Source organism: Pongo abelii, chromosome 20 (genome assembly GCF_028885655.2).
Source record: "Pongo abelii isolate AG06213 chromosome 20, NHGRI_mPonAbe1-v2.0_pri, whole genome shotgun sequence".
NCBI lineage: Eukaryota > Metazoa > Chordata > Mammalia > Primates > Hominidae > Pongo > Pongo abelii.
In genome coordinates this window covers 64,898,020-65,400,147 of record NC_072005.2, presented here as the reverse complement: position 1 = coordinate 65,400,147, position 502,128 = coordinate 64,898,020, and the positions used below count along the sequence as shown (strand labels likewise).

Genomic DNA, 502,128 nt, shown 5'->3' with positions numbered 1-502,128 from the left:
CTAACCCTAACCCTAACCTTTTTTTTTTTTTACCCTAACCCTAACCCTAACCCTAACCCTAACCCTAACCCTAACCCTAAACCCTAACCCTAACCCTAACCCTAACCCTAACCCTAACCCTAACCCTAACCCTAACCCCTAACCCTAACCCTAACCCTAACCCTAACCCTAACCCTAACCCTAACCCTAACCCTAACCCTAACCCTAACCCTAACCCTAACCCTAACCCTAACCCTAACCCTAACCCTAACCCTAACCCTAACCCTAACCCTAACCCTAACCCTAACCCTAACCCTAACCCTAACCCTAACCCTAACCCTAACCTAACCCTAACCCTAACCCTAACCCTAACCCTAACCCTAACCCTAACCCTAACCCTAACCCTAACCCTAACCCTAACCCTAACCCTAACCCTAACCCTAACCCTAACCCTAACCCTAACCCTAACCCTAACCCTAACCCCTAACCCTAACCCTAACCCTAACCCTAACCCTAACCCTAACCCTAACCCTAACCCTAACCCTAACCCTAACCCTAACCCTAACCCTAACCCTAACCCTAACCCTAACCCTAACCCTAACCCTAACCCTAACCCTAACCCTAACCCTAACCCTAACCCTAACCCTAACCCTAACCCTAACCCTAACCCTAACCCTAACCCTAACCCTAACCCTAACCCTAACCCTAACCCTAACCCTAACCCTAACCCTAACCCTAACCCTAACCCTAACCCTAACCCTAACCCTAACCCTAACCCTAACCCTAACCCTAACCCTAACCCTAACCCTAACCCTAACCCTACCCTAACCCTAACCCTAACCCTAACCCTAACCCTAACCCTAACCCTAACCCTAACCCTAACCCTAACCCTAACCCTAACCCTAACCCTAACCCCTAACCCTAACCCTAACCCTAACCCTAACCCTAACCCTAACCCTAACCCTAACCCTAACCCTAACCCCTAACCCTAACCCTAACCCTAACCCTAACCCTAACCCTAACCCTAACCTACCCTAACCCTAACCCTAACCCTAACCCTAACCCTAACCCTAACCTAACCCTAACCTAACCCTAACCCTAACCCTAACCCTAACCCTAACCCTAACCCTAACCCTAACCCTAACCCTAACCCTAACCCTAACCCTAACCTAACCTAACCCTAACCCTAACCCTAACCCTAACCCTAACCCTAACCCTAACCCTAACCCTAACCCTAACCCTAACCCTAACCCTAACCCTAACCCTAACCCTAACCCTAACCCTAACCCTAACCCTAACCCTAACCCTAACCCTACCATAACCTAACCCTAACCCTAACCCTAACCCTAACCCTAACCCTAACCCTAACCCTAACCCTAACCCTAACCCTAACCCTAACCCTACCCTAACCCTAACCCTAACCCTAACCCTAACCCTAACCCTAACCCTAACCCTAACCCTAACCCTAACCCCCTAACCCTAACCCTAACCCTAACCCTAACCCTAACCCTAACCCTAACCCTAACCCTAACCCTAACCCTAACCCTAACCCTAACCCTAACCCTAACCCTAACCCTAACCCTAACCCTAACCCTAACCCTAACCCTAACCCTAACCCTAACCCTAACCCTAACCCTAACCCTAACCCTAACCCTAACCCTAACCCTAACCCTAACCCTAACCCTAACCCTAACCCTAACCCTAACCCTAACCCTAACCCTAACCCTAACCCTAACCCTAACCCTAACCCTAACCCTAACCCTAACCCTAACCCTAACCCTAACCCTAACCCTAACCCTAACCCTAACCCTAACCCTAACCCTAACCCTAACCCTAACCCTACCCTAACCCTAACCCTAACCCTAACCCTAACCCTAACCCTAACCCTAACCCTAACCCTAACCCTAACCCTAACCCTAACCTAACCCTAACCCTAACCCTAACCCTAACCCTAACCCTAACCCTAACCCTAACCCTAACCCTAACCCTAACCCTAACCCTAACCTAACCCTAACCCTAACCCTAACCCTAACCCTAACCCTAACCCTAACCCTAACCCTAACCCTAACCCTAACCCTAACCCTAACCCTAACCCTAACCCTAACCCTAACCCTAACCCTAACCCTAACCCTAACCCTAACCCTAACCCTAACCCTAACCCTAACCCTAACCCTAACCCTACCCTAACCCTAACCCTAACCCTAACCCTAACCCTAACCCTAACCCTAACCCTAACCCTAACCCTAACCCTAACCCTAACCCTAACCCTAACCCTAACCCTAACCCTAACCCTAACCCTAACCTAACCTAACCCTAACCCTAACCCTAACCCTAACCCTAACCCTAACCCTAACCCTAACCCTAACCCTAACCCTAACCCTAACCCTAACCCTAACCCTAACCCTAACCCTAACCCTAACCCTAACCCTAACCCTAACCCTAACCCTAACCCTAACCCTAACCCTAACCCTAACCCTAACCCTAACCCTAACCCTAACCCTAACCCTAACCCTAACCCTAACCCTAACCCTAACCCTAACCCTAACCCTAACCCTAACCCTAACCCTAACCCTAACCCTAACCCTAACCCTAACCCTAACCCTAACCCTAACCCTAACCCTAACCCTAACCCTAACCCTAACCCTAACCCTAACCTAACCCTAACCCTAACCCTAACCCTAACCCTAACCCTAACCCTAACCCTAACCCTAACCCTAACCCTAACCCTAACCCTAACCCTAACCCTAACCCTAACCCTAACCCTAACCCTAACCCTAACCCTAACCTAACCCTAACCCTAACCCTAACCCTAACCTAACCCTAACCCTAACCCTAACCCTAACCCTAACCCTAACCCTAACCCTAACCCTAACCCTAACCCTAACCCTAACCCTAACCCTAACCCTAACCCTAACCCTAACCCTAACCCTAACCCTAACCCTAACCCTAACCCTAACCCTAACCCTAACCCTAACCCTAACCCTAACCCTAACCCTAACCCTAACCCTAACCCTAACCCTAACCCTAACCCTAACCCTAACCCTAACCCTAACCCTAACCCTAACCCTAACCCTAACCCTAACCCTAACCCTAACCCTAACCCTAACCCTAACCCTAACCCTAACCCTAACCCTAACCCTAACCCTAACCTAACCCTAACCCTAACCCTACCCTAACCCTAACCCTAACCCTAACCCTAACCCTAACCCTAACCCTAACCCTAACCCTAACCCTAACCCTAACCCTAACCCTAACCCTAACCCTAACCCTAACCCTAACCCTAACCCTAACCCTAACCCTAACCCTAACCCTAACCCTAACCCTAACCCTAACCCTAACCCTAACCCTAACCCTAACCCTAACCCTAACCCTAACCCTAACCCTAACCCTAACCCTAACCCTAACCCTAACCCTAACCCTAACCCTACCCTAACCCTAACCCTAACCCTAACCCTAACCCTAACCCTAACCCTAACCCTAACCCTAACCTAACCCTAACCCTAACCCTAACCCTAACCCTAACCCTAACCCTAACCCTAACCCTAACCCTAACCCTAACCCTAACCCTAACCCTAACCCTAACCCTAACCCTAACCCTAACCCTAACCCTAACCCTAACCCTAACCCTAACCCTAACCCTAACCCTAACCCTAACCCTAACCCTAACCCTAACCTAACCCTAACCCTAACCCTAACCCTAACCCTAACCCTAACCCTAACCCTAACCCTAACCCTAACCCTAACCCTAACCCTAACCCTAACCCTAACCCTAACCCTAACCCTAACCCTAACCCTAACCCTAACCCTAACCCTAACCCTAACCCTAACCCTAACCCTAACCCTAACCCTAACCCTAACCCTAACCCTAACCCTAACCCTAACCCTAACCCTAACCCTAACCCTAACCCTAACCCTAACCCTAACCCTAACCCTAACCCTAACCCTAACCCTAACCCTAACCCTAACCCTAACCCTAACCCTAACCCTAACCCTAACCCTAACCCTAACCCTAACCCTAACCCTAACCCTAACCCTAACCCTAACCCTAACCCTAACCCTAACCCTAACCCTAACCCTAACCCTAACCCTAACCCTAACCCTAACCCTAACCCTAACCCTAACCCTAACCCTAACCCTAACCCTAACCCTAACCCTAACCCTAACCCTAACCCTAACCCTAACCCTAACCCTAACCCTAACCCTAACCCTAACCCTAACCCTAACCCTAACCCTAACCCTAACCCTAACCCTAACCCTAACCCTAACCCTAACCCTAACCCTAACCCTAACCCTAACCCTAACCCTAACCCTAACCCTAACCCTAACCCTAACCCTAACCCTAACCCTAACCCTAACCCTAACCCTAACCCTAACCCTAACCCTAACCCTAACCCTAACCCTAACCCTAACCCTAACCCTAACCCTAACCCTAACCCTAACCCTAACCCTAACCCTAACCCTAACCCTAACCCTAACCCTAACCCTAACCCTAACCCTAACCCTAACCCTAACCCTAACCCTAACCCTAACCCTAACCCTAACCCTAACCCTAACCCTAACCCTAACCCTAACCCTAACCCTAACCCTAACCCTAACCCTAACCCTAACCCTAACCCTAACCCTAACCCTAACCCTAACCCTAACCCTAACCCTAACCCTAACCCTAACCCTAACCCTAACCCTAACCCTAACCCTAACCTAACCCTAACCCTAACCCTAACCCTAACCCTAACCCTAACCCTAACCCTAACCCTAACCCTAACCCTAACCCTAACCCTAACCCTAACCCTAACCCTAACCCTAACCCTAACCCTAACCCTAACCCTAACCCTAACCCTAACCCTAACCCTAACCCTAACCCTAACCCTAACCCTAACCCTAACCCTAACCCTAACCCTAACCCTAACCCTAACCCTAACCCTAACCCTAACCCTAACCCTAACCCTAACCCTAACCCTAACCCTAACCCTAACCCTAACCCTAACCCTAACCCTAACCCTAACCCTAACCCTAACCCTAACCCTAACCCTAACCCTAACCCTAACCCTAACCCTAACCCTAACCCTAACCCTAACCCTAACCCTAACCCTAACCCTAACCCTAACCCTAACCCTAACCCTAACCCTAACCCTAACCCTAACCCTAACCCTAACCCTAACCCTAACCCTAACCCTAACCCTAACCCTAACCTAACCCTAACCCTAACCCTAACCCTAACCCTAACCCTAACCCTAACCCTAACCCTAACCCTAACCCTAACCCTAACCCTAACCCTAACCCTAACCCTAACCCTAACCCTAACCCTAACCCTAACCCTAACCCTAACCCTAACCCTAACCCTAACCCTAACCCTAACCCTAACCCTAACCCTAACCCTAACCCTAACCCTAACCCTAACCCTAACCCTAACCCTAACCCTAACCCTAACCCTAACCCTAACCCTAACCCTAACCCTAACCCTAACCCTAACCCTAACCCTAACCCTAACCCTAACCCTAACCCTAACCCTAACCCTAACCCTAACCCTAACCCTAACCCTAACCCTAACCCTAACCCTAACCCTAACCCTAACCCTAACCCTAACCCTAACCCTAACCTAACCCTAACCCTAACCCTAACCCTAACCCTAACCCTAACCCTAACCCTAACCCTAACCCTAACCCTAACCCTAACCCTAACCCTAACCCTAACCCTAACCCTAACCCTAACCCTAACCCTAACCCTAACCCTAACCCTAACCCTAACCCTAACCCTAACCCTAACCCTAACCCTAACCCTAACCCTAACCCTAACCCTAACCCTAACCCTAACCCTAACCCTAACCCTAACCCTAACCCTAACCTAACCCTAACCCTAACCCTAACCCTAACCCTAACCCTAACCCTAACCCTAACCCTAACCCTAACCCTAACCCTAACCCTAACCCTAACCCTAACCCTAACCCTAACCCTAACCCTAACCCTAACCCTAACCCTAACCCTAACCCTAACCCTAACCCTAACCCTAACCCTAACCCTAACCCTAACCCTAACCCTAACCCTAACCCTAACCCTAACCCTAACCCTAACCCTAACCCTAACCCTAACCCTAACCCTAACCCTAACCCTAACCCTAACCCTAACCCTAACCCTAACCCTAACCCTAACCCTAACCCTAACCCTAACCCTAACCCTAACCCTAACCCTAACCCTAACCCTAACCCTAACCCTAACCCTAACCCTAACCCTAACCCTAACCCTAACCCTAACCCTAACCCTAACCCTAACCCTAACCCTAACCCTAACCCTAACCCTAACCCTAACCCTAACCCTAACCCTAACCCTAACCCTAACCCTAACCCTAACCCTAACCCTAACCCTAACCCTAACCCTAACCCTAACCCTAACCCTAACCCTAACCTAACCCTAACCCTAACCCTAACCCTAACCCTAACCCTAACCCTAACCCTAACCCTAACCCTAACCCTAACCCTAACCCTAACCCTAACCCTAACCCTAACCCTAACCCTAACCCTAACCCTAACCCTAACCCTAACCCTAACCCTAACCCTAACCCTAACCCTAACCCTAACCCTAACCCTAACCCTAACCCTAACCCTAACCCTAACCCTAACCCTAACCCTAACCCTAACCCTAACCCTAACCCTAACCCTAACCCTAACCCTAACCCTAACCCTAACCCTAACCCTAACCCTAACCCTAACCCTAACCCTAACCCTAACCCTAACCCTAACCCTAACCCTAACCCTAACCCTAACCCTAACCCTAACCCTAACCCTAACCCTAACCCTAACCCTAACCCTAACCCTAACCCTAACCCTAACCCTAACCCTAACCCTAACCCTAACCCTAACCCTAACCCTAACCCTAACCCTAACCCTAACCCTAACCCTAACCCTAACCCTAACCCTAACCCTAACCCTAACCCTAACCCTAACCCTAACCCTAACCCTAACCCTAACCCTAACCCTAACCCTAACCCTAACCCTAACCCTAACCCTAACCCTAACCCTAACCCTAACCCTAACCCTAACCCTAACCCTAACCCTAACCCTAACCCTAACCCTAACCCTAACCCTAACCCTAACCCTAACCCTAACCCTAACCCTAACCCTAACCCTAACCCTAACCCTAACCCTAACCCTAACCCTAACCCTAACCCTAACCCTAACCCTAACCCTAACCCTAACCCTAACCCTAACCCTAACCCTAACCCTAACCCTAACCCTAACCCTAACCCTAACCCTAACCCTAACCCTAACCCTAACCCTAACCCTAACCCTAACCCTAACCCTAACCCTAACCCTAACCCTAACCCTAACCCTAACCCTAACCCTAACCCTAACCCTAACCCTAACCCTAACCCTAACCCTAACCCTAACCCTAACCCTAACCCTAACCCTAACCCTAACCCTAACCCTAACCCTAACCCTAACCCTAACCCTAACCCTAACCCTAACCCTAACCCTAACCCTAACCCTAACCCTAACCCTAACCCTAACCCTAACCCTAACCCTAACCCTAACCCTAACCCTAACCCTAACCCTAACCCTAACCCTAACCCTAACCCTAACCCTAACCCTAACCCTAACCCTAACCCTAACCCTAACCCTAACCCTAACCCTAACCCTAACCCTAACCCTAACCCTAACCCTAACCCTAACCCTAACCCTAACCCTAACCCTAACCCTAACCCTAACCCTAACCCTAACCCTAACCCTAACCCTAACCCTAACCCTAACCCTAACCCTAACCCTAACCCTAACCCTAACCCTAACCCTAACCCTAACCCTAACCCTAACCCTAACCCTAACCCTAACCCTAACCCTAACCCTAACCCTAACCCTAACCCTAACCCTAACCCTAACCCTAACCCTAACCCTAACCCTAACCCTAACCCTAACCCTAACCCTAACCCTAACCCTAACCCTAACCCTAACCCTAACCCTAACCCTAACCCTAACCCTAACCCTAACCCTAACCCTAACCCTAACCCTAACCCTAACCCTAACCCTAACCCTAACCCTAACCCTAACCCTAACCCTAACCCTAACCCTAACCCTAACCCTAACCCTAACCCTAACCCTAACCCTAACCCTAACCCTAACCCTAACCCTAACCCTAACCCTAACCCTAACCCTAACCCTAACCCTAACCCTAACCCTAACCCTAACCCTAACCCTAACCCTAACCCTAACCCTAACCCTAACCCTAACCCTAACCCTAACCCTAACCCTAACCCTAACCCTAACCCTAACCCTAACCCTAACCCTAACCCTAACCCTAACCCTAACCCTAACCCTAACCCTAACCCTAACCCTAACCCTAACCCTAACCCTAACCCTAACCCTAACCCTAACCCTAACCCTAACCCTAACCCTAACCCTAACCCTAACCCTAACCCTAACCCTAACCCTAACCCTAACCCTAACCCTAACCCTAACCCTAACCCTAACCCTAACCCTAACCCTAACCCTAACCCTAACCCTAACCCTAACCCTAACCCTAACCCTAACCCTAACCCTAACCCTAACCCTAACCCTAACCCTAACCCTAACCCTAACCCTAACCCTAACCCTAACCCTAACCCTAACCCTAACCCTAACCCTAACCCTAACCCTAACCCTAACCCTAACCCTAACCCTAACCCTAACCCTAACCCTAACCCTAACCCTAACCCTAACCCTAACCCTAACCCTAACCCTAACCCTAACCCTAACCCTAACCCTAACCCTAACCCTAACCCTAACCCTAACCCTAACCCTAACCCTAACCCTAACCCTAACCCTAACCCTAACCCTAACCCTAACCCTAACCCTAACCCTAACCCTAACCCTAACCCTAACCCTAACCCTAACCCTAACCCTAACCCTAACCCTAACCCTAACCCTAACCCTAACCCTAACCCTAACCCTAACCCTAACCCTAACCCTAACCCTAACCCTAACCCTAACCCTAACCCTAACCCTAACCCTAACCCTAACCCTAACCCTAACCCTAACCCTAACCCTAACCCTAACCCTAACCCTAACCCTAACCCTAACCCTAACCCTAACCCTAACCCTAACCCTAACCCTAACCCTAACCCTAACCCTAACCCTAACCCTAACCCTAACCCTAACCCTAACCCTAACCCTAACCCTAACCCTAACCCTAACCCTAACCCTAACCCTAACCCTAACCCTAACCCTAACCCTAACCCTAACCCTAACCCTAACCCTAACCCTAACCCTAACCCTAACCCTAACCCTAACCCTAACCCTAACCCTAACCCTAACCCTAACCCTAACCCTAACCCTAACCCTAACCCTAACCCTAACCCTAACCCTAACCCTAACCCTAACCCTAACCCTAACCCTAACCCTAACCCTAACCCTAACCCTAACCCTAACCCTAACCCTAACCCTAACCCTAACCCTAACCCTAACCCTAACCCTAACCCTAACCCTAACCCTAACCCTAACCCTAACCCTAACCCTAACCCTAACCCTAACCCTAACCCTAACCCTAACCCTAACCCTAACCCTAACCCTAACCCTAACCCTAACCCTAACCCTAACCCTAACCCTAACCCTAACCCTAACCCTAACCCTAACCCTAACCCTAACCCTAACCCTAACCCTAACCCTAACCCTAACCCTAACCCTAACCCTAACCCTAACCCTAACCCTAACCCTAACCCTAACCCTAACCCTAACCCTAACCCTAACCCTAACCCTAACCCTAACCCTAACCCTAACCCTAACCCTAACCCTAACCCTAACCCTAACCCTAACCCTAACCCTAACCCTAACCCTAACCCTAACCCTAACCCTAACCCTAACCCTAACCCTAACCCTAACCCTAACCCTAACCCTAACCCTAACCCTAACCCTAACCCTAACCCTAACCCTAACCCTAACCCTAACCCTAACCCTAACCCTAACCCTAACCCTAACCCTAACCCTAACCCTAACCCTAACCCTAACCCTAACCCTAACCCTAACCCTAACCCTAACCCTAACCCTAACCCTAACCCTAACCCTAACCCTAACCCTAACCCTAACCCTAACCCTAACCCTAACCCTAACCCTAACCCTAACCCTAACCCTAACCCTAACCCTAACCCTAACCCTAACCCTAACCCTAACCCTAACCCTAACCCTAACCCTAACCCTAACCCTAACCCTAACCCTAACCCTAACCCTAACCCTAACCCTAACCCTAACCCTAACCCTAACCCTAACCCTAACCCTAACCCTAACCCTAACCCTAACCCTAACCCTAACCCTAACCCTAACCCTAACCCTAACCCTAACCCTAACCCTAACCCTAACCCTAACCCTAACCCTAACCCTAACCCTAACCCTAACCCTAACCCTAACCCTAACCCTAACCCTAACCCTAACCCTAACCCTAACCCTAACCCTAACCCTAACCCTAACCCTAACCCTAACCCTAACCCTAACCCTAACCCTAACCCTAACCCTAACCCTAACCCTAACCCTAACCCTAACCCTAACCCTAACCCTAACCCTAACCCTAACCCTAACCCTAACCCTAACCCTAACCCTAACCCTAACCCTAACCCTAACCCTAACCCTAACCCTAACCCTAACCCTAACCCTAACCCTAACCCTAACCCTAACCCTAACCCTAACCCTAACCCTAACCCTAACCCTAACCCTAACCCTAACCCTAACCCTAACCCTAACCCTAACCCTAACCCTAACCCTAACCCTAACCCTAACCCTAACCCTAACCCTAACCCTAACCCTAACCCTAACCCTAACCCTAACCCTAACCCTAACCCTAACCCTAACCCTAACCCTAACCCTAACCCTAACCCTAACCCTAACCCTAACCCTAACCCTAACCCTAACCCTAACCCTAACCCTAACCCTAACCCTAACCCTAACCCTAACCCTAACCCTAACCCTAACCCTGACCCTGACCCTACCCTGACCCTGACCCTGACCCTGACCCTGACCCTGACCCTGACCCTGACCCTGACCCTGACCCTGACCCTGACCCTAACCCTGGTCTCGAACTCCTGACCTCAGGTGATCCACCTACCTCAGCCTCCCAAAGTCCTAGGATTACAGTCGTGAGCCATCGTGCCCAGCCCAAAATCCGTATTTAGAGTGCATATTATCTACGCATCTGTTCAATAGGAAACTGGGAACCAGAACTGGGGGCTAGTCCTTAAGGAGCAGGCAAATGCCAGCTATTGTTCAGGAGACACCCTGCCTCAAATGCTGGTGGACATGCTTAGAAAATAGAGCCCATAGCTGGGCACAGTGGCTTATGTCTGTAATCCTAGCACTTTGGGAGGCCAAGGCGGGCAGATCACCTGAGTTCAGGAGTTCAAGACCAGCCTGACCAACACGGAGAAACCCTGTCTCTACTAAAAATACAAAATTAGCCAGGTGTGATGGTGCATGCCTGTAATCCTAGCTATTTGGGAGGCTGAGGTAGGAGAATCGCTTGAACCCAGGAGGTGGAGGTTGCAGTGAGGCGAGACTGCACCATTGCATTCCAGCCTGAGCAACAAGAGCAAAACTCCATCAAAGAAAGAAAGAGAGAGAGAGAGAGGAAGGAAGGAAGGAAGGAAGGAAGGAAGATAGAGCCCAGCACTACAGAAAAAAAAAAAAAAAACACCACCACACAGTGACTATAGACATGTGCATCCAAGATGTCTCCCCTGCCCCTCATATTCATGTGTAGGGAAAAAACCAGTCCTGCAAAAGCAAGGCTTTCAATCCCCTTAGCAGTAGCTGAAGCCAGTTTGCAGCTTTTCCAATATGTGTAGAATCAGCTTCATGAAGGCTCTGTGGAGACCCCAGCATCAGCCTGCAGCAACACCTCCCCAAGGATCTGGATCCCAGTGCCCCCACCACCATGTTCCCCTCCTTTGAGCTTCTCTCAAAGACTAAACCCAACCTCTTCCCTTTGTTCACAAAGCCCTAGGAATGGATGTTGTTCCCTGCAGTTCCTACCAACATGACATCTTAGGGTTCTTTTTGTACGTTTTTACTCCTTCGATATCTCGGTAACATTTTTTACCTTAACTTCCCTCTGTTAAAACAAGTGGTGTGTTAGCAGTTCCTCAAAAGGTCAAATAGTGTTATCATATGACCCAGCAATTTCACTTCTAGGTATACAGCCAAGAGAAATGAAAACAAACATCCACCCAAAAACATGTACATGAACATCCATAGCAGCATTATTCATAATAGCCAACATGTAAAATCAAGCCAAATGCTGATCAAAGAATACATGAATAAACAAAATGGGTCATATGCATACAACGGAATATTATTTGCTCATAAAAATGAAGTTCTGACATGTTAAACATGGGTGAACCTCGAAAACATTATGCTCTGAGAGAAGCCAGACATAAAAGGCCACATACAGTATGATTCCATTTAATGAAATGCCCAGAATAAGCAAATCCATAGAGACACAAAGCAGATTAGTGATTGCCAGGAGCTTAGAGGAGGGGGCTGATGGGTGACTACTAATGAGCATGAGGTTTCTTTTGGTTGTGATTAAATTCTGGTATTAAATGGTAGTGATGGCTGTACAACCTTGTGAATATACTAAAAATCCCTGAATTGTGTACTTTTTTGGTATGTCAACTATAACTTGGTAAAGGTGTGCTTTTAAAAAAAAGTGATATAGTTTCTACCTCCTGACAGAGAATCAAGTAGGCAGAAGACACTGCACAGTCATGCATGAGTAATCGAGTGAACAGAGGAACAAATGCCAGGATGAATGGTGGCTGTAACCAACCTTCTCTCATATCTTGTAGTTGTCACCCCCTCCCAAGCACAAATGCATACACATATGTGTGGAACCCAAGCTCACAGTGAAGACATTAGACACTGGAAACTACGAAGCTGCTCCCTGCCAGGCCAGTCTCTGTGCTCACCTCCTCTTCCCCCCACCTCCTTCAGGGAAAGGATACCTAAATTGTGACTGATGGTCTCATGGTCCATTTCTCCAACAAGACTAGGCTCCATGAATGCAAGCGTCTTTCCCTGCTGGACCAACAGGGCCTGGCATATGGCAGGCACTTAGCGACCTTGCGGGGAAAGAAAGACGGATGGGAAAGGAAGCCTGGTCTACCCCGAGAGAGGGGAAGTCACATCAACCTCAAGCTCATGCCTTTGGGGGGCTCAGAGGCTGCAGAAGTCTCCAAATACATCACAGCTTCTAGGTCCTCCTCCCCAAGACTGGGATATTGAGGGCCTAGGCAGACGGAGGGTGACACTCAGGGCCCAGGGTCATGAGCTGTGATCCCTCATAGATTCCCCTACCCCTCTGGCCAACCCCTGGACCCCTGTAGCTCACCCGTCTTCAACATCTGGGTGAAGTCCTCCGCCAGCGCCATAGCCTCCTCACTGCTCTCAGGGCACTGGGGCTCCACCCAGACCCAGATGGCAGGTGGCAGGACACCCAGGTACATCCTGCAGGGCCGTCCCTAATTGGTACCACCACCGTGGAGTACCCAAGGATAGAAGGGGATGATGGTTCTCCATACCAGATCAAGAATGATTCAGTGAACCTAAGTCAGATCCTGACCTCTGTTGGAGCCCTCCCAGGCCTTCAAGTAAAAGCCACAGTCCTCACTGCCTCCCTTGTAAGACTCAAAGCCTCCTCCTCTACTCTGCTCACTCCTGACCACATCTTCCAGACAGAGCAAAGGGGCTTTTTTTGTTTTGTTTGTTTGTTGAGACGGAGTCTCACTCTGCCGCCCAGGCTGGAATGCAATGGCAGTCTTGGCTCACTGCAACCTCTGCCTCCTAAATTCAAGCAATTCTCCTGCCTCAGCTTCCCAAGTGCTGGGACTACAGGTGTGTGCCACCATGCCCAGCTGATTTTTGTATTTTCAGTAGAGACAGGGTTTTACCATGTTGGCCAAGCTGGTCTCAAACTCCTGACCTCAAGTGATCCACCCACCTCGGCCTCCCAAAGTGTTGGGATTACAGGCATGAGCCACTGTGCCAGCTACAAAGGGGCTTTTGTTCCTGTGGTTCCTTTGGCCCAGAGCAGGCGCTCTTCCCTGTTATCTGCATGGCTTTTTCCCCTCACCTTCTGCAATTCTTTTCAGACACAACCTTATGAGAGAGGGCCATCCCCCACCGTTATTTATTTATTTATTATGAGTCTGTCTCACCTTGTCTCTTTTACACTTTGAACCATGTGAATGTAACACCTGGTTAAAACAGTAAAAATTTTTTTTTTTTAACTGGGCTTGTGAAAAACAGGAACAGGCCAGGCACAGTGGCTCACACCTGTAATCCCAGCACTTTGGGAGGCTGAGGCAGGCAGATCACGAGGTCAGGAGGCCAGATCCTGCCATTGCACTCCAGCCTGGGTGACAAGAGCAAGACTCCGTCTCAAAAAAAAATAATAAATAATAATAATAATAATAATTAGCCAGGCATGGTGGTGTGTGCCTGTAATCCCAGCTACTCGGTGGGGCTGAGGCACGAGAATTGGTTGAACCCGGGAGGCAGAGGTTGCAGTGAACCGAGATCACGCCACTGCACTCCAGCCCGGGTGACAGAGCAAGACTCCCGTCTCAAAAAAAAAAAAAAAAAAAAAAGATAGAAGAAAGGAAGGAAGGAAGGAAAAAAGACAGGAACGAAGGAAGGAAAGGAAGGGAAGGAAAGGAAGGAAGGGAAGAAGGGAGGGAAGAAGAAAGGGAGGGAGGGAGGAAGGAAGGGAGGGAGGGAGGAAGGAAGGGAGGGAGGGAGGGAGGAAGGAAGGGAGGGAGGGAGGGAGGGAGGGAGGGAGGGAGGAAGGAAGGAAGGAAAAAAGACAGGAACAAATGCTGCCTGACCGTTCTTTGTGCAATGACTACACCTATGATGAGTACCTCCACGGACCATGCACCGGCCTTGAAACAAGGAGGCACAGCCTACAGGGCCCTCAGCTAGGGAGACAGGGAAAGGTGGGTGGACATGGGAAAGGCTCAAGCTCAAGCTTTGAACTCAGGGAAAGCCCCGAAATCTGAACCACTCTTGGGCCCATCCTTCTCTCTCCCACATTCATACCTTCGCCTGCTCTCCCATAATTGCAAATTAATTCATCCACACATTCACACATTCTCTCCCTCCCACTCTCAACAGGCAGCCCCAAGCCCAGGGGCCTCACGAAGTCTGGGTGGATGACCAAGCTCCTCCCTCGAGACTACATTTCCAAGACAGAGGAGGGAATGGGAACGAACAGCGGACACGCGCTGTGAGGCCGAGGAGGCCCGCAAGGGACCTCAGGGCCGGGCGAACACGCCTCCACGAAGATCTGGGCCAAAGAACTCCTCGACTCAGGAGGGACCCAGGAGGGACCCAGACTCAGATCAGCACCTGCGCAGTATGGTCTGAGGCGGGTACCGTCCCATCTAGCGGGTCTACATTTCCCAGAGAGCCGTAGGGCCGCCGAAGGTTCCGATTGGCCCACTCGGGTGCGTGCCAGCTGTGGACACAGTGGCCTCATATCCCAGTTCCCGGACCGAACCAAGAGGAGGGGCTGCAGCTCCTGCCCCCGAAGCCGGGGCCCCAGCGCGGCCGATCAACCTCATCTTCGGGTCGCAGTGCGAGCCGTCTGCTTTAGCTGGGCCGGAGGGGCTTCGGCCCTTCCCCATCGCCCCGCCTCACAGTGCAGTTTTCCGGAGGACGCCGAGCCCAGGGTCCATCTTGGCCGCGAAGGGGGAAGGCTGCCTGGCGACGGCCGGGCAGGGAGGAGGCTGCGTCAGGCCTGCCCCTTGCGACGCTCTCCGCCCTGCGCCCGGCGTCCCGGGTACTGCCGGAAAACGTAGTTTGGCAACGAGGCTGCACCGCACAGAGTCCAGGCAGAGGCGCCAGAAGCTGTTTCTGACCAAAGGCTGGCTTTCTCGCCGCCTAATGTCTTTGCCTTACATCACCCTCCCTTCCTCCTTCCTTTCCTGGGTATGTGTCACTATTTTCTTTTTCCCTGTTTGTCCCCTAGCCCGGAGAACAGGTTCCCTTCAGACTGCCAAATATAATTTCAAAACAGTTAAAAACATGACTCTCAGTGAGCATGTGTCAAAGACTTATTTACCGTACTGAGGGAACCAGCAAGATGATTCTAGGAAGATAGGAAAGAAAGAATAAACACTGGCCGGCCGCGGTGGCTCACACCTGTAATTCCAGCAATTTGGGAGGCCGAGGTGGGCGGATCACCCGAGGTCTGGAGTTCAAGACCAGTCTGGCCAACATGGTAAAACCCCATCTCTACTAAAAATACAAAAATCAGCCGGGTGTGGTGGAGCAGCCTGCAGTCCCAGCTACTCGGGAGGCTGAGGCAGGAGAATCGCTTGAACCTGGGAGACGGAGGTTGCAGTGAGCTGAGATTGCACCACTGCACTCCAGCCTGGGCGACAGTGAGACTGCCTCAAAAAAAAAAAAAAAAAAAGCCGAGCCGGGCGCAGTGGCTCACTCCTGTAATCCCAGCACTTTGGGAGCCCGAGGCGGGCGGATTACGAAGTCAAGAGACCGAGACCATCCTGGTCAACATGATGCCATCCCGTCTCTACTAAAAATACAAAAATTAGCTCGGTGTGGTGGTGCGCGCCTGTAGTCCCAGCTACTCAGGAGGCTGAGAATCACTTGAACCCGCGAGGTGGAGGTTGCAGTGAGCCGAGATCGTGCCACTGCACTCCAGTCTGACAACAGCGAGACTCCGTCAAAAAAAAAAAAAGAAAGAAAAATACTGAAATAAAAGCACAAAGTTGGATACAAAACTGCTTAGTGAGCTACAAAGCGATACACTGGGCAGAAAGCATTTGCAACCTATCAACCTTTACAAGGTAGCATATAACTGGACAGCATCTGGACTCCTAAGTTTTCCTGACAGTTTTATCTCTGATTCTCCCTGTCTCTCATTGTGCTGTCATCTTTCTCTAGGTCTGTGAAAACTGTCAATCCATCTTACTGTATCTCTAATTTCTGTCCCTTTTCTCCCTTCTTGTCTCTGTCCCTCTCCCTTCTTGTCTACCTCTTGAGTCTGGATATCTGCATTTCTTGTCTCTGTGAACCCATTCTGCGTTTCCTTCTTTGTGTCTCTTTCATCTGCATCCCTTTCTGATCTGCCTCTCTCTTGCTAACTGTTCTGACACCTGTTTGCCCGGCCCTGACCCTCTGATCCACTCAGCCCTCTTATAACTTGGACCCGTGTCTCTATGTTTGTTCACTTATTTTCACTGTCTCTCCTCGCGTCGAGTCTCCGGTCCTCCCAGTCTGCGGGTCTGTCTCTCTGTCTCTCTCTCTCTTCCTCCCGCCGGTCCTTCGTCTATCCTTGCCCTTGAGTCTCTGGTCTCTCTGTCTCCGTCTTTCCTCGCTGTTTCTATCGATCGGCATGTCTCTGCCCCAGTACCCTTCCCCACCTCCTCATCCCGCATGCCCCATTGCATTTCCAACGCCCGCCGCGTCTCCGGGTTACCCAGGCGACGTCGGGTCGGGTCCCCAGGTTACCATGGAGACTTTCAGGGCCCGCCCCTCGCCCATGATCACAGAGTAACGTCATCGCGCCGCGCGCGCACGTACACACGAAGGGCCCTGCTGACTACATCTCCCGGAAAGCATCGGGCCAAGCCTTTCTCCATTTTGCGGTCTAGGAAGTAGCAGAGGCCCCTTCCTGTAGGGAGTTGCCATGGAGACGCGGTGGGGCGCCGACGGAGTTCTAATGGCGGCCGTGATTGGTGCAGGATCCTGCTAATCTCAGGAAGGCCCGTAGAGAATTGAGGAAATCGTGGTGGGGGGCATGCGCGATCTGGTAGGCGGTACTGCCGTCTGTTGTCCCCGAGAGGCTTGCGCATGCCGACGCACGGATTCGAGGCGGGGAGCATGGGAAGAAGCGGCCAGGAGTGTGACCTGATCATTGCGACCACCGCTAGGGGACGGGAGGAGAGGGTGTAGAAACAGGGGCGAGGGTGGGGGAAGGGCAAGGAGGCGCTCGAGCTGGTGCGCGGAGCATCCTGGGAGACGTAGTCCAGCGGGCGGGGGAAGTCGAAGACTGCGCGTGCTCAGGAGCGCGGAGCGGCCCGCTGAGCGCAGAGGTGAGGGCGGGGTCCTCTTAACCGGGAGGGCTAGGGTGTGGGCCGGGGCGGTGGCTGCAGACTCAGGGATTCCGGCTCCCCAGTGAGACTGGGAGCGCGGGGAACGAATCCGGGCACTCCTTGCGGGAGCGCCCAGGGTTAGAGCGAGAGGCTTGTCCATCACTACTCGTTGCCACGACGACAGGCTTTGGGAGCCCCGCCCCTAGTTACCTAGGCGTCGTCAGGACCTACCTTGGCACCCTGGAGCGGAAGTTGCCGCCTGGACTTCTGGGAAGTGTATTTCGGGACCCTCCGTAGGTACCTGCCATCTTGGCTATGACCCAAGTTTCTCCCAGGGTTTCAGGTTGACTTGGCACCTTGAAGAGTGGAGGCTTGGCCCCCAGGATGAGGCGGCCCTCGAAATCGATGCCACCCACGGGGGGATGATTCTGCGGTGCCATCCCTTTCATAAACGCAGATTCCTTCATAAAGCTGCACAGCTGCAGAAGGAACAGCGCGAGGAGGGAGGTCAGCCCCACTTGCAAATGGGGAAACAAGTTCTCAAAGGCACAGTGACCTGAAGATGGGCGGAATCAGAATCTCGGGACTTCCTTGCAGGCTCCTGTTCCAGCGGTGTTGGAGCCTTTGCCGTCCCCCCACCCCTTGCGAAGCTCCCCCATCCCCTTCCAACCCCACCTAAATCAGGAAGCTGAGGTGGGGCATTGCGTAGTGTGATGTTGGGCTGAGAAGATGGGACTGAGTAGGGAGAGAGGGTGCTGCCTGGGAGCTGAGCCATACAAGTGACTGCACAGGTTGACATGGAGGATTAGGTGGAGTGAGGCTTCCAGGCTGGGAGGGGAATGATGGTGGGGCCCAAATAAGGAGCCACATCTAAGTAGATGAGAGAGTAGAAGGTGAAGTAAGGGCTGGAATTGGGTAGGGGGAGACGCCAGCAGTGATGCTGATGCCCAGGCTATAGGTGTATAGATGCCATCCACCTGGTAAAGAGAGAGCTGTAGCGCAGGAATGAGGTGGCGCATGTATAAGAAGGGAAGGATACAGGGGAGAGAAGTGTTTTCTAGTCCTAAAAAAACAGCCTGTGGGCCGGCATGGTGGAACAAACCTGTAAGTCCCAGCACTTTGGGAGGTCAAGCCAAGAGGAACATCTGCTTGAGCCCAGGAGTTCAAGAACAGCCTGGGCAACATAGTAAGATCCCATCCCTATAGAAAAATTAAGAAATTAGCTGGATGTCGTGGCACACATCTGTTGTCTCAGCTACTTGGGAGGCTGATCTCTGGAGCCTAGGAGGTCAAGGCTGCAGTGACGCATGATCTCCCTACTGCACTTCAGCCTGGGCAACAGACTGACAGCATGTCTCAAAGAAAAAAAAAAGGTCTCTGTTTGGAGCAGGGAGACTATCAGAGACTGCACAGGCCCAAGTGGAGAGAAGACCAGGGATACAGGTGGCTAAGGGAGGGCTTCTAGCTGCATAAGTCTGTGTGGTGTGGATGGCCTTTCTTTGCCTGTTTCCTCATCTGCCTTCCACATGGGGTAGGTCTGAGGATCAAACGGTACAGCATAGACTAGGCAGTGAAGCATTCACTGTTTATTCCTGTTGCAACAGCCTCATCCTATTTCTTCACCAGGGGCAGACACTGGCCTCAGATACCTGACCTGGTACCCTCTATGAGGCCAGCGGTGCTGGGCTCCCCAGACCGAGCACCCCCAGAAGATGAGGGGCCTGTCATGGTGAAGCTAGAGGACTCTGAGGAGGAGGGTGAGGCTGCCCTATGGGACCCAGGCCCTGAAGCTGCACGCCTGCGTTTCCGGTGCTTCCGCTATGAGGAGGCCACAGGGCCCCAAGAGGCCCTGGCCCAGCTCCGAGAGCTGTGTCGCCAGTGGCTGCGTCCAGAGGTACGCTCCAAGGAGCAGATGCTGGAGCTGTTGGTGCTGGAGCAGTTCCTGGGCGCACTGCCCCCTGAGATCCAGGCCTGTGTGCAGGGGCAGCGGCCAGGCAGCCCCGAGGAGGCTGCTGCCCTAGTAGATGGGCTGCGCCGGGAGCCAGGCGGACCTCGGAGATGGGTGAGTGAGTGTCCATGAGTGGGGTTCAGGACTGGAGCATCATCCAGCTCGGCCTCACCCTGGGTAGCACCACGCTTTGCCAGACACACGTTATCCCTTGTGGTACAGAAGTGGCCACCTGCAACAGAGACCCTGTGCAAGGCTGCCCAGGGCAGAGGGATTCCAGGGCCAGACTCCCACACCCATTCCTGCATCACCTGCAGTCACGTGGACATAGGAGCTGCAGGCTAGGGGGATATGGGGAAGGTACTGGAAGGCCAGGGTGTCAGAGCAGGGGAGGGAATGCAGGTGGTCCCTTCGTTCTTTGCTTAGGGCCTAGGGGAGGTAGGTCCTTGGAGGACCTAGTCAGTAGGTATTTACGAGGCGGGCCCCTGGGATCCTACAGTGGGATGGGCACCCACAAACCCCAGGTTGCGGCCAGCCTCACTCTCTGGTAGGACCTCTGATGGTGGGGGCACCTCCCCAGGTCACAGTCCAGGTGCAGGGCCAGGAGGTCCTATCAGAGAAGATGGAGCCCTCCAGTTTCCAGCCCCTACCTCAAACTGAGCCTCCAACTCCAGAGCCTGGGCCCAAGACACCTCCTAGGACTATGCAGGAATCACCACTGGGCCTGCAGGTGAAAGAGGAGCCAGAGGTTACAGAGGACTCAGGTGAGGGCATGCAGGGTGGGCGCGCCTAAGGTCTGGTTGGGTGGGCCAGGAAACCTGGCCTGAGCAGTCAGTCTGAAGTCCACTGGGCCAGGTTTGTTATAAATGGAATGGTTTCCCAAGTGCCAGCAGCCCCCACACTCCACCCAGTCAGGTCTCCCCTCCACCGCAGCCAGTGCTGTCACTACCCCTCACACACCAAGCCTGACTGCCACAGCCCTGTACCCACGAACCCCATGGCATGCAGCAGGCTGTTGGGGTTTCCCAGTACGGATGGCATGTGGTGTTCAGTCCCCAAGGAGATGCATTAGGCAATATGTGCTTGTCACTGGGGAACAGACAGCAGGCAGAGGTATAATTAGGAGCTGCTGAGGGAGGACCTCGTAGTGTTAGGGGTATGACCCCTTTCACCTCCCAGGCAGGGCACCTGAACTAGCTGCTCACACCCTGCCATTCCTGTGTGGACCCTTGTACAATACCTCTGACCCCCGCTGACCATCTTGCCCCATGGTTCATATAAGGCTACAGGGGCACAAACCTCAGCCCATCTCATCCCACTGCAGCTCAACCCCCGGCCTTCCAGGGTACTCGGCTTCACCCACCCCGATCTGGGCCCTCAGCCACCCTGCACTGCCCTCCCCAACCCAAGCCCACAACCGGGAATCCCACCTCTCTGCATCCCAGCACCTGGCACCCCACTAAGAAAGGCAGTGGGGTGGAAACTCGCTCAGGCTGCCTGATCCCAGTTTTCCTCTCTAGATTTCCTGGAGTCTGGGCCTCTAGCTGCCACCCAGGAGTCTGTACCCACCCTCCTGCCTGAGGAGGCCCAGGTAAGTCCTGCCCAGGTCCATGTTCTCCTCCTTGCCCTGGAAGTTGCTGGGTGGGGTCAGGTAGGTCCCTCCCTGAGCCCAGCCAGGCACAGATGAGCAGTGAACACTGTGATTTCAGAGATGTGGGACCGTGCTGGACCAGGCCTTTCCCCACAGCAAGACTGGGCCTGAGGGTCCCTCATGGAGGGAGCACCCCAGGGCCCTGTGGCATGAGGAAGCTGGGGGCATCTTCTCCCCAGGTAAGTGAGATGGGGTGTGGTGGGACTAGGCCCTCCGCATGGACAGCACCATCTCTGCCGACCCCACTCCTGGCCCTATGCAGGCAGCCCTCTTACTCCAGCATCCCCAAGTTCCCCCATTCCCTAGATCATCCCCTATAAGGTTCAACCTCCTCTAGCACCTTCTGCCCTCAAAAAAAGCCACCCACCACTACCACTGATCCCACAGCCCCTCTACTTTCTAGAAACTCCCCACCCTAGTAAAACCTTTTGCAAGTACGGCGAGTATTCCCCGTACCCACATTCTCTCCCAGTCCTGGTATCTTGGATGGCCTCCTGGGCTTGCATCCTGCTGGTCAGGCATCAGGACAGGTAGGGCTGGGACCTAACAAGGACAGCAGGTTAGTAGACGAGCAGGTGGGCAGGAGGGATCTTGACAAAGGATAGGGATCCTGCCCAATCATCCAGGCATTACGGACCAGAGGCCCCCTGCCATCTACCTCTCAGCCACCACCTTTGTCTGGCATCATCCAGGCTCCCCCTATACCCCATCTTCTGTTCTGTTCCTTCCTGTTCCTGAGACCCAGGGTCTCCTCTTTCTTAGTTCACACCTTTGTTTTGGTGGAGCTTTCTGGGTGTTCTGGTGTGGAAGATAAAATTCTGACATGTCCCATATCTGAAACACATTGTCTAGCCCTCAACATTAGATTGAAGTTTGGCTGGAAGAATTCTTTTTATTAATACAGTCACAGACCTTTTTTTATCACTATTGTTAGTGAGCCTTTTCAGTTTGAAATTCACATCTGTCAGTTCTGGGAAACTGCCTTGAAATGTTTATTTCATTTCCTTCCCTTCTATTGCTCTGCTCCGTTTCTGGGATGCCTGTTACTTGGCTGTTGGCATCTGGGATGGGTCCTTTAATTTTCTTATCTTTTCACTCCAATTTTCCATTCCTTTGTCTTTCTACTCTATTTTCCTGGAAATTTTCTCATTTGTATCTTTCAGACCTTCTGTTAAGATTTTCATTTCTGGTAGCTTTTTTTTTGCGGTGGAGGGGGGGGGTCTCACTGTTTCACACAGACTAGAGCACAGTGGTGCCATCATAGCTCCCTGTAACCTCGAACTCCTGGGCTCAAGTGATCCTCTCACCTCAGCCTCCCAAGTATCTGGGACTGCAGGCATCTGTCACTGTACCTGGCTCATGTTTAATTTTTTTATTTTTTTGTAGAAACAGGTTCTCACTATGTTGCCAGGGCTGGTCTTAAATTCCTGGCCTCAAGTGATCCTCCCACCTCGGCCTCCCAGAGTGCTGGGATTACAGGCATGAGCTACTTCATCTGGTCTCTTGTGGCATGTTTTTAATTTCCAAGAGTGTTTTCATTCTCTGAATGTTCATCTTTTTAGCTGCCTCCTGTTCTTTCATTTACAATGTCTTTCCTTATTTCTCTGAGAACAGCAGTAACTTTTTTAAAAAAAACAGTGTGATTTCTATTCTCTCCTAGTTGTTGGCTTATATGCAAGAGAGAGGCACCACAAATCTGGCTGACAGCTCTGAGCAGGTAGATGTGGGGCTTACTGGCTGGAAGGGGAAATGGGGGAACCCCAATCCCCAAGGAGACCCTTTTCTTAGGGTATATGAGCAAGCAGCTTGAGTATGAGTGGATGCTGCAAACAGATCCATAGGGCAATGTGGCTAGGCCAGTTTGGGGGCACTCTCCACCGTAAGCATGTTTCGTTCCATCGTCTGAATCCTACAAGAAGGTAACTTCAGCCTCCTGCCAGCATCCTTGGGAGAGAAATTGACATCTCAGCATCCAATGGGACTGTTTACCTAATAACCCTGACTTTCTCAGTACGGTTTCTCACCCTTAACATAGCCTTCCGCCAGGATAGGAGAAGAAATCCAGAAGTCAGTCATGGCAGTGCATACTGTTGGCTCAGAATTCTGTGCAGAGCCCACAGCAGCAGCCCTGCCCAGCATCTGCTTCTGAAACAGCCTCTCCAGCCTGGCTGGTGCCCTGCTCATTCATCTGCATGGCCAGAAGTACCAGGTACCTCCAACTCCTGAGTTTTTAGAATCTTCTTAGCCAGGCGCAGTCGCTCATGCCTGTAATCTCAGCACTTTGGGAGGCCAAGGCAGGTGGATTGTTTGAGTCCAAGAGTTCGAGACCATCCTGGGCAACATGGCAAAACCCCGTCTCTACTAAAAAATAATACAAAAAACTAGCTGGTCATGGTGGCGCGTACCTGTAGTCCCAGCTACTTGGGAGGCTGAGGTGGGAGAATCACCCAAGCCAGGGAAGTCAAGGCTGCAGTTAGCTGAGATGGTGCCAGTGCACACCAGTCTGGCCAATGGGGGTAAGACTCAGTCTCAAAAAAAAAAAAAGAATCTTGGGAATAAAACTGTGCCTTTTCTTTGCAGCCAGAGAGGCTTATCTATCTATTTATCTATTTATTTATGAAATGGAGTCTTGCTTTATTTATTTAAAGGACAGGGTTTTGCTGTTTTGCCCAGGCTGGTCTTGAACTCCTGACCTCAAGTGATCCTCCTGCTTCAGCTTTCCAAGTAGCTGCGATTACAGGCTCAAGCCACCACACCTGGCTCAGAGAGGTCTTTATGTCTTCATCAGGAGACTATTCTGAATAGCTAATACATTCATATGTTAGGAAATTCAAAAGGCACAAGACAGTATACAATGGAATGCCCCTTCCCTGCCTTGGCCACACAGTCTTACTCTCCAGCAGCCAACATTGCTTGTTTCTTATGTGTCTTTGTAAAAAGATTCTGTACATACAGAAGCAAAGACATTCACAGACACATGTTCATTCCCTTTTTTTTTTTCTTTTGAGATGGAGTCTCGCTCTTGTTGCCCACGCTGGAGTGCAATGGTGCGATCTTGGCTCACTGCAACCTCCGCCTCCTGGTTCAAGCAATTCTGCCTCAGCCTCCCAAGTAGCTGGGATTACAGTCATGCGCCACCACGCCCGGCTAATTTTGTATTTTTTTTAGTAGATACGGGGTTTCCCCATGTTGGTCAGGCTGGTCTAGAACTCCCGACCTCAGACAATCCGCCCACCTTTGCCTGCCAAAGTGCTGGGATCACAGGCGTGAGCCACCGCGCCTGGCCCATTCCGCTTCTTTTTTTTTTTGAGACGGAGTCTGGCTCTGTCGCCCAGGCTGGAGTGCAGTGGTGCGATCTCGGCTCACTGCAAGCTCCGCCTCCTGGGTTCACACCATTCTCCTGCCTCAGCCTCTCAAGTAGCTGGGACTACAGGCGCCCGCCACTACGCCTGGCTAATTTGTTTGTATTTTTAGTAGAGACGAGGTTTCACCATGTTAGCCAGGATGGTCTCCATCTCCTGACCTCGTGATCCGCCCACCTCAGCCTCCCAAAGTGCTGGGATTACAGGCGTGAGCCACTGTGCCAAGCCCCATTCCTCTTTAAAACACACATGGGCCCTGCGCGGTGGCTCATGCCTGTAATCCCAGCACTTTGGGAGGCCGAGGCGGGCGGATCACGAGGTCAGGAGATGGAGACCATCCTGGCTAACACGGCGAAACCCTATCTCTACTAAAAATACTAAATATTAGCCGGGCGTGGTCGCGGGCGCCTGTAGTCCCGGCTACTCAGGCGGCTGAGGCAGGAGAATGGCGTGAACCCGGGAGGTGGAGCTTGCAGTGAGCCGAGATGGCTCCACTGCACTCCAGCTTGGGCAACAGAGCGAGACTCTGTCTCACACACACACTCACACACACACAACACACACACGGGCTGGGCGTGGTGGCTCACGCCTGTAATTCCAGCACTTTGGGAAGCTGAGGCGGGTGAATCATATGAGGTCAGGAGATTGAGACCAGCCTGGCCAACATGGTGAAACCATGTCTCTACTAAAAATACAAAAAATTGGCCAGGTGCGGTGGCTCACGCCTGTAATCCCAGCACTTTGGGAGGCTGAAGTGGGCAGATCACTTGAGGTCGGGAGTTCGAGACCAGCCTGACCAACATGGAGAAACCCCGTCTCTACTAAAAATACAAAATTAGCCGGGTGTGGTGGCGCATGCCTGCAATCCCAGCTACTCAGGAGACTGAGGCAGAAGAATCGCTTGAACCCAGGAGATGGAGGTTTGCGGTGAGCAGAGATCAGGCCATTGCACTCCAACCTGGGCAACAAGAGCAAAACTACGTCTCAAAAAATATATATATACAAACAATTAGCCAGGCATGGTGGTGCATGCCTATAATCCCAGCTACTCAGGAAGCTGAAGCAGCAGAATCGCTTGAACCCGGGAGGCAGAGGTTGCAGTGAGCCGAGATCACACCACTGCACTCCAGCCTGGGCGACAGAGCGAGACTCGGTCTCAAAAAAACAAACAAAAAAAACCACACATGGATGCTTAATCTCCACCCTGTTCCACATCTGGCATTTTTTGTGCATCTTCCAACTTCAGTACACAGCAGCAAGTGCTCTACATCTTTGGATAGCTACACAGAACCCCACTGTGGCTCACTGTGGACACACCATTGAAAACCTTGTACGTAGGTCATTCAGTACAAGGAGGAACACAACTGTTGAAGTACCTAAAAATGGAATTACTTGAACAAAGTGTGGGACATTTGCTGTTTTGATGGATTTTACCACACTGTCTTCCCATTTATGCTCACCAGCAATACATAGGAACACTTGGGTCCCTGCAGTCAGGGTGTGGAAATGGCACATGAGTTCAGCCCTACGGTGCATTTTTCTTACTAGGAGGAGATGAAGTGTATTTTATGGGATATAAGTATTAGTTACATTTCCTGTCCTGTTCACATCCTTTGCCCATGTGTCTGTGAGGTTATTGATCTTTCTTACTGATTTATTGTAGCTCTTTACTTAGGAGGTTAATTAGCCCTTTGCCTGTGGAGAGTTTTTTGGTTTGCCATTTGTCCTTTTTTAATTTTTTTCATTTTTTGGCCATTTGTCTTTTGACTCTGATGTGGTTTTTGCTGATTTCCTTTGATGTATTCTAATTTATCTGACTTTTCTTTGGCGACTTATGGATTTTCTCTCACCCACTAAAAGCCCTCACTACTCTCTCAGTCTTCTTGATTTAACCTCCTCCAGGCTTCCGCCTTCTCCAGGCCCTGATTCTCAGTTGGAGTTGCTGGTGCCTCCTCCTTCACCCAGCGTCTGATGCTGGAGTGCTCACAGTGTGGCTGGGACCCACTTCTCTCCTCTGTAGACACCCACCCCTGTGTTGATCACTTGCAGGCCCTGGGTTCTGTGTGCCATGTGTATGCCCTAGAGCCCTTGCTCACGTTTCCCCACAGCCTGCATGAAGTCTGTGTTCCTCAGATGCCCCACAGACATCAGAAGCAAGGCACATCCAAACCCCAGACCACCATCCAGGAGTCTGCACCCTCTTTCTCTTGGCTCCACCTCCAGCCTCCGAGACCCACCCACTTCCCTGCATTTGCTGAGACCATCATTTTCCACCTAGACAATGCCCCCACGCTTGCCCTACCGCCCTTCCAAAAACGATTTTTTCCAACTTACATCAGACCTAGAAAGCTTTTTCACATAGCCCAGTCTTCCTCCTTGTGCGGGGTTCTGTCTCATTATCACCTCATCAGGGAAGTCTGTACAGATAGAATCCCCACCCCTGCCTTTGTCGCTTCCGTCTGCTTCTTTGGTCAGTTTCAGGTCCCTGTAGTTCACACTGTGTCCCCAGGGCTGAAGTGGGTCCCGGCACGGTGGGCATTCTGTCATGAATGAATGGTCCCCTTGTGTATGCAGGGTTTGCGCTGCAGCTAGACAGCATCTCCGCAGGTCCAGGTAGTGTAAGCCCTCACCTCCACGTCCCCTGGGACCTCGGCATGGCTGGCCTTTCTGGCCAGATCCAATCACCCTCCCGCGAAGGTGGCTTTGCGCATGCGCTTGTGCTCCCCAGCGATCTGAGGAGTGAACAGGACCCCACGGACGAGGATCCCTGCCGGGCTGTGGGCCCTGCTCTGGTCACCACCCGCTGGCGCTCCCCCAGGGGCCGGAGCCGGGGCCGCCCCAGCACTAGGGGCGGGGTGGTTAGGGGCGGCCGTTGCGATGTATGTGGCAAGGTGTTCAGCCAACGCAGCAACCTGCTGAGGCACCAGAAGATCCACACGGGTGAGCGACCATTCGTGTGCAGCGAGTGCGGCCGCAGCTTCAGCCGCAGCTCGCACCTGCTGCGCCACCAGCTTACGCACACCGAGGAGCGGCCGTTCGTGTGCGGTGACTGCGGCCAGGGCTTCGTGCGCAGCGCGCGCCTGGAAGAGCATCGGAGAGTGCACACGGGCGAACAGCCTTTCCGTTGCGCTGAGTGCGGCCAGAGCTTCCGGCAGCGCTCCAATCTGCTGCAGCACCAGCGCATCCACGGCGATCCCCCGGGCCCTGGCGCTACACCCCCGGCCCCTCCTAGTGCGCCCGAGCCTCCTGGCCCCTTTCCGTGCAGCGAGTGCCGCGAGAGCTTCGCGCGGCGTGCCGTGCTACTGGAGCACCAGGCGGTACACACGGGCGACAAGTCCTTCGGCTGCGTCGAGTGCGGCGAGCGCTTCGGCCGCCGGTCAGTGCTGCTGCAGCACCGGCGCGTGCACAGTGGCGAGCGGCCGTTCGCCTGTGCCGAGTGCGGCCAGAGCTTCCGGCAGCGCTCCAACCTGACGCAGCACCGGCGCATCCACACCGGGGAGCGGCCCTTCGCCTGCGCCGAGTGTGGCAAGGCCTTCCGCCAGCGGCCCACGCTCACGCAGCATCTCCGCGTACACACGGGCGAGAAACCCTTTGCCTGCCCCGAGTGTGGCCAGCGCTTCAGCCAGCGCCTCAAGCTCACGCGTCATCAGAGGACACACACCGGCGAAAAGCCCTACCACTGCGGTGAGTGCGGCCTGGGCTTCACGCAGGTCTCGCGGCTCACCGAGCACCAGCGCATCCACACTGGCGAACGGCCCTTCGCCTGCCCCGAGTGCGGCCAGAGCTTTCGGCAGCACGCCAACCTCACCCAACACCGGCGCATCCACACGGGCGAACGGCCCTACGCATGCCCTGAGTGTGGCAAGGCTTTCCGCCAGCGGCCCACGCTCACGCAGCATCTGCGCACCCACCGACGAGAGAAGCCCTTCGCTTGCCAGGACTGTGGCCGCCGCTTCCACCAGAGCACCAAGCTCATTCAGCACCAGCGCGTCCACAGCGCCGAGTAGCTCCAGCCGGAACGCACTGTGTTCGCCATGGTCAGAACACCTACCTCCCCTGGTTGTTGTGAGGCCGACGATTACATAAGCATAAGGAGGTCTGCCCAGGGCTTGGCTACTGTAGGTGTCCAATAAACAGTAGATGGAAACTGGGTCTCCACCTACTCAGTGCCTCCCTACCTGTGCGTCCTTCACTCCCCACCCTCCAACCCCCACAGTGCTGGGCTGGTGTGCTCCCTCTGCAACCACGTGGTTCCTGTGAGGGTTCACCTCCACAACACCCCTCTTCACCCTGAGAGAGGTGGCTCCTAGCATCACCTACCCCGCTTGTGGGATGGCCGTTATACCAAGCTTCTGGTTTACACTGAGGGACTGGACCAGCAGCAGGTGGGGCAGAACTGCCCTGGGCAGTCCAGCCTCAGCTCTCCCCGGGCAATGGACCTCGGTTTCCCAAACCCAGAGAGGAAGAAATGTTCTCTGTGAGCATCCACCAAGATGTGGATACCATATGTGCGTAGCATGGTGCCATGCCTGATCAATCAGGGTCCAGTCAAGAGACAGAGCACAGCTAACTAGGTGTTAGGTGATTGATGGGAGAGTGAGAAGTTTAAGTCAATCTGTCTTAGAAATGGGAAAGTTCCTGCAGGAAGCAGCTAGACCCTTAGGACTAGAGGCACAAAGGGAAGCACTGCAACTTACAAGCTCCAATCAGTTCCCCACGGAGCTGGAACTCAGGCCCCTGAGAAGGGGGCACTACTGAGCCAGTCCTGGGGTCTCTTAGCTGGCAGGGAAGCTCTGTGGGCCTGAGGGGGTACTGCTCAGCTGGTCTGAAGGTCTCTGTTTTCAGGAAGGTGCCCCATAGGCCTAGGAGACTCTTGAGGAGCGGGCACTGGTGTGGGTGTCTCCAAGGGACCCAATGAGCCTGATTTTGGGAGGTATGTAAAAACTGTTGCTCCTGGAAGGACCTGCTGTTGCCAAGAGGAAGAGGTGCTGCTGCCCTAGTCTCTTCTCCCTTTCCAACCCCTGTTCAGCCTGCCCCTAACAGATCTGCAAGTGAAGAGGGGTGTTTGTAGTCTCTGCCCTGCACAGTGATGCCTAGGTGGGTGGGCCTGGAGCCCAGCCTTGTCTGGTGATGAAATCCCATGGGATTTTCCCTTGACACTGAGACCAGGGCCTCCAAGGGTTGGGAGAACACTCAATCCTCAGGGAGGTTACCAGCCTCCTGAGCCCCAGTCCTCCTTGCTCCAAGTCAGCGTTGATGATTCCCATGATACTAACTCTCCCACCCCAACTCAGCTGTCCAGCTACCCTTACCCTAACAGCACCCTACTCCCTGAAGTGGTCATGAGCGGCCAAGGCTTTCTACCTTTATCTACCTATCAGTAGGAGTACCCACTGAAGAGCTGTACTCATGGAGACATTCAGCATCTCACCCTTAGTACTAGAGGAACAAAGGGAAGCAGTGGGGTCACAGCACTTCTTACAGCTGGGAGCCAAGGATCCAACTTGGATCTGCCAACCCCCAGGTTTGTGGGTGGTACTGTGCCTAAACACCCTGTCACGTCTGTCCCCTGGGCCATGAGCCAAGCCAAACCCCAGGAAAGGACCCAGACAGGCCAGATTCTCCCTAGCCAACCAAGCTCATGCGATCCAGCAGGAGCAAACTGACACCTGGGGATCCAGATTCTGCCTCAGGATGTCTTTGTAAAACTCCTTTACACCTAGGAAACCATTTCCTAGTTTTAAAACTAGAAGATTTTACCTGGAAATTCAGATTTTTCAGGACTTTCCTGTTCTTGTGTTTACAAGCAGCAGGTGATGAGGGTGTAGGACCCTGCAGATGGAACCCCAGCCAGTCTGAGAAGCAAAGGCTGCAGGCCCTGGGCCAGCTTCCCTGCCCTGTGGTGATCATTCCCATCACTAGAGCTGAAGGCTTCTCCCACCCTGGCCCCATGCACATTGGAAGGTTTCAGTCAGGAGTAGATTCAGCAGCAAACCACCGGAAACGCAGCTTAGGTGAAAGTGGACAGATGCTGAGAGCCTAAGTTCAGCATACTGCAGGCTTCAGGGCAGCATCTCCAGGACCCAGTGCCATTGCCTATTTTGCCCTAGCCATCTTCCCCTTCCATCCCATTGTCCAGGTCCTTCACACAGCCCCTCTCGCCCAACCCTCCAGTGGGTGACTTGGGTGCAGGAACACAGGCTGAAAGGCAGTTTTAAAGAAGGGGTCTGTGTGCAGGAGAGTACAGCTTGTGTCTTAAACCCCACTCAAGGTCTCGTTCTGGGCAGGTGTCAGGCTAGCCTTGGCCTGGGCATTTCTAGGAACAGAGACTTGAGGTTTGTGTGTCCAGGCTTCTTCCGGGGTGTAGCCGGACTTTCCCCTGCTGTTTCAAGTCACCCTAATCCCCAAGACTGGGGGCCTGGCCTCAGGGGAAGCAGACAAGCAAGGCTTCGCCAGAAGCCACTCCTGGGGGAGGATCTGCAGAATCAGAGGAGTGGCGCTTGGGCCCCTCCGCAGGCAAGTGCCACCACACCATGCGCTCACGGGGCTGGTAGTTTCCGTGGTGACGGCCGGAAGTCGCTGACCCGCAGAGTTCCGTTTTCTCCCGCCCTCCGAGGCACGCTGAGCTGTGATTGGATGGGAAGCTGACCCCCGCCTCCATCCCCTTTTCCAGATAGTGGGGGAAGCGCAGAGGCTGCAGTGCGTGTCCGCTGGAACTTGGGGCCCACGCCAATAGCGGCCCGACTCCGCCCCCACGTCGCGTGCCCCAAGTTTCCACCCCGACAGGTCTTCCCCTACACCACTGTAACCCTCCACAGTGCTTACCACTCTCTGGCACAATACATGTTTTGTTAGTTTACCTCAATCAGAATCTCCAGGAACGGGGGATCTTTGGGTTTGCGATGGGGCAGTGAGGGTGCTCGACCTCGCACCCTCTGGGTAACGCCACTAGTCTCACTCAGGGTCTTGCCGCGATCACCCTGTCTTGTCTGTGACCTATGCGGTCAAAGGCAGGACGGGCGGGTGGCGGCAGCAGCGGAGGCGACCACCCGCGCGGCGCTCTGCACATATACAACTTAGGATGAAGTGACCGCGAGCAAGGCGGCCCACGTCTGCCCCACTCAAAGATGGCGACTAACCCCGCTTCCTGCCCGGCCCCGCGAAAGTCGCCGGAAGTGACCTGAAGGACCGCCGAAGCGTCATCTCCATGAACGGAAATACCCGAGTCCAGCCGAAGGAGGCCGAACCCCAAACTTCATCGCTGAGCAACGCGGGTTTGCGGCGGCTGCGCAGGCGCACAACGCAGGCCGGGCGGGAAGAGCCAAAGCGGGCAGGCGGCGGAAATATCCGAAGCGGCGGGGCGCCCGAGGCCATCGCCGACCTCCGCGCTAAAGCCGCTGCTGCCGCGGAAGACGATCCTCCAGTACCCACCCGCCGTCACCGCGGCTGCCGTATCCTCCTCCAACCCCTAGCCGCACCCCCTCGCGAAGGGATCAGCTGAGCAGCCAAACGGCACGGTCCGGGGAGCCCCGAGTCCGCAGCTGCAGCGGGGCCTGAGACCAGAGTTGGCGAGGGAAAGGAAGGAGCGGCCCGGGGCAGTGGGGGCGGGGCCGGGCGGGCCCGAGAACAGCCGAATTTGGCCGAGCGCTGCCGAGCGAGCCCGAGGCGCTGGGCCAGGCCGGAGCCGGACTACGGGAGCCGAGGCGGGCCGCGCGGTGGGCGCGGAGAGGAGCGGAGCGGCGCGGCAGGCCGGGCGGGTGGCGGCAGCAGCGGAGGAGGCCGCAGCTGCGGGTCCGAGGAGCGGAGGCGACGCGGGCGGCGGCGGGGGGCCGGGTGGCCGGGGTCCCGGGCCCCGCGGCGGCGGCAGCGGCGGCGGCGGCGGCAGGATGATCAAGCTGTTCTCGCTGAAGCAGCAGAAGAAGGAGGAGGAGTCGGCGGGCGGCACCAAGGGCAGCAGCAAGAAGGCGTCGGCGGCGCAGCTGCGGATCCAGAAGGGTAGGGGGTCAGGGGATGGGGTTGGAGCCGGAGGTCGGAGGTCAGGGCCTGAGGCAGGGTGATGTGGGAGTCAGGAAGGGGTAATGCGGTTACTGAGGGTCAGAGGTGAAGGGCCCCGAGCGTAGTGGGGGGGTCGGAGGTCAAGTCTTGAGGGTTGGGATCATGCAGTCAGGGGGAGGGGGTCAGAGATAGGGGCCCGGTATGTGGTGGTTTAGGATATTAGGAAGGCCTGGTGTCTGCTACTCGGGACTCGGAATCTCAGAGTCAGGCAGTGGAGTGGAGGAGCTGGGGACTCGAGAGTCTGGGGGTTAGACGGGAACTTGGGTTTGGGGTGACAGGCGGAGAAGAGAGGGATAGTAGAGGCCAGGGGTTGGGGATATGAGTGGAAGAGAACTTAGTGTATTATGGTGGGGTCTCTGGGAATCTTGAGAGTCAAACGGGTGAAGTAGGTTGGAGGACCAGGGACTCATGGGCCTGCCTGAGAGTCACAGCAATTTGGGGTTTGGGGTGACAGGTGGAGGAAGGAAGGTTAATGAGTACCAGGGATTGGAGACAGGGGTGAGAGGAAATTTAGGCTATTGTGCTGTAAACCTCAGAGTCAGAGGGGTGGGGTAGGGTGGCAGGGGTTGGGGACTTGAGAGTGTGGGGGTCAGATGGAAAGCTGGGTCTGAGAGACAGAGAAGAGGAAGGACAGTGAGGACTGAGGGTTGGTGGGGGTGGGCAGGATCTTTGAGTTTGGGTGAACAGGTAGACTGTAGAGTGGAGGTCATGGATGGGGAGCCTGGGGTTTAGGGCAGTCAGAGGATGTTTGGGAGTGGGGGCATTTGGGAGCTGTGGATACAGAAAAGTTGGGGGTTATCCTGGGCCAGGAGTTGGGACACGCATACACAACTGAACATGCATGTTTGGGGTATGCTGTGTATCCACAAGAGCCAAGCTGGGGAGCAGGGAGAGGGCTGGAGGTGTGGAGCACAGCCCAGGAGAGAGGCCTGGGGGTCCAGGAGGAGACCATGGGGGCTCTGCTAACAAACACCTGCCCTAAGTGTCCTGCTGGCTCCCTCTTTCTCTCTCTCTCTCCCTCCCTCCCTCTTTCTGTCCCCCACTCTCTGCTGCCCAAACCCAGACATAAACGAGCTGAACCTGCCCAAGACTTGTGATATCAGCTTCTCAGATCCAGACGACCTCCTCAACTTCAAGCTGGTCATCTGTCCTGATGAGGTGAGAGTGCATATGGCTGAATTCCCAGGAGCAAACCAAGGGTGTCCCCACTGAGAGGAGGGAGACATGTTCTGCCCATCGGGCCCCACAGGATGGAACCCTAAAATTTTCTTCTCCCCCCTCCCAGGGCTTCTACAAGAGTGGGAAGTTTGTGTTCAGTTTTAAGGTGAGTTCCAGGCGGGCAGGGATGGCTCCCTGGTCTGAGGAGGCAGCAGCTGAGGCCCTTCCAGGCACCTACCCATCTCTCCTTTCTTTTCCTGGAGCCAGGTGGGCCAGGGTTACCCGCATGATCCCCCCAAGGTGAAGTGTGAGACAATGGTCTATCACCCCAACATTGACCTCGAGGGCAACGTCTGCCTCAACATCCTCAGGTGAGGGCACTGGCCCTCTACTGCCCTCCCCAGCCCTGCCTGCCAGGCCTCCCTCATGGTCTTGTGGGCACTACATCAGACTCTGTCCCTTCCCACCCCTTTGTTGTCTGTGGTTTCTTGATTTCACAGTCATCTTCCTTATGGCCTGACCTTGGTTTTCTCCCTGGCCTGTCCTGCTCCACACCCTCCCTCCCAGCCTCTCACATGCTCACTCTCCTATGCTCTGGATCTGACCTGCCCAATACCAGAGGGGCCTGTGGCAGTCTCCCACTCACCAAGCCCTCACCCTGATGCTCTCTGTCCACAGAGAGGACTGGAAGCCAGTCCTTACGATAAACTCCATAATTTATGGCCTGCAGTATCTCTTCTTGGTGAGTAGTAATAGGTGGTTGGGTCTGGGGAGATTGGCCTTCTGTCCCTCTGGCCTGTTGACCCACCTACCTGTACTGGCCACAGGAGCCCAACCCCGAGGACCCACTGAACAAGGAGGCCGCAGAGGTCCTGCAGAACAACCGGCGGCTGTTTGAGCAGAACGTGCAGCGCTCCATGCGGGGTGGCTACATCGGCTCCACCTACTTCGAGCGCTGCCTGAAATAGGGTTGGCGCATACCCACCCCCGCCACGGCCACAAGCCCTGGCATCCCCTGCAAATATTTATTGGGGGCCATCGGTAGGGGTTTGGGGGGGAGGCCGGTGGGGGAATCCCCTGCCTTGGCCTTGCATCCCCTTCCTGCCACGTGCCCCTAGTTATTATTTTTTTTTTTTTACCACCATGTGATTAAGGTCGGCGCTGCCTCCCCCGACCCACTCAGCGATGGGAAATGAATTGGCTTGTCTAGCCCCCCTGCTGGGTGCTTGTTCAGCCCCCACTCTGGGCTGTGGAGTGGGTAGGCAAGGGGCCTGGGTAGCTGGGCCCAGGCAACCCACCCCTCCACCTCTGGAGGTCCCACCAGGCTATTAAAGGGGAATGTTACTGCATGGCCTCTGCTTCTTACTTCTATGGGGTGGGAGGGGCAGCTGAGGTCCATTAGGGCCTGCAAAGCTGGGGTGGTGGAAGGTGTGGTCACAGTTGGCATTGGAGCACCCTACAACAGGCTGCCTAGTGCCTGGGGCAGCTCTCAAGTTGGTGGGGATACCAGGCCTGGGCCTGGGGTTGGTTGGGATGAAGCCTACTCTAGGATGAGAAGCGTAGGTAGGATCCAGTGACCTCTGGCTTCCTGGCCAAGAGGCCAGCACAGTGGAAGAAACAAGCCAACTCTAGCTTTGCCCCTTTCTTGTGTGGGTGGGCCCACCGAGGAGGAGGAGCCTTCTGACGCTCCTTCTATCTGAGGCCTCAGGCAGAAGTCAAGGTCTCACGAATAAGCTGGGTCCTAAGTGGAGGTTGGGTGGAAAGCGCCCACCCCGGTACTGGCTTGGGTCACTCGGGCGGGACTCAAACCTGAAACACTCCGACGCGCAGAGGAAACGGGAGCTGTTGCGCATGCGCTCAGACGCTGGCCCATTCCAGGGCATGTGCGCACGCGCGCTCCTGGAGCTTCCCAACCTTCCGGGTGCGGGCGGGGCATGTTACGTCACGTCGTTTAATCCGGAAACGGCGGCGGAGGCGACAGGACCGAGGGGCTTTAGTTGGTGGGCAAGTCGGGGAGCCCAGAAAGAGAAGCGTGACCCGGAAGCGGAAGCGGGTGTCCGTCCCAGCTCCGGTGAGTGGCCTCTGCTGGACCGTGGATCCCGGGCGGGCGTGCGGGCGGCAGCGTACGCGGCCTTCTACTCGCCCGGGTGTCCGGTGCCTCGCTTCTCCCTGGGACCCTGTCGTCAATATCGAGGTTTCCGACACCACCTTGCTTTCGTGCCGGGCCCACTGAGTGTCTGTCCTCGGTGTATAGTGCGACCCAATCTCCATCATCCTGTCCTCAGTGTACAGGATGCCCCAGCGCCCCCAACCGTCTCCCTCAGCATTCAGGGTCCCCAAATCTTAATGCCTTGTCCTGAGCTTCACAGCCCCACATTCACCTGTTCTTGGTACCTAGGGTTTCCGCCCATCCTGTCGTCCTCTATCAGAACCCCCACAATTGCCCTGTCCTCGGTGCCCACGGTCCCCAAAACACAAGTGCGCCGACTCGCGTCACCCCCCGCTCTCAGTCGTATCAAGGACTCCAGGGCCTCACCCATGGGTCTGGAGAGGGAAGCTGAACTTGCAAGCCCTAACTTCTGTTGGGGCATGGCGATGAAGGAGGGGCTCGAGCCAGCACTTGGATAATTTTCAGGTCTACCTGTCCCCGGAACAATCCCAGCATTCTCAGCTGCTCCCTTTTGGCCCCTCATTCCTGCCTCGTCTCCGTTAGCCCCTTCCCATTTGGCAAGGCTCCCGTGACCCTGTTCTGCTTCTTGCCCTCCTTCTGGGCCCCATGCCCTACAACTGGGCCTCACATCTGTCTCAGGCCTGCCAGTGAGCTTCTACCGCCATGGACCTGTTGTTCGGGCGCCGGAAGACGCCAGAGGAGCTACTGCGGCAGAACCAGAGGGCCCTGAACCGTGCCATGCGGGAGCTGGACCGCGAGCGGCAGAAACTAGAGACCCAGGAGAAGAAAATCATTGCAGACATCAAGAAGATGGCCAAGCAAGGCCAGATGGTGAGTGTGGGTGGTGAGGGGCAGGTTGCTGTCAATCAGGCACGGCGGTAACAGCAGTGAACAAGAGAGACCAGACACCAAACACAGGTGCTTTCAGCAAAACGAGTGGAGTGAAAGGTCAGCAGGGCATCCCTAGTTTGAGGGTCTGGAAGGCTGCCCCCAAGGAACTGGTATGAGATCCAAGGCTTGAGTGATGGGAGTGAGCCTACAGATCTGGGCAGGGAATGTGTCAAGCAGACAGAGCAGCAAATGTCAAAAGAGCCTCGACAAAATGGGAGATGACAGGTGAGCTTCAAGAGTTGGGCATGGACCAGACAATGCAGAACTCCGGGCCAAAGTGGGAGCTAAATGGAAACGTTAGGGATTACAGGGCCGGGCGCAGTAGCTCAGAGACCTGTAATCCCAGCACTTTGGGAGTCTGAGGTGGTTGGATCACCTGCGGTCAGGACTTCGAGACTAGCCTGACCAACATGGTGTAACCCCGTCTCTACTGAAAATACAAAAAACTAGCCAGGCATGGTGGCGCATGCCTGTAATCCCAGCTACTAAGCAGGGCTGAGGCAGGACAATCTCTTGAACCCAGGAGGCGGAGGTTACAGTGAGCCAAGATCATGCCACTGCACTCCAGCCTGGGCGACAGAACGAGACTGTCTCAAAAAAAAAAAAGTTAACTATAAGGATAACCTGGCCCGGCATGGTGGCTCATGCCTGTAATCCCAGCACTTTGGGAGGCTGAGGTGGGTGAATCACCTGAGGTCAGGATTTCGATACCAGCCTGGCCAACATGGCAAAACCCCGTTCTACCAAAAATTAGCCGGGCATGGTGGTGCATGCTTGTTATCCCAGCTATTCGAGAGGCTGAGGCAGAAGAATCACTTGAGCCCGGGAGGCACAGGTTGCAGTGAGCCAAGATTGTGCCACTGCACTCCAGCCTAGGCAACAAAGCAAGATTCCAACTCAAAAAAAAACAGATAAGGATAAGCTATAAGCTATGGCCAAGAGGCTGGTAAGAGACAGCCGGAACCAGCAGGGAAAGCATGAAGAAGGAGCACAGCCTTTGATGGGTGAGAGGGTTTTGGCCTGAACAGGTAGGCAGAGAAGATACCATTTCTTGGGATGGGCAAGAAAGATGTTTGGAGAGCAAATCAAAAGCTGAGCCTCAGATAGGTCTGTATGTGATTCTGGATAGTTTGAGGTATGGGTTTGTATCAGGTGGAGGAAGAGACAGATTCTTTGTCTAGGCTGGAAATAAAAATTGAGGAATGGCTGAAAACATGGAGGGAAAAGGAACCCTAAGGAGTGAGCCTGGGGCCTTTCTTTTACCATTTACAGATCAAGAGAAGTGAGGAGGACCTTACAAAGGAGCCCAGGGAGTTGGTGGCCCAAGAGGCAGAGGAGGGTTAGGTCAGGAGGAGGGAGGGACCAGTGACCATTGGGTTAGCCACAGAGTCTCTGGAAACTTCAAGTGGAATTGCAAATTGGGGTGGTGGGGAGGGACAGCCAACTAATGGGGTGTCAAGAAGTGTAGGATAATCTCATTCCTGTGTCCTTGATACTCTTGTCTACTCTGCAGGATGCTGTTCGCATCATGGCAAAAGACTTGGTGCGCACCCGGCGCTATGTGCGCAAGTTTGTATTGATGCGGGCCAACATCCAGGCTGTGTCCCTCAAGATCCAGACACTCAAGTCCAACAACTCAATGGCACAAGCCATGAAGGGTGTCACCAAGGCCATGGGCACCATGAACAGACAGGTGCGCTTTTCCCAATCTCCCTTCCCACTCCCACGACCCATGGGGACCACACTCACACTCTGTCACTTCCAGCTGAAGTTGCCCCAGATCCAGAAGATCATGATGGAGTTTGAGCGGCAGGCAGAGATCATGGATATGAAGGAGGAGATGATGAATGATGCCATTGATGATGCCATGGGTGATGAGGAAGATGAAGAGGAGAGGTATGGGGAAACTGGATGGGAGGGTAGAGATGTTTGCCTGGCCCTCATGGAGTGCATAGCCCTCATTGAGTTGTATCTCTTCCCTAGTGATGCTGTTGTGTCCCAGGTCCTGGATGAGCTGGGACTTAGCCTAACAGATGAGCTGTCAAGTGAGTGCTCCAAATCCTGGACCCCATTTCCCACCCAAGGCCCAGCCACAGCCCCAAGCCCTCCCTTTCCCTGCATTACTCGCCTCCACTCGTTTCCCACTCAGCCTGACCCCACCTGCTCAAACCCCCACTTTCTCTGCAGATCTCCCCTCAACTGGGGGCTCGCTTAGTGTGGCTGCTGGTGGGAAAAAAGCAGAGGCCACAGCCTCAGCCCTAGCTGATGCTGATGCAGACCTGGAGGAACGGCTTAAGAACCTGCGGAGGGACTGAGTGCCCCCTGCCACTCCAAGATAACCAGTGGATGCCCAGGATCTTTTACCATAACCCCTCTGTAATAAAAGAGATTTGACACTAGTCTCTAGGCCCATGTGACTTTTGGCCTGATGTGGGACCAGGCTGGGGTCCCTGGGAGGATAGGTATCACTAAGGCAAGAGGCACTTGGTACAAAGCTAAGGGTGGGGGTTTGGGGCAGGGGTGGACAAGCAAAGTCCACCTGGGATTTTCAGGAGTTGGGAGCTTCAGGTGAGCTGTGGGCCCTTCTCCATCACCTCTCCCAAAATACTGGACTACCCAAACACCCTGGTAGGATCTTGAGAGTCCAGGCCTCATCTGCCAGGCTGTAGTGCCCAACACTGTTTGGTCCAGTGATGGTTTAATGACAACACTCGGACAGTCCAGATCAACCAATAGAGACAAGGGGGTGGCCTTGGGATTCACACAGGCTCGACTGTAGAGTAACTAAATCATAACACAGAGATGAATGATAATGTTAAGTGGATTCAGCAAAGGGAGACAGGGAAAAAAAACCACATCTGGAAGGTCTCAGTTCACTGTGGGACCTTCTGAAGATGAGAAACAGCTACAGCACTAAAATTCAGAAGCATTCAGTAGAGTGGCTGTGCTACACCTGGGGCTAACCCTGCCTACACAGGGCTGCAGGTCACACCTACCCGGTATCCCACAGGGTACCCAACAAGCCTCTAGTGTGTACATCCTTTGCCCTGGGTGACCCTCCCCATACCCAGAAAGGGCAAGGAGGCAGTCTTCCCCACTCCCTAGGCATCCATACACATGGGCTTGGATAGGTGGGGGACAAGACCCCCCTCCCTTGTGCCACCAGTGCTTGATAAGGCTGACTAGTAGATACAGTCAATAAACCAGGCCCCAGGACCACAGCCCCCCAACCAGCCAAGGCCTGAGGAACTGGTGAAGTTTTTATTAAATCCACAGAAGTAAAAACCATATCGTGAGGAACTGGGGGATGGGGCCACCAGGGAGTGGGTGTCAGGCCACCAGGGGAGTGGGGATGGGGTGACAGGACAGAGAACAGCCAGGCTGGGCTGGCCATGGGGGCTCCAGCCTCAGGGGCCATCACCAGGGCCACCAGACAGCTCCTGGGAACTCAGGCCAGCACCAGGCAGGCTCATCGGCGGGGGCTCCACCAGCACAGCAGAGAACTTGGTGTCACCGAAGGCCTCGTTCATGCGCGTCTCGAAGAAGCGCTGCAGGCCGATGATGGACTGCACGTCTGCCTTGTCCTGGGCCAAGCAGGAATGCAGTGGATGAATGGATCCTAGTGCTTTCCTTCACATCTCCCCCTGCCCACAGCCTCTCCATTCCACTGGCTCACCTCAGTTAACTTGTTGAATTGCTTGAACATGCGGCCCACATCCTGGGCAAACTCCTGTGGGGAGCTGTAGGGAGGTGACAACTTCTCCTGGAGGCGAGCACGGATCAGGGTCAGATCCAGGGTACCACCGGGCTGGTCCTGCAGGCAGAGATCACACATACACGAAGACACACATATACATGCACAGGTTGAGGGCAAGACCCGGCAGCCACCACCCCCTCTTCCCCTTTCCCATCCTAGGACTCACCAGGGAGAAGGTGGAGTCGGTAGCCAGCTGATGCAGGGGGCGGCAGGGTTCATGGCAGAATAGGGCCAGCAGTACACGCTCACATTTCTACAAACATTGTAAGGGATGTCACAGCTCTGGGCAGCACCTGTAAAGCCTCTCTGGGCAACCCCACCTAAGTAACCCCAGCCCTCACCCGCTGGTTGGCTGGTGAGAGCTTGGCCACCACGCCAGTGCTGTCTGCACCATCCAGGCTGAGGCTGCCATCCTCCTCCTTCAGGTCAGGGAGCACATGGCAGAGTGAGCAGCTCCACTCCTCCCTAGGGTGAAGAAAATAAGGGTCTGCACATGATCCTGTCCAGACAGCCCAACACCCAGACTAGACCCCCACCAGCCTCACACTCACCCTGGTACATCCTGCAGGGCCGGCAAGTGACAGTCCAGGTGGAAACAAAACTCACACTGGTTGCACATGACCAGATCGCCTGGCTTCTGGCAGACACGGCAAATGGTGGCACTGTCATCCAGGGTTCCCGGGCCACCACCTGGGGCTGAGGTACCCTCAGGAGCCACCACCTCCAGCCCTGAGCTGGTGCTGCCACTAGGTGAGGCCAGGCGGGGACCCTCAGCACCAGGACCCTCCGCAAGAGCCATAAGCACAGGTTTGGTCTCGGGGCCCTCAGTGGCAGTAGGAGGGGCTCCAATGGCAGCCTCCGTCTCCTCCTCCTGCAAGGTGGTGATGAGGGGTGTTCAACAGGGTCCAGACCTGGACTACAGGCTTCATCCTACAGCTATAGTTCCTTGGAACAGGCTTACCTTGACAATGGCCATGCCAGCCAGGGGTGGGGCACCAGGGGTTCCTGCAGGTGCAGTCCCTGGCTGGCCGGTAGCTGCAGCGGCAGCGCCACGTTCAATAACAATAAGGTTGTAGTCCTCAGTGGTACTGCCTGGGAAGACCTTGAAGACGGGTGGCTGGCTGTCAGCTGTGAGGTCCAGGTCCAGGCGTTCAAGGCTCACTCGTGGCACCTTGCGCATAAGGCCGCTCACCTCGCCCTCACCTGAGCGGGACCTGTAGATGCACCAACCTGGCATGAGTACACCCCCACCCTCCATCCACCTCCACCCCCAGGGGAGGTGCCATACTTACCGTTTCACACCTGACACATGGGGCTCTGCACTTGAGTAGGGATCATCTCCTTAGAAAATGGAGAAAGACGACTGGCAGGTTGGGGTAGAAACAGCACTGGGGCCCTTCCCCACCCACTAGGCAGACCCACTCACCTGACCCAAAGCCATAGCCTTCCTGCACTTCCATGGGCTGTGAACAAAGCAGAACCCTCTGCCTCAGTGGGACAGAAACCCTACTGGACCCCATTCCCTGCCCACCCCTGCCTGGGTCCTCTCTCTCGCTCACCTGGCTGCTGCCAGAGCCCTGCTTGCTCAGGGGCCCTGGGGCTCTTGGAGGGGCCATGGGTGCAGGGCCTGTTGAGTTAGTGCCAGGACGCTCTGCCACAATCTTGCCTGCACAAAGAAGAGAGAAACATAAGTAGGTGCAGCACGTGGGGTAATAACAGAGCAAGGTAGAGCTGGGGACCCACCGAAGGCCTCGGCACTCTTGGTCCAGGCATTGAGGTCCCACTGAAACTTCATCTCGCCATGTGGCTCCACGGGATCCACAATCATCTTGAGGGCCCGGTGTAGCTGGAAGTAGATCTGGTTGGGAGTGAAAGAGAGGAAAGAATGAGCACACCAACAACAAATAGGGATTTGAGGTATTGGGAACCACCTGCCTGGAACCCACCAGCCGGGAGCCCACCAGTACACACCAACTTCTTAGAAAGCAGAAGGGCTGTGTTGTTGTCACTCTCCAAAGCCCAAGAGGCAAAGCGCAGAATGTGCTCCTGGTGCTTCTGGATCTTGGTCATGGTCCAGTGCTGCCGCTCCAGGCGCTCCTGCTGCCCCTCAGTCACCTTCTGCAGATGGAAGGTGTATGAGGTAAGCAGAGAAGGCAAAGAACACTAGGATCGCTCCTCACCCCAGACAGCATCATCAATCAGCAGAGGGGGCTCAGGGACCCTCTCACCGGCACAAGGCTTACCTGGGCATCGTTGACCAGCACACGGCCCCGCTTATTCAGCTCCTTCATGATCTGCAGGATGGCCATCTTGACATCCACTTGCACACGCTTCTGTACGTCGGACACCTGGCGGATCCTAGGGGACAGATCAGGTCAGGCTAGGTAGGGTCTTGCTGCCCTGGGCCACTCCCATGGCCCCCAGAACCCACACTTACGAGCTGCGAACCTCCTTGGTGCTCTTCTGCAATGTTGCATGTTTGTCCCCAAGGCGCTTCACCAGTGAGGCCAGGAGCTTGCGCTGGTTCCTCACTGCATCCTCTAAGAACTGGTACCTAAGAGCAGACAGATGTGTTCCCGAGCACTAAACTAGGGAAGGGGTGGCACTCACCCACCCAACCACTATGCCTTGGGACTCACTGGTGGTCCTTGTGGGCATTGAGCTGGCAGTCTCGGCAGGTGAGAGTATCACAGCTCTCACAAAACAGCACAAGGGGTTCATGCTTGTGTACGTTGCAATAGACGGTACGTTCACCATCCCGAGACTTGGCTGGCCCTGGGGAGTGGGAATCATAAGGCTGGACCTTGCCCTTCACCACCCCCAACTCAGGAAGCAGACTGAGTTGGGGCCTCATTTCCTGCCTGTTCTGTGACACTGGGCCATTTACTGGGAAGATGTAGAGGGTGTGGCCAGGGAAGAACACAGGCCTGCAAGCCCAACTCCTTGCTCCCAGAATCCTCTGCCCTAACATAGCTGAGAAACACATCCCTTTCTTCTAGCTTCTAGAGGTGACAACAACGTAAGGATAAAGATAACAGCGTCTGGGAAAAAAGGACCACCCCCCACCACCACCCCCCACCCCCCGCCAACCCTTCCCCACACTGTTCCCTTTACTGAAAACTTCTCCAAGTGGACATACTCAGAATTCTGCCTACAAACCACCCTGGATTCCTTTTCTTTTCCTTTCATGGTTAACTTCCTCCCTCTTCCCTGCCAAGAGAACACCAGGGTCTCTTACAATCCAAGGGCCCAGAGGAAACCTTGTAGAGGTTCTCATACTGGGAGAGATGAAATGTCAAACCAGGACCCTCAGAATGGTGGTCACACCCCCTCTAGAGCAGAATCTTGGTGCTCAGAATAATCCCACTCAAAGACCAACACATTAATAACCTCCAAAGCCTGTTTCCCCATTAGAAAACTGATCAAACACACTGATCCAACATACCAACCAAATCCAAAATATGTAGCATCAGGGCTCATTGGGGAAACTGACTTCCCCAATGCCACTCATTCCTGCACCCTGACCTTTGCCTGGGACGTATGGAATGTAGGACACCCTGCAGCCCCTACCTATCCCTCCTGGCTCCTCAGGCCCCACAGCCACCACCTTCCCACTATCTTCCACCAATGCTGTCCTCTGGGATGGGAAGAATCACAGTATGGCTACCAAAAGGCCACTCATGGGAGGATTCTGGCCCCAAAACTTGGCTAGCCTCAAAAGATTCTCAAGCTCCTTTCCAAATCAAAGCTAGCGTGTCTGTGAAAAGCTGGAAATGCCAAACCAAACTTTGGGTAAGTCTCTGCCAACTCAAAAGCTAAAACACTTCCAGAAATCATCATCACTTATAATCCATGGACCCACAAAGTCTACTTTCCCTAGCAGCATCTTATACCAGATGTGTGCCAGGGAACCACAAACCCAGTAAGCCCTTCACACCACGCCTTTCCCTGTTTGCATATGCTGAGCCCTTCACCACCAGGACTGACAACTCCCTGATAAGCCTCCTCAAACCCTTTGTACCTCCCCTGCAGCACATTAAGGTCTCCCCTATCTCCCCTTCCCACCCTCTCCCACCTAGGCCCTAGAGACTACACACCACAACCCCAGTTTTCCCGCTTTTGGAGTTCTGCCCTCGGGCCCTTCGGGCGGCACCCCCTAGGGAACTCTAGGACCCATCCACCAGATACAACCAACATTATAAAAGCAACTGAGAGTACACACGGGAGAACAACTCGAACGGCCCCCCTCAGCCTCATGTACCAGTAGAGCGCACAGTATGGTCCTTGGTGTACTTCACCCGCTGGTGCGCCTCTACACAGGTCTCACACAGAGGCTCCGAGCACTCCACACAGTAGCTGGTGGCTGGGGCATTATCCTCACAGCTAGTGCAGCACTGCCAGACAAAGGCAGGGTCAGAGAAGGCAAGACAACTTGATAGATCCACATTTACATCCCAGAAAATACAACCGGAGATTAAGACTGGTCCCTTGACCCAACCTAGGCAGCCCACCCAGAACCTTGGGAAAGTGAAGTAACAGCCTGGAGCTGGTGCCAAGCTCCTCCTACGCAGATGCCCCCTCCCCAGAAACCTCGTGGTTGCTGAGACAGGACGCACCTGGTTCGCATCCTGGGCGTCGGTGGCAGCCTTGCTGCCACTATCACGCATGAAATAATTCTCCACGATGTCTTTGGAGAAGCACTGTTGCTTGCACACGGGACAGTCCACCACTTCGAGAAGCAGGGATGTGGGAGACTGTTACAAGTTCCCACCCAGGTTATGGCCCCCCTCCATCCCCCTGCTGGGTGGGCCCCCGACCATTACCCCGCAGCAAGCCAGCCCCTCCCCTCCCCGAGCCTTCTTTTCTCCAACTTTAGTCAGACGTCCCATCTCAGCGGCCAGCCCAAACCCACGTTCCTATGCAGGACCCAGAAAGTATTCCCCGTGCCCTGTCCGGGCCCCCATCCTCTTGCCCAGGTGGCATCCTCATCTCTGCACCCAGTCGGAATCAAAGGCATAAAGTAAGGGGAGGGCTGGCCCCGATCACTTCGCACTTACCGGCGCCGTCGCCCGCCGCCCCGCCGTCCCCCGAGCTGTTGGCGGCGGCGGCGGGCGCCGCGGGCCCTAAGCAGGCACTACAGGCCGAGTGCAAACAGGGCAGCAGGCGGGGCTCCCTCTCGGGTCGCAGGCGCTCTCTGCACACGCCGCAGTGCTCCAGCAGCTCCAGCGCCTCGGCGCCGCCCCCCGCGGGCGACGACGCCGCGGCTGAGGCAGAGGCCGAGGCTGCGGCCGAAGAGGCGGTGGAGCGCTTTTCGCCGCCAGCGGAGCCCTCGCCCGGGCCCGGGCTGCCAGAGGCGGCCGAGGCCGCTGCTGCCGAGGCTGCCGCCGCCGAGGCCGCCATTCACACGCCGCCGGGGGCGCCCAGGGGGGGAGGAGGGGCGCGGGGCCCACCGCGCAGGCGCAGACGCGCTCGCCGCCAACTGCTGGGCCGCTGCCGCCGCCGCCGCCGCGAGGCCGAGCGCCGCCACGCGCCTCCTGGGCCGCTGCCCGCCGCGCGCGGGACGCTGCTACGGCACGGCCAACTGCTGCCTGCTCGCCTCCCGAAGGCGCCGCCCGCGCTTCTTCCTCAGCCGCCGCCGAAACCCGCACCACGCGCCACAAGCAGAAGCACAACCGCTCGCCCGCGCGCCCGCTCGCAGAAAGAGCCGAGGCCGGGGGGCGGGACAGAAATAACTGGCGCCGACGCCGCCGCGCACGCGCATTGGGCGCCGCACGCCCGGGGGCGGGGCCCAGGCCGGTCGGTGCGGGAGAGGCCGCCAGTACGCACGCGCCAATTCCGGGTCCTTCCACCACTGCCAACCCCACGTCGGTGGGGCTCCTGTGGGGGCGGGGCGGGGCCTCTGTGACGTCACTGCCGCAATTTAATCTGCCAGTGGGGTGTGCGCACCTTTATAGAGTGTGAGTCCCCTCTCAGCTCCACCTCCAGACCACAGCGAAGCGAGCCGCTATGCGCCCAAGCGCATGGGCAGTCCGTCCCTCTTCCTCAACCCGCGTCTCTTCGCCCGCGTAGAGTCGTCTCCAGCCTCTGCGTCACTAAGCGTTCGGGATAGGGGGCAGGGCCGATGGAGAAGTAGGCGGGGCCAAGACCGAGTGAAAGGCTGTGTCCAGGGAGAGGGGAGGAGAGTCTCCATCCCAGGAGGGAGGAATCTCCTGTGTGAGCGCAGGTGCTGACTTTTAGATTTTAACCACGTTATAGTTAAACTTGAGAAACACAGAAACTTGACTAAATCAAATGTAGATCACTGCCGGGCGCCGTGGCTCATACCTGTAATCCCACCACTTTGTTAGGCGAGTCGGGAGGCTCCGTTTAGCCCAGGAGGCCGAGGCAGCCGTGAGCCGGGATTGTGCCACTGCACGCCAGCCTAGACCACAGATGGAGGAAAATGTGACCGGGCGCGGCAGCTCACGCCTGTAATTCCAGCACTTTGGGAGGTCGAAGCGGGTGGATCATCTGAAGTCAGGAGTTCGAGACCAGCCTGGCCAACGTGGTGAAACCCCGTCTCTACTAAAAGTACAAATTTAGCCGGGCGTGGTGGCAGGCGCCTGTAATCCCAGCTACTCGGGAGGCTGAGGCAGGAGAATCGCTTGAACCCGGGAGGCGGAGGTTGCAGTGAGCCGAGATCGTGCCATTGCACTACAATCTGGGAGAAAAGAGTGAAACTCCATCGCAAAAGAAGAGAGAAATGTTTTTGTGTTTGTTTTGAGACAAAGTTTTGCTCTGTTGCCCAGGCTGGAGTGCAGTGGCACGATCTCGGCTCACTGCAACCTCTGCCTCCCGGGTTCAAGCAATTCTCCTGCCTCAGCCTCCTGAGTAGCTGGGATTACAGGGGCCCGCCACCACGCCCGGCTAATTTTTGTATTTTTAGTAGAGACAGGGTTTCACCACGTTGGCCAGGCTGGTCTCGAACTCCCGACCTCCGGTGATTGACCCACTTTGGCCTCCCAAAGTGCTGGAATTACAGGTGTGAGCCACCACGCCGGGCCCCCCAACCCCCCCCAAAAAATTATATATATATATACACATATATGTAAATCACAAGAGGCTACACAGCAATGAAATCCCACCCAGCCCCCCAGGCATCCCCTCCCCATGTTTTAGTCAGCGGCTACCCTGACTTTGATGCTTTTCCAGATGGGGAAACTGAACCTCAACAGTGGGGAATCCCAAGGAGGGAAGGAAGCAGGTCCGTGTGGGGAGAATCCCGTCTGAGGTGGAATGTAGGGTTTCTGTGGGGAAAATCCTGTCTGAGGAGGAAAATAGGGTTTGTGTGAGGAAAATCCTGTCTGAGGGAAAGAGGGTCTGTGTGGGGAGAATCCTGTCTGAGGAGGGAAGCAGGGTCTGTGTGGGGAGAATCCTGTCTGAGGAGGGAAGCAGGGTCTGTGTGGGGAGAATCCTGCCTGAGGAGGGAAGCAGGGTCTGTGTGGGGAGAATCCTGTCAGCAGGGTCTGTGTGGGGAGAATCCTGTCTGAGGAGGGAAGCAGGGTCTGTGTGGGGAGAATCCTGTCTGAGGAGGGAAGCAGGGTCTGTGTGGGGAGAATCCTGTCTGAGGAGGGAAGCAGGGTCTGTGTGGGGAGAATCCTGTCTGAGGAGGGAAGCAGGGTCTGTGTGGGGAGAATCCTGTCTGAGGAGGGAAGCAGGGTCTGTGTGGGGAGAATCCTGCCTGAGGAGGGAAGCAGGGTCTGTGTGGGGAGAATCCTGTCAGCAGGGTCTGTGTGGGGAGAGGAACCCTGTCTGAGTGAGGAGGGAAACAGGGTCTGTGTGGAGAGAATCCCGTCTGATGGAAGCAGGATCTGTGTGGGGAGAATCCTGTCTGAGGTGGAACGTAGGGTTTGTGTGGGGAAAATCCTGTCTGAGGAGGAAAGTAGGGTTTGTGTGGGGAAAATTCTGTCTGAGGGAAAGAGGGTCTGTGTGGGGAGGGGAACCCTGTCTGAGGAGGGAAGCGGGTTCTGTGTGGGTAGAATCGTGTCTGAGGAGGGAAGCAGGGTGTGTGGGGGGAGAATCCTGTCTGAAGAGGGTAGCAGGGTCTGTGTGGGGAGAATCCTGTCTGAGGGAAGCAGGGTGTGTGGGGGGAGAATCTTGAGGAGGGAAGCAGGGTCTGTGTGAGGAGAATCCTGTCTGAGGAGGGAAGCAGGGTGTGTGTGGGGGGAATCCCGTCTGAGGAGGGAAGCAGGGTGTGTGGGGGGGGAATCCTGTCTGAGGAGGGAAGCAGGGTGTGTGTGTGGGGGAATCCTGTCTGAGGAGAGAAGGAGAATGTGTGTGGGGAGAATCCTGTCTGAGGAGAGAAGGAGAGTGTGTGTGGGGAGAATCCTGTCTGAGGAGGGAAGCAGGGTGTGTGGGGGGAGAATCCTGTCTGAGGAGGGAAGCAGGGTGTGTGTGGGGAGAATCCTGTCTGAGGAGGGAAGCAGGGTGTGTGTGTGGGGAGAATCCTGTCTGAGGAGAGAAGGAGAGTGTGTGTGGGGAGAATCCTGTCTGAGGAGGGAAGCAGGGTGTGTGGGGGGAGAATCCTGTCTGAGGAGGGAAGCAGGGTGTGTGTGGGGAGAATCCTGTCTGAGGAGGGAAGCAGGGTGTGTGTGTGGGGAGAATCCTGTCTGAGGAGAGAAGGAGAGTGTGTGTGGGCGAATCCTGTCTGAGGAGGGAAGCAGGGTGTGTGTGGGGGGAATCCTGTCTGAGGAGGGAAGCAGGGTGTGTGGGGGGGGGAATCCTGTCTGAGGAGGGAAGCAGGGTGTGTGGGGGGGGAATCCTGTCTGAGGAGGGAAGCAGGGTGTGTGTGGGGGGAATCCTGTCTGAGGAGGGAAGCAGGGTGTGTGGGGGGGGAATCCTGTCTGAGGAGGGAAGCAGGGTGTGTGTGGGGGGGAATCCTGTCTGAGGAGAGAAGGAGAATGTGTGTGGGGAGAATCCTGTCTGAGGAGAGAAGGAGAGTGTGTGTGGGGAGAATCCTGTCTGAGGAGGGAAGCAGGGTGTGTGGGGGGAGAATCCTGTCTGAGTAGGGAAGCAGGGTGTGTGGGGGGAGAATCCTGTCTGAGGAGAGAAGGAGAGTGTGTGTGGGGAGAATCCTGTCTGAGGAGGGAAGCAGGGTGTGTGGGGGGAGAATCCTGTCTGAGGAGGGAAGCAGGGTGTGTGGGGGGAGAATCCTGCCTGAGGAGGGAAGGAGAGTGTGTGGGGAGAACCCTGTCTGAGGAGGGAAGCAGGGTGTGTGAGAGAACTCTGTCTGAGGGACGCAGGATCTGGGGGAGAGGAATCATGTCTAAGGGGAGAAGCAGGGTCTGTAGGTAGAGGCGAACCCGCCTAGGGACTATCAGTGCGTTGAAAACCTGACGGGTGGGTGCATTGAGGCTGGCCCCGGGGCGGTGGGCCTCAGCCCCCTGTGCAGTGCCCCTGGGGTCCTGAGGTCTCCGGTCCAGGTGACAACGGCTGGGGGCGGGGTAGGTGGCAGCTTCCGGAGGATGTTTGGAGGCCGCGAGGACTGGCGCGAACAACCATGAAACCCATTCGCCACTCCCAAGGCGCGCACAGGTAAAGGTGGCCAGCCGGGCGGGACGTGAGGGTAACGGGGCACAGCCTCCCCAGGCCCCGCTCCCAGGTGTCCGCACGTGGATACAGCACGGGCGCGTCGACCGCTGGGCCGGGTGTGGCCTTTGTTCCTGATGGGGACTGGGGTCCGCGGGGCTTTGTCCCCGCCTCTGCCTTTGTTCCAGCCCGGGCGCGCGGCCCCCCAAATCTGGGCCCGCCCCCTCCGCGGCATAGTCACCGCCTCCACGCCCAGCCTGCCCCTTCATAGAGCCACGCCTCGCAAGCCGGCCCGCCCCCTCCAGCCCACCACCCTGAAGAGGCCCTGGCCCCTGGCTTCCTTCCTCTGATAATAGGGAAAGTTGATGCCAGAGGCTGACGCGCTGAGATCGCTTGAGCCCAGGAGTTGGCTGCAGCAAGCTATGATCGCGCCCTTGCTCTCCTACCTGGGACGGCAGAACGAGGCCCTGTCTTTAAAAAAAAAAAGAAAGAAAGAAAGAAAAGAAAGAAAAAAAAAAGTTGGTGCTGGCAGTGCACAGGGCGAGGTGTGGGCGTCCTTTAGGAATATTTGCTGTGGCCAGGCACGGTGGCTCACGTCTGTAATCCCAGCACTTTGGGAGGCGGAGGTGGGCGAATCACCTGAGGTCGGGAGTTCGCCACCAGCCTGACCAATATGATGAAACCCCGTCTCTGCTAAAAATACAAAAATTAGCCAGGCACGGTGGCACGCGCCTGTAATCCCAGCTACTCGGGAGGCTGGGACAGGAGAATCGCTTGAACCTGGGAGGCAGAAGTTGCAGTGAGCTGAGATCGCGCCATTGCACTCCAGCCTGGGCAACAAGAACGAAACTCTGTCTCAAAAAAAAAAAAAGGAATATTTGATGAGCACTTTCCACAGCCCTATCCTGCACTGGTCCCCAAAATCATGGGAGAGGGGGACGTGTGACCCACACCTGCCTCTGGCCTCTAGGGCAGACAAGGGTACCAGGGCCAGAAGGTCAAAATATTAATACTATGGTACAAAGTGTGGAAATGGCTCTCCTAGGGGCTACCCCAAACACTTGCGGGAAAGCAGTTGAGCAGAAACAAGCCCAAGGTCCCTGAGGCAATAGGGAGGCAATAGTGAGGAGTGGTGGGAGGTGCTCAGAGTGGTTACTCTACAGCTAGCAGGGTCTGGGGTATGTTAGATTCCCTGCCACCCTATCATCGGCTGCCCCTCATAACAGGCCCTCCCCTAGGCCCTGGCAACACGCCTTGGGGTTTCAGTGGCCCATCAAGGTCCATGCTCTTCTCTCTGCACAATAGAGAGGTATTGTAAGAGTACCCCTTCTCCTCCTCCTAGGCCCAAGACCTTCATCCCCAGTATGAGGCAGCCACACAAGCAGCAGGTGTTACCCAATGCCAGCAGCAGACCTTGGAGCATCACCTCTCCACCAGGTGCCACACCACTGCGGGGCCCCATTGTCTACATGGAGAATCTGAGGCTTCAGCAAGTGCCAGGACACCAGTGGGGGAAGGGAGATTAACTAGAAAACAGGTTCAAGCTGACTCAGGGACAGCAGAGTGGGGCTTCCTAGGATTGGCCAAGCCAGGGTGGGTACATACGCGAGTAAGACTAGGGACCTCACTCAGAGGTCCATAAGTAGTATATGGCAGGACACTAGTGCACCTTGGTTGGCTCTGTTCCCCAGTTGGCCCCGCAGAGCAGTCAGTATCGCCTTATACTTCTGTCCTCCGTGCTCCTTGCCAGCACTTTACCACATCTCTCCCTTCCCAGTCCTGGACCATTGGGACCTGTCAATATTTTGGCTTTGCAGGCAGGGCATAAGACAGGTGTAGCAATATGCAGTTGTCACTCAGACTGCACCCAGGCCACCTGAGGACTGCCTACTGCCTGGTTGTGCGCCTACCTGAAGATGGCCATCCTCACCCTCTCTTTCTTCCCCAAACCCCACAACTGTGCATGCTTTCCTTCCCACCCTCAGGTGTCACCCTCAAAGCCACTTTCTGAGGAGGCATTATGGCTACATCACTCAAATTTCTTTTTTTTTTCTTTTTTCTTTTTTTTGAGATGGAGTCTCGCTCTGTCACCCAGGCTGGAGTGCAGTGGCGCAATCTTGGCTCACTGCAACCTCTGCCTCCTGAGTTCAAGCGATTCTCTTGCCTCAGCCTCCTGAGTAGCTGGGATTACAGGCGCCCACTACCACGCCCGGATAATTTTTGTTTTTGTTTTTTGAGACAGAGTCTCGCTCTGTCTCCCAGGCTGGAGTGCAGTGGCGTGATCTCGGCTCACTGCAAGTTCTGCCTCCCAGGTTCACGCCATTCTCCTGCCTCAGCCTCCTGAGTAGCTAGGACTGCAGGCGCCCACCACCATCCCCAGCTAATTTTTTTGTATTTTTAGTAGAGACGGGGTTTCACCATGTTAGCCAGGATGGTCTCAATCTCCTGACCTCATGATCCACCCGTCTTGGCCTCCCAAAGTGCTGGGATTACAGGCGTGCACCATCATACCCGGCCAATTTCTGTATTCTTAGTAGAGGAGGGTTTTACCATGTTGGCCAGGCACTGCACTCCAGCCTGGGCAACAAGAGCAAAACTCCGTCTCAAAAAAAAAAAATCCGATTCTGGTGACAACTCTAGGGTATGGCCCTGCTGACCTCTGACTTTTGACCTTATCACTCTTCCAGCCACACAGGAGACCTGTTGTCCTCAACTCAGGGCCTTTGTACTTGCTGTTGCCTCTACTCAGAATGTTATTCTCTGGGCTCTCTTCTTGGCTCTCTTCTTTCCCATTTCAGCTAGAGAGAATCACAAGGACATGAGCTCCAAATTGTACTCACTGCTGCATCCACTGTGCTTAGCCCAGAGCCCACTTCACGGTGGATCAGTCATCAGCAAATATGTGAAAGGACAAGCAAATGGATGAAGATGATGACCATCTTGAGCCAGTTTTGTAGACCATAACATGAGGTTTGGTTCCTATTATTGTAAAAATTTTTTTTTTGTTTTTGGTAATTGAGTTAAAATGTATGGCCAGGCATGATGGCTCTTGCCTGTATCCTAGCACTTTGAGAGGCTAAGGCAGGAGGATAGCTTGAGCCCAGGTGCGATCTCTGCTCACTGCAACCTCTGCCTCCTGGGTTCAAGTGATTCTCCTGCCTCAGCCTCCTGAGTAGCTGGGATTACAGGCACAAACCACCATGCCCAGATAATTTTTGTATTTTTAGTAGAGACGAGGTTTCACCATGTTGGCCAGGCTGGTCTCAAACTCCTGATCTCAGGTGATCCACCTGCCTCAGCCTCCCAAAGTGCTGGGATTACCAGCGTGAGCCACTGTGCCCAGCCCCATCTCTATTATTAAAGTATATTTTTTAAAATTTAAAAAAATCAAACAGACCGGGTACAGTGGCTCATGCCTGTAATCACAGCACTTTGGGAGGCTGAAGCAGGTGGATCACGGGATCAGGAGATCAAGACCATCCTGGCCAACATGGTGAAACCCTGTCTCTACTACAAATACAAAAATTAAGGCTGGGCACGGTGGCCCACGCCTGTAATCCCAACACTTTGGAAGGCCAAGGCGGGCGGATCATGAGGTCAGGAGTTCGAGACCAGCCTGGCCAAGAGACCAGCCTGACCAATATGATGAAACCCCTTCTCTACTAAAAATACAAAAATTAGCTGGGTGTGGTAGTGGGTGCCTGTAATCCCAGCTACTTGGGAGGCTGAGGCACGAGAATTGCTTGAACCCAGGAGGCGGAGGTTGTAGTGAGCCGAAGATCATGCCATTGAACTCCAGCCTGGGTGACAGAGCGAGACTCCAACTTGAAAAAAAAAAATTAGGTCGGGCGCAGTGGCTCACGCCTGTAATCTCAACACTTTGGCAGGCCGAGGTGGGTGAATCACGAGCTCAGGAGATCGAGACCATCGTGGCTAACGTGGTGAAACCCTGTCTCTACTAAAAATACAAAAAATTAGCCAGGCGTGGTGGCGGGCGCCTGTAGTCCCAGGTACTCGGGAGGCTGAGGCAGGAGAATGGTGTGAACCTGGGAGGCGGAGCTTGCAGTGAGCCAAAATTGTGCCACTGCACTCCAGCCTGGGCAACAGAGTGAGACTCTGCCTCAAAAAAAAAAAAAAAATTAGCTGGGCGTGGTGGCACGTGCCTATATTCCCAGCTACTTGGGAGGCTGAGGCAGGAGAATTGCTTGAACCAAGGAATCAGAGGTTGCAGTGAGCTGAGATCATGCCACTGCACTCCAGCCTGGAGATAGAGAGAAATTCTGTCTCAAAAAAATAATAATAATAATAAAATTCACATAACATCAAATTTATCATTTTAGCCAGTTTAAAAGTGTACATTCGGTGGCATGTCATGCATTCACAATGTTGTGCAGCCACCACCTGTATCTATTTCCAAGTCATTTTCATTACTCCAAAAGGAATCCCTGTACCCTTAATACTTACTCCACAGTCCCCCTCCAACCAGCCCCTAACAATCACTAATCTACTTTCTGTCTCTATGGACTTTTTAACTTTTTGGTGGAGGCTTATGATATGTAGAGATGCAGGCAGGGAGCACCTCAGATAACCAGCTGTGATAGCAAGGAACAGAACATCTCTGGCTCCCAGAAGCCCATGTCCCTTGTAGCTGATGCCCTAACTTCACAGACAAGCTTTGCCTACCCATAAAACACATGGGGCTTTACTTCTCTGTCTGGCTTCTCAGTGCACATTTGTACAGCCATATATGACCTTAGTTCCTCCCCGGCCCTTGTTGTGTAGGGTTGATTGTATGAATGTCCTTCAGTTTGCTTACATGTTCTCTTGACTGCATTCTCCCTCCTGCTCGGTCTGTTATTAACACAGCTGCTACAGTGGGCAATACCGTATGTGGCTTTTGGCTGGGTGTTTCTTTAACTGTAATGAGGAGCTAACAGAAGGTTTTAGCAGAAGGTGGCATGATCTGATTCCCATTTCAAGGGTTCCAGTTGGGGAATGGGTGGGAGCAGAATGGAGAACAAAAGATGAGTGTTCAACTAGATCTTCTCAACTGCTCTTTGGAATCACTATGATTCCTGTTAGTTTCCTGTGGATTTTGTAGCATGTTACCACAAACATGGCCGCTTAAAAAAAAAAACTTTATTCTGTCAAAGTTCTGAAGGCCAGGAGAGGATCCTTCCTTGCTTCTTCCAGTTTCTGGTGGCCTGGGCTTGTCACTGCATCACTCCAGTCTTGAAGGCTGACAGCTTCAAATACCTCTGTTCTCACTTCATATTGCCTTGTCTTCTATGCATCGTTGCTGTGGACTGAATTGTGTCCTCTAAAATTCATATGTTGAAGCCCTAATCTTCATTGTGATGATATTTGGAAATGGGGCCTATGGGAAATAATTAGGGTTAGATGATGTCCTGATAGTGGGGCCCCATAATGGGACTAATGCCCCATAAGAAAAAATGCCTTTGGGAGGCTAAGGCGGGAGGCTTGCCTGAGATCAGGAGTTCAAGACCAGACTGGCGAACATGGTGAAACCCTGTCTCTACTAAAAATATAAAAATTAGGCCAGACGTGGTGGCTCATGCCTGTAATCCCAGCACTTTGGGAGGCCGAGGCAGGCAGATCACCTGAGGTCGGGAGTTTTAGACCAGCCTAACCAACATGAAGAAACCCCGTCTCTACTAAAAACATACAAAATTAGCCAGGCATGGTGGCACATGCCTGTAATCCCAGCTACTCGGGAGGCTGAGGCAGGAGAATCACTTGAACCCGGGAGGCAGAGGTTGCAATGAGTCGAGATCACGCTACTGCACTCCAGCCTGGGCAACAGAGCGAGACTTTTTCTCAAAAACATGGCCAGGGGTGGTGGCTCACGCCTGTAATCCCAACACTTAAACATGACAGGGGGTGGTGGCTCACGCCTGTAATCCAAACAGTTTGGGAGGCCGAGGTGGGCGGATCACCTGAGTCAGGAGTCCGAGACCAGACTGCCGAACATAGTGAAACCTTGTCTCTACTAAAAATACAAAAAATGAGCTGGGCATGGTGGCACACACCTGTAATCCCAACTACTCGGGAGGCTGAGGCAGGAGAATTGTTGAACCCGGCAGGCGGAGGTTGCAGTGAGCTGAGATTGCGCCACTGCACTCCGGCCTTGGTGATAAGCGCGAAACTCCATCTCAAAAAAAAAGAAAAGAAAAAAATGTGGAAGAGCTCCACCCCAGCTTCCCCCAACACAGCAAGAGGAGAGTCCTCAGAATGAAACCTACTTTGCCTGCACCTTGATTTTAGACTTTCCCTTCCAAAACTGTGAGAAAAAATCTTCTGTTGTTTGCACCATGTAGCCTTACGTTATTTTCTCCTCTGCCTCTCTCTTACGGTTCATGTTAATTTGCATGTAGGGCGCACCAAATAATTCCAGGTAATCTCCCCATTTCAAGAACCTAAATCACAATTACAAATACACTTTTTCCTAATAAGGTAACACTTCCAGGTTTCAGAGTTAGGATGTATATATCATTGGGGGCCATTTTCAGTTACTTCAGTCCCAATTTCACAGATGGGAAAACCATTCCCAGAGAGTAGAAGGGACTGTTCAGAGCTCCACATTGTGACCTGTACAAATTCAACCCACTCCTGGACTTGGTGGGTGCCCTCGCCCCTTCTGTTTGCTGCCTTCCCAAAGCATCCTGTAGCTTCCAGGGAAAGGAAGGAGGGGGGAGGACAGGAGACACTCAGAGCCCAGAGTCTCATCCCTTTCCCTGCTAATAGGAACAAGGGCTCCTGGGAAAAATGGCTGATTCAAGGACTGTACAGGGACAGACTATACAGGGAAAGTCCTAGCTAAGCCTGAAACACCTTGTTGTATTACAAAGTAAGAGGTTCCCAAAGAATGGTGGAAATATGTTAAAAGGACATAGATGCCAAACCTGATCAAACAGCTGGAGCATCAGAAAGAACAGTGACCATCATCGGCTGATGCACAATAAATCCACACTACCCATGAGTCCTTAAGTGTTCTCAAAAAAAAGAGATCCAGAAAAATAAACCCATCTGTCACCATATGATGCTGATTTTAAGCCAGCCCCTCACTCTGAGAACTTGGCATCAATCCTGCCTTCCCAAGGGGAACCGTATTTCAGGGGAACACATGGCCCCAGTTCTTGCTTGCTTACCAAAGAATGCCCACTGATAATTAGATGCTAGAATTTGAAAAAGCCTAATTTGCCAACCCATAATGAAATCCCTGCACTGGCCAGGATTATCTGCTTATGTTATGAGGTACATGGAGGGTGTGGTGTCAACATGGCTGCGTAGGGGGAACCCGTAAGTGTACAGGGGACAGTCAGGCTGTCAGTGCCCCACATTAGGGTTGATGACACGATCCTACCCTATAAATGCTGTATGTATTTTATGGCTTATAGATTAGACATCAATACAACTATTTAAAAAGGAGAAGGAGACGAGGTTCAAAGAACATATACAAATGGCCAATAAATGCTCCACATCAGTGTTCATCAGGGAAATGCAAATCAAACCGCAATGAAATACTGCTTCACGCCCACTAGGATGGCTATAAAAATAACTGAAAATGACAAGTGAGAGTGAGGATGTGGAGAAATTAGAACCTTCATACTTTGCTGGGGGAATGCAAAATGGTGTAGCCACCATGGGAAACAGCCTGGCAGTCCCTCAAACAGTTAAACACGATCCAGCAATTCACCTCCAAGGTATATACCTACATGAATTGTAAACACGTGTTCAGGCCAGGAGCGGTGGCTCACGCCTGTAATCCCAGCACTTTGGGAGGCCAAGGCAGGTGGATCATGAGGTCGGGAGATCGAGACCATCCTGGCTAACACAGTGAAACCCCATCTCTACTAAAAATACAAAAAATTAGCCGGGCATGGTGGCTGGCGCCTGTAGTCCCAGCTACTCGGGAGGCTGAGGCAGGAGAATGGCGTGAACCCGGGAGGCGGAGCTTGCAGAGAGCCAAGATCACACCACTGCACTCTAGCCTGGGTGACAGAGAGAGACTCCGTCTCAAAAAAAAAAAAAAAAAGAAAGAAAGAAAACAGGTGTTCAAACAAATCCTTGTGCAGGAATGTTCATAGCAGCACTATAGATAATAACTAAAAGTAGGGCCAGGCACGGTGGCTCACGCCTGTAATCCCCACACTTTGGGAGGCCGAGGCGGGCAGATCACCTGAGGTCGGGAGTTTGAGACCAGCCTGACCAACATGGAGAAACCCCATCTCTACTAAAAATACAAAGTTAGCCAGGCGCGTTGGCACGTGCCTGTAATCCCAGCTACTCGGGAGGCGAGGCAGGAGAATCGCTTGAACCCTGGAGGCAGAGGTTGCAGTGAGCCGAGATCACGCCATTGCACTCCAGCCTGGGCAACAAGAGCAAAATTCCGTCTCAAAAAAAAAAAAAACACTAAAAGTAGAAATAACCCAAATGTCCATTACGTAATTAATTAATGGATAAATAAATGTGGTGTATCCATACAATGGAGTTGTGTGTGTGTGTGTGCACGCGCTCTCATGGCAAGGTCTCTGTCATCAGACTGGAGTGTAGTGGTGCCATCATGGCTCACGGCAGCCTCGACCTCCCAGGCTCAAGCGATCCTCCTGCCTCAGCCTACCCAAGTAGCTGGGACTGCAGGCATGCACCATTATGCTTGGCTAATTTTTGTATTTTTTGTAGAGACAGGGTTTTGTAATGTTGCCCAGGCTGGTCTCAAACTCCTGGGCTCAAGTGATCCACCTGCCTTGGCTTCCCAAAGTGCTGGTCTTACAGGCATCATGAGCCACCACACCCAGCCATAATGGGGTCTCATTCCGCCATAAAAAGGAAGTACTAATATGTGCTACAACACGGTTGAACCTTGAAAACCTTATGCTAAGTGAAAGAAGTCAGATACAAAACTCACATATCGTATGGTTCCATTTATGTAAAATATGCAGAATCTGGGGTGGGGGTCTAGGGGAGGGATAGCATTAGGAGAAATACCTAATGTAGATGACGGGTTGATGGGTGCAGCAAACCACCATGGCATGTGTATACCTATGTGACAAAACTGCACGTTCTGCACATGTATCATAGAACTTAAAGTATAATTAAAAAAAATCCAGAATTAGCACATTTATTTAGATAGAAGGTTAGGTTAATGGTTTCCAGAGACTGAGGAGAGGGGAGAAAAGTTTTTATTTTGTAGTGAGGAAATTGTTTTAGACCTAGATGGAGGAGGTGGTTGTACAGCATTGTGACTATACTAGAAGGCACCGTGTTGTTCACTTTAAAATGGTTATCTGTGTATTTATTGAGATAGGGTCTTGCTCTGAGTGTGGTGGTACAATCTTGCCTCACTGCAGCCTCAACTTCCTCAGGCTCCCATCTCAGCCTCCAGCACAGCTGGGACTACAGGTACATGCCATCATGCCTGGCTAAATTTTTTTTGTATTTTTTTGATACAGGGTTTGCCATGTTGCTCAGGCTGCTCTCATATTCCTGGGATCAAGAGATCCCCCTGCCTTGGCCTCCCAAAGTGCTGGGCTTACAGATGTGAGCCACCACATCCGGCCCCATCCTTGTTTTCAAAAGATGCTTCATGAGGTTAAAAGATGAGTTCATCAATGTCTTTTTTTTTCTTTTTTGAGATGGAGTTTTGCTCTCATTGCCCAGGCTGGAGTGCAACAGCGTGATCTCGGCTCACTGCAACCTCTGCCTCCCAGGTTCAAGCAATTCTCCTGCCTCAGCCTCCCAGGTAGCTGGCATTACAGGCATGCGCCACCACACTTGGCTAATTTTTCTTTTATAAATTTTTAAATTATTATTATTATTTTTTTTTGAGACAGAGTCTCGCTCTGTCGCCCAGGCTGGAGTGCAGTGGGCGATCTCGGCTCACTGCAACCTCTGCCTCTCGAGTTCAAGCGATTCTCCTGCCTCAGCCTCCTGAGTAGCTGGAACTACAGGTGCATGCCACCACACCCCGCTAATTTTTTGTAATTTTAGTAGAGACAGTGTTTCACCATATTAGCCAGGATGGTCTCGATCTCCTGACCTTGTGATTAGCCCACCTCGGCCTCCCAAAGTGCTGGGATTACAGGCGTGAGCCACTGCGCCCAGCCTAATTTTGTATTTTTAGTAGAGATGGGGTTTCTCCATGTTGGTCAGGCTGGTCTTGAACTCCTGACCTCAGGTGATCCGCCCACCTCAGCCTCCCAAAGTGCTGGGATTATAGGCGTGAGCCACCGCACCTGGACTTCTTTTTTTTTTTTTTTGAGACAGAGTCTTGCTCTGTCATCCAGGCTGGAGTGCAGTGGCGCGATCTCGGCTCACTGCAACCTCTGCCTCCTGGGTTCAAGCTGCAAGGCTCTAGTATCGGTTCAAACCCCGAGAGCGCACAAACAACATGAGGCAGTGTGGAGCAACATGCTATTTTAATGAGCGCCTGGGTGTCCCAAGTAAGGACAGGGCAGGAGTTTTATAGTCTCCTGTAAACAGGAAATGTCCTAGTCTGATGTAACTGCTATGTGGTACCCAGTGCCTCTCCCCCTCCATCTTCAGGGGTATGTGTCTTCCCGCCAGCTCTCTTCCTGCTTCTGCTATCTTGCTGACACACGTTGCTGGCACAAATGGCCTTGCGTCTTGGGACTGGGCCTGAGAAGGGAGGAGTTATTTATCCCCCCAAGCTTTCAGGCCCCAGGGAGAATCTTTCACAAGGGATTCTCCTGTCTCAGCCTCTGAGTAGCTGAGATTACAGGAATGTACTGCCACACCCAGATAATTTTTATATTTTAGTAGAGACAGGGTTTTGCCATGTTGGCCAGCCTGGTCTCAAACTCCTGACCTCAGGTGATCCACCCACCTCAGCCTCCCAAAATGCTGGGATTACAGGCGTGAGCCATGGCCCAAAGTCTTAAACACAACGCAGGCAGGGTGGAGAGCAGCCCTTGTAAAGAGGGAGGGGACAAAGTCAGGGTGTGGCAAGTCTGGGCTGATCCCTCCTGGACTATGGCCTTGGCCACCATGGGTCCAGCAGGAAGACGGCTGGGAGAACAGGGCTGGGTGGCTGTTCTGCCTTAGTTGCCCACCTTAGTAGGGAAGCACTTCTCAGACTAGCCACTCCTGAGTGGAAAACACTGAACAATCTGACCAGACAAAATTCACAAGACCTGGGTGGCACAGGAGCCTGAGACAAAGTGATAGGGCTGGAGAGGGCAGGGACCAAGACTTCATGTTGTGTGATTCCACTGATAGGAAATGTCGAGCAGACACATCCATGGACAGATTCATGGGGACAGCGGTGGGGACGCTCAGGAAATGGGCTGAGCAATCTCATGGAAGTGATGGAAATGTTCTAAAACAGGAGAGTGGTGAAGGTTACACAACACAATAAACTGACTAAAAATGACTGAATTGTGCACATGGGAAATTATATGACAGAGTTTGTGTCTAGAGGTGTGAAAGGCTGTCCCCTGGGGCTGTAAAACTGGAGCTGCCAAGCTTACACCTACTGTGGGTGGTGGAATTCCTCACTCCAGGGCATCGAGGAGCAGTGGGTGCAATAGAGGAAAACTGATTGAATGGAGAATGATTTTAACCTGGCTTCAGTGGATGTGTTATCTTCTGGTGATGGAGCTAGAGCTTCACAGTGGCTTTTCGGGATGGAACCAGCCAGGTGTCCCACAACAGGGGGCTGGGGCTTTCCCCTTCACCTTAGAGCTTTACTCAAAACACATTTTGTGGCCAGGTGTGGTGGCCCACAACTGTAGTCCCAGCTTCTTAGGAGACTGAGGTGGAAGGATCCCTTGAGCCTGGGAGGATGAGGCTGCAGTGAGCCGTGATCATGCTGCTGCACTTCAGGCTGGGTGACAGAGTGAAACCCTGTCTCAAAAAAATAATAGCCAGGCGTGGTGGCTCACGCCTGTAATCCCAGCATTTTGGGAGGCTGAGGCAGGTGAATCACCTGAGGTCAGGAGTTTGGGATTAGCCTGGCCAACATGGTGAAACCCCGTCTCCACTAAAAATACAAAAATTAACTGGACATGGTGGCAGGCACCTGTAATCCCAGCTACTCAGGAGGCTGAAGCAGGAGAATCACTTGAACCCGGGAGGTGGAGGTTGCAGTGAGCTGTGATTGTGCCATTGCACTCCAGCCTGGATGACAAGAGCCAAACTGCATCTCAATAATAATAATAATAATAATAATAATAATAATAATAATAATAATAAAGACCAGGCGCCATGGCTCATGCTTATAATCCCAGCACTTTGGGAAGTCAGGCTGGTCTGGAACTCTTGACCTCAGGTGATCTGCCAAGTAGCTGGGATTATAGGCACATGCCACCATGCCCAGCTAATTTTTGTATTTTTAGTAGAGACAGGGTTTCACTATGTTGGTCAGGCTGGTCTGGAACTCTTGACCTCAGGTGATCTGCCCACCTCGGCCTCCCAAAGTGCTAGGATTACAGGCGTGAGCCACTGTGCCCAGCCTTTGGGTTTTTTAAACTCTTCAAAATTAATCCAAGGGCACAGTACAGGTCAAGGTGCTGGGACCCTGGCAAAGCGCCCGTGGTTGTTGTGTTGTTTTCAGTATTGTCTCAGCTTAGGTCTCCTTCTTCCAGAGTTCTCAGGCCTCTGTCCACAGGGCTGGTAGTACCTTCTTCTTTGTATTTTACATATGAAAGCACATTAAATCTTTTCTCTGTTGTAAATATTCCTTACCCCCACCCGCCTTTGTTGACAGCCCTCAATACCTGTATGGATGCTGCTACTTTTCTGGTAAATCCCAACGGCAACTTGCCTGGTCCCACTCATTGCTTCTGCCGCTTCCCTGGCTCCACCAGGGCCTGGGCTGGGCCTCCCTCCAGCCTCTCTCTAAGCTGCAGCCTCAGAGGACTTTCTGGAGTATACAGGGGATCCTGCCATGGTCCCTTCCCACCTCACACGGCTCCCATGTCTTCTCTGTCCCATCAGAAGGGCTCAAGTCTTCACTGCTGCTATTTGCCTTGCCAGGGACCACCCCTCAGCCTCCACTCCGATCTGCCTGAAACCAGGAAGCATTTCTGCAGGTATATGCTTAGTGCCTGCTCTTGGGTATACTCATTTAGTACTTGAAATGCCCCCACAACCACTGTGCATGGATCATGGAATCTATATTCCACACCTGGCACAACCCAAACCCACTAGGATGGGACCGGGTTTCTGGACACAAGGACTTGAGTGTGACAGCCAAAGAGGGGGAGCCTGGATGAAACGCTAGCCGGGAAGTGATGGAGGGTGGAGGGAGGTTGGGATCCTGACTGAGATGGAATCAGGAACAGCTGAGAGGTTCTGGAAGACTCCTTGGTGGGAGCTGTCTGTTCTCTGACGCATGCTGTCAGAGGCGCCCTGCCTTAGCCAGCTGAGGAGGCCCAGTCACCCTGGAGCTCAATTTCTTCTGCTCCTTTCACATCTGTGGTCATTGTGCTCTCACAGACTCTTCCCTCAATGGCCACCATTTCCCATCTCAGGACTTGGGCTTAGCCTGGAGTTGTTTTTTCTTCTTTTTTGAGACGGAGTCTCGCTCTGTTGCCCAGGCTGGAGTGCTGGAGTGCAGTGGCACCATCTTGGCTCACTGCAAGCTCCACCTCCCAGGTTCACGCCATTCTCCTGCCTCAGCCTCCTGAGTAGCTGGGACTACAGGTGCCTGCCACCATGCCCGGCTAATTTTTTGTATTTTTAGTAGAGACGGGGTTTCACCGTGTTAGCCAGGATGGTTTTGATCTCCTGACCTCGTGATCCGCCCACCTCGGCCTCCCAAAGTGCTGGGATTACAGGCGTGAGCCACCGCATCTGGCCTAGCCTGGAGTTTTTAATATTTGCAGGCCACATTGCCCTCCTCCCTAGCTTGTCAAACCTGTGTTCTCAGGTACACATTTATTCCTTGAAATGCCCCCACAACCAGTGATAAGGTCTTTGGGTTCATACACATACACACACACACACACACACACACACACACACAAATATATACACATTCTTTTTATTATTATTATTATTATTTTGAGATGGAGTCTTGCTCTTGTCGCCCAGGCTGAAGTGCAGTGGTGCAATCTCGGCTCACTGCAACATCCGCCTCCCGTGTTCAAGGTATTCTCCTGCCTCAGCCTCCCAAGTAGCTGGGATTACAGGTGCCCACCACCACGCCTGGCTAATTTTTGTACTTTTAGTGGAGACGGGGTTTTGCCATGTTGGCTAGGCTGGAACTCCTGATCTCAGGTGATCTGCCCACCTCAGCCTCCCACAGTCCTGAGATTACAGGCATGAGCCACTGCACCGAGCCCTTTTTTTTTTTTTTTTTTTTTTGAGACAGTCTCCCAGGCTGGAGTGCAGTGGCGTGATCTCGGCTCACTGCAACCTCCACCTCCTGGGTTCAAGGGATTCTCCTGCTTCAGCCTCCCAAGTAGCTGGGACTACAGGCACCTGCCACCACACCCAGCTAATTTTTGTATATATATATATATATATTTTTAAAGATGGAGTCCATATCCTGGCTAACACGGTGAAACCCCACTTCTACTAAAAATACAAAAAAATTAGCAGGGCGTGGTGGCGGGTGCCTGTAGTCCCAGCTACTCGGGAGGCTGAGGCAGGAGAATCCCTTGAACCCGGGAGGCAGAACTTGCAGTGAGCCGAGATTGCGCCACTGCACTCCAGCCTGGGCGACAGAGCGAGACTCCGTCTCAAAAAAAAGAAAAAAAAGAAAAAGATGGAGTCTTGCTCTTGTCGCCCAGGCTGGAGTGCAATGACACGATTTCGGCTCACTGCAACCTCCACCTCCCGGGTTCAAGCTATTCTCCTGCCTCAGCCTCCAGAGTAGTTGGGATTACAGGTGCCCACCACCACGCCCAGCTAGAGATGGGGTTTTCACCATATTGGCCAGGTTGGTCTCCAACTCCTGATCTCAGGTGATCCACCTGTCTCGGCCTCCCAGAGTGCTGGGATTACAGGCATGAGCCACCGTGCTCGGCCAATTTTTGTATTTTTAGTAGAGACAGGGTTTCACCATGTTGGCCAGGGTGGTCTCGAACTCCTAACCTCAGGTGATCCACCTGCCTAAGCCTCCCAAAGTGCTGGAATTATGAGATTACAGACGCCACCACGCCCAGCCTTGTGAAAAGATCTTTAGAGAGAAAAGGAAAATAACCCTTGAGGCTGCAGCTCTCACCTCCCTTGGCTGCTTGAGAGAGGTCAGGGTTTGGTTTTCTCCTTCCTGTGTTCATCCTAGCCCTTGGGCAGGTTCTTCCACCCCTATCTTGCCCTAATCCTCCAGGCCCCATCCCTTGGGGCTGAGACTTTCTCTAAAGCCACTCATGCCCTCTCCTTCCTACCCTGAATCTGTCCCTTTCTGCCCTTCACTGCTGTCGGGGGAGCTACTGTTTCCTGCTAGGACTCCTGCATTTGCCACCCTACTAGGTGCACTGTCTTCCCTACAGCCCTTTAAACATGCTAATGGGGCTAATGGGACATGGCTTCCCCCCCTCAATGCACTGCAATCCTGCCACTCAGCCCAAGGTTCACTCATTTGTCTTGCCCAAGGGAGGGCCGTCCTCCCTCCTCAGAGGCCTCATGCATGCCTTCCCACCTACCCTTATGCTCTTCCCAAAACTCAGCCCAGTGAAAGCAGACCCAGTGGGTCCAGCAGGCCATGGTTTGAGTCTGAACAAAGACAATGATGATGGCAGGTTATTAGACTTGTGTGTTTTTTGTTGTTGTTTTGTTTTGAGATGGATTTTCACACTTGTTGCCCAGGCTGGAGTGCAATGGTACGATCTCAGCTCACTATAACCTCCGCCTCCTGGGTTCAAGCGATTCTCCTGCCTCTGCCTCCCAAGTAGCTGGGATTATGGGCGCCCGCCACCACGCCCAGCTAATTTTTTGTATTTTTAGTAGAGACGGGCCGGGCACAGTGGCTCATGCCTGTAATCCCAGCACTTTAGGAGGCCGAGGCGGGCAGATCACCTGAGGTCAGGAGTTTGAGACCAGCCTGGCGAACATGGCGAAACCCCGTCTCTACTAAAAATACAAAAATTAGCAGGGCATGGGTAGGCGCCTGTAATCCCAGCTACTCAGGAGGCTGAGGCAGGAGAATCGCTTGAACCTGTGAGGCGGAGGTTGCAGTGAACCAAGATCGCGCCATTGCACTCCAGCCTGGGGGACAAGAGCGAGACTTTGTCTCAGACAAAAAAAAAAAAAAAGTAGAGACAGGGTTTCACCATGTTGGCCAGGCTGGTCTCAAACTCCTGACATCAGGTGATCCACCCGCCTCGGCCTCCCAAAGTGCTGGGATTACAGGTGTGAGCTACTGTGCCCAGCCTAGACTTGTGTTTTAATGAGGTTTCCCACCTGGCACATATTTTCCTCCCCCTGACCTCCAAATACCACATCTACAACACAATCACCCAGTAGCTGTCCTGGGTGAAGGACAGCCATCCTGACCTTGTCTGTCTTCTGGAGGCTTTGTTCTAGTCATGCGTTTGGACAGTTGGTTCCCTCTTTCACTCCCGAGTCCCTCTGTCCTCTGGGATAGGGGAAGTGAGAACTGCTCCCTGAGGAATGAGATCACGAAGGGGCCTGGTAAAAGCTGGGAAGGCACAGAAATAAAGCTTTCAGTGAGGGAAATGTGAGGAATGTGTTCATCAGATGGGAAACAAATAGTGGCATTTATTGGACTGTCACTGTGTGGAGGCCCTGGGTCTCACCAGATGTATTTGTTTTCTATCGTTACTATAACAAATTACCAGAAACCCCATAGGTTAAAACAATATCCATTTATTAGCTCACCATTCCATAGGTCAGAAGCCCAAGTAGGTCTTCTGTGGGTCTCATAAAGGCTGAAATCAAGGTGTGGTATGGACTGAGCTGCTATCTGGAGGCTCTGGGGAAGAATTTGCTTCCAAGCTCATTCAGGTTGTGGGCAGAATCTAGCTCCACGCACTTCTAGGGCTGAGGTCTGTTTTCTTTTCTTTCTTTCTTTTTTTTTTTTTTTGAGACGGAGTGTCGTTCTTTCGCCCAGGCTGGACTGCAGTGGCGCTATCTTGGCTCACTGCAAGCTCCGCCTCCCGGGTTCACGCCATTCTCCTGCCTCAGCCTCCTGAGTAGCTGGGACTACAGGCGCCCGCCACCGTGCTCGGCTAATTTTGTTTTGTATTTTTAGTTGAGACGGGGTTTCACCGTGTTAGCCAGGATGCTCTCGATCTCCTGACCTCGTGATCTGCCCGCCTCGGCCTCCCAAAGTGCTGGGATTATAGGCGTGAGCCACCGCGCCCGGCCTTTTTTTTTTTTTTTTTTTTTTTTGAGATGGAGTCTCGTTCTGTCGCCTAGGCTGGAGTGCACTGGCGCGATCTCAGCTCACTTCAAGCTCCGCCTCCCGGATTCATGCCAGTCTCCTGCCTCAGCCTCCCGAGTAGCTGGGACTACAGGCGCCTGCCACCACGCCCGGCTAATTTTCTGTATTTTTAGTAGAGATGGGGTTTCACTGTGTTAGCCAGGATGGTCTCGATCTCCTGACCTCATGATCCACCCGCCTCGCCCTCCCAAAGTGCTGGGAATACAGGCGTGAGCCACTGCGCCGGGCCATGAGGTCTGTTTCCTTGCTGGCTGTTGTTGCAGCTCTTCTCAGATACTCAGCATGACACCTGTCCTGTTGCATTCCCTCTCATGGACCTCTCTACCTTCAAAGCCTCTGGAACCCTTCTCCTACTTCAAGTTTCTCCACCTTCCTCTTCTCCCTTTAAGGACCCTTATGATACCTTGGACCTACCAAAATAATCCAGAATCATATCCTATTTTAAGATCAGCTAATGAGTAACCTTAATTATGTCTGCAAAAACCCTTTCACCATGTAGTGTAACTATTCATAGGTGAGATAATCATATTTACAGGTTCTGGGGATTTGGGCACGGAATCTTGGAGGGGGCCATTTTCAGAATTCTGTCCCCCATACCAGATTGACTTGCAATGTCCCAGAATCTCACAGGGTCTAGCTCAGGGGAGGCCCAGATCAGGGTGAGGCAGTTGTCTGTTCCTGTCTGCGTTGTAGTAGAAGGTGCCAAGGCCGAGATGCGGTCCTCTCCCCAATCCCACCCACAGCGGGCGGGCCTGGAGCGTCTGCAGTAGTGGTAGATTGCCTGCGCCTCCTGGCGGCCAAGGACCGAGACCTACTTCAGCTCTCACCCGTGTCACAGGAATAAGGCCACTTCCCCGGTTCGCAGTAGGGTTTAAACTGGCCAGAACAGGTTGGGGACTTGGGCCGGGAACTGCCTTCCCATTCTGCATCACAGGGCGCCTGCGGATTGATCGCGCAGGCCCGCCACACCCCTGATCTCCTGGGCGACGCCGGAAGAGTGCTCTGGTCCACAGATTCCTCGCGACGCGGCAGCCCTAGCCTCTTCGACTTTGGTTCCGACTAAGAGGAGAGCCGGAGTGCAGAGTGGCGGGAGCTGAACGCCGTAAAAATACCGGAAACGTGCCTCGGCCTAGGGTTTCCCCTGCGCCGCCGCGACCGCAGGCTTCCGTTCCGCCGGCGTAACGGCCCGGAAGTGCGGCCTTGTAGTCGGTGAGGAGGAGGCGGCCACGGCAGAGCCTGGTGCCTGAAGAGGAGTCGGAGGTGGGGTCGAATGGGCATCCCCCTGCCGCAGGGCGGGCGAGGAGGCTGGGGCGTGCCAGGGGAGGGGCACCTGCGCTCCGCTAGAAGCGCACGCTGCGAACGCGAGGGGGCGCTGCAGGACCGGGGTACGGCGCGAGCCAGAGTGCGGGGTGGCTGCGGCGGGTCAGAGAGGTGCTTTGGGCGTAGGGTGGGGCGCGGGCAATGGAGCAGAGTATAGGAGAACGCGCTCGGAGTAAAGCACACCGCGCGGCGAAGGCGTGGCGGGAGTGTGCGGCGCCGGACCCGGGAAGCTGGCCTGGGCGCCGGGTCTCGAGGGCAGGCCTTTGTTCTGAAGTGTCCAGGCCGGCCTTGCGGCGTCGGGACTGAGGAATGGAGCCCGCCGCGGGGCGGGGCGGGAAAGGAAGGTTCAAGTCTCTTGGGTTGATGCGCGTTTCCGTCCCCATCGGCCGGACAGATTAGAAGCCTTTCAGGTGCTAGATGAATACAGATGGGGCGGGTGCTGCTTGCTGAGTTAGCCTTTGCGCGGGCACAGGCCTGGCTTTTTTGAGGCATTGCACAGAAGGCTCAGAACGGGGCTGGGGAGCGGGGTGGTGTATCCGGATCTGTAGTCTGGAAAAGCTCCCTCTGGCTGCCGTGTGGGGAACAGAAGGGGAGGCGAAGGGCGCGGAGACACCAGCCAGGTTTCTTCATCCGTCTAGGACAGCGGGAACGGGGCAGTGGAGGTGCTCGAAGTGGTCTGAGGGTCAAATGTGGGGCATGCAAAAAAGGGAGGCGTCTGGCTGAGCAAAGCGACGGCGGATTGGGCATAAGGAGTCGGAGGAGTTGAATCTTGAGACCCCAGTAGAGCCCGAGGGTGTAGGGGCAGCATCAAGCCCAGCCCACTCTGGGGCTTTGGGACTCCAAGGGAGAGACAGGCTGGTGGAGCCTATACGGATGTCAGAGTCCAGAGCTCCTTCCCTCCTCCCTTAGACTGGAGGTGTGTGCAGTCTGGGTGCGGGATCAGCCCAGTATCTCATCCCTTGTTTGATAGAAGGGGAAACAGGCCGAAGGATCACGGTTTACCTGCTTGATGGATGGAGTAGCAGAACTCCTCAGATTCCAGAGTCCTCTGGGGACTGCCCCCTCCCCTTTCTGATGCCTGATGTTGGGCCGTGTCCCCGATTGCTCCATGGGCAGCTATCCAGTCGCACACCCCTGCTCATTCTACACTTCCCCTCTCTGTGCCACACCCATACCCTAGGCCCCATCGAGATGGCAAGAAGCTGGGGCTGCAGGAGCCACCTCCCTGCTTGCTATGCTAGGGGCTGCCAGGGACTATGTACTGGTTTCCCTGGGGCATCTCCCAAGGTAATGCCCAACCTTTTACCCTCAGCCCTTAGTGACTAGGCACACCCAGAACCACCCTGCCCAGGAAGCAGGTCATGCCATCCCACTCCTGCGAAAGCCTCTGTATATACTAGTTAAGGTGACCTGGTTCTGAGGCAGCAATCCTGCCTGTGCACAGGGTCTCATACTTGGGGGATGTGGCTAAAGGAAACCAAAAGGAGCTGCCAGCAGAGGTGGAGGAAGAGTGGAAGCTAGCTGGGTGGAGAGCAAGGTCTGCTCTCGGTGAGGCAGGTTAGCCAGTTGGGATGGGGGTCCCTGGCCTCTTCTACACACAGGGCTGCCCTCTTGGAGGGGCACCTGGGGAGGCTTAGGGTTACTGGAGTTGGGGTGGGGTGGGTGGGTGAGTCAACATAGAGTAGGCCAAGGCCTGAACCTTTTTAGGGGCAGTGAGCGAGGCCAACACCCTCTCCTAGGGGTGTGCTAGGGTTTGCAGCGTTAATGGGGGGCTGTAGACGGCCTGGCCGGGTCTGAGGTGGGGGGAGGAGGGAGTGCTGGAGGGTCATGTGTTGGGAATGGGGACTGTGAAGGGCAGCTGGGGAGGGATGCGTTAGCGCACCTTGGAGTGTGGTGCACTCTTGAGCCCTGTCCTGCAACAAGGGGTGAGGGGACAGGGACGTTGGGACAGATGGGGGTCCTCAGTTGACCTCTCCCTGCCCTCCTCTTGTTCTGTGCAGATGGCGGCTGCAGAGGCTGTGCACCACATACACCTGCAGAACTTCTCACGCTCTCTGCTTGAGACCCTCAATGGGCAGAGGCTGGGGGGGCACTTCTGTGACGTGACTGTGCGCATTCGTGAAGCTTCGCTGCGTGCTCACCGCTGCGTGCTGGCGGCTGGCTCACCCTTCTTCCAAGACAAGCTGCTGCTCGGCCACTCTGAGATCCGTGTGCCTCCGGTGGTGCCCGCGCAGACGGTGCGACAGCTGGTAGAGTTCCTGTACAGCGGTTCGCTCGTTGTGGCGCAGGGTGAAGCCCTGCAGGTGCTCACGGCCGCGTCGGTGCTTCGCATACAGACAGTTATCGACGAATGCACGCAGATTATCGCCCGCGCTCGAGCCCCGGGCACCTCTGCGCCCACACCCCTGCCCACCCCTGTGCCCCCCCCACTCGCGCCTGCGCAGCTGCGTCACCGCCTGCGCCACCTGCTGGCTGCGCGTCCGCCGGGGCACCCCGGTGCTGCACACAGCCGTAAGCAGCGCCAGCCCGCACGTTTGCAGCTGCCTGCGCCCCCAACACCTGCCAAGGCTGAGGGGCCTGATGCTGACCCCTCACTGTCCGCGGCCCCTGACGACCGAGGTGACGAGGATGACGAGGAAAGTGACGATGAGACCGATGGCGAGGACGGCGAAGGTGGCGGCCCAGGCGAGGGCCAGGCACCTCCTTCTTTCCCAGACTGTGCTGCCGGCTTCCTCACTGCTGCTGCTGACAGCGCGTGTGAGGAGCCCCCTGCACCCACTGGCCTCGCTGACTACAGTGGTGCCGGGAGGGATTTTCTTAGGGGAGCTGGGGCAGCTGAGGACGTATTTCCAGACAGCTATGTATCCACTTGGCACGACGAGGATGGCGCTGTCCCCGAAGGCTGTCCCACTGAGAACCCTGTCCAACCCGACTGCATACTGTCTGGACCCCGCCCGCCTGGTGTGAAGACCCCAGGGCCGCCCGTTGCACTCTTCCCCTTTCACTTGGGTGCCCCCGGGCCACCCGCACCACCCCCTTCAGCACCATCGGGGCCAGCCCCTGTGCCCCCACCCGCCTTCTATCCCACACTCCAGCCCGAGGCAGCCCCCAGTACTCAGCTGGGGGAGGCCCCGGCTCCCTCTGCTGCTCCCACCACGGCCCCCTCAGGCACCCCTGCTCGCACCCCAGGTGCTGAGCCACCTACCTATGAGTGCAGCCACTGTCGCAAGACGTTCAGCTCCCGGAAAAACTACACCAAGCACATGTTCATCCACTCGGGTGAGCCAGGGCGGGAGAGGAGAGGGAGCAATCTCTCATTGGAGAGTTAAACCTGAGGGGGAATTGAGCACTAGTTACAGGGCACTGGCACTGTTCTGTCACTTTTGGGAAGCAGTGGGCCTGGAAATTGAGCCTTCCCCCATGTGCAAGGTATGTGGGGGAGGGGAAAGCCCCACTCTGTGGAGCAGCAGGCACCGGCTTCTGTGGAGGGGGATCCTGAGGCTGGGTTGGGAAGCAGGAGCCTGTCCTGGCCTTTGGAAGGGTGGTGGTGGAATCTTGAGCAGCCTAGGATGCACATCATGGGGATGGAGCCTTGGCAGGGGGTCCTGGCAGGTTGGGAAACTATGCTCCAGGGAGCCTCCTGTGTCTCTGGTTTCCAGCTGTCCCCGTTATGGGCTGGCAGCAAGGGAGGATGGGTTTACAGGCCCAGGGGTAGAAAGCCCTCAGAGGTGGTGGGATGAAGGCCCCAGGAACTCCTGAGACTGGGGCAGGAGTAGGAAAACATAGGTACAGTGTGGGGACTCCACAGCTGCAGAGGACCCCGAAAAGCTGTGGGGAGGTTCCCTCGGACCTTGGCCGTGTCAGGGAGGTGGCTCTGCAGTGCTGCAGGAGAGGTAAAGAGTGGGAGGATGCTCCCTGGGGGCTGAGATGGAGGACAAAGGAATGGAAAGCAGAAGCCTGCTGAGCATTGTCAGAAAAAGCAAAGATTTGGCTAGAAGGCCACAGTGATAGTGAGGGGGGTTTCTGCAGGGGCTGGAACTTGGGATTTGACTGTGAGTGGTGGGGAAGCCATGGTGTTCTAAGCTGGGGAGTGACTGAAATGTCAGTTTAAAATCACCTCTGGCTGCCCTGGGAGAAGCCAGGGGCCTGGGAATAAGGGAGTTGGGTGATTAGTCTCCAGGGAACTGCCAGAGGCCCCAAGGTAGTGCTGGCTGTGTGAAGTGTGTGATCTGAGCCAGGTGCCTGGGCCTGGTTAGTCTGGGGTACCCTCTGGTAGGCACTGCCTTTCAGTCCCCTGCCACTGAGATAGTTTTTTTTTTTTGATACCGAGTCTCCCTCTGTTGCCCAGGCTGGAGTGCAGTGGTGTGATCTCGGCTCACTGCAACCTCTGCCTCCTGGGTTCAAGTGATTCTTGTGCCTCAGCCTCCCAAGTAGCTGGGATTACAGGCGTGCACCACCACACCTGGCTATTTTTTGTATTTTTACAAAAATACAAAAGAGATGGGGTTTCGCCATGTTGGTCTCCAACTCCTGGCCTCAAGTGATCTGCCTGCCTTGGCCTCCCAAAGTGCTGGGATTACAGTTGTGAGCCACCACGCCTAGCTGAGATAGGCATTTTGTTAACACCTGATGAATCTAGAGGTGGACTCAGCCTGCCTCCCCTCCCCTAACCCAGAATGAGGAGCTCTCTCTATCATACCAAGGACATTATAGTGGCCAGCGGGCAGGGGTTCTGGACAATTGGGGGTTCCTGCAGGAAGGTGGCAGATGTGTCCAGGTCCCTCCTTATGAAAGGGCACTGGCCTTGTCAGACTGAGTTTAGGGGACTCTATGGGCATGGGCGAGGGGGGCCAGGTTGGAGTGTCTCCCTGTGCCAGGTGGGTAGGGGTTGAGGGGGAGGGTCCCTGAGGGTAGAGGGAGATCCCAGTGGGCAGTCCGGATGGGCAACTGATGTTCCAGACAGGCTGGGTTCCTTGCAGACAGATGCTTGCTAGATTTAGGGGTGCCCTGTCAGACAGTGATATCCCAGGATAACAGAAAGGGGGTCCCTGCCAGGAAGGGATGGGAGAGAGGTACCTCAGTGTATGAGGATACCTGTTGGGCAGGAAAATCCCAACGTGAAGGGAGGTCCTGGAGATGAGGGGGTGTCCCTGTTGGGCGGGAAGATCCCATAGTGAGGGGAGGGTTCTCTGATAGGCAAGGGATCCCGGGGTGGTGGTTCGGGAGGGGAGGGGAGCTCCTGCTAGGTCCAGACGTCCAGGGTGGGGGTGGAGTGGGGTGGGGTGGAGGCGGGGAGCTGTAGAGTCTGACTTGCTTTCGCGGCCCGCCCTGTCGTCCGCAGGGGAGAAGCCGCACCAGTGCGCCGTGTGCTGGCGATCCTTCTCTCTACGCGACTACCTGCTCAAACACATGGTCACGCACACCGGCGTGCGCGCCTTCCAGTGCGCCGTCTGCGCCAAGCGCTTCACGCAGAAGAGCTCGCTCAACGTGCACATGCGCACTCACCGGCCCGAGCGCGCGCCCTGCCCCGCCTGCGGCAAGGTCTTCTCGCACCGCGCGCTGCTGGAGCGCCACCTGGCTGCGCACCCTGCGCCCTGATGGGGCTGGGGCCTGGCCTCGCCTCGCCCAGGGTGGATCCGGGGCCTCCGGCACAGTCCACCACGCCCGCTGCGGGACCCGTGGTTCCCGCCACTAGACCACGCTCCCTCCTGAGCGCAGGTCCTCTCTCTCCCTTCACCCTTTCTCTGTACCAGGGCCTAAGTCCGCCTTACTCCTCTCCTCCATGTACTTGAACCCTCTAGGTGGTGCCGGGCTGGGGCTGGGGCTGGGGCTGGGGCTGGTTAGACCACTTCTGAGAACTAGACCATTTCCTGCGTAAACCGGGTGCTCAGGCGCTTGGACCCGGCCCAAGATTTGACTCTGGTTCTCACCCCGCCCTCTCCTGGGGTGGGGGTGGGGGCTGGGGGGCCGCTCGCCTGCCCCAGGGTCAGGCTGGGCAAGGTTCCTAGCTCCCTACCCAAGCTATTACTCCCTCATGGGGCGCCTAAGGACACTCAAGTGGACCCATCATATATATAGGGGCTGGGCCTCGGGACTCTTACTCTAATAAAGGACTGTAGGCCATGGGGCCTAAACCACGAAGCTGTGAGCACCTGGATCAGTGCGTGCCTTGCCCCCAAAGACAAGATGTGGGTGTCAGGACTCAGCGTCCCTGTTCTTGGGTGGCATCCATGCGGCCCACAGGCTGTCCTGGGCAGGAACAGGATGGTCCCCTTTGCCATCTAGGACCTCTATGCTGTAGGGGCTAAGGAGGGCTGCATGTATAACCGGCACTTGGTTCTCTTGGATCCCTCAGTCCTGTGGGGAGTAGGATAGGCAGGCCACATCTGAGGTGGGTCTCCGAGAGGGAGGCCACATGAAAGCCCCATCATACTCCTGGTTGCTGCTGTCCACGACCTTTGAGGCCCCTCCCATAGATCTTCCAGCCAGGCTCTAAGGGCCTTTTGGACTTAAGACTTCCCCTCCCCGACCCTGATGGACATGGCTGAGCACCTTACTTGTGGGGAGCCCAGGGGGATCTTTGGGGCCAGGTTGCACTGAGGGTATATAAGCTGCCATATATCTGCCCTTGGTGCTGGGGGCAAAGTTCAGGGAGGGCTCCGATGGCCGTGTTGGGGGCAGGAAACAGTGAGGGGTGGGATCCTGGGGCTGACTGCTGGGCGGTTGGAGACACCACCCCTAGTGGCCAGCCAGTGTCCCAGGCCCCTGCATCCAGTGGAGACAGCAGCCACTCTTTGTGCCTCTCCTCTTCAGCACAATAGTGGCTCCTAGCCTAGGTGCCCTGCTGTAAGGATTTGGAGCTGGTAGAGTGGCCTGGAGGGCCATACCCCAGCCTGACCTGCCAGGCTCCTAGGCCAATGGCAGCTCCTCTGGATTCACCTCCTGAGACTGCCTCCTCAAGGTGAGAGGCCAGGGCTTTGATGATCCAACTGTGTGCATCATGGGCTGACTTCAGTCTCCTGAACCCCAGGACTCCATCGTCGTCAAAGCCAGAGGTGGAGCAGAGAGTCAGAGCAAGCACATGGGTGGGGGGCAGAGCTGGGTTTGAATCCAGGCGATGCAAGGGTTCCTGTGTCTACTGAGCACTTGCTGTATGCCTGGCAGGAGGCTACGATTCCTTGGATCATGGGACAAGGGGCTTAGCCTGGCTGAGCCCCTCTCCCCAGGGTTTAAGTGGGTGTCATAGGAGGACCTTGCTGTCCTGTTGCTTTTCTGTTTGGCCTGATTGGAGTGTTCCCAAGGGCAGGGATTTCTGTGCTCTGAGTGTCTGGTACGCAGCAGGGACGGGAGGGGAGGCAAGGGAGTTAGATGCCAGCCCTGGAGGGTGTATGGGGCAAGCAGGACAGCAGGAAGGAGGCTAGTGGTGGTGCCCAAGGGGCAGAGACCTGGGAACCCAGAGGCCAGTGATGGAAAGGGTTAGTGCCAGGCAGAGAGGGGCTGAACCCACACACAAGACCAGGCAGAGCAAACAAACATGTAAAGGAGAAGGGCTGGGGGCAAAGTCCTGGGGAGAGGACCAGCCACTGTCAGCAGTGCCAGGGCCACCACCCCTGGGGAGGAGCCATTGGGCTACTCTGAGGGGCGAGAGGTGAGCCTGAACATTCCACAGCTGCTGCTCCTAGGGAGGAGCTGGTACCATGGGTGTCAGGCGACAGTTGGCCTTGCTGCTGCTGCTGCTTCTCCTGCTCTGGGGCCTGGGGCAGCCAGTGTGGCCAGTGGCTGTGGCCTTGACCCTGCGCTGGCTCCTGGGGGATCCCATATGTTGCATGCTACTTGGGCTGGCCATGTTAGCACAGCCCTGGTTCAGCCCCTGGGTGCCCCATGGGCTGAGCCTGGCAGCTGCGGCCCTGGCACTAACCCTCCTGCCAGCACGGCTGCCCCCAGGACTACGCTGGCTGCCGGCTGATGTGATCTTCTTGGCCAAGATCCTCCACCTGGGCCTGAAGATCAGGAGATGCTTGAGCCGGCAGCCGCCTGACACCTTTGTAGATGCCTTCGAGCGGCGAGCACGAGCGCAGCCTGGCAGGGCACTCTTGGTGTGGACGGGGCCTGGGGCCGGCTCAGTCACCTTTGGTGAGCTGGATGCCCGGGCCTGCCAGGCGGCATGGGCCCTGAAGGCTGAGCTGGGTGGCTGTGCGAGCCTGTGTGCCGGGGAGCCTACTGCCCTCCTGGTGCTGGCTTCCCAGGCTGTTCCAGCCCTGTGTATGTGGCTGGGGCTGGCCAAGCTGGGCTGCCCAACAGCCTGGATCAACCCGCATGGCCGGGGGATGCCCCTGGTGCACTCTGTGCTGAGTTCTGGGGCCCGGGTGCTGGTCGTGGACCCAGGTGAGGGCCTTGGAGCCAGTGGAGAATGGAGGGGGCAAGGGCAGGGACTGTAGGACAGGGGTCCTGGTGGGACTGGCAGAGGCCCTTGGTCCCCACCTGCCTACTTTCACAGGCAATTATAATCAAGACTTATGAGCAGAAAGTAGTTCTCAGGTCGCTAGAGTTTAATTTTCCCACAATTTGACCAAAAATACTAACGATGGGATTCTTTACCAAACAACATGGACGCTTTTCTCTACTAGCTGCTCCTCTGCCTGCATCTATGGGTCTCAGATCCCGCCTCGCAACCTCAAAGGTGAGCCTTGCCTCTGTTTCTCCTCTGACCCATCTCTGCAGACCTCCGGGAGAGCCTGGAGGAGATCCTTCCCAAGCTGCAGGCTGAGAACATCCGCTGCTTCTACCTCAGCCATACCTCCCCTACACCAGGGGTGGGGGCTCTGGGGGCTGCCCTGGATGCGGCGCCCTCCCACCCAGTGCCTGCTGATCTGCGTGCTGGGATCACATGGAGAAGCCCTGCCCTCTTCATCTATACCTCGGGGACCACTGGTGAGGGTGCTCATTAGCCCTAGCACCAGCCTCTGAACTCTCAGGCTGACCTGACCCCACACTTGACTTGTGCCTCAGTGTTGACCTCTGAAACCACTTTACCCTCTGATTTTGACATTTGTTTTTTGTTTGTTTTGCTGTTTTTTTTTTTTTTTTTTGAGACAGAGTCTTGCTCTGTCACCTAGGCTGGAGTGCAGTGGTACAATCTCAGCTCACTGCAACCTCCATCTCCTGGGTTCAAGCAATACTCTTGCCTCAGCCTCCTGAGTAGCTGGGATTATAGGCACACACCACCATGCCCGGCTAATTTTTGTATTTTTGGTAGAGACAGGGTTTCCCCCAAGTTGGCCAGGCTGGTCTCTAACCCCTGACCTCAGGTGATCTGCCCAACTCAGCCTCCCCAAATACTGGGATTACAGGCGTGAGCCACTGCTCCCAGACTTGATTTTGACATTTGGCCTGAACTCTGACCCCCAATGTAATTTGAGAGGTCAATGCCAGAATTCTTCCTGTGTCTAGTAAACAGCCACTGAAACCTTTGATCTTGACATATTACTCTCAGTCCCAATTCAGCCTGTGAACCCAACCACAAATCCCTATACTTGACTGTTCTCTGAGAGCCTCAAACCCCAATGTAGGCCTGGCTGTTGGAGATCTATCCCTCTGGTCAGGCCCCTCTCTGTGCTGTCATGTCACCACCCTGCCCTTGCCATGCCTTCATCCCAAGGCCTCCCGAAGCCAGCCATCCTCACGCATGAGCGGGTACTGCAGATGAGCAAGATGCTGTCCTTATCTGGGGCCACAGCTGATGATGTGGTTTACACGGTCCTGCCTCTGTACCACGTGATGGGACTTGTCGTTGGGATCCTCGGCTGCTTAGATCTCGGTAAGCCCACTTCTGAGGATCCCTCCAATCTACAGGACCACTGGAGTAAGTGTCAGGGTGGGGCGGTCAAGGCAAAAAGACACCATAGGTTACCCAGCACCCTGTGTTCTCACTTTTGAGAAGGGACACCCACCAATGAGTACCAGGACCACATGGACAGAAGCTTGGACACCCACACAGTCCCTAATGGCAGTGCTTTGGTCAGGAGGTGACAAGACCTGATATGAGTGATGGTCACAGGCATCCAAGGAAAGTGTGGTGCTCAGGAAATGATGGGGATGCTGGCCCAGATTTGTGACATGGCCCCAAGGGCAGCTGGAGTAGGAATGCTCCCAAGCACTCCATTGGGCTGTCTCTCTGGACTCTTGATTCAGAATCTAGACGGGGACCTCTCCATTGCTTGTTCTTTTTGTTTTATCTCTTTTTTTATTTTAATTCTTATTTATTTTTTTTTTCGAGATGGAGTCTTGCTTTGTCGCCCAGGCTGGAGTGCAGTGGCATGATCTTGGCTCACTGCTACCTCTGCCTCCTGGGTTCAAGCAATTCTCCTGCCTCATCCTCCCGTGTAACTGGGATTACAGGCACCCACCACCACACCCGGCTAATTTTTGTACTTTTAGTAGAGATGGGATTTCACCATCTTGGCTAGGCTGGTCTTGAACTCCTGACCTCGTGATTCACCTGCCTCGGCCTCCCAAATGCTGAGATTACAGGTGTGAGCCACCGCGCCTGGCTATTTTCTCTCTCTCTCTTTTTTTTGAGACAGAGTCTCGCTCTGTCACCGAGGCTGGAGTGCGGTGGCACGATCTCGGCTCACTGCAACCTCCGCCTTCCAGGTTCAAGCGATTCTCCTGCCTCAGCCTCCTGAGTAGCTGGGATTACAGGCACGCACCACCACGCCCAGCTAATTTTTGTATTTTTACTAGAGACTAGGTTTCACCATGTTGGTCAGGCTGGTCTCAAACTCCTGACCTTGTGATCTGCCCGCCTTTGCCTCCCAAAGCGCTGGGATTACAGGTGTGAGCCACCACGCCTGGCCTTTTTGTGTTTTCCAACTTTTATCATGGCCAGGTGTGGTTGCTCATGCCGATAATCCCTGCACTTTGGGTGCCAAGGCAGGAGGATCACTTGAGCCCAGGAGTTCAACACCAGCGTGGGCAACATAGTGAGAGGCCATCTGTTAAAAAAATTTTTTAAAAAGCCAGGCATGATGGTATCGGGGGAACCTGCCCCTAATATTTCAACGTAGGTTCCTTTTTTTTTTTTTGAGACGTAGTCTCGCTCTGTCACCCAGGCTGGAGTGCAGTGGCGCGATCTCAGCTCACTGCAAGCTCCGCCTCCCGGGTTCATGCCATTCTTCTGTCTCAGCCTCCCAAGTAGCTGGGACTACAGGTGCCCGCCACCATGCCCGGCTAATTTTTTGTATTTTTAGTAGAGATGGGTTTTCACATTTAGCCAGGATGGTCTCAATCTCCTGACCTCATGATCCCCCTGCCTCGGCCTCACAAAGTGCTGGGATTACAGGCGTGAGCCACTGTGCCCAGCCTCGACGTAGGTTCTTTCTATTTTCCATAAGTGTTGGCCGGCTGAGAAATAAAGAGAAAGAGTACAAAGAGAGGAATTTTACAGCTGGACCTCCGGGGTGACATCACGTATCGGTAGGACCGTGATGCCCACCTGAGCCTCAAAGCCAGCAAGTTTTATTAAGGATTTCAAAAGGGGAAGGGGTGCAAGAACAGGGAGTAGGTACAAAGATCACATGCTTCAAAGGGCAAAAAACAGAACTACTGATCAGAGTCCAACAAAGACCACAAGGCAAAGGGCAAAAGCAGAACTGATAAGGGTCTATGTTCAGTGGTGCACGTATTGTCTTGATAAACATCTTAAACAACAAAAAACAGGGTTCAAGAGCAGAGAACCAGTCTGACCTCAAATTTACCAGGGCAGGGTTTTTCCCCACCCTAGTAAGCCTGAGGGTACTGCAGGAGACCAGGGCGCATCTCAGTCCTTATCTCAACTGCATAGGACAGACATTCCCAGAGCGGCTGTTTATAGACCTCCCCCCAGGAATGAATTCCTTTGCCAGGGTCTTAATGTTAATATTCCTTGCTAGGAAAAGAATTTAGCAATATCTCTCCTACTTGCATGTCCATTTATAGGCTCTCTGCAAGAAGAAAAATATGGCGGTTTTTGCCCAACCCCGCAGGCAGTCAGACCTTAGGGTTGTCTTCCCTTGTTCCCTAAAATCGCTCTTATTCTGTTCTTTTTCAAGGTGCGCTGATTTCACATTGTTCAAACACACGTTTTACAATCAATTTATACAGTTAACACAATTATCACAGAGTCCTGAGGTGGTGTACATCCTTAGCTTATGAAGATAACAGGATTAAGAGATTAAAGTAAAACAGGCGTAAGAAATTATAAGAGTATTATTTGGGAAGTGATAAATGTCCATGTTATCGTCACAATTTATGTCCCTCTGCCGTGGCTCCAGCTGGTTCCTCTGTTAGGGGTCCCTGACTTCCCGCAACAGTGGTAAGCACTTGTGAGCCATTCTCTTCTCCTGCCTCAGCATCCCGAGTAGCTGTTATTACAGGTGCCCACCACCATGCCCGGCTAATTTTTGAATTTTTAGTATAGATGGGGTCTCACCATGTTGGCCAGGCTGGTCTCCAACACCTGACCTCGTGATCCACCCACCTCAGCCTCCCAAAGTGCTGGGATTACAGGTGTGAGCCACCGCGCCTGGTCAAGTTTTTTTTTTTTTTTTAATTATGAAAAGTTTAGGCCGTGCCCGGTGGTTCATGCCTGTAATCCCAGCACTTTGGGAGGATGAGGTGGGTGGATCACCTGAGGTCAGGAGTTCGAGACAAGCCTGGTCAACATAGTGAAATCTGTCTCTACTTAAAATACAAAAGTTAGCCAGTCATGGTGGCTCACGCCTGTAATCCCAGCACTTTGGGAAGCTGAGGCCAGTGGATCACCTGAAATCAGGAGTTTGAGACCAGCCTGGCCAACATGGTAAAACCCTGTCTGTACTGAAAATACAAAATTAGCTGGGCGCGGTGATGCGAGCCTGTATTTCCAGCTACTCGGGAGGCTGAGGCAGGAAAATCGCTTGAACCTGGGAGGCGGGGGTTGCAAAAAGAGTGAAACTCCCTTGCAAAAAAAAAAAAAAGTGAAAATAGTTTCATGACATCTCATGTATCTTCGCCCAGCATCAATAATTGTTAACATGTTGCCAGTTTAATTTCGCATGTACTTCTCTGTTTCTTTTTTGTTTGTTTTTGAGACAGAGTCTTGCTCTGTCGCCCAGGCTGGAGTGCAGTGGCACCATCTCAGATCACCACAACCTCCGCCTCCTGGGTTCAAGCAATTCTCTGCTGAGGCTGAGCCTCCTGAGTAGCTGGGATTACAGGCATGCGCCACTACACCTGGCTAATGTTTGTATTCTTAGTAGAGACGGGGTTTTGCCATGTTGGCCAGGCTGGTCTCGAACTCCTGACCTCAGGTGATCCACCCACCTCGGCCTCCCAAAGTGCTGGGATTACAGGCGTGAACCACCGCACCCGGCCTCTTTTTGTTTTCAAACTTTTATCATGGCCAGGTGTGGTTCCTCATGCCTGTAATCCCTGCACTTTGGGGTACCAAGGCAGGAGGATCACTTGAGCCCAGGAGTTCAACACCAGCCTGGACAACATAGTGAGAGTCCATCTGTTAAAAAAAAAAAAAAGCCAGGCATGGTGGTGAGCACTTGTGAGCGATTCTCCTGCCTCAGCCTCCCTAGTAGCTGTTATTACAGGCTCCCACCACCGTGCCTGGCTAACTTTTGTATTTTTAGTAGACACGGGGTTTAACCATGTTGGCCAGGCTGGTCTCAAACTCCTGACCTCGTGATCTGCCTGCTTCGGCCTCCCAAAGTGCTGGGATTACAGGCGTGAACTATTGGGCCCGGCCAAAATTTTTTTTTTTTTTTTTTTTTGAGTCGGGGTTTCACTATTGTTGCCCAGGATGGAGTGCAATGGCGCGATGTCGGCTCACTGCAACCTCTGCCTCGTGGGTTCAAGTGATTCTCCTGCCTCAGCCTCCCGAGTAGCTGGGATTACAGGCATGTGCCCTCACGACCAGCTAATTTTTTTTTATGTTTTTAGTAGAGACGGGGTTTCTCCATGTTGGTCAAGCTTGTCTCAAACTCCCGACCTCAGGTGATCTGCCCGCCTCGGCCTCCCAAAGTGCTGGGATTACAGGCGTGAGCCACTGTGCCCAGCCAAGTTTTTTTTTTTAATTATGAAAAGTTTAGGCCATGCCCAGTGGCTTACGCCTGTAATCCCAGCACTTTGGGAGGATGAGGCTGGTGGATCACCTGAGGTCAGGAGTTCAAGATCAGCCTGGCTAACATGGCGAAATCCGTGTCTACCTAAAATACAAAAATTACCGGGGTATGGTGGCTCACGCCTGTAATCCCAGCACTTTGGGAGACTGAGGCTGGCGGATCCTGAAGTCAGGAATTTGAGACTAGCCTGGCCAACATGGTAAAACCCTGTCTCTACTGAAAATACAAAATTAGCTGGGCATGGTGGTGGGCGCCTGTATTTCCAGCTACTGGGGAGGCTGAGGCGGGAGAATCGCTTGAACCCGGGAGGCAGGGGTTGCAGTGAGCCGAGATCTCGCCATTGCACTCCAGCCTGTGCAAAAAGCGAGACTCCGTCTCAAAAAAAAAAAAAAAAGTGAAAATAGTTTGATGACATCTCATGTATCTTTGCCCTGCTTCAATAATTGTTAACGTGCTGCCAGGTTAATTTCTTTTTTTTTTTCTTTGAGACGGAGTCTCGCTCTGTCGCCCAGGCTGGAGTGCAGTGGTGCAATCTCTGCTCACTGCAAGCTCCACCTCCTGGGTTCATGCCATTCTGCTGCCTCAGTCTCCGGAGTAGCTGGGACTACAGGCGCCCGCCACCACGCCTGGCTATTTTTTTGTATTTTTGGTAGAGACAGGGTTTCACGGTGTTCGCCAGGATGGTCTCAATCTCCTGACCTCGTGATCCGCCCGCCTCAGCCTCCCAAAGTGCTGGGATTAAAGGCGTGAGCCACTGCGCCCGGGGCCAGTTTAATTTCACATGTACTTCCCTGTTTCTTTCTTGTTTGTTTGTTTTTGAGACAGAGTCTCGCTCTGTCGCCCAGGCTGGAGTGCAATGGCACCATCTTGGCTCACCGCAACCTCCGCCCCCTCCAGGGTTCAATCAGTTTTCTGCCTCAGCCTCCTGAATAGCTGGGATTACAGGCACGTGCTACCACACCCGGCTAATTTTTGTATTTTTAGTAGAGACAGGGTTTCGCCATGTTGGCCAGGCTGGTCTCGAACTCCTGACCTCAGGTGATCCACCTGCCTCAGCCTCCCAAAGTGCTGGGATTACAGGCGTGAGCCACCATGCCCAGCCACTTCCCTATTTCTTTCTAGAATATATCAGAGCAAATCCTAGACACTGTATCTTTATGCTTGTAAATACTGCAGTACATATCTCTAACATATAAGCACTTAAGAAACTGTAACCAAAGTGATTATTACACCTAACAACATTAATATCATATGATGTCCTTAATATCATATGATGTAATCCCTTAATATCATATGATGTCCAGTCTATGTTCAGATTTCTCCAGTGGGCTGTTTTTGTTTTGTTTTGTTTTTAGAGACAGTCTTGCTTTGTCACCCAGGCTGGAGTACAGTTGTGTGATGTTGGCTCACTGCAACCTCTGCCTCCTGGGTTCAAATGATTCTCATGCCTCATCCTTCTGAGTAGCTGTGATTACAGGTGTGGACCACCATGCCCAGCTAATTTTTTTGTATTTTTAGTAAAGACAGGGTTTCACCCTGTTGGCCAGTCTGGTCTTGAACTTCTGGCCTCAAGTGATCTGACCACGTTGGCCTCCCAAAGTGCTGAGATTACAGGTGTGAGCTACTGTGCCCAGCCAATTGGCTGTTTTTTTGTTTTTTGTTTTTTAACAATTAAACAGTCTCCCCATTGTATTTCTTGTAGGTCTCTGTTCCCCTTTCATCTGCATTTCTTGTTAAATTGGAAACTTTAACAAGGTATTGTTAGATTCAGTTTTCTTCTTTTTTTTTTTTTGAGACAGGGTCTCACTCTGTCACCCAGGCTGGAGTGCAGTGGTGTAAGCTTGGCTCACTACAGCCTCCCCCTCCTGGGTTCAAGCGATTCTTCCACCTCAGCCTCCCGAGTAGCTGGGACTACAGGTGTGCACCACCACGCCTGGCTAATTTTTGCATTTTTTGGTACAGATGGGGTTTCACCATGTTGGCTAGGCTGGTCGCAAACTCCTGATCTTTCAGGTGATCCACCCCCCTTAGCCTCCCAAAGTGTTGGGATAACAGGCGTGAGCCACCACGCCCAGCCCCCTATATCTTATTAATCCATGTGTCCATACATCAATACATCCATACAAATTCACCAACCCACCCATCTACGTACTCACCTACTTCCTCACTCATCCATTCATCCACCCCACCCATCTATCCTCCATCCTTACACCTATCCATCTTCCGTTTTTTTTTTTTTTTTTTTTGGAGACGCAGTCTGACTCTGTCACCCAGGCTGGAGTGCAGTGGCGCGATCTCGGCTCACTGCAAGCTCTGCCTCCCGGGTTCACACCATTCTCCTGCGTCAGCCTCCCGAGTAGCTGGGACTACAGGCACCTGCCACCACGCCCAGTTAATTTTTTTTTTTTTTTTTTGCATTTTTAGTAGAGATGGGGTTTCACCGTGTTAGCCAGGATGGTCTTGATCTCCTGACCTCGTGATCTGCCCACCTGGGCCTCCCAAAGTGCTGGGATTACAGGCGTGAGCCACCTCGCCCAGCCACCTATCCATCTTTCTACCCCCCTGCCTCTGCATGTCACCACCCACCCATCCATCTACTCACTATTCTAACTGTCCACCCATCCATCCACTCACTCACTACTCTAACAGCCCACCCATCCATCTACTCACTCACTACTCTAACTGCCCACCCATCCATCTACTCATTCACTACTCTAACTGCCCACCCATGCATCTACTCACTCACTACTCTAACTGTCCACCCATCCACCTACTCACTACTCTAACTGTCCACCCATCCATCTACTCACTATTCTGTCCACCCATCCATCTACTCACTCACTACTCTAACTGCCCACCCATCCATCTACTCACTCACTACTCTAACTGCCCAACCATGCATCTACTCACTCACTACTCTAACTGTCCACCCATCCATCCATCTACTCACTACTCTTAACTGCCCACCCATGCATCTACTCACTCACTACTCTAACTGTCCACCCATCCACCTACTCACTACTCTAACTGTCCACCCATCCATCTACTCACTATTCTGTCCACCCATCCATCTACTCACTCACTACTCTAACTGCCCACCCATCCATCTACTCACTCACTACTCTAACTGCCCACCCATGCATCTACTCACTCACTACTCTAACTGTCCACCCATCCATGTTCTCACTCACTACTCTAACTGTCCACCCATCCATCTGCTCACTCACTACTCTAACTGTCCACCCACCCATCCATCTACTCACTATTCTAACTGTCCACCCATCCATCTACTCACTCACTACTCTATCCACCCATCCATCTACTCACTCACTACTCTAACTATGCACCCATCCATCTACACACTCACTACTCTGTCCACCCATCCATCTACTCACTCACTACTCTAACTATCCACCCATCCATCTACTCACTCACTACTCTGTCCACCCATCTATCTACTCACTCACTACTCTGTCCACCCATCTACTCACTCACTACTCTGTTCACCCATCCATCTTCTCACTCACTACTCTAACTGTTCACTCATCCACCTACTCACTCACTACTCTAACTGCCCACCCATCCATCTACTCACTCACTACTCTAAATGTCCACCCATCCATCTACTCACTCACTACTCTAAATGTCCCCCCATCCATCTACTCACTCACTACTCTGTCCACCCATCCATCTACTCACTCACTACTCTAACTGTCCACCCATCCATCTACTCACTCACTACTCTAAATGTCCACCCATCCATCTACTCACTCACTACGCCAAATGTCCATCCATCCATCTACTCACTCACTACTCTATCCACCCATCTATCTACTCACTCACTACTCTAAGTATCCACCCATCCATCTACTCACTCACTACTCTAACGGCCCACCCATCCATCTACTCACTCACTACTCTAACTGTCCACCCATCCATCTACTCACTCACTACACTAACTGTCTACCCACCCATCCATCTACTCACTATTCTAACTGCCCACCCATCCATCCACTCACTCACTACTCTAACTGCCCACCCATCCATCTACTCACTCACTACTCTGTCCACCCATCCATCTACTCACTCACTACTCTAATGGCCCACCCATCCATCTACTCACTCACTACTCTAACTGTCCACCCATCCATCTACTCACTCACTACACTAACTGTCCACCCATCCATCTACTCACTCACTACTCTAACTGTCCACCCATCCATCTACTCACTCACTACTCTAAATGTCCACCCATCCATCTACTCACTCACTACTCTAACTGTCCACCCTCCATCCACTCACTCACTACTCTAACTGTCCACCCATCCATCTACTCACTCACTACTCTAACTGTCCACCCATCCATCTCCTCACTCACTACTCTAACTGTCCACCCATCCATCCATCTACTCACTATTCTGTCCACCCATCCATCTACTCACTATTCTAACTGTCCACCCATCCATCCACTCACTCACTACTCTAACTGTCCACCCATCCATCTACTCACTCACTACACTAACTGTCCACCCATCCATCTACTCACTCACTACTCTAACTGTCTACCCATCCATCTACTCACTCACTACTCTGTCCACCCACCCATCCATCTACTCACTCACTACTCTAACTGTCCACCCACCCATCCATCTACTCACTATTCTAACTGTCCACCCATCCATCCACTCACTCACTACTCTAAATGTCCACCCATCCATCCACTCACTCACTACACTGTCTACCCATCCATCTTCTCACTCACTACTCTAACTGTCCACGCATCCATCTACTCACTCACTACTCTAACTGTCCACCCATCCATCCATCTACTCACTATTCTGTCCACCCATCCATCTACTCATTCACTACTCTAACTGCCCACCCATGCATCTACTCACTCACTACTCTAACTGCCCACCCATGCATCTACTCACTCACTACTCTAACTGCCCACCCATGCATCTACTCACTCACTACTCTAACTGTCCACCCATCCACCTACTCACTACTCTAACTGTCCACCCATCCATCTACTCACTATTCTGTCCACCCATCCATCTACTCACTCACTACTCTAACTCTCCACCCATCCATCCATCTACTCACTACTCTAACTGCCCACCCATGCATCTACTCACTCACTACTCTAACTGTCCACCCATCCATCTACTCACTATTCTGTCCACCCATCCATCTACTCACTCACTACTCTAACTGCCCACCCATCCATCTACTCACTCACTACTCTAACTGCCCACCCATGCATCTACTCACTCACTACTCTAACTGTCCACCCATCCATGTTTTCACTCACTACTCTAACTGTACACCCATCCATCTACTCACTCACTACTCTGTCCACCCACCCATCCATCTACTCACTATTCTAACTGTCCACCCATCCATCTACGCACTCACTACTCTAAATGTCCACCCATCCATCCACTCACTCACTACTCTAACTGTCCACCCATCCATCCACTCACTCACGACACTGTCTACCCATCCATCTTCTCACTCACTACTCTAACTGTCCACCCATCCATCCATCTACTCACTATTCTGTCCACCCATCCATCTACTCATTCACTACTCTAACTGCCCACCCATGCATCTACTCACTCACTACTCTAACTGTCCACCCATCCACCTACTCACTACTCTAACTGTCCACCCATCCATCTACTCACTATTCTGTCCACCCATCCATCTACTCACTCACTACTCTAACTGCCCACCCATCCATCTACTCACTCACTACTCTAACTGCCCACCCATGCATCTACTCACTCACTACTCTAACTGTCCACCCATCCATGTTCTCACTCACTACTCTAACTGTCCACCCATCCATCTACTCACTCACTACTCTAACTGTCCACCCACCCATCCATCTACTCACTATTCTAACTGTCCACCCATCCATCTACTCACTCACTACTCTAAATGTCCACCCATCCATCCACTCACTCACTACTCTAACTGTCCACCCATCCATCCACTCACTCACTACACTGTCTACCCATCCATCTTCTCACTCACTACTCTAACTGTCCACGCATCCATCTACTCACTCACTACTCTAACTGTCCACCCATCCATCCATCTACTCACTATTCTGTCCACCCATCCATCTACTCATTCACTACTCTAACTGCCCACCCATGCATCTACTCACTCACTACTCTAACTGCCCACCCATGCATCTACTCACTCACTACTCTAACTGCCCACCCATGCATCTACTCACTCACCACTCTAACTGCCCACCCATGCATCTACTCACTCACTACTCTAACTGTCCACCCATCCACCTACTCACTACTCTAACTGTCCACCCATCCATCTACTCACTATTCTGTCCACCCATCCATCTACTCACTCACTACTCTAACTGCCCACCCATCCATCTACTCACTCACTACTCTAACTGCCCACCCATGCATCTACTCACTCACTACTCTAACTGTCCACCCATCCATCCATCTAGTCACTACTCTTAACTGCCCACCCATGCATCTACTCACTCACTACTCTAACTGTCCACCCATCCACCTACTCACTACTCTAACTGTCCACCCATCCATCTACTCACTATTCTGTCCACCCATCCATCTACTCACTCACTACTCTAACTGCCCACCCATCCATCTACTCACTCACTACTCTAACTGCCCACCCATGCATCTACTCACTCACTACTCTAACTGTCCACCCATCCATGTTCTCACTCACTACTCTAACTGTCCACCCATCCATCTACTCACTCACTACTCTAACTGTCCACCCACCCATCCATCTACTCACTATTCTAACTGTCCACCCATCCATCTACTCACTCACTACTCTATCCACCCATCCATCTACTCACTCACTACTCTAACTATGCACCCATCCATCTACACACTCACTACTCTGTCCACCCATCCATCTACTCACTCACTACTCTAACTATCCACCCATCCATCTACTCACTCACTACTCTGTCCACCCATCTATCTACTCACTCACTACTCTGTCCACCCATCTACTCACTCACTACTCTGTTCACCCATCCATCTTCTCACTCACTACTCTAACTGTCCACTCATCCACCTACTCACTCACTACTCTAACTGCCCACCCATCCATCTACTCACTCACTACTCTAAATGTCCACCCATCCATCTACTCACTCACTACTCTAAATGTCCCCCCATCCATCTACTCACTCACTACTCTGTCCACCCATCCATCTACTCACTCACTACTCTAACTGTCCACCCATCCATCTACTCACTCATTACTCTAAATGTCCACCCATCCATCTACTCACTCACTACGCCAAATGTCCATCCATCCATCTACTCACTCACTACTCTGTCCACCCATCTATCTACTCACTCACTACTCTAAGTATCCACCCATCCATCTACTCACTCACTACTCTAACGGCCCACCCATCCATCTACTCACTCACTACTCTAACTGTCCACCCATCCATCCACTCACTCACTACTCTGTCCACCCATCTATCTACTCACTATTCTAACTGTCGACCCATCCATCTACTCACTATTCTAACTGTCCACCCATCCATCTACTAACTATTCTAACTGTCCACCTTTCCATCCACTCACTCACTACTCTAACTGTCCACCCATCCATCTTCTCACTCACTACTCTAACTGTCCACCCATCCATCTACTCACTCACTACTCTAACTGCCCACCCATCCATCTACTCACTCACTACTCTAACTGCCCACCCATCCATCTACTCACTCACTACTCTAACTGTCCACCCATCCATCTACTCACTCACTACTCTAACTGCCCACCCATCCATCTACTCACTCACTACTCTAACTGCCCACCCATCCATCTACTCACTCACTACTCTAACTGTCCACCCACCCATCCATCTACTCACTATTCTAACTGTCCACCCATCCATCTACTCACTCACTACTCTAACTGTCCACCCACCCATCCATCTACTCACTATTCTAACTGTCCACCCATCCATCTACTCACCCACTACTCTAACTATCCACCCATCCATCTACTCACTATTCTAAGTGTCCACCCATCCATCTACTCACTCACTACTCTAACTGTCCACCCATCCATCCATCTACTCACTATTCTAACTGTCCACCCATCCATCTACTCACTCACTACTCTAACTATCCACCCATCCATCTACTCACTCACTACTTTGTCCACCCATCCGTCTACTCACTCACTACTAACTATCCACCCATCCATCTACTCAGTCACTACTCTGTCCACCCATTTTTCTACTCACTCACTACTCTGTCCACCCATCTATCTACTCACTCACTACTCTGTTTACCCATCCATCTTCTCACTCACTACTCTACCTGTCCACCCATGCATCTACTCACTCACTACTCTAACTACCCACCCATCCATCTACTCACTCACTACTCTAACTGTCCACCCATCCATCTACTCACTCACTACTCTAACTGCCCACCCATCCATCTACTCACTCACTACTCTAAATGTCCACCCATCCATCTACTCACTCACTTCTCTAAATGTCCACCCATCCATCTACTCACTCACTACTCTGTCCACCCATCCATCTACTCACTCACTACTCTAACTGCCCACCCATCCATCTACTCACTCACTACTCTAAATGTCCACCCATCCATCTACTCACTCACTACTCTAAATGTCCACCCATCCTTCTACTCACTCACTACTCTGTCCACCCATCCATCTACTCACTCACTACTCTAACGGCCCACCCATCCATCTACTCACTCACTACTCTAACTGTCCACCCATCCATCCACTCACTCACTACTCTGTCCACCCATCTATCTACTCACTATTCTAACTGTCCACCCATCCATCTACTCACTATTCTAACTGTCCACCCATCCATCCACTCATCCATCTACTAACTATTCTAACTGTCCACCTTTCCATCCACTCACTCACTACTCTAACTGTCCACCCATCCATCTACTCACTCACTACTCTAACTGTCCACCCATCCATCTACTCACTCACTACTCTAACTGTCCACCCATCCGTCTTCTCACTCACTACTATAACTGTCCACCCATCCATCTTCTCACTCACTACTCTAACTGTCCACCCATCCATCTACTCACTCACTACTCTGTCCACCCATCCATCTACTCACTCACTACTCTGTCCACCCATCCATCTACTCACTCACTACTCTGTCCACCCATCCATCTACTCACTCACTACTCTGTCCACCCATCCATCTACTCACTCACTACTCTAACTGTCCACCCATCCATCTACTCACTATTCTAACTGTCCACCCATCCATCCACTCACTCACTACTCTAACTGTCCACCCATCGATCTTCTCACTCACTACTCTAACTGTCCACCCATCCATCTACTCACTCACTACTCTAACTGTCCACCCATCCATCCATCTACTCACCATTCTAACTGTCCACCCATCCATCTACTCACTCACTACTCTAACTGCCCACCCATCCATCTACTCATTCACTACTCTAACTGCCCACCCATCCATCTACTCACTCACTACTCTAACTGTCCACTCACCCATCCATCTACTCACTATTCTAACTGTCCACCCATCCATCTACTCACTCACTACTTTAACTGCCCACCATCCATCTACTCACTCACTACTCTAACTGCCCACCCATCCATCTACTCACTCACTACTCTAACTGTCCACCCAGCCATCCATCTACTCACTATTCTAACTGTCCACCCATCCATCTACTCACTCACTACTCTATCCACCCATCCATCTACTCACTCACTACTCTAACTATCCACCCATCCATCTACTCACTCACTACTCTGTCCACCCATCTATCTACTCACTCACTACTCTGTCCACCCATCTATCTACTCACTCACTACTCTGTTCACCCATCCATCTTCTCACTCACTACTCTAACTGTCCACCTATCCATCTACTCACTCACTACTCTAACTGCCCACCCATCCATCTACTCACTCACTACTCTAAATGTCCACCCATCCTTCTAGTCACTCACTACTCTAAATGTCCACCCATCCATCTACTCACTCACTGCTCTGTCCACCCATCCATCTACTTACTCACTACACTAAATGTCCACCCATCCATCTACTCACTCACTACTCTAAATGTCCACCCATCCATCTACTCACTCACTACTCTAAATGTCCATCCATCCATCTACTCACTCACTACTCTGTCCACCCATCCATCTACTCACTCACTACTCTAACGGCCCACCCATCCATCTACTCACTCACTACTCTAACTGTCCACCCATCCATCCACTCACTCACTACTGTGTCCACCCATCTATCTACTCACTCACTACTCTAAGTATCCACCCATCCATGTACTCACTATTCTAACTATCCACCCATCCATCCACTCACTCACTACTCTGTCCACCCATCTATCTACTCACTATTCTAACTGTCCACCCATCCATCTACTCACTATTCTAACTGTCCACCCATCCATCTAACTATTCTAACTGTCCACCCATCCATCCACTGACTCACTACTCTAACTGTCCACCCAGCCATCTACTCACTATTCTAACTGTCCACCCATCCATCCACTCACTCACTACTCTAACTGTCCACCCATCCATCTACTCACTCACTACTCTAACTGTCCACCCATCCATCTTCTCACTCACTACTCTAACTGTCCACCCATCCATCTACTCACTCACTACTCTAACTGCCCACCCATCCATCTACTCACTCACTACTCTAACTGCCCACCCATCCATCTACTCACTCACTACTCTAACTGTCCACCCACCCATCCATCTACTCACTATTCTAACTGTCCACCCATCCATCTACTCACTCACTACTCTAACTGCCCACCCATTCATCTACTCACTCACTACTCTAAATGTCCACCCATCCATCTACTCACTCACTACTCTAAATGTCCACCCATCCATCTACTCACTCACTACTCTAACTGTCCATCCATCCATCTACTCACTCACTACTCTGTCCACCCATCCATCTACTCACTCACTACTCTAACTATCCACCCATCCATCTACTCACTCACTACTCTGTCCACCCATCTATCTACTCACTCACTACTCTGTCCACCCATCTATCTACTCACTCACTACTCTGTTCACCCATCCATCTTCTCACTCACTACTCTAACTGTCCACCCATCCATCTACTCACTCACTACTCTAACTGCCCACCCATCCATCTACTCACTCACTACTCTAAATGTCCACCCATCCATCTAGTCACTCACTACTCTAAATGTCCACCCATTCATCTACTCACTCACTACTCTGTCCACCTATCCATCTACTCACTCACTACTCTAACTGCCCACCCATCCATCTACTCACTCACTACTCTAAATGTCCACCCATCCATCTACTCACTCACTACTCTAACTGCCCACCCATCCATCTACTCATTCACTACTCTAACTGTCCACCCACCCATCCATCTACTCACTACTCTAACTCCCCACCCATCCATCTACTCACTCACTACTCTAACTGCCCACCCATCCATCTACTCACTCACTACTCTAACTGTCCACCCACCCATCCATCTACTCACTATTCTAACTGTCCACCCATCCATCTACTCACTCACTACTCTAACTGCCCACCCATCCATCCACTCACTCACTACTCTAAATGTCCACCCATCCATCTACTCACTCACTCCTATAACTGTCCATCCATCCATCTACTCACTCACTACTCTAAATGTCCACCCATCCATCTACTCACTCACTACTCTCACTGTCCACCCACCCATCCATCTACTCACTATTCTAACTGTCCACCCATCCATCTACTCACTCACTACTCTAACTGCCCACCATCCATCTACTCACTCACTACTCTAACTGCCCACCCATCCATCTACTCAGTCACTACTCTAACTGTCCATCCATCCATCTACTCACTCACTACTCTGTCCACCCATCCATCTACTTACTCACTACTCTAACTGCCCACCCATCCATCTACTCACTCACTACTCTGTCCACCAATCCATCTCCTCACTCACTACTCTAAATGTCCACCCATCCATCTACTCACTCACTAATCTTAACAGTCCATCCATCCATCCACTCACTGACTACTCTAACTGTCCACCCATCCATCTACTCACTCACTACTCTAACTGTCCATCCATTCATTTCTCCATCCATCCACCGTATCCATCCACCTGCCCACCCATCTGCTTAGGTGGGCATTCATTTATCGTAATCAAGAGTGATCTGAACTTCGAATCAGTGACAAGTAAAAATACAAATTAAAAATGTGGCTGGGTGCGGTGGCTCATGCCTGTAATCCCAGCACTTTGGAGGCCGAGGCGGGTGGATCACCTGAAAGGTCAGGAGTTCAAGACCAGCCTGGCCAACATGGTGAAACCATGTTGTACTAAAAAAAGTACAAAAATTAGCCAGCCGCGGTGGTGGGTGCCCGTAATCCCAGCTACTCAGAAGGCTGAGGCAGGAGAATCACTTGAACCCGGGAGGCAGAGGTTGCAGTGAGCGGAGATTGCACCACTGCACTCCAGCCTGGGCAACAGAGCGAGACTCCGTCTCAAAAATAAAAATAAAAAAATTAATATTTACAGCCCTTATTTAGCATTGGTCACTTTATAACAGGCACGGAGCTTTCGAGGTATCCTGGAGACAGGATTTGAACCCAGGCCTGCCTATGCTTTTCTAGTGAGAGCAGTCCTGGCTGGGCCAAGGACACAAAGATGAACTCAGTATTGTCCTGTATTTCAGGGTGTGGGGGTGGGTGAACACAGGTGCTAAAAGCAGCTTCTTACAACAATTTGGAAGCATGACCTGAAACCCCCTCTCCTGTCATCTCCCAGGAGCCACCTGTGTTCTGGCCCCCAAGTTCTCTACTTCCTGCTTCTGGGATGACTGTCGGCAGCATGGGGTGACAGTGATCCTGTATGTGGGCGAGCTCCTGCGGTACTTGTGTAACATTCCCCAGGTGAGGCTCTAAGTTTAGGGCTCCATGGTGAACACCCAAGTATGAAATCCCAGATGATATCCCAGGTAAAGGTCTCAGGTAAAGATTCAGGTACTGAACTCAAGTCCCTCAGATAATACACCTCATGCAAGAACCCCAGATAATGAATTCCATACAAGGCTTCCAATAGTGGTTTCTTTGATAGCTGTGCTACCTTGAGCCTCAGTGTCCTCATTTGGAAAACAGGGATAATATCCCTTACCCCTATCGTGAGAATTTCCATTAAAAATTAATTAATTAAAATTAAATTTCCATTAAATTAAAGTTCTAGGTAACTACTCTTAGGTGAGACCCCAGATGAGGCCTCCAGTCACCTCTGGTAACGTCCCCCAGGCAAAGCTCCCAGGTCATCCCTGCAGGTAACCCTCTATTTAAAAGACTCCAGTAACTAATCTCATGTATAAGTAACCCAGGTAGATCCCTTAGGTTAGAGGTCCCCCATCACCTTCCAGGTAACTCCCAAGGTAAGGACCCAGGATAACACCCCCTCTAGGTAAAGGTTCCAAGGCATGCCCCAAGAGCACCTCCTCCTCACCCTTCTGGGGACATTCCTGTAGAAACCAGAGGACCGGACACATACAGTCCGCCTGGCAATGGGCAATGGACTCCGGGCTGATGTGTGGGAGACCTTCCAGCAGCGCTTCGGTCCTATTCGGATCTGGGAAGTCTACGGCTCCACAGAAGGCAACATGGGCTTAGTCAACTATGTGGGGCGCTGCGGGGCCCTGGGCAAGATGAGCTGCCTCCTTCGAGTGAGTGTGCGGGTGCCTGGTGTGCAGCTGCCCTGACTGAGGCTGAGCCCACAGGACCTATGTCAACACCTCACCCTCTACCCCAGATGCTGTCCCCCTTTGAGCTGGTGCAGTTCGACATGGAGGCGGCGGAGCCTGTGAGGGACAATCAGGGCTTCTGCATCCCTGTAGGGCTAGGTATGGGGGTTGAGGAGCCTTTCCTGGGTGGTGGGGGTGGCGACCCTCAGTCTTCTCCTTGGCTGGAACGAGCTGCCCAAAACCTTGACGTTGGTGCTCACTAGAGGGGTATGCAGTCTTCATCTGGACCCTGAGCCAGTGGCCTGTCTTACCACCATCTGGGGCCTCCGCCTCAGCTTCTCGGCTCTGTCCAGCTCCCCTGCCTTGATCTCTTGCTCTGATTTACTGGGTCTCTGGGTGTCCATCTGATTTATTCTCTTGAGCTTTCTGTGGAAGACGGCATTCCAGCCATTGGTCCCTTGTCCTGTACCTTCTGTTAGTGTCTTCTCCCAGGGCCTTGCAAGGTCCTGGTCATATCTCTTCTCACTGCCATTTGTCTGTCCGTCTTCCATCCCTTGTTATCCTTTTCCTGTTTCTCATGGGCTCCCCGATACCGCCTTCTCTATACTTCTCTCTCATTTTCTGTGTCGCTCGTCGCAGTCTCTCAGGGTCTCTGAATCTCTCTCTCATCTCTGGATCTCCCTGTCTGTGTCTTTGGGTCTGTCCTTGGCAGGGGGCTGGGTGATGAAGAGTCCACCGTTGTTGAAAACCTCCAGCAGGGGGCTGGGCTGGTGGGCTCCAGGAGTTCTTGTTCCTGCTCCTACCCCAGGGGAGCCGGGGCTGCTGCTGACCAAGGTGGTAAGCCAGCAACCCTTCGTGGGCTACCGCGGCCCCCGAGAGCTGTCGGAACGGAAGCTGGTGCGCAACGTGCGGCAATCGGGCGACGTTTACTACAACACCGGGGACGTACTGGCCATGGACCGCGAAGGCTTCCTCTACTTCCGCGACCGCCTCGGGGACACCTTCCGGTCCGAGGCAGGGTTTCTCGGGGCGGGGCTGGGGCGGGGCCACGGACGCTTTCAGATCCTAGAGGGAGTCAGGCTGAAGTGGCGGGACTTTCCTATCGTAAGAGGGAGGAACTTGGAGTCAGGACTTCCCACGCGAAGGCGGGGCTTCTCAATTTTAGAAGGGGCGGGGCTGACCGGGCCTCCTGCTCCCCAAAAGGGGCGGGGCGGGGGCAGGAGGCGGGGCCTCTCCTCCGGGGCGTGGTCACAAGCGCCGGCTCCAACCCTGCAGATGGAAAGGCGAGAACGTGTCCACGCACGAGGTGGAGGGCGTGCTGTCGCAGGTGGACTTCCTGCAACAGGTTAACGTGTATGGCGTGTGTGTGCCAGGTGCGGAGGGTTCTCATTTTAAACTTCCAACAGCTTTGTGGGTGGAGGGGTCGTTATTCTGATTTTACAGGTGGGGAAGTGCTAGAGCCCGGAGAGGTTTAGAGACTTGCTGGATCTCACAGCCAGTGAGCAGAGCTGGGCGAGGCTGGAGGGTCAGCTATGGGCCCTCGAGATGGGTCAGCCGAGAGTGACCAGACTGCTCTCTAGGGTGTGAGGGTAAGGTGGGCATGGCTGCTGTGCAGCTAGCCCCCGGCCAGACTTTCGACGGGCAGAAGTTGTACCAGCACGTTCGCGCTTGGCTCCCTGCCTACGCTACCCCCCATTTCATCCGCATCCAGGTGAGCCCAGGGTGGCCGGGTGGGGGGGTGGGTGGAAGATCATAGCCGGGGGGCGGGTGGATGTCACAGTGAGGGGACCATGGTCACTGCCCTGCAGGACGCCATGGAGGTCACCAGCACGTTCAAACTGATGAAGACCCGGTTGGTGCGTGAGGGCTTCAATGTGGGGATCGTGGTTGACCCTCTGTTTGTACTGGACAGCCGGGCCCAGTCCTTCCGGCCCCTGACGGCAGAAATGTACCAGGCTGTGTGTGAGGGAACCTGGAGGCTCTGACCACCTGGCCAACCCACTGGGGCAGGGATCAAAGCCAGCCACCCCCACCCCAACACACTCGGTGTCCCTTTCATCCTGGGCCTGCGCGAATCCCAGCCTGGCCATACCCTGAACCTCAGTGGGCTGGAAATGACAGTCGGCCCTGTAGCAGTGGCAGAATAAACTCAAATATGTTCACAGAAGTCTGTATGTCTGCGTGGATGAAGGAGCAATGGAGGAGTGCAGGGGCTAGTGCCCTGAAGACCTTACTTTAGGGTCTTCCCTGTCTCCCAGCAAAGAACCTCAGCCATCCCTGTGGGATGACCCTGTCTATGTAAGGCCAAGGGTGTGGGAGGAACCAGCCAGCCTTGCAGCTGCTCTAAGGTAGAGAGATGAGAACCCTGATTCCATCTGTGGGTCTTTGGTGGGCCACTGAGGCGGTGGCTGGGCCAGTGGATGTGGATAACTCCCCTGTGAAGTGCTGTGGATACACGATCTGACAAAGTCTGGAGGTTGCTGGACTGAGGCTAGAAGGGCAAGCAGGAAGTAACTGGGGGAGGAGTGTCCCTGGCAGTGTGAACGGCACGTGTAGTGGCCCTGGGGCAAGCTTTGTAGGTGGGGAGCAGCGGGAACAGAGGCCTCTGGAAAATGGGAGTCTGCACAGTCTCAGGAGTTGGACCTGCTACCCGAAGCCTAGTGGAGATGTAGGTGGGTGTGTGTGGGTGCTGAGCCTCTGGCTCAAAGGCCGTAAGTGCTTCTCAGGGCACAGTAGGAACTGAAGGTGAGGCTACAGACACTGGAACAGTTGTGGTGGTGCCAGGCCGGTGGTCCATGGATTAACTTTGGGAGCACAGCTGGGGTGATGATGGTGAGAAAAGAAACCCCAAGCAGTAACTGCCGTATGCAGAGGCCTGTCTGTGGGCAGTGCTGCAGGCTGCAACCCTGCCCATCCCTTCTCGTGTGCATAGTAAACACACCCCATAGCAATGGCTTAAGCATACCTGAGAATGGCCCTGTGCGGCAGACGCACCTGAGTGTGGTTCAGAGTTCCTGGCTAAGGAATCTCAAAGATTCGTTCCTTATTTTTGAGGAACATCTGGGTCCTTAGCCCTGTCCCATGGAATGCTGGTGGTACAAAGGATCCTGGCCTTTTGCTTTCAGTTAGATGAAGGTTGCCAGGGGGAGGATGTTAAGTGAAAATGCCATATAAACTGCATGCTTTTTGCAAGTGGTTCTCCTGCCCAGCCCACCACCCCTGGACTCTCCCCGGTATGTAAGCCCCCAGTAAAACCCTACATCTTGTTTGCTGGCTCTCAGTCTCTTCTGCCTCTTGAACCTGGTGCCATCCCTATTGGAGTCAGTAGGGGTTTGGCACAATACTGTGATCTCCTGTGCCTCAGCCTCCTCATCAGGCTATGGGCCACTTCGAGGACAGAACCAGCCTTGGAAGGGAGCAGTGCAGGCAGCACCCCACGTGGGCTGTGAGGCAGCTGGGCTTCACAGAGTTCCTGGTAGCATTCGAGGCGCTTCCTGTCAGCCCTGCAGCCTGGAGCTGAGACAGTATCCTTTTCAGTTGGGGTCCCACTATGAGCATCTGTTTGTCATTGGTGGTGGCCATGCACTGTAATTGTCTTCTGCAAAGTGATAGTTGTTGTGACTTGCTATTTCTGTGCCCTGTGTGGCCAGTGGAGCCCCATGTGTTCCCTGAAGAGCCCTGGCCCTTTCATACAACTGGACTTGGATCCTCCCCCGCACACAGTAGGTTGTCCAATTCCTTCATACTCCTGTTTGCTCCAGGAGAGACCCTGGTCAGGAAGGGAGCTAGAGCTGTGTGAACATAGCGGCAGAGGCCCAGGCATTGCCACCTCTCGGGGCATTAAGGAAACAGTAGGCAGGGACAAGTGGATACCAAGGCCTTGGTAACACATGTGTTCACAGAAGTCTCTGTGTCTCCGTGGATGAAGGAACGCTGGAGGACTGCAGGGGCTAGTGCCCCAAACACCTTACTTTGGGGTCCTTCCTGCCTTCCCACCAGGGACCTCAGCTATCCATCTGGGCTTCCTCCTCCTGTCGCAAATTAGGTTTTCAAGTTCGGTAGCATTCCTATTTCCTTCAGGAAGGACCCTGACCAAGAAGTGAGCCTGAGGTTATATGAACATAGCAGCAGAGGTCAGGCTGGTCACCCTTGCTGTTCCTCCAGCTTTGCCTTCCCAGATGCACAGTAGGTTCAATATCATGTGGCAGCTGGAGCCTGGGCTCTCTTCATGGCCCATCCCTCCTGCCCTGAACACAGTAGGTTCTTGTTATGTTAAGGCCCTTATACCCTTTGGGACCAGAGACCAGCCTAGAAGGGAGCTTGGAGTACACAGACAAAGCAGCAGAGGTTGGCGCTGGCCACCCCTACTGTGGCCCCATGGTCTACTGTGTCTTGTGACCATCCGTTGAGACACGCTGGGCCCTGTTCTTCAGGCTTTCCCATACCACTGTGCCCATGGCCCGGTGCCAGCCTGAGCCCCGGTATCTCCATTTCTCTTGTGTATGCCATGTTGTGGGTCGACGGTAAGTTTTGACTATGTCCCCATGAGGAACGCTGCATTCCTCTGGTGCCAGTTCAAGGGGCCCTGGCCAATGGGGCTGTCTCGTGCATTTCCTATCAGACAAAGCCAGCGTCTGGAAGGTAGGCTGAAGAAATCCACTTAGTCAACAGATTATCAAATGCTTGATGTGCTGGGAATGCAGGGGAGGGTGAGCACATGTGCAAGATTTGAATGTGGGCGTGTAGATCCCAGAGCTTGCAGTGTGGAGAGTGAGGCAGACACAAGCTAGAGATCTTAGATCTACCTGCTTCTCATGCCTCAGTTTTCTCCAATGGCAATGCCTACCTCGAGGATGTTTGTGCAGAAAAGTAAAGGTAAAGTTCCTCACAAAGGTTCCCTGTTGTCCTTGCTATTGGCATCTTGGCTCTGGCCATCAGTCAGAGCCTCAGTTTCTTCATCTGCAGAGTGGGCATGTTGACCCCACTTTGCAGTGTCATTGGAGGGGATTATTAGCAACAACAGAAAGAAAGTTGTGTCTAAGAACCCTCACGTCTGGCCGGGCATGTAGGCTCATGCCTGTAATCCCACCACTTTGCCAGGCCGAGGCGGATGGATCACGAGGTCAGGAGATCGAGATCACGGTGAAACCCCGTCTCTACTAAAAATACAAAAAAATTAGCCGGGCGTGGTGGTGGGTGCCTGTAGTCCCAGCTACTCGGGAGGCTGAGGCAGGAGAATGGCGTGAACCCGGGAGGTGGAGCTTGCAGTGAGCTGAGATCGCACCAATGCACTCCAACCTGGGCGACAGAGGGAGACTCCATCTCAAAAAAAAAAAAAAAAAAAGAACCCTCACGTCCTTGTTAGTATAGTGGGAAAAAAAGAAGAATAACCCCCGTGGACTCCTCTGGGGCCAGGCTAGAGCTGATACTTTTTTTTTTTTTTGAGACAGAGTCTTGCTCTGTCACTGAGGCTGGAGTGCAGTGGCGCGATCTCGGTTCACTGCAAGCTCCGCCTCCCGGGTTCACACCATTCTCCTGCCTCAGCCTCCCGAGTAGCTGGGACTACAGGTGCCCGCCACCACGCCCGGCTTTCTTTTTGTATTTTTAGTAGAGACGGGGTTTCACCGTGTTAGCCAGGATAGTCTCGATCTCCTGACCTCGTGATCCTCCCACCTCGGCCTCCCAAAGTGCTGGGATTACAGGCGTGAGCCACCGTGCCTGGCCTAGAGCTGACATCTTCACTACATTTCATGGGATGAGTTGTGTCGTGTTGCTCCCACTATGGTCGAGGAAGCCCCAGCCAAGAGAAGTGCTTTCCCCATGAGTTACTTGCCAAGCCCATTGTTGCAGGTGTTGGATCAGAGGGTGTGGATGTTATAAAAATATCTCACTGTGGATCTTCAGCTTTACAAGTTCACCAGCACTTTATACAAATCCATGCCTCCCTAAGCCCTAGCTAGCTTGGAGCATTCACAGTTTTTGCTATTACATTTGCAAGGATTAAAAAATAATATTTGATTAGCTGGGTGTGGTGGTATGCACCTGTAATCCCAGCTACTCAGGAGGCCGAAGCAGGAGAATCGCTTGAACTTGGGAGGTGGAGGTTGCAGTGAGCTAAGATTGCACCACTGCACTCCAGTTTAGGCAACAGAGCCGAGAGTCTGTCTCAAAATAATAATAATAATTTTTGAGGCTGGGTGCGGTGGCTCACGCCTGTAATCCCAGCACTTTGGGAAGCCGAGGCGAGTGGATCATGAGGTGAGGAATTTGAGACCAGCCTGGCCAACATAGTGAAACCCCATCTCTGCTAAAGATACAAAAAATTAGCCAGGTGTGGTGGCGCATGCCTGTAATCCCAGCTACTCAGAAGGCTGAGGCAGGAGAATCACTTGAACTCAGAAGGTAAAAGTTGCAGTGAGCCAAGATGGCACCATTGCACTGCAGCCTGGGCGACAGGGCAAGACTCCGTCTCAAATAAAATAAATAGGCGGGCGCGGTGGCTCAGGCCTGAAATCCCAGCACTTTGGGAGGACCAGGTGGGTGGATCACGAGGTCAAGAGATCGAGACCATCCTGGCCAACATGGTGAAACCCCGTCTCTACTAAAAATACAAAAAATTAGCTGGGCGTGGTGGCGGATGCCTGTAGTCCCAGCTACTCGGGAGGCTGAGGCAGGAGAATCTCTTGAGACCGGGAGGCAGAGGTTGCAGTGAGCTGAGATTGTACCACTACACTCCAGCCTGGCGACACAGCAAGACTCCGTCTCAAAAAATAAATAAAAATAAATAAATAAATTTAAATAATAATAATATTTGGCTGGGTGCAGTGGCTTATACTTATAATCCTAGCACTTTGGGAGGCCAGGGTGGGAGGACCACTTTACCCTAGGAGGTCAAGATCAGCCTGGGCAACATAGTGAGACCACGTCTCTAGAAAAAAAATTAAAAGTAAAAAAATTAGCCAGGAGTGGTATTGTGCACCTTTAGTCCTAGCTACTGGGCAGGCTGAGGCAGGAGGATGGCTTAAGCCCAGGAGTTTGAGGTAACAGTGAGCTATTATTGTGCTGCTGCACTCCAGCCGGCCTCGGCAACAGAGGTAGGACCCTGTCTCTAAAATAAATAAAAATTTTGAAACTTTTTCTTATTCCCCCACTAGACTACAGATCTGTGAAGTGTTATTTATTCAATGTATCACACACGTTATTCCTTTTCTCTTTTACTTTCCAAACAATTTTATTTAAAAAAACCCTGCAGTACAGTATTAAAAAGCAATACATTCAGCAGGAGTGACAACCAACAGAAACAAAGGGAGGAGGGTACGGAATACCAGGGACCCTACCTCAACTGATCCCCATGGCTGGAGGCCAGGGGCAGACTGGGAAGGAGCACGGGTGGTGGGGAAGGGAGAAAAGGGCACCCACCAAAATGAACAGGCAGAACAAAACATTTATATAGGAAATGTCTAGTTGAATTCAAGAGGATCTTGGGGAGACGGAAAAGCAGCTTTTTTTTTTTTTTCAAAAATATCCTGGGCTATCAGGGAGGGTTGGCCTCCTGGGGCGAAATGAGCAGGCAGAGCCCTACCCTACACTCTACTATTGTGGAGTGGATGTGCTGGGGGCTGGTGACACATATTTTATTCTTCTTCTTTTTTTTTTGAGATGGAGTCTCGCTCTTGTTGCCCAGGCTGGAGTGCAGTGGCACGATCTTGGCTCATTGCAACCTCTGCCTCCCAGATCCAAACAATTCTCCTGCCTCAGCCTCCTGAGTAGCTGGGATTACAGGCACACACCACCACACCTGGCTAATTTTTGTATTTTTAGTAGAGACGGGGTTTCACCATCTTGGCCAGGCTGGTCTTGAACTCTTGACCTCGTGATCCACCCACGTCGGCCTCCCAAAATGCTGGGATTACAGGTGTGAGCCACTGCGCCCCCTTTTTTTTTTTTTTTTTTTTTTTTGACATGGAGTCACTCTGTTGCCCAGGCTGGAGTACAGTTGAACAATCTGGGCTCACTGCAACCTCTGCCTCCCAGGCTCAAGTGATGCTCCTGTCTCAGCCTCCCGAGTAGGTGGGATTACAGGCGTGTGCCACCAGGCCCAGCTAATTTTTGTATTTTTTTGGTAGAGATGGGGTTTCACTATGTTGGCCAGGCTGGTCTCGAACTCCTGACCTCAGGTGATCTGCCCACCTTGGCCTCCCAAAGTGCTGGGATTACAGGCGTGAGCCACCACGCCCAGCCTATTCTTAATTTCATCCTATAAGTCTTTCTGTTTCTCCTGTCCCACGCTGCTGTAATTAGCATAGGCTTGTAATATATCTATATATATATTTTTTTTTTTTCTTTTTTCTTTTCTTTTTTTTTTTTGAGAAGGAGTCTCTCTCTGTTGTCCAGGTTGGAGTGCAGTGGCTCGATCTCGGTTCACCGCAACCTCCGCCTCGCAAGTTGAAGCGATTCCCCCACCTCAGCATCCTGAGTAGCTGGGATTATAGGTGTATGCAACCACTCCTGGCTAATTTTTGTATTTTTAGTAGAGATGGAGTTTCACCATGTTGGCCGGGCTGGTCTCGAACTCCTGACCTCAGGTGATCCACCTGCCTCGGCCTCCCAAAGTGCTGGGATTACAGGTGTGAGCCACTGTACCTGGTGGAATTCCTACTCTTTATTTTTATTTCAAAACCTTCTTAGCTAGTCATGTGTCAGAACTCTTCCCCATTTATGTCTTTTCCCCCCAAAATTGCTGGTTAGGTATAGAAGTAAAAGGTGGTGGAGGGCACCATGCTTTCTTTATATTCTTATAGGTGGCTGCTAGTGTGGGGACTGTTTTTTGTTTTTTTTGTTTTTTTTTGAGATAGGGTCTTGCTCTGTCACCCAGGCTGAGGTGCAGTGGCACCATCATCGCTCACTGCACCCTTGACCTCCTAGGCTCAAGTGATCCCCCCCAGTAGCTGGGGCTGCAGGCGTGCACCATCATGCCTCGCTAATTAAAAAAAAACATTTTTTTTTGGTAGAGTTGGGATGTTGCTGTGTTACCCAGGCTGGTCTCGAACTCCTGGGCTTAAGTGATCGTCTTGCTTCAGCTTCCCAAAGTGCTGGGATTATAGGAGTGATTCACCATCCTAGGCAGGATTGTTTCTTTCTTTCTTTCTTCCTTTTTTTTTTTTTTTTTTTTTGAGATGGAGTCTCTCTCTGTCTCCCAGGCTGGAGTGCAGTGGCGCAATCTCGGCTCACTGCAAGCTCTGCCTTCCAGGTTCACGCCATTCTCCTGCCTCAGCCTCCTGAGTAGCTGGGACTACAGGCGCCCGCCACCACACCTGGCTTTTTTTTTTTTTTTTTTTTTTTTTTTTTAGTAGAGATGGGGTTTCACCGTGTTACTCAGGATGGTCTCGATCTCCTGACCTCGTGATCCGCCCCCCTCAGCCTCCCAGAGTGCTGGGATTACAGGCGTGAGCCACTGCGCCCGGCCCCAGGAAGGATTCTTGAAGTATCGGTGGATGCCCTCGTGAGAGGACCAGTGAATCTCACGAAAAGCAGCCTTTGTTGTCCAAGTGAATAAATAATGCCTTTCATGTAAGCATGTGAGAAATACAGGCAGATGCTGTAGTGATGGCTGAGATGGTGACGTTTCTTACAGACTTTACCAAGTCCACGGTTTCTTCTCATCCTGCCTTTTCCTGGATGCCTGTGTTAAGTTCCCCACTCCCACCCCTAATGACAGATGACTTCTCCCACTGACTTTCCGTATCCGACATTATGCTCTCAGGTTTGGTAGTTCAAGATGACTTTTTCTCTATGAATGAACAAGTCAATGATGATTAACAATGGTGGTAATGAGGTACCTCCTCACACAGATCCCCCTCTGCCTTTCTGAGATCTCTTCTCTAGAACTTGCCTTACCCTGGTGACGGTGCTCTGAAAAGGCATGGACGTGGCTGCTGGTCCTGCCTCTGGACCTACGGTGACTAGGGTCTCTCTGTTTTCTGACATGTCCAGGGAGGGCTGGGCAGAGCCTCATGGGTTAGAGGTGTGGGTCGGGTTTCTGCTGTCCATGCTGGGAGTGAGTCATTGACAAGAGGGCCATGGAGAGGGCCTTTTCGGAAGAGCGGTTGGAAGGAACCTTCTGGAAGGGTGGCATGGTGATTATAGCCTGAGAGGCTGGATATGAGGAAATAGCAGGTGTGGCAGGAGGGGGGTTCTCAGGGCCCATCTGGTGCTGGGGAGTAGGACTGACAGACCTGGTCCAGACAGGAAGTCAAGACTGTGAAGAGAAGGTCCCAGAGACCTGGGGAGGGGTCAAAAAGTGAGATAAGTGGGGCACCCATAGAAGGAGAGATGGTCTTGGAGCTCATAAGCAGCGGCGGGCACCAATGTCTGTGCAGTCATGTTCAGACACTGTTGGTGTTGCCGAGACCATGGAAAACACAAGCCCTGTGTGAAAGTGAACTGACCCCCCACACCATGCCCAGTGCCCTTTGGCATCTGCTGTAGTAGGAGGAGGCTGCAGCCTGTGCAAACCCCTGGAAGGGGCTCGATTCTTGGAGACGGCACCAACTACAGAGGAATGGAGCTGGTGATGGACGCTGGTAGGCAGGACTTCTCAAGTGTGGTTCCAGGTGATAAACGGGGCTGTGTGGATGAACATCTATTATTGTAGACATTATCTATTTTAAGGTGACTTGAAATACTGTTTATTTTATTATTGCATGATGTGGAAATTTAAAATAAATGTATGGGGCCGGGAGTGGTGGCTCACGCCTGTAATCCCAACAATTTGGTAAGGTAAGGCATACAGATCCCTTGAGGCCAGGAGTTTGAGACCAGCCTGGCCAACAGGGCAAAACCCCATCTCTACTAAAAATACAAAAATTAGCCGGGCATGGTGGCCTCTGCTTGTAATGCCAGCTACGTGGGAGTCTGAGGCAGGAGAATTGCTTGAACCCGGGAGGTGGAAGTTGCGGTGAGCCAAGATCATGCCACTACACTCAAGCCTGGGCGACACAGCAAGACTCTGTCTCAAAAACAATAAAAATAGGCTGGGCGCGGTGGCTCAAGCCTGTAATCCCTGCACTTTCGGAGGCCAAGGCGGGCGGATCACGAGGTCAGGAGATTGAGACCATCCTGGCTAACACGGTGAAACCCCGTCTCTACTAAAAATACAAAAAATTAGCTGGGCGTGATGGCGGGCGCCTGTAGTCCCAGCTACTCAGGAGGCTGAGGCAGGAGAACAGCGTGAATCTGGGAGGCGGAGCTTACAGTGAGCCACGATTGCGCCACTGCACTCCAGCCTGGGCAACAGAGCAAGACTCTGTCTCAAAAAAAAAAAAAAAAGTATGAATTCATTGAAAGAGAAGTATGTCAAAGTGAAGCAGATGGCTTGAGGAGGAGGGAGTGGGCTCAGTGCTCTAGGTGTGTTTGGCCCCTGTCCTTGTGCATGAGACCTGGTCTTTCCTGGGCTTTATCTCCGCATCTGTCAAGGGGTTGGTTGTGATCCTGTTGTGGGAGAGTGGTGAGGAGTCAAGGAGGGGAGAAACTAGTGTTCACAGCAGGCCTGGCATGTGAGCAGTGCTCTAGTGGCACGGCTCTGGTGTCATTTGGCTGCCTGTAGTGGTGACATGGTAGAGACAGAGGTTTGGGATTGCCGGCCCAGGTAAGGGTGTAAAGCTGAAATCCCTCATTTGTGAGGCCCCACCTCGAGGCTAGCTATGAAAACAGGATCTGTGACACTCTGGCCTTCTGTCTCCTCAGTAGCTCCTGCTCCTGGGCTGAGTTCCAGGGCTCCATGCTCTGCCTATCCCATCTCCTCTGGTGCTGCCCTTGGGCCACCTCACTTATTCTGCTGTCTTTGCCTTGTACCCATCCTGTCCCCTACTACCAAAACTACCCCATACCCCAAGTTCTAGTTCAGGGGCCCCTTGCCTGCTGCATCCTGACTCTCTGCCAGTCATCCCTCCCCACATAGTTTCTGCAGCCTTTTTTTTTTTTTTGAGACAGAATCTCGCTGTCACTCAGGCTGGAGTGCAGTGGCGCAATCGGCTCACTGCAAGCTCCACCTCCTGGGTTCACGCCATTCTCCTGCCTCAGCCTCCCAAATAGCTGGGACCACAGGTGCCCACCACCACGTCCGGCCTCAGCCTCCCAAATAGCTGGGACCACAGGTGCCCGCCACCACGCCTGGCTAATTTTTTGTATTTTTAGTAGAGACGGGGTTTCACCGCGTTAGCCAGGATGGTCTCGATCTCCTGACCTCGTGATCCACCAGCCTCGGCCTCCCAAAGTGCAGGGATTACAGGCGTGAGCCACCGTGCCTGGCCCTGGTTTCTGCAGCTTTTTATGCCACAATCATCCTGTCAAGTGAGGCCTTCCATCCCTCCATTCTCCTTTCTCCTTTGTGTTGGTGAAGCAGTGTGTATGAGTCTCCTCATGTTCCTGGTGGTGCAAGAGGATGGTGGCTTAAAACAATACACATTTATTATCTCACAGTTCCGGAGGTCAGAAGTCAAATGTGGGTCTCACTGGGTTAAAATCAAAATGTTGGCAGGGCTGGTTTGTCCTGGGGGCTCTATGGGAGAATCTGTTTCCTCCTTTTTCAGCTTACAGAGGCTCCATTCTTTGGTCCCTTCTGCCATTTCAAAGCACAACACTCCAATCTCTGCTGCCTCCTCTTCTAAGTTCCCTCCCTTGCTCTTAGTTATGGATTTGTTTTTGGATTTAGGGCCCACACAGGTGTGATGGGCCAGGATGAACTCATTTTGAGATCCTTAAGTTAATTACATATGTAAAGACCTCTTAACTCTCACCGTAAGTGTAAAGAACCTCCAGCTTGGCCAAATGCTGGGATTTCATTTGCATTGAGTGCCATTGCTGGGGGGTCTGCTTTCTAGTCAAATAATGGGACTGCCTCCAATGTACTGAGATGCTGGAAACTGGACATTTGCTGGTCTGAATCCCATGCCCCAGACTCTTCAATGTCCTTTCTCCCAGAGCTGGGCAGAAAGCCAGTTGAGTTGTGTGCTTAACAGAATAACGACCCCAGATATGTCCACGTCCTAATCCCTGGAACCTGTGAATATTTTAGGTTACATGGCAAAGAAGAATTAAGGCGGCTAATCAGCTGACCCTTAGATGGGGAAGCTGCCTTGATGGATCCAACATAATCACAACAGGCCTTACAAGTGGAAGAGGGAGGCAGAGGAGGAAGAACCAGAGAGATGACAGCACGAGAAAGGACTTGGCCTGGCATTGCTGGCTTTTTTTTTTTTTTTTTTGAGACAAGGTCTCACCCAGGCTGAAGTACAGTGGTATGATCATAGCTCACTGCAGCTTGACCTCCTGGGCTCAAGTGATCCTCCCACCTCAGCCTCCTGAGTAGCTGGGACTGCAGGCATGTGCCACAATACCTGGGTAATATTTTAATATTCTTGTAGAGTCAAGGTCTCACCATGTTACCCAGGCTGGTCTTGAACTCATGGCTTCAAGCAATGCTCCTGCCTTGGCCTCCCAAAGTGCTGAGATTACAGGTATGAGCCACCACACCTGGCCTGTTGCTGGCTTTGAGGATAGTAGAGTGAGCATGCTTCTTGGCCTTTAGGCTAAGATCAAGTAGAAGACCAGGAGCCAATGGTTGCAGACAGCCTCTAGAAGCTGGGAAAGTCAAGGAAACAGATTCTTCCCTAGAGCCTCCAGAAGGCATGTAGCCCTGCTGTCATCTTTATTTTAGCCCAGTGAGACCCACTTTGGACGTCTGGCCTCTGGAACTGTAAGATAAATGTATGTTGTTTTAAGCCACTATGTTTGTGGTAATTTGTTACAGCAGCCAGAGGAAACTCATACGGACTGTGTGTCCTGGTTCTGGGTTCGGAGTCTGATATAGAGAAGGTTGCTTGATTCAACATTGCACTGATGTAGGGGGCCACCACTCATGAGGTTAAGCACAGTGGAGGCCCTGTTATGCCTCCTGCCTTCTGTGTCTCCCCACCGTGGCCTGTCTGTGGTCCCTTGGTTTCCTGGGCTGGGCAGAGGAAGTGGGAAAAAGGTGTGGAAGTAGTTGGCCACTGAGAGACCCAACCGAGTTTCTCTTCACATGCTCTGTCTTCACACTTCATTCACAGATGTTTCAGGTTCCGAACCTGCCCAGGTCTTCCTGTCTGGATCCCCCTTAGTAGCATTCAGGGGGACAAGCAAGAAGGGGCAAATGGAATCAGGCTTGAATGATTAGTGGCTTCTGCTTTGGATGACTGTCCCTGCCTTCAGTCTGGTCTGTTTTATGACCCTCAGTAGGGTTTTGGTTTCTCCACTTAGTCTTTTCATATTTAGTTCTAGGCATTTCTCTTTTTTTGAGACAGAGTCTTGCTCTGTTGCCCAGGATGGAGTGCAGTGGCGCGATCTCAGCTCACTGCAACCTCCACCTCCCAGGTTCAAGCGATTCTCCTGCCTCAGCCTTCTGAGTAGCTGGGACTACAGGCACATGCCACCACGCCTGGCTAATTTTTTGTATTTCTAGTAGAGACAGGGTTTCACCATGTTGGCCAGGCTCGTCTTGAACTCCTGATCTCAAATGATCTGCCTGCCTTGGCCTCCCAAAGTGCTGAGATTACAGGCGTGAGCCACCGCGCCCAGCCTCTTTTTCCTTTTTTCAAGACAGAGTCGTGCTCTGTTGCCAGGCTGGAGTGTAATGGCATGATCTCAGCTCACTGCAGCCTCCACCTCCCGGGTTCAAGCGATTCTCCTGCCTCAGCCTCCTGAGTAGCTGGGATTGCAGGCATCCGCCACAATGCCTGGCTAATTTTTGTATTTTTAGTAGAGATGGGGTTTCACCATGTTGGCCAGGATGGTCTCGATCTCCTGACCTCGTGATCTGCCCGCCTCGACCTCCCAAAGTGCTGGGATTACAAGCATGAGCCACCGCGCTTGGCCTAATTTTTGTATTTTTTTTTTCCAAGACGGAGTCTTGTTCTGTCACCCAGGCTAGGGTGCAGTGGCATGATCTCGGCTCACTGCAACTTCCGCCTCCCGGGTTCAAGCAATTCTCCTGCCTCAGCCTCCCAAGTAGCTGGGATTACAGGCACATGCCACCATGCCTGGCTAATTTTTGTATTTTTAGCGGAAATGAGTTTTCGCCCTGTTGGCCAGGCTGGTCTCAAATTACAGATCTCGGGTGATCCGACCACCTTGGGTGATCCGATCGCCTTGGCCTTTCAAAGTGCTGGGATTACAGGTGTGAGCCACTGTGCCCGCCAAGAGCTCCATGCTTTAAAAGGGATCATGTAGCTAGATCAGCCCCCCCCCAACACACCCCCAGATAATCATATAATCTATTTTAAGGTCAACTATGGGGCCGGGTATGGTGGCTCATGCCTATAATCTGAAAGCTTTGGAAGGCTGAGGCAGGAGGATGACTTGAGGCCAGAAATTTGAGACCATCCTGGACAGCACAGCAAGACTCTGTCTCAAAAAAAAAAAAAAAAAAGGCGAGGTGTGGTGGCACGTGCCTGTAGTCCTAGCTACTGGGGAGGCTGAAGTGGGAGGATCACTTGAGCCCAGGAGTTCTAGGTTGCAGGGAGCTATGACTCTACCACTTTGCTCCAGCCTGGGTGACAGAGTGAGACTGTCTCAAGAAAACAAAACTACAGCTGGTGCGCTGGCTCATGCCTGTAATCCCAGCACTTTGAGAGGCCAAGGCCAGGAGTTCAAGACCAGCCTGGCCAACATGGTGAAACCCCACCTCTGCTAAAAATACAACAATTAGCCAGGTGTGGTGGCGCGGGCCTGTACTCCAGCTTCTTGGGAGGCTGAGGCACGAGAATTGCTTGAACCTGGGAGCTGGAGGTTGCAGTCAGCCGAGATCCCACCACCACACTCCAGTTTGAGTGACAGCAAGACTGTCAAAAAGAAAAAAGGGCAACCATGCCACGTGACATAATCATATCACAGGAGCAGTAGTGTAACTGCCCAGTGGGTTCACCTTTCCTGTGCCTGGACACAGCTGATTTCTCAAGACGGGGGAATTACAGTAGAGAAAGGGTAATTCACGCAGAGCCAGCTGTGCAGGACAAGGGTTTTGTTATCACTCAGATCAGTCTCCCCGAGCATTCAGGGAGCAGAGTTTTTAAGGACAACTTGGTGGGTTGGGGGAAGCCAGTGAGCCAGGAGTGCTGATTGGTCAGGGATGAAATCATAGGGAGTCGAAGCTGTCGTCTTGCGTGGAGTCAGTTCTTGGGGGCCACAAGATCAGATGAGCCATTTTATGGATCTGGGTGGTGCCAGCTGATCCATCAAGTGCAGGGGCTGCAAAATATCCCAAGTACTGATCTTAGGAGCAGTTCAGGGAGGATCAGAATCTTCTAGCCTCCAGCTGCATGACTCCTAAACCATAGTTTCTAATCTTGTGGCTAATGTTAGTCCTACAAAGGCCATCTGGTCCCCAGGCAAGAAGGAGGTCTGCTTTGGGAAAGGGCTGTTATACTCTTTGTTTTAAACTATAAACCATAAGGTTATGAACTATAAGTTTCTCTCAAAGTTAGTTCAGCCTATGCCCAAGAATGAACTAGGACAGCTTAGAGGTTAGAAGCAAGATGGAATCGATTTAGTCAGATCTCTTTCACTGTCTTAGTCATAATTTTGCAAAGGCAGTTTCAGTAGCTCATCATATGCACAGGTCCTGGTATTCACTTCCTCACCAATACCTGTTATTGGCACTTTTTTTTTTTTGACAGAGTCTTGCTCTGTCACCCAGGCTGGATTGCAGTGGCGTGATCTTGGCTCACTGCAAGCTCCGCCTCCTGGGTTCACGCCATTCTCCTGCTTCAGCTTCCCAAGTAGCTGGGACTACAGGTGCCCGCCACCATGCTCGGCTAATTTTTCGTATTTTTAGTAGAGACGGGGTTTCACCATGTTAGCCAGGATGGTCTCGATCTCCTGACCTCGTGATCCACCTGCCTCAGCCTCCTAAAGTGCTGGGATTACAGGCATGAGCCACCGCACCCAGCCTTTTTTTTTTTTTATCATAGTCATGTTTATGCCTTCTTTTTTTTATTGGCAGGGTTTTTAACTCGCTGTTTTGAAGGCTGAGAAATCCATCACATTATATTGATGTGTATCTTGTTTGTTGACAATGCTACGAATACCAACCAGTGCTATGAACAGGGTGTGTGGCCACGAGCAAGGCAGGTGAGGCCCTGCCCTCACGGTGCTATGAACAGGGTGTGTGGCCACGAGCAAGGCAGGTGAGGCCCTGCCCTCACGGTGCTATGAACAGGGTGTGTGGCCACGAGCAAGGCAGGTGAGGCCCTGCCCTCACGGTGCTATGAACAGGGTGTGTGGCCACGAGCAAGGCAGGTGAGGCCCTGCCCTCACGGTGCTATGAACAGGGTGTGTGGCCACGAGCAAGGCAGGTGAGGCCCTGCCCTCACAGTGCTGGGGTTTCTCTGATTACTGCTAGGCATGTAATACTAAGCATGTTTTCTTTCTGGTCTATCAGCCTAGTTTCTTCTGATGTGTATTCTTGCCTTATGGCCTTTCTCCATGTTTCTATCATATTTTAGTCCTATTCATATTTATTTGTAGTTAATTTGTTTTTTGAGATGGAGTCTTGCTCTGTTGCCCAGGCTGGAGTACAGTGGCATGATCTCGGCTCACTGCAACCTCGACCTCCTGGGTTGAAGAGATTCTCCTGCCTCAGCCACCTGAGTAGCTGGGATTACAGGCGCCCACCACCACGGCTGGCTAATTTTTGTATTTTTAGTAGAGACGGGGTTTTACCAAGTTGGCCAGGCTGGTCTTGAACTCCTGACCTCAAGTGATCCCCCTGCCTCAGCCTCCCAAAGTGCTGGGATTACAGGCGTGAGCCACCGCACCTGGACTTATTTCGAGTTTAAAAGTACCTTCTGGGTTTGTTGAGATTTTTTTTGGTTTATGTTTTCCTCCAATATTTTGCTTATCTTTTATTTATGTTTACATTGTCTTTTCAGAGATTTAAGTTCGATTTATTAAACTTGCCAGTTGTTTCTTTAGTCGTGAGGCAGAGATGGACAGATTGCTTTAGACTAGGAGTTCTGGGTTGCAGTGACCTATGGTTTCACCACTGCACTCCCGCCTGGACAACGAAATGAGACCCTGTCTCAACAAAACAAAACAAAACAAGGGCAACTATGCCATATGACATCATCAAATCACAGGAGTGATAACTCATCAAATTCACAGGTCCTGTACTGCCTAACCAATATTGTTATTGGCAGGGTTTTAGGGGTCTGTATACTTTTTGTGTTATTATTTAAGAAATCATTTTCGGCCGGGTGCGGTGGCTCACGCCTGTAATCGCAGCGCTTTGGGAGGCCGAGGTGGACAGATCACAAGGTCAGGAGATCGAGACCATCCTGGCTAACACGGTGAAACCCCATCTCTACTAGAAATACAAAAATTAGCCGGGTGTGGCAGCGGGCACCTGTAGTCCCAGCTACTCGGGAGGCTGAGGCAGGAGAATGGCGTGAATCCAGGAGGCGGAGGTTGCAGTAAGCCAAGATTGCACTGCTGCACTCCAGCCTGGGTGACAGAGTGAGACTCCGTCTCAAAAAAAAAAAAAAAAGAAGAAGAAGAAATCATTTTCAACTCTTGAGGTCATAAAATTTTTACTTTCAGCCTGGGCAACATGGCGAGACCTTCTCTCTCCCCCCCCAAAAAAAAAAAAAAAAAGAAGAAGAAGAAAAAAGCTGGGCGCGGTGGCTCACGCCTGTAATCCCAGCACTTTGGGGAGGCCGAGGCGGGCAGATCACCTGAGGTCAGGAGTTTGAGACCAGCCTGGCCCCAACATGGTGAAACCCTGTCTCTACTAAAAATACAAAAATTAGCCGGGTGCGGTGGCAGGTGCCTGTAATCCCAGCTATTCGGGAGGCTGAGGCAGGAGAATCCCTTGAATCCGGGAGGCGGAGGTTGCAGTGAGCCGAGATTACCCCATTGCACTCCAGCCTGGGGAACAACAGCAAGACTTCGTCTCAAAAAACAAACAAAAAACCGAAAGTTAGCTGAGTGTGGGCCAGGCATGGTGGGTCACGCCTGCAATCCCAGCACTTTGGGAGGCCGAGGTGGGTGGATCACGAGGTCAGGAGATTGAGACCATCCTGGCTAACACGGTGAAACCCCATCTACTAAAAATACAAAAAGTAGCCAGGCGTGGTGGCATGTGCCTGTAGTCTCAGCTACTCGGGAGGCTGACGCAGGAGAATCACTTGAACCCATGAGTCGGAGGTTGCAGTGAGCCGAGATCGCACCACTGCACTCCAGCCTGGGTGACAGAGTAAGACTCCATCTCAAAAAAAAAGAAAGAAAGAAAGAAAGTTAGCTGAGTGTGGTGGCATGTGCCTGTGGTCCCAGCTACTCAGGAGGCTGAGGTGAGAGGATTGCTTGTGCCCAGGAGGTCAAGGCTGCAGTGAGCCATGTTCGCACCACTACACTTCACCCCGGGTGACAGAGCAAGACTCTGTCTCAAAACAAACAAACAAAAACAAAACAAAGTTTTACATTTTCCTGATATTTAAAAATAAATATCAGGCTGGGTGTGGTGGCTCAGCCTGTAATCCCAGCACTTTGAGAAGTAGAGAAGGGAGGATTGCTTGAGGCTAGGAGTTTGACACTAGACTGAGCAACATATTGAGACCCTGTCTCTACCAAAAAAAAATTTAATAAATCATTAAAAATATCCTACTATTTAATCTGGAATTTAATTTTGAGTGTGTGTAAAGTGGAAATCCGTTTTCTTTTGTATGGGGGAGTTCAGTTTTCTCCAATATTCAGTGTACATCCACCCTGTCTTCACTGATTGGTTGAGTCACTTCATGTATATCAAGTTCCAAAAGGTCTGTTCCCAGATTGACCTAGTTGTCCACTCCTGTGCCAATACCACAATATTTTTTTTTTTTTTGGAGATGGAGTCTCACTCTGTCACCCAGGCTGGAGTGCAGTGGCACGATCTCAGCTTACTGCAATCTCTGCCTCCCGGGTTCAAGTGCTTCTCTTGTCTCAGCCTCCCGAGTAGCTGGGATTACAGGCGTGTGCCACCATACCCAGCTAATTTTTTTTTGTATTTTTAGTACAGACGGGGTTTCACCATGTTGGCCAGGCTAGTCTTGAACTCCGACCTCAGGTGATCCACCCGCCTCGGCCTCCCAAAGTGCTGGGATTACACACATGAGCCACCGTGTCCAGCTATCACACTATTTTAATATTATATAACTTAACAGTATTTTTATTTACAATATGACAATTCTTCCCTACTTGTCGTTTTTTCCAAATTGTCTTAGCAATTCTTGGACTTTTCCACATGCATTTTAGAATCTTTTTGTTGGATCATATAAAATGGGCTTCTTTTTATTTTTCTGAGACAGGGTCTCACTCTGTTGCTCAGGCTGGCACGATCATGGCTCACTGCAGCCTCTGCCTCCCAAGGCTCAGGTGATCCTCCTGCCTCAGCCTCCCGGGTAGTTGGGACAACAGGCGTGCACCACCACACCTAGCTAATTTTTGTATTTTTACTAGAGATGGAGTTTCACCATGTTGCCCAAGCTGGTCTTGAATTCCTGGGCTCAAGCAATCTCCCTGCCTTGGCCTCCCAAAGTGCTGGAATTACAGGAGTGAACCACTGCACCCGGCTGAAATGTGGTATATTTTATTTGCATTTCATTTACTTTATAGATTAACTTGGGGAAAATTGGCTGATTGGTTTTTAAAATTTTTTTAAAAAATTTTTATCAAAAAAAAAGTAGAGACATGGTCTTGCTATGTTGCCCAGGCTGGTCTTGAACTCTTGGGCTCAAGCAGTCTGCCCGCCTTGGCCTCCCAAAGTGCTAGGATTACAGGTGTGCGCCACCACATGGGGGAAGGGGCCATGAGCTACAGAACAATTTTCCCCCTAGTGTTCACAGAAGGAATGCAATCCTGCCAACATTTTTTTTTTTTTTTTTTTTTTTTTTTTTTTTTGAGATGGAGTCTTGCCCTGTTGCCCAGGCTGGAGTGCAGTCATGAGATCTTGGCTCACTGTAGCCTCAACCTCCTGGACTCAAGTGATCCTCCTGCCTCAGCCTCCCAAGTAGCTGTGACTACAGGTGTGCACCACCACACCCAGCTAAAAACTTTTTTTTTAATTGTGTTTTTTTTTTTTTGTAGAGATGGAGTCTCACTCTGTTGCCCAGGCTGGTCTCAAACTCTTGGCCTCAAGTGATCCTCCTGCCTCAGCCTCTCAAAGTGCTGGGATTACAGGAGTGAACCACTGTGCTCAGCCATTGCCAACACCTTAGTATTAGCTTGGTGAGATGGTGTCTAACTTCCGGTCTCCAGAATTGTACAATAAGTTTTTGCTGTTTTAAGGCAAAAATAAATCTCATGTTCCCTGCAACTCACCAATCCCATTTTGAGAAATTTATCCTACAGAAATAGCCACAGTAGTATCCAAGTGTTTACTCAAGAGAATTAATCATAGCACTGGGTATCGCGGGGAACAAGAAATTCTTTGGTCTTGGTAGAAATGATGGTGCCAGCCAGAAAATGGAAGATGCATCCAGGCATGAAAAAAAAAAAAGTTAAGTGCTCGCTCACTTCTATAGCACATACACTAAAATTGGAATGATTAGCATGGCCCCTGTGCAAGGGTAAACACAAATTTGTGAAGCATTCCATATGGTGGGGTCATCCCTCTCCTATTTTGAATATTTGCAGTTATTTCATCCATCATCCCTCTCTCTGACCTACCCTCCCATCTCCCATTTCCGTATTTTTTTTTTTCCACACAGGGTCTCATCCTGTTGCCCAGGCTGGAGTGCAATGGTGTTAACAGAGCTCACTGCAGCCTTAACCTCCTGGGCTCAAGTGATTCTCCCACCTCAGCCTCCCTGGGACTACAGGTATGCGCCACTATGCCTGGCTAATTATTATCATTATTTTTGAGACAGGGTCTCACTCTGTCACCCAGGCTGCAGTGCAGTGGCGCCATCTTGGCTCACTGCAGCTCTGCCTCACGGGTTCAAGTGATTCTTGTTCCTCAGCCTCCCAAGTAACTGGGACTACAGGTGCATGGCACCATACCTGGCTAATTTTTGTATTTTTTTTTAGTACAGTCGAGGTTTCACCATGTTGGGTAGGCTGGTGTCGAACTCCAAGTGGTCCACCTGCCTTGGTCTCCCAAAGTGCTGGGAATATAGGCATGAGCCTGCCACGCCCAGCCTACTATTATTTTTAATTTTTTTTTTTTTTGGAGACAGGGTCTCACTATTTGCCCAGATTGGTCTTGAACTCCTGGTCTCCCAAAGTGAAACAACATAAGTTGCCTTACAAGAAACTTTACATTCAAACACTTCTATATGTAAACTTCTGGAGTAAGCATTGCCACGAGACAGTTGAATTAGGGACCATTTTCATGATCTTCTTTGCCATCTTGTATATTTCAAATTTTTCTAAGTGAGCATAAATTGCTTCTAAATGTGAAAAAGTTTATTTAAAAACTGCCCTCACCCCCTGCAGCTTTTCTTTCATGATCTGGCCCTTTCACAGTCTTCTATACCCTGACTCTCCCTTCTGGGCTGGGGCCTAGCTGGAGCCCCTGGGTACTGCTCTGTCTTCTTCCTCTCTGTCCCCAGCACAGCTCTCACCTCCTGCTTGCTCACAGATCACCCACCCCCAGCTCCATCTCCAAACTGGCCCTGCTTCCGGAGCCCTGCACATGGGAGCAACGGGTTAGAAGGTCCTCAGAAAAGGGGATGGGGAAGATGGGCCTCTGAGGAGAGCCTCCCTCTCCCAGCTTCAGGCTGCAGCAGGGTTCCTGCCCCCTGTCCCAGGGAGCCCCTCCTGGGGTAACCACAGTCACAGCTACCCTCAACATCCACCTGCAACTTGTGCACATGCTGCACATACCAGCAGCTGGCGAGGGCTCCTTCCGAGAGGGCACCCATTTCCTGAAACCATCCCCTGTGAAAATGCCCCTTGTTTTCAGAGTAGGAAGGAGAAGAGTGCTGAATCAAGGCCCCCAAGGATTCCCCATTCCAATCCCCAGAAGCTGTCAACATCTCATACGGCAAAAGGGACTCTGCGGTGTGACTAAGTGTGCAGGTAGGGGACAAGATATGATGAGGGTCCTTAAGAGAAAGAGGCCAAAGGATCGATTGGTTTCAGAGAGCTGGCAGCCTAAGGAAGACATGACCATCTATGGCTGGCTTTGAAGATGGAGGAAGGGACCAAGAAAAAAAAAAGGGGGAACGTGGGCTGACTCTAGAAGCTGGAAAAGGCAACAAAATGGATGATTCCCTCCTAGAGCCTTCAGGAGGAACCAGTCCTGTTAAAACCTTGATTATGGCTGGGCGCGGTGGCTCATGCCTGTAATCCCAGCACTTTGGGAGGCCGAGGTGGGCGGATCACGAGGTCAGGAGATCAAGACCATCCTGGCTAACACGGTAAAACCCCATCTCTACTAAAAATGCAAAAAAATTAAGCAGGCGTGGTGGAGGGTGTCTGTAGTCCCAGCTACTCAGGAGGTTGAGGCAGGAGAATGGCGTGAACCTGGGAGGCAGAGCTTGCAGTGAGCCGAGATTGTGCCACTGCACTGCAGCCTGGGCAATAGAGCGAGACTCCGTCTCAAACAAAACAAAACAAAACAAAACCTTGATTTTAGCCCAGTGGGACCCATGTCAGAGTTCTGACCTTCAGAGCTGTAAGAGAATAAATCTGTTGTTTCAAGCTGCCAAGTTTGTTAAAGCAGCAACAGGAAACTAATACAGTGCACTGGCGAGTCCCCAGGGACTGCCCAGAGATCCGGTGCTTCCCAGGGAGCTGACCTTTTGCCCTCCTGCTGCATGACCAGCTAACTGTGGAGGGTGCAGCCTGACCTAGAAGTACCCATGGCCTTGGCAACCCCTGCTTGCAGCCCCTCTTCTCAGAGGTCCCCCTTGTCCAGCTGTACTTGGAAAGGAAATCCCCTTTGTGTCTCCCAAGCCGGGACTGATGAGTTCCAAGGCCAGCGAGGCTGGTGAGTGATGTGGGCGGCAAGGAGCAAGGGAGGCTGGGGACCTGGGACCTGGGTTCTGTGGCAACAGAGGTTTGGCTGTTCTGGGCTCAACTGCCCTGTGGCTCCAGCTACTGGGCAGAGACAGCAAACTGCCTATTTCCCGACCAGCAGAAGCCAGAAATCAGGATTCTTATTCAGAAACTCCATATTATGAAAGTGGAATTTATGTTAAAATTCTAACACACACGGAGCAGGAGAAACGGAAGCCAACTGTGCTTCCTGGGTCTTCTGCTGCTCTCCACACTGAGACCTCAGGCCCAGCCTCTGCACAGACGGGTGGGAAGGCACAGTTTTTGAACACCCACCTGAGGCAAGGAGGTCCCAGGAGAGGGAGTGTTGTCAGCCCAGGCCATGTCACGGGGAGGGAGGGCACCTGGTGCTTGGCAGTCACCCCACAGGCACTGGTCAGCCATAGAAGGGAACCCAGACCTCCCTCTAGGAGGCAGGGGCAAGAAGAGAGGGAGCAGCTCCTTTTCCTTGCACCCAGGTCTTTTGGGGGAGACCAGACCAGGGGCAGGGAACTGGCTTGGGACCCCTTGTTCACTCTGGCATCCCCTGCTGCCTCCAGAGTCTTCTGCTGGTGCCCCAGAGGCTGTATCCAGGCCTTGAGAACACCGAGGCCCCGAGGGACTGTGCTGTCTGGCTGCTCATGGAGCCTCCGGCCGGTGGCCCTTGCGGTGGATGACCAGCTGAGACTTCCAGTCGAAGGCGCGGCCACAGTCACTGCAGAAGTGGCGCCGCTGGCCTGTGTGGCTCTTGCGGTGGATGACCAGCTGCGACTTCCAGCTGAAGCTGCACCCGCACTCCTCGCATGGGTAGCTCCGGGGGCCTGTGAGTGAACGTCGGGGGTGGTGCGGAAAGGCCAGCTCCCTTTGTGGTGGCTTCTCTGTGCTTTCCCCGGTGGCTAGCCCCGGGGACTGCGCACCTGGCCCACTCGTGTGTGTCCGGTGGTGGATGACGAACACTGACTTCCAATCGAAGCCACGGCCACACTGCTCGCACGTGTAGGGCTTCCTGGGGGTGGCAGCCGGCTCCAGTCTCGTCTCTGCAGGTTTGGGCTGAGTGGGCACTGGCGGTGTCCTTGGGCGCACAGTGGGGGCAGCAGTGGCAGCCCCAGACAAGCCCTCCCAGGCTGCAGGCCCTGGGCCCTGGGGCGGCTGGGCCTCTGGGCAGCCGGGTAGACCCTCACTCTCATTTCCTGGGGGCAGGGGCAAACCAGGTGAGTCCCAGCACTCGGCACCCCCTCCCTCAGGCTTGTGGCTGTGGCACAAGCTCCCGTCCCCCCATGAGTGGGTGGCTCAGGTCCCACCGATACAGGAGGGGTGATTCAGGCTGGATGGTGTGGGGCACTCACCCGAGCGCAGGCTTCTGCAGACGCCTGTCCCCGTGAGCAGCATCCCCAGCTCTGACTGGGCCTGTGCCTCTGGCTGGTGGGGCGGTAACCCTGCCCGGGTGGGGGGCACAGTTAGGCGTGGGGTTTGCATGAAGGAGGGGTGGGGTTGGTTCTGGTAGGTGACAGGGTGTTCCTCTGGAAGGTGGGAGAGCTGGGTAGGGCTGGTAGCACAGAGGCCCTGCCCAGCTAGGCCTGCTGCAGGGTGGGTGCAGGCCCCAGGGAGAGGGGCGGGGTGGGGCTGGCTGGTCCTCACCCAGGGAGACCACCGTGCCGTACTTCTCCAGCATCGCATCCCAGTACAGTTCCTTCTGTGACCGGTCCAGCAGCCCCCACTCCTCCTGCGGATGTGGCCCATCACTGTAGGCGTCTTTCCACCCCTCCCCTGCCCTGTCTGGTTCACATTCTTACCTATTACCCAGAAGAGTCAGCAAGTTACCTATGCCTCATCTGCCCCTCCTGCTGAGAATGATCTCGAGGTGTGTGTTTGTTAAGTGCAGGGGTTCTCCTTCAGATCACCTGACCAGTGCTTCTGCCAGCACTCATCCCCCTCCACTACCCCATCCCGCTCAGAGGGCAGGCTTGGCAGCATCACAGGGACCTGAGTGACTTTATCGAGGAATGAACTCCCTGATTGGGGGTCAGCCCTCCTTGCTGCCTGAGTCCCATCATCTGGGGCTTTGCTGGGTTGGGAAAAATAATCCTGAGGGACAAGCTGTGGCAAGCCCAGGGGCAGGAAGGCGGCAGCTGTGAGGAGCCACAGCTAGAGATGGTGCTGGCTGGAGGTGAGGACACTGGAAAGTGCAGCCTACCCACCCTGCCTCACTTTCTGACTGTGCCATGGGGCTGTGGAGGGAGCCTGGAAGGACTTCTTAGCCTCAAAACACACCTCAACCAGCAATGTTGCTGCTGAAACTCCCCAGTGGAGTTGTTAGAAGCAGAGGAGCCAGGAGACGAAAAGACCTCGCTACCCACACTTGGGAACCAAGTGATCCAGGTAGAAGAGGCCTCAAGCTGAGCTTCCAGGCCCAACAGGTGGCCTCTGAGGAAACCCCTGGGAGAGAAGGGACTTCGGGCATTTCCCAGGGAGAGTGTCTCCATCTGGTCTCAGGTGTGGGGGGAGTCCTGCCACAGCTGGTCATCTTGTCCCCTCCCCAGCTACACACAAAAGTTCAAATCCCCAGGTCTGGCTCAGGACCTCTGGGAGCAGCAAACCTCCCAACTGACTTCTCTGGAGATGAGGAAGCCCAGCCCACTAGTTCCAGCCACTCTAAACTGGGTTTCCATGGCTTGAGGCCCAAATCCTTTTTTTTCTGTTTTTGACACAGAATTTTGCTCTTGTTGACCAGGCTGGAGCACAGTGGCACAGTCTCGGCTCACTGCAACCTCTGCCTCCTGGGTTCAAGCGATTGTCCTGCCTCACCCTCCCTAGTAGCTGGGATTACAGGTGCCTGCCACCACTTCTGGCTAATTTTTGTATCTTTAGTAGAGACGGGGTTTCACCACATTGGCCAGGCTGGTCTCGAGCTCCTGACCTCAGGTGATCCGCTCACCTCGGCCTCCCAAAGTGCTAGGATTACAGGTGTAAGCCACCATGTCCAGCCCCAAATCCTTTTCAATAATAGATCACCAGTCTGTCCCTCTGCCCCAGGTCCTGTGGAGGGGTACAGCTGTTATAGACTCCACTTCTGGGAAGCAAAGAGCCACTAGTCAAGGAGCCTGGAAAACCACCAGGCAGAGGGCAGCCATGGGGACAGTCCCTTCCCACAGCTGGGGCCTACAGTTGCCACTTGGGGCTGCTCACCTGAATCCTCGGTGGGTGGAAGGATGTGGAGGCTGGTTCTTGGTGTCCATGGTGCCCCTCAGCGGACTGCGCTGCAAGTGGAGGGCTGGAGGGTGCTGAAAAGTGGGGCAGATGGAAGGATGGTGTCAGGGGCTGCCCACATGAGCCATGGCAGATGAGGAGCTCCTCTGCTGTGTGACATGGTACGTAGCCAGCCCTTGGCTCCTGCCTCCCAGGTCCCCATCCCAGACAGGGACATCCACATTCACTTCAGGAGTCCCAGCCTTGACACACCTTTCCTGGGACTCCCACCCTAGCCAGGAATGTCCACAATTCCTCCAGGAGTCCCTCATCTCTGGTGGGACCCCAGCCTCACCCACTTCCTGTCCTTCGACATTGGGCTCCTCCTTCACACTGCAGCTGAGCTGGACAGACCTCTCTATTCTGGTGACCTGGGGACCCTCCCCAGGGGACTCCACTGTCCCTGAGGGGTGGGGGCTCCCCAGTGGTTCCTCTGTCTTCTGGGCTGCAGGGAGCACCTCCTGCTTCAGGACATGGGCTGTGATCTGAGGAGAAGAGGTAGGTCACAACGGCTCTAGCCAGGGTCTATCCCTCCAAGAAGCTGATGCCAGCCACACTCACCCAGCCCAACAGTTGCCCAGGGTCATCCTGCAGTCCTTCGACTAGGGCAGCGGCCTCCTCAGGACTGCCTGGCCGCTGACTGCGCACCCAGGCCTGGATCTCGGGAGGCAGTGTGCCCAGGAACTGCTCCAGCACCAGCATCTCCAGCATTTGCTCCTTGGAGTGTGCCTCAGGCTGCAGCCACTGGCGACACAGTTCACGCAGCCGGGCCAGGGCTTCTCGGGGACCTGCCACCTCCTGGTAGCAGAACCCTCGGAAGCGGAGGCGGGCAGTCTCAGGCTCCTCAAGGGTGGTCTCTGGGTCCATGAGGGGCAGGCATGGGGGACCCAGAGGGGATGGCATTCTTGCTCAAGGGGGTGGTCTTGGAATCGTCAAGATGGGCCTACAGAAAAGGAAAGGTCAGAATGTCAGCCAAGAGAATCTGGCCAGGGGAAGGCAGACACCAGGCTCAGCTCAGGGGGCTGAGACCAGGACCAAGTGGACTCTGAGGCCAGAGGAGGTAAGGCCAAGAAAGCTCCATGGAAGGAGGAGGGTCACGGGACCTAAACAATGACGGCAAATGAGAGCAGGAGGAAGCCTCAGGGACAAATGCTTGGACGCAAGGTGTCCAGGGAGCTTCCTGGAAATTGCAAACAGTTGGGTCCAACAGGGGACTGCTAGGAGATGACGCTAAAGAGGTGGAGAAGAACAGTCATCACAGAGTTCCAGCGCCAGGCTGAGCAGCCACAGACAGTGCCCCGCCGAGATGCGAGGAGAGTGGGCCAGGGTGGGCGGGTTCCCTGAGGGTGGAGGAGGCAGCGGGTAGAAGGTGGGGCCAGGCTGTAATGTACGGGGACGAGTCTCCACAATCTCGGGGATGTTGAGTGGGTGGGACCTCCTTTAGAACTGGCTCTGGGGAGGGGGCACGTGGACATCGTGCTCGCTGACCACAGCGAACCGTGGACGACTCACGGTGCCGGGGCTCGTGCATGTAAAAATGAAAAGCAAAGGCCAAGAAAAACAGGGCCAAAGCTCCACGTTGCGCGGAGTCGAGGGATGGCCACAGCATCCCGGCCCTGAGGGTCTGCAGTGAAACACGCCCACCTGGACGGGCCTGAGAGACCAGGCCTGACACCCGGCCTATCCAAGGGATGCTCGAACTTGGGGATCTGTCCCCAAAAGGGAAAGGCAAGAGGGAGGCGTTCCAAGAGGACGTGCCGGGCCCGGCCCCCCGGAACGGCGTTGAGAGTAGGAAAGGCCTGAGCGAAGGCTGAGGTGACGCGCGCGGCCTGTCGGGAAGTGGGCGGGCCCTCCAGGGCGCCGACAGCAGGAGCCGTTCAGGCCCCAGAGGGCGGCCCCAAGCCCTCCCACGGGGTGGAAAGGCTGCGCCCACTCTGGCAGCCTGCGCTCACCTCAACCCGGAGCCGTTGCTTGGCGGCCGCTTCCCGGATGTGGCGCCGCACATCGCGGCGCGCCTCAGCCGGGTGTTGCCCTGGCGACGCCGCGCTGACCAATCTCTCGCCTGCACCGAAGGCACCGCCCACGCCCTTTGAACTACATTTCCCGTGAGCATCAGTAAGACACGCGCGACCGTGACTCGCGGACCCGCATTTGCAGCAGCCTCTGACGCCTGAGAGGCGCTCTGTTCCTCTAGGAGGTACGGCAGAGTCCCAGAGTTATATGGGCTCCCTCCGCTCTGAGAGCAGCTCTTCCCAGAATATAAACCTGCGCGTCTGTACAGTGGACCGGTTCCTATTGGCAGGTGAGGAGAGGAGGTTTTGCCCAATCAGAGGTGGCGCTTGCTTGGCCCCGCCGCCCCCACGCCATTCCCCGGGCCAGCCCCCAGATAACGCTAGGGCATATCCGCCCGCCTCCAGCTGTTCCCGTGGCAACGTTCAGGAGCGTTGCCTTGACTTCCGAAGAGGCTGGAAGTGGCGGCCCGGTGGTTTCCTGGGTCGAGTAGTTCGCTGGGACTCGCTTCCAAGTGGTCCCGGGAGAGGCGGTGGTGTAGAAGACCACCCTGAGCCTGGGCTTTCACCCGCCAGGAGGGTACGAGGGCCTTCTTTGACCTCTGTTAAGCGCCCTGAGGAGGTACCGACGGTTGTGACCGCAGTCTCTGACGTCTTCAGATGTCAGTCCTACAAAGTCGGGGGTGGAGGTTTTCCTTCAGGCTGACGGGACGTGCTCAACCGTTTATTTACCTTTTAATTTGGGGAGCAGAACTAGCCAGGGTGACACTAGTTTCTCCCAATAAGCAGTGTTACAGTTTTCTAAATCTGTGGGGTCAGTTTTGCTTCCACACTTAAAGTGGCCGAGCCATGACTTATTCAGTCCTAAATTATACCGCCTGTTTTGGTTTCTTTGGATACCTGGGAATCCCTGCTGCCTGCTCTGGATGAAGAGCAATGGTCTTAATCACCGATTGGAAGCACCGAGCATGTGCGTGGATGAGACTTGCCAACTCGGAGCTTTCCAGAGGCCTCCTCAGGTTGTTTTTGGGGATGAGGTGCTTAGGCCTTTTCTCTGGGACTATGCAGAGTCCCAGAAAAAAAAAAACAAAACTTTCATCCTCCACCATGTGGGGAGAGCATTGGGGCGTTAATGGTTTCTTCAGTAGTTGTTCCCCAGGCAGCTTTGTTATAGATCTCCCGTCTCTGGGCTGCTGGTTCTCAGCCTTCTGCGGTTCTGGAGTCAGCCTGGTGGGAACTCTCTCCTCTTCCCCAAGTCGCCACGCAGTATTTGGCCTTCTCTAACTTAGTGACAGCTCTCATCCACTTCTAGCTTAGGAATGCCATTGCTCCTGACTCCTCTGTCACCATCCTCATACTTGTGGGTTTATGTGTTTTAAATACTTCCCTCTGTGGTTTCAGTGGATTTCTGAGCCCAGTGAGATGCATGTGTTCAGTCTCACCTTTTGACATAGAAGCCCAGGGATACTTCTACAGTCACTACCTATTCAACATTAAGAGCAGAGGGGGAGGTTGGAGGGAGGTCAGCTGAGGGGCCAAGACCTGCGTGGAGGCGGGAGACTAGGTTGGGGGCCACTGATCAGTCATGGGTTTGGGGAGGGGGAGATTGGAGGAGGGTGGACAAACTGAGGGACAACAGGGGCACAAGCAGACGTGGAAAGTAGCCTGATGGAGGGAGGCGGCTGGTGGGAAGAGAAGGTAGGGTATTGAGCTCAGCCTAAGGGGTCAGGCGGGCTCAGGGCAGAAACTTCGCTCAAGAAGCGTCTGTCAAAGGCACAGAAATGATTTCATGTGACTCTCTGGGTATCTACTTGTTTGACAGATGCTTTTGCTCCTGACTCCCATGGGCTCCCCAGAAAAGTGCTCTTTCAGGCAGGGAAGGGTTATTGTCTGCATTTCACAGCTCTGCAGACTTAGTGGGGGACAATGTTTCAGGGACCTACTGGGATTCTGGTGGCCCAAGTCTTGCAGGCTCCAGGGGAGCTGGGTTCTGTGTGTCTCCACTCCCTGCAGGAACCTGTGAGGTTTCACAGGTGGAAGAGTCTGGCCCCAATATTAAGTGTGTGGGGCCTGGGTCTGGGCTCTTCGTGTATAGGGCAGGATAGCTGCAGGATTTTGGAAGCCATGGGATGGAGCGCCCAGTGGTTGGAGTCAACCTTGCAGGGTCATCACACATGGCCACACCCTCTATCTCAGCAGCAGAAGGAACACAGCCCTGCCTTGGTTTCTCCACCTACCATCCTCCCATTGCCAGGATCCACCAGGACTCATCTAGCAGGGCTGCTGCTCCAGACAGCCCCACTCTATCCCATTTCATCCAGCTCCTGGTTACCCCAACCCACCTCTGGCCCTGAAAAGGATACAGGTATCCCACTCCCTCCCTGGGCTGCAGACAGGCTGTATCTCTACTCTGTGGCCTCTTGAGGGTACCCAGGTTGAAGCCAAGTCCAGGAACTTCTGTGATGATGACAAACACTGATGGCATGTTAGGGTATGTTCAATACCATCTGCATTGTATGAGGGTGAAATAGGTGTCAGGTTGCTACCGTTCACACAAATGTTTAAAAAGAAACCTTTATCAGAGAAGCTCTTGAACTGTTATTAAGACTGAACCATGCTCTGGAGTAGGGACAAGAGGCTGTGCTCTGGAGGTCCAAACTGCTGTACAGGAAACTGCAACACCTACTCTGAGTTGCAGATGGTAGTCTTTTTTTTTTTTTTTTTTCCCATTAAGGAGAACATGAATTTCCTTGGAGGTGAGGCTCCAGGTAGGGACAGGGCCTGGTCTGCTGAAGGCCACAGGAAGCAAATGGCCCCCAGTCCACCCTTCTGTCCCTGCCATGAAGGGCCATTAGGGTGGGGAGGTCCTCAGAAGGGTGTCACACATAGCCTTAGGCAATAGCAAGTCCTTCCTATTCAGCTCTGTCCAGCCTCCAATTGAGCAGGGATAATAGGGGTGAGACAGGGCTGTGGGGGGGAGTGGCCACCCAACCCGGCAAAAATGAGAAGCTCCATCTTGTCTGAAGTTAACATCATCCCCCTCAGGTATAAAGGCTCCTCCTCACATCGACTTTGGTAAACCAGTCAGTGACAGGCCTTGGCCAAGCTGAGACTTGGGCAAAAACCTGAACGAGTGCCACTGGAAAGCCATCATTCTAGCTCTGTCCTTCCAATGCTGAGAGTCACATGTTCCCCCATGGGCATCCCTCTCCTGAGTCAGCTGTGTGTGTGAAGCCAGGCCAGGCCAGGCTGTGTGCCTCAGTTTCCTCATCTTCCAAGTCGGGATACCAGCCACAGAGCCATCTCACAGGGCTTCAGAAGTTTCCCAGTACTCAGGATGGGAGCTGGCAGTGAGCACATGTTGGGTCTCATTAGGACTCCACCTGTCAGCATCTACAAACATGCTGTTCAGCGGACCCAAACCTTTTCTTTTTCCCAGAGGTGGTGGCTGACAGAACCCAGACCCTGATCCCCAGTCCCTTGTGGTCTCTTGTCTGCTAGGCTGGCCCCTAGGAAGCCTTGGATGAACAGAGGCAGTGGGTTGAGGGGAGGAGAATACCCTCAGCGGGCATCTATCCAGCGGCCAGTTTGTGTACAGCTGTCATAAGTTTCTCTGGGCCACCCTCAGCCCATGCTCGCATCCCTCTCACCTTAGCATCCACTGTTATATCACATGAAGCAGCACCACGGTGCAGTGCTGTGACTGTCGGCCTCCTACTGGCTCTGAATAGTCTCAGCCCCACGAGAGTTCAGCCACCACGTCCTCCCCCTGATGTTTCTGCAGTGCTACCTCTTTGGGGATGGAGGTGTGGTCTATGGGTGAACTGGCAAATCCTGTCCCCACGTGCAAATGAAATCACAGCCAAAGGTCCTCCCTTGTCCCTGACTAGCAAGCACGGGACTTTTTCTCTGCTGTGGATCTGCAGAGGACATATGCCCTTTAGCTGTGGAAGGGATTCACAGAAGGCCAGGGCTGCAACCTGTGACCTCAGACCTCCGCTGGCTGCGAGACGGCGGCTGGGCCCGAGGCGGGAGTGGGCTCGGTTTCCTTCGCTGGCGCACCTTCTGATGATGCCCCGGAAACAGACCTGGCCTGGGGGTGCAGGCTGGCCCTGGATCGCCGGACGGTCTTCTCGCCGGTATGGATCCTCTGGTGGTGAAAGAGGGCCGGGCGCTCACGGAAGGCACGGCCACACTGCGTGCACACGAAGGGCTTCTCGCCCGTGTGAATGCGCCGGTGGCTGAGCAGCACGGCGCCCTTGGCGAAGGCCTTGCCACAGTCCACGCAGCGGAAGGGCCGCTCGCCCGTGTGCAGGAGCTGGTGCTGGGTGAGGTTGGAGCTGTGGCTAAAGGCGCGGCCACACTGTGGGCAGGCGAAGGGCTTCTCGCCTGTGTGCACGCGCTGGTGCTTAAAGAGCGAGGAGCCCTGGCTGAAGGCGGCACCGCAGAGCGCGCACACAAAGGGCTTCTCGCCCGTGTGCGTACGCTCGTGCTGGATCAGGTGCGAGTTGCGGCAGAAGCGGCGGCCACACTGTGCGCAGGCATAAGGACGCCCGCCCGCGTGGATCTTGCGGTGCTGGCTGAGGTTGGAGCCGTGGCTGAAGGCCTTGCCGCACTCGGAGCAGCGGAAGGACTTCTCGGCCGTGTGGATGCGCTGGTGCCGCACCAGCGAGGAGCTATGCCGGAAGGCCTTGCCGCACACGGGGCACGCGTAGGGCGTCTCGCCGCTGTGGATGCGCTGGTGCTGCGTCAAGTGCGACGTCTGGCTGAAGGCCTTGCCGCACTGGGCGCACTCGTAGGGCCGCTCCCCGGTGTGGGTGCGTAGGTGCTTGAGGAGGTCGGAGCTCTTCACGAACACTTTGCTGCACGCCCTGCATTCGAAGGACTTCTCCCCAGCGTGAAGAGCCTCCCCCAGCTCGTCCCAGGTCGAGGGCTCCTGGCCACCAAGGAGTCTATGAGGCTCCTGCCAAGCCGCACCCATTCGGTGATGCCCCCGACCGCTGGCGGCCTCCAGGTCCTGGGCGCTCCCAAAGGCTCTCCCGGGGACCTCCTGTGCACATGGTTTCTGCCGCTCAGGCGTCCTGGGCTGCCTCTCAAGCAACGCATGCTCTGTGAGTGTCTTTTCCCTAAGCCGGCCGCCCTCGGGAGGCCTAAGCGGGGAGGTCAGTCGCAGGCTGACACTGGCTTGCCCACTGCCTGAGCCTAGCAGGAGCCTCTCCCAGTAGATCACCGACACCCCCGTGGGTTTTCTCTCCCGAGATGGGGAGGCACCCCGTTGTCTTTGCAGGCTTTTTACACTGTGGCAGGCACCGGCAACGGGGAAGACGCTAGTAGTCATCCCAGGTGGGGTATCTGGGAAAGCTCCTGGCCATTCTCCAGAAACATCTCTATCCTCTGTCAAACTCCAGGAACCTAAAGGCAGAGAAACAGTGGTTGCCTGGGGCATCCTGGTTAGGAGAGGACCAGGGCAGGCTGAGTGGACAGGCAAGAAGGAACCCGGGAGCTGGCACAAAAGCTCAGGGGAAAAGTAGAGGTGAGGCTGGCCCTGCAGGAGGGGCTGGGGTTTGGAGGAACAATCTGCCCTGATAGGTGTGGCACTAACTACACTGGGGACTCTCATGATCAAGGTGGCAGCCCCCAGACACCCAGGATATGAAGCTGAGGAAAACTGAGCGGCTGCTGAATGCCACATACATCTCCACACTGGCTATTCCGCCCACACTCCTTCCATTGCTCACCCCTTCCCCCCGCGCCTCCGTGCCCCCTCTCAGGCACCCACTCGCCAACCTGCTCTTGCAATGACCTCCATCCAGTGGTCTAGAGTATACTCCTGAATCCTGCTTACCGACTGCTTCTCCCACCACACCATGAGCCCCAGAAAAGCAGGACCAGGGTCATCCTGATTGAGGCTGTGTCTACGTTGCCTAGAATGGGCCTGACCACTGTGAGCACTCAGGAAACGTTTGCTGAACACAAAGATGAATGATGGGTGAAAGAAATGACCCATCAATTAAGGCAGTGACTAGCCATGGAGGGTTTGAGGCCAGCCCAGCTGAGAGCAGGGCTCTGAGATGGTCTCACCATAGCCTGAGTGCCTTTCTGTGTCAACCCAGCTCCTGTGCCCTTGGAGCTCCACCTTCAAGGGCAGCTAAGGCTGCAGCCTCCGGGAGGGGCTGATGATGGAAGGGAAGGGAATCGGGTGAGAGGGAGGGGAGGAGGGCGCTTCTGGGGAGTCTGGGAAGCAGAGACAGAGGCATGGCCACAGGTTGGTCCCGAATTCACCCCACCCTGAGCTCCCACTCACCAGGGTTGCGCCTCCTGTAGGTGGTCCTGGACAGGGTTGTGTCTGTTCCACTGGGAACCCAGGGCTCCTCGCCACGTTCCAGTTGGATGACCACACGAGGTCGAGAGGTGGAGAGTCCTGTGAGGAGGAGGTGCAGGTTAGAGTCCAGCCCCAGCTCAAGATAACCCACTTCCAAACAGAGGGCAGGAGTCAGGGCTTCATGGAAACAGAAAATGTCATCTGTGCAACTGCAGAATCTAAAGATGGCACAGGGCAAGGGGCTCACAGGAATAGCTCATTCATCCCCAGGGCAGCAACTGTGCCCAGAGCACCAAAGGAAGGGGACTGAGCCCAGGCTCGGAGAGGCCACAGCTGGACAGGGCCACAGGGAGTGGTTGAGCCAGACTGCATGTCTATAGGACCAGACCCCTATTCCACATGGCCCCTGGCTGCAAGGTATGGGCCTGCTCGTCAGCCACCAGGGAGGTGAGGGGGCAGTCCTGGCCAGTCAGCTTGTTATCAGTTGCCCATTTCATGGAGTATCCAGGACCTTACCCAGTGAGGCCACAAGTGCAAAGTTGTCTAGCATCACGCGGCGGTACAGGGCCCTCTGGGCTGTGTCCAGGAGCCCCCACTCCTCCTGGGAGAAGTACACAGCCACATCCTCAAAGGCCATCTGGTCCTAAAAGAGCGGGGAGGAAGAGACAGCCATGGTCTAAGGCTGGGTTATCCAATCTTTTGGCTTCCCTGGGCCACACTGGAAGAAGAATTGTCTTGGGCAACACATAAAATACATTAACACTAATAACAGCTGATGAGCTAAAAAAAAATAAAAATTGCATAAACATCTCATGTTTTAAGAAAGTTTACAAACTTGCTCTGGGCTGCATTCAAAGCCATCCTGGGCAGTGGGTTGGACAAGCTTGGTTTAAGGTATGGCTGTGAGCCAGGACCAAGCTCCCCATCCCAACAGCCACCTCCCATGATGTCCCTCAGACACTCACCCTCCTTCCCTGGGTTCTGCCCCAACCATCTTCAGATGGCACTTCCCTCACATGTCTGGGACCCCTCCCCTCTGCCCTCCCTGACCAGACTCCAGATGCCTTCTTGGCCTCCCCACTGGCAACGCCATACACAAGCAAGCTAGAACAAGTCCTGGCTGGGCCCTCAGCTGCCACACCAAGAGCAGCCCCAGGTGTCCACTCATGACTCAGCATGACCACTCATGACCCTCCCCAGATACACCCTTCCTGCTCTTGTAGCAAGAAACTATGAGTCCCAGCTGGGGCTTCCCAGGCATACCCATCACTGGGACCCTCCCCTGCTGAGCCTGCTTGCCTGACATTTCCAGGCTGCTCATCCAGCCTGAGGGACTGAATGATTCTCACCAGTTGCCACAGGGGAGCAGCCTCAACAACCTGTGAACACAGAGGAACTCAATCCCTTCCTCCTTCTATATGGTGTCCCCTCTCTTTCTTCCCCTCTCTGTTGCCACCCTCCCTTCCTCAGCTAGGTGTTAGGCTCTTCCCAATAGCCCCAGGCATCCCAGCTGGTCTTCTTTAACCTCAAGCCATAACTGCCCACACCTGGCTGAGTCCCTGCCCATTCCTCAGTCCAATTCATAGGCCCTGTCCACAGCCCAGGACACCAACAACGTCAGGTCCAGTGACTTGACCAACCTGGGACATCCCAGACTCTTGATCTTTCCCCTGAAGGAAACCTGCTTTCCTTTCAATTCTCCTATCTACAGCAGCTCTCTTCTTCCAGGCGCTCAGGCTGAACAACATGGGGTACTTAGTTCTTCAAACAGCCCACACCTGATGCATCCGCAGATCCACCAGAATTCACCTGGTCGCCCACCTCCACTACTGCCCAGACTGTGGCAATCCGTTCTTCCCTTCATGCCGACACCCCTGCATGTCTGTTCTCCACGCAACAAACGGTGGAACCGTTTTAAAGTCCCAACTCAGAGGATGTCCTGATTCTGTTCAAAACTTCTATGTCGCCCGACGCCCTCGAGATAAAGCCCACCCCATCGCCTGATACTGCAGCCGCACACATCCCCTCTCCTCCAGCTCCACATCGACAGCGCTCAGTCCCGGAAGCACCTGGGCTTCGGCTCCCCTCCCAGGTTTGGCACACGCAGGACTCTCCCCTCGGAGCCTCCTTCAGGACCTCAGCCCCCTGGCTGCCGGAAGTCGGGAGCTCACCAGTGCCCTGGACACAGGAGTTTGCATTGACCCCCGCAACCCCCCCAGGGCAGGGAGAGGAAGGACGACTAGGCGAGGTCTAGGAAGCGGCCTCCCTCCGTGGGGGCGCGGTCTGTGTGAGCAGAGACTCCCCTGCTTCCCCGGCGCGAGCTTGTCAGCACCACTGCCGGCAGCGGAACCCGCAGCTGGGAGGGAAGAAAGGCGTGGACCACCCAGCACCGCCATCCCCCCCGCGCAGCGTCCCGGGGCCGCCCCGCGCCTCAGTCTCCCCGGCCATCATGGACATGGAACGCCCAGCGCGCAGCCTCCTGGGCTGCCGCACGGTGGGAGAGCGCATGGCTCCCGCCGCGGCCCGACAGTCCCCTGGACGCCCACGACGCACTCTGAGAAACAGAGGCTTGGGGGCGCGGCCGGCGGCCGGCGCCCTTGATCACGACGCGTGCGCAGGGCGGGCCCGACGCGGGCCCTCAGCCAGTACCTTCCTCGCCGCCAGCCTCGGTCCCCGGGAACCTCCTGGAAACCGGATCCGACCCGCGGGCCCCAGCCCAGACCACCGGTGTGGCCTGACGCTGGCGGCGAAGTGACAGTCCCACCGCCGGAAGTCCAGCCCTTCGGTTCTCATTGGCCCAGTGCTAGCCGTGGACGCTTGCGTACAGCCTTCCGGGTCATGTGGTTCCCGCCTGTTTCCCTGCGTGGAGGCGGGGCCACTACCGGTCTCCTTGGCAACGTCCAAGCCCCTGCCGCGCGGGGCGCTGGGAAATGGAGTCACGCGGCGGCCTCGGGTTTTCAAGGGCTTGGTGGCGCCGGTGGATTCGCCCGGTGTGTAGTCCTGCCTTCGGCATTCCAGGTGTCCTCCCAAGCAGTCCCGGAGACTAAACCCTGCAGGTGCGAAAGCAGAAACTGCCGAGGTTCCAGGAGGCAACACTAGCAGGGAGCACGGAGGAGAAAATGCACCGGGTAGCGCAAGTGGAGGTGGAGCCGATGCCTGAAGCTCCGGGTTCCCTTCCCAGCTCTGCCTCTCACTGACTGTGCGTCCTGGGCGCGGGTTTGACCTCTCTGTGTCAGTGTCCCGTAAAGGTTTAAGGTCAGGTTTTCAACCTTTACACCAAGAATTCTCAGCCCGTAAGCCTACATTTGTCTTAAGTATGAGACTGTTCCTCGACGCTTGCCCAAAGCATCTGTTTTCCTTGTAATTTGGATGAGCAGAAGTTAATTCCCCAGCCTTGCTTGTCCTTAGACCATCTAGATCTTGTCTTGCCCCACACATCACAATATTTTTTTTCCTTTTTTCTTGGGACCCATTTAAGTGTTTTTTTTTTTTTTTTTAACAGGGTCTTTGTTCTGTTGCCTGTGCTGGAGTGCAGTGGCACGATCTCGGCTCACTGCAACCTCTGCCTCCAGGTTCAAGTGATCCTCCCGCCTCAGCCTCCGTAGTAGCTGGGACCACAGGTGCGCGCGACCACGCCTGGCTAATTTTTGTATTTTTTAGTAGAGACGGAGTTTCACCATTTTGGCCAGGCTGGTCTTGAACTCCTGACCTCAGGTGATCCGCCCGCCTTGGCCTCTCAAAGTGCTGGGATTATAGGCCAATTTAAGTGTCTTTGTCACATAAAAAGGAAAGGCAGAGCAGTCTCAATGTAGACTGTCCCGTTTGGCAGAGAATAAAAGGTTCTCTCTTTGTCTTGTTTTTGGAACCCGTAGACAGTTCTCAGGTGTCCAGTTCCTTAACTCTTTTTGCCTCCCTCCCTCTATACCCACCTCCATCTATAACTATCTCTCTGTCAACTGTCAGCTATAACCGTCCACCTAATTGATTCTACTTGTAAATCCTTGTAGAGCAAGGGAGCTCATCATGTTTGGAATGTTTTAATATAAATTTTGCTACTTTGAAAGAATTTAAGAACATTTCAGGACTGGGCTCAGTGGCTCACACCTGGAATCTGAGCACTTTGGGTGGCCAAGGTGAGCGATCACTTGAGCCTAGGAGTTTGAGACCAGCCTGAGCAACAAAATGTGACCCCATCTGTATAAAAAAATAGAAAAATTAGCTGAGCATGGTCTTGCATTCCTATAATACCAGCTACATGGGAGGCTGAGGTGGGAGGATTGAGTTCAGGAGTTGGAGTGTGCAGTGAGCTATGATGGAGCCCCTGCACTCCAGCCTGGGTAAGAGAGAGACCCTGTCTCAGGAAAAAACAAACAAAAACCCTGAGGGGAAAAAAAAAAAAAAAAAACCCAACACTTAGAAGTATTAAAGTTCAAAAACCCTGAAGAAAAAAAAAACCCTAACACTTAGAAGTATTTAAGTTGTGGCTGGGCACTGTGGCTCATGCCTGTAATGCGAGCACTTTGGGAGGCCGAGGTGGGCGGATCATGAGGTCAGGAGATCGAGACCATCCTGGCTAACACGGTGAAACTCCATCTCTGCTAAAAAATACAAAAATAAAAGTAGCCAGGTGTGGTGGCGGGTGCATGTAGTCCCAGCTACTCAGGAGGCTAAGGCAGGAGAACGGTGTGAACCCGGGAGGCAGAGCTTGCAGTGAGCCGAGATGGCACCACTGCATTCCAGCCTGGGTGACAGCGACTCTGTCTCAAAAAAAAAAAAAAAAAAGTAGTATTAAAGTTGTGATTTGATCAAATGCTTAGAGGCATTATTACCATTTTAAGCAATGTATGAATATTTGGAGGCATTTTAACTCTTTAAACTTTTTTAAATTTTTTATTTAATTATTTGAGACAGCGTCTCGCTCTGTCACCCAGGCTGGAGCGCAGTGACACAATCTCGGCTCACTGCAATCTCTACCTCATGGGTTCAAGAGATTCTCATGCCTCAGCCTCCCGAATAGTTTAGTTGGAATTACAGGTGCATGCCACCACACCCACCTAATTTTTGTATTTTTAGTAGAGACAAGGTTTTGCCATGTTGGGCTGGTCTCAAACTCCTGACCTCAAGTGATCCGCCTGCCTGCCTTGGCCTCCCAAAGTGCTGGGATTATAAGTGTGAGCCACTGCACCTGGCCTGAGTGATATTTTCTTTTTTAGTGTTTTTTTTTTTTTTTTTTTTGAGATGGAGTCTTGCTCTGTGGCCCAGACTGGAGTGCAATGGCGTGATCTCTGCTCACTGCAATCTGTGCCTCCCAGGTTCAAGTGATTCTCCTGTCTCAGCCTCCTGAGTAGCTGGGATTACAGGTGCCTGCAACCACGCCCGACTAATTTTTGTATTTTTACTAGAGACGGGGTTTCACCATGTTGACCAGCCTGGTCTTGAACTCCTGACCTCAGGTGATCCACCCGCCTCGGCCTCCCAAAGTGCTGGGATTACAGGCATGAGCCACCACGCCCGACTGCCTGAGTGATATTTTCTAACAAATTTTCTACTTCTCATCCTGGTGTGAGCTATAAGATGACTGGTATATGGTATGCTATCAGTCATAATTATGATTATTGAGTTTTTGGCCACAAAAAATAAAATGACCAATTTTTTTTTTTTTTTTTTTGACAATCACATCTTTAACCATGCCATTTTAAGTTTTGCCCTCTTACTTCTTGGGGAATGGGACTGCCTCAGTTGGAGATCTGGAATGATCGAAGATGTCTACTCAAGCAGGATTGCATTTTTTTTTTTTTTTTTTTTTTTTGACACAGAGTCTCGCTCTGTTGCTCAGGCTGGAGTGCAGTGGCATGATCTCGGCTCACTGCAAGCTCCGCCTCCCGGGTTCACGCCATTCTCCTGCCTCAGCCTCCCAAGTAGCTGGGACTACAGGCTCCCGCCACGACGCCCAGCTAATTTTTTGTATTTTTAGTAGAGACAGGGTTTCACCGTGTTAGCCAGGATGGTCTTGATCTCCTGACCTCGTGATCCACCCACCTCGGCCTCCCAAAGTGCTGGGATTACAGGCATGAGCCACTGCGCCCAGCATGGGCTGCATTTTTTAAAAATGAAAAATGTGAATCTGCGAGTCAATGCCTTTGAATTTAGCTTGCACAAGGATTGGTTAAGAATATCTGATATGCCTCCCTCAACTTCTTTTGAGACAGGGTCTGGCTCTTTTGCCCAGGCTGGAGTACAGTGGCACAACCCACCTCACCGCAGCCTCTGCCTCCTGGGCCCAAGCCATCCTCCCACCTCAGCCTCTCAAGTAGCTGGGACTATAGGTGCATGCCAGCTAATTTTTGCTTTTTTTGTTCTTGTTGAGATGGGGTTTCATCATGTTGCCCAGGCTGGAGTTCTCTTCAACATGGTTGTAGGGAGTCCTTTATTAGATGGCATTTCTCATAAACAAAATCTCCAGGTTGGAGCCCTTGATCTTTGATATTTTTGTCTCCCAGGAGCTCACATTAAGGAGAGCTGGTTTGTAGGTTCCTTCATTCAGGACCATTGGAAAAGCCTTAGGCCACGGAAGGTTAAAAGTTTCTGTAAGCTTTGTAAATTGATTTTCTATTGCCTTATTTGTACATTCCAGCAGTCTGGAAGACTGAGAGTAGTATGCAAAATGGAAATTCTAAATAACCAGCCATATGTTAAAGTAGATTGAATTGTTTCATCAGTGAAATAGATTCCTTGGTTGCTGTGAAGCTTCAAAGGAACTTCCCAAGAAGGAAGAGGACAAACCTTTTTTTTTTTTTTTTGAGATGGAGTTTTGCTCTTATTGCCCAGGCTGGAGTGCAGTGGCTCGATCTCGGCTCACTGCAACCTCCGCCTCCTGGGTTCAAGCGATTCTTCTGCCTCAGCCTCCTGAGTAGCTGAGATTATAGGCATGGGCCACCACACCCGGCTAATTTTGTATTTTTAGTAGAGACGGGGTTTCTCCATGTTGGTCAGGCTGGTCTCGGACTCCCGACCTCAAATGATCTGCCGGCCTCAGCCTCTCAAAGTGCTGAGATTACAGGCATAAGCCACCGCGCCTAGCTGAGGACAAAACTTAAAATGTCCATGGTTAAATATGCAATTGTCAAAAAATTTTTGGTCAATTTTTTGTGGCCTAAAACTCAACATAGGCCAGGTGCAGTGGCTCACGCCTGTAATCCCAGCACTTTGGGAGGCCGAGGCAGGCAGATCACGAGGTCAGGAGTTTGAGACCAGCCTGACCAACGTAGAGAAACCCCATCTATGTAAAAAACTGGCACAGTTGAAAGGCAGAACATCTAGAGCTTTAAAAATCAAGAATTCCAGGCTGGGCGCGGTGGCTCACACCTGTAATCCCAGCACTTTGGGAGGCCGAGGCGGGCGGATCACGAGGTCAGGAGATCGAGACCATCCTGGCTAACATGGTGAAACCCCGTCTCTACTAAAAATACAAAAAAATTAGCCAGGGGTGGTGGCGGGCGCCTGTAGTCCCAGCTACTTGGGAGACTGAGGCAGGAGAATGGCGTGAACCCGGGAGGTGGAGCTTGCAGTGAGCTGAGATCGCGCCACTGCACTCCAGCCTGGGCAACAGAGCGAGACTCCGTCTCAAAAAATAAAAATAAATAAATAAAATGAAGGATTCCACTTTAAAATGGAATCCTGAGGCCCCCACAAGATGGAAATACCACAGGACAGGGCTGCGTTTCCACAGTGCACCTCACTGCATGGACATTCCCTGAGGCTGGTGGGAGACCCAGCACCAATTAGCCCACTCTGTGATCTGTGATCGGCCCATCTCCCAAAGGATTCTTACCCCTTGGTGATGAGTGTTTCCATAAGTCTCCAAGTGTTCAAACCATGCTTTTCTTATTTAAACATGCAAAGGAATTAGTACACCCTGCAGTAATAACCACTCACTGAAAACAACTGCTATCAGCCACCACCAAAACTGCAGCCCTTGCCAGTAACTTGCCAGCCACTGCACACCCTAAGATCATGTTCTTTCATAGAAGAAAGTAACCCTTGGTACCCGCCAAGCCAAAAGGTCAGAGAACTCAGTGTAAAAGAGATCAGAGCTTTAGACATAAGATAACTGCCTGCTACTCTTAGGACTCCATGAGGAAGACAGAAGACTCCATAAAAAAAAAAAAAAAAAGATGTATGTGACACTTTACTGTGTTCCTCAAAGGGTCTCAGAGACATTAGAAGACTCCTCTAGATTTCTTTATGTGGTATCAAAGATAGCTAAAGGAAGAAAAAGTAGAAGAAAATAGGAGAACAACTCTAAGCCAATTTGGAGAGATTATAAGTTTTTCAGAAGGCCAATAAAACTTTACATCATACCAACAAGAAAAGAAGCAAACAAAGGGACTAAACATATGTAAAAAGGAGTTTCAGTCAACAGAAAAAAAAAATTCCCAGAAACAGGCTCCAAATGAGAAAAAGCAGAAAGGTATTTTTTCTTAAAAAAAAAAAAAAAAAAAAAAAAGCCTGAATATCAGCTTTTAATTAAGCTAACATCTGACCATAGAATTCACTTTATTTTATTTACTTACTTTTGTGACGGAATCTCACTCTGTCGCCCAGGCTGGAGTTTGCTGTAGTTTCATAGCTCACTGCAACCTCCGCCTCCCAGGTTCAAGTGATTCTCCTGCCTCAGCCTCCCAAGTAGCTGGGACTACAGGCATGCACCACCATGCCTGGCTAATTTTTGTATTTTCAGTAGAGATGGGGTTTCGCCATGTTGGTCAGGCTGGTCTTGAACTCCCAACCTCAGGTGATCTGCCCACCTTGGCCTCCCAAAGTGCTGGGATTACAGGCATGAGCCACTGTGCCTGGCCTATAGAGCTCTTTTTAAAAAACCTTTCAAATATCTTATCAGAGTATAGCCTGCACAAACAGAAAGTAGGCCTCCCATCCAATTTGTCTGGTTTTAGAACAAACATTAAGTTTCCTATTGTGCACACAAATATATTAATTTAGGAATTTCAAAAGATCTCCGTTTTGGCCATTGCATTTTAGGGTCATCTCGAGTGACCTGGGTCCATTTACCTAAGTTTTTGGAAATAGGATCTCCATAGGTTTCGAAGGGTGGGGGGTTTGCTCCTTAAGGGAAAGCTCAGTTTTGATGAGCAGTTTCCCATAACTGTAGAAATACCTTTTCAAAAGTGACCAAGGTTAGTACAGTATATTTAGACGAAGTGAGTTGCTTTGTGAGCATCACTCCTCAATGAGTCACCAGTGAGTCGTGATTCACTCTTTTATGTGTCTTGGAATCTATGATCACCTGTGTTGGCAGAGTGCTCAAGGTACCAGATGACCAACCTTTATGTGAATCTTCTGGCTGAGCTGAAAGCCCCTGAAGGTGTTCTTCTTGCAGAAGAAGCAGGGAAACCCTATGAGGCCACTATGCATCATGAACAAACATCCCGACACCTTCATAAATCTCTAGTCACCTAGAATTGGGTTTAGAGGGAGCAAGTGCCTCTTCACTTAGGGACAAGAGAACTGATATGGTTTGGATGTGTGTCTCCTCCAAATCTCATGTTGAAATGTGATCTTCAATGTTGGACGTGGGGCCTAGTGGGAGGTGTTGGATCATGAGGTATATTAGGCCATTCCTGCATTACTATAAAGAAATACCTGAGGCTGTGTAATTTATAAAGAAAAGAGGTTTAATTGGATCACTGTTCTGAGGGCTGTACGAGCATGGCTTCAGAATCTGCTTCTTGCTAGGTTCTCAAGAAGCTTACAATCATGGCAGAAGGTAAAGGGGGAGGAGGCATCTCACTTGGTGAGAGCAGGAGCAAGAGAGAAAGGAAGGAAGTGCCACAGACTTTTAAATAACCAAATCTTGTGAGAACTCACTATCTTGAGGACAGCACCAAGAGATTCATGAGTGATCCACCCCCATGACCCAAATACCTCTCACCAGACCCCATCTCCAACATTGGGGATTACATTTCAACATGAGATTTGGAGGGGACAAACATCCAAACTATAGTATGGGGGCAGATCCCTCATGAATAGCTTGCCGCAGTGGCTGACGCCTGTAATCCCAACACTTTGGGAAGCTGAGGCGGGTGGATCACTTCAGGCCAGGAATTTGAGACTAGCCTGGCCAACATGGCAAAACCCTGTCTCTGTTAAAAATATTATACAAAAATTAGCTGACGTGGTGGTGCACACCTGTAATCCCAGCTACACAGGAGGCTGAGGCAGGAGAATCACTTGAATCCGAGAGGCAGAGGTTGCAGTGAGCTGAGATCGTGCCATTGCACCCCAGCCTGGGCAACAAGAGTGAAACTCCAATTTCAGAAAAAAAAAAAAAGTGGGCCGGGTGCGGTGGCTCACGCCTGTAATCCCACCACTCTGCTGCGAGGCCAAGGCAGGCGGATCACAAGGTCAGGAGATAGAGACCATCCTGGCTAACACGGTGAAACCCCGTCTCTACTAAAAATATTAAAAATTAGCTGGGCGTGGTGGCGGGCGCCTGTAGTCCCAGCTACTCGGGAGACTGAGGCAGGAGAATGGCGTGAACCCGGGAGGCAGAGGTTGCAATTAGCCGAGATTGTGCCACTGCACTCCAGCCTGGATGACAGAGCGAGACTCCTTCTCAAAAAAAAAAAAAAAAAAAAGTGTGTGACACTCCCCACCTTGCTTCCTGTGTTGCCATGTGATATGCCAGCTCTTCCTTCATGTTTCATCATGATTGCAAGCTTCCTGAGGTCCCACCAGAAGCCATGCAGATGCTGGTGCCATGGCTGTACATCCTGCAGAACCATGAGCCAATTAATCCTCTTTTCTTTATAAATTACCCAGCCTTAGGTGTTCCTTTATAGTGACACAAAACAGACTAATAGAAGTACTCACCCTCATGCACCTTTCAGTTTGAAACAGAAATTAGTTACCATTGAAAAGACAAGACTGAGTTACAAGCAATAGGAAACAGCTGCAACTTTAAAATCATGGTATGTAGGCAGGCGCAGTGGCTCACGCCTGTAATCTCAGCACTTTGGGAGGCCAAGGTGGGCTGATCACTTGAGATCAGGAGTTTGAGACCAGCCCAGCCAACATGGTGAAACCCCGTCTCTATTAAAAATACAAAAATTAGCCTGGTATGGTGGCGTAAGCCTGTAATCCCAGCTACTGGAGGGGCTGAGGCAGGAGAATGGCTTGAACCCAAGAGGCAGAGCTGAGGTCGCTCCACCGCACTCCAGCCTGGGCGACAGACTGAGACGCTTCATCTAAAAACAAACACGGTGGCTCACGCCTGTAATCCCAGCACTTTGGGAGGCCAAGGTGGGCAGATCACCTGAGGTCGGGAGTTCGAGACCAGCCTGACCAACATGGAGAAACCCTGTCTCTACTGAAAATACAAAATTAGCCGGGCATGGTGGTGGGCGCCTGTAATCCCAGCTACTCAGGAGGCTGAAGCAGGAGAATTGCTTGAACCTGGGAGACGGAGGTTGCAGTGAGCCGAGATTGCGCTATCACACTCCAGCCTGGGCAAGAAGAGATGCCTTGAGACTCCATCTCAAAAACAAACAACTGAACCATACCCTGGAATAGAGACAGGAGGCTGTGCTGTGGAGGTCCACACGGCTGTAAAGGAAACTACATCTATTTTAAGTTGCAAATGCTAATCTTTTTTTTCCCCCCCATTGAAAAGACCATTAATTTCCTTGGAGGTGAGGTCTCAGGTAGGGATGGGGCCTAGTAGGCTTAAGGCCACAGGAAGCAAATGACCCCCAGTCTACCCTTTTGTCTCTGCCATGCAGGCCCATCACACTGGGGTGGGGAGGTCCTCAGGAGGGTGTCACACATGGCCTTAGGTAATGGCAAGTCCTTCCTATTCAGCTGTCTGTCCAGCCTCCAATTGAGGAGGCATAACAAGGGAAAGGTGACACGGAGGGGGTGGGGGTGGGGGCAGGGAGTGGCTACCAAATCCAGCAAAAATGAGCAGCTCCACCTTATCTGCTCTGAAGCTATCACTGTCCCCACAGGTGTAAAGGCTCCTCCTCACATCGACTTTGGTAAATGAGTCAGTGACAGGCCTTGGCCAAGCTGAGACTTGGACGAAAACCTGAACGAGTGCCACTGGAAAGCCATCATCCTAGATTTGTCCTTCCAGTGCTGAGAACCACAGGCATCCCTCTCCTGAGTCGGCTGTGTGACCCCAGGCCAGGCCCTCACACCTGGCTGACCAGAGCACAGCCCAGGAGCTGGCAGTGAGCACACATTGACTCTCATTTGGATCCCGTCTGTCAGCATCTGCAAACATGATGCTGAGTTGACCCAAAGCTTTTCTTTTTCCCAGAGAAGGAGGCTGACACTCACAGGCCACACCCTGATCCCCAGTCCCCTGTAGCCTCCTGTCTGCTGAGATGGCCCCCAGGAAGCCTTGAATAGAGGCCTCAGGGGGAAAATGTCCTCAGCGACCGTCTAGCGGCCAGTTTGTATGCAGACGTCATAAGTTTCTCTAGGCCACCCCTACCCCATGTCCGCATCCCCCTCACCTCAGCATCCACTTTCATAACACATGAAAGTGCTGCCTTTCACCACCATGCAGTGCTGCGTTTGTCGGCCTCCTATGGCCCCCAACTACAGCCTCAGCCCCACCAGAGTTCCAGCTGACATGTCCTCCCTCTGATGTTTCTGCAGCGTTACCTCTTTGAGGATGGAGGTGTGAGCTATGGCTAAACTGGCAAATCCTGTCCCCACCTGCAAATGGAACAACAGCCAAAGGGTCTCCCTCGTCCCTGACTGTCAGGCACAGAGCTTTTCCCCATCGTGGATCTGAAGAGCACTCGGACCCTTTAGCTGTGGAAGGGATTCACAGCAGGCCAAGAAAGGGTGGGGCTGCGACCTGTGACCTCAGACCTTCGCTGGCTTCAGGACTGGGCTTGGCTTCCCTCCCCGGCGCACCTTCCGATGATGTCCCTGAAGGAAACCCGGCCCCGGGGTGCAGTCTGGTGCTGCGGCATTGGTCTTCTCTGTGGTGTGGATCCTCTGGTGGTGCAAGAGGGCCGGGCGCTCACGGAAGGCGCGGCCACACTGCGTGCACACGAAGGGCTTCTCGCCTGTGTGAATGCGCCGGTGGCTGAGCAGCACGGCGCCCTTGGCAAAACCCTTCCCACAGTCCCCACAGCGGAAGGGCCGCTCGCCCGTGTGCAGGAGCTGGTGCTGAGTGAGGTTGGAGCTGCGGCTAAAGGAGCGGCCGCACTGGGTGCAGGCGAAGGGCTTCTCGCCTGTGTGCACGCGCTGGTGCAAAAAGAGCGAGGAGCCCTGGCTGAAGGCGGCACCGCAGAGCGCGCACACAAAGGGCTTCTCGCCCGTGTGCGTACGCTCGTGCTGGATCAGGTGCGAGTTGCGGCAGAAGCGGCGGCCACACTGTGCGCAGGCATAGGGACGCCCGCCCGCGTGGATCTTGCGGTGCTGGCTGAGGTTGGAGCCGTGGCTGAAGGCCTTGCCGCACTCGGAGCAGCGGAAGGACTTCTCGGCCGTGTGGATGCGCTGGTGCCGCACCAGCGAGGAGCTATGCCGGAAGGCTTTGCCGCACACGGGGCACGCGTAGGGCGTCTCGCCGCTGTGGATGCGCTGGTGCTGCGTCAAGTGCGACGTCTGGCTGAAGGCCTTGCCGCACTGGGCGCACTCGTAGGGCCGCTCCCCGGTGTGGGTGCGTAGGTGCTTGAGGAGGTCGGAGCTCTTCACGAACACTTTGCTGCACGCCCTGCATTCGAAGGACTTCTCCCCAGCGGGGAGAGCCTCGCCCAGCTCGTCCCAGGTCGAGGGCCTCTGGCCACCGAGGAGTCTATGAGGCTCCTGCCAAGCTGCACCCATTCTGCGATCCCTGCCACCACTGGCGGCCTTCAGGTCCGGGGCATTCCCGAAGGCTCTCCCAGGGACCTCCTGTGCACATGGCTTCTGCCGCTCAGGCGTCCTGGGCTGCCTGCCAGGCACCCGGTACTCTGTGAATGTCTTTTCCCTGGGCCGGCTGCTCTTGGGGGGCCTGAGTGGGGAGGTCAGTCGCAGGCTGATGCTGGCCTGGTCACTGCCCGAGCCTAGCAGGAGCCTCTCCCAGTAGATCACCGACACCCCCGTGGGTTTCCTCTCCCGAGATGGGGAGGCACCCCGTTGTCTTTGCAGGCTTTTTACACTGTGGCAGGCACCGGCAACGGGGAAGACGCTAGTAGTCATCCCAGGTGGGGTATCTGGGAAAGCTGGTGGCCATTCTCCAGGAACATCTCCATCCTCTGTCAAACTCCAGGAACCTAAAGGCAGAGAAACGGTGGTTGCCTGGGGCATCCTGGTTAGGAGAGGACCAGGGCAGGCTGAGTGGACAGGCAAAGGGGAACCCAGGAGCTGGGAGAAAAGCTTAGAGAAAAAGAAGAGGTGAGGCCAGCTCTGCAGGAGGGACTGGGGTTTGGAGGAAGCATCTGCCCTGACAGGTGTGGCACTGACTGCAGTGGGGACTCCCATGATCAAGGCGGCAGCCCCCAGACACCCAGGATGTGAAACTGAGAAAAACTGAGCAGCTGCTGCGTGCCACCCAGGTCTCCACACTGGCTGTTCCACCCCCTCCCTTTCCATAGCTCACTCCCTTCTCCCCTGGTGCCCCGTCTCGGGCACCCACTCCCAAATCTGCTCTTGCAAAGACCTCCATCCAATGCTCAAGACTGCACTCCTGAATCCTACTTACTCACTGCGTCTCCCCTAGCACCATCAGCCCCACAAAGGCAGGACCATGAGTGTCCTGGTCAAGGCCGTGTCTACAATGCCCGCAAGCCCTCAAGAAACATTTGATGAATACAAAGATAAATGATAGGAGAAATAAATATCTATCAATAATGGCTGCTAGTTGTGGAGGGTTCAAGGCCACACAGCCCAGCTGAAAGTAGGCCCTTCTGTGTGAACCCAGCTGCTGTGCCCTTGGAGCTCTCCCTTCAAGGGCACTTATTAAGGCAGCAGCCTCCAAGAGAGGCTGATGATGGAAGAGAAAGCAGTCAGGTGGGAGGCAGGAGAGGAGGATGTGTTTCCAGAGTCATAAAAGCAGGGACATGGGCTTGGCCACAGGTTGGTCCTGAGTTCACCCCACCTGAGCTCCCACTCACCAGAGTTGAGCCTCCCGTAGGTGTTCCTGGCCAGGGTCATGTCCTTTCCACTGGGAACCCAGGGCTCCTCGCCACGCTCAAGTTGAATGACCACACGAGGTCGGGAGGTGGAGAGTCCTGTGAGGAGGAGCAGGTGAGAGCCCAGCCCCAGGTCAAGACAACCCACCTCCCAACAGAGAGCAGGAGTCAGGGCTTCATGGAAATAGACAGTTATCTGTGCAACTGGGAAAATCTAAAGATAGCACAGGGCAAGGGGCTCATAGGAATAGCTCATGCATCCCCAGAGCAGCAACTGTGCCCAGAGCACCAAAGCAACGGGACTGAGCCCAAGCATGAGAGAGGCCACAGCTGGACAGGGCAGCAGGGAGTGGTTGACCCAACCAAACTGCATGTCTACAGGACCAGATCCCTGTTCCACATGGCCCCGGCCAGATTTGATCCTGGTCATCAACCAGGAGGGAAGTGAAGAGGCAGTCCTGATTGTCACCAAGTGCACTTTTCATGGAGCACCCAGGGCCTTACCAAGTGAGGTCACAAGTGTGAAGTTTTCCAGCATCACGTGGCGGTACAGGGCCCTCTGTGCTGTGTCCAGGAGCCCCCACTCCTCCTGGGAGAAGTACACGGCCACATCCTCAAAGGTCATCAGGTCCTAAAATAGCAGGGAGATGGAGGTAGGCATGGTCTAAGGTATGGCTGTGAGCCAGGACCAAGCTCCCCATCCCAACAGTCACCTCCCCTGGTGTCCCTCCTTCCCTGGGTTTCACCCCGGGATTATCTTCAGGTGGCACTTCCCTCACCTGTCTGGGACCCCTCCCCTCTGCCCTCCTGGTCCAGGCCCCAGATGGCTTCTTGACTTCCCCACTGGCTACCCCCACACAAGCAGGCTAGAGCAAGCCCTGGCTGGGCCCTTAGCTGCCACACCAAGGGCAGCCCCAAATATCCACTCATGACTCAGCATGACCATTCATGACCCTCCCCAGATTTGCCCTTCTTGCTTTTGTAATAAGCAATGGTGTAAGTCCCAGCTGCGGACCCCCCAGGCATGCCCATCACTGAGACATTCCCCTGCTGCTCTTGCCTGACATTTCCAGGCTGCTCATCCAGCCTGAGGGACTGGATGATCCCCACCAGTCGTCATAGGGGAGCAGCCCCAAGAACCTGTGAACACAGAGGAACTCAATCCCTTCCTCCCTCCACATGGCGCCCCCTCCTCAATTTCTTTCTTTTTTTTTTTTTTTTTGGAGACGGAGTCTCGCTCTGTTACCCAGGCTGGAGTGCAGTGGCGCAATCTCGGCTCACTGCAAGCTCCGCCTCCCGGGTTCACGTCATTCTCCTGCCTCAGCCTCCCGAGTAGCTCAGGCTCCCGCCACCACGCCTGGCTAATTTTTTTGGATTTTTAGTAGAGACCGGGTTTCACTGTGTGAGCCAGGATGGTCTCGATCTCGGCGCCCCCTCAATTTCTTTCCCACATTGCTGCCACCCTCTCCTACTCAGCCACCTGCCGAACTCCTCCCTTGATAGCCTCAGGCACCCCAGCCGGTTTTCTTTACCCTCAAGCTGTAACTCCACACGCCTGACTGCTCATCGCCTTCCTCAGTCCAGTTTATAGGCCATGTCCTCAGCCCAGGACACCAACAATGTCAGGTCCAGTGATATGACCAACCTGGGACATCCCAGATTCTTGATCTTTCCCCTGAAGGAAACCTACTTTCCTTTCAATTCTCCTTTCTATCTACAGCAGCTCTCTTCTTCCAGGCGCTAAGGCTGAACAACATGGGGTACTTAGTTCTTCAAACAGCCCACACCTGATGCATCCGCAGATCCACCAGAATTCACCTGGTCGCCCACCTCCACTGCTGCCCAGACTGTGGCAATCGGTTCTTCCCTTCATGCCGACACCCCTGCATGTCTGTTCTCCACGCAACAAACGGTGGAACCGTTTTAAAGTCCCAACTCAGAGGATGTCCTGATTCTGTTCAAAACTTCTATGTCGCCCGACGCCCTCGAGATAAAAAGCCCACCCCATCGCCTGATACTGCAGCCGCACACATCCCCTCTCCTCCAGCTCCACATCGACAGCGCTCAGTCCCAGAAGCACCTGGGCTTCGGCTCCCCTCCCAGGTTTTGCACACGCAGGACTCTCCCCTCGGAGCCTCCTTCAGGACCTCAGCCCCCTGGCTGCCGGAAGTCGGGAACTCACCAGTGCCCTGGACACAGGAGTTTGCACTGACCCCCGCAACCTCCCCAGGGCAGGGAGAGGAAGGACGACTAGGTGAGGTCTAGGAAGCGGCCTCCCTCCGTGGGGGCGCGGTCTGTGTGAGCAGAGACTCCCCTGCTTCCCCGGCGCGAGCTTGTCAGCGCCACCGCCGCCAGCGGAACCCGCAACTGGGAGGGAAGAAAGGCATGGACCACCCGGCACCGCCATCCCCGCCCGCAGCGTCCCGCGGCTGCCCCGCGCCTTAGCCTGCCCAGCAGTCATGGGTGCAGAATGCCCAGTGCGCTGCCGCCTGGGCTTCCGCGGGGCTGGAGAACGCGTGGTTCCCGCCGGGGCCCGACCGCCCCCGGGCCGACCACGTCATACTCGAAGATACCGAGGCTTGGGGGCGCGGCCGGCTGCTCGTGGTCCGTACCTTCCTGGCCGCCCGCCTCGGGCCCCGACCCGCGCGCCACAGCCCAGACCACCGTTGTGGCCTGACGCGAGCAGCCAAGTGACAGTCCCAGCGCCGGAAGTCCAGCCCCCATAGCTCACATTGGCCCAATAAGCGCGCAGACGCTTGCGCACAGCCTTCTGGGTTATGTGGTTCCTGCCTGTTTTTCCGCGTGGAGGCGGGGCCATTACCGGTCTCCATGGCAACGGCTAAGCACCGCCCCGCTGGACGCCTGGAAATGGAGTAGGGCAGCTGCCGCGGGTTTCCAAGAGCTCCACGGCACTGGTTGAGTCGCCCGGCAGGTTGTCCCGCGTTGGGGATTCCCAGTTCCTGGCGCCCACCTAAGCAGCCCTGGAGACTAAACCCTGCAGGTGTGAAAGCAGAAACTGCGGAGGTTCCAGAAGGCAACACCAGTAGGTAGCACGGAGGAGAAAACGCACCGGGTAGGGCAGGTGGAGGTGGAGGAGCTGATGCCTGGAGCTCCGGGTTCCCTTCCCAGCTCAGCCTGTCACTGACTGTGCATCCTGGGCGAGGATTTGATCTCTCTGTGTGTCAGTGTCCCGTAAAGGTTTAAGGTCCGTTTTTCAACCTCTACACCAAGAATTCTCAGCCTGTAATGACGCTACCCGCTTGTCATTTGTCTTGAGTCTGTGATTGTTCTTGGACGCTCGCCCAAAACTTGTTTTCCTTGTAACTTGGACGAGCAGAAGGTAATTCCCCAGCCTTGCTTGTCCTTAGACCATCTAGTTCTTGCTTTGCCCCACACATCACAACATGGATGCTTTGTTCCTTTTTTCTCTGGACCAATCTGTCTTTGACACATAACAACAAAAGGCAGGGCAGTCTCAATGTAGACTGACCATGTTGGCAGAGAATAAACGATTCTCTCTTTGTTGCTTCCTTGTGAGGGTCTTGTTTTTAGGACCCTTAGATAGTTCTCAGATGTCAAGTACGTTAATTCATTTTGTCTTCCTCTATACCCACCTCCATCTATAAATATCTGTCTACTGTCAGCTATAACTGTCCACAGAATTGATTCTATTTGTAGATCCCTGTAGTGTAAGATAGCTCCACAATTTTTGAATGTTTTTATTTAAAATTTTCCTGCTTTGAAAGAATTTAAGAACACTTAAGTACTACTGTGATTTAATCAAATCCTTAGAGACATTATTAACATTTCAAGCAATTTTTTTTTTACTTTTTTTTTTTTTTTTTTTGAGACAGGGTCTCACTCTGTTACCCAGGATGGAGTGCAGTGGTGCATACTCGGGTCACTGCAACCTCCGCCTCCCATGCTCAAACAATCCTCCAACCTCAGCCTCCCAAGTAGCTGGAACTACAGGCAGGAGCCACGATGCCTGGTGTATTCGTCTGTTTTCACGTTGCTGATAAAGACATATCTGAGACTGGGTAATTTGTAAAGAAAAAGAGGTTTAGTGGACTCACAGTTCCACGTGGCTGGAGAGGCCTCACAATCATGGCAGAAGGTGAAAGGCATGTCTTACATGGCAGCAGGCAAGAGCAAATGAGAGTCAAGCAAAAAAGGAAACACCTTATGAAACCGTCAGATCTCGTGAGACTTACTCACTACCACAAGAACAGTATGTGGGAAACTGTCCCCATGATTCAGTTACCTCTAACTGGGGCCCCTTCCACAACATGTAGGAATTATGAAAGCTACAATTCAAAATGAGATTTGGTTGGGGACACTGCCAAACCATATCATTCTGCTCCTCGCCCCTCCCAAACCTCGTGCTCACATTTCAGAACCAATCATGCCTTCCCAACAGTCCCCCAAAGTCTACTTATTTCAGCATTAACTCAAAAGTCCACAGTCCAGAATTTCATCTGAGACAAGGCAATTCCCTTCTTCCTATGAGCCTGTAAAATCAAAAGCAAGTTAGTCACTTCCTAGATACAATTGGGGTACAGCCATTGGATAAATACACCCATTCCAAATGGGAAAAATTGGCCAAAACAAAGGGGCTAAAGGCCCCATGAAAGTCTGAAATCCAGCAGGACAGTCAAATCTTAAAGTTCCAAAATAATCTCCTTTGACTCCATGTCTCACATCCAGGTCACGCTGATACAAGCAGTGGGTTACCATGGTCTTGGGCAGCTGCGGCTCTGTGGCTTTGCAGGGTACAGCCTCCCTCCCAGTGCTTTCATGGGCTGGTGTTGAGTGTCTGTGGCTTTTCCAGGTGCGTGGTCCAAGCTGTTGGTTGTATCTACCATTCTGGAGTCTGGAGGATGGTGGCCCCCTTCTCACAGTTCCACTAGGCAGTACCCCAGTGGGGACTCAGTGTGGGGTCTTCAACTCCACATTTCCCTTCAGCACTGCCCTACCAGAGGTTCTCCATGAGGGCCCTGCCCCTGCAGCAAACTTTTGCCTGGTCCAAATCCGGGCATTTCCATACATCTTCTGAAATCTAGGTGGAGGTTCCCAAACCTCAGTTCTTGAATTCTGTGCACCCACAGGCTCAACACCATGTGGGAGCTGCCAAGGGTTGAGGCTTGCACCCTCTGAAGCCACAGCCTAAGCTGTACCTTGGCTCCTTTTAGCCATGGATCAAGCAGCTGGGATGCAGGGCACCAAGTCTGTAGGCTGCACACAGCAGGGGGAGCCCATGAAACCATTTTTTCCTCCTAGGCCTCTGGGCCTGTGATGGGAAGGGCTGCCACAAAGGTCTCTGACATGTCCTGGAGACATTTTCCCCATTGTCTGGGCAATTAACATTTGACTCCTGGTTACTTATGTAAATTTCTTGAATTTCTCCACAGAAAATGTGTTTTTCTTTTCTGTTGCATGGTCAGGCTGCAAATTTTCTGAACTTTTATGCTCTGTTTCCCTTTTAAAACTGAATGCTTTTAACAGTATCAAAGTCACCTCTTGAATGCTTTGCTGCTTAAAAATTTCTTCCACCAGATACTTTATTTTTATTTATTTTTATTTTTTTGAGTTGGAGTCTCGCTCTGTCACCCAGGCTGGAGTGCAGTGTTGCAATCTTGGCTCACTGCAAGCTCCACCTGTTAGGTTCATGCCAGTCTCCTGCCTCAGCTTCCTGAGTAGCTGGGACTACAGGCGCCCGCCATCATGCCCGGCTAATTTCTTTGTATTTTTTTAGTAGAGACGGGGTTTCACCGTGTTAGCCAGGATGGTCTTGATCTCCTGACCTCGTGATCCGCCTGCCTCGGCCTCCCAAAGTGCTGGGATTACAGGCGTGAGCCACTGCACCCGGACCAGATACTTTGTCATCTCCCTCAAATCCAAAGTTCCACAAATCTCTACGGCAGGGGCAAAATGCCACCAGTCTCTTTGCTAAAACATAGCAAGCATCACCTTTACTCCAGTTCCCAACAACTTCCTCATCTCCATTTGAGACTACCTCAACCTGGAGTTCATTGCCCATATCATTATCAGCATTTTGGTCAAAGCCATTCAACAAGTCTCTAGGAAGTTCCAAACATTCCCACATTTTCCTGTCCTCTTCTGAGGCTTCCAAACTGTTCCAACCTCTGCCTGTTACCCAATTCCAAAGTTGCCTCCACATTTTCGGGTATCTTTATAGCAGTACCCCACTCTACCAATTTACTGTATTCATCTGTTTTCACATTGCTGATAAGGACATAGTCCAGACTGGGTAATTTATGAAGACAAAGAGGTTTAATGAACTCACAGTTCCATGTGGCTGGGAGGCCTCACAATCATGGCAGGAGGTGAAAGCCGTGTCTTACATGGTGGCAGGTAAGAGCAAATGAGAGCCAAGCAAAAGAGGAAACCCATTATAAAACCGTCAGGTCTCTTGAGACTTATTCACTACCATGAGAACAGTGTGGGGAAACTGCCCCCATGACTCACTTATCTTCTGCCGGGTCCCTCCCACAACATGTGGGAATTATGGGAGTTACAATTCAAGATGAGATTTGGGGGGGGACACAGCCAAACCATATCAACTGGCTAATTTTATGTACTTTTTTTGTAGAAACAGGGCTTCACCATGTTTCTCAGACTGGTCTCGAACTCCTGTACTCAAGCAATCCACCTGCCTCAGCCTCCCAAACTGCTAGGATTACAGTCATGACCCATCATGTCCAATCTTAAGTAATGTTTAATGTTTGGAGACATTTAACTTCTTAAACACTTTATTTTTACATTATCCATCTAATGTGTAATTCTTTAGGCAAATGTTAATCACTTAATACTTAGAAAAATGCTAATTGTTTGAAACATTCTTTTTTTTTTTAAGTATTTATTGATCATTCTTGGGTGTTTCTCAGAGAGGGGGATGTGGCAGGGTCATGGGATAATAGTGGAGAGAAGGTCAGCAGATAAACACATGAACACAAGTCTCTGGTTTTCCTAGGCAGAGGTCCCTGCAGCCTTCCGCAGTGTTTATGTCCCTGGGTACTTGAGATTAGGGAGTGGTGATGACTCTTAACAAGCATGCTGCCTTCAAGCATCTGTTTAACAAAGCACATCTTGTACCGCCCTTAATCCATTTAACCCTGAGTTGACACAGCACATGTTTCAGAGAGCAGGGGGCTGGGGGCAAGGCCATAGATCAACAGCATCCCAAGGCAGAGGAATTTCTCCTAGTACAGAACAAAATGGAGTCTCCTATGCCTACTTCTTTCTACACAGACACAGTAACAATCTGATCTCTCTTTAGTTTCCCCAAATTTCCCCCTTTTCTTTTCCACAAAACCGCCACCGTCATCATGGCCCGTTCTCGATGGTCGCTGTCTCTTCGGAGCTGTTGGGTATACCTCCCAGACGGGGCGGCCGGGCAGAGGCGCTCCTCACTTCCCAGATGGGGCGGCCGGGCAGAGGCGCTCCTCACTTCCTCCCAGATGGGGTGGCGGCTGGGCAGAGGCGCTCCTCACCTCCCAGACCGGGTGGCCGGGCAGAGGCGCTCCTCACCTCCCAGACGGGGCGGCCGGGCAGAGGTGCTCCTCACTTCCCAGACAGGGTGGCCAGGCAGAGGCGCTCCTCACCTCCCAGACGGGGTGGCTGGGCAGAGGCGCTCCTCACTTCCCAGATGATGGGCGGCCGGGCAGAGGCGCTCCTCACTTCCCAGACAGGGCGGCCGGGCAGAGACACTCCTCACCTCCCAGACGGGGCGGCCGGGCAGAGGCGCTCCTCACATCCCAGAAGATGGGCGGCCGGGCAGAGGCGCTCCTCAATTCCCAGACGGGGCGGCCGGGCAGAGGGGCTCCTCACATCCCAGACGAAGGGTGGCCAGGCAGAGACGCTCCTCACTTCCCAGACGGGGTGGCGGCCGGGCAGAGGCTGTAATCCCAGCACTTTGGGAGGCCAAGGCAGGCGGCCGGGAGGTGGAGGTTGTAGCGAGCCGAGATCACGCCACTGCACTCCAGCCCAGGCAATATTGAGCATTGAGTGAGCGAGACTCCCTCTGCAATCCTAGCACCTCGGGAGGCCGAGGCGGGCAGATCACTCGAGGCCAGGAGCTGGAGACCAGCCCGGTCAACACGGCGAAACCCCGTCTCCACCAAAAATACAAAAACCAGTCAGGCATGGCGGCGCACGCCTGCAATCCCAGGCACTCGGCAGGCAGAGGCAGGAGAATCACAGGAGCCCGAGGCAGGGAGGTTGCAGCGAGCTGAGATCACGGCAGTACAGTCCAGCCTCGGCAACAGAGGGAGACCGAAGAAAGAAGGAGGGAGAGGGAGAGGGAAACATTCTTAATGAATTGGGCATGAAATAAAAATAGCAACAAATTGCCTTCTGTATACACAAGAGCCTCCTCTTTTTGGCTCAGACCCCTACCCTGCACAGGATTAGCACTAAGGGTGGTCACCTGGGGCAGCTGATTGAACCTAGCCAACGTGGTCCTTTGGTTAAGCTCCTGCATTGTTGGCCAGGCACGGTGGCTCACGCCAGTAATCCCAGCACTTTGGGAGGCCGAGGCAGGCATATCACTTGAGGTGAGGAGTTTGAGACCAGCCTGGCGAATATATGGTGAAACTCCGTCTCTAGTAAAAATACAACAATTAGCCAGGCCTGGTGGCACACGCCTGTAAGTCCAGCTACTTTGGAGGCTGAGGCAGGAGAATTGCTTGAAACCGGGAGGCAGAGGTTGCAGTGAGCTGAGATCATGCCACTGCACTCCAGCCTGAGCACCAGAGTGAGACTCTGCCTCAAAAAAAAGAGAGAAAAGAAAAGAAAGGACAAGAAAAGAAAGAAAAGGAAAGGAAAGCAAAGGAAAGAAAAGAAGAGAAGAAAAGAAAAAAGGAGAGAGGTCAGGTGCAGTGGCTCATGCCTGTAATCCCAGCACTTTGGGAGGCTGAGGTGGGTGGATCACGAGGTCAGGAGATAGAGACCATCTTGGCCAACATGGTGAAACCCTGTCTCTACTAAAATACAAAAAATTAGCTGGGCGAGGTGGCGTGTGACTGTAATTCCAGCTACTTGGGAGGCTGAGGCAGGGGAATCTCTTGAACCCAGGAGGCGGAGGTTGCAGTGAGCTGAGATCGCACCACTGCACTCCAGCCGGCGACAGAGAAGGACTCCGTCTCAAAAAAAAAAAAAAAAAGAGAGAGAAAGAAATTATCCAGTCAGGCTCCTTGCTTGGAATGGAGTCATGTCCATGTCAAACCCCATCATGAGTGAGCATGATACCACCCCAATGTGTGCCAGGCCCCTACCATCCCTCCAAGGTAGTATAAACAGGAAACAGGGAGTGACTTACATTGAGCAACTGGGAAGTCACCATAAAACAGAGATGGGCTTCCACCACAGAACCCAGTGGTGTGATAGCTCTGCCAAGGTCCCTCAGCGGGTTGCAAAGTACAACATGGGTTCTGTTGGTTTCTCCACATGCAGGGCCATCATAGTACAACATGGGTTCTGTCAGCTTCTCCACATGCAGGGCCATCATGGAGTGTCTCCTCAGGGAGGACTCCTTCTACACAAGGTTTAGCTGTGGCTGAAGGCTACTCATGTAGGGCCGGGGTTTTTTTGTTTGTTTCTTTTGTTTTGTTTTTTGAGATGGAGTCTCGCTCTGTTGCCCAGGTTGGAGTGCAGTGGCATGATCTTGGCTCACTGCAATCTCCACCTTCCAGAATCAAGTGATTCTCCTGCCTCAGCCTCCTGAGTAACTGGGATTACAGGTGCCTGCCACCACACCCGGCTAATTTTTCTGTTTTTAGTAGAGACAGCGTTTCATCATGTTGGCCAGGCTGGTCTCAAACTCCTGACCTCAAATGATCTGCCTGCCTCGGCCTCCCAAAGTGCGGGGATTACAGGCGTGAGCCACCACGCCCAGCTGTGTTTTTTGTTTGTTTGTTTCTGGTGAGGGAGACAGGGTCTTGCTCTGTCACCCAGGCTGGGGTACAGTGGCTCTAACTCAGCTCACTGCAACCTCCGCCTCCTGAGGTCAAGCAATCCTCCTGCCTCAGCCTCTGGTGTAGCTGGGATTACAGATGCGCGTCACCATGCCCAGCTGATTTTTGTATTTTTTGTAAAGAGGGGGTTTTGCCATGTTAGCCAGGTTGGTCTCAAACTCCTGACCTCAGGTGATCCCCCTGCCTCAGCCTCCCAAAGTGCTGGGATTACCGGCATGAGGCACCACACCCGGCGAGTGTGAATTCTTTTATACTAAATAGAGGAGCTGAAGACTTTCCTACATTTACTATAATCAAAGGCTTTTCTCGAGGGTGAAGTTTCTGGTGCCAAGCAAGGCAGGAGCTGTGGCTGATGCTCTCCCATGCTGGCTGCACTCATAGAGGGTTTTCCAGTGTGAATCACTTTGTGCACATCAAGGCAGGAGCTGCAATTTTTTGCTCTCCGACATGCTACACTCACAATGTTGTAAATTGCTGGTGCTAAATAGGATTAAAATTGAGAATAGGCTTTCCAACATTAGCTGCGTTGCAGTGGGCCTGTCTCTGATGAGAATTCTGCAGGATGAGGTTTCATATTTCACTGAAAGCTTTCATGTAGTTATTGCATTTGTACAACCATTCTCCGGTGTTAATTTGTTTTTGCTAATGAAAGCAGAACTCTGAATATAACATGTATGAACCTCAAGTCAGGTACCAGGGAAGCCACCAGGACAGCTGGCAGTGCCCCACATTCTCTGAACTTAGGAGTCCTTCATAGGGTATGACCATTTTGATACAGAATAGAGTTTTGCAAAATTTTGCTCATGGCTGGGCCACACTCCTTGCACTTATGGGGACTTTCTCTGGGGTGAACATTTTGGTGCTCAAAGGAGGTGGAGTTCTGGCTGGAGGATTCCCCATGTTACTACACTCGTAAGGCCCTTTGAAGATGTGCATGTACTCCTGCTTTCTCAGGATGAAGACAAAAGTGAAGGCCTTCCCATGCTTATAATACACTTGCAATTTTTTCCAGTGTGAGGTTTTTTGGTAGGAGAAAAGGTTTGCTTCTCCTCAAACACATTTCCATATGCTGTGTATTTATCAGATATCTCTTCAGTGTCAGTTCTCTGTAGGTTCTGCAAAATGTGGAGCTGCAGGGCCCTAGTGTCTGGTGATAGGCCAGTACCATGCAGTGAGTGAAGTCCAGGTCTTGAACCATTGACACTTATGCCCATACTCCTCAAATGGAACAAGCCAGTCTCATGGAAGAAGAGGTTTTCAAAAACTATTTAGGTATTTATGTATTTATTTATTTTAGAGATAGGATCTCGTTATGTTGCCCAAGCTGGACTCAAACTCCTGGGCTCAAGCACTCCTCCTGCCTCAGCATCCCAAGTAGGTGGGACTGTAGGTATGAGCCACCACGTGCAAATAACAACTATTTAAAGATACATTATCAGTTCAAGACACATTAAAGGGAGGCCAATGGTAGAGGACCTGGCCACTGGAGGGGAGGAGGGGAGAAGGGGAAAGAATGAATCTTGGAAGACAGAGAGGAAGCCATCCAGGAAACAGGAGTCAGGGGAAAGTACGATAGAGTGTCAGAAGAAGGTCAGGAAAAATTTTTTAAAAAGGCATGGCTATACATCCTGGTGCCAGGACAACGGAGGGCACAACTCAGGTACCAGGTGAGCCACCAGGGCACTGCCAACAGCTCTCCCACAGCTGTCTTCCACTCAACAGAACTGGTGCACCATGGGGCCTCTCTGTCCATGGCCTAATTCAAGCCACCTTGACCACCAGCCAGGTCTCTTCATTTGTTCTAGTTAGGTGATCACATGGCAGGGGTGGCAGCAGTGATCCTATAGCGCTCTCATCAAGTGGTTTGTGAGAAGGCAGCCCACGTCAAGGTGATCCACCCCATGACAAACCACCATTGGTGAAGATCACCTGTGCAGGTATATAGTTGGTAAGAACTGAACCTCACAAAGTCAATGCTCAGTGACCCCACAATCAATGACCATGTCAGTGCCCACTGGGACTCACAAGGGACAGCTGGCAGAAAACTCCTACTAGAGTGAGGGAATGTGGCAGAAAGCACAGAAAAGTCACAGATCCTGACAGGGTAACCTAGTCAGGAAACGACCCAGCTGCATGTGATATGCTACACAGGTTTTGAGACTTCCGATTCCAGGTGGGCATTGAGGGGTGAGATTTCCGGCACCGCCATAGTGGTCCTCATTTTGTGGCTGGTGGATTGGGCTACAGGAGGCCTCTAGAGCTGGAGAATGGTGTAGGAGTGGGTGCAGGGACCATCACTGTGGCTTCACAAGGTTGTCAAGATCCCAGGGCAGAAGGTGTGGGGGTTTGTGCTGCAGCCAGGGATAAGTAGCAGTGAAAGGTGATGCCAGCTGGGCTTCTGGGTCTGGTGGGGACTTGGGGAACTTTTCTGTCTAGCTAAAGGACTGTAAACGCACCAATCAGCACTCTGTGTCTAGCTAAAGGTTTGTAAACGCACCAATCAGCACTCTGTAAAAATGCACCAATCAGTGCTCTGTGTCTCCCTAAAGGTTTGTAAACGCACCAATCAGTGCTCTGTGTCTAGCTAATCGGCTGGGGACTTGAAAAACTTTTCTGTCTAGCTAAAGGATTGTAAATACACCAATCAGTGCTCTGTGTCTAGCTAAAGGTTTGTAAACTCACCAATCAGCACTCTGTAAAAATGGACCAATCAGTGCTCTGTAAAATGGACCAATCAGCAGGATGTGGGCAGGGCCAAATAGAATAAAAGCTGGCCACCCAAGCCAGCAGCTGCAACCTGCAGGTCCTCTTCCATGCTGTAGAAGCTTTGTTCTTTTGCTCTTCACAATAAATCTTGCTGCTGCTCACTCTTTGGGTCCACACTACCTTTATGAGCTGTAACACTCACCACAAAGGTCTGCAGTTTCACTCCTGAAGCCAGCGAGACCACAAACCCACTGGGAGGAACAAACAACACCGGACACGCCACCTTTAAGAGCTGTAACACTCACTGTGAAGGTCTGCAGCTTCACTCCTGAAGTCAGCAAGACCACGAACCCACCAGGAGGAATGAACAACTCTGGATGTGCCACCTTTAAGAGCTGTAACACTCACTGCGGCTTCACTCCTGTGGTTTCAGTCCTGAAGTCAGCAAGACCATGAACCCACCAGAAGGAAAAAACTCCAGACACATCTGAACATCTGAAGGAACAAACTCCAGACACACTATCTTTAAGACTGTAACACTCACCACGAGGCTCCGCAGCTTTATTCTTGAAGTCAGCGAGACCAAGAACCCACCGGAAGGAAACAATTCCGGACTCAGCAGGACACTGGCCAGTGCCAGGGCCAGCAGCACCTCCCACAGGGAACAATGGAAAGGCAGAGGAAAACCTAGATTTCATGTGTAGGGGAAAGAGGAGACACAGTAGCCTTACCTAGTGAGAACAGGAGTACAAAGCTGTGTAGTATCATGTCACTGTAGAAGCCCCCTTGGACCTCACTAAGGAGCCCCACATTTTTGGAAGATGTACTGACCCTGTCCTCAAAGGTCACTAAGCCCTGCAACACCAAGCCAATGGGCAGACAGATGTGATCTAAGCACTGAGCATGAGCCCTAGCCACTGGTCCTTAGTCTCAACACTTCACCTTGCCGGCCCATCTGTAACTCCATCCTAAAACCCTCCTTCCCAAATCCTATCTTCAGGCCCTTCACTGGTCCAGGCCACCAACATAATGCAGTCTGGACGTCCTGAAGCCACACCAGAATTCTATATATCCAGAGGCGCATTTGATACCTCCACTCACAGGTCTCCAGACAATTCAGACTCTATACCTACAAAATCCATTGCGAATCTTCCATGAAACACCCTCCTCCTGCCAACCGCCAACCTCTATTCTCCACAGGAGGCATCCTAATTCTTCCTAACTACTTGGGATGATCCTTCACCCCTACTCATGCTTATTCCACTTATCTAAGGTAGCAAAAAATTCCATTAGCTCTATCTTGAAGATCCATTGGGAATCTGATCACTTCTCCCATCCTTCTTGCTTCCGTTCTGGACAGGCCACTATCATAACTGTCTGGAACAATACTGCAATAACCTCCCCCAGTCTCCCTGCTTCCAGCCCCGCTACAACCACCTTCTACAGTAGTGTGTTCATTCAGCAGCCACTGAAATACTTTCCAAATTCTAACTCAGGTCATGTCCATCCCTTTTCTGTTCAACACCTTTCATGACTCCCAGGCGCCCTCAGTGTGCCAGGAGAGGCAGGACTCCTTTTACGCTCTCCACTCGCTGCCAAGGGGGCACGAGAGCCTTCCTGAACGCTTAGGTCAGTGTCAAGTCCAAGTCTTCGCATATGCAGATCCCTCCTCCTGTACCCTCCACATCTCAACAAACTGATTTCTGAAATGGTGACCCCCAACCTGTGAACGCTCCACACTATTCAGTGGGGCCCCCAGAGGACCTGGGGCAGATACTTCTCAATGGGAGACTTAGGACAATGGTGCTGAGTCCAGCGGAGTGGGTGCCAGGAGACCTTTGGCGCACGGTCCATGCCTACAGCCGGGGGCACGCTGGGTCAAGACCTCCCAACGCGTAGCTTTTCTTGGCCTCGGCCTCGCGCTCCATAAAGCCGACACAACGCCAAGGGCCACGACTCCCGGGAGCCCCAGACACCTCCGCGCGGTGCAACCTGAGTGTCCCACTGGGCCGGCTTCATCTAAGGCGGGGGGCGAACACTGGGGCTCGGGGGCGATATTCGCCGCGGTGGGGGCGCTTGTATGTCACGAAGGCGGAACTTCCCCGACTCTCGTGCCTTTCTCGCTCCTGTTTCACTGGGCCCAGGGAGCCTCCAAGATTCCGTCCCTCGCCTGACAACGCGGTCCCTTCAAAAAAAGACAAAATCGAGAAATGACAAAGTGATGGTCCGAGGAGGACCGCAGAAGTCCTGCTTCCAGGCTGTGATTGGCCCGGAAGTGCCCGTCTCCCGGGCTGCCAATGGCCAGCCCTAAGGCACCGCGAGGGTCCTTCTGGATAATGTAGTTTGCGTTGCGTGAGCGGGGACGCAATAAACGCCATTCCTCAATCACCTGGGCAACGACCTAGCGGTAGCGGGACGGACATAGGGAAATAGCGTCATAGACGGCGGGGATCCTTGAGCCAATGAAAGCTCGGACCAGCGGCAAGTCCGAGCTGTCATTGAGAGGCGGGACTTCCGGTGCCGCCATTGTGGTCCTCATTTTGCGGCTGGTGGGTTGGGCTACAGCAGGCTTCTGGAGCCAGACTAGGGCATGGGAGTGGGTTCAGGGACCGTCACCGCGCCTTCACACGCACCATAGTCCCCGGCTAATTACTCTGCTTTTATGACCCAAGGTGTTCCCGAAAGTGGAGCCAGCGCCACGCGTCTGCAGGGTCTCCATACCCAGCCTTCGTCCCTGCGGTGCCCGGAGGCTTTGCGCGCATTTTGCATTCGGGAAGACAGGTCCTGAGTGCGACCGTCACCCAGCGGAAGTGTGAGGGTTCGGCCCAGCGGCAGGGCTAGCCCTGGCGCCTCCTGTTATGGCCCTGCCCAGCCCACAGGTTCCAATGGGGTTGCCAGCGTCGCTGATGGGCCCGGCGCAGGTGAGTGGAGTGTGCCCCAGGCACTCACCCGCTGGGATTCTGGCCCTCAGGATCCTGAAGCTCAGATAGAGGGGATGTTGGTGTCCTGGGACTCTTGATCGTGTCCTGTCCTCACACGTGGGTCTTGGGCCCTGCCCTGGGAGTCACTTACCCTTACCATCCTGAATCCAGGCCAGGGGTTATATCGAGGGATTCCCATTTCTGGAATCCTGTGGAATGACATCTGGAAGGCTGTCCCAGGCACAGTGACCAGCATGTGTACCTTGCTTAGTGGTGATGAAATGGAAGCATTCTGGGTACTCCATTTAGGTCTCCATTTAGTATGGTGGAAACAGAGCAGGGAAACCAAGAGTTAGGCCTGGAATGGCAGCCTGAGGAGCTGGACCTCTATTCTGATGGTGGTGGGAGCCATGGAGGGTTTGGAGCAGAGGAAGTAGGTGCTCTGACTCCAGTCTTAACAGACTCCCTATGGATGCCTCGTGGTCATCAGACTGGAGGGATGGTGATGGTGGAGCAGGAAGGCCAGTGAGGAGCTGACAGACGTGGTCCAGATGTATGCTTTGGGTAGCTGGACAGAGGGGTGCCTGTGGAGGTAGGACAGATGGTTGGCTTCTGAATCTGCCCACCATGGATTACCTGATGTGGGACAGTGAAAGAAAGTGAAATGTTAAGATTGACCTAAGGCTGAGTGCAGTGGCTCACACCTGTAATCCCAGCACTTTGGGAGGCCGAGATGGCCGGATCACTTGAGGTCAGGAGTTCAAGACCAGCCTGGCCAACGTGGCAAAACCCCATCTCTACTAAAAATACAGAAAAATTAGCCAGGGCATGGTAGTGTGCACCTGTAATCCCAGCAACTTGGGAGACTGAGACAAAAGAATCGTTTGAATCTGGGAGATGGAGGTTGCATTGAGCTGAGATCGTGCCACTGCGCTCCAGCCTGAGTGACAGAGCGAGACTCTTAAAAAAAAAAAATTGCCAGGCGTGGTGGCTCACGCCTGTAATCCCAGCACTTTGGGAGGCCGAGGCAGGTGGATCACTAGGTCAGGAGATTGAGACCATCCTGGCTAACACGGTGAAACCCCATCCCTACTAAAAATACAAAAAATTAGTCAGACGTGGTGGTGGGTGACTGTAGTCCCAGCTACTCGGGAGGCTGAGGCAGGAGAATGGCTTGAACCCGGGAGGCGGAGCTTGCAGTGAGCCAAGATCGCGCCACTGCACTCCAGCCTGGGTGACAGAGCGAGACTCTGTCTCAAAAAAAAAAAAAAAAAAAAAAAAAAAATTGACCTTAGATCTTTCAGATGTGGAAGTTGGTGGGAGGAGTAGATTTCAGGGGGAAGATAAAGAGTTGGATTTTGGCCATGTTGTATTTGAGATGTCCCAGACACTACCAAATTGAGGTGCCAAGTAGACCACTAAACATGTGATTATGAAATTATGTCGGGTTTAGGCTGGAAACATTCAAGGGATGGATGCTTGTGTGTGGACACTGCATGCAGTTGTGGGTTGGGTTGAAGATAGTGGCTGAGCCTCCTGAGCAGAGAGTAGGTCTAGGACAACAGTGAAGCATAGCAGCAAAAGTAGGATGAGAGTCAGGCTTTGGTTTAGGTTGATTTACCTCTCTACGGCTCACTACATTGTTGCGGCCATCCTTCTTGTGGTCAGGGCATGTTATCTCTTCTTAAGTAGGGTCCTGGGGTTTTTGTCAGGTTGGTGGAGTGGCAAGATCAGAAAGGGTCAGCCTAAGCTGAGTCCCCAAGCTAAGGTGGGGGCCAGTGGGTCTTGGATTTGAGTGTTAGGAAGAGCAAGGACAGCTATGACTGGGAGGAGACAACACATACAAAGGCAAAGATATAAGAGGGAAAAGATATTTGAGATCTGCTTATGGTTCTGGGCAGCTGATGGTTGAAGGAACAGGGCAGGCAGGGGAGGCATTGACTTGAGGGGCTATGACTGCCTCTGGCAGTGGGGTTTTTGGAGCTCTGTAGCTGGCTTGGTCCAGGAATGGATCCTGGTTGCATCTGTCAGGTATGCCATGTGCATGGTGAGATGCTAGGGAGAATGCCTACAGTGTGAACAGGGAGGGGGTGGAAATATAAGCACCGTATGGTCTGAGGAGTGACATGTAAAGGTGAGGGAATGTGAACCATTGGGCCCATGGCCCTGGTACAAGAGGCTTAAGAAAGGGAAGCCCAAATTTTCTTATGTTTGGGAGGTATGAGCCAGAAGACACAAAGAAAAGTGGCCAGCAGGAGGGAGGAGGCAGCATCCATCTGCCCACCTGCCTGTTGTTCCTCTAGGTTGGGTTGGCCTGGATACAGTGACCAGTGGGAATACTAGGAGAGAGGGGCACCATTAATTCCAGGGCATGTTAGGTAGGGGCCCTGAGGAAGAAGATAAGCTGTGGATGGGTGAGTAGTGGATGGACTGAGAGGATCATAAGAAAAAGAGATGTTAGTGGTAGATGTATCAGGATTCTGAGTCACACAGCAAGGTCCTGCATATTTCCATTTGACCAATTGTTTGTTTCTTTGTCAGCATACCTGTTGGCCCTGTGGCTCAGCTGTCCCGACATTGAAGAGCCTGGTAACCTTTGAAGATGTGGCTGTATATTTCTCCCAGGAGGAGTGGGAGCTCCTTGATGCAGCCCAGAGGCACCTGTACCACAGAGTGATGCTGGAAAACCTTGAGCTTGTGACCTCACTTGGTAATGCCCTGTCTCAGCATGGTGATGACCACCTTACGCCTTGTGTCTTTTCCCCATAGAAAACTCTGTTCATCCCAAAGCCAGATCATGGGTACTGCTTCCTTCTCAGGTTTCCTGTTGTAGGTGCTGGGGTGCTGAGATTCTGCTGTGTGTACTTCCCCGTCTCTCTCTGAGCAGCCTCATGAGCTTTCCTAATAGCTGTTGCCCAGGATCCCTGTGGAGGCAAAGGTTGGGGATCAGACACCTCGAGTCTACCTAACAGATCCCACTGAGCTTCACCAATCCCTGGTCGGGTTACCCAGTATGAGGCCATGCCCAGATTCTGTCTCTTTCCCCAATGAGATTTTTTTTTTTTTTTTTTTTTTGAGATGGAGTCTCGCTCTGTCTCCCAGGCTGGAGTGCAGTGGCGCGATCTTGGCTCACTGCAAGCTCTGCCTCCCAGGTTCACGCCATTCTCCTGCCTCAGCCTCCCGAGTAGCTGGGACTACAGGTGCCTGCCACCACACCCGGCTAATTTTTTTGTATTTTCAGTAGAGATGGGGTTTCACTGTGTTAGCCAGGATGGTCTCAATCTCCTGACCTCGTGATCCACCCACCTCAGCCTCCCAAAGTGCTGGGATTACAGGCGTGAGCCACCACGCCCAGCACCCAATGAGATATTTTTTAAAAACAGCTTTATTAAGATAAACCATACAATTCATCTTTTAAAGTACACAGTTTAGTGATTTCTATGTTTTCACATGGTATAATCATTGCTATAATGTAATTTTGGCATATTTTCATCACCTAAAGAGAAACTGTAGGTCCCATTAGCAGTCCCATTAGCTGTCACTCCCCATCTTCCCTTATCCTTTCCCCCCCGGTCCTAGGCAACCACTAATCTACTTTCTGACTATTTAGATTTATGTTTCCTAGACATTTTATAGAATACTGTGTGTTTTTCTGTGACTGGCTTTCTCTTAGCATGTTTTTGAAGTTTATCAATGTTGTAGCATGTATCAGTATTTCATTCTTTTTTATAGCCAAATACTCCAGTGTATAGAAAGACTACAGTTTGTTTATCCATTTGTCAGTTGATGAGCATTTGACTTGTTTCCATTTTTTAGGTGTTAGAAAAAAATGCTGCTATAGAAGCTGGGCGAGGTGCCTATAATCCGGCTAACTCAGGAGGCTGAGGCAGGAGGATCACTTAAGCCTAGGAATTTGAGACCAACGTGGGCAACATAGCAAGACCCCATCTAAAATTTTAAAAAATTCTGCTATGAACAGTCTTGTACACATTTTTGTGTGGATGTTTTTAGTTCTCTTGTGTAGCTCTGTAGGAGCAGACTTGCCAAACTGTTTTCCAAATTGGCTGCACCATTTTACATCCCTGTCTGCAGTGTATAAGTGCTCCAGTTTTTCTACTTCATTTGTTGTCATTTTTTTTTTTTATTATAGCTATGCTAGTGGATGTGAAGTGGTATCTCATTGTGGTTTTGGCTTGCATACTCCTCATGATTAAGGATGCTGAACTTCTTTTCATATGCTTATTGGCCATTTGTGTATATATCTTCTTTTAGAGAAATGTCTATTTAAGTCCTTTGACCCATTTATGTGTCCTTGCCCCTGGTGAGGTCTCTCTTATTCTGTTGCTTGGCTGGTCCCTATCCTGCCAATAGTAATGGGCCCTTCTTCACCCTGATGATGGCCCTGTTGGCCTGTCGGCAATCCCTGGGACCTCTTCTTGGGTGTGAATTCCTGGGTAACATTTCTAATGAAGTCATCCATTCCCACCAAGTGGAATACTTAGTTAACTGGCATTTCTCTACTTTCAGGTTGTTGGCATGGAGTAGAGGGTGAGGAGGCCCATCCCAAGCAGAATGTTTCTGTAGAAGTGTTACAGGTCAGGATCCCTAATGCAGATCCTTCCACCAAGAAAGCTAACTCCTGTGACATGTGTGGGCCATTCTTGAAAGACATTTTGCACCTGGCTGAGCATCAGGGAACACACTCTGAGGAGAAACCCTACACATGTGGAGCATGTGGGAGAGACTTTTGGTTGAATGCAAACCTTCACCAGCACCAGAAGGAGCATAGTGGAGGGAAGCCCTTTAGATGGTACAAGGACAGGGACGCACTTTTGAAGAGCTCTAAAGTCCACCTGTCAGAGAACCCCTTCACTTGCAGGGAAGGTGGGAAGGTCATCCTGGGCAGCTGTGACCTCCTCCAGCTTCAAGCTGTTGACAGCGGGCAGAAGCCATATTCCAATCTTGGGCAGCTTCCAGAAGTCTGTACCACACAGAAACTCTTCGAGTGCAGCAACTGTGGAAAAGCCTTCCTGAAGAGCTCCACTCTCCTCAACCATCTGAGAACTCACTCTGAAGAGATACCATTTACATGCCCAACAGATGGAAATTTCTTAGAGGAGAAATCAATCCTTGGTAATCAAAAATTTCACACTGGGGAAATACCCCATGTGTGTAAGGAGTGTGGGAAGGCCTTTAGTCACTCATCTAAGCTGAGGAAGCACCAGAAATTTCACACTGAAGTAAAATATTATGAGTGCATTGCATGTGGGAAGACCTTCAACCACAAACTCACATTTGTTCATCATCAGAGAATTCACTCAGGAGAAAGACCTTATGAGTGCAGTGAATGTGGGAAAGCATTCAGTAACAGATCACACCTCATTCGGCATGAGAAAGTTCACACTGGAGAAAGGCCTTTTGAGTGCCTGAAATGTGGAAGAGCCTTCAGCCAAAGCTCCAATTTCCTTCGGCATCAGAAAGTTCACACACAGGTAAGACCTTATGGGTGCAGTCAATGTGGTAAATCCTTCAGCCGAAGCTCTGCTCTCATTCAGCACTGGAGAGTTCACACTGGAGAAAGACCGTATGAATGCAGTGAGTGTGGAAGAGCTTTTAACAATAACTCCAACCTTGCTCAGCACCAGAAAGTTCACACTGGAGAACGGCCTTTTGAGTGCAGTGAATGTGGAAGAGACTTCAGCCAAAGCTCCCATCTCCTTCGACATCAGAAAGTTCACACTGGAGAACGGCCTTTTGAATGCAGTGATTGTGGTAAAGCCTTCGGTAATAGCTCCACCCTCATCCAGCACCAGAAAGTACATACTGGGCAAAGGCCTTATGAGTGCAGCGAATGTAGGAAATCCTTCAGCCGCAGCTCCAGCCTGATTCAGCACTGGAGAATTCACACTGGAGAAAAGCCTTATGAGTGTAGTGAGTGTGGGAAAGCCTTTGCTCACAGCTCCACTCTCATTGAACACTGGAGAGTTCACACAAAAGAAAGGCCTTATGAGTGCAATGAATGTGGGAAATTCTTTAGCCAAAACTCCATTCTCATTAAGCATCAGAAAGTTCATACTGGAGAAAAGCCTTATAAATGCAGTGAATGTGGGAAATTCTTTAGCCGAAAATCTAGTCTTATTTGTCACTGGAGAGTTCACACTGGAGAAAGGCCTTATGAATGCAGTGAATGTGGGAGAGCCTTTAGCAGTAACTCCCACCTGGTTCGTCATCAGAGAGTTCACACACAAGAAAGGCCCTATGAGTGCATCCAGTGTGGAAAAGCCTTTAGTGAAAGATCTACACTTGTTCGGCACCAGAAAGTTCACACCAGAGAAAGGACTTATGAGTGTAGCCAGTGTGGGAAACTCTTCAGCCATCTTTGTAACCTTGCACAGCATAAAAAGATTCATACCTGAGTAGAGCCTTATGGAAGTGGTCTTTGTGAGAAAATCTTCAGCCAAGTCAAACTTCATGCAGCAGAATCCCCATACCAGAAAAATTACCTACATGTACTGCTAATGTGGAAAAGCCTTCAGAAGCTACTCTGTTTCTGACCAGCCCAGGAACCTTTGCAGGGCCATCTCACCCATGCAGCATAAGGCAAAAGCCATAGTCACTTTCCATCTTGCCTGGATCCAAAAGGTTTGCAGCAGTCCTGTCCTCATGCATGGGGAAAACTGTACCCTGAGCCTTCCTTCCTGTGTCCTCTAGGGATTCAGGACTGTCCTCAGCTCAATGGAATGGTTTAATTCCCATTGCCTCTGAGAGGGTTAGGCAGTGAACTGAACCGATGCTGGTTGAGGGGCCTTGAGGGAAATCTAATTTGAGCTCAGGAAGATGCACATTCCTTGTGGATGTGGTCAAGTCTGTGTTTAACCCCTAAGATGTGTCCATTGAGACCACAAATCACCCTCCACTGGAATCACCTACCTTGCCTGCACTAACTGGTGATAATAAAGACCTTATTGATCAGGTCACCTTTAATCTTAGGGGTTCTGTTGGGGTGGATAGAGTGGGGAGTGCCTTTTGGGGGCACAAAATCTGCCTAAGGGCACAGTAGAAGAGTGGGTAGTTGCTCTGTCCTGTTGTAGCCTACTTTGCATTGCTATGTAAAAGACTGGGAAAGACTGAAAGGCTCTGGATTGAACATAGTGGCCTATGTTTCAGTTACCGTAGGGCCCAGAGCTTACCCAGAGGAAAAATAAATTCGTCTACAACACTAAAATAGTCACAGGGTCACCAAGGCAAAGACCTAGAGGAGTCCATGGAGGACTCTATGTGCATAGAGAAACCCTGGATGTGAGGTAATAACCAGGGATTTGGGTAGACTGGTGAACTAGGGCACATGCCATCATGCACAAAGGAATAGCCATAGTTCCCCATCAACTGGGACTGTGCAGGGTGAGGGTGTGCAGAACAACTCCAGAGCTGCAGACCTTTGTATTTGCCATGTTAAAGTTCTTGCCACAGTTAAAGCAGATAAATGCAATGTCATGTACATTCACTTCACCTCTCTCAAACTGTATCTTGGCATCCGTCACTCCCCAGGTAGGAACTGGGAGCTGAGAGAAGCAATAGCCTGACGTCCAGGAAAGTGGTTTTTGTAGTCTGGCCAGGGTTTCTGGTCACTAACACACACTTCATGCCTTCACAGTCTTGCTGGCCAACAGAGTGCGCACAGGCAGATGGGGGCATTTAACACAGTTGACAGAGCTGGTATTTTAGAAGGAGGTAGAGATCCGGAACCTTGTAGAATATGGTGTTTGGCACCTTTTTTTTTTTTTTGATACAGAGTGTTGCTCTGTCACCCAGGCTGGAGTGCAGTGGCGCAATTTTGGCTCATGGCAAGCTCCACCTCCTAAATGGCTCACGCCATTCTCCTGCCTCAGCCTCCTGAGTAGCTGGTACTGCAGGCACCCGCCACCACACCCGGCTAATTTTTTTGTATTTTTAGTATAGACGGGTTTTCACCGTGTTAGCCAGGATGGTCTCGATCTCCTGACCTCCTGATCTGCCTGCCTTGGCCTCCCAAAGTGCTGGGGTTACATGCATGAGCTGCTGCACCTGGCCGGCACCTATTTTAAAAAGCTTATTTACCATGTAATTTCAGCATCATCACATGTGAGCTGTTGCTGTCTTTTTGACCTCCCCCATACAAGGAAGTACTCATGAGAGCATTGGCTGGGATGTGAACGGGAGTCCCCATAAAGGAGAGGCCTGGCCAGGTGCAGTGGTGCACACCTATAGTCCTAGCTGCTTGAGAGTCTGAGGCAGGAGGATCTCTTGAGCCCAGGAGGTTGAGTCCATCCTGGGCAACATAGCAAGGCCCCATCTCTAAAAAAGAAGAGTGGCCTGGGCTCACATCACTGAACAGCAGTTTCAGTAGCCACTGCTGCTTCCACATCTGTCCCAGATCCCTCTCTGTTCTCCCTGTCTATGTGAATGTCACCTAACAGGCTCAGCAGTGGGATATGTGACAGGACCAGTACTCCATGACTGGTCGTTCCTCACCCTGACCATGGCATCCTTGCCCTGCCAAAGATTGTACTCCTGGCTGAATGTTAGGCAGTGTACTCCAGGTAGAAACCCCACACAGGGGAGTGGATCAAACCTTCACCAACAATAGACCATTTATGGTGAAGACCACCTTTTCAGATGTGACTATGGCTCACAGTAAGAGCACTTTTCAGTTCATGCACAGCAGAATTCATAAGTGAGAGGACTCGAGGGCCAAGCATTTGTGAAGGCTTTCCAGGGTAACTACCCCCTTCTGGCACTGGAGCACCACAATAATGAGAAGCTCAAAAGAGAATGTGGAAAGGCCTTCCTTTCTCCATCACCAGAGTACTCATGGCATAGGGAAGCCATGAAGAAGAGCTGAGTGAGAAGATGCTGCCACACAGCTCTAACATCAGATAACATCAGGCAGGCCATGTTAGGGAGAAGCCCTTCAAGAGCAGTGGCTATGGGAAGACATGAAGACTTTTGCCCTCTTCAACCACCTAAGAACCCACACTGAAGAGAGATCTTTAAATACTTGGTATGAAGAAAGACCCTCAAGAAAAATCAATTCTTATCTATAACCAAAAAATTCACAGTAGAGAAAACCCCTGCATGTAAGGTATGTGGGATGGTCTTCAGTCACCTCTCCTATGTGAGAAAGCAATATAAAGTACCTATGGGAAAAAGGCATTACAAGTGCAGTGAAAATGGGAAAGCCTTCAACTATAGACACCCCCTTTTAAGAAAAATCACCAGAGAATTCACAAGAGAGTTATGGGCAACAAATGTGGGAAAGCCACAGCTCCCAGAATCTTAGGCGGCACTGTATTACTGCTATTGCAGAAGCCATCTGTATTAGTTACCTATTGCTGTATAACAAATTACTCAAAACCTAGTGGCTTAAAACAATAGTCACTATTTCACAGTCTCTATAGGTCAGGAACTTTGGTGCAGCTAGCTGACTCTTCTTCAGAGTTTCTCACAAGGCTAACATCAAGATATCAGCTGGGGGTGTGGTCATCTGAAGGCTTGACTGGGGAAGGCTCTGCTTCCAAGCAAACTCACGTAATTGGCAGCATTCAGTTTTTTGTGGGCTGCTGGACTGAGGGCCTGTCTGTTGGTCTGAGACCTCCTCCAGTTCTCTGACACATGGGCCTCTCCAAAATGGCAGCTTGTCAATCAAAGCTTGCAAGCTGATCATGCAATGGAGAATACCAACAAGTCAGTCATTTGTAACCTAATAACAGAAGTGAGATCCCATCATCTTTGCTATATTTTGTTAGAAGCAAGTCACTTGGTCCAGCCCACAGTCAAGGGGAGAGCATTACACAAGAGCATGAATACCAGAGGGCAGAGATCATTGGAAGCCATGTCCAAAGCTGCCTGCCATACTGTCCCCTCTCTGCCACCTGGCAAGATCTCATGATGTGTATCAGTCTCCCTCACTGTGCTAAGGGAAAGCAGACTATACTCCCTTTTCCATTCTCTAGAGAGAATTACATATAGTCTGAGCCTTTGAGTACCCTCATTTTCTTTCTCACTGATGGCTGTAGATTTTGGTATCACAATTCTTGCTAAGATCTGAGCTGGTGTCTTCTGGAGCTTTCCAGAAAAGTTTTCTTGGCCGGGCACAGTGGCTCACGCCTATAATCCCAGCACTTTGGGAAGCTGAGGCAGGCAGATCATGAGGTCAGGAGATCGAGACCATCCTGGCTAACATGGTGAAATCCCGCCTCTACTAAAAATACAGAAAATTAGCCAGGTGTGGTGGTGGGTGCCTGTGGTCCCAGCTACTTGGGAGGCTGAGGCAGGAGAATGGTGTGAATCTGGGAGGCAGGGTGTGCAGTGAGCCGAGATTGCACCACTGCATTCCAGCCTGGGCGACAGTGTGAGACTCTGTCTAAAATTAAAAAAAAAAAAAAAAAAAAAGGTTTCTCTTCGTGGACATTGTTTGCATCTACATGTGACACTTAGGAATGATTTGTTTAGTCTCAATCACCCAGTCCTGGATCTGCCTGTCTCTCTCTGAGATAATAAAGGCCTTAATGTTTAGCCACTTGCGTCAGAGGTGGTGAGGTGGTTTGAAACAATTCATCCTAATATAAAAAGAACAGCTTTTTTAGGGGAGCACTGAGTGTCTCAAACAGCCACATGGGCAGGAAGAGTGCTCAGTCCAGTTTTGGTTGAATTTGCCTTGTTGCCCTAAGGCCTCCTGTGAAAGACTGACAGGCTTGGACTGAATCTTGTGATCTGGACACCAAGGGTCACCTGTGGGCCCAGAGCTAGCTCTGAAGAATGGGGTAGTTTCTTTGAGAACCTCCACAGCAAAAGCTTGGTCCTCTGTTCCCAGTGCATGTCCCACTTTACTAGTTATATCCCCCAGTACCTGCCCATGGCTCATGACTCATGAAATATAGAACTCGGTAGGCAGGTATAACTGGTTCAGACCTGCCAGGGCTATGTGGAAACTATCAATGGTACAAAAACTCTAGGTGTGGAGAAGACTGGTAGACAAGAGGCGACATGTCTGTTCTAAAGGCACATCAGAAACTTCCAATGACTATGGCCAAGTGAGATGAGGGTGTATAGAACTTCTCAGGACATGCAGACCTATGTGTCACTCATAACTGAAATTCAAATGTTTTGTGGATTTCCTGTGGACTCCCTGGGCTGTTCATCTCATGGCCATCACTGAACAGGTAGGCACCTCAAGACAGAGAAGACGGAAATCATGGTCTGGAGTGGCTTATGTGAGTAGCCAGGGTTTCTTGAGAGTCATATGGCCGTGGCCTTCATAATTCCACTTGTTGTGGCCACCAAGCAGGTCTGTCCCTCTTAAGGGGTGGGGAGACGATATGGTGGAGTCAGTAGAGATTTCCCATATCTCCTGGTTTTCCAAGAAGAGCCAAATATTCACATTTTTATGTGGCATGTGATTTTATAAATGTTGAAAATCATTTCCAAAAACATTTCAATGCAAACTCAGTTCACCAAAACTATAGGTTGGCTTTAGATATTTCCCTGGGTCCTCCTGAGGCCTAGGGGAGAAAAGACCAGAAATCCTCTGACATGAGAATCTTTGGCCTGTGGTGTCCATCCATACTGTATGATGGATCAGAGGCCACTGCAGCTGCCACGTCTCCTGGAAGCCCCTGAGGGGATGGACAATGATAACCACATTGTGAGCAGAAGCCACAACAGTTTTGCCATCAGCAAAGTTTACAGCAGGTCTTCTCAAATACTTCCCAGCACAGTGAGGTGTCTGGGGGATCCCTACCCTACTCAGGCCTGCCTTCTGGGTGTAATGTCTCCAATATGGAAGACGCATGTGGGATCAGAATTAAAGGTTAGCTGAGCCATATGGGGCTCAGCCGTCTAAGCAAATAAAGTTAGGGTAGACACATCATCAGAGCGCAATCCTCTGTGTGAGTGGCCAAGATTAGATCTCATAAGATGGTGCTGGGCATGATCATGGCATGCCTGTTTCCAGCTACTTGAGGCAGGAGGATCACTGGATCCCAGGAGTTCAAGACTGCAGTGAGCTATGTTTGCACCACTGCACTCCAGCCTGGGCAACAGAATGAGACCTTGTCTCTAAAACAGGAAAAAAAAGGCTGGGCGCGGTAGCTCACTCATGTAATCCCAGCACTTTGGGAGGCCATTGCAGGCGGATCACCTGAGGTTGGGAGTTTGAGGCCAGCCTGACCAACATGGAGAAATCCCATCTCTACTTTAAAAAAAAGAAAGAAAGAAAGAAAGAAAAAAGTCAGGCATGGTGGCGCATGCCTGTAATCCGAGCTACTCAGGAGGCAGGAGAATTGCTTGAGCCTGGGAGGCAGAGGTTGCAGTGAGCTGAGATCGCGCCATTGCACTCCAGCCTGGGCAACAAGAGTGAAACTCCGTCTCAAAAAAAATAATAATAAAATAAAAATAAAAAAGGAAAAAAAAAGGTTCCTAATACATGAGTAGAGTCCTATGTGTTTCTACTGAACCTTCCTTCTGATCTCCGACTGGGTCTTAGTATACAGCAGCCAACCTGTTAGGAGAAGAGAGATGTTTGCCAATAATGCCAGAATATTCCAGGCAAAGTCCTGATGGCTCTGACCTTTGAGCTGTCCAGGTTACCAGCTTTTGTGGGATTCAGCGGCTCCACTGCTTTCAGACTATGCTCAAACCAAAAGGCAGTTGCCTTCAGCCCCTTGATGCAGTGTACTGACTACCCTATTATTGTACACTCTGCTGTATGCAATGGTAGTTTTCTTCTGGAATCTACTAGGCAGTTCCTTGCCCCTGGGCCTTTGCTTGTGCCCTCCCACATCAGGGACACCCTTGAAAGGCTTCTCAACCTCTCCCAATCATACCTCCAGATCAGCTATACCTCTCCTTCATGCTAGTGTCAGCATCTGTTGATTCCCTCATCTCCAACTCCCCAGCTTTGAGTGAACTATCTGGAACATGGGGGCTGTGAAATCTGAAGAGTAGCAGATTAAGGCCAAGAGTGCCAAAACACTCAGTAACCTTCTCTGGCTTGGCTCAACTTTGACTCCTACTGCTAATAAATTGTGTGATCTGGGGCACAGACTCCCAAGCTTCAGCTGTCTCATCTATAAATCCATGAAATCTGTCTCACAGTGTCCACCAGAATTTCTGACAACACAGAAAACTCTCCCTCAATATGAAGCCCTTTACACCTACAGTGGGAATCACTACATTCCCCTTAGGCCACACCCACTAACCAGAGCTTCAGCCATTATACCCAGATGGCAGACAATGTTGTCCTACCACGCCATCCTCTCACCTTGGACCCCAATTTTGACATTTCCAGACTCACCTCTTGTGAAACCCAGATCCTCTACCCATAGCCCCAGCCTTCTTCTGGCACTCAGTCAGCCAAGCTTCGATTGTGTGATGGGGAGGCATGGCCTGACAACTAATGACTCAGAGCTACCAGTCTCTGGCCTCTCCAAAATGCCAAGAACTCATCGATCTGCAGACCTTGTAACCCTCAAGGAATCACTATACCCTCAATGGATATGAAAATAGACACCACTGTGATTCAAGAAGGTGATCCCAGAAAGAAGCTCAGGTGAAAATTTATAACCAAGAGATTTCAACATGGGAGGGTGGAAATCTAGAGGTAGGGAGAGGTGAGTAAAGCAGTGGAAACATTAGACCCAGTTCACCTGCCTTGAAATTCCAGCTCTCTTTCTTACTAAATCCTACCCACTATGTGACCTTTGTATTAGGCCATTTTTGTGTTACTATGAAGAAATATCTCAGCCTGGGCACGGTGGCTCATGCCTGTAATCCCAGCACTTTGGGAGGCCCAGGCAGGCAGATCACCTGAGGTTGGGAGTTCAAGACCAGCCTGGCCAACATGGTGAAACAGCGTTTCTACTAAAAATACAAAAAATTAGCCAAGTGTGGTGGTGGCGGCTGTAATCCCAATTACTCGGGAGGCTGAGGTAGGAGAGTTGCTTGAACCCAGCAGGCAGAGGTTGCAGTGAGCCAAGATCATGGCAATGCACTCCAGCCCGGGCCACAAGAGCAGAATTCTGTCTCAAAAAAAAAAAAAGAAGGAAAGAAGGAAGGAAGGAAGGAAGGAAAAATCTAAGTCTAGATAGTTTATAAAGAAAAGAGGTTCAGTCGGGCATGATGGCTCACGCCTGTAATCCCAGCACTTTGGTAGGCCAAGGCAGGAGGATCACTTGAGACCAGGAGTTTAAGACCAGCCTGGGCAATAGAGCAAGACCCATCTTTTTTTTTTTTTTTTTTTTTTGAGATGGAGTCTGGCTCTGTCGCCCAGGCTGGAGTGCAGTGGCGCAATCTCAGCTCGCGGTAAGCTCCACCTCCCGGGTTCAAGCAATTCCCCTGCCTCAGCCTCCTGAGTAGCTGGGACTACAGGTGCACACCACAACGCCTGGCTGTCTTTTTTGTATTTTTAGTAGAGACAGGTTTCATCACATTGGCAATGCTGGTTTCAAACTCCTGACCTCGTGATCCACCCACCTCGGCCTCCCAAAGTGGTGGGATTACAGCCATGAGCCACAGTGCCTGGCCAAATTGTTTCTAACTTTTGACTATCTCAAATGAAGCTGCTATAAACATTTATGTACAAGTCCTTGTGTGGATATATCCTGTGAATTCTCGGGTAGATACTTAGAAGTGGAATTTTGGGGGTATATGGTAAGTGTATGTTTAATTGTTTTGTTTTGTTTTTGTTTTTGTTTTGAGACAGGGTCTGGCTATGTTGCCCAGGCTGGACTTGGACTCCTGGGCTCAAAAGATCCTCCCGCCCAATGCAGCTGGGACTACAGGTACACTCCACCATACTCAGCTTTTATGTTTAACATTTTAAGAACTGTCAAAACTGTTTTCAAAAAAATTTATAACACTTATATTAGAACTCACTGAGAGTTCTAGTTGCTCCACATTCTTGCCATATATTTGTATGTTTCTCTTTTTCATTTTAACTATTCTAATAAATGTGTAGTTGTATCTCATCATAGTTTAAATTTGCATTTCCTGAATGACTAGTGATGTTGAACAACTTTTCAAGTGTGTATTTGATAACCATATATCTTCTTTCAAAGCATGTTTGTTCAGATCTTGTGCCCATTTTTAACTTCCGATGATTATTAACTTATAATCGAGTTGTAAGTGTTATTTATATATTTGAGATAAAAGATGTCGAATATATTTAGCAAATATTTTCTCCCAACATGTGCTTTTCCTTTTCCTTTTTTTTTGTTGTTGTTTTTTGTTTTATTTTGTTCTTTTGAGACTGAGTTTCACTCTTGTTGCCCAGGCTGGAGTGCAATGGTGCCATCTCAGCTTACTGCAACCTCCGCCTCCTGGGTTCAAGCTATTCTCCTGCCTTAGCCTCCCAAGTAGCTGAGATTACAGCCATGTGCCACCACACCCGGCTAATTTTTTTTTGTATTTTTAGTAGAGACAGGGTTTCACCATGTCGGTCAAGCTGGTCTCAAACTCCTGACCTCTGGTGATCCATCCGCCTCGGCCTCCCAAAGTGCTGGGATTACAGGTGTGAGCCACTGTCCCCGCCTCCTTGTTTTTATCTAGTAGTTTTACAGTTTTGAGTCATATGTTTAAGTCTTTATTTAGAGATGTTTTTGTATATGGTGAGAGATGGGGGTCTAGTTTCATTCATATGGATATCTAGTTTTTGGATTTATTGAAGAGGGTATCCTTTCCCAATGTATGTTATTGGCATCTTTGTTGAAAATCAGTTGGCTGTAAATACCTGGATTTATTTCTGGGTCTCCATTATGTTTCCGTAGTCTATGTGACTATTATACCAATACCACACTCTTTTGGTCACTATAGCCTTGTAATATATTTTCAAGTCAGGTAGTGTGATGCTTCCAGCTTTGCTCTTTGTGCTCAGGATTGCTTTGGCTACTTGGGCTTTTTGATTATACAAAGCTCTGAGAAATTTTTCTAATTCTGTGGGGAAAGAATGCATTTGATATCTTCATAGGAATTGCATTGAATCTGTAGCTTGCTTTGGGCAGTATGGTCATTTTAACAATATTAATTCTTCTGCCAGGCACAGTGGCTCATGCCTGCAATCCCAGCACTTTGGAAGGCCAAGCCAGGCAGATCACGAGGTCAGGAGTTTGAGACCAGCCTGGCCAACATGGTGAAAACCTGTCTCTACTAAAGATACAAAAAATTAGCCAGGCATGGTGGCGCATGCCAACAGTCCCAGCTACTCTGGAGGCTGAGGCAGGAGAATGGCGAGAACCCCAGGAGGCAGCGCTTGCAGTGAGCCAAGATCGCGCCACTGCACTCCAGCCTGGGCGACAGAGCAAGACTCCGTCTCAAAAAAAAAAACACAGCCGGGTGCGGTGGCTCACGCTTGTAATCCCAGCACTTTGGGAGGCCGAGGCGGGTGGATCACAAGGTCAGGAGATTGAGACCATCCTGGCTAACACGGTGAAACCCTGTCTCTACTAAAAATACAAAAAATTAGCTGGGCATAGTGGCATGTGCCTGTAGTCCCAGCTGCTGGGAAGGCTGAGGCAGAAGAATGGCGTGAAGCCGGGAGGCGGAGCTTGTAGTGAGCCGAGATCCTGCCATTGCACTCCAGCCTGGGCCACAGAGCGAGACTCTGTCTCAAACAAAAACAAAACAAAACAAAATATATTAATTCTCCTAATCCATGAGCATATGTTTTTCATTTGTTTGTATCCTCTTCATTTTTTTTTTTTTTTTGGAAGGGGGTTATTTGTGGGCAGAAGAGGAAGAATGTGAAGATGAATCAAAAGGTCTCTTCAATTCTATTATCAATGTTCTGTAATTTTCCTTGTAGAGGTGTTTCACCTCCTTGGTTAAATTTATTCCCAGGTATATTTTGGTAACTATCATAAATGGGATTGCCTTCTTGATTTCTTTTTCAGCTAGATCATTACTGGTGTATAGAAACATTACTGATTTTTGTACATTGATTGTAACCTGAAACCTTGCCGAATCTCTTTATCAGACCTAAGAGTTTTTTTGGTGGGGTCTAGGTTTTTCTAAATGTAAGATCATGTCATCTGCAAAGAGGAACAATTTACTTTGTCTCCTCCATTTGGATACCTTTTCTTTTCTCTTGCCTGGCTAGGACATCTAGTACTATGTTGAATAGGAGTGGTGAAAGTGGGCATCTTTGTCTTGTTCCAGTTCTGAGAGAAAAAGCTTTCAGCCTTTCCCCATTCAGTATGATGTTAGCTGTGGGTCTGTCATATATGGCCATTATTATGTTGAGGTATGTTCCTTCTACGCCTAGTTGAGAGTTTCTGCCATGACGGGATGTTGAATTTGATCAACTGCTCATGCCTGTAATCCCAGCACGTTAGGAGGGTGAGAGGGGCAGATTACTTGAGGAGGAGTTTGAGACCAGCCTAGCCAACACAGCAAACCCTGTCTCTACTAAAAATACAAAAATTAGCCAGGCGTGGTGGCATGCACCTGTAGTCCCAGCTACTTGGGGGGCTGAGGCAGGAGAATCGCTTGAACCCGGGACGCAGAGGTTGCAGTGAGAAAAGATTGCACCACTGCACTCCGGCCTAGGTTACAGAGCGAGTCAAAAACAACAACAACAACAACAAAACCTAGTGACATTTTTATTGGGACTGCATTGAATCTGCAAATCAACTTGGGGAGGATTAACATACTAATATTGAGGCTTCCAGTTCATGAACATGGTAAATGTCCTCATTTACTTAGATGTTCTTCAATCAGTCTCTCAGCAACATTTTGCAGTTTTCAGTGTACAAGTCTTGCATAATTTTGTCAAATTTATTTCTAAGTATTTCATAATTTTATGCTCTTATAAATTACATTTTTAAAATTACATGGCTGGGCACGGTGGCTCACGCCTGTAATCCCAGCACGTTGGGAGGCCGAGGCGGGCAGATCACGAGGTCAGGGGTTCGAGACCAGCCTGACCAACATGGTGAAACGCCATCTCTACTAAAAATACAAAAATTAGCTGGGCATGGTGCGGCGCACCTGTAATCCCAGCTACTCAGGAGGCTGAGGCAGGAGAATCACTTGAACCTGGGAGCCAAGACTGTACCACTGCACTCCAGCCTGGGTGATGGGGAGACTCCGTCTCAAAAGAAAAAAAAAATTACAATTTGGATTGGCTTCCATTCCCCCTAAAAAAGCAGCACTGAGATTTCTATAGGCAGCAAGGTGATCAATATCCTATCCAGCAGCCAGTCTGGGGAAGTGGGGGAGCAATGGAAAATGAAGATAATTCCTCCTTCAAGGGATTTTTGTGAAGCTGAGGTAGGAGGCAGATGGGACTCTACTCCAGAGCAGGCTGAAGACGCTGAAATCAGGAAGAGGCACTGAAAGCACTTCCCCATAAGACAGGCACGCCATTGCCATAGCAGTTTGCCACTGCCTTGGCAACACTTGGAAGTTACTGCCCCTTAGCATGGCAACAGCTGGAAGTTACCACCCATTTTCTAGCTCATTCTGAATAACATTTAGCATCTCGTATGTCTTTAAAAGTGGGTATATAGGCTGGATGCGGTGGCTCACGCCGGTAATCCCAGGACTTTGAAAGGCTGAGGTGGGGAGATCACAAGGTCAGGAGTTCGAGACCAGCCTGGCCAGCATGGTGAAACCCCGTCTCTACTAAAAATACAAATTAGCCGGGCATGCTGGCGGGTGCCTATAATCCCAGCTACTCAGGAGACTGAGGTAGGAGAATCACTTGACCCTAGGAGGCGGAGGTTGCAGTGTGCTGAGATCACGCCACTGCACTCCAGCCTGGGCAACAGAGCGAGCCTCCATCTCAAAAAAAATAAAATAAAATAAAAGTGGGTATAAGCCGGGAACAGTGTCACACGTGTAACCCCAGCACATTGGGAGTCTGAGGCTGGAAGATCACTTGAGCCCAAGAGTTCAAGATCAGCCTGGGCACATGGCAAAACCTTGTCTCTTAAAAAAAAAAAAAAAAATGGAAAGAGATGGGGTCTGCCGTGTTGCCCAGGCTGGTCATGAACTTCTCGGCTCAAGTGATCCTCCCACCTCAGTCTCCCAGAGTGCTGGCATTACAGGCATGAGCCACCAATCCTGACACACCCTCAAATTTTTTTTTTTTTTTTTTTGAGACAGAGTCTTGCTCTGTCACCCAGGCTGGAGTGTAGTGGTACGATCTTGGCTCACTGCAACCTCTGCCTCCCCATTTCAAGCAATTCTCCTGCCTCAGCCTCCCAAGTAGCTGGGACTACAGGCACCCGCCATCACGCCCAGCTAATTTTTTTGTATTTTTAGTAGAGACGGGGTTTCACCATGTTAGCCAGGATGGTCTCGATCTCCTGACCTCATGATCCACCTGCCTCGGCCTCCCAAAGTGCTGGGATTACAGGCGTGAGCCACTGCACCCAGCCAATTTTTTTGTATTTTTAGTAGAGGTGGGGTTTCACCATGTTGGCCAGGCTGGTTTCAAACTCCTGACCTAAAGTGATCTGCCCACCTTGGCCTCCCAAAGTGCTAGGATTACATGCATGGGCCACCACGCCCAGCCTAAAACAATTTTTTTTTTTTAATTAGCTGAGTGTGGTGGCGTGCAACTGTAGTCTCTGCTACTCAGGAGGCTGAGGCAGAAGGATCACTTGAATCCCTGGAGTCAAGGGTGCACTGAGGCGTGATTACACCACTACACTCCAGGCTGCGTGACAGAGCAAGACTCTGAAAAGGTCCCATAAACCGCAAGATCTGGATCCATACTTTGGTTACCCTACCTGTCTCCCTTGAGCCCCAGAGGGAAAGCCCTAACACTATGACAGCAAAAACTTGACAATCGCAAAGGCCACAGCATCCAAAGACACCAGGAGTACTGGCTGGGTCACAAAAGGCACATCCCAGGACTATAGAATCTTTCAGTCTCAGGATAATGGCCATGAGAGGTGAACAGCCCAGAGAGGATATGAGAATCCAGAAAGTCTGTAGATTATCTGCTGACAGTGACCTTGACACAAATAACAGGTCTGCAATTGCTGAGAAGTTCTGGTGCCCTCACCCCAGGAAACCTCAGTGGCTGGAACATTTGTGGATGCCTCTTTAGAACTGGCTGAAGTCCTCTTGTTTATCAGACACTTCATTCCATACTACTTCACTCACTATTTCTATGCCCACTTACTCTACTCAAATTACTTTACCCAACAGGCCCCTATAGGTCTTACAGTCAGTCTATAACTTACCTCCATGTTCCAGATTTTGGAGAATACGACTTTTGAGCTGAATCTGGAAACAGCTCCTTCTGACCAATGCTGGAAGTTCTGCAACATTCCCTGGGAACAAGGAACCCAACTTTTTCTGTCCATAAACATATAGAAGATCTCTCACCAACTATTCCCTTCTGCAAGGTGAGCTCTGGACCCACAAAAAAGCCTGACATCCAGGCTACAAGTCTTTCCCTGGAGGACTCAGGGGCCAATATAAATTAGGCCAACCTTGACTAGAGCTATTTTCTGTCATCCTGCCATCCCCACTGAGGCAGAAAAAACTCAAGAGACCACCTCCACAAAAGCCATTCCCTCAACTTACGGTGATAGTGCCGGATTCTATTCTCAATCTCTCCACACACAGGGATCAGAACCTCAATATTAAAAGAGACTTGGCAGGGCACAGTGGCTCACAACTATAATACCAGCACTTTGGAAGGCTGAGGCAAGAGGAATGCTTGAGGAGAAGAGTTCATGACCAGCTTGGGCAATGTAGCAAGATCCTGTCTCTATAAAAAATTTTTAAAATTAGTCAGATGTAGTGCTACACAAGTACAATCCTAGCTATTCAATACACTGAAGCAGGAGGATCACTTGAGTCCAGTAGTTCAAGTCTGCAATGAGCTAGGTTCACACTACGGCACTCCAGCCTGGGCAAGACTGTGAGACCCCGCCTCTAAAAAAACTAGGCCAGGCACAGTGGCTCCCAGCACTTTGGGAGGCCAAGGCAGGAGGATAGCTTGAGGCTCAGAGTTCGAGACCAGCTTGGGCAATATAGCAAGACCCTGTCTACAAATAAAAAAAAAATTAGCCAGGTGTGATGGCACACACCTGTAGTGCCAGCTACTCAGGAGGCTGAAGCAGGAAGATCCCTTGAGACCAGCAGTTCAAGGCTGTGGTGAGCTATGATGGCACCACTGCATTCCAGCCTGGGCAACAGAATAAGACCATCTCAAAAAAAAAATTAAAAAAAAATTTTAAGCGGCTTAAACAATAAAGCCTTTATTACCACACAGTCCATAGCAGTATGAGACAGTCCATGCTAGGGCATGACAAATACCATGTGTAATGTCAACCATGTCCATGAAAATGGTAAACCTTCCCAGGAAGCCCCCAGCAGATACCAGCTCAGCTCCTCTGGCCAGAGATGGGTCATGTCCACAGCTAAACCAGTCAAGGGTAGGGAATGAGGCCTGTTTTGGGCTCCGCCATTAATGATTCTCTACTGTTTAGAGCAAGGAGCACAAGGTCTGCTGTCCCACTTGCTGTAGGGACCTTATGGGGTGGATAGAGGTGGATGGCGGTGGATAAACTGACAGTGATGTGACATTGCCAACAGCCCCAGGCAAGTCAGAGTGCAATGTGGCTCCTGAAAGCTTCCCACACACCAGGCACACACGGGAACTCTCCCCGGGGTGGGTGTTGGGATGTACAAGGTTTAGCTTCTTTCAGATGGCACTCTCACGGCCACTCTCCTCAACCTCCTTTCTGGAATAAGACTTTTCCTGATGAACACGGTGCTAGCAGCTAACAACTTTCCCATGTGACCTGTCCTCCTGAGGCCTTTCTGGAGTATGGACTTTCTTGTGCTGAAGGAGGGTGGAACTATGTTTGAAGGCTTTCCCACACTCTGTACATTCATAAGACCTCTCTTCAGTGTGGAACTGCTGGTGCCGATTGCGGTAGGATCTGGTAGTGAAGGTTTTCCCACACAGGCTACATTCATAGGGCCGTTCCCCAGTGTGGACTTTCCAGTGCTGATAGAGGCCTGAACGGGTCACATAGCCTTTCCCACATTGCTTGCATTCAAAAGGCCTTTCTCCAGTGTGAACTCTCTGGTGAAGAATGAAGCTATTATTGTATTTAAAGAACTTCCCACATTCTGTACACTCATAGGGCCTTTCTCCAATGTGCACTTTCCGGTGCCGAATGAGGGTAGACAGAACACTGAAGGTTTTCCCACATTTGCTGCACTCATAAGGCCTTTCTCCAGTGTGAATCCTCTGGTGTAGAACAAGTGCATCTTTGCGGTTGAAGGTTTTACCACAGTCACTACACTTAAAAGGTTTTATGCCTGTGTGAACCTTCTGGTGTTTCCTCAGCTTAGACGGGTAACTGAAGGCCTTCCCACATTCATTACACACATGGGCTGTTTCTCCAGTGTGAATTTTTCGGGGGTTAATATGAGCTGACTTCTCCTTGAAAGCACTTCTGCCTGTTGGGCATCTGAAGGGTCTCTCTTCAGAATGTGTTATCAGATGGTCAAGGAGGGCAAAGGCCTTTAAGAACACCTTCCCACAGTCACTGCATTTGAACAGCTTCTCTGCCACATGGACTTCTTGCTGTTGCCCACAACTGGAACCAGGTGGGAAGGCTGTCCCATGCTCAGTGTGCCTTCTTGGTTTCCCCTCACTATGAGTGTCCTGGTGCTGGATGACTCTGTAGCTCTTCAGATGCTCAGGACGGGCTCTCTCATCCTCCACTCTACACAAACCATCTGAAAGCAGAGATGAATCTATTACTAAGAGTTGAACCAGAGGGAGGAGGTACCTTCATCACCAGTGCATGTCAGACACACCCAAAAGGACTCCATAGAACTGCTGAAAGGGCCAGGCATGGTGGCTCACGCCTATAATCCCAGTGCTTTGGGAGGTGGGCAGATCACGTGAGGTCAGGAGTTCGAGACCAGCCTGATCAACACAACGAAACCCCATCTCTTCTAAAAATACAAAATTAGCCGGGTGTGGTGGTGCATGCCTGTAATCCCAGCTACTTGGGAGGCTGAGGCAGGAGGATCACTTGAATCTGGAGGCGGAGGTTGCAGTGAGCTGAGATCGCGCCACTGCTCTCCAGCCTGGGCAGTAAGAGCAAAACTCCGTCTCAAAAAACAAACAAACAAAAAATTAGCCGGGCATGGTGGCATGCGCCTGTAGTCCCAGCTACTCAAGAGGCTGAGGCAGGAGAATGGCATGAACCCAGGAGGCGGAGGTTGCAGTGAGCCGAGATTGCGCCACTGCACTCCAGCCTGGGCAATAAGAGCAAAACTCCATCTTAAAAAAAAAAAAAAGAATTGCTGAAAGGTTGCTAGGAAAGGTCTGGGTTGGGAAAGCCTGGCGCAACTGAATATGGCTCCACCAGACTACAGACTAAGGAAAACCTCAACCGAGATGAGGGCGCAAGATAGGATGCAGTGCAGGGAAGAGAGGTGGGGTCTCCAAGTCACTCCTCTGCAAAGGGTTTCAGCAGGGCCTTGGCTGCTGGTGACAGCCAAGCACTATGAGAAGGCATGTGTCTAGTCCCAGCAAAATGTGATTCCAAAATAGTAGCTGGTGTTTAAGTATTAATTAAGGATTGGCTGAAGTTCAAATACCTGTTTAAGGATATGTGCACATTTCGAGACACGCACTGAGTCACCAACAGTAGACAGCTCTGCACAGATACAGAGAAGGGCAATGAGGAGACACAGGCCAGAGAGGCAGGAACATGCAGGGCCCGAAAATCATGGTAGAGATGGCAGACTGCACAGTGTCCAGATAAGACAGGAAAGGTGGAAGGAAATAAGGTATGGTCACTGCCCTCAACACCAAGGTATCAGTGTATGCAGGTACTCAGCATTCTGTGAGCCCACTGCTGAAACCAAGGTATTCCCCTCCACTCCACTTACCAAGACCAAAACCTCTCCTGGCTTCTGCTCTGCTAACTGGAGTCACATCCACCCAGCTGGGCACCCAGGACTGTTCATCATCCTCCAGCTGGGTAAATACAGGGGATCTCGAAGATGCAAGTCCTGCAGGTGACAGGTAGTAAAAGAAACAGGCTGGGCATGGTGGCTCATGCCTGTAATCCCAGCACTTTGGAAAGTGAGGTAGGAGATCGCTTAAACCCAGATGTTCGCAACCAGCCTGGGCAATACAGTAAGACCCCAGCTCTACAAAAAATATATTATTTTAATTAGCCAGGCATGATGGCATGCACCACCTGTAGTCCCAGTTACTAGGGAGGCCATAGTGAGAGGATCACTTGAGCCTAGGAGGTCAAAGCATCAGTGAGTCACGATCACACCATTGCACTCCAGCCTGGGCAACAGAGTGAGACCTTGTCTCAAAAACAAACAAACAGGCCGGGCGCAGTGGCTCACGCCTGTAATCCCAGCACTTTGGGAGGCCAAGGTGGGCGGATCACGAGGTCAGGAGATCAAGACTATCCTGGCCAACACGGTGAAACCCCCCTTCTACTAAAAATACAAAAAATTAGCCAGGTGTGGTGACGGGCACCTGTAGTCCCAGCTACTCGGGAGGCTTAGGCAGGGGAATGGCATGAACCTGGGAGGCGGAGCTTGCAGTGAGCTGAGATCGCACCACTGCACTCCAGCCTGGGTGACAATGCAAGACTCTATCTCAAAAACACAAACAAACAAACAAACAAAAAGAAAAAAAAAAAAGCCTTTCTATGAAGCAAAACTGACATAACTGAAGAAACAGACTGTTTAGCAATAATAAAGATTGTAATTTCCCACCATCAATAATGAATAGAACCACTAAGAAGAAAATGAACAAGGACGTAGCAGACTTGAACAACAATGAAAACCAACTAGTCCTAACAGACATCTATAGAGCTTGCCACCCAACAACAGCAGGATATACATTGTCACGTGCACATGGAACGGTCTTCAGAACATACCATTTGCTAGGATATAAAATAAGCCTCGGCTGGGCGCAGTGGCTCATGCCTGTAATCCCAGCACTTTGGGAGGCCGAGACGGGCAGATCATGAGGTCAGGAGATCGAGACCATCCTGGCTAACACAGTGAAACCCCATCTCTACTAAAAATACAAAAAAAAAATTACCCGGGCATGGTGGCGGGTGCCTGTAGTCCCAGCTACTCAGGAGGCTGAGGCAGGAGAATGGCGTGAACCCAGGAGGCAGAGCTTGCAGTGAGCTGAGATCGCGCCACTGCACTCCAGCCTGGGCGACAGAGCAAGACTCTGTCTCAAAATAAATAAATAAATAAATAAATAAATAAATAAATAAATAAAGCCTCAGTAGATTTCAAAGGATTGAAATAATGTCAAGTATGTTCTCTGTCCACAAATGAATTAAAACAGAAATCAGCAACAGAGAGAAATTTAGGAAAGTCACAAATTTAAGCAATTTAAACAAAACATTCCTAAAAATCCAGAGTCAAAGAAAAAATAAATCACATGACAATTACAAAGTATTTTGACAGGAATGAAAATAAAAACACAGGGCCGGGTGTGGTAGCTCAAGCCTGTAATCCCAGCACTTTGGGAGGCCGAGGCGGGTGGATCACAAGGTCAGGAGTTTGAGACCATCCTGCCGAACACAGTGAAGCACCGTCTCTACTAAAAATACAAAAAAAAATTAGCCGGGCATGGTGGCGGGCGCCTGTAGTCCCAGTTACTTGGGAGGCTGAGGCAGGAGAATGACGTGAACCCAGGAGGCGGAGCTGGCAGTGAGCCAAGATTGTGCCACTGCACTCCAGCCTGGGTGACACAGCAAGACTCCATCTCAAAAAAAGAAAAAAAGAAAAGAAAAACACAACAGGCCGGGCGGTGGCTCACACCTGTAATCCTAGCACTTTGGTAGGCTGAGGTGGGTGGATGACCTGTGGTTAGGAGTTCAAGACCAGCCTGGCCAACATGGCGAAACCCTGTCTCTACCAAAAAAAAAAAAATACAAAAATTAGCCAGGCGTGGTGCACTATGCCACTCGGGAGGCTGAGGCAGGAGAATCGCTTGAACTTGGGGGGCGGAGGTTGCAGTGAGCCAAGATCGCACCACTGCACTCCAGCCTGGGCGGCATCAGACTCCACCTCAAAAAAAAAAAAAAAAATTAGCCGGGCATGGTGGCACATGCCTGTAATCACAGCGACTCAGGAGGCTGAGGCAGGAGAATTGCTTGAACCCAGGAGGTGGAGATTGCATTGAGCCAAGATCGTGCCATTGCATTCCAGCCAGGGCAACAAGACTCCATCTGAAAAAGAAAAATTTAAAAAAGAAAAAAGAAAAAGAAAAAGAAAAAAATACCACAACAAACAAAAAATTATGGGATGCAGAAAATGCAGAGCTTAGCAGGAACATTATGGCTATAAATACCCATATTTTAAAAGATCTCAAACCAATAACCTAACTTTATACCTCAAGGAACAAGAAAAAGAAAAACAAACCCAAAGATAGCAAAAGGGAAATAATAAAAATTAGAGCAGAAACAAGTGAAACAGATTAGAAAAAGAGAATCAACAAACCAAAATTTTGTTCTTTGAAAAAATCAACAAAATTGGCAAACGTTTACCTAGAGTGACAAAAAACAGAGAGAAGACTCAACACTACTTCGAACAGGAATGGAAAAAGGACATCACTAGTAACCTTATAAAAATTTAAAAATAATGAAATACTATGTACAAATGTATGCCAACAAATTGGATAACTTAGATCAAATGGACAAATTCCCAAGTAGATACAAACTATCAAAACTAACTGAGTCAAGAAGAAATAGAAAATCTAAATACAAATGTAACAAAGAGGGTTTTCTTGTTGTTATTAAAAAACATTCCCCCCAACACGCACACAACCCCAAGCCCTGAAGGCTTCAAAGGTGAATACTAACAATACTGAAATAAGAATTAACATCAATACTTAACAAACTCTTCCAGAAAACAGAAGAGAAGGAAACATTCCCAACTCATCCATTGAGGCCAAAATTACCCTCATACTCAATACAGAGACATTATAAGAAAACTACACCACTGGCCAGGTGTGGTGGCTCACACCTGTAATCTCAGCACTTTGGAGGCCGAGGTGGGCGGATCACCTGAGGTCGGGAGTTCAAGACCACCCTGGCCAACATGGTGAAACCCCTGTCTCTACTAAAAATAAAAAAATTAGCCGGGTATAGTGGTGCATGCCTGTAACCTAGCTACTCAGGAGGCGGAGGCAGGAGAATCACTTGAACTCAAGAGGTGGAGGTTGCAATGAGCCGAGATCGTGCCACTGAACTCCAGCCTGGGTGACAGAGTAAGACTCTGTCTAAAAAAAGACAAAAAACAAAAAACAAGTATTATAAGCCATGACAGGGAATTTATCCCAGTAATGCAAGATTGAACATATGAAAATCAACAATTACTGTTGGGAGGCCGACAGGGGTAGATCACGAGGTCAAGAGATCAAGACCATCCTTGCCAACATGGTGAAACCCCATCTCTACGAAATATACAAAAATTAGCTGGGCGTGGTGGTGTGCGCCTATAGTCCCAGCTACTTGGAAGGCTGAGGCAGGAAAATCACTTGAACCCGGGAGGTGGAGGTTGCAGTGAGCCGAGATCGCGCCACTGCACTCCAGCCTGGCGACAGAACAAGACTCCATCTCAAAAAAAAAAAAGCAATCAATTATTCTAATACACTACATTAACAGAAGAGAGGACAAAAATCACATGCTCATTTTATTAGACATTGGAAAAGCATTTGACAAAATCTAGTGACCTTTCTTTTCTTTCTTTTTTTTTTTTTTTTGAGACAGTTTCGCTCTTGTTGCCCAGGCTGGAGTGCAATGGTGCAATCTCAGCTCACTGCAACCTCCACCTCCCAGGTTCAAGTGATTCTCCTGCCTCAGCTTCCCTAGTAGCTGGGATTACAGGCATGTGCCACTGCACCTGGCTAGTTTTGTATTTTTAGTAGAGATGGGGTTTCACCATGTTGACCACGCTGGTCTTGAACTCCTGACCTCAGGTAATCCACCTGCCTCGCCCTCCCAAAAGGCTGAAATTACAGGCATGAGCCACTGCACCTGGCCATGACTTTTCTTAATAAACACATTAAACGAACTAGAAAGAGAAGGGAACTTCCTCACCTGAAATGGGCATCTGCAAAAAACCAACAGCTAACACCATACTTAACAGTGAAGGACTGAACACCCTGAAGACAGGGAACAAGGATGTCTCCTCTCCCCATTTCTACTGAATAAACTACTGGAGGGTCTAGCTAGGTCAGCGAGGCAAAGGAAGAACTAAAACTATCTCTCTTCATAGACAGCATGATCTTATATATGGAAAATAGGAATGAATCCACTAAAAAACTATTTTAACTAATAAACAGATGTAGTAACACTACAGGATACAAGATTAGTATAGAAAACCGATTATATTTCTACAACTAGCAATGAACAATCCAAAATTAAATTAAGAAAACAATTCCATTTAAAATAGCATCAAGCCAGGTACGGTGGCTCATGCCTGTAATCCCAGCACTTTGGGAGGCCAAGGCGGGTGGATTATCTGAGGTCAGGAGTTCAAGACCAGCCTGGCCAACATGGAGAAACCCCGTCTCTACTAAAAATACAAAAATTAGCCAGATGTGGTGGCACGCGCCTGTAGTCCCAGCTACTTGGGAGGCTGAGGCAGGAGATTCACTTGAACCCAGGAGGCGGAGGTTGTAGTGAGCCGAGATCGGGCCACTGCACTCCAGCCTGGGTAACAGAGCGAGACTCCGTCTCAAAAAAAAAAAAAAAAAAAAAAGCATCAAAAAGAATAAAGTACTTAGGAATAAATTTAACGAAAGAAGTACCTTTGTGGCTGGGCGCAGTGGCTCACGCCTGTAATCCCAGCACTTGGGGAGGCTGAGGCGGGTGGATCACAAGGTCAGGAGATCGAGACCATGGTGAAACCCCATCTCTACTAAAAATACAAAAAATTAGCCGGGTGCAGTGGTGGGTGCCTGTAGTCCCAGCTACTTGGGAGGCTGAGGCAGGAGAATGGTGTGAACCCAGGAGGTGGAGCTTGCAGTGAGCCGAGATCGCACCACTGCACTCCAGCCTGGGCGACAGAGCGAAAATCCGTCTAAAAAAAAAAAAAAAAAGAAGAAGTACTTTTGTGCACTGATAATACAAACAATGAAAATAAAAGAGCTAAATAAATGAAAACATATCCCATGTTAATTAACCTAAAGATTTAACACTAATATTAAGATGGCAATATTGGCTGGGCGCAGTGGCTCACGCCTGTAATCCCAGCACTTTGAGAGGCCAAGGCAGGCAGATCACAAGGTCAGGAGTTCAAGACCAGCCTGGCCGACATAGTGAAACCCCGTCTCTACTAAAAATACAAAAATTAGCCAGGCATGGTGGCACGAGCCTGTAGTCCCAGCTACTCGGGAGGCTGAGGCAGGAGAATCGCTTGAACCCTGGAGGCGGAGGTTGTGGTGAGCCGAGATTGCGCCACTGCACTCCAGCCTGGGCAACAGAGCAAGGCTCTGTCTCAAAAAAAAATATATATATATATATTCCCTAAACCGTTCTGATTAAAATTCACGGGTCAAGGCTGGCCCAGGGAGGTCCCTGTAAAATTTCTTTTGTAGGAAGGCAAAACCCGGAGCACAGAGAAGCCATGTCTTCAAGAGAGTCACATGGCCAGGAAAAGGTAGAGCTTGGTGGGATTTGGTGGGCAAACTATGAAACATCTGACCCCCAAAACCTGCTCCACTAGCTCCTAGGGCAAAAGGTGTTGAGGCTGCCAACAGCATTGCTCAGAGAAAGGCAGGAAAAGATCACACCGCCGAGTCCCACCACCGAGTCCCACCACCCACAACACCTACAACAGGGAATCTGGGAAGGAAAGAGCCCCCATGGTCTGGCTTCGTTATGGACAGAACTTCGCATGGGGAAAATGAGGGGGTAGTCAGTGTGCTGGGGGACAGTGTAAGAGACTTACCCAGTGAGCTAACGAGTGCAAAGTTCTCCAGCATCACATCCCGGTATAGGCCCTTCTGGGTCACATTAAGGAGCCCCCACTCGTCCCTGGAGAAATATACCGTCACATCCTCAAACATCACCAAGCCCTGCAATGATGGGTCCAACTGAGCCTTGGGGTCAATGATAGGCAGAAAAAAACAACCAAAATATGGACAGATGGACACATTCAGGCCCTTGACCTGTATCTCAGGGTCCTATCACATCTCCCCCTGACATTATCTTTCCCTATGAGCCCCAAACCCTTCCCCACCTTACTGCCTACACATACCCTTATACCTTCCTTCTCCTATCCCAGAAGAGTATCAGAGCTGCTGGTGTTATTGATGCTTCTGGTGTTACTACTGGAAACTGTGTCCAGCCCAAAGCGACATCAGGTTGGTGACCAGACTGATGCCATCTATGTGCAGGGCCAAGCGCACAGGCTGCACTCTATCTCCTGCCTGCCAATTCCAGTCCCACAAATCACACCTCTCAGACGCAACCAAACCTATGCTCATCCTTCTCCCTTAGGTCTCAAGTACCTGGTCCCAGGGTCCAGTTTGCCTCCTGCTCAACAGGCACAAAACTGGACAACAGAATGTCTAAAACTGTACACCCTCAGCACAACCTCCCCAGTTTACCCTATAGGCAATTGCCTGGCCTTCCACACGCCGTTCTGCACGTGCGTCTCCAGAGTGCCTGGCACAGCAACTACGACCCCATCCCGTCCCAGTCCTGCGGCACATCTCCAATGGCTCCCACTGCCAAGGGCATGCCCCAGCCCTGCATCAAAGACCTCCGCCTGGAATCATACGCAGACCTCAGAGATCTCCATACGCAGATCTCCTGCCCTCCTCCAACTCTGCCCTGGCACACGCCGCCCCCCAGCTGGCGGCCCCCCTCATTCCTCGGAGGCATCCTCTGCTCACCTCCGCCTCCCCGGCCATTGGACCGTGCGGGCAGAACCCGTGGCCTGAACCCACGGCCTCAGCCGAAACGCGTCCCGGGCGCGGAAACCCTCGGCCGCCGTGGAACCTTCCCGGGAAGCTCTCCCCGCGCGGGTGAAATGCGTCCGAAGACAGGGAACCGCTTCCCGGAGCCGCGGGGAAGGAGGACGGTACGGAGGCCTGGGAGACCCACGGCGCCTGTCCGCGAGCGACAAGTCTGAGGAAGATGGAGACACTCGCCGGTGGGGCACGGCGCGTGGAAGGCGCGGCAAGGGTCCCTGCCCTTCACCTCGCCCAGGGGATCGCGAGGAAGTCACCCCGGCCCACGCAGAGCTGCCTGGGGCGCTGGGACAGCCTTCCCGCCGAGGACTGCGGACTGCCGGGCAACGCCGGAACTCCCGGAACTCCCGTGGCCCGCGCCTCCCCTAGTTCGGCGCCCCTCACGCCACGACCTCCATTCCCGGCTCTCCTTGCGGCACGGCTGGGTCGTTGCCAAGGCGATAAGGGAGGGCGCCGCTAGCTCCTGAAGCGGGGCGTGAACTACATTTCCCATAAGGAGCCTCGACGTGCGGCCGTTCAGACTTGGCCAATGGTGGCCCAGGAACGGAAACGTTCGGGTGGGCCCTGCGTGGGCTTCCGGCGTCGGCTTTCGGCGCTGGCTTTGGGGCGGTTTGCGGCAATGGGATCGTTGGGCGGTGGGCTGTGTGGATGAGGCTCCGCTGGTCCGCAAAAAGGAGCGAAGGCGCGAGAGTCGGAAAGTTCTGCCTCAGGGACCTGTTCGCGTCTTAGCCGCAGTGAATGTTGCTGAACCCCGGTAACTTCACAGTGGAGGGGCGGCCCCATGGGGCCATCGGACCGCGCTGCGCGGGGGCGTTCGCCAGGGCCTCCGCAGAAGCCCGCCTGTGCCCGCAGCCGCCCCGAAATCCTCTCCCTGGCACCGTGTCCGCTTTACGGAGCCCGGAGCAAGGCTCATAAAAATGTCCCAGCCAAAAACATGGTACATGCCTGTCATCAGGCAAGTCTTCAAAGAGCGGCTGGGTCCAGGAGCCGAGGGACCTCGTTTAGAGGCGGCTTAGGGGGAAGGTCAGCAGTTGTGTTTCGGTTGTGTTGGGTTTTCGGCGTCCCACAATGCGGGCGACGTATGGGCCACAGGTGTGGATGCCAGGGACAGGTCGCCCTACACATGGCCGAGGCATGGTAGGCTTGTAGTCTACCCCATATCAGGCCATGGTGATCTCAGGTATGGGGGCCTGGGAGAGGAGAGTGAGTACATGGCTGAGTACGTCAGAGCACGGGGTCAGGGACACATCAGGGGAGGATGCTGGCAGGAGAATAACCGGGCTCCTTGGTGTCCTGCGCTGAATTCAGACGAGTTCATGTTAGAGCAGGTGGGCCTGCGTCCTCCCGGACGAACGGAGTTCTTAGGCGAGGTCCAGAGGAGCTTCTACCTGAGAGTGATGCTGGAGAACTTTGCACTCAGTGCTGGGTCAGACCACTGGCACCATAACTCTCCCCAGCCTGAACTCTGGTTTTTTTCCTCTGCTCTTTCCATGGTCCCCTTGGAAGTCGCTGTTGGTCGTAGCACTGAGGCCCAGATCATGCCACCTCCTCTAACAAGTGGCTGAGTGGACACCCCACACATTCTACCCAAGGGCCGTGAGTGGCCAAGATCGGGGCTCAGAAGTCTCTGAATCTTCACAGCTGGTCACGTTCAGCTCGGTCACTTCCTGTAAGATTCGACGCACTGCATGCACTGACATGGGTGCGTGTGGGGCCACTGGGTCCTGCCTGGGAGCCTTCCCTGGATGTTCATTTTGTGCGGGTCTGTGTTTGTCTTGGAGTAAGGATTATTCTCGCTTGCTGGTGTTTTGGCCTTTCCTGGGCTGGACTCTCAAAAACTCATAATCCTTCATAGGTCTGAAGGCTTCTACATTCCCACCAGTAGGTGGACCACATGAACTCAAAACTAGTTGCGGCAGAGGGACCCTGAAGAGATCCACTCCTGGTGAATGCCCCCAGGAGTGGGCTCACGTGGTGCCCAGCCTGTGCCCTCGCAGGTCTTGGTGCCTCCACTCAGCTCCCCAATTCCAGTCTCCTGGCCTTGCCCCGCTGTGTCCCTTTCTCTCTCCTTAGTGCCTAGCTGTGCAATGTTTGCCTCTCCTTAACATGTCCTCAGCTGACCCCATATCCTCAGATAGTCCTTGCAACCCTGTTCCTCAGTGATACCTGTGTATTCTCTCCAGTGGAGACACAGGTGGGACACCCCCAAGCTCATGGTACATGCCTGTCATCAGTACCCCTGCACTGTCATGGTGGGTCAGTCTGCCCTAGGCTGGACTGACCAACCTGTTCATTCCCCACAGGATTGCCCTTTACAGTTCATGAGTTCCCCCACTGGAGTGCAGACTAGAGCACTGATTGATGGACCAGGTAGACTTGAAACCAGGAATAGCACAAAAGTTATCAAAGAGGCTCAGCCATGGAGATTGCAAGCTGGGGATGGAAGTATCCCTGGAGTTGAGCTGTTCTCACACCTGGTACCTGAGTTATACCCCTGGTGCTGGGTACCAAGGTCACTAGCCTTGCCACTTTTCTATGTTCCTGATCCCCTACTAAACAGTCCACCTTTTTGCCTACTTCCCCTGACTCCTGTACCCTGTCCCCTCTTTCTGCCTAGTTTGAAGACACTGGTCATCCCATAACATGTCCTGGGCTAATACATATCCTCAAATCGTTCTTGAAAATCTGTTCCTCGGTGAGATGGGCCTGATCTCTCCCATGGGTGGAGCAGAGAAGTAGAGGGTCCAGGGCCTGAGTCTCCCATAGGCTAAGTATTTGCCCTGAGTCATAAAGCTGGTGGGAGGCAGTGCTACAGTTTGATTCCAGGAAGTCTCATACCAAAGTTCTCTCTTAACCACTTACCTTTCCTGGGCTTAATAGCTCATTTATGTTTTTTCCTGGCACTGCTTCATTGGACCTCATTTTAGTTTCTTCTTTTTTTTTTTTTTGAGACGGAGGCTTGCTCTGTCACCCAGGCTGGAGTGCAGTGGCACGATCTCACAGCAACCTCCACCTCCCGGGTTCAAGCAGTTCTCCTGCCTCAGCCTCACGAGTAGCTGGGACGACAAGCGCGTGCCACCACACCTGGTTAATTTTTGTATTTTTAGTAGAGTTGGGGTTTCACCATTTTGGCCAGGATGGTCTCCATCTCTTGACCTCGTGATCCGCCCACCTCAGCCTCCCAAAGTGCTGGGATTACAGGCATGAGCTACCGCACCCAGCCTATTTGTTAGCATTTTAAAATGAATATTAGTACATTATTATTAACTAAACCCATATTGTACATTATATGGGTTTTCACAAATGCATAAACTCATGTATCCACCATTACAATATAGTACAAAATACTTTTACTGCCCCCCAAAATTACTTGTGCTACTATTCATTCCTCCCTCCCTCCCTCCCTCCCACTGAGCCCCTGGCAGTCACTGCTTTACTGTCTCTATAGCTTTACCTTTTCCAGAATGTCATAAACTTGTAATCATATAGTATGTAGCTTTTTCAGTCTGGCTTCTGTCACTTACCAATATGCATTTCAGACTCCTCCATGCCTTTCATAACTTGGTAGCACAGTTAATTTTATTGCTGAATGATATTCCATTGTGTGGATGTAACACAGATTAGCCATTTATTGAAGGACATCTGGGTTGATTCAAGTTTTGAGCAATTATGAATAAAGCTGCTATAATAATTTGTGTGGTTTTCGCATGGACATAAGTTCTCAACTCATTTGTGCAAATACCCAGGAGTGTGATTGCTGTATCATATGGTAAGACTATATTTAACTTTTTGTAAGAAACTGCCAAACTGTCTTCCAAAGTGGCTATACCATTTTGCCTTTCTACCAGCAGTAAACGAGAGTTCCCATTGCCTCACAACCTTGCTAGCATATGGTGCTATCAGTGTTTTGCATTTTAGCCATTCAAATAGATGTATAGTAGTATCTCACTATTGTTTCAATTTGCAGTTCCCTAATGGCATATGATGTGGACCATATTTTCATGTGTCTTATTTGCCAGCTATGTATCTATTTTTCTTAGGTGAGGGGTCTATTCAGACCTATGGCCTTTTTTTTTTTTTTTTTTTTTTTTTTGAGACGCAGTTTCGCTCTTGTTGCCCAGGCTGGAGTGCAATGGTGCAATCTCGGCTCGCCGCAACCTCCGCCTCCCGAGTTCAAGCGATTCTCCTGCCTGTCAGCCTCCCGAGGAGCTGGGATTACAGGCATGTGCCACCACGCCCAGCTAATTTTGTATTTTTAGTACAGATGGGGTTTCTCCATGTTGGTCAGGCTGGTCTCAAACTCCTGACCTCAGGTGATCCGCCCACCTCAGCCTCCCAAAGTGGTGGGATTACAGGCATGAGCCACCGCGCCCAGCCTTGAATTGTACACTCAAAATGGACAAATTATATGGTATGTAAATTATTTTTTTTTAAATCTGTGATATTTTGAAAGAACAAGTAGATGTCTGGGAGATTCTTTGGAGAAGTCCGGTACTTAATATGAAGTTTTCCACAACGATAAAAATGAAAGCACCCATCCCCCTGGTGGGGGGACACAGATCACAGGTAGCTTGTGGCCCCTCTTGGGAACTTCTTCTCCCACCACCCTCTGCTCCTTCTGCAGAGGCTTACAGAACAGAGGAAATCCCAACCTAGGGCGAGACTCCCAGCTTTGCCACGCCAAGTCGGGCCCCAGGGGAGCCAGTGCGAACCCTAGTCTCCTCCCTGGGATGAGAGGACCTCAGCACTAACCAGGTCTGCAGGTGGGTGTGGGGTTAGAGCGGGTCAACTATGTGATCCTATCAACCTATGTTCGAATTTGACTGCATTTAAAAAAACACTTCCCCCCCCCCCCAAACGGAGTCTCTCGCTCTGTCGCCCGGGCTGGAGTGCAGTGGCGCGATTTAGGTTCACTGAAGCCTCCGCCTCCCGGCTTCAAGCGATTCTCCTGCCTCAGCCTCCCGAGTGGTTGGGACTACAGGCGCCCGCCACCACGTCCGGCTAAAAAAAAATACGTGTGTATATATATATATATATTTTTTTTTTTGAGAAGGAGTCTCACTTTATATAGGATCCTCACGTTATACTATGTGTTTGGATCTGCGTTAAAATGTATTCATAACTATATGATCTGTACTCACAGCCACCGCCCCCAGACAACTTAAGCCCGCGGGGCCGGGGACGAGTCTGTGCCACAGACTCTCCCCGGCGTGGCGTGGGGACAAAACGCGTGAGGGCGCTCGAAGGGACTCGTCTCTCGCTTGCTGCTCACCTAGGGCCCCGCAGCCTCCTGTCCCCCATCCTGGGGTCCCGCAGCCTCGAGTCACAACCTTGGGCCCTACAGCCTCGCTCTGCGCGCCGCAGCCTTTCCTCTCGCCAGCGCCATCGGAGTGCTGGTGCTCACTATTCTCACCACTCGCTCCCCGAGTTCCCCGCGGTTCCAGCGCCCGACGCATTCTCCGGCGCAACGTGGTCGTCATGGCAATGCCGCCCTCGGGTCCCTGATTGGCCGTCGAGTCTGGCGCGCCTTCACTGCCTCACTTAATAGGGCTGCGGCGCGGAGGCGCGCGAGCGCAGCACAGGCTGGATGAGTTGTTATGGCGACCAGAGTCCCGCCTCTTCAGCCCTACCTAGGGCCTCCGATTGGTCCGCGCTTCCCCGAAGGCCTCTCCGCATTCTGGGCGGGGCCCGCCCGGGGCATGAGGAGGGAGAAGGCAGGGCTGTGACTGTGAGGGCGGAGGAGAGAACTGCGGCTGTGATCTGGAAAGAGGGAAACCCAAGGATGCCAGCACGTGCGGTTGAGGTGAGAAGGGATCTTGCAGAACGCTTCCAGGACCCAGATTCGAATGCACGCCCTGCCCAGCTGGTCAGCCTCAGTTTCCCCATCTGTCAGTCTGGACAGTGACGCCCCCAGCGTCCGGCGAAGCCCCGCTCTTGGCCCTTGGTCCCTCCGCCTGATCACAAGAGGGTGCCGCGACGGCCGGGGACGGGTCTGGCGTGGGCAGGGACCTCTCCGACCCTCATTGAGGAAAGAATGGCGGAACCCGAAAACCGGGCCCTGGCGTCCCTCCTGCAAGGTGGGGAGGAGAGCTGGACGGCAGGATTTGGGAAGGGCTTGGGGAGCAGGGCCCCCTGAGCGTGGCGGGAGAGGCAGTGCTACCAGAACCATGGTTCGGTTGGCTCAGCCGCCTGGACCTCATCTGCTCCCTGAGGTTGGTCTTTGCTCCGCACCCTGGTGCGGCCTGGTACACAGAAGGCGCTCAGTAAACACTTGTGGATGAAGGAAAAAGAGAACTTATTGTCGTCCATTTACAGAAAAGAGAATCAAAGGCTGTGCCGTGCTGGGCCCTCTGGCACCCGGCTTCACAAGCACCCAGGCCTACCAGCAGGAACAAGTCTGGGGCCGAAGTGCCAAGGGGTAGGGTGTACAGCAGTGATGGGGTGGGCAGAGAGAGGATAGGAGGGCACAACTCCAGCTCTGAAGAAGAGAAAGAGGAGATTGGCTGAGGCTGGGCAAGGGTGGGAGGCGTCCCCCTGGGTGGTTTCAGGCAGCCCCTTTGTTTGAAGGCAGTGGGTAGGCAGGCAGACACTGGGCACCAAGGTGGTAATCAGCAGACCAGAGGCTCAGCAACTCCTAGGCTCAGTCATCAGCCTCATTTTACTGCAACAGAGAATGAGGCCCCTGGCTCCAAGCTGGTAGAGTGCAGAAGCCACAAAAGCACCTAGGAGCAAGCTGGTTAAGACAGAGAATGGGGCCAGCCCCACCCAATACCCCCAGCCCCACCCCTGGCCTCCCCAGGTCCTCCTGTATTTGTGCAGGCTATGCCACTGGCCTCAATGCCAGCTCCTGAGCATCTTTTAGGATGCAGCTCCCTCCTCCAGGCAGCCTTCCTGGTCCACCCTCAGGCACAGAACATCCTCTCCCTCTTCTGTGCGACACCAGGCAAGGGCCCCTTTCTGACCCCACTGCTTGGCCTGTCTGGGTCAGATCTACTATTGCACACCCCCACTCCCCCTCCCCTAGGTTGGGTGGGAGAGGGAAGTAATGAGGAGGATCTCTGAGACCCTATGGTAGGCAGAATGATGGCCTCCAAAGATATCCCGGTCCGAATCCCTGGAACTTGTGAATCTTTTACCTGACACCACAAAATGGACTTTGCAGGTGTGATTAAATTAATGATCATGAGATGGGGAGACTATCTTGGATTATCCGGGTGGGCGCTATGTACTTGTAGTGTCCTTATAAGTGAAAGAGGGAGGCAGGAGGGTCAGAGAGATCTGAAGATGCTGCACTGCTGGCTTTGAAGGAGCCAGGAACCAAGGAATGCAGCCGTAGAAGCTGGAAAAACTAATGAAGTGAATTCTCTCTTAGAGCCTCTAGAAATAACTAGCCCTGTGGGCACCTCAACTTTAGCTCAGTGAAACTGATCGTTGACTTCTGGACTGCAGAACTGCAAGATAATAAGTGTGTGTTTAGCCAGGCATGGTGGCCCGTGCCTGTAATCCCAGCACTTTGGGAGGCTGAGGTGGGTAGATTACTTGAGACCAAGAGTTCAAGACCAGCCTGGCCAACGTGGTGAAACCCCGTCTCTATTACAAATACAAAAAGCTGGGCGTGGTGGTGGGTGCCTGTAGTATCAGCTACTTGGGAGACTGAGGCAGGAGAATGGTTTGAACCCAGGAGGCAGAGGTTGCAGTGAACCGAGGTTGCGCCACTGCACTCTAGCCTGGGCTACAGAGCAAGACTCTGTCTCAAATAAATAAATAAATAAATGAAATAAGGCCGACTGTGGTGGCTCGGGCCTGTAATCCCAGCACTTTGGGAGGGCAAGGCAGGCAAATCACGAGGCTGAGAGTTTGAGATCAGCCTGGCCAACATGGTGAAATCCCGTCTCTACTAAAAATACAAAAATTAGCCAGGCATGGTGGCAGGCGCCTGTAATACCAGCTACTTGGGAGGCTAAGGCAGGAGAATCACTTGAACCCGGGAAGCAGAGGTTGCAGTAAGCTGAGATTGCACCACTCCACTCCAGCTCGGGCGACAGAGTGAGACTCCATTTCAAAAATAAATAAATAAAAATAAACGCGTGTTCTAAATAATTAAGTTGGGGGTATTTTGTCAAAGCAGCCACAGAAAATGAATAGACCACCAATTCTGCTGCTGTCTGACCAGGTTTCTTCCCTATGAGGCTGGGCTGTGGCTGCCCAGTGACCCAGTACACTGGTCCCAGCCCCTGTGGGTAACATCGGCATGTGGGTGTGGGCAAGAACTGGTCTGGGAAGACACACTATGGACTCCCTAGTGTTCCTCCTCTGGCTCCCACCTGGAAGCAGCAGCTCACACCAGAGCTAGCTCTAGACAGTCCTGGGCCCAGGGTGCATTCCCAGGCTGCCTGGGTCACCTGCAATTCTGTCACTCCCTTGTTTGGCACCTACTGTATGCTGGTGCTGAGGACACACGTAAACAAATCAAACAGGAGCCTCCAGCCACATAGAAGTCACGTTTCTCTTTGGAACACGCTGGGTGCCCATTCCCAAAACACAGCACTCCATCCCAGAGTGAGGTGAGGCAGGATGGAGGGGGTGGGGTGCAGGGCCTGGGAGGAAACAGAAGCCCCTGGTTCAGTCTGCACAGAGAATAGCTGCCATCTACCCCCATAACTAACCCAGGAAGACTTCTGGGAGGAAGAGGACAGGAGCCCATACGCCACCTTCCCTGGAGGCTGCTGTCTATCAGGAAGGCTCAGGGTTCACCTTGAGGCACAAGAAAGGAGGCTGGGTGGGACAGATGGAGCCCTGGAGGAAGAAGTGCAGTAACTGGCACCAAGATATTAATCGGGGGTGATGGGGACTCTGGTGGCCAGGGAAAGGGACTAGGATCCCTCTGGCTAACCAAGGAGGTCCAGGACTCCCACCCCCACCATTGTCTGCCTCTGTCTGACCCCTGGGGTGATGTTGGCCTCTCTGAGCCATGATGAGCACAGCTGCATCACAGCATATTGGGAGGATCCTAGAAGCCACGACCCAGGGGGAAGTGGAGGCTCCCAGAGCAGTTTGGGACTTAGGATTGGGGTGGGAGCCAGTCTTTAAGGCTCAAGTTCCTCCCCAGCCCTGGCCAGGACACCCTGTTACTTCAAGCCTGAGCCGCAGCCCCAACCAGGTGTGCAGGATGGCAACTCTACACCCGGGATCAGCATGTAGACAGCTGGAGCCCACCCAGGCCCAGCCTGCAGGCAGTAGAAAACAAACTCCACAGATGGGTGGAGTGGTGGAACGTCCCCTGCAATGAACCAGCTGGGGAGGAGGTGACCAGGGAATAATAGCAGCAGCAGCAGCTCTGCCCTCCAAAGATAGGCGGGCCCCTGCCACCTATGGCCAATCCAAAGGATGAGTGCTTTGGCCTCCAGTGCTGGCAAGGACGCTCCCCCTGGAATCTGTGGTGAGGATGACTGGTGGCACTCCCAGCAGGACCTGTTCAAGGATCCGTGTGGGGCTGCCCCTGGCTGGGCACCTGCATGGATGTCAGTTGGGGGCGTCCACAGCTGGACTCCTACAAGGGCTGAGGATCAGGGATGCTTCCAACTGCACCCCCACGGAGTAGGGGTTGCGGAGCAGGAGCAAGCCCCAGCAGAACCCTTATAGAGTCACGGTCAGGGCACCCTCCGCTGGACAGCCACAAGAATGGGGGTCAGGGGTGTTCCCAGAGGATCCTTGTGGGACGACTGCGGTGCCGCTCCTTGAGAGGGTCCAGCCCCATGGTGACAATGCCAAGGATGCTTGCCCTAGGCCCCAGTCTGGAGAAACGGGTAAGTGCTGTGCGCCCTACTAAGGGCCCCAGATAACACGGAGGTGCCAGGCCTGGAGGCAGGACTGCAGTACTGGCGCACTTATTGTGAGCCCCACAGCCTCCTCGCGCCCTGTGGCCACGGGGCCCAGCCGGGGCCAGCCTCTGTGCCCCACGTACCATCCGATCGCCTGTCCAGCGTCCCCTCGGCCTCCGCCGGGTCCTCGGGGCCCGCCTCGGGCTCCAGCGCATCTTCTGCAGTTCCTGGCAGGGCCGTGTCCAGGTCAGGGCCCGTGGGGCGCGGCGTCCAGGCGGGGGTCCAGGGCGACCCCGGCGGGGGCCTCGGCGGAAACCAAGAGAAGCCGGGCGCTGGAGCGAGCGCCACGAGCTGGGGCCGGGCGGGGCCGGAGGAGGTGGCGTGCGGGATGAGGAAGAAGATGTAGACGCCCGAGACCACGAGGCCCGCGGCCACCAGCACTGCCAGCGCCACGGCCGCGTTGAAGACCCAGGCCGGGCTGGCCAGCGACAGGCGGCGCGACAGCGGGCGGCCCAGGCGCAGAGGCGGCGGGGGCGGCGGGGCGCGGGCCTTGCGCGGCCCGGGCGGGGGCGGCGGCGGCCGCAGGTAGAGAAGGCCGCGGCGCCGGTCGAAGCGCACGGAGCCCTGGCGAGAGGGCGGTGCGCGCGCGTCGCGGGGCAGGAGACCGGACTGCGTGGGCAACGCGGGGAGTCCGCGGCGTGGGGCCAGGCGCGTGGGCGCGCGGCACACCGGACAGGCCACCGCGTTGCCGCCGCCCGCCGTGGCCAACGATAGGCGCGCCAGGCACTCGAGACAGAAGACGTGGCCGCAGTCCAGGCGCTTGGGCAGCTTGAACACGCCGTCGAAGGACGACACGCAGATAAGGCACTCCACCGGGGAGGCGGGGGACAGGATAGGGCCGGAGCCTGGGCTGCCGTCCCCCTCCTCCTCCTCTTGGTCTTCCCCTCTGCTTGGGGAGCAGGGCGCAGAGAGCGAGCCTGGGGAGCTGGGACCCGAGCCCTGAGGGGCCCGGAAATGGCGGAGCCAGAACGGCCGAGGACAGGGCATCCGGATGGACCTGCGAGGAGAGGAGGTCAGGCAGGGAAGGAGGCGGTGGAGCCTGGAGCGGGTTCTGAGACCAGCAGGGAATCCAGGGAAGACCGGGGACTGTACTTTAGAGAGGATCCCCCAGTACAGAGCAGCCCCCTCCCGAGAAGGGTGTAGCTAGCGTCGAGGAGCAGGGGAGATGGGGAGGCCCGAGGCGGAGGCTGGGGATAGGAATGGACGGACCCACGGGGGACCAGTTCCTGAATTGGAAACGGAGAGACAGACTGGAGTTGAACACTTAGATGGGGAGGACCCCAGACAGGGATGGAAAGGACCTGACCCACAGAGGAGCAGAGATAGGCACCCCTCAGGAGCTTGGCAGAGAGAACCTGGGGGACCATACAAGACCCCAGTGGAACAGAGACATTGACACCTAGGCAGGGAAAGGAATTCAGCCGTTGAGAGAGGAGCCAAGCACAGGGGCCAGGGGCCACTCACAGAGCAATGACAGACCCCAGCCAGCCTGTGGGCCCCTTCCTACCTGTGGAAGCCTCCTCCCTCTGGCCAGTGGCGTGTCCCTGTCTGTTCTGGCCTGTCCCTGTTTCGGGCCTGCCTGCAGCTGGGCTTGAAAGTACCCTCCCAGGGGGAGGGTGCTCAACCGGGGCCACCCCTCCAGGTCCCAGGTACCTGCTGGACCCGTTTGACTGCCTGCCCTGCCCCCTGGGCCAGCCCCACCATGATGAACACCAAGCCTGCCTTGGCCAGACGTTGGGGGCAGTGGAAGGGTGATGGCACACGGTGGGTGGGCTTGGGCGCACCCCATCCTTCAGAACCTGATGAGTCTTCTACCAGAGTCACCAGCCTGTGGCCCTGGGTGGGTCCCAACCTGTCCCCAGCAGCCTGATGACACTGCATGGACACTGGCAGAAGAGAACCTGTACAGCCTACAGAAACTGGGCGTGCAGGCCCAGGGTGCAGCACAACCAGTGTAGCCAGGGAAGTAACCAGGAGCGCAACCTAGCCAGTGTGAAACCAGCCCACACTCCAACAGGGGGGTGAAGCTAGGGGTCTGAAATCGTGTGCCCTCAACAGCTGAGCTCTCCTCTCCCCAGTGCTACTTCAAGGTGACAAGCCTCTCAGGATGGTCTTGTGACTACCCAGACCTCACAGGCACCCAAGCCACCCATCCACCCAGACCACAGCAACATCTCATGTGCCACACCCTCAGAAGTTATGGATAACCCCGTCTCATTTCCAGTACCTGCTGGGACACTCCAGGCAGCCTGGCCTGCATCCAGTGCCCCACCTGCTAGCCCTGGGGTGCCATGGTTCTGAGTCAGCAATGCTTCCAGGTCCCCACAGGCCAACAAGGTCAGGAAGGTGAGCAGCTCCCAAGGCCACCAGGGCTATGTCACCCACATCCCCCCACCGAAGACAGACAACGGCACAGGTGGGTGGGGCTGCCCCAAAGGGCAGACAGGTTTATTGGGCAGCAGCTGGGAAAATCAGCGGTTGGACTTGGCCACACGCTCCAGCTCGTCCTTCTTCTTAATGGCATAAGAGTTGGAGGAGCCCTGCAAGGAGACAGACAGTTAGCTCTGAATTCTGAAGGACCCCCACAAATGCCCAACTTAAGACCCCCCCAACCAGAGTGCCCTCACCCACCTTGGCAGCATTGATGAGCTCATCTGCCAGGCACTCAGCAATGGTCTTAATGTTCCGGAAGGCAGCCTCACGAGCGCCTGTGCACAGCAGCCAGATGGCCTAGGAAGAGAGCAGGGGTCAGGCTAAAAGGACAGACTGCGGTCCTCCAGCACCCTGGGCCCACCCCCAACTGATGCTGCCAGCCATGTTGTCACCCATAGGCCCACTGAGACAAGAGGAGGTGGCATCATGCCTGATTTGCAATCAGATAGAGGGTCACAAGAGCAAGTGTCCAGACACACACACACACAGGCTGAAGTTGCGTCCCCAATGACAGGAGATTGAGACCTGCCTCAACAGCAAACTGCTAGACGGCCGGGCGCGGTGGCTTGCGCCTGTAACACTTCGGGATGCTGAGGCAGGAGGAACACTTCGGCAGGGAGTTTGAGACCAGCCTGAGCAACTTGGTGAAACCCCACCTCTACAAACAACAAAAAAACCAACGACAACAAAAAAGGCGGCCAGGTGTGGTGGCTCATGCCTGTAATCCTAGCACTTTGGGAGGCTGAAGGGACAGGATCATTTGAGACCAGGAGTTCAAGAACACCCTGAGATTCCATCTCAATTATTTCTTTAAAAAAATTAAAAAAAAAAAAAAAAAAAGGCAATATATTTGCTTTTAACTTGGACCCAATTGACAATGAGCCACTATAAAGTGCATTCTGGCATTCTGGGCACAGATGCTACATGGAACGACGACTATTGCTGTTAAATTCCTTCCTGGGGGTGACGATGCGGGTAGGTCATCTTTGTTCTTAAGACACCTGTTGTGTTCAGGGGAAACACAATCAAAATGTCTGCAACTGATTCTCAAAATGTCCAAGAAAAAAAAAAGAAAAAAGTACATATACACACACAGTGTAAAAATAATACACCCAAAGGAAAGAAAGAAGACCTCTGCCAAATGTGATCCAGAAGAGGACCCAGAGCCTGGATCAGCCCCTATGCAGGGTGGGAATCCAGGAAGGCTTCCTAGAGGAAGTGATGCTGCAGGTAAAACATGCAGACAGAGACGAGCCTTCCTGCCCCAGGCAAGACCCCACCCACTCCTGTGGTTGTGTCCACCCTGCCACGTGCATAAGCCCCAGGCTCACCTGGTTTACACGGCGCAGTGGGGACACATCCACAGCCTGTCGTCTCACAGTCCCGGCGCGCCCAATGCGTGTGGAGTCCTCCCGGGGACCACTGTTGATGATGGCATTCACCAGGACCTGCAGAGGGTTCTAGAGAGAAGGGGGATATGAGCCTGACATCCAGCCCCATGCATTCCTCCCCTTTTCTCACACCTAAAACAAGAGTGGCCACACCACACAGGGGATAAGCCTGGCATACACTCCGTGGGGCTTTGGGGTGTACTGAGGGCACAGCCTACCCTCACCAGGCCACAGAGCCCTACCTCGCCTGTGAGCAGGTGTATGATCTCGAAGGCATGCTTGACGATGCGCACAGTCATGAGCTTCTTGCCGTTGTTGCGGCCGTGCATCATCATGGAGTTAGTCAGGCGCTCCACAATGGGACACTGAGCTTTGCGGAAGCGTTTGGCGGCATACCGCCCTGCACTGTGAGGCAGGTACTTGGCATACTTCTCCTTCACTGCAATGTAATCCTGGGGCAGCAGGGAGCAGAAAATGAAGGGAAAATGGTCAGGAGCAGCATGGGCGTTGGCCAGACACCAGAGGAGAAATCAAGTACCCATTCGGGGTAGTCCCAACAGCTGTCTGGGATCCTGGTATGCCTCCCCAGGGGATTTGGATATAAGCCCCACCCACTATGAGGAAAATAACTCTGAACAGGTGACTTTACCAAGTCGCTAAAAAGTACACTTCCTTTATAATGAAAGAGGGGGAATCTAAGGACACTAGATTATGGACCAGATAATTGTCTGGGGGGCTGTCCTGCACACTATAGGATGTTTAACAGCCATCTGGTATGCCACTGGCAACCCCTTCAGTTTTTTTTTTTTTTGAGTCTCTCGCTGTCACCCAGGCTGGTGTGCAGTGGTGCCATCTTAGCTCACTGCAACCTATGACTGAGGTTCAAATGGTTCTCCTGCCTTAACCCCCCGAGTCGCTAGGATTATAGGGGCCTGCCACCACGCCTAGCTAGTTTTTTTGTATTTTTAGTAGAGACAGGTTTCACAATGTTGGCCAGGCTGGTCTTGAACTCCTGGCCTTGTGATCCGCCCGTCTCGGCCTCCCAAAGTGTTGGGATTACAGGCGTGAGCCACTGTGCCTGGCCTAGTTTTTTTTTTTCCCCCTTGAGACTGAGTCTTGCTGTCACCCAGGCTGGAGTGCAGTGGCACAACCTCGGCTCACCGCAACTTATGCCTTCTGGGTTCAAGCGATTCTCCTGCCTCAGCCTCCTGAGTAGCTGGAATTACAGGCACACGCCACCAACCCAGCTAAATTTTTTGTACTTTTAATAAAGAAGGGGTTTCACTGTTTCGAGCAAGCTGGTCTCGAACTCTTGACCTCAAGTGACCTGCCCGCCTTGTGCTCCCAAAGTGCTGAAATTAACAGGCGTGAGCCACAGTGCCTGGCACCACCTTGGTCAGTTTTCACACCTAAAAATGTATCCAGACATTGCTAAGTGTCCCCTAAGACAGGGGACCAACCACCCCAGAGTAAGAACCACAGTTTTTTGGTTGTTTGTTTTTTGAGATGGAGTCTCACTGCCTTCCAGGCTGGAGTGCAGTGGTGCAATCTTGGCTCACTGAAACCTCCGCCTCCCAGGTTCAAGGGATTCTCCTGCCTCAGCTTCCTGAGTAGCTGGGACTACAGGTGCATGCCACCATGCCAGGCTAATTTTTGTATTTTTAGTAGAGATGGGGTTTGGACATGTTGGCCAGGTTTGTCTTCAACTCTTGACCTCAGGTGATCCGCCCGCCTCAGCCTCCCAAAGTGATGGGATTACAGGCATAAGCCACTGCACCTGGCTGAGAACTTTTTTGTTTTTGGGTTTTTTGTTTGTTTGTTTTTGAGATGGAGTCTCACTCTATCACCCAGGCTGGAGTGCAACGTCACAATCTTGGCTCACTGCAACCTCCGCCTCCTGGGTTGAAGCAATTCTCCTGCCTCAGCCTCCCAAGTTGCTGGGATTATACAGACACGCGCCACCATGCCCAGCCCAGTTTTTTTCTTTTTTTTTTTTGAGATGGAGTTTCGCTCTTGTTGGCCAGACTGGAGTGCAATGGCATGATTTCAACTCATCCCAACCTCCACCTCCCAGGTTCAAGCGATTCTCCTGCATCAGCCTCCTAAGTAGCTGGGACAACAGGTGCACGCCACCATGCACAGCTAATTTTTGTATTTTTAGTAGAGACGGGGCTTCACCATGTTGGCCAGGCTGGTCTCAAACCCCTGACCTCAGATGATCTGCCCACCTCGGCCTCCCAAAATGCTGGGATTACTGCGCCCGGCCCAGAACCACAGTTTTAAAACAATCATTTAACAAGTCTTCTTATACTTACATAGCCATCCCCACACAAAAATCTAAACAAATGCCAAAAAGTTAACCTTGAGTATGTGAAGGAGAAGAGAGGAGCTATGTGTATTCGAAGGAGACTGCTGTTGATAGTTCCATTACAAAATGTACCCAAGGCCATTCTATCACTTGCCTCTGAGAATATACACAAAATACCTGTTTCTACAAATACAAGGAATGATGGCAAAAGAATACAGGACACTGAAACTCTCAGTACTATTTCATAGTCTGGCTGCAAGAAAAAAAAAAACTCACAGTCTCGTGAAGGGCATTCACGCAGGGCTTTCACCATGCAGCAAAAAAATTGCAAACACCAAATTCCCCAGCAAGAGTTTGGGCCAACAGTGGAGCCCTGCACAGGTGTTTAAAATACAGTGAACGCCCATTGATGTTTATTTCCCTAGGGGAACAGGCACTTAACAAACGTTTAGTAGATCAAGGAGTTTGAGGCCAGCCTGGACAACATGGTGAAACCCTGTCTCTACTAAAAAAACAAAAATTAGCCAGGTGTGGTGGCATGCACCTGTAGTTCCAGCTACTAGGGAGACTGAGGCAGGAAAATCACCTGAACCTAGGAGGTGGAGGTTGCAGTGAGCCGAGATCGTGCCACTGCAGTCCAGCCTGGGTGACAGAGCGACTCCATCTCAAAAAAAAAAAAAAAAAAAAAAAAAAAAAAGTAACAGTGGCCAACGTGGCCCACAAAGTCTAAAACATTATCTGGGCCTATAATGAAAATGTTTGTGGGCTGGGCACAGTGGCTCATGCCTGTAACCCCAGCACTTTGGGAGGCTGAGGCAGGAAAGTCACATGACCCCGGGGAGGCAGAGGTTGCAGTGAGCTGAGATCGCATCACTGCACTCCAGCCTGGGAGGCAGAGACTCTGTCTCACAAATAAATAAATAACGCCAGGCGTGGTGGCTCATGCCTGTAATCCCAGCACTTTGGGAGGCTGAGGCGGGCGGATCACCTGAGGTCAGGAGTTAGAGACCAACCTGATCAATATGATGAAACCCTGTCTCTACTAAAAATAAAGGCTGGGTGTGGTGGCGTGTGCCTGTAATCCCAGCTACTTGGGAGGCTGAGACAGGAGAATAGCTTGAACCCAGGAGGCAGAGGTTGCAGTGAGCCGAGATCGCACCATTGCACTCCAGACTGGGCGACAAGAACGAAACTCTGTCTCAAAAAATAAACAAATAATTAAAATGTGGCCGGGCATGGTGGCTCATGTCTATAATCCCAGCACTTTGGGAGGCCGAGGCGGGCGGATCACGAGGTCAGGAGTTCGAGACCAGCCTAACCAACATAGTGAAACCCCGTCTCTATTAAAAATACAAAAATTAGCCGGGCGTGGTGGTGTGCACCTGTAATCTCAGCTACTTGGGAGGCTGAGGCGGGAGCATTGCTTGAACCCGGGAGGCGGAGGTTGTGGTGAGCTGAGATCGTGCCATTGCACTCCAGCCTGGGCAATAAGAGCGAAACTCCGTCTCAAAAAATATATAATAATAATAATAAAATAATAATAATAATAATAATAATAATAATAATAATAATAATAATAATGTTTTTGGACCCCCGAAATAAACCCCCGAAGGAAAGAAAAGCCAAGATCTACAAGATATTCAGAGTGAAAAACAAGGCTGAATTATCCATTAGGCATAGTGCCTAAGTCCCCTGACATCTTTACAGACAACAAAAAAGTCTTCCTTCTTTATAAAACAAAAGGTAGCAGGTTTGGTGGCATGCACCTGTGGTCCCAGCTAGTTGGAGTCTAAGACAGGAGGATCACCTGGGCCCAGGCAGGTGTATTGAGGCTGCAGTGAACTGTGATCACACCACTGCACTCCAGCCTGGGTGACAGAGAGCACTCCTATCTCAAAGATAAAACTTTAATGATTAAAAAAAAAGAGAAGGAAAGTGAATAAAGTGCAACCCAAGTTATATTCATCTTTATATCAATGCCGTCACAAAACATAATTTCAAACACTTTCTTTTAATGGAGGAAGGGCTCACAAAAGCTAAAGTTCTTAAGGCCCACAAAATTCTTAATGATGCCTTCGTGGGGAGGGGAAAAAAAGGGTATGTGTAAAACTGTACAGAGTAGGAACAAAGTAGGACAACTCACACTTCCCAGTTGCAAAACTTAATACAAAGCAAGAAAGTGTGGTAGTGGCTTAAGGACAAACATATAGACCAATGGAATATAACTGAAAGTCTGTAATGAAACTCATACATCTGGGCCGGGCGCGGTGGCTCACGCCTGTAATCCCAGCACTTTGGGAGGCCGAGACGGGCGGATCACGAGGTCAGGAGATCGAGACCATCCTGGCTAACACGGTGAAACCCCGTCTCTACTAAAAATACAAAAAAAAAAAAAAAAAAAAAATTAGCCAGGCGCAGTGGCAGGCACCTGTAGTCCCAGCTAATCGGGAGGCTGAGGCAGGAGAATGGTGTGAACCCAGGAGGCAGAGCTTGCAGTGAGCCAAGATCGCGCCACTGCACTCCAGCCTGGGCGACAGAGCAAGACTCCGTCTCAAAAAAAAAAAACAAAAAAACAAAAAAACAAACAAAAAAAAACCCATACATCTGCGGCCAGCTGATTTATGACAAGTGGCCAAGGCCATTCAATTGGGGAAAAAAAAACATCTCTTTAGGAGATGGTACCGGATATTCACATGCAAAAGAATGACACTGGATGTTATGTATTTTACTACAAAAACAGTAACAAAAATACCATATGTGAGATGTGATGCTTCTTCTGGTGAAGTCCTCCTCTCATGACAGAAGTTTTAGTCATCTTTGAACAGGACGTAAGAGCAGATGTGGTAGATGTGGTGGTCAAGGAATCCCTTCTTTACCTCTTATGACCTCTATTCTTGACTTAATGGCACAGCAACAAGTTTGATGTGTTCCTTCCTGGAATAATGTCCGCCCCCAGCCAGGAAGGCCAATCACCAAGTTCCCCTCACCTGCAGGGAAATATCATTGATCTGCACATCATCGGTGCTCCACTTCCCAAAAAGCTTGATGTCTGGGGTCTCTGCCACCGCTGGTGCTGCTGTCTCCCACTCGGTCATCCTGGGACAGGGTGATGACAGGATAAAAACGTCAGAGCCCAGCTAGCATAGAGCAGAGGCGCACTCATTCCCAACTCTGAGGCTAGCCGCCATCTAGTGATGAACTGGGGGGTCGCAAAGGACCAAGAAGGGCTGTGAACGTGTTTTCAAGCACTAGAAAAATTACTCAGCTGTCAGCAAGAAGCATCTGTCTTTCACCTAGAACCCCTGGGCCCAAGACTTGGCAGCCACCAGTCAACAGCTGCTGCATTGGGACCGAGGTATAATGGCTCAGCAGATGCCATACGTCCTTACATTGCATGGGCTGTAATTCAAACCACAACCTCGCCATTTACATGGTCTTTGACCCAAGTCAACATTCTGTCTCGGACTGTTTCTTTGGCCGTGAGGCGGGACCGTTATATGACATCAAGGACCACGGTAGGTGGTCCTTGTACTGTGTGGCACAATCAACCCAAAGGTTTCGATTCTTGACCGACAGTATGAAGGGTCTAGGGGCTGCTATTACGGGTGGAAAGTTCCACAGAGCAAAAGAGGGCATCGTGTGCCTAAGAAATGGAGACTTCCTATCTCAGAGTACAACTGCATAGTTCAAACCAAGTTCCCCAAGCCCCGCTATGGGAAAAAGCTAGAAGCGGCGGAGCACCAGGAAGAAGTCAAGAGTAACTCGTCCCCCGCCCGTTCTTCTACATTTTCTTTTCCAGAGACAGAAATGAGACCTAACGAGAAAAGGCCCAGGCCGCGGGGCACTATCCCCGAAAGACCATGAAGCGTCGCTAGGATCCCCGGCCCCGCGGCGGTCTCACCTGAGAACACAGCCTGAGCGTCTCTGTCGCTCGGCGTAGACCACGCGCCGCCCTGGCACAGACAGGAAGAGGCCGCGCGCAGCGGGCCAACACTTTTAACTGGGAAGAAAACTTCCGGGTCAACACGGATGACGCTTGCGTAAAAAGCCATCGTGTCCCTATAGACCAATCCGGAGGAAGGATGTAGAGGAACCTTTTGGGCTAGACGGAATGGGTGCAGCCCAAGCGCATGCGCAGTTCTAGAAGCGTCCCTAGAAGCGTGCCTGGCGGATGTCCGCTACCCCGTAGTTGCCCTGTCTTGTGGGCGCCTGCAAAAGCGCAGACATTTCCGTAAGACCAACGCCGCCATGTCTAATAAAGAAAAAAGTCCGGTCCGCGCTCGCTTCTTTGTTCAGCTGCTGACCTTAAATCTCACCTGCCGCGGCAGTAGCCAGTTCAGTTCCCTCTGACTCCTCGCCGCGGACACAGCCGCCTCACAGGCACGCGCGTGATGCGGTCCTGGGTTGGCGGGGTGGGGCCCAGTGGTCACCGCCGCCCTCCGCAGGTCCCGGTTGCCGTGCGCATGCGCCTGCCCACACGCGGCCCCTCCCCCACCACACGGCCCCTCCCCCACCGCCCGGCCCAGGAGCACCGCGCTCGAGTACCGGATCCCGAGCCTCTGGCTGGGCCTGTTTCCCTGCTCTACCCCTCCTGCCATACCACGCTGGGTTCCCCCGCAACCTCCGCGCCCTTCACCTCTGCTATGCAGTAATCTCGCCCGCGGAACAGGGGAGACCGCCGGCACGAGGGCCCGGGGTTGCGGCGGCGGGAGCAGCGTGACCCGTCTCTGGGTGGAGCGCGGAGGTAGCCTACAGGCTACGCGCGGTATCCGGGAGGAGGGGGTCGGTAGGTCGGGGACCCTTGGTGTTTGTCCTTGTGTCCTCCACGGCCGGGGAGCCCGCGCGAGGGGTTGCAGCCCCCTGCCCTCAGGGCATACGTCACGAGGCCCTCGTGTCTGCAGACCTGGTTCTCAGGGGTGCCTCTTGAACTGGCCGACCTCTCCGAGGGCCAGAAACCGGGTTGAAAGGAGGGATGGAAGATTAAGCCATGAGATGAAGGAGATGATTCCCGCCAGCACACAATCCCCTGCCCCCCAACTTCTGTCCCTTCCCCCAGCTGCCTCTGAACAGGTAGGGCCTCTGAACAGCTCAGCCCTGGCTGGGAGCAGACAGCGAACCCTCTCACAGGGCCTGAGCTATTGCGTGGGATTGAGGACGTGGGCCTTCGACCCGGGGTCCTCATCCGTGCGTGGGGTTGGCACAGTAGTGAGTGCCCCAGCTCACTGTACTCGGCCACCCTGGCAGCCAGTGTGAACAGTCTGCCTGCCCATGACCCCTTCATACCCCTCTGCCTGTCCCAGCCTCTTAGATCTAGGCTCATGAGCAGAACTGGGACTTTCCAGAGGTAGCAACTACTGTGACTGTGTCTCTGCCTGCAGCATGCATAGACGTAACCTTTACGAGGCGACTCCAGGACCACCTGGGGCCGCCCTGTCTCTGATGCCCATCTCTGCCTCCAAGGGGGTATCCCTCCAACTCGGGATCCCAAGGGCCCAGCCACCTGACCCAGGTCCCAGGGCTGGGCCTGCCCTCTACTCCCATCCCTGAGGCATGCACATAGCAGGTGCCCAGCAGCTGTGTTTCTTCACTGCCTGACTGTAAAGGCTCTTCTTACCCCAATTCCGGGGCGTTTCTGTCCAGATATGCTGAGGACTCCCCACAGTGGGCCCTTGGACTGTGGTCAGTCACAGCTCATGAAAGGACACATGCCCTGAAGCTGGCCTGGTCAGGGGGTCAGACCTCTGCCTCTGGTGAGGGGCACGGCCGACTGCCACCACCTAATGGCCTTTACCCCTGCTCTCCATCCTGTGCAGAGTAGCAGCCTTGGGGCTCCCACTGGGGTCTGTGTGGTTGCAGGAGGGGCTAGGTGGGCTTCTCCCTGGTCTTGAGTGAGGGGCATGGGGGGGTGCCGGTTGTAGGGAGGGTGGGAGCAAACAGGCAGCACTCATCAGGACAGTGGGCCCACTCCTCTGAATCTGTTTTCCCCTTCAGTGTGGAAATGAGAATGCAATGAGGCAACATCAATGTGAACCTTGTGGCCTGGCTACCATGGTCACTTGATAATGGACATCTTTATAGACCTCATGAGAATGACCCACCGTGCTGCAGAGGGCAGGTGCCCTCAGGTGTGGGGTGGTGAATACTGCAGAGCCAAGACTCATGCACCCCACCCCCGCCAGGCCCAGGGTGGTCCAGCCTCCCCAGGTCCCCAAGGTGCTAGGATAAGATGCAGAGTCTGACCTCATAGATCTAAGGCTGCTGGTGCTGTGTTCTTCAGACTGGATGAGGACCCCAGGGACTCTGCAGAGATCCACCTCACTTCTGGTACATTGTGTCCATCCTGAGTGGCCAGCCCCAGACTGGACTCCTTACTTCTGGGAAGGCACCCTCTGGGCCCTGCTGGGCCACCTGCCCACTCTCCAGGCAGTCACTTTGCCTGTCCACCCTACCAGTCACAGTTCACAGTCCTACTGTCAGCTGATCTTAAGTCCTTGTGATGGCTCCTTTTTTTTTTTTTTTGAGACGGAATCTCGCCCTGTTGCCCAGGCTGGAGTGCAGTGGCGCAATCTTGGCTCACTGCAAGCTCCGCCTCCCGGGTTCACGCCATTCTGCCTCAGCCTCTCGAGTAGCTGGGACTACAGGTGCCCGCCACCATGCCCGGCTAGTTTTTTTGTATTTTTAGTAGATATGGGGTTTCACTGTGTTAGCCAGGATGGTCTTGATCTCCTGACCTCGTGATCCGCCTGCCTCAGCCTCCCAAAGTGCTGGGATTACAGGCGTGAGCCACTGCACCTGGCCATGATGGCTCCTTAATGCCCTTACTGGCACTTTGGTTGTCTGTTGAAGTCCCCAGCCTGATTATCAACTCGTTTGGAGTGTGCTGGATTCAGTCCACCCAGTTGCCTGGCAGAGCCAAGCCTGGCCCTGCCACATCCCAAACTTGATCTTGTGCCCATGGCTGATACTTCATGGGCAACTTTGGCCCAGCCATTGTCTGCTTCCATGGGATGCCCACCTGTAATGGATTGAATGGTGGCCCCCAAAAAGGTAAGTTCATGCCCTAATACCCAGACCCAGCGAATGTGACCTATTGGAAAAAAATCTTTGCAGATGTAATTTAGTCAAGGATCCCAAGATGAGAGCATCCAGAATTAGTGGGGTGGACCCTAAATCCAATGACAAGTGTCCTTATAAGAGACAGAAGAGGGCCGGGCGCGGTGGCTCATGCCTGTAATCCCAGCACTTTGGGAGGCCGAGGCGGGCAGATCACGAGGTCAGGAGATCAAGACATCTTGGCTAACACAGTGAAACCCCATCTCTACTAAAAATACAAAAAAATTAACCGGGCGTGGTGGCAGGCGCTTGTAGTCTCAGCTACTCGGGAGGCTGAGGCAAGAGAATCACTTGAACCTGGGAGGTAGAGGTTGCAGTGAGCCAAGATCTCACCACTTTACTCCAGTCTGGGTGACAGAATGGGACTCCGTCTCACACACACACACACACGAAAAGATTCTTAAAGAAATGTGGCTGAGTCATCCAGGATGCTTCAGCCACTGGGGTTTGCTTTCGTGGCTCACCAGCACCTTCTCCCCTCCTGGGAACTGCCAACTTCCATTTCTCCTCTGTTCTTCCAGATCCTACAACCAGGATTCTGTGTTGGGGGCCAAGATGCCCTGCTGAAGCCTCTATCCCCTGAGGCTGCTTCGCAGTAAGCTACCTCAGGCCCTCAGGAGAGGCATGAAATGGAGCAGAGGCCCTTTGCTGAAGACAGCATAGAGCCAGAGGGGGACCTCTGCGGAGGGATGGCCGGTAGCAGGACAACTCTCCAGGGTGCAGGATCCCAGGCCTACAGACATAGAATGAGCCCCAGACTGGGGACCTGTGGGATGGGTAAAGTTGGACCCCTTGGGTGGGAGCCCCACTGGAGCTTCCTCTCCAGGTCCTTGCCTGATTCAGTCTCATTCCTGAAATCGCTCCTGTGTAACCATTGTCACAAGATGCTTCTCTGGTGCTGCCCCTGCATGAACCCTGCAGGGTCCACTTAGACAACAGGCTTGTGTAGAAGTGAAGAAAGCCTACAGACTGTCACAGCCCCCATAGCCAGTCCCCTCCAGACAAGTCCCCCGCACCTGTGCCTGCCAAGTGGTAAGGCCTTTCACTGGTGCTTCAAACTCCACTCCAGGGCTGCCAGTCACCCCATGCCAGCCCTGCAGGGACAAGGCCTTTGTGTGGGGGCCAGGCCTGTGGTACCACCAGATGCTTCACTCCAGAGGGAGGCCTTTTCTGTGCCTGGGAGTGGGAAGTTCTTCCACGTGGGCTCAAGACTCCTCCAGTAGCAGTGCAAGCAGTGCATCCACAGGCGTCAGAAATCCTACTTGTGTCAGGTCGGGTGCAGTGGCTCACGCCTGTAATCCCAGCACTTTGCGAGGCTGAGGCGGGTGGATCAGGAGGTCAGGAATTCAAGACCAGCCTGGCCAAGATGGTGAAACCCCATCTCTACTAAAAATACTGGGCGTGGTGGTGGGCACCTATAATCCCAGCTACTCGGGAGGCTGAGGCAGAGAACTGCTTGAACCTGGGAGGCGGAAGTTGCAGTGAGCCGAGATCGCGGCCACTGCACTCCAGCCTGGGCAACAGAGCAAGACTCTGTCTCAAAAAAAAAAAAAAGAAAGAAAGAAATCCCATTTGTGTACCAATTGGGGCCAGTGGCTGAACCTGTCAGACATCTGCACACCCACACAGAGCCAGCAGCTGTACTCCTTTCTCTGTGACAATTGTCAAGGCCTTCCTATGCAACTCCCTTCAGCCACCAAGGGACCCACAAGGTAGGCAGCCCTCCAAGTGCCCTTCAGCCTCCTGCTCGCCCTCAATGAGCTTGGTAAGCCCTGAGTTTTGTACTTGGGCAGGGAGATAGACCTCTTCACAAGGCTTTCGACGTGCAGACACCCAAAGGATGGAGAAAGGGAGTGGAACAGTCCCAGCATCCCTGAAGCAGATGCAGTGGAGGCAGAAAGGTGGGGCAAACTGGGTTGTTACATGCAATATATGTGCTGGACTGGCCAACAAAATTAGATGTCCTTATTGAGGGGAGGAGCCACAAAATAGATGGGGGCAAGAGCTGGGGGTGACAAATGGGTAGGAGGCATGACGAGTTCATCCTACCTAGGAGGGCCCGTAGAGTCAGCAACACCCAAAGGGGCTGGGGAGGCTGTGGTTCCCCAGTGGGGCCGCACATGTTAGAATCAACTAGGGGTCGGACTAGGGGCCTGGCGCAGTGGCTCAAGCCTGTACTCCCAGCACTCTGGAAGGCTGAGACACGAGGATCGCTTGAGCCCAGGAGTTCCAGACCAGTCTGGGCAACATACAGAGACCCTATCTCTAAAATAAATAAATAAATAAAAATAAAAAATCTATCCAGGCATGGTGGCTCCCACCTATAGTCCCAGCTATTCGGGAGGGTGAGGTGGGAGGGTCGCTTCAGTACTGGAGTTCGAGACCAGCCTGGAGGACATAGTGGGAGGAGGAAGGGAGGGGGAGAGGGAGGGGGAGGGAGAGAAGAAAGAAAATTAGCCGGGCGTGGTGGCGCGCGCCCCTGTTAACAGCTACTCTGGAGGCTGAGGTAGGAGGATCGATTGAGCTTAGGAGGTCAAGGCTGCAGTGAACCGTGATGGTGTCACTGCATTCATCTGGGCGACAGAGCGAGACCCCGTCTCAAAAAAGCCAACCAAAAAAAACAAAAAAATAGACTCAACTGAGGAGTTTTGACGCGCATATGCTCGGGCCCACTCCCAGATTCTGATGTTATCGGTCTGACTCTCAACGCGCTCACCAGGACACTTCAGAACTCCCCAGGTGCTTCCCAGCCCAAGTCTCCCACCCAAGGGGAGCCTGCGAACGGCAAGTCGGTTCCAGGTTGGGACCTCTTAGAAATCAGATTGGGAGAGGGGGGCTATCAATCATAATCATGACCAGTCACCCGCTTTCACAAGAAGGAATGGGCGGGACTCTACATCCCGCTCCGGAACGCCGTTTCCTTGGCGACGACGTAAGTCCCCGCCCCGCCTTTTAGGTGCAGCCAGCCTCTGTTTCTGTGACAACCGAAGCCCAAGCCTCTCCCTACACCGCTTTCTCCGCAGCGTCAAAGCGGGACATGAAGGGACTACGTTTCCCAGCAGTCCCCGCGCGGGTTCCCGCCTGCGCTTGCTGTGGCTCGGGTCCCTCAGTGCCGCGGCGGCCCGGAGGTGGCGGGAGGACGGCTCCGCGCTGCATGCGGGGCGGGGACCAGGGGACCCGTGCGGGCCGCCTCCAGAGAGTAAGTGGCATTCTGCGCGGACCCGCAACCTCGGCCTGCGAGGCGGGGACCTCCCGGCGCATAGCGCGGCCACCACCCCTGTCCCCTCTCCACCTCCGCGCGCGGGGTCCGGGGCAGAGGCGTGACGCCGCGCACTTCCGGACCTCGCGCTCCGGGTCCGGACCGGCCACAGCACTCGCGACCTTGAGTTCCGGGCAGGACGGGCTTCTGTAGTTCTGGCCCCCCGCGTTTCTGTGCTGGGTGTCATTGAAGCCCGCGAGGGGAGGCTCCAGGTCCGGGACCCATCCTGGCGGCCTGCGGCTCTCGGAGTCAAGCCCACCTGCTAGCCGAGGCCAACGCCGGCCTCCCTACCGTCTCTGCCCCCGCATCCTGGCCTTTGCACTTGCTATTCCCTTTCCTTGTCTGCAGACCGGTTTCATGCCCCCTCCTCACAGAAGCCCGAAGAATCCGCTGCCTCCCTCCCCGGCGCCCTCGCGCTGCTCCCTGTCTGATGTTCTTCACGTCTTTTTCTCTCTTAAACTGTCTCCTTGTTCATTTCTTCTTGTCTGCGGTCCCCTCCTTCACTCACTGTTAGAGCAGCATGCAGCACCGTTTGGCCCTGACACAGTGGATGTCCTGCGAGGGTTGAAGCTTGCTAATCCTTGAGGGTGGAGGCACTGTGGGGAGGACAGACACAGAAGGGAGCTGTGCCTGCACTCAGAGGACATTTCTTCTGCTGTACAGTGCATGATGCACTGTTCTTCCCATTGCGTGCACAGTGTAGAATTGGACATAGGGGCTAGAGTCTGTGTCCCCTGGGACTGTCAGTGTGGGTGAGGTTGGTCTGTGGCTCAGAGAGGTGGAGCCACGCTGACCTGAGCACTAGCCTGTGTCCTCCACACCTCAGAGCCACCAATGTTGACTTCCCTGCACATTCTATTTTTGTTGTTGTTTTGAGACGGAGTTTCGCTCTCGTTGGCCAGGCTGGAGTGCAATGGCGCGATCTCGGCTCACTGCAACCTCCGCCTCCCAGGTTCAAGCGATTCTCCAGCCTCAGCCTCCCGAGTAGCTGGGATTACAGGCATGCACCACCGTGCCTGGCGACTTCCCTGCACATTCTCTTGGGCAAATAAGACCTCACTGTGCCATGTCCAACCTCCATGAGGACGTGGAACCTCACTAGCTTTCCTGTGTGTGCTGTTGCTCTGCAATTCTGCAGGGCTCAGCCTTGGCCACGTTAACCTCTCAGTCCCCCTAAATTGGTAACTCTGCATCCTGTTTCCAACACCAGAAGCCCTAAGGACAACTAGAAAGGCTGGGCGAGCACCCAGGTGCAAGCATGCTCACCTGGGGCAGATGGGAGGTCACTGTCAGAACAGCCTGGGAGAGCTGTAATGCACCATCAAGGACGGGCTCCTGGGGCCTGGGACCCAGAGCCTCGATTGTGTTTTCTGTGCTCAGCCTCAGATCATGGGTCCATGGCTGGAATGCCACCTACCTATAGGTGGGATAGTTGGACAGTGCATCCTGGGAGCAGATCAAGGAGACGAAGAGACTCGGCCATGGTCCACAGCTCCCACCTGCTGTGTCTGGTGATGGGAGGCAGGTTCTTGTTGCAGCAGAGGGGCCACCCCTGGAAGCAGGGTATCTGGGGACCAATCCGAAGATGCTCTTAGCACATGGCTAGCAGGCACCCCTCAGCCCCCACCTCCCATGAGTTCAGGGTCCCTTTCTGCCAAGTGGGGACTGCTGGTTCTTCAGGACAACCCAGCTTCCCCAACTCTCTGTTCAGACACTAAGCAGTCCTCTGACTCCCCATCACTAGGGATCAGGAGAGCCCTATACAACACACACATTCTGTCGAGGGTGCTAGACCAGTCTCTATTAGTTTCTGTGGCTGCTATAACACACTACCACAAACTGGGCAGTTTAAAACAACAGAAATTTATTCTCACAGTTCTGGAAGGCAGAAGTCTGAAATCAAGGTGTCGGCAGTACTGTGCTCTCTGGCGGCTCTGGGTGGGGGTCTTTCCTTGCCTCTTCCGGCTTCTGGTGGCTCCAGGTGTTCCTTGGAGTGTGGCTGCATCACTCCAATATCAGCCTCCATCTTCACATGGCCTCTTCTTCTCCGTGTCAGAACTCCCTTTGCCTCCTTCATAAGGACACCTGTCATTGGAGTTAGGGCACACCCAGGTTATTCAGGGTGATCTCATCACAAGATCCTTAATTATGTCTGCAAAGACCTAATAAGGTCACAGGTCACATTCTGAGAGTTCCGGGGTTAGGGCGTTGGATATATCTTTTGCAGCCTCCTTCAGTGGAACCTGCCCGGTCCTGGGTGACCTCATGTGCCCATCCATTCTTGGGCCTGTCCACTGATTCCATGGTGATCAATTGTCTCTGTTTGGCCAGGCTGTCCCAGGTATGGTCTTTCACCCTGGGAAGTCCTCAGCCCGTAAGTCCCTAGAGTTCTAGGAAGTCATGCTGAGTGCTGGTCCTAGCCCTGCTCATGCCACCAGCTGTTGTACAGACTGTGACATGAAGCCAGCAGCCTTGGGGCTAATAGCAAGGCAGGTGCCCAAGTCCCTCCATCCCTGACATCTGGGTCTCTGGGACCTGGAGTTGTGTCAGAGAGGTCCAGATCCTGGCTGTGGGGCTTCTGGGATGGCACATTGTGAAAGTAGGGCCCCTGACCTCCTGCTGCTCAGCATCCATAGTGGCATGCTCCCTCCTCCGTGTAAGGGGCTGGAATCCACACTGGTACCCCCATCAGAGTCAATGGCTGGGGAGTTCCCGGCCCTATGTGTGGGGAACTCAGATCCCAGCCTGGCAATGACCCTGGACCGACCCCCTTAGCAGTGGGTCCTGGTGGCTTTCTCAGGAGCTCTTCAGTCAGCCTGGCCTCTCAGAGGGAGACGAGGGAACACTACAAAACCTGCAGTGCTCAGAGACAGAGGCTTGAGAGAGTGTGGGGAGGTGGGCAGGATGGGCCTGCCCCAAATAGCCAGGTCCATGGCCAGCAGATGGACTCCAGAGAGAGAAGCCGACACCTGTGAGAGACGCCAGATACCGTGTGTGGTGGTTGGGAGCCAGCAGGCAGGCTGGGTGTGGACAGAGCTCCATGGTCAGACAGACCAGAATGTGTGTCTCCATGTCCTGTGTCCTGCCCTCAGTCTCCTCCCTCCCAAGTCACAACTTCCCATGAGGTGGCAGCAGTGCCCTTGGGAGTGAGCCCCTGTAAGGAATTGCCCTGTGCCCTGAATATCATTCCCAGTGAGCATGTTCAGTTTCTAATGAAGAGTTTGCTTTCTTTTTTTGAGATGTGGTCTCACTGTGTTGCCCAGGCTGGCGTGCAGTGGTGCAATTGTAGCTCACTGCAGCCTCCATCTCCCAGGCTCAAGTGATCCTCCCACCTTAGCTTCCTGGTAGCTGGGGCTACAGGCTTGCACCACCACACCCGGATAGTTTTTTTTTTTTTTTGAGACGGAGTCTCGCTCTGTCACCCAGGCTGGAGTGCAGTGGCAAGATCTCAGATCACTGCAAGCTCCGCCTCCCAGGTTCACACCATTCTCCTGCAGGCGCCCACCACCACACCTGGCTAATTTTTTGTATTTTTAATACAGACGGGGTTTCACCATGTTAGCCAGGATGGTCTCAATCTCCTGACCTCATGATCTGCCCACCTTGGCCTCCCGAAGTGCCGGGATTACAGGCATGAGCCACTGCGCCCAGCCTTTTTTTTTTTTTTTTTTGAGACAGAGTCTCGCTCTGTCGCCCAGGCTGGAGTGCAGTGGCACGATCTCGGCTCACTGCAACCTCCGCCTCCCGGATTCCAGTGATTCTCCTGTCTCAGCCTCCCAAGTATCTGGGATTACAGGTGCGCACCACCTCGCTTGGCTAATTTTTTGTATTTTTAGTAGAGATGGGGTTTCACCGTGTTAGCCAGGCTGGTCTCAATCTCCTGACCTCGTGATCCACCCGCCTTGGCCTCCCAAAGTGTTGGGATTACAGGCATGAGCCACCGCGTCTGGCCATTTTTTTTTTTTTTTTTTTAATAGAAATGGGTTTCACCATACTGCCCAGGCTGGTCTCTAACTCCTGGGCTCAAGCCATCCACCCACCTTGGCTTCACAAAATGCTGGGATTATAGGCATGAGCCACCACACCCAGCCAAGTTTTCTCTTTGATATGAGTGAATTAACAGACACCTGGTTAAAGAAAATGGTTTTACCCCAGAGCTTAAGCCTCTGATGTGGAAACTATGTTTGGTACTCTGGTACGCAGTTGAGTTGGCTGTGTGTGAGAAATTATTTTATTTTTACCTAGAGATTTAAAAGAACTTGTTTTTCTCTTTTTCTTTTTCCTTTTTTTTTTTTTCTTTTTTTTTTTGAGACAGAGTCTTGCTCTGTCACCCAGGCTGGAGTGTAGTGGCCTGATTTCGACTTATGGCAAGCTCTGCCTCCCTGGTTCACGCCATTCTCCTGCCTCAGCCTCCGGAGTAGCTGGGACTACAGGCGCCCGCCACCACACCAGGCTAATTTTTTGTATTTTTTTTAGTAGAGATGGGGTTTCACCATGTTAGCCAGGATGGTCTCGATCTCTTGACCTCGTGATCCGCCCACCTCGGCCTCCCAAAGTGCTGGAATTACAGGCGTGAGCCACCGCACCCAGCCAAGAACTTGTTTTTCTCGATCCAAATGTATTGCTTAAAAGAAACCACCTTTGGCCGGGCGCAGTGGCTCGTGCCTGTAATCCCAGCACCTTTGGGAAGCTGAGGCAGGTGGATCACTTGAGGCCAGGAGTTTAAGACCAGCCAGGCCAACATGGTGAAACCTCATCTCTACTGAAAATACAAAAATTAGCTGGGCGTGGGGGCAGGCACCTGTAATCCCAGCTACTCGCCAGGCTGAGGCAGGATAATTGCTTGAACCTGGGAGGCAGAGGTTGCAGTGAGCCAAGATTGTCACTGCACTCCAGCCTGGGCTGTTAACTCTGTGTCAAAATAAATAAATAATAAAATAAAAATAAATAAAGAAACCACCTTCATCCCATGCAGTGCTTTCGTGTGACCAGGGCTCAAATGACATCCTGGATGTTGCAGGGTGGGCCGACGCCTGGCAGGCTGCAGGCAGGAGCACTGTGGCATGGGTGCATTCTGCTTTAAAAAAAAAAAAAAAAAGAAAAAGATATAAATCAGCTGGGCATGGTGGCTCACGCCTGTAATCCCAGCACTTTGGGAGGCTGAGGCAGGCGGATCACGAGGTCAGGAGTTCGAGACCACCCTGACCAACATGGTGAAATCCCGTCTCCACTAAAAATACAAAAATTAGCTGTTCTTGGTGGCACACGCCTGTAATCCCAGCTACTCAGGAGACTGAGGCAGGAGACTTGCTTGAACCTGGGAGGCAGAGGTTGCAGTCAGCCAAGATCACGCCACTGCACTCCAGCTTGGGCTACAGAGGGAGACTCCGTCTCAAAAAAACAAAACAAAACAAAAATATATAAATCATGTAACAAATGAACCATTTTACAATTCAGGTTGGGTTTTAGTATATATATATATAATATATATATTTACATTCTATATAAATATATATTCTAAGTATATATGTAATTATACATATATATTATTTATTTTTTTATTTTTATTTTTTGAGACAGATTCTCGCTCTGTTGCCCAGGCTGGAGTACAGTGGTGTGATCTCAGCTCATTGCAACCTCCTCCTCCCAGGTTCAAGCAATTCTGCCTCAGCCTCTCAAGTAGTTGGGATTACAGGCGCCTGCCACCACACCTGGCTAATTTTCATATTTTTAGTAGAGACAGGGTTTCACCATGTTGGCCAGGGTGGTCTCGAACTCCTGACCTCAAGTGATCCGTCTGCCTCAGCCTCCTAAAGTGTTGGGATTACAGGCGTGAGCCACTGTGCCTGGCCATGTTTTTGTGTGTGTGTATATATATATATATATATATATATATATATATATATATATATTTATTTATTTATTTTATTTATTTATTTTTTTTTTTTGAGATGGAGTCTTGCTCAGTCACCCAGGCTGGAGTGCAGTGGTGTGATCTCGGCTCACTGCAGCCTCCACCTCCCAGGTTCCAGTGATTCTCTGCCGCAGTCTCCCAAGTAGCTGGGACTACAGGAATGTGCCACCACACCCGGCTAATTTTTGTATTTTTAGCAGAGATGGGGTTTCGACATTTTGGCCAGGCTGGTCTCGAACTGGCCTCAAGTAATCTTCCCACCTTCGCCTCCCAAAGTTTGGGGATTACAAGTGTGAACCACTGCCTGGCCAGGTTTTAGTGTAGTTTCTAGGTTTTAATATATTCACTATGTTGTGCAACCATCACCACTATAATTTCCAGAACATTTTAATTACCCCAAAACAAAACTCGATACCCATAAAGCAATTACTCCCCATTCTTTTTCCCCTCAGCCCCTGGCGACCACTGATCTACTTTCTGTCCCTCTGGATTTGCCTATTCTGGATATATCGTATAAATGGAATTACGCAATATGTGGTCTTTTGTGACTCACTTCTTTTACTTCCCATGTTTTCTGAAGTCCATGTTGCAGTGTTAGTACTCATCCATTTTTATGGCTGAATAATATCCCATTCAATGGATATACCACATTTTATTTATGCATTTGTCATTTTATATACTCGGCTTGTTTCTCCATTTTGGCTACTGTGAACAGCGCTGCTGTGAACATCTGTGAGCCAGTGTTTGCTTGAATGCCTGTGTTTACTTCTCTTGGGTGGATACCTAGGGGTGGAATTGCTGGGGGTGTGGTAGCTCCATCTTTACCTTTCTGTGGAGCTGAAGATTTCCACGGCAGCTGCACTATCTATATCCCCGCCAGCCAGGTGGGAGTGTGTTCTGTACTTTCCTTTTTTTTTGCCAGGTCTTCTTGTCCTCAGGGCAAACACTCAGCATGGATGGTGCCAGCTGAGGCCAATCAGCTCACCTGCAGTGGGGGAGCCCCATGATAGAGCTTACTGCCAGCAGCTTTGCCAGTCCTGGGTGTATGAGTGGTGCTTTTTGAAATCTTGCCCCCTCCCCGCCCCCAGCTCATTTACTTTATTCACACAGTGAGTCCATACTCCACATTCTGGAGAAAGCTTCCCTTGTCTCCCTGTGGGGGCCTGTGAGAACCCCATCCAGACTCAGGGAGCCCAGCTCCCTCTACTCTGGTGGCTGTGGGTTAGATTCATGTCCACCTGCTGTTGGGACAGTCAGTGCCCATGAGCAGGTGAGGCCCATGGCTGCTTGCCTCCCCATGTGCCCATATCATTCCCCATCCTGTTCTTGGGAAGCTGTGTGGTCAAGACCTGAGGGCAGAAGGGACAGAAAGAGAATAACAAGCTACAACAGCAGCCAGCCAACCCCTCACCTGGAAGGAGTAGCCTCAGACTCAGATCCACAAGTGTTTGGGAAGGGGATGTTTGTAACTGAGTGTCCATTCTGTCTCACACCCTTCCACCTGCGTGGGAGATGACAGGTCACTCTAGGTGCCCTGTGCACAGTCCAGGCCACGGGGCAAAGCATGCTGGTGTTCAGCACCACCCAGATGTCCTCATCCTCAGAGAAGTTCCTTACTTCCAGGCATGCCTCCTTGAGTCCCAAGCTCCAGCTGGCTGATAGGTGGAGAGACCAAGGCATGAAGTGGCAGAGCCCACAGTGCGGGGAGGTGATGGATTTTCTCTAAATTAGACCTGATTAGTGCCACTCTTGAGGGAGGGAGATCGAGGAACGATCAACGCCTTTGGGAGTTTGCATCTGGCTCCGGGAAGTCTCAGGAAAACCCAGACCCCGAGTGGCTTTAAGGTGCAGAGGGAGGGACAGCCTCACCTTTCCTGTCTCACACAGGCCTGGAGGGGACAGGAGGGTTGTGCAATTATCACGTGTGACAAGTGAGGATGAGAAACCTCACATCACACCAGAGTCCCCTTGTCCTTACTGTCACCCTGGCTTATTAGCAAATGCCTGGCCTGGGACCGTACTTGCTGAACCCTTGGCACTGGGCCTGGCCTGGGACCAGTACTTGCTGAACCCTTGGCACTGGGCCTGGCCTGGGACCGGTACTTGCTGAACCCTTGGCACTGGGCCTGGCCTGGGACCGGTACTTGCTGAACCCTTGGCACTGGGCCTGGCCTGGGACCGGTACTTGCTGAACCCTTGGCACTGGGCCTGGCCTGGGACCGGTACTTGCTGAACCCTTGGCACTGGGCTTGGCCTGGGACCGGTACGTGCTGAACCCTTGGCACTGGGCCTGGCCTGGGACTGGTACTTGCTGAACCCTTGGCACTGGGCCTTTCTGCTCTCCAGCTCAGGCCAGCAGCCTCCCATACAGCAGAGCAGGAACCGGGCCTGGCTGCTTCAAAGGCCCTTCATGACCTGCAGAACTTGTCCAACTCTGCATTTTTGTTTTTAACCGTTTGGTATGTTTAATTTCCACTCAAAAACATTCATCCCCAGAGTGCTGGCCGTCAATGCATTTCTGCTATTGTGGTCGTTATGTCCAAGAAGGAAATAACCCCCCAGGGGCAACTGGCAGCAGCTTCCTTCGGAGAACTGCGGCCAGTCGCTCTGAAGTGTCCTTGGCTGAAAAGTCAACATGTAGAGTCTTGGTTAAATGCTTCGTGAGTCCTTTTAGTTCCCGGTCAAGTTATTTCAGGCCACCAGGTGGCCCAGGGCAACTGCCTGTTAGAAATTTGCAAAACAGACAGAAAAAGTGACATCAGGTGAAGGATGTCTCACCATGTTGGCGAGGATGGTCTCGATCTCTTGACCTCGTGATCCGCTCCCCTCGGCCTCCCCAAGTGCTGGGATTACAGGCGTGAGCCACCGCACCTGGCCCTCTGAGACATTTAATAAATGGATATCGGCTGGGTGCGGTGGCTCACGCCTATAATCCCAGCACTTGGGGAGGCCGAGACGGGTGGATTACCTGAAGTCAGGAGTTCGAGACCAGCCCGGTGAACATGGTGAAACCCCGGCTCTACTAAAAAAAAAATACAAAATTACCCGGGCTTGGTGGCGGATGCCTATAATCCCAGCTACTCGGGAGGCTTAGGCAGGAGAATTGCTCGAACCCAGGAGGCGGAGGTTGCAGTGAGCCGAGATCGCGCCACTTCATTCCAGCCTGGGCAACAAGAGTGAAACCCTGTCTCTAAATAAATAAAAATAAACAAACAAATAAATAAAGGGATATCTGGCCAGGCACGGTGGCTCATGCCTGTAATCCCAGCACTTTGGGAGGCCGAGGTGGGCAGATCACAAGGTCAGGAGTTCAAGACCAGCCTGGCCAGCATGGTGAAACCCCGTCTCTACTAAAAATACAAAAAATTAGCCAGACATGGTGGCAGGCACCTGTAATCCCAGCTACTCAGGAGTCTGAGGCAGGAGAATTGCTTGAACCCGGCAGGCGGAGGTTGCAGTGAGCTGAGATAGTGCCACTGCACTGCAGCCTGGGTGACAGAGAGCGCCTCCGTCTCAAAAAAAACAAAATAAATAAATAAAATAAGAGGATATCTGCCTGGACAGAAAAGGGAACACAGGACAAAAGGAGAAGAATCTGAGCTCCTGTGCTCAATGAAGCAGTGATTTACAAGGGTGCCACAAGTGCGTCCATCTCATGCTCTGCATGTGATGTTAGCCATCCGGGATTCATAGTCTAAAGGCTGTGCTGGACAGATCCATCTTTGTTCTGGAAACAATGAGATCTAGGGAGGGGACAGGAGGATTGTGCAGTTATCACATGTGTGAGGCTGAGAAACCTCACATCACAACACAGTGAGGAAAATATTAATTAATTAATTAATTTATTTATTTATTTTTGAGACGGAGTCTTACTCTGTCGTCCAGGCTGGAGTGCAGTGGCGCGATCTCAGCTCACTGCAAGGTCTACCTCCCGGGTTCATGCCATTCTCCTGCCTCAGCCTCCGGAAGAGCTGGGACTACAGGCGCCTGCCACCTCGCCCGGCTAATTTTTTGTACTTTTACTGGAGACGGGGTTTGACTGTGTTAGCCAGGATGGTCTCAATCTCCTGACCTCGTGATCCACCCGCCTCGGCCTCCCAAAGTGCTGGGATTACAGGCGTAAGCCACCGTGCCCGGCCCTTTTTTTTTTTTTTTTTGAGACGGAATCTCGCTCTGTCGCCCAGGCTGGAGTGCAGTGGCCCAATCCCAGTTTACTGCATCCTCCACCTCACAAGTTCAAGTGATTCTCCTGCCTTACCCTTCTGAGTAGCTGGGACTACAGGCATGCATCACCATGCCCGGCAATTTTTTTTTTTTTTTTTTTTGAGACAGAGTCTCGTTCTGTTGCCCAGGCTGGAGTGCAGTGGAGCTATCTTGGCTCACTGCAAGCTCTGCCTCCCAGGTTCACACCATTCTCCTGCCGCAGCCTCCCGAGTAGCTGGAACTACAGGCGTGGGCCACCACACCCGGTTAATTTTTTGCATTTTTAGTAGAGACAGGGTTTCACCGTGTTAGCCAGGATGGTCTCGATCTCCTGACCTCGTGATCCACCCACCTAGGCCTCCCAAAGTGCTGGGATTACAGGCGTGAGCCCCCGCGCCCGGCCCTCCCCCCCTTTCCCTTCTTCCCTCCTCCCTTCCCCCCTCCCTCCTTCTCTCTCTCTCTCTCTTTTCTTTTCTTCCTTTTCTTTTTTCGACAGAGTTTCACTTTTGTTGCCCAGGCTGGAGTGCAATGGTGCGATCTCGGCTAACTGCAACCTCCACCTCCCAGGTTCAAGTGATTCTCTTGCCTTAGCCTCCTGAGTAGCTGGGATTACAGGCATGCACCACCATGCCTGGCTAATTTTGTATTTTTAGTAGAGACGGGGTTTCTCTATGTTGGTCAGGCTGGTCTCAAACTCCCGACCTCAGGTGATCCATCTGCCTCGTCCTCCCAAAGTGCTGGGATTACAGGCGTGAGCTACCGTGCCTGGCCGTCCTTTGTTTTCACTTGCTATTCAATTGCTTGCTTAGGAGATGAATATTTATATATGCACGTGTGTGTATCTCGGCAAAGTCCACTGTTGTAAGCAGAATAATGGCCCCCTGAAAGATCTGCACGTCCTGTTCCCTAGAACCTCTGAATATGTTACTTCACAAGGCAAAAGAACTGAGTGTGATGCGGTTTTGGATCTTGAGATGGGGGGATTCCTGGATTATGTGTGGTTGGCCTAGTGTGATCACAAGAGGCAGAAGGGTCAGAATCCTATAAGGAGTATAAGGAGATTTGACGACAAACCCAGAAAGAGAGACGAACATGTCTTACTGCTGGCTTGAAGATGGAAGAAAGAAAAGTAGGTGGCATCTAGAAGCTGGAAATGGTCAGCAAACGTCCTCCCCAAGAGCTTCTGGAAGGAACCCACACTACTGAAACCTTCACTTAGGACTTATGACCTCCAGAACTCTGAGAACAAGTTTGCATTATCTCAAGCCACTATGGGGGTGGCAGTTTGTTAAAGCAGCAGTAGGTAACTAATATAGCCACAGTGGAATTTTAAAATAGTAATAGCAGGCGCCAGGCCTTGCTAATAATGTCCACACTTGCTTGAATGATCTGGGCTGCCTGTCTCCCTACTCAGCTGTTTATACTTACCGTTATCATACCCATTTTGTAGATGAGGCTGCCAACCTTGAGAGCACCACCGTTACCTGGTTGAAGAGGGGAGGGGAAGTCCAGCATTGGCCTCTGCAGCGTGGATCTCCCGGCCAGGCTCTCAGCTGTCAGGTGAGTCTCACCTCACACCTCCCAGAAGACATCGACAATGGCAGTGAATGGAGCCAGGAGGACCCGGAGTGTGGGCTTGCCACTGAGAAACTGAGGCCAGGAGTAAGTGAGATTTTGGGGAGCTGGCAGCTGAGCAACGGGGGAGTCCCTGTTGCTTGGGGAAGGGGGACCAGGGAGGGCCTTAGCCAGGGGCACAGTGTTTTAGGAGCTAGTGTTGGGGAGGAACAGTGATGGGGGCAGGCAGAGCCTGGGAAGCTGTTCTCTGGGGTCTGGGTGGTGACAATTTGAAGAGGGGCAGGAGGGCCTGCCTATGTCACTCCATTTACCCTTTCGCATCTGCAGAGAGCTGGGGGCCGGCCAGTAGGTGCCAGCTGTGGGGTGATCGCTCTTTGGCCCAGTTCTCCACTTCTCTCCTCCTGGGAACTGCCAACCTCCATTTCTTCTCTGTTCTTCCAGATCCTACAACCAGAACTCTGCGCCCCAGGATGGAGGCTCCAGCCCAGAAGGCTGGGCAGGGAGGAATCCCCAAGGCCGATGCCCAGGGTGCCTCCGGGGCCCAGGGGAAGAGGCCCGAGGAGCCAAGGCCTCTCGAAGAGGACCGAGCTGGGAGCCGCCCCACTCAAAAGGGGGACCTGCGTGGAGCGGCGGGCGGTAGGACGACTCCCCCAGGCGGGGGCTCCCAGGGCTGCAGCCTCGGGGTGAGCCCCGGCCCGGGGACCCGGCACAGCGCCGGGACCAGACCCCTCGTGCGGGAGCCGTGCGGCCCCACCTCTTCTCAGGACCCTGAGCTAGTTATCCCCGAGGGGCTGCAGGCCCAGGAGGGCCCCTGTAGGAGCCCGGCGCGTGGCGGGGACTGCAGCAGGAACTCCTGCCTGGCGCGGCATCGCGGGGCGCCCGCTGGGGAGACGCCACCTGTGTGTGACCCCTGTCCGGAGCGGCTCCGGAACCGCTCCTGGACTCAACTGTGTGAGGTCCACACGGACTGTTGGCCGTGCCAACCGGGGACTGGCGCTCCGACCTGCCCGAGGACCCCAAAGCCGACCTCCCGCGGGAGAAGCCCCTTGGTGGAGCAGCCCCGGGCTTGCGCTTGCGGCGAGGCCTTTGCGTGGAGGGCCGTGCGGATCCCCCAGGAGAGGCTGCCTGCGACGGAGGACCCCCGTCCGTGTGCCCAGTGCGGGAAGCGCTTCCGCCCCAACCAGCAGCAGCAGACGGGCAAGAGCCCCCCCGTGTGTCCTGAGTGCGGCCAAACCTCGCGACCTCGCCCGATTGTTCCCGACCCCCCGGCCCAGCGACTGTACGCTTGCGACGAGTGCGGCAAGGCCTTCACGCGCACCTCCAGCCTGCTGCAGCACCAGCGCATCCACACGGGCGAGCGGCCCTACGAGTGCGCCGAGTGCGGCAAGGCCTTTGTGCGCTGCTCCGGCCTGTACCGCCACCAGAAGACGCACTCGGCCGAGCGCCACCGGCGTGGCCCCGTCCTGGCCCGGCGCGCCTTCTGGCTGGGGTGCCCGCCCTGCGGGGACTGCAGCGAGCGGAGTCCCCGACGGGGGTCGGGACCCGGGGAGAAGCCGTACGAGTGCGCCGACTGCGCCAAGGCCTTCGGGCTGTTCTCGCACCTCGTGGAGCACCGGCGCGTGCACACCGGCGAGAAACCCTACGCGTGCCCCGAGTGCGGCAAGGCCTTCAACCAGCGCTCGAACCTGAGCCGGCACCAGCGCACGCACAGCAGCGCCAAGCCCTACGCGTGCCCACTGTGCGAAAAGGCCTTCAAGGGCCGCTCGGGCCTGGTGCAACACCAGCGCGCTCACACCGGCGAGCGGCCCTATGGCTGCCCCCAGTGCGGCAAGACCTTCCGCGGCTGCTCCGAGCTGCGCCAGCACGAGCGTCTGCACTCGGGCGAGAAGCCCTACATCTGCCGCGACTGCGGCAAGGCCTTCGTGCGCAACTGCAGCCTGGTGCGCCACCTGCGCACGCACACGGGCGAGCGGCCCTACGCGTGCGGGGAGTGCGGCCGCGCCTTCAGCCAACGCTCCAACCTCAACGAGCACCAGAAGCGGCACGCGGGCCGCGCCGCGCCTTGACTGCAGGAGCCCAGAGTCGACGCGTCGCCCAAGCGAACCCTGCGTCGAGGAGGGGCCTTTGTCCCAGAAAACCCACCAACGTTTGTAACCTTAATTAAACTTCACTTTCTACACATGGCGTCCACAGGCTTCCACTGACTCGAGTTTTATTTGACCTTTTCTAACCGGGCGCACAGCATCCGGTTGCAAGCATAAGCAGTAATAATCTCGAGTGGGCGCTGATACGGCCCACACGCTGTGTCCACGATCTCTAGGGTCTTTTTCTCTGGAGAGCCGCGGTGCGTGTTACTGGGCTCTCTGGTATGCGAGGAAACGGGGAAAAGTGACTCTCCAGAGGCACGACCATAAGACGGTGGAGACAGGATTCGAACCTAGGGCCTCTCATGCCCCTTGGGCGGCTTCAGGAGCCTTGGGACCTCGGGGTATTTGCACACCCTCTACCGTAGCCGGCCTGGCACAGCTCGTAACCCTCCAGAGGTGAGACCTCAGGGCAGGCTTCTGCCTGTCCGGGACCTGGCGGCTTGGTAGTCGCAGCAGAAAGGGTTCCCTTTGGTGAAGTGTGATGCCCTGGCAAGCCTGCCCTGGTCTGACTGACGAGCGGGTCGCCGTATTGTCGTCCCCCGCTGGACTCCAGACTGAACCGCATCTCCCCAAGCCTCCGCGGTGTGAGTGGAAGTGGGTGCCTGAGGTGTTGGCACGACGTCCCCAGCACCGCAGAGGTGAGAGTCCACCGGAATCTACCACAGCATGCCTCTTCCCAGCTATGTGAGTGGCTGTCCATGGCTATGATTCGTTTCTCCCTGCATTTCATCCACACTGGTTCCAGACAGACCCAAGGCTCCCACTCCAGAGGCTGAATGGGGCAGGCTGACTAGGGACAGATCTGTGTGGAGCACCTTGCCCTTTGGCTGCGGTTTCCTCCTCACACCAGCTGGGAGGGCCTGGAGGATGCTTGCACGTGGCTCAGCTAGAGCCCTGGAGAGGGCAGAGCCCTGGGCCCTCAGGGCCTAGACCTTGTTGCTTCCAATAGGGTTCCCCAAGTGTGGCCTGGGACCCTGAAACAGAAGAATCCTAGGTGGCCCCTGCAGCCACACTGGGGACCGCATGGGCTGGTCACTGACATTTACCACACTCTGTGGCCCTCATGCTACTGTGCAGATGGGCACCGTTTACACCCCAGACATTGGTGACCCTCCATGGAATACCTCCTTATTTGCCCTTGCCAAGGTCAGACCAGGGAAAGTGTCTCTGAAGGGTGGATGCTCAGAGCTTCCAGTGGGGCAGCCAAAGGGCAGGGCCTGAAACCAGCCTCAGAGGCCCCTGGGGAATCCACCCAGGAGAAACTCACCTCACAGTGTCCTCTGTCCTCCGCAGCCCCCAGAAGGCTCAGGTCTTGGTTAATCCAGGACTCACCCACCAGGGGCTTAAATCCCTCTGTTCTGGGGAAAGCATCCTCATAAGGGAGGCCCTGCCCATGGTTCCTCCTACCTGGTAGTCTCCTTGATGCTCTCCCCAGCCTCCAGGAGAGGGAGAGCAGTGCTTGCCCTGCCCCTAGTCCTCCAGGACTCTTCTCACAGAATTTCCCCAAGCAGCAGCCCTCCTGGTGTTCTGTGGCTTTTATGTGCTGCTCAGTCAGGTGTGGCCAGAAGAGGAGACACAGGACAAGCTCAGGAAAACAAAGTTCATCATGCTCACAGATCCTGGAAACAGGAGGCGCGGCCCACCAGGAAGGACACATGAGAAAGCACCAGCATCTGTCAGAGGCAGCAGCGGCAGGAGCAAGGGGGAGCTCTAAGCCAGAGCCTTTACTGGGGTTTCCAAGGGAAAAGCAAGGCAGAGCAGAGCCCACAGCACAGGACTGGCTAGCTAGAGTAATTCCTGTGGGCTTTCAGCTGTGGGAGTGTTCCCCAGCTGCTTGGCTCCTGTTCCTGGGATGATTAAGACAGAGGAATACTGTCTCCTGCGGTGTGTGGACCAGATAGAGGGGTGAGGCTCTGAATTGGTTAGTTTGCACATCAAGGGCATGCTCCAGGCCAAGCGTGGTGGCTCAGGCCTGTAATCCCAGTGCTTTGGGAGGCTGAGTTGGGCGGATGGCTTGAGCTCACGAGTTCGAGACCAGCCTGGGCAACGTGGCAAAACCCCGTTTCTACTAAAAATACAAAAATTAGCCAGGCATGGTGGCATACGCCTGTAATCCCAGCTACTTGGGAGGCTGAGGCACAAGACTCCCTTGAACCTGGGAGGCAGAGGTTGCAATGAGCTGAGATCGCGCCACTGCACTCCAGCCTAGGTGAGAGAGCAAGACTTTCTCAAAAATAAATAAATAAATAAACACTTATCATCGCACACATTTTCTGGGGGTGGGGAATTCGTGACCAGCTTGGCCTGTGGTTCTGGCTCAAGGCCTCTCACGAGGTTGAAGTCAACATTGCAGCCAAGACTGCAATCATCTGAAGGCCCCACTGGGGTTGGAGGATGCACTGCTCCACTGCCTCTCCACAGGACTGCAGACCTGAGTTTCCTCATGGCCGGGCAGCTGAATTCTTCCAGCATGGGTGATCCAAGACTACAGGCGCACGCCACCACGCCTAGCTAATTTTTGTATTTTTAGTAGAGACAGGGTTTCACCACGTTGGCTAAGATGGTCTCGATCTCTTGACCTCGTGATCCCCCCACCTCAGCCTCCCAAGTGTTGAGATTACCGGCGTGAGCCACTGCGCCCAGCCCTGTTTTTTGTTTTTTGTTTTTTTTTCTTGAGATGGAGTCTCGCTCTGTTGCCCAGGCTGGAGTGCAGTGGCATGATCTCGGCTCACTGCAACCTCTGCCTCCCAGGTTCATGCGATTCTCCTGCCTCAGGCTCCCAAGTAGCTGGGATTACAGGTATGTACCACCATACACAGCTAATTTTTGTATTTTTAGTAGAGACGAGGTTTCACCACGTTGGTCAGGCTGGTCTCGAACTCCTGACCTCAGGTGATCCGCCCACCTCCACCTCCCAAATTGCTAGGATTACAGGCCTGAGCCACCCCGCCCGGCCAATAAAATTTTTTTTAAAGCTAAAATTGACTCTCATGCAAATAAGATAAAATGAACATATGTTAAATATTTTAACTTAATGAGAGAAATAGTAAGATGTTACCAGTTACTTGATGATGGAGGAAAGGACCAAAATCCAAGGAGTACATGGAATGCAGCTCTAGGTGCTGAAAAAGGCAAGGAAAGGTTCTATGTTAGAGCTTCTAGAAGGAGCTCAGCCCTGTCAGCATCTTGTTTCAGCTCAGTCATATCGATGGTAGACTTCTGGTCGCCAGAACTGTGAGTGAATATATTTCTGCTGTTTTAAGCCACCAAATTTGTGGTAATTTGCTGCATAACCACAGGAAACTAACACACCATCCCTCAGTTCTGCTTTTCTGTATGGACTCCATTCCCTAACAGATTCATCCCTCAGTGGGGCAAGAAGGCTGCAGCTGCCCCAGCTGACAGGTGCTCACAGCCTCAGGTTCAAAGTAGATAGAGGCCCTAACAGTTCAGAGAGAAGTCCCACGATGCTCACAGGTCCAAAGTGACCACTGCCAGGGCCAGGGGGATGGACTGCCCCGTGCTGTGGACCTGGGCCATGTACCCACACTTGCCCAAACCACCTGGGCTGAAGTGAGAGCTCCCTAGTACAAATTGGGAAAAATTGGTACAAAAAGAGCTCGTGGAGGCCGGGTGCAGTGGCTCAAGTCTGTAATCCTAGCACTTTGGGAGGCCAAGGTGGGAGGATCACTTGAGCCCAGAAGTTCAAGACCAGCCTGGGCCATATAGCGAGACCCCATCTCTAGCTATTCATTTATTTTAGCTTACAGCATCTGGTCTATGTTGTTTTTTGAGACGGAGTCTTGCTCTGTCACCCAGGCTGGAGTGTGCAGTGACATGATCTCAGCTCACTGTAACTTCTGCCTCCCCGGTTCAAGCGATTCTCCTGCCTCAGCCTCCCGAGTAGCTGGGATTACAGGCGGGCGCCAACAAGCCTGACGAATTTTTGTATTTTCAGTAGAGACGGGGTTTCACCATGTTCGTCAGGCTGATCTCGAACTCCTGACCTCGTGATCTGCCTGCCTCGGCCTCCCAAAGTGCTGGGATTACAGGCGTGAGCCACCGCGCCCGGTTTATTTATTTATTTTAGCCAACAGCACCCGGTGTTCCCAGGCGGTCTCCCAAGTACTAACCAGGCCCGACCCTGCTTAGCTTCTGCGATCCCGACTCAATTTTTTTTTTTTTTTTTTGAGACGGAGTCTCCCTCTGTCGCCCAGGCTGGAGTGCAGTGTCGCGATCTCGGCTCACTGCAACCTCCGCCTCCCAGGTTCAAGCGATTCTCTTGCCTCAGCCTCCCGAGTAGCTGGGACTACAGGCGCCCGCCCCCACGCCCGGCTAATTTTTTGTATTTTTAGTAGAGACGGAGTTTCTCCGTGTTAGCCAGGATGGTCTCGATCTCCTGACCTCGTGATCCGCCCGCCTCGGCCTCCCAAAGTGCTGGGATTACAGGCGTGAGTCACCGCGCCCGGCCCCCGACTCTGTTTTAAAAACCGCGTGGATTCCAGCTTGGTGGGTGTTCCACAGCGCGTGGGTGTGAGACGCAGCTCAGTGGCGTGAACTCAGCAAGGTTCCAGGGTTGTTAAGACGGCCTGGGGCCGGAGGAAGACTGCCAGGGAGAAGCTACTTCGGCCCGACCTGCGTCCGCGACCCGGACAGCCCCAGGGGCCTGCGTAGCTGTTGGGTGTGTGCCGCAGAGGCGGCCCGGGTGCAGGAAGGGGCGGAGCGCATCCATGGCAACGCAGGACGCCCGAGTAGCTTGGCTGTGGCGCCGTCCCCATGGGAACCAGAAAGGCGCGCGCCCGCAGCCGCGCCACAGTTACGCAGGCGCAGTGGGGAGAAACGCGAGGCCTTGGGCCGCTCTGCCGAATGTAACCGCGCCTCCCAGGAGACCCGGTGCCCGCCCTCCTACCATTCCACGCATCTCGAGCCCGCGTGCGGGCCTCTCTCAGGCCGCGCCTAGTGGACGCAGAGGCGGGCCGAGGACGGTGAGTGACGCCGACGGACACCCTCGACCAGGCACAGATCCGCCCTCCGGCTCCAACCACTCCCGCCGCGCGGGGCAGGGCGGGGCTCGGCCCTGAGCTGGGCCCTCTGGGACCACCGAGAGATAGGCCTCCGCGCCGTCCAGAGAGGCCCGGAAGTGGCCCTGCACGGGCCAGAGGCGACCGTGGTCGGGACGGAAACGGCACCCGTTTGCTGTCCGCTCGGTGAATGCGAGCCTTATGGCGATCAGTTCTGTAGCATCGTGCCTCCTGCGCGTTTATTCTTTCACTCATTCACTCATCACTCTTCCAGCCTTGTTGGCTCCGCCTTCATGCCCTGCCGCGCCATCATTTCTTCCCACATTCATTTATTCGTTCATCAGCCCCCAGCCCGGGTAGTTTCGGAGCTCACCAGGCTGGGCTCGCCTCCGAGCCTGCGGAGCTGCCCGCACAGGCCTCGCGCCACCTGGCCGCAGCTTCTTCCCCTTTATCCACTCCGTATTTGTCCAGCCTAGGCCTTGGGGGTTGTGGGGGAGACACAAGTACCCGTGACTGGTCAGACAAGTGCCCGTTGTTGGGGGCGTGGGCGCTGGGACTGACGCAGGAGGTGGCTCTGATCATGTCGCGGTGAAGAGGAGGCGTTCAGGCTGAGAAAGGGCACGCAGCGTGGATGTGAGGACGTTGGGGAGGCTGGAGCAGTGAGGCCGACAGGAAGGACCTTACGGGGCTCTATCCCACGACGAGGACGGACTCAGGACGGCAGCCCTGATTGATGGGGCTGGCAGGTCGGGGGCGCACAGCACAGGCGGGGCAGCGGTGCCTGGCTCCGCCTTAAGAAACATGGGCCCTTGGGGGACCCGGATTTCTGATTTCTTCAATACACAAATATGGATTTTTATTGAAATCAGATGTCGTTTTTTAAAAAATTTAACTTTTGATTTGAGGTAATTATAAATTCACATGCAGTAACAAATAATGCATACCCTATGTACCCTTTACCCAGTTCCCCTAAAGGTGGCATCTTGAAAAACTAGAGGCCAGGTGCGGTGCCTCATGTCTGTAATCCCAGCAGTTTGGGAGGCCAAGGCGGGTGGATCACTTGAGCTCAGGAGTTAAAGACCAGCCTGATCAACATGGTGAAACCCTATCTCTACTGAAAACACAAAAATTAGCCGGGTGTGGCGGCTGGTGCCTGTAATCCCAGCCTCAGGAGCCTCAGGCAGGAGAATCGCTTGTACCCAGGAGGCGGAGGTCGCGGTGAGCCCAGATCGCGCCACTGCACTCCAGCCTGGGCAACAGAGCGAGACTCTGTCTCAAAAAAAGAAAAGAGAAGAGAAAGAAAAACTAGAGTACAATATCACAACTGAGATGCAGAACATTTCCATCACCACAGGATCCCCGTGTTGCCCTTTCAGAGCCGCATACCCTTCCCTCCTACCTCTGCTCCCCGTTAACGTCTTTTTGTCAACTAGTAATCTGTTCTCATTTCTACCATTTTGTCATTTCACGAATGTTGCATAGGCTGGTCGAGGTGTCTCGCGCCTGTAATACTAGCACTTTGGGAGGCCGAGGCGGGTGGATCATCTGAGGTCAAGAGTTCAGGACCGGCTGACTGGCCGGGCGTGGTGGCTCACGCCTGTAATCCCAGCACTTTGGGAGGCCGAGGCGGGCGGATCACGAGGTCAGGAGATCGAGACCATCCTGGCTAACACGGTGAAACCCCGTCTCTACTAAAAATACAAAAAATTAGCCGGGCGTGGTGGCGGGCGCCTGTAGTCCCAGCTACTTGGGAGGCTGAGGCAGGAGAATGGTGTGAACCTGGGAGGCAGAGCTTGCAGTGAGCCAAGATGGTGTCACTGCACTCCAGCCTGGGCGACAGAGCAAGACTCTGTCTCAAAAAAAAAAAAAAAAAAAAAAAAAAAGGGAGTTCGAGACCAGCCTGGCCAACATGGTGAAACCCCATCTCTACTAAAAAATAAAATAAAATAAAATAGGCCGGGCCTGGTGGCAGGCGCCTGTAATCCTAGCTACTTGGGAGGCTGAGGCAAGAGAATCGCTTGAATCCTGGGGGCAGAGGTTGCAGTGAGCTGAGATTGCGCCACTTCATTCCAGCCTGGGTGAAAGAGCGAAACTCGGTCTCAAAAATAGAAAAATAAAAAATAAAAAAATTAGCTGGGTATAGTGGCACGCACTTGATGTCCCAGCTCCTTGGGAGGCTGAGGTGGGAAGATGGCTTGAGCCTGGGAGATGAGATCGCACCACTGCACTCTAGCCTGGGTGACAGAGCCAGACCCTGTCTCAAAAGGAAAAAAAAAAATAAATGGAGTCATACAATTTTTAAGCTTTTGGGATTCGGTGGTAACTTTTTAAAAAACATAAATACCATACAATTCATCCTTTTAAAGTGTATAATGCAGTGGTTTTTAGTATATTCAGTGTTGCACAGTCATCTCCACTAATTCCAGAGTATTTTCATCACTCCGGCTGTATCTCCCATTTCTCTCTTCCCTGCAGATCCTGGCAACCACTGATCTACTTTCTGTCTCTTACAGACTTATCTGTTCTGGACATTTCACATAAATGGAATCACATAATATGAATGGAATCACATATGAAGTCTTTTGTGTCTGAATTTTTCATTTTCACTTAGCATAATATTTTCAAGATTCATCCATCTTGTAGTGTGTATCAGTACTTTATTCTGTTTTTTTTGAGACAGAGTCTCACTTTGTCACCCAGGCTGGAGTGCAGTGGCGCGATCTCAGCTCACTGCAACCTCCACCTCCCGGGTTCAAGCAGTTCGCTGCCTTTTCCTCCCAAGGAGCTGGGATTACAGGCGCCTGCCACCACGCCTGGCTAATTTTTGTATTTTTAGTAGAGACAGAGTTTCACCATGTTGGCCAGGCTGGTCTTGGAATTCCTGACCTCGTGATCCACCCGCCTCGGCCTCCTAAAGTGCTGGGACTACAGCCGTGAGCCACCGCGCTTGGCCTAACTTAAATTTTTAAAACACTTCCTGGAGGGGACAAACAGGACCCATCTGCTGGTCTGACTCTGGGTGTCCTGTTCACAGTCTCTGTCTTAGGTGTTCTGTGTGTGGGATGAAGGGAGCCAAGGAGACAGGGCAGGGCAGGGACCCTCAAGAAAAGCAGGGGGGTGGGGAAGGGACAGTACAAGCAGCCATGGCACCTCAGTGTGTCCCTCAGCCACCTGGACACACAGGTGGGCAAAGATGCTGACACTGGGGGCCAGAAACGCCAATACCCCCATTCTTCCATTTTTACTCAGTCTCAGGTGGTCCCAAGGAGGGGACCTTCGTGGCCTTGCTGTGCTCACAGGCTCACCTTTGTGTTTCCAGCTGCAGAGAAAGTACCCTGGGCCATGCAGCTGCCCTCCCCTCCCGGGAAAGGGGCAGGATGGCTGCCCAGATGAGTGAGGCATCAGCCCTGGCCCCCCAAGTCTTCCAGACTCCACTGGAACTGATGGTGGGTGAGCCCAGCTCCAAGAGCCCTGGCCAGTGCTTCTGGGGGTTCTGCTATGAGAAGGCAGAGGGGCCCTGAGGGGGGGCCCTGGCTCAGCTGTGTGAGCTGTGTTGCCAGTGGCTGATGCCTGAGGCCTGCTCCAAGGAGCAGATGCTGGAGCTCTTGGTGCTGGAGCAGTTATTGGGCACACTGCTCCCAGAGATCCAGGCCTACACGCAGGAGCAGTGGCCAGGCAGCCCTGAGTAGGCCACTGCCCTGGCGGAGCGGCTACAGCAGGAGTCAGCTGGGCCAGGACTCCAAATGAGTGGGGACTGGGCTGGGGACTGGGTGTGCTTCCCCTGCTCACGACCCCAGCAGAGCCAGCACTGGGGCCAGTCGTGGGTTGGTGGCTGAGCGGGCCTGGGGGCTGTGGGAAAGTGATGGTGACAGGTAGGAGTTTGGTGGTCTTGGCTTGGGCGGCAGAGTCAGAGAGCTCCAGTCCACACCTGTGTGCTCCGCACTGTGTCCTGAGAACTGAAGGTGCAGAGAAGGGTGGGTCATGCCACCGCATGCTCCTTGTTTTCTCCTCAGATCTGCTAGGCTGAACACCTCACCCTGCCCTGCTGCCTTCCTGTCCCCAGGTGCCAGCCCCCAGGCCCCAAGAGGAGCTGGTCCCCAGGACAGAGGAGGGAGAGGAGCAAGAGGCTCCCCCGGGTGCCTTCCAGGCCCCACCTCCAGGTATGGCACCATCCACACACTTGTCCCTGCCCTGCCTTGGCAGCGGGGCTGGAGACTACACAAGGATGATAAGGTGCTCAGGGCAAATGGGGATGGGTTTTGCTCGCTGTAGAGACTTCGCTGTGGGAAGGATGGGCTGGACAGGCAGGCATGGCCTCAGGACCAAGGAGGCCCTCCCACCCTTGGCCTCTCTCTCTCTCAGGGGGCTGCACAGCCACCCCATGCCTTGGACCACCTAGTCTGACCTACACAGAGGCCTGGTGTGGACACTGCCTGGGTAACAGCCACTGAGATCCTCCAGCCTGGACATGCTGCCCATATTGTGTGGAGGGGACTACCCAGGGATCCAGCCAGGGTGGAGTGGGTGAGGCAGACATAGCTGTGTTTGGGTCAGGCAGTCACCATCACTTTCCCACAGCCCCCAGGCCCTCTCAGCCACCAACCCACAACTGGCCCCAGTGCTGGCTCTGCTGGGGTCGTGAGCAGGGGAAGCACACCGAGCCCCCAGCCCCAGCTTCCACTCATCTGGAGTCCTGGCCCAGCTGACTCCTGCTGTAGCCGCTCCACCAGGGCAGTGGCCTCCTCAGGGCTGCCTGGCCACTGCTCCTGCGTGTAGGCCTGGATCTCCGGGAGATCCAGCCTTCATTCAGGTGGTGTCCTCCAGCCTCCTGGAATGAAGACGGGTCCATCGTCTTCCTCACAAACTGGAGTCTCCACCTTCTTGACACTTGGGGCCCCACCCCGTCAAGCAAGGGGAAGAGAGTGCTGCCACAGTAGGGCCACTGCAGGTTCGTGGGCAACTTTGAGTCCTTCTGCGATGCTGGCGCCCCCTCCCCCGTGCTGGGCCGGGCCGGGTGTGGGGATGTGCACGTGGCCCTGTCAGGCAGGCCCAGAGTGTTGGCCCGTCCCCCGAGTGTCTAGCCTGCCTGCTGGTCTTCCTGCTCCAGGCTCCAGAGGACACTGGGCATCCAGGGCCCTGGAGGAGAAGAGTGGGGATGACAGCCCACCCACCGTCGTGTCCCCCTGAGGCCCTCTGTTTGGTGTTCTTTGTATTCTCTAAGGTACTTGCCTTTTCTCTCCTGTTTTAGGTCACAGGCGCGAGATGGAGTCCCCAGGAGGGTGGACCCTGCAGGTGGCCCCAGAGGAAGGCCAGGGCCTCTGCAATGTGAAGACTGCCACGAGGGGCCTCACTGAGGGGGCTGTGTCTGGAGGCTGGGGGGCCTGGGAAAACTCCACGGAGGTTCCGAGGGAGGCAGGGGACGGCCAGCGGCAGCAAGCCACACTGGGGGCGGCGGACGAACAGGGAGGCCCCAGCAGGGAGGTGGGCCCCGCAGACGGTGGGCGGGACGGGGCTGGGCCCGGGAGCGAGCCTGCAGACCGGGCGTTGCGCCCTTCGCCTCTCCCAGAGGAGCAGGGCTGCCGGTGCGGGGAGTGCGGCAAGGCGTTCAGCCAGGGCTCTTACTTGCTGCAGCATCGGCGCGTGCACACAGGCGAGAAGCCGTACACGTGCCCCGAGTGCGGCAAGGCCTTCGCCTGGAGCTCCAACCTCAGCCAGCACCAGCGCATCCACAGCGGCGAGAAGCCCTACGCTTGCCGGGGGGGCGGCAAGGCCTTCCGCGCGCACTCGCAGCTCATCCACCACCAGGAGACACACAGCGGCCTGAAGCCCTTCCGCTGCCCGGACTGCGGCAAGTCCTTCGGCCGAAGCACCACGCTGGTGCAGCACCGACGCACGCACACGGGCGAGAAGCCCTACGAGTGCCCGGACTGCGGCAAGGCCTTCAGCTGGAACTCCAATTTTCTGGAGCACCGGCGCGTGCACACGGGCGCGCGGCCGCACGCCTGCCCGGACTGTGGGAAGGCCTTCAGCCAGAGCTCCAACCTGGCAGAGCACCTGAAGATCCACGCGGGCGCACGGCCACACGCCTGTCCCGACTGCGGCAAGGCCTTCGTGCGTGTGGCGGGGCTGCGGCAGCACCGACGCACGCACAGCAGCGAGAAGCCCTTCCCCTGCGCCGAGTGCGGAAAGGCTTTCCGCGAGAGTTCGCAGCTTCTGCAGCACCAGCGCACGCACACTGATGAGCGGCCCTTCGAGTGCGCCGAGTGCGGCCAGGCTTTCGTCATGGGCTCCTACCTGGCGGAGCACCGGCGCGTGCACACGGGCGAGAAGCCTCACGCGTGCGCCCAGTGCGGCAAGGCCTTCAGCCAGCGCTCCAACTTACTCAGCCACCAGCGCACGCACTCGGGCGCCAAGCCCTTCGCCTGCGCCGACTGCGGCAAGGCCTTCCGCGGCAGTTCGGGCCTGGCGCACCACCGGCTTACGCACACGGGCGAGCGACCCTTCGCCTGCGCAGAATGCGGCAAGTCATTCCGCGGCAGCTCCGAGCTGCGCCAGCACCAGCGCCTGCACTCTGGAGAGAGGCCGTTCGTCTGCGCCCACTGCAGCGAGGCCTTCGTGCGCAAGTCGGAGCTCTTAAGCCACCGGCGCACGCACACGGGCGAGAGGCCCTACGCTTGCGGCGAGTGCGGGAAGCCTTTCAGCCACCGTTGCAACCTCAACGAGCACCAGAAGCGGCACGGGGGCCGCGCTGCGCCCTGACCCCTGACCCGAGGACGCCCTGAGCGGGAGGTCGCGGACACGGGGCACTGCGGGATCCAGGGCGTGAGTGCGCTGTCTGCCGGCTCAACCTTTTTCGGGCCTCGGGTGCGGGCGCCCTCCTGCTGGGAGTGCAGGGGCGGCCTTGGGTGTGGAGAACCCTGGCTGCACAGTCCCTTTGACGATAGCCCACCGGCCACCCAGGCCTGGCTAGGGACATGTGGGATGGGCTCTTACCCCAGGGAGGGCGGCAAGCTTCACTTCGGCGAGAGGTTCGTCCATGCAGTGGTGGGCAAGAACTGGGGTGTCCGACAGATGTGGCTGTTTCTTTAAGTTCTCTGGCACTGTCAAAGCAGCCAACCCACCCCACAGTCCACATGGTCACCATTGCTGCTACCAGCTGCTCAGTGCGGCGGCCACTGTATCTCCTAAGGTGCTCGCTCCAGTCAGCACTTCATCTCAGGCAACCACAGGTGACAGTTAAACATGATGAAACCGCATGCTATGGCTTTCTAGTGTCTCATATTCTGTTGGCAAGAGGCTCAGCACTGCATTCCTGACCGAGGTCAGAACCAGATCAATCCCAGAATCTCACCTTTGTAGGTCTGTTTCATGGGACTTTTCTTTTTTAGGGGAGGGCGCAGGGTTTCACTCTGTCACCCAGGCTGGAGTGCAGTGGTGCAATCACGGTTTATTGCAGCCGCGACTTCTTAGGCTCAGGTGATCCTCCCACCTCAGCCTCCCAAGCAGCTGGGATGACAGACTTGCGTCACTACACCTGGCTAATTTTAAAATTTTTTGTAGGGACAGTATCTCACCATGTTGCCTAGGCGGGTCTCAAACTCCTGGGCTCAAGTGATCCTCCTGCCTCAGCCTCCCAAAGCGTTGGGATTACAGGCGTGAGCCACTGCACCTGGCCAGGGAACCTTCTTTATACCAAGTACCACACCAGTCAGAATCAAGTCAGGAAATAGAAACCACACTAGGTATTTCAAACACAGGGGATATAAGTTAGGGACTGATTGTGCAGGTTTTGCAAGGCTCAGAGAGCAAAAGTGGATGTTGCAGAACCTCAGAGCTGGATACTTGCAGGAAGCTTCTACCACCCTTAGGGTTGGAGAACCCAGGGGAGCTAAGAGGAGGGTGCAACGAGGCTGGTGTTGGGACTGCCAAAGGAAACAGACTGACAGCTCCATCTCTGCAGACCTCAGATTTGACCAGGCCTCTGGCTGCCTGGGCAGCCTCACTGCCAATGGGCTGAAAGGTTCAGCCACTGTTCAATGGGCTGACTTCTGAGTTGTGTGCACACCCTGAGCTCTGCTCCTCTGGCCTGGCCACCAGTCCTTGTCTGTGTGCCCCAGGTCTGGTTATGACTTCAAGCCTCAGCACCTGGTTGTCTCTTCTGCAAAGAATGCATTCTCCCCCAGTCCACCCAGAACACACAGCCTCCCTCCAAGTACTGGCTCTGAGCAGGACAGAGAGCATGCAGCAGGTGCTCAGCAATATGGAAATGGGACCAAACAGAGGGAGTCTCCACAGCTCCCCGTCCCTCACAGCAGAAGCCAGAGCCACTGCAGTGCCCAGCTGGTCTTCATCACGTCTCTGAGCTCTGCAATCGCTCTGCAGTCGCCTCAACTCCTGGTCTCTGCTCCTTCTCACTGAAACCCCATCTCCCATCTTTGCACTGGCTGCTCCCTCTGCCCGGAATGCTCCTTGCGCAGTTATCCCACTGTCTTCTTTGCATCTGGCACACAGTAGATGCTCAATAAATGCCTGTGGAATGAATGAGTGGGGAGGATGCAGTGCAGGAGGCAGATGAGGGCTAGGCGGTTGCCCTGGGCCCTCACAGTCGTAGCAGAGCTAGGCTGGGACACCCAGGGTGGGGACCAGACCTCCCGGGGTGGGAATGACAAGATGTCCATGGAGGCTGAGTGTGAAAGCACCACGGTCTCACCCCTGTCCTGTTCCATCCCAACAGGCTGTGGTGAGGAGAGGGGGAGGCAGGGGAAGCGGGAGGCCTGGCCTCCAGGCAGCAGGCTACAGCCACATGAGTGACCACCAGCAGCTCAGGTAACTGATCACATGTCACGGGTAGGCCTGGGAAGCGCAGGTCTCAGCTGAATGACCTGGGTGGAAATCCGACTCCAGAGCCATGGTGGGTCACACCATACAGAATGAACCAGTGATGGAGAAGGAACCATGGTCCTCAAGAAGAGTGAGGTGCACCTCCAGACAGCCCATGTGAGGGCAACCACAGAAAGTCTGAAAAGAGGTGAACCCCGCCTTTGGTGTCACATGTGCAGTGTGGTGTGACAGGGAGGGGCTCGCTGGGCTGCAGCCCTGGCACTCTCCACTTGACCTCAGCAGCTCCAGGTAGAGTGCGGAGAACTCAGCGTCTCCTTCTAGAACAGGATCCAGGATCCAGCACTGAAATGAGGGTGATGTGGTTTTAGCATCATTTTATCACTCTTGATTTAGTTTATTAATCATACATGATTATTGATTATAATTGTTGCTGGGCATCCTGAGGCCTCAGAAGTTCACCCTTTGCCCTGACCCCATGGGGGCCCTGCCCCCCGCCTTCCGGGAAGGACAAACACGGGAAGAGGTCAGTGCCCGAGCCGCCCCCGCCGCCCTCCCTCAGGGCCTCATTGCTGCAGACGCTCACCCCAGATACTCACTGCACCGGAGTGAGCGCGACCATCATGTCCATGTTGGTGGTCTTTCTCTTGCTCTGGGGTGAGGCCTCCTGGGGTCTGGGTCCCTGGGGCGGGAGGGGGCGGGAACGGGAGCCTCACGGGGGCTGTCTCCGCAGGTCTCCCCTGGGGCCCAGTGACAGAAGCAGCCATATGTGAGTGCAGGGGTGAGGTCTGGGGGGAGGAGGTGCATGGGGAGGTGGGCCCAGGCCGTGGGTGAGCCCTGTCTCTGTGGCGCTGAGCTGATCCCAGCCACCCCTTGCAGTTTATGAGACCCAGCCCAGCCTGTGGGCAGAGTCCGAATCGCTGCTGAAACCCTCGGCCAATGTGACGCTGACGTGCCAGGCCCGCCTGGAGACCCCAGACTTCCAGCTGTTCAAGAATGGGGTGGCCCAGAAGCCTGTGCACCTTGACTTACCTGCCATCAAGCACCAGTTCCTGCTGACGGGTGACACCCAGGGCCGCTACCGCTGCCGCTCAGGCTTGTCCACAGGATGGACCCAGCTGAGCAAGCTCCTGGAGCTGACAGGGCCAAGTGAGCCGGGGCATGAATTGGGGGCCAGGAGGCAGTGGGTAGGTTGTTGACTGGGGGGTCTCCCTTCCTCCAAGTCACCTGATGTCTCTGAGCCCCAATCTTCCCATCTGTCAAATGGGGATGATGTCTGTGTTAACCCCAGAGTGTTGTAAGGAATACATGGCTGTGTCCCCAGCAGGCCCGGCACGCCGTACAGCTCCCACACACTCTTTTCTCTTGCCATATGCCTTGTTCCCACACTCTTTTCTCTTGCCGTATGCCTTGTTTCCACTGGTGCCTGCCTGCCTTTTCCCAGCAATGCCGTCCATCCCTGTCTCCTTCACAGTCTTATGAGTGTGGGGCCCACGTTCTGCTGGGCTTCCCACATCTCCTGTGTTATGCAGAACCACTCTTCAACTCCACCCCACCCACAGAGTCCTTGCCTGCTCCCTGGCTCTCAATGACGCCAGTGTCCTGGATCACTCCCGGCCTGAACACAACAGCAGTGTGCCGAGGCGGGCTGCGGGGTGTGACTTTTCTGCTGAGGCGGGAAGGCGACCATGAGTTTCTGGAGGTGCCTGAGGCCCAGGAGGATGTGGAGGCCACCTTTCCAGTCCATCAGGCTGGCAACTATAGCTGCAGCTACCGGACCCATGGGGAAGGCGCTCTCTCTGAGCCCAGCACTACTGTGACCATTGAGGAGCTCGGTGACTGTGGGAACCATCTCCGGGGGCTGCTGGGGGAGGAGGATACAGGGGGCATGACCACATTCACCCTGACCTCCATGCTGAATGCCCTTGCCCAGGACCAGGTCCAGGAAGCTGGCCACACAGTTGCCTGGGTCTGATGGTTGCAAAGGAGTTTGGGCAGAGGATGCCCAAAGAATGGAAGGGTGGGCTGGGTCCGGTGGCTCACGCCTATAATCCCAGCACTTTGGGAGGCTAAGGCCACCGGATCATGAGGTCAAGAGATCGAGACCAGTCTACCCAACATGATGAAACCCTGTCTCTACTGAAAATACAAAAATTAGCCAGGTGTGGTGGCAGGTGCCTGTAGTACCAGCTACTCGGGAGGCTGAGGCAGGAGAATCCCTTGAACGTGGGAGGCAGAAGTTGCAGTGAGCCGAGATGGCACCACTGCACTCTGGCCTGGGCAACAAGAGCGAAACTCCGTTTCAAAAAAAGAATGGAAGGGTGTTCCTGGGGTTGCCCCCCAGAGGGCAGAGGTCTGGGGACTGGGCAGAGGGCAGCTCCAGGGATGGGGCAGCCTAGTAATGCTGCCTGCATTGCAGCTGCACCACCACCACCTGTGCTGATGCACGGTGGAGAGTCCACCCAGGTCCTGCACCCTGGCAACAAGGTGACCCTCACCTGCGTGGCTCCCCTGAGTGGAGTGGACTTCCAGCTACGGCGTGGGGAGAAAGAGCTGCTGGTACCCAGGAGCAGCACCAGCCCAGACCGTGTCTTCTTTCACCTGAACGCGGTGGCCCTGGGGGATGGAGGTCACTACACCTGCCGCTACCAGCTGCATGACAACCAAAACGCCTGGTCCAGGGACAGCGCGCCAGTCGAGCTGATTCTGAGTGATGGTGAGCCGGGGCCAGCAGGGACAGGGACGCGGCTGGGTTCCTGGGGCGCAGAAGCAGTACCAGGTGTAGTCTGGGGAAGTGCAGCGCTCTGGGCCAGGGTTCAGTCTCAACTTTACCCGCCCACCCGCCGATTCAGGGTCCTAAACTGCAAATAGGACGATGAGCGTGACAACCTTCAGGCCCCATAGAGAATAACTGGGTGAACAGGTTTGGCCCAGGCCACAGGGGGCACCACCTGGCAGGTCCCATCCCAGCTGCCAGGTCTGGGTGAGCACTGAGGGCCTCTGCTGAGGCAGCTCCTCCACTCACTTGCCTTGGGCCTGATGGTATTTAGCAAACTCTGAGCACCGGACAGCGAACCCCATGCCCAGCGGACCACAGGGGCCCCTCCGTGGCGCGGGCACTGGGGCGGTGCTCAGAAGATGCTCGTGGAGCAAATCCACTACTGAGCGGCATCGTGCACCAGGCATCAAGCCATGCACAAAACATGTCCCCGTCCCCGCCTGTGTCTGTAGACGAACAAATTATTAAGAAACAGTGAAAGGGTGCGTGTGAGATATCCAAGAAGGACTGGGATGGAAAGGTGGGGCGGGCCCGGAGGAGGCGAGGGAGGAAGCTGGCCAGATCATTGCGGGCAGAAGACTCAGCCAAAGCAAAGAGCGCGAGGCCAGACCACGCGTTAGGGCCGAGCCACCCGCTGGGCACCCGGGTCAGCCCGCGTGCTGCTCCGCAGAGACGCTGCCCGCGCCAGAGTTCTCACCGGAGCAGGAGTCCGGCAGGGCCTTGCGGCTGCGGTGCCTGGCGCCCCTGGAGGGCGCGCGCTTCGCCCTGGTGCGCGAGGACAGGGGCGGGCGCCGCGTGCACCGTTTCCAGAGCCCCGCTGGGACCGAGGCCCTCTTCGAGCTGCACAACATTTCCGTGGCTGACTCTGCCAACTACAGCTGCGTCTACGTGGACCTGAAGCCGCCTTTCGGGGGCTCCGCGCCCAGCAAGCGCTTGGAGCTGCGCGTGGACGGTGAGCTGGCGGGGCACCAGCGAGGGCGGGCGCGGGTTCAGTGCCCCTCGGGGCCTCCTGTCTTTCCCCTCTTTCCGTGGGCGTCCGACTGCGGCGCTCTGGGCCTTGGTTCAGCCCCCATCGCCTACCCCGGCGGGGAGCAGGCGATCGGTGGTCGAGGGTCTGGGGACGCCTGGAATTTCGGCTTATTTCCCACGGACGCAAGCCGGTAGGTCACGTGTAGCATGCTGGTCGGCAGCAGGGAGGCTGGACCCAGGTTTTCTTGGTCAGATCCCTGCAGCTCTGTGGCTGCCTTGTTTTCCTTACTGGCCATGTCAGTCGTCATACTGGACCTCCTGCCCCGGGCCCGGTTCCACAGGCGCACGGCTGATGTGTCCTTCTCTCCATCCCCGCCGTCCCCAGCTCTGTTTGTCTCTCTGATTTCCTCATTGACGTTTCCAGGACTCAGAGCCCAGCAGAGCCTGAGGGCACAGGTCTGACCTCCAGACCTTGAGGTCGTGCCCTTTGCTGGGAGCACCGTTTTCTCTTTTCTTTCTTTTCTTTTTTCTTTCTTTCTTTCTTCCTTTTCTCTTTCTTTCCTTCTTTGTTCCTTCTTTCTCTCTTTTCTTTCTTCTTTTTTCTTCTGTTTCTTTCTCTATCTCCCCCCTATCTCTCTCCTTCCTTCCTCCCTTTTCTTCTTCTTTTTTTTTTTTTTTTGGATCACTTACTTTTATTCTTGCAGGCCGGAGTGCAGTGGTGCAATCTCAGCTCACTGCAACCTTCGCCTTCTGGGTTCAAGCAGTTCTCCTGCCTCAGCTTCCCGAGTAGCTGGTATTAGAGGCGCATGCCACCATGCCCACCTAATTTTTGTATTTTTAGTAGAGACGGGGTTTCGCTATGTTGGCCGGGCTGGTCTTGAACTCCTGACCTTGTGATCTGCCTGCCTATGCCTCCCAAAGTGCTGGGATTACAGTTGTGAGTCACCATGCCCAGCCTATTCTTGCAGTGTTATAAGCCGCCATCCACAATTGATGAAAAATGTTTAATCTTGGCCAGGCAAGGTGGCTCACGCCTGTAATCGCAGCACTTTGGGAGGCCAAGGCAGGTGGATCACAAAGTCAGGAGTTCAAGAGCAGCCTGGCCAACATGGAGAAACCCCGTCTCTACTAAAAATACAAAATTAGCCAGCTGTGGTGGCACATGCCTGTAATCCGAGACTTGGGAGGCTGAGGCAGGAGAATCGCTTTAACCCGGGAGGTGGAGTTTGCAGTGAGTCCAGGTCGTGCCACTGCATTCCAGCCTGGGCAACAAGAGCGAAACTCCATCTCAAAAAAAAAAAAAGTTTAATCTTTAAATTCTACATCTATATCCTATGACTCCAAATTTTATTTATCACTCTCCTTAAAGTCTGAAGAAAATGATTAATTTACTAAGCTCCACAGACAACACAGTCCCACTGACATAACATTTAGTATGATGTCCTAGTCTCCTGTTAGAATTAAGAACAGCCAGTATCAAACTGGCCTGAAATCTGATTGGGTTCCTGGGCTCGGAATAACTGTAGTAAATTTGTAAATCCACACTAAGACACAAAATTAAACTAGGATGTGTATATCTATCTTATAAGAAAACGTTTCACAGTAAAAATCAATATTATGATTTTACCAAATTTCAACATTATAGTTTGTTAATCCAGTCAAGCTTTCAAAATTCCTGATTAGCTGTCAATTAATTGCAAATAACTTCATGTAGTTTGCCCAGCATTTCAAAATGGATAGGGAATATAACTTTTAAAATGCGAAAGTATATTATACATATTGCACTTTTCTGCTAGGCTGGGCTAGTATCTTCCATGGCAAGATACTCAAACTATTGAATAAAATACACATTTAGATCAAGTACTTACATGTACTTCATTAATTTCCCTGAAATTATGAACACCATTACCAAAATCTTCCAGGATTTTGTAACATTTGATTCCTTACAGGTTTTTTTTGTTTGTATTGTTTGTTTGTTTGTTTGTTTTTGAGACGGAGTGTCACTCTGTCACCCGGGCTGAAGTGCAGTGGCGCGATCTTGGCTCACTGAAACCTCTGCCTCCCAGGTTGAAGCAATTTTCCTGCCTCCGCCTCCCGAGTAGCTGGGATTACAGGCGCACGCTGCCACGCTCGGCTAATTTTTTGTATTTTAGTAGAGACGGGGTTTCACCATGTTACCCAGGCTGGTCTGGAACTCCTGAGCTCAGGCAATCCGCCTGCCTCGGCCTCTGAAAGTGGTGGGATTACAGATGTGAGCCACTGCGCCCGGCACCTTAAATACACTTTTAAAGTTAAAGTTATGGAGGGAAAACCCTCATCTATTGACATAGACTGTATGTCCTGTTTTGGTCCCTCCATGAAGGAGCACCGTTTCCTCCATCATTTCTTCTTCCCTTCACCCGTCAGAGTGACCGAGGCTGGGGACCCCAGAAGCCCCAGAGCAGGCCCGAATCTGGGACTTCCACGGTTCTGGGGGAGGGGTGCGGGGAACACCAGACACTCACGTGTGGCGCGGATGTCCGGGGTGTGAAGGCAGCGGGCGCAGCTCGGCGGGGCCGGAGGAGCCCTGTGCGCTTAGGAACAAGACAGAGGGAAGATGAAGCCGGGGCGGAGGCGCGGGCGCGGGCGCGGCCTGGGGTGTGGCCTGGCCCGACCACCCGCCCGCTCCGCCCAGGACCCCCTCCCAGGCCTCAGCTCCGGGCAACGTGGAGCGGGGCGGTCCTGGCGGGCCGAGACGCCGTCCTGCGCTGCGAGGGACCCATCCCCGACGTCACCTTCGAGCTGCTGCGCGAGGGCGAGACGAAGCCCGTGAAGACGGTCCGCACCCCCGGGGCCGTGGCGAACCTCGAGCTGCTCTTCGTGGGGCCCCAGCACGCTGGCAACTACAGGTGCCGCTACCGCTCCTGGGTGCCCAACACCTTCGAATCGGAGCTCAGCGACCCTGTGGAGCTCCGGGTGGCAGGTGACGTTTCCCTGGGGCCCGGGTGCTGGTTCCGTCTGCTGGCGTTTGCCTGGGCTGTGCCCACCTCCAGGAGGGCGTCTCCCGGCTCCTGCCTTGGGCTCTGTGGTTAGCGCTGGGTCTCCCCAGGGCTCGTGGGGGGATTTCGGGCGAGGAACCGCCCAGCAAAGGCCCTGCAGCTGGAGGCGCAGATGGGGGTCTCGGCTGCCAGCCGATCACGCGCTTCCTTCCGGGGTGGGGGGGCGTCAGGGAGGTCGGCCTTGATGTCCGCGAGGAGGAGGGCATAGGATTTCCCCTCCTCCACCATTTCTCTTTTCTCCCGTTGTCTAGAAAGCTGATGCAGCCGCGGGCCCAGGGTGCTGTTGGTGTCCTCAGAAGTGCCGGGGATTCTGGACTAGCTCCCTCCCCTCCTGTTGCAGCAGAAGGCCGGGGTCTCTGGGGGGCTGGAGAAGGCTCCCTCATTCTTCCCAGGAATTAATAAATGTGAAGAGAGGCTCTGTTTAAAATGTCTTTGGACTCCCAGGGCTGAGTGGGCTGGGATCTTGTGTCCTCAAAGTGGATGGGTTCTGGGGTGGCTCCTGAGGTAGAGGAGTGGAGAACTGGCTCTTAAGAGCACATTTTTCTTTTCTTTTTTCTTTTTTGAGACAGGGTCTCACACTGTCACCCAGGCTGGAGTGCAGTGGTGCAGTCCGGCTCACTGCAGTTTTGATCTCCCAGGCTCAAGCGATCCTCCTGCCTCAGCCTCCCAAGTAGCTGGGAGCCTGGGCATGAATCGCCACGTCTGGCTAATTATTATTTTTTGTAGAGACAGGGTCTCACTATGTTGCCCAAGCTTGTCTTGAACTCCTGGCCTTAAGTGATCCTCCCACCTCAGCCTCCTGAGTAGCTGGGACTACAGGCATGAGCCACCATGCCTGGCCAACTCACATTTTTCTTTCTATTATTTATTTTTTGTAGAGATGAGTCTCACTATGTTGCCCAGGCTGGTCTTGAACTCTTGGGCTCAAGTGATCCTCCCGCCTCAGCCTCCCAAAGTGTTGGGATTACAGGTGTGAGCCACAGCACCTGGCTAACCAACACTTCTCAGGGCCTCTTTCATCTGTGCTCTTCCAGGATGCTGCCTCTTACTCCCTGGGCACCTTGGCCTGGTCCCAGCAGGTATGGGCAGGTTGCTTGAGGCTCTGGACATACCCACCTCTGTGTTGACCACATCAACCCAATCACCAAGAGGAGGTTCAGGGAAGCTGCATTTTGTGGTCTTGTCCTCCCAGTCACAGGGTGGTAGTGCTGGGCTGTTCCCAGCCTCCCACAGCAGAGCTGGACGCTGTGGAAATGGCTGGATTCCTCTGTGTTCTATCCCATTATCCCTCAGCTCTGGGTCCTCTTGTGCCATCTGACATCTGATGCCTTCCCAACCCCTGCCGAGTTTCTGCCTGGAGCAGGGCCTCAAGGTCCTGGCACACAGAAGATGCGTATCATATTATCAACCAATAGTTGATAAATTGTGTTTTTCAACGAATTTTCTAGTGGTCTGGTTTACTGCCTTTGTAATATCTAGTTCCTAATATGCCTATGCATTTTGATGTCTGCACAGTCTATGATGATATCACTTCTGTCAAGGCTGATGTGTCCTCTCTCTCTTTCTTGCTAGTGGTTTATCAATTTTTAAAACCTTTTCTTGTTTATTTGTTTTTGAGACAAAGTTTTGATCTTGTTGCCCAGGCTGGAGTGCAATGGCATGATGTTGGCTCACAGCAACCTCCACCTCCCGGGTTCAAGTGATTCTCGTGCCTCAGCCTCCTGAGTAGCTGGGCTGACAGGCACCCACCACCACACCCAGCTAATTTTTGTATTTTTAGTAGAGATGGGGTTTCACCTTGTTGGGTGGCCAGGCTGGTCTCCAACTCCTGAGCTCAGGTGATCCACCCGCCTCAGCCTCCCAAAGTACTGGGATTACAGGTGTGAGCCACCACGCCCAGCCCCAGCTTAGTTTTTAAAAAAGTTTATTTTAGCCATTCTAATAGGTGTGTAGACATATCTAATAGTGGTTTTCCTTGCATTTCCTTAATGTCTGATGATGTTAAGCATTTTTTCCCCATGTGCTTAGTTGCCATCTATATAGCATCTTTGATGAAATGTCTGTTTATATATTTTGCACACTTTAAAATATTGGGTTGTTTTCTTTTTTCTTTTCTTTTCTTTTTTTTTTTGAGATGGAGTCATGCTCTGTTGCCCAGGCTGGGGTGCAGTGGCATGATTTCAGCTCACTGCAACTTCCACTGCCCAGGTTCAAGCGATTCAACTCCCTCAGCCTCCTGCGTAGCTGGGATTACAGGCATGTGCCACCACACTGGCTGATTTTTGTATTTTTAGTGGAGAGGGGGTTTCACCATGTTAGCCAGACTGGTCTTCGACTCCTGACCTCAAGTGATCCACCTGCCTTGGCCTTCCAAAGTGTTGGGATTACAGGCGTGAGCCACCGTGCCCGGCCTGTTTGTTTTCTTACTATTGAGTTTTGTTTGCTTTTGTTTTTTTTGTTTTTGTTTTGTTTTTCCAGAATCTCGCTCTGTTGCCCAGGCTGGAGTGCAGTGGTGTGATCTCGGCTCACTGCAACTTCCGCCTGCCAGGTTCAAGCAATTCTCCTGCCTCAGCCTCCGGAATAGCTGGTACTACAGGCACCCACCAGCATGCCTGGCTAATTTTTTGTATTTTTAGTAGAGATGGGGTTTCACCATGCTGGCCAGGCTGGTCTCAAACTCCTGACCTTGTGATCCCAACCGCCTCAGCCTCCCAAAGTGCTGGCGTGAGCCACCGTCCCCAGTCATTTTTTGTATCTTTAGTAGAGACAGTATTTCGCCATGTTGGTCTCAAACTCCTGAGCTCAAGTGATCTGTCCACCTCAGCCTCCCAAAGTGCTAGGATTACACCGCACCTGGCCTCCAGCCATATTTTTTTTTCTTTTTTTTTTTTTTTTTGAGATGGAGTCTTGCTCTGTCGTCCAGGCTGGAGTGCAGTGGCATGATCTTGGCTCACTGCAAGCTCTGCCTCCCATGTTCATGCCATTCTCCTGCCTCAGCCTCCCAAGTAGCTGGGATTACAGGCGCCCACCACCACGCCCGGCTAATTTTTTTAATTTTTAGTAGAGATGGGGTTTCACCGTGTTAGCCAGGATGGTCTCCATCTCCTGCCCTTGGGATCCGCCCACCTCAGCCTCCCAAAATGCTGGGATTACAGGCATGAGCCACCGCACCCAGCCGCCTCCAGCCATATTTTAAAGATAAAATATTTGTGCAATCTCTATTACTATCATTTAATTCCCAAAGTTCCCACTTTCCCTCTGGTATCATTTCCCTTCTACCAAGAGTTTCCTTTGGCATTTCTTTTCAGGCAAGTCTGCTGGCAAGAAATATATATCTTAGGTTTGCTTCATTTGAGGATGTTTGTCTTTTGCCTTTGTTCTTTAAGTGTGTTTGCACTGGATATAGAATTCTGGGTTGACGGGAGGCGGAGCTTGCAGTGAGCCAAGATCACACCACTGCACTCCAGCCTGGGCGACAGAGTGAGACTCCATCTCAAAAAAAAAAAAAAAAGAATTCTGGGTTGAGTCGTTTTTTTTGTTTGTTTGTTTGTTTTTGAAATGGAGTTTTGCTCTTATTGCCCAGACTGGAGTGCAATGGTGCAATCTCAGCTCACTGCAACCTCTGCCTCCTAGGTTCAAGCAATTCTCCTGCCTCAGCCTCCTGAGTAGCTGGGATTACAGGCGCCCGCCACCACGCCCGGCTAATTTTTTGTATTTTTAGTAGACACGGGGTTTCACCATGTTGGCCTGGCTGGTCGCAAGCTCGTGAACTCAGGTGATCCACCCACCTCAGCGTCCCAAAGTGCTGGGATTACAGGTGTGAGCCACTGTGCCCAGCCTTTTTTTTTTTTTTTTTGAGATGGAGTCTCACTCTGTTATCGAGGCTGGAGTGTAGTCACCCAATCTTGGCTCACTGCAACCTCTGCCTTTCGGGTTCAAGCAATTCTCCTGCCTCAGCCTCCTGATTAGCTGGATTTACAGGCATGTGCCACCATGCCCGGCTAATTTTCTTTTTTTTTTTTTGAGACAGAGTCTCGCTCTGTTGCCCAGGCTGGAGTGCAATGGCACGATCTTGGCTCACTGCAACCTCTGCCTCCCGGGTTCAAGCGATTCTCCTGCCTCAGCCTCCTTAGTAGCTGGGATTACAGGTACACACCACCACATCCAGCTAATTTTTTGTATTTTTATTTTTATTTTATTTATTTATTTTTGAGACGGAGTCTCGCTCTGTCGCCCAGGCTAGAGTGCAGTGGCGCGATCTCAGCTCACTGCAGGGTCTGCCTCCCGGGTTCACGCCATTCTCCTGCCTCAGCCTCCCGAGTAGCTGGGACTACAGGCCCCCGCCACCACGCCCAGCTAATTTTTTGTACTTTTAGTGGAGACGGGGTTTCACCGTGTTAGCCAGGATGGTCTCGATTTCCTGACCTCGTGATCCGCCCACCTCGGCTTCCCAAAGTGCTGGGATTACAGGTGTGAGCCACCGCGCCCAGCTAATTTTTTGTATTTTTAGTAGAGACGGGGTGTCACCACGCTGGTCAGGCTGGTCTCAAACTCCTGACCTCGTGATCTGCCTGCCTTGGCCTCCCAAAGTGCTGGGATTACAGGCGTGAGCCACCGCACCCGGCCTCTTCAAATATTTTTTCTATCATAAAGAACGTGTTAGCACTTCGAAGTACACTTAAGGTTTCGTCAGTTTCTCACTGTGATTCTGTTCTACAAGACTCATGTGCCTAGTTTTGAACTATTACATCTTCCTAATAGATTGTTTCTTTTATGAAAACATAGTGACCCTGTGATTCTTAAAATGCTTTTATACCTTAATGTCTGTTTTGCACAATTAATACAGCTCCATCAGCTTTCTTCAGTTTCATGCCTACCTTGTATATCCTTTTCTGTCCCTTTGCCCTCAACTTCCCATATCCTTGTTTTAGGTGTATCTTTTCTAAAGAACATATGGCTGGTCCAAAAAGAAATTGAATCTGTTAGAATTTGTCTTTATACTTGGTTTGTTGAGTACAGTCATGTTTATTGAAATTGCTGACATATTTGGATGTGCTGTGAAATCCTAGTGCTTCCAGTTTCTGGCAGTGTGACTTTGGTCAGTTACATTCTCTAAGCCACTTCCTCCTCTATAAAACAGGGATGGTTGTGTGAGGATTGAGATGTATATAAATTATTTGGTACACTGGGCAGCACACACAGGCTCTGAGTAGATTCCCTTTTTTCTCCCTCATCTCCTCCCCTTTTAGACAGACATGGACAGACACATCTCAACGACCAAATGGGTGAAGATGCTCAGAGCATCAAGGGGATGTAGATCCAGTTCTTGTGACAGAGACTGAGCAAGTAGGAGGCAAAGAGAGGTGCTGATGATTGCTGTGAGTGAGACAGTGTGCAGGGCCAGGCTTTGGGTCAGGCACTATACAAGGTGGGTCCTGTCCCTGGTTTACATATGAGGAGGTCATGGAGGTTCAGGAAAGTCACTTATCTTAGGTCCCAAAAGTAGCCACAGGGAGGAGTCAGGCTCTGCAGCCTGAATTCAGGCCCATGCCTTTTCTGTTCCCTCCAGCCTGCTGGAAGCCTGTGCAATCATTTCACTGGGAATGTGCATCTCTCCTCTCTGAGTTTTCCCCTAAGCCTGTCATCCCTGTCTGTCTCTCAACCTCTGCCACACGATATGTGGCCCTCTCTGCCTGTGTCTGGGACTCCCTCAGAGATACTTCCACAAAGTCTCTGTCTCCCTGAGTCTTACCTTCATGTTATGAACCTTTCTCATCAGTCTTTGTGCCTCTGTTTACTCTTGACATAGAGGGAATGGGCCCGAAATACAGGGAGATACATACGGAGAGATGGTGACGGTGACTAGTACACAATACGCCAGGTCCAATGGTTCACATATGATGAGACCATCACAGAAACAGAGGCATGAAGAATGATACCCTAACAGTAATGAACAGAAGCTGCAGCATCCAGTGATAGACATGGACCCTAAAAATGGGACAGGGATGCAGCATTGTGAGAGAAGACCAGAGAACACATGGACAGAATGCTGGCAAAGACTAAGTCCGTGACACCAGGGGATCTGGGGCCCTAGAAAAAAGACTCAATACAGTCACATTTTATTGAGGCCACTGCATGCCAGGCTTATCTGGGTGCTGGCCCCCAGGAAAATCAGATTGTTCTTGCTCTCCAGGGTTCAAGCGGCTGGGGAGACATCCATGTAAACATACATAAGGACAATGTGGGGCAGAGACAGCATGGTGACTGCCTCCTGGGGGCACCAGTCACATTCATGTAAGAGACATCAGTCAAGGCCTACTGAGTCTTGTGTGTTGTAGATACTGAGAGTAAGACATGGCCCCTGCTATCAGGAGCTTATAGTATCCTTGGAAAACGCTGACTATAAGCTCTACAAGGAGCAAATAAGTATAACAAGGTGGTAGGATTTGTAAGAGAGGTATCTAGGAGGTGCTCTGGAAGCAGAGAGGGCAAGCTGAAGTCTGCTCCTGGAGAGCAGGGAGGCTTCTTTGGGTGACATTTGAAACACCTTAGATGAAAAAGGAGCGCCAGGCGCGGTGGCTCACGCCTGTAATCCCAACACTTTGGGAGGCCGAGGCGGGTGGATCGTGAGGTCAGGAGATCAAGACCATCCTGGCTAACACGGTGAAACCCCATCTCTACTAAAAATACAAAAAAAAAAAAAAAAAAAAATTAACTGGGCGTGGTGGCAGGTGCCTGTAGTCCCAGCTACTCGGGAGGCTGACGCAGGAGAATGGCGTGAATCCGGGAGGCAGAGCTTGCAGTAAGCCGAGATCGCGCCACTGCACTCCAGCCTGGGTGACAGAGCAAGACTCTGTCTCAAAAAAAAAAAAAAAAAAAGAAAAAGGAGAGGAGGGTTCCAGGCACAGGTACAAAGGCACATAAGTGGGAAAATGTATGGCTCCTTCGGGAACCACAGTAGTTCCGTGTGGCTGGTGTATGGAAGGTGGAGCCATGGTATGAGATGAGGCCATTTTCACATCACTGCATGCACAGAAAAATGACGATATTCATACACGCATATGAGGATAACTGGAGAGGTTGCTCGGGGCCCAGAGCAGCTTGCATCTCAGCATGCTTATACCCTGTTCAGGAAGCTGTGCTGTAGAAGGAGATGGGTTGGAGAGCTTTCCACCTTGGAGTGATACAGTCAGATCTAAGTAATATCAAGAGTCCCCTGGAGAGTGATACAGGGGAAGAGAATAAAGGCAAGAAGGGGTCAGGAAGGAGACCTCGGCTATAATCCAGGCAAGAGGCAATGAGGGCTCACATAAGGTAGCAGTGGTGGAAAAGGAGGTGAATTAGAGATAAGCTTTAGGTTAAAACAATAGCGCTGGTGACTGGTGGGATGTGGAAGGAAAAGGAGAGACAGGAACATGTTGGGCAGGTGTCAAGCAGCACCACTGATTACGACAGGAAACCATGAGAGAGGCAGAGTGTGGAAAAGGCATCATGGAAGAGGCAGTCTCAAAAGTCAGCCTTGCAGTTAGGCACAAAATAGGCTGGAGTGGAAATAGTAGGTGCCAAGGCACAGAGGTGGGCATGGCAGGTGTCCCTTCTGGGTTAAGCAGCAGAAAAGCAGGCAAGAAGAACCACATGAGAACAAGCTATATAGTCTGTCTGCCCAGAGCATCTTGGGACGCTGAGTTCTGAGAGACATGTGCCTTCATTTGCCCTGGCCCTCAGAATCAGTCTAAATCCTCAGCTCAGCTGCCTTCTCTCTGGGACAGCCCTGAGTGGGAAATAGAGGGTAGCAGTGCAGGGCCCTTCTGGAAGCTTCTCCAGCTGGCCTGAATCACCTTGTGCTCATCAGGGTTCCTCAAATGCAGAGTTGTTCCTAGACAGCCCGAGTCTGCCCTCAGGCACCTATCATTTTGACAACTCATCAACCACCCATGCTGTTTGTGGCTCTTTAGGAACTCAGGGTTTCTCTCAGATGTTGAGCCTCCAAGAAGACGCTGTGCTATGCCCCGAGGGGCGATTTCCGGTCATTGCAGTACCGTGATGTGGATCCGTAAGTGAACCATCAGGTCACTGCAGTACCGTGATGTGGATCCGCAAGTGAACCATCAGGGCTGAGCTACGGCTGAAGGCCTTCCCACAGTCACTGCACTTATAAGGCTTCTCTCCTGTGTGGATCCTCTGGTGCTCAATGAGGGAGGAGCTCTGCGCAAAGGCCTTCGGACAAACCTTACACTGATATGGCTTCTCTCCAGAATGGATTCTCAGATGTCGGATCAGGGCTGAGCAGTCGCTGAAGGCTCTGCCACACGCGTCACACTTGTAGGGCTTCTCCCCTGTGTGGATGCGCTGGTGCTGAGTCAGGTGCGTGCTCTGGCTGAAGGCCTTCCCGCACTCGTCACACTCGTAGGGCCGCTCCCCTGTGTGCACCCGCTGGTGCTGGGTGAGGTGAGTGCTGCGGCTGAAGGTTTTACCACATTCTCCACATTTGTAGGGTTTCTCTCCAGTATGAATCCTTTGGTGCTGAGTCAGGTGGGTGACTCGGCTGAAGGCCTTCCCACATTCCTTACACTCATGGGGCTTCGCCCCTGTGTGGACAACCTGGTGCTGGGCGAGGTGAGTGCTCCGGCTGAAGGCTTTCCCACACTCGCTGCAGGCATATGGTGTCTTCCGAGAATGGGTCTTCTGGTGTGCCTCGAGCGCCGAAGCACTCTGGAACATCTTCCTACACTCGTGACACTTGGAGGACCTCTTCCCTGAGTAGGTGTATGGAGGCTCTGTCCCATAAGCATCCACCAGATCAAATTTGTCTTCTGAAGGAGCCTTCTCTTGGGAGGTGAGGTTTGGCCACGCACTAGAACTGTTCCTTGAGGCACCAGATTCACGGCCACACTGGTCTGTGGGGACATCCTTGTAAGGCCCTGAAGTTTTCTTGAAATGGATCTGTTGGGTGATAGACTTTGTCCAGATCTCCCCTGATAATCCAGACCTCTCTGAGCTGCCCTCAGGTTCACATGCCTTCACAAAGGCGGGTCCAAGGGAAACACCTCCCATGAGGGTCTCAGTGACCACATTTGATGGCTCTGACTCTCCCAGGTCACTCTGCTTGCAGCTTGCCTCTGTGGGCTCGGCTCCTGGATCCCATCCTGAAACAGTCCGAACCACAGTGTCACTCCTCCTACCACACCAAGCCTCCCCTACTCTGCTGAGGGCCCCGGTCACACTTTGTAAGGGGAAATGTGGCCCGTTCCTAACATCTGGCCCCAGTTCCAAGGGGAAGTTTCTCATTTGGTGTCTTGGATGACAAAGGGTGCAGGGCTGTCCTCCCACACCATCCAAAACTACATCATGGGTTCTGATTTCTCCTCCTCCCACCAAACTCTCCATCTTTCAAGGCTCCCAATTTTGGCTCAAGAGTCAAGAGGAGAAACCCTGATGTGGAACTGATCTGAAAGACAGAGAGAAAGGGAGGGTCTGTCCTCTTCAGGACCCTGAGCACATGCACCCCTGCAGGCTCTGATCTCTGTGAGGTTGCAGTTCTGTCCCTCACACTCAACACCTTGCCTCTAGGCCTGGATGTGTCCACAGGTGCTCAGTGAATTCTGGCTGAATGAGGGAATCAATCCAGAAGCCCATGATGGTGAAAATTTCTGCAAGTAGAACCCCAGGTAGAATATGGCTGCTGGGGGTGAGTACGTGAGGTACCCACCTGGCCTCTCAAGCCCCTACATTATAAAGTACTATGAAGGCAGAGTGTGGCGGAGGTGCTGTTGGAGATCAGAGTGTGCATGAGGTAGAGGAATGCTCGCACTGACCTGCCCTGTGTGGGTGCAAAGGACACATAATCTGGCACATCTACTGGATGGATTCCAGGGAGGAGGCAGAGACAGGTGGAATACCCACTGCTCAAGTCCACAGTGGGGCTCAGCAGTGCAGAAACTGGACTCAAACCCCAGCTCTACCACCTTAAGCAGTCCTGCCCTCATCTGGGACTCAGTCTCCCCATCTGTAAGCCATGGACGCTGTGCCGCTGGCCTTCCAGGGCCACTAACCATTATCAGGCTCTTGTCATGTGCTGGGCCCCAAGCACAGTGGGTGACTTCCATTGCCTCATTTCAGCTTCGACCTGCTCTCAGAAGGAGGTATTGCTGTGATTCTGTTGCAGATGGGGAAACTGAAATCCAGCTGAGGGAAGGTATTGAGTAACTGGTACAGGCTCACAGTTAGCTAGTGGCCCAGTTGGGATTTCAGCTCCAGAATCTTCTCCTCCAGGTCCACAGGCAGTCTCCCCTGCTCCCCCAGCCATCTGCTTGGCCCTGCCTCCCCCTTCCTTCCTGTATTCCAGAAACATCACACCACCTGCTTTTACCAGAATACACCAGTGCAAATCACACTGCCAGGCCTTTGACCTCACCATTCCCTCTGCATTTTGCCCTTTCTCTGAGCTTTGGCCAACCCTGTGGGAGGATGGGGCCACTCCCTCCTTCCCCTCCCTGTCTCTGTGACATCTGCTTGGGCATAGACCAACCTCTGTTCCAGAGAGGCCTGTTTCTCCCAGAGCTGAACAAATTATCCTAACAGTTGCAGTTACCATTTATTTAACCTATGCCAGGCACCATTTCAGGTGCTGCACGGGTATTGCCTTGTATCTCTCAACACCACTAAGGTGGGCGTTTTTATTACAATACCCATTTTACCCATGAGTAAACTGAGGCACAAGGGAGTCACATGGCCAGGAAGAGAAGCAGCGGTTGGATCTACTGAGCCTTGATGATTCAGCTGTATCCAGACTCCACATTCCTCCTGTGCACTGCACGTTTCCTCCCAGTGTGTGGTACGCCCACCTCCTATCTGTTGCCAATAGGCCAGGCCAAGCCCATCTGAGACAAGCCACCACTCCCTGCTCTGCACTGTCCCAAGGCTGGGTCTTCCCTGCATCCCACTGGACCTCCCTGGGTTGGGATGTTTGTGTGGGTCTCTCTGAGTAACAGTGCCCAGCTGAGCCTGGGGCAGGTCTGACTCACCCAAATCCTGGAGGCCAGCCCAGGGTGGGCATAGAGAAGGTGCACAGGGACATCTGGTATTTCCGTTTCCCCCAACAGCCACCCCAAGCACCCAGGCCCTCGTCTGATTTCCTCTGAGAAACAGCCAGTTGCTCACTGTTAGTCCCTGGGATTTGGTTGGCCAAACACAAACCTAAGATCCCAACCAGGCCAGTGGGGGCTCAGACCAGGGACCTCTTATTGTTATTACCCTGGGGTTTCTACATTGGTAAGATATAAGCCTGGGGTTCCTGGCTATCTTTAACCCCTTTGGAAAGAGAACCTAAAATAAGAATGAAGCTAACACAGAAAAAACCAACTGAGAAACAGAACAAGAGACGAAGAAGAGAGTTCTGATGCTGTCAACAGATCTTCTGGATATAGCCGTATCTGCTGCCTCCTTACCCTTCTTTGCTTCAGCCCATTTCAGCTCGTTTTTGGTCACCTGCAACCAAAACACACCTGTCTACAACAGTGTGTGAGAGTTACGGTAAAGTGCAAATGTGAGAATGGGTGCATGAGTAACCCCAAACCAGAGCCCTGTGCTCCCATGTTCCTGTCCAGGGTGTACCCCTGGTGTGCCGTGAAGCTGCCCACAGCGCCCCTTTACCTCTCTTGTCCAGCACCTGAGTCAGATCCTCCACCAGCACAGCGGCTTCCTCTCCGCTCTGGGGACTCTGGGCTCCCACCCAGGCTTGGATCTCTGGGGGCAGTGCACCCAGGAACTGCTCCAGCACCAGCAGCTCCAGTATCTGCTCCTTGGAGCGCGCCTCGGGCTGCAGCCACTGACAGCACAGCGCTCGGAGGTGGGCCAGGGCCTGGTGTGGACCAGATGCCTCCTCATAGCGGAAGTGCCGGAAGCGCAGGCGTGCAGCCTCAGGGTAAGCAACGTGGTCACGGCTGGATTCTCCGCCCTGGGAGAGGCTGGCTTCCTCTTCCTCCTCCACCTTCACTTGAAGGAAGCTGTCCTCTTCCCACGGCACTGGGCTCAGGGAGTGCTTGGGGATGGCCATCGGGCAGCAGTGCTCAGTGAGACACAGGATGCCGGAGCCTTGGAACTGGGCCTGCAGGAATGTCAGCGCTTCAGCATCACATGGAACCTGGGCCCTGCCTCATGCCTACAGAGCAGGGAAAACACAGGCTTGTGGCCTGTGAGATGTGAAAGACTGTCACAAAGACATAGACAATCCTAATAATTAGGACAGCACCCACTTGGTGCTGAGCACTGTTCTAAGCTAGTACTGCTTGCATGTAGACTCATTTAAAACTTACAACAAACACCATCCTGGCTAACACGGTGAAACCCCGTCTCTACTAAAAATACAAAAAAAATTAGCCAGGCGTGGTGGCGGGCACCTGTGGTTCCAGCTACTCAGGAGGCTGAGGCAGGAGAATGGCATGAACCCGGGAGGCGGTGCTTGCAGTGAGCCGAGATCGCGCCACTGCACTCCAGCCTGGGCGACAGAGCAAGACTCTGTCTCAAAAAAAAAAACAAAAAAAAAAAAAACAAAAACAACTCACAACAAACTCAGGAGGTGGGACTTTCTACCTATTTTATGGATGGAAAAACAGACACACAGGAGGAAAAGATTTGCCCAAAGTCTCTCAGCTAGTGAAGGGTTAACAGAGAGCTAAGCTATAAACCCAGGCAAACCTACAGCCAGCCTGTTTAAGGAGTGCTCCTCCCCCACAGAGCCAAGTCTTTCTCCCTCTGTCTCACATTCCCCAGGTATCCACATGGTCATTCTCTCATTTTATTTGCTAATTATTTTGTAGTGTTTGAGACTGATACATAATTGACTTTCGCCTTTCCTCTTTTCTAATGCACATATTTAAGGCTATAAATTTCTCTCTAAACACAGCTTTAGCTGTACATCACAAGTTTGATATGTTGTATCTTCATTATCATTTAGTTAAAATATTTTCTAATTTCTGTTACAATTTCTACCTTACTCATTAATTATTTTTTAAAATTTATTTTATTTTTTTGAGATGGCGTCTCCCTCTGTCGCCCAGGCTGGCGGGCAGTGGCACTATCTCGGCTCACTGCAACGCCGCCTCCCGGGTTCAAGCAATCTTCCTGCCTCAGCCTCCCAAGTAGCTGGAAGTACAGGTGTGCACCACCATGTGAGACTAATTTTTGTATTTTTAGTGGAGACGGGGTTTCGCCATGTTGGCGGGGCTGGTCTCGAACTCCTGACCTCAAGCGATCTGCCTGCCTCGGCCCCGCAGAGTGCTGGGATTACAAGCATGAGTCACCGCGCCCAGTCCCATTGGTTATTTAAAACTCTCCTGCTTCATTGCCAAACAACTGGGGGTTTTCTAGTTGTCTTTTTATTACTGATGTCTAGATTAAGTCTGTTGTGGTCAGAAAACATGCTACGATGGATTTAGATCATTTAAAATTTGCTGAAACTTGGTTTGTGACCCAGTGTATGGTTAATTTTGGTTAATGTTCCATGAATACTTGAAAATAATGCAAAGCCTTCTTAGCTATGACACCAAAAGCATAAGTAACAAAAGAAAAAATAAATAAACTGGACTTCATCAAAATTAAAAGCTTTTGTGATTTGAAGGACCACATCAAGAGAGTGAAAAAGCAGCCCACAGAGTGGGAGAAAATATTTGCAAATCATATTATCTGATAAGGGACCTGTATCTAGAACAACTCCATAGTAAAAAGATGAATAATACAATTTAAAAATGAGCAAACAATGTGACTAGACATTTCTCCAAGGAAGATATACAAATGGGCAATAAATACATGAAAAGATGTTTAACATCACTAGCTACCAGGGAATTGCAAATGAAAACCACAATGAGATAGCACTTCACACCTGCTGGGATGCCTATAATCAGATAACATGTGTAGGCAAGGATATGGAGAAACTGTAATCCTCATATGCTGCTGCTGGGAATATAAGATGGGATAGCCACTGTGGGAAATACAGTCTGGGAGTTCCTCAGAAGCTTAAGCAGAGTTACCCCATGACCTAGCAATTCTACTTCTACGTATAGACCCAAGAGAAATGAGAACATGTCCTCACAAAACATACGCAAATGTGCATAACAGCATTACTCATAACAGCAAAAAAGGAGAAACAATCCAAATGTCCATCACCTGATGAATGGATAAAATGCTGTATATACATACAATGGAACACTATTCACCATAAATAGAAATGAAGTACTGATTAATGCTACAACATGGATGAACCTTGAAAACATGATGCTAAGTAAAAGAAGAAAGAAACGGCAGGGCGCAGTGGCTCACACCTGTGATTCCTGCACTTTGGGAGGCTGAGGTGGGTGGATCACCTGAGGTCAGGAGTTCAAGACCAGCCTGGCCAACACAGTGAAACCCCGTCTCTACTAAAAAATACAAAAATTAGCTGGGTGTGGTGGCAGGCACCTGTAATCCCAACTACTCGGGAGGCTGAGGCAGGAGAATCTCTTGAACCTGGGAGGCGGAGGTTGCAGTGAGCCGAGAGTGCACCACTGCACTCCAGCCTTGGTGACAGAGGTAGTCTCTGTCTCAAAAAAAAAAAAAAAAAAAGAAAGCATATTAGTGTTTGTCAGAGGCTGAAGAGAGACAAAAATGAGAGTGCTTGCTAATGGGTTTGGGAATTTCTTTTGGGGATGATAAAAATGTTCTTGGGGCCAGGCTCGGTGGCTCACGCCTGTAATCCCAGCACTCTGGGAGACCGAGGCGAGTAGACCACGAGGTCAGGAGTTCAAGACCAGCCTGACCAACATGGAGAAACCCCATCTCTACTAAAAATACAAAATCAGCCAGGCATGGTGGTGCACGCCTGTAATCCCAGCTACTTGGGTGGCTGAGGCAGAAGAATCCCTTTAACCTGGAAGGTGGAGGTTGCAGTGAGCCGAGATTGTGCCATTGCACTCCAGCCTGGGCAAAAAGAGTGAAACTCCATCTCAAAAAATAAAATAAAATAAAAATAAAGCTTTAAAAAAAATAATGTTGGCCAGGCACGGTGGCTCATGCCTGTAATCCCAACACTTTGGGAGGCCAAGCTGGGCCGATCACGAGGTCAACAGATCGAGACCATCCTGGCCAACATGATTAAACCCCGTCTCTACTAAAAATACAAAAAAATTAGCTGGGCGTGGTGGCGTGTGCCTGTAGTCCCAGCCACTTGGGAGGCTGAGGCAGGAGAATCTCTTGAACCCGGGAGGCGGAGATTGCAGTGAGCTGAGATCACACCACTGCACTCCAGCCTGGCAACGGAGACTCCATCTCAAAATAATAATAATAATAATAATAATAATAATAATAATAATGTCAGCTGGACGCGGTGGCTCACACCTGCAATCCCAGCACTTTGGGAGGCTGAGGCAGGTGGATCACAAGGTCAGGAATTTGAGACCAGCCTGGCCAGCATGGCGAAACCCCATCTCTACTAAAAATACGAAAACTAGCCAGGCGTGGTTGGCAGGGGCCTGTAATCCCAGCTACTTGGGAGGCTGAGGCAGGAGAATTGCTTGAACACGGGAGGTGGAGGTTGCAGTGAGCAGAGATTGTGCCACTGCACTCCAGCCTGGCCGACAGAGTGAGATTCTGTCTCAAAAAAAAAAACAACAAAAAGTGCATTTGGTAATTGTTGGGTGTTCTCTCCCTTATTTAAGTCAGGCCTCTACACAAAAGACATCTTATCAGTAAGTCTCTGTGCTTCTACACTGCTTTATTTGCTCTTTACCACCTGATGTGTGATACACTTATGTGATTACTTGTTTATTATTTACTTGCCCCTGTTGGAGTGTCAGCACATTAAGGGCAGGGGTTTTTGTTTAGGTCTTTGCTTTATCCCCAGTGTCTACAGCATTGCTGGGCACATACATCAATAATAATACTTTTGTTCAACACACCCCCATTAGGTGCCTACTCTGTGCCCAGCACTGTACTAGGAATGCAAATATGGGGAAGGCATGGGTCCTGTGCTCAATGACCTCAATGGAAGGACAGCGACCAACACATGATAAGATAATCATTATGATGGATATGGGTATAGTGTGAAACAGGAATAAAAGAAAATGGGAACAGACAGTCAATGGGAACCTACCGGCTACCAGGCCACACTAGCCTTTTGCATCTGTTGTCCCATTCAAGCCTTGGCACCACCCTGTGAGTCAGTATTACCACTCCCATTTTCAAAGTTGGGGAAAGTCAGCTGCTAGAGTCATCTGGTCAGTAGGAACAAAGCTAGTGTTTGAGCTCAGGCTATCTGCGGTCTTTCCTCCACACTCAAAGCCTTTCCAAATTCTAGAACTGTGAGCACTGAATGCTGGTCAGGGCCAGCAAAAAACTATTTTCATGTACTATTGGTGAGGGCAATCAATTAGAATATCTTTGGCAAATAATTTGGCAGTATGTTGTAAGAGCTTTAAAATGACTGTGCTCTCTGCCTCAATATTAATTCTACTTCTCAGAATCTAGCCCCATTTCTAGATGGGAGTGCTACCGACATTCAGAGGGAGATAATACTTTCTTTTTGAAAAATTTTTTTTTCAGACGGAGTCTTGCTTTGTCGCCCAGGCTGGAGTGCAGTGGCGCAATCTCAGCTCACTGCAAGCTCTGCCTCCTGGGTTCATGCCATTCTCCTGCCTCAGCCTCCCGAGTAGCTGGGACTACAGGCACCCACCACCACGCCCAGCTTTTTTTTTTTGTATTTTTAGTAGAGATGGGGTTTCACCGTATTAGCCACGATGGTCTCGATCTCCTGACCTCATGTTCCGCCCACCTCAGCCTCCCAAATTGCTGGGATTACAGGCATGAGCCACTGCGCCTGGCCGCGTGTAGCCAATGCTTAACTTTTTAAGAAACTGCCAGGCTGTTTTGCAAATTGGCTATATCATTTTGCATTCCCACCAGCTGTGGATGAGGGTTCCAATTTCTCTACATCCTTACCAAGGTATTTTATACTATGGTAGTTCCCCCTTATCTGCAGGGGATGTGTTCCAAGACCCTCCAGTGGATGCCTGAAACCATGGATATTACTGAACCTTATATATTCTGTATTTTTTCTTATACATATATACCCTTGATAAAGCTCATAAGTTAGGCATAGTAAGAAATTAACAACAATGACTAATAAAATAGAACAATTATAACAATACACTGTAATAAAAGCTATATTAATGTGGTCTTTCTCTCTCAAAATATTTTATTGTACTATACTCACCAAAACTGAAGACAAGGGGTGACTACTGTATTACTTTTCTTGACATTCTCTACTTCCCACAGTGAACTTGTTTTCTCTTACAGTCAGGAAGAATACCCTAAATTAAGTGTAACCTTTCCTAGGAGACCTCAACACTTTGCTTTGGCCACATACTACTCCTTACTCAAAGACTTAGCCTCTCCCTCTCCCATCCACGACTCCCACAGTTTTAAGTATTTGGAGTTCTTCTTTTTCCTTTCCTTCAATGTCAGCCAGGACACTCAGTGTGCTTGGAGTCTCTGCTCAAGGAAGTCACCCTGGACAGAGATGCAGGAGGCCTGAGAAAGAGCAATGGCCTTGGGCACAGGAAGAAGAGAACGTTACTCTAAAACAAGACCCCAATCCTGAAACCTTTTGGTGACAGCTGGTGACCTCTGGTAAAGCTGTGTTTAAGCCCCTTCACTGCACTGTAAAGTTCTCTTGGGTCTCTTGTGGCCTTCCTAAACCCCTTGTTGCCCCTGCTGTTCTTTAGTTCTGAAATCCCTCTCTGACTGATTCCTCTGGGCTCTCTAGGCCTCATCTTAGCTGCCACTTTCTTCAGGTGTCATCCCAGATACCTGGTACTAGTCTAAGTCCTCTTCCCAGAGTGCCCTGGGTAACTCTTTGCTAGCTCTGTACTGTTTCCTCAGAGAGGCTGGGCTGTCCTGAAGACACAGTACACAGGACTTGCCCTATAGCCGGTTCACAATAAACAGGCATTAAGCAAATGGAATGACCAGGAAAGGCTGAGCATGGTTACCCACAAATGTAGGGAATCATGAGGGGAAGGAGGAGCAAGCGTGGCAGGGATGACAATAGATGCAGCAACAGCTTCCAAGTTCTCTTTTGCACCCCTGGAAGACCTGTTCTGGAGAAATCCCTCATGACAGTCTCTGAAATACATGTATGTGAAATTTCCTCAGCCTCCTCAGCCAACCTCAACTCCTATCAGGTGTAGGTTCCCCATCCACAGCTGCTTTACCAACCAAGGAGGGTGATTCTTCTCATTTCTCACACATGGCTTATACCAAGCCTGATAATGGTACCTACCTCAGAGGGTTGCTATGAGATTATCTGAGGTGATTTATTATAAGTGTCCAGCACAGGCCTGGTGCACAGTAAACATGCAGTAGATGTATGGATTCCATAGCCCCCTGCTACACGTAAGCAAACACTGGGGGACATATCCATAAGCCCAGCTGAATGACCACTAGTCACCCAGTTTCAGCTGCAGACATGGCAAAGCACAAATCCTCTCTCATATGCTTGGTAAACTGTTTGTGGATCACCCAAGTTTTAGTCTCCCTGATAAAAATCTCAGTCAATCATATATTAACACATATTATCTCAGGTACAGTCTGTCAGCCATAGCCTTCAAAATACCCAGACACAGGAAATATCTCAATGTCACCTATAATCAGTCAAATAAACACAGGCCTGGCCAGGCATGGTGGCTCATGCCTATAATCCCAGCACTTTGGGAAGCCTAGGCAGGTGGATCACCTAAGGTCAGGAGTTCCGGACCAGCCTGATCAACATGGTGAAACCCCGTCTCTACCAAAAATACAAAAATTAGCCAAGTGTGGTGGCAGGTGCCTGTAATCCCAGCTACTCGGGAGGCTGAGGCAGGATAATCGCTTGAACCCGGGAGGTGGAGGTTGCAGTGAGCCGAGATTGCACCACTGCGCTCCAGCCTGGGCAACAGAGCAAGACTTCGTCTCAAAAATAAACACAGGCCCTCGCAGCATTTCCATTACACATTATGATTCTGATCACAGTCATTCATAATCTTAGTCACCACCTCAAGGACACACAAAGAATATCAGTCACACTTGAAATAACATCGTCACATGCTCACCCTCTCACAGTATCTCACAACCCACCTAGAAAGTCTCAAACGGCAACCATCTCTGTCAGTCACACACTCCATGGTTAGTGTTACACTCAACCTATCAGAATCACACACTCTAACCCGTCAGATACACATACCCAAGAGGTGTCAGACACAGAACCGCCTATCAGACACATAAACTGGTCCGCCCCACACCCTCCCAGGCCACTGGTCCTACATTTTATCTGTTATCGGTCCGCCCACTCCACACTTTGTCCGCCCCACACCCGGTCAATCAGTCCATCCGACACACACTCCTTCAGTCCGACACATTCTCCGTCGGTCCGTCCGACACATTCTCCGTCGGTCCGTCCGGCACTCAGTGTGTCAGTCCGCACCACATTCGGTCTGTGAGTCCGTCCACACCGGGTCCGTCAGTCCGTGCACACACGGTCCGTCCACACCTGGTCCGTCAGTCCGTCACATCCTCTGCGCGTGTGTCCGGCACTCGCAGTCCGTCTACTCACGGCCCCTAGTCAGCCTCTCACTCTCTATCCGCTGGGCGGTACCCCGCATCTTGCTCTGGCCACCCCAGAGGTTCGCGGCTTCTGGACCTGCTGTGCTCCTCTCCAGCCTGGACCAGGACGGAGAACACCCCTGAAACCCACCTCACCAGCACAGTCGGCGGACCCTTCCGGAGGTGGCCGCAGAGACTAGCCAACTTGCGCGCCCGCCGACCCGGACTACGGCTCTCAGCACACCTCACGGGCCCACGCCCGCCAGGACTACAATTCCCGGCGTCCACCGGAAGCTCAAGTGTACACAGGCGCGGTGCCTGCTGGGAATTGTAGTTGACGTTGGTCAGCACGCAGGCCACGGGATCCTAGCCCGGCCTTCGTGGGACTGAGGTGGCGCTGAGTGGGAGAGCAGCAGGCGATGCGCGAAAGGCGGGACGTGGAGTTGAGGGAAATGTGAAGGCTGAGGGTGAGAGTACCTATGTGAGGCTGAGGGTGCCTGTATGAGGGTGAGGGTGAGGGTGGCTGTGTGAGGGTGAGGGTGAGGGTGAGGGTGGCTGTGTGAGGGCTGAGGGCTGAGGGCTGAGGGTGCCTGTGTGGGGCTGAGGGTGAGGGTGGCTGTGTGAGGGCTGAGGGTGCCTGTGTGGGGCTGAGGGTGAGGGTGGCTGTGTGAGAGCTGAGGGTGAGGGTGGCTCTGTGAGGGCTGAGGGTGCCTGTGTGGGGCTGAGGGCTGAGGGTGGCTGTGTGAGGCTGAGGGTGATGGTGCTGCATGAGAGCTAAGGGTGCCTGTATGAGGGCTGAGGGTGAGGGTGGCTGTGTGAGAGCTGAGGGTGAGGGTGCCTGTGTGAGGCTGAGGGTTGAGGGTGCCTGTGTGAGGGCTGAGGGTTGAGGGTGCCTGTGTGAGGGCTGAGGGTGCCTCTGTGACAGCTGAGGGTGCCTGTGTGAGGGCTGACGGTGCCTGTGTGAGAGCTGAGGGTGAGGGTGGCTGTGTGAGGGCTGACGGTGCCTGTGTGAGGCTGAGGGTGCCTGTGTGAGGCTGAGGGTGCCTGTGTGAGAGCTGAGGGTGAGGGTGGCTGTGTGAGGGCTGAGGGTTGAGGGTGGCTCTGTGAGGGCTGAGGGTGCCTGTGTGAGAACTGAGGGTGCCTGTGTGGGGCTGAGGGTGCCTGTGTGAGGCTGAGGGTGCCTGTGTGAGGCTGAGGGTGCCTGTGTGAGAGCTGAGGGTGCCTGTGTGAGGGCTGAGGGTGCCTGTGTGAGAACTGAGGGTGCCTGTGTGGGGCTGAGGGTGCCTGTGTGAGGCTGAGGGTGCCTGTGTGAGGCTGAGGGTGCCTGTGTGAGAGCTGAGGGTGAGGGTGGCTGTGTGAGGGCTGACGGTGCCTGTGTGAGGCTGAGGGTGCCTGTGTGAGGGCTGAGGGTTGAGGGTGGCTCTGTGAGGGCTGAGGGTGCCTGTGTGAGAACTGAGGGTGACTGTGTGGGGCTGAGGGTGAGGGTGGCTGTGTGAGGGCTGAGGGTGATGGTGCTGCGTGAGAGCTAAGGGTGCCTGTATGAGGGCTGAGGGTGAGGGTGGCTGTGTGAGGGCTGAGGGTGCCTGTTTGAGGGCTGAGGGTGAGGGTGGCTGTGTGAGGGCTGAGGGTGCCTGTTTGAGGGCTGAGGGTGATGGTGCCTGTGTGAGAGCTGAGGGTGCCTGTGTGAGGGCTGAGGGTGGCTTTGGGAGGGCTGAGGGTGTTTGTGTGAGGGGTGAGGGGTAAGGGTGAGGCAAGAAAATCGGGTCTGGAGGCAGGGAACCTAAGGACTTCCTAGAAGTAAATCAAATGGAAACTTCAGCTATGGTAGGAAATATCCTCTCCATTTATGCAGGGCGTACATGGAGTAAATAACTTTGTAACTTTACTTCGTCCTCTTCATTTACATAGGGCATATGCCAAGTAACCAGTGGAAACCTCTAAAGGGTATTTAAACCCCAGAAAATTCTGTAACCGGTCTCTTGAGCCCCTATGCTCGGGCCTGCTCCCATACTGTGGAGTGTACTTTCAATACATCTCTGCTTTTGTTGCTTCATTCTTTTCTTTGTGCGTTTTGTCCAATTATTTGTTCAAGATGCCAAGAACCTGGACACCCTCCACCAGTAACAAGGGTACCTGGGTGAGAGGTGAGGGTGCCCATGTTAGGAGTGAGGGGAGAGAGTGCCTGTCTGAGGGGTTGTGGGTGTGAGTGTCTGTGTGAGTACTGAAGGTGCCTTTGTGAGAGGTGAGGGGTGTGGTTGCCTATGTCAGGGTGTGTATTGAGTGTAGCTATGTGTGGCTCTCTGTGAACACATGTAATCATTTTTATAAATGTGTATCATTTTTTACTGAATTTGAGCTGCGTGTCTGTCTGCATGAATCACTCTGTGACCAGGTTTGTGGGTTGTTCTGTGTGCTTACTCTGCATGTGTGTGACCTGTGATTTAATCGTCAAATGTGATAATCATGCAGCTGTGTTTGCCTGCACCAGGTGTAATTGTGACTGAGACAGATACTTAGAGGTAATGGGGTGGACCTGACACAGTATAAAGGCCCTAGACTGTGTGCGATGTTGTTACGGTGACTGAATGGTAGCGTGATTGTGTGATTCAGTCGATGCCTGGACTGTGTGTGAGAATGTATCTTCTCTGTGTGTGTATGTGTAAGATACATTGAGCAGGAGACTCTGGCTTGGGGCCTGAGGTTGGTGGCCCAGCCTATGTTCAGGTGAGGCCTTTTTGAGGCAGGGCGTATATGATTGCTTGGTGGTGCTGGTGGTGTTTGTTGGCCCCAGCCTGTGCTCACATCCCCTATTGTTCTCAGACTTTGCCCTGCAGACTGCTAGCAGCTGGAATGAGCATATATTCTTTTCCTTCCACAGATAAATACTGAGCACCCACTATAGGCAGCCAGCACCATTGCAGATTGGATACTGCAATGTTGATAAGCATGGCCTGCCTTTATGGAGGTGATGTTATTGTGTGGGGAGGCAGATGGTAAACAAAGAAGTCATTTTTCTGAGAAGTTGGTATTTAAGCTGAGGCCTGAATAGAGGGAAGAACTCAGGGAGAGTAAGTTCAAGGTAGATGGAACACAAATGCCCACGTCAGGAGGAGGCATGGATGAGGAAGGCTGGCTGGGGTGGATTAAGGGAAGGAGATGGGAGGGGACAAGGACAGAAAAGGCGGGCCTGTGGGGGCAGATCTTGAAGGGCTTGTGAGCCACATACGACTTTGTTTATTTATTTTTTGTAGAGACAATGTCTCACTATGTTGCCTAGGCTGCTTTTGAACTCCTGGCCTCAAGCAATCCTCCTGCCTCAGCCTGTCAAAGTGCTGGGATTACAGGCGTGAGCCACCACACTTGGCTCACATACAGACTTTGATTTCCACCTTGAGAGAACTGGGAGCTATGGGAGGCCTTTGAGCAGAGGAGGGCTGTGCTGTGACTTAGCTCTTCATAGGAATTCTCTGGCTGCTGCAGGAGAAGACTGTCAAGATGAGACTGGAGTCAGGGAGACCAAAGGTGCAATTGCTTTGAGAGTACTGGCACCTGAGGCAGGTAGGTCAGATCAGGGTGGTCAAACAGGGTGGTGTGGTAGAGATGTTGACAAGTGGTCAGATCTGGATCTGTTTTGAAGGTGTATCGGGGTGTTCAATCTTTTGGCTTCCCTAGGCCACATTGGAAGAAGAATTGTCTTGGGCCACACATAAAATATACTAACGATGGCGGATGAGTTTATTAAAAATCACACAAAAAAATCTCATAATGTTTTAAGAAAGTTTATGAATTTGTGTTGGGCTGCATTCAAAGCTGTCCTGGGCCACATACAGCCCGTGGGCTGCGGGTTGGACAAGTTTGGTGTAGATGATAGGGTTGATGGGTTGAACTACAGTGTCCAAGGGGTGAGCAAGGCTGACCCAGGTGCCTGATAGTGCCCTCTGATTATGGGTGGGAGGAGGGTGTATTAGTTTGCTAGTACTGCCATAACAAAATACCACAGATTTGGTGGCTTAAACGATAGTTTAAAGTTTATTTTCTGGGCCAGGCGCAGTGGCTCATGCCTGTAATCCCAGCACTTTGGGAGGCTGAGGGGGGCGGATCATGAGGTCAGGAGATCGAGACCATCCTGGCTAACAAGGTGAAACCCCATCTCTACTAAAAATACAAAAATAAATAAAATAAAATAAAATAAATAAAATAAATAAAAATAAAATAAAATAAATAAAATAAAATAATAAAAATCAGCCGGGCGTGGTGGCGGGTGCCTGTAATCCCAGCTACTAGGGAGGCTGAGGCAGGAGAATGGTGTGAACCCGGGAGGCGGAGTTTGCAGTGAACCGAGATCACACCACTGCACTCCAGCCTGGGTGACAGAGCGAGATTCTGTCTCAAAAAAAAAAAAAAAAATTTATTTTCTGACAGATCTGGAAGTCCCCAAATCAAGGTGTCAACAGGTTTGGTTTCTCTTGAGGCCTCTCTCCTTGGCTTGTAGATGGCTGCCTTCTCACTGTGTCCTCACATGGCATTTCCTCTGTTTGCACATGCCCCTGCTGTCTCTCTCTCCTTACAAGGACACCACTCATGTTGGATTAGGACCCATCCATATCTTCTTTAACCTTAGTTACTTATTTAAAGGTCTTATCTTCAAATACAGTCATATTCTGAGGTATACTGGGAGATAGGACTTCAACATATAAATTTTGGGGGGACACAATTCAGTCCATAATGGGTGAACGGGCAGTGGCATCAGTGTGGGGATACTTAGACCCCTTTTCAGGGAGATTCTAAGGAGGAAACGAGAGAGATAGGGCAGCGGCTGGAGGGGACTCTGGTGTCAGGGAGAGGAAGAAGAGCCCTGGTTGACATTTAATGGGTATAGGGTGACTTGGAAAGCCAATGGAATCTCTCCTCATTGGCTTCTTTTCTGCCTAGATTGTGAGTCTGTGCTGTTAGGCCTGAGAGGGGTCCTGCCCTTTTCATAGCTGAGGCCAGGGTATCCTTGATGCCTTGTACAGGGCTAGGTACTAAGAGTTGGCTGAGGAATGACTGAATGACTGGCAGACCAACAATGTTCCCTTGCCTGGAGCTGCATAGCTGGATTCTCCTCATTCATCTCCTGCACCCACCATGGCACCTGTAGTCCATACTGCAGACCTTGGAAGGCCCTTTCCCTTGGCCACCCCTTTTGTGCTTGTGCTCTGTTCAATCAGCATTCAGGCCTCTGGACTCTCCTGAGTGGATGCTCCTCCTTTCCTCTCTCCCTTTGTCTCTTTCTTATCCTCTCCCCAAATTTCAAACCTTATCTTTTTCAGGGAGTATTCACTTTAATTTGGCAATTGTATCAGCTATTGCTCTGTAACAAACAGCTACGACACCTCTGTGGCCCACAGCAAAAAAAGTGCTTATTTTTGTCATGTGTCTGAGGGTTGGCTGATCTGGGCTGGGCTCAGCTGGGCTTGGCTCTAGGCTGCAGTTTGGGTCCAGGTCTGCTGTATTTGTCTTGCAAGCCTCACAGGAAAAATTCTTCTCATCCTGATGGCAGAGACACAATGGGCTTTAGGCCTGGACTCAGGACTAGCATGCTATCACTTCCACTCAGATTCTGTTGGCCAAACCAAGTCACATGGCCACACCCAAACTGAAGGAATGTGTGGGGACATCGAATTTGCCTTTACTGGGAAGAACCATAAATATGGCCATGGGTGTATATATGCAAGGAGCAGTGAAGAATTGAGCTAGTAATTCAATCCACTACAATAATACTTTTGGTTTCTTTTCTTTCCATGTAGAAAGCCAACAAAATCATTTGTGACCCTGGTTTCTTTCAGTTCAAGGCATGTGGTGATCATGCTGCCTAAGAGTATCTTTGTTTACCTGAAGACCTTGGGCCATGCCAAGTATTTGTCAACAATGTGATTTATGGTGAGGATCTTAGGCCACACTGTAACAGTCTGACCACTAGAGGGGTGGGAGACTAAGTGACTAAAGTCAGTCAGGTGGGCACTCCATGCCCACATGATCATCACCTAGTAAATGTCCTGAACACCAAGGTTTGGGTGAGCTTCCTTGGTTGGTGCTACTCTATATTGTCACTCATTGCTGGGAGAATTGAGCAGTCTTTACAACAGCTGTACCTCCTCTCTTCTGGTGCCCTACGCACCTTTTATCTTTGTGATTTTAATCTGTATCCTTTGATTATAAACGGTAAATGTGAGTATATCAGTTTTCTACATTCCTCTAGTGAATCATCACACCTGAGGATCTTGGGGACCCCCACATAGAGGCCAGCTAGAGGCCAGATCTCAGCCTGACAGCCAGAGAACCCCTGAGCAATGTTACAGGGGAGAGTGGGAACACATGCAGGGCTCCCAGGAAGCATTTAATCAACATCTGGATTGAGCAGTGGCTCCCAGTTACTACTTTGCCTTTGCCTCAAGTCAGCCAAATGGGTCGACTTGCTTCTTCAGGTGGAACCCAATCATTCCATTGTCTCCCATGCTCAGTAGGACTTTATATTCTAGAACTGCCTCCTCAGTTCTAGAATTCCAGTAAATACCTCTGGGCATTGGTAAAAGGGAAGGAAATACTTCTGCCACCTTGGCCTTATCCATTAACTCAAGTATTTTCATCCTGAAAAGTGAGTGCCTTTTAGCTAGGGGCACTGGGCAAGTGATTTAACCTCTCAAAGTCTCAGCTCCCTGATGTATGAAGTGGGAATAAAAATACATCCCAGGCCGGCTAAGAGGATGGAATGGGACAATGTACTTAAAGTGCTTCTAAAGTGCTCAGTAAAGTCTTAACGAACATCATCACTGTCTCAACTAGTTTTAGTGACGTCCTCATGCTGAAGCTGAGGAACACACAAAATTTTCTTTTTAAAGAGCTAGACTCTGTGACACACACTTCAGCATATATATTTTACCTTTTTGGTTCTGGGGAATAAAACCCTAAACCATATGGTCCACCTTAATACAAGGCACAAACAACTGCAAAAGCATCTTTTAAAAATATGTATTTTTTTGGGCGGGCACGGTGGCTCATGCCTGTAATCCCAACACTTTGGGAGGACGAGGTGGGTGGATCATGAGGTCAGGAGTTCAAGATCAGCCTGGCCAAGATGGTGAAACCCCATCTCTACTAAAAATACAAAAAGCTGGGCTCGGTGGCAGGGGCCTGTAATCCCAGCTACTCGGGAGGATGAGCCAGGAAAATCACTTGAACCCGGGAGGCGGAGGTTGGCAGTGAGCCGAGATTGCGCCACTGCACTCTAGCCTGGGCGACAGAGCAAGACTCTGTCTCAAAAAAAAAACACAACAAAAAAACCCAAAACCATTTTTTAAATTTCATTTTTGTCTTGGCAAAAACTGAAATAAAGTCTTCTAGGACTGCTGAGAGGAAACCTGTTCATACCTGTGTGCCTCCTACCACTTGGTTAGCATCCATGGGAACCTAATTAAAGTGGAAGTGGCCATTGTGCCCTTTGATGATTATGGAGAAATATCTCCATGTGACATCTGGAAGACATATCCTAGGCCCACTCCCAGCTTCCTCACCCGCCCCGGTGACCCTGAAGGGAGAAATGTATAATAGGGGCTGCTCACACTGACCCTGAGTTCCTCACACTCACAGTCCCTCTTCACCTGCCACCCCAGTGCAAAGGACAACACACCAAGGATAGATGGGAAGATCTCTGCCACATTTGGCACATGCCCAGTTCACTGACATACAAGAACCAAAGAGTCACTGAGGGCTTTCTGATATCCACTGTATTCACATGGTTTTCCCTGGGAATGAATTCTCTGGTGCTGGGCCAGGAATCTGCTCTGGCTGAAGGCTTTGCCACACTCACAACACTCAAAGGGCTTCTCTCCAGTGAATCCTCTCATGCAGTACAAGAGTTGTGGCCTCCTGGAAGGTTTTCTGACATGTATGGCATATGAATGGTTTGGTACATGCATGCACATGCTGGTGCTGTGTGAGGTGTGTGCAATGGCTGAAAGCCTTGCTGCACACGTTACATATAAAGGGTCATTCCCCAGTGTGTACCTGGTAATGCTTGGTGAGGTGTGACATCTGGATGTAGGACTTGCCACACTCGTTCCACTTGTAGGGCTTCTCCCCATTGTGAGTCCTCTGATGGAGGGCGAGGGATGAGGTTTGCATGAAGGCTCTTCCACAGTCACCACACACGAAGGGCTTCTCTCCCATGTGGACTTGCTCATGCTGGGTGAGAAACTTGCTCTGGCTGAAAGTCTTCCCACATTTTCCACATGCATAAGGATGCTCACCCGTGTGTACCCGCTGGTGTAGGACCAGGGCTGAGGAGTCACCGAATGGCTTCCTTTACTCACCACATATGTACAGCTTCTCACCGCTGTGGATCTTGAGGTGCTGGGTCAGGTAGGACCCCTGGCTGAAGGCCTTTCCACATTCTGCACATACATAGGGCCACTCACCTGTGTGTACCTGCTGGTGCTTGCTGAGGGATGAGCTGTGGCTGAAAGCTTTCCCACATTCCTGACATGCATACAGCTTCTCTCCCGTGTGGCAGCATATGTACTCAGCCAGGGACAAGCTGGGGCTGAATGCCTTGCAGCACACCCGGCACTCGTAGGGCCTCTCACCTGTGTGGGTTCTGTGGCGCGCAAGGAGGGCCGAGAAGCCAGTGAAGGCTTTGCTGCTCTTGGCAGGCAAATGGCTTTTCCCCGGTGTGGAATCACCGGTGCTGTATAAGGTGTGTGCTCTGGCTGAAGGTGCGTCCACACTCACCACACACGTATGGCTTCTCGCCTGTGTGCACACGCTGGTGCTTGGCAAGGGAGGAGCTCTCTCGGAAGCACTTGCCACAGTGGCCACACATGTAGGGCTTCTCGCCCGTGTGGGCGCGCCAGTGCTTGACTAGAGATGAATTCTTGCTGAAGGTACACCCACATTCCTGGCATGCATGTGGCTTCTCACCGGTGTGCTGAACAAGGTGACTGCTCTGTCCAAAAGCCTTGCCACACTCTTTGCACGTACAGGGTCTCTTTTTGTTGGAATCTGCTGATAGCTCACAAGGCATGTGTTCTTGCCAAAGGTATCTTCCCGCCCACTACATGGCAGTACACCCTCCCCAGCGTGGACTCCCTGTGGCTGATTAAGGTCTGGGAAACAGCTGCAGGCCTCCCCACATACACCCTCTCCTTGGCAGGAGCACCCCGATCTAGGACTGAAACACACGTGAGACCGTTTTCCAGAACGTGGTTAGGGGTGGCTTGTGTCTCTGGGGGAGTGCCCTGATACTCAGTAGCAAATGGATGCCAGCTGGAAATTCCTGCCAGGCTCCACTCTCGGCTCTTCTCCCCCTGGCTGAGTGTCACTGCTTGGCAACATCTTTCTGTTGACTGGCCTCCATGCTCCAAGACTTCTCTCAAGCTGCTGGGCCAGAAACCCTGCCTCCGGAGTCTCACTGTCACCTGCCCCCAAGGCAGAGCGCCTTTGCCTGGAGATGGCTGTGCAGCTTGGGTTCCAGGCTCTGAGTCTGAAAAAGCAGCAAAGAAACATACTCAAGGCCCGATCTGAATGTGCACTGCCCTATGACGGGGGATGGACAGAACCTCAGGGGAAGGCGCACCTGTGAGCTGCTGGCCATGGATCTGCAGTCTTGAGATGGGGCTCCTGCAGTTGAAGAAGTAGACAGGGGCTGAGACAGCCTCAGGGGTGACCCAGGGAGGATGCAACCTGGGAGCAAAAGGCCCTGGGCCTGTGGCTGCACTGCATGCCACTGACTGACCATATCCCAGCTCTGGGCCTGTTTCCTAGTTTCCTCACTAAGCTGAGCATGTGTACGTCTGTAAAAAATATACATGTATTTTTGAAAGCACAAAGTTTCACATCTCTGCCTGCCAGTCACTTACCAAACAACCTTTGGTTTAACTTTTCTGTGCCCCAGTTTCCGAACCTGTAAAAGAGGGTAATGATGATAGTTCCCCTTTGATTGGTTGAGAGTACCATCAAAGGTGTTTGCTGAGCAGCCTGACCTGCAGGAGGTGCTCAGGAAAGGGGAGCTGCTGCTGTCATTTGGTGGAAGTGGGTCCCCTTATTTGGCTAGCAGGGCCTGAACACTGCCACACTCCAACACATTGTCCCCACGTTAAGGAACTCAGCATCACACAGCAAGCCCTCGAGAAGCCCACAGCCAGAGGCAGTGTGGGGGCAGCAGCATAGATGGCTGTGGCTGCCTATGGGGACCTAGCCTAGGTCCAGATGAGGTACCCAGATGAGGTGGGGTGTCTGTGTGGACGGCTCCTGTTTTAGAGGCAGGAGTCTGAGGCATAGCTCTTAAGCATCAAATCAGGAAGCCTCTTTCTGTGGAGCCCCAAGCCCAGTGACCCCCTTGCCCTTCCTGGAGTCAGGATCAGAAGCAAGGTGTGCAAGTGGCATGGCTTTAAGCAGCAAAGATGCCATGAGGTGTCCGTGTTCTGTTTCACAGTCTTTCCACAGAGTGATGCCATTCCATCCTCCTGGGCGTCTGTCCCCATCATACTCATCATACCTCATGGCATCTGCTAGCCAGATAAGGGGACCCCCTTCCACCAAATGACAGCAGCAGCTCCCCTTTCCTGAGCACCTCCTGCAGGTCAGGCCACCCAGCAAACACCTTTGGTGGTACTCTCAACCAATCAAAGGGGAGGTATCATTATTACCCTCTTTTACAGGTTGGGAAACTGGGGCACAGAGAAGTTAAACCAAAGGTTGTTTGGTAAAGTGACTGGCAGGCGGAGACGTGAAACTTTGTGCTTTCAAAAATACATATACATGTTTTACAGAAGTACAAGTGCTCAGCTTAGTGAATTTGGTAAATGCATAGCCCTGTGTAACTAGCATTCAAATTAAATTCTAGAATGTTCTGTGAGGATGGAAAAGTTCTGGAGTTGTGCTGTCCAATATGGCACCATCAGTCCCATGTAGCTCCTGAGTACTAGAAACATAGCTGGTGTGATTGGGAAATGGAACTTGTAATTTTATTTAAATTTAATCATAACTACCATATTGGCATATTGGACAGCGCAGGGCTAGGACATTTCAGCACCTTAGACAGCTCCCCCGTAGTAAGTAGCCCTTCCAGGAAAGGTGTCCCAGCCTAATTTTTTTTTTTTTTTTTTTTTTTTAAGATGAAGTTTCCCTCTTTTGTCCAGGCTGGGGTGAAATAGTGCAATCTTGGCTCATTGGAAGCTCTGCCCCCCGGATTCAAGCGCTTCTCCTGCCTCAGCCTCCCGAGTAGCTGGGATTATAGGCACCTGCTGCCATGCCAGGATAATTTTTGTATTTTTAGTAGAGACAGAGTTTTGCCATGTCGGCCAGGCTGGTCTCGAATTCCTGAGCTCAGGTGATCTACCCTCCTTGGCCTCCCAAAGTGCTAGGACTACAGGCATGAGCCACCGCGCCCAGCCTAGCCTCTTCTTGAACTTCATGCAAAATTACGTGCCCTGTTATAGTCTGAGGCCTCAGCTCCATGCTATCAGGCTTCAAGGACAGCAGCCACAGGATAACTCTAGAAGGACTATGTGAGAACAAAGGGAGATGTCAAGTGGGTGAGTGCTCTAAAGAGAGAAAAATTGATCATTCCTGCTGTACTGAATTCAGGTCCTAACAGAGACTCCCAGGAAGAAGGGCAGATGTGGGGCCTTTTGTTCCTTCCCATGAGGCAAGAGTACTGAACAGACTATTTGGGCCCTGATTTGCCCATTACCCACACCTTCCTCCCCATCTTATTCCTAAGCTGAGAATGGCAAGTATGATGGTACAGGCTGTCAGATCTAGGATCAAATATTCACCACTCTCTGCTGTGATTCTGGGCTGCTCACCTCCCTTGGGGTCTGTTTCCTATCTACAAAATGGAACCTCCTGTAAAAAGCTTTTTGCTCATTCATTAATTTAAGGAATGAATTACATTTAACAAAGTTTTGGATTTTATTAATAAAATGTATGGACATGTCTTTTTCTCTTGTTAGATAGGTACCTTTGTAACATCCTTGGTTTTCCCTCTGAGCCTACAAAGCTGACATTTGCTGCTTGTGTGTTGTTTGGTTTTTGAGACAGAGTTTTGCTCGTTGCCCAGGCTGGAGTGCAATGGCACGATCTTGGCTCACCACAATCTCCACCTCTTGGGAACAAGCGATTCACCTGCCTCAGCCTCCCGAGTAGCTGGGATTACAGGCATGCACCACCACGCCCAGCTAATTTTTTGTATTTTTAGTAGAGACAGGGTTTCCCCATGTTGGCCAGGCTGGTCTCATACTCCTGACCTCAGGCCTGCCTCAGCCTCCCAAAACGCTGGGATTACAGGTTTTACAAGAGTTTGCCAACCATACTCTGATGGCCTGGGCAGTGATGGAGGGTTTAAAGAGAGGGGTGGCCTCACCAGTCAGGGGTAAAAGACCCTCTCTACCCAATGCTGAGTGGAGAGTGATGAAGGGGGCAATAGGAGGCAGGAGAACCATGAGGAGGTAGTGGCGTAGAGCAGGCTGAGGAAGGCAGGGCAGTGGAATAAAGGCAGCAGAAGCAGGGTGTTTTAGAGGGATATCTGGTTTCTGAAAACATCTAGCCCTGTACCTGCCTCCTGTACCATTGTGACTGCCACCCCACCATCTACCTCACTTGGCACCTCAGGCTCCATCACCTCACCCTCTGCTCTGTCTCCACATTGCTTGGCCTCAGCAGCTACAGGGTAGGAGGCACCTGAGGTCTCAGTCCTGGGCAGAGGTCCCAGGTTGTTAGTGACTCTTGCAGAGACAGGTTTGTTTCCAGGGCCACTGCCGCCTTCTCTTTGATCCTACACACCAGTGTGGCTCTAGGCTCTGGGCTTTGACTTCAGGGACCCAGGCCTGGGATTCTGGAAAATGAAGTATGGCTAATGAGCACAGGCAGCAAGGAGCGGGTGTGGTCATGGCCATGCACACAGGCGCTCCTCGGACAGACAGATAACACCCAGGCCAGGCTCTTCACAAGCCTAGGTCCCACCCATGGCCGCCCCTTCCCAAATTAAAAATATACATCCACACAAACACCTGTACATGAATTTTCACAGCAGTAGCATTTATAATATCAGAAGAGTTGGAAACAACCCCAATGTCTATGAACTATTGAGTAAACAAACTGTGGTATATCCATACAATGCAATATTATTCAGCCATAAAGAGGAATGAAAAACTGATACATGCTACAACACGGATGAACTCTGAAAACATGTTCAGTGGTAAAAAGCCAGACACAAGAAACCACATATCATATGACTCCATTTATATGAAGTGTCCAGAAGAGGTAAATCTAGACACATAACGTGGATTAGTGGTTGCCAGAGGCTGGAGGAAGAGCGAATAGGCAGTGATGATAAGGAGTATAACGGATATTCACACACCTGAGGTCACACCTGCACATACAGGTGGCATCAACACATGCAGGACTGTCACGGTTACTTCTGGACAGAACGAAGGAGGACGAATGCAGAAATGAGACAAAGACAAAAGGATCTATTTGAAAGAAGGGGTCAGGGGGCTCCTTGATTCTAGGGAACAGGCCTGAGCTTTTACAGCCCTTCGTATTTATTAGGTAGAGTGAATAGGGAGGAAGGTATAACTGTCGGTCAGCTATTTAACACAGGCCCACATGATTCCTTTCTTTGTTCAACAGGTTCTGGATGTTCCTGTGGATAACCTCAAGGAGCACGGGACCTGGGACATGACTGCCCCCAGCATTCCTTCTGGCGGCAGACACAGTTTGTCAGTTTGCCAACATCCTGCTTTCATGAGAACAGTTTGCTGTTTGCTCATAGAGCCTCCAGTGGTATACTGAGTTGGTCACGACCCTCATTCCTTCGGCCTCCAACATCTCCCTTTTGTTTTTGCATTAATTGAATAAAGGTAATTTCAGGCTGTGCAGCTTTCAATTGCCGGTTGGTGGTTCACCCGATCCTATAGACTATGAACAAAAAAACAGAGATATAACAACATTATTCTTTTAATTATTATAAAAGAGACATAGAAGTTATGTTTAAGATAGGTCCAAGGGTTGAGGCCTTTTTTTTTTTTTTTTTGAGACAGAGTCTCGCTCTGTCGCCCAGACTGGAGTGCAGTGGCACCATCTTGGCTCACTGCAAGCTCCGCCTCCCGAGTTCACGTCATTCTCCCACCTCAGCCTCCCAATTAGCTGGGACTACAGGCGCCCGCCACCACACCCGGCTAATTTTTTTGTATTTTTAGTAGAGATGGGGTTTCATCGTGTTAGCCAGGATGGTCTCGATCTCCTGACCTCGTGATCCACCTGCCTCGGCCTCCCAAAGTGCTGGGATTATAGGCGTGAGCCACCGTGCCCGGCCAGGGTTGAGGCTTTCTAAGCCCTGCTGGAATTCTGTTTAAGCTTCTAAAAAGGGCTTTTATTTTTGAGTTTGCTTATTCAAGTTAAGAATTTTACTCTGTTAAGGTACTGATATCAAAAGTAATATTGGATGTAAAAGCTCCCTGCAAATGAGCTTTTACAAGGTTCCATGGATATTCACTTTGGTTCTATTCCAAACTGGTCACACAGTTCAATCATACATGAGTATGATTGAAATGACAGTGCAATTGCTGCTGCAATTGCAAACTTTGTACCTGCTTTCCCAGCCACAGAACAGTAGTCTTTAACATTGCTACCTTTGTTTGTAATTCGGTATTAATTTTATTTTGAAGCATCCATGCCTGGTTGGCTGTACATGTCCAATTTTCTACATATTAGGCTGTTTGAATAGAACTATGTAGTGCTACTGAGGACACTACAACCGAGGTTATTAGTGTGACTAAGGAGATTACAGTAAAAATTACTATGTTTAAGGCTTTACGTGCACGATGAGTGAGCTGGGTAAAAAGGAGCTTTACAAAATGTAAAGCAGGGGTGGCAGCCCAAGGTTTGCACAAATTGACAAGGATCCATAATCCAGGGATACGACCCAGAATTATTAGAGTGGATATGTTGTGTGTTTGTATTGTGCTATGATTGAGGCAGTGATACAGTTGACAAGAGTCACAAGTCAATTGGGTGATGTTTACATGGAGTTGGTACTTCTTAGATGCTAGAAAAACATAGGGATTAAAAACACAAACCGGCCGGGCGTGGTGGCTAACGCCTGTAATTCCAGCACTTTGGGAAGCCAAGGCAGGTGGATCATGAGGTCAGGAGTTCAAGAGCAGCCTGGCCAAGATGGTGAAATCCCATTTCTACTAAAAATACACAAAACAAAAAAATAGCCTGGCATGGTGGCAGGCGCCTGTCATCCCAGCTACTCCGGAGGCTGAGGCAGACAATTGCTTGAACCCAGGAGGCAGAGGTTGCAGTGACCTGAGATTGCGCCACTGCACTCCAGCCTGGGCAACAGAGCGAGACTCCATCTCAAACAGTAACAACAAAAAAACCCCACAAACCGTAAATTGAGTGGTAATATTTTTTACAAAGGTGATATTAAAACTGTGTTGAGTAATATTACTATTGTTGGATAATGTTCTGACCCAGATGCTGTTATTCATAAATGGGAGTGTTGCCTTCCATATTGATTCCTGAATTGGGCCTCTTTTTCCTAGATGATGTCACTGAGGTAAGGGCGGGCTAAAGCCTGTCCTGTACCAAGCAAGTTGTGCAGCCAACTGGGGGACTGAATCCCAGTGTGATGTGACAAAGAGGTGTTGAAGGTCCACCACCAGTGCCAGTGACATTTGTGCCAAGAGGTCTGATTTTCGTCTCTCCCCTCTAAATGGCCACGGGGACCCCAGTCAATGTTTCCCATTAACATAGACTGTTGTCTGGCCAAGGGGCCAAGACACTGGGTCCAAGGAGGGGGATGAGAAATATCAAAGGGAGCCCATTCCATATAATCAATACAATTTGAGTGATGGGGCCGGGAGTGATTGGTGAACACACCAGTAACATTAATGGAGCTGAGGCCTAATAAATACACAATTTTTCCATGGTGACTTAACCATGCCTGAGATTGGAGTGCAAGACAGCTGCAGTTGAGTGACATATCCGTGGTGACACATAAAGGGAGTCCTTCCAATGGGCCGGTGTAATTGATGCTATTGCTCTGTGTCAGAGGGAGTTAGGGGTCCTGGTGCCCACACTCCCTGATCATAATATATCTCAGGAGGAGTGTCACTCCAGAGTACCAGTCATACTACCGGTGGGTTAGGAACATATGCCCAATATGTTTTTGCCTCTACACAGGGGAAACATACCGCACAGGACACTACAGCTAGCATGGCCAAGAACATGGAGTCAGGGGTTTTTGCCTGACCCTGGCGCTCCAGTAGTTTCTCAGCTTCCTGTGTGGTTTTCTTGATCTGTCCCCATGTTATGGGGTTGGATGTCATTGTGACTCCGGTCGGCCCTTGTTCTGTCTTTGCATTCAGATTCCGCTGGCTCATGGCTCGTACTGGAGGTAACAGGCCCACGGTTGAATACCATGGATCCCTCCGGTCTCCCGTTCCATGGTCACACACACCTGGAGGGCATCCACACGGTTTGTCCATCTCCTGTAAAAACACAAGCATACCCTCGTCCCCACATCAGCAAATCCACCGGACCTTTCCATTGTCCTTCTTCTGGGGATTTCCATAACACTTTTGGATAAACTTGCCTCTTTTCCTCTAGCACTTGCCAGTGTCGTTCTGCTGGAGTCTTGCCATCCGTACCAGGAGTCAAACAATTTAAAGTAAACAAGGCTAAATGTAATTTTGTTTGAGGTGGTAATTGGTCTCCTATTCTCCCTTTTTGTTTTTTCAACATACGTTGTAGTGTTTGATGTGCCCGCTCAATAATGCCTTGCCCTCAGGGATTGTATGGAATTCCTGTTTTATGATTGATTGCCCACAATTGTAAAAAATTTGGAAAGCATGACAAACATAAGCGAGTCCACTGTCAGTTTTAAATTGTTTAGGGACCCCCATATGGGCGAATGACGACAGACAGTATCGTCAGACATGACCAGCTGTTTCCCCACTTTGGCATGTGACATGTAACATATGGGAGTAAGTGTCTATAGTTACATGAACATAGCGGAGTTTGCCAAAGGCTGCTATATATATGTAACATCCATCTGCCAGATTTCATTTGGAGCCAAGCCTTGTGGGTTGCATCCTTCCACAGGTGCAACACCAGGGACATGCTGGCAAGTGGGGCAGGCTTGCACAATAGCTCAAGCCTGGCTGCGAGGCAGATGAAACATATGAGTAAGGGCAGAGTTGTTTTGACGCAGTAAAGCATGGGAAGCTTGGGCTTGTTGAAATATAGAACTGATGAATTTATCTGCTCTATCATTACCTAGAGAGAGCAGCCCCAGGAAGTTGTGTATGAGATCGGATATGAGAAATATGAAAAGGGGCAGCATGAGAGCGAACAGCTTTTTGGAGTCTCAGAAATAGGTTAAGCAGTTCTGGTTTTAAGGTGCTCTTGTGTGGGCAGCAAGCCACTCAGGCGCCGAGGCAAGAGACAGAGGACACGAGCTGTTCCAGTATAATAAAATATAAAACAACAATAGTTATACCAGATATAGATCTTAGATATGATTATATATGAATATCATTAATCATTAGTTTGTAGCAATTACTTTTTATTCCAATATTATAATAATCCTCGCTGTATAATCATAGCCTAGGAAAAACCAGGCCATACAGAGATAGGAGCTGAGGGGACATAGTGAGGTGTGACCAGAAGACAAGAGTGCAAGCCTTCTGTTATGCCCAGACAGGGCCACCAGAGGGCTCCTTGGTCTAGCGGTGACGCCAGCATCTGGGAAGACGCCCGTTGCCAGGCAGGCCGTGGTCTAGCGGTAGCGAAAAGTGTCAAGAAACAACACCCGCTACTTAGCAGACCGGGAAAGGGAGTCTCCCTTTCCCCGGGGGAGTTTAGAGAAGACTGCTCCTCCATCTCTTGTGGAGAGCCTGACATCAGTCAGCCTGCAGTTATCCGGAAGCCTAACCGTGTCCCTGTGATGCTGTGCTTCAGTGGTCACGCTCCTAGTCCACCTTCATGTTCCATCCTGTATACCTGGCTCTGCCTTCTAGATAGCAGTAGTAAATTAGTGAAAGTACTAATAGTCCCTGATATGCAGAAATAATGGTGTAAGCTGTCTTTCTCTCTGTCTCCTCTCCCTGCCTCGGCTGCCAGGCAGGGAAGGGCCCCCTGACCAGTGGACACGTGACCCACGTGACCTTACCTATCGTTGGAGATGACTCACACTTTTTACCCTGCCCCTTTTGCTTTGTATCCAATAAATAACAGCGCAGCCAGACATTCGGGGCCACTACCTGTCTCCGTGCATTGGTGGTAGTGGTCCCCCTGGCCCAGCTGCCTTTTTTTTTTTTATCTCTTTGTCTTGTGTCTTTATTTCTACACTCTCTCATTGCCGCACACAGGGAGACCCACCAACCCTGTGGGGCTGGTCCCTACACTCTTGATAGTGGCAGTTTTAATGCAACTAGCTACATTTACAACATAGGCTGAATTACAGACAATATTAATAGGAAATAAAGCTGTGAGCTTTAAAACTTGAATAACTGCCATTAATTCAGAGTGTTGAACTGAAACTGTAGGGGTCTTTATTATTTAAGTATGTTTAGGTCCATAAATGGCTGTGTGGCTTTTGGAAGAACCATCAGTAAAATAGGTCTGTCCACCTGAAATGGGTTTGTGATGAGCAATCACAGGGGGAATAAAAGGGTGAATTTTATAAAATTGCAAAATTTTGTCTGATGGATAATGGTTATCTATTATTTCTACAAAATCTGCGAAAGTGATTTGCCATGCAGTTGACATCTCCCAGGCCGCAGCCTGTTGTTGGGAATCCAAGGTAACAATAATTTTATCAGGATCATATCCTGTAAGCATTTTTGATCTATGCCTGCCTATTGTTATAAGTTGTGTGATTAAAGAAAGATAAACTTGCAAAGATTTTACTGTTTGCCTGGATTAGAAAAGCCATTCTATTACCATTATAGTTTTGTCTATGAATTGACCTAAAAGTCCTGGTGGAGAATGGGGGGTAGGAAGAATAAACAAAAGCAAAGACTTTTGTGGTTGTAGCCAGGAGGCATGTCGTTGCTGAAGCATCTTTCTACAAGCTGTAATTCAGCTTCTGCCTCCTTAGTAAGTTGCCGAGGGGAATCTAATGAAGAATCTCCTTGGAGGGTTTGATAAAGATGAGTGAGTTGATGAGAAGCAATACCTAGCATTGGGCACAGCCAATTAATATCCCCTAATAACTGTTGGAAGTTATTCAGAGTTTGTAATTTGTTCTTATGAAGAGCTACTTTCTGAGGCTGAATACTTTTTTCAGTAACAGTAGTACCTAAGTATTGGTATGGGGAGGTTGTTTGTACCTTTTCAGGAGCTATTTTGAGATTCCATTTAGTTAAAGCCCATTTTATTTCTCGGAATAATTGGTATAATACTTGATCTGTAGGAGCGGCCAAAACAATATTATCCATATAATGAATGATGTAGGTGGTGGAAAACATATTCCGAGGCTCCTTCAATGCTTTTCCTACAAAATGCTGACATAACGTAGGACTGTTGAGCATGCCCTGGGGTAATAAAACTTTTCATTGATCACGACAGACAGGCTCTCTCTGATTAATAGAAGGCACAGACAAGGCAAATTGAGGCTTGTCCTCCTTGTGTAACGGTATAGTAAAAAAACAGTCTTTAAGATCTATTACTACAAGAGGCTAATCTTTTGGAATGGTTGCCGGGGATGGCAGACCTTGCTGTAATGCACCCACTGGTTTAATTTGTGCATTAATAGCTCTCAAATTATGCAGCAGTTGCCATTTTCCTGACTTTTTGGGGGTCACAAATACTGGTGAATTCCAAGCACTAACTGATACTTTTATACGTCCTGCATCCAACTGCTTTCGTACCAGCTGATGGAGTTGAGTCAGTTTCTCCTGTGATAGGGGCCATTGATCCACCCACACAGGTTTATCAGTCAGCCACTCTAGCAGCAAGGAAGTGGGTGGAGGATAAGTATCAGTGACCCCTATGAGAAATCCTGATGACCTAGCCCTTTCCTATCTGTTTGCCCAGTTACCAATACTGGATTGGGGTTTCCCTGTAGGAACTTTCCCAAGCCTTTCCCACTCTGATATCCCATTTCCTTCAATATTTTAAATCCTGGATTATCAACCTTTTCATTTGTAAGTCTCACATCCCATGCTGTAAGTAAATCTCAGCCCCAGAGATTAACAGGTATATTTGCAACATAAGGTTGAAAAGTACATGGCTGTCCATCTGGACCGACACAAAGTAAAATTTCAGCACCATGTTGAACACTTTGAGCTGTTCCTACTCCCACTAAGGATGTAGAGGTTAATAGCAGGGGCCAATTGTTTTTGGATATTACTGAAACATCTGCTCCCATGTCCATACACCCACAACACTTCTTTCCTTTAATTTGCACTGCACAGGTGGGTCAATTAGAAGCTATGGGTTGGGATAGGTAAATTTCCTGTGTAGTTGTACTCCTAAATTCTTGATTTCCTCTTTTCTCCTTTCGTGAAGAAGGGTGTAATTTGCAGAGAATAATAAGAAGAAGCAATAGCTGAGCAATAGACTCCCCAGGTTTAAAAACCCAAAGATCTTGTGACATTACAATTACTTAAAGTTCTCCTTCATAATCAGAGTCAACAATCCAGGGCCCACAGTAATGCCCTGTAAGTTAAGATGGCTTTGGCCTAAAATTAATCCCATATATCCTGTTGGCAAAGGTTCCCAAATGCCTGCGGGAATTCTGGTGGGTTTGTCTCCTCCAACTAACGTGACCCGTTCTCTGACTGGGCGATCTAATCCTGCACTCCCCGGTGTTCCAGAGGAGAGGGAGTCAATGTTTCTCCAGGAACCCACCCCTGTAGCAGGGTTGTGGCCTGGATGGGGAATGCCCTCATTGTTTGAGGGGCCCAGGTCCAGGCCCCATTCTCATTTCCCAAGAGTGAGGTGCCATTCTGATGAAATTTTGAGCAACACTGATTAGCCCAATGCCCAATGATTTCCTTTATTACGGTGAGGGCAAAGTCCTGGCGGGTGTGTGTGTGTGTGTGTGTGTGTGTGTGTGTGTGTGTGTGTGTGTGTGTGTGTGTGTGTGTGTGTGTGTGTGTGTGTCGGGGGGGCGGTATTGCATTGTAAGATCCCTTTGCCCAATGTGTGTGTGTGTGTGTGTGTGTGTGTGTGTGTGTGTGTGTGTGTGTGTGTGTCGGGGGGGCGGTATTGCATTGTAAGATCCCTTTGCCCAATGATTTCCTTTATTACGGTGAGGGCAAAGTCCTGGCGGGGGGTGGGTGGGTGGGTGTGTGTGTGTGTGTGTGTGTGTGTGGCGGGGGGGCGGTATTGCATTGTAAGATCCCTTCTGTGTGTGTGTGTGTGTGTGTGTGTGTGTGTGTGTGTGTGTGTGTGTGTGTGTGTGTGGCGGGGGGGCGGTATTGCATTGTAAGATCCCTTCTGTGGGGGGGGGGGGCGGGGGGGGGCGGTATTGCATTGTGAGATCCCTTCTGCCCAGAGATTTGATGGCATTCTTTTTTGAAATGTCCAATTTTTCCACAATTGCAACATTTTCCCACTTTAGGGCTCAACCCTTGGCCCTTTTCAGATTTGTTCACTACTAAATTAGCCATTACTTGAGCTAACACAGTTGAACGATGGAGTTCAGTTCCCACATCCTGACAGGCTTTGAGTAAATTTCCCAAGCTCTTTGTAAATCTCATGGGTGCCAATGCACATTTACAATCTGCATTTGCATTTTCAAAAGCTAGGGTCAAAGTAAGCATTTTTGCAGGAGCAGTATGAGGAATTTGACGCCTCACTGCCTGTTGTAACCGTGCAATAAATTGTGCAAAGGGCTCCTGTGATTTTTGCATGATATGCGGAAAAGATTTTATTGAGACCCCTTTCTCAGGAATGGTGGCCCAGGAGTGCTTAGCGGCCAGGCACACTGATGGTAAGCAGCATCTGGAAGTGTCGATTGTTGCACCAGATCTGAATAAGGGTCACTACCCAATAACATTTCCTCTGTAATGTTCCCATGTCCAGCGGTGAGATTCTGTCTAGCCTGGTCTGCAACACATTTCTTGCCAATTTAAATTCCATGTCAAATATGTACTAGCAGACAAACAAGTGCAAGCTAAATGCTTTATATCCAAGGGTGGGAGGCGCATAGCGCTGAATACAGATTCTAACAATCCTAAAGTAAATGGGCTCTGTATTCCATTATTAACCACACTAGCTTTTAATTCTTTCAATAACTTAAATTTTACTGGAGTGTGTTCATGAATAAACTGCTGTGGATTATTTGGATCGGGCCTTAAGGTAATAGGAAAAGTGCAAGGGCCTAGTGGCTCGCCAGCTATAGCCACAGCGTGCAGAATTTTTTGTATTGGGGTCTCTATTTCTGCTACTGGAGGGGACAGTACAGGCCAGTTCTCATCCTCCCTCTCCTGTTTATCATTTTCAATGGGTGCTGCTGGTGAGACAAAAGATTCTTTCAATTTTTGAGATTCAGAACATAGCACCTGCTGTCCGGCAGAATAAGAAGAGGACAACGGCAGCAGGACAGTACAGACCAAACCCCAAGCAGAGAAAACAGAAGGATCCACTTTAAGAGTTTTCTGATGAGCTCGTTTCAATCCTTCTCCTACTCAGTTGCAATTTTCCACAGCAAGGGTACCTGTCTGCAGAAACCATGGGTTATGTGTAATAACCTCCTGTAGAAGCTTAATGTTTGAGAACTAACCTGAGCACCAGATTGTTTAAGTAAAACTTTAAGCAGCTGCACATAATGTTGCTCCTCAACAGACAAATTCTGCCCCATGTTACCCTGATTCAGAAACCTCCCGCTCCCAATACCTTCTCAGGGAACTGACCTTATATTCTCCGCCGGCGGACTCTCCCGTCCAGGGGTTCGTAGTTCGTCTGATCAGTTTCACTTTCTCTGCTCTGGCAGACCTTCCTCGTTCAGGTCCCTGGTCGGGCACCACTTGTCACGGTTGCTTCTGGATCAAACGAAGGAGGACGAAGGCAGAAATGAAGTCAAAGACAAAAGGATCTGTTTGAAAGAAGGGGTCAGGGGGCTCCTTGATTCTACGGAACAGGGCCCTGAGCTTTTACAGCCCTTCATATTTATTAGGTAGAGTGAATAGGGAGGAAAGGGTAACTGACGGTCAGCTATTTGATTTAACACAGGCCCACATGACTGCTTTCTTTGTTCAACAGGTTCCAGATGTTCCTGTAGATAACCTCAAGGAGCAGGGGACCTGGGGCGTGATTGCCCCCAGCATTCCTTCTGGCGGCAGACGCAGTTTGTCAGTTTACCAACATCCTGCTTTCATGAGAACAGTTTGCGGTTTGCTCATAGAGCCTCCAGTGGTATACTGAGTTGGTCACGACCCTCATTCCTTCCGCCTCCAACACAGGATGCTCCCCTCCCACTGGCGCATAAGCGGTGACACCCGGCAGGACCTGGCAGGTCGCGCCCTCACGCACCGGGCGCCTCTCTCCACGGACCGTGCGCGCGCCTCTCTGCCCGCGCCGACCCGGGGTCGCCTTCCCCTCACAGGTCCCACCCGTCCACTCCCACCGTCAGTACACTTAGGCCACGGGCGCCTCTTCATCCCTCACAATCACCCTCGCCGCTCCTCCACACACCACTCACCACTGTGGCAGCCTCCTCAGAGAGCCTGGCCGCCCGATATTTCGCGCGCCCGGCCGCGTCTTACACACTTCAGCCGGCACTTCCGGTACGCACTTCCGCCTGGTGGCCAGCGGCCGCCCAGGACCTCACCTCCCAGAAGGCCCTTCGCCTTCCTGCCTGGAAACGGCCATGCACGGGATACAAGGCCTTCTGGGAAATGGAGTTCACAGCGCTGCGGGACCGGAAGGGGAGCGTGGGAGCTGCGGATCCTCAGAACCTGTCGGTTCTGCGCAGACAGCGCACCGGAAGGGAAGTATATTGACATCCATGGTTTTATATGTTCTTTGAAATATACAGCGTATGTACTTTTTTCTTTCTCTACGCGCACACATGTACACACATAGATATAAAAGTATATCGTTTGGAGATGTTTTTCCCCCCTGAACCTTGCATATCCTTAAGCAGATGTCCCCTAAGAACACGTACATTCTTCAACTCACCCAAGTAACGACATTGAAGCCTGTACCCAATCCCCAGTCCATATGCTGATTTCTCCAGTTGTCCCAATGTCTTACGTAGTTTTCGTCTTTTATTCAAGCACAAACAATACGCATTACACTCTACTGTCTCATTTCAAGTTGCTTTCAATCTAGAATGGATCCCGTTCTTTATAATGATCTTGGCAGTTTTCATGTATCCAAGCGAGTTTTCCAAAATGCCCTCCAATTTAGGCTTGTCCGTATAGAGTATAAAACAATCATAATCTAATTTTTCTTCCACTGACCCTGCACATTTCTCCGCTGAACATTTTTTGAAAACTTTCTGAAACATGGCTAGTATTACACCGTATGAATGCCATTTCTTTATCCCCCACCTCCAGCCATTAGCTAGAAATTGAGCAATAGGTGTATGCAGTCCCTGTACATTCCTATTGCTGTATGTCCAGGAGACTCCCTAATAATAGGCAGGCCCTGCATGATGCAAATCACCTTAATCGAGGGAGGTGCCCGAGTACAGTGTGGGACATGATAATTCCATCTACACGCAGAAGGCCTGTATGACCTAGTGGAGGAGACTCCCAATGTGCAAACTGACTCGGGTTACACCTCCCTACCCCTACCACAGTCAGATCATCACGGGGGACTTTAAAAATTCTATCAGCTATCGGCCGAGCACCGTGGCTCACGCCTGTAATCCCAGCACTTTGGGAGGCCACAGTGGGAGAACCACTAAAGCCCAGGAATTCGAGACCAACCTGGGCAACACAGTGAGTCCCTGTTGCTATAAATGAAAAATTATTTAAATAAAAAAAATTTACCTCTAAATAGCTATACATGACTAGTGGCTACCATGTTGTACAGTGCATTCTGGAAGATGTCCATGTTGGATCTCCTTATAAAAGACCTATGGGAGACTGCTTTTCAGACTGGATGCTGATTTCTTCCCAGTTACCCACTGCAGAAACAACTTGAATACCTTGGAGGACATGAAGATAACACTGGAAATGGGGGACTTGGCTATTGGCTAAAACTTGTATGTAGGGGGCTTTCATAATTGGGGCTCATTGATACAGGAAATTTAACAAAGTAACTTGGAAATGTATGTGTGTGCTACAGCCACCTTCCAGGGACCTTTATCTTACATCTTTGGTATCATCGAGTTAAAGCTGTTTTACACTCAACTGTTTCTGTCAACTGAACACACAAACAGACACACACGAATATATATAGAACAAGTATGAATATGACAAAGACACACTCTCTGCTCATGTGAACATTGTATGGGGGACACAGACAGTGAACAATGAAAGAAATTATCAAACTTACTTTAATTTGAAACAGTTAAGATTTTTGTTTAATTTAAATTTATTTTTTGAACTGGTAATAATTTTACATGTTTCAAAATTCCAAAAATATAAAATGATAAAGAGTGAAAATTATTCCTCCTCACTGTCCTACCAATTCTTCTGGCCAACCAGTATGCTTGCCACTTTTACCCTTTCAGAGATTATGTGTGTACATATAAACAAATGTTTCTTATTTATTTCTTTATTTTTGAGATGGAGTTTCGCTCGTTGCCCAAGCTCGAGTGCAATGGCACAATATTGGCTCACTGCAACCTCCACTTCCTGGGTTCAAGCGATTCTCCTGCCTTAGCCTACCAAGTAGCTGGGATTACAAGTGTGCACCACCACACCCAGCTTTTGTATTTTTAGTAGAGATGGGGTTTCACCGTGTTGGTCAGGCTGGTCTTGGACTCTGGACCTCAGGTGATCCACCCGCCTCGGCCTCCCAAAGTGCTGGGATTACAGGTGTGAGCCACCTTGCCTAGCCTGTTTCTTCTTTACATAAATGGAAACATACTCTACAGTTTGACACCTTGCTTTTATCTACTTAACTATCTTGGAGCTCTTTCTCACATTAGTATAGTTTGAGGATCCCTAATTCAAAAATCTGAAATCTGAAACACTTCTGGTCCCGAGCATTTTGGATAAGGGATACTCAACCTGTATATAAACAGTCTTCATTTTTAAGGCTATGATCTCCATTCCACCGTAAATGACTTAGCCAGTTCCCCATGGTGGACATGGAGGGTTGTTTCCAAATTCTGACTTTTAAAATCAATAGCATAATGAAAACCGTGTACAAACAGTCTGCACACATACAAATATATGTGTAGGATTTATTCCCAGCAGGTTTGCTTAGACAAAGGGTTTATGTATGTGTAATTTAGATAGTGGCTCATAAACTGCCCTCCACAGAAGTTGTATCAATTCACATTCCCACTGGAAATGTATAAGAACCCCTCCAATGCCCCCTTTGAGAAAACTCAAGGCTGGTAAAATACTGGGTGGAGAGCACATTGTTACAATCCTCCTGAAAGTTAATTTAAAAAGCTACATGAAATTCATAGAGAAAATCCTCAAAATAGAGTAAGCACGTTACAAGACAACTAGAAGGGATTCCACATTTCTAAACACAAGATAACTATACACATATATATTCCTCTGTGTGTATGTAAAATTTAGTGTACACTATATGTATGTGTAGACACACGTGTATATTTTAAGAAAAAATTGCAAGGAAAATTAGTAAAATCCTAATGGTAAGGACCATCTATGGATGGCTAAAGTATGAGGAATTTTACACAAGTTTTTTTTTTTTTTTTTTTACTTTTATGCATTTTCCAAGTTTTGCTACAAAGAACTCACATTACTTTTATGAACAGAAAAAACCATGTCTTTTCCCTAGTTAACAGTAATTTCCACGGAGGAGTTTCTTATCTGTTTCAAAATATCTACAAGGAAATCAGTAGGAATATCATGCTTAGAAAATGTGAACTGAAATGAGAAACAGAAAATATGCAAAGATCTGAAACACTTCTGGTCCCAAGCATTTCAATAAGGAATATTCAAGCTGTATATAAAGAGTCTTCATTTTTAATGAATTTTTATGATCACCATTCCACCATAAATGACTTAGCCAGTTCCCCATGGTGGACATGGAGGTTCTTTCCAAATTTTTACTTTTAAAATCAATAGCATAATGAAAACCATGTAGCCTGCACACATATAAATATATATGTAGGATTCATTCCCAGCAGGTTTGGTGAGACAAAGGGTTTATGTAGTTGTAATTTAGTGACTGATAAACTGCCCTCCACAGAAGATGTATAAGAACCTTCCCACACCCCCTTTGAGAACTCAAGGCTCATTGAGTTCCAGTTGATTGCTTAATCCCAGCTTACCACCCAGTGGGGCTTCTATAACCTCAGCCAACCCCATGCCCCCTCAGAGAAGTATCAACTGTGACCCCTTCAGGACTGGCCATTTTGGGGGCCAAGGTGGAGGGAATGAGGCAATCACAGGCCTGACTTCTAGAGCTGTCTAGAACCATGCTGTCACTGTTGGTCCCACTGCTTCAGAGGGGAGGAGCTTTCCTGTCTGGATTCCCAAGCCTGTGCCCCAAACTGCTGGTGGAGCAGAAAGGAGGAATGATCCAGAATAGGGTTTTGGTACCAGACTGTTTGGTTCACACTCTGACTGGGCCACTTGGTAGCACATTGCTTCTCCTCTTAGGGCCATCCTGCACTGTTGGTGGCAGTGGGGATGAAGTAAGCAAATCCGAAATGTTCACATGGCAAAATCAACAGGACCTCTAACTCCATGGAGTAAAGAAGGGGAGAGGTCAAGAAGACTGATTTTCTGGCTTCCATGATGGGATGGCAAGTGGAAACAGCCTCCAGGAAAGGGATCAGGGAAGCAGAGACTAGTCTGGGTGGAAAATGAGTTTTGTTTGGGGTAGGCTGGGTTTGGGGAGCTTTCAGCACACCTCAGTGAGTTGCACAGTAGCACACAGCAGTTGTTTGGGTCTGAAGCCCAAATCTCAGAAGCACCAGACTGATCTGGTGGTGAGCAGCATAAAGCTAGGGATGTAGATGACACCTGGGGAGGGTGTAGAGCACAAGGTGGACTCTAGGACCCCAGGGACCCCAACATTTAGGAGGGGTGACGGGAGGTTGAGAAGTCCCTGAAGAGTTAGAAGGAACCCCACAATGCAAGGAGATGGAGCTCTGCAAAGAGGTTAGCAGGCTTCACAGTCCTGGGGATGAAGAGAGACGACACCAGAGGTGGTACCTTGGACAGTGGTCGCAGTGGGTTCTGTGAAGCAGTAGGGGCGGACAGCGGGTCTGAGGTGTGAGCTGCCACCAAGGGAATAGGGAGCATAAACAATTCTCCCAAGAGCTTGAAGGAGAAAAGCAGCAGATACGGCTAGCTGCCTCCATCATCTACTTCCCAAGACTTTTCTCTCCTACCTGTCTCCACCACAGAGGTTAGAAAGGTAAATACAAGGTTTCTAAGCCCCGTTGTTATTAGGGGTGGCCCCCTGACCCATCTGTGGCCAGTGAGACTAAGGGGGGCATGTGCTGCAGGCTTCCGGGAATGTTTTTCCTTAAAACATCATTAGAGATAAGTGTTGGCCTGCCCATTCCTCCTCCTTTCAGTCTTCACTGTGGATGCAATGGCTGGATCCATAGTAGTCTCCTAATGACCACAATGGAAAGGTTGAGAGATTGCAGAAAACATTGACTATGACACAGCTGAGCCACTGAAAAGACAGCCTTTGAACAAAGCCTCATCTGTTTAAGCCATGGTCAGCTGGGTGCTGACATCAAATTCTAACTCCACCACTTCCTAGCTTGGGCTGGTTACTTTTGTTCTAGTTACCACTAACTTTTGTCCTGTTCTGAATTTTGCCTATCTATAAAATGGTACTAATTCACAGAACTATTATTGTGGCAGTGTCTGAGGATGCAGCATTTAGCTATGCGAATGGAGGTTATCTAAGGAGACAGAAGTGGCGCAGTCCCAGGTAGGAGGCCGGAGTTGCTGTGAAAAGTCAGAGTTGACATGGGCAACGTTTTGAGGACAACCCCGAAAAGGTAAGTACAGAGAAACCAACTTGGGCAATCCACAGGGTCCTGTTGAACCTCTAGAGATGAACCACAAAGCTCTGGCTCTGGCATCCTGGAGGCCAGCTCTGCCTTGATTGGATCGCTGAGTTGTGACACTCCCAGCATCCAAAAAGCAAAAATGGACACGGGAAGTTCTTTTTTTTCCGAGACGGAGTCTAGCTCTGTTCCCCAGGCTGGAGTGCAGTGGCACAATCTCAGCTCACTGCAAGCTCTGCCTCCCGGGTTCATGCCATTCTCCTGCCTCAGCCTCCCGAGTAGCTGGGACTACGGGTGCCTGCCACCATGCCAGGCTAATTTTTTGTATTTTTAGTAGAGACGGGGTTTCACCGTGTTAGCCAAGATGGTCTCGATCTCCTGACTTTGTGATCCGCCCATCTCGGCCTCCCAAAGTGCTGGGATTACAGGAGTGAGCCACCGTGCCCAGCCTGACATGGGAAGTTCTGATGCTAATGAGTTCCAATGCTCAACCATTCCAACATGGTTATTCAAATTGCTGTTTTGGGGCGGGGCGTGGTGGCTCACGCCTGTAATCCCAGCACTTTGGGAGGCCAAGGCAGGTGGATCACGAGGTCAGGAGATTGAGACCATCCTGGCTAACATGGTGAAACCCCATCTCTACTAAAAATGCAAAAAATCTGCCGGGCGTGGTGGCGGGCGCCTGTAGTCCCAGCTACTCAGGAGGCTGAGGCAGGAGAATGGCGTGAACCTGGGAGGCGGAGCTTGCAGTGAGCCGAGATCGCACCACTGCACTCCAGCCTGAGCAACAGAGCGAGACTCCATCACAAAAAAAAAAAAAAAAAAAAATTGCTGTTTGGCAGGGTGCAGTGGCTCACACTCGTAATCCTTGCACTTTCGATGGCCAAGGTGGGAGGATTGCTTGAGCCCAGTTTGAAACTGGCCTAGGCAATGTAGTAAAACCCCATCTCTACAAACAATTAAGAAATCTGCTGAGTGTGGTGGTGCATGCCTGCAGTCCCAGCGACAGGGGCGGCTGAGGCAGGAGAATTGCTTGAACCTGGGAGGTTGCAGTGAACCGCGTGACAGAGCAAGTCTCCAACACGAAAAAAGAAAAAAAGAAAAAGAAAGAAGAAAAATTCCAACCAAATGCACTGTGTGGATCTTGTTTAGATTATGATTACTATGAAACAAATAGAAAACAAAATGTATGAGGCAACCCAGAACATCTGAACACTAGGTATTTGATGATATCTGTTTACATGTGATAATGACAATATGGTTCTACTTGAGATTTAACAAAATTAGTTTTTCCTGTTTCATCACAGAAATTCAGTGAAAGTAGGCCAGGCACGGTGGCTCATGCCTGTAATGCCAGCATTTTGGGAGACTGAGGCAGGCAGATTACTTGAGGTCAGGAGTTTGAGACCAGCTTGGCCAACATGGTAAAACCCCATCTCTACTAAAAATACAAAAATTAGCCAGGCGTGGTAGCGCACACCTGTAATCCCAGCTACTCAGAGGGCTGAAGCATGAGAACTGCTTGAACCCAGGAGGCGGAGGTTGCAGTGAGCCAAGATTGCGCCACCACACTCCAGCCTGGGCGACAGAGCAATACTCTGTCTCAAAAAGAAACAGAGGGCCAGGTGTGGTGGCTCATGCCTGTAATCCCAGCACTTTGGGAGGCTGAGGTGGGCGGATTATGAGGTCAGAAGATCAACACCATCCTGTCTAACATGGTGAAACCCCGTCTCTACTAAAAATACAAAAAAGTAGCTGGGCGAGATGGCGCACACCTGTAGTCCCAGCTACTTGGGAGGCTGAGGCAGGAGAATGGCGTGAACCCAGGAGGTGGAGGTTGCAGTGAGCCGAGATCGCGCCACTGCACTCCAGCCTGGGCAACAGAGCGAGACTCCATCTCAAAAAAAAAAAAAAAAAAAAGAAAGAAATTACGTGAAATTAGCTTTTCTTTTTCTTTACTGCATTGCCCAGTGGAGAAGAATATGAACAACCAACCTCAGGGCTACTGCCCTGCTTTGAACTCAGGCTCGGTAGTTTTACCTGCCATTGCTTTCACACTATCAGTGCACAGCAAAAATGCGAAATGACAGCTTAGTATGATTGTGAAAACGGTTTTGTCCCAGTGGATGAACATGGTTTTATATATATATCCAGGGCAGGAGAGTGGTGGGGAGGTAGATGGGAGTACCAGCAAAAATATATGACTCATGTTTGAAAATGTCCACAATAAATCCTTAAAGGTTACTCAGAAAAATAAGTGGCTGGGCACAGTGGCTCATGCCTATAATCTCAACACTTCGGGACGCCAAGGTTTGAGACCAGCCTAGGCAACACAGTGAGACCCTGTCTCTGCAAAAAATAAAAAAAATTAGGAATGGTGGCACATGCCTGTGGTCCCAGCTACTTGGGAGGCTGGGGTGGGAGGATCACTTGAGCCCAGGAGGTCAAGGCTGCAAGTGAGCAGTGATTACACCACTGACTCCAGCCTGGGCAAAAGAGTGAGACCCTGTCTCAAAAAAAAAAAAAAAAAAAAAAAGGATTATCTTCCTTATTTCACATCAATTATGAATGCTGCGAAACAGTAAAGGATGTACTAAAAAGTACATCATGTATAAACTAGCTAATGACACCATTTGTTAAAATCAAGCTTATATGATTTCTAGTCTAGTCTAGCCCTGATCAATCAATTTGAAGGTTTTTTTTCCTTTCTTTTTTTTTTTGAGACAGAGTCTTGCTCTGTCACCCAGGCTGGAGTGCAGTGGTGCAATCTCGGTTCACTGAAACCTCTGCCTCCCAAGTTCAAGCGACTCTCGTGCCTCAGCCTCCCCCAGGTAGCTAGAATTACAGGCGCATGTCACCACACTTGGCTAATTTTTGTATTTTTAGTAGAGATGGGGTTTCAGCATGGGCCCAGGCTAGTCTCAAACTCCTGACCTCAAGGGATCCGCCCTCCTCAGCCTCCCACAATGCTGGGATTACAAGCGTGAGCCACCACACCTGGCTTCAAGTTTTAAAAATGTCAGCTACATTTCTGGGCTGGGTTTCTACCCGGGTGGCTTCCCCACCTTGGCACTGTTGACATTTGAGCTAGAGAATCCTTTGTTGAGGAGCTGTCCCGGGCACTGTAGGATGGTGAGCAGCATCCCAGGCCTCTACCCACTACATGGCATCGGCACCCTTCCTCCAGGCACTGCAACCAAAAATGTCCCTAGATGTCACCAAATGTGCCCTGGAGACAAAAGCACCACCAGTTAAGAACCTCTGGCTCAGCTGGGCGTGGTGGCTCATGCCTGTAAACCCAGCACTTTGGGAGGCCGAGGTGGGTGGATCACAAGGTCAGCAGTTTGAGATCAGCCTGGGCAACACCCCATCTCTACCAAAAATACAAAAATTAGCTGGGCGTGGTGGCAGGTGCGTGTAATCCCAGCTACTCGGGGGACTACGGCAGGAGAATTGCTTTAACCTGGGAGGCGGAGGTTGTGGTGAGCAGATTGCGCCATTGCACTCCAGCCTGGGTGACAGAGCGAGACTCCATCTCAAACAAAAAACAAAAAAAAGAACCTCTGGCTCATAGCAACACCAGATGTTTTTCAAGAGGAGCTGTGACACTCCCCTGCAGGGAATGCTGTGAAATTTCATGGGGGCTAGTCATGTAATTGGGTTGGGGGTGTGGTTGAAACGTGGGCAGGAGCCGTGCATGCTGCAAAGATGGTGAGGAACAGAACTGCCCCCAGTGGACCACATCAACAGATGTGGAATAAGCAGTTTTCAGGGTATGAACTGAGAACCTAACCTGACTTCATACATAAGCACAAGCTAATTGCTGCATGCTTGGAATTTACCCAGAATTTCCCAGAAATGCAATAGCATATTATGTTGTTAAAAACTTTTCCAAGAGTTAGTCACTACTTTGGAAGGTCACGTTCCACATGGGAAGGCCCCTCACAGTATTGCCATGGTCAACATCATACCCTCTACCAGTCCACAAGCAACAGGCTATTGCCCTAGGTCTCCTGGCAAAATTGGGCCCACAGTGACAAGGAGAAATACTGCACCAAGTCAGTACACGTTACTCTACAATTGACTCTACCATAAATTACTTTCATTTTAATGATCCTTTACAAAATGGGGCCGCATATTGATTTTTTTGACATTACACACGTGGGTAGGTTATATTACCTGCAAACTCACTGTGGTGTAATGGAAGTAATGTCACAAAATATGTCGCTAAAGAGGGCACTGAGTTTGACAGATTTGGGACCAACCAACCTCGGGTGCTTGGGAAGCATCATTTCCTTAGAAAGTCAGAAGTCACCAATGACATTTCTACCCCCAGCCCCTCTTTTCATGAGTACACTATGTGGACTTACCACATTTTTTACTTGTGGTTAAAAGTCATCAGCAAAGTTTCTCTCCTATGTGGATTCTCTGATGTCAAATAACATGGAAGCACCCACAGAAGGCTCTTCCACCCCAATAACGTGCACAGGGTTTTTCTCTTGCATGATTTTTTGGATGTCAAACAAAGCCAGGGCTCTGCTTTCCGGCTGCCCTGCCTTTGCTCCGCCTGCAGAGCTCTTTCTGGAGTTTGAGTGTTGATGTTGAACCAGGTGTGAGTTCCTGCTCGAGGACTGTTCACGCCGCCGGCTTCGCCCATGGGGCTGCTCCTCTCTGGTGTGAGTTATCTGGTGCCGGATGAGGTGAGAGCTCTGAATGAAACACTTCCCACACTGATTACATTTGAAGGGTCTGTCGCTTCGGTGAGTCCTCTCATCTTGACTCAAAGGTGGGTCACAGCCCAGGGCTTCTGTCCATTCATGCTTTGTGAGAGCTGGCGTCTGCTCGAAGATCAGCCTCTGGCGGCACTCAAAGGGCTTCTCCCCGGCGTGCTTCCGCTGGTGCTGGGCCAGGGATGAGCTGTGCCTGAAGCCCTTCCCGCAGTGGTTACACTCGTAGGGCCTCTCCTCGGTGTGAGTTCTCAGGTGCAGGAAAAGGCAAGTGGTCCGAGAGAAGGATTTCCCACACACACTGCAGGTGTATGGCTTCTCCCCAGTGTGTGTCCTCTTGTGCCGCCCCAGGGAGGAGTTCTGGTTGAAGGCCCTCCCACAGTCCTGACACTCGTAGGGCTTCTCCCCAGTGTGAATCCTCCGATGGACGGTAAGGTGTGTACTATGGCAGAAAGACTTCCCACATTCGGCACACTTGTAGGGCTTGTCTCCAGTGTGGATGCGCTCGTGCTGGACGAGGGAGGAGTTCTGGCTGAAGGCTTTCCCACACTCCTTGCACATATAAGGTCTTTCTCCTGTATGAATCCTCTTGTGCACGGTGAGGTGTGCGTTATGGTTAAACGACTTCCCACAGTCAGTACATTTGTAGGGTTTGTCCTGCACCTGGCTTTTTGTGAGTTCGGTAACTGGAATGGCCTGACTGGAAGCTCTGTGACAGTCACTGTTTTCACCGGGCTGTTTTCCTGGGGAGCCTGTCTGCTGATTGACTAAGCTGGAGTTATGTTCTGAGTCTGTAATCTGTGAGTTGTAAGTATACAAATACTCCCCTCTAGAGATCTCTGGGAATGGATTTGGGCTTGAACTCAGGATGCAGTTTTCCCCAAGTCTGAGAGTTTTGTAGCCTTGATCTTGAACTGGTGCTTCCTTGAGGCCAAATTCCAACTGCTTCAAGTTATTCTGCTCCTTGAGTGCCAGACTCTGGCTCTGACACTCCCTGTCTTTCCCTAACGTGCTGGGATAAGGAGCATCTGTCGGGAATCCTTCCCTTCCCCTGACATGGGATGGCTCCTCTTCAGGAAGGCCCTCTTCCTTGCGTGATGCTTGGCTTTCAGATCGAGGCTCCCAGCCTGAAAGAAAACCCAAAGATCTCTGAGCTGTTGGGAGAAAAAAAAGGAAGGGGGACAGGCCTCCAACACCATAGGCCTGATATTGAACTGGGGTCCTAACCAGCTGCCCTGGCAAGTCCCCTGATTCTCCTCTTATTTTAACATCAAGTGCCCTCAGACACGGCTTCACTCATTCAACAAACATTTATTAAGCACCTGCTGTGGGCCATGCACTGGCAATGAAGTGCATTTATTAAAATGCACTTATTATCTTACAGTTCAAGTCCTAAAATCAAGGTGTTGGCAGGGCTGGTTTCTCTTCGGGAGGTTCTGGGGAAAATCCTTGCATCTTCCCGTTCCTAGAGGCTGCCTGCATTCCTGGCCCTTTCCTTCACCTCTGGAGCCGAGCACAGCATCTTCAGATCTCTCTCACTCACCTCTGCTTCTGCTGTCATATCTCCTTGTCTGATTCTGACCCTCTTGCTCACCCAGTATCCGAGATAACCAGTTCTGGGGATTAGGACAGGGACTCTGTTATAAGCCAGGCTCCCCGCTTTCCCCAAGCCCTCTTCAAGCCCCCTCATCTGCTCTTGTCCTGACCAAAATACAGGTCATGTGTTCATTCATTCCGGGTCCACCTCACCACACTAGAATGTTCACAGCCAGTGCCTAGAAATGACAAGTAGTAGAAGCTCAAAAATATCTGTCTCAGTGAATGCTGAAGGAACGTATCGAGGGAATGAATGAATGAAAGCTTGACAACAGGAGAGATACTGGAGGAGCTGAGGCTGGCCAGGTGCCAGGCTTCCTGCTCTGTCACCTCTGGTGCCCAAATTTGACTCTCTGGCTAGGCCCGGTAGCTCATGCCTGTAATCCTAGCACTTTGGGAAGCCGAAGCTGGACGATCACTTGAGGTCAGGAGTTCAAGACCAGCCTGGCCAACCCTGTCTCTACTAAAAATACAAAAATTATTCAGGCGTGGTGTTATATACCTGTAGTCCCAGCCACTCAGGAGCCTAAGGCATGAGAATCGCTTGAACCCGGGAGGCGGAGGTTGCAGTGAGCCAAAATCACACCACTGCACTCCTGCCTCGGCAACCAAGCAGAGACTCTGTCTCAAAAAAAAAATTGACTCTCTACATAGCACCCAGAGGTTTCTTCTAAAATATAAGTCACTTCACACAAAAATTTATACACTAATGTTCATAGTAGCACTATTAATTAATAGCCAAAAGTAGAAACAACCCAAATGCCCCTCAACAAATGGATAAACAAAATATGGTCTATCCATACAATGGGATATTATGCAGCCACAAAAAAGAACAAAGTACTGACATATGCTACAACATGGATAAGCCGGAAAACATTCTGCTGAGTGAAAGAAGCCAGATACAAAGGTCACAAATTGTAAGATTCCATTCATATGGAATGTCTAGAACAGGCAAATCAGTAGAGACAGAAAGTAGGTTACTGGTTGGCAGGGGATGGGAAAGACGGAGAGTGACTGCTAATGGGTGACTGCTATGGACTGAATGTCGATAGCAAAATTCCTATGTTGAAACCCTAATCCCCAATGTGAAGGTATTTGGAGATGAGGCCTTTGGGAGGTGATTAGGTCATGAGGGTGGGGCCTTTAAGAATGACATTAGTGATCTTGTAAGAAGAAATACCACAGGACTTGCTTCCTCTCTCTGCCATATGAGGGCACAGAGAGAAGGCAGCCTTCTGCAATCGAGGAAGGGGCCCTTACCAGGGCCCGAATCAGCTGGCACTGTGCTCTTAGAATTCCAGCCTACAGAACCGTCAGAAATAAATGTCTGTTGTACAAGACACCCAGGCAGTGGTATTTTGTCATGGTACCCCAAGCTGACTAAGATGGTGATGAAATGTTCTGGAATTAGATAGTAAAGACAGCTGCACACAATCTGAGAATACACTCAAAACCGCTAAGTAGTACACTTTAATAGGTGAACTTGTGGTATGTGAATTGTATCTTGATAAAGCTATTATGCAAAACCAAAGAGACCCACCCTCCTCCCCACTGCAAGCCAGCCCTGGTCACTCCTCCATTCACTCTGCAGTCACTTCTGAGGATGGACACGACCCTATGCCCTTCTCCACCATGCCCTGGCTTGTCTCACCTCCTGACCCTTGCCCCACGCCCACTCTGCTCCACATGGCTCCTCACATCCCTCTAATGCATCCCCCATACTCCTTCCTGGGGCCCTTTGCACGTGCTGCTCCCTCTGCCAAGAACCTTCATCCCCAGACATCTGCCCACCTTGCTCCCTGTGCCCCAGTTTGAGTCACTTTCTCAGAGAGGCCTCCCTGCCAGTCCTGGGGCATGAGTGCCCCATCTCGCCCTCCCCAGGTGCATTTTCCTTTACGGCCTCATCACTGCCTGGCACTGGCATCCATCTCTCAGACTTCCATCTCCCAGATGCTGAGTGAGGGCTCAGCCTTTCCTGTCATTCTTTGCTGCATCCACAGCACAAACAGCAGCACATGGCAGGTCCTCAGGAACATCCGTGGAACAGGCTCGTGAGCCGGGAGACTGCCTGAGAGACGACACGGACGAGACACGGAGACTAAAGACAACACTGTGACCCCGGCCAAGACTAATGCTGCCTGTTGGGAGAGTGCGGAAGAACATCCGGAGGAGGGGGACTTGAGAACACTAGTGGAGTGAACTGGCCTGGCCAGGAACAGCAAAGAGCACTGAGGTTGGGACAGGCTCCAACTCCAGCCTGACTCCCGGCTGCCCAGAACAACTCACTGATCCTGGCGCTTGGGAAGCCACAGAGTCTCCGGGAGAGAGGGTGAGCAGTTGATGAAGAGAGGAAATGGGAGAAGAGCTGGGACTGCAGTCAGCCAGGAGAAGACCTGCAGTAGGTGAAGCTGAGCAACCACAAGAGGGAACCAGTAAGGAATGATGCCAGACGAGTGACAGGGGCCAAGGAGGGGCTTGAGATCGCCCAGCCATCCCTGAGCCCACAAACCCCTGAGTGCACTGGGAGTGGGATCTGCCTGGACAGGGATTCTTCACCATTATTTTATTTTATTTTTGCGATAAGGTCTTACTCTGTCGCCCAGACTGAAGTGCAGTGGCATGATCTCAGCTCACTGCAACCTCCTGGGCTCAGCCTCCTGAATAGCTGAGACCACAGGCATGCACCACCACACCCAGCTAATTTTTTTGCATTTTTTGTAGAGATGTGGTTTTGCCAGGTTGCCCAGGCTGGTCTTGAACTCTTGGACTCAAGCGAACCACCCGCCTCAGCCTCCCAAAATTCTGGGATTACAGGTGTAAGCCACCATGCCTGGCCTCTTTTCCTTTATTTTTTAATGCTCTGTTGCTCAGCCTGGAGTGCAGTGGTGCAATCATAGCTCACTGTAGCCTCGAACTCCTGGGCTTAAGCAATCATCCCCGCTCAGCCTCCTAAGTAGCTAGGACTACAAGCACACACCACCATGCCAGGTAATTTTTAAATTTTTTTGTAGAGACAGGGTCTTCTTCTATTGACTAGGCTTCTTTTCCTTAAAAATAATAAAAAAAAATTTACTCTCTCTTTTAATCATGTGGTATGCTGAATAATGGCCCCTCAAAGATGTCCCCATCCCAATCCCCGGAACCTTATGTGGCAAAAGGGATATTGTAGCTGTGATTAAGAATCTTGATGGCCGGGTGTGGTGGCTCACGCCTGTAATCCCAGCACTTTGGGAGGCCAAGGCGGGCAGATCATGAGATCAGGAGATCGAGACCATCCTGGCTAACACGGTGAAACCCTGTCTCTACTAAAAATACAAAAAAAAATTAGCCGGGTGCGGTGGCGGGCGCCTGTAGTCTCAGCTACTCGGGAGGCTGAGGCAGGAGAATGGCGTGAACCCGGGAGGTGGAGCTTGCAGTGAGCCGAGATCGCGCCGCTGCAGTCCAGCCTGGGGGAGAGAGCGAGACTCCGTCTCAAAAAAAAAATAAAGAATCTTGAAATGGGCCTGGTGCGGTGGCTCATGCCTTTAATCCCAGCACTTTGGGAGGCTGAGGAGGGCGGATCACAAGGTCAAGAGATTGAGACCATCCTGGCCAACATGGTGAAATCCCATCTCTACTAAAAATACAAAAAATTAGCTGGGCATGGTGGCATGTGCCTGTAGTCTCAGCTACTTGGGAGGCGGAGGCAGGAGGATCGCTTGAACCCAGGAAGGCGGAGGCTGCAGTGAGCCGAGATCACACCACTGCACTCCAGCCTTGTGACAGAGCGAGATTCTGTCTCCAAAAAAAAAAAAAGAATCTTGAAATGGGAGATTATCCTGGGACCCTAAATCTGACCAAAGGGTCCATATAGGAGGGAAGCAGAAGAATCTGAGTCAGGGAAGGGGTTGTGATAATGGAAATGGGTCAGAGTGAAGCACTCTGAAGATGGAGGAAGGGTCTATGAGCCAAGGAGTCTGGGCAGCCTCCAGTTGCTGAGAAAGACAGAAATGCATTCTCCCTGGGAGCCGTCAGAGGAACTAGCCCTGATGAACCATTTTGAAGTTCTGACCTCCACAACTATAAGAAAATAAATCTGTCCTTTTTTTTTTTTTTCTTTGAGACAGAGTTTTGCTCTGTCGCCCAGGCTGGAGTGCAGTGGCATGATCTCAGCTCACTGCAACCTCCACCTCCTAGGTTTAAGAGATTCTTGTGCCTCAGCCTCCTGAGTAGCTGGGATTACAGGCATGCACCACCACGCCTGGCTAATTTTTGTATTTTTATAGAAACAGTGTTGTGCCATGTTGGCCAGGCTAGTCTCGAACTCCTGGACTCAAGTGATCCATCTGCCCTGGCCTCCCAAAGTGCTGGAATGATAGAGCTGAGCCACCGCGTCCAGCCAAATCGGTGCTTTTTCAAGCCACCTAGATTGTGGTACTTTGTTACAGGAGCAACAGGAAACTAATACAAAGCATTACACGGAAAATATGTTTCTGTCTTAACATAAAGCCTTGAAAACCTTCTGCTTCTGGAGTATTTATAACTGTCTAGGTATTAAGTTATTGAAACTGTCCATTATGATTTTGACCCCATACTCCTAATCCGTGCAAGCACGACATTTTGCTTAGTATTTATGGGCACACGTTTTAGATCCTGGATTTGGTCATGGCATAAGACTTGTGAGTGACAGGCATTATGTCCAGGGTGATAAGAATTTGCTTCTGACATACATGTCTGAAGTAACAGCAGTGACAACCGATGAAAGGGGCAGGAAAACAGGGTCTGCAGCAGATTCACCCGACTCCCGGTTGATGGGTCATATGCTATCATGGGGGCACATGTGTTCTTCTGCAGAATCAGAAAGCCCTGGGTGGCATCAGAAGTATTTGGGTGGGAGGCTAATCTGCAGGCATTGCTGGTTGTACATTCCATGGCCAGATGCTATTTACTCTAGAATGTGGTCAGGGTAAGCAATACACAAGCCACAGCAAGGGGACCATGACTTGCCCAAGCCAATTATGACAATCTAGACACCCCTAGCTTTCCAGCTTCCCTAGCAACTAGGGTCAGTGCAAGAGGAGGTGACCTAGTTCTAGCTAAAGAGACCCTAATAGGTGACATCTGGAGTTCTGCCAAAAGGGGACAGATGTGGCTGGCAGAATTCTTCCTACCTCTTCCCCTCCTTCCTGCATGGAGCACAATTGTGATGGCTGGAGCTGCTGCAGCTGCACTGTAATCCTAAGGACAGCCTGGGAAAATCACAGAACAATCAGCCCTGGCACCTCTGAGATGCCAAGACAGTACCAGCAGACTCAGGGCTCCTGTTTTACGAGAAAAATGCTTCTTTTTTTTTTTTAGCTGCTCCAACCTGGTTTTAGGGTATTTATAGCTAAACACAATTCTTACTGATAAGAGAATAAAGAAGGGTGTGGGGAACAAGTTTATAGAATCTAGACATGTGACCAGGTACAGTGGCTCACACCTGTAATCCCAGCACTTTCAGTGGCTGAGGCAGGAGGACTGCTTGAGCTCAGGAGCTTGAGACCAGCCTGGGCAGTGTAGAAAGATCTCATCTCTATTAAAAAAAAAAAAAAAAAAAAAGACACACAAACAAACAAAAAGTCAGGCATAGTGGCTTATGCCTGTAATCCCAGCACTTAGGAGGTTGAGGCAGGATTGCTTGAGCCCAGGAGTTAGTTTGAGCAGCCTGCGGCCTGGACAAGATGGCGAGACCCCATCTCTACAAAAAAAAAAAAAAGAAAGAAAAAAAAGTAAAATAATTTTTAAAAAAGAAAAAGAAAAAAATTAAGAAAATCAGCTGGACATGGTGGTACACACCTGTAGTAACAGCTACTAGGGAGGCTGAGGTAGGTGGATCACTTGAGCCTAGGAGACTAAGATCATGCAACTGCACTCCAGCCCGTGCAACAGAATGAGACTGTCTCAAAAAAAAAAAAAAAAGGCCAGGTGCAGTGGCTGATACCTGTAATCCCAGCACTTTGAGAGGCCAAGACAGGAGGACTGCTTGAGCCCAGGAGTTTGAGACCAGCCTGGGCAACACAGTGCGACTGTGTCTCTACAAAAAAATTTAAAAAGAAAATTAGCCAGGTGCGGGGGTACACACCTGTAGTCCCAGCTACTCAAGAGGCTGAAGCAGGAGGATCATTTGTGCCAGGAAGGCTGAGGCTGCAGTAAGCCATGATCACACAGCTGCCACTCCAGCTTATGCAACAGAGACTGTCTCAAAAAAAAAAAAAAAAAAAAAGCTGGGCACGGTGGCTCACGCCTGTAGTCCCAGCACTTTGGGAGGCCAAAGTAGGTGGATTGCTTGAGTCCAGGAGTTCGAGCCCAGCCTGGCAAGATGGCAAAACCCCATCTCTACTAAAAATACAAAAATTACCAGGGCGTGGTGGTGCATGTCTGTAATCCCAGCTACTCGGGAGGGTGAGGTGAGAGGATCATTTGAACTAGGGAGGTCAAGGCTGCAGTGAACCGTGATTACGCCACTGCACTCCAGCCTAGGCGATAGAGGGAGACCCTGTCTTAAAAACAAAACAAAACACAAAGAATCTGGACATGCAAGAATGAAATGGAGAAGATGAAGGGCAGATTCACATATTAGAAATGATGCCACAGAAAGGACATGCTGAGAAGGATGGTGAGAGAGGGAATGACCTGGAACCTATAAGGGAAGATGAAGCAGAGAGGGAGGAAGGGGTGGGATTCTCAGCACTGGAGCACAGGTGATGACCTCTGAGCTTAGAAGATGGGGAGCACAGGTGAGAAGGCTATGGAGCACTATGCAGAAAAGATTTAACAGGGCAGCCCTGAGACCAGCATTCTTAGGAGAAGCCTGTTCACAAGGTTAGCCCTTGGCTGCAACTGAGAATTTGGATTTGGGGATGGTTCCCACAACCCTAACTGATGAGAGTGGTTTACTACACCCACACTGCACACACTATGTGGTTTATTCCAAACACTGGCTTTCTCCTGGTAGTCTGGAACCTTGGTCTGTGCTAGGCAGAGAGTGTCTATGTGGCAGCCTCAGTCAAAACTCCTAGCACTGAGTCTCTAACAAGATTCCCTGGTAGAGCTCATATCTCATGAGGTGTCACACCTGAGTGCTGGGGGAGCCTGGCACATCCTGAATGACTCCACAGTGAGGGGACTCTGGAGGCTCATTCCTGGCTTCCTCTGGACTTATACCCACACGCCTTTCCCCTTTGTTAGTCTCATTATACTGAGAGCTGTCAGCATGACTCTATGCTGAGTCCTGTGTACTCCTAGTGAATGGGGTCGTCTTCAGGACCACCAACCACCACCCTTTCCATGAAGTTCATCTCCAGTGACCTGCTGGGCTGCTCCCATTAGCTGCTCCCACATAGTGGGTTCTCACCTGGATGGCAGCCCTGGGTGGTTCCTCTCTCAGCCACCCATAGCTCAGTCCCTTGCTCCAGCTGGGAGATGACTTCAGGCTTCGGAAGCTCAGGACCTGGAAAAGGGGAAAAACACAGGAGGTGAGGGGCTGCTCGGGACAGAAACAACAAGCCCAGGCTCCAGACCAGACTCCCAATTGTGAGGACATGAGGGCACCTCACAACACGGTGAAGCTCTGCATTGTGATGGAAAAGGGCAGACCTCCCTCTTCATGCACTCCCCATAGGGAGTGAGGACCCAAGGTCAGGTCCTCACACCAGAGGCCCCATGACTTATAACCCAGAGAGAATCAGCCATCACACCTTGCGAAGCAGGGCTTACCTATGGAGAGCAGGTGCCCAAACGTCTCCAGCATCACGTCACGGTAGAGGATCCTCTGGTTGGGGTCCAGCTGCCCCCATTCCTCCTGGGTAAAGTCCACAGCCACATCCCGGAAGGTCACTGGTTCCTGAAACATCACACACATTCTCAATCAGCTGGACTATCTCCATCAGTGCTTTCTGGCAGAGGAAGAATGGAAAAGGAGAAAACAGGCAGGCCATGTCACAAGAGACTGCACGTTATGAATGATGGGAGTCAGGTCTCACTGGGCACCTATTAGGCCACTATACATAGGTGTGGGTTGTACAGTGAGGACATGTGAGAGGACTCACCAAGATCAACAACGCCAGGCAGAGCTGACCTATATCTGACAAGACAGAGGAGGGTACCAGCAGACTGGCCTAAACCACTGATTTGCAGGTTTGTAAGCTAAAGAAACAGTTACTGTTTTAAGTAAAACAGATACTGTTTTAGGATAGTGTTACACAGCAGCTAACTAATACACTCACTAATACTTAGATACAAAGTGAAATTGGCAGGGCGTGGTGGCACATGCCTGTAATCCCAGCTACTTGGGAAGCTGAGGCAGCAGAATCGCTTGAGCCCAGGAGGTGGAGGTTGCAGTGAGACAAGATTACACCACTGCACTCCAGCTGAGGCGACAGAGCAAGACTCCATCTCAAAAAAAAAAAAAAAAAAAGAGGTTCACCATCCTTCCTGAAAGAGGAAGACACAGGGCTGGGGTCAGAAATTCACCTGCTTTCAGGGCAAGGCAGGCTCACATGACAGAAGTGGGCCAGTTTAGGAGCCCACAAGGACACTTACCTGTGAGTGGTGGGACTGGAGGTGATGCGAAGGGAGCATGGACCCTGTCTGAAGGAGCAGCAGGGACTCAGAACTGACTGATTACGGGAAAATACAGGTCCCTTTGTCAGAACTGCTCATCTCTGAAGAGAAACTGAAAATTAGGTCAGATTTTTATGTGAAAAATTCTTTTCCTTTTTGAGGTAGAGTCTCGCTCTGTCACCCAGGCTGGAGTGCAGTGGTGCCACCTCCATTTACTGCAACCTCTGCCTCCCAGGTTCAAATGATTCTCCTGCCCCAGCCTCCCTAGCTGCTGGGACTACAGGAGTGCATCACCATGCCCGGCTAATTTTTGTATTTTTAGTAGAGACGGGGTTTTACCATGTTGGCCAGGGTGGTCTCAAACCCCTAGCCTCAAGTGATCCACCCGCCTCGGCCTCCCAAAGTGCTAGGATTACAGGCGTGAGCCGCTGCGCCTGGCCTTTATGTGAAAAATTCTGATTTTTATAAGTTGATGCAACATTACCTAAAATGTATCCCATAAACAAAGCCCTTCTGCAGCCATGCTTGAAAGCCAGATATTTCTGGATCAGAGTCTTGGCTCAGTCACTTTGTCCCCAAGAAGCATCTTTGCTTCCCAGTTTCCATGTCAACAAAGCATCACCCGTTGGGGGCTGTATAATGATTAAGTGGTTTACAAACACTTCCTACAGGACATCTGGATAGCCACATGGAAAAGAGTAAAGATAGTTCCTGTCTCAGCATATTTTCTGTTGCTGTAACAGAATATCACAGACTGGATAATTTATTGTTTTTGATTTTTGTTTTGTTTTTTCTCGAGATGGAGTCTCACTCTGTCAATCAGGCTGGAGTGCAGTGGCACAATCTTGGCTCACTGTAACCTCTGCCTCCCGGATTCAGTTGATTCTCCTGGCTCAGCCTCCTGAGTAGCTGGGACTACAGGTGCATGCCACCACATCCAGCTAATTTTTGTATTTTTTAGTAGAGACAGGGTTTCTCCATGTTGGCCAGGCTGGTCTCGAACTCCTGACCTCAAGTGATCCTCCCATCTTGTCCTCCTAAAGACGAGGTAATTTATAAAGAAAGTTTCTTTTTTCTCTCTCTTTCACTAACTTTGATGAAGACAGTTTATTTGTGGGCTGGGAGCGGTGGCTCATGCCTGTAATCCCAGCACTTTGGGAGGCCGAGGCGGGTGGATCATGAGGTCAGGAGATCGAGACCATCCTGGCTAACACGATGAAACCCTGTCTCCACTAAGAATACAAAAAATTAGCCGGGCGTGGTGGCAGGCACCTGTAGTCCCAGCTACATGTGAGGCTGAGGCAGGAGAATGGCATGAACCTGGGAGGCAGAGCGTGCAATGAGTCAAGATCGCACCATTGCACTCCAGCCTGGGCGACAGAGTGAGACTCCAACTAAATTAAAAAAAAAAAAAAAAAGTTTATTTCTTACAGTTCTGAAGGCTGGGAAGTCTGATATCATGGTGCTGGCATCTGGTGAGGGCCTTCTTGTTGTGTCATAAGATGGTGGAGGGCATCACGTGGTGAGAGGGCAAGAGTGTGCCAGCTCAGGTCTCTCTCTCCTTCTAAAGCCACTAGTCCCATCAAGGGAGTCCAATCCTGATAACCTTATCTAATCCTAAATTTCTCCCAAAAGTCACCACCTTCAAATACTATCAACACATGAAATTTGGGGGACACATTCAAACCAACACAGACTTCTACCTTACACCATATATAAAAATTAAAACAAATTAGGCTGGCTGGGCAGAGTGGCTCATGCTTGTAATCCCAGCACTTTGTGAGGCTGAGGCAGGCAGATCACTTGAGTCCAGGAGATCAAGACCGGCCTGGGCAACATGGTAAAATCCTGCATCTACAAAAAAAAAATAGAAAAAACTAGCCAGGCTGTCTGCAGTCCCAGCTACTTGGGAGGCTGATGTAGGAGGAGTGCTTGAGTCCGGGAGGTGGAGGTTGCAGCGAGCCAAGATCATGCCACCGCACTCCAGCCTAAGCAACCAGAGTGACATCCTGTCTCAAAGAAAAAAAAAAAGAAAAGGAAAAAAAAAAGAAATAAAATAAAATAAAATAAAAACAAAGCCATAAATGTAAGAGGCTGGGCACGGTGGCTCACGCCTGTAATCCCAGCACTTTGGGAGGTTGAGGCAGGCGGATTGCCTGAGCTCAGGAGTTCGCGACTAGCCTGGGCAACATGGTGAAACCCCGTGTCTACTAAAATATGAAAAATTAGCCAGGCATGGCAGCGTGCTCCTGTAGTCCCAGCTACTCGGGAGGCTGAGGCAGGAGAATTGCTTGAACTCAGGAGGCAGAGGTTGCAGTGAGCCGAGATCGTGCCATTACACTCCAGCCTGGGCGACACAGTGAGACGCCGTCTCAAAAAATAAATAAATAAAATAAAATAAAAAGTAAGAGCTAAAACTATAAAACTCTTAGAGGAAAACAGAGAGATAAATCTTTGTAACCTTGGATTTGGCAAGGGATTCTTAGATATGAAACCAAAAGCATAAGCAACTAAATGTAATCAACTGGACTTCATCAAAACCAAAACTTTTGTAGTTCAAAGGACATTAGCAAGAAAGTGAAAAGACAACTCACAAAATGGGAGATAATTGGGAATCACATATCTGATAAGAGACTCGTATCTAGACTATGTAATGAACACATACAACTCAGTAATAAAAAGACAACCCGGTTAAAATAGGCAAGGAATCTGTATAGTTATTTCTTTGAAGAATATATAAAAGAAGATACACAAATGGCAAATAAGTACATGAAAAGATGTTCAACATCATTAGTCATCAGGGAAATGAAAAATCAAAACTATACACCATCAGTGTTGCTGCTAGGTTAAAAAACGAAACAAAACAAAACCACACATACCAAATACTTCAATTTTTTTATTTTTTATTTTGAGACAGGGCCTCACTCTGTTGACCAGGCTGCAGTGCAGTGGTGCAATCTCGGTTCACTGCGACCTCCACCTCCCTGGTTCATGTGATTCTCCCACCTCAGCTTCCCAAATAACTGGGATTACAGGCATGTGCCACCAAACCCAGCTAATTTTTGTACTTTTAGTAGAGATGGGGTTGCACCATGTTGGCCAGGCTGGTCTTGAACTCCTAACCTGAAGTGATCCATCTGCTGTGGCCTCTCAAAGTGCTGGGATTACAGGCATGAGCCACTGCACCAGGCCGCAAATACTTCAATTATAAAAGGACATTTCCTTTTAAGAAAAACACGAGTAGAGTAAAAAATACGAAAGAAATTTTAGTACAGGTAGCAGGTGGCTCTAATAGGAAACATACAGAAAGATGCCTTTGGTTGGGAACTGAGGTCTCTTCTCCTGTCTCTGTGTCTTTGCTTTCCTCCACTCAGAATGCCCACCAATTTTGATTTGTGCTTCCCGTGCCTCCTGCCCCCACCTCCCATCATCACCCATTCTGCAAGAATCACTGGTGACAGCCTAGACACCAGGTCCACTGAGTACTAGTCTGTCCAAGCCATGAGAATTCTCAGTGGCATCGTACAAGTCCTTCATGCCTCCTCTTGGCTTCCTTCTTGGAATTCTAGCAGAAGCCCACTCCTTGTTGTCTCATGATGTTCTTTCTGCCCTACGTTAGATCCCTGCAGCCTTCTCTCTTGTCTTGCACTTCTGGAGCCTGAAGGGTTGGGGCTGTGCTCTGATGTTTCTCCTTTACATATTCTTCTGCTGACCAGGCCACCCCAGCATCAGCTAACACCTGGTCACTGGGCCCTAACCACTCCTCTCTTTTTCCCTCTGCCTTAGTTGAGCTGTCAGTATCTCCCTTCCCACCAGCCCCTAATGCATGAGTGGGTTTTTTCAACCCTATGCCAGTCCTGCTTAAAACACATGAATGGCTCCTTCTCATCACTGAATACTGGATGGCTCCTCTCAGCCTGGCTATGGTAGACTGAGCTATATAATGGCCTCCAAGGATATCCAGGTCCTAGTTCCTAGAACCTGTGAATATTACTATATACGGTAAAAGGAACTGTGCAGATGTGATTAGGATTTTCAAACAGAAAAATTATCCTGGATTATCCAGGTGGGCCCTAAATGCAATCACAAGTGTCTTTATAAGAGGTAGACAGAGGGAGCTATGACTGTAGAAGACATAAGGCAATATGATCACTGAAGCAACATGCTACAATGCTGGCTTTGAAGATGGGCAAAGGGCCATGAGGCAAGGAATAGAAGGTCTGTAGCTCTCACAGCTGGAAAAGACGAGGAAACATTCTACCCCAGAACCTTGGTAGGGAGGGTAATCATACCTGGAATCTGGTCTGGAATCATACCTTGATTCCAGACCAGAAAACCGATTTCAGACTTCTGACCTCTGGAACCTAAGAACAAATGTTGTTTTAAGCCACAAAATTTGTAGTGAATTGTTACAGCAGACACAGATAACCAGATAAAACACTGGACCTTGAAGCTCTCCATTCTGGTCCTTGTTTCCTGTGATGGACAGTCTCCAAGATGCTCCCCCACCACCTCTGCCAATGACCTCCAGCCCTGGTGTGGTCCCCTCCAACACTGAACAAGGTTGACTTTGTAACCAGTAAGACACTGTGGAAGTGACAAGAGTGTGAATTCTGAATCCAGGTCATGGAAGGTGTTACAGTTTCTACCTTGCCCTCTCCTGGATCACTTGTTCTGTGGGAAGCCAGATGCCATGTTGTAAGGATCCCCAGCAGTTTCAAAGAGAGGCCTACATGGAGAACAACTGAGGTCTCCTATCAACAGACATGTGAGTGAGCCATCCTGGAGGTGGATCCTCCAGCCTCAGTTAGGTCTCAGGTGACAACAGCTATGCTGACATCTTCACTGTAACTTCATGGGCCTGAACCAGAACCACCAGCTAGGACATTCCATTACTCCTAACTGTCAGAACTTGTGAGATATTTATTGTTGTTCCAGGTCACGAAGTTTTGAGTTACAAAGCAACAGGTAACTAATACACTTTCTCTCAAGCCTTTCTTACAGCTCATTCCGTGTCCCCCATCCACAGCAAGAACAAAATAAAACGTGGTAGCATTTCATGCAAATTTGGAGTAACACACATCTGAAAACCTGCAACCTAAGATTATCAAGTCTCACTTTCTGTACCAAAGCTGAAATAATGCAAATCCCCATGAACAAACCAACGACCAAAAAAAAAAAAAAGTATATAATTTCAAAGTTGCAGAGCTTGAGGAAGTATAATCATTGCTGTTTCCTGCCACGCGAGGCAGCTGTATGGAGAATACAGGCAGCAGCCACTTTGTCTAGAAAGTGGAACTCTGATGGCCAGATGGCCCTGCAAACACTGACCGCCCTGCACTGCAGTTCTCCCACAGTCTCGCAGGGGACGACCCTGGTAGTCACTCTCATCACACTCAGTGCGTGGTGACGCATCATTGCCCCCAAGAGGTTGTGCCCAAGCCCCAGGGCAGGGGCTCCGCGGTCCTGGGGTCCCGGTGGGTGTCCGCTGACTTCACGCGTTAAAACATCTCTATTCGATGATTCTTGCCACCTGGGCACCCGGCCAACGCTACAATTACTGTTATCAGTCAACACGAGGACAGACCTTCCTGGAATGGACAAGGGTGTCGGCGGGGCGGAGCCGAACGCAGGAGATGGGCCCGCTCGATTCTCTCGGGAATGACCGACCCCAGCCCTGGGGAGGACAGGGCCGCGTGGAGCATGCGCATTCGGAGGCCAGGCGCCTGGTTGGAACCCCGGCCCCCTCTCTGACCGGCCAGGCCGGTCACCACGCCCCGACCTGCGCCTGAGTTTCCCCACGTGTCAAGGGCCTTAACAGCGGTGCCGCTCTCATCGCGCCGCGAGGTGAAAGGGTCAGTCTCCGCGGGAGACGCTTGCCCCGAGCCCGCGGCCGTCGTTATTGTTGTTATTGTTACCTGAAGCCGGGCCGCCGGCGGCCCCACAGACATCACTCCCGCTGCCCCCTCGTCCTCGGGGTCCATGCTGGATCGCCCAGTGAAGGACAGCGCCTGAGGTGATCCCCAGACCACAGAGGCACTCCAGCCAAAGGGACCACCCGACTCGCCGAACGCCGGACAATGGCGGCCGCACCGGCGACACGGCGACTACAACTCCCAGTAGGCCGTGCGGCGAACCACAGTTCTCGGCCAATGGGAGTCTCCGCTGGCCTGGCCTTCGACCAATGGAAGCATTATGGCCGATGGCCAATGGGAGCCTCCACCCGCTGGCCTCTGGCCAATGGGAGCGCTCAGCTAAGGCTGGTGGGGGCGGTGTTGCTCCGGGCTGCGATGCCCCTTAGGGTGCGGGCAACCGGAGGCCTCACTCGTGGGCAGGGGGCGCGGGCGGGCCCCGAGAGGTGGCTGATTGTGGGGGTAGAGACCGTCCGCTCCTCCTAATGGCTGGGGGCCGTGCACGTCTGCGCGGGCCGGACCTGCTCTTCCCGGGAACTTGCGCGGGAGGAGGCCCGGGGCTGCTCCGCTTTACCCTCTGCTCCCCGGTGCCTAAAACGCACACGCATCAAAGTCACAGGACGAGTTAGGGGTTTGTTCATATAAAAGACTTTGGGCATAGCGACTGGAAGCGGGGAGGCTCGGAGCGGTGGTCGTGTTACAGGAAAGGGGTCCGATTCAGACCCTAAGGGAGGGTTCTTGGATCTCGCGCAAGAAAAAATTCAGGGCGAGTCCGCAGTGCAAAGTAAAAGCAAGTTTGTTAAGAAAGTAAAGTTGTACCCCATAGACAGTAGGACGTTCGTGAAAGTAAGAGGGACGTATGCACCCTAGGTACAATGCTTGTATATATTTAGGCTAAAAATAGATTTTGGGGAGATGTACTCTGCTACAAGAGTTTGTGAAAAAGGATTAATTTTCTTACTGTATTTTTCAAGAATCGATATTATTTTTAAAGCAAAATTAGGAATGCCTTTGTTCTCTAGATACCGGGATATCTGGACACTCCCAAGTCTGGGTCTGTTTTAGTACCCATTATTAATTTGTTCCCTTAACCGTAAACATCTAGAGGTTAGGAATACCTACTTTTCTGGGAATGCAGCCCAGCCTCATTTTCCTAGCCCTCACTCAAAATGGAGTCGCTCTGGGTCGAATGCCTCTGACAGTCCTATTGCTTCTCCCTGTGGGTGTTCACTTTGTGATGTGTCTTTTCTGTGGGTCTGTTTTAGTCCATTAAAATGTTTATTAAAGGTGGGGCGCGGTGCCGAACGCCTATAATCCCAGCACTTTGGGAGGCCGAGGCGGGTGGATCACAATGTCAGGAGTTCGAGACCAACCTGGCCAATATGGTGAAACCCCGTCTCTACTAAAAATACAAAAATTAGCCTGGCGTGGTGGCGGGCACCTGTAGTCCCAGCTTCTCGGGAGGCTGAGGCAGGAGAATCACTTGAACCTGGGAGGCATAGGTTGTTGTGAGCCGAGGTCAGGCCACTGCACTCCAGCCTGGGTGACAGAGCAAGACTTCGTCTCAAAAAAAAAAAAAAGTTATTAAAAAAGAAAAACGGGAAAGCAGATTTCCATTCAAAAATGTTGCATTCAAACCGCAACAATTTTTAATTTTTTAAAATTTTTACCAAGAGCCAGACACACAGCAGGGAAGAGTGTAGTTACTTGTTATTTGCTCACCCCCATGGAGCTGATGGTGTAGTCTGAGGGACTGAAGATCAAGCATGACATGGCCCTTCATGCCGTGTTGAAGGGGTGAAGACGTCACCAGTGGGGACGGAGCAGCTGACTCCCGAGGGGCTCAAGCTGGCCACACTCTCTCAGATCCTTCTGGCCCTGTACCCTCTCTGCTCTTTCCTGGGCCTCGTTCCTGAGAAGGAGCAGGGGTTAGGCAAGTTACACAAAATTATGAGAGGACATGGTTTTGGACTGAGCTCCTGCTCTAGGCCTCATGAGACCAGACCAAACCAAGACAGAGTCACTTAGGCTAAATGCCACATAATCAGACTGATACTTTAAGCAGATAGATACCTAAACAAACCAGATTTCCAGTCTACCTGAGCAGCATAATAAGGAAGTCCCCTCTGCTTTAATCTCTACAAGAAAAGTAACGTAGTGTTAACTAATTAGCCTTTTCTCTATTGTTCTGTTTCCTTGTTCCCACCTTACAAAAACCACTATTCTACTATTTGCCCCGTGGGAGCCCTCATTCTGTTTTGCAGAGTGGAGGCTGCCCAGATTCATGAATCACAAATAAAAGCCAATTTGATCTTTAACCAAATTTGTTAAAATTCTGTCTTTTGGCTGGGTGTGGTGGCTCACGCCTGTAATCCCAGCACTTTGGGAGGCTAAGGTGGATAGATCACCTGAAGTCAGGAGTTTGAGACCAGCCTGGCCAACATCATGAAACCTTGTCTCTAATACAAATACAAAAATTAGGCAGGTGTGGTGGCGGGCGCCTGTAATCCCAGATACTCAGGAGGCTGAGGCAGGAGAATCGCTTGAAACTGGGAGGCAGAGGTTGCAGTGAGCTGAGATTGCGCCACTGCACTCCAGCCTGGGCGACAGAGTGAGACTCCATCTCAAAAATAAAATAAAAATAAAATTCTGACTTTTGACAGATGTCTTCACTCACCTGAGCAAGTGGCAGCTGCTGTGGGAACTGGATCAGGCAGCCTTCCAGGAGACTAAATCTGTCTTCTATTGGGAGTTCCAAAAAGCTCCCAGGCAGCATCCCCTTCTCTGTGGCAGAGAAGGTACTAGGAGGATCTATTGCCTTCCCCTGCACAGTGGCCACCAGTGTTGGAGAGGTAGGGGCAGGTGTGCAAGGATCTATTCTCTTTAGGGGAAGCCTGTGTGTTCTTTTTTTGTTGTTTATTTGTTTTTTGAGACAGGGTCTCTGTTGTCCAGGCTGGAATGCAGTGCTGCAATCTTGGCTCATTGTAACCTCCACTTCCCAGGCTCAAGTGATCCTCCAGCCTTAGCCTCCCGAGTAGCTGAGAGCACAGGTGAAAGCCACCACACTGGGCCAATTTTTGTAGAGACTGGATTTTGCCATGTTGCCCAGGCTGGTCTCGAACTCCAGAGCTCAAAGCAATCTTGTCTGCCTCAGCCTCTGAAAGTGCTGGGATTACAGGAATGCACCACTGCACCCGGCCCTGTGTGTTCATTTTGGAGCCAGTCACTGGGCTCAGCTTTCCTCCTAGTTCTAATGGCGTGGAATCTGTGATTTTGATGTCCTATTATTTCCTCTTTCCTCCTCTTTTTTTTTTTTTTTTTTTCTTTTTTTTTTTGAGACAGGGTCTCATCTGTTGCCCAGTCTGGAGAGCAGTGGTGTGATCACAGCTCACTGCAGCTTCAACCTCTTGGGCTCAAGGGATTCTCCCACCTCAGCCTCATGCTACCATACCTGGCTAATTTTTGTATTTTTTGTAGAGACAGGGTTTTGTGAAGTTGCCTAGGATGGTCTTGAGCTCCTGATTTCAAGCAATCCACCCGCCTTGGCCTCCCAAAGTGCTGGAATTACAAAAACGGTACCCAGGCTATTTTTTTTTTTATTTTCTAGTTCTTGTTTATCTCCTTGATTATAAGGTAGGAGTTTGTCTATTGCAGTAGTTCTTAAAGTGTGGGTCAGGGAGCCCTGGGCGTTCCTGAGATCCTTTCAAGGGATCAGTGGGTTTAAAACTAAATTCATAATAATAGTGACATGTTGGCTTTTTCTTTTGTTGCCAGAGGGCTCAGGAGGGTCACCGGATGCCAGTGCCAGTTGGTGTCCAGGTTCTTGAAGCCATCGCAGGAAAGGATTCAGGGATAAGTCAGAATAAGCAGAAAGGCAAGAAGCTTTCATTGCAAAGTGAAAGGAAACACGGGAGACAAGTGTTGGGGGGCTCCTGGCTCCTGAGTCACACCCAACATTGTTTGCATTTCTCATTTTATGGGTGTTTAATTATGGGTGGAATAGTCATTCGGTATCTGGAAAAGGAGGGGATTTCAGGCACTGCCCTCCCCCCACCCCACCCCAGTTACTACCCCCTTTCTCCCTTATTTGGGTTTGCCTGGAAGAGTCATGGACATGTCACCCTGACCAGGGTTTTGGCTGCTTCTCTCCCTTGTTTGGGGTTTTGTCATTCTGTGGTTTCTTTGCCTACTGCTTGTTTGAGTTGTCGTCTGGGTTTTTCCATTCTCCTGGACTACTCAGTGCTATTCCTCTCTCCTTTCACTCTCATTTTCATAGGAATATACAATAGAGTTTTCCAGAGGTTGCTGGATGAGTCATATTGTAACAGATGCAATGGAAACATGCAGCTATGGGAACTCAACTGCCTTCAGTGAACAGTGAAGCCAGACATTAAGGAGATTTGAAAAAATATAATACGATGCCACTCTTCTCCCTATTTCTGTTTTGGAAAATGCTGTTTTTCATAAAGTAGGTGCTTTTTAAAAAGTATGTTGTATTAGTCATGAGGGCTCTGGTAACAACATACCACAATGGCGTGGCTTAAACGACATAAATTTATTGTTACAGTTGTGGAAGCCAGAAGTCTGAGATCAAAGTGTTGGCATAGTTGGTTCCTTCTGAGGGCTACAAGAAAGTATATGTTCCATCCCTTTCCTTAGTTTCTGGTGGTTTGCTGGCAATCTCTGGCATTCCTTGGCTTGTAGATGTCTGACTTTGTCTTCAAATGTCATTTTCCCTGTGTGCGTGACAAGTTGTCTGTCTCCAAATTTCTGTTTTTATAAGGACAACAGTCATAATGGACCAGGGCTCACTCTAATGACCTCATTTCAGCTCTTTAAAGACACTGTCTCCAAATAAGGTCTGAGGTACTATGGGTTAGAACTTCAACATATCAATTTTGGGAAGAGACACAGCTCAACCTATATATTAACATAGAATGGATCTATTTTGAAAAATCATATTAATAAAATTTTTTTTTTTCAGTTTTAATTCCTAATACACCAAATATTGATAGGACCTACATAAACAAAAACTGTTTAGGAGCCGGGCACGGTGGCTCATGCTTGTAATCCCAGCACTTCGGGAGGCCGAGGTGGGCAGACCATGAGATCAAGAGTTCAAGACCATCCTGGCCAACATGGGGAAACCCCGTCTCTACTAAAAATACAAAAATTAGCCGGGTGTGGGGACATGCGCCTGTAATCCCAGCTACTAGGGAGGCTGAGGCAGGAGAATCACTTGAACCTGGGAGGCAGAGGTTGCAGTGAACCGAGATCACGCCACTGCACTACAGCCTGGTGGCAGAGCAAGACTCTGTCTCGGGGGAAAACAAAACAAAACAAAAACTGTTTAGGGTCTTCAGTGACTTTTAAGAGTGTGAAGGGGTCTTGAGACAAAAAACTTGAGACACACTTGTCTACAGAATAGGATTTTTTTTTTTTTTTTTTTGAGACAGAGTCTCACTCTGTCGCCCAGGCTAGAGTGCAGTGGCACAATCTCGGCCCACTGCAATCTCCGCCTCCCGGGTTCAAGTGATTCTCCTGCCTCATCCTCCCAAATAGCTGGGATTACAGACACCCGGCACCACACCCAGCTAACTTTTTGTATTTTTAGTAGAGACAGGGTTTTGGCCTGTTGGCCAGGCTGGTCTCTATCTCCTCACCTGGTGATTCGCCCACCTTGGCCTCCCAAAGTGCTGGGATTACAGGCGTGAGCCACCGTGCCCAGCCTGGGGTTTACGCAGGCTTTGGTATTTTGTATTCATGTTGATCATTTGATACAGAGTACTTATTTTTACTTAAACAGATTTAGTATTTTTATTTCCTCTTTGACCAAATAGCTGTTTCATACATATTCTAAAATATCCACAATTATTAATTTGTAATTTTGTTGTGCTATTAAAGTATACAATAATATGATTTTCTACTTTTTTGGTTTCTTTCTTCCTTTTTTTTTGAGACAAGAGTTTCGCTCTTGTTGCCCAGGCTGGAGTACAATGCTGCGATCTCGGCTCACTGCAACCTCCGCCTCCTGGGTTCAAGCAATTCTCCTGCCTCAGCCTCCCGAGTAGCTGGGATTACAGGCATGAGCCACCACGCCCGGCTAATTTTGTATTTTTAGTAGAGATGGGGTTTCTCCATGTTGGTCAGGCTGGTCTCGAACTCCTGACCTCAGGTGATCTGCCCGCCTTGGCCTCCCAAAGTGCTGGGATTACAGGCGTGAGCCACCGTGCCCGGCCTGGGGTTTCCCTTCTTTGATCCTAGCAGAGAGAGCATGGCCAGGTGTATTCACTCCATACATAGTAGTTGCTGTCCTCCATGCCTTGCACACATATTTCTCTTCCTGCGTGATTCCCACTGGGCTCAGTCTCAGAGAAAAACATAACCACCAAATCCCCGCTCCCATCACATACAGAGCCCCCATTTTGGAAAGGACACGGGGGCACTGCATACATGTTCTGCAACTGACTCTAGTACTGAGCCATTTCAAGACTTGCTGAAGAAAAGCTTCTCTACGACTGGAGGCTTGGTCAGGGAGAATTGCTGAATGCTTTGACCAACTTGCTGGATCTGTTGTGGGGTTCTTCCTAGGAAAAAGAACACTGGCCATCTGGAAAGCTACACAGAGGCGTTGGTCGTAGCAGAGGGACCCACCATCTGGCCAGGAAGCAGAGCCTACGTGTTCTGTTCAGGTGACAACAGACAAGGCAATTTGCATCTAAACCTCAGGTTGTCCTGTGAATCATGAGGGCTATGTTATTGCAAAAGGTTTTAAGAAAAGGTAACAGGTAATTGCCAGGGTGACCATGGGGAAGTACATTCAGTACTTGGCCGTAATGCAGATTCACATACCTGTCTTGCCCCTTCAGAAGGGATTCCACCCAGTCCCAGGATATCATCACCTTCTCAGGTCTGCACTCCCTGGGACACACTGACTTCCTCTTCTTCTTCATTTTTTTTCTTTTCTTTTCTTTTTTTTTTTTTTTTTGAGACAGCGTCTCGCTCTGTCACCCAGGCTGGAGTGCAGTGGCGCGATCTTGGCTCACTGCAAGCTCCGCCTCCCGGGTTCACGCCATTCTCCTGCCTCAGCCTCCTGAGTAGCTGGGTCTACAGGTGCCTGCCACCACGCCAGGCTAATTTTTTGTATTTTTAGTAGAGACGGGGTTTCACCGTGTTAGCCAGGATGGTCTCGATTTCCTGACCTCGTGATCCGCCTGACTCGGCCTCCCAAAGCGCTGGGATTACAGGCATGAGCCACCGCACCCGGCCTTTTTTTCTTTTTCTTTTCTTTTTTTTTTTCAAGAAGGAGACTCACTCCGTAGCCCAGGCTGGAGTGCAGTGGCACGATCTCAGCTCACTGCAACCTCCGCCTCCCAGGTCCTAGTTCAAGCAATTCTCATTCCTCTGCCTCCTGAGTAGCTGGATTTACAGGCATGCACCACCATGCCCAGCTAATTTTTTTATTTATAGTAGAGACGGGGTTTCACCATGTTGGCCAGGCTGGTCTTGAACTCCTGACCTCATGATCCTCCCGTCTCGACTTCTTCTTGATAAGAATTCTGGAAAATCAAATCTTCAAGGACTAACCCACTTCCTTTAAATCCAAGGGATTATTTTTATTTTTCTTTTTAAAGAGACAGGGTCTCACTCTGTTGCCCAGGCTGGAATGCAGTGGTGCAATCTCAGCTCACTGCAGCCTCAACTTCTCAGGCTCAAGTGATCCTCCCACTTCAGCCTCCTGAGTAGCTGGGACAACAGGCGGGTGCCACCACACCTGGTTTTTTATTTCTTGCAGAGACAGAGTCCTGCCATGTTGCCCAGTCTAATCTCAAACTCATGGCCTCAGTTGATCCTTCCACCTGGACCTTGGTCTGTTAGGATTATAGGTGTAAGCCACCACACCCATCCAACTCCAGGGGATTCCAGGAAGCCAAGGAACCTTCCTGCCCTGCCTGCTGAAATAAACTCAAACTGGCCAAACAGACAAGTCTGACATCTTTTCTTTAAGCTTTTTTTTTCTGTCAAGGAGTCTCACTCTATTGCCCAGGCTAGAGTGCAGTGGGGCAATCTTGGCTCATTGCAACATCCACCTCCCGGGTTCAAGCGATTCTCCTGCTCAGCCTCCCGAGTAGCTGGGATTACAGGCACCCACCACCACGCCCGGATAATTTTTGCATTTTCAGTAGAGACAGGATTTCACCATGTTGGCCAGGCTGGTCTTGAACTCCTGACCTCAAGTGATCCGCCCGCCTCGGCCTCCCAAAGTGCTGGGATTACAGGCATGAGCCACTGCACCCAGCCTGGTCTTGCTTGATTTTTTAAATTGTCAGATCACTAATACAGCGACACTGAATCAAAAGCAGAGTAGGACAATTGTTCATAATCCCACAAATCAAATGCTGACCTCATGTACCATTGCTTCTCTCACTTATAGGCACACATTTGAAATAATTTGTTAGTTATCCAAATAAGAAGTGAACCACCAGGGAATTAAATGCTATGGGCTTAAAAGGGAAAGTACTCATCTCCTGCCTCAGTCACTCATCCTCTCAGCCTCCCGACATCACTTTTTTTTTTTTTTGAGATAGGGTCTCACACTGTCACACAGGCTGGAGTGCAGTGACATAATCACAGCTAACTGCAGCCTCAACCTCCTGGGCTCAAAGAATCCTCCCAACTCAGCTTCCTGAGTAGGTGGGACTTCAGGCATGTGCTACTATGCCTGACTAATTTTTGTATTTTTTGTAAAGACTAGGTCCCGCCATGTTGCCCAGGCTGGTCTCCAACTCTTAGGCTCAAGTGATCCACCTGACTCAGCCTCCCAAAGCACTGGGATTACAGGTGTGCACCACCACATCCACCGCACCCACCTCCAGCCACTTTTAACCATCGCTGTTCCAGTTCTTCTCGAGGACACCTCTGTAACTCTAATCTTTGATCATCTTTAGTCTTTTTTTTTTTTTTGGAGACGGAGTCTCACTCTGTTGCCCAGGCTGGAGCACAGTGGTGCAATCTCGGCTCACTGCAACCTCTGCCTCCCGGGTTCAAACGATTCTCCTGCCTCAGCCTCCTGAGTAGCTGGGATTACAGGTGCCCACCACCATGCTGGGCTAATCTTTGTATTTTTAGTAGAGACAGAGTTTCACCATGTTGGCCAGGCTGGTCTCAAACTCCTGACCTCAGGTGATCCACCGGCCTCAGCCTCCCAAAGTGCTGGGATTACAGGCATAAGCCACCACATCCAGCCAATCATCTTTAGTCTTTACTAACTTCCTGCTCTGACAGGTGAGGATCTGACTCACATCCGCTGCCAATTCCTCTCATATTACATTTCAAGCTTTAATTTTCATCTCCTAAGTAAACTTACATATCCTGTTTAAAAGCCTACTTCCTAAAAGGATGGTAAGGGAAACCTCTACTCTTCACTACTACTTTCCCCATCTACTCTCCCACATCTGCAGGTGGGGCTGACGTTGTCAGTTACAGGAATAATGACAACAGTGCCCTGCCACTATGAAGTTGTCAGGTCACAGCCATGTGTTACTTCCTAAAAATTAAAAGCCAATACAGGCCGGGTGCGATGGCTCACACCTGTAATCCCAGCACTTTGGAATGCCGAGGTGGGCGGATCACGAGGTGAGGAGTTGGAGACCAGCCTGACCAACATGGTGAAACCCCGTGTCTACTAAAAATACAAAAATTAGCCGGACGTGGTGGCGCGCGCCTGTAACCCAGCTACTCAGGAGGCTGAGGCAGGAGAATCGCTTGAACCTGGGAGGTCGAGGTTACAGTGAGCCAAGATCGTGCCACTGCACTCCAGCCTGGGCGACACAGTGAGGCTCCTTCTCAAAAAAAAAAAAAAAAAAAAAGCCAATACCTAGGGTTCATGTCACAGCTATGCAAATGCCATTCCCTGAAGGGTCAATCAACACAATCTGACTGCATCTCCTCCTCCTTTATTCAAATTTCATGAGCTTTTTGCACCCTCCAGCAAGAATTACTAGCATCAGTGTCAAGTGAACACTACTTTCTAAAGTTACCTTCACATAGGAACTATAACCATCTAGAAGAATTTGTATAGTTTGAGCACAATTTACCTTGAAGCCTTCAATTACATTTTTTTTAAGTTATGGGTGAATAAACATTCCTTTTCTTACCCTATTCCTTTCCTAGATTAAAGCTATTTCTTTCTTAGATTGAAAACTATTTTCTCTAGAGAAGGTTCTGCCATGCCATCTGCTCTTTGTTTTGAGAAAGAGTCTCATTCTGTCGCCCAGGCTGGAGTGCAGTGGCATGATCTCGACTTACTGCAACCTCTGCCTCCCGGGTTCAAGCAATTCTCCTACCTCAGCCTCCTGAGTAGCTGAGATCACAGGCATGCACCACGACCCCTGGCTAACTTTTGTATCTTTAGTAGAGACAGGGTTTCACCATCTTGGCCAGGCTGGTCTCAAATTCCTAACCTAGAGTGATCCACCTGCTTCCGTCTCCCAAAGTGCTGGGATTACAGGCGTAAGCCACCATACCGGCCCTGCCATCTGTTTTTTTTTGTTTTTTTGTTTTTTTTTTTTTGAGACAGTCTCGCTTTGTCGCCACGCTGGAGTGCAGTGGCACAATCTTAGCTCACTGCAACCTCCACCTCCTGGGTTCAAGCGATTCTCCTGCCTCAGCCTCCCGAGTAGCTGGGATTACCGGTGTGAGCCACCACGCCTGGCCCTGACATTTTTTTTTTTTGAGACAGAGTCTTGCTTTGTTGCCCAGGCTGGAGTGCAGTGGCACAATCTTAGCTTACTGCAACCTCTACCTCTCGGGTTCAAGCGATCCTCTTGCCTCAGCCTCCTGAGTAGCTGGGATTACAGGCGCCTGCCATCATGCCTGGCTAATTTTTGTATTTTTATTAGAGATGAGGTTTCACCATGTTGGCCAGGCTGGTCTCAAACTCCTGACTTCAGGTGATCTGCCCGCCTCAGCCTCCCAAAAAGCTGGGATAACAGGCATGAGCCACCACGCCCGGCCTGCCATCTGTTTTTAATCGTGGTGTTCTCAATTTTCCACGATGCATGGATCTTATTAATTCTGGTAATACATGGCATGACCTGAAAATTTCCTTTCAGCCCTGGGGAAGTTTGCCTTTTTCTTTTTCTTACTTATTTGTTCAATGTGGAAAGTAAAAGTTCCTCTTCAAAGTTTCCCTTCTTGTTAAAGAATAAATCATAAGTGTTAAAAAATAATAGTTTCTTTTATAAACTAACTTCCTGGAAGCCTCCTTGCTTTGTGCTAATAAGTCTTTGTTAGGCCCTATCTTATGTAGCTGTTAAACATGCTCATAGGCACGTAGTAAATTCTATGTCCTTGTACCTTAACCAAGATATTTGTGCTGGACATGCTCACAGGTACGTAGTACGTTCTATGTCCTTGTACCTTAACCAAGATTATTTGCGCTGGATGTGCTCACAGGCACGTAGTACATTCTATGTCCTTGTACCTTAACCAAGATATTTGTGCTGGACGTGCTCACAGGCACGTAGTACGTTCTATGTCCTTGTACCTTAACCAAGATTATTTGCGCTGGATGTGCTCAGAGGCACGTTCCAGCTCACAGCCTATGCTCCTTCCATATCCGGCATAAGCAACTTCCTCTTTTCCTTTGTCTTTCCATTACTTTTACCTATTTAGAAAAGTTTTAAACTGTTAGCTAATCTAGTTTTAGTTTAGATTGTGCAGTCTGGCTCCAGCCAATGGAGACAGGACACAGTAGCAGGGACAAACTGCGTAAGGAATAAAAATTGCTTCCCTCCTTTGTTCAGGTGTGCTCTTGCCATTGTTCCATCTGTGATGAGCACCCTTTCTGCAGAAAGTAAAAACGGCCTTGCTGAGAGAATTAAATTTATGTTCGAGTGCTAGTTCTTTGCAGCACCAGGGAACAAGCATTCTGTTTCTCAATAAACATTTTATATATAACATTGAACAATCTTACCTGTAATGTCAAAGAGTCTGTTCTTGTTCTCATTGTTCTATTTTATCAAAGTATCTGTCTTTTTACTTATTTATTTATTTTGAGATTGAGTTTTGCTCTTGTTGCCCAGGCTGGAGTGCAATGGCACTCAATCTTGGCTCATCGCAACCTGTGCCTCCTGGGTTCAAGCAATTCTCCTGCCTCAGCCTTCTGAGTAGCTGGGATCACAGGCACGTGCCACCATGCCCGGCTAATTTTTTGTATTTTTAGTAGAAACGGGGTTTCTCCATGATGGTCAGGCTGATCTCAAACTCCCGACCTCAGGTGATCCACCTGCCTCGGCCTCCCAAAGTGTTGGGATTACAGGTGTGAGCCACCACGCCTGGTCTGTCTTATTTTTTATTTGTAACCCTTTTTTTTTTTTTTTTTTTTTGAGACAGAGTCTCACTCTGTTGCTCAGGATGGAGTGCAGTGGTGTGATCTTGGCTCACTGCAAGCTCCACCTCCCGGGTTCACACCATTCTCCTGCCTCAGCCTCCTGAGTAGCTGGGACTACAGGCGCCCGACACCACGCCCAGCTAATTTTTTGTATTTTTAGTAGAGACGGGGTTTCACCGTGTTAGCCAGGATGATCTCGATCTCCTGACCTCGTGATCCGCCTGCCTCACCCTCCCAAAGTGCTGGGATTAGACATGAGCCACCGCACCCCACTTTTTTTTTTTTTTTTTTTTTTTTTTTTAGATGGAGTCTCTCTCTGTCACCCAGTCTGGAGTGCAATGGCATGATCTCGGCTCACTGCAACCTCCACCTCCCGGTTTCAAGTGATTCTTCTGCCTCAGCCTCCCAAGTAGCTGGGATTACAGGCGCCCACCACCATGCCCAGCTAATTTTTGTATTGTATTTTTAGTAGAGATGGAGTTTCACCACGTTGATCAGGCTGGTCTCCACCTCCTGACCTCACGATCTGACCGCCTCGGCCTCCCAAAGTGCTGGGATTACAGGCATGAGCTACCACACCCGGCCTTGTAACCCTTTCTTGACTCACTTTTAGGTTAACAAAATGCTTTAAATATTTGATTCTGCCGGGTGCGGTGGCTCACACCTGTAATCCCAGCACTTTGGGAGGCTGAGGTGGGCGGATTACTTGAGGTCAGGAGTTTGAGACCAGCCTGGTCAACATGATGAAACCCCGTCTCTACTGAAAATACAAAAAATAGCCAGGCATGGTGGCACGTGCCTGTAGTCCCAGCTACTTGGGACATTGAGGCAGGAGAATTGCTTGAACCTGGGAGGTGGAGGCTGCAGTGAGCGGAGATCGTGCCACTGCACTACAGCCTGAGCAACAGAACGAGACTCTGTCTCAAAAAACAAAGAATATTTGGTTCCTCTGAATATCTGTCTTTTCTGCTGTCTTAGATACCTTCTCTCATGACAGAGGCTTTATCTTTTGCTCCTTGCCTCCCACCCATATTGAAGAGGCTATCAGAAAGCAGACGGGAAGCTCCACAGACAGGCGGGGCTGCTTTAACAGTACGCTTTGCTCGAGGGTGAAGAGGGCGAGAACCAGCTATCAGGTAAAAAGTTCTGAAATGCCAGAATAAAGCAGCCCTTGCTGCAGAGCAAAATACATCAGATTCCCTTGTCCCCACAACTAATCTTTTAGCACGTGACTCCTTCCCTACTTTAATTTTTGCGAACCCACTGCCAGATAGTTAATGCCAGGGAAGGAAAAAAAAATGGGGAAGAATCTGAGTTTCATGGACAGACCTTTGATTAACCCACTTTCTGGTCTATCAATCTATGGCTCTGCTGGGGCTGCCACATCTGCTGCCACAGCCTCTCCTCGCCTGACCCTCTCCAGCCTCCAGCCTTACTCATTCTGTATGTTTCGCTATTGGCTATACTTCCATCTGTTGTTGTTGTTGTTTTTTTTGTTTTTTTTTTTTTTTGAGACCGAGTCTCACTCTGTCGCCCAGGCTGGAGTGCAGTGGCATGATTTTGGCTCACTGCAAGCTCCGCCTCCTGGGTTCATGGCATTCTCCTGCCTCAGCCTCCCGAGTAACTGGGACTACAGGCACCTGCCACCACACCTGGCTAATATTTTGTATTTTTAGTAGAGACGGGGTTTCACCGTGTTCACCAGGATGGTCTTGATCTGACCTCGTGATCCACCCTCCTTGGCCTCCCAAAGTGATGGGATCACAGGCGTGAACCACCGCACCCGGCCCTTTCTGTTTTTTTGAGACAGAGTCTCGCTTTTCACTTTTTTGCCCAGGCTGGAGTTCAAAGGCGCCGTCTCAGCTCATAGCAACCTCCACCTTCTGGGTTCAAGTGATTTTCCTGCCTCAGCCTCCCGAGTAGCTGGGATTACAGGCACATGCCATGACACCTGGCTAATTTTTTGTGCTTTTAGTAGAGATGGGGTTTCACCATGTTGGCCAGGCTGGTCTCGAACTCCTAACCTCAAGGGATCCGCCCGCCTCGGCCTCCCAAAGTGCTGGGATTACAGGCATAAGCCACCATGCTCACCCTCCCATTGGCTCTTATCCTGCTTAAATGTGCAGTAATAGTATGCACCATGGCCCATGCCTGTAATCCCAGGACTTTGTGAGGCCGAGGCTGGGGATCACTTGAGCCCAGGAGTTCAAGACCAGCCTGAGCAACATGGTGAGACCTCGTCTCTAAAAAAATAAATTTAGCCAGGCTTCATGTCACATGCCTATGGTCCCAGCTACTTAGGAGGCCAGGACAGGAGGATTAGTCGAGCCAGGGTGAGGCTGCAGTGAGCCATGACTGCGCCACTGCACTCCAGCCTGGGTGACAGAGCAACAGCCTGTGTCAAAAAAAGAAAAATAAATGTGGCCGGGTGTGGCGGCTCATGCCTGTAATCCCAGCACTTTGGGAGGCTGAGGTGGGCGGATCATGAGGTCAGGAGATCGAGACCATCCTGGCTAATACAGTGAAACCTTGTCTCTACTAAAAATACAAAAAATTAGACGGCGTGGTGGCGGGTGCCTGTAGTCCCAGCTACTCGGCAGGTTGAGGCAGGAGAGTGGTGTGAACCCAGGAGGCGGAGCTTGCAGTGAGCAGAGATCACACTACTGCACTCCAGCCTGGGCGACAGAGTGAGACTCTGTCTCAAATAAATAAATAAATAAATATGTAGACATGGCCTCTTCCACTCTCCCCACTACTGTCAATTTACATTTTTTTCTTTTAGGGAACATGTTGCTGAGTGGACCAACTTAAATTATGTGCTTGTAACCTTCTGTGAACATACTATTTGGACTCCTGTTTTCACATCCCCTGATAAGTATTAATATGCTGCCAGTTCTGATTACAATCAAACCAACTGAGCAACAAAGTTAAAGCACAACTGAACCCCTGAAATATTGAGAGTCCAATATTTTGTTGTTTTGTTTTAGAGACACAGTGTTGCTCTGGTGCCTAGGCTGGAGTGCAGTGGTGTGATCCAGCTCACTGCAGGTGAGACCACCCCCCCACCCCCAGGCTCAAGTAATACTCCTGCCTCAGCCTCCCGAGTAGCTGGGACTATAGGTGTGCAGCTCCATGCCCAGCTAATTGTATTTTCTGTAGAGATGGGGTCTCGACATGTTGCCCAGACTGGTCTCAATCTACTGGGCTCAAGTGATCTGCCTGGCTGCTCGGTCTCCCAAAGTGCTGGGATTACAGGCATGAGCCATTACAGCCAGCTCAGGGTTGTTTGTTTGTTTTTGAGACAGAGTCTAGCCCTGTTGCCCAAGCTAGAGTGCAGTGGCATGATCTCGGCTAACTGCAACCTCTACCTCCCAGGTTCAAGCAATTCTCATGCCTCAGCCTCCCGAGTAGCTGAGATTACACACGTGTGCCACCACACCCGGGTAATTTTTGTATTTTTAGTAGAAATGGGGTTTTGCCATGTTGGCCAGGCTGGTCTTGAACGCCTGTCCTCAAGCGATCCACCCACCTCAGCCTCCCAAAGTGCTGGGATTACAGGCATGAGCCACCATGCCTCACCAGAGTCCTTTTTTTGTTTTTTGAGATGAAGTCTCACTCTTGTTGCCCAGGCTGGAGCGCAATGGCTTGATCTCGGTTCACTGCAACCTCTGCCTCCCAGGTCAAGATTCTCCTGCCTCAACCTCCCGAGTAGCTGGGATTACCACCACCATACCTGGCTAATTTTTGTATATTTAGTCGAGATGGGGTTTCTCCATGTTGGTGAGGCGGGTCTCGAACTCCTGACATCAGGTGATCTGCCTGCCTTTGCCTCCCAAAATGCTGGGATTACATGCATGAGCCATTGTGCCTGGCCTGTATTTTTTTTTTTTTTTTTTTTTGAGACAGAGTCTTGCTCTGTTGCCCAGGCTGGAGGGCAGTAGTGTGATCTCAGCTCACTGCAAGCTCCGCCTCCCATGTTCACACCATTCTCCTGCCTCAGCCTCCTGAGTAGCTGGGACTACAGGAGCCTGCCACCATGCCTAGCTAATTTTTTTGTATTTTTAGTAGAGACAGGGTTTCACCGTATTAGCCAGAATGGTCTCAATCTCCTGACCTCGTGATCCACCCACCTCAGCCTCCCAAAGTGCTGGGATTATAGGCATGAGCCACCGTGCCCACTCCCCTGTGTGATTTTAGAAACTGCAGACTCCTGGATTTTACTACCAGATTTTTATTTAGTTGGCTAGAGTGAGCTTGGTAATACACAGTTTCAGTGCACACTCCAGGCAATTCTGATGCACATGGTCATGAAGCCCCACTCTGAGTCACGTTTTGGCCACCTGATTTCTAGTAAACAGGGTCTGGCAGGGAAATTTCCCATCTTGGTTATTATTTATTTAGAGTGTCTCACTCTCTCACAAGGCAGCAGTGTCATGGCATGATCACAGCTCACTGCAACCACCACCTCCCAAGCTCAAGTGATCCTCCCACCTCAGCCTCCTGAGTAGCTAGGACTACAGGTATGCGCCACCATGCTAGGCTAATTTTTGTATTTTTTTGTAAAGACAGGATTTTGCCATGTCACTCAGGCTGGTTTCAAACTCCTGGGCTCAAGCAATCCACCTGCCTCGGCCTCCCAAAGTGGTAGGATTACAGTTGTTGGCAACTGCATCTGGCTCCATCTTGGTTATTCACAGGGTTTCTTGCCCATGAGCTTTCTCATGTTGAATGAGGGAAGTATCGTAACTGGAAGCTTTTCCACATTTGTTAACATTCATAGGGCTTCTCTCCAGTATGAATTCTCTGCTGCCTAGTAAGTTGACACCGTTGGCTAGAGGCTTTCTCACAGTGGTCGCATTCATAAGGTTTCTCTCCAGTGTGTGTCCTCTCATGTTTACTAAGGGTTGAGCGATCATTGAAGGCTTTCCCACAATCAATGCATTCATAGGGTTTTCCTCCAGGATATGTTCTCTGATGTTCAATGAGTTGCAACTGCTGGCTTAATACACGTCACACTGATAGCTCTTCCCACCGACATGCGTCCTCTGGTGCACGATGAGGGGAGACCTCTGGCTGAAAGCTTTCCCACAATGACTGCACTCCTAAGGTTTCTCTCCAGTATGTGTCCGCCGATGCACGACAAGCTGAGATCGCTGCCGGAAGGATTTCCCACAGTCACTACATTCATAGGGTTTCTCTCCAGAATGAATTCTCTGATGGGAAAGAAGATTAGAGCTCCCTGAAAAGGCTTTCCCACACTGACTACACTCAAAAGGTTTCTCACCAGTGTGAGTTCTCTGATGCATCACAAGGTAGGAGCTCCTTGCAAAGGCTTTATTGCACTGATTGCATTTGTACGGCTTCTCCCCAGTGTGAATTTGCAGATGCCTGATGAGCTGAGTGCTTCGATTGAAGGCTTTTCCACACTCGTTACATTCATAGGGCTTTTCTCCAGTGTGAGTTCTTTTATGTGCAACTAACTGATACCTTTGGCTAAAGGACTTTCCACAGTGAGTGCAATCGTACGGTTTCTCTCCAGTATGAATTCTCTGATGTATGACGAGGTTAGAGTTCCATCTGAAGGATTTCCCACATTCGATACATTGATACGGTTTTTCTCCAGTGTGAATTCGCTGATGCGTAATAAGTTTGGAACTCTGGGAGAAGGATTTCCCACACAGGTCGCACTCATAGGGCTTCTCTCCAGTGTGTGTCCTCTGATGTACGACAAGGTCATACTTCTGGCTGAAAGATTTCCCACACTGAGTACATTTGAAGGGTTTTTCTCCAGTGTGCGTTCTTTTATGTGTAACTAACTCATAGCTTTGGCTGAAGGACTTTCCACAGTGAGTGCACTCATACGGTTTCTCTCCAGTATGAATTCTCTGATGTACAATGAGGTTAGAGTTCCACCTGAAGGATTTTCCACATTCAATACACTGATAAGGTTTTTCTCCAGTGTGAATTCGCTGATGCGTAATAAGTTTGGATCTCTGGGTGAAGGATTTCCCACACAGGTCACACTCATAGGGCTTCTCTCCAGTGTGTGTCCTCTGATGTATGACAAGGTCATAGCTCTGGCTAAAAGATTTCCCACACTGAGTACATTCGAAGGGCTTTTCTCCAGTGTGTGTTCTCTGGTGTCTGAGCTTACAACAGCTGAAAGATTTTCCACACTGATTACACACAGATGGCTTCTCTGTAGTCTGAATGATATTACAGTCAGAAAAAGATAAGGCCATGGGGAAGGCAGCACAGCGTTCCTCACATCTGAAGGGGGTCTCTCCAGGGCCACTTCTTTCTGTTTCTACAAGGCACAGACTCTCAAAACAGGTTTCCCTGCACTCATCACACTCATACTGACTTTTCCCAAAATGCACTGGCTTCTGTTCATTCAGAGACACACTGTGACTGAAGAGGTTTCCATAATCCTTACAGTCATCACTTTTCTTCACTGAAAAAGTTCTACCATGAAAACAAGGGGAGGAGCCATAGTTGAGAGAGTCACCACTGACAATATATTCATAAGGGTTTTTCTTTCCTGTTTCAATGTTTCCAAGTTTACTCAAGTAAACGCTCTGACAGAAAGCTCTAGCACACTGATGACTCTCACAGTGCTTCCCATCTGCTCCATTTTTCTCATGATTAATGAAAGCTGAATTTTGTTTCAACTCTTTAACTTTTGAGTTGGGCTTAGGGAAACCTGTACTTGTAGGTAATGTTGTAGGTAGAAGGCTTAAAGTAGAAGGTAGAGAATAACCTCCCCCAAGTTCAAGCTCACAATGTTCCCTTTGAGCAAACAGTCTCTCTGAGGTGAGTACCATGAACCTCAAGGAGTTCTCCTGGTGTTCCCTTAACTGGTTGCTCTGATCTTGCACTTTTCCTAATACCAAACAGGGTGGCTCCTCCTGTACACTCCTGTACACTTCCACGTGGTGGGATAGTTCTTCCCTAGCTTGATCTTTTTCAGAATTCAACCTATTCTCCTCAAGAGTAGCTTTCCAGTCTGAAAGAAATCCAAAATGCCTAAGTTACTGGAGAAGCATCAGAGGGGGAGGGGGAGATGAAGGAGACAACTGTTTAATGGAGATGTCTCTGGTTTGTTTCCAAACTACAAAGTGTAATCCGTATGCAGGCTGTGAAAGGGAGGGATGGATCAGCAAACATGGTATCAGTGGTAAAGTGCAAAATACAAGCAAACGTAATAAAGAAGTGACAAAGTAACACTAGTCCCCATACAGAGGGCAGAAGAATAAGAAAAAGCAGGGAGGCGCCAGGTGCAGTGGCTCACACCTGTAATCCCAGAACTTTGGGAGGCTGAGGCAGGTGGATCACCTGAGGTCAGGAGTTAGAGACCAGCTTGGTCAACATGGTAAAACCCCGTCTCTAATAAAAATTAAAAAAAATTAGCCAGGTGTGGTGGTGGGTGCCCGTAGTCTAAGTTCCTCGGGAGGCTGAGGTAGGAGAATCGCTTGAGCCTGGGAGATGGAGGTTGCAGTGAACCAAGATCGGGCCACTGCATTCCAGTCTGGGTGAGAGAGTAAGACCCTGTCTCAAAAAAGCGAATAAGCAGGGAGGTGAAGATAAAAAGAGAAATGCACAGAATGAACTGGGTCTGCAGGATATAAAGCCATTAACCATTGCAAAAAGTATGTATGTTCTAAGCCCCTGGAATCTGTGAATGTGAACTTTTGGGAAAAAGGAACTGTCCAGATGTGTTTAGAATTTTATTATTATTATTTACTTAGTTTTCTACAGTCAGGATCTTGCTCTGTTGAACAGACCAGATAGCAGCACAATCATGGCTCACTGCAGCCTCAAACTTCTGGGCTCTTGTAATCCTCCCCCATTGGCCTCCCAAAGTGCTGGGATTACAGCCAAGCCAACGTACCCTTCTGTGATTAGTATTTTTATTTTATTTTGTTTTGTTAATTTTTGAGTCAGAGCCTGGCTCTGTTGCCCAGGCTGGAGTGAAGTGGCATTATCTTGGCTAACTGCAATCTCCACCTCCCAGGTTCAAGTGATCCTCCTGCCTCAGCCTCCTGAGTAGCTGGGATTACAGGTGCCTGCTACCACACCTTGCTAAAAATTTTAAAATGGGGATTTTTTTTCTGGATTATCCAAGGGGGCTCTAAATGTAATCACAAGTGTTCCTATAAGAGAAAGGCAGAGGGAGATCTGAAACACAGAGGAGGTGATGAGAAGACACGGCAGAAGATATCTGAAGACTGGAAAGAATGCTGCAACCAACAGGAGAAGGAAAAGACAGAAATGTGTTTTCCATTTGGAGCATCCAGAGGGAGCACAGCCGTATCAACACCTTGATTTTGATCCAGTGACATTGATTTTGGACTTGTGGCCTCCAGCACTTTTAGAGAATAAATTTGCATTGTTTTAAGCCAACAGGTTGGTGGTGATTTTTTACAGCAGCCACAGGAAGCAAACACAGACTCCTAACTGGTGCTTAGTCCTAGAATATCAGTTTCTGCTGCACTTCTGGATCTCATAATCGCATCTCAAACATCAACACTGACTTCATATTCTTAATGCACCAATTCTACCATTTCTTCAGGCTGCAAACAGAGAAAAACTTATTTAAGCATATTCCGAATTGACCCAACAGATCTCCAGAAAAGACTGCATGGTCTCTGAAGCAGCATGGTCAGCGTGACTGGCTGCACCTGGGCTCCACCGTTTGCCACTTCAGACAGGTCCTTAGCCTCTTAGAGGTTCATTTTCCTTGCTGTAGCCCGGAGTAAGAATGTTTAGCCTACAAGATTTATTTTGAGGCATCAATGAATCACTATGTGAGCCTCACAGTGTCTGGCACTGACATTACAAAATATGGTTGACCTTGCCATCCTTGTTATTGTCCTGGTGGGGATTCCCCTCTGTTGAAGATATGGAGCCTCTAAAAATGAGTGGCAGAGGCTCCCAGCTCAGGATCCTTGTCCAGGTCCTAAAGATCCCCCCTCTGCTTGTCACTCTGTTCATTATGTTTGCATGGCCACCACGGCCAACACTACTGAGGCCTACCTCAAGTTCTCATGCCTCACTCTCTGAGCTCATGAGGACACAAGGATTCTTTGGCAACACATTAACTACACTCTGTGGCCATCTCTTGACTTCTGAGAGGATGTTTCCCTCCTCTCAATCAAAAGCTCTCTTCCCTCCTGGGCAAGATCCTTACATGCACCCAGCACCCTCACAGCTGGTACCCTCACACCCAGCACTCTCACAGCTGGTGCCCTCACACCCAGCACCCCCATACCTGGTGCCTTCACACCCAGCACCCTCACACCTGGTGCCCTCGCAACCAGCACTCTCACACCTGGTGCCCTCGCAACCAGCACCCTCACACCTGGTGCCCTCACACCCAGCACTCTCACACTTGCACTGTCCTCATCCCAACTCTGTGGTTCCTCCGGGGAGTCACTGTGGAATCCCCCATGGGAGGATGTTTTCAAAAGAAACAACAGCCCAATGAAGGGTATTTGAGGATGAGAAGCAGGAAAGAAGTCAGTGGGTGGCTGAGTTGTGTCCAGGTTTTGCCAGGCCATGGAAAATCAGGTGAAGGACATTAAATATCTTGCAGTGGCTTCTCCATTAGGAGCATGAAAGGAGGAAAGGGGCTGTCCTCACAGGCCAGCCAAGAGGGATGTCTATGCCAAACAGAAAGACTGACAGTAAACAGAATCCAGAATGACATGACGGAGGTATGGTGTGCAGGGCATGGCCCAGGGAGGAGGGTAGATAAGTAAGCCTGGGTGCACCTTCAGAGGAGGAAATAACAGAGGCTGCAGGCGAGAGAGTTACAAGGAAGGAGGAGCAGGAAGACATAAGAAAAATTCAGATAAACTCAACATCTCCAGCCTGGGGGAAACGTGAGAGGGTGGTGTGAAGATACACATGATGCATGTTGCTTAGTGAAAGCAGCCAGTTGGAAAAGGCTACAGAGTGAATGACCTCAACTATGACATTCTGAAAAAGGCAAAACTATGGAGACAAGATAAAGATCAGTGGTTGCCAGTGAGGCAGGAGAATAGGGTCTGGGGGCAGGGAGCCTAAGGCTGCTTCATGCTGACTTCATGAACTGAATCAAAAGGAAAACCCTAAATTTCCATGCCCACATAACAAAAGGATCAGAGGCTACTCCCTTTGCAACTCCCCCCAACTTTCGGTGTTGCAGATGAAAAATGGAAAGTGCCTCTGATTGGTCCCCTCCTGCAACCAGTCAGACATCTGCATAGAGTGTACTTTGTAACTTCACTTCAGCCTCTGCTTGGTCACCTTCCACAACCAATCAGACTGGTCATGGGCCACTACTTCATAGGGTGTAAACCAAGTGACCAATGGGAAACATCTAGAGGGTATTTAAACCCCAGAAAATTCTGTGACCAGTGCTTTTGAGCCTTGCTTGAGCCTGCTCCCACTCTGTGAAGTGCATTTTTGTTTCAATACATCTATGCTTTTGTTGCTTCTTTTGTTGCTTTGTGTGTTTTGTCCAATTCTTTGTTAAAAATGCCAAGAACCAGCCGGACGTGGTGGCTCATGCCTGTAATCCCAGCACTTTGGGAGGCCGAGGCAGGTGGATCACGAGGTCAGGAGATCGAGACCATCCTGTCTAACATGGTGAAACCCCGTCTCTAATAAAAATACAAAAAATTAGCTGGGCGTGGTTGTGGGCACCTGCAGTCCCAGCTACTCCGGAGGCTCAGGCAGGAGAATGGCGTGAACCTGGGAGGCGGAGCTTGCAGTAAGCAGAGATCGCACCACTGCACTCCAGCTTGGGCAACAGAGTGAGACTGAAATGCCTAACCTTGTTTTTACTCTAACTCGTTACTTTGAATTTTGTCCTGCTTGTCTCTTTAATCACCTAAGCCTTGCTTCTCATGTAAATAAGACTCTCTCTAGCTGGGAAGGCCGGACAAGCTCCAATTGACCCCTGAATTTACAAGACACTAAGGGCTCCTTACCCAACCCCCTTTCATAAGGGGTTGGCCTGGGTAAACAGATCCTCAGCATTTCAAAAGAGCCCAATTAACTGATAAGGTACTAACACCAACAACGTATGAAGTTCCCAGGATTTTTCTCAAAGAGATAACAACATAAAACCTTGAGTTTGTGTCCGGCATAGACCCTACAACTAATTATAATGAAAGATTTAGAACTTTGCACCTGGTACCGTTGCTCTTCTTGTAACCATTTGTCTTTTAAGTTGTTTATCTCTCTGTAACCATTTTGGTTCTGTTGATTCTTGCATGTTTTTACTTCTGTAGAATTATTGCATTTGAGTCCCCCTCCCCTTCCTAAACCTAGGTATAAAAGTTAATCAAGCCCCTTCCTCGGGGCCGAGAGAATTTTGAGCATTAGCCGTCTCTTTGGCCGCTGGCTTAATAAAGGACTCTTAATTAGTCTCAAAGTGTGGCGTATTTTTAACTCGCTTGGGTACAACAAGACTCCATCTCAAAAAAAAAAAGTAAAAGAACACAATGCCAAGAACCTAGACACCCTCCACTGGTAACATATTTTGGTGAGCCAGCCAGGAGGTAGGCTCGAAGTTTGGGATTTCTTTCTCTTCTCTTTTTGTTTTCCCTTTTCCATACAGGGGAACCCTTTTCTCTCTCTTTTTCCCTTTCCAACTTACAGATCCTTGGTGGACAGCACATAAGCATGGAAGCAACTGTAAGTTTCTGGCCGGAGCCACTCTCTGGTGAAACGGAAAGATTTCTGTGTGGAAGTGCCAGACCGCCACCACCCAGTTCGGGTGAAGGACCTTAGTCCTTTTCCTTTTTCTCTTTTTCAGAAAATCTTTCAGCTGCTGTTTCCTACTAGTTCGTTGGTAACTGAGGGCAGCTGGCCAGGGCCACCCTCTGGTGTTGCCTGAAGGCCAAGGCGTAAATGGGGATAGCTGCCCTGCCCAGAAGGGGAAAATACTCTTTTCTCTATTTTCCGGTTATAGTCCTGATCCCTATCTGTGATGCAACTGGCAGCGGCAGCTTGTCCAGGGCGAACTCTCACACAAGTTTCAGGTGACTTAAACCCTCTTTTCTTATGCAAAACTCTCCTTAAAGTTAGCCCGTAAGGGCAAAAGATAATGTATCTCATGCATTTGACTTACCTTCTCTTACTCGATTTATTTGACTGTCTGAAGACCTTTGGGATCCACAAGCTTCAGTAGACATTCTACATCTCAGACTTCCACTGAGGGGATGGCATAGCTTGATGGTCATTGCTTCAGCATCAATTTGCTTGCCCTGAATCTCACAGAAATTCTCAACCCCAGCCAGGCACAGTGGCTCACACCTGTAATCCCTGCACTTTGGGAGGCCAAGGCGGGTGGATCACCTGAGGTCAGGAGTTCGAGACCAGCCTGGCCAACATGGTGAAACCCCATCTCTACTAAAAATACAAAAAAATTGGCTGGGCATGGCGGCACACGCCTGTAATCCTAGCTACTCAGGAGGCTGAGGCAGGAGAATTGCTTGAACCTGGGAGGCGGAGGTTGCAGTGACCCGAGATCATGCCACTGCACTCCAGCCAGCCTGGGCAACAAGACCAAAACTCCGTCTAAGGCTGGGTGCTGTGGCTCACGCCTGTAATCCCAGCACTTTGGGAGGCCAAGGCCGGTAGATCATGAGGTCAGGAGATCGAGACCATCCTGGCTAACATGGTGAAACCCCATCTCTACTAAAAAGTACAAAAAATTAGCCAGGCGTGGTGGTGGGCGCCTGTAGTCCCAGCTACTCAGGAGGCTGAGGCAGGAGAATGGCGTGAACCTGGGAGGCAGAGCTTGCAGTGAGCCAAGAGCGCGCCACTGCACTCCAGCCTGGGCGACAGAGACTCCATCTCAAAAAAAAAAAAAAAAAAGAAAGAAAGAAATTCTCAATCTCAGTCTTTTACATACTGCTGTATCCTTCCTTCACAGAGAATACCCCACCAACCTTGGTACTATTAACTCTGCAATGTTTCGGAACCTCCTTAGTCCTGTGAGGAATGCAGGAAGATACGTCACACTGAAATTGGTGGGATACTAAAAGTCTGGGATTACGCCCAGGAACCAAAGGAAAGCTCACAGTAGACCATTTCCACTGGAGGGAAAACATATAAAGCAGCACTGTTGCCCACCTAAAGTCAGAGATGTCTGACACTCTAAGATTGGACCCCAAAGGGGAATCCTCTAGGGGATCCAACTCCAGACCTCAACCTCTCCAAAGGGGGCACCCTAGGCTGAGGTTCTGAGGAATAGTACTACACCCTCCTTAGGATTTTCTCTCTTACAGACAATAATAGGACTCCCTGCTTGGCTGCATCCTCAACAACTGGAATAAATTTGACCCTGATAATCTAAGGAGTAAACACTTGATATTCGTTTGCAATACTGTTTGGCCCCAACATTGTTTGGAATCTGGAGTTTGCTGTTGAATGGGAAAATGGGAAAGTGAGATGGAGTTGCATGTATCCAGGCATTTATGCTGCTGGTTTTTTTTGTTTGTTTGTTTTGAGATGGAGTCTCGCTCTGTCACCCAGGCTGGAGTGCAGCATCATGATCTCAGCTTACTGCAAGCTATGCCTCCCGGGTTCACGCCATTCTCCTGCCTCAGCCTCTCAAGTAGCTGGGACTACAGGTGCCTGCCACCAGGCCCGGCTAATTTTTTGTATTTTTAGTAGAGATGGGGTTTCACCATGTTAGCCAGAATGGTCCTGATCTCCTGACCTCGTGATCCGCCTGCCTGGGATTACAGGCACGAGCCACTGCACCCAGCTGACTTAAGTAAATCTTTACTAAAGAAGCTGGCTTTAAAATTATTGGTAAAATGAAAATAGAAATGTCTTCAGAATTGTCATCATATATGGTTTTATATTTGTCTTTGCAAGATATTTTAAGGTGTCAGTGTTTGACACAGAAGGTTATAAAGGTATTAACCCAGCCAAAACAAAAAATGGTCCTGGTTTGTATGCTTTCTTTGACAAATGAGACTAGTTTGGCCGGGCATGGTGGCTAGCGCCTGCAATCCCAGCACTTTGGGAGGCCAAGGTGGGCAGATCACCTGAGGTCAGGAGTTCGAGACCAGCTTGGCCAACACAGTGAAAATCCATCTCTACTAAAAATAAAAAAAATTAACTGGATGTGGTGGCGCATGCCTGTTGTCCTAGCTACTCAGGAGGCTGATGCAGGAGAATCACTTGAACCCAGGAGATGAAGGTTGCAGTGAGCTGAGATTGTGCCTCTGCACTCCAGCCTGGGCAAAAGAGCAAGGCTCTGTCTCAAAAAATAAATAAACAAATGAGACTAATGTTGTTAGCTGAATCTTCTGAGTTATTGGCAAAAATACCTGTGTATTTAACATTGAGGCTTTTTTTCAGTGAGCAAATGATATTCATTGGTAATAAAAAAATGGCTAACAAGGAAATAACTTTAGAGGATGGTGTCTAATATCTTAGTTTTCAGAAGTAATCTAGATAAAATGTTAAAATGAAAGAATTGAGTAAATGAAATTGGGATAAATGTTTTAGGTAAACTCTTTGTGTAATTTAAAATCTTAAAATTGTTTTTGATGTTCATTGGATATCTGGGTCATTTCCAATAAAGAAAGGATTATGGGTTGGGTGCAGTGGTTCACGCCTGTAATCCCAGCACTTTGGGAGGCCAAGGTGGGTGGATCACAAGGTCAGGAAATTGAGCCCATCCTGGCCAACATGGTGAAACCCCGTCTCTACTAAAAATACAAAAGTGAGCTGGGCGTGGTGCTGCGTGCCTGTAATCCCAGCTACTCGGGAGGTTGAGGCTGGAGAATTGCTTGAACCAGGGAGTCAGAGGTTGCAGTGAGCCAAGCTTGTGCCACTGCACTCTAGCCTGGTGACAGAGCAAGACTCCATCTCAAAAAAATAATGATAATAAATAAATAAAAAGGAAGGATTATGATATGGGGAAATATGTTTCTAAAAGTTGTGGAATTCTTCTCATCTATAAAATGCTCATATGTAATAGTTCAGGATTTCTTGCTTTTTAGGATTTCACTAAAATTTAAGGTTACTAAGGATAAGAATTCTAGTTAACAAATGATTCTGTATACAAAAGGTGCCAAAAAAGATGTGCTATTGGTGAGAAAGAAATGATTTTGTGTAGTTCGGAGGTTGTCTAAAGGTTGATTCAGGTTGTTGACTTAAAAAAAGGGTTATTTATGAAACAAGGTAGTAAGAAACCAGTACGTAGGAGAGAGGTGAAGAAAGTTATGTATATGAAGATGTATTCTTGGTAGGGAAGGATGTAGCAATAATAATTTTGTATGAGAAAGGATCTTGTATGGTAAATTCTTGTCCTAAAGTTAAATGAATGGTTGTTTAAAAAGCGGGATGTTTAGGACAAGTCAGAAAGTCCAGGCATGTCATAGAAGGTCTGTGTAAGTCGTGAAAAGGATTCATGTAAAAAAAGTAGAATGTACTTTTGGTAAAAGGCATGAGAATGTGGATTTCTTGCCTAAGTTTGGAGGGTTAAAAGACAAGTTGTAGAAGGTTTATGAAAAATTTATTGTAGAAGGGATTCTGTGTGTGAATATATTGGCTAAAGTTAAAGGGGAAGACTGGCAATTAGACCTCACTGATATGCCAGCTTGCAAAGGATACAAGTTTCTGCCAGTACTAACAGACACCTTTATTGGCTGGGTTGATGCGTACCCTACCAGAACAGAGAAGTTTAATGAAGTTATAAAGGTTCTCTTAAAGGAAATAATCCCCTGGTTTGGGTTACCTCAAAGCCTCCAAAGTGATAACAGCCCATCTTTTGTCTCCCAAATAACTCAAGGGGTTGCTAAGGTTCTCAGAATCAACTATTATTTACATTCAGCATGGAGACCTCAATCCTCCAAAAAAGTGGAAAGAGCTTAGCTAACTCTAAAATAGGAGTTAGCTAAGCTATGTCAGGAAACATCAGAAACTTGGATCTGCTTACTGCCCATAGCCCTCTTAAGAATCCATAATTCCCCTAGAGAAAAAATTAATATGAGCCCACACAAATGTTATACAAAAGGCCATTTTCAACTAATGATCTAATCTCTGATCCAGAAACATCCAGTTTAGTAAAATACCTAGTTAACCTGGGATTATTTCAGCAGGCTTTACAAAAGTTTGGAACTCAAAAGCTCCCCACACCAGGAACTAACCACCAACCCAAAATCAGGCCAAGAGACAAGGTACTTGTTAAAACATAGGAGGGATCACCTGCTCAATAATTACAATCAAAGTGGAAGGGACCATTTTCAATGGTACTGGCCATGCTTTCTGGGGTCAAAGTACTAGGATTAGATAGTTGGATACATCTTTCTGGTGTCAAGCCTGTGTTATGTGAAGTCCCAGACCTGGAACCTGAAGCTCCCATCAACCACTACACCTGTGAACTTGTGAAAGACCTTAAGTACCTGTTTAAGTAAAAGCCTACCAACTTTCCTTTGTGTCTTTGTTGCTTAGTTACTTTAAACTGGATAATAGTAGCCACTGTTATACTTCTACAATTTAATTGCTTTCTTCTAAACAAATGGAATCACTTCCTTTGTAATAATTAAGCAAAGTGTTTTAATTAATTCTTATAACAAGAATTCCTGACAGCATAGGTATCCACCCCTGAAGTTCCTGTTCTATAGCACAAAATAACAAATAAGTATTTTTTGGTTCCATAATGGTCACCCACAGCCTGCGTATACAGGACCATGCATAATGAGAATCAGCTTTATTTTACAACAGAGCTTCACTTTAACCCTCCAGCAATTAATGGATTCTGGGTATTTATTAAAAACTTTACATTTAACTCAAAGATAGTTAAATACCACCAGCCCAGCTCTGGCAAAGGACTGTTGGCTTTGTTTATCTCCAGCATCATTCAAATACACTACGACCCTGATCCCAGCCCAATCTTTGGCCTTGGGAAAAAAACATGAACTACAATGACAGGACAAGCAGTAAACCTTCTCCAGTACTATCAGAGTACCCTTTCTGGGGTTGCATCCCACAGAAATCCATCTGGGGCCCAATATCAATGTACACAGAGCTAAAATTCCAGGTGCTACTTTGTATTAAGAGAAGCCAAAATTTTGGTCAGGCCCTGGGAACCTTGAAAAGTCATCAATGTAACTATACCCTAGAGATTAACCCCTCACATGATTACATAAGCTATGCAGTTACCCAGACTGTGTCATTTAGAAAACCTGTATGGTTTTCATGGAAACCATCCCTAGATAAGGGCACTTCAAAGGATACACAGTCTAAGTACTGTCAAGGTAAGTCCACTAGCTATGTTCATATTTTCCCTTGGGAAGACTGCACTAATCCTCAGACATCTAGTTATCTTTTGGTTCTCCAGTACGAAATACCTCTGGATGCTTGTTGGTAGACACTAAGCCTAATTACCTCCAATGGGAAAACAGAACTGCTGTGTCAACTGAGAATATTTCCCAAGGTCCTTTCCGGCCTTTAACTGGGGCCACCTTCGTAGGAACCTTAACCACTTGGGAAAGTGAAAACAACAAGCTAACCCACACGTTCAACATAGAAAATTCTTGTCTTGAAAAACTAGGAGCCTTTTTCCTGTGTGGAACTAGTTCTTACTTACGTTTACCAGCCAATTGGACTGGAACCTTTACACTTGTTTATTTAGCCTCTGAAATTAATATAGCTCCCAAGAACCAATCCCTCATTGTACCTTTAACTGCAATTGCCAGACACAAATGAACCCTCCAACTCACATCCCTTTTCGTAGGACTACAAATAACTGCGGGAGTAGGAAGGGGAGTTAGCGGGGTTGCAACATCCCTATCCTATTACCAATGCTTTTCCAAGGATTTTATGAAAGCTTGAATGACATTGCCCAAAGTAAAAAAGAAAAAAATAGAGACATTGCCCAAAGTATCATCACCATACGAAATCAAATAGATGCCTCAGCAGCAGTTGCTTTGCAAAACAGAAGGGGACGAGATCTCCTAACTGCTGTAAAGGGGGGCTTAGGTCTTTTTCTAGGGGAAGAATGCTGTTTTTATGCCAGCCAATGAGGATTAGTAAGAAATGCCACCCAAAAACTACCCAACTGGGCCTCTAAAATACGACAACAGCTATCTGAGTCATGGGGCTCCTGGTCAAAAATGCTAAGTTGGGGTTCATGGCTCCTTCCTCTGGCCAGCCCATTAGTAATGACTATACTTGCCTTGGTTTTTGGACCATGTTTGTTAAATCTCTTAACCAAATTCATTTCCTGTCACCTAGAGACCATCAAGCTTCAGATGATCATGCGACAATGTTTCCAAAGAGTTCCAGATGGAGACACCACCCCTGGCCATCAAGAAGCTATCCTGTCTCCACTAGACAGGGCGGGGAGAGAGTCCTGTGATTCCCCAGTAGGTAGAGACTGTGCCTCAGGTCAGCATAAAGCAGTTACAGAAGACTATCAATCCTTTTACCTCCCATAAAGATTTATGAGAATCATGTCTTTCGGGGGGAAATGAGGTAGGAGAACAGGGTATGGAGGCAGGGAACCTAAGGGTGATTAATGCTGACTTCCTGGAACTGAATCAAAAGGAAAACCCAAATTTTCCATGCCCCAAGTAACAAAAGGATCAGAGGCAACCCCCGCCTTCTGTGTCGCAGATGAAAAATGGAAAGTACCTCTCCCTGCAACCAATGAGACTGGTCACTGGCCTAGTTTTCATCTGCATAGAGGTGTAACTTTGTAACTTCACTTCAGCCTCTGGTTGGTCACCTTCCGCAACCAATCAGACTAGTTATGGGCCACTACTTCATTTACAGAGGATATAAACCAAGTAACCAATGGGAAACCTCTCGAGGAGATTTAAACCCCAGAAAATTCTGTAACCAGTGCTCTTGAGCTGCTTGTTCCAGACCACTCCCATTGTGTGGAGTGCACTTTCATTTTGATAAATCCATGCTTTCTTTGCTTCATTCTTTCGTTGCTTTATGCATTTTGTCCAATACTTTGTTCAAAATGCCAAGAACCTGGACATCCTCCACCAGTAACACCAGGGGCTGGGGTAAGGGAGGGATGAATGGGTAGAGCACAGAGGATATTTAGGGTAGTGGAACTACTCTGTCTGACACTATAATGGTGGATACATGACATTGTACATTTGTCCAAATGCACAGAATATACAACATCAGGAGTGAAGCCTGGCCAGGTGCAGTGGCTCATACCTGTAATCCCAGCACTTCGGGAGGCTGAGGTGGGAGGATCACTTGAGCCCAGGCGTTCAAGACAAGCCTGGGCAACACAGTGAGACTCCATCTCTACAAAAAATTTTTAAGTTAGCCAGGCATGGTGGTGCATGGCTGTGGCACCCAAGGCTGGGGTGCGGAGAGGTGGGAGGATCACTTAAGCCCAGAAGGCTTAAGCTATGACTGCACCACTGTCTCAAAACGAAGAAAAAAAAGCATGAACCCTATCATAAACTATGGACTTTGGGTGATAATGATGCCTCAAGGGCAAGGCGTGTTGGCTCACGCCTGTAATCCCAGCACTTTGGGAGGCTGAGGGGGGCGGATCATGAGGTCAGGAGATCAAGACCATCCTGGCCAACATGGTGAAACTCTGACTCTACTAAAAATACGAAAATAGCTGGGTGTGGTGGTGCGTGCCTGTAGTCCCAGCTAGTTGGGAGGCTGAGGCAGGAAAATCACTTGAACCTGGGGGGCGGAGGTTGCAGTGAGCTGAGATCACACCACTGTACTCCAGCCTGGTGACAGAGTGAGACTCTGTCTGGGAAAAAAAAGAAAAAAAAAAAAAAGGATGCCTCAAGATAGGTTTGTCAATTATAAAAGATGTACAATATAAATGCAAGTTGTTAACAGCAGGAGAAACTGTGTGTGTGTGTAGGACAGCAGACTGGGAACTTTCTGCACTTTCTCGTCAACTTACCTATAAACCTAAAACTGCTCTAAAAAAATAAAGTCTATTAGCCTGGGCAACATGATGAAACCCCATCTCCATTAAAAATACAAAAATTAATGGCCAGGCGCAGTGGCTCACACCTGTAATCCCAGCACTTTGGGAGGCTGAGGCGGGTGGATCACCTGAGGTTGGGAGTTTGAGACCAGCCTGACCAACATGGAGAAACCCCATCTCTAATAAAAATACACAATTAGGACCGGGCGTGGTGGCTCACACCTGTAATCCCAGCACTTTGGGAGGCTGAGGCAGGCAGATCATGAGGTCAGGAGATCGAGACCATCCTGGCTAACATGGTGAAACTCTGTCTCTACTAAAAATACAAAAAATTAGCCGGGTGTGGTGGCACATGCCTGTAATCCCAGCTACTTGGGAGGCTGAGGCAGGAGAATCACTTGAACCTGGGAGGTGGAGGTTGTGGTGAGCCGAGATGTGCCATTGCACTCCAGCCTGGGAAACAAGAGCGAAACTCCGTCTTAAAAAACAAAAACAAAAACAAAAAAATTAGCCAGGTGTGGCGGTGTGCACCTGTAGTCCAAGCTACTAGGGAGGCTGACACATGAGAATTGCTTGAGCCAGGGAGGTGGGGGCTATAGTGAGCCAAGATAGCGCCACTGCACTTCAGCCTGGGCAACAGAGTGAAACCCTATCTCAAAAAATAAAAAAATAAATGTATTAATTAAAAACAAAACAAATCAAGTAAAGAGGCCTAAATGGTTGGGATGATGAACATGTTCTAGAACTGACTGTGGTGAGGGTTCCACACTCAGGGAAGACACTGGAAACCATGAACTGCATACTTCGAATTGGTGAACTCCTTTGAATGGGTGAACTGCTGCAGAGAGCACCCAAGGAAGCTTCCTCCAAACAAGGCTCCCTCCTTGGCCCCTAGGGCCCTGCGGAGAGCTCTCTGTCCAAGCTTGTTAGCTGTTGAGCTGCTCACCACAAGACCTGCTCTTACCTCGGGGGGCCTCCTGCTCTGCTCTGCACAGGTCCTCTTCTTGCTCCAGCTGAGAGATCACATCAGATTTGGAAAGGAAAAGCCCTGGTCAAAGACGGAAAAAGGACTTGCTCCTCTGCCTGGAAACCAAGAACTATGTCCTGGGTTCAAGCTTCAGCCCCTAGTGCTGTCCGAGGAAACTCCCCACTGTTGGGACTACAAGTCACAAACCTGTCCCAGAGGTAGAATGAAGGGCAACCCCTGGGACCTGCACCTGAAAGGGACCTGCTTCCAGTATCTTCCAGCCCATCCCAGAACACCCTTCAGAACTTGGTATAGCTTTGAGTCCTGGGGTAGAACCTCCTTCCATGGGCACAGCCCCTTACCCAGGGAGACAATATGCTCCCAGGTCTCCAGTGTCACCTCTCGGTACAGTGTCCTCTGGGCCAGGTCCAGCTGTTCCCACTCCTCCTGTGTGAATGCCATAGCCACATCCTCGAAGCACACAGATGCCTGAAACAGGGCACTTGTTACTGCTCAGAGACCCCAGGTCCTCATGCCCTCATGGAGGTACCTGCTAAGGCCTAAATGTTGGTGTCCCCCCGTAAAATTCATACATTGGAACCTAATACCCAGTGAGATAGTGTTAAGAGGTGGGGTCTTTACAAGGCAATTAATGTCCTCATAAAAGAGGCTGGAGGGAGCCTGTGTTCACCTTCTACCATATGAGGACATGTAAAAGGTGCCATCTATGAGACTGCAGGCCCCAACCAGACCAACTCTGTTGACACATTGATCTTGGACTTACCAGCCTCCAGAACCGTGAGCAGTAAATTCTGTTGTTTGTAAATTGCTCACTCTAAGGTATCTTATTATAGCAACCCAAATGGACTGGGACAGCTCCATGTATGTGGTGTGTACCATTACTTTTCTGGGCATCTCACCTCTTGCCAGTCACAGCAGTGGTCCTGATTTCTGGACTGGAAATGACAGGAACTCCACTAGGAGATCCTCACCCACTGCCTCTCTACAAAATCACAGATTCGAAATGAGGTAAGAAAGACACTCTAAATCAGGGGCGGGAAAACTGCAGCCTGTAGGACAAATCAGGGCTGCGGTGTGTTTTCAAAAGGCTAATGCTATAGAATGAACTGTGTTCCCCAAATTCACATGTTGAACCCTAACTCCCAAAGTGACTGTTTAAGAAGGTGATTGGCCAGGCACAGTGGCTCACGCCTGTAATCCCAGCACTTTGGGAGGCCGAGGCGGGCAGATCACGAGGTCAGGAGTTCGAGACCAGCCTGGCCAACATGGTGAAACCCCAACTCTACGAAAAATACAAAAATTAGCCGGGCATAGTGGCACGTCCCAGCTACTCTTCCTGGCTGCGGCAGGAGAATCGCTCGAACCTGGGAGGCAGAGGTTGCAGTGAGCTGAGATCGCACCATTGTACTCCAGCCTGGGCGACAGAGTGAGACTCTCATCTCGAAAAAAAAAAAACCCACAAAAACAAAGAAGGTGATTAAGGTTAACTGTTTAAGAACTGTTGGCCGGATGCGGTGGCTCACGCTTGTAATCCCAGTACTTTGGGAGGCTGAGGTGGGCGGATCAGGAGGTCAGGAGATCGAGACCATCCTGGCTAACATGGTGAAACACCGTCTCTACTGAAAATACAAAAAAAATTAGCCGGGCGAGGTGGCGGGTGCCTGTAGTCCCAGCTACTTGGGAGGCTGAGGCAGGAGAATGGTGTGAACCCAGGAGGCGGAGCTTGCAGTGAGCCGAGATAGCGCCATTGCACTCCAACCTGGGCAACAGAGCGAGACTCCACCTCAAAAAAAAAAAAAAAAGAACTGTTTAAGAAGGTGATTGGGGGCCGGATGCGGTGGTTCACGCCTGTAATCCCAACACTTTGGGAGGCCGAGGTGGGTGGATCACTTGAGGTCAGGAGCTCGAAACCAGCCTGGCCAACATGGTGAAACCCCATCTCTACAAAAAATTAGCTGGGTGTGGTGGCGGGCACCTGTAATCCTAGCTACTTGGGAGGCTGAGGCAGGAGAATTGCTTGACACCAGGAGGCAGAGTTGCAGTGAGCCGAGATTGTGCCACTGCACTCCAGCCTGGGCAACAGAGCAAGACTCCATCTCAAAAAAAAAAAAGGTGATTAAGATTAAATGAGGTCATAAGGGTGGGACCCTAATCCAATAGGACTAGAGTCCTTATAAGAAGAGGAAGAGGCTGGGCATGGTGGCTCACGCCTGCGATTCCAGCACTTTGGGAGGCCGAGGCTGAAGCATCTCTTGAGTCCAGGAGTTTGAGATCAGCCTGAACAACATGGCAAAACCCTGTCCCCACTAAAAATATAATAAACTAGTCAAGCATGCTGGTGCATGCCTGTAGTCCCAGCTACTGGAGAGGCTGAAGTGGGAGGATCGCTTGAGCCCAGGAGTTCAAGGCTGCTGTGAGCCAAGATCATGTTCATGCCGCTGCACTCCAGCCAGGGCAATAGAGGGAGATCTTATGTCAAAAAATAAAATAAGAGGAAAAGACACTAGAGGGCATGCGTGCTCTCTCTTTCTCCTCACTGCCTAAGGACACAGTGGGACAATGGCTGTCTGCAAGCCAGGAAGAGACGGCCCTCACCCAGGTAGCAGGTAGGTAACTACAGTGCTTTAAGGGGACACTCCCCCAGCCAGGGGTGTCCATGAGGATTGAGCGCCCAGTGTGGCTGTTGGGGTGTGGGACTCAGCTCCATCCACCCTCAAGGGCCTGAGGAGCAACCACAAGCAAAATTTCAGAAACATAGACCTGGCCTGGTGGAACAGGCATGGGAGACTTGCGCTGGGTCTAGTCCAAGGAGCTCTAGGTTCGTCCATGCTGGTGATGGGTGCCACACTTTACTGCAGGGAGCTGGAGCATTTCACTGGGAAGCACTGGCCAGCACTGCAGAGCACTCCTGTGTGACAGCCTGCAGGGGCGGGTGCTACTCCTGGACCCATTGTACATCTGTGGAGACCAAGGCACTGACAGCAAAGACCCCCCACTCACCTGGGGTGGAACCAGCGTAGAACGTGCTTCCATTTCCTCCCTGCACCTGAAGAGGCTGCTGTGTAGAGGGCAAAGGTCCTCAGGAGACCAGTCTGGGGTGGAAAACAAGCAGAGATTCAGCCCCTCGGCTCCTGCACACCTCCAGGGCCAACACCCACCCTAAAGAACACGGGGCCGGCCAGCGACAAGCAGGGCTTCCCAGGTGCAGGAATGGGCCTCACGCCTGGGTACAGACCTGGGCTACCTCAGGCTCAGGGGATGTGCCCAGTCACGTGCTGGGCATCTCAGCTGTGAGCCCAGACACACAGCAGCCCCCTCAACAGTCAAGGACAAGGAGGGGCATTTTTCCTATCGTTTCGTGACTAAGGAAGGGAGGTGGAGGCCAGGTGTCTAAGTAATTGTATATTTAGCATATCACAATGGATCATAAGCTGTTTTCAAAAATGATGACAATGGGGGCGTGGGGACAAGGAGGATGGGACACTCCCCAGCAGGGCGGTGCAGGGAACTTCCCTTGGCTCTGGGAGGGGGTGTTGTCCAGGGATGCCCTCCCTCGGTCTCAGCTGGAAGTGCCAGGATGCTGCCTACTGCCAGGGCATGCCTGTCACCCTCTCTACTGAACTTAGTCACCAAACCCTTCATATCTTCTGCTTGTCTAATCCCCTTGCAGCAGTCACATCACTGTCCTACCAAGAGTTTGGCAAAAACCCTCTTGAATGTGGCACCAAACCCTTCCACACATCTGACTGCCATCGCCACATCGGCACTGAAGCACACCCTCTGCAGGCACCAACAGGTTACTCGAGATCACTGAACATTCCAGAAACACATCCTGTATCTCTGCCTTTGCTCATATGACTACGCTCGCTCGACCTGATGGTGCCTTTCATTTGCACAATGCTTTCTAGTTCATGAAGAGCCTTGAACTCTGACCCCAAAGGCCAGCGTGGTGGCTCATGCCAGGAATCCCAATACTTTGGGAGGTTGAAGCAGGCAGATTGCTTGAGTCCAAGAGTTCAAGACCAGCCTAGGCAACAAAGTGAGACCCCCTCTCTATAAAAATGTTAGCCAGCCGGGCACGGTGGCTCACACCTGTAATCCCAGCACTTTGGGAGGCCGAGGCGGGCAGATCACAAGGTCAGGAGTTCAAGACCAGCCTGGCCAAGATGGTGAAACCCCGTCTCTACTAAAAATACAAAAATTAGCCAGGCATGGTGACGTGTGCCTGTAATCCCAGCTACCCAGAAGGCTGAGGCAGGAGAATCCCTTGAACCCGGGGGGGCGGAAGTTTTAGTGAGCCGAGATTGCACCACTGCAATCCAGCCTGGGAGACAGGGTGAGACATTGTCTCAAAAAAAATAAAACAAAAAAAACACAAAACGTTAGCCGGGCATGGTCTGAGGTCCCAGCGACTGGTAGGGGTAGGGGCTGAGATGAGAGGATTGCATGAGCCCTAGAGGTCAAGGTTGCAGTGAGCTGAGATCACACCGCTGGACTCCAGCCTGGGCAACAGCAAGACCCTGTCTCAAAAAAAAAAAAAAAAAAAAAAAAAAGCGAAACAACTCCCATTTGGGCTAGAAGAGCAGATAAAGGCAGCCCCTGCAGACGCTGAACACATCATTCTCCCAGGTTTGAAAGCTGGCATTTTTCTTGCCCCATATTCTCAGAAAAAAAAAAAAATTCCCTTGAATATCAAGTATCAAGCCATGCATTGCAGAAATCTTGCTTTCTCTGTGCCGTATTTTTTAGGCAGTTCTCACCTTTCCCTTCAAAGACTTGGGAAACTTCTTCCACCAGCAATATCTCCTGCAGATGTTGCGGTGCTGGGGACCCACTCTGGCCAGGAACACAGAGCCTAAGCATGGGCCACCTCACAGCAGCCTCAAAACTCGCAGCTGCTGGGACTTCACCCCAGCAATGCTCTCATTTCCCAGGCAATCTCTTCTGAGAACTCTCCTGCTGTCAAACACTTCTGGTGCCTGAGGCCTCCTTTCCTATGCTGAATTCTGCAGGAATACTCTCCCCTCTAGGCATGACCTTTGTGGCAGGTCCTAATCTCTCTTCTGAACAGACACATAACATTCTTCAGGCAAACCAAGCAATCAAGTCCTCCAAGAACAAGTAGAAAGAGAGAGAGAGAAGTAAACAGCAAATTCAGTGCTGAAACAGAAGACAAAGACAATGCAATGCAAACAACTGCATGCGACCTCAGTGCCAGGGGGAGGACAGACAAGGCACAAACGCACACAAAAGAAATGGAATGTAGGCCGGGCGCGGTGGCTCACGTCTGTAATCCCAGCACTTTGGGAGGCCAAGGCGGGTGTATCATGAGGTCAGGAAATCGAGACCATCCTGGCTAACACGGTGAAACCTCATCTCTACTAAAAAATACAAAAAAATTAGCCGGCGTGGTGGCGGTCACCTGTAGTTCCAGATACTCGGGAGGCTGAGGCAGGAGAATAGCGTGAACCCAGGAGGCGGAGCTTGCAGTGAGCCGAGATCGTGCCACTGCACTCTAGCCTGGGCGACAGCGAGACTCTGTCTCAAAAAAAAAAAAAAAAAAAAAAGGAATGTGAATGATTAGAATTGCTATTAGATGACAAGTTTGGGGAGGAGGCATTCACACCCTACCAAAAAAGGTTTAAAGAATAACATAAGCTATGACAAAATATTCAACTTGTAAGACTTAGAGTTGGTATGAATATGTACACATTTACCTGACTCCCAACATTAAACTTACTCAAAAGAACAAAGTGGCCCAGGCACAGTGGCTCACGCCTGTAATCCCAACATTTTGGGAGGCCAAGGCAGAAGCATCGTTTGAGCCCAGGAGTTTGAGAACTGCCTGGGCAACACAGGGAGACCCTATCTCTACAAAAAAAAAAAATATATATATATATATATATTTTAATTGGCTGGGCATGGTGGTGCATGCCTGTGGTCCCAGGTTCTTGCGAGGCTGAGGCAGGATGATTGCTTGAGCCCAGGAGGTTGAGATTGCAGTGAGTAGTGATTGTGCCACCACATTCCAGCCTCGGTGACAGAATGAGACCCTGTCTCAAACAACAATAACAAAAAGAAAAGGAGAAAGAGAAAGAGAAAGAGAAAAAGAAAAAGAAAAAAATGACCCCTACCCCAAAAAGGTAAATGCTAAACCCATCATTCCATGATGCTGGAATGGTGACACTGCCACATCACACACACATTACAAGGAGTGTGCAGCGCTGGTTTAGCAAGCCTGGGTTGTCCAGACCCCGCACTTTGGAGTTTCACTCTGTTGCCCAGGCTGGAGTGTGGTGGCACGATCTCAGCTCACTGCAACCTCTGCCTCCCAGGTTCCAGCGATTCTCCTGCCTCAGCCTCCTGAGTAGCTGGGATTACAGGCGCGCATCACAATGCCCAGCAAATTTTTGTATTTTTTAAGTAGAGGTGGGGTTTCAGGATGTTGGCCAGGCTGGTCTCAAACTCCTGACCTCAAGTCACGCCTATAATCCCAGCACTTTGGGAGGCCAAGGTGGGCAGATCACGAGGTCAGGAGATCGAGACCATCCTGGCTAACACGATGAAACCCCATCTCTACTAAAAATACAAAAAATTAGAAGGGCATGGTGGCGGGCGCCTGTAGTCCCAGCTACTCGGGAAGCTGAGGCAGGAGAATGGTGTGAACCCGGGAGGCGGAGCTTGTAGTGAGCAGAGATGGGGCCACTGCACTCCAGCCTGGGTGACAGAGCAAGACTGTCAAAAAAAAAAAAAAAAAAAAAAAAGAAAGGTCTGATCCTTGTAATTTTAATCTGTATCCTTTCAATGTACTAAACTGTAACTGTGAATATAAGAGCTTTTCAGAGTTCTGAGTCCATATGGTCAACCTGAGAATGGTCTCAAGGACCCGCACACAGTGAACGCCACGCTTACTTAAAGAAACAGGGCTTTAAGAATTTCGAGAAAAGTGGACCATTTCTTCACAGCAGTGGTCCTCAACTGGGGGCAGTTTTGCTTTCAGGGAACATTTGGCCACGTTTGAAGACAGTTTCCGGAGTTTGGTGGGAGTGGAGGGGGAGGAGGTGTAGAAGGGGACAGCTACTGGCTGCCGTCTGGTGGGTAGAGGCCAGGAAGGTGTAAAACATTCTACAGCTCATGGGGCAGCCCTAGAGGATCATCTGGCCCCAAATGCTGACTGTGCTGAGCTGAGAAACTGCTTTACAGGGAGGAAGAACCTTGCGGGCAAGGCTGTGTCAGGCACAGGACTCTTCAGCCTGAGGCCAACCTCACACATGAGCAGATGTGAAGAAAACCTGCAGCCGCAGAGCACCCAGCCCTGTTTATTTTCACCACCTTGTCTTCCTGAACGTGAAGGAGAACTCAGAGGCCAGTCAGGACACACTAACAGCAAATGCTGAACACTCTTGCCTCCCCTGCACAAGGAGAAGAAATTCACCCTGACGCCACCAAACCTGTGTCCTGTGTCCCCTCCCTGTTCTGCCTGTCCCTTTGCATGCTGTTCAGGGCTTTGCAATTTTTTTTTTTTTTTTTACCGTGACTGTAGTGGGTTGAATGATGGCCACATCCTAATCCCTACAACCTGTGACTATGTGACCCTACATGGAAAGAAGAGACCCATGTTGAGGATCTTTAGACGAGGAGACTGTTGGGGTCCCCACAGTGATCCCTACAATGAGGGAGGTGGGAGGACCAGAGACAGAGGGGGAGAAGTGACAACAACGGGAGGCTCCTGAGCCAGAAACCCACACCCCCTTTGTACTGAGCGCACCGCAGACTCTCATGTACGCACTCCTCCGCCTGGAAGCCTGTGACATCGATGCTCACATGTGTACTGAGAACATGGGGCTGAGCAGGGACAGGGGAAGTCCTTCCTGACCCCTCCTGTGTGCTCTCCTCAAATTCAGCCAAAAGCCCGTGTCCCCGTCTTCCAGGCACTATGCGCCACTCCACAAGCCTGCCCCGTGCCTGGCTCAGCCACTGCTTCTTGTGGGGGTAGCACAGTGGGTTTGATGGGGTCCTGTCTCAGGAAGCCGCAGGGACACCACAGAATGAAGCCTGTGTCACAGAACCCTGTGGAGTGCCAGCTTCTCGCTGCCCTTAGGAGAAAGCCCAAATTCCTCCACAATCTCCAGAAATCCCTTCCCATATAAAAATCTCAGCCAGTCGCAGTAACTCACACCTGTAATCCCAGCACTCTGGGAGGCCAAGGCAGGTCGATCACCTGAAGTCAGGAGTTCAAGACCAGCCTGACCAACATGGTGAAACCCCGTCTCTACTAAAAATACAAAATTAGCCAGGCGTGGTGGCCCATGTCTGTTATCCCAGCTACTCTGGAGAGGCTGAGGCAGGAGAATCACTTGAACCCAGGAGGCAGAGGTTGCAGTGAGCTGAGATCGTGCCATTGCACTCCAGCCTGGGCAACAAGAGAAGTTTTAAAAAACTCCAGACACTCACCACAGACCTTGCAACGTCTGTCAGTCTCGTGGAACACCTTCCAGCTCCCCGGCCCCGCAACACCCCACCTTCAGACGCACTTGCAGGCTTCTCTAGCCTCGGGTGGCTCCACACCTTGCTGCCTCCCCAGGCCCTGACTCCATGCCGAATACAGGCCATGCCAACAAAGCTCCAGGCTTCTGGCACAGATCACACGCTGGGGTGTCTGCTCCACTCCAACAGCATTTAAGACACAAAAGGAAAATATAAGGAAGACAGGGAAGATAAAAAGCAGCTTGGAAGTCTCCATGGATGAGTGGGGAAAAAAGCAAAATGAAGGCGGGTGTGGGGTCTTACCTGTAGCTGCAAGGGCCCCTTGGACAGCTGGTGGGGCAAGGGTCTGGCTCCCTCCGCCCGTGAGGTGAGCCATCCTCCAGGCCAGGCTGTGCCTAACACTAGGCCCCAAGATGAAATCAAAGCCACGGCACTCGCAGAGGCTGCCAGGACCAGCAAGCTGCTGGCCTGGAGCGGCTCAGTGTCTTGTGGCCCCTGTAACCAATTTCCACAAAATTGTTGGCTTAAGATGAACAGAAGCTTGAGGCCAGGCGTGGTGGCTCATGCCTGTAAACTTTGGGCAGCTGAGGCAGGCGGATTGCTTGAGCCCAGAAGATCGAGGCAGGCGGATTGCTTGAGCCCAGAATATCAAGACAAGCCTAGGCAACATGGTAAAACCCCGTCTCTACAAAAAATACAAAAATTAGCCAGGTGTGGTGGCGCACACCTATAGTCCCAGCTACCTGGGAGGCTGAGGCGGGAAGATTGCTGGAGCCTGGGAACAGAGGCTGCAGTGAGCCAAGACCACACTGCTGCACTCCAGCCTGGGTGACAGAGTAAAACCCTATGTGGGGGAAAAAAAAAAAGGTAAAAAGTTTCATAGAATGAGGCCAGGTGTGATGGCTCACTTCTGTAGTCCCAGCACTTTGGGAGGCCAAGGCGGGTGGATCACTTGAGGTCAGGAGATCAAGACCAGCCTGTTTAACATGGTGAAACCCTGTCTACTAAAAATACAAAAAATTAGCTAGGCATGGTGGTGCGCACCTGTAGTCCCAGCTACTTGGGAGGGTGAGGCACGAGAATTGTTTGAACCCGGGGAATGGAGGTTGCAGTGAGCAGAGATCTCGCCACTGCACTGCAGCCTGGGCAATGGAGAGAGACTCTGTCTTAAAAAAAAAAAAAGTTTCATAGAATGATACATACACACAAATGGAGGCTTAAAAATGCTAAATAAGGTCTACAGTCTAAGTAACAATATGTATCAATGTCAATGTTCCACTTGTGAAAGATGTCACTTCCTGGAAAAGGTGGGTGAAGGGCACACAAGATACTCTGTACTATTTTGCAGCTTTCTATAAGTATATATTTCAAAATGATGGTTTTTTTGTTTGTTTCTGTTTTCTTTCTTTCTTTCTTTTTTTTTTGAGACAGAGTTTCACTCTTGTTGCCCAGGCTGGAGTGCAATGGTGTGAAGCGATCTCAGCTCACTGCAACCTCCGCCTCCAGGGTTCAAGCGATTCTCCTGCCTCAGCCTCCTGAGTCTCAGCTGGGATTACAGGTATGCGCCACCACCCTGGCTAATTTTGTATTTTTAACAGAGACGGGGTTTCTCCATGTTGGTCAGGCTGGTCTTGAACTCCCGACCTCAGGTGATCTGCCCGCCTCGGCCTCCCAAAGTGCTAGCATTGCATGAGTCACCGCGCCTGGCTGTTTCTGTTTTCAAAATAGAGATGGGGTTTCGTCATGTTGCCCAGGCTGGTCTCAAACTCTTGGGCTCAAGCAATCCACCTGCCTTGGCCTCCCAAAGTGCTGGGATTACAGGCATGAGCCACTATGCCCAGACATGAAGTTTTTTTTTTTTTTTTTGAGACAGAGTTTCACTCTTGTTGCCCAGGCTGGAGTGCAATGGCGTGATCTCAGCTCACTGCAACCTCCCCCTCCTGGGTTCAAGCGATTCTCCTGCCTCAGCCTCCCGAGTAGCTGGGATTACAGCCACGTGCCATCATGTCTGGCTAATTTTGTATTTCTAGTACAGACAGGGTTTCTCCGTGTTAGTCAGGCTGGTCTCAAACTCCCGACCTCAGGTGATCCGCCTGCCTCAGCCTCCCAAAGTGCTGGGATTACAGGCATGAGCTACCAAGCCTGGCCTATGAAGTTGTTTTTTAATCATACAAATTTTAAAGTTAATTTATTTTTTAATTGACAAATACAAACTGTATATATTTGTCATGTACAATATATTTAGAAATACATATGCACTATAGAATGGCTAAATTGAGGTAATTAACATATGCATTCAATACTTTTTTGTGGTGGGAATATTTTACTTTCTTAGCAATTTTCAAGCATATAAGAGATTATTAACTATAGCCAACATGATGTATAAATCACACAAATTTTAGGTTCATTGCATAAAAAGTCAAAGATGCAGATAGCTAAGTGTAAGAATAATAAATAATCCAACATCTTAAGAGACAGCCACTGTTACTATTTTGTGCCTACCGTCATGTGCCCCATAATGACGTTTTGGTCAGTGACAGACCGCATATATGATAGTGGTCCCATATGATTACAATGGAGCTACCCTATACAGGTGGGCCATTTTTTATCTTTTATACCATATTTGTACCGTACCTTTTCTATGTTTAGATATATTTACATATACAAATTCTCACCATTGTGTTATAGTTGCCTATAGTATTCACTACAATAACATGCTGTGTAGGTTTGCAGCCTAGCAGCAAGAGGCTGTACCACATAACTTGTATGTGTATTAAACTATAACCATGTAGGTCTGTGTAAGCACGCCGATGACATTCACACAACAAAGTCACCTAACAACACATTTCAGAACATATCCCCATTATTATTGACAGGTAACTGCATGTCCTTTGAGAAACCTTCCTTAAAACAAACAAACAAAAAACAACAAAAAGAGAAATCTTTCTGTGTCAATACACACATGTTCACTAATCACCATAATGCGTTTCTAGAAAAATGTGATTATAATGTAAACACTCTATAATGTAAACATAAAGTATCTCCCAATGCCAATAAACAATTTTTGTAATAGCTGTAATTACTGTAATAGCTGAATTTGATGAATGGACTGTAGTTTATTAATAGTCCCAGCTTTAAAGAGTTTAATGTTTCTGAATATTTAGGACTTTTCCAAATTTCACCCTCACATCAGCCCTATAATGGCCACTCTTGCTTTCATACATGCCTGCCTTTCTGCATGTGTATGTTTAGGTTAAATATTCAAAAGCAGAATTGCCAGACAGCTCGCAGAATGCTGCACGCAGGTACACATGTAAAGGGAAGAACTGCTCCTTGAGCTATCCTAACACAATAAAAGAGGAAAAGTAGCAGTGTCACCATCAACAATGATTAACTCTGGGCTCGCTCCAAGTGCCAGGCTCCAGGCCAGGGATGTAAGTGGGACCCAGACCCAGCAAGGGCACAACCCGGGCCTGTGGGGCCTTTTCTCAGGTAGCAGGGAGGCCACATGAGCAAACAGGCAAGAACAATGAAGTGCAGTCCGCATTGGATCAAGGAAAGACTATAGTTCTAGGCCCACAAGATGAGGTTAAGGGAGGGGAGGCACTCCAATGCACAGGCAGAGGCTGAGGCAGATTGGAAACCTCACCCCAGAGACTGGGAAGACCCTGGCCCATCCCGTGACCTGAGCATAGAGAAGGGCAAGGGCCACAGCTAGAGAAAGTCCCATACAAGTTTAGATTCTATCTCAGAGAGAGAGAAGGCATTGCTGGGCTTATGTAGATGTTGGCAGGCTGGAGAATGGACTGTGGGGAGTAAAGGTGGAATAAGGAGAAGAAGTGGCTATCACCAAAGGCCAGGACTCAAGGGATAGCAAAATGGAGAGAAGTGGGCAGATTCACTCTCTACATTGGAAGTATAATCAGTTATGCAATAGAATTGGGAGTGGAGGCTCAATAATGACATCTCTTTCTAGATTCAAGAACTTGGGAAAGTTTATATCTTTTCCCAGAGTGAACAAGTAGGAGGAGGGGAATCAAGACATGTTAAGGCTGGACACGATTTCCAAGTGGGAATGTTACACAGCCAGTTACATTTGCCAGCCTGAAGCCCAGAGAAGAAATTGGGGCACCACAATAAAGATATTTAAGTCCATGAGACTCAGCAGCACTTAAACTAAACAGGAACAGTCAAGTTAGAGAGAGGGAACAGGACCCAGGACCAAGAGAACTCAATGATTTACAGATCTAATAAAGGAGGAGCCTTGTGTACACAGAAGAAAATCTGGGTCTTTAAATTTTCCGTGGGCAGAATATATTACAGACAGAAGTGTGTAGATAAATCTATAATCTACCTTGACACCATACTTAAAATAATTTATTATACTCTATTTTGTCTTCCTGATCAAATTTTAAGACATGTGTCGAAGTTTCTCATATAGTCCTTCTCATATTTCCTTTAAGTACACAATTTTTGTTTTATATCTATGCTATGGTGTCTGGTCCATAAACATTCAAGATTAATGTATGTTGTTCCTATAGACTTTTATCACTAAAGAGGTGATAAGGCCAGGCCTTAATCCTGTAATCATACCTGTAATCCCAGCACGTTTGGAGGCTAATGTGGTTTGGCTGTGTCCCCACCTATATCTCTTCTTGAATTGTAGCTCCCGTAATTCCCACACGTCATGTGGGAGGAACTCAGTGGAAGGTAACTGAGTCATGGGGGCAGGTCTTTTCCTTGCTGTTCTTGTGACAGTATCACAAGATCTGATGCTTTTATAAAGAGGAGTTCCCCTGCACACGCCCTCTTGCCTGCTGCCATGCAAGGTGTGACTTTACTTCTCCTTTGCCTTCTGCCATGATTGTGAGACATCCCCAGCTATGTGGAACTGTGAGTCAATTAAACCTCTTTCCTTTATAAATTACCCAGTCTTGGGTATGTCTTTTTTTTTTTTTTTTTTTTTGAGATGGAGTCTCTCTTTGTCACCCAGGCTGGAGTGCAGTGGCACGATCTCGGCTCACTGCAAGCTCCGCCTCCCAGGTTCATGCCATTCTCCTGCCTCAGCCTCCAGAGTAGCTGGGACTACAGGCGCCCGCCACCACGCCCGGCTGATTTTTTGTACTTTTTTTTTTTTTTTAGTAGAGACGGGGTTTCACCATGTTAGCCAGCCAGGATGGTCTCAATCTCCTGACCTTGTGATCTGCCCGCCTCAGCCTCCCAAAGTGCTGGGATTACAGGCGTGAGCCACCACGCCCGGCCCGGATATGTCTTTATTAGCAGCATGAGAACAGACTAATACAGAGGTCAAAGCAGGAAGACTGCTTGAGCCTATAAGCTGGAGACTAGCTTGGACAACAAAGTGAGACCAAGTCTCTACAAAAAAATCAAAAAGTTAGCTGGGTGTAGTGGCATACACTTGTAGTCCCAGCTACTGAGAAGGCTGAGATGGGAGAATCACTTGAGCTGGGAGGTCAAGGCTGCAGTGAGCTGTGATGGCATCACTGCACTCCAGCCTGGGTGACAGAGTGAGACCCTGTCTCAAAAAAAAAAAAAAAAGGATAAAAGTGTCTTAATGCTGCTGCACTAACGGTCTACTTTATCTGATATTATCTTGCCACCCATTTCCTTATTTGTCTTCACTGATGGATCTATGCTCATCCCACCACCTGTTTGTCAAAGCCTGGATCATCTGACTCTTCTAAGTAGAGCGTATCTTTAACTTTTTATTTTCAGTTCAATTTCAAAGTGTCTACTAAAACAGAGTTCTACCCATCACATTTACTGTGAGAACTAGTCTTATTTCTGCCATTACATATATTTTCCATTTCTTTTCAAGTTCAAGACCAGCCTGGACAACACGGCGAAACCCCGTCCATACTAAAAAAATAAAAAAATTAGCTGGGCGTGGCAGCACACGTCTGTAGTCCCAGTAATTTGGGAGGCTGAGGCACAAGAATCGCTTGAACCCAGGAAGCAGAGGCTGCAGTGAGCCGAGGTCATGCCATCATTCCAGTCTAGGTGACAGAGCGAGACCCAGTCTTAAGAAAAAAAAAACAAAAAAACCCCAGGACTATTTTTTGATCTTGACAAAATATTTAAGCTTCTTTAATGAAAATAAAGACCTATGAGAAAGTCAGGTGATAGTCACAAATAGATAGTTCACCTACATGGCTGAAAAATGTACAAAGCTGCTCTGTATTAAAGACATATAATCCCAGCACTTTGTGAGGCCAAGGCAGGAGGCTCTCTTGAGGCCAGAAGTTTGAGACAAGCCTGGGCAACATGTGAGACCCCGTTTATAAAAAAAACAATAAAGACATGAATCAAAACACACTGGGGCCTATGATCTCAGCCTCCTTCCCTAGCAAATGCCCCAGGCCTTCCTACCTTTCGAAATCCACTGACCACTCAGGCTGTACTTCCTACAGGCCAGGCACTGTACCCTGTTCTCTGCCTGAATTCATGCATTTGATCTTCCTTGTAACCCCACAAAGACAATTATCAGCATTTACCCTGTTTTCTGAATGAGGAAACCAAGGCAGAAAGAACTTGAGTAAAACTTAACTGAGGCCTCGTGGCTGGGGAGTGAGAAGGTGGGAGCTCCATAGCTCATGGCCCTAAGCACACTACCACTCAGGCTCCCAGCCTCCCCATCTGGTACACCTCACCCCAGCCCAATGCCCCTGTTCTTTTTCTTAGCATCCTTGGCCTGAGGCCCACCTCTTGGCCTCTCTGACCTGTTTGTTCTGTGCAATCTGCCCATGCCCTTGACTGCCCTCTCTGCCCAACCCTGCTAATTTCTGAGTCCTGGGTGGTATATGAGTTCAGGAACACCAGTATCCACTCAGTCACTATCCCCTTACAGCTGCAAGCTCATGCTCTCACTCCCTACTTCAGTCCCCTCCCACCACTGTCCTCTCCCACCACTGTCCTCTCTGTGCAGACAAATCGGCCTTTTAATTCACTCCAAGGGACGACTCTGGACTCTTTCAACTTCCTGGCACACAAACTCCTGCAAGCCTGCACTCATTAGTAGCTCCCTTCAAATTCTGAGGTGAGATGTCTTCTCTCTGGTCAAGATGAATCCATATCCCAGTGCCCCATCCCCTGCCTCTTCTCCTCTCAGGTGAGGCCTGAACAGAGTGACCAACAGTCTCAGTTTCCCCCTCCTCATCTTGCCCATCCCTGCTCTGCTCTCTCACTCTCAAACACACACACAATCACAAACGTAGACCACATCCAAGAGGTCTGCCCAGTATCTTATGTGATACTATCTTGTCCTGATGCTCCTGGCCTTCCCTGGGGAATCTCTCATTGCCTGTGTCCATCTCTGCTCTCTAACCCTGTCCTTCCTTGTCTGGAGGCATCCAAGGGCGAGGGCTGAGAACACTCACTTCGCAACCTGCTTTCAAAGTACTGGCTCCATTACCTGTCGCTGTAGGACTCTGAACTGGCCTCTTTAACCTCTCCAGGCCTCAGTTTCCTCATCTGTAGACATCTGGAAAAACAGCAAGACCTGCCCTGTGAGGATGCTAAAAGAATTAATTGAGTTGCATTTACAGAGCTTAACATTGTGTTGACCTGCAAAAGGGGCACAACAGATGTATTCATAGTGATTATTCTTGGACATAAAATTCTCCATCTGTTCCTCATACTGGACCTGTATGGTGGCTGATCTGGCAGAAGTCCCTCTGGCTGCAGGGCTGGGGAGAGAGTTGCTTTCTCCTTCCTTTTCCAGTTTTCTCCTTCCCTGCTTGTGGGGTGACGTTTCCAATCTGCTCCAGGTTACGTGTCCAGCCCAAACCTCCTGGGCTTCCTGCCACTGCCATTCCCTCCTCCACATTCAGTCATGTCACCCACATGCTCCTCAACTCCCATGCAGAGACTGACCAGGCATTCCACATTTTCCTTGCACTGTGACTTCTATCCTGGCTCCATGCTGGAAACAGAAACACAGTCTTCCTCCACTCCTTCCTGCCTTTTGGCATCCCTCCTTACACGGAGTCATTTCCGTAATCTGATGTTTCCCTACTCCCTTAGACTCTGAAATCCAACCCCATGTCTTCCTCATTAGCACTGCCTTGTACGGTCCCCATCAAATGTCACCTAACACAAATGGAACCCCGATCCCTCACTTACAGGCGTTACATACATATCCCATCTTGTTCACCTCTGTAGTCTCTCTATGGGGTGCACCAGCATCGCTTAACCACTGCAGGCCCCCAACACCCCAGTTACCCCTGCCCTGCCTGGACTGGCCTTAATCTTCTGTTCCCTTGGAAAATACACTGTTCTCTCTGCAAGGTTCAAGCTTCACGTACCATTGGAACCAAACGTGTCCACGTCTGGAGCTGGGATGACCTCTGGGGTCCAACAGGCGCCAAATGCCTGGTGCCGCTGTGCCAGGAGGCTCTTGGCTGCCACCTGTGGATAAGCCGCAGAAGATGAGCTGAGGGAGGAAAAAGGAGCCGGGAGAGGCCCCGCTGGGTCGCCAGACGCCGGCCTGAATCCCCAGCCCCTGCAGCCCTCCACCCAGGCCCCCTCTGTCGGGAAGGCCCACCCAGTCCCACCCAGTCCCACCCCCTTGCCCGTACCTGCGAGGGGGCCCGGCCCTATCAGTTCCCTCCCAGCTCTGCAGCAGGAGAGCCTCCCGACGAGCTCAGACCCAGCCGGGCGCTGCTGCAAGGGAAACCTGACTGGACTGGCCTTCCCTGTCCCCCTGAGGCCGGAGACATCCCGACCCCATCAGGCCCCTGCCCTTGCCCGGCCTCGCCACATTATTGAGGACCCCCGCAGGCCCTGCTCGTTTCTCCGGCACGCCCAGGTCACTTGAGGCGGCTCTGGTCTGGTCCTGCGCTCCGGCCGCACCCGGCCAACGGTGAAACCTCCGCGCCAACCTTGAGGCGGCCAGACTCACCGGCACGCACCGGGCAATGGCGGTGCTTCCGGTGGCCGGCGGACGTGCCCGCGCTCCGCGCAACGAACAACTCCCAAAAGGCCGCGCGCCGGTGGCTGTTGCTCACACAGGAGTAGTCAGCGGGAGCATAGGGCCCCGCGGCGGCGAGACGAGCTTTTTCGTGTGTTCGCGACTAACATTGTGGCTTAGGGAGTTGCTTCCCGCGGCTCTGCTCCTTGGAGCGCCTGTCCCCTCCCCCTTGAACGGGCCACGCTGGTTCTCATCCAGCAACCGAAGCCGAGACTGTGGAGGCGGCGCCCGGCGTCCAGGGCGGGACTAGCGCCTATGGGGCTCGGCGCCGTCATCTCGGGGGCCTTCCCGGCGCCTTGCCCTGCTGGGGAGAGAGACCAAGACTGCGCCATGAGAACGGTCCAAGGCCGTTAACCGGGAGCCCAGGGGCAAGGGCGCCCGCCAACATCTGCGCCTGTGGCAGGGACTCGGGGACAGCCTGGGCGTGGGGACGCGTCCTAGTGACAGAAACAAAGCCCCAAGAGTGCCCTGCTTGGAGCATTCCGAGTGGAAGCTGGAAGCACGCTAACTGGAGGCGATTCGTCCTAGGTGATTGCTCAGTCGAGCCTATTTGGCTTTCTGTGGTAGCTCCTAAGTGGGCTCAGTGTCTGAGACCCACCACCGCCTGACCCGTCCTGGCTCTTCAATGAGGGAGACCACAGGAAACTTTCCTATGAAAGCCAGATGGGCGGGAACCACTGTGGCTCAGGCATCCTCAGCTCCTGGACTGTGCTTTTGTGTCTGGGGTGCATCTGTGACTAACCTTCCTTGGCTTGACTGTCTTGTGACTGACCTTGTCGATAGCTTTACCCAACAGTCATCACCTTTTTACTTGCTTATTTTCATACCTGGCTAGCACGACCCTGCAATTTTTAGATTCTTCCAGGAAATCTAGAATCTAACTCCCTAAGGGAGCATCTTGATGGATTCTAAGCTAATCAGAATGGACTCAAGCTTCTTGCTGTGTGAATTAGGCAAGGATATTCTGGCCAAGGAGAAATAAGGCTGCTAGGGGTTTCCCGGGAAGGTTCCCTCAGTCTTTTTTTTTTTTTTTTTTTTTTTTTGTGAGACGGAGTCTCGCTCTGTCCCCCAGGCTGGAGTGCAGTGGTACGATCTAGGCCCACTGCACGCTCCGCCTCCCAGGTTCACGCCTTTCTCCTGCCTCAGCCTCCCGAGGAGATGGGACTACAGGCGCCCGCCACCACGTCCGGCTAAATTTTTGTAATTTTTTTTTTTAGTAGAGACGGGGTTTCTCCCTGTTACCCAGGATGGTCTCGATCTCCTGACCTCATGATCCACCCGCCTTGGCCTCCCAAAGTGCTGGGATTACAGGCGTGAGCCACCGCTCCCGGCCGGTTCCCTCAGTCTTAAAAGTGGACATAAGATAGCAATGTGTCTTCTTTTGCCCCTGGACAGTGATGTCTGTATGTGATGTGTAGGACAATTACAAGCACACTGGCACCATGAGGAAGCCAGCCCAGGAGGTAAAGGCAACATGCTGAGAATGGCACAGCAGAAAAATGGAAAGAACCAGTATCCGTGATGGAATGAATCCTGTTTGTGCCACTGAATCAACATTGCCTCTGCTCACCTCAGGGACTTTTCATCATGAGATAAATGATCTTGTTTGTTTTTATTATAGAAAATTTCAGGCCGGGAGCGGTGGCTCACGCCTGTAATCCCAGCACTTTGGGAGGCCGAGGCGGGCAGATCACGAGGTCAGGAGATCGAGACCATCCTGGTTAACACGGTGAAACCCCGTCTCTACAAAAAATACAAAAAATTAGCCAGGCGTGGTGGCGGGAGCCTGTAGTCCCAGCTCCTCGGAAGGCTGAGGCAGGAGAATGGCCGTGAACCCAGGAGGCGGAGCTTGCAGTGAGCCAAGATCGCGCCACTGCACTCTAGCCTAGGCGACAGAGGGAGACTCCATCTCAAAAAAAAAAAAAAAAGTTTAAGTAAATAAAAACTTTGATGTTACATTTCTGTCTACTGTTTCCATGTCTGTATCAATAATGGAGTCATCTGAGGAACAACTTTCCTCACATCAGTGTTTATATTATTCATTTTTAGGCTTAGTGCTTAAGCTTAGTGATCATCTTTTGTAGGATCGTGTCATAAGAGCAAAGAATGACCATATATTGTTACATTAAAAATGTTATCTTTGGCCGGGCACAGTGGCTTATGCCTGTAATTCCAGCACTTTGGGAAGCTGAGGCAGGTGAATCACCTGAGGTCATGAGTTCAAGGCCAGCCTGGCCAACATGGCGAAACCCTGTCTCTACTAAAAATACAAAAACTAGCCAGGTGTGGTGGTGGGCGCCTGTAATCCCAGCTACTCAGGAGGCTGAGACAGGAGAATGGCTTGAGCCCAGGAGGTGGAGGTTGCAGTGAGCCGAGATGGTGCCACTGCACTCCTCCAGCCTGCCTCTGTCTCAAAAAAAAAAAAAAAAAAAAAAGTTACTTTTACCTTGATGTCTACATAAAGGGGAAGAAAATCTTTTAAAAGTTATGGCTGGGCACAATGCCTCACACCTGTAACCCCAGCACTTTGGGAGGCTGAGGTTGGAAGATCACTTGAGACCAAGAGGTTGAGGCTGCAGGGAGTGATGATCTTGCCAGTATACTCCAGCCTGGATGACAGAGTGAAACCCTGTCTTAATTTAAAAAGTTCATTGGCCAGGTGCGGTTGCTCACGCCTGTAATCCCAGCATTTTGGGAGGCCGAGGCAGGCGGATCACGAGGTCAGGAGATCGAGACCATCCCGGCTAACATGGTGAAACCCTGTCTCTACTAAAAAATACAAAAAATTAGGCCGGGCACAGTGGCTCACACCTGTAATCCTAGCACTTTGGGAGGCCGAGGTGGGCGGATCACTTGAGGTCAGGAGTTCAAAACCAGCTTGGACATCATGGTGAAACCCCGTCTCTACTAAAAATACAAAAAAAATTAGCTGGGCATGGTGGTGTGTGTCTGTAATCCCTGCTACTCGGGAGGCTGAGGCAGGAGAATAGCTTGAACCCGAGAGGTGGAGGTTGCAGTGAGCCGAGATTGTGTCACCACACTCCAGCCTGGGCAACAGGGAGGCTCCATCTCAAAAAAAAAAAAATACAAAAAATTAGCCCGGCATGGTGGCAGGCACCTGTAGTCCCAGCTACTCGGGAGGCTGAGGCAGAAGAATGGCGTGAACCTGGGAGGCGGAGCTTGCAGTGAGCCGAGATCACGCCACTGCACTCCAGCCTGGGCAACAGAGCAAGACTCCATCTCAAAAATAAAATAAAATAAAATAAATAAAAAGTTCATTAACAGTTTGACTCAAGAATGAGTTATCCGGTGCCTGACATGACTAGAATGCTGCCTGAAAGGCCTTTCTGCACTGATTATATGCATACACTTTCTCTCTATTATGAATTATCTGGTGTTCCATAAGGTCAGGTAGTCTCCTGAAGGCTTTTTCACATTTAGACATTCATGTTGGTTTTTGCCCATATGAATTTTTTGGTGCACACACAATAAGAATTCTGTCTGAAAGTTTTTCCACGTTGACTACATTTATAGGCTTCTCTCCAGAATGAGTTCGCTGTTCAATAAGGTGAGAATTCTTGCTGCAGGATTTTCCACACTAGTGACATTCATGAGGTTTCTCTCTAGTGTGAAATCTCTGATGCCAAATAAGTAATTAGCTCCAGCTGATTTCCTACACTCAGGACACTCGCAGTTTCTCTCCAGTATGATTTATCTGGTGAGCAACAAGTGAGAACTCTAACTGAAGCATTTCCAACACTGATTACAGTCATGAAGCTTCTTTCCAGTATGAGTTATTTTATGTGCAACAAGGCCAGAGCTGTATAGAAAGACTTCCTACCTTGACTACATTCATAAGGCTTCTCTCTATTACGCTTTCCTTGATGCAAATTAAAATCAAGGATGTCACTGAAAGATTTCTCACATTGATTACATGGAATTGTTTTTCTTCAGTGTGAGTTTTCTATTGCCCAGTTAGATGAGATCTCCTGCTGAAAGCTCTCTGACTTTCCCGATGTTCCCAGAGTCTTCAGTATGAGTTATGTAATGTCTAACAAGGTGGGAGCACCAGGCTGAAAAACTTTCCACATTGATTACATTCATAAATTTTCTATCTGGTATAAGTTGTGACGTGCAACTAGGTGAGAGCTCCATCAAAAAGATTTACCGTGTTGAATACATCCATGGGGTTTCTCTCCAGGATGTGTCCTCCCCCTTTGAGAAAGGCAAGAGCTGTAAAAGTTTTTCTCACATTTATTATAATCACATGAATTATTTTATCTTTTTTTTTTTTTTTGAGGCAGAGTCTCGCTGTGTTGCCCAGGCTGTAGTGCAGTGGCGTGATCTCTGCTCACTGCAAGCTCCGCCTCCTGGGTTCACGCCACTCTCCTGCCTCAGCCTCTGGAGTAGCTGGGATTACAGGCACCTGCCACTATGCCTGGCTAATTTTGTTTTTGTATTTTTAGTAGAGACAGAATTTCACCGTGTTAGCCAGGATGGTCTCGATCTCCTGACGTCATGATCGATCTGCCCACCTCGGCCTCCCAAAGTGCTGAGATTACAAGCGTGAGGCACTGTGCCCGGCCAAATTATTTTATCTTTTAAGATTCTCTGGTGTACATTTAGGGATATACTGGGGGTTGTTTTTTGTTTTTTCCCTTTGGCCAGTAGAGATCTAGTGTTGTTAAAGTTGTCTATATTTACTATAGTTATAAAATTTTCCTCCTGTATGACTTTTCTTCTGAATATTAAAGGATAAAACATGGCAGAAATAAAGATTATTGTTGGCATGCTTATACAGTTTATCTTTTGTTTGCTTTCTTATTAGATGATTAAGGTGAAGCTCTGACAGAAAGTTGGTGCACACTCATTTTTGCACAATTTTTCAGTTCCATAATTTTTTTTTTTGAGACAGTCTCATTCTGTCGCCCAGGCTGGAGTGCAGTGGAGCAATCTTGGCTCACTGCAACCTCTGCCTCCGAAGTTCAAGCAATTCTCCTTCCTCAGCCTCCTGAGTAGGTGGGATTACAGGCGCGCACCATCACGCCCAGCTAATTTTTGTATTTTTAGTAGAGTCGGGGTTTCACTATGTTGATCAGGCTGGTCTCGAACCCCTGACCTGGTGATCCGCCAGCCTCGGCCTCCCAAAGTGCTGGGATTACCAGCATGAGCCACCGTGCCCGACTATAATTTTTCTAATGATTATTGAAATAAACTTATTTTTCAAACTTTTATTCTGTGAGCCAGGTTTATGGAAATATTATAGTATGAATTATCTGGAGTGGAAAAAAGTTGGAACTCAGGAAATAACAGAAAATTCAAAAAGAAGATGACATAGACTCCCATCTTGAAATTAAATCTATGTTTTCATTTTTGGATGACTCTCTTTCATTTTTGCCCAAGTGCATGCTCACTTTTACATGTCTAGAAAAACTTCATACCTTGTGGCTGGGCTCGGTGGCTCACGCCTGTAATCCCAGCACTTTGGGAGGCTGAAGTGGGCAGACCACAAGGTCAGAAGTTCAAGACCAGCCTGACCAACGTGGTGAAACCCTGTCTCTACTAAAAATACAACAGTTAGCCAGGCATGGTGGCGGAAGCCTGTAATCCCAGCTCCTCAGGAGGCTGAGGCAGGAGAATTGCTTGAATCCGGGAGGCAGAGGTTGCAGTGAGCCAAGATCATGCCATTGCGCTCCAGCCTGGGCAACAGGGCAAGACTGTCTCAAAAAAAAAGAGAAAAAAAGAAAAACTTCATACATTGAATCTTACATTCATATTTTCTCTTAACTAATTATAGCACACATTGCTTTCAATTTGCTCCAGCCTACTTCCTCCCCCCTCATTTGCACCTCTTCCAGTGTAAAATCCTAACATTCACCTCCCACACTCTTCTCTATTTCCAAACACAACATAAACAATACTGTAGTAAACAACCCCGGACACCCAGAATTACTGCCTTCATTTCTATAGGTCAGAGCCCCTCCAGTGGGACTGGACAAGTTTAAGGATAAGTGTATTTTTGATTCTCTTAGGTATTACCAAATTACTTTCCAAAGTGAGAATAATAATCCCTCTTCTTTCCAGCATTGGGTATTATCCTTTGTATTTTGCCAGTATTTTGGGTAAAAGTAACATTTCGTTTAATTTGTATTCCCTAGCTACTTGTGATTTCAGGATCTTTACATATTCTTACTGGTTATTTGAGGTTTTGTTTTCTGTGTTTTGTCTAATTAATATTTTTTTCTTTTTTGGCACTTTATAGGAGCTCATGATAGTTTATAAATGTTAATCTTGTCTGTCATTTGTGTAACAAATATTTTTCTCAATACACAGTTTATTCTCTTTTTTAAATTTATGGCATCTATTTTAGCATACAAAAAATTCTTTTTAGGCCAGATGCAATGGCTCATGCTTGTAATCTCAGCACTTTGGGAAGCTCAGGCAAGAGAATCACTTGAGGCCAGGAGTTCAAGACAGCCTGGCCAACATGGCAAAACCTGTCTCTACTAAAAATACAATAATCAGCCAGGTGTGGCGGTGCATGCCTGTAATCCCAGCGACTCAGGAGGGTGAGGCATGAGAATTGCTTGAAGTCAGGAGGCGGAGGTTGCAGTGAGCCGAGATTGCACCACTGCACTCCAGCCTGGGTGACAGAACAAGACTTTGTCTTGAAAAAAAAAAATTCTTTTTATGTAAAGTATGTATGTCTACTCTTCTTTATGAATAGATCTGAGTTTTTTGTCTTGCTTAAAAAAGTATTGCAAGCCATAGATTTTATGTTTATGTAGTCTTCTAAATTTTCTTTTGCACTTTTAAAAACATGCAAATCTGGCTAGGTGCGGTGGCTCAAGCCTGTAATCCCAGCACTTTAGGAAGCCAGGGCAGGTGGATAGCTTGAGGCCAGGAGTTTGAGAACAGCCTGGCCAACATGGTGAGACCTCCGTCTCTACTAAAAATACAAAAATTAGCCAGGGCATTATGGCACGCGCCTGTAATCCTCCAGCTACTGGTGGGGCTGAGCGGGGAGAATTGCTTGAACCTGGGAGGCAGAGGTTGCAGTGAGCCAAGATCTCGGCACTGCATTCCAGCCTGGGTGACAGAGCAAGACTCCATCTCAAAATATAAAAAATTTTTTAAAAACATACAAATCATTAGTCTATTAGGAATTACTTTTGTTTGAGGTCTGATGCAGGCATCAGCTTACTGGGAAAGCTAGAATTCTCCCAAAATCACTTTTCAAATAAGCTATCATTTTTCTTCCACACATCCATTTGTCAATTCTTATAATAATACCATTCTGTAGCCGGGCATGGTGGCGGACGCCTGTAATCCCAACTACTGGGGACGCTGAGGCAGGAGAATCGCTTGAATCCGGGAGGCGGAGGTTGTAGTGAGCTGAGATCGCGCCATTGCACTCCAGCCTGGGCAACGGAGTGAGACTCCTTGTCAAAAAAATAAATCAATAGGCCGGGCGCAGTGGCTCACGCCTGTAATCCCAGCACTTTGGGACGCCGAGGCGGGTGGATCATGAGATCAGGAGATTGAGACCATCCTGGCTAACATGGTGAAATCCCGTCTCTACTAAAAATACAAAAAATTAGCCGGGCGTGGTTGCGGGCACCTGTAGACCCAGCTCCTCGGGAGGCTGAGGCAGGAGAATGGCATGAACCCGGGAGGCAAAGCTTGCAGTGAGCCGAGATCGCGCCACTGCACTCCAGCCTGGGTGACAGAGCGAGACTCAGTCTCAAAAATAAATAAATAAATAAATAAACAAATAAATAATAATAATAATACCTTTCTGTTGAGATTATAATGACATTTTAATATCAAGCAAGGCCGGTTCCTTGACTATTATTTTGATTATAATTTTCTTGACTGTCATAAGCATTTATTTTTCCTTTTGATCTTTTAAATCATTTTCTTTTCTTTTTTTTTTTTTTCTCTGAGACGGAGTCTCGCTCTGTCACCCAGGCTGGAGTGCAGTGGCGCCATCTCGGCTCACTGCAAGCTCCGCCTGCTGGGTTCACACCATTCTCCTGTCTCAGCCTCCCGAGTAGCTGGGACTACAGGGGCCCACCACCACACCCGGCTAATTTTTTTGTATTTTCAGTAGAGACGGGGTTTCACCATGTTAGCCAGGATGGTCTCAATCTCCTGACCTCGTGATCCACCCGCCTCGGCCTCCCAAAATGCTGGGATTACAGGCGTGATGTAATTGTTGATAAATTGTTGAGTTTTTTTTTTTTTTTTTTTGAGAGGGAGTCTCACTCTTGTCGCCCAGGCTGGAGTGCAGTGGCTCCATCCCGGCTCACTGCAACCTCCACCTCCCGGGTTCAAGCAATTCTCCTGCCTTAGCCTCCTGAGTAGCTGGGATTACAGGCGCCCACCAGCACGCGTGGCTAATTTTTGTACGTTTAGTAGAGATGGGGTTTTGCCATGTTGGCCAGGCTGGGCTCGAACTCTTGATCTCAGGTGATCAGCCCGCCTTGGCCTCCCAAAGTGCTGGGGTTACAGGTGTGAGCCACTACGCCTGGCTTTTTTTTTTTTTTTTTTTTTTTAAAGACAGAGTGTTGCTCCATCACCTAGGCTGGACTGCAGTGGCGTGATCTTGGCTCACTGCAACCTCTGCCTCCCGGGTTCAAGCAATTCTCCTGTCTCAGCCTCCCGAGTAGCTGCGATTACAGGCGCCTGCCACCACACCCGGTTAATCTTTGTATTTTTAGTAGAGACGGCGTTTCACCATGTTGGCCAGGCTTATCTCGAACTCCTGACCTCAGGTGATCCGCCTGCACTTCGGCCTCCCAAAGTGCTGGGATTACAGGCATGAGCCACTGTGCCTGGCCCTATGTTTGTTCTTTCATCCCTCTGAAATTTAACTTTCTGTATGGTATGATGGAGGTCTGACTTAATTTTCTTCCGGACAACTATATACTCTCCCAGCACATTTTCTGAACATTCCCTCTTTTCTGGATAACTTAAAAATGGCTGCTTTATCATATGCCACAAATGCCATCTCTACATAGCTTTGTTGCATTGCTCTGTCTCTGTCTGCTCCAGGGACACAGTTTTAATTACTTCAGCTTAACAATACACACTTTCATTTTGGTAAGACATTCCGTACATTGTTCTTCCTGTTCAAAATTGTCTTAACTTCTGCCATTTTCCCTTGTAGATGATGATGATGATGATTTTGAGATGGAGTCTCATTCACTCTGTTGTCCAGCCTGGAGCGCAGTGGTGTGATCTCGGATCAGTGCAACCTCTGCCTCCTGTGTTCAAGGGATTCTCCTGCCTCAGGATTCTGAGTAGCTGGGACTACAGGCGTGCCTGGCTAATGTTTGTATTTTTGGTAGAGAACAGATTTCTCCAGGTTGCCCAGGCTGGTCTCGAACTCCTGACCTCAAGTGATCCACCCACCTCAGCCTCCCAAAGTTTTAGGATTACAGGTGTGAGCCACTGCGCTGGGCCTTTAACCAACTGTATTTAACTCACGTTTATTTTGGCAAGTAAATAACCAAAAGGCCCCACCCCCACCCCTCTTTTTTTGAGACAAGGTCTCCCTCTGCTGGCTAGGCTGGAGTGCAGCGGTACAACCATAGCTTACTGCAGCAGCCAACTCCTGGGCTCAAGCGATCCTCCCAAGTAGCTAGGACTACAGGTGTGTTCCACCATGCCCAGCTTTTTTTTTTTTTTTTCCCAGATATGCAGTCTTGCTGTGTTGCCCAGGCTGATCTCGAACTCCTGGGCTCAAGCGATTCACCCGTCTGGGCCTACCAAAGTGCTGGGATTACAGGCCTGACCCACAGGGCACAACCCAAATGATCCCTTTTAAATCAGTTTATAAATTTTGAATTTTAACGCATGGATTTAAAAAAATTATTCAGCAGGCCAGGCGCGGTGGCTCACACCTGTAATCCCAGCACTTTGGGAGGCTGAGGCGGGCAGATCACGAGGTCAGGAGATCCAGACCATCCTGGCTAACACGGTGAAACCCCGTCCCTACTAAAAATACACACACACACACACACCCACACACACAAAAAATAGCAGGGCGTGGTGGTGGGCCCCTGTAGTCCCAGCTACTCGGGAGGCTGAGGCAGGAGAATGGCGTGAACCCGGGAGGCGGCGCTTGCAGTGAGCCGAGATGGTGCCACTGCACTCCAGCCTGGGCGACAGAGTGAGACTCCTTATCAAAAATAAATAAATAAATAAATAAATAAATAATAAAAATTATTATTCAGCAAATAAGACTGAGGATCCTGGATATGGCAAAACACAAACTGGTGTGGTAAGCATCTCGATATTCCCCCTGCCGGGCGTGCCTGCAGATGCCTGGTCCCGGCAGAGCTATTCACATTTCTTTCAACTTTCTGCTCAGGACACAGCTGGAGTCCCCCAGCACCCCTACCATCATCACCACTACCACAGCTGAGTGATGCGCAGCTCGACCCTTCACCAAGAGTCCGTGGCCAGGCCAGGCTGGGCATCTAGGACCGGCAGGCGCTGGGCCATTCCCAAGGTGGGAACGGGATGCTTCTCACCTGTAATTGAGGGCCAGGCCAGCACAGCGCTTGTGTGCCTGAGCCTAATGAGGAGACCCGGGCGGGGCCTGGCGGTTGCACAGACCAACCGCTCCCTAGGGCCCCAATCCCCTGGGAGCCTGTGACCACCCGGCTCCAGTCTGGGCGCTCACTGTTACTGGAAAGGGAGTCCCGATCCAGACCTCAAGAGAGGGTTTGTGGATCTTATGCAAGAAAGAACTCAAGTCCAGTCCATAAAGTGAAAGCAAGTTTATTAGGAAAGTAAAGGAATAAAGAATGGCTACTCCACAGACAGAGCAGCCCCGAGGACTGCTGGTTGCCCATTTTTATGGTTATTTCTTGATGATATGCTAAACAACGGGTGGATTATTCACACCTCCCCTTTTTAGACCATATAGGGTAACTTCCTGACGTTGCCATGGCATTTGTAGCTGTCATGGCGCTGGTGGGAATGTAGCAGTGAGGCGACCAGAGGTCACTCTCATCGCTATCTTGGTTTTGGTGGGTTTTGGGCGGCTTCTTTATTGCAAGCTGTTTTATCGGCAAGGTTTTTATTACCTGTATCTTGTACCGACCTCCTATCTTATCCTGTGACTAAGAATGCCTTAACTTACTGGGAACGTAGCCCAACCGGTCTTAGCCTTAGTTTTCCAAGCCCCTATTCAAGATGGAATTGCTCTCGTTCAAACACACCTGACATTATCCCCCAGGCCGAGGACGGGGTCCCCAGGGGGCAGGCGGGCCTCCACAGATCCGGGGCCATTCATCTCCGCAGCGGCCGCAGCCAGCCGCCAGGGCGCCCTGCTCCCAGGTGTAGCCAAAATGGCCCTGAGTCTGTTTCCACCAGGCCCGGGGGCGAGAAGAGGCGCAAGCCGCTGATTGGGCCAGGCACAGGCACACGCAAGAAGCGGTATGGAGGAGGCAAGAATCTGGTTGGGCAAGACAAGGAACTAACCGGGCAGGCGAGACGCTGATTGGATGAGGCAGGTTGCTTATTTGCCAAAGCGTGACTCTTACCCGGCGACGTGTGTCGCCGCTTGGTCGGAGCGGTGCGATGATTAGTTAGGTCAGTTCTGGCGGGCCGCGCGCGCGGGCTTTGGGGACTTGTCGTTTCCGGCCTCCAGCGTGGAGCAGTGCGGTGATTGGGTAGGTCAGTTCTGGCGGGCCGCGCGCGCGGGCTTTGGGGACACGTCGTTTCCGGCCTCCAGCGTGAAGCCGACTGTGGGCTCTGGAATAGTCGGCGGTTGTGTGTACTGGTGCTCGAAGCTTAGCAGGGCGACGCTTCGGGAGAGAGGCAGAACCAGCCTCCCAGAGCTGTGGGCTAGGCTGGGTCGCGACTCCGCCATTAACCCCTCCGCCAACGTCCCCGCTTGTCGTCCGCCCTCGGGCCCTGGTCAGCCTCCCCGGGGCCTGCAGCCTTTGACGCACTTCGAGGTGGAGACCTGGCCTTGGAAAGTACCCAGGGAGCCACTCCGTAGCCTGTGCAACGAGGATGGACCCTCCTCGCTCGGACCCATGCTGGCCATGCTGAATGACCCCGCAAATTCTCACAGCAGTGACAGGGAATCGCGAGCTGCGAGGGAAGGTAAAATCATTTCGCACAGCATCAAATACCACAACCCCGAGTGTGGTTTTACACCTTAAGAAAGAAAGATCACACTATTGGAGGATAACTTTTGCGTGGTACAAATGTCAGTGATGTTGTTTTTGGATGCACTGTAGTCCACGGAGGCAATTTTTTTTTTGGTAAGCATTACACCCCTAGAAAAAGAATCCCAGGATTTTCCCTTTTGTTTTTGTCTTGCTGCCTCGTGGTCCATGATGCCGGCTGAAGTCAGTACAATGAAACCAAACTGGCAGGATGGAAGCAGATTATTCTGCCGTTTTTCTAGAACTTTGACTACATCAAATCTGGGGCTGATCATTCCACACTTGTTTAACATGCCTGTGAGGTTCACAACAATTTCCCCAGCTCTGTGATCATCAGTGATGTCAAATTTACCAACGTAACCGTGCTTCATCATCACAATTAGAAACCGGAGAATGTCTTTGGAGCACCGCCTAATAATAATCTGTCTTTTGCCTCTCTTCAGCATTGTTGATCCTCTTGAGAACATCAGACAGGATATTCATCCGCACCATGACGACGGCACCAAAGGATGGTGGAAAGAGAGATTTTTTAAAAATCAAATCTTCTGTTACTTTGTATTCAGAAGAAAACTATGTAAAGATCAGAAACATTAAAAGTATGGAAATCCAGATTTTAGTAAAACCTATTAAAATTAATCAGAGTTTGCTCAACTGGCTGGATCCAGGATACATAGTCTCTGTAGTAAAAATCAGCCACAAAGGAACAAAGAGAACAAAATTACTTTTTAATCCTTCTTGGTAAATGATAAAGACACTCTTGTTGAACAAATAAGTGGATGTGCTGGAATTAATTGGTCCCACTCTTTGGTTCATTCTTGAGAGGTGATATTGTAGAGTTCTGAATGGCTGAAGAGGCTGTTTTTACCAACTAACATCCCTGGGCAAGTTCTTCAGCTGCATGTGTTCTCAAAGAAGCTAACATCTTTGTAACCTCTTTTTACAAATTTTAGATTTATTTTTGAGACAAAGTCTCACTCTCACACAGGCTGGAGTGCAGAGGTGCTATCATAGCTCACTGCAGCCTCAAACTCCTAGGCTCGAGCATTCCTCCTACCTCAGCCTCCTGAGTAGCTGGGACTACAGGTGCGTCACCACACCTGGCCTTTTTTTTTTTTCCCCCAGACAGGATCTTGCCACGTTCCCCAGGCTGATCTCTAACTCCTGGCCTCAAATGATCCTCCCAGAGTTCTGGGATTACAGGCGTGAGCCACTGTGCCCAGCGTCATGTACCTTTTCACTGGTGTACTGGATATACGGAACGTGGACCCTCCAGGCACTAATCCTCTTTCTGACAATCACAGACCCAGTGAGGAGCAGAGCCAGGATTTAAACCACATCTAATAATTGTGTCTTGTGTGACAGCTCCCACATGTGCAGCCTCTCTCCCTGCCTTCCTCTTCCTGTCTTGCAAGCACAGGTGGGGATACACAGTATTTAAAGGTAAATGCTGGCATACTTGTAGACCTTCTTATCCGGAGTTGGCCACTACACTCTCCTGCCTTTCTTAACCTTGGTACTCTCCCTTCAAGAGATGGAGTTTAACCCCCTTCCCACTGAATCTGGCTGGCCTTAGTGACTGGCTTGTAAAGGATAGACTGTCCTGGGGTGACACCATGTGACCTAGGCTGGGTCAGAAAAAGCCATGCTGTTTCTGCCTAATTCTGTTGGAACCCTGGCTCTCTGGATGAGAGAACCCAACACAACTGAACTCAGCCTTAGAGCCACCTCAAGCCCAGGTGCCAGCCATGAGATGAGCCATTCCATACCTTGGAATGGACCCACTGGCCTAGTACTTTGTAGTCCCAATTAGCTCTCCCATACCCTAGTATGTTCTCTCCCTCTTTCCTACTCCTGGGTCCCTTATTTTCCCAGACCCAGCTCAAACCATCAGCTCAGTTCCTGACGCCATCCCTAAAGCTTTGGACTCACCCCTCAGTCTAGGATTTGGAATCTGGGAATTTTGAGTTTACCAGGTTCTAATCTCAAGGGTTCCATTCTTTGGTTCATTCTTGAGAGGTGATATTGTAGAGTTCTGAACAGCTGAGGAGGCTATTTTTACCAACTAACATCCCTGGGCAAGTTCTTCAACTGCATATGTTCTCAAAGAAGCTAACGTGCCATATTAAAGTGCTGAGATGACTAGAAGCAGCATAGCAGCCACAAGCCCTGTGCCCAATGTGTGAATGGCAATGGGCTGCTGGTGTACCACCATCATTCTCCAGGCACATGGGCTCAAGGCATCTACTCTGGTCCTGTCTCCAAGAGTTTTTCATTTCTGCAGAGAAAGGAGGTACTTTCACCCTAGATGGCATGACTGCACCTCACCCTTATTGGCAAGACCTAAGGGTTCTAAAGAGGCTATGCAGAGTAGCACTCAACCAGTGTCTTCAACCTAAGTATTTTTGGTCCAGATTTTATATGTTTTTAAATGTTACACAGAACTCAAGAGCAAAGGTGAAGCCTAGAACAGGGAATGGAGCGGGTCATATACTGTGGGCTATGTGACCTGGAGAAAGAATGTGAACTGTGGGCAAATACATGCTCTAGTACTGCCAGTGTCTTTTTGCTTAACTTAGTGATGGGCTCCTGGCCAGAGCAGTTGCCTTCCTTGTGATAGTCTCCCAGGAAAAACGGAAACACAAACCAAATGAAGCTAGGCATGGTGGTGCACGCCTGTAGTCCCAGCTACTTGAAAGGCTGAGCCAGGAGGATCCTTTGAGCCCAGGTGTTTGAGGCTACAGTAAGCTATGATTCTACCTCTGCACTCTAGCCTGGGTGACAGGGTGATTCTCTGTGAAAAAAACAAAAGAAACATGAATATTCCCAGGAAGCCCCAGACTTGCCTGGGGTTTCCAGCCCTTTGGGTTTAAGTTTTCCTTACCTCCACCTAACCATATCATGACAGCCCCCTAAGGAGCAGAAAGATCCAGTCATCCCAACTCACATAGTATCTTGTGCTCAAGGTGCTGCAGCCTTGCACAGAATCTTCTAGAACTATCTCATAATCCTTCCTTGTGTTTTAATGTTGCTTAAATATTAATCATTACTATAGAGATATTTAAAAGCAGGCAGGAAATACACAGGTTCTACACAGAAATAGATCAATAGTTTATTTATCCACATTATCTTTTAATCCTTAATTCATACACATAAATACTATGGTACTGTGGATGTAATATCAGTGCACATTATTAATTACCTGGCTTTTTAAAGTTATTATATAACATTTTCAGATTTTATTAATCTCACTTTTAATGACTAAATGAGTGAACAAACAATATCAAGTGAATGGGAAATCTTTTTTCCAACTGATGTTAATAACTCCTCACTCATTTTCTTATTCATTCATTATGTGCTGGGCAGTCTCCTCAGTTGTCCTTTGGTTTTGGGAATGTCCTCACTCAATGCTTCCCTTTCACATTCCGTCCTCATTCACAAGCAGGCCTGTGCACGTTATATTGCAGGTTCATGCTGAAAAGGCAAGGTTTCTTCAACTGGCTTGAGAGCTATGAGGTAGGCTGTTTCTTCTTTCGCTTTGTCCTATTGTGGGTTCTCTGGTGCCCGATAAGGTGTGAGCTCTGGGTGAAGGCCTTTCCACATTTGTTGCATGCATATGGGCGTTCCCCGGTGTGAGTCCTCTGATGTCTGATGAGGTGGGAGCTCTGGCGGAAGGCTTTTCCACAGTCTTGACACTTGTAGGGCTTAGCGCCAGTGTGAGTCCTCAGGTGCTGGGAGATGGCTGAGCGATCGTTGAAGGTCCTCCCACACTCCTGACATTCAAATGGTCTCTCTCCAGAATGAACTCTCTGATGCTGTGTGAGGGAAGAGCTCTGAACAAATCCTTTCCCACAGTCTTGACACACATAGGGCCTCTCTCCGGTATGGATTTTCTTATGCACAGAAAAGTATCTTGGGTTCCGGAATATTTTACCACATTCACTGCATCGGCAAACTTGGCTCCCCTTATGAATTCTTATGAACGTAATCTGTTTAGTACTCCGACTGAAGGTTTTCCTACAACCATTGCCTTCCTTGGCCTTTTGCCTTTCACAGCTCTTCTGATGAATTTTTACACGTGAATTATGTTTCATGCTTTTAACTTGTGAGTCACGTTTGCGCAATCGTTTTCTAGGAGGAATTTTCTGGAGCAAAACTTGGTTTGTGTCAAGAGCACCACTGTTTGCCTGGGACTCAGAGTTGTCAATTTTCTGGAGCGAAACTTGGTTTGTGTCAAGAGCACCACTGTTTGCCTGGGACTCACAGTTGTCAAAGTGCTTCTTCTGAGGAAGGTCTTTTTCCTGAGCAGACTCCATCTGCTTCAACACTGTGTCTTGGACTTCCTGGACCCCACCCTGCAACGTATCTTCTAATGTAGATGACAAGGCATAATCCCCTGAGGATTCTTGCACTTTCAGGCTGGGGGCTGGTTCTTCCTCAGGAATGTCAGAATTTGGAGCTAACTCTTTATTTTCCAATGTAGTCTCCCACCCTGAAAAAAATAAACAAAAGATGTGGATACCATAGAAAGATGTGCTGGGATGGGTCTGAGAGCATGAAATGCCTAATTAAGTTCAAAAGTCAGGATTTTTTTTTTTTCCAAATAGAGTCATGCAACCTGGAGAGAGACTGAAAAGCAATGAAGCAGCAGGGAGGGGAGCACTGACCTTGGTGAACAAGGGACAGGAAGGGCAGGGAGTGTCCTCCGAGCTCTTCGAGTTCCCGTTCTCTCATACTCCCTCAGGAGATAGATAGCAAATCACTCCTTCACTGGACCTAAGGCTGCTTCTGGCCACCCAGTGCCCCCACGCCTCTAGGTCTACAGTTCCACTTACAGGCCCTGGATGGAGCAAGGGCCCCTTGAGGGAATGCCCAGTGTGGAGTCCAGAGAAGGTGAACACCCCTGACTTGGGGCTCCTGTGGCCTACCAGCCCTGAGGTGGGTGAAGAGGGGGCACAGCCTTACCCACAGAGACCAGGTGCCCAAAGGTCTCCAGCATCACATCGCGGTACTCGGTCCTCTGTGTCGGGCCCAGCAGCCCCCACTCCTCCCGGCTGAAGTCCACAGCCACATCCTGGAAGGTCACTGGCTCCTGTAACATCACATTGTGTCTATGCTCAGCAAGAGGGTCAGAGGGTTGTCAACGAGGGCAGAAGAAAGGTCAGCTGGGAGGTTCTGACAGAGCTCACGGTGCTAGGGACTCTCCTGCTTTGGGGATTTGCTCAGAGACACCAACCCCGGGCCCACAAGAGTTCTACTGGGTCCAAACCAGGGTCTGGGTCTCAGGCTGGGAGGCAGAGCCCTTGCTTCATAAAGAGCTCCAAGTGCAACAAGCAAACAACTCCATCCTAACCACGGCTCTATCCAGCTTGCCCAGTGCTGAAATCTTCCCACTGCAGAGGATTCTCCATCTATTAATACTCTCTTCCCACTTGGTGGAAATGACAACCAAGCCCCTGCCTTTGTCAACAGGGCTGACCTGGGGGAGGGCAGTCACCCTGGCACAGCCATGACTGATCCTTTCTGGGGAACTGACCAGGACTTTGAGAAGAAGAGGTTCCCCCAACGCTGCTTTGCCAGGATCTGAGGCATTTTGCTTACATGGGGCAGAATCTGCCTAAGAAGAAAGGGGAGTGGCCAGGTGCAGTGGCTCACACCTGTAATCCCAGCACTTTGGGAGGCCAAGGCGGGTGGATCACCTGAGGTCAGGAGTTCGAGACCAGCCTGGCCAACATGGTGAAACCTCGTCTCTATTAAAAATACCAAAAATTAGCTGGGTGTAGTGGTGGCTGTCTGTAATCCCAGCTACTCAGGAGGCTGAGACAGGAGAATCACTTGAACCTGGGAGGCAGACGTTGCAGTGAGCTGAGATTGCACCATTGCACTCCAGCTGGGCAACAAGAAGAAGAAGAAGAAAGGGGAGAAAGCAGAGCCATGAAACAGGTTGGCCAGAGACTCTTCCCATCACCTGGGAGCACCTGGATGCAGCCTTGCCTGAAGCCTACCAGAGAATACATGAGAGCCAATAAATTTACTTCTATGCTTGAGCCAGTTTAAGCCACTTGCAGTGCAAACAGTTCTGACCAATGACACATACATACCACTACCCCAGGACCTGAGTATACAGCGCATCAGGACCAATCTTTTTCACCCATACCCCAGCTCTGGGTTATTCTGAAGCAAATCCCAGATACCAAAGATAAATACCTAAGTATGCATTTCTGAAGGCTGAGGGCTTTCTTGTTCTGACCTGGATACCGATGTGCCTGCCTGTGGTAGTTCCACCTCTCAAGTCTCTGTAAACACTTAGTCCCTTCCCTTTTGCCTCCTCCTTTCTCAGCTCCTGGGTCACCATGCCTTGTCTCCAATGATGCCACAGCGGCTGGAGGGCAGGGCTGCTCTTCATACTCAGATTGCTTCAGCACAGACCTAAGAGCTCAGAATCTCAGAATGCCCCAGCCTGTGGGAGGTCTTAGGAAAGCCCAGGGCAGAGTGGATACCTCAGGGGTGGGCCTGCCTCACAGGAGATGCTGTGACCAAAACAGGGTGATACTCCCCGCTTACCTCAGGGAGCACTGTCACTGGGCAGATGGCTGCATCCTCCTTCTGCTTCTCCTCCTGCTGGGCAGTGACCTCGAGGCAGCAGGTGGTATCCTCGGCAGGTTGTCCTGCAGGAAGTACTGGGAGGAGACACCAGCCAGAGGAGGTCAGCAGGTGTGGGGACCCTTGGGCAGGGCAAAGGTGGCCTCTCTGCAACCCATGGGGCCGCCGCACCTCTGCATCGTACTGTAGCTCCATGACAGCCTCTGCTCCTGTCCTCCCTTCTCACCAGCTCCGCTCCCCTCACAGCACGTGCCCGAGTGCCCACACCTGGATGGGCCCAGGATGGCTCACCCTCCAAGGGTCGCAGGGCAGCAGTGTCCTCACTGCTGAGACTCTGGTCCCACTTCTTCCCTTTCTGGGGGCTGCTGAGGGCCCCAGCCCCTCCTGTGAGGCAGCTGACTGACGCCTCCTCCTTAGAGTCAAAGCCCCTGTTTCCAGCCTCCAAGCCCTGCACCCTGCCTATTCGGGCACCTCTTCCTTCTTCCCTCTCTCCTCCCACCTCATGGAAGGTGAGACTTTCCCTGGACTCATAAAAGGCAGCCATCTTGAGGTGAATGTCACCAAGTCTCCTCCACCTAAGAAAACAACAGCTCCACCTGGCCCAAGGGCCCCTGTAACCACGGCTCCTTCATTGTAACCTTCCTCACATGGCCCCACATGGTCCACAGGCTTCCACAATGCTAACCCACCCCACCATCAAGGTGGGCCACAAGATGACTTAGGCTGGCCCACTGGACCATCCCTTTCTCTTGGCCACAGTGATTAGATCTGGGACGGACACAGCCTATAGCCAGATGATTGGAGCCAACAAGGCTTTAGTTGGAACATTTGGGAAAGAGAAATCCCATGCAGAGAGACAGCCTGCCCATGAGTGAAGCCAGTGGAGGGCAGAAGAGGTAAAAATGAGGGACAGGACAAGTCTGGAGGACACTATTGGAGCTCCTGGGTCCAGCCCTGCCTGATGCTCGAGCACCGTGGAACTTTTCCAATAAATTCTCCTTCTCCCTTGAGCCATTCTGTGCAAGGCTTTGCAGCAGTCACACCCAAGTGTCCCAACTAACACACTGATCACATAATGTGAGATTCTCAGGGTTCTCTGGAAAGCCTCTTCCCATTGTCTTCTGTGGCACTAATTTATTTCATTCACCCCTGAGGTTAAACACGGTGAATTCACTGACTTTCACCTCATTAACCCCACAACTGTCTCCTTGGCACCTAACTAACTAGTTTCCTATTGCTGCTATAGTGAATTGCCACAATGCCAGCAGCTTAGATTAATGCAAATGTATTACCTTATGGTTCTGGAGATGAGAAGTCTGGTTTGTGCCTCACTGGGCTAAAATGAAGGTGTCAGTATGGCTATGTTCCTTTTGGAGGCTCCAAGGGAGAATCCATTCCTTGCCTTTTCCAGCTTCTAGAGACCGCCCCAAATACTTGGCTTATGGCTTCTTCCTCTATCAGCTACTTCTATCATTACATCTCCTCTGACCCTCCAGCCTCCTTCTCCTAAGGGCCCCTGTGGTTATGTTAGATCCACTCAAATAATCCAGTGCATCTCTCCCTCTCAAGATCCTTAATTGTTTCTGCAAAGTCCCCTTTGTCATGTGAGGCAACTTATTCACAGGGTCCAGGAGTCAGGACATGGACACCTTTGGGGCAATTATTCTGCCAAGTACAGCACCCCAGACTTGGTGCATCTGACACAACTCATGCAAGTGCCTGCCCTGCTGCCTCGAATACCCGATCTCCAGGATGCCCTGGCCTCTTAGAATCCCACCATCCCCCTGCAGGATACCTTCCCCTTTCCCGCAATCACAAACATCAACCAGTCAATCATTCGTTCACATCAGAAACATCTTCTGGGCACCCGTGAATGTGGAAAATGGAGGTGAGCAATGCAGAAGCACGCACACTCTGTGAAACTCAGCCTGATGAAGAAACCAAGTCTTGGAGTCTTACTCCCAAATACACACTCCACACGTGTAGTCTCTCCCCAGTCAGCCATCACCATCACTCCTATCCAAGACACCACCCCATCAGAGGGCATGGCAATAGCTGCGGGTAGCCTGTGTCCAGCCTCACCCCCATCCTCTGTCCACCATCCACCACACATACAGCCTGGTGAATCTCTAAAGGTCAAATCAGTGGTGCCACCAGTTTCTGGAACTCAGGGATCGAGCCCTACAGTTTTAGAAGAACATTTTGCTTTGCTTTAGGACCAAAGTCCCCACTGGCTGTGCCAGCTCCAACCTCTGCTCCCTTCCATCACAAACATACCTGATTTTTCTGAGTTTTGCATTTACTGTGATCCGTTTCATCTTGGCCCTCACAGGCAGTGCTCCCCTCTGCATGGTACATGTTTCCTGCCCCCTTTCTTTACCCTGGCCAAGTTCCACTCCACACCAGGTGTCAGCTGCAGACCTTCATGAGCCTCACCATCACCTCGAGCTACTCGTAGTCCCAGCATTTTTCTATGCATTCTCATTTGTCAAATCCCTGTCTCTCCTGCTACTGCAGGCTCTGTGAGCTCAGTATTCTCGTCTATCTTATCAAGTGCTACAGGGCTTATGGTGCAGCAGGGATGCCAGAGGGATAAAAATGAAGCACTTCATCTGTGTGCTTCCATCAGAAGCCCACGAAGGGCTAAAGAATGCAAGGGTTTCAGTGGCTCTGACTCAGGAACATGTGGGCAACATGGATGTCCTTGGTCTGTATGGAATGGACACAATCCTTCCCATGACCTTCCCAGGAAGTCTGGAGTTCTTATCTCCCTGACAGGGTCCTCCAAGACACCCTCATTAAGCGTCCCTCTGCCCACGCTTCTACTTACCTTCCTCCTCAGACATCCAGGTCACACCCTCTACCAGGGCCACCACCTCTTGGCAGTTCTCTGGGTGCTGTGATTCCACCCATGTCCGGAGCTTCACAGGCAGTGCACCTAGGAACTGCTCCAGCACCAGCAGCTCCAGGATCTGCTCCTTGGAGCGTGCCTTAGGCTGTAGCCACTGGTGACACAGCTCTCGGAGCTGGTCCAGGGCCTCCCGGGGACCTGTCATGTCCTTATAACGGAACTGCCGGAACCTCTGGCGCGCAGCCTCAGGGTCACCTGGATGCTTGCCCTGCTGTTGGACCTGCTCACTGGGGGCATCTGCGCTCAGGCTTCCATCTTCAGCATATAGGGCCTGGATCTGGGCATTCCGGGGACCGGCCACCTCCTGGTTCAGTGTGAGGACCTCAACAACCTCAATGTTCATCAGGGGACTCTCAGCAGGAAGAGGATCCAATTTAGGGTCCAGCTGGAGCTCAGGATACTCTGCAGTGAAAAGCAGAGCAAGACAAATGAGAACAAGCACATGAAAAGATGCTCCATGTCATTATTCACTAGGGAAATGCACATCAAAACCACAGTGGAATATACTTCAAACCCACTAGGATGGCTGTTACCAAAGACAGATGGTAACAGGAGAGGATGTGGAAAAACTAGAATGCTCATACACTGTTGATGGGAATATAAAATGCTGTACCACTCTGCAAAACAGGTTGGCAAATCCTCAGAAGTTAAACAATAGTTATCCATGACCCAGAAATTCCCCCCAAGTATATAGCTAAGAAAATTGAAAGCATATGTCCCCAAAAACTTCTATAAGAATGTTCACCAAAATGTTATCCATAATAGCCAACAAGTACAAATAACCCATTGTCTATCAACTGAGGGATGTATAAGCAAATTGTGATCTAGTCATATAATGAAATACTGGCAATAAAAAGGAATGAAGTACTACTAATATATGCTACAACACAGGTGAAACTTGAAAACATCATGCTAAGTAAAAGAAGCCAGACACAATCAAGGCCACATATTATATGAAATGTCCAGAATATAAAAATCCACAGACAGACAAGTAGATTAGTAATTGTTAGGAAATGGAGAAACTGAGAGGATTGGTGGGAGACTGCTACTGGGTATGGGGTTTCTTTCTTGGGTGAAGAAAATGTTCTGGAATTAATCAGTAGTGACAGCTGTACAACCTTGTGAATGTATTTAAAAACACTGAACTGTACACTTTACAAGAGTGAACTTTACAATGTGTGAATTATATCTCCATAGAGCTGTTACAAGGAAAAGAACAAAAGGCAATGAGGGTTGAGAAGGGATCTGTGACACTGTACATGTATGCACGGTCACAGGAAAAAGAACCTTCTCCAACCTCCACTGGGGACAAGAACGAGGATATCTGGGAAAGGCAGGGGCTCTGGGTCCTGGCACAGAGTCCACAAGAGCACACTGCTAAACTGAACTCCAGGACTGTCCTGAAATGCTGAGGAGGCAGCACAAAACAAGAGGAAACAAGAAAGCTCTCTAAAACTCCCCTCCAAAATGCTAATTCTAAATAATTTGGCCAGCGGGGTGGCTCACACCTGTGATCCTCGCACTTTGGGAGGCTGAGGCAGGAGATTTGCTTCACGCCAGGAGCTTGAGACCAGCCTGGGCAACATAGTGAGACCCTGTCTCTAAAACAGTTTAGTCAGGTGTGATGGCATACACCTGTGGTCCTAGCTACTTGGAGGCAGGAGGGCTGCTTGGGCCCAAGAATTTGATTTTACAGTTATCTATGATTGCACCACTGCACTCCAGCCTTGGCTACCAAGCCTGACATTGTCCCTAACAAATAAGGCCTTAAAAACAAATATAAAAGTATAAATAACTATAGATTATGACTTACTTCTGATATTTGTAATGTTTAGTGGCAACGACAAGAGCAAACCTGCAATTTCACCCTTGCTGTTGTGAATATAAATGGTTAGCACAATTCTACCAGGAAGTAGCTCAGCATGAACTAGCAAAGCCACAGCAAGGAACCACGGATACTTTCACTGTATGAATCTACTGGAGCTATTCGGAGATGAAGATAGGTATAGAGGCACCAAGGGAATGAATAAAAACACAACAGCCAAACCAAATATAGTTAACACAGCACTGACCCACAACCTCTGGCAACAAGCACAGGTCAGGACTTAGATGACTGCCAGTATACCCTTTTATTGCTCCCCGCCAAGCCAATAGGGTTCTCCACTCAGAACCCTCCCTTATGAATGCACGTCTTCCCACTCCCTACCTGCCTTTGACTCTCTCTACAGAACACAAGGTACCGTGGCTGGCTCCCTACTATACCCGGCTCCAAGTCAACCTCTGCGTGTCCTCATCTGGACGGCCTGGTCTTTATTTCCACAACATACCTGGAATATTCCTGCCCCGCGCGGTGTGTGTTAGGACAAAATTGGAAGAACAGGTAGTGTTGTAACACGTTTTAAGAAAATTCTTAAAAACTCCCTTGTAAGCAGTAAAACCTGCACTAGTTTTAGCATGATTATTACAACGCAGAAAAACGGTCGCAGAGCAGAAAATTACTAGTGTGCAACAGCTGCAGCTACGTTAAAAATAAAAAAGCTCGAGCGGAAGCATCTTTCAGAGCCCGGCAGCCGCCTGCACAGGCCCTTCCTCGGCCCTGGTCTCTCAAACACCCGCCAAGTCCGTCACCACGCACTCAGGAATCCGAGGCCACAACCATAGGCTAACCCTTTCGCCCAGAATAGCACCGTCCACACAAGACCCAGTCTCTCTGCCTACGAAATGGGTCGACGCCTACAACGCCTCCAGGCCACGCCTCGAACCCCGCCCCCCTGGACCCGGAAAAGCGCCCAGAACTACGTCACCCGCGGGGACTACAGCTCCCAGTAGCCTCCGAGACACGGGCTTCCGGTGCCGTTCTCCCCAGTGCCAGCTGACAGAGACACGTCCTGGGCCTACATGGGGCAACGGGGCAGCGCGGCAGGAGCTTCCACGCCTGCCCCACCTGCAAGTATTTCTCCGGACCTCGCGGGCTGGGGTAGACTTTCCGCTGAGGCCACAGCAGACGGCTCCCAACCCCTCCCCTCTCCCGCTCCTCGAGTACAAACCCTGGTCTGTTTGGGCTTCCCGTTTGCGCGCTGCACAGGTGGGCTGGGCCCACCGCTGGCACGGGCCCAGGGAGTCAGCTCCGCGTTGGGATCTGCGCAGAGCCAGTGGCCGCGCCGCCCCCTTGCAGCCCAGGCCGTCCTTCCAGCGAGGTGGCGCAGTTGTAGATCAGGACCTGAGCCACGCTTTAAATTTTCGACCATTCCCAGTCTACGGTTGAAGTGATTTTTTTTCTTGATAAGATTAATCAGACACACTTGTGCACCTAATTCCAACCTCTTCCCCCAAATAAACTTTTGAGGTATTTTCATTTTGGGGGCTTGGCCTCTCCAACTCATTTATAACTGCTCTGATCTGTATTTAATTCTCTTTCTGTTTCTTAGGACTTCTGGGGACTTATTTCGCCCCAAGTAACTTTTCTTAATTTGAAAGCATACTTCATTTATTTTCTTTCAATTACAGCGTTTTTTGTTTTTGTTTTTGTTTTGTTTAATCGCCCAGGCTAGAATGCAGTGGAGGGATCTCGGCTCACTGCAACCTCCGCCTCCCGGGTTCAAGCAATTCTCCTGCCTCAGCCTCCCAAGCAGCTGGGATTACAGGCGCCCGCCGCCATGCCCAGCTAATTTTTGTATTTTTAGTAGAGACAGGGTTTCGCCATCTTGGCCAGGCTGGTCTCGAACTCCTGACCTCAGGTGATCCGTCTGTCTCGGCCTCCCAAGTGGTGGGATTACAGGTGTGAGCCACCGTGCCCGGCCCAATTACAGCTCTTAAGGTTTGAATGTTTCCTGAGAAGCAGCTGGGGATAAGATTTACTGGAGGTCCAGCAGCACTGGACTAAGTGCCTAGGACATGGGACATGCACCAACTGAATCTGTACTTCCTGGGTGGGGGGGCTAAGTGGCAGACCAGCACTGGGCCACCAGTACTATTTTAGGTAACCATGCATGACGCTTAAAAATCTTAACATGTTACTTCATAAATTTCTAAAATTTCATTTCTGTATTCCTTAATTGAGGGATTTTCGTGCCTTAGCCCCTAGGAAAACAACTGTTGGATTCTTTTACTCTACCCCACCCCTTTCTAATGTACTTACTTCTGCTTTAATCTTTATTATTAACCCATGAGGCCCCACACTCTTTTCTGTACACAGTTATCATAAAGCACTTTTGCGTGCTATGGAACCAAGGACACCACAGTGAACGGACAGACCACAAACCCAGAAACTGGTGAGGAAGTAATGGACTCATTCTGTGCACCTCAGTTCTCCAAATCTCAACCTATAGACTATCCCAAGACCTTTAGGGCAATCCTTACCACTGTCTATTCCAGGATATTAGCTGCTCCACTTCATGGAGGAGAAAATGGAAGCTCTTAAGTTCACCAGCAGGCAGAGGTAGAACTGGATTCTCATTCCACAGACATGACTGACCCAACCCACTCATGTGGAGCTGCATAATCCCTATCAGCTGGAGCTCCAAATGGCTTTCAGCCCAGCAACTGAATGAGCCCATAGCAATGTAGTCACCTCACCTACAACTGTCTATCTAATGGGTTGTGAAACAAATTAACTGAGGCTCAGAGCAAGGGGTTTAATCAAGAGAGATTAACTTCTTGAGCCTGAGTTTCTTCACCCAAAGTGATTAGATACCAAAGTCCAGGCACAGCATGTGGTTAAGGGCTGATGGGAGCTGCTGCTTTCTCCCTCTTGACACTATTTTCTTCTCTCAGGATATTTCTACCTCTCTGCTGCTTCCCTTCCAGGGTGACAAACAGGACTTAGGCAGCTGTCTTCCTCACAGTGCTGTTTCCTAGTGAATGCTGATTAGCCAGGTATACCAGTCCAAAATATAACGAAAAGCGATGATCTTTTTAGCAGCTTGTGGGGGTAAAGTCAGAAGAGTACTTACCCTCAGCTCCCCTAATCCCTGGGCACAGTACCCCATCACTTTTCCTCCTTGTCCGGAAAGCTCTCAGCTTTCCTGTTCTCTCTCATCATTCCCTCAGTGCCCCTAAGATCCCTGTTGGATTACCTTCTGCATCTGTCTCCTCCAGTGTACCACTGAGGCTGCCAACTGGGACTTCTGGATCTCACACCCCAAAGTAGAGGATCTGCCAAAGGCTGCTTATCATCTTTACATCACTCAGTTTTTGAATCAAAGACAGTACCATCATTTCACGAAGGCTGCCCACAGTCCCAGGAAGCAAATGTACAACCATACACAAAAGAAATATGCCTGGCACGGTGGCTCACGCCTGTAATCCCAGCACTTTGGGAGGCCGAGGTGGGCAGATCACAAGGTCAGGAGTTTGAGACCAGCTTGGCCAATATGGTGAAACCCCATCTCTACTAAAAATACAAAAATTAGCCAGGCGTGGTGGCGGGCACCTGTAGTCCCAGCTACCTGGGAGGCTGAGGCAGGAGAATCACTTGAACCCAGGAGGTGGAGGTTACAGTGAGCTGAGATCACACCACTGCACTCCAGCCTGGGCGACAGTGCAAGACTCCATCTCAGAAAGAAAAAAAAAAAAAATTCATGCGGGGATAGGCTAGGAACCCTGCCCAGGGTTGCAGAGTGGATGATATGGTTTGGTTCTGTGTCCCTACCAAATCTCAGGTTGAAAAGTGATGTTGTGTTGGAGGTGGGGCCTGATGAACCTTCAAGAATGGCTTAGCACCATCCTCCTGGTGATAAGTTAATTCACACGAGATCTGGTTGTTTAAAAAAGTGTGGCCGGGCAGAGCGGCTCATGCCTGTCATCCCAGCACCTTGGGAGGCTGAGGTAGGTGGATCGCTTGAGCCCAGGAGTTCTAGACTGGCCTGGGCAACATGGCAAAACCCCATCTCTACAAGAAAAAAAAAACAAAAAACAAAAACAAAAAAAATTAGCCAGGCGTAGCGGCATGCGCCTGTAGTCCTGGCTACTCAGGAGGCTGAGGTGGGAGAATCGCTTCAGCTCGGGAAGTCGAGGCTGCAGTGAGTCATGATCGCACCACTGTACTACCGCCTAGGTGAGAGAGAGAGACCCTGTCTCAAAAAAAAAAAAAAGTGTGTGGCACCTTCTTCCTCTCTCTGGCTCCTGCTTTTGCCATGATGTGCCTGCTCCCTGCCTTCCACCATGAGTAAAAAGCTCCCTGAGGCCTCCCCAGAAGCCAACCAGACGCCAGTACCGCCCTTTTACAGCCTGCAGAACTGTGAGCCAATTAAACCTCTTATCTTCATAAATAACCCAGTCTCAGGTATTTGTAGCAATTTAAGAATGGCCTAACATAGTGGGCAACAAAAGAGTTGGGTTTCAAACCCTGTTATTTCATGTCCTTGACACTAAAGGGGTCTCCCACAGCCACCATCTTACTTTTCCTAGAATATGGCCTTTCATCCAGAGATCCACATGTGCACCACCCTCCTGCCTGGTATAGTCTTCCCCAACATCTTCACCTAGTTCGCCTTTCCCATTCAGCTCTGAGCTCAAATGTCACCTCCTCAGAACCATCTTCCTACTTAGTTCTGAACTACTGCTGCCCACCCATACCTTGCTTGTCCCCCACCAACATATACCATTGTTTCCTTCTCTTTCCAACACTGATTACCATCCCAAATATCTGATTCATTAATTTATCATGTCTGTCACCCTATCTAGAGCAGTGCTGTCCAATGGAACTTTCTATAAATGAGATGTTCTAGATCTGTACTGTCCAACATAGTAGCATTAGCTGCAGGGCCAATGAGCAGTTGAAAGGTGCCCAGTGCAATTAAGGTACTGAATGGGCAAGTTCATTTTTGTTGATTCAATCAGCTATGGAATGGATGTAGGCCCAATGAAAGCAGGTGTAAGACCTGCCCCACTCATCGCTGTGATCCAGCCCTGGAACAGTATCTGGTATCCTGGCAAGTGCTCAAGTAATATTTGTTGATTCAACACAGCTTTTTTGTAACATGAAAGCACACATAGTTTGCACCCCACTTGCTTCTTTTCAGCCAAGCCCATGTCAGGGACTTGTATTTCTGGTCCCATGGTAAAATGGCCCCAGCAGCATTTCTCCAGAGGTTGATGGCTAGAATGACTTCAGGACTCAGGAAAAGGACATCAGTACTTCTAGCCTTTTTAAGCCCTCAAAATAAGTTAATACTTCTATTTATCAAGTCTTCCACATTCCAGCACTTACAAACTTTCTTCAAATGGGTCCTTCTCATTCTTTAATAATTTATTCTTTGGTATAACTTTTTAAAGGTATTAATATATTTTGTATATCCATGTCAAATTTGATATTCCTGGTGTAAACCAAAGCTTTTTCTTTCTTTTTGAGACGGAATCTCGCTCTATAGCCCAGGCTGGAGTGCAGTAGTGTGATCTCTGCTCATGGCTACATCCCACTCCCGGGTTCAAGCAGTTCTCATGGCTCAGCCTCCCGAATTACAGGTGCATGCCACCACGCCAGGCTAATTTTTTGTATTTTTAGTAGAGACAGAGTTGCTAGTCTTGAACTCCTGGCCTCAAGTGATCCATTCACCTTGGCCTCCCAAAGTATCAGGATTGAGCCACCCCAGTACAGGTGTGAGCCACCATACCTGGCCAAGCCAAGCTATTACTATGAATTTATTTTATAATGTCATTTTGCTGAATCTTTTTTTTTAGACAGAGTCTTGCTCTGTCGCCCTGGCTGAAGTGTAATGGCACAATCTCGGCTCACTGCAACCTCCGCCTCCCAGGTTCAAGCAATTCTCCTGCCTCAACCTCCCAAGTAGCTGGGATTACAGGCGCCCACCACCACACCTGGCTATTTTTTGTAGTTTTAGTAGAGACAGGGTTTCGACATGTTTGCCAGGCTGGTCTCAAACTCCTGACCTCAGGTGATCCACCTGCCTTGGCCTCCCAAAGTGCTGGGATTACAGGCCTGAGCCACCGTGCCCAGCCAAATAGTATTTTAATAGTATTTCAGAAGTGTGTACCCCAGCACGCAAGGCTAATTTTTAAATTTTTTGTAGAGACCAGGAATTGCTATGCTGCCCAGGGTGGTCTCCAATTCCTGGCTCCAGCAATTCTCCCACTTCAGCCTCCCAAGGTGCTAAATTATAAGTGTGAGCCACTGCACCCATCCCTGTCTTTAATGGGAAGTTAAAAAATCTCCACTGCTCAGGGCAGTACTCAGATGCAAGTGGTCAATTTGTTCTAAAAAAAAAAAAAAAAAAAAAAGTCAAAGTTAATTTTACTATTTCTCATAGGACTAATTTTGGCAACTCTACACTTTTCCAAAAATCTTTCCATGTTTTGTTTGTTCATTCCTACACTCAACAAATAATTACTGAGCACCTATACTGTGTCAGGAACTGGACCAGGAAGCAGTGACACAACAGGAAGGAGCTATCATTTCCATATGATCACAGTTATGGGCAGCACCTCCAAAAATTAATATAAAATTCCAAAGAAGTCTCCATGTCTTTCAACTGATGATCAACTGACACACAACCATGTTTGTGTGTTTGTACTTGACTATGTATTTTGTTATTTTTAACTTTTTATCCTCATCTTCTCTGTACTGTTCCAACTTTAGTATATGTGAAGCCAAAGCAAGCACACTTGAATTTTAAGAAATAGTTTATGTATATTTATATATTAAAATGTCATATACTTTAAGTACACACATGTGGTTTCAAATTAATACATAAAGAGGTTGCTTATTCTTTGTAACAGCTGTGCAAAGTACTATAACTAAAAACTACATGTAAAATATCTGTACAGGTTCTTTTCCCCTGTATAGGTTTACTGGTTGGTTATTTATTCTCTACTTACTCAAAGTCATTTTGGCATTTTGTCTACCCAGAAAATGAGCTCTTGGAATATTTTTTTCTTCTCTATTTCTGACTCATTTCTTCTTCTTCTTCTTCTTTTTTCTTAAAGCCATTGTTCCTCTTTCTATAGGACTGTTGATGGTATTTTTCTTTCCCCCCAAAAATGTCTGCTTCAAACACTTCGTTCGTTTTCCTTCTTAATTACTAGTTAAGACATTTCAGACTTTGAAGTTATCCCTGAGTACAAGCCCTAGAACACAGGGAGAGTGATCCCCAGATAAGAGGATCACGATTTACACAGGTCTTAGAAATCAGATATGTGGGAGGTGGCAGAGAATGTAAAGTGTTCTTCAACAAAAGATCACAAAGCATGAGATGACTCTGCTTCACTGAATTCCAGCCAAAACATGTTTGACAGCCACCCAACATTACAGACTCAACCTAGTTGCCAAGAATGTGGGCCCCGCAGAGTTCTTTGTAGCACTCTCTCAAGAGTTTCCTTTACCCTCTCTTACCTACCCTTTCGTTTCAAAGCCTGGCCTTGTATTCAGTCTTCTCTTTGAAGACATATTCTTGTCTCCTGCAACTTCTTCAGACATCTATTCACTCAACAGTATGTACTGAGTTCCTAATAATTCAGTCATTGTGTTAGCAAATGGGGACATACAGAAGTAAAAGAACACCTGCTCTCATCCGTATTTTAAATATTTGTTCTAGATGTTCAGGTCAGATAATAAGCAAATTAGAAGAGACAAGACTAACTACATTTATATACTTATCAGTGTTTTATGTAGGGTTTGCTTTCTCTACGACATGATATAAAAATAGGATGAGACATTTTATTTTTATTATTCAATGGGGTTCTTTCCAGTGTACATTTTTTTCATTCTGTCACATAAGGTGAGAGTTAAGGCTGGTCATTTGTCTGCACAGATTACATTCACAGGATGTTTGCCCATATGAGTCCTCTGATGCTGAAAACAATGAGGACTCCTACTGAAGGGGTTCCCAAAATGCTGTGTTCAGAGAGGGATCCTTGCTAGTGAGTTCTGGGACACCCGAAGCCTTCCCAGTCCTATGTTCTTAGGTAATCTCTAGTACAACTTCTGTGATGCTGAATAAGGGAGCTATGCATGAAACCTTTCCCACAGCAATTATATTCTCATGGTTTCAGAAGCTCTTAGATGTAATATTCAATGTAAGAACTTTTCCAGTATGAATTCTCTCAAGATAAGACTGAGTTAGGCCAGAAGTCTTTCCTCACGTGATCATATTTCTGAGGTTTCTTCCCTGTGTGAGTTCTCAGATGGTGAAAAGTTCATGAAAAGGACTTACTTCATTTGGGGTGTTTGCTGGTTAATGTCCCATGAAAGATGGCAAAGACACTAAAGAGGGCAAAAACATTAAAGAGGGCAAAGACAGGCTGAAAGTGAATTTTTTCAAACTAAACACATTTACTCCATCTTATTCTTGGATAAAAGAATCGTATGCTGTTGATCACTCTATAGCCTATGTGACCCTCTCAAGCTATACAAAGGATGGAATCTCAAGAAGAATTTGGCTTTCTTCCTCCCAATAAAACACTCGCCTCATCAAACTTATTTTTCAGACTCATGTTTGGTCTATGTTTCAAAAAAGCTGCTAAGTTCTTATTTGTAGGACTCATTTCCTACTTAACTTTGTTTTCTTTTCTGCAGTGGCAGGATCCCAGCTCACTGCAACCTCCACCTTCCAGGCTCAAGCCAACCTCCCATCTCAGCCTCCCAAGTAGCTGGAACTATAGACACACGCCACCATGCCTGGCTAATTTTTGTATTTTATGTAGCAATAGGGTTTCGTCATGTTGCCCAGGTTGGTCTCAAACCCCTGAGCTCAAATGATCTGCCCACCTTGGCCTCTCAAAGTGCTGGGATTACAGGCATGAGCCGCCATGCCTGGCCTCTACTTAACTTCTTGACAAGTAAAAAATATAAAATGCCCTGCAGGGTTTCCTAAATCATGACCTTCATAATAGTCTCTTCCCTGCATTCCTTTCCTAATGACTAAATCTGTAATAGTTTACATCTCAAGTATTCCACCCAAGAGCCACATATATGGCAATGGTTCTTGAAGGGACATTAGTGAGAGCTGAAGATTCGAGTGCCACCTATTTTCCCTACATTGCTTACTGTCACAGCATCATTCCTCATTCAGTGATTTCCTGAGGATGAATGCCATTTGTCCTAGCATTTGTTTCCCTTCTACTTAAACCAGGGGTCCCCAACTGCCAGGCCATGAACTGGTACCAGGCTGCACAGCAGGAGGTGAGCGGCAGGCAAATGAGCATTACCACCTGAGCTCCGCCTCCTGTCAGATCAGCAGTGGCACTGGACTCTCACAGGAGCATGAACCCTATTGTAAACTGTGCATGTGAGGGATCTAGGCTGCATGCTCCTTATGAGAATCTAATGCCTCATGATCTGGGGTGGAACAGTTTCATCTCAAAACCATCCCTCCCCACCCCAAGGTCCATGGAAAAACTGTCTTCCACAAAACCGGTCCCTAGTGCCAAAAAGGTTGGGGACTGCTGACTTGACTGCCATTCTTGCTATCATGGGAAGCTGGAGAAGCACACAAAGTGAGTTGTCAAAATGGCCCAAGTCTAAACTCAATACTAGTTCTGTGCATTAATGAGAGGCACAGCTATGCCACTGTTGGGAGAAACTGACCACTTTAGAAGACAGTTCTCTCATCTCACACTCACAGTAAAGCATTCCATTCTAAACACCTATGACTTCCACATGGATGTTTTTATGTGCTGTGTGGATCTCCTTCTTAGGTCTAAATAGGTGTATTCGACTGGCTTTGCAAACCTTTGAGTGTCTCTATGGTGCCTTCTCATTCATCTGTCATTACAAGAATCAGTTAAGACATGGGACAGTTCAAAAACTTCAATCAATGTGAAAGCTACTGAGTTATCCATACTATTAGTGTGTATATATATACACACACATATATGTATGTATATACACACATATGTATGGATGTATATGTATATATACACACACATACATGTATGTATGTGTGTGTGTGTGTGTGTATATATATATATAATTTTTTTTTTTTTGAGACGGAGTCTCACTCTGTCACCAGGCTGGAGTGCAGTGGTGCCATCTCGGCTCACTGTAACCTCCGCCTCCTGGGTTCAATCGATTCTCCTCCCTCAGCCTCCCGAGTAGCTGGGACTACAGGCGTACACCACCACGCTCAGTTAATTTTTGTATTTTTATTTATTTATTTATTTATTATTATTATTATTATTTTTTGAGATGGAGTCTCACTCTGTCGCCCAGGCTGTAGTGCAGTGGTGCTATCTCGGCTCACTGCAAGCTCCGCCTCCCGGCTTCATGCCATTCTCCTGCCTCAGCCTCCTGAGTAGCTGGGACTACTCAGCCACCGTGCCCGGCTATTTTTTTGTAATTTTTAGTAGAGACGGGGTTTCACCATGTTAGCCAGGATGGTCTCGAACTTCTCAGGTGATCCACCCACCTCAGCCTCCCAAAGTGCTGGCATTATAGACATGAGCCACTGCGCCCGGCCGAAAAAAAAGATTAAAAATTATTTCAACATAAAAAGTAAAAAACAGGCCAGGTGTGGTGGCTCACACCTGTAATCCCAGCATTTTGGGAGGCCCAGGTGGGAGGATCATTTGAGGTCAGGGATTTGAGACCAGCCTGGCCAACATGGTGAAACCCTGTCTCTACTAAAAAGTCCAAAATATCAGCTAGGTGTGGTGGCAGGTGCCTGTAGTCCCAGCTACACAGAAGGCTGAGGCAGGAGAATTGCTTGAACCTGGGAGGTGGAGGTTGCAGTGACGTGAGATGGGGCCACTGCACTTTAGCCTGGGTGACAAAGTGAGAGCTTGCCTCAAAAAAAAAAACAAAGGTAAAAAACAAAACACAAAAAAACACAGAAAACAGAAACCACTTATTTCCTCCCCTCAGCAAAGTCTAGGTCTTTACCAGACATCCCCACATCCTTGGCTAATGCCAAAAACTGAGAAATAATTTTTCTCCCTACACACACACACACACACACACACACTCTTTTGAAACAAAGGCTGGAGTGCAGTGGTGCTATCACAGCTTACTGCAATCTCAACACACACACACACACACACACACACACACACTCTTTTGAAACAAAGGCTGGAGTGCAGTGGTGCTATCACAGCTTACTGCAATCTCAACCTCCCAGGCTGAAGTGATCCTCCTGCCTCCACACCCAGCTAATTTTTGTTATTTTTTTGCAGAGACTTGTATTCACCATGTTTCCCAGGCTGATCTCAAACTTCTGGCCTCAAGCAATCCTCCTGCTTTGGCGTCCCAAAGTGTTGGGATTACAGGTGTGAGCCACCACACCTGGCCCTTTTGTCTCATATGTGATATATATACATATATATATACACATACACATATATATATACACATACACATATATATATACATATATATATATATATATTTTTTTGAGATGGTTTCTTGCTGTGTTGCCCAGGCTGAAGTGCAGTGGTACAATCACAGCTCAATGCAGCCTCAAACTCCCAAGCTCAAGCAATCCTCCTGCCTCAGCCTCCCAAGTAGCTGGGACTACAGGGATGCAGCACCACATCTGGCTTATTATTTTTATTTTTAGTAGAGATGACGTTTTGCTGTGTTTGTCAGGTGGTCTTCAACTCCTTAGTTCAAGTGATCCTCCCACCTTAGCTTCCCTAAGTGCTGGGGTTCCAGTCATAAGCCATTACACCTGGTCTCTTTATCATATTTTTAAAAGAAGCGACGGACACATACAGGCACAGTCCTGTAGTCCCAGCTACTCAAGAGGCTGAGGTAGGAGAATCACTTGAACCCAGGAGGCAGAGGTTGCAATGAGCCGAGATTGCACCACTGCACTACAGAAGCCTGGGTGACAGAGCAAGACTCTCCAAAAAAAAAAGAAAAAAAAAAGGCTGGGCGTGGTGGCTCACGCCTGTAATCCCAGCACTTTGGGAGGCCAAGGCAGGCGGATCACGAGGTCAGGAGATCGAAACCATCCTGGCTAACACGGTGAAACCCTGTCTCTACTAAAAATACAAAAATTTAGCCGGGCGTGGTGGCGGGCGCCTGTAGTCCCAGCTACTCGGGAGGCTGAGGCAGGAGAATGGCGTGAACCTGGGAGGCGGAGCTTGCAGTGAGCCGAGATTGTGCCACTGCACTCCAACCTGGGCAACAGAGCAAGAGTCTGTCTCAAAAAAAAAAAAAAAAAAAGAAAACAGATATTGACAAAAAGAATGTACAGTTGGACCTGTATATTCTGTGGGTTCCACATCTGGATTCAACAAACTCTGGATTGAAAATATTTGAGGGGAAAAAAAAAAAAAACGAATGATGCGCCAAACATGGTGGCTAAAGACGGTAATCTCAGCACTTTGGGAAACTGACGCGGGGAGGAATGCTTGAGGCAAGGAGCTTGATACCAGCCTGGGCAATATGGTGACAAAAAAAATATAAAAATTAGCCAGGTGTAATGGCGCACAGATGTAGTCCAAGCTACTCGGGAAGCTGAGGCAGGAGGATCACTTGAGCCCAGGAGTTCAAGGCTGCAGTGAGCCATGATCATGCCACTACACGTCAACCTGGGTGATACATTGAGTAAGACCTCAACTCAAAAAAATATATAAAGGATGGTTGCAAATGTACTGAACATGTGCAAACTTTTTTCCTCATCACCATTCCCTAAACAGTATAACAACTACTTACACAGCATTTACATCATATTTGGTATTATAAGTAATCTAGAGATGACTTCAACTATATGGGAGGATGTGAGTAGGTCATATGCAAACACTATACCATTTTATATTGGGGACTTGAGCATCTGTACATTTTGTTATGGGCAGGAGGTCCGACTTTACGTATGAAATATGTTAGACACAGTCACCTATGAGAAATTCTTGGTGGCTTGTTCTTTCATCCCTCTCAATTACTCACCTAGTCCCACTGAGTCCACCTATGAATCATACACACCTGATTCTCCCAAATGTGCTGTTACTCTCAGGCCACTTATTACCACGTTAGCAGGTATTACCAGGTGTAACTGGGGGCCCTGCCTGCCTCCAATCTGTGACATACCACAATTCTTTCTTCACAAGCCACCCAGAGTGAGCTGTGAAAAGCAATGTCACATCCCTTCATTTTACCTGCTCCTAGTCCACTAGGCTCGAAGTGCCCCTCGAAATGCTAAGTTCTTTCCCATCTGACAGTCACCTCAAATGGTGCCTCCATGCCTAGAAGCTGTCTTCACCACCAATCCTATATGTCCACGGACTTATTTTCCTCCAGGAATTGGCTTAAATCTCACCCCTGCAGGGTCCACTGATCAGGTCTTCTAAAGTAACTCCCCACTGCTCCTCCTCTTTATACCAGGCTCTTTTCCTTCTCAGTACATTTATCACTGTATCTGTGTAACATGTTTGTAAAAGGCCATCATTGTTTAGACTACGAAGTCTAAGATGGTAGAGATTATGTAAGCGCTTTGGTTTATCACCTAAGTTGTTAGTAAGTATATTGCATGGGACAGAAAAGGCCCTCCATTAAGTATCTGTGAGGTGGGAGAAGGAGAAGAGGAAGGACAGCATCTAGTTAAGGACTCTTTCTGTGACAGAGCAGAGATGAGTTGGACACCCATCACCTCAGGTCTAGGCTGCAACAGTACCTCCTGATGAGCCTCCCCTCATGTGGCCTCTGACTCTGGGACACCACCCTGAATCTGTCACCTGTGGAGTCAGCTCTCCCAAGATGTGTGGCACCCACAGTGCCCCAGACACCAGCCAGATTTAGATACTACCAGATCATCCAGAAGTGTATGGCCTGGAGGTCTGCCCATTCAGGACATGGGTCCTCAGCTCCAAGAAGGATGAAACGCAGACTTGTCACAGCCTGAGTAATCCAGAGACATAAAGACCAAAAGGAAGATCAGGAGGCTGGGCCGGGGGCAGTGGCTCACACCTGTAATACTAGCACTTTGGGAGGCCGAGGCGGGCAGATCACAAGGTCAAAAGATAAAGACCATCCTGGCCAACATGGTGAAACCCAGTCTCTACTAAAAAATACAAAAAATTAGCTGGGCGTGGTGGTGCGCACCTGTAGTCCCAGCTACTCTGGAGGCTGAGGCAGGAGAATCACTTGAACCTGGGAAGCAGAGGTTGCAGTAAGCCGAGATGGCGCCACTGCACTCCAGCCTGGCGACAGAGTGAGACTCCGTCTCAAAAACCAAGGGGCACAGAAACCACTGCAGGCAGATACAAAGTACTTGCATTACTGGAGACTTTGCAGGTGAAATAGTTTAGTGACCTCTTTTGCTAACAAAGATTTTCAGTGAAGGGAATGGAAGGAAAAACTTTGAATGTGGAAACGAAAAACAAAATATTAATGCTGAGCCAGGAAGCTGAAATACGAAGAAATCAGAAACAGGGCCCCCAGAAAGGTTTGGGGTTGAGGAGAGTCACAGAGAAAGACTCTAGCCCTCTATTCTGTGGCAAACAGGTCATCACCAAGGATGGGGGTTAGGTGCAGATGTCACAGCTCAATACTGCCAGAAGTGGGTAGTTCTGATGCCACTTGCATCACAGCACAGAAAACAAAGAGAAGGGAAAGCATCCAGTGTGCTCCGCATTCAGCACACTGATAGAAAAGCTGACCAAGCAAACACACAAAGAAAACCACCTCCCAACATAATTTATGAATACTGACACAAAAACCCTTTAAAAATTCAAAACTCCAGCAGCACGTTACAAAACTTCTATATCTATTATACTCCTATGTTAACTGCTCAAAGGAGAAGAATTGTGTGACCACTTTAGTATGCTCTAGAAGGGAAATAGGAGATACTACCGATTTTTATTCATTAGAAAAGACAACACGACTATTTGTTAATTCAGATAAAACCGATTTGAATCAAAGCAGAATCTAGCATCAAGCTCATCAAAACTAGAAACTTTTCCATTTAAGTCAGAGACTAGATACCAACTCTTTAAACTCTGAGCTTCACACGATTTTGGACATACTACCCATGATGAATACAACTACGTGATGTAACACAACTGTTACAGATGATAAAAAAATTGGCCAGGCATGGTGGCACATGCCTGTAGTCCCAGCTACTCAGGAGGCTGAGGCACGAGAATCACTTGAACCCAGAGGGTGGAGGTTGCAGTGAGCTGAGATTGCACTGCCCTCCAGCCTGGGTGGCAGAGGGAGACTCCGTCTCAAAAAAAAAAAAAAAAAAAAAAAGACAGAGATAAAATATTTTTTTTTTTTTTTTTTTTGAGACGGAGTCTCGCTCTGTCGCCCAGGCTGGAGTGCAGTGGCGCAATCTGGGTTCACTGCAACCTCTGCCTCCCAGGTTCAAGTGATTCTCAAGTGATTCTCCTGCCTCAGCCTCCCAAGCAGCCGGGACTACAGGTGGGAGCCACCACACCCAGCTAATTTTCACCATGTTGGCCAGAATGGTCTCGATTTCTTGACCTCATGATCTGCCCACCTCAGCCTCCCAAAGTGCTGGGATTACAGGTTTGAGCCACCATGCCCACCCAGCCAAAAAAGATCAAAGAATTTAAGAGCATGACAAGTTCATATGGACAGCTATGCAAGACCATGAGGCAGGATTAACCTGATCAGGTAATAGTAATAATGAAAACCTAATTAAATGTAATACACATCCCAACAGGATTTTCTCAATGAACACTGACAAGCTGAGAATAAGTGTTCATTTGGAGAAATAGATGGCTAAAGCCAGCTAAGACTTTTTCTTTTTTTTAAATAACAAGGGGAACTACTATATATCAAAGTACAGTAACATGGCATTTACTCAAGAGACAGAAAAGATCAAGGGAGAGTCCATAGAGGCCTGTATATAAAGACAGCTATTTAGTCCATGACAAATATGGTATTTCCAATAAGCAGAGGATGAACCCCACCCATATATGAAAGGAAATTCCAGATAAACTGAACTAAAAAGAAAAAAATTTAAGTGCTGTGATCCCAGCACTTTGGGAGTCTGAGTCAGGAGGATTGCTTAAGCACAGCAGTTCGAGGTATATCACAAATACCACAACACACTAAAGTGTTTGGATAATCTACCTATATATGATACAGAATCTAAAACAGAAACAAAGACATATTTGAAAAGAAAAAGAAATTATAAAACTTCTGTATAGAGACTACATAAAGGTAGACACTACATGGTCTAGGATATGATATTTCAATATTAACATCCAGAACATAGAGAATTCCCACAAATAAACAAGAAAAAAATGGGAAAATACATGAACTCACAAAAGAAAAACTACAAATAGGCCATAGATTTATAAAATATCTCCAACTTGGTCCATTGTGCAGAAAATGTGAACTAAATTGAACATATTGTATTTATCCCATCAGATCTGCAAACCTTAAAAAGACCATTACAAATTGCTGTTGATAAAGAAGAAAAAGAGTTGTCATTTACTTCAGCCAACTCTATGTATGCTGAAGGATTTTTAACTTTTTTTTTTTTTTAGACAGGGTCTCACTGTCAACCAGGTTAGAGTGCAGTGGCATCATAGCTTACTATAATCTCAAACTCCTAGCCTCAAGTAATCCTCCTGCCTTGGACTCCCAAATTGCTGGGATTACAGGCATGAGCCCCTGTGCCTGGCCTATTTTTAAAGATTTTTATATATATATACACATATATATTTTTTACATACATATATATATATATTTTTTGAGATGGAGTCTCTCTCTGTCACACAGTGGCATGATCTCTGCTCACTGCAACCTCCGTCTCCTGGGTTTAAGCGATTCTCCTGCCTCAGCCTCCCAAGTAGCTGAGATTACAGGCGCCCACCACGCCCAGCTAATTTTTGTATTTTTAGTAGAGATGGGGTTTTACCATTTTGGCCAGGCTGGTCTCAAACTCCCGACTTCAAATGATCTACCTGCCTTGGCCTCCCAAAGTGCTGGGATTACAGCCATGAGCCACCGTGCCCGGCCTATTTTTTTTTTTTTATAGAGACAGGGTCTCAAACATCCTCCCACCTCAGCCTCCCAAAGTGCTGGGATTACAGGTGTGAGCCACTGTGCCTGGCCTTAAAGGATTTGAGATGGCAATCTGTCACTACCAGATTTTTAGTTTACAACATTGGTTGATCTTGTAGTTCCATTTTTAGAAATCCAACCCACAGAAAAACCAACTTGTTCGTGCAAAAAAAAAGTATGCAAGGAAGTTTTCTGCAGTAAATTTAATGTCCATCAAAAGAAGAAAAATCAAATGTGGACCACACTGAAGCTGTTAAGAATAAAGCAGAGATCGGGCACAATGGCTCATGCCTGTAATCCCAGCACTTTGGGAGGCCAAGGTGGGTGAATCACTTGAAGTCAGGAGTTCAAGAACAGCATGGCCAACATGGTGAAACCGTCTTTTACTAAAAATACAAAAATTAGTCTGGAGTCATGGTGCACACCTGTAATCCCAGCTACTGCGGAGGCTGAGGCTGGAAAATCACTTGAACCCGGGAGGCGGAGGCTGCAGGGAGCTGAGATCATACCACTGCACTCCAGCCTGAGCAACAGAGTGAGACTCCATCTCAAAAAATAAATTAAATAAAGCAGACCAGACAGACATGGTGGCTCATGCCTGTAATCCAGCACTCTGGGAGGCTGAGGTGGATGGATCACTTGAGCTCAGGAGTTCAAGACCAGCCTGGGCAACATGCCTATAGATCCAGCTACTTGGAAGGCTGAGGTAGGAGGATAGCTTGAGTCCAGGATGCAGAGGGTGCACTGAGCTGAGATCATGCCACTGCACTCCAGCCTTGGTGACAGAGACCCTGTCTCCAAAACAAAAAGAAGCTGACCTGTCTGTATTATAACACCCCCAAAATGTGTATATATATTCACATACATTCACGTAAGCCTATGTAAGAAAGTCTGGCTGGAAATACACACCAGGGTTACCAGTGATTATGAGGGGAGGGCAGTAGACAATGCGTGTAACAGACTAAGGGAGCCCCTACTGTCAACACAAGTATCACCTGCCACCAGCAACAGGTTCACTTTCAACCAAGCAGGACACTGCTGATTCTGGAGCCAGAGAAAAACTTAGAGTTTGGTTCTGCAACTGCTCATCACAGCATCCCACCTGGGGTATCCCAATGTCTACTGCTTTTCCAAGATATTGGTCCCTCACTAATCAGTTGGCCCCTTCCCTGTGGGGGCTTCCCACGTCTGGTTCTCACCTGGAATGGTGTCTTGAGGAATTCCTCTCTCCACTGGCCAGAAATCTTCTGCCTCCTCTAACTGAGATACCACATCTGGTTTGGAAAGCTGATGTTCTGCTCAAAGGAAAAGAGACAGAGCTTGTGGGGGTCTGTGTTCAGGAGAAAATGCTATCCTACTGCAGCACAAGCCGTCTCCAGCTTCTCCCCTGCTAAGGCACGACATGACTTCTGGCCTAAAGCAGTGAACACAACTCCATCCATCCCTGTTGTTGGCTTTCCTAGACTCTTTTGCCAAGCAGCTAAGGGGCCCAGTTCTGGTCAGCCAGACACAAAGGGAGATCGGTCAGCTGGGAAAGCTTTTGCTTTCTGGTTAAACATGACAGCTGTGAAAGAGAGTTGGCTGGGGCTACCCCTTCTCCTTGTTTCTGCCTTGAACACAGATGCAATGCTTGGAACCACAGCTGTGCAATGACTAGGGGGAACATGGAAAGGTTCACAATAACCAGAGTTTGAAGGGACAGGCTTTTTTGTTTTTTTGAGACGGAGTCTTGCTCAGTTGCCCAAGTTGGAGTGCTGTGATCCGATCTCAGCTCACTGCAACCTCCTCCACCTCCCAGGTTCAAGGAGTTCTCCTGGCTCAGCCTCCTGAGTAGCTGGGGTGCTCGGCTAATTTTTGTATTTTTAGTAAAGACAGGGTTTCATCATATTGGTCAGGCTGGTCTAGAACTCCTGACCTCAACTGATCTGCCTGCCTCACCCTCCCAAAGTGCCAGGATTACAGGCGTGAGCTACCGTGCCTGGCAGGGACAGGCTCTTTGATGCTACTCCTAAGCTGATGGGACACTGGCATCACATTGTCTGGAATTTCTGCGGAGTTTGTTTTTTTTTTTTTTTAAATAGAGACACGGTCTATGTTGCCCATGCTGGTCTCAAACTCCTGGGCTCAAGCAATCCTCCTGCTTCAGTCTCCTAAAGTGAGCCACCATGCCTGGCCGGAACTCTTGTTACAAAAACAATAAGCATCCACTACTGCAGCTGAAAACATCCCTAACAGACCCATCTCCCTGGTATTCAGGGAGGGATGGACTAGGCAATGCTTCAGAAGTTGTACTGAAAAGCTGCCCTTTTCCTACTGTTGCCCCTGCAGTCTGAGCTCAAGCAGACACATACTTCAGAGGTGCTACATTTGTGCTACAAAGCACAGATCCTTCTTGACCTGGAGGCCAGCCTTACCCACTGAGACCAGGTTCCTGTAGTTCTCCAGCATCACTTCCCTGTACAGGGACTTCTGTTTGAGGTCCAGCAGTCCCCACTCTTCCGGGGTAAAACCCAGTGTTACATCTTCAAAGGTCACTGGTTCCTAAAAATCCAGATTCTTGTTCAGCCACGGGCCATCCGCATCCACGACAAAAGAAAGACAGGGGAGGCTGACCAGGCCAGTGAAAGCACAGAATGGTCTACAAGATGACCCAAGGGCATTTTGGGAGTCTCATCCTGAGTTCCTATCTTTGTCTGAAACCCCAAGCAAACCCAAGCTTGACTCTATTCAGGTTTCAATAAGGAGAGCAACACATGAGACCTCTGTAGCATATGAAAATCTGTCCATTTATTTTATTTTATTTATTTTTTTTTTTGAGACAGAGTCTCACTCTGTCTCCTAGGCTGGAGTGCAATGGCGCAATCTTGGCTCACTGCAGCCTCTGCCTCCCAAGTTCAAGCGATTCTCCTGCCTCAGCCTCCTGAGTAGCTGGGATTACAGGCACACACCACCACGCCCGGCTAATTTTTGTATTTTTAGTAGAGATGGGGTTTCACCATGTTGGTCAGGCTGGTCTCGAACTCCTGACCTTGTGATCTGCCTGCCTCGGCCTCCCAAAGTGCTGGAATTACAGACGTGAGCCACCGCACCCGGCCCTACTTTTCTTTTCTTTTTTTTTTTTGAGACGGAGTCTCCCTCTGTCGCCCTGGCCAGAGTGCAGTGGCACGATCTCGGCTCTCTGCAAGCTCCGCCTCCCGGGTTCACGCCATTCTCCTGCCTCAGCCTCCTGAGTAGCTGGGACTACAGGCGCCCACCACCATGCCTGGTTAATTTTTTGTATTTTTTAGTAGAGACGGGGTTTCACCGTGTTAGCCAGGATGGTCTTGACTTCCTGACCTCGTGATCCACCTGCCTCGGCCTCCCAAAGTGCTGGGATTACAGGCATGAGCCACTGCGCCCGGCCCCCTATTTCTTATTCATTTGAAAATTCTGACTTTGAGAGTGGTGCGTATGCCTCCTAGGGAATTCTCTGAGCTGCACCATCACACCCAAGCCATCAGCCCCTACCCAGGGCCCTGATGCTTCTTTCTATCTCCTTCACCTGTCAGAGATCCAGCCTTACCTGTCTTTTCTACTTGTTATTGAATTCTGCTGCTGTCACCTCTTGCTTGATGCCAATTTATCTGCTGAAATCTAAACATAAGCCTGATCCCTGCATAGACCTTTGGGAGGCCGAGATGGGCGGATCACCTTAGGTCAAGAGTTCGAGACCAGCCTGGCCAACATGGTGAAACCCCGTCTCCACAAAAAATACAAAAAAAAAAAAAAAAAAAATTAGCTGGGCATGCTGGCACACGCCTGTAGTCCCAGCTACTCAGGGAGACTGAGGCAGGAGAATCACTTGAACCCAGGAGGCGGAGGTTGAAGTGAGCCAAGATCGCGCCACTGCACTCCAGCCTGGGCGACAGAGGGAGACTCCATCTCAAAAAACAAAAAACAAACAAACAAAAGACCTGTCAATTACTCTTCCCAGTATAAAGGATACAAAGAAGAGCCTTAACCTGGCCTTCAGAAGCCCCTACAATCTGGTGTCTATTCTAACTACCCTTGGAAAATCAAGCAACCTGCGGTTCCACCATCACGCAGGATCTCTCATGCCCAACCAATCTCTACCCCCTCCCCGAGGTGCTCTGGAGGATGGGGGTATCTCAGGGAAGGTGGTATCTCACCACCATCCGCATCCCCCCAGGTGCAGCAGCGGACTCAAAAGCCGAAGGAAGCCTCTACTCACACAGGACCAGGCCGTCGGAAGCCTTGAGGCCATAGTTTCCTCCTTCTCACTGTGTCTTTGGTGGAAGTGGGCAGAGTCCTGAGAAAACCGAAGTTGGGAGGGGAGGGAGAGGCGTAAGGGGTCCGCTGGGGAGCTACCGCAGCCTCCGCCCAGGAACGGCTCCCTCAGCGGGAAATGACAAGTCCACCCAAACTGGAAAACGCCCAGAGTGAGTCATAGGACTCCCACAGGACTGGATAGGACCAGTTTTCCCCTCCCCGAGAAGACACCGAGCCTACTCTGTCCCGCGCATCGGAGGGGATCGCCTCCCTGGCCCAGACCCCACGCTCCCGGAGGCGATCTGTTCTCTCCACCCTGGCGCCCCGAAAGCACTGTCTCCCTTCGGGGTTCCGGGTCACCGACCCCATCCCACAGAGCGGCGGGAGGACTGCAGGCACGGCCGGCTCAGGGTACCCGAGCCCGGCGGGAAATGCAGAAGCCGCGCTCGCCCCCAACTAACGGTTCCGGACCCGCCCAGCACAGCCCCCGACGGACGCAGGTCTCGCGCGGCACTCACCCGGCGCGCGCCGCACAATGGCGCCCGTCGGCCGGCGGCGAAGTGCGTCAGCCCGCCGTCCCGGACTACAACTCCCAGACGCCCCCGCGGCGCGCCAGCTCGCTTCACCCAGCGGCGGCCATCTTGGCTGGCCGGTTAGGGGCGGCAGGCGAAGCCGGGGACAGCAGGAGGAGGGTACTCGTCGATGTCCCTTGGCGGTCCAGCTGGGCAAGGGGAGGCCTCTGGTGAGGGACGCTAGGCCGCAGGGCCCCACACTAATGTGGGCGGCGACCCGAGCTGGGAGAGAGTCGTGCCCTGCCACGAAGACTACCACTCTTGGGGCAGAGAAGAAGCTGGAGAAAGGAAAGGAGCTGGACAGGGGTCAGGCCGGAAGTGCTGGAGTGGGTGATGCTTGGTTGGGTGGCGGTGGGGGCGGGATTAATTATGACGTCCCTTGAGAAGAGGAAGAGCGGGTAGGGCCGGAAGTGCAGGGGGCGGGCCTAACTGGCCGTCCATCTGGGTGGAGGGGCGGGGACAGGGAGGGCGGGGAGCATGTAGGAGGCGGGGCTAGAGTCCACGCAACTTTTGGGGAAGCGGGGGCGACTGGAAGACGGAAGTCGCGGGGGGAGTGGGGAGAGGTACTGAAGTTCCACCAGTTTCAAAGGCGAGAAAGAAGGGGAGGACTGGGAGAGCCGGAAGTGTGTAGGAGTTGGGACTGACGGCACCTGTTTCTGGGAGATGGGTCCTGCCTGGAAGTGAGGGTGGACAGGGCCAAGTGTCCACTCAAGGTCAGGGAGGGGAGGGAAACTCGGAGGACCGGAAGTGTGATGGGAACGTGGCCAAACGTCCACCCTAGTTCTGGGGATTAGAGGAAGGGAGTAGGAAGGTCAGGGGTGTGCAAGGGGTAGGAGGGAAGACTAGGTGGACCGCAAGTGTGATGGGAATGAGGCCAAACGTCCACCTTAGTTCTGGAGAGATGATCAGGGCTAACTACCCCAGGCATTGGGGAGGAGGAGCAGGATCCTCTGCCTAGTGTCCCCCTGTGGTCCAGTTTGCTCCTGGAAGCTGAGGTGCTCATGTCTAGGGAGAGGAAACCTAAGTCTGTAGCTGTCCAGGACCTGGTGTGTGCCACCCATCCTTGGGCCCAGGGTGTTCTCATCTTCCTTGGGAGCTCAGGACAAGGAGGTATTCTCTTGGCTTCCTCAAGGACGGACATCTGGTGTTTTCTTATCTTCCTTAGATCCCAGGTCCTGGTATGGTCTTGTCTTCTTGGGACCTGAGGGCCCTAATGATCTCCCTCGGTGCTCAGGGCCTTGTGTACTCTTTCTTGGTACTTCCTGGCAGGTCTCAGCAGCCCTCTGCCTCCCTGTGGTGGTCGTGTACACTGCCTGCTAAACTTGTTCCACGGGTTGTTGGTTTTATTGGTCACTGTGGAGGATCCAACCTCAGGCTACACATTGTTAAATTGTTGTTGCTATTAGTGTGTTGATTTTGGCATAGGAGTATTTACTCAGAGACTGTGCAGATATCTTATAGTCTAATAATATTTCCTTGGATTTTTCTTGTCTATTATAGATACAACACTATCCCCAATTAATAAGTAATTTGATATCTTTTTTCCATATTTCAACTTTAAAAAATTAACATTGTATAGTCCTAGCTAGTATGACAGAGCTATGTTAAGTAGTCATGTTTACTAATAGTCTTGTTTTGTTCTGGATTTGAATAGGGATACGTCTAGCCCTTCATCTTCAAGTTTGATGTAGGCCCTTAATCTCAAGGAAGCAAACCCCCTTGGAAATTCTTTTTTTCTTTCTTTTTTTTTTTCTTGTGACAGGGTCTTGCTCTGTCACCCCGGCTGGAATGCATTGATGCGATCACAGCCCACTGGTGTGATCACAGCTCACTGCAGCCTCCACTTCCTGGGCCCAAGTGATCCGCCCAAGTTAGCCTCTCAAATAGCTGGGACTGCAGGTGCACGCCACCATACCTGGCTTTTTTTTTTTTTTGAGACAGAGTCTTGCTCTGTCGCCCAGGCTGGAGTGAGGTGGCGCAATCTCGGCTCACTGCAACCTCTGCTTCCTGGGTTCAAGCGATTCTCCTGCCTCAGCTGCCCAAGTAGCTTGGACTACAGGCGTGTGCCACCACGCCTGGCTAATTTTTGCATTTTTAGTAGAGACGGGGTTTCACCATATTAGCCAGCCTGGTCTCGAACTCCTGACCTCAGGCAGTCCGCCCACCTCAGCCTCCCAATGTGCTGAGATTATAGGCATGAGCCACCCCGCCCGGCCTCTTTTGTACTTTTTTGTAGAGACAGAAACCTCACCATGTTGCCCAGACGGGTGGAAATTCTTCTAATGATTTCTTTCTATTTATGTGGTATAGGATAAAACCTGATTTTTTATTAAAAGGATTTGTTTTTGAGACAGGTTCTTGTTCTGTCACCCAGGCTGGAGAGCAGTGCTGCAGTCATGGCTTACTGCTGGCCCAACCTCCTGGGCTCAAGTGTTCCTCCCATCTCAGCTTTCCAAGTAGCTAGGACTGACTACTGGTGTGCATCACCACACCTGGCTAATTTTTAATAAATATTTGTGTAGAGATGAGGTCTCAGTGTGTTGTCAGTGCTGGTCTTGAACTCCTGGACTCAAGCAATCCTCCCACCTCGGCCTCCCAAAGTGCTGGCATTGCAGGCGTGAGCCACCATGCCTGGCCAAAGATTTTTTTTTTTTTTTTTTTGTTTTGAGACAGAGTCTCGCTCTTTCGCTCAGGCTGGAGTGCAATGGCGCAATTTCACCTCGACTGCAACCTCTGCCTCCCGGGTTCAAGGGATTCTCCCTGCCTTAGCCTCCTGAGTAGCTGGGCGTGCCACCATGCCCAGCTAATTTTTGTATTTTTAGTAGAGATGGGGATTTGCCATGTTGGCCAGGCTGGTCTCGAACTCCTGACCTCAGGTGATCCGCCCACCTCGGCTCCCCAAAGTTCTGGGATTACAGGCGTGAGCCACTGCGCCCAACCTAAAGATGGTTTTATATAAGTATATTATTGAAGATTGATTTATGAGAGCCATTTTAATTCAACTTTTAATAATTGCATACTCTTTTTCCTGTTTAGCAAATTAAATATGCTGTTTATTGTAATTTGTAAAAAAAAATGACTTCTGAAGAAATGTTAACTATTAAACATGTAAAATGTTGAAAAAATGTTATTTATCGTTGTTGGATTTAGACAGTGCCTTGATTGCTTGTTCAAAACCTTCTGGGCCAGATGTATTTTGGAATTCACGATCATTTGGATTTTAGTACGATGGTAATGTATTTGCACTATACAGTATGTAAACCCCTAAGAAGTCTGAGGTAGCACCTGGCCATCAAACACATGAGTATATCTGTAGCAAAATACAAGAAGATTTATACTAGGTGGAAGAGAGACAAAATATAAATAGCCTTGTTCATGTAAATTTTGCAGACCCATAACAGGGAGAAATTTTCTGTTAGAAAATATCTGGAATTTTGAATTGCATAGAAGGCATTATGGATCATAAGTGAAAATGTGTGTTTTAGAAATAGTAGTTATTTCATTCAATTGCAAAGTTTAATTTTTACTTTTTCTCTCTTAATATAGTCCGCATAGGGTCAGGTGCGGTGGCTCACACCTGTAATCCCAGCACTTTGGGAGGCTGAGGTGGGTGGATCACCTGAGGTCAGGAGTTTGAGACCAACCTGGCCAACCTGGTGAAACCCCGTCTCTACTAAAGGGGGCTCCATCTCAAATAAATATATATATATATTCCACATAGTCAGGCATAGGTTTATTGAGATACTGAGTTATTTAAATATATTAATATTTTTCCATGTGCTTTTTTTTTTGAGATGGAGTTTCGCTCTTGTTGCTCAGGCTGGAGTGCAATGGCACTGTAACCTCCGCCTCCGCCTCCCGGGTTCTAGCGATTCTCCTGCGACATTCTCCCTAATAGCTGGGATTACAGGCAGATGCCACGACGCCCAGCTAATTTTTATATTTTTAGTAGAGACGGGGTTTCACCATGTTGATCAGGCTAGTTTCGAACTTCTGACCTCAGGTGATCTGCCAGTTTTGGCCTCCCAAAGTGCTGGGATTACAGGAGTGAGCCACTGCCCCTGGCCCCATATGCTTTTTTTAATCAATGGTCTACTGTTGGTTTAAATTAAACAACATATGGCCGGGCACAGTGGCTCACGCCTGTAATCCCAGCACTTTGGGAGGCCGAGGCGGGCAGATCATGAGGTCAGGAGATCGAGACCATCCTGGCTAACACGGTGAAACCCCGTCTCTACTAAAAATACAAAAATTAGCCAGGCATGGTGGCGGGCGCCTGTAGTCCCAGCTACTTGGGAGGCTGAGACAGGAGAATGGCATGATACCGGGAGGTGGAGCTTGCAGTGAGCCAAGTTTGTGCCACTGCATTCCAGCCTGGGCAACACAGTGAGACTCCATCTCAAAATAAATAAATGAATAAATAATAAATAAATAAACAACATATGACTAAGAACAAAATATGTAAAGCTATAAGTTGGCCCAAACCATTAAGGCAGCTGGATCATTATGGCAGCTAGTGGTGTTCAACTGAGTCCTAAGCCAGCTGTGCAACTGAATCATGGACCCAGGATTTGATCTCCACTCATCATTCTCTGGCTCTGTTGCATCACACAGAGCATCTCAAATTGTTCCATGTAAAGGGGGACACATTTTAAAATCATTTTTAAAAAGAAGAAAGATGTGTCTTCCCATTTTTGAAATGTGAGCTTTGAGGACACCTCTTTGAACTTCTGAGAGCTTGGGAACGTAAGGTTGCAGAAGTGTGGATAAATTAATGTGCATTTGAACTATAAATTATTAATGTCATAGCTTTTTTCCCAGAAAAGAGGCTCTTTGGTTACTGCTGCTCATTTGCCTGTTTTCCCCAACATCAAAGGTAAACTCACCATCAAGATAATCCACACTGGACATAACACATGGGGGAAAGGCTAAGAATTTGGGCTCTGAGCAGAGGCCAATCACAAACAACCTCCAGAAAACGGCCTGCCTCAAAGAGGAATGCAGGAAGTCCACAGAATGCCGGACAAACCAGTGAGGCAGGTTGGGAATAATCTAGTACACGCCTTTGCACCCTGTGTCCGTTAAGGCATGTTTGGTTGGAAATAAATAAAAACCCAAATAACCAACGCCATTTTCTCACAAAGAAAATCTTCAAGTATAGGTCTTTTCTGGTGCTGGTTAAGCTGCCCACTGAAGTCACGGAGGATGAGGCTCACTCTTTCCCTCTTGCTGTCCTTAGTGTGGGGCATCTTTTCTTTAGGCCAGTAGGATGTAGACAAGGAACAAGCCAGCCGCACACCTCTTGCTAGTCCTGAACACAACCCATCTCAATATTTCCTGCCTTAGGAAATCGACCTTTTCTTCTCTGATGAGAACTGACTCCCGTCTCTCTTCTTGGGTCTTTTTCTTGTTTACTCCTCTATTCAATAACCATGGAGGATACACACATCGAAAATGAAAGAAATCTGCTCTCAGCAATGTTGAACATTTTCCAGATATTCTTGTTACTACAAATAAAGTATGAGGCCAGGCTCATACCTATAATCCCAGCACTTTGGGAGGCCAAGGTGGGAGGATCACTTGAGCTCAGGAGTTCAAGACCAGCATGAGCAACATAGCAAAACCTCGTCTGTATTAAAAAAGCAAAAAACGTAGCTGGGTGTGGTGGCACACTCCTATAGTCTTGGCTACACAAGAGGCTGAAGTAGGAAGATCATGAGCTAAGGAAGTTGAAGCTGCAGTGAGCCCTGATTATGCCACTGCACTCCAGCCTGGGCGACAGAGCTTGACCTTGCCTTAATAAATAAATCAACCTGACATGAAATAGACCTAAGTGCTGTAACGACTTGGAAAGGAAACCTAGAAATGCATTTATTAATATTAACATACTTTAAAAACCCAATTGAAAACTTTAAAAATCAAGATACAATAAGCCAGGCAGAATAAAAAAGATGGACAAATCAACACCACAAAGCAATGCACAAAATCTATACCTGCAACAAGTATGTTGAAATGGAGGTTCCTTTCACAGTAGAATCATAAAAACAAAATGTCTGAAATTAGTTTGTTGGGAAATGTGAAGATAAGTTTTGGAAGAATTACAAGTAAACTTACATAAATGAAAATGCTTATCAAGTTCGAGGATGGATGGCCAATGAGTAAAGTGTCAGTTACCCAAATTCATCACTAGATACAATGAAAGAGCACATAGGATTACAACAGAGCCTTTTGGGAGGCTTGACCCTTGAACTTTCTTTAGTGCTTCCCCCTCCTCCAGTGTGAGAAAGAACTGATTGCTATTCTTCAGATAACCAATTGGCTTCAAACTCATCTTAAGGAGAAACGCCTGCAGAAATGACTAGTTCAGGCATGTTCTTTGCTTTTGCCAATAAATTTAGACTTCAGAGCCATCAATAGCATACGGTTCTTATCACGGAGTTCTTTAGGGGCCATGGTGAGGGAATCATTTTGTGGTTCAGCAAGTTGGCACAGTTTATTTTGAATGGAAGTGTGTGATTAATTCTGGGCACCTATTTTCACCCAGAGAGGACCCATGACACACTCTATGAAGAACAGAGAAAGAGAGAGAGACAGCATCCACATCTGCATGGATCACTTGAGTCCACCACATCCCAGAGTGTGCTTCCATGTCACACCCTTGGACTTGTGGAATATCTCCTTTCCATCGTTGCAGCCCCTTGGCTGTGCCTCTGAGGCTACCAGGCCCTTCCTTCTGACTGCAGTGGCCTCTGCTCTGCATGAGATGTCTGCCTTGCAGGAAGTGTCTCTGAGTCAGGGCAGCAGGGGCCATCCTGAGCCAGCAGAAATGGTTACCTGTGATGGCTGCTCCTAGGAGTCCCCAAAAACTGGCTTAGCATGACCAAACGAGACTTGAGAGCAGAAGCTGGTGGGGAGCAAGAAAGGGTTATCGTGTAAGGTGTAGTTTTGGCAGAAGTGACAATATGCCACCATTCATGATCTTAAATTTCACTGACTGGGCACAGTGGCTCACATCTGTGATCCCAGCACTTGGGAGGCTGAGGTGGGTGGACTGCTTGAGGTCAGTAGTTCAAGACCAGCCTGGCCGATATGGCAAAAACCTTTCTCTACTAAAAATACAAAAATTAGCCAGGTGTGATGATGCATGCCTGTAATTCCAGCTTCTTGGGAGGCTGAGGCATAAGAATTAATTGAACCCAGGAGGCAGAGGTTGTAGTGAGCTGAGATTACACCACTGCACTCCAGCCTGGGTGACAGAGCAAGACTGACTAAAAAAAAAATTTTTTTTTTTTTTCATTAAGTCCAGGCTGGGCACAGTGGCTCATGCCTGTAATCCCAACACTGTGAGGCCAAGGTGGGAGGATCGCTTGAGCCCAGGAGTTCAAGACCAGCTTGGGGAACACACTTGCCCAGTTTTTTGTGTGAGATTCCATCCCTACGAAAACAAACAAAACACTAGTTGCGTGTGGTGGTGTACACCTGTAATCCCAGGTACTCGGGAGGCGGAGTTGGGAGGCTCGCCTGAGCCTGGGAAGTCGAGGCTGTAGTCACACCACTACACTCCAGAGACTCTGTCTCAACACAAATAAAACTAAAAATCACAAAATAAAAAATGTAATTAAATCCAGATGTAAGGGCTTCTAGGGCTGACCCCTGGGCTCAAGTATGAGCTGTAGTCAGGCACTGTCCATCCTTTAGCTCGGCCCTCCCCAGTGTAAGGCCTCGGTTCTTTCTGAGGCACACATCTTTGCAGTCTTAAGATGGTGATTACAGTTCCACGTCTAGCATGTAGCCGTGCAACATTTGGCTGAAGAAGTTGGCATCAGGAAGTGTATTTGCTTTCTATTGCCACTGTAACAAATTACCAAAACTTTGTGTCTTAAAACAACAACAAATTTATTGTCTCACAGCTGTGGAGGTCAGAAGTCCAAAATGGGTCTTACTAGGCTAAAATAAAGATGGCAGCAGGACTGTGGTCCTTCTGGGGGGTCTAGGAGAGAATCCGTTTCTTTGCCTTTTCCAGCTTCTAGAGACTACCTGCTTTCCTTGGCTTATGGCCCCTTCCTCCATTTTTAAAGCCAGCAGTGTAGCATCTTCAAATCTCTCATTCCATCATCACATCATCTACTCTGATTCCTGCCTCAAGTTATACAAAGACATTTGATTAAATAGGGCCCACCCCAAGTAATCCAGAATAATCTCCCCATCTCAAGAATCTGGCCAGGCATGGAGGTTCATACTTGTAATCCCAACACTTTGGGAGGCTGAGGCAGGAAGATCGCTTGAGCCAAGGAGTTCGAGACTGGTCTGGGCAACAGAGCAAGACCCCGTCTTAACAACAACGAAAATAGCTGGGTGTGGTGGCATGCATCTGTGGTCCCAGCTACTCAGGAAGCTGAGGCAGGAGGATTGCTTGAGCCCAGGAGTTCCAGGCTACAGTGAGCCGTGATCACACCACTGCACTCCAGCCTGGGTGACAGAGTGAGACCCTGTCTCTAAAACAAAAACAGATCCTTAATGGCATCTTCAGTGTCCCCTTTGCCATGCGAAGGTAACATATGTATAGGTTCCAGGGTTTGGAATGAGGACATCTCTGAAGGAAAGGGGGCATTACTCTCCCTACCACAAAGAAGTAATACAACATTTTGGCCAGACACAGTGGCTCACGCCTGTAATCCCAGCACTTTGAGAGGCTGAGGTGGGCGGATCATGAGGTCGGGCATTCGAGACCAGCCTGGTCAACACGGTGAAACCCCATCTCTACTAAAAATACAAAAAATTAGCCGGGCGTGGTGGTGTGCGCCTGTAGTCCGAGCTACACAGGAGGCTAAGGCAGAATTGCTTGAACCCGGGAGGTGGAGGTTGCAGTGAGCCAAGATCATGCTGCTGCACTCCAGCCTGGGCAACAGAGTGAGACTTTGTCTCAGGAAAAAAAAAAAAAGAAGTAATACAACATTTTCGGAAGACTTCTCTGTTGCTGACTTGCTCTGACCCTCTTAGCCAGGATTGACACATGCATCCATGTCCTGGCTGGAGAAAAGCTGGAAAAGAGTGTAGCTGGTTTTTTGGGCATCTGCAGAAGGCGCCGGACTGTGCTGCAATGAAGGTGGGTGGCACAGCCACAGTAGCTGGCACAAAAGTCTGCTTGGGAGGAGCCCATCTACCCCAGAGACCTCTCCTCACATTAAGTTATAAGGCCACAAACCAGATGTGGATGGAGGTTTCTGGACTTGCTGCCAGCAAAGATCTGGAACTGAGGGTCAATAGCTCATGCCTGCAATCCCAGCACTTTAGGAGGCTGAGGCTGGAGGATCACCTGAGGCCAGGAGTTAAAGACCAGCCTGGGCAACATAGTGAGACTCCATCTCTACCAAAAAAATTAAAAAATTAGCTGGGCATGGTGACATGTGCCTGTAATCCCAGCTACTCAGGAGTCTAAGGTGGGAGGATTTCTTGAGCCCGGGAGATTAAGGCTGCAGTGAGTTATGATCAGGCCACTGCACTCCAGCCTGGGCAACAGAGTGAGACCCTTGTCTCCTTAAAAAAAAAAAAAAAAAGGAACAGAGTGAAGTCCCAACATCCAGGGAGCAGCTACCAGGACATGGGGACCCTGGTGGAGGATTGAATGGGGTTGAATGGGTGCTAGAAGGGAAAGATGGCATTCCGCTGAGGTAAGGGAGAAGTGTGAGCTCTCCCTTGGGTATAGGAGGGAAGCCAGAATTTCAAAACATGACAGAGAGAGAGAGACAGAGAGACTGAGAAATTGAGAGAAAAGTCTTTTTCACGTGAGGCTGCATGGTGGCTCACGTCTGTAATCCCAGCACTTTTGGAGGCTGAGGTGGGCAAATCACCTGAGGTCGGGAGTTTCAGACCAGCCTGACCAACATGGAGAAACCCCATCTCTACTAAAAATACAAAATTAGCCAGGCGTGGTGGCGCATGCCTGTAATCCCAGCTACTCGAGAGGCTGAGCAGAAGAATCACTTGAACCCGGGAGGCAGAGGTTGTGGTGAGCTGAGATCGCGCCATTGCACTCTAGCCTGGGCAACAAGAGTGAAACGCCATCTCAAAAAAAAAAAAAAAAAAAAAAGATTCATTTGTGAGACCTTTCCACTCATCCCTTTCCTCAGATACAACCCACAACACCCTCAGAACACCCCAGATACCCTTTTGGGCAGCTATGGGTGAAGGTTCCCCTCAATCTCAGCTCCAGTGGATGGCCCACTGGCCTCATTCTGTCTCCGTTGCTGCAGTGATTAATCCAGGGGCATGCAAGCACTCTGGTCCAAGCCAGTCAATGCAAGGCACCCTCCTGTCCATGACAAGTGTCAAAGCAATGAACATGAACGGAGAGTGAAGCCCAGGACTTTGATTAAAAGTTAGGAGAGTATGTTCGACTGAAAAATGTCCCCCAAAGATGTCAGGCCTGAATTCTTGGAACCTATGAATGTTGCGTTATATAGAGACGGGCTGCATATGTATTTAAAGATCTTGAGAGGGGAGATGATCCTGGATTGTGCATGTAATCACGTGTATCTTTACAAGAGGGAGGCAGAGACAGATGTGACCACACATACGCAGAAAAGGAGAAGGTGATGTGACTGTGGAGGCAGAGACTGGAGCTGTGCAGCCACAAGTCAAAACATGCCAGCAGGCCGGGTGCAGTGGCTCATGCTTGTAATCCCAGAACTTTGGGAGGCCGAGGCAGGCAGATCACCTGAAGTCAGGAGTTTGAGACCAGCCTGGCCAACATGATGAAACCCCGTCTGTACTAAAAATACAAAAGTTGGCTGGGCACAGTGGCTCATGTCTGTAATCCCAGCACTTTGGGAGGCTGAGGCGGGTGGATCACGAGGTCAGAAGTTCAAGACTAGCCTGGCCAAGATGGTGAAAACCTGTCTCTACTAAAAATACAAAAATTAGCCAGGCATGATGGCAGGCGCCTGTAATCCCAGCTACTCGGGAGGCTGAGGCAGGGAATTGCTTGAACCTGGGAGGTGGAGGTTGCAGTGAGCCAAAATCACACCACTGCACTCCAGCCTGGGTGACAGAGTAAGACTTCCTCTCAAAAAAATAAAAAAATAAAAAAAAAATAGGCCAGGCGGGGTACATCACGCTTGTAATCCCAACACTTTGGGAGGTCAAGGCGGGTGGATCACGAGGTCAGGAGTTTGAGACCAGCCTGGCCAATACGGTGAAACCCTGTCTGTACTAAAAATTTAAAAATTAGCTGGGCGTGGTGTTGCACGCCTGTAACCCCAGTTACTGGGGAGGCTGAGGCAGGAGACTGGCTTGAACTCAGGAGGCAGAGGTTGTAGTGAGCGGAGATCATGCTACTGCACTCCAGCCTGGGTGATAGAGCAAGACTCTGTCTCAATAAATAAATAAATAAATAAATAATAAAATTAAATTAAAAATAAAAATACAAAAATTACTTGGATGTGGTGAGATGCGCATGTCATGCCAGCTACTCGGGAGGCTAAGGCAGGAGACTAGCTTGAACCTGGGAGGCGGAGATTACAGTGAGCCAAGATCACACCACTGCACTCCAGCCTGGGCAACAGAGTAAGACTCTGTCTCAAAAAAAAAAAAAAAGCCAGCAGCCACCATAAGCTGGAAGAGTCAAGGAATGAATTCTCTCCTGGAGCCTCCAAGGCTTGAATTTGGCCCAGGTATGGATTTCATGCTTCCGGCCTCCAGAAATGAGAGGATCTATTTGTCTTATTTTAATATTTCTCTTATCTCTTGTTTTAAGACACTGAGTTTGTAGTAATTTGTTACAGTGGTGATAGGAAACTAATACAGAAAAAAAAAGCCCAGTCTCTTGAAAGAAGTTGAGCCATGTTGGCCAGGCATGATGGCTCATGCCTGTAATCCCACCACTTTGGGAGGCCGAGGTGGATGGATCACCTGAGGTCAGAAGTTCAAGACCAGCCTAGTCAACATGGTGAAACCCCGTCTCTACTAAATACACAAAAATTAGCCGGGCGTGGTGGTGGGCGCCTGTAATCCCAGCTACTCGGGAGGCTGAGACAGGAGAATCGCTTGAACCCGGGAGGCAGAGGTTGCAGTGAGCCGAGATTGCGACATTGCACTCCAGCCAGGGCAACAAGAGTGAAACTTCGTTCCAAGAAAAAAAAAAAAAAAAAAAAAAAAAAAGCTGAGCCATAAGGCTGTCAATGGGAGCCAATTTAAGAATAATCAATATTGCAGACCACTGAGGGAAAAGGTGGAAGGAAATTGAGTATTTGGAGACATTGTTGAACTGCTGGCTCATACTGATCCTGAAGCTATTCTGGCTAACTCTCCAGGCATGTGAATAAAAATTATCTGATGAGGTGGGTTAGCTGCTACCAGCCCAGCAAGCATCCTGACTCATAGCACAGCAGTGGCAGAGGCATTCGTTTTGTCTTTGAGACTGTTTAAAATGGCAGCATAAGTCCTTTGGATCCTATCATCCCATCAGCTTGCATATAGGTCTTCTTTCCTTCTTTCTTTCCTTCTTTCTCTCTTTCCTTCTTTCTCTCCTTCCTTCTCTCTTCCCTCCTCTCTTCCCTCTATTCTTCCCTTCTTCCTTTCCTTTCCCTTCCCTCCCCTCCCCTCCCGTCCCCTCCACTCCCCTCCTCTCCCCTCCCCTCCCCTCTCCTCTCCTCTCCTTTCCTTTCCTTCCTTAGATGGACTCTCACTCTGTCGCCAGGCTGGAGTGCAGTGGCGCAATATCGGTTCACTGCAACCTCTGCCTCCTGGGTTCAAGTGATTCTTCTGCCTTAGCCTCCCAAGTACCTGGGACTTCAGGCGCTCACCTCCATGCCCAGCTGATTTTTGTATTTTTAGTAGAGATGAGGTTTCACCATGTTGGTCAGGATGGTCTCCATCTCTTGATCTCATGATCTGCCCATCTTGGACTCCCAAAGTGCTGGGATTACAGGCATGAGCCACTGTGCCCGGCCAGCTTGCATATAGTTCTAAAACATTTGTTTGTTTGTTTGTTTATTTATTTATTTTTGAGACAGAGTCTCGCTCTGTCGCCCAAGCTGGAGTGCAGTGGCGTGATCTCAACTCACTGCAGCCTCCACCTCCTGGATTCAAGCAATTCTCCTGCCTCAGCCTCCCAAGTAGCTGGGACTACAGGCGTGCGCCGTCTCACCCGGCTAATTTTTGTATTTTTTTGGTAGAGACGGGGTTTCACCATGTTGGCCAGGATGGTCTTGATCTCCTGACCTCGTGATCTGCCCACCTCGGCCTCCCAAAGTGCTGAGATTACAGGCACGAGTCACCATGCCCGGCCGTTTTAAAACTTTTAAAATTAAAGTTTAGTCCAGGCACGGTGGCTCACACCTGTAATCCCAGTACTTTGGGAGGTCAAGGCATTAGGATCACTTGAGGTCAGGAGTTCAAGACTAGCCTGGCCAACATGGTGAAACTCTGTCTCTACTAAAAATACAAAAACTAGCCAGGTGTGGTGGTGCTTGCCTGTAATCCCAGCTCCTCAGGTGGTTGAGGCAGGAGAATCACTTAAGCCCAGGAGGCAGAGGCTGGAGTGAGCAGAGATCACACGACTGCACTCCAGCCTGGGCAACAGAGTGAGACTGTTGTCTCAAAAAATTAATTACTTAATTAATTTAATTAAAGTTTATATATAACCTTTATATATGTAAACTATATAAGCTTTAAACATATATATACATAAACATATATATATAGGCATAAAGTCCTCAACTTCACAGCTTGATGAGTTTTTTTATATATGTCTAAATATATAAATATATAATGTCCATATATAAAAATCCATCACACAGGTCAACAGAAAATATATTTCCAAAACCCTGTACCACTTCCTGGTTAATATCTCCCAGAGTTAACCACTATCCTGATTATCATCATAAGTTTTTTTTCTGTCCTCAAACTTCATATAAATGGAATCATACAGTCTATGGTTTTCTGTGTCTCGCTCCTTTCAGTCAACATAATGTGTTTGAGATTCATCCAAGTTGCTGCATGTATCAATAGTTCATGTTTGGTAAATTGCTGAGTAGTATTCCACTATGGATGTACCACATTTGGTTTGTACATTTTATTATTGATGGACTGCTGGGCTGTATCCAGTTTTGGCCCATTATGACTAATGCTTCTATAAGTGTCCTTTTAGATGTCTTCTGGGGACATGGCTCATACATGCACTGTGAGAAATTACTATTATGTTCTCTTGGGCAGTTTTTCCAGAAAGAATACAAATTCTGAATGCTAACAGGTCTGAAAATGCTTACTCTCTCCTCATATGTGTGAATGATATATTTGCTGAGCATCAAATCCTGAAATCAGAGTCTTTTTGTTTCTGGAATCTTCACTTATCTTCTAGTGTCCAGGGTTTCAGAAGAGAAACCAATGCTGCTTATGCATACCCTGTGCTCTTTGTAAGGGATTTGCATTGAAACTTGTGAAGTTTGCACTAGTTTTGGAGTCTGGGTACTTCACCAGACTATGATGTCTTTTTAACCCTGCCAAGACATTGGACATACCCTTAGAAATGTGAAGATACGTACAACTCATTTTTTTTATTTTTTTGAGATGGAGTTTTGCTCTTGTCACCCAGGCTGGAGTGCAATGGCACAATCTCGGCTCACTGCAACCTCTACCTCCCGGGATCAACTGATTCTCCTGCCTCAGCCTCCCAAGTAGCTGGGATTACAGGCATGTGCCACCACACCCAGCTAATTTTTGTACTTTTAGTAGAGACAGGGTTTCACCATGTTGGCCAGGCTTGTCTCAAACTCCTGACCTCAGGTGATCCTCCTGCCTCGGCCTCCCAAAGTGTTGGGATTACAGGTGTGAGCCACCATGCCCGGCCAACATACAACTCTTTATGATGCCTCTATTTAAGTAAATAGAAGAATGCCATTGGCAAAGTATTAGCAAGTTAGTATAAAGCTCTCTGATTTGTTTGGAGTGATAATATTTGGATTACGCAGAAAAAAAATTGATAGCATATCCTTCAGCCCTCATCTAGGACTATCATAAAATTATACACATAATGATCCCCATGATGCTAAAAGGTGTATGATTTCTGCACCATTCTTCAAGATTGGTGGTTCTTTTATTCATATGTGATGTAGAAAAATAGATATGCTGTTGCCATTGATAACATTTACGGGCAACCAGCTTGGGTCCCCTTCCACACTGTGGAAGCTTTGTTCTTTTGCTCTTTGCAATAAATCTTGCTGTTGCTCACTCTTTAAAAAAAAAAAAAATTACATGTGATTACCTATGAAAACCATTTCTCTTCTTTTCTTTTCTTTTCATTTTTGAGACAGGGTCTCATTTAGTCACCCAGGCTGGAGTGCAGTGGTACCATCTCAGCTCACTGTAGCCTTGACCCCCTCAAGCAATCCTCACTTCCCAAGTAGCTGGGACTACAGGAATGCACCACCACACACAGCTAATTTTTGTATTTTTATTAGAGATGGGGTTTCTCCATGTTGCACAGGCTGGTCTTGGACTCCTGAGCTCAAGTGATCCACCTGCCTTGCCCTCCAAAAGTGCTGGGATTACAGGTGTGAGCCTCTGTGCCCAGCCATGATTATCTATGGCAACCATTTCTTTTTTGAGATGGAGTTTTGCTCTGTTGCCCAGGCTGGAGTGCAGTGGTGTGATCTTGGTTCACTGCAACCTCCACCTCCTGGGTTCAGCTATTCTCCTGCCTCAGCCTCCTGAGTAGCTGGGATTACAGGCATATGGCAGACATTTCTTTTTCTTTTTCTTTTCTTTTTTTTTTTTTTGAGACGGAGTCTTGCTCTGTCGCCCAGGCTGGAGTGCAGTGGCACGATCTCGGCTCACTGCAAGCTCTTCCTCCCAGGTTCACACCATTCTCCTGCCTCAGCCTCCTGAGTAGCTGGGACTCCAGGTGCCCACCACCACACCCAGCTAATTTTTTTTTGTATTTTTAGTAGAGACGGGGTTTCACGGTGTTAGCCAGGATGGTCTTGATCTGCTGACCTCGTGATCCACCCGCCTCGGCCTCCCAAAGTGCTGGGATTACAGGCGTGAGCCACTGTGCCCAGCCGCATATGGCCAGACATTTCTATGAGACATTGTTCATCAGGCCTAGACCCTGAGTCCCCATTAAATGGTGTTTCTATGGCAAATTAGGGACATATGTAGAGTAGAACTGCTTATCCCTGCTGATCTGTGGCTGCAGGGAGTCACAAGTTTGCAGTCTTGTTACATTCAGGTACTTAAGAGTTAAAAAATAACTGGTGGCTTTTGCCTCCTTTATCCCTGATGTCAAATAAAATGGAATTCCAACCAATAGCTTTTCCACATTGATTTTTTTTCAATGAGTTTTTCTAATTTGTATGAATTTCCTGGTGTCAAATAAGGTAAAAGCCATGGTTGAAAGCTTGCCAACATTGACTACATTCATAGTGTTCTCCAGTATGAGTCCTCTTACGTTCAATAATATGAGAACAACTCCTGAATGCTCTTCCACGCAAATTACATGTATGGGGTTTTCCTCAGTATGAGTCCTCTGATGTCACATCATAAGGGCTAGGCTACGTCTGATGCCTTTCCCACGATGACTATATCCATCGCTTTGCTCTCCAGTGTGTCTTCTGTGATTTTTGAGTAGTGGAGGAGCAAAGTGTAAAACCTTTCCCTGCATGATTCCCTTCATAAGGTGTCTCTATAGATTCTTAGCTATAGGGTAAAAGTGTTCACTTCTTTAGAAGAATTTCCTAAATTCACTGCAAATATATAATTTCCCACAAGTATAAATTGTCTTATATTGAATAAGGTATAATTTGTGTCTACAGCCTTTGCTACAGCAATTACATTTATAGTATTGTTCTCCTGTATAAGTTCTGAAACATACTGAAAGAAATATTTCTCAATAAAGACTCTCCAACACTCAACACATTTGTAAGGTCTATTTCCTGAGAGAGTTTGCTCATACATCAGTGGGGTTGAGCTCTGTTTAAACACTTCTTTACACATCTTACATTTATATGGTCTCTCTCCAGTATGACTTCTCTGATGTCAGAAAGTATTTACCATAAACAGGGATTTCTCACATTCAGAACATCTGGAGGGTTTGTCACCTGGGTGAGTGATCTCAAACCAAAGATGAGAGGAGCTCTGAATACACTTTCCCACATTCCTTACATTCAACTGAACTCTCTCTAACATGAATTCTCTTACATTGACTGAGACTTGTGCTACACTTAAAAAATTTACTACGTATATTTCATATATAAGGCTTTTCTACACTGAACTATTTGCAAGTCTAAGAAGTTGAGTGTTTTGACCAAACGCATTCCCAAAATCATGATTTTCAGGGGTTTTTCCCTGTGCATTTATGGTTTATTAAATCTGAACATTGTTTTACAATGAGTCACGTATGTAGTGGTATTCACTGATAAGAATATTGTTTAGTGGGCCAGGCATGGTGGCTCACGCCTGTAGTCCCAACACTTTGGGAGGCCAAGGTGGGTGAATCACGAGGTCAGGAGTTCAAGACCAGCCTGGCCAAGATGGCGACACCCCTGTCTTTACTAAAAATACAAAAATTAGCCAGGTGTGGTGGCGGGTGTCTGAATCCCAGCTACTTGAGAGGCTGAGGCAGAGAATTGCTTGAACCCAGGAGGTGAAGGTTGCAGTAAGCCAAGATCATGCCATTGCACTCCAGCCTGGGTGACAGAGCGAGACTCTGTCTCAAAAAACAAAAACAAGCCCAGGCGCAGTGGCTTATGCTTGTAATCCCAGCACTTTGGGAGGCCAAGGTGGGTGGATCATGAGGTCAGGAGATCAAGACCATCCTGGCTAACACGGTGAAACCCCATCTCTACTAAAAATACAAAAAATTAGCTGGGTGTGGTGGCGCGCGCTTGTAGTCCCAGCTACTAGGAAGGCTGAGGCAGGAGAATGGCGTGAACCCGGGAGGCAGAGCTTGCAGTGACCTGAGATCCTGCCACAGCACTCCAGCCTGGGTGACAGAGTGAGACTCTGTCTCAAAAACAAAACAAAACAAACAAACAAAAAATATTGTTTAGTGGAAGAAGGCTTGAATTCTACTTAACATTGGCTGTGCATTTCTTATTCTTGCAGCCTCATTCCTGAATCAGTGTTCCTCAAGCATCATTTGTTTGACTCATCTCTCCGGGTCCTCCTGCTTCTCTAAGTGGACCTTACAGTCCTGCTTTCTTCCAAGTGTGAAGAAGTGAAGCTCATTCTTTGTAAATCTTTCCATTTTCAGGATGGCATTTTTGTTGTTTTTGTTTTTGTTTTGTTTTGTTTCGAGACGGAGTCTTGCTCTGTCACCCAGGCTGGAGGGCAGTGGCACAATCTCGGCTCACTGCAACCTCTGCCTCCTGGGTTCAAACAATTCTCCTGCCTCAGCCTCCCAAGTAGCTGGGATTACAGGTACACGCCACCATGCCCGGCTAATTTTTGTATTTTTTTTTTTTAGTAGAGACGGGGTTTCACCATGTTGGCCAAGCTGGTCTCAAACTCCTGACCTTGTGATCCGCCCACCTCAGTCTCCCAAAGTGCTCTGATTTGAGGCATGAGCCACCCGCCTGGCCTGGCATATGGTTTTCAGACAAATGTCTTCCTTCCTGATTATCTCTTTGCTTTTGATGATAGTTTCACAATCCAAAAAAAAAATCAGATACATTTGTACATCCCCTACAATTGTTCACTGAATAAATTATGGCTTGTTCAATCAATTAAAAAACCATAATTTTAAGAGCTGGAGAGAAAATGCTGGGATTAAGCACATCCAAAGTATGTGGATTTGTTTCCAAATCTGTCTTGCCAGGAGCGACTGAGCGAATAAGAATAATCCCAGTCTCTCCAGGTGGCTGATGGGAAAATAGATCAATCTCTGCTACTAGTTATTTCTCACTCTCTTTTCTTTTTCTTTCTTTCTTTTTTCTTTTTTTGTTGAGACAGAGTCTCGCTCTGTCGCCCAGTCTGGAGTGCAGTGGCACGATCTTGGCTCACTGCAAGCTCTGCCTCCTGGGTTCACGCCATTCTCCTGCCTCAGCCTCCCAAGTAGCTGGGACTACAGGCGCCCGCCACCACGCCCAGCTAATTTTTTGTATTTTTAGTAGAGACGGGGTTTCACCGTGTTAGCCAGGATGGTCTCGATCTCCCGACCTCGTGATCCACCAGCCTCAGCCTCCCAAAGTGCTGGGATTACAGGCGTGAGCCACTGCGCCCGGCCTCCTCATTCTCTTTTCAAGATGCTCTTCTGGACCCCAGTGCTTTGGGGGCTTGTCCTGAGCCCTCTTCTCTCATCCACCAGTATGGTCTGTTTTATTCTGCTGGCTTCAAACACCATCTGAACATTGATGAATCACAATTTGTAGCTTCATTCCAGATTCTTTTCTGAGCATGGACATATTTCATCATATTCATACTGCCTGCTGAGAGTGTCTATTCATTTTACAACCATACCTTGTCAGTACTGAGTTCTATTCTCATGCTCTAGTTCCTCTTCTCCCAGGTTTCTCCTGTCCATGGATGGCATCACAGTTGCTCATGCCAGTAGCCATGGACCCTTCCACTTCCATTTTGAATCAATCGCCAAATTCTGAGCCCACCTTAAACATAAATTGAAATGATCCCCTTTTTACTTCCATTGACTCATCCAGTTCCAAGTCACGACACTTCCTGACTGAACTACACAGTAGTGCTTTCATCATCATCTCCTCTTCTGTTCATGACACCATTCCAACACTCAACCAGCGCAACCATTCAAACATGGAAACCAGGCCAGGTGTGGTGGCTCACCCTTGTAATACCAGCAGTTTGGGAGGCCAAGGCAGGAGGATCACTTGAGTTCAGAAGTTCGAGATCAGCCTGGACAACACAGTGAGACCCCCGTCTCTACAAAAAAAATATTTTTTTAATTAGCCAGGTGTGGTGGTGTGCATGTATGATTTCGGCTACTTGGAAGGCTGAGGTGGGGGGATTTCTTGAGCCCAGGATTCCAAGGTTGCAGCGAGCTATGATTGCACCACTGCACTCCAGCCTGGGTGACACACCAAGACCCTGTCTCTTTTATTTATTTATTTATTTTTATTATTATTTTTATTATACTTTAAGTTTTAGGGTACATGTGCACAATGTGCAGGTTAGTTACATATGTATACATGTGCCATGTTGGTGTGCTGCACCCATTAACTCGTCATTTAACATTAGGTATATCTCCTAATGCTATCCCTCCCCCCGCCCCCGACCCTGTCTCTTTTAAAATGTAAACCAGATCATTTAATTCTCTTGCTTAAATTCAGCGAGTGACTTCTCATTGCTCTCAAATATTTATGCTTTTTTGTAGAACATCCACATTCACTATGCTGATTGCTACATAAAGGCAGATTCCAAATCTGTTTGCTAATTTCCTTGGCAACAGTACCCAGCATGGCATCACCGTGACTGTTTCTTGGCCAATTGTTTGACGTCACTTGTATGCCTCACCATTTGATTGTTATGTTGATGACTTCCAAGTCGCGATCACTAACCCTCAGCTTCTGAATTTCCAAAGCCTGTGACTAAATGCCTGCTGGAGATCTTCCCCCACACATCAGGCAGTGCCCTTCTAATGGTGCAAATTAGATCATGTCACTCCCCAGGTTAACTCCACCCCTTCTGGTTTCCTGTCTCCTTCAGGGTGAAGCCCAAACTCCTAATCAGGGCACACAAGGCCCGGCACATGTCAGCCACATTTCCCCTGACTCTTCTGCTCTCTCCCCTTGCCCATCCATTCTGTCTTCACTGCCTGCTATTTTTTTTTTTCCTTGGGGACCGAGTCTCGCTGTCACCCAGGCTGGAGTGCAATGGCGTGATCTTGGCTCACTGCAACCTCCACCTCCTGGGCTCAAGCAATTCTCAGGTGGCTGGGATTAAAGGCATGCGCCACCACACCCAGCTAATTTTTGTATTTTTAGTAGAGATGGGTTTCACCATGCTGGCCAGGCTGGTCTCAAACTCCTGACCGTAAGCGATCCGTCCGCCTCAACCTCCCAAAGTGCTGGGATTACAGGCATGAGCCACTGTGCCTGGCTGGTTTCTTGATTGCACCAAATTCTCTCCACCTCAGAGCCTTTGCTAGTGCTCTCCTTCTACCAAAATGCTCTTCCTCAGTATGTTGGCTCCTTCTTTTACTTGAGAAGTCAGATTAACATTGACCTCCTCAGAGAGGCCTTTTTGGACTGTGTAGTGAGCTCAGTAATGGCTTCCAAAAGATGTCCACATCCTCATCCCTAGAACCTTGTGAATGTTACCTCACATGGCAAAATAATTTTTACAGATGTGAATAAAGTAGGAATCTTGAGATACAGAGATTATCCTGGATTATCTGAGTGGGCCCAGTGTATTCACAAGGATACTTAAATGTGGAAGAGGAAGACAGAAGAGTCAGAATCAGAAAACGAGTTTTGATGATGGAAGCAGAGGTTGGAGTGAGTCAGGGCCATAGACCTAGCAATGTAAGTGTCCTTTAGAAGCTGGAAAATGGAAGGCATGTATTCTCCACTCATGCCTCCCAAAGAAAAGCCAACTCATTTTGGATTTCTGACCTCCAGAACTATAAGATAATAACTTTGTTTTAAGCCACTAAATCTGTGGTAATTTGTTACAGCTAGGAGTCAGCAAACTATAGTTTCCAGGTCTGGTCCCGTCTGTTGCCTTTTTGGGGAGGGGATGGCTTATGAACTAAGAGTAGTTTTTATATTTTTTAAAATTCTTTTTTTAATTTTTGGCTGGTCAAATGAAGCAGTGGGAGTGGAGAAGAACAAAGAAATCTGTAACTGGTTGTGATCAATTAATTGTAGTTTTTACATCTTTTAATAATTGAAAATAAAGGAATAATTATATTTTGTGATGTGAAAATTATATGAAATTCAAATTTCAGTGTCCATAAAGTTTTTTTTTTTTTTTTTTGAGACAGAGTCTCACTCTGTTACCCAGGCTGGAGTGCAGTGGCACGATCTCGGCTCACTGCAACCTCCACCTCCCGGGTTCACTTCATTCTCCTGCCTCAGCTTCCCAAGTAGCTGGGACTACAGGCGCCCGCCACCATGCCCGGCTAATTTTTTGTATTTTTAGTAGAGACGGGGTTTCACCATATTAGCCAGGATGGTCTCGATCTCCTGACCTCGTGATCTGCCCGCCTCAGCCTTCCAAAGTGCTAGGATTACAGGCGTGAGCCACCGTGCCTGGCCCATAAAGTTTTTTTATTTTTATTTTTATTTTTGTAGGGATGGGGTCTCACTCTGTTGCTCAGGCTGGTCTTGAACTCCTGGGTTTAAGTGATCCTCCCACCTTGGCCTCCAAAAGTGTTGGGATTATAGGTGTGAGCCACCACACTCAACTGTCCATAGGTTTTACTGAAATATAGCTCTGCCCATGTATTATGTATAGTCAATAGCTGCTGTTGTACTACAACAAGGTTGATAGTTGCAACAGAGACCATATAGTCCACCAAACCTGAAATATTTACTGTCTGGTCCTTTACAGAAAAAGTTGTCTTCCCTTGTTGTAAGCTGCTGTGTTTTTGTTTTTGGTTTTTTTTTTTTTTTGAGACGGAGTCTCGCTCTGTCGCCCAGGCTGGAGCGCAGTGGCGCGATCTCGGCTCACTGCAAGCTCCGCCTCCTGGGTTCACGCCATTCGCCTGCCTCAGCCTCCGAGTAGCTGGGACCACAGGCGCCTGTCACCACGCCCGGCTAATTTTTTGTATTTTTAGTAGAGACGGGGTTTCACTATGTTGGCCAGGATGATCTCAATCTCCTGACCTCGTGATCTGCCCGCCTCGGCCTCCGAAAGTGCTGGGATTACAGGTGTGAGCCACAGCGCCCGGCCCCTGTTTTTGTTTTTGTGACAGAGTCTCACTCTGTTGCCCAGGCTGGAGTGCAATGGTGCAATCTTGGCTCACTGCAACCGCTGCTTCTGGGGTTCAAATGATTCTCCTGCCCCGGCCTCCCGAGTAGCTGGAATTACAGGTGTGCAACACCATGCTTTGCTAATTTATTTTAGTAGAGACAGGGTTTCACCATGTTGGCCAGGCTGGTCTTGAGCCACCGTGCCAGACCTAAGCAGCTATGTTTTGGGGTAATTTCTTACAAAGCAGTGGATAATTAACACAGAACCTCTTCCTGTTCCTTGACTTGGGACTAAAACACATGAGACTAGCTTTAGCAAACAGGATGTTAGCTCATGTGTTGTGAATAGAGGTGTGAGGTATGCCCCCCCAATAAACCTTTTGCAGTTCCAACTCTATCTCAGTATCTACTGATCTTTAACTGTGAGGCCTGGAGAAACCAGACAGAAAAAACCAGAGGAAAAGGAAGCCGGGGAGCTTTACATAAAACTTAATGCACAGCTGTGAGACAGACTCCAGCACAGACATGGGTGAACTATATGAAGTGGCCAGTCTCCTCAACAATTGGGTAGCTAATGAACAGACTTACAGGACACGTGCAAATTTGCTGGTCATTAAGAACATGCAAGTTAGGCCAGGCGTGGCAGCTCATGCCTGTAATCCCAGCACTTTGTGAGGCCGAAGCGGACAGATTACCTGAGGTCAGGAGTTTGAGATCAGCCTGGCCAGCATGGAGAAGCCCTGTCTCTACTAAAAAAAAAAAAAGTTAGCCAGGCATGGTGGCATGCACCTGTAATCCCAACTACTTGGGAGGCTGAGGCAGGAGAATCGCTTGAACCTGGGAGGCGGAGGTTGCAGTGAGCCAAGATTGTGCCACTGCACTCCAGCCTGGGCGACAGAGCAAGACTCCATCTCAAAAAAACAAACAAATAAAAACATGCAATTTAAAGGAATAATAATACATTTCAATTTCTAGGTTGTATACTGTGACAGAAAGAATTCTATGATGGTACCTGTGGCACTTCCTGTTGTGACACTATGATTAGTTTATCAGGCAAAGCTGAGGGATTTTGCAGATGTTCCAAAACAGTTGAAAGTCTTTGAAACAGGGCTTGGCCGATGGTAGTGGCTCACATCTGTAATCCCAATACTTTGGGAAGCTGAGGCCAGTGGATCACTTAAGGCCACAAGTTTGAGACCAGCCTGGGCAACATAGTGAGGACTGGTCTCCACTAGTTTTTTTTTTTTTTTTAGACAGAATATCACTGTCACCCAGGCTGGAGTGCAATGGTGCAATCTCAGCTCACTGCAACTTCCATCTCCTGGGTTCAAGTGATTCTCCTGCCTCAGCCTCCCAAGTAACTGGGACTATAGGTGCACACCACCACGCCTGGCTAAACAAAAAAAATTTTTAAAAATTAGCCAGGCATGGCCAGGCACAGTGGCTCACACCTGTAATCCCAGCACTTTGGGAGGCCGAAGCAGTCAGATCATTTGAAGTCAGGAGTTCGAGACCAGCTTGACCTACATAGTGAAACCCTGTCTCTACTAAAATACAAAAATTAGCCGGGCGCGGTGGTGGGCACCTGTAATGGCAGCTACTCATGAGGCTGAGGCAGGAGAATCGCTTGAACCCAGGAGGCAGAGGTTGCAGTGAGCCGAGATCACGCCACTGCACTCCAGCCTGGGCGACAGAGTAAGACTCCCTCTCAAAAAAAAAAAAAAAATTAGCCAGGCATGGTGGTGCGTATGCCTGTAATCCCAGCTATTTGAGATGCTGAGGCAGGAGGAATGCTTGAGCCCAGGAAGTTGAGGCTGTAGTAAAGTATGATTGTGCCACTGCACTACCGCCTGGATGACAAAGCGAGGTGAGGTTCTGTCTAAATAAATAAATAAGAAGGCTTAGTTACAGACTCTTGCTGGTGGCCTGAAAAAAGGAAGCTACTGTGAGCTCTACAGCTGCTAAGAAATGGATTCAGGCTGGGCGCGGTGGCTCACACTTGTAATCCCAACACTTTTGGAGGCTAAGGTGGGTGGATCACCTGACATCAGGAGTTCGAGACCACCCTCAACACGGAGAAACCCTGTCTCTACTAAAAATACAAAACTAGCCGGGCATGGTGGTGCATGCCTATAATCCCAGCTACTCGGGAGGCTGAGGCAGGAGAATTGCTTGAACCTGGGAGGCGGAGGTTGCAGTGAGCCGAGATCGCGCCATTGCACTTCAGTCTGGGCAACAAGAGCTAAACTCCGTCTCAAAAAAAAAAAAAAAAAAAAAAAATTGATTCAGCCAACTGAATGAACATGAAAGTAGATACTTCTATAATCAAGTCTACAGATGCAAATGAAGCCAGCTGACAGCTTGATTGCTACCTCTGGAGATCCTAAACAGAGGGCCTAGTTAAGCTATGCCCAGACTCTTGACTCACAAGAACATTGAGATAATAAATACATGTGGCTTTCCCCAGGAGGCAGAGCCTGCAGTGAGCCGAGATCGAGCCACTGCACTCCAGCCTGGGTGACACAGCAAGACTCCGTCTCCAAAAAAAAAGAAAAAAAAATGTGGTTTTTAAGCTGGTAATTTTGTGGTAAGTTGTTACACAAAAACAGAGAACAGGCCAGGCGCAGTGGCTCACACCTGTAATCCTAGCACTTTGGGAGGCCGAGGCAGGCAGATCACCAGGTCAGGAGTTTGAGACCAACCTGGCCAATATGGTGAAACTCCGTCTCTACTAAAAATACAAAAAATAGCAGGGTGTAGTGGTGTGCCCCTACAGTCCCAGCTACTGGGGAGGCTGAGGCAAAAAAATTGCTTGAACCCAGAAGGCGGAGGTTGCAGTGAACCGAGATTGTGCTGTGTCTGGAATTGGTGGGTTCTTGGTCTCACTGACTTCAAGAATGAACCCACAGACCCTTGCAGTGAGTGTTACAGTTCTTAAAAGCAGCGTGTCTGGAATTTGTTTCTTCTGATGTTTGGATGTGTTCAGAGTTTCTTCCTTCTGGTGGCTTCATGGTCTCGCTGGCTTAGGAGTGAAGCTGCAGACCTTTGCAGTGACTGTTACAGCTCATAAATGCAGTGTGGACCCAAACAGTGAGCAGCAGCAAGATATATTGCAAACAGCAAAACAACAAAGCTTCCGCTATGTGGAAGCGGACCCCAACACATTAACCACTGTGGGTTCGGGCAGCCTGCTTTTATTCCCTTATCTGGCCCCACCCACATCCTGCTGATTGGTCCATTTTAAAGAGAGCTGATTGGTCTGTTTTACAGAGCACTGATTGGTCCATTTTGACAGGGCGCTGATTGGTGCATTTACAATCCCTGAGCTAGACACAAAAATTCTCCAAGTCCCCACTAGATTAGCTAGACACAGAGCACTGATTGGTGCATTCACAAACCTTGAGCTAGACACAGGGTGCTGATTGGTTCATTTACAAACCTTGAACTAGACACAGAGTGCTGATTAGTGTATTCACAATCCCTTAGCTAGACATAAAGGTTCTCCAAGTCCCCACCAGATTAGCTAGATACAGAGTGCCGATTGGTGCATCCACAAACTCCTGAGCTAGACACAGGGTGCTGATTGGTGTGTTTACAAACCTTGAGCTAGATACAGAGTGCTGACTGGTGTATTTACAGTCCCTTAGCTAGACATAAAGGTTCTCCAAGTCCCCACTACACTCAGGAGCCCAGCTAGCTTCACCCGGTGGATCCCACATGGGGCCGCAGGTGGAGCTGCCTGCCAGTCCTGTGCCTTGTGCCCGCATTCTGCAGCTCTTGGGCAGTTGATGGGACCTGGCGCTGTGGAGCAGGGGGCTGCGCTCGTCCGGGAGGCTCGGGCAGCGCAGGAGCCCAGGGCTGGGGTTGGGGGGAGGCTCAGGCATGGCGGGCTGCAGGTCCTGAGCCCTGCCCCGCCGGGAGGCAGCTAAGGCCCAGCAAGAAATCGAGCGCAGCGCCGGTGGGCCAGCACTGCTGGGGGACCCAGCGCACCCTCTGCAGCTGCTGGCCCGGGTGCTAAGCCCCTCACTGCCCGGGGCTGGCGGGGCCAGCTGGCTGCTCAGAGTGCAGGCCCACCAAGCCCACGCCCATCTGGAACTCTAGCTGGCCCGCAAGCGCCGCGCGCAGCCCAGGTTCCCACCCACGCCTCCTCCCTTCACACCTCCTGGCAAGCTGAGAGAGCCGGCTCTGGCCTCAACCATCCCAGACAGGGGCCATCACAGCACAGTGGCAGGCTGAAGGGCTACCTGAGCATGGCCAGAGCGGACCCTGAGGCCAAGGAGGCACCAAGAGCGAGCGAGGGCTGCCAGCACGCTGTCACCTCTCAGTGCCACTGCACTCCAACCTGGGCAGCAGAGCAAGACTCTGTCTTAAACAAACAAACAACAACAACAGAAAACAACAGAGACATGCAAAGCTTAGAGAACATGAGTCTCTGCTGGGTGAACGTGGGTGGCAGTGACCTTCTCACACTGATGGTAGAAGACGTATGAAAGGAAATTTCATAATATATAACTAAAACTATTTTAAATATTTATGCCATTCTCGCTAGCATCCAGGAATTGTACTTGTAGCAGTTCTTCCGAAATGTGCTTCAGTAATTAAACAGCAGATTTGCATTGAAGGTTTACCATGCAGAGCACACAGGTATTAGCTAAGGCAGTCCTCATACATCCCTGTATGTTATACTCTACTCTGATGGTTAAATGACAAAGTTTTAGAGAAATGAAATTTTTTGACTCAGTTTATGTAACTAGAAAGCATATGTGCTAATAAGCAGATGCTAATTGGCTTGAATCCATTAGTCACTCTTATTTATTTATTTTTTTCTTGTGAGACAGGGTCTCACTCTGTCACCTGGGCTGAAGTGCAGTCACAGCTCACTGCAGGCTTGATCTCCTGTGTTCCAGTGATTCTCCTGTCTCAGCCTCTCAAAGTGTGGGATTACAAGCATGAACCTCCACGGCTGGCCCATAGTCACTCAATCCCTTGTTTAATTACTATCAAAATAAATGCAATAATAGATACTTGGATCAAGCACATATTGTTGAATATTAATTATCTAACCCAGGGGCTGGGTACGTGGGTGTTCACACAATTTTTTTTTTCTTGTGGGACAGGGTCTCGCTCTGTCGTCCAGGCTGGAGTGCAGTGGTACAATCATTCCTCAACATCCCCGGGCTCAAGGGATCCTCCCGCCTCAGACCCCTGAGGAGCTGGGACTACAGGTGCGCGCCACGAAGCCCGGTTAATTTTTAAAATTTTTTTGTAGAGACGAGGTCTCACTATGTTGCCCAGACTGGTCTCAAACTGCTGAGCTCAAGCGACGCTCCCTTCCCAGCCTCCCAAAGTGCAGAAAGTACAGGCGTGAGCCACTGCGCCAGGCCCACACAATCGTTTCAAATTTTCTGCCTGTTTGAAAATGTTCTTAATAAAATGTGGGGGTAAGGTAAATGAAATATTTATCAATTTTGCAGTTCTTACCTCTTTGGCTGAGGGAATTGCTTGCTCCTCAGAGACTCTTTCTCTTTTCTTTCTTCCTTCCTTCCTCCCTTCCTTCCTCCCCTCCTCCCTTCCTCTCTCTCTTTCTCCCTTTCTTTTGAGACTGAATTTCGCTCTTGTTGCCCAGGCTGGAGTGCAATGGCACGATCTAGGCTCACCGCAACCTCCGCCTCCCGGATTCAAGCGATTCTCTTGCCTCAGCCTTCCTGAGTAGCTGGGATTACAGGTGCCCACCACCACGCCCAGCTAATTTTTTGTATTTTTAGTAGACACGGGGTTTCACCATGTTGGCCAGGCTAGTCTTGAACTCCTGACCTCAGGAGATCTGCCCACCTCGGCCTCCCAAAGTGCTAGGATTACAGGCGTGAGCCACCGCGCCCGGCCCTCCTCAGGGAGTTTCAAAACTAACTGTCACTAAGCCACTGGTTTTCTCTGTATTAATAAAAAAACCTGGCAAGAACTCCCAGGATCCGAAAGTGAGCTTCAGTCTCAAGATAGCGACCGCCCTCCGGACCAGCGTCGGGGCACTGAGGGGCCTCTGGAAAGTGAATCACAGGGAGCACAGCGGGGTTTCAGGATTTTGGCTGTCCGCTGCCGAAGCCTTGGCATCACGGGCGTTTTTCCCTCTCACGTTCGGGTCCCTTCAAGGTCGGCGCCAGGCATCCTCCCAGAACACCTGCACACCGCAACGCCCAGGACCCCCACAGCCTCCCTGCTGCCGCTGGGGGGCGCCATCGTCGCGGCTAACGCAACCTGAGGGAGGAAGCGGTGGAGCGCCGCGCCGCGGGGTTTTCTGGGAGATGTAGGCTGTGGAAGCACACGCATGCGCAGCGACGGCACCGCAGTGGGCGCTCATGCGCAGCCGAGGGTCCGGCGTCCGCCTTGGCGGGTGGGCGTGATGACCCGCACTCCCCAAGCCACTGCGGGATAGAGAGGGGCCGGGGCCTCTCAGGGGTGGCCGCGACCGGGGCGGCCCAGGACACGGCTGCGGGTTCCGGCCAACAGGCCCGGAGTCGCGGCCTCGGCTCCGCCGTGGATGCACGGGGTAGGGCTGCGGGGACTCCTGTGGGCTCCGCGTCTGCGGCTGGCAGGAATGGGGATCGTCCCCAGATCCCGCCTTCCTGGCAGGGCCTCCGCTCCCTGCGATCCTGCCCACAGTCCAAGGATCCTCCTCGCCTCTCGCGGACTGCGGCGTCAGCCGCCCGAGCCGTTCCCCGGACACCTGGCCAGGTGACGGCCCCCCACCTCCGCCTGGGGAGGGGGTGGTCTGCGAGTCCCCCTCACCCCCAGCAGACGTTCCCGAGCTCAGGAGGAAAAAAAGGACGAGGAGGGGGCTGCTTATGAGTCTGTCGGTGTTGATTTAGTAGTTGTGGAATGTGAGCCCTGGGGAAATAAGTGGAAGAGGCATGTACCGTGTGGCTCCACTGGGGCGTTCGCGAATGCCTCCTGGAGGAGGAGACCAACCAGAAAGAAGAGGCAGCGTCCAGCAACTGGACAAAGAGGACTGGGGTGAGCAGAAGCTGATCCGGCTCTTTATCCCTGGGCGCAAGTGCTGTGTGGCATAGGTCAGTGAAGGCCTGAAAGGGATGTTGAGCCAGCAGCAAAAGGCCTTGAGTGCCCCATTAAATAAGCTACAGCTGTGGCTGACGCCTGTCATCCCAGCACTTTGGGTGGCCCAAGTGGGCGGATTGCCTGAGCTCAGGGGTTGTAGACCAGCCTGGCCAACATGGTGAAACCCCGTCTCTACTAAAAATACAAAAATTAGCCGTGCGTGGTGGCACGTGCTTGTAATCCCTGCTACTTGGGAGGCTGAGACAGGAGAATCGCTTGAATCGGGGATGCAGAGATTGGAGGCTGCGGTGAGCTGAGATCACGCCACTGCACCCCAGGCTGGGCGATAGAGCAAGACTGTCTCAAAAAAAAAAAAAAAAAAAAAAAAACACCACATATGTTGGCCAGGCAGGGTGGATCACGCCTGTAACGCCAGCACTTTGGGAGGCTGAGGATTACTTGAGCCCTGGAGTTTGAGAGCAGCCTGGGTAAAATAGTGAGACCCCATCTGTACTAAAAAAAATTAGCCAGGCATGGTGGTGTACACCTGTAGTCCCAGCAACTGGGGAGGTCGAGATGGGAGGATTGCTTGAGCCCAGGAGGTCAAGGCTGCAGTGGGCTATGATCGTGCCACTGGACTACGTCCTCGACAGCAAAGCAAGACCCCATTTCTAAGGAAAAAAAGTGCCATTTTGTAAATGACTTCTGGGATGCTTATCTTGATGTAGAAAGTCTCCTACCTCAAGAACAAACAGATAATTCCTGAACAGGGATTGGCAAACAATGGCCTCAGTGGGCCTTCTGTTTCTGTAAAGTTTTATTGGAATGCAGTCACATTTGTTTGTTTAGTATTATCTATGCTGCTATCTGGAAGAGTTGGGTAGTCATGGCAGAGACCTTATGGTCTGCAAAGCTGAAAATATTTATTATTGGGCTTTTCACAGAAAAAAGATTCCCTACATGTGACCTACAAGAATATACACTTGCGGCCAGGCGCAGTGGCTCACGCCTGTCATCCCAGCACTTTGGGAGGCTGAGGTGGGTGGATTACCTGAGGTCAGGAGTTTGAGACCAGCCTGGCCAACAAGGTGAAACTCCGTCTCTACTAAAAATACAAAAATTAGCCGGGTGTGGTGGTGTGCGCCTGTAATCCCAGCTACTCTGGAGGCTGAGGCAGGAGAATCACTTGAACCTGGGAGGTGGAGGTTGCAGTGAGCTAAGATCTTGTCCCTGCACTCCAGCCTGGGGGACAGAGTGAGACTCAGTCTCAAAAAATACAAAAAAGAATATACACTTGTGCCAGCACAGTACTTAGCACTAAGGATTTCTCTTTGCCACTGAATGGAAAAAACACCCTTGTTATTATTAATGATGTTATGCTTTATTGTTAACTTTATTACTAGATTATTACTTTTACTCATCTCTTCTTGCATACTCTTCTATTCTTCTGACATTTGTGTCTGTTTTAGTGCCTATTTGAGCCCATCTGCTTAATATGGTATATTTTAGTATCTAATAAAGGGTGCCTGACTTTTTTTTGAGACAAGAGTCTCAAAAAAAGCTCTGTCGCCCAGACTGGAGTGCAGTGGCACGATCTCAGCTCACTGCCACCTCTGCCTCCGGGATTCAGGCAATTCTCCTGCCTCAGCCTCCTGAGTAGCTAGGATTATAAGCGCCCGCCACCACCCCCGGCTAATTTTTGTATTTTTAGTAGAGACGGGTTTCACAATGTTCGCCAGGCTGGTCTTGAATTCCTGACCTCAAGTGATCCACCCGCCTTGGCCTCCCAAAGTGCTGGGATTACAGTTGTGAGCCACCACATCCGGCCTCCGACTATTCTTTTAACAAGATACTGTTGGACTTTTCTCCATATGATCTTTAAGTTGTTTTATTCTGTGAGCTGGGGGCGGGGGGAGTCTTTGAATTGGAATTGCTATAATTTTGTTTAGTAGTTTTGTGAAGATCTTTTTTTTTTTTTCTGAGACTGAGTGCTAGGATTGCAGGCATGAGCCACCGTGCCCAGCCAATTTTTATATTTGTAGAGATGGGGTTTCACCATGTTGGCCAGGCTCATCTTGAACTCCTGACCTCAGGTGATCCCCCCAGCCCGGCCTCCCAAAGAGTTGGGATTACAGGCGTGAGCCACTGTGCCTGGTCTCATATTTTAATACTTTAAAAAAATATATAGGCCTTCATGGAGAAATTAAAAAAAATACTTTCCATTCAGGAATAATATGTCAGTGTGTTCTGAACTTAACTTTAGGTCTGTTAATGAGGTTTTTGTATTTTCTTCATGAAGATCCTTTATTGCTTTTGCTAATTGATTTCCAAGTTGCTCCTAGCATCAGTATTGTGAGTGACAATTTAATCACTGTTATGGATTAGAATTTTTTTTCTAATTTTCATTTAAAAATTGTGAAGTATTTCAACCTGCGGAGAGGTTCGGAGAGTAATAGAATAATCTATAAATAATAAAGATGATACCCATGTATCATCGAGATTTTACCTGTGTTAACATGTAGTCAGATTTTCAGATTTTGATTTGTTTTTTTCATATCAAGCATCACAGGTGTAACTGAGGTCTCCTTTGTCTCTTCCCCAACTCTTTCCCCTCGGTTGCCACAATCTATCTGGTCCATGTTATTGTTACTTTACTACTTATGTATCAATCTCTGTATAACGTATAGATTTTGTGTTTTTTATTTCCAGGTAAGTTGTATCATGTGGATAAGTGCACAGTTTACTTTTTGAACTCTGTTTTTGGAGAACTGTCTATCTTGTATATAAGTTAGTCCTTTTTTTTGAGACGAAGTCTCGTTCTTGTCCCCCCAGGCTGGAGTGTGATGGTACGGTCTCAGCTCACTGCAACCTCCGCCTCCCAGGTTCAAGTGATTCTCTTGCCTCAGCCTCCCGAGGAGCTGGGATTACAGGCGCCTGCTACCACGCCTGGCTAATTTTTGTATTTTTAGTGGAGACGGGGTTTTACCCTGTTGGCCAGGCTGGTCTTGAACTCCTGACCTTAGGTGAGCCCAGTCCGTTTGTTTTAACCACCCCCTATTGCTCCGTTGCACATACCACAGTTTCTCTCTTCCCTGTCAGTAAATATTTAGGCTTCCAATTTTCCCATGCTAAAGTTTAAGAGAACCACTGAAAGAATGAAAACAATGTGTAGTTTTCATTTTCAACCGGCTATTGTTACTACAGAGGAAAGTTACTGGCTTTGTTTACATTTCTTAGATCTAGTCATTTTAACAAATTAGGCCTCCCAAAATGCTGGGATTACAGGCGTGAGCCACGCACCCAGTAAATAATTATATTGCCAATGAATAATGAGTGTACTTATTCTGAATTTTAACATTATTGTCTCAAAAAAACAAGATTATAGATAAAGAAATATTTTAGGAAATTATGCAGTAAATAAAAGGAAGGCTCTATAACAAAATAATGATAGCATCGGGTTAAAAATCAGAGGAGGCCATAGGAGAAAGTAAACGCCTGCGCGTCCGCCCCGAGGCGAGTCCACGCCAGGGTAATGAATAACCGGGTACCCGCGGCCGCCCCAGCGTTGGGCGGGGGAAGGTCGGGGGACTCCGCGCACGCGCACATCCTTGTCCCGGCAGTCGCGCAAGCGCAGTCGCCCGGAACATGGCTGCCGCCGGCCGCCAACCGTAAGTGCCGACGCATCCTTGAGCCCTGCGCTGCCTCCGTTTCCTGCGGAGGGAAGGCTTGGCGGGTGGAGGCCCGCCGGGTCCTTGTGGGGAGGCGATGGGCGCGTCCGCGGGTGGGTTTCACGCGGGTAGTGGGTATGTCGGGCCCGCTAGGGCGAGGGTCTGGCCAGGGGCGTAGTTGTCCTGGCGGGTGGGGACGCTCCGTGGCGATTGGGGGTCACTCCTCTGAGGGCGAGGTCGCTCCGGGGCCGGTCTGGACGCCCCCGCTGTTTCCTTAGCGTCACCCGTGAGTTCCGCCCTCGCATCTCTAGCCCGCCCTCCTATAGACACCGTTTTGCCGCGCCTGCTGGGTGTCCTGGTCCGTCTCCGGGGGTAACCCCCGAGTCTGCCGCTTTTCTGGCAGGTGGGAGGGGCAGTGTAGGCTTGGGTCGGCCTCCGGCTGAATTGGCGGCCGTCAGCCAGTGGGCCGAGCCGCTTCCCCTTGAGTCTCGAAGGTGTTAGATCACCTGTGTGTTTTTCCATTTGATATTTGCGAAATCATGTTTTACTGCAATTCTCAGTGAGGGCCGCATTTTTGCACCTGTTTAGTGACCATTTCGCTGTCTTTTTCCTTGGTTTAGTGGCATATTTCCTTTGTGCAGTCTTCCAGTTTCAATATTTTATGACATAAAATGTTGTTTTAGATAGAGAAGCTGAAAGACTTGTGCAGTGAACGACCCGGTTTAACGTCTGCTGAACTTACTGTATCCCTTATCTTTCCTTCTGTCCATCCTTTCAGCCATCCATTAATCCACCTATTTTTGGAAACATTTCAAAGTAAGTTGCAGATATCACAACACTTCTCCCTCAGACACCTCACTATGCTTACCATGAATTAGAGTTCAATAGTGCTTTTTTAAATTTTTTGAGCCAAAATTGACTTTCAGTGAAATGCACAGATATTCCCTGTACCATTGATGAGTTTTGACAAATGCAACCTAAACCTTTATTAAAATTACCATCAGCCTGAAAAGGTCCTTTATTTTTTGCCAAGTAAAAAAATTTGGCTGTAGGAACTTGGGCTTGTTAAAGTACGTTTTGAATACCCAGTTTTTGTCTGTTTTTTCTTTTTTCCCACAGCAAGTGACTTTCCTCCGTTCTACTGCTTGTTTACCTCTCTCTTCACCCAACTTTTCATTTTGAAAAGTTCCACATTTGCATAAAAGTTGCAGGGGAAAGAAAATTCAGGGCGAGTCCATAGAGTAAAGTGAAAGCAAGTTTATTAAGAAAGTAAAGGAATAAAAGAATGGCTACTCCATAGATAGAGCAGGCCCAAGAACTGCTGATTGCCCATTTTTATGGTTATTTCTTGATTCTATGCTAAACAAGGGGTGGATTATTCATGCCTACTATTTTTAGGCCATATAGGGTAACTTCCTGATGTTACCATGACATTTGTAAACTGTCATGGTGCTAGTGGGAGCAGGAGCAGAGGTCACTCTCGTTGCCATCTTGGTTTTGGTGGGTTTTAGCCACCTTCTTTACTGCAAGCTGTTTTATCAACAAGGTCTTTATGACCTGTATCTTGTGCCAATCTCCTGTCTTACCTGTGACCTAGAATGCCTTAACTGTCTGGAAATGCAGCCCAGTAGGTCTCAGCCTTATTTTACCCAGTCCCCATTTAAGATGGAGGTTTGCTTTGGTTCAAACGCCTCTGACATAGGGTTTTCTCTCTATATTTTACACACACACTTGGACACACAGCAGGTGTTGCAGAGGCAGGTGTGGTACAGACATATACTTACATACACTTAGTTTTTTTGGCTGAGTTACTGGAAGTATGTTGTAGATATACCTCACTCTGAAATACTTCAGCCAGGATCTCATAAGAAAAGTAATGTTCTTATTTTTTAATTTTGTATTTTTTATAGAGATGAGGTCTCACTATGTTGCCCAGACTGTTCTTGAACTCCTGGTCTTAAGCAGTCCTGCCTTGGCCTCCCAAAGTGGTGGGATTACAGGTGTAAGCCACCACACCCAGCCAAAAAGAACATTTGAACAAAACTAGTGTTATTATCACACCCAAGTATACTTTTTTTTTTTTAAAAGATGGAATCTTACTCCGTCACCCAGGGTAGAGTGCAGTGGAGTGATCTCGGCTCACTGCAACCTCTACTTCCCAGGCCCAAGTGGTTTTCCTGCCTCAGCCTCCCAAGTAGCTGGAATTACAGGCGTGTGCCACTATGCCCAGCTAATATTTGTATTTTTAGTAGAGACGGGGTTCCGCCATGTTGGCCAGGCTGGTCTTGAACTCCTGACCTCAAGTGATCTGCCTACCTTGGCCTCCCACAGTGCTGGGATTACAGACGTGAGCTACTGCGCCTGGCCCCAGGTACTTTGTTATTGATACAGAATTCTTGTCTGATATAGTTTGTATGTAGCTGATACAGTTTGTATGGTTTTTGAGTATTTGTTTTGATCCAGGATCCAATCTAGGATCCTGTGTTACATTGACTTGTCATGTTATTTTAGTCTCCCTCAACCTTGAATGGCACTCTCCTTTTTTCTTTTTTTTTTTTCATGAAATTGATATATTTTTAAAAGACCCAGCTGGTGGTTGTGTAGATTGTCACTTGATGTTCAGTTGACATTCCCAATATTAAATTCAGACTCTCATCTTTGGCAGGGCATTGTCTAAGTGACATCATGTTCTTCTTGGTGTGGTGTGTCAGGAAGCATGTGAGGCTGGTGGTGATCAGATTTTTGTCATGTAGTTAAAGTGCTCTCTGCCAGGATCCTCCACTTTTTCCCCTCTGTAATTGATAAGCCATTCTAGAGATGGTACTTTGAATGTTCTTTTAATCTTATGTTCATGGTGTATTACTCATTTTGATATAGTAAGATGTTTCAAATCTTTTTGTTATGTTTTGTGCCTTTTGTGAGTTAAGACATTCTTTGGCTTGGCGCAGTAGCTCACGCCTATAATCCCAGCACCTTGGGAAGCTGAGGCGGGTGGATCACTTGAGGTCAGGAGTTCAACACCAGCCTGGCCAACATGGTGAAACCCCGTCTCTACTAAAAATATAAAAATTAGCTGGGTGTGGTGGTAGGCACATGTAATCGAAGCTACTCGGGCAGCTGAGGCAGGAGAATCACTTAAACCCAGGAGGCAGAGGTTGCAATGAGCTAAGATCATGCCACTACACTCCAGCCTGGGTGACAGAGTGAGGCACTGTCTCCAAAAAAAGAAAAAAGAAATTTTTTTCGCTTGATGCAGTGGCTCACGCCTTAATCCCAGCACTTTGGGAGTCTGAGGCTGGAGGATCACTTGAGCTCAGGAGTTCGAAACCAGCCTGGGCAACGTAGTGAGACCCAATCTCCACAAAACATTAAAAAAAAAAAAATGGCTGGGCGCAGTGGCTCACACCTGTAATTCCAGCACTTTGGGAGGCCGAGGCGGGCGGATCACGAGGTCAGGAGATCGAGACCATCTTGGCTAACACTGTGAAATCCCGTCTCTACTAAAAATACAAAAAATTAGCCGGGCATGGTGGCGGGCACCTGAAGTCCCAGCTACTCGGGAGGCTGAGGCAGGAGAATGGCGTGAACCCGGGAGGCGGAGCTTGTAGTGAGCAGAGATCGCACCACTGCACTCCAGCCTGGGTGACAGAGCAAGACTCTGTATCCAAAAAAAAAAAAAAAGAAAAAAAATTAGCCAGGTGTGATGGCATACTCCTATGGTCACAGCTCCTGAGCCCAGGCGTTCAAGATTGGAGTGAGCCGTGTTCATACTACTGCATTCAAGTCTGAGCATCAGAGCAAGACTCTGTCTCTTTAAAAAAAAAAAAAAGAAGAAATTCTTGGCTGGGCGCCATGGCTCATGCCTGTAATCCTAGCATTTTGGGAGGTCGAGGCAGGCAGATCACCTGAGGTCAGGAGTTCAAGGTCAGCCTGGCCAACTTGGTGAAACCCCATCTCTATTTAAAATATAAACAATTAGCCAAGTGTGGTGACGCATGCTTGTAATCCCAACTACTCAGGAGGCTGAGGCACGAGAGTCGCTTGAACCCAGGAAGCGGAGGTTGCAGTGAGCCGAGATCGCGCCACTGCGCTCCAGCCCAGCTAGAGAGCGAGACTCCGTCTCAAAAAAAATATATAGATAGATAGATAGATAGATAGATAGATAGATAGAGATATAAAATTAGCTGCATGTGGTGGCAGGTACCTGTAGTCCTGGCTACTCAGGAGGCTAAGGCAAGAGAATTGCTTGAACCCAGGAGGCGGAGGTTGCAGTGAGTCAAGATCGCGCCATTGCACTCCAGCCTGGGCGACAGAGCAAGACTCCATCTGAAAAAAATAAATAAATTAAAAAAAACAACAAAAAAAACCCACAATTTTTTTCTACTCTGATAACTCAAAGATATTCTTGTAGTTCTATATTTATTTATTTATTTATTTTTTGAGACTGAGTCTCGCTGTTGTTGCCTGGGCTGGAGTGCAATGGCGCAATCTCGGCTCACTGCAACCTCCGCCTCCCGGGTTCCAGCAATTCTCCTCCCTCAGCCTGCCGAGTAGCTGGGATTATGGGCGCCTGCCACCACGCCTGGCTAATTTTTGTATTTTTAGTAGAGACAGGGTTTCACTATGTTGGCCAGGCCGGTCTCGAACTCCTGACCTCGGGTGATCCACCTGCCTCAGCCTCCCAAAGTCCTGGGATTATAAGCATGAGCCACCGCGCCCCGCCTAGTTCTATTATTTCTAATCATTCAAAAATTTTTTTTCTCACATACTATGTAGGTCTTATAAGCCTGTGTGTGAGCGTGAGTGAATTTGGAATTGTAATTATTTTTCCATCTGAAAAGACAGCACGAGATATACTTCCTCTTGCTAATGTGTGAGGCCACCTTTACCACCTTTTAAATTATTAAATGCCTCCGAGTCTGTTTGGGGCTCTGTCCTTCCTGTACCTTCACTGGGTTGCTTGCTTACTGGAACTTTAAGGAGAAGGCTTGACTTTGGCAAAACAACTACTCCCAGCTCTTTTTCCTCTCTTCTTTTTGTTTTTTAAGGAGTTGTCATGGATACTTCAGGAAGCTGTCTTCTTCAGTGTGAATTTTGTCATGCGTCAGTAAAATTATTCCAGAGATTTGCTTGGAAGGCATTGCTTTTACAGGTGTAGTGAGAGTTGTCCTGGTTTCAGTACCCAGCCCTTTCATCTGTGTACCTGGTCTAGCTTCTCACTTACTCAAGTGCCCTTTCAGGTCTTGAGTAAACTTTTTCAAATTTTCACCACAAAGATACTATATAATTTTTGTTAATTTTTGTTTTCTTTTTTTTGAGACAGGGTCTTGCTGTCTCACCCAGGCTGGAGTGCAGTGGCACGATCACAGTTCACTGAAGCCTTGAGCTCCTGGGCTCCCAAGTAGCTGGTACTTCAGGTATGCACCATCATGCCTGGCTAAAGGTGTTTCACTACATTGTCCAAGCTGGCCTTGAACTCCTAGGCTCAAGTGATCCTCCTGCCTCGACCTCCCAAAGTGCTGGTATTACAGGTGTAAGCCAGTGCACCCGGCCGTGGCTGGGCTTTCATTGTGATTAGATAGTGGGGTTGGGGTTGGGGCTTGCATAGTTTGAACTTCCTGCTGGCACCAAGTAGGAAATTCCCAGACTTTCTTGTTAGCTTGCCCAGATGAGAGGGAGAAGGAGAAAGGGGTGGGGGCTTGAAAGCTGTCAGCAACCATCCGAAATGGAGTCAGACTCTTTATCACACTTGTAATCACGTGGCTGACTTTATCAGGATGGGATTAAAGTTGGTAAATGATTTATTTTTGTTAATGAGTTGTGAATAAGTAAAGTAAACGTTATTATGGGTGTCCCACAGAGATGGCTGGAGCTATGTGGATGGGCATAAATGGCTAATGTCCAGCAACCATCGATGTCAAGTATCCACACACCTGGCCTGAGTGGATCCCTCTGCCTTTCAGAGGTGAGTACCAGGGAATGGAAGTCTACATGAGCTCAGCACATCCCTGCAAGGACTGTTATTTCCTTTATAAAGTCCTAAAATACCAGAAATGTGGCAGATGGGATCTAGACCAGTGGTTCTGACCCTTACAGACTCGACACATACTTACTCTTTTAAACAGCTTTATTGAGATATAATTCACATAGCATACAATTTACCCTTTTAAGTGTACAATTCATTGTTTTTTATTATATTAACTAGCTTGTATATCCATTGCCACAGTCAATCTTCGAATGTTTTCATCACCCCTGAAAAAGAAAACCCATACCGTTAGCAGTCACTCCCCCATCTTTCCCAGCCGTAGGTAATCTCTAATCTACTTTCTGTCTTATAGATTTGCCTGTTATGGACATTTCATATAAATAGCCTGCAATATGTGGTCTTTTGTGTGTGGCTTGTTAGACTTAGGAAAATGTTTCATGTTATAGCATGGGTCTTTTTTTATTTTATTTTATTTTATTTTTGAGATGTAGTCTTGCTCTGTCACCCGAGCTGGAGTACAGTGGCACGATCTGGGCTCACTGCAAACTGCTTCCCAGTTTCAAGCAATTCTCCTGCCTCAGCCTCCCCAGTAGCTGGGATTACAGGCGAGGGCCACCACACCCGGCTAATTTGTTTTTTTTTTTTGAGACGGAGGTTTGCTCTTGTTGCCCAGGCTGGAGTGCAATGGCACGATCTCAGCTCACTGCAACCTCCGCCTCTCGGGTTCAAGTGATTCTTCTGCCTCAGTCTTCCGAGTAGCTGGGACTACAGGTGCATGCCACCATGCCTGGCTAATTTTTTGTATTTTTAGTAGAGATGGGATTTCACCGTGTTACCCAGGCTGGTCTTGAATTCCTAAGCTCAAATGGTCCACCTGCCTCAGCCACCCAAAGTGCTGGGATTACAGGCATGAACCACTGCACCTGGCCAAGAACATTAGGCCAGGCTGGGCACAGTGGCTCATGCCTGTAATCGCAGCACTTTGGGAAGCCAAGGCAGGCTGATCACCTTAGGTCAGGAGTTCAAGACTAGCCTCACCAGCATGGAGAAACCCCGTCTCTACTGAAAATACAAAAATTAGCCAGGCATGGTGGCACATGCCTGTAATCCCAGCTACTCGGGAGGCTGAGTCAGGAGAATCACTTGAACCCGGGAGAGGGAGGTTGCAGTGAGCTGAGATCGCTCCACTGCACTTCAGTCTGGGCAACACAGCGAGACTCTGTCTCAGGAAAAAAAAAAAAAAAGAGTGTTAAGCCAGGCATGGTGGCTCACAACTGTAATCCCAGCACTTTGGAAGGCTGAGGTGGGAGGATTGCTTGAGCCCAGGAGTTCAAGACCAGCCTGGCCCATATAGTGAGACCTCATCTCTACCAAAAAAAAAAAGAAAACTTTAGGCTGGGTGTGGTGGCTCACGTCTGTAATCCCAGCACTTTGGGAGGCTGAGGCATGCAGATCCCTTGAGGTTAGGAGTTTAGGACCAGCCTGGCCAACGTGGTGAAACCCTGTCTACTAAAAATACAGAAATTAGCCAGGCATGGGGGCGTGTGCCACTTAGGAGGCCGAGGCAAGAGAATCGCTTGAGCGCACGAGGTGGAGGTTGCAGTGAGCTGAGATCATGCCACTGTACCCCAGCCTGAGACAGAGTGAGATTCTATCTCAAAAAAAAAAAATTATGTGTGATGGTGTGCAACTGTGGTCCCAGCTACTCAGGAAGCTGAGGTGGGAGGATCACTTGAGCCCAGGAGATTGAGGCTGTGTTGAGCCTTGATTGCACCTTGCAGTCTAGGCTGGACAAGAGAGTGAGATCCTGTCTCTTAAGAAAGAAAAAAAGGGCCGGGCGCGGTGGCTCACTCCGGTAATCCCAGCACTTTGGGAGGCTGGGGTGGGCGGATCACGAGGTCAGGAGATTGAGACCATCCTGGACAGCATGGTGAAACCCTGTCTCTGCTAAAAAATGTACAAAAAATCAGCCGGGTGTCAGGGCGGGCGCCTGTAGTCCCAGCTACTTGGGAGGCTGAGGCAGGAGAATGGCGTGAACCCAGGAGGCAGAGCTTGCAGAGAACTGAGCACTGCACTCCAGCCTCGGCAACAGAGCAAGACTCTGTCTCCAAAAAAAAAAAAAAAAAAGAGTTTTATAGTTGTAGCTTTTATGTTTAGGCTGATCCATTTTGAGTAAATTTTTATGTAATATGCACGGTTTATAATCTGTTTTGCAGTGCACTCTAAATTTACTGGTAATATTAAATATCCATATAATTCTTTAAATTCTAAAGCCCTAAGTCTATGTAAAGAATCAATACAATTCTGGGGGCACTAATTCATTTCCCCCAGAACCGATCCAGTCTCATGAGAGCAAGAACTCACTACCGTGAGAACAGCACCAAGCCATTCATGCGGGTTCCACCTCCATGACCCAAACCCCTCCTGGTAGGCTGCATGCCCCAGCACCACCACAGTAGGGATTAAATTTCAGCATGAGATTTGGTGTGGACAGACAAACCGTATCCAAACCATAGCAGTGGAATAGCTGGATCATATGACAACTCCATATTTTCCTTTTTGAGAATCATCAGACTGGTTTCCAAAGTAGCTAACTGTTTTACATTTGCACCGGCAGTGAAAAGTTCCCAGTTCTTCCATATCCTTGCCAATACTTGTTATTGTTTTTGTTTGTTTTTAAATGTTGAACATACTAGTGAGTGTAAAGTGGTATCTCACTGTGGTTTTGATCAGCATTTCCCTGATACCTAATGATATTGATCATCATTTCATGTGCTCATTGGCCATTTGTATGACTTCTTTGGGGAAATATCTATTCAGAACTCCTACGGGGTGAATGTAGTGTCCCCTCAAAATTCGTATGTTGATGCCTTATCCCCACTGTGATGGTATTTGAAGATGAGGCCTCTGGGAGGTAATTAGGTCACGAGGGTAGAACCTTTTTGAATGAAGTCAGTGCTTTTATAAGAGGAGACAGGAGAGCTCTCAGGAACTCCTGCTTCCTGCTGTGCCCTGTGAAAGCACGCTGAGAAGGTGGCCATCTGCAAACCAGGAAGAGGACCCTCACCAGAACTAATTATGCTGACACACTGATTTTGGATTTCCTAGCCTCCAGAACTGTGAGAAATAGATTTCTGTTGTTTAAGCCACCCAGTCTATTTGTTGTAGCAGCCCAGACTAAGACAAGATCCTTTGCCCATTTCTAAAAATTGGGTTTTTGTCTTTTTATTATTGAATTGTAAGAGTTTTCTATATTCTAGATACACGTAATATAAATATTTTCTCCCATTTGGTGGGTTGTGTTTTCACTTTCTTGGTGGTGTTCAAGTTTTATTTCAACAAAGGAAGTATCTGTTATAGATGAAATGGACATTCCTTTTGTTCCTCAAGGCGAGTTAGCCTCCCTACCCCCAAGAGAGATGTAATCACAGCCTTGGTTAGTGTCTTGCCAAGGCATCGTTATATTTTTATTTCTAAGAGAATATTTTGTGTGTCTGAAAAAATTCCATAGATGATATCACCCTGTATATGTCTGATTTATCTCATCTTTTATTTTCTTTATTTCTTTTTTCTTTTTTTTAAATTTTGAGACAGTCTTGCTCTGTCTCCTCCGCTTCCTAGGTTTAAGCAATTCTTGTGCCTCAGCCTCCCGAGTAGCTGGGATTACAGACGTGCACCACCATGCCCAGCTAATTTTTGTATATTTACTGGAGATGGGGTTTTGCCATGTCTGCCAGGCTGTTCTCAAACTCCTGGCCTCATGTGATCAGCCTGCCTCAGCCTCCCAAAGTGCTGGGATTACAGGCGTGAGCCACCGCACCCGGCCTATTTTATTTATTTTAACTGTACATGTGCATCCTCCCTTCACAAACCTGCAGGGAGGTGCTTTCAAGTCCCTTGTTTTCACAGGATGGCCACAGACCATGCCAGGCCCCAGTCTATCCAGAAGGTTCAGAACAGGAAACATGTCATGGGGCAGGGCAGCTTCAGGAGCCCTTTCCACAGGAGAGGTCCCTGCAGCATCCAGGGGTGACAGCTGGGAGCATGGTCCTCCTGACAGGCTGGCCCCTCCACATCACTGCTGAATGCTGTGTACATAGCAAGTGTCTAAGGCCTTGGCCTGGACTTGAAAGTAAATGATGCTGATGTTTCCTTTTTTCTGATGTTTAAGGTGTGATGTTCACATTAATTCCCTATGACCCTAATTATTAAGAATTTTCCTTAGGAGTCTGACGTTTCCTTAAAGTACTTTTTGAATTTATTGAGATAAATGATCTATTACTTGAATCTGAGAGTATTTTGATCGTGAGTCTTGGTGAGATTTTCTCATATTACTTTCTGAATGTATTGGGATAAGGTGTAAGGGAGCTGTCTTCTACTTTAATCTGATAATATGGGGAATTGTATTAATAGATATTCCAATGTTTCCTAGTCCTTACATTCCTAGGATAAATCCAGCTTTGCCATTTTGTTAACCTTACACTGTTAGTTAAACCCCTGTCTGACAATGAATATGACTTATGTGTTCATTTTTGCTTTTTAAAAAATTTTATTTATTTATTTATTGAGACAGGGTCTTGCTCTGTCAGCTAGGCTGGAGTGAAGTGGCGCTCTCTCCGTTCACTGCAACCTCTGACCCCTAGGCTCAAGCGATCGTCCCACCTCAGCTTCCCAAGTAGCTGGGACCACAGGTGCATAGCAGCATGCCTGGCTTTTTTTTTTATTTATATTTTTTGTAGAGATGGGGTCTCACTATGTTGCCCAGGGTGGTCTCAAACTCCTGACCTCAAGCAGTCCACCTGCCTTAGCCTCCCAAAGTGTTGGGATTACAGGTATGAGCCACCATGTCTGGCCTTTTTCTTGCTGTTTTTTAATGGTCTCTTTCATTTGTCTTTTCAAATGACAGACTTGGTGTTCTTCATTTTCTCAACTGGTTTCTTGTTTTTAATTTCCATAATTTCTGCTGTGATTTTTTTTTCCCCCGAGACAGTCTTGCTCTGTCACCCAGGCTAGAGTGCAGTGGCGCGATCTCGGCTCACTGCAACCTCCGCCTCCTGGGTTCAAGTGATTCTCCTGTCTCAACCTCCTGAGTAGCTAGGACTACAGGCACCTGCCACCATGCTAATTTTTATATTTTTAGTAGAGACGAGGTGTCACCTTGTTGATCAGGCTGGTCTCGAATGCCTGACCTCAGGTGATCCACCCGCCTCGGCCTTCCAAAGTGCTGGGATTATAGGCGTGAGCCGCCGTGCCCAGCCTCTGCTGTAATTTTTATTAACACTTTCCTTCTACCTCCCATTGGTTTAGTCCATAGTTCTTTCCCATAAGTTGTAAATTGAACAGTGAGATCACTAGTCTTCAGTCTTCTTTTCTTTTAGTCAATTATAATCAAGTTAATGGTGAGCCCTAAAAGTACAACTACATAAAAAGTCCCATTTTTTACATGTTTAAACTGTTTTTTATTATCTGTACTTACAAGGTGTTGAAGGTGGGACTTACTCCTGAATCTTCTTTGTAGTGGTGGAATAAGGTACATATTGTTCTGGAGTGTCTTTCACTTTGAGTTTATGGCTTGTCCAATGAGTTTACAAGCAGTAGGTTGTTTATTGCTGGAGGATCATCAGTCATACAGTGAAGCCAACAAGACCATTCTGAGGGCACCAAGCGTTACCCACATCCCAGAATGTGTTATTGCCATTCATTTCAATGATACATAGAACCCATCAGCGATGGCCTAAAGAAAATCTGTGGGCAGCCTCGGAGACCACCATGGCTGTTGACTTGCTGCCATCTGCAGCTTCAGGACCCACAGTAACTTCATCTTTAATCATCTTTTTTTTTTTTTTTTTTTTTTGGAGACAGTCTTACTCTGTCACCCAGGCTGGAGTGCAGTGATGCGATCATGACTCACTGCAGCCTTGAACTCCCGAATTTCTGGGCTCAAGTGATATTCCTGTCTCAGCTTCCCAACTACCTGGGACTAAAGGCGAATGACACCACCACACCCAGCTAACTTTTTTTTTCTTTGGTAGAGACACAGTCTTACTATGATAATCAGGCTGGTTTCAAACTCCTGGCTTCAAGTGATATCCCTGCCTCAGCCTCTAAAAGTTCTGAGATTACAGGTGTGAGCCACCATGCTTGACCTAGCCTTCTTTTTAAAATACAGGCATTAAAGACCAGCATTTTCAGTCTAGGAACTGTTAGCTGCATTGTGCATTCTCATTTGCCACATGTTTTGAGATGTGCTGTTTTCATCATTGTGTAGTTGTAGGTGTTTTCCTTTTCTTTTTTCTTCTTTTTTTTTTTTTTTGAGACGGAGTCTCGCTCTGTCACCCAGACTGGAGTCAGTGGCATGACCTCGGCTGACTGCAACCTCTGCCTCCCAGGTTCAAGCGATTCTCCTGCCTCAGCCTCCCGAGTAGCTGGGACTACAGGCATGCGCCACCATGCCTGGCTAATTTTTGTATTTTTAGTAGAGATGGGGTTTCACTATATTGGCCAGGCTGGTCTTGAACTCCTGACCTCGTGATCCACCTGCCTCTGCCCCGCAAAGTGCTGGGATTACAAGGCATGAGCCACCGCGCCTGGCCTGTTCTAGGTGTTTTGTAATTTCTGTCAAGTTTTCTCTTTGATCTGTCAATTATTGAGAAACAAGTTTTTATTTTTCCAAATAAATAGGGGTTTGCTTTACTCGCTGTTTTATTGTATTTGGTTTTCTTTCTGTTACTGGCTTTTAACTTGCTGCCTTGAAGTCAAGAGGCTGTAGTCTGGGCTTTGTTGAACTTTTTCTTTGACCTGGTCAGTGTTAGCAAATGTTCCACTCGTGCTTAGAAAGAAAGCATTTTATTCTAATTTGTACGTAGATTTTCATCCAGCTGTGTGATCAGATTGGCTAACTACATTCTGTCCTGCATAACTCTTTTCCATTCTTCTGCATTTTCATTTCTAAAAGAGGTTCATTAAAACCTCCCACCTGCCGGGTGCAGTGGCTCATGCCTATAATCCCAGCACTTTGGGGGGCCGAGGCAGGCGGATCACCTGAGGCCAGGAGTTCAAGACCAGCCTGGTCAACGTGGTGAAACCTGTCTCTACTAAAAATATAAAAATTAGCCGGGCGTAGTGGTGGGCACCTGTAATCCCATCTCCTTGGGAGGCTGAGGCAGGAGAATTGCTTGAACCCGAGAGGTAGAGATTGCAATGAGCCGAGATCGTGCCACTGCACTCTAGCCTCGGCGACAAGAGTGAGACTCCGTCTCAAAAAAAAAAAAAAAAAAATTAAATAAATAAAATAAAACCTCCCACTATGGCTGGTTGCAGTGGCATGTGCCTATAGTCCCAGCTACTCATGAAGCTGAGGCAGGAGGATTGCTTGTGCTCTGGAGTTTGAGGCCAGCCTGGGCAACATACTGAGACCCCCATTATAAAAATTAAACAATTACATTAAAACGTTTTTTAAAATTTAAATATAATCTGAGCTATTTGATCAGGAAAAAAACCTCAAAAAACATAAATAAAATTTCCCACTATGCTTAGATTTGCTGTTTTCTTCCTACAAACCTAGCTGGCTTTGCTCTGTGTTTTTTTGTTGTTGTTTGATTGTTTGTTTGTTTGTTTTTTGAGATGGAGTCTCGCTCTGTTGCCCAGGCTGGAGTTCAGTGGCTCGATCTTAGCTCACTACAACCTCTGTCTCCCAGGTTCAAGTAATTCTCCTGCTTCAGCCTCCTGAGTAGCTGGGATTACAGGCGTGTGCCACCATGCCTGGCTAATTTTTGTGTTTTTGTAGAGACATGGTTTCACCATGTTGGCCAGGCTGGTCTTGAACTCCTGACCTCAAGTGATCCGCCCGCCTCAGCCTACCAAAGTGCTGGGATTACAGGCGTGAGCCATCACACCCGGCCTACTCTGTTTTGAGGCATGTTGTTACTGTTACATTGCCCTGTGATCCTTACTTGAAATTTTTCTTTGGCTTGTAAAGGGCCACAAAACCCTTCTTTGGTTGGCATTCACCTGTCCCATCCTTTCACTTTTGGCTTTTATGTCCTTTTGCTTTAGGGATACCTGTTACAAACATGTTTTTTAATACAGTCTAATGCAGTCTTTATCTGACCCATCAAGGCCATTTATATTTATTTTAATTGCTGATACCTTACTTTACACTTTCTATTTAGCCTGTCCTTTTTGTGCTGTTTTTTACCCCTTACCAGCTTTCTGGATTGATCGGGTTTTTTGTTTGTTTGTTTGTTTGTTTTTGTTTTTAATTCTGACCTCCCTCTACAATGTTTTTCAACTTCAGGACTATGGAGATTTGGGGCTGGATTATTTTGTGTTGTGGAAGGCCATCCTGTGCATTATAGGATATTTAGCAGCATCCCTGGCTCCTAGGAACATCTGCCCCTTATTCAGAGTGACAACCAAAATCATCTCCAAACATTGCCAAGTATCTTCTGGAAGTAGAAACATCCCTGGTTAAAAACTACTGCTCTGTGGGCTTAGATGTTTTATACTACATTTATTCTTTTAATTCTGACTTGAGCAGGTCTAACAGGAATCATGAAAAACTTGAGGACTTCAGAACACTTGATTCTGTTGACCCATTCCCACCTCATTGGCCACTGTTGTCTAGTATATTAGTCTATCCCATTAATTCCAAGTCGTTGTGATTTCTGCATTTCATGTGGTCAACATTGGATTTGATTTAAATATACATTCATCAGTTTTTTTTTTTTAAGAGATGACATCTCACTGTGTTGCCCAGACTAGTCATAAATGCCTGGGCTCAAGTGATCCCCCCACCTCGACCTCCCAAAGTGCTGGGATTACAGGTGTGAGTCACCACACCTAGCCCACATTCATCATATTCATCAATTCCTTTGTTTTTCCTTCCTTCGTTCTTGGGTTTTTTTTTTGAAGAACAACATTTTCTAATTCCTCTGGCTAGTATCCTTGGAAATGAACTCTGCTTTTGCTTTTCTGAATTTTTTTTTTTTTTTTTGAGACAGAGTCTCACTGTTGTCCAGGCTGGAGTGAATCATAGCTCACTGCAGCCTCAACCCCCAGAGCTCAAGCAGTTCTCCTACCTCAGCTTCCCAAGTAGCTGGGACTAAGAGGCGCATGCCACCACACCCTGCTAATTTTTGTATCTTTTGTAGGGATGGGGTTTCACCATGTTGCCCAGGCTGGTCTCAGACTCTTGGGCTCAAGTGACCCATCCACCTTGGCCTACCAAAGTGTTGAGATTACAGGCATGAGCCACCACACCCAGCCTCTGAAACAGTCTTTATCTCACCCTTGCTGTTGAACAATAGTGTGACTGATAGATTTTTCCTTCAGTGCTTTGAAAGTATCCTTCCATTACCTTTGGGTTTCCAGTTTTTCTATTAAGTGATCTGTTGTAATAATTTTCGTCATTCACTGGTGGTTTCTCTTCTCCCTGCTGGCCTTTAAGACCATCTATTGGCCAGGCGCGGTGGCTCACGCCTGTAATCCCAGCACTTTGGGAGCTGAGGCGGGCGGATCACGAGGTCAGGAGCTCGAGACCATCCTGGCTAACATAGTGAAACCCCGTCTCTACTAAAAGTACAAAAAATTAGCCAGGCGTGGTGGCAGACACCTGTAGTCCCAGCTACTGGGGAGGCTGAGGCAGGAGAATGGCGTGAACCCGGGAGGCGGAGCTTGCTGTGAGCTGAGATCACACCACTGCACTCCAGCCTGGGTGACAGTGCAAGACTCTGTCTCAAAAAAAGAAAAAAAGACCATCTATTTACGTAGGTATGGATTGATGTTCGTTTATCCAGCTTTCTGATTCTGAGATACATACCAGTGGAACTGCTGGGTGGTAGAATATACCTAATTTATGTTTTCTTTTTTTTTTTCAGACGGAATCTCGCTCTGTTGCCCAGGCTGGAATGCAATGGTATAATCTTGTCTCACTGCAACCTCCGCCTCCTGGGCTCAAGCGATTCTCCTACCTCAGCCTCCCGAGTAGTTGGGATTACATGCATGCGCCACTGCGTCCAGCTAATTTTTGTATTTTTAGTAGAGACATAGTTGCCCAGGCTGGTCTTGAACTCCTGACCTCAGGTGATCCACCCGCCTCAGCCTCCCAAAGTGCTGGGATTACAGGCGTGAGCCACTGTGCCTGGCCCAATTTTTGTATTTTTAGTGGAGATGGGGTTTCACCATGTTAGCCAGGCTGGTCTCGAACTCCTGAGCTCAGGTGATCCACCCACCTCAGCCTCCCAAAGTGCTGGAATTATAGGCATGAGCCACCGCGCCTGCCCCCAGTTTATGTTTTCACAGCTGCCACTAAGGTACCCTGCCAAGCACACTGACCACTTTCCAAGTCCTCTTCCCATGTGACCTACCAAAGCTTTATATTATCGTACTTCATTTTATTTTTACTCACATGAAATGTGTATGTTTTGTGTTCTTAAAGTCGCAGTTTGGAATTGCCTGAATGATAGAATGAGAAAATAAATATTGATGTTTTCAGGACATTTCTTCTTTTTTTTTTTTTTTTTTTTGAGACAGAGTCTCGCCCTTTCGCCCAGGCTGGAGTGCAGTGGCACGATCTCCGCTCACTGTAAGCTCTGCCTCCCGGATTCACGCCATTCTCCTGCCTTAGCCTCCCAAGTAGCTGGGACTACAGGCACCTGCCACCACACCTGGCTAATTTTTTGTATTTTTAATAGAGATGGGGTTTTACCGTGTCAGCCAGGATGGTCTCGATCTCCTGACCTTGTGGTCCACCCGCCTCAGCCTCCCAAAGTGCTGGGATTACAGGCGTGACCCACCGCCCCCAGCCGATGTTTTCAGGACATTTCTATTTTCCCTTCACGAAGTGCATCTTTGATTACTTTGCCCATTTTTTTTCTTTTTATGTGCTGTTCTGTAGTAATCCTCTATAACTCTTGGGCAGTAATTTTTTGTGCTTTTAAACCTTATTTTCTCTCTGTAAGAATCCTCTATAGCTCTTGGGCAGTAATTCTTTTTGCTTTTAAGTCTTATTTTCTGTCTATCTGCAACTTGCATTTTGTCTCTTATTGTGTCTTTTATTGGATGGAAAATTTGAATGCTGATATCAGACTTCTTAATCCTTGTCTGTTTTTTATTTTTTTGTTTTTGTTTTTGTTTTTTGTTTTTAAGACATGGTCTCTTTTGCCCAATCTGGAATGCAGTAGCACAATTACAGCTCATCACAGTCTCAGCGTTCTGTGTGGGCTCAAGTGATAACTCCCACTTCAGCCTCCCAGAGTGCTGGGATTACAGGCATGACCCCCAATACTTGGCCATATGGTTTTTTTGGTTAAGTTTTGTTGATCAAAGTCTGTCACACTTATGAAGGCATACTACATTATTTAAACTTTGACTTTTTGTTGCAGCCTGTATCCTTCTGAAATTTAAATACACGCGTGCACACACACACAGGTATATATACACATATACATGTATATATATCTAAATTGCCTTGAATGTAGACATATATGTATGTATGTATGTATGTATGTATTCTGAGGCAAGGGTCTATTTTCATTTTACCTTAAAAAATAGAAAGAAGGCTGGGCACAGTGGCTCATTCCTGTATTTGCAGCGTTTTGGGAGGCCGAGGTGGGATAATTGCTTGAAGTTTTTGAGATTGAGGCTTCAGTGAACCAAGATCACACCACTGCACTTCAGCCTGAATGACAGAGCGAGACCAGATCCCACCGAATGAATGAACCAATGAATGGACAACCAGTTGTCTTAATATTGTGAAGTCTGAGTGGACAAGGATGGTGACAGGAAGATTGATATGCATGAAGACACATGCAACCATTTACAGAATGCCCTTCATCCCCTAGCCTTGGAGACTGCTTCGTACATGATCCAGTTTTTGTTTATTTTTTTGAGACGGAGTCTTGCTCTGTTGCCCAGGCTGGAGTGCAGTGGCACGATCTCGGCTCACTGCAAGCTCCGCCTCACGGGTTTGCACCATTCTCCTGCCTCAGCCTCCCGAGTAGCTGGGACTACAGGCGCCCGCCACCACGCCCGGCTAATTGTTTGTATTTTTTTAGTAGAGACGGGGTTTCACCGTGTTAGCCAGGATGGTCTCGATCTCCTGACCTTGTGATCTGCCCACTTCGGCCTCCCAAAGTGCTGGGATTACAGGCATGACCACCACGCCTGGCCAACATGATCCAGTTTTTATAACAACCATGCAGGGCAGTCTTTGACAGTTTTTGTTTTGTTTTGTGTTTTGAGATGGAGTCTCACTCTGCCGCCCAGGCTGGAGTGCAGTGGTGCGATCTCAGCTCACTGCAACCTCTGCCTACTGGGTTGAAGTGATTCTCCTGCCTCAGCCTCCAGAGTAGCTGGGACTACAGGCCATATGCCACCATGCCCGGCTGATTTTTTTTGTATTTTTAGTAGAGATGGTGTTTCACCATGTTGGTCAGGCTGGTCTTAAACTCCTGACTTCAAATGATCCACCTGCTTCCACTTCCTAAAGTGCTGGGATTACAGGTGTGAAGCACTGTGCCCCACCAGGTCAGTGACAGTTCTAAGACTTAGACCCAGAACTTTGAGGTCACCAAGCCTGTGCTTTGTCCTATCCATGAGTGCAGAACTTTGATGACAGAGCTGGGGTGAGAACTGCTCCTTCAGTGCTGTTGTAAGCTCGTTGTGAAGTCAGAGCTTTGGAAATGTGTACTGATGAGCAGTGCGTGACAGGGACAAGAATGCAGTGGCTGGGATGGAATTCTAGGGGGAGCAGGGATGCTTGGCCTCTGGTCTCTCACATCTCGAACTAATCCTTTTGGTGATGATTTATCCTGAGGTCCATTCCTCCTGCCTGCTCTCTAGGAAGATGAAAATGCTACATGGCTCTTTTTGAATCTATTTTTGGTTCCATTCCTTGGCTATGATTTTACCTCTTCCTTGTATAAATTTGAATTTAAAAGAGAAAACAAGTAAAAAAATACACATCTTCACACCTAGCCCATCATCATTGTCTGTTTCTCTTACAGATAAAGCTTCATATACCTAAGTCTGCATTTTTCTTCTTTTTGCAGTTTGGGATATGAGATTGAAAATGACAACTTGGAATTTTCCTGAGAGAGAAGTACCCTGTGATGTAGAAGTGGAAAGATTCACAAGGGAAATTCCCTGCTTGTCCAGTTTAGGTGATGGTTGGGACTGTGAGAACCAGGAGGGACACTTGAGGCAATCAGCTTTAACTCTGGAGAAACCAGGGACTCAGGAAGCAATTTGTGAATATCCTGGTTTTGGGGAGCATTTGATTGCAAGCTCAGACCTTCCACCATCTCAGAGAGTTCTGGCAACAAATGGTTTCCATGCGCCTGACTCAAATGTTAGTGGTCTGGATTATGACCCTGCCTTACCCAGCTATCCTAAAAGTTATGCAGGTAAGAGAACTGGTGACAGTGATGCCTGTGGAAAAGGCTTCAACCATTCCATGGAAGTTATTCATGGAAGAAATCCAGTGAGAGAAAAGCCCTACAAATACCCTGAAAGTGTTAAGTCTTTTAATCATTTTACCTCTCTTGGTCATCAGAAAATAATGAAAAGAGGCAAGAAATCATATGAAGGTAAGGATTTTGAGGACATCTTTACTCTGAGCTCATCGCTTAATGAAAACCAGAGAAATCTCCCTGGGGAGAAACAATATAGATGTACTGAATGTGGCAAATGCTTCAAACGGAACTCTTCTCTTGTTTTGCATCACCGAACTCACACTGGAGAGAAGCCTTATACTTGTAATGAGTGTGGAAAGTCCTTCTCCAAGAACTACAACCTGATTGTGCATCAAAGGATCCACACAGGAGAGAAGCCCTATGAATGCAGTAAATGTGGGAAAGCTTTCAGTGATGGGTCAGCTCTGACGCAGCATCAGAGAATTCACACAGGCGAGAAACCTTATGAATGCCTAGAGTGTGGAAAAACCTTCAACCGAAATTCATCCTTAATTTTGCACCAAAGAACTCATACAGGGGAAAAACCATATAGATGTAATGAGTGCGGGAAACCCTTCACTGACATCTCCCACCTTACAGTGCATCTCAGAATCCACACCGGTGAGAAGCCCTATGAGTGTAGCAAATGTGGAAAGGCTTTCCGGGACGGCTCGTACCTCACCCAGCATGAGAGGACTCACACTGGAGAAAAGCCCTTTGAGTGTGCAGAGTGCGGGAAATCCTTCAACAGAAACTCTCACCTCATTGTGCATCAAAAGATCCATTCTGGGGAGAAACCCTATGAATGTAAAGAATGTGGCAAGACTTTCATCGAGAGTGCATACCTCATCAGGCACCAGAGGATTCATACTGGCGAGAAGCCCTATGGCTGCAACCAGTGTCAGAAACTTTTCAGGAATATCGCTGGCCTCATTAGGCACCAGAGGACTCATACTGGTGAGAAGCCCTATGAGTGTAATCAGTGTGGCAAAGCCTTCAGGGACAGCTCCTGTCTGACCAAGCACCAGAGAATTCACACTAAGGAGACCCCATATCAGTGTCCAGAATGTGGGAAGTCCTTCAAGCAGAACTCTCATCTGGCAGTACATCAGAGACTCCATAGCAGGGAGGGTCCCAGCCAGTGTCCTCAGTGTGGAAAAACGTTCCAAAAGAGCTCATCCCTTGTTCGACATCAAAGAGCACACCTGGGAGAGCAACCCATGGAAACATAATGGTTGGGGGCCACATGAGTCTTCCAGTTCACTCTCACTCCTGTGTTTAGGAGGCGTGTCTTAGATCTGACTCCTCTCTGGTCAGTAGAAAAGAATCCTTTAAGCTATCCAGTAAATTGATGAATGTGAGACATTGCTGAGCCACACTGTTAAGTCTGCTCATTGGGGAACTCGGGAGACAACTTAGGATGAGGGTATAAAAGTCTTTGGGGATGATTCAGTCTGTACCAGACATGACAGCACACACACTGGAATGAAATGTGCAAACATGGGGGTGACACTTCTGACAGAGCCTGTGAATGCATTCAGAACATGATTGGAATGAAGAGCCCTGTAGTTGGGAGTTTCCACCTTGTACATAAGCAAACACTGAATCAACTTTTTTTTTTTTTTTTTTCCAGACAGTCTCACTGTGCAGTGGCACGATCTCCACTCACAGCAACCTCTGACTCCCAGGTTCAAGCAGTTCTCCCGCCTCAGCCTCCCAAGCAGCTAGGATTACAGGTGCCTGCCACCACGCCTGGCTAATTTTTTGTATTTTTAGTAGAGACAGGGTTTCACTATGTTGGCCAGGCTGGTCTTGAACTCCTGACCTCATGATCTGCCCACCTCGGCCTCCCAAAGTGTTGGGATTACAGGCATGAGACACTGCCTGGCCTGAATCAACCTTTTTAAGTGTAATCAGAAAGAGAGGCTTTGACAGGGGCTCTTACTGTGTTTTCTGTAACAACAAAGGTATACAATGAGAGAGTCCACACAGTGCTGTACTGCACACACCACAGAATGTGTGAGATTTTCCTCTTTGAATGTATGTCTGCATTATACTCCTGTAATAATGCTGAGGACTCATTGCAGGAGGGCAAACTAGGTGAATAAATTACCTATGAATGAACAATGAAGTCGTTCCTCTTAAGACTGAAACAAGCAGACCAGACGTGGTGGCTCACGCCTGTAATCCCAGCACTTTGGGAGGCCGAGGCAGCCAGATAATGAGGTTAGGAGTTCAAGACCAGCCTGGCCAGCATGGTGAAACCCCATCTTTACCAAAAATACAGAAAATTAGCTGGGCATAGTAGTGTGTGCCTGTAATCCCAGCTACTTGGGAAGCTGAGGCAGGAGAATTGCTTGAACCTGGGAGGTGGAGGTTGCAGTGAGCTAAGATTGCACTACTGCACTCCAGCCTGGGTGACAGAGCGAGACTCCATCTCAAAAAAAAAAAAAAAGACTGAAACAAGCTTGTGCTAAGATGGAAAGGGCTGCTTCTAACAGATGTGGTTTGTTGCTTTAGCTGTTGAAGCAAAAATACTGAGTTGTTATGTTTATGTTATCACCCCACCACTACCTCCATGGTTGTTCATTTAGGATGCTTCTAATTCAGCCACTGTGAACCATTATAAAGGTTTTATTGCCATGTTGAAAATGTTTATAATATGGCAAAAAGGGGCATCAAATAGAAGATTTACTATTATTCCAGCCATGTAAAAATATGTGCACATATGGATGTGTGTTGAAAGTGGATGATGGAGAAATAAAATGTGGTTTTCTTTGGGGACTGGAATTTTGTATAATATTTTTTCTGTTACAGATACTTGTTGGCATAATAATTTGGTAATAAATTAAAAAGTGAAGCCAAAAGGAGGTTAATTTGGGGTTTCTCTGGACCTTTAGTAGTAGGGACTGGATCAGGGCAACAGGGAAGCTGTAAGTGTGGATGGAGGGGCATTGGGCAGTAGCATCTCTGGAATCAGCATCCCAAAGCCCAGGGCATGAAAATAACTTCCTTCTTTGGGACTTGGGTTATAAGGGGGTGTCAGTGTAGAAGAGAGAGTGAGTCCCAGAGAATGGAGAACAGGAAGCCTGTAGAAAATTTGGGATGACTTTGGAGTGGCCCTTCCGAGGCAGTGCACTGCTGGCCGAGTGAAAGCCAGTCAAGGTGGATGACACAGCCTTGAAGCCCCATGAGTGGATCCCCTTGGGATTTTGCCTCTAGACAATTTCCTCTCCTGGGAGAAGGGACAGGTGTGATGATAGTGAAGATTAGTGATGAGTTAGTCCAGGACTGGGGTCAGCCAGGCCCATTGTATTAGCTGGATCAAGGTTCATGTGTGTGTGACCTGGTGTCTCCATGGTGCTGGTATTCTGAGGTCTGGACCCTCAGGCCAGCTCATGGGGAGCTTCAAGCAGCCATGCCTCCTTCCATGTGTGTCTTCTCTTTTGTCTGGCATCAGCTGTAGCCTCCATGGCACTTGCTGTCTCCCATGAGGCAGCCAACCTTGGTATGCCTCTGTTAGCTGTGTCATGGGGAAGGGTGGGCAGCCAGTCCTGAGAGAGGAATGAGTAGGTAGGTAATGGAGGCATGGAGTGAAGAAGGGAAGAGTGGCCGTGAAAGAGCATTTAGAGGAATAAAGCACCCCCACACACATTCGGATATGGCGATCTCATGGTGAGAGGTGCATGGGCATGGAGGACCAGCAGGGACACTTGTTGAACCCTTTGGAGTCAGGATGGGATGGTGCTGTGTCACAGGGTGTGGTGATGGATGAAAGGGGACCAGGCTGACTTGTCTTCTCCAGAGAGTTGCGTTTGAGTATAGTCCATATACAGAAAAGTGCACTGCAGACTCTCCTTGACCCAACTTAAATCAGGATCCCCTAAGCCCTCTGACCTTGGGCTTCTCCCTTTCCCTGTGGGATCCAGTTTGAGCAAGATGTTTGGATGTGCATAGTAGCTCACACCTGTAATTTCACCACTTCAGGAGGCTGAGGCAGGAGGATTGCTTGAGCCTAGGAGTTCAAGACCAGCCTGGGCAACATAGCAAGACCCCCATCTCTGCAAATAGTAATGTAAAAATTAGCCAGGTGTGATGGCATGTGCCTTTAGTTTCAGCTTCTCAGGAGGGAGAGTCAGGAATAAGGCAGAAGAATCTCTTAAGCCTGGGAGTTTGAGGCTACAGTGAGCCATGATCACACCACTGCACTGTGGGCTGGATAATGGGGCAAGACCCTGTCTCAAAACAGAATCTGATATGGCTTGGCTCTGTGTCCCCACCCAAATCTCATGTCAAATTGTAATTTCTACTGTTAGGGGAGGGACCTGGTGGGAGATGAATGGATCATGGGGGCAGATTTCCTCCTTGCTGTTCTCATGATAGTGAGTTAACGTGAGACCTGCTTGTTTAAAAGTGTGTAGCACTTCCTTTTTCATTCACCCCCTTTCCTGCTCTGCCATGGTAAGACATGCTTACTTCTTCACCTTCTGCCATGACTGTAAGTTTCCTGAGGCCTCCCAGCCATGCTTCATGTACAGCCTGTGGAATCGTGAGTCAATTAAACCTCTTTTCTTCATAAATTACCAAATCTTAGGTAGTTCCTCATAGCAGTGTGAGAATGGACTAATAAAGTTGGTAACAGGAGTGGGGCACTGCTATAAAGATTCCTGAAGCTACTTTGGAACTGGGTAATGTGCAGATGTTGGAACAGTTTGAAGGGATCAGAAGAAGACAGGAAGTTGAGGGAAAGTGTGGAACTTCCTAGAGACTTAAATGGTTGTGACCAAAATGCTAATAATATGGACAGTGAAGTCTGGGCTGTGGTGGTCTCAGATGGAGATGAGGAACTCACTGGTAACTAGAATAAAGGTCACTCTCACTGTGCTTTAGCAAAAAGACTGGCAGCATTGTGCTCCTGCTCTAGAGATCTGTGAGAGACACAACTTGAGCTTGAGAAAGATTGTTTAGAGTGTCTGGCAGAATAAATTTCTAAGCAGCAGTGTTGGAGAGGTCACCTGGCTGCTTCTAAAAGTCTGCACTCAATTGCATAATCAAAAAAATGACCTAAAACTATAACGTATATTTAAACTGGAAGCAAAGCATGAAAGTTTTGAAAATTTGCTGCCCATTTTCTGGCACAAATCGAAGGCTGCAGAAATGTACATAAGTAAAGAAGAGCTGAATGTTAATAGCCAAGATAATGAGCAAAATGCCTGCAGGGCATTTCAGAGACCTTCACAGCAGCCCCTCCCATCACAAGCCTGGAGGCCTAGGAGAGAAAAATGGTTTTGTGGGCCAGGGTCCAGGGCCCCAGTGCTCTGTGCACCCTCAAGACTTGGCATCCTGCATCCCAGCTGCTTCAGTTCTAACTGTGGCTAAAAGGGGCCAATGTACAGCTTGGTCCATTGCTTCAGAGGGTGCAAGTCCCAAGCCTTGGCAGCTTCCACGTGGTATTGGACCTGTGGGTGCACAGAAGGCAAGAGTTGAAGTTTGGGAGCCTCTGCCTAGATTTCAGAGGATGTATAGGAACACCTGGACGTCCAGGCAGAAGTCTGCTGCATGGGTGGAGCCCTCGTGGAGAACCTCTACTAAGGCAGGGGGATGGGGGAAATGTGGGGTTGGAACCCCCACACAGAGTCCCCACTCAGGCACTGCCTAGTGGAGCTGTGAGAAGAGGGTCATCATCTTCCAGACTCCAGAATGGTAGGTCCACCGTTAGCTTGCACCGTGTGCCTGGAAAAGCCACAAGCACTCAATACCAGCCTGTGAAAGCAGCCACAGGGGCTGTACCCTGCATTGCCACAGAAGTGGAGTGCCCAAGGCCTTGGGAGCCCAGCCCTTGCATCAGTGTGACCTGGATGTGAGACATGGAGTCAAAGAAGATTATTTTGGAGCTTAAACATTTAATGACTGCCCTGCTGGTATTCAGACTTGCATGGGACCTGTAGCCCCTTTGTTTTGACCAATTTCTCCCTTTTGGAATAGGGGAATTTACCCAATGCCTGTACCCTCCATTGTACCTTGGAAGTAACTCACTTGCTTTTGATTTTACAGGCTCATGAGTGAAAGGGACTTGCCTTGTCTCAGATGAGTCTTTGGACTTGCACTTTTGAGTAATGCTGGAATGAGTTAAGACTTTGGGGGACTGTTGGGAAGGCATGATTGCATTTTGCAATATGAGAAGAATATGAGATTTAGGGGTGGGACAGGGATAGAATGATATGGGTTAGCTCTGTGTTTCTGCCAAAATCTCATGTCGAATTGTAATTCCCAGTGTTGGAGGACAGACCTGGCGGGAGGTGATTTTATCATGGTGGTGGATTTCCCCTTTTGCTGTTTTCATGATAGTGAGTGAGTTTTCATGAGACCTGGTTGTTTAAAAGTGTGTAGCACTCCCCACTCCACTCGCTCTGCCACAGTAAGGTGTGCTTGCTTCTCCACCCTCTGTCATGATTGTAAGTTTCTTGAGGCCTTCCAGCCATGCTTCCTGTACAGCCTGTGGAACTGTGAGTCAATGAAACCTCTTTTCTTCATAAATTACCCAGTCTCAGGTAGTCCTTTATAGCAGTGTGAGAATGGACTAATACATAATCCTACTAAGTCATGTTAGCAAAAAATCTTCCCCTTCCTCTTGATATCTGATCAAATTCCTTGTCCCCCACCTTCAATGTCGTCTTCCCTTATCCTGCCTTTAGGAAAACTTCTCTTGAGTTGGTCTGGCAAGAATTCACCCCTTATCCCTGAGATTTGCACTTAGTAATTTTTCATCCTCCAGATACCCTACTGCTTCTCGGCTTTAAGCCCTCACTTGTTCTTGTCCAAGCTGGAGTTGAGTCTGGCCTCCCAAGCCCCTCTGTAGTAGCTTCTGGAATAAAGCCCGCCTCACCATGTGTTTGTATGAATGGAATTAGATGCCTGCCTGTTGCACAACATTGTGTAGGTTAGACCCATCCATGTTGCTGCAGGCAGCTGTGGTTTCTCCTCAGTGCTGTGTAATATTCCATGGTGTGGGCGCACTTGAACATATGGATCTATTCACTGTGAGCAGTGGTTCTCATCCAGGGGCAATTTTGCCCCCAGGGGACATATGGAGACATCTGGGTGGTCATGATGAAGGGTGGCATCTGTCAGGTGGAGGCTGGGGCTGCTACTAAACATCCTACAAGGCTCATGATGGCCCCCACAGCAGAGTTATCCAGCCCAGGTGTGAGCTGTGCCAAGGCTTAAGTGTATACATTTCTTGTTCATACTTTCAAAAGAATGAACCCCATTATTGGGGGGGGAAAGTCTTACATTCCCAGGATGTGTACAGTTATAAGTTACAGATTTGTGTCTCTGTAGAAATGTGTGTATCATAAGACACAAGTCCCTAGTGGACTGTCAGGAACGCCCAGGCTGGGCACTTCACTTTGGTGTCTGCAGCTCTCAAGTAAAATGTGCAGGTGTTGCAGTGTTAGTGCCAGCAGCATCTCCACCTCTTGGTTCCACCTTTCAGATTCTGGGATGGACTCATCCCCTGACCAGTTGTGGCCAAAGAGTAAGCATTCTGAAGAAGTGGTGTCAACTATGATATTGGTATGAGCCCCATGGTTTTGTGTGAATTGTATTCCTCTTAATCTTTATTGAAAAAATTTTCCTAGGCTGGGCACTATGGGTCACACTTGTAATTCCAGGACTTTGGGAGGCTGAGGTGAGAGGATCACTTGAGTCCAGGGGTTTGGGACCAGCCTGGGCAACAGACAGAGACCCTATCTCTACAAAATGAAATGAAATAATAAAAAATAAACTTTTCTCAAATTAGCAGAAATCACTGCTGTAATGAACATGTAGTAGTCCTCCCCACCAAATCCAAGGGGGATATATTCCAGTACCATGGTGGATGCCTAAAACCTCTTATGACACCAAACCGTATATACAGTTGTCCCTCCATATCTGCGGGAGATTGATTCCAAAACTGCCCTCAGACACCAAATCGGATGATGCTGAAGTCCCTCATATAAGATGGTGTGTATTTTCATATAATCTACACACATCTTCCAGTGTACTTTAATGTCTAGGCTGGGCGCAGTGGCTCAAGCCTGTAATCCCAGCACTTCGGGAGGCCAAGGTGGGCAGATCACCTAAGGTCAGGAATTCAAGACCAGCCTGGCCAACATGGCAAAACCCCGTCTCTTCTAAAAATACAAAAATTAGCTGGGTGTGGTAGCGTGCACCCGTAATCCCAGCTACTAGAGAGGCTGAGGCAGGAAAATCACTTGAACCTGGGAAGTGGAGGCTGCAGTGAGCCAAGATCATGCCACTGCACTCCAGCCTGGGAGACAGAGTGAGACTCCATCACCAAAAAAAAAAAAAAAAAAATAGTAATGTTTAGATTACTTATGTTCCCTAATACAATGTAAATACTTTGTAATTTTTATACTGTATTGTTTAGGAGGTAATGATGAGGAAAAAAGTCTGCACACGCTCACTACAGATACAGTGTTTTTTCAAATACTTTCAATCCAAAGTTGGTTGAATCTACAAATGTGGAACCCATGCATATGGAGGGCTAACTGTATACTATGTTTTTTCTTATACTCAACCTGTGATAAGGTTTAATTTATAAAATAATTTTTAAGGTAAAGGTTACTTGAACACAAGTACTGTGATACCATGATGGTTGATTTAATAACCAAGGTGGCTTCTAAAAGTGACTAATAGTGGGTATACAGTGTGGACACACTGGACAAATGCCTGGTTCCCATCCTGGGCGGGATGGTGTGGTACAGCATGGGATTTAATCATGCTACTCAGAACAGTGTGCAATGTGAAACTTATGAATTGTTTATTTCTGGATTTTCCATTTAATATTTTCAGACCACAGTTGACCTCGGGTAACAAAGGTGGAGAAGTGAAACTGCCAATCAGGAGAGGCTACTGTAATTCAGTCACAGAGGATGGAAACTCCTGACCAAAGAGAATATGAGATGTGGACTAGGGGAGTTCCAGATGGATTCTGGGGTAGCCTGGGCCATTGCAAGTGTGGCTGAAATGAGTGGGACACGAGATAGAGAAGAAGGTATCCTGGATTATCTGGATGGGCCCAATCTAGCACACATGCCCTTAAAAGCAGAGATTGCGGGCTGGAGTCAGATGCTGAGGAAGGAGCGAGTAGAGAGCTAAAGAGTGAGAAATCTACTCCCTGTTCCTGGCTTTAAAACTGGAAAGGGGCTGGGCACAGTGGCTCACACATGTAATCCTAGCACTTTGGGAGGCCGAGGTGGATGGATCATTTGAGGTCAGGAGTTCGAGACCAGCCGGGCCAACATGGCAAAACCCATCTCTACTAAAAATATAAAAATTAACTGGGCATGATGTCATGCACCTGTAATCCCAATTGCTTGGGGGTCTGAGGCAGGAGGATTGCTTGAACCTGGAAGGCAGAGGTTGCAGTGAGCCAAGATCATACCACTGCACTCCAGCCTGGGCAACAGAACAAGACTCCATCTCAAAAAAAAAAAAAAAAAAAAAACAAAAACCAACTTATGTTCATCAGAAAGCAATATTATGCAAGTGAAAGGGCAAGTGACAGAGTGGGAGAAGACCACTGTAGAGCCAACAAAGGACTGGCCTCCAAATATATAAAGAACTCAGCATCTCAATAAGAATGCAACTTAATAGAAAAGTTGGCAAATGACTTGAACCAGCCCCCTCATAAACAAGGAAAAGTCCAAATGGCCAATAAGTGCATGAAAGTGTGCCCAACTTTACTACTAATCAGAGAAATCACAAGATGCTACTTCACACCACACTAATGGCAAAAATGAAAACAACAGATAGTACCAAGTGTTGGCAAGAATGGGGAGCAACTGGGAATCTTATACACCACTGCAGGGGGCACTGTAAACTAGTGTTACCTCCTAACCTGAACATGTGCACCCATGAAGAGACAGCTGCAGTCCTAGGCATTCACCCAACAGAAATACAAACCTGCTTATCAAAAGATACACACACAATGTTCACAGCAGGTTCCTTTGTAGTAACTCCCAACTGGAAACAGCCCAAATATCCATTGACAGGAAGGAAAATGAGCAAATGGTGTATTCACAGTGGAGCATTTTATACGATCACATAAAATGATTATTGTGCCCTGCAGGATTACACAACCAAGTGAAGTGGTTATTGCACCATGGAAGATTACACAACCACATGAAAGGGTTATTCTGCCGTAGAGTATTACACAGCCTTGTAAAGTGGTTATTGTGCCATAGAATGTTATGCAATGCCGTAAAGTGGTTATTTTGGCACGGAACCTTATGCACGGCAATGGGTTTTTGTACCATGGAGAGTTACACAACCGCATGAAGGGGTTATTGTGCCATGGAGTCTTACATAACTGCGTAGAGAGGTTATCGTGTCGTGGGGTCTTATACAACCGTGTAAATGGGTTATTTTCGATGGCGCATCACACAACCGAGTAAAATGGTTATTGTGCACGGAGCGTTAAACGACCGCATGAAGGTGTCAGCGTCCATTGGAGCGTTCCACACCCCTGCAGAGGAGTGACTCCAGGCCCCAGTCCCCGACGCCGTGAGAGGAAGGAGACACGGCAGCCTACGAGTGGGACCCGTGTGAACAAGATTCTGCCGAGACCACGCGCGTCCAGGGTGGGTGGTGCAGGCTGGCAAGGGGATGTACGGCTGGTCAACCTGAGAGACAAGGTGCTCGTCCGCGGGGCTCAAGGCAGCCCACGTGCGCTCCCGGCGTTTTTCCGTCTGTTAAACGTCACCTACCAGCAGAAGCGAAGGACAAAGAACCCCGAAAGGCAACACTGCGAGCGCCGGCAGGTTCTGGCTGCCATGCAGCTGCGGCCACGGCCGCGCCCCTTGCCGTCCCCGGCCCCGCCCTCGACACAGTAGGCCCCGCCCCCAGCGTCCGGTGTCGCCGGAAATATCGCATCCGGGAACTCTGCGCGCCCTTCCGGAGAGACCGAGGGCGCGCTGACGAGGACGCTACGGCGGCGGGAAGTGAGTTTCCCGCTCTCGCGGCCTCTCGGGTCTGTTTCCTCCATTCCCGCCCACCGGTCGCGGAGCCAAGGGCTAGTGAATGTGGCGTCAAGGACTGCAGAGTGGCTGGGGCTGGGCGGTGGCTGCGTGGCCGCTCTTTCTGTCTGTGAGGGTACGCGGCAGCCCTGCTCTGGGCAGGGGCTTGTTAAGGGCGCTGGCTTGTGGTTCCCGGTGGGGCGGGCGTGAGGAACTCTCTCCGCCAGGCTCGGACCCTCCCGCGTGTCTTCTCCCCTTGGGGTGCGGGCCTTGTACGCGCATCTCCTCGCCGGGCGCGGACCCCCTAACGCCTCTCCCCGCAGGGCGCGAACCCTCTACTCTTCTTTAGTGGTGGGGCGCGGACCCCTACTCCCTCCTTTTCGTGGGGCGTGGGCCCCCTATCCCCTTCTCCCCAGTGCGATGTCAACTCCGAATTTCCTCTCCCTTCTCCCTGTGGAGCACGGACCCTCTAATTCTCTCTCCTAGTGGGCGCAGGCCCCCTTTGGGGCGGGGGCTCATTTCTCTTCCTCTCCTCTCCTACTGGGTCGGATCCCTTTTTTTTCGCCCTTCCCTTAACCTCAGCCTCCCCAATATTCTCTTTTTCTTTTTTTTCCTGCGGGCACAGGTGGCCTTTTCTCACCTTCCCAGGGTGTGGACCCCTCCTCTCTTCCTGCACAGGTGCGGACGCCCCTCCCTTCTCCCTCTCCTCACAAGATTTGGGCTTGAACAACCTATTCTGCTTCCCGTGTCTTACTCCCAAGGACTCTTTCCCCACTTTTCATCCTACTCCTCCTAACAACCCTGTTCTTCTTCCTCTTCCTTATCCCAAGAGATGGCTTCCTCCTCTGCCCCTTTAGGATTGTGTGTTCCTTCCCCTTCCTACCCACTGTGAACATTCCCAGCCAGGCTTCCTCCCATCCCTGCTGGGTTCTGACTCCACTGACTTGCCCTTCCTCCCTTCCGTGCGGTTGTATACTGGGCTGCCCTCCCTACAAACCTCTGATGCCCGAATGCTGACCCCCAGGGACAGGCCTCTCAGACTTTGGGATCCTCAGCTGAGCATCTACTTTCCCCCAAACTCAGTCTCTCTAAGTGGTGACTCCTTCCACCCACAACCACAATCCTCTTTGTCCACCTGGATATTTCTCTTTTCCCCAATCCCCACATCGTCTCTGTCCAGAATCCCATGCCTTAACCTTTAAGATATTTCCAGAATTCAGTTAGCTGGGCGTTTTACAATGACATAAATTAAAATTCAAAAGTAGTATCAGAGGATCTCACATGTCCCCTAAAGCAAGCGCTTTTAATCCCAGCTGCTTGGGAGGCTGAGGCAGGAGGATCGCTTGAACCTGGGAGGCTGAAGTTGCAGTGAGCCAAGATCATGCCACTGCACTCCAGCACTGACAGAGCGAGACTCTATCTCAAAAAAATAAAAATAAAAAAGATATTTCCAGAATTTAGCCACATCACCACACCTGTACTCTCTGGTACGGGCATCTGTTTGCTCCCGTGCTTCTGGCCTCCTCACGATTCAGTGGAAGCCTGTCAGGTCATATCTGTCCTCTAAACACTCTCCTTACTCAGTAACAGGCAGAATCCTCGCATGCCCTAGGACTGGGGCTGCTGGGCTAAGGACTGTTCGCTGCTGGGTTGCAGGTGATGATGATAGAGCTTGCATCAGGTGAAATTCCGTGCCCTAGCTTCTTCCTTCGGCAGTTCATTCTCTGAGGTTGCTTGGCTTTTGAGTTGTGGGCAGTGGATAGAGATTGGGACGGTTTGGGAAAGGAGCTCTAACTCAGAAACTGGATTGCAGGTATGTGCTTCCTCAGTTTGCAGAGCATTTGATAGTGACAGATTGTGCAGTTCTTTCCTATTCCCCTACCAGAATGCCTACTCTGTGAGGTGGAGGTCTTCATCTGTCTGATCCACTGCTGAATTACTGATGCCTAGAACAGGGCCTGGCATACAGTACGTGTTCAATAAATGTTTGCAGAATGAAAGAAAAAGGGCCATCCCTGTGACCACAGGAAGCTGGCCCTTTTCCTACAGACTTAAGATCACAGAGAGGGTGTGTGATGCATCCACTGCACATTTATCTAGTGTGCCCAGGCCGTTTTTTTTTTTTTTTTTTTTTTAAGAGTTTTTTCCTTTGTAATATCCAGTGCCTCGGGCAGTATGGAGTATGGGGTGTTTGTGTGTGCATGCGTGCGTGTGTTTGAAATTGGCATGCTTTATGTGCTACGAAACTTTGCAACCTTCTTCTCTCCCCAACCTTGTACTAGGTGAAGCTTTCAGCACACTGGCTTTCACTGCTCTGTAGTATTCTACCTTGTGAAAATGCCACAGTTTTTTTTGTCTTGCCTTTCCTGTTGATGAACATCTTGGAAGTTTCCAGGTTTTCAGCTTGTCCACCAGTGCTTTAGGGGGGCATGTTGAATGTGTATCCTTGTAAGGGTTTTTCTAGCCTGTAGGTTTTCAAAATTTTCACACAAGCATTGAGAGAAACACATGTACATGATGACTTGCATGCATATCTAACTGGAACAAAAGTTTGATGAAACCGTGCTTACTAAATGTGAGATCCTCTGATACTACTTTTGAATTTTAATTTGTCATTGTAAAAAGGATGCCAGTGTTGATCCACCACATCTCTTGGCATTTAGAATTTTTTATTTCAACCTAGTTCTTCTGAATTGTTCTTCAGAGTGGCTGTGGCATTTCTTATACTAACAAAGACATGTTAATGTTGTGGGAACTGCCCATAATATAATGTTAACTAGGAAAAACAAAAAAGGACCCAAGTTATATATACACATTGACTCCACCTGTTTCAAAATGATTCTCTGTGAAGAAAACAGGAAGTAAATGCACCCAAGGCTCAACAGTGAGATTATAGATTATTTTTTATTATCTTTGTACTTATTTATGTTTTCCAGATTTTCTGCAATGAACATGCATTAATTTTGCAGTGATATCTTTAATATAAAATATTTAAATGGAATTTGAAGTTTTATTTAAATAGTAAGCTCCCTGTTGAATCCAGAATAGAATTATATTTGCCCTATTTTCACTTACTTATCTTCTCAGAAACAATATTTAGCTCACAAAGAGATTAAATAGGATTGAACTAGGATCAGCTGCCAACCACTGGGAGCAGCTAGAGGGCCAGTTGATTCCAGGGTTTGCCCCAGGAACCTGTGAGTGCTTTGGACAGCTCTGCCTTGCCCTGACTCCAGTTCTTAGCGGCTGACACTTCTGGCCTTCCTTTACTGTCCTGCAACAAAACCTATTGCCTGGAAAGGGCCTTACAAACTAGCATTTTCCCGGTTGGTAACTCCATAGTTGTTTTTTAACAGCTTCTAGCTAGCATCATATTTTTCCCCCTTGAACACTTACAACCATCTCTTGAATGCCTTTTGAGAAACCTGTTATAAGTTCACCTCACCAAGGTGTTAATGAATGATGATCCTGGAATATTTCTCCAGGAGGCTTTTATATTTCCCCTGCCTACTTTATATTTTGACAAGTTTCTAAAATACTCTAACAGAAAAGTTGAGAAAAAAGAGTATCTTGAATGCCCATCACCCACTCCAAGATTCACCAGTTAATATTTTGCCATATTTGTTTTATGTGCCTGTAATATATAACACAATTATATATTTATTAATGTATATTGGTGCATACGTGTATATATACATATTTGTTTTTGTATATATTTGGGGGCATATGTGTGTATATATGTATTTTTGTATGTATATATGTATGTGTATTGTGTATATATTTATATTATGTATGTTTGTATATTTATCTGCATATATGTATTTTTATGTGTGCATGTGTTTATGTATATGTATGTCTACATGTATATATATTTATTACAGGTATGACACTTTACTCATAAATATGTTGGCACATATATTCTAAGAATAAAGACATTCTTTTGCATAACCATAATACCATATCACACCTAAGAAAATGAGCAATAATTTCCTGTTATCATGTGATAACCCATTCTTTTCAAAATTTCCCAATTCCTAATTATATTATGGCATTATTATTATCATCTTTTTTTTGAGGCAGAGTCTCGGCCTGTTGCCCAGGCTGGAGTGCAATGGCATGATCTTGGCTTACCACAACGTCTGCCTACCAGGTTCAAGCTATTCTCCTGCCTCAGCCTCCCAAGTAGCTGGGACTACAGGCACGCGCCACCATGTCCTGCTAATTTTTGTATTTTTGATACAGATGGGGTTTCACTATGTTGGCCAGGCTGGTCTTGAACTCTTGACCTTGTGATCCACTCCACCGTGGCCTCCCTTAGTGTTGGGATTACAGGCGTGAGCCACCGCACCCAGCCTTATTATTTTTTGAACTGGAGTCTTTCTGTTGCCCAGGCTGGACTACAGTGGCACGATCTTGGCTTATGGCAACCTCTGCCTCCCGAGTTCAAGTGATTCTCCTGCCTCAGCCTCCCGAGTAGCTGGGATTAGAGGCGCATGCCACCATGCCTGGCTAATTTTGTATTTTTAGTAGAGACGGGGTTTCACCATGTTCCCTAGGCTGGTCTCGAACTCCTGACCTCAAGTGATCCACCCACCTTGGCCTTCCAAAGTCCTGGGATTATAGTCGTGAGCCACTGCACCCAGCCATTATGGTATTATTTTTGAGCCAAGTCTTACCACGGTTGTGAAAAGAAATTGAATTTTGGGACTCCAAACTCATTTAGCCAAAGAGAAAAGTCAAGCTGGAAGCTGAGTCAAGCAAACCTGCCTCCCCGTTCCTAAATAAGATGGCTACAAGATGAAATGCTACATGCCTCCCCCATATTTTGCCCACAAGGAAATTCCTGGTGAGCTGTTGTTAAAACTTCACCATGGCAATGCAAATTGATAGCTTATTTTTACAAGTGCAGTCACCCCGACGTCCCAGACACAAATGCGTATCTGATTGTTCCCCTGCCCCATTTTGTCTGTGTTATCCTAATGCAGATTCCCCACATTTTTCCTCTGCCCCCCTTTTTTTTTTTGGAGACAGAGTCTTGCTTTGTCACCCAGGCTGGAGTGCAGTGGCGTGATCTCGGCTCACTGTAAGCCCCGCCTCCCGGGTTCATGCCATTCTCCTGCCTCAGCCTCCCGAGTAGCTGGGACTACAGGTGCCCGCCACCATGCCTGGCTAATTTTTTTGTATTTTGAGTAGAGATGGGGTTTCACCGTGTTAGCCAGGATGGTCTCGATCTCCTGACCTCATGATCTGCCTGCCTCGGCCTCCCAAAGTGTTGGGATTACAGGCATGAGCCACCGCGCCTGGCCCCTGACCCTTTTGTTTATGTGAAAATTGTGTTTCTCAATATCCTGACCTGTCCCTTTTAAATTCTTTTTTTTTTTTTTTTTTTTTGAGACGGAGCCTGGCTTTATCGCCCAGGCTAGAGTGCAGTGGTGTGATCTTGGCTCACTGCAACTTCTGCCTCCCGAGTTCAAGTGATTCCTCTACTTCAGCCTCCGGAGTAGCTACGATTACAGTTGCCCGCCACCATGCCTGGCTAATTTTTGTGTTTTTAGGAGAGAAGGGGTTTCACCATGTTGGCCAGGCTGGTCTCAAACTCCAGACCTCAGGTGATCTGCCCCCCTCGGCCTCCTCAAGTGCTGGGATTATAGGCGTCAGCTACTGCGCTTGGCCTAAACTTTTTTTTGAGACGGAGTCTTGCTCTGTTGCCCAGGCTGGAGTACAGTGGCGTGATCTTGGCTCACTGCAAGCTCTGCCTCCCGGGTTCACGCCATTCTCCTGCCTCAGCCTCCCGAGTAGCTGGGACTACAGGCGCCTGCCAGCACGCCCAGCTAATTTTTTTGTATTTTTGGTAGAGACGGGGTTTCACCGTGTTAGCCAGGATGGTCTCGATCTCCTGACCTCGTGATCCTCCCACCTCGGCCTCCCAAAGTGCTGAGATTACAAGTATGAGCCACCACGCCCAGCCTTGAGTATGTTTTTTAATCATGCCAGGGTGTTGGGGCTAGACGCAATGGCTCACACCTGTAATCAGGGCATTTTGGGAGGCCGAAATGGGCGTATCGCTTGAGCACAGAAATTTGAGACCAGACTAGGCAAAGTGGCAAAAACCCCATCTCTGCAAAAAATATAAAAATTACCAGGAGTCTTGCCTTGTGCATGTAGTCCCAGCTATGGGGAGACTGAGGTGGGAGGATCACCTTACCCCAGGGCAGTCGAGGCTTCAGGGAGCCATGATTGCACCACTGCACTGCAGCCTGGGTCACAGAGTAAGACCTGGTCTCAAAAAAAAAAAAAGTAAAATAAAAAGTAAAGAAAGGCAGGGGTTGGGTTTGGAATTTTGTCCAGTGCTTTTAATGCATCATTTGAGATGGTCGTGTTTTTTTCTTTATCCTGTTACTGTGATGTATTACATTAACTAATTTTCGTATGTTGAAATATACTTGCATTCCATGAATAGTCCTACTTGGTCATGGTGTGTAATCCTTGTAATACACTGATGAATTCGGTTACCTAGTATTTTGTTGAAGATTTTCCATCAACATTTAAGGGATATGGTTTCTAGGTTTCTTGTAGTGTGCTTGCCTGGCTTTGGTATCAAGGTAATGCTAGCCTCATAGGATGAGTTAGGAAGTGTTCCCTCCTCCTGTTTTGGAAGAGTCTGAGAGGAATTGGTATTAATTCTTCTTTAATTGTTTGGTACATGCTGGGCATAGTGGCTCATGCCAGTAATCCCAGGACTTTGGGAGGCCAGGGTGGGAGGATTGCTTGAGGCCAGGAGTTGAGGACCAGCCTGGACAACATAGTGAGACCATATCTCTATTAAAAAAAAAAAACAAAAAACTTTGTAAGTAGCTGCACATGGTGTTGCATACCTGTAGTCCTAGCTACTTTGGAGACTGAGGCAGAGGATTGATTGAGCCCAGGAGTTGGAGGCCACTGTGAGCTGTGATCATACCACTGCATTCCTCCCAGGGTAGCAGAATGAGACCCTGTCTTAAAAAAATTTTTTTTTTCGGGGGGTTCAGTTTTAACCATGCAAACAACCGTGAGAACTACTGTTGAATGACAAGTCCAAGACAAGGGCATGTAGATGGTGCAATCGTGCTCACGTGGAGTTCAGGGCCAATCAAAGCAGTCTGTAGTAATGGAGGTCAGAGCAGTGATTACCTCCAGAAAATGGGAATTTTTTTTTTTGAGACAGAGTCTTGCTCTGTCGCCCAGGCTGGAGTGCAGTGGCGCGATCTCGGCTCATTGCAAGCTCCGCCTCCCGGATTCAGGCCATTCTCCTGCCTCAGCCTCCTGAGTGGCTGGGACTACAGGTGCCCGCTACCACGCCTGGCTCATATTTTGTATTTGGAGTAGAGATGGGGTTTCACCGTGTTAGCCAGGATGGTCTCGATCTCCTGACCTCGTGATCCACCCGCCTCAGCCTCCCAAAGTGCTGGGGTTACAGGTGTGAGCCACTGCACCTGGCCTAAAAATGGGAATGTTTTATATCATTGCTTGTCCTGGTTGCCCAGCTGCATACACATATGAAAACTCATGAAAATACATCTAAAGACTCAGTGAGTCATCCACTTTGAAATTATTCTGTTTAAATTATGCTTCAATTTATAATAAAAAGGTGGTTATAGCTTGGACCACAGTGGTGGAGGAAGTGTAAATTGGTAGGATACTATGTGTATTTGAAAGTCAAAGCTGATAGCTTAGGTGTGACTTTTGAGAAAAGGGAGATTGGAGAATGGAGGATGTTCCATCCCAGTGGAGCAGGTTTCTGGCCTCTTCCGCTGAGAAAATGGGATGGCTGTTTACTGGGATTGGGAAGACTCAGGGAGAAGCAGCATGGGCCATGCCACAGCTTTTGGTCACTTCAGGGTGTAATGATGGGCAGATCTCTAAGGGTTGGGAGGCCTAGACAGTCCAGTATGCATGTCTGGATTCAGAGGAGCCGAGTGGGTTGGGAGGCCTGGACAGTCCAGTGTGCATGTCTGGAGTCAGAGGGGCCGAGTGGGTTGGGAGGCCTGGACAGTCCAGTGTGCATGTCTGGAGTCAGAGGGGCCGAGCGGGTGGGACAGGTGAAGGAAGAATGGTAATGGGAGTGGAGAGGAGAGTGGAAGATGATTTCTGTTTGGATAGAGAGAAAAGCAAAGCATCAGGAGACACTGAAGAAGCATCTTGGGGACAGTTGGAGATCAAGTTCTCCTCAGTGAAGGGACTTCAGAAATACAGCTAGAGGATGGGCATGGTGGCTCACGCCTGTAATCGCGGAACTTTGGAAGGCTGAAGCCAGAGGATTACTTGAGGCAAGGAGTTTGAGACCAGCCTGGGCAACATAGTGAGACCTGTCTCTACAAAAAATAATTTTTCAAAAATTTTCTGGGAATGGTAACATGCACCTGTGGTCTCAGCTACTCAGGAAGCTGAGGTGGGAGGAGCCTAGGAGATTGAGTTCAGGCTGGGCAACATAACTAGACCCTGTCCCTTTTTAAAAATCATAATATCTAAAGTGATATTTATTCACTATCCTTCATCCATCTTTATATTCTCTTCTAACCATGCAGGTGTATAACTGAAAAAAAAAATCTGTGTTAATTTTTTAAAAATCTGGCTAATTTATTTTGGTAGGATGTGTGTGTGTGCACATATGATTTTGTAAAAGCTTTCCCTGGAAATATACATGCTAAAAAATACATAAATATAAAACTAAAAGTTTTCACAAAGTAAATATACTGTGCACTTTCAGTAAATATACTTCCTCTTTCAAATAATATGCCTGAGAAATGTACCCGTATTTTTGTGTACTCTTAGTTTATTCACTTTTGTTAATGTGTGGTATTTCGTCATGTAAGTAAACCACAAGTTTTCCATTCCCCAGTTGGTGACATTTGGATAGTGTCTAGTCTCGGGCTGTTACGAAGAGTGTTTCTATGAACATACATACACATTTCTTTTGGTTGTACCCTTGCAAGTGGAATTGCTGTGTCACAGAATGGGCACAGCGTCAGATATAATAGATACTGGCCTGGCTGATTTTAATGTTTGCACACTACCATTCTAACTCTAGCAATTTTTTCTCTAAGGATTCAAAAACGTCCCCCTTTTCCTTTCCAGCCTGGGAAACAAAAGTCAAATGGAAGCATCAACTCGGGATGGTGTTGGGAAAGAACTATCCAATTTGGTGAAAATAAAAAGGTTCATCGGGGATGATTCCTGTTTATCTGCATTAGGAGAAGTCTGGGAATGTGAGGACCAGGTAGAAATGCTCCATAGAAATCCAGAGGTGCATTTGAGGCAAACAGCATCCACACACAAGGACCCAGAGCATCTATGAGGGGCTGTGGTCACCATGACCATTGTGGTCACCTGCTTAGTCTTAGCTTCATGTCAAAGAGGTCCTCAAACAACAGGTTTCTGTGAACATGACTCAAAGGTTAAACATTTTAGTTACATACATAATTGTGAGAAAGGCTCTAATGGTCAAATTCTTGAGGAAAATGACTGTAGAGCAGCCATCAGCCAGGGTGGACAACCTAGCCACCTTGATGAAGATCTAACAAGGAGATGAGCCTTCAAAATGTAACGAAGGTGATAACTCCTTCAGCCTTTCTGCACACCTTAGTGAACAACATGTAATTGCCAGAGAAAGGAACGACACAAAGGAGAAGGACATGAGGTGGTGTTTGATAAGGACACATGTCCTTATGAACACAATGGAAGTATCTCTGGAAATGAATATAGTGACCGTGAATGTGGACTGTCCGTTAGACAGAAATCTCATTTCATCAGTCACCAGAGGACTCATACTGGAGAGAGCCCTTATACTTGTAATGACTGTGGAAAATCCCTCTCTAAGAATTACAGCCTGATTGTACATCAAAAAATCCACACAGGAGAGAAATCCTGTACATGCAGTAAGTGGGAAAGCCTTCAATGCTGGCTCCACCTTTACCAAGCATGAGAAGACCCACATAGGAAAGAAGCCCTGTGAAAGGAATTGGTATGGGAAGGCCTTCAGCTGCCACTCTTCCCTTGTTTTGCATTTCAGAAGTCATACTGGGGAAAAACTATTCGAATGTAATGAATGTGAAAAATCCTTTTCTGATGTCTCCCACCTTATTGTCCATCTTAGAATTCATACGTGAGGGGAGCCCTATGTATGTACTGAGTGTAGAAAGGCCTTCATTGATCACACATAACTTACTAAACATGGGAGAATTCACATTGGAAAGAGACCCTGTATGTGTATGGAGTGTGAAAAATTCTCCAACCACAACAGTCATGTCTTTTGCATCAAAAAAATCATTCTGGAAAGAAATCTCATGAGTTAAACAATGTGAAAAAAACTTTCACTGAGATTATGTACCTCATCAGGCACAAGAGGATTCATACTGGTGAGAAGGTCTGTGGCTGTAACCAGTGTCAAACTTTTCAGGAACGTTGCGGGCCTCATCTGGCACCAGAGGACTCATACTGGTGAGAAGCCCTACGAGTGTAATCAGTGTGGCAAAGCCTTCAGGGACAGCTCCTGTCTGACCAAGCACAAGAAGGTACATGCTCAGGCGACCTTGTGCCAGTGTATCTAGTGTGGGAAAGTTTTCCCAAGTATCTGCTCTCGCTAGACAGCAGAGTTGACAGATTGGACTGACACCTATGGGGATTCAGTAGGCATCTGTGGCAGTGACTGATCTGATTCTCTTTGCTTATGCATTGTCAGAGACTTCATGTTGAAGAGTTTATGTTGTTTGAAAGTAACGAATCTGTTTTTCCATCTATAAATGGAAGAACAAATCCTGGATGACAGCACATGTGTTTACCACATGGTGCACTCAATATTTTATTTTATTTTTGAGACGGAGTTTCACTTTTGTCACCCAGGCTGCAGTGCAATGGTGTGATCTCAGCTCCCTGCAGCCTCTGCCTCTTGGGTTCAAGTGATTCTCCCGCCTCAAACTCCTGAGCGAGTAGCTGGGATTACAGGTACCCACCATCACACTAATTTTTTTTATTTTTATTTTTAGTAGAGATGGGGTTTCACCATATTGGTCAGGCTGGTCTTGAACTCCTGACCTGAAGTGATCTGCCCACCTTGGCCTCCCAAAAGTTATGGGATTACAGGCATGAGCCACCATGCCCAGCCTGTACTGAATATTTTAAACTCACTGTTGAGACTTCCTGAGAATAAAGATTCCTTTCAAAATATGGCTGCTTATTGACAAGAGCTGTGATGAAGATGTACAAGGAGATGAATGTTGTTCTCACACCTGCTAACACAACATGTATTTTGCAGCCCATCATAGATCAGGAGTAATTTTGACTTTCCAGTCTCATTATTCAAGAACAGATGTCTTGGCCAGGCACGGTGGCTCACACCTGTAATCCCAGCACTTTGGGAGGCCAAGGTGGGCAGATCACTAGGTCAGGATTTCAAGACCAGCCTGACCAACATGCTGAAACCTCATCTCTACTAAAAATACAAAAAAAATTAGCTAGGTGTGATGGTGCACACCTGTAATCCCAGCTACTCAGGAGACTGAGGCAGGAGAACTGCCTGAACCTGGGAGGCAGAGGTTGCAGTGAGCAGAGATCAAGTCACTGCACTCCAGCCTGGGAAACAGAGGGAGACTCCATTTCAAAAAAAAAAAAAAAAAGATGTCTTTTTTTTTTTTTTCTTTTGAGACATGGTCTCATTCTGTTGCCCAGGTTGGAGTGCAGTGCTGCAACCATGGCTCACTGCAGCCTCGGCCTCTAGGCTCAGGTTGTCCTCTCACCTTAGCCTCCTACATAGCTGGAACTACCAGCATGCACCACCACGCCTGGCTAATTTTTTTTATGTTTTGTAGAGACGGCATCTCACCATGTTGCTCAAGCTGATCTTGAACTGTGCCGAAGTGATCCTCTTGCCTCATCCTCATAAAGTGCTAGTATTACAGGTGTGAGCCATTGTGCCTGGCCTAGAATGTTCTTAATGGCATCTAGCACAGTGAATCATTTCCAGAAGGTTTTTAATTTACTTTCCCTGGATCCATCCAAGGAATCATTACTATCTATGGCAGCTATAGCCTTACAAAATACATACTTTTTTTTTTTTCTTATTTGATAAGGATTCTCACTCTGTTGCCTCGGCTAGAGTGCAGTGGCGTGATCTCAGCTCACTGCAGCCTCTGCCACCTGGGTTCAGGCGATCCTAATGCCTCAGCCTCTTGAGTAGCTGGGACTATAGGCATGTGCCACTATGGCCGGCTAATTTTTTATTTTTAGTAGAGAGAGGGTTTCACCATGTTGGCCAGGCTAGTCTCAAACTCCTAAGCTCAAGTAATCCACCTGCGTCAGCCTCCCAAAGTGCTGGGATTACAGGCATGAGCCACCACGCCTAGCCGCAAACTGCATTCTTCTTTTTTTTTTTTTTTTTTGAGACGGAGTCTCACTCTGTTGCCCAGGCTGGAGTGCAGTGGTGCGATTCTCAGCTCACTGCAAGCTCTGCCTTCCAGTTTCATGCCATTCTCCTGCCTCAGCCTCCCGAGTAGCTGGGACTACAGGCACCCGCCACCACACCTGGCTAATTTTTTGTATTTTTAGTAGAGACTGGGTTTCACTGTGTGAGCCAGGATGGTCTCGATCTCCTGACCTCGTGATCCACCTGCCTCAGCTTCCCAAAGTGCTGGGATTACAGGCCACTGCGCTTTGGCCAGCCAAACTGCATTCCTAACTAAGAAGACTGGAAAGGCAAAATTATTACTCCTTGGTCCGTGGGCTGCAGAATACATGTTGTGTTGGCAGGTGCGAGAACAACATTAATTTCCTTCTATGTCTTCATCAGAGCTCTTGTCAGGGAGCAGCCATAATTTGAATCTTTTTTTCTCAGGAGGAAGTCTCTCAACAGTGGGTTTAAAATATTCAGTACACCATACTGTAAACACGTGTTGTCATCCAGGGTTTGTTTACATTTATAGACAGCACTCAGAGTAGATTTAACTTAAATCTTAAGGCTCTAGGGTTTTCAGAATGGTAAATGAGCTTTGGTTTCAACTTAAAGTCACCAGTTGCATTAGCCCTTAACAAGAGTCGGCCTGTTCTTTAAAGCTTTGAAGCTAGGCACTGACTTCTTTCTAGCTGTGAAAACACAACCTGGCATTTCTTCCAACAGAAGGCTGTTTTCTCTACATTTAAACTGTTGTCTAATGTAGCCACCTTCGTCAGTGATCTTAGCTAAATCTGGAGAACTTGCTGCAGCTTCTGCATTAGCACTTGCTGCTTCACCTTGCACTTTTATGTTATGGAGATGACTTAAACTTCATGAACCAACCTCTGCTAGCTTCAGACTTTATTTTATTTAGATGGAGTCTCACTCTTTTGCTAGCATGCAGTGGTGTGATCGCGGCTCACTGCCAACTTCTGCCACCTGGGTTCAAGCAATTCTCATGCCTCAGCCTCTTGAGTAGCAGGGATTACAGGCACTTGCCACCATGCCTGGCTAATTTTTTTTTGTATTTTTAGTAGAGATGGGGTTTCGCCACATTGACCAAGCTGTTCTCGAACTCCTGACCTCAGGTGATCTGCCCATCTCTGCCTCCCGAAGTGCTGGTATTACAGGCATGAGCCACCACACCTGGCCCAGACTTTTTTTTTTTTTTTCTTTGAGACAGCCTCACTCTGTTGCCCAGGCTGGAGTGCAGTGGCATGATCTCAGCTCACTGCAACCTTCACCTCCCAGGTTCAAGCAATTCTTCTGTCTCAGACTCCTGAGTAGCTGGGACTACAGGCGCACGCCACCATGCCCAGCTAATTTTTGTATTTTTAGTAGAGGCAAGGTTTCATCATGTTGGCTAGGCTGGTCTTGAACTCCTAACCTCAGGTGATCCATCCTGCTTGGCCTCCCAAAGTGTTGGGATTACAGGCATGAGCGACTGCACCTGGCCGGCCCAGAATTTTCTTCTGCATCTTCCTCGCCTCTCTCAGCCTTCATAGAAATGAAGAGAGTCAGGACCTTGCTCTGGATTAGGTTTTGGCTTAAGAGAATGTTAGTTCTCTTTGGGTAGTTTGATCTCCTATCCAGACCATTAAAGCTTTCTCCCTATTGGCAACAAGGCTGTTTCAGTTTCTTGTCATTCATATATTCACTGGAGTCACACTTTTCATTTCCCTCAAGTTTTTCTCTTGGCCATCACAATTTGGCTGTTTGGCACAAGAGGGCTAAGTTTTGGCCTGTCTTTCATTTGACACGCCTTCCTCACTAAGCTTAATCATTTCTAGCTTTTGATTTGAAGTTAGAGGTTTGGCTCTTCCTTTCACTTGAACACTTAGTGGCCATTGTAGGGTTATTTACTGGCCTAATTTTAATATTGTTTTGTCTCAGGGAATAGGGAGGCCTGAGGAAAGAGATTGAGAGAGAGTGTGTACCAGTGAGCAATGGCAGGTTGGTGGAGGAATCAGGACACACAACATTTATCTGCTAAGTTCATTGTCTTATATAGGTGCGGTTCCTTTCACTCCAGAACAATTACAATAGTTACAACAAAAATTACTGACCACAGATCACCATAACAGATAATAATGCAGTAGTTTGAAGTATTGTGAGAATTACCAAAATGTGACACAGAGACACAAAGAGAGCATATGCTGTTTGATAAATGATTACAATAGACTTAATTGACACAGGTTGCCACAAACCTTCAACTTGTAAAAAATGCAATATCTGCATAGGATAATTAAGCAAAGTGCAAGAAAAAAAGGTAATACCTATATCTGGAAGTTAGTCGTGACACAGAACCTAAAGACTTACTGTATTTCCTTTATTCTGTGATACATATCTTGCCATATTTTAACATCTGAAAACAAATCAGGTATATCAGTGATATGGTTTAATTGGCAGCCTTTTTTTTTTTTTTTTAGAGAGAGTCTCGCTGTGTCACCCAGGCTGGAGTACAGTGGTGCTATCTTGGCTTACTGTAGCCTCTGCCTGCCAGGTTCAAGTGATTCTGCTGCCTCAGCCTCCCAAGTAGCTGAGATTAGAGGTGCACGCCACCACACCCAGCTAATTGTTATATTTTAGTAGAGACGAGGTTTTGCCAGGCTGGTCTTAAACTCCTGACCTCAGGTGGGCCACCCACCTCGGCCTCCCAAAGTGCTGAGATTACAGGTGTGAGGCACTGTGCTAGGCCTCAGGCAGCCTTTTATTAGCACATAAAATGTACATGTTACCATCTGTTGTCTTGGAATCAGTGAAATAACAGTAATATCAGAAGGAGGAATTGAATGAGTAGTGAGATTAGTCCATTTGAGAAATAGAACTCTCAAGGAAAAAATCGGTTGCTGAGATGACAATTAACATTGACATATCTGATGCAGTACAAAATGGCAAGTCTGTGTGCCATTGTAGTCCTTCCTACCTTGCTGAATAATCATTGTTATCTGCCTTCTTTCTTACAGTCTGTGTCAGCCATAATTGTTATTTTATTGCAAGACTTAAAGTTCATAATGTGGGGGGAAGCCAAACAGTACAGAAAAGTTTTTTTTTTTTTTTTTTTGAGATGGAGTCTTGCTCTGTCGCCCAGGCTGGAGTGCAGTTGCGTGATCTCGGCTCTCTGCAAGCTCTGCCTCCTGGGTTCACACCATTCTCCTGCCTCAGCCTCCCGAGTAGCTGGGACTACAGGCACCTGCTACCATGCCCGGCTAATTTTTCTGTATTTTCTTGGTAGAGACGAGGTTTCACCGTATTAGCCAGGATGGTCTCAAATCTCCTGACCTCGTGAGCAGCCCACCTTGGCCTCCCAAATTGCTGGGATTACAGGCATGAACCACTGCGCCCGGCCAAGTATATGGGGTTTTTTAGTAAGCTGCCTAAACAGGGAAAAGTCACCGTCCTTATGGAGCTTCTACTCTAGCTTTTATCCTGCAATACCTTTTGGTCAGTATCGTGTGTGTGTATGCATGTGTGCATTTTGAGCCTTTTATTTATAAAAGAAAACATAGTATGCCTGGAAGCTAATAGGTGCTCATTTAAGTGTGTGATCTCTGGCTGCTCAGAAGGCCTATATATAGGAAACTCAACCCTAATTAAAGAAAAAAGTATATGAAATTACATGAACACATTGGTGCAGGACCATGTAAATATTAGCAGCATGGTTAGGAGTGAGATTCCGTCTCAAAAAACAAAGAAAAAAAAAGGCCGAGTGCGGTGGCTCACGCCTGTAATCCTAGCACTTTGGGAGGCCAAGGTGGGCGAATCACCTCAGGTCAGGAGTTTGAGACCAGCCTGGTCAACATGGTGAAACCCTGTCTCTACTAAAAATACAAAAATTAGCCGGGCGTGGCAGCACATGCCTGTAATCCCAGCTACTCGGGAGGCTGAGGCAGAAGAACCACTTGAACCCAGGAGGCAGAGTTTACAGTGAGCTGAAATTGCATCACTGCACTCCAACCTGGGTGACAGAGCAAGACTCTGTCTCAAAAAAAAAAAAAAAAAAAGAGAAGAAGACAAAGAAAGTATATGGGAAAGCACAAGACTTGAAATAGCTAAAATAACTTTCAAAAAGAAAAAAAGTGGCCGGGCACAGTGGCTCACGCCTGTAATCCCAGTACTTTGGGAGGCCGAGGCGGGTGGATCACAAGGTCAGGAGATCGAGACCATCCTGGTTAACATGGTGAAACCCCGTCTCTACTAAAAATACAAAAAAAAAAAAAAAAAAAAAA

General features: G+C 50.1%; 24 protein-coding genes, 4 long non-coding RNA genes and 1 pseudogene across 120 annotated transcripts; 14 read left to right on the top strand and 15 right to left on the bottom strand.

Moving 5' to 3' along the window:
• Positions 1-17,623: 17,623 nt before the first annotated feature.
• Positions 17,624-29,150, top strand: MZF1 (myeloid zinc finger 1). Of its 2 annotated transcripts, XM_024237016.3 has the most exons (6): positions 17,624-18,042; positions 19,669-20,104; positions 20,571-20,754; positions 21,511-21,581; positions 21,700-21,820; positions 27,578-29,150. In XM_024237016.3, the coding sequence occupies exons 2-6, from the start codon at positions 19,709-19,711 to the stop codon at positions 29,008-29,010; spliced, it is 2,205 nt and encodes a 734-aa protein (XP_024092784.2). In that variant the 5' UTR covers positions 17,624-18,042; positions 19,669-19,708; the 3' UTR covers positions 29,011-29,150. The 2 variants fall into 2 exon arrangements, with proteins under 2 accessions (XP_024092784.2, XP_024092785.2); XM_024237017.2 differs by lacking the exon at positions 17,624-18,042 and having other exon boundaries at positions 19,709-20,104; positions 27,822-27,922.
• On the bottom strand, positions 19,607-27,518 carry LOC129051812 (uncharacterized). Its single transcript, XR_008516316.2, has 4 exons — positions 27,338-27,518; positions 22,098-22,184; positions 20,641-20,714; positions 19,607-20,246 (listed from the first exon to the last, which is right to left on the bottom strand). It is a non-coding gene; the product is annotated as an uncharacterized LOC129051812 (long non-coding RNA).
• A 3,710-nt stretch (positions 29,151-32,860) lies between the features above and the next one.
• Positions 32,861-35,565, top strand: UBE2M (ubiquitin conjugating enzyme E2 M). The gene is made up of 6 exons (XM_024237018.3): positions 32,861-32,998; positions 34,122-34,216; positions 34,344-34,382; positions 34,484-34,587; positions 34,895-34,958; positions 35,044-35,565. Exons 1-6 carry the CDS (start codon positions 32,890-32,892, stop codon positions 35,182-35,184), a joined length of 552 nt encoding a protein of 183 aa, XP_024092786.1. The 5' UTR covers positions 32,861-32,889; the 3' UTR covers positions 35,185-35,565.
• Positions 35,566-35,803: 238 nt separating this feature from the next.
• CHMP2A (charged multivesicular body protein 2A) lies at positions 35,804-39,676 on the top strand. Of its 2 annotated transcripts, none has more exons than XM_002829934.5 (6): positions 35,804-36,287; positions 37,026-37,217; positions 38,791-38,970; positions 39,043-39,173; positions 39,261-39,322; positions 39,465-39,676. In XM_002829934.5, exons 2-6 carry the CDS (start codon positions 37,050-37,052, stop codon positions 39,590-39,592), a joined length of 669 nt encoding a protein of 222 aa, XP_002829980.1. In that variant the 5' UTR covers positions 35,804-36,287; positions 37,026-37,049; the 3' UTR covers positions 39,593-39,676. The 2 variants fall into 2 exon arrangements, with proteins under 2 accessions (XP_002829980.1, XP_024092937.1); XM_024237169.3 differs by having other exon boundaries at positions 36,158-36,410.
• Positions 39,677-40,524: 848 nt separating this feature from the next.
• Positions 40,525-46,923, bottom strand: TRIM28 (tripartite motif containing 28). Its single transcript, XM_024237070.3, has 17 exons — positions 46,092-46,923; positions 45,651-45,763; positions 45,296-45,428; positions 43,674-43,809; positions 43,472-43,588; positions 43,278-43,392; positions 43,006-43,152; positions 42,778-42,892; positions 42,594-42,700; positions 42,461-42,497; positions 42,327-42,375; positions 41,996-42,248; positions 41,586-41,905; positions 41,376-41,499; positions 41,201-41,287; positions 40,954-41,091; positions 40,525-40,861 (listed from the first exon to the last, which is right to left on the bottom strand). Exons 1-17 carry the CDS (start codon positions 46,432-46,434, stop codon positions 40,685-40,687), a joined length of 2,511 nt encoding a protein of 836 aa, XP_024092838.1. The 5' UTR covers positions 46,435-46,923; the 3' UTR covers positions 40,525-40,684.
• A 20,484-nt stretch (positions 46,924-67,407) lies between these two features.
• Positions 67,408-75,454, top strand: ZBTB45 (zinc finger and BTB domain containing 45). Of its 4 annotated transcripts, none has more exons than XM_002829930.4 (3): positions 67,408-69,253; positions 71,314-72,592; positions 74,655-75,454. In XM_002829930.4, the coding sequence occupies exons 2-3, from the start codon at positions 71,314-71,316 to the stop codon at positions 74,909-74,911; spliced, it is 1,536 nt and encodes a 511-aa protein (XP_002829976.2). In that variant the 5' UTR covers positions 67,408-69,253; the 3' UTR covers positions 74,912-75,454. The 4 variants fall into 4 exon arrangements, with proteins under 4 accessions (XP_002829976.2, XP_054395209.1, XP_024094000.1 ...); XM_054539234.2 differs by having other exon boundaries at positions 69,184-69,378; XM_024238232.3 differs by lacking the exon at positions 67,408-69,253 and adding an exon at positions 69,365-69,723.
• A 96-nt stretch (positions 75,455-75,550) lies between these two features.
• SLC27A5 (solute carrier family 27 member 5) lies at positions 75,551-102,404 on the top strand. The gene is made up of 10 exons (XM_024238324.3): positions 75,551-77,698; positions 78,035-78,244; positions 78,972-79,130; positions 96,345-96,469; positions 97,066-97,260; positions 97,347-97,437; positions 98,087-98,285; positions 98,554-98,651; positions 98,859-98,989; positions 99,087-102,404. The coding sequence occupies exons 1-10, from the start codon at positions 77,011-77,013 to the stop codon at positions 99,261-99,263; spliced, it is 2,073 nt and encodes a 690-aa protein (XP_024094092.3). The 5' UTR covers positions 75,551-77,010; the 3' UTR covers positions 99,264-102,404.
• Positions 102,405-113,238: 10,834 nt separating this feature from the next.
• ZNF446 (zinc finger protein 446) lies at positions 113,239-129,010 on the bottom strand. 4 transcript variants are annotated; one of them, XM_054538265.2, is made up of 7 exons: positions 126,525-129,010; positions 125,134-125,515; positions 124,868-125,057; positions 124,513-124,607; positions 122,965-123,049; positions 122,673-122,762; positions 113,239-113,562 (listed from the first exon to the last, which is right to left on the bottom strand). In XM_054538265.2, exons 2-7 carry the CDS (start codon positions 125,473-125,475, stop codon positions 113,450-113,452), a joined length of 915 nt encoding a protein of 304 aa, XP_054394240.2. In that variant the 5' UTR covers positions 125,476-125,515; positions 126,525-129,010; the 3' UTR covers positions 113,239-113,449.
• Positions 118,849-118,947, top strand: LOC112130280 (U6 spliceosomal RNA; annotated as a pseudogene).
• A 129-nt stretch (positions 129,011-129,139) lies between the features above and the next one.
• On the bottom strand, positions 129,140-137,280 carry ZNF324 (zinc finger protein 324). Of its 3 annotated transcripts, none has more exons than XM_009233275.3 (4): positions 135,553-137,280; positions 133,420-133,546; positions 132,886-133,002; positions 129,140-131,993 (listed from the first exon to the last, which is right to left on the bottom strand). In XM_009233275.3, exons 1-4 carry the CDS (start codon positions 135,694-135,696, stop codon positions 130,570-130,572), a joined length of 1,812 nt encoding a protein of 603 aa, XP_009231550.3. In that variant the 5' UTR covers positions 135,697-137,280; the 3' UTR covers positions 129,140-130,569. The 3 variants fall into 3 exon arrangements, with proteins under 3 accessions (XP_009231550.3, XP_063576441.1, XP_054395208.2); XM_063720371.1 differs by lacking the exon at positions 135,553-137,280 and adding an exon at positions 134,544-135,522; XM_054539233.2 differs by lacking the exon at positions 135,553-137,280 and adding an exon at positions 135,075-135,522.
• A 4,130-nt stretch (positions 137,281-141,410) lies between these two features.
• Positions 141,411-150,772, bottom strand: ZNF324B (zinc finger protein 324B). 3 transcript variants are annotated; one of them, XM_009233272.3, is made up of 4 exons: positions 150,665-150,772; positions 148,557-148,683; positions 148,035-148,151; positions 141,411-147,194 (listed from the first exon to the last, which is right to left on the bottom strand). In XM_009233272.3, exons 2-4 carry the CDS (start codon positions 148,675-148,677, stop codon positions 145,798-145,800), a joined length of 1,635 nt encoding a protein of 544 aa, XP_009231547.1. In that variant the 5' UTR covers positions 148,678-148,683; positions 150,665-150,772; the 3' UTR covers positions 141,411-145,797. The 3 variants fall into 3 exon arrangements, with proteins under 3 accessions (XP_009231547.1, XP_063576440.1, XP_054395205.1); XM_063720370.1 differs by having other exon boundaries at positions 150,616-150,747; XM_054539230.2 differs by lacking the exon at positions 150,665-150,772 and adding an exon at positions 150,235-150,603.
• Positions 150,773-163,219: 12,447 nt separating this feature from the next.
• On the top strand, positions 163,220-170,651 carry ZNF132 (zinc finger protein 132). Of its 2 annotated transcripts, XM_054539229.2 has the most exons (4): positions 163,220-163,302; positions 163,426-163,674; positions 166,216-166,384; positions 168,202-170,651. In XM_054539229.2, the coding sequence occupies exons 2-4, from the start codon at positions 163,612-163,614 to the stop codon at positions 170,088-170,090; spliced, it is 2,121 nt and encodes a 706-aa protein (XP_054395204.1). In that variant the 5' UTR covers positions 163,220-163,302; positions 163,426-163,611; the 3' UTR covers positions 170,091-170,651. The 2 variants fall into 2 exon arrangements, with proteins under 2 accessions (XP_054395204.1, XP_009231546.1); XM_009233271.3 differs by having other exon boundaries at positions 163,273-163,674.
• A 14,250-nt stretch (positions 170,652-184,901) lies between these two features.
• On the bottom strand, positions 184,902-198,744 carry ZNF584 (zinc finger protein 584). Of its 3 annotated transcripts, none has more exons than XM_002829913.5 (4): positions 194,597-198,729; positions 193,648-193,798; positions 187,591-187,713; positions 184,902-186,423 (listed from the first exon to the last, which is right to left on the bottom strand). In XM_002829913.5, the coding sequence occupies exons 1-4, from the start codon at positions 194,612-194,614 to the stop codon at positions 185,447-185,449; spliced, it is 1,269 nt and encodes a 422-aa protein (XP_002829959.3). In that variant the 5' UTR covers positions 194,615-198,729; the 3' UTR covers positions 184,902-185,446. The 3 variants fall into 3 exon arrangements, with proteins under 3 accessions (XP_002829959.3, XP_009231543.3, XP_054395207.2); XM_009233268.3 differs by having other exon boundaries at positions 193,648-193,774; positions 194,597-198,727; XM_054539232.2 differs by lacking the exon at positions 187,591-187,713 and having other exon boundaries at positions 194,597-198,744.
• A 2,723-nt stretch (positions 198,745-201,467) lies between these two features.
• On the bottom strand, positions 201,468-206,879 carry RNF225 (ring finger protein 225). The gene has a single exon (XM_054539221.2). The coding sequence runs from the start codon at positions 205,540-205,542 to the stop codon at positions 204,562-204,564; it is 981 nt and encodes a 326-aa protein (XP_054395196.1). The 5' UTR covers positions 205,543-206,879; the 3' UTR covers positions 201,468-204,561.
• Positions 206,880-206,974: 95 nt separating this feature from the next.
• RPS5 (ribosomal protein S5) lies at positions 206,975-215,470 on the bottom strand. Of its 6 annotated transcripts, XM_024237452.3 has the most exons (7): positions 215,324-215,470; positions 214,589-214,896; positions 213,675-213,783; positions 208,622-208,831; positions 208,320-208,448; positions 207,187-207,285; positions 206,975-207,095 (listed from the first exon to the last, which is right to left on the bottom strand). In XM_024237452.3, exons 3-7 carry the CDS (start codon positions 213,780-213,782, stop codon positions 207,027-207,029), a joined length of 615 nt encoding a protein of 204 aa, XP_024093220.1. In that variant the 5' UTR covers position 213,783; positions 214,589-214,896; positions 215,324-215,470; the 3' UTR covers positions 206,975-207,026. The 6 variants fall into 6 exon arrangements, with proteins under 6 accessions (XP_024093220.1, XP_009231542.2, XP_024093222.1 ...); XM_009233267.4 differs by lacking the exons at positions 214,589-214,896; positions 215,324-215,470 and adding an exon at positions 215,004-215,174; XM_024237454.3 differs by lacking the exons at positions 214,589-214,896; positions 215,324-215,470 and adding an exon at positions 214,992-215,153.
• Positions 215,471-217,194: 1,724 nt separating this feature from the next.
• On the top strand, positions 217,195-236,958 carry ZNF837 (zinc finger protein 837). Of its 2 annotated transcripts, none has more exons than XM_009233266.3 (3): positions 217,195-220,999; positions 232,627-232,838; positions 233,193-236,958. In XM_009233266.3, exon 3 carries the CDS (start codon positions 233,222-233,224, stop codon positions 234,815-234,817), a length of 1,596 nt encoding a protein of 531 aa, XP_009231541.3. In that variant the 5' UTR covers positions 217,195-220,999; positions 232,627-232,838; positions 233,193-233,221; the 3' UTR covers positions 234,818-236,958. The 2 variants fall into 2 exon arrangements, with proteins under 2 accessions (XP_009231541.3, XP_009231540.3); XM_009233265.4 differs by having other exon boundaries at positions 217,196-220,999; positions 232,627-232,736.
• Positions 222,201-231,556, bottom strand: LOC129051810 (uncharacterized). Its single transcript, XR_008516314.2, has 5 exons — positions 230,019-231,556; positions 227,799-229,694; positions 226,020-226,133; positions 222,934-223,144; positions 222,201-222,626 (listed from the first exon to the last, which is right to left on the bottom strand). It is a non-coding gene; the product is annotated as an uncharacterized LOC129051810 (long non-coding RNA).
• On the bottom strand, positions 234,947-241,564 carry LOC112130126 (uncharacterized). Of its 8 annotated transcripts, none has more exons than XR_008516309.2 (4): positions 239,303-239,732; positions 237,957-238,020; positions 236,166-236,571; positions 234,947-235,872 (listed from the first exon to the last, which is right to left on the bottom strand). XR_008516309.2 is itself a non-coding variant. In XM_054539224.2 (4 exons), exons 1-4 carry the CDS (start codon positions 240,172-240,174, stop codon positions 235,781-235,783), a joined length of 735 nt encoding a protein of 244 aa, XP_054395199.2. In that variant the 5' UTR covers positions 240,175-241,384; the 3' UTR covers positions 234,947-235,780. The 8 variants fall into 8 exon arrangements, 3 of the variants coding, with proteins under 3 accessions (XP_054395199.2, XP_054395198.2, XP_054395197.2); XR_008516310.2 differs by having other exon boundaries at positions 236,166-236,517; XM_054539224.2 differs by lacking the exon at positions 239,303-239,732 and adding an exon at positions 239,808-241,384 and having other exon boundaries at positions 236,306-236,517.
• On the top strand, positions 239,562-247,969 carry ZNF497 (zinc finger protein 497). Of its 8 annotated transcripts, XM_063720379.1 has the most exons (6): positions 239,562-239,883; positions 243,239-243,365; positions 243,983-244,443; positions 244,744-244,867; positions 245,168-245,400; positions 245,551-247,969. In XM_063720379.1, exons 4-6 carry the CDS (start codon positions 244,753-244,755, stop codon positions 246,676-246,678), a joined length of 1,476 nt encoding a protein of 491 aa, XP_063576449.1. In that variant the 5' UTR covers positions 239,562-239,883; positions 243,239-243,365; positions 243,983-244,443; positions 244,744-244,752; the 3' UTR covers positions 246,679-247,969. The 8 variants fall into 8 exon arrangements, with proteins under 8 accessions (XP_063576449.1, XP_063576446.1, XP_063576445.1 ...); XM_063720376.1 differs by having other exon boundaries at positions 243,983-244,356; positions 245,168-247,969; XM_063720375.1 differs by having other exon boundaries at positions 245,168-247,969.
• Positions 247,970-249,744: 1,775 nt separating this feature from the next.
• On the top strand, positions 249,745-255,959 carry A1BG (alpha-1-B glycoprotein). Of its 2 annotated transcripts, XM_054539220.2 has the most exons (6): positions 249,745-249,906; positions 250,320-250,592; positions 251,177-251,473; positions 252,207-252,488; positions 255,180-255,467; positions 255,795-255,959. In XM_054539220.2, the coding sequence occupies exons 2-6, from the start codon at positions 250,346-250,348 to the stop codon at positions 255,800-255,802; spliced, it is 1,122 nt and encodes a 373-aa protein (XP_054395195.1). In that variant the 5' UTR covers positions 249,745-249,906; positions 250,320-250,345; the 3' UTR covers positions 255,803-255,959. The 2 variants fall into 2 exon arrangements, with proteins under 2 accessions (XP_054395195.1, XP_054395194.2); XM_054539219.2 differs by lacking the exon at positions 249,745-249,906 and having other exon boundaries at positions 249,926-250,592.
• Positions 255,960-260,548: 4,589 nt separating this feature from the next.
• Positions 260,549-275,405, bottom strand: ZSCAN22 (zinc finger and SCAN domain containing 22). Of its 4 annotated transcripts, none has more exons than XM_024237451.3 (3): positions 275,303-275,405; positions 267,196-267,649; positions 260,549-264,689 (listed from the first exon to the last, which is right to left on the bottom strand). In XM_024237451.3, exons 2-3 carry the CDS (start codon positions 267,596-267,598, stop codon positions 263,614-263,616), a joined length of 1,479 nt encoding a protein of 492 aa, XP_024093219.3. In that variant the 5' UTR covers positions 267,599-267,649; positions 275,303-275,405; the 3' UTR covers positions 260,549-263,613. The 4 variants fall into 4 exon arrangements, with proteins under 4 accessions (XP_024093219.3, XP_054395193.2, XP_009231535.3 ...); XM_054539218.2 differs by having other exon boundaries at positions 275,308-275,394; XM_009233260.4 differs by lacking the exon at positions 275,303-275,405 and adding an exon at positions 273,854-275,073.
• On the top strand, positions 275,406-289,078 carry LOC129051808 (uncharacterized). Its single transcript, XR_008516312.2, has 2 exons — positions 275,406-275,618; positions 288,823-289,078. It is a non-coding gene; the product is annotated as an uncharacterized LOC129051808 (long non-coding RNA).
• On the bottom strand, positions 288,208-291,689 carry ERVK3-1 (endogenous retrovirus group K3 member 1). The gene is made up of 2 exons (XM_054539228.2): positions 291,396-291,689; positions 288,208-289,110 (listed from the first exon to the last, which is right to left on the bottom strand). Exons 1-2 carry the CDS (start codon positions 291,687-291,689, stop codon positions 289,075-289,077), a joined length of 330 nt encoding a protein of 109 aa, XP_054395203.1. The 3' UTR covers positions 288,208-289,074.
• Positions 288,208-325,316, bottom strand: ZNF8 (zinc finger protein 8). Of its 4 annotated transcripts, none has more exons than XR_008516143.2 (7): positions 325,110-325,316; positions 318,346-318,472; positions 317,984-318,079; positions 298,856-310,139; positions 298,068-298,196; positions 291,662-291,692; positions 288,208-289,110 (listed from the first exon to the last, which is right to left on the bottom strand). XR_008516143.2 is itself a non-coding variant. In XM_054538497.2 (5 exons), the coding sequence occupies exons 1-4, from the start codon at positions 325,173-325,175 to the stop codon at positions 308,701-308,703; spliced, it is 1,728 nt and encodes a 575-aa protein (XP_054394472.1). In that variant the 5' UTR covers positions 325,176-325,316; the 3' UTR covers positions 297,054-298,196; positions 308,656-308,700.
• Positions 325,317-326,712: 1,396 nt separating this feature from the next.
• Positions 326,713-375,921, bottom strand: ZNF544 (zinc finger protein 544). 39 transcript variants are annotated; one of them, XR_010138685.1, is made up of 10 exons: positions 375,512-375,861; positions 375,239-375,341; positions 374,578-374,856; positions 374,347-374,415; positions 363,188-363,536; positions 361,428-361,519; positions 358,769-358,895; positions 358,404-358,452; positions 349,619-350,346; positions 345,985-346,070 (listed from the first exon to the last, which is right to left on the bottom strand). XR_010138685.1 is itself a non-coding variant. In XM_054539213.2 (9 exons), exons 5-9 carry the CDS (start codon positions 367,288-367,290, stop codon positions 326,966-326,968), a joined length of 426 nt encoding a protein of 141 aa, XP_054395188.1. In that variant the 5' UTR covers positions 367,291-367,409; positions 374,347-374,415; positions 374,578-374,856; positions 375,239-375,341; positions 375,512-375,862; the 3' UTR covers positions 326,713-326,965. The 39 variants fall into 39 exon arrangements, 30 of the variants coding, with proteins under 30 accessions (XP_054395188.1, XP_054395186.1, XP_054395177.2 ...); XM_054539213.2 differs by lacking the exons at positions 345,985-346,070; positions 349,619-350,346; positions 363,188-363,536 and adding exons at positions 326,713-327,015; positions 367,218-367,409 and having other exon boundaries at positions 358,404-358,487; positions 375,512-375,862; XM_054539211.2 differs by lacking the exons at positions 345,985-346,070; positions 349,619-350,346 and adding an exon at positions 326,713-327,015 and having other exon boundaries at positions 358,404-358,487; positions 375,512-375,858.
• On the top strand, positions 340,113-345,900 carry LOC129051809 (uncharacterized). The gene is made up of 2 exons (XR_010138687.1): positions 340,113-340,545; positions 345,512-345,900. It is a non-coding gene; the product is annotated as an uncharacterized LOC129051809 (long non-coding RNA).
• A 10,959-nt stretch (positions 375,922-386,880) lies between the features above and the next one.
• On the top strand, positions 386,881-388,851 carry LOC129051836 (uncharacterized). Its single transcript, XM_063719807.1, has 4 exons — positions 386,881-386,889; positions 387,155-387,354; positions 387,569-388,029; positions 388,538-388,851. Exons 1-4 carry the CDS (start codon positions 386,881-386,883, stop codon positions 388,834-388,836), a joined length of 969 nt encoding a protein of 322 aa, XP_063575877.1. The 3' UTR covers positions 388,837-388,851.
• A 2,330-nt stretch (positions 388,852-391,181) lies between these two features.
• ZNF274 (zinc finger protein 274) lies at positions 391,182-421,457 on the bottom strand. Of its 4 annotated transcripts, none has more exons than XM_002829899.6 (8): positions 421,324-421,366; positions 420,768-420,845; positions 418,951-419,077; positions 417,736-417,831; positions 397,525-398,007; positions 394,656-394,771; positions 393,057-393,183; positions 391,182-392,583 (listed from the first exon to the last, which is right to left on the bottom strand). In XM_002829899.6, the coding sequence occupies exons 2-8, from the start codon at positions 420,798-420,800 to the stop codon at positions 391,601-391,603; spliced, it is 1,965 nt and encodes a 654-aa protein (XP_002829945.4). In that variant the 5' UTR covers positions 420,801-420,845; positions 421,324-421,366; the 3' UTR covers positions 391,182-391,600. The 4 variants fall into 4 exon arrangements, with proteins under 4 accessions (XP_002829945.4, XP_054397292.2, XP_054397293.2 ...); XM_054541317.2 differs by lacking the exon at positions 421,324-421,366 and adding an exon at positions 421,046-421,314; XM_054541318.2 differs by lacking the exon at positions 418,951-419,077 and having other exon boundaries at positions 421,324-421,457.
• Positions 421,458-450,602: 29,145 nt separating this feature from the next.
• ZNF329 (zinc finger protein 329) lies at positions 450,603-476,881 on the top strand. 10 transcript variants are annotated; one of them, XM_054541311.2, is made up of 4 exons: positions 450,620-450,986; positions 460,299-460,392; positions 460,836-460,940; positions 474,014-476,881. In XM_054541311.2, the coding sequence occupies exon 4, from the start codon at positions 474,022-474,024 to the stop codon at positions 475,645-475,647; it is 1,626 nt and encodes a 541-aa protein (XP_054397286.1). In that variant the 5' UTR covers positions 450,620-450,986; positions 460,299-460,392; positions 460,836-460,940; positions 474,014-474,021; the 3' UTR covers positions 475,648-476,881. The 10 variants fall into 10 exon arrangements, with proteins under 10 accessions (XP_009231531.2, XP_063576427.1, XP_054397285.1 ...); XM_054541314.2 differs by lacking the exon at positions 450,620-450,986 and adding an exon at positions 451,142-451,265; XM_009233254.4 differs by lacking the exon at positions 450,620-450,986 and adding an exon at positions 451,249-451,321.
• Positions 476,882-502,128: the final 25,247 nt, after the last annotated feature.

Excerpts from the sequence above, each read along its gene's own strand:
- MZF1 (XM_024237016.3), top strand. The coding sequence starts at position 19,709 with ATGAGGCCAGCGGTGCTGGGCTCCCCAGACCGAGCACCCCCAGAAGAT. Across the intron at positions 20,755-21,510 it reads AGAGGTTACAGAGGACTCAG|ATTTCCTGGAGTCTGGGCCT; the intron begins GTGAGGGCATGC and ends TTTCCTCTCTAG. Across the intron at positions 21,582-21,699 it reads TCCTGCCTGAGGAGGCCCAG|AGATGTGGGACCGTGCTGGA; the intron begins GTAAGTCCTGCC and ends CTGTGATTTCAG.
- UBE2M (XM_024237018.3), top strand. The coding sequence starts at position 32,890 with ATGATCAAGCTGTTCTCGCTGAAGCAGCAGAAGAAGGAGGAGGAGTCG. Across the intron at positions 34,217-34,343 it reads TGGTCATCTGTCCTGATGAG|GGCTTCTACAAGAGTGGGAA; the intron begins GTGAGAGTGCAT and ends CCCCCCTCCCAG. Across the intron at positions 34,959-35,043 it reads GCCTGCAGTATCTCTTCTTG|GAGCCCAACCCCGAGGACCC; the intron begins GTGAGTAGTAAT and ends TACTGGCCACAG.
- CHMP2A (XM_002829934.5), top strand. The coding sequence starts at position 37,050 with ATGGACCTGTTGTTCGGGCGCCGGAAGACGCCAGAGGAGCTACTGCGG. Across the intron at positions 37,218-38,790 it reads TGGCCAAGCAAGGCCAGATG|GATGCTGTTCGCATCATGGC; the intron begins GTGAGTGTGGGT and ends TCTACTCTGCAG. Across the intron at positions 39,323-39,464 it reads CCTAACAGATGAGCTGTCAA|ATCTCCCCTCAACTGGGGGC; the intron begins GTGAGTGCTCCA and ends CTTTCTCTGCAG.
- TRIM28 (XM_024237070.3), bottom strand. The coding sequence starts at position 46,434 with ATGGCGGCCTCGGCGGCGGCAGCCTCGGCAGCAGCGGCCTCGGCCGCC. Across the intron at positions 43,393-43,471 it reads ACCAAGGAGGTTCGCAGCTC|GATCCGCCAGGTGTCCGACG; the intron begins GTAAGTGTGGGT and ends TCTGTCCCCTAG. Across the intron at positions 43,153-43,277 it reads TGCTGGTCAACGATGCCCAG|AAGGTGACTGAGGGGCAGCA; the intron begins GTAAGCCTTGTG and ends TTCCATCTGCAG.
- ZBTB45 (XM_002829930.4), top strand. The coding sequence starts at position 71,314 with ATGGCGGCTGCAGAGGCTGTGCACCACATACACCTGCAGAACTTCTCA. Across the intron at positions 72,593-74,654 it reads GCACATGTTCATCCACTCGG|GGGAGAAGCCGCACCAGTGC; the intron begins GTGAGCCAGGGC and ends TGTCGTCCGCAG.
- SLC27A5 (XM_024238324.3), top strand. The coding sequence starts at position 77,011 with ATGGGTGTCAGGCGACAGTTGGCCTTGCTGCTGCTGCTGCTTCTCCTG. Across the intron at positions 77,699-78,034 it reads GGTGCTGGTCGTGGACCCAG|ACCTCCGGGAGAGCCTGGAG; the intron begins GTGAGGGCCTTG and ends CCATCTCTGCAG. Across the intron at positions 97,438-98,086 it reads CTGCATCCCTGTAGGGCTAG|GGGAGCCGGGGCTGCTGCTG; the intron begins GTATGGGGGTTG and ends CTCCTACCCCAG.
- ZNF446 (XM_009233191.4), bottom strand. The coding sequence starts at position 125,475 with ATGCCATCCCCTCTGGGTCCCCCATGCCTGCCCCTCATGGACCCAGAG. Across the intron at positions 124,608-124,867 it reads TGTCGAAGGACAGGAAGTGG|CACCCTCCAGCCCTCCACTT; the intron begins GTGAGGCTGGGG and ends CCCACTTTTCAG. Across the intron at positions 122,517-122,672 it reads CTGCAGAAGCCTGCGCTCGG|GAAATGAGAGTGAGGGTCTA; the intron begins GTGAGTGCCCCA and ends CCCTGCCCCCAG.
- ZNF324 (XM_054539233.2), bottom strand. The coding sequence starts at position 135,299 with ATGGCGGTGCTGGGTGGTCCACGCCTTTCTTCCCTCCCAGCTGCGGGT. Across the intron at positions 133,547-135,074 it reads CTCCTGTGTCCAGGGCACTG|GACCAGATGGCCTTTGAGGA; the intron begins GTGAGCTCCCGA and ends CCGCTCTTTTAG. Across the intron at positions 131,994-132,885 it reads CTACAGGAGGCGCAACCCTG|GTTCCTGGAGTTTGACAGAG; the intron begins GTGAGTGGGAGC and ends CTCTGCCTTTAG.
- ZNF324B (XM_054539230.2), bottom strand. The coding sequence starts at position 150,513 with ATGACTGCTGGGCAGGCTAAGGCGCGGGGCAGCCGCGGGACGCTGCGG. Across the intron at positions 148,152-148,556 it reads CACACTTGTGACCTCACTTG|GACTCTCCACCTCCCGACCT; the intron begins GTAAGGCCCTGG and ends TCCTCCTCACAG. Across the intron at positions 147,195-148,034 it reads CTACGGGAGGCTCAACTCTG|GTTCCTGGAGTTTGACAGAG; the intron begins GTGAGTGGGAGC and ends CTCTGCCTTTAG.
- ZNF132 (XM_054539229.2), top strand. The coding sequence starts at position 163,612 with ATGGCCCTGCCCAGCCCACAGGTTCCAATGGGGTTGCCAGCGTCGCTG. Across the intron at positions 163,675-166,215 it reads CGCTGATGGGCCCGGCGCAG|CATACCTGTTGGCCCTGTGG; the intron begins GTGAGTGGAGTG and ends TTTCTTTGTCAG. Across the intron at positions 166,385-168,201 it reads TGAGCTTGTGACCTCACTTG|GTTGTTGGCATGGAGTAGAG; the intron begins GTAATGCCCTGT and ends CTCTACTTTCAG.
- ZNF584 (XM_002829913.5), bottom strand. Across the intron at positions 187,714-193,647 it reads TGCACTCGTTAGCTCACTGG|GACTTGCATCTTCGAGATCC; the intron begins GTAAGTCTCTTA and ends TGTCACCTGCAG. Across the intron at positions 186,424-187,590 it reads CAGGAGAGGTTTTGGTCTTG|ATGGTTTGTGTAGAGTGGAG; the intron begins GTAAGTGGAGTG and ends CTCTGCTTTCAG.
- RNF225 (XM_054539221.2), bottom strand. The coding sequence starts at position 205,542 with ATGCCCTGTCCTCGGCCGTTCTGGCTCCGCCATTTCCGGGCCCCTCAG.
- RPS5 (XM_024237452.3), bottom strand. The coding sequence starts at position 213,782 with ATGACCGAGTGGGAGACAGCAGCACCAGCGGTGGCAGAGACCCCAGAC. Across the intron at positions 208,832-213,674 it reads TCAATGATATTTCCCTGCAG|GATTACATTGCAGTGAAGGA; the intron begins GTGAGGGGAACT and ends CTGCTGCCCCAG. Across the intron at positions 207,096-207,186 it reads AGCTCATCAATGCTGCCAAG|GGCTCCTCCAACTCTTATGC; the intron begins GTGGGTGAGGGC and ends GTCTCCTTGCAG.
- ZNF837 (XM_009233266.3), top strand. The coding sequence starts at position 233,222 with ATGGAGGCTCCAGCCCAGAAGGCTGGGCAGGGAGGAATCCCCAAGGCC.
- LOC112130126 (XM_054539222.2), bottom strand. The coding sequence starts at position 240,174 with ATGAGTGAAAGAATAAACGCGCAGGAGGCACGATGCTACAGAACTGAT. Across the intron at positions 238,021-239,807 it reads GGCTCGAGATGCGTGGAATG|CACCTAGAGCTGCATTCCAT; the intron begins GTAGGAGGGCGG and ends TGCCTTTTTCAG. Across the intron at positions 236,518-237,956 it reads CCTCCATCATCAAGTAACTG|GATCTGTGAGCATGATGAAC; the intron begins GTAACATCTTAC and ends TCCTGTTTCCAG.
- ZNF497 (XM_063720374.1), top strand. The coding sequence starts at position 244,753 with ATGAAGACGGGTCCATCGTCTTCCTCACAAACTGGAGTCTCCACCTTC. Across the intron at positions 244,868-245,167 it reads CCACAGTAGGGCCACTGCAG|GTCACAGGCGCGAGATGGAG; the intron begins GTTCGTGGGCAA and ends CTCCTGTTTTAG.
- A1BG (XM_054539219.2), top strand. The coding sequence starts at position 250,130 with ATGCCTTGTTCCCACACTCTTTTCTCTTGCCGTATGCCTTGTTTCCAC. Across the intron at positions 251,474-252,206 it reads CGAGCTGATTCTGAGTGATG|AGACGCTGCCCGCGCCAGAG; the intron begins GTGAGCCGGGGC and ends GCTGCTCCGCAG. Across the intron at positions 252,489-255,179 it reads CTTGGAGCTGCGCGTGGACG|GACCCCCTCCCAGGCCTCAG; the intron begins GTGAGCTGGCGG and ends CGCTCCGCCCAG.
- ZSCAN22 (XM_024237451.3), bottom strand. The coding sequence starts at position 267,598 with ATGGCCATCCCCAAGCACTCCCTGAGCCCAGTGCCGTGGGAAGAGGAC. Across the intron at positions 264,690-267,195 it reads TCAGGTGCTGGACAAGAGAG|GATGGGATCCAGGAGCCGAG; the intron begins GTAAAGGGGCGC and ends GGACTGTTTCAG.
- ERVK3-1 (XM_054539228.2), bottom strand. The coding sequence starts at position 291,689 with ATGGACAAACCGTGTGGATGCCCTCCAGGTGTGTGTGACCATGGAACG. Across the intron at positions 289,111-291,395 it reads TAGCTGTAGTGTCCTGTGCG|TCTATAGGATCGGGTGAACC; the intron begins GTATGTTTCCCC and ends TTTTGTTCATAG.
- ZNF8 (XM_054538497.2), bottom strand. The coding sequence starts at position 325,175 with ATGGACCCCGAGGACGAGGGGGCAGCGGGAGTGATGTCTGTGGGGCCG. Across the intron at positions 318,080-318,345 it reads TGGGCACCTGCTCTCCATAG|GTCCTGAGCTTCCGAAGCCT; the intron begins GTAAGCCCTGCT and ends CCCCTTTTCCAG. Across the intron at positions 310,140-317,983 it reads CACCCAGGGCTGCCATCCAG|GCTGGGAGCCTCGATCTGAA; the intron begins GTGAGAACCCAC and ends GTTTTCTTTCAG.
- ZNF544 (XM_054539195.2), bottom strand. The coding sequence starts at position 374,489 with ATGTTAAGCTCTGTAAATGCAACTCAATTAATTCTTTTAGCATCCTCA. Across the intron at positions 361,520-363,849 it reads CCGAGTATCTGGAACTACAG|ACTGGTCTCCTGAGGACCTT; the intron begins GTGACCGCCACC and ends TTTCCACCCCAG. Across the intron at positions 358,896-361,427 it reads CTACGCTGGTTCCACCCCAG|GCATCTGTGTGCTTCGAGGA; the intron begins GTGAGTGGGGGG and ends GCCCTGTTTCAG.
- LOC129051836 (XM_063719807.1), top strand. Across the intron at positions 387,355-387,568 it reads ACAGGCACACGCAAGAAGCG|CGTGGAGCAGTGCGGTGATT; the intron begins GTATGGAGGAGG and ends TCCGGCCTCCAG. Across the intron at positions 388,030-388,537 it reads ATCGCGAGCTGCGAGGGAAG|CATTGTTGATCCTCTTGAGA; the intron begins GTAAAATCATTT and ends GCCTCTCTTCAG.
- ZNF274 (XM_054541317.2), bottom strand. The coding sequence starts at position 421,174 with ATGGGGTCGGTGACCCGGAACCCCGAAGGGAGACAGTGCTTTCGGGGC. Across the intron at positions 398,008-417,735 it reads TCCTCAAGACACCATTCCAG|AGTATCCTGAGCTCCAGCTG; the intron begins GTGAGAACCAGA and ends TTTTCACTGCAG. Across the intron at positions 394,772-397,524 it reads CTGGATGTCTGAGGAGGAAG|TACTTCCTGCAGGACAACCT; the intron begins GTAAGTAGAAGC and ends GTCTCCTCCCAG.
- ZNF329 (XM_063720357.1), top strand. The coding sequence starts at position 454,840 with ATGAATAACCGGGTACCCGCGGCCGCCCCAGCGTTGGGCGGGGGAAGG. Across the intron at positions 454,976-474,013 it reads GCTGCCGCCGGCCGCCAACC|TTTGGGATATGAGATTGAAA; the intron begins GTAAGTGCCGAC and ends TTCTTTTTGCAG.